General features: G+C 49.5%; 2 protein-coding genes across 3 annotated transcripts; both read right to left on the reverse strand.

Annotated features, from left to right (window-relative positions):
• Positions 1-75,026: 75,026 nt before the first annotated feature.
• On the reverse strand, positions 75,027-79,342 carry EDN2 (endothelin 2). Its single transcript, XM_030964691.1, has 5 exons — positions 79,214-79,342; positions 78,647-78,779; positions 77,474-77,593; positions 76,370-76,474; positions 75,027-75,663 (listed from the first exon to the last, which is right to left on the reverse strand). The coding sequence occupies exons 1-5, from the start codon at positions 79,269-79,271 to the stop codon at positions 75,552-75,554; spliced, it is 528 nt and encodes a 175-aa protein (XP_030820551.1). The 5' UTR covers positions 79,272-79,342; the 3' UTR covers positions 75,027-75,551.
• Positions 79,343-119,984: 40,642 nt separating this feature from the next.
• HIVEP3 (HIVEP zinc finger 3) lies at positions 119,985-424,625 on the reverse strand. 2 transcript variants are annotated; one of them, XM_030964573.1, is made up of 11 exons: positions 424,509-424,625; positions 423,242-423,351; positions 289,469-289,540; positions 259,846-259,938; positions 226,908-227,001; positions 189,961-195,642; positions 182,725-182,870; positions 144,237-144,412; positions 132,736-132,834; positions 124,492-125,555; positions 119,985-121,555 (listed from the first exon to the last, which is right to left on the reverse strand). In XM_030964573.1, exons 6-11 carry the CDS (start codon positions 195,073-195,075, stop codon positions 120,728-120,730), a joined length of 7,428 nt encoding a protein of 2,475 aa, XP_030820433.1. In that variant the 5' UTR covers positions 195,076-195,642; positions 226,908-227,001; positions 259,846-259,938; positions 289,469-289,540; positions 423,242-423,351; positions 424,509-424,625; the 3' UTR covers positions 119,985-120,727. The 2 variants fall into 2 exon arrangements, with proteins under 2 accessions (XP_030820433.1, XP_030820434.1); XM_030964574.1 differs by lacking the exon at positions 259,846-259,938 and having other exon boundaries at positions 120,728-121,555.
• Positions 424,626-554,142: the final 129,517 nt, after the last annotated feature.

The raw sequence follows: 554,142 nt of genomic DNA on the forward strand, positions 1-554,142 counted from the left end.
GTGTTCACAGGGGTCTTGGATGAGGGAAGAGACGAGGATCTGACTCCATGTTTCAGAAGGCTGATTTATTATTTTATGATATATATTACATTAAAACTATACTAAAAGAATAGAAGAAAGGATTTCATCAGAAGGCTAGTTAAGAATAGAATAGGAAAGAATGATAACAAAGGTTTGTGGCTTGGACAGAGAGTCCAAGCCAGCTGTGCTGTGATTGGCCATTAATTAGAAACATCCAACATGGGCCAATCACAGATGCACCTGTTGCATTCCACAGCAGCAGATAATCAATGTTTACATTTTGTTCCTGAGGCCTCTCAGCTTCTCAGGAGGAAAAATCCTAAGGAAAGGATTTTTCATAAAAGTTGTCTGCAACACTCATGTTCTGTCCTGAGCACCCCATGAGCCTTAGCAGCTCATTTCTCATCTGACACTCTAATTCAGAGACTGTAAAAGGCATATTCCCATATGAGAGACTGAAATCTCTTCAGAGAAAATACTTTAGGTCTTGTTTCTGTGTTTAATTTCCCTCCACTTAAAATCAGGGTCACAGAACATCCTGAGCTGGAGCGGATCCATCAAAGTCCTGATGTCAGGATGGGAGCCGAGCTATTTCTGAGCTTGAACGTCAGCTGAGAACATCCTGGGTAGCAACACCCAGGCTTTGGCCAAGATTTCCATGCAAGACTGGAAGGTCCATTTTTGGTTGCCTAACCTGAGATTTTTCACAGCAAACAAGTTTCCCACAGGCAGCTGAGGAGCACTTCCCAGAAATAATGCATCCCAGGCACCTCGTGGCTGCAGAGCTTGGCTGCAGGCGTGGGTGGCTGGAGAAGAGCCCTTTCCACAGGCACAGCAGCTGTGGAATTCACTTCCTCCATCAGGCAGCGGAGCAGACTCTGAAATTCAGACAGGAATGTGCTGCTTTGAGGACACAGCCCAGGTTGCTGCTGGAGGTGAGGGCTGGGCACAGTGACTGAGGCTGTGACACATCCCGGTTCCCTGCATTATCCAAATCATTTGTCATCAATGCACCTTCAATTAACCTTCCTCTATATTTCCTAGTATCAAAACCAATAACCAGCTGTCGTCATCACTCCACAACCACCCCCAAACAAACATAGAATTAACCCCTCAACCAACCCACCCCAAAAAAACAAACAAAAATACAAACCATGATGATAAATCATCAACCAATCACCCACCAAATTTTACATTCTTGTACTTATAAAAAGCATGACACTGAAGATGTCAAGATGTCTGCCACACACACCCAAAGACAAAAGACTTAGTCCTGACCTTACTGTCAGTTTTTGCTAGGTATATACATACAAGTATCTGTGCTCCAGTGTAGATGCCCTGGACACCTTAATTAGGTAGATAGGAGCAGGTATCAGGCTCACCATGAGCTCCAGGTTCAGGATTTCAGGAGAGAAACTCCTGAATTTTTTATAAAACTGGCCATGCAATCCCAGGGACATCACCATTTTCAGTGGTTGGATCTCCGAGGTTCAAAGGAGGCCGCCAGGCCAGTGGTGACCAAGAAAAATTTGTTAGTAAATAATTGACACCTGGGAGAAGAATTTGGGTGCAGAAGTACAGACAGAGTCCCTGCTGGCCTCTCTCAGTGGTCTCAGGTCTCTTGAAATCTGCAGGCCTTGGGCTCTTCACCCAGCTGAGGGCTGGCACCAGAGTTGGGGTCCTGTCACCATGACCAGAGCTCTCCTGGGCCCTGCTGTTTGTTGGCTGCCAGGGTGGTTGTTTGATGTTGGAGAGCCCTTGGTGGCCTTGCTGAACACACTGGTCACCTCCAACACTGCCGGCTGCACTGTAAAGGAAGGGCAGGGTCGATGTCACAGATCCCCAAATGTCCATGAAACAAAATCCAGGCAGTGATTAATGGATGATAACTAGGAGCTTATTAGGATGGGTGGATCCAGGAGATGGAACCAGGATGTGCAGCACAGGCAAAAAATCAGGGTGCAGTTACCAGAGAAAAGCAATGACAAGTTCAGGGGGATCAGAAATTTTCCAGGTGAGACCTGTTTTCCATTTCCTCTATAAAGAACAGAATTTCAGCACCAATTCCACTTTCCAGGAACAGAAACTCCTTGTCAGTTCAGCTCCTGCACTCTTTCCCCACCAGAAAGGTAAGGCTTTACCCAAGCCTGAATTTTTTATAAACATCACCATTTTCAGTGGTTGGATCTATCAGGTCCCTTTGGCTGATTTTCCTCCTGGTGAGCCCTGTTTTCCATTTCCTCCATAAAGAACAGAATTTCAGCATGAATTCCACTTGCCAGGATCAGAAACTCCTTGTCAGTTCAGCTCCTGCACTCTTCCCCCACCAGAAATGTAAGGTTTGACCAGCCTTGGGAAAGGCTGTGGAGCCAGGGAGCATCCAGGCAATGGATTAACTGCTCCCTTGTGCAGCAGCCTGTGGCTGGGATGTTCATCACACATGGAGAAGATCAATTCCCAGCTCCTGGTCCAAATGAAGCTCAGCTGTGACTTGACCTGGACGTTCCTCTGTTAATGCTGAAACCTCTGCGTTATTTTGGGGTGAGTAATTCCATAATCCCTTCCACACCCTGCCAGAGACATCATCCTGGGCCTAAGAAACCTTTGTGTTTCTAAACCTTTGTGTCCTAAACCAGGACAGTCGCCAAGCAAGCACTTGAGGAGCAGCAGTGGTGAGGAATCACACCCAGATGAGCGTGCAGACCAAGCAAATGCCATCTCCTCGCTCAGAGAGGACACTGAGAAGTGGCCAGAGCAGGGGTGGGGATCTTGACCCTCCAGATGCTTCCCCTGTTGCTCAACCACAGGTCAACCATTCGTGGGAAGGCTTTAAAGCAGAGCCATGGATGCTGAGCATTCAGGAGATGCTTTAACGCCCTCCTTGTGAATAATTTGGGATGAGCACTTAGGACAACCCTTATATTCATCCGCTTTTGTTGGCTCCATAGCTCACAGGACACCTCTGCCTGGCTGCTGGGGGCAGTTCCCTGGGAGCCCCAGGGATGAGAGGATAACTGTGGTTAAAATTTACTGGTGGGGTGGGGGGCATTCATTGCTCTGGCTGCCCCTTTCTCCTTCCAGGTCTGGGCACAGTGACTGAGGCTGTGACACATCTTTGTTCAGGATGAGAACTCCAGTTTCAGGATTTCAAGAGAGAAACTCCTCAAGTTTTTATAAACATCACCATTTTCAGTGGTTGGATCTATCAGGCCCCTTTGGCTGATTTTCCTCCCGGTGAGCCCTGTTTTCCATTTCCTCCATAAAGAACAGAATTTCAGCACCAATCCCACTTGCCAGGAACAGAAACTCCTTGTCAGTTCAGCTCCTGCACTCTTTCCCCACCAGAAGTGTTGGGTAAGGCTTTGGAGCCAGGCAGCATCCAGGCAGTGCTCCCAAGGTGCTTTCCTTGCTCCCAAGCTGCTTTCCTTGCTCCCAAGGTGCTTCTATTGCTCCCAAGGTGTTTTTCTGACTCCCGAGGTCCTTTCTTTCTCCCAAGGTGCTTCTCTTCTTCCCAAGGTGCTTTTCTGGCTCCCAAGGGGCTTTCCTCGCTCCCAAAGTGCTTTTTTTCCTCCCAAGCTGTTTTTCTTGCTCCCAAGGTGGTTTTTTCTTGCTCCCAAGGTGCTTTTCTTGCTCCCAAGGTGCTTTTTTCCCTCCCAAGGTGCTTTTTTCCCTCCCAAGATGCTTTTCTGGCTCCCAAGGTGCTTTTCTTGCAGCGGTTCTGGGCAGGGAGCTGAGTGCAGAGGTTGGAATAGGACAGATCACTCACGGAGATGCCTGCTGCCAGGCAGCAGAGGGATGGACAGCTCAGTGGCTGCGGGATGGGAACACAGCAGTCCCAGCAGGGCCTGGATTTGCTCTCCCAGTGTCTCCTCTCCTCACTGAGCTCCCCAGGGCTCCTCTGCCCTTGTCAGGACACGGGCTCTGCCAGCGAGCACCATCCCCATGGCTGCTGACCAGCCCTTCCAGACACTCCTCTGATACTGAGAGACAGATAACGAGCACATTTGGCACCAACAGATCCCCCAGACAGCGCTCCCTTTGTCTGCAGCCCCGTTGTGTGCAGCCCCCCGTGTCTGCAGTCCCCCCACGCTGGCAGGGAGCAGCCGTGGCTCCGAGGAGGAGGAGGAGGAGGAATTAATCACTCTGATTAATTCATTTGGGCAGGTGCCACGGGCAGGGCAGAGCTGTGGTGGCAGAGCCCCTGGTGACTGTGTCAGTGTCCCCAGCCAGGCTGTCTGGCAGGAGACAGGAGCTGGGGGCTGGCAGAGCCTGCCCAGCTGTCACTGCTCTGTCAGGGGAGGCTGCTCCAGGAGCTCACACCACGGGCTGGAGATCCTGCAGGGGCACAGAGCTCTGGCACTGCAGCTCTGCAAGGCTGCTGATGCTTTAAAACAGGGCTGGAAAGGCCACAGGGGTGGGAAATGGAGATCAAGAGCTGAGCTGTGACTGCAGACACCTCCCGGGCTGTGCCGTGGGCCTGTCTGGACTCCAGAGCCACAGGAAGAGGTGACAAGAGAGAAGAAAACCACCTTGGCTTCGTTGTCACTCTGCTGAGGGCAGCTGCATCACCTGGTCACTGCTCCCGGAGTGGGGGTGTCTGGGATGTGCTTTCCAACAACCTGAGAAAAATGGGGAAAGTATGGAAGGGTGGAGAGCAGGCAGGGTAAGTGTTGTGGTGTTGTGGGCCCCAGGATGAGGTGAGAGATGAGAATTGACTCCAAGTTCTCAGAAGGCTGATATATATATTATATTATATTATATTATATTATATTATATTATATTATATTATATTATATTATATTATATTATATTATATTATATTATATTATATTATATTATATTATATTATATTATATTACATTATATTACATTATATTACATTATATTACATTATATTACATTATATTACATTATATTACATTATATTACATTATATTACATTATATTACATTATATTATAGTATATTATATATTATATGGAAATGCTATACTAAAACTATACCAAAGAAAGGAGACATCAGAAGGTTTAACAAGAATTAATAATAAAAGCCCATGACTGACGCAGAGAGTCCGACACAGCTGGCTGTGATTGGCCATTAATTAAAAACAATTCACATGCTGAGTAAACAATTCTCCAAATCACATTCCAGAGGAGAAAAACATGCAGAAGCTGAAGCTTCCCAAATTCCCAGGAGAAAAAAATCCTGGCGAAGGGATTTTTCATAAAATCTCATGGTGACAGGTAAATCCTCCCTGTCAGAACACAGCTGCTCCTCCTTGCATTGAACAGCCCCAAACTGGAGCCTGCACACTCCATTTCCCTGCAGGGGCTGCTGCTTCACCTCCTCCCCAGGCCTGGCTGGTGCTCAGGAGAGGGAATATGTCGCAGACATCTTTTATGAAAAATCCTTTCCTTAGAAGTTTTCCTCCTGAGAAGCTGAGAGGCCTCAGGAACAAAATGTAAACATTGATTATCTGCTGCTGTGGAATGCAACAGGGCCATCTGTGATTGGCCCATGTTGGATGTTCCTAATTAATGGCCAATCACAGCCCAGCTGGCTCAGACAGAGAGCCGAGCCACAAACCTTTGTTATCATTCTTTATTATTCTATTCTTAGCTAGCCTTCTGATGAAATCCTTTCTTCTATTCTTTCAGTATAGTTTTAATATAATATATATCATAAAATAATAAATCAAGCCTTCTGAAACATGGAGTCAGATCCTCGTCTCTTCCCTCATCCAAGACCCCTGTGAACACGGTCACAGGAATGGAAGGGGCTGATTTATCCTTGGGTTTTGTATCCTGAGCCCAGGCAGGAGCTGAGCCCAGGTTTGCTGTTCAGCCCTGGGGAGCTCAGGTCTATCCCGCAGCAAAGGAGCAGGTTCTGTTTGGTGTCAGCAGCATTGGGAGCCTTGGGGAGATCACTCCTCCAATTCTGGGGTCAATTTTGGGCCCCTCATGACAAGAGGGACATGGAGAGGCTGGAGCGTGTCCAGGGCAGGGAATGGAGCTGGGAAGGGTCTGGAGCCCCAGGAGGGGCTGAGGGAGCTGGGAAGGGGCTCAGCCTGGAGCAAAGGAGGCTCAGGGAGCCCTTGTGGCTCTGCACAGCTCCTGCCAGGAGGGGACAGCCGGGGGGTCGTGCTGTGCTCCAGGGAACAGGGACAGGAGCAGAGGGAACGGCCTCAGGCCGGGCCAGGGCAGGTTTGGGTTGGATCTCAGGGACATTTTCCTCATGGGAAGGGTGCTCAGGCTCCAGGGCAGTGCTGGAATCGCCATTCCTGGAGGGATTTTAGAGCCCTTAAAGGATGTGGGACATTGGCAGTGCTGGGGGGTGGTTGCACTCCATGATCTTCAAGGCCTTTTCCAACCCCAGAGATTCTGGGACTTTGTGCCACAAGCTCAGATCAACCTCTGGCCTAGGTTGACACCAGAACTAAGGAATAAAGTTGGCAGCTATCTGCTAAACCCTTGCAAGAGTTTATGGAGAATTAGGTGGGAGCCCAACATTGTCAGGGTCGCAGGAGCCTCAGCAGGAGAGGAAGGACAGAGCAGAGACCTGGGGTGGGTCACTGGGGGTTCCCTGGGCACACTGGGGACTCCCCAGCCTTCAAAAACAGGGAAAATTTGCCATAAAAAATGAGGAGTTCTCCCAGGGAGGTGTGGCAGGAGAAGACAAGGAGCAAACCATCAACAACACTTTGAGATCCTGCTGGAGTGAAAGAGCCAGGGGGACTTCTGGATGCAGCCAAGGAGTCCCCAGGCCACCAGGGAATTGTTGTTATCCTACTACTGCAACAAGTCCATGAGCTCTCTTCAGTTTTTCCTTCAAAACGCAAGTTTAAAGCAAAAAATTTTACACTTCAAGAAAAAACATTGAGTGTAAAATGTCAGATTTTACTCTATTACCTCAACACAGAAATTTTAATGAAGTAAGTTTTTCCAAAATTATGTATTTTTATTGAAAAAAAGAAATCTTGGACATCATTATTAACAGATTTTTAAAGCTAAAATAGATTGGGAGAAATGAGATTTTGTCAGATTCCATATGTTTTCCAGATTCCACTTTCATAAGGGATAAAATAATTTCAGCTTCCTCAGCTCTGTTTCTCAGTGTTCACCTGGGACGTGCTTTAAACCATGTGGACAAGGAACCAAACCAAGGGGCGCATCAAAAGGAACCAAATCAGTAATTACAGAAGATTCCAAGCACTCAATGACATCTGTGCAAACCCAGGGCACAGGGAATATTTCCCTGTCTGCTCTGGGGTGCCCTGACCCCCAGGGGAGCACTGACTGTGACCCTCACTCATGGAGAAAGTTTCCCAGACTTCAAGATAGACTGGAATCCACAAAAGTGTGAAATGGATTATAGAGAGTAGTGTAGGTGTATCACCTGGTGAGAAATTTAGGTTTTGGGATTTTTAGTATGTTGTGGATGGAAGCAAGATGGAGGGCACAGGGTGTCATCCTGGGTTTCTTCTTCATGCTTCTTCTTCCTCCTTCTCCATGGGTTTGGGTGGCATTTTGTAATTGGGTGGAAAAATCTGCATTGTGGGCACTTTGGGATCAGTTACTGGGTTAAAAGGGAAATAATCTGCGTGTCAGTTTTTAATTGGGTATTTTAGTCTTAAAAGACCTTGTAACCAGAGATTGTTGGCCATTTTTGTGCTTTCTAATGAAAAGCTGCTGAACTCACAGTAGTGAGACTGTCTTACTGCTAAGAAATAATAAACACCTGAGTCTGAACATGAACTACTGTCACAAGTGCCTTCAATCCAGACCCAGGGAAACCTGCAACTGGTACCACCACAACATCCATGGGCTGCAGCTCCACATCTCCAGTTCCCATGGGAAGGTCAAGAGGCTGGTGTGGGATGAGGGAGCACTCCAGACACCCTGGAATGAGATGTTCCTCTCCTGGGAGCAGAGATGAGCTGTGGTTTCTCTGGGCTGAGCTCATTTTTCTGTGTCTGAGGAATTTCCTACAGTTTCCTCTGAGCCCAGCTGAATCCCAGAGCCTGATTTTGGAGGCAGGGACAGCCAGCCTGAGTCTTCCAAGACGCCTCCTGTGGAGTCTTTGCTTCTTTTTTACCAGGGTTGGGATTAAATGTGTGAGATGGTATTTCTTGTTGGCACTCAGATGTTTGTTAGTTCTTATCTCTGTCACAGCCTCACAGGCCCTGAGTTCTACAGCATTTCACTCTAACACACAACAAATGGGGATGTATCTTTCTTTCTACAAGGCCTTTTTAAGGATAAACTGTCCAATTAAGAAATGACACCTGTGGCGTTCACATTCTCTGAGCAGAGAGAGACATAATTCTCTCTCCCAGGATTTCTCCTGGGGAAGGCAGTGAGAAGCTCAGAGAAGAGGAGAAAACAATTCTTATTTCTATTTACTGCTCCTGTTGTTTGGCACATGTGGAATGTGTTATGGAGATTGTTTACCAGAAGTGATTTGTCAATTGGGTTCTGCTGAGGATTGTTTTGTTTCCTTGGCCAGTTGGGTCAAAGCTGTGTCCTGGCTGTCTCAGACAGTCACGAGTTTTTCTTTAGTATATTTTTAGTGTAGTATCTCTTTAGTATAATATAGTGTTAGAGTAATATAACCTAGCTTAATAAAGCATTGTTCAGCCTCCTGAATCATGGAGTCAGAGCACATTACTCCCCACCCTGCATCGATAGACACCTAAATTATTTTTACTTTTAACCCATTAACCACCCACCTGTGGCCCTCAATGGGGACTTTTTATCCAATTACACAAAACCACCCAAACCCATGGAGAAGAAGGTGAAAAAGAAGGAGAAGGAGAAGGAGGAGAAGGTGAAGAAGAAGGAGAAGGAGAAGGAGAAGGACCAGCCTCCACCCCAAAACCTCCAAGGTTAGAACCCTGGTTACTGCTGAGAATTTTAGATTTCTGTGCTGCCAGGCACTGACCCCCAGAGAACACTGCATTGACCTGAGGCCATGGAGAAGCTTCCAGAATGGAATGACAGAACTGGGATTGTGGGTGTGGAGTTTGGATAGAAGTGTGTGAGATCACCGGGTGGAAAACTTAGAGTTCAAGGGTTTAGAATATAGTAATATATATAAGGCAATAATGATAATAATTATATAATTATAATAATAGGCAATAATATATTCAAGGCAATAATTATAATTGTGATCTATAATAATAGGTAATAATAATATAATATAGTAATATATATAAGGCAATAACATGTATAAGGCAATAATAATAATAATAATATAATTACAATAATAGGAAATAATAATATAATATAGTAATATATAAGGCAATAACATGTATAAGGCAATAATAATATAATTATAATAATAGGAAATAATAATATAATATAGTAATATATATGGCAATAATATGTATAAGGCAATAATAATTATATAATTACAATAATGGCAATAATAAGAATATAATGTAGTAATATATAAGGCAATAATATGTATAAGGCAATATTAATAATATAATTATAATAATAGGCAATAATTATAATAAAATATAGTAATATATATGGCAATAATATATATAAGGCAATAATAAGAATATAATTATAATAATAGGCAATAATAATTGTATAGTAACATGTATAAGGCAATAATATATATAAGGCATGACCCCTTCCTCCTCCTCCTCCTCCTCACAGCTCAGAGCTGCTCTCTCTGGACAGGACAGCCTGAGGCATAAACACCTCAGTGTTCACAGCACCCATAAATTGGCTTTCTGCAGGTAATGACTGTGACCTTTCCACTTTAAACCCTGGAGCAGGGAGGGTTAAATGGAAATGAAATGTATGGGACAGATGCTGAAAAGCAGAGCAGCTCCCTGTGCCAGCAGCGTGGGCTGCACCTTGACTCAAATTAGGCTAAAGTGGCACGAGCAGAAAACAGGAGAGCAGGGAAAATGTCAGACGTGTCAGAGGAGCAGGAAAATAAACCTGGACTTCCCAAAAGCACAGGCAGCAAATTAAATCCAAGTGCAGGTAAGGAGTGAGGAGTATCTGCTGGTTGGGTGTGACAGAGCCTGTCCCAGAGATGTGACAGGAGAGAGGAGCTCCTTTGGTCACAGAGCTGCTCCTGCCCTCGGCCTCACCTGCAATCTGCTCCTGGGCTTCATTAACACTCCTCCACGGAGAGGTTTTAGCCCTGGGATGCTGAAACTCTTCCTGGTGACAGCAGTGATGGAAGCTCTGAGTGTCCCAGCTCCTGCTGTGTGTCACATGAGCGATGCAGTGTGCACACGTTAATTCATCAAACTTGATCTATTCCACACTTTTTTGTTCACTTGTGGTGCTAAATAACCAGATTTCGCTTCAGTGTTTGTTGTTTTGATGTAGATGTCTTGCTCCAAGACATGACAAGAATGCGGCCAACAAGATGGGGGACACTGAAATGTAGAATTGGAGAAAGAAATGTAGAATTGGAGAAAGAAATGTAAAATTGGAGGCTGAAATGTAAAATTGGAGACTGAAATGTAGAATTGGAGGCTCAAATGTAAAATTGGAGACTGAAATGTAAAACTGTAGAATGAAATGTAGAATTGGAGACTCAAATGTAAAATTGGAGACTCAAATGAAAATTGGAGACTGAAATGTAAAATTGGACACTCAAATGTAGAATTGGAGACTGAAATGTAGAACTGGAGACTGAAATGTAGAACTGGACACTGAAATGTAAAATTGGATGCTGAAATGTAAAATTCGAGACTCAAATGTAAAACTGGAGACTGAAATGTAAAACTGGACACTGAAATGTAAAATTGGATGCTGAAATGTAGAACTGGAGACTGAAATGTAGAACTGGACACTGAAATGTAAAACTGGACACTTAAATGTAGGATTGGGTACTGAAATGTAAAATTGGACACTCAAATGTAGAATTGGACGCTGAAATGTAAAACTGGAGACTGAAATGTAAAGTTGGAGATTGAAATGTAAAATTGGATGCTGAAATGTAAAATTCGAGACTCAAATGTAAAACTGGAGACTGAAATGTAAAACTGGACACTGAAATGTAAAATTGGATGCTGAAATGTAGAACTGGAGACTGAAATGTAGAACTGGACACTGAAATGTAAAATTGGATGCTGAAATGTAAAATTCGAGACTCAAATGTAAAACTGGAGACTGAAATGTAAAACTGGACACTGAAATGTAAAATTGGATGCTGAAATGTAGAACTGGAGACTGAAATGTAGAACTGGACACTGAAATGTAAAACTGGACACTGAAATGGAAACTGGACACTGAAATGGAAACTTTCCTGCCCTGGGGTGTTGCATGACCCCCGGTCTCTCCTGAAATGGCCTCTGTGGGTGTGCAGCGCAAGCAGACACCGTGGTCAGTGTTGGGTTTGGGTTCCTTGGCTCACCCATGCCAGGCACAGCTCCTGCTGGCCCCGGGGGTTTGGGCTGGGCCAGGCTCAGTCCCGGCACAGCCAGGACATCCCCAGGGCTGAGCCCACTGACCCTGCAGAGGCTCCCAGCCCACGCCTGCAGGCACAGCCCGAGCACAAACCCTTCCCACGTCATTTCCAGACCAAACCAAATCAGTTCCATTCCCACATTCCAATGGCCAAACTCTCTCTGCCAAGTCCTGGGCAGCTCCCTCCTCCCTACCATTCATTATTTTCCTACTCTCGACCTCTGTGATGGTGTTCACAGGGGTTCTTGGGCAAGGGAAGAGACGAGGATCTGACTCCATGTTTCACAAGGCTGATTTATTATTTTATGATATATATTGCAATAAAACTCTACTAAAAGAATAGAAGAAGGGATTTCATCAGAAGACTAGCTAAGAATAGAACAGGAAGGAATGATAACAAAGGTTTGTGGCTCAGAGTCTCTGTCTCAGCCAGCTGGGCTGTGATTGGCCATTAATTAGGAACATCCAACATGGCCCAATCACAGATGCACCTGTTGCATTCCACAGCAGCAGATAATCAATGTTTACATTTTGTTCTGAGGCCTCTCAGCTTCTCAGGAGGAAAAATCCTAAGGAAAGGATTTTCCATAAAAGATGTTTGTGACAAACCTCCTTGGGGTGACTCCAGAAGTGATGCCCTTGGTTCTGTGCCTTGTTTCACATGAAGAAATCAGCCAGGCTCTAAACCCAGGCTGGCTCCAGGCACCTGCAGGACAGGGACACATTTGGACACTTCAGCTCCTCTCAGGAGAGAACCTTCACCGGCCTTGGCACTTCTGCAGCAGGAGGTGTTGGTTTGAGGTGCTGGAACACATCCAGGGCAGGGAACGGAGCTGGGAAGGGTCTGGAGCCCCAGGAGAGGCTGAGGGAGCTGGGAAGGGGCTCAGCCTGGAGCAAAGGAGGCTCAGGGAGCCCTTGTGGCTCTGCACAGCTCCTGCCAGGAGGGGACAGCCGGGGGGGTCGGGCTGTGCTCCAGGGAACAGGGACAGGAGCAGAGACAATGGCATTAAGCTGCACCAGGAGTGGTTTAGGTTGGACATCAGGAGGGATTTCTCCACAGAAATGGTGATTGGGCATTGGAAGGAGCTGTCCAGGTGCGTGATGGAGTCCCCATCCCTGGAGGAGTTTAAGAAAAGCCTGGATGTGGCACTCAGTGCCATGGTCTGGGTGACAAGGTGGTGTCAGGTTGCAGGTTGGACTTGATGATTTCAAAGGTCTTTTCCAGCCCAGCTCATTCTGTGATTGTGTGATTCTGGGATTCTCTTCTCTGGGATTCTGTGACTCTGATCTCTGGTTCTGGGATTCTGGGATTGATTCTGTGATTCTTTTCTGGGATTCTGGGATTCTCTTCTCTGGGATTCCAGGATTCTGTTCTGGGATTCTGGGATTCTGAGATTGATTCTGTGATTCTGTTCTGGAATTCTGGGATTCTGTGATTCTGTTCTCTGGGATTCTGGAATTCTGGGATTGATTCTGTGATTCTGTTCTGGGATTCTGGGATTCTGTTCTGGCATTCTGTGACTCTGTTCTCTGGTTCTGGGATTCTGTTCTCTGGGATTCCACCTCCAGCAGCCCTGGCCCAGCCGTGTGTCCCTTCAGGAGCACCAGGCCCAGTGTGCCCCACAGAGATGGAGCTTTGGGCTCCTCACGGTGGGGATCCCCCAGCTGCCATCCTCAGGGAGAAAAGCCTGGAATTCCTCCTGAGTGCCCATCCCAGCCCCAAGCACACACTGATGGTGCCACACACAGCCCAGGGCTGCAGCTGGGCTCCCCACGCTCACCTGGGCACAGACTGGAGGCAGCCCAGCTCCCAGTGCCGCCTCTGTTTGCTCTCCATCCCTTTCCAGCCCTGTTATCTCGAGCTGAGGCCCTCCCAGGCACTCCAGGGCCTCAGAAAAGCTGCAGATCTGACAGCCAGGTGAGCACAGAGCCCAGCAGAGCCCAGCCCAGCCCGCTGACCCGTGGGTCAGGCCAGGCAAAGTAGGGCACTGTGATACCAGCAGGAGCCCAGATCTGCTGATACTGAGCTATTTATTTAGTGATAAATAAACTAATGCACCTGACAGTCTGGAATGAGCTGCTAATGCTGTAAATTTCCATTTATCAGCCTGCAGAGAGTCCTGGGATGGTTTGGGTTGGAAGGGACCTTAAAGCTCAGCTCAGTTAAAGCTCAGCTCATCCCACCCCTGCCATGGCAGGGACACCTTCCACTGTCCCAGGGTGCTCCAAGCCTGTCCAGCCTGGCCTGGGACACTTCCAAGGATGCTTTGCTGGTGCATCTCAACCTCCCCAGGTCTGAGTCCTCCCTCTGCAGCAGATCTGTGGGCCAAGACCTTCCCTGCCTCTCCCACTCTCAGTCCCATGTGAGCAGAAGATGCTCAGATGGCTTTTTGGGTGACATTGATGCTGCAGCCCCCACGCTTTCTGTGATTGCTCAAACAGCTCTCACTGGGCTCTCTGACCTCCTCTCTCACAGTCCTGATGACAAAAAATGATGCAGAGCTTTGGGTTTCAGGAAGGAGGCCAATAAATCACTCACCTGCTGCTGGGAAGGAGCTATAAAATGGGGTTTGTCATTTTGCAATTGTATCAAAAGTCCCACGAGGTTTCATCACCGTGTGATGAGAGTTTCAGCTTTTCTGAATGGAGCACAAAAGAAAATATTTATTACGAAGCCTTAGAAGAAACAGTGGAGCAAAGATTAGAGGAAGGTGTTTATTGATAAATCAGGGCAGTATCAGGATCAGGTAAGCACTGAGGAATGTGAATTTACATAAAGCTCAGGGAGCTGCTGAGTCACCAGGGGAAGGATGGGTCAATAACTAGAGGCCTTTCTACCCAGGAACAGCTGTGTCTCATTTCCCCTGAAATTCATTCTGAACTAAATTAGATGGAGCAGGCCTAACAGGCAAACCTGATTGGTCTGGGCATCTTCTCAAAAATCTCCTGTCCTGCAGCCACAGTCGAGGCTCAGCCCTGCCCCTCTGCACACCAGGATGTCTCCACAGCTCTGGATTTTGGATATTCCAGGACAAGAATTCTCATGTCCTCTTATTCAGGACATTTCTCCCCACAGCTGAGTGGGGAGAAAATGCAGAGCAGGGTTTCTGAGAGCAGACGTTCAGTTCCACCAGGAGAAGGTGTAAAACAGCTCTCAGGTGAGGCTGAGCCAGGGATGCTGGCAGAACTCCTCAGTTATTCCATCCTGCTGGCCTGGGTGCCGTGAAAACGTGAATTTGACTTTTTCCAGAGCTTTTCCTGAGCAGCAGCCCCTCACACCTGAGCTGTGAGCACCCATGGGGTGGCTCTGGGTCTGTTACTTCAGCTTGGATTGGGCCTGGAGAGCTTCTGAACCAACACCACCCTCGGGAATTGAAATAAAATTACTTTTTGTCAAAGAGCAGCCCTGCACTGGCTGTGCTTCCTCCTGTGCCACCTCTTGCCAGGAACAGCCTGGCCAGGTCCCTGCTGCATTTCCAGCACATGGATCCTTCCTGGGCACACCTGGCACCTTCCCTGCAGGGTTTGGACAGGAAATTGGCCCCAGGAACAGCTTGTCCTGAGCCTATCCCAGGGCAATTCCCATTCCAAACTTCTCCCTGTTGTCCCTGACCCAGGAAGGTCTGAGGATTTTGGAGGCACAGCCTTCCCAATCCCTGTGGGCTCTCCTGCCATCTCCTGAGCATTTCAGCAGCTCAGAGAAGAGCTGAGCTATCACACAAAGCCTCAAAAACGCCTCCCCCACCCCAAACCCTTCGTGTCTAACCCTTTAATTACTACCAGCCCACCAGTGTGACGGCGTTCACAGGGGTTCTTGGATGAGGGAAGAGACGAGGATCTGACTCCATGTTTCAGAAGGCTGATTTATTATTTTATGATATATATTACATTAAAACTATACTAAAAGAATAGAAGAAAGGATTTCATCAGAAGGCTGGCTAAGAGTAGAATAGGAAAGAATGATAACAAAGGCTTGTGGCTGGGACAGAGAGTCTGAGCCAGCTGGGCTGTGATTGGCCATTAATTAGAAACAACCACATGAGACCAATCACAGATGCACCTGTTGCATTCCACAGCAGCAGATAATCAATATTTCCATTTTGTTCCTGAGGCCTCTCAGCTTCTCAGGAGGAAAAATCCTAAGGAAAGGATTTTTCATGAAAAGATGTCTGGGACACACCAGTGGGAGTTTGGGGTTGGTGGTGCCAGTTGTGTGACCCTCAGTGACTGCAGGTAATGCCAGCCCTGCCAGGTGGGTGCTGCCAGGTGGGAATTGACACAGCAGGGATTGGCCCAGGCCTGCCAGGCCTGTCTGGTTTTGGGTCCCCCCAGGCTGGGACAAGAAGGGAGGAGGTCTCCACTGCGCTCCCCCTGCCTGGCAGCAGAGTCCACCAAGCCTGGACTCGAACACCACCACACACCCTGGCCATCCCTGCAGCGCTGCCCAAATTTCTCCCCCATCCTTCATCTCCCCCACCCCTCACTCTCACACAATCATGGAATGTGCTGAGCTGGAAGGGACCCACAGGGATCATCAATGCCAAAGCCAAACCCTGCCCAGAGCCCCCAGCAAGCCCAGCCTGGGCATCCCTGGAGCTCTGGCAGCCTCGGGGCCGTGCCCATTCCCTGGGCAGCCTGGGCAGTGCCAGCACCCTCTGGGGGAAGAACCTTGCCCTGAGCTCCAGCCTGAGCTGCCCTGGCCCAGCTCCAGCCGTGCCCTGGCTGCTGTCCCTGGCCCAGAGCTGCCTCTCCTCTTCCCCTCCTGAGGAATTGGTAACTGTGAGGAGTCTCCCCTCAGTCTCCTCCACGTGGCCTCACTTGCTCCTCATGCAGCTTCCCCTCAAGGCCCATCAACACCTTCACTGCCTCCCTTTGGATGCTCTCTAATAATTTCCTGTCTTCCTTACATTGTGGTGCCCAAATTGCTCACAATATTCAACCTGAGGCTGCCCAGCCCAGAGCAGAGCAGTTGCTTCCACTCCCACTGCCCAAACCCTTCCCCTTTCTGCAGCCCTGCCTTGTCCAGCTCTTCCTCTTCTGTTTATTTCTAATTTCCGGGCACTCTGATAAAACCAACCCAAATGTTCTTCTCTTGACAGCAACGCTGACGCTTCCCAAATCATGTCTCCAGTGTGCCACCACTTCAACTTTCAATCACATTTCTGTCTTCCCACCCTTAAATTCCAAATTAGGGACCACCAAGTCCCTTCAGGGAGGTTGTGAGAAAACTGGGAAGCTTTGAGCCCAGAAAAAAAGTTTGAAAGGAATTTCTGATTGACAACTTCCCCATTGTACATGATATGCACAAGGCTGAAGTTCAGATAACGAGAATGGTTTTGCTTTCATCCTTGAATTGCACAATCATGAAATCTTGCAGCTCTTGCCATCCCTTGAGCTGTTTCTGATGAAGCTGCAGTAAAATCTGTCAGTCCAAGCCAGAACTGCAGAGAAATAAAGAGAATTCATCTGAGGCTCCTCACACGCAGCAAAGATCTGTAAATCCTGAACTGCTGCTCACAGCCCTGCCCAGCTGAGCTGATCCTTCTTCCCTCCTCCTCCTCCTCCTCCCCAGGCAGATCAGAGCCCTGCAGGGCTGGATGGGAATTCTGCATTTTCCAGGGCACAATTTCCAGGCTGTCCAAGGGAATTGGAGGCTGCAAACTCCAGCCATGGGAGGAGATGTGTGTGTGTTCCTGCAGAGCACAGCTCTGCCACTGACACTGGGGCTGTGCTCACACCTTTCCTTGTCACCACAAACAGATTTTCTAACACAGCATCCCAGGCTCAGTGCTCGTAGCAAATATTTCTGTTTGTCTTTTTACAGAATAGAGAATCCCAGAGTGGTTTGGGTTGGAAGGGACCTTCAGGATTGTCCCATCCCACCTCTGCCATGGCAGGGACACCTCCCATTGTCCCAGGTGGCTCCAAACCCCAATGCCCAGCCTTGGGCACTGCCAGGGATCCAGGGGCAGCCACAGCTGCTCTGGGAATCTGTGCCAGGGCCTCACCACCCTCACAGGGTAGAATTCCTCCTTGTTATCCAATCCAAATCTCTCTTGTCCAATGGAAGTCTATCTCATCCAATCCAGTTCAAATCTATCTCATGCAATCCAAATCTATCTTATCCAATCCAATTCAAATCTCTCTTATCCAGTCCAATCCAATCGAAATCTATTTTATCCAATCCAATCCAAATCTCTCTTATCCAATCTAAATCTATATTATCCAATCCAAATCTATTTTATCCAATCCAACCCAAATCTATCCCATGCAATCCGAATCTATTTTATCCAATCCAAATCTATCCTATCCAATCCAAATCTATCTTATCCAGTCCAATCTATCTAAATTTTCTCCCACAACAGGGCAGCTCCCGAGCTGGGCACACAGAGCTGATACTGCTCAGGAAAAGGCAGGAGGGTCCTGTCCCCATCACTGAGCTGTGTCACCCCCATTGGGAGGGTCCTGTCCCCATCACTGAGCTGTGTCACCCCCTGTCCCCATAACATTCTGCTCAGGAATTCCATCTCCCCTCTTGTCCATCTTGCTGGGTGCCATCTGAAGCCATCCCAGGTTTCTGTATTTTTTATTGATATAATTTTATTATTATTTTTATTCATATTACCCAGCAGGCCACATTTTGAGGCATGAACCAGGACATGGGAAATTCCCTTTAAATATCCTTCAAGGCTAGGGGAAATTCCTGCCCGAGTGCAGTTCCAGCTGCAGCTGCTCTGCAGGGTGACAGAGCTGCCCCAGCTCCTGGGGACTGTCCCAGGCCCCATTGGGAGGGTCCTGTCCCCATCACTGAGCTGTGTCACCCCCTGTCCCCACAACATTCTGCTCAGGAATTCCATCTCCCCCTCCTTGTCCATCTTGCTGGGTGTCATCTGAAGCCATTCCAGGTTTCTGTATTTTTATTGATATAATTTTATTATTATTTTTATTCATATTAACCATCAGGCCACCATATTAACCATTTTGAGGCATGAACCAGGATATGGGAAATTCCCTTTAAATATCCTTCAAGGCTGGGGGAGTTCCTGCCCGAGTGCAGTTCCAGCTGCAGCTGCTCTGCAGGGTGACAGAGCTGCCCCAGCTCCTGGGGACTGTCACAAATCTTGGAGACTGTCACAAATCTTGGGGACTGTCCCAGCCCAAGGGTCCCCAGCTGCTGCCAGAACAAACACCTCACAAAACCCCAAAGGTGAGAGAGGGGGCAGCACCCACACAGCATCCCAGGGAGCTGCACAGCTCCTGGGTTTGCAGAGCCAGCCAGGGAGAAATGGATTGCAGAGCACCCCTGCGCTGCTGGGGCTGTGGTTCTGGGTAAATCCTGGGCAGAGGAAGGAAGGGAAACACGTGGAGCTCCAGCTGCTTCGCAAACCCAGCTGCTTTTTGGAGTTGCAAAACTGTGGGAAAGTGTAAATCCTAGGGGAAGAGGAGGGCAGGGTGCAGAGGAGCCAAAGGTGACAATACACCTGTTCATTACATAATTCCTGGGTGATAAAATGCATTTATCTCCCTCTTTTCTCTTTTCTGCACTTTGTCCAGCAAACTTTCTCCGGGACAGACTTCCAAAGTCCCAGGGCAGCTTCACTCAGTGAATGGTTTTTATCAAAATAATGGTTCTCTCCTTCCTCAAGGCATTGTTGTTTGGGGTGAACAACATTTGTCAGATAAACTGTGACCTTCCAGAGGCAAGAGCAGCAGCCTGAAGAGGGAGATCTGGCACTTCCCTGGCCAGGACTCTGCATTTCCCAATCCTTTCCCCTGGGATTTATATGGACCTGCACCTGTCGAGCCTCAGCAATTCCCATTTCATCAGGGAATGCCCCTGCTTCACCTGCCCCCAAAACTCCATCTCCCAGACAGCTTGGATCATAATCTCAGCTCAAAACTACCCTGCAATTATGAAAATCAAATTACTTGAAATTCCAAAGGTGGCAGAAGAAGGGAACAGCTTGACTGTACACGAGAAGAAGAATATCTCTGATTTGTGGGGCCTGTCCCAATTAGAGAGGAATTTTTCCACCCCAAATTAATTTGAAATTGCTCAGTTCTGGGCTGGTCAGTCATGGGCACAGCCTGGGCATAGCCTGGGGCCCACACAAACTCTTCACCCAGCTGGGGGCAGCAGGGGATGGCAGAGGAGCTGTGGGAGCCATTCCCATTTCATCAGGAAATGCCCCACAAAGCACCCCTGCTTCACCTGCCCCCAAAACTCCCATCTCCCAGACAGCTTGGATCATAATCTCAGCTCAAAATTACCCTGCAATGATGAAAATCAAATTACTTGAAGTACCAAAGGTGGCAGAAGAAGGGAACAGCTTGACTGTACACAAGAAGAAGAATATCTCTGATTTGTGGGGCCTGTCCCAATTAGAGAGGATATTTTCCACTCCAAATTAATTTGAAATTGCTCAGTTCTGGGCTGGGCAGTCATGGGCACAGCCTGGGGCACACCCAACTTCTTCACCCAGCTGGGCGCAGCAGGGTATGGCAAAGAGGAGCTGTGGGAGCATCCAGGGGCTCGGACAAATTTGGGTTTTCTGTGTGAGCCCAGCTTTGGGACAGTCACTGCAGGGCACCGGGGCCTGAGCAGCTGGGAGAGACCCCAGGGAGGAACCCTGGAGAGGCTCCTGGGCACTGGATCCTCTGCCATGCTGGGGAAAGGCTCAGAGGGCTGGGGGTCATTTTGGGCACCTCATGACAAGAAAGGGGCTGGAGACAGGGAAGGGGACAGAGCTGGGAAGGGTCTGGAGCCCCAGGAGGGGCTGAGGGAGCTGGGAAGGGGCTCAGCCTGGAGCAAAGGAGGCTCAGGGGGCCCTTGTGGCTCTGCACAGCTCCTGCCAGGAGGGGACAGCCGGGGGGATTGGGTCTCCTTCTCCTCCTCCTTCTCCTCCTTCCTCCTTCTCATCCTTCTCCACTTCCTCCTCCTGCAGCAGCCGAGTTGCAAATGGCAGAGAGGATTTTTGGAAATCAGTTCCCCAGGGCAGGTTTGGTAAAAGCAAATGTCCTGTTTGGGCTCTCATAAATAGAAGAGGAGCTGCAAGGAGCTGCAGGATCCTTTGTAAAGGCCAGGACACCGCAGGAGAGCTCTGGAGCACTTGGAGATCATCCCAATGTCTGGGAGGTGTGAACTGAGTGAAAAAAAAATCTATTATTTGGGCTGGTAATAAAGGTAAAGCAAAGGGAAAATTTCCATGGGTGAAAAAGTGGTGTATGGGAATATTTTCCCTGGAGGGTGGTGAAAACTTCTTCATTGGGAGTGTTTAAGAAGGGCAGAGACACAAATAAAGCTGGTCTGTCTTGGGCAGGGAGTGCCAGCTCCATTTCTTCAGGAATCCATGGGTCTGTGGCTTCTTTTCCTGAGAAAGGATCTTCTCCCCGTAAGGAGGTGAAGGAAGGAGGCAGCACAGGCAGAGCATCCATTTCCAACAGGAATCTTCCTCCAGGGAGCCAAGAGACGAGAAGGGAGAATGAGAAATTTTCCCCAAAATCAAGACATGGTTGGGAAATAAAGATTTCACCCCAAGTCAGCATCACAGTGTGAGAGAGAGGAGGAAACTGAGAGCAGCCTGTGTGGAGGGGAAAAAAGGCTGAGTTTAGATCAACTGTGAATATCCTGAGTCTCTTCTTATTTCCTGCCTCTGTTTATAAACATTCTGTGAGGAGTAGTGGCTGCTTATAAAAAAGTGTTAAAATGAGCAAAGCAAGCTGCTGCAGAGGACTGGGCTGCCAGCTCAGGTGAGGCTGACAAAAGCACTGCCCAGAAATTCCTGCAGCTGCTCAGGACCCTCAGAGCCATTTCAGAAACAGCAGAAAAGAAAGAAAAGAAAAGAAAAGAAAAGAAAAGAAAAGAAAAGAAAAGAAAAGAAAAGAAAAGAAAAGAAAAGAAAAGAAAAGAAAAGAAAAGAAAAGAAAAGAAAAAGAAAAGAAAAGAAAAGAAAAGAAAAGAAAAGAAAAGAAAAGAAAAGAAAAGAAAAGAAAAGAAAAGGAAAAGGAAAAGAAAATTCAAAGAAAAGGAATTCCCAAAGCCAAAAGCTCTTTGTGACAAAGGGGGGCTTTTGCCACCTGGTTTATTCCTGCAGAGGGAAGTGGTTGTATCATCTTCAACCCCTCTCGTGGCGCGTGCCCTGCGGCAGCTCAGCGAGGCAATTAATTTCGGGAGGAATTACCCAACCCTTAATTTTTCTGAGCAATTATCAGCTCAGGTACCAGCCAGGAGCCCAAGCGCTCCCTGCTCTGACAATGGCTGCCTGCAAGTAGCTGCAGAATCCTGTGCTTGGCCAGGGAGCCTCCTGTGGGATCTGTCTCCAGGTGCCCCCATGGGCGGAGCGGGCCCAGGGAGCGACTGCAGCCTCTCCCAGGATGATCCAGGGCTGCTCTCCTGCCTCTGAGCACAACTGGTCCAAAAGGCCTTGGCTTTGAAGGAGTTCAGCCTTCCTCTTCCTCCTTCTCCTCCTCTTCTCCTTCTCTTTCTTCTCCTTCTCCTTCTCCTTCTCCTTCTCCTTCTCCTTCTCCTTCTCCTTCTCCTTCTCCTTCTCCTTCTCCTTCTCCTTCTCCTTCTCCTTCTCCTTCTCCTTCTCCTTCTCCTTCTCCTTCTCCTTCTCTCCTTCTCCTCATCCTCATCCTCCTTCTCATCCTTCTCCATCTCCTCCTCCCGCAGCAGCAGAGTTACAAATGGCAGAGAGGATTTTTGGAAGCCAGTTCTCCTCCTGATGATCCATCCTCTGGATGCACAGGACAACATGGGGCTGACTGCCAGGACAGCCATGCAAGTGGAAAATTAGCTGCAATTTTCACTTCTTGCAGCTCCTCTCTGAGCAGGCAGGAGTGGCAGTCCCTGCAGGTGCTGCAGTCCTTGCAGGTGTTGCAGTCCCTGCAGGAGTGGCAGGTTCTGCAGGTGTGGCAGTTCCTTCAGGAGTGGCAGTTCATGCAGATGTTGCAATCCCTGCAGGTGTTGCAGTCCATGCAGGAGTGGCACTCACTGCAGGAGTGGCAGTCCCTGCAGGTGTTGCAGTCCCTGCACTGTTGCAGTCCCTGCAGTGTTGCAGATGTTGGTGATGGGCAGAGCAGCCCTGCAGGAGTGGCATCCCTGACTGTTGCAGTCCTCCAGTGTTGCAGTGTTGGTGATGCAGAGAACAGGCAGTCCGTGTGCACTGAGCACCTGGGCTGGGGCTGCAGCTGCTCTGTGCCTGTTCCTGGGGCTGGCTGGGCCTGGCCCAGCGCTGCTTTTGGACAAAACCTGGCTCCTGATCCATGTTCAGCTCTGCATGGCCTGGCTGTGGACGCCAGAACTCCCTTCGTGCCATCAGCCCAAATATTCCTGGGGCCCTGAGCCCACGCTTTTAGAACACTGGATAGTTTTACACGTGGGTGCCAAGCATGCCCAGGTGTTTTTGGGAGTCTGAGATCAGGTTCAGCCCCTCCTGGAGATCCTCAGGGCTGTCACCAGCTGGCGCTTTGGTGCTGACTGCAGCAAAAAGCACCACAGGCCGGGTCTGCTTTGCTTGGCTCTCACCTGGGGATGATGCAGGAGCTTGAACCAAAGCCCACTGAAGAAGAGGTTGGCATTCCTTGAATTCCCAGGCATTCCAGGGTCCTCCAGGAGCTCCACACACCCTGTGCTGTCTGCCTGGGAGATAAAACCCCTCTGAATCTCCCCGTGCTGCAGGATGGAGCTTCACTCCTGCTCTGTGCTGGAGCATCCCTCAAAGATGCGGCTCCAGATCTGCCCAAACATCGGGGTGGCTTTGCCATAATGGCCTTGGAGGTGGCTGTGTTTGACCAAGGTCACACCTGGGGACAGGCTGAGGTTCAGGGGACACCAGGAGATGAGCAGAGGTCACACAGAGGGACGTGGTGAGCTGGGTTTATTGTGGGGCAGCATCCTCAGTGTCCTCGCTCCCTGTGCCCGGTGTCCCACACTCAGAGTGACCCCTCTGAGTCCAGGAGCAGCTCCAGAGGAATCTGGATCCCCCTTCCAAGGTGGATAAAACAAGGAAGCTTGTTTCTAAGCCCATGAATTTACACAGGAATAACAGTTGTACTGAGGGCTCCACCAAAAACAAGAGTGACACCTGAGATCCCACCAAAACCCAGCACAAATCCCCCCAAATCCCAGCTATTTGGGAAGCCCATCCTTTTCATCTGAGCACAGAGAGCTCAGAGCCCCTCCAGGGCCTGAAGGGGCTCCAGGAGAGCTGCAGAGGGACTGGGGACAAGGATGGAGGGACAGGAGCCAGGGAATGGCTGCCAGTGCCAGAGGGCAGGGCTGGATGGGATCTTGGCAATTGGGAATTGTTCCCTGGCAGGGTGGGCAGGGGCTGGGCTGGAATTGCCAGAGCAGCTGTGGCTGCCCCTGGAGCCCTGGCAGTGCCCAAGGCCAGGCTGGGCATTGGGGCTGGCAGCACCTGGCACAGTGGGAGCTGTCCCTGCGCTGCAATGAGCTGCCATTGAAGATCCCTTCCCACCCAAAGCACTCTGGCATTCCCATTCCTGAATCCAGGATGGAAACCAGCACCAAAGCCCATTGCAGCAAATGGAGAAAGGAAAGGAAAGAATGATTTCCTGGCTGGTTCCAGGTGCCCCCAGTGCCATTTGCCACAGGGGGTTTGTAGCCTGGCAAGGCCTGGTTAGAGCGGTTTGGGCTGTGCCAGGGTGCCCAGAGCAGCTGTGGCTGCCCCTGGAGCCCTGGCAGTGCCCAAGGCCCGGCTGGAGCACCTGGCACAGGGGAGCTGTCCCTAGAGGTGGCACTGGATGGATGGGATGGGATTTCAGGTCCCTTCCAACCCAACCCATTCTGGGATCCTGTGCACTCAGCTCTGGACATGAGACCTGCCTTGCCGCCCACCCAGAGGGAAGGAGGATGTGGGTGGAGACGCCCATGGGCACTCCAGGAGCTCTGGAGGCCCCACAGCCATCACTGCAAGGGTGCTCGGGGCTGGCAGGGGCTGCCCAGGGGGGTTTGGAGTGCCCATCCCTGCAGGAGGGGCTGGAGGTGGCACTGAGTGGGGACAAGGTGGGGATGGGTCACAGCTGGGACTCCACGGGCTGGGAGGGCTTTTCCACCTCAGGGTTTCTGGAATTCTGCGATTTTGGGATCACTGCTCTGCACTGGCAGTGTCTGAAGGCTGATTTTCCCACTTTCCATAGCTGGGAATGCCAGAGCAGGGAGCACCTGAGGCTGATTTTATGGGATTGGACTGGAGCAGGCCTGAAGGACTCCACAACTGTCCTTTGGTGATCTGCTGCAGCCTCCAGAGCCTTGCAATACTCCTGAAGGTGTTTATTCCAGAGTGTGAGGGGAATTCCTGTCTCAACATCCATTGGTGAGACGCAGCTCTGACTCTTCGGTGTCCCCAGAATCACTGGCAGTGGTTCTGTCCCCATTTTTCCTTCCACAAGCAGGAAAACTGCTTCTCTGCTCAACCTCAGCACCGATGTCCTCGTGTCCCTGCAGTGCTGAATTATGGCAGTGGCAGGAATGTGAAATTATTCCAGGCCAAAGCTTTGCCCACAGGCAAAGTGGGGCCAAACAAAGCCATCGCCAGTTTATGGCATGATTTGGAATAATTTCTTGAGCACCAAAGCAAAATATGACTCTTCAGTAGATTTTTTTTTTTTTAGAAAGGGAAAAATAATTGGACTCAAGGTATGGCAACGCTTCTGGGAAAGTTGTTTTTCCCACTTTTGCCAGGTTAAAAGTCTGTGTGGAAAGGTTTGAAAATTAAATTTCCATCCTGAAAAAGCAAAGCAGACAGGGCTGGGGAAGGAGGTGATGGGGAAAGAGGATTATTTGCCCTATTTCTGCAGCAGCACTGCCAAATTCCTGGGCTGTTATGTAATTAGCACATTCTCCCTGCTCCAATCATGACAGCACGTGCCTTCCTGCCATTCCCCAGGCACTGGTGCAGCCTTTTATCCATTCAGAGCACGTTTAAAATCTGAAACTTAAAAAAGTTTTGTTGAGAAATAGGGCGGAAGGGCAGAAGGGGGAAGCAAGTTTGTGATTTCTGTTGTTGTTGCAGTTTCCAGGTGAGATTTCTCCCTCTCCCTTCTGCCTTCCTGGATGCTCCTGCTCCATTGCAACCCAGACCTGTGGTTTGTGGGTTTGTGCTGTGCCAGTGTCCAGGAGGATCCGTGGTTTTTCGGGGTGTTTTTGGACACAAAAAGTGCTGCCAAGACACCACCCCTGCCTCAGGATCTCGCAGATATTTTTAACAGATATTACACTTTATTTCTTGCCTGAGTCACCCACCCAGAAGAAGAGATATGCAAACAACTTCCTGCCAGCCCTTCCCATTTTTCCTGGTAGCAGCAGGTCCCTGGTGCAGCGAGATTCCCAGGTGACAATTCCTGAGGATAACAGAGATAAACATCACCCAGGAATATCAACCAGCCCATCCCAATTCCTCAGGTTCAGACCTCTCAGGGCAGATATTGAAATCCCCTTTTCCAAGGTTATTTGCACGCTGTTTAATGAGCTCTTATCTTGAGAACTCTAATGAGGTTTCAGGAATTAATCCAGTGAGATTACTTCGGGGGGGGCAGTTCTGGAGCTTTTTAGTGCCTGGGGGACAGAACATCCAGGGCCAAACCCAGAGACACAACTGGAGGACACCACAAATCAGAGCCTGAGTGCATTTGGTCAATATTTTTCATGAGTCACCAGAGGGAAAAAATCAGTTTCCCCAAATAGCAATTAAAAAAAAAATCAAAAATCTATATCTATCTCCCAATTCTACTTCCTAAAACTGAGTTTTCACAGAAAATTTTGGATTTTTAAGGGAGGCAGGTGGGGGTTGGGCTCTGTTTCCAGGGAGCAAGGGACAGGGCAAGAGGAAATGGCCCCAGATTTTGTCAGAGGAGGTTTAGGTTGGATTTTAGGGGAAATTTCTTCATTTGGAGAGTGGTTTAGCTCTGGCACAGTTGGCCAGGGCAGTGATGGGGTCACCATCCCTGGAAGTGTTCAAAAATCAGGTGGATGTGGCACTTTGTGATAAGGTTCAGTGGCAGAGTGGGGTTCAGTCAAAGACTGAATGACCTTGGAGGTCTTTTCCAGCCCTGGTGATTCTGGGATTCTGTAATTGAAACATCTCTCGGTACAGAAAAATACAGCTGAAAAATGGGAATCCCCCCACAGCGTGATCACTGAAATTGGACAAATCCGGGTTGTTATTCCTCATTTAATGCCATGAAAAGTGCTGAGCCTTTGTCCTCCAAATCATCAAAAGTTCCTGGTTACAGAGCTGTTCCCATATACAGATTAGATGGGAAGGATGATCGGTAGGTAGAACGTGTTTCCCATCAAGGCTGAGTGGAAATTGAGGTATTTCCATGGAGAACCTCCACAGCCTCTCTCCAAGGCTTCTAACACAGATTTTTCAGCTTTTTCTTTTTCCCAGGTCCATCTATCCCAAGACCTGGTGTCGCATTCACATTTTCTGAAAAATTTCTTTGCCCAAGAGTTTTCTCGTGGGAAGCTGAGAAGCCTCAGAGAAAGGGAAAACAATTCTTACCTCATTTGCTTCTCCTGTGTTGTGCTCATGTGGAATGTGTTTGGAGATTGTTTACCCACAGGTGATTGTTCCATTGGATTCTGCTGGGAGTTGTTTTCGCTCTTTGGCCAATCAGGGCCAAGCTGTGTCGGGACTCTGGAAAGAGTCAGGAGTTTTCATTATTATCTTTTAGCCTTCTGTAAGTATCCTTTCTGTATTCTTTAGTATAGTTTAGTATAGCATTCTTTAATATAATATAGTATGATAAAATAATAAATTAGCCTTCTGAGAACATGGAGTCAGATTCATCATTCCTTCCTTTGCCTGGGTACCCAGCCAATACAATAACCTGGCTCTGGCTCATTTTGATGCTCCTGGTGCTGGGAGCAGAGTCACCAAACCTGCACATTGTACACGTGGGGTCAAATTCCCCACATCAGTTCAGAATTAGGACTCCCACCATTCATTTTCCCAACTCAGGGGACATCTTAAGAGTCTCCCGAATTTCCCCAGAAGCTGCATAAGTACCAACTATTGCTCTGCAAAGCTCATCTGAATTTGGAGACAGCAGCTCTTTAAACCCATAAAAACATCAGGAAAGGGGTGGATGCACCAGAGCATCTTCATGGGATGAGGGAAAGGCAGTGCAACAGGCAGGGAAAAGCCCTGGGCTTTCCAAGCAGGTAAGGGCAGAGTTTCCAGTCCCATGGAAGGAAATGATCTTTAAGGGCCCTTCCAACCCAAACCATTCCAATATTCTCTGATTCTGTGATTTGTTCCAAGCTGAGCTTCCATTTCAGAGGTTGGTCTAAGGACTCCTCATCCAACTCCTGACAGGGCGATGTTGGTGGTCATACTCTTAAAAACAAACATTCCTCCTTCTTTAGGGAGCCTGGTTTCTCAATTGTACTTCACTGTAAAGCACCTCCCATGGTCAGACATCAAACGAACGAGACCTTAACAAATTATGCGTAGTAAACCTTAATGAGAGCCCACCAGAGCAGGCTGTGCACACAAGAACTTTCTTTAGGCGGTGTTTTCACAGAGTTCACAGAATTCACAGAATCACTGGGTTGGAAGAGACCTTCAAGATCATCGAGTCCAACCCAGCCCCAACATTCAACTAAACCCAGTGCCACATCCAGGATTTGTTAAACACCCCCAGGGATGGGGACTCCACCACCTCCCCGGGCAGAACATTCCAGAACTTTATCACTCTTTCCATAAAAACTTTTTCCCTAGAAGTGAGACAGAAACCTTTCCCCCTCATTCCGGAGGTTTTCTGCTCCGAGCAGTGGGGGCAGCCTGAGGGGCAGATCCCTGCACTCCCCCATTCCCGCGTTCCCCAAGTGATTCTTGAAAGCCCCACATTTATCAGAGATCAGCAGGGGCTGGAAATCCAGACTCCTTTGTTTAGTCTTGGGGAATGTGCAGCAGGAAAACATCGCCATCCTGTTTTCCAGGCGCTAGCACGCAAATAAGGACGGAGGAAAAACACGGCAGCGTCTCGGACAGGCAGTGATTAATGCTCATTGTGTCCCCTGCTGAGCAGGTGCCAGGGCTGCTGCTGGCCAGGCTGTGTCCCCCTCGCTGCCCAGCCCAGGGGCACCTGCTGGGCTGGTCCTGTGAGTGGGGACAAAGAGGATGCTCCAAAATCCGCGGTGGAAGCGCTCATGGAGATAAAGGTGTAAAAGGTGCTGGAACGGGGTGAGAGGGAGAGGGACAGAGCCAGGGAGCAGCTCCTTGTGCTCCTCCCTGTGTAGCCTGACTCACCTGCCCCTGGCTTGTTGCTGTCCCCTTGTCACCCCTGGCTAGCTCAGCCTGGGAATGGCCAGCTTGCTTTGCTTCCCTCCTCTGGGACTGTCCCAGTGTGGGAATATCCCCGAGGCAGCAGGGCTGAGGCTGCAGGGCTGAGAAGCTGCACGAAGCTGTGGTGATGAGTCAGTGTCAGCCCACAGACAGCACCCCCGGGCTGTGACCCAGCTCAGAGCCCCCAGGAGCTGTCCCTGCCCAATGCCAGCTGGGTCGCAGTGGCAGGGAAGGGACTGACAATGGGCTAAAAGCCTCCTCCTAAGGCAGAGCAAAGCCTTGAGAACTCTGCAGGTGCCCTCAGTGCTGGTTCTGTGCATTTTCCCCAGCACAGCCGGTGCGTCCTTTGCAGCAAAACCCCACACCTGTGCAGCCTGAGTGCTGGAAGGGGTGAGCAGGGACACGGGGACAAGGCTGAAGTGTCCCTGCCCTTGGGATCACAGTCGTGGGGCTCTACTGAGCACAGACATCTGGCCACAAACTTGCCATGATGTGCTCCATCTTCCAGAGGAGCAAACCAGTGAAGATTAGTTCTGCCGTCACCCTGCACCTCTTTGGTCTCTGCCCCAGCTCATCTCTGCTCATTTTTGACTTCAAGGACTTTGGGGAGTGATGGCATTTGAGCCATGACTGTGCAGTGAGGCCCCAGCCTTGTGCAGGGGTCTCTGGGTCCTACCAAACTATATCAGTGATAAAGAGCCTCATTAATAATGATCATAATGAGGGTGTGAATGGCTTTGCTAATGCAAAACCAGTTCTGGGCTCTCTGCATTAACCAGGAGCTGTGCCTGCCATAGCTAGGTGGGTGCAGGCACCAGAGGGACCAGGGCTGGTGTTTCTGTGCTGATACAGATCTCTGTGCTCTGAGCCTCCTGAGAGCTCTGATATTTAAACAGTGAAGAAATCAGAATATAAATGTGTTCACATCCCACAGAGGTCAAAGCCTCAGGTGTGGGCTCTAAATTGACCTTCCCTGTGCCACCTGCACAGCCCTGGTGGAAATGGGACACCCCAAATCTTCCCAAAATGTCCCCTCCTTCCTGCAGTCCAGGTTGTTCTGTGAGGTGGGAAGAGGTGGCCTGGAAACAGGGGGACAGTCCTGCTGTTCTTGCTGGACAGGGCAAGTGATGCTAAATCTGGCACGAATCAGGGTGGGATTCTTGGGGTTGCCCTGTGCAGGGCCAAGAGCTGGACTCGGATGATCTTTGTGGGTCCCTTCATGGAGCTCTGAAGATTCTACTCCATTCCATTCTCCATTCCATTCTATTCTATTCTGTTCCATCCCATCCCATCCCATCCCATCCCATCCCATCCCATCCCATCCCATCCCATCCCACTGTACCCCATTGTATCCCATCGTATCCCATTGTATCCCATACCACCCATCCACTCCTAATCCCATCCCATTCCATCCATTCTATGCATCCCACATATCCCACTGTATCCCATTGTATCCCACTGTATCTCATTGTATTCCATTGTATCCCACTGTATCCCACCCATTCCCAATCCCATTCCATCCATTCTATGCAACCCACATATCTTATCCCATCCCATCCCATCCCATCCCATCCCATCCCATCCTCTTCCACAATCTCCCTAGACCAAAGTCTTTCAGGAAAAGCTCCAGGCTGGAGGTGAGCTGTGTGTTGTGTGTGCGGGGGTGATCCAAAGGGTCACAGGGTCAGGGACAGAGCGCTGTGCCTCAGGCTCCCTGTGGGACAGACAGGACCTGTGGCCTCAGCGTGGGAATCACCAAGGGCCATTCCGAGGCTGCACTCCTTGGGAAGGTCAGATGACATAATTACACTGGTCTCTCCTGACCTTGCAATCTCCAAACCCTCATAATTTGTAATCAGGATACAAATTATTTGCCTTGTGAGCTGAGGAAGGAAGTCTTCTGCATCACCTATCTGCTCCCAAACATCCGCTATTGCACAACTGCTCCGGGCAAGGGCAGGGCTTTCACTGCAGCCTCCAGCTCAGCAGCAGCCTCCAGAGCTCTGGCCAGCCTGGCTGCTCCAATCCATCCTGTCCCAATCCATCCTGGCTGCCCCAGTCCAGCCCATCCTGCCCCATTCCAGCCTGGCTTCTCCAATCCATCCTGCTCATCTCCCAAACCACCCCCCCCCCCCCTCCACTGCCCCAATCCAGCCTTCCAATCCATCCTTTAATATATAATCAAGTCCCAAATCTGCACATCTGGTAATATCAGCTGACTTCTCCAATCCATCGTGCTCCAATCCATCCTGCCCCAATCCATCTTGGCTGTCCCAGTCCAGCCTGGCTGCCTCAATCCATCCATCCTGCCCCAATCCATCCTCTCCCAATCAAGCCTGGCTGCCCCAATTCATCCTGGTTGCCCCAGTCCAGCCCATCCTGCCCCAGTCCATCCTGGCTTCTCCAATCAATCCTGTCCCAATCCATCCTGCCCCAGTCCATCCTGCCTGCTCCAATCCCTCCTGGCTGGCCCCACCACGCTCTCAGTGATGAGTACAAACATTCCATCTGGGGAGGAAATCCCTGTTGTGTTGGTTACCACAATACTATCCAGTGGGTTAAGCACAGCTGAGGAGACTCAAAATTTAGCCAGAACATTTCTGTAAAATCAACAGCTTCATTTTCCAAATTATTTTTTTTCCCACAGAGGGTCAGTTCACATCTACTCAAAGTGGAGCAAAGGCTGTGACCACCATGGGACGGCCACTGTCACCTGTCCTGGGTGGGCGCAAACTCAGAGCACGTGGCCGTGTTTCAGAGCGTGTCTGATGCACCCCACTGGGCACATCCATCGTTCCAGAGCTGCTGCATCCCAAAATGCTCTGAAGCACCATGACTGTGCTACATCCCAGAGCAGCTGTGGCTGCCCCTGCATCTCTGGCAGTGCCCAAGGATGGGATTTGGAGCAGCCTGGGACAGTGGGAGGTGTCCCTGACATGGCAGGGGTGAAATGGAATGAGCTTTAGGGTCCCTCCCAACCCAAACCATTCCAGGTTCTGTGATTCCACAATCCCAGTGCACAGCCCTGTTCCAGCCAGTCCTGCGCTGTCACAATGAAGACATCCTTGTCCCCTGTGGGGTGTGTGATACCCTCACCAGCACCACACCTTGGTGTTCATCGAGGAGCTTACCACAGCTCAGCTCACCCTGGATGCAGCCTCATCTTCTGTCCTTCAGCTCCATAAAATGAAGATATTTGGGGGAATGGGGTCTTTGCCACATCCTGAGATTTGCTTTTGAGTTTATTTGTCCTGTATATTCCCAGAAACTGGATTTTAAATCACCCTGATAACAACCTGGCAGAGGTAGAAAACACAAGTTCTGTCCTTGGCTCTCTGCTGGGCAGCATGAGGAGGCAGAAGGGCAGAAGTGAGGGAAGCGATTGGGATTTCATCTCTGAGCAGAGTGGAGCAGACAGGTCAGCAGAGGGCAGGAGCTGCAGGACAGTATTAAAGGAGGCCTTTGCAGAGCTCAGCTCCTGTCTGAGCTCCTGTCCCCTTCCTGTGATATTCTCAGTTCAGCTGAAGAAAGAACAGAGATAATTTCTCCCAGGCTGAGCCTGGGAATCTTAGAAGAAAGAATTAAAACAATTATTATCTCTCTTTCTGTAATTGTTATTTATAGATATAGCTCTCTAGAGTGCGCTGTTCATAGTTTACCAATAGTGTGAGGGGTTTTTACTTGGAGACCAATCAAGTCTCACCTCAGCGAGTCAGATTGCAAAGACTCGCTACTTTTGTTAAACAAAGACCCGCTACTTTTGTTAAACAAAGACCCGCTACTTTTGTTACACAAAGACCCGCTACTTTCATTAAACGCTTTTTCCTTCTGATCCACATGAAGAATGGAGTCTTCCATTCCATCCCTGACACAACAGTGTCATCTTCCCTTGGGAGGCAGTGCCAGGAGAGGCATCTCCAGTGACCCCATGTCCATGTCTGGAGCTGGGGACAAGCTGTGACCCTGCTGTGCTGTGACCCTGCTCTGCCTCTCCATGTCCAGCCCTGAACCACGAGCTCGCCCCAGTGATGTGAGCCCAGGGAGCCGTTGTCACCCTGATTTTTTAAGTTTTTCTAAGCCTTCTATGTTCACATTCTTGTAATGAACTTTCTCACACACTTTATGTAAATAACTAATTGTTTTGCGTTCTTTTATGGAGGAGGAGAAATTTGATGGGCTGTTGGTTTGTCCAGTGTCATTGGAGAGGTGGCACTGTCACCCTCCAACCCACTGTCGCTTTTGGAAATCTATAAATGTTGGAGTCAGAAATTAAAAGTGCTCTTTACTTTGGGAGAGCTGCATGTCCATGGCGTGTTATTTCGTGTCCTACAGTGACAAACTGTAGGAGCGTCGGGGGGTAGCATGGTCAGGATGGACAGAGAGCAGAGATCTCTGCAGCCAGGTCAGGAACTTGTGGTTTATTGCAAAGGGCCTGGGTGCAGGGCCCTGCTGGGAGCTGCCAGCCACAGCTCAGAGCAGGCTGAGAGAGGAGAGGGGGAGAGAGGATGAGAGGGTGAGAGAGTAAAAGGGGCAAGAGTGTGAAGTTCCCATTACAATACAATAAATCATCTTCTGTGTTGAATATTCTAATTCTCACTAACCAATCTAGTCCAAGATACAAATCCTACAGCATTTCCATACAGCCTATAAGAATCATTACATTCCCACACTGGGTTACATTTTAAACCCTAAAAACTCCTCTTTGGGCCCCTTCTGCCAAGCCAGAAGGGTCTGCTCTGAGCCTTGGGCCTGTCTGCAAGCAGAGGGTCTTGTTTGATCCAAAGGGGATCACCTTCAGCTGGCCATGCCATTGTTTTCCTGTTGTTCAGTAACTGAGGGATCTCAAAGCTTGCTTGCATTTCAATCTCGCTTAGAGTTTCCATATTCTCAAAATCTTTTTCCAGGCAATCATATTTATAAGGCTTTCCTGTTTCATCTTCCCCAACAACAAACCATACCTGGAGGGGTTAAACCCACGATTTCCTCTCACTCCAGTGCATGTGCTGCTGGAGGAAATGCACCTCTCCAGCCTTGACTCTGTGCCCTTTGTGGAGAGCAGGATGAGCCTGGGACGGTGGGGAGCAGTTGGAGGGAGGGCAGCGTTAGTCAGCAGCGCTCCTGGGGGCGCTTCCAGCAGCAGCGAGCATGGAAAATGCACTGTGCAAAATATTTGTGCAGAGCAGGAAAACGCTGCATTCCTGACATGACAATGGCCTTGTGTCACTGTCTGTGGCCACAGCTGTGACTCAGGCTGTGGCTGGGGAGGGACAGCAGGGTGAGCTGAGCGGGCAGCGCTCGCTGCCAGCCAGGGCTGTGCTGCTGACTGCGCTGGGGCTCACAGCTCCAAAGAAAACACGGGGCTATTGCTGGAATTGGCTGTTTTTCCAAAGGGTTGATAGGCTGGCAGAGGGAATGCTCCTCCTGGGCCGTGTGTATGCGGCATGAACATCCCTGGGATGGACATACTCCAGCCTCAGTGTGTGGGGCAGCTGGGTGCATTGCACCACTGCTTCCCAAAGCCCTGATCCTGGGAATCTGCAGTGTCTGCCCTCCCCCAGGCGTTATCAGATCTGAATTCATGAGCTGGAAAAGCAGATTCCAGCCAAGCCTGAAAAATTGGAAAGTCCCTGCACATCCTTCCTTTCCCACTTCCCAGCCTGTGGAAGATGCTGATGAGTTTGGGTCCTGCACAGCCTGACTGAGCACCTGGCCAGGTTTAGCAAGGCTGAGCTCAGGCTCTGCTGCAAACACCTGGGTGGGCTTCAGGATGGCAAAGATCCCACTGGGAGAGGGCAGCTCTGCCCCTCTCTCCATGACCCTGAGCCTCTGGGATGGGATGGGATGGGATGGGATTGGATGGGATGGGATCCATGGCATGGGATGGGATGGGATCCATGGGATGGCAGCTCAGCCAGCCTTGGCTCCATCAGGAGTCTGATGTTCACACCTGGCTGTGTTCCCTGGTGGTGGCCAACAGAGAAATCTCCATGAACTCCTAAAAATAACAAGTCTTAGCAGAGAGGGCAGCAAACACTGCCAGGTAAGTTCATGACCTGCTGTCAGGTTGGGGTCTGTGTCTTGGTTTGGAAAGCCAGGTGTCTGCTAAGGAAGGCAGGAGCCTCCCCTGAAATGGAGAATGTAAACCCTCCTCACCCCTCTGAATTGCTATAAATTTTAAATTAAGGGGCTCTCAGGCAAAGATATGGGAGCAGGAATAACAGTTCTTTAATAGGGTAAGGAAAAAAAATAAAATGATAAAATAAACACTGCAGTGAACTAAACCAACACGGGCAGAGTCAGAACCCAACCTGACACCCTGTGGGTCAGGGCGCTGGCAGCAGTCCCATTGGAATTGTGGCTCAGCCCTCCTGCAGTGCCAGGGGTGGTTCTGCTGGAGCAGGGATCCTGGAGAAAGGTGCAGTCTCTGCCTCTGGAGATCCAGGGGAAGAGGCAGCTGCTGTTCCTCTGGGCAATCCAGTGCAGGAGCCGTGCTGGTGTTCCAGAATCTCCAGATTCTATCCGGGTAGGAATGCTTGGCTCCTCCCTCTGGGCTCCCATCTCCCAATGGGATGCTGTAGTTCTTATCAGCCATGCAGGGACATTCAATGGCTGTTATCAGCAGGTGTCTCCCTGGAGGGAGGAGTGAGTGTGGTCACTCAGAGAGAGAGATAAGGCAAACTGCCCACTTGACAAAAGACAACTGCCATACACATGGTAATAGAACACATCCTGCCTTGCAATCTGGAACAGTCTGCTAGAAGTACCTCTCCCCTCACCCTCAGAAGGGCCTTCAGAACCAAGGGGTCTGCGCTAACTCGTTCTGCTGCTTCAGAGAAAATTAGGTGGAAAATATTTCCAGCAGAAGGTGTCAGTGAAATCTATAAAGGAAGGAAAAGAGGCTGACATTAGACCAGGAGTGCTGAAAGTGTCTGGAGGTGCAAACACACAGAACTCAGAACCAGCCAAGCAAAAGCCTTGGAAAGCAGTCAGGAGCTCAGCACTCCTCCAGCTAAATGACAAACGACACCTTCAGGATTGTGTCCATGACTTCTGTTAATGAGGATTTATCTCTTCCTCAAACCCATCTTCATTCTGCTATGGATTTCCACTCTGAGCTCACCCCAGATTTCAGAGCTCTTCAAAAACCACAAGTGATTTATTCCTGGTTGTTTAACACAGGAAAGCAAGGGCCAGGTGTATCCTGAGAAGTGCAGGCAGAGAGATTCCAGAGCTTCACAAGCTTTCAGTCTGAAGAAAAAATAAGGGAAATGCCCAGATTTGCACACATTAATGATTGTCCCTGCAAAACCTGGAGTCTGCTCTGCTTCAGCACTGGCACAGGCAGGGCTCAGGGCTGGGCTGGAGCTGCCCAGGTGAGCTTTGGGCATCTCTGAGGCAGGGAGTGCTGCAGAAAGGGGCTCCTGGGGTTTTTCTTGGTCCAGGGTATCCATAGCAGTGCCTGGCTGCTCGTGCAGACACAAATCCCTTGGGGTCATTCACTGTCTGCCCATGCCTGCTGCTCCAGGGAACTTCTGCTTCAGCCCCTGTGAATCTCCCTTTTCCTCTGTGCCCTGGGTTGTAAGATGTGTGTGTTTTCTATTTCCCTAGAGCTGGGGCAACTCTCTGCTGTTCTTGGGGCAGTTTTCTTGATCTCTCCCACAGCCAATCCTCCCTCCAGGAGATCTCTGCTGTCCATGGCCACTGAGTGTCCCTGCAGGGCTGATCCAATTCCAGCATCCCATGGGGAGATGCTGCGCCCAGGGGAGGAGCCAAGCATTCCTACCTGGATCCAATCTGAGCCTGGAGCAGCACAGCAGCCTTTGCCCCCTGCATTGCCAGAGGAGCAGCTTTCTGCTGCCCTGCATTGCCAGAGGGAGCCCAGGCCCATCTGCAGCAGCCCTGGAGCTGCAGAGGAAAACTCCCCCATTGTGCAGGATCCCTGCTCCAGCAGCAGCACAGCTGGCACTGCAGGAGGGCTGAGCCCCCATGGGATGGGGCTGTGCCACCCCCTGAGCCACAGCGTGCCAGGGCCTGCTCTCACTCTGGCAGGCTTTGTTTGCACTATTGCATTGGTATTTTTAATTTCCCTAGTACAGAACTGTTATTCCTGCTCCCATATCTTTGCCTGAGAGCCCCTTAATTTCCAAATGACAATAATTCAGAGGGAGGGGGTTTGCATTTTCCATTTCAGGGGAGGCTCCTGCCTTTCCCAGCAGACACCTGGCTGTTCAAACCAAGACACTGCTCCACAGTAAGCACATTCCTCTGGGAGTCCAGGCATGGGCAGAGCAGCACAACTTGGCTCTGCAGATGCCTTCAGCATGGTGGGATCTGAATTCCTGCCTCTCTCAGGGTCCCTTTTTTCTCCCAGCCTCAGAGACAGCTGAGGACAGCCTTGGCTCCCTTCTCCCTCCCATCTCTGTGCTCACCCAGGGGTTTCCCACCTGAGGAGGCTCTGTGCAGCCCCAAAAGATGAGTAATTTGGGTTCCATCCAGTTCCACTGGAGCCTCAGCAAGCTGGCTGTGCACTCTCAGAGCAAGGAAACAGAAGTGGAGGGAGCTGCTTTGGCCAAACCCCACTATTTAATTTTTTAATTTTTTTTTATTTTATCTCCCAGGTTTAATTAGAGTGGTTTGTCTGAAAAATTTTATTTTCTCTGATAAAAAAACCTCTCTAATGAGAGAGACCATAATCACGATTGAAAAACCTCCTGAACCAAAGTGGATGCTGATCTTTGAATTACTAAATGAGTGTTCACGCATATAAATCTGTTTACTAAACAGCTTTCACCTGCTCTAAACACAGCCTGGAGTTATCTTATCTGTGCTGCTGAGGAAAACAAACAGATGCATCCAAACACCCAAACACTCCTGGATAAGGAGCTCCTTATCAGCCCTGCTTCCCCACTGGCCCAGTTAAGCCCTCAGTCACTCACTCATTTCCATCCTGGCTTTTAGGGGCACCAATCAACATTTCCTATCAGCGTGGTTTTGATCTTGGGAAGCTGCAGTCCCCTGATGGTTTGTTTGCTTTCTGCATCCTGCAAATGCATCCTTCAGCTTTGACACTGCTTTGCCACCTCCATGGCTCTATAACCCATGGGTGTGCCAGCCAAGGGCAGGGATGAGCCCCCGGCTCTATAACCCATGGGTGTGCCAGCCGAGGGCAGGGATGAGCCCCATGGCTCTATAACCCATGGGTGTGCCAGCCGAGGGCAGGGATGAGCCCCCTGGCTCTATAACCCATGGGTGTGCCAGCCGAGGGCAGGGATGAGCCCCATGGCTCTATAACCCATGGGTGTGCCAGCCGAGGGCAGGGATGAGCCCCATGGCTCTATAACCCATGGGTGTGCCAGCCGAGGGCAGGGATGAGCCCCATGGCTCTATAACCCATGGGTGTGCCAGTCGAGGGCAGGGATGAGCCCCCCCCGGCTCTATAACCCATGGGTGTGCCAGCCGAGGGCAGGGATGAGCCCCCGGCTCTATAACCCATGGGTGTGCCAGCCGAGGGCAGGGGATGAGCCCCCATGGCTCTATAACCCATGGGTGTGCCAGTAGAGGGGCAGGGATGAGCCCCATGGCTCTATAACCCATGGGTGTGCCAGCCGAGGGCAGGGATGAGCCCCATGGCTCTATAACCCATGGGTGTGCCAGTCGAGGGCAGGGATGAGCCCCTCTGGCTCTATAACCCATGAGTGTGCCAGCCGAAGGGCAGGGATGAGCCCCATGGCTCTATAACCCATGGGTGTGCCAGCGGGCGGGGATGAGCCCCTGCTCTATAACCCATGGGTGTGCCAGTGCCGAGGGCAGGGATGAGCCCCCTGGCTCTATAACCCATGGGTGTGCCAGCCGAGGGCAGGGATGAGCCCCTTCAGAGGGAAGGGGCAGCCACACCCCCACCAGCTGCCAGGTGGGAAGGGAATGGATCCCTGCACACCCATCACATCTGTCAGATGTCCCAGACTCCCCAAGGTGTCCCAAAGGTCCCCAGAACTCCGTGAAGAGGAACCTCCATGGAGCCCAAAGGGGCAGTCACGGGCAGCCAGGAGTGTCCTCGTTCTGGATGGGGACGTTTCTAGCAGAAGGTAGCCTGAAATCCCAGAGCCTGCCAGGCAAGCCAGCACTCCATGGGAAATGGAAGGAGAGAACTTCCAGGGGGCTCTCAGTGAAGGTGAAGTTCAGCCCACAAGCCAAAGCTGGCTAAAATAATAAACAAGCTGATACCTTGCTGCTATCTCAGCCAAATCTGCTGTGCACTTCAGAGAGAGGGATGGGGACTGGGACTCCCAAAGGTCCCTGCAGTATTCAGCTCCCCAGATCTCCTTGGAAGTCAAGAACCAGTTCTGTCTGTCTGAATTCACCGAGAGCCCAGAGCTGGTTTTGTTTCTTCTCCCTGCTCCCCATCCCCAGGGCTGCACCCCTGAAGTGGGGCCATCCCAGAAGCACCAACCTGCACCCCCTGCTCGCTCCTCTCAGGGAACAATTGATAGCAGGGTCTTGCAACACCCAGGCTCTCCTCGGAGGTCTTCCACTGAGGGAACAAACAGGCCCAACCCTGCTCTGTTCAGGAGGTCTGATAAGATCACTGCCCAAGGGGCCGTGGCTGCAGGCCAGGGCTCTGTCCCAATAAACCATTTTCTGCAGGACCACCTTGCCTGGACTTGTCTTTCCACGCGAAGCCAGGCAAAGCAAAGCATTCAGATGCTAAAAATGTGCAACTATTGTTGGTGTTTGTCCAACTTTGGGAGGCTCATAAATCTCCCGGGAAAGGTAGAACAGGAGTGTGATTAAGAAAACAAGAAACTTTCTGCATTGATTGCTCTCCTCCTGCTTCCAGAAAAGCTATTGCCTGTTGATGAAATGCCTCCCTGTCTGGCTTCCAATCCAGCACTATCCCTGCAAGGATTCTTTCCAAATTTTCTGCATTACAAGGCAGACACACACACGGGATCAAAGGGAAAACACCAACCCATGCGTGCAGACCTGTCCCAAGGTGGAGAGCGAAAGCCACCAGCAAGAGAAAGTTAAAAGACCACAAAACATCTTTTTTTTTCTGCCTTTTCACTGCTGTTAAGACCTCAAATTGAGGCACTTTAAGGAACATCAGCCAACAGAGAGTTGATTGTGGTTAGAGAGTTGATTGTGGTTTGCAGGGACTGATGTGTGCTGGGATGAACGCACCCCAGCCATCTCCAGGCTGTTCTTTCTGCATCCCTCAGGATGTGCTGCCTGTCTGCCCCGGGCAAATGAGGCAGAACCAAAACCCTGCCGGGGAACAGGAGAAGAGGCAGAGCCCGGCAGCGCTGAGGAAAGAACATTTCCTGTTTTCCAGTAGCCAGCAGATATAAGGAACAATCCTTTGTGCTCGCTGCCAGCCGGGGAAATAGCTGGAGCATTTTTGAGGATGTGGTGTGTACACAGAGGGGCTGCAGGAGAAGGGGAGGTGGAATGTCACGTAGGGAGGACAGGAGGACACCTGTGTCCAGCGGGGTGTCCGGGACAGGCAGCACAGCTGAGCAGCACAGCCCTGCTGCCCCAGGGGAAGGGAAGTTTGTGCATGTGAAAAACGCCAATCGCTTGTTTTCAAAATGTTAAAAGTTTGATAATAATAAAATGGTTATAAAAATAGCAATATAATTAGAGTAATAATAATTTGGACAATTTGGATTAGGATGATATGAGACAAGAGAAACAAAGAGTTATGGACAGTCCGGGTACCTTTTCTGGGCAAAATAAGCCCAAAAAAGGACCCACATTAACAGAGGATTAACCCTTAAAAGCAATAACTTTTTGCATATTCATACATCTCATACATGATGCATAAATTCCATTCAAAAACAAAATTCTGTCTGGTCAGTGTCATCTTCTTCCTCTGAATCCTGACAGTGTCTTCAGAGCTGAACAAGGTGGGAAGAAGTTCATTAATTCTGATAATGGAGCAATAAATTATCTTTCTCTAAAAGATTTAGGTGTCCTGTGGCTGCTATCTCTATGGGAGTACCTCTTTCTTCTCTTTAAAAAATTATCTCACATAGCATAGTTTCTATTTTAACATTATGTTATAACCTAAAACTATTTAACACGCTACTTAAGAAAATCAATACAGCGTCCATCACTTTCTAACATAACACATGTAATATTCATTTGAGTATTTGCAAAAAGCCGATCATAAAATCATGATTTTTCACAGTGCAGAAGCTCTGCTGGAACAGCTGCAGTGAGAGGGGACACAGGAGGTCCCAGTTCTGTCACAACTCCATGACAGGAGTTTGGGCTGAAGTGAGGTCGGTTTCCTTCTGCTACATTCCAAGAGGAACAGCCTTAAGCTGCACCAGGGGAGGCTCAGATTAGGTATTTAAAAAAAAAATCACCGAAAAAATTCTCAGGCATTGGAATAAGTTTCCCAGGGAGGTGGTGGTGGAGTCACCATCTCTGGAAGTGTTGCAGAGGTGTCTGGATGAGGCACCTGGGGATGTGGCTGAGGTGGGATTTGGTGAGGGGTTTGATGGTCGGACTCGAGGATCTTGAAGGTCTCTTCCAGCCATGATGATTTTGTGACTGGGGTGAGTCTGAAAGAACTCAGGGTCAAAAGAAAAGCAGATCCCTTTATTTAGGAGCCTCCTGCCTCTTCAGAGATCCCTCCTGCCCCCAGACTGGAAATGCAATGGGGCATCTTCCCCTGGAGATGCTGCCTGACACTTCCAAACCAGGGCTGAGCTGGAACTGGGATAAAGCTGGTTGTGCCCCAGCCCTGGTGTTCAAGAGAGACCCCAATTCCCCCCAGAGCTGGAGTTCAGGGGCTGAGCTCAGTCCCTGCTGTGGATTTCGGCCCATGGCCACATCTCCTGTCACAGAAACACGATGGGGATTAAAAAGCTTTTTGTACAACATTTCTGCCAAACACCCTGCAAGGGTGTAGGGTTTCCAGACACATTCAGGAAGAAGCCAGAAATTGTTCTCAGTGGTGTTCTAGAAAGACATGGAAGAATATTTTAATACAGAAACCTTTTCCTACTTTTTCCTTGGGGTCCTTGTACCAATTCCAGAATAATTAAGCCTCACAGCCTTGCAGAAAAAAATATAAAAGAAGATAACTGAAGGCAGGTGAATCATGGATAAGGCAGATGTTCTCAGAGTCCTTTTGAAGAAAAGCTTGGCTTTATTTGTAGGATTAGGGAGACGCAGCTCTGCAGAGCAGCATCTCCTGCAAGGGCCTTCCTGTGCTGCCTGCAGCCAGAACCAAGATTTGATAAGGACAATCATGAGAAATTAGTGCCTCTGAGCAGGCAACAGTGCCCAGACCCTGCTGGTGACAGGCTGGACAGACACACAGCCATGGTGGGTGCATCCAAGCAGGAATTCCATCAGTGGGCAGCAGGAGCTGTGTCTGCTTTGGCCACATCCAGCAAAGCTCTGCCACAAAGCCGTGCCCAGGTGAGCTTTAAATGTGAGCCCTGTGCTGAGGGCTGGGCTGAGGCACATCTGTGGTGGTGAGGAAAAAGAGAAAAGAAAGAAAGCAAGAGAAAAAGCAAGAAAGCAAGAAAGCAAAAAAGCAAGAAAGAAAGCAAGAAAGCAAGAAAGCAAGCAAGAAAGCAAGCAAGCAAGAAAGCAAACAAGAAAGCAAGCAAGAAAGCCAGAAAGCAAGAAAAAGAAAGCAAGCAAGAAAGCAAGAAAGCAAGAAAGCAAGAAAGAAAGCAAAAAGGCAAGAAAGAAAGCAAGAAAGAAAGCAAGCAAGAAAGAAAGAAAGCAAGAAAGAAAGAAAGCAAGAAAGAAATCAAGCAAGAAAGAAATCAAGCAAGAAAGAAAGAAAGCAAGAAAGAAATCAAGCAAGAAAGAAAGGAAAGAAAAGGCAAAGTGGAGACAGGTCCAGAGGGCCAAGCTGGTGCAGCAGCAAAGTGCAGACACCACCCAGGGCTGAGGCAGAACCTCCAGGCTCTGCTTCAAAGGAGAGGAACAAACAGCAAGACAATGAAATCTCCCATGGAGAGAGAGCCCCAGGTGTGTGTCCTCCACAACATCCCGCCCTGGGAGCAGCTGGAGAAGCCTGGGCTGCAGGGACTGCAGCACACAGGGAAGGGATCTGCCCTGCTGGACAGTGCCTGGTGGTGCAGAATGACAGAGATTGCACCTGCAAAGCCCTGGCAGGTGACTCAGGATATTTCATACAAGGGTTATTGCACAAACAGCTCAGCTTGACACTGGCCGTGTTGTATTTAGAAATACAAACTCTTAAAGTGGCCTGCTCCCTGCTCTGGGGAAAATGAAGTGGGGACAAGTGCTTTGGTTGTGTTCCAGCCCCCAACCTGGCTCAGGCCATTCCCAAGGGAGACTTTTACTGATGTTGCACAGGGCAGCGGGGATGGCAACTCCTCTGCCACCGCATCACGTCTGTGCCTGCATCTGCTGCCTTCCCTTTGCCTTGGAAAGGGGATTTTGGCCCATTTGCACAGTTTGGTGATGGATGGCACTGGGGTGAGCTGAGCATGCCATTCCAAACTCTCCAGGACCTGAGCAGCCTCTCTGGGAGTCTTTACAAAGTGTCAGAGTCCCTTTAGTGACAACGTAAAACAATTTCCTGAGAGCTGAGACAGTCACTCCCCTCAATTACTCTGAGCAGCTCCTGCTCCTGAACCCTCACACCTACACAGAAATCACTCCAGCTCTGGAGGAGCCCTGATTTGGTCACAGGACATTGATTTCCTGCAGGCTCAGGCTGGGCTTTGCCAGCTGTGCCCATGGGGGCTGCTGTGCATAGAGCATGGCAGCGTGTGGCACTCCCATGGGAATGTGGCCAAGCCCCAAAGCCACTCCAGAGCTTCTGGGGGACACCTTTTTGTCCTCTGTTTCTACACAACTGATCCCAGGGAAGTGGGTTTGTCCTTCTTGACCCAGCAGGAGCACACAGAGCATCACTGGAAGGTGTTGGTTTGGCCAAGCAGCTGCTCCTGCATTCTTTATGCACTCTGAATGCAGGGAGAGCTCATCAACTCACCTGGGACCCTGCAGGAGGTACCTGGGTTACATCGCGTGCAACTCATCTGGGACCCTGCAGGATGTGCCTGGGGTACAGAACCTGCAACTCACCTGGGGCACTGCAGGAGGTACCTGGGGTACATCGCGTGCAACTCACCTGGGACACTGCTGGATGTACTGTGCCACGTCCTGCTCCCACAACCTCCTACACTATTTAGACCTTTCTTAAATTATGCCACCCAAAGCTGTGCCCAAATTGGAGCTGAGGCTGTTTGGGGGTCCTCAGTGTCCTTGGGGTCAAACCATAGCTGTAGATCTCACAACTTGTAGGACTCTGATACAGACTTTTAAGACTGATATAGACTTGTAGGACTGTGATACAGACTTGCAGAAGTGTGACATAGACTTGTAGGACTGTGATACAGACTTGTAAGACTGTGATATAGACCTGAAAGGCTGTGATATAGACTTGTAGGACTGATATAGACTTGTAAGACCGTGATACAGACTGGTAGGACTGATACAGACTTGTAGAACTGTGATTTAGACCTGTAAGACTGTGATATGGACTTGTAGGACTGTGATACAGACCTGTAGGACTCTGATATAGACTTGTAGGACTGTGATACAGGTAAGCAATAATAAACATTTGAGCCCAAGTACGAAATACCATCTCAATCCCGACCCTGACAGATGCAGAAAAGAAGTTAAAGAATCCACATTCCCTGTGTTGGTTGTGGGTTCAAGCTGCTCCTGTTTATGCTCCTTTCTCCCAGCGCACAAACATGGATTTCATGTTTCCCACCTTCCCCCTCCTGCTGAAATTCCCATTACAGTTCCAGCCTGGCACACCAACCCCTCTCCTTTCACTCAGCTCCCGTGGCTGCCAGCCCTATCTCGAGCCACATCTCTCCCCATGCCTGTCCAAAAGCCACTGTGCCATGTGCAGCTCCTCCCCTGGTGCCAAAACCCCAAACACACCTCAGAGATCCCAGGTGAGAGATACCAGGGCTGAGGAGGAATCCTGCTCTTGAGGGCGATCACCAATCGCGTTTTATTTTCTCTTTTGTAATCTCCTCTCGAGCTCTCCTAATGAGGAATTTAACCTCTTGTTTTGCCAGAATAAACTTGTTCTCACCCTTAAGCATGTCTGGTATTAAAGGCAAGTCTAGGTGAAGCTCTGAAATCTGGATTAGCATTTCTGTTGTGAGACAACACATCCAAACACTGCCGTGAGGGACACCTGGGAGGTGACACTGCTTTGGATTGTCCTGGAGCTGCTGATTTGTCACAGTCCAGGTTTGGTGGAGTCAGCAGAAGGAAAAAAAGACACTTTGCAAGGCAGGCAATCCCCAGGCTGGGACATTTGTGGTGGGGTGACATTGCAGCCTGTGTCACCTTCCAGCCAGGCTTGGGCAGAGCCTGTGGGGGCCCAGAGCTGCTGCTGCCAGAGGAGAATTATTCTTGTCTTGACTCAGATTCCTCCTGTTGGGGTGGGAGCTGGTGCTGAGGCAAATTGTGCTGCCAGCTCATGCAATCTACTGCCAGGTTCAGTTATTTCTGATATCAGATAATTCCGATATCAGATATTTCAGATATTTCAGGTAGAAAGACCCACTTTTCATGTGGGTGCAGGGGCAAAGGGAGCAGAGCATCCTCTTTGCAGCAGTTCTTCCTTTGAAGCCTGGTGCTGGCTGCTCTCAGCCACACGGATCCAGGATGTTTTCAATACAGGATGAGGAAGAACAGCAGGACCCAGGAAGGGTTTGTGGATCTGATGCTTCTGAAGGGCCTCTAAATTCTCCAGTGATTTTCCCTGAGTTGTTTTCCCCTTGCCCACCAGAGCTGTGTGCAGATGTCCCCACCCCACCCACTCCAGGTTGTAAAGAGCTCACAGCTGGGGCGGGTGGGAAGGAATCAAACCCCAAGCCAAGCCCAGGGAATCAATTCTGGATTTCCTGAGCCAAAACCAGCTGCAACAAACCCCATGGGCAGCAAAAATCTCTCACTCAGTGTCCCCGGGGGATCTGTGACTGCTCCAAAGGAACCCCAGGAGCAGAGGAAGAGTAGCCCTGAAGCCACCTGGGATGGAGCAGATCTGGTGCTTCCAACCCAAACCATTCCATGATCCGTGGATGTCTTGGTTTGAATTACCAGATCTCTGTTGAGGAAGGCAGAAGCCTCCCCTGAAATGGAAAATGCAAACCTCCTCCCTCCAAATTATTATAATTTTGAAATTAAGGGGCTGTCAGGCAAAGATAGAGAACAGGAATAACAGTTGTTTACTAGGAAAATTAAAAATACAAATGCAATAGTACAATCAAAACCAAATTATCGGCTCAAGACCCTTGAACATCCCTGAAGATCAAAGCTGCCCTCCCAGGAAATAAAAATGGAACTTTGTCCCCATTTTCAGTGTGACAGACACTAGGTCAGCATTTCTGATTTCCTCACTATCATCATCCTCTGCATTTACATGGGAAGGCAAGCTGGAACTTGGACAGGGAGTGATCTGACCTGGAATAAAGTGGCACAGAAACAGCCCCCCTGCTCTGCCCATCATGTTCTCCTTTTCCTTTCCTTCTCACCAGGGAAGTAACACCACCAGGAACACCAGTTTGGGAGTCTGACACCAAATGTTACAATTTCTTTTCAAAACCCCTGAAATGTGAAAAAAGCTATCAGTTCATGGATATGTGCAGAGTGTTGTTGCCACTGCTGATCCTGCATGATTTTGGACCACTCAGTGATAAAAAGACAAGGAAAAATCAATTCAACAGGAGCACAGGGAGAACTACAGAGTGGAAAATTTACAAAGATGGAACTGCTGGTTTTTCTTTCACTATCATATGTTATTCACCACAGAGAGGACAATGTTACCCTCCAGCTAAATATACAAAAAAACCAAAGGAAAAAAATGGGAATATGCATTGGGATGTAGGAGAAAAGATGGAATCACAAAATCATTTAGGCTGGGGAAGATCTCCAAGAACATCCAGCCCAGCCTGTGGCCGATGCTCACCTTGTCACCCAGACCAATGTCCAGGCCTGCCTTGGGCACCTCCAGGGATGGGCACTGCAAACCCCCCTGGGCAGCCCCTGCCAAGGCCTGAGCCCCCTTTCCATGGGGAAATTCCTGCTGTGCCCACCCTGAGCCTGCCCTGGCCCAGCCTGAGGCCGTTCCCTCTGCTCCTGTCCCTGTTCCTGGAGCACAGCCCGACCCCCCCAGCTGTCCCCTCCTGGCAGGAGCTGTGCAGAGCCACAAGGGCCCCCTGAGCCTCCTTTGCTCCAGGCTGAGCCCCTTCCCAGCTCCCTCAGCCCCTCCTGGGGCGCCAGACCCTTCCCAGCTCCCTCAGCCTCTTCTGGTGGAGTCTGAGGAGCAGCTGAGGGCTCTTGGTGTGTGCAGCTGGAGCAGGGCACAGTGAGGGCAGAGCTCAGGGATCTGCAGCTCCTCCCGAGGGGCAGCTCCCATCTCTGCTCTGGGCCAGGGACAGCAGCCAGGGCACGGCTGGAGCTGGGCCAGGGCAGCTCAGGCTGGAGCTCAGGGCAAGGTTCTTCCCCCAGAGGGTGCTGGCACTGCCCAGGCTGCCCAGGGAATGGGCACGGCCCCGAGGCTGCCAGAGCTCCAGGGATGCCCAGGCTGGGCTTGCTGGGGGCTCTGGGCAGGGTTTGGCTTTGGCATTGATCATCCCTGTGGGTCCCTTCCAGCTCAGCACATTCCATGATTGTGTGAGAGTGAGGGATGGGGGAGATGAAGGATGGGGGAGAAATTTGGGCAGCGCTGCAGGGATGGCCAGGGTGGGGCTGGTGGGGGTCTGGGCAGGGTTTGGGGCTGCACTGGGTGATCCTTGGATGTTCTGCAGCTCAGGACGTTCTGTGACTGTGACTCTGCTGTCCCTGTGTGCTGGCAGTGGACAAGCCCAGCTCCCACAGAAGCTCTGGTGGTTAATGTGGATCCTGGGTCCCATCTCAGTCACCCCGCCCTGTCCTGCAGCCCTGGAGGCCCAGGGCACTGTCACACCTGCCTGGGAGCTGCTGCTCCTGAGCTGCCCCATCTGCTGCCCCCAGCCCTGCACAGGCTCACCTGCCCTGGGACCCTGCAGCCATCCAGAGCCTGTCCTGTGGGGCAGCAGCTCCTGTGGCCACTCAGGACTGGATGAGTTTTACCTCCTTGCACTCCAAACATAATTAATCCTTGAGGTTTTTTCCTCTCCTTTAAATCAACATTTGAACAAGCACTTGAGCAGTGCTGGAGTGCTCTAAAAATCCTCTTTGGAGCCACTTGGAAAGCACCCTGGAGGGAAGGAGCCCCCGGGGTGAGGATGGAAGAGGATCTGCAGCACCTGGGGATGTGGGAGATGCTGCACAGCTGCCCTGACTGAGGCAGCTGCAAACAGCTGGGCTTAAACCCTCACTGATGATTTGGGATCTGTGGGATGCAAAAACCAGTTTGTGGAATCCTACACAGGAGCCAAAAGCAAAAAAAAGTTAAATTTTTTTAAGGTGTCAAAATAAAAATACTTCCAAAACAGCAGAAAACTGGCACATTTTTTACACTTTGTTTTTTAATTAAAAAAAAAATAAACTTCAGAAGAAAGCTACTGCTTCTTGGAAAGGCTTCATAAACGCCAAGGCTCCATAAACTCCAAGGCTCATTATTTTGTCAAAATAAAAAAAAAAATCAGCCCAAGCTTTTCAGCAGGCACTGCAGTATTATTAATCACCTCCTTGGACAGTGGGCATGTAATAAAACAAACTAAAATTAGCTGGGAAAAAAAAAATTCAAAGAAAAGGCCACTTTCCAACATCCTGACAAATGCAATAAGTGGATGCCCAAACAAAGGGCTAAGAGCACAATTAAGGCAAAGCAGGAACTGGAGGGGCAACGCTGCTCCAGTGCACTTCTCATGGAGCTTTTCATCCATCAGAGCCCCCAAAAGTGCTAAATCAAATTAATGGAGAGCATGAGGAGAGCAGAGTGACTTGGAGGCAAAGGGAGAAGATAAATGGATGGTGTGGTACAAAGCAGAGAGGTGGGGAAGGGGCTTTTCACCATCTCCTCTCACAGAAATTCCTTCAGGTCTTGTCTCTGAAATGATCCCATTTTTGTCCCTTAGGTAAGGTGACAACTGCCCAGCACACTGCCAGTGAGAGAAGGGCGCTGATGGATCAAATATTCGCATATTTTCCATAGAATTTCCCATGTCACAGCCCAGCATTAACTTCACTCTTTCTCTCCTGCTGCCCCAAGTTTTTGGTGGAGGTTTTTTGAGGCTTTTCCTTGCCCAGACAAAAAAAAATTGCTCAATTTATCCCTCCTGACCTGGTGGTTTTTCACCTTCCATTTCATCCCACCCCAACCTCCGACTTCACCTGCCCTTGGCAGGTCCACCTGGAGTTTTCCTCATTCTCCTGAACTCCTGGCTGCCCTCAGCGATTCTGTGTGATCTCTGGATGGTTCATTGTTCCCTTTCCTTTCAAGATCACACAGGGGCCGCCCGGGATTGGTGTCAGCTCACAAGTCAAAAGCAAAGTGGCACCTGCCCAAATCCGTGAGTTATGGCCCCACTCAGAGCCAGCAGAGGAAGCTGGAAAAGAAAAGCTCATGTTTGAATAGTACCCCAGTCATCCTTCATTTTGTCCATCATTTAGGGGGCTTTTGGTTCATGGTTGGCTGTTTTTCCTGAGAATGGAGGAATTTTGGTGTGGAAGGAGCTGCATGGGCATTGCTGGAGCTGAGGAGAGCAGGACAGAGTTCCACAGTGTCACAGGTGACTCCTCGGTCCTGCGAGCCTCTTGTGTCACCAAATCTCTGAAATATCAGAATAGTAGAATAGCAGAAAACTGGCACATTTTTTACATTTTGTTTTTTAATTAAAAAAAAAAAACCTTCTGAAGAAAGCTACTGCTTCTTGACACTAATTGGGTGTTTAAGAGGACATTAATTTATTCAGGCCTGAGGTCCAACACGGGATAACTCCAAACCTTATGTGGACATGTAATCCCACCCGTGTATTGTTTATATACAGTCACCAAATATGAATTACAGTTTACTCATTTCCACAAAACCCACCCCAAGTTCCCAAATTCAGTCCTTCTTTCTTCTATCACTGCATCCTTGAGCCAGATGTCTTCTTCTTCTCTTCCAACCATGCCCCTGCATGCCTTGTTCCTGAGCTGAAAGTTCACAGGCAGGGTAAAAATGGGTAAAAATGGGTAAAAATGGAATTAACCCTTTTGGTATCAAGGCCAAGGCTCGGTGACATAGTGCCAGGGAAGGGCAGAGTCAGCACAGCCAGGCAGGGATGTCCTTGCTGTCCCATCCTTGAGCCATTTCTCCTGACGGTCCTCTGGAGCACTTCACAGGCCTGGAAAGTTCCTGAGGGGCTCACAAAGCCCAGACATTTCTTTGGCTGGCTCAAGTGCACAAATATATTTGTGTATTTTAGTGGCAAAGTGCTGAGTGCTGGTCCTCACTCACAGTGTTGGATCCTGACCCTCCCAGCACTCTGAACCAGGAAAAGCATTTTTCTTTTCCAGAATGGCCATTTGGGGCTCCATGGCACAGTGTCATTGATCTCCCAGCTGACCCACCAGAAACAGGAAATTAAAATCAGAATTCTTGCCTGGAAGCAAGAGGAGAGGTTGTGGACAGAGCTGGAGTGGAAGAATAATGACCATGAAATGAAAGCAGCTCTGCTGGCTGAGTCTGATGGGACACAGCTCCCAGGAAGGAAGAAATTCAAACCATCCAACAGAACATGTTCATGTTCACTCAAAAAAAAAAATGAAAGGAAAAACTCAATTGCAGAAAATCTAGAAAGGTAAAAAGTATTAACACTGCAAACTTCGAAACAAAGATCCACACAGAAGAGATAATAAATCCCACCCAGTGCCACCCCTGCCATGGCAGGGACAGCTCCCACTGTGCCAGGTGCTCCAGCCTGGCTTTCGGCACTGCCAGGGCTCCAGGGGCAGCCACAGCTGCTCTGGGCACCCTGGCACAGCCCAAACCTCTCGAACCAGGCCTTGCCAGGCTACAAACCCCCTGTGGCAAATGGCACTGGGGGCACCTGGAACCAGCCAGGAAATCATTCTTTCCTTTCCTTTCTCCATTTGCTGCAATGGGCTTTGGTGCTGGTTTCCATCCTGGATTCAGGAATGGGAATGCCAGAGTGCTTTGGGTGGGAAGGGATCTTCAATGGCAGCTCATTGCAGCCCAGGGCCAGCTCCCACCGTGCCAGGTGCTGCCAGCCCCAATGCCCAGCCTGGCCTTGGGCACTGCCAGGGCTCCAGGGGCAGCCACAGCTGCTCTGGCAATTCCAGCCCAGCCCCTGCCCACCCTGCCAGGGAACAATTCCCAATTCCACACATCAAACCTGAATTTCCCCTCTTTCCGTGTGGAACCATTCCCACTTTTCCCATCACTGCAGCTCCTGAGGAACAATCCCTCTGCAGCTGCCCTGGACCCCCTCAGAGCTGGAGCCCCACTGACCATCCCCCAAAGGACTCTGAGTGACCATCCATCCTCAGGCAGGAGTTTTCAGTCGTTTCAGTTTTCAGTCATTATTCGTGGCTTTCACAATTATTCACAGCTCTGTTTTCTTTCCTCACCACGTTTAAATTAAGGTTTACTGTGGAGGCACAGTTTGGGAATCCAGAGGGAATGTTTTGCTGGCCTCTGCTCGTGTCCTGCACATGAACAAGGAGATTTTCCCCATGATTTGTGTGCCAAGAGTCCCCATTGCATCATCAGGTGGCCACAACCCCCTGACCTGGCTCTCAGAGATGCAGCCGTGACTTCATCCCTACCTCAGAAATTGTTTACACAGGAATGGGAAGACAGAGGCCTCAAAACATCAACTAAAAAAAGTAATTGCTCCAGTTTCAAACTTCTTTTTATAGTGCAAACAAGTGCATAATTTACAGGGGGGAAATCCACTTTAATATGGGTGAGAGAACTGGAATTTTATCCATTTCTTTTCCTGAAATAAAACATTTACTTCATTCTAAACTAGCTCCTTTCACTTGTTTGAACTCCCAACAAACCAATAAAGAAGAAAACAATTATTGACCAAGCTTTTCCATTATTTTTTTTTTAATCAAGACTTTCCCTCCTTATAAGGAAAGTCAACAGTCTTTGTTCTGAGGTAACTCAAGTGTCTCCAGCGGCAGGAAAGTTTCCAAGTTTTCGGTTTAGATGTTTTCCTTTGTGTGCCTGACCTTTCCTCCAAGCTCCCGCCCTCTCCCTTTAATCTCTAACCAGCACTTTGGTAGCGAGGCTGGGTTGGGTTTTTATGTTTTCCTTGAGAGCAATCCACACCTCTGGAGTGGACTCAGTGCTCCTGCTTTCTTTCTGATGAGGGAAAACTCATTCCTGCTCTTCCAGACAAAATTCCAAGGTATTTGGATGTTTCCCAGCATTGGGAAACATGAAGTTTGTGCTGTGCTCATCCATTGAAACCCACCTGCATCTCTGGAATGTTCCAGGCCAGGTTGGACAGGGCCTGGAACAACCTGGGACAGTGGAAGGTGTCCCTGTCCATGGCAGGGCTGGAACAAGGAGAATTTTAAGGTTTCTTCCAACCCAAACCATTCCATGATTCCATTATTCTATATTTGAGCTGGTCTATAAATCACCTGTGTCCTATTTCCCTATTTTCCGTGTCCTCTTGTCCAAAAAATCTGTGAGTGATGCCTTGTGCACCAAACCTCCGCTTTTAACATGGATTTTACTCTTGGTTTGACCCTTCCCCTAAGGGTCACTGAGAAAATCAAGGCTGGGATCAGTAAATTAAAATCTCTGTTGGGGATTTTAATGGGGCAGCTCCATCCTGCAGCAACTCTGTTGCCCTTCCGCACACGGAGGAGGTTGGAGATTCCACCTGAACAAGACCAAAAACTCCTTAACTGAGAGAAAAGCTGCCCAGGGAGGGTGTGGAGATTCCTTCCCTCTGCTCCGGGACAGCCCTGCTGGAGCAGGGAATGGAGCAGGTGACCCCCTGTGGGCCCTTCCAAACCCCGGGATTCCGTGGGACCAGGGGATGGGAAGCACGAGGTGAGCCAGGGGCTGAGACGCCTGTAAGGGGTGGGACACCAGCACAGAGGCACTGGAGGGGAGCAGCCGGCACTGGGATGGCACTGGGATGGGACTGGGAATGGGAATGGGAATGGGAATAGGAATGGGAATGGGAATGGGAATGGGAATGGGAATGGGAATGGAAATGGGAATGGGAACTGGGAATGGGAATGGGAATGGGAATGGGAATTGGAAATGGAAATAGGAAATTGAATGGGAATGGGAATGGAAAATGGAATGGGAATGAGACAGGGAATGGGAACTGAGAATGGGAATCGGAATGGGAAAGGGAATGGGAATGGGAATGGGAATGGGAATGGGAATGGGAATGGGGAATGGAATGGGAATGGGAAATGGGACTGGGAAAGGGAATTAGACTCTGGGTCTCTGGGACTGGGATTGTAAATGGGACAGGGATTGGGACTGGGAATAGAACTGGAACTGGACTGGGAATGGGTATGGAACAGGGACCGGGAATGGGACTTGGATGTCGGCTGGACTGGGAATGGGAATGGGACTGTAGCTGGGACAGGGACTACAACTGGGATTGGAACTGGGACTAGGACTGAGATGGAACTGGCCTGGGACTGAGATGGGGATTGGAACAGGGATTGGAACTCTGATGGGGACTGGGACTGGGAGTATGCAGGGACTGAGACTGGGACTGTGACCGGAACCGGGACTGACTGGGCCTGGGACTGGGACTGGGACTGACTGTGACTGGGACTGACTGGGCCTGGGACTGGGACTGGGACTGGGACTGGGACTGGGACTGGGACTGACTGGGACTGGGAGCTCCTCATGCCATGGCACCAGCCAAGAGGAATATCACAGGCAGTGGGCAGCTGGCTGTGGCCTCTCCCAGGCCAGCAGGCAGAGTTTGGAGCCCCCTCTGGAGCTGAGGCTTCTCTCCTGCAGCACCACAGGCACCTCCAGAGAGCTGAGGCACAGGGACTTTTCCATCTCCTGGCCCCACGGGGGCTGAGGGGAGCAGAGATTTCCATTTTGTTGGAATGGGCATCTCTGGACATCAACCAAGGCACTCAGGGAGGAAGGAGCAGCACAGGGACCAGTCCTGCTCCTCAGTTCATTTCTGTTTGTGACAGTGGCACTACTGGAACCGTGGGTTGTGTCATTGGAGATATGAGTCAGCAGAGAAAGGCTGGAAAAGAATTCCAAGACCTCCAAATCCAACCTTTGATACGCGTCATCATAGAAAGATTGGGAAAGAATTCCAAGACCTCCAAATCCAACCTTTGACTGAATTCCCCTGTGCCCAGTGAACCACATCTCCAAGTGCCACTTCTGCTTGGTTTTTGAACATTTCCAGGAGTGGTGAGCTCAGCAGCCCCAGGCAGCCTCTGCCAATATTTAAACACTCTTTCTTTCAGTGGATGATTTTTTCCCAATATCCAACCTGAACCTCCCATGGAGCTGTTTCTCCTTGTTTATCACCAGGTGTCTGGAGAAAGAGGCTGAACCCCACCTGGCTACAGCCTCCAGACGTGGAGATGTGGAGTCCAGGTTTGTGAAGCACAATGGGCTGAAAACTTCAGGGCAAATACAATTACGAGTCTTCATCATTTATGGAAAAATCCCATCCATTTGGAGACACTGGGGCAAAGCCTCTGAGGTGGCACAACAAGCCCACAAAAATACAAATTTGCCTCTTTGGTGGAGACCTCTCTTGGATGTGATGAAGAACTCAAAAATGAGCCCAGATCAGGAAAAGTCATTCCTGGAAGAAGATCTGAGGTTCTCCCTGAGTCTCCTTTGGAGAGGGACACCCCAACATGGATCAGGTCAGGTTGGGAAGGATGTGATGCACCAGGTTTAGCTTTTCTATTTTTCAGATTCTGTGCTGCTTTAGTGTGTGGGTCTGGGCTTCATATTATGGGATGGGGATGGTGAGCTCTGTGCACAGAGCAGGGAGACAAAACAATTCCTGCTCCAGCTGGGGACCAAGGACAAATGATCCAAATCTCAGCCCAAGAGCACAAACACCGTGGGCTGGAGAGAGAAAAACAAGCAGGGTGGGACTGGATGGGCTAAAGCTGGAATGGGACAATGAACTGCAAGATGCAAATGGAGCAGAACTGATCACAGTGAGAGACCCCGTGCCCGGCCATGCATTTTGGGGCCATTTTGGTTCATCTTGGGTTCATTTTGGGGCCATTTTGGTTCATCTTGGGTGCAGCCCTGGCTGGGCTCTTGTGCTGCCCAAGGTGGATCCATGGAGGAGATCCTTGGAATAAATCCCTGCTTTATTCTGTAACTCCATCCAGTCTCTGCTCTAGGTCATCCTTCACAAAGCATCAGATGGAGGAATAAAACACCAAGGTACCCACAAGCAGATATAGCACAAGACTGTGAAGAAGGAAAATTCAGCTTGTGAAGAAGGATCCATCCTCCCTTAACTCCTGGGGCTTCAGGACTGAATTTTTTTCTTGGAAAGAGAGCAGGAGAATGGAAAAGCAGAAAAGATAACAGAGGGAGATGGGATGCAGGAGGCCTAGAGGTAAGAGGGGCTTGGGATGGCCGCAGTGAAGGTTGCTGGAGGGATCAGAGGCACAGCTGATGAGCTTTGGAGGGGCTCCAACATCATTTGGAGGGCAGGAGTGGGGAATAAGAGGGAAGAGAATCCCCTGGAGCAAGAGGGTCTTCAATGGGGGCAGCACCAAGCAGGGAGAGGTGTGCAGGGCCTGGCTGGGGGAGCTCCCTGCTCCATTCCTGTTCCAACAGCTCTGCTCAGACACCCATGAGTCACCCCAGCATTTTTAGCTCCTTACATAACCACTGCCAAAAGGGAAGGTGTTCCAGCAGAGCTGCCAACACAAATGCCCAGGGACCAGCTCTGCGCCCCGTGGGATGAGTAAGCACTGGCTGCAGCACGGGCAGGGAGCATCTCTCGCACCTCACCAGGTGTTTTGCAACAGGGATGAGCTGGAGCTCTGCCTCTGGTGGCAGCTGTTTTACCAAATACAGAGCTGGTGGGGCAAAAATAGCCAGGAAAATGTCTGCAGTGCAAACCCTGCTCCACGGAGTTACCCCTGCTCCACGCTCCAGCCTCACACGTGAGGTGTTTTCCTGCCCAGAGATCCAGGCTGTTATCCAATTTTACATGCCTTGTTTCCCTGCTGAAAGTCCACAGGCACAGCAGAAACTGAATTAACCCTTTTGGGATCAAGGCGAGCATCACTGCAGATCCCCTACAAACCAGAGCTGGGTCTGCAGGTGTGATTAATCCTGAACAGCAGCAGAAACTTCTTAAACCACTCAGTGCTGTGTCCTGCTGACTTGGAGCCTTAAGCTTTGTGCCAGTGAAAAAAGCAGGAAGGGGCCTTAATAAAAAGCAGAGTTCCAGTGTGGTTTTTCACCAAATTTTGCATCTCCCCTGGCTCCCCAGAGGAGCAGCTGCCTCACACCTGCCCACTGCAAGGAGGGAAACTCCCTTTATTAAAGCTTCTGTCCCCAGGAAACAGAATGCCACCCTTGCCTCGCAGATAGACACCACGCCCTGCACTTAGTGCTCACCAGGCTGGTAACCACTTCAAAGCAGCACTGCCCCGAGGAGGGATGATTCCTGAGAGGGTTAAATCAACATTTCCTAGGGAAAAACACCACAGGGTGCTGCTGGGCAGAGCGCTGTGCTCAGCACGTCTGTCTGTCTGGCCAGATGTGAATCCTGGAGTCTCCCCGACAGCAGGACATGGCTGGGCTGGGGGATGAACCCAGAAGCTCTTGTGGCTCTGCATGTCAGAATAAGTGAAGGAAAGCTGCCAAATTCAGCTCAGAAAAGTTTTCTTGCCCCGAAATGGTGATAGGGTGGGGCCCTGGGCATGGAAGGAGGCACTGGAGGGTCTCTGTCCCACCTTGGGACAAAATCCTGCCTCATCTGGGCTGTTCTAGAGGAGGCAGAACTGAATCCTCAACCCACAGGCAGCAAAGTGCATGATCAGCCCTGCAGCACAAGATTAGCTCAGAACAACTGATTTGTCAGAGACCATGGATGAAACCCCTTTCCTCCGAGAGGAATTGAATATTCCACCCTGTCTCCTTGTCCTTCAGCAAGAGGTGTCTCTATATTTTTCAGATATTTTTCAGAATAAGTGAAGGACAGCTGTGAACCTGCCAAAGCTTGGGAAGGTTTTCTTACCCCAAGCCTGGTGATAATCTGGGGCCCTGGGCATGGAAGGAGATGCTGGAGGGTCTCATTCCCACCTTGGGACAAAATCCCATCTCACCTGGGCTGCTCTGGAGGAGCCAAAACAGAATTCAGAGCCCACAAAAATCACAGTTAATCAGCCCTGCAGCACAAGATTAGAGCAGCATCACTCTTTGACCAGAGGAAGAACTCCCTTTTCTCCAGGAGGGATTGAATATTCCACCCTGTCCAAACCCCCACACCCACACCAGGGCAAAAAGCTGCTCTGGTCAAACATCTCCTGGTGTTCAGGGATGGCACAGCTCCTCAGGTCTGGGGTTATCAAAAACAAAACTTGTTTTTTCCAAAGCCAGGCTCGTTTCCTTCCTACAGACAAACCTGACCAGTCAAATGGCTCTGCTCTGAAATTACAGCTCTGAAATTACAGGTCTTTTTTTAACCCCAAACCAGCCTGCTGTCCTCGGGCAGTGCCCTCAGCACTGCCTGTCTTGCTCCTTGTGCCTCAGCATTCAGCAGGTCTCAGGTGAAAATAAAAAATAAAATAAAACATTACCAAAGTGGTCTCTCCATGTCCCTCCTCCAAATGGGTTACCCAGCATCTGGGAATTACTGTCGTAATTCCATGGCTGAGACCTTTTCTTTCTGATTCTGGGAGAGGATCAAAGCTCTCATCTCTTGATTTCTCATGCCCTTGCAGCCTCCCAGGGCAGAGCTGATATTCTTGGAGCAAGACCATGGTTCCCCATGGATTGGGACGAGAACTGGGGATCGTCAGGATCATTTCCTTTGTCCTTCAAGCCAATGCCTCTGATCAGCTGCTCCCTGTGGAAGTTCCTCCATTTTTACACATCAGAGGGAACCATCTCCAATATCTCCTTGCCTGGTGATGGCACAGGTTTTAAGAGAGTAAAAAAAACTCATAAAATACACTTGAAGCTCTTTAGGTGACATTAAAGTGCTTTTCCCTCTGGGAAGAAGGGCTGGCTCAGCCTGGGCAGTGCCCAGGAGCTGTCAGAGTTCTGCTTTGCACCCCAACTCCTTCCCTGCTGCTCAAACCATGCTCAGGCTGAGAACTTCTGCACCAAGCCACATTTATTTTGTTGAGTTGGGGGCTCCATCCAGAATTTCCAGGTGGCTTCACTCTGAGAAGCTTGGCCAGGCTTTTCCAGCAACAAGTGCAGTTTAAAAATGCACAAAACTCATTCATGCCACAGCACATGGAGTTAATAATTCACAGTCCCAGAACAGGACGAGAATTCCAGTGACAATAAACCATAACAGCTTTCCTTGAAGCACCATCCCTTGAGTTCAGAATTGCTTCTTTAAACACCCAGCAATTTCTAGATCACTGTCACAGGTAGGTCAACAGGAGGATAAATTGTCCTGCATTCCTGCCTGATTGCACCTGTAAGCAAAACTCTCTTATCAGTGTCACAATTGCTGCCAAGAGGTGCCACCAGGATCCCTGGGCTGCAGCACAGCATTCCCCACTGCCTCTGGAGACACAGACTGGAGAGGAGGTGGAGCACAAAGCTGATGGATCCATCTGTGAGGATGAGGATGAGGAGTGGCTGTCCTGATCCCGTGTGCCCAGCCAGGCTGCTCCCACTGAAAGTGAAAGTGAAATTCAGAAATGAGGTGGGTATGGAAATGCCGTACCTAATGGGTGGGGAAATCTAGGTGGGCACTGGGGACGTTCAGGTTGGGCTTTAGGGAAAATTTCTTCTCTGGAAGAGTGGTCAGGAGTCAGAAAGGGCTGCTCAGGGCACTGGGAGAGTCATCATCCCTAGAAGGGCTCACAATCCAAGCAGAGGTGGCACTTCATGGCCTGGCTTAGTGACATGGTGGGATTCAACCAAAGGTTGGACTTGGTGATCTTGGAGGTCTTTTCCCAACCTGATGATTCTGTGAAATGGTGATCTAAGAAAGCTCTGCTTGGTGACAGTCCTGGAGTTATCCTACAGGGAATTCAATCCTTCAGTTATCCTCCAGGGAATTGAGCCCTGGAGTTATCCTACAGGGAATTCAGCCCTTGAGTTATCCTACAGAGAATTCAGTCCTGGAGTTACCCTACTGGGAATTCAGTCCTGGAGTTATCCTCCAGGGAATTCAGTCCTGGAGTTATCCTACAGGGAATTCAGTCCTGGAGTTATCCTCCAGGGAACTGAGTCCTTGAGTTATCCTCCAGGGAATTCAGTCCTTGAGTTATCCTACAGGGAATTCAGTCCTGGAGTTATCCTCCAGGGAATTCAGCCCTTGAGTTATCCTCCAGGGAATTCAGTCCTTGAGTTATCCTCCAGGGAATTCAGTCCTGAGTTATCCTCCAGGGAATTCAGTCCTTGAGTTATCCTACAGGGAATTCAGCCCTTTGAGTTATCCTCCAGGGAATTCAGTCCTGGAGTTATCCTACAGGGAATTCAATCCTTGAGTTGAGTTATCCTACAGGGAATTCAATCCTTGAGTTATCCTACAGGGAATTCAGCCCTTGAGTTGAGTTATCCTCCAGGGAATTCAGCCCTTGAGTTATCCTACAGGGAATTCAATCCTTGAGTTGAGTTATCCTACAGGAAATTCAGTCCTTGAGTTATCCTCCAGGGAATTCAGTCCTGGAGTTATCCTACATGGAATTCAGTCCTTGAGTTATCCTACAGGGAATTCAGTGCCTCAGTTATCCTACATGGAATTCAGTCCTGGAATTATCCTACATGGAATTCAGCCCTTGAGTTATCCTACATGGAATTCAGTCCTGGAATTATCCTACATGGAATTCAGCCCTTGAGTTATCCTACAGGGAATTCAGGCAAGAGCTCTCCCCACACACCTCGTGCTGGTGCTCACCAGCATTCCCAGCTCTTCCCAGCCCAAGGGGAGCAGCAAACAGGCCCCACCACAGGGAAGAGGAGATCCCAGAGCCTGGGAAAGTCTCCCAGATCAGCTTTGTCATTCTCCCCCTCAGAGCCCAGCCCCTGCAGTGTTTTCCCACCAATTCACGGGCACAGATGCTCAGCAAGGTGTTCACACCCTGTTTTCCAGGCTGTGCTTCCAGGGGCACTCAGGAATGGCAATTCCAGCACAGGCTGAGCCAGGGGAACCTCCCTCCCTGTCCCCAGCACAAGGGACAGACAGTTTCATCCAGGAATCACCAAAATTGATAATTTTGTAGCTCTGTTTCTGCAGAACCCCTTGGAATGGGTGAACTTCATCCCTGGTGTGAGTTTTCAACTCCCCTGAGGAAGCCTCTGATGGGGAAGGAGAACAAGACAGGTCCTGGTGTTCCCTGGTGTCCTGAGAGTGGAAGGAGCGCCTTGGGAGTGGGATCAGGGCAGTGATTTGCTCAGACCATCCCACCCTGTGCAGCTCTCAGCCAGAGAATGACCCCCTGCTCCCAGCACGAGTTATCCTACAGGAAATTCAGGCAGAGCTCTCCCCACACTTGAGGAGTGGGATGGGGGCAGTGATTTGCTCAGATCACCCCACTCTGGCAGCTCTCAGCCAGAGAACGAGCCTGTGCTTACCTGGAGCTCATTCCTTACCCAGCACAGCTAATTAATGCAATTTTAAACAGTCTGATCCCTGGTTCTCCACTCTGTGCAGCTGCAGTGGTTTCACTCCTTGCCCTGGAAGCAGCACCTCTCCCTCAGTACCTGTTTTCCACCCCATTTTTAGGTTCTGAACCTCACAAGGATGAATTCCTTCTGCTGGAGCAGCACCAAGACCCACAGAGGAACCTTTAACTGCCCCTGCTTGAGCTGCAAACCCCAGCACCATCCCCTCTCCCACCCCATCCATCCATGGAATGTTTCCCATGTGCTGGGAGCAGGGGGCCTTTGTCTGGCTGAGAGCCGCACAGGGTGGGATGGTCTGAGCAAATCACTGCCCTGATCCCAGTCCCAAGGGGCTCCTTCCACACTCAGGACACCAGGGAACACCAGGACCTGTCTTGTTCTCCTTCCCCATCAGAGGCTTCCTCAGGGGAGTTGAAAATTCACACCAGGCGTCGCAGACATCTTTTATGGAAAATCCTTTCCTTGGGATTTTTCCTCCTGAGAAGCTGAGAGGCCTCAGGAACAAAATGGAAACATTGATTATCTGCTGCTGTGGAATGCAACAGGTGCATCTGTGATTGGCCCCTGTTGGTTGTTGCTAATTAATGGCCAATCACAGCCCAGCTGGCTCAGACAGAGAGCCGAGCCACAAACCTTTGTTATCATTCTTTCTTTTTCTATCCTTAGCTAGCCTTCTGATGAAATCCTTTCTTCTATTCTTTTAGTATAGTTTTATTGTAATATATATCATAAAATAATAAATCAGCCTTCTGAAACATGGAGTCAGATCCTCGTCTCTTCCCTCATCCAAGAACCCCTGTGAACACCATCACAACCAGGGATGAAGTTCACCCATTCCAAGGGGTTCTGCAGAAACAGAGCTACAAAATTATCAATTCTGGTGATTGAGCAGGACCTCAAGGAGGACTATACATCTCTGATGGGCAGCAAACCTTTCCTCTCCACCTCCAGCACTCTGACCCTGCTGCTCCTTCTCCTGTCTGGATGACAAGTGTTTTTCCAAGCCTGCAGGCGAGCTGTAAATACAGAACCATGCACACCCTCCATTAACATTAGCAACAATATTTAAATCACACTCCAGAGGCTAATTGGCGAAAATTCAAAGGTGACACAGAGAGAGCAGCCCTTGAACGAAGCATCAGACGTGGAGGTGCTGTTCCAGCTTGCCCAGGCTCTCCCTCTCCCCTGATCCAAAAGGGCAGATCCAGCTCAGCCCAGGCAGTAGGAACTGAGCTCCCAGGGTGCCAAAAACACACCGAGGAGCCTGGAGGGCTTCACAGGGCAGAAAAATGGGTTTATTCCAAAGATCTCACAAACAGCTGCCCACAGAATCCCAGAATCATGGAATATTGGGGTTGGGAGGGACCTCTGGCATCACAGTTCTGCCCTGGCAGGGTTGCCCAGAGCAGGGGACACAGGAACACATCCAGGTGGGTTTGGGATGCCCCAGCAAGGAGACTCCACATCCTCCCTGGGCAGCTGTTCCCATGCTCCACGGATATCAGAACCCAGGACATCCCTCTGGCTGCCCTGGAGGGCTCGAGCCCCTGCCCAGGGGGCTCAGAGACCTTGGCACAGAGCCCAAGACCCCTGTGCCTTTGATTCAGCCCTTGAAAAAAACAATTACCAACCTTATAGGAAGAATTACAAGCCACAAAAGTCTAAGTAAAATATTAGTGAATTTATCACAGGGTGAAAAATACATTTTTGGGGTTTTTAGAATGGGGGTTCAGGGGGCAAGATGGAGGAATCTGGGTGTGTCCAGCCTTTCTCCTTCTTCTTCCTGGCCTCCATCTTCTGCTGTGATGGTGGCACTCACAGATTGGTTTAGAGTAGAAGCTCACTGTCTGACATAGGTGATAGGTATTGGGAAGTTATTGTAAATAATGCACACGTAGTTTTTTGTATAAAAAGATAACACTGCCCCAGGGCAGGCAGAGTGCCTCTGAGTGTCCTGCTGGATGGACCTTGGCTGGACAGGAGAAAGAATTTTATAGATAAGAAACAATAAACAACCTTGAGAACTGAAGAGCTCTGACTCCTTCTTCGACCACCGGGCTGGGAAAAGAGACTTTCTAATGTATCTCAGGGTCACTCTGAGCAGCCAGAGATCCCAAGACATGGAAAGAAGTCCCCTGTCATGTTGAGGTGGAACTTGTTGTGTTTTATTACACGGCCACTGCTCCTCACCTGTCCTGGGCACCCCCGCACAGAGCCTGGCACCACACCCAGGTGGGCTGAAACTCCATGTTTTAGTGGATCCCTCCCCAAAACCTGGATGTAGCAATTGGAGTCACAACCTGCATTTGACATCTTCCTTAAATCCCTGGGTCGATGGTGGGATGTGAGACTCAGCTCTTTCCACAGAGACTCCCTGTTGAAAAGCACACTTCAAACGTGACATTTGCTGGCTCAGAATCAAAAAAAAGCCTTTCAATAGACCCACACTGACATTCTCTACCCAGCCAAATGTTGAAGTCAGCGTCAAAGTGGAGTCATTTTCATAGAGATTCATGATCTTTAACATTTCTGAGCTAAGAGAGAAAAGCACTTTACAAAGCCCTCTGGGGATATGACCCATAAAGCAGCAGCTGAACTGTGGGCTCTCCGGAACTGCAGCTTACACACGTCTTTATTGAAGTAGCTGCACTTCATTTTCCCCCAATTTTCATCCCTTTCTCAAAGCCATGAGTCACAGCCCTGAGAACTCCCCAACTCTCCCCCATGGGAGCCCTCCAGCTCCTGTCCCAGCAGCCAGGGTGAGGTGAGTTTTGTCTTGGTTTGGTAAGACAGGTGTCTGCTGAGGAAGGCAGGAGCCTCCCTGAAATGGAGAATGTAAACCCTCCCCATCCCTCTGAATTGCTATACATTTTAAATTAAAGGGATCTCAGGCAAAAATATGGGAGCAGGAAATAACAGTTCTTTAATAGGGAAGAAAAAATAAAAGGATAAAATAAACACTGCAGAGAACTAAACCAATGCTGCCAGAGTCAGAACCCAAGCTGACACCCTGTGGGTCAGGGTGCTGGCAGCAGTCCCATTGGAATTGTGGCTCAGCCCTCCTGCAGTGTCAGGGGTGGTTCTGCTGGAGCAGGGATCCTGGAGAAAGGTGCAGTCTCTGCCTCTGGAGATCCAGGGCAAGAGGCAGCTGCTGTTCCTCTGGGAAATCCAGTGCAGGAGCCGTGCTGGTGTTCCAGAATCTCCAGATTCTATCCGGGTAGGAATGCTTGGCTCCTCCCTCTGGGCTCCCATCTCCCAATGGGATGCTGTAGTTCTTATCAGCCATGCAGGGACATTCAATGGCTGTTATCAGCAGGTGTCCCCTCCCGAGGGAGGTGTGATTGTGATCACTCAGAGAGAGAGAGATAAGGCAAACTGCCCGCTTGACAAAGATAATCTGCCATACAGATGGTAATAGAACACATCTTGCATTGCAATCTGGAACAAGTTGGCAGGAGCAGCTCGAGGTGCGGCTGAGGAGAAAGGCAAAAGGAGGGGGTGCAGAAGGGCAGCAGCCTTGGGCACTCCTGTTTGCCTGTTTGGGCACACATGGAGTGTGCCCACAAATCTCCTGGGCAGGGGGTGAGGCACTGCTGGGCCCCCTCCTCCCTGCCGTGTCTGAGTGCTGGCACATTCCCATGGCAGCAAAAAGGGAAAATTCCTCTCTAATTTAGGACATGTGTGGGAGCTCTGTATTTGCTCAGCACCTTTCACCTGAGGTTCTACACATCAGAAAGGAGGCTGAGAATGAACAAACCCTCAAGGGGCAGGTTGTGACTGCCCAGCCATTCCCCCAGAACACCCATCCCTCTGCCCAGGGAGCTGCTTTGCCAGTTCTCTCCATCATGCCCAAAATTCCTGTTCCATCCTCCCCTTCCTTTGCAATGGGAATCTTCTTTGCCAGTACTCTGCATGCCCAAAATTCCTGTTCCATCCTCCCCTTCCTTTGCAGTGGGAATCTTCTTTGCCAGTTCTCTCCATCATTCCCAAAATTCCTCTTCCATCCTCCCTTTCCTTTGCAGTGGGAATCTTCTTTGCCAGTTCTGTCCATGCCCCAGATTCCTCTTCCATCCTCCCCTTCCTTTGCAGGGGCACTGTGAGATTGGAAGGACCCATCTGGTTTGACATTTTGTTCAGTTCAGGCTGGAGAATTCTCCCTGTTCCCTGTCATGGTTCCTTTCACTGCTGGACCCAACATTTGCCATAAATCTGCTCAAGGGGACTTTGGCCAACTCATGAGCAGCCCAGATCTCCCATCCAGAGCCCCCAGAGGCTGTGCCTGTGGCGGGAGAGGGCACAGCACAGGCACAGAATTGGTGCCACCTCCCCCTGGCTCCTCAGGGCACTCCTGGCTCTTCCCCAGAGTATCCCCCGAGGCCATTCCCAGCCGGTTTACCCCACTGGAGCCTGGGGAACCACCACAAAAACAATGAGAGCTCAAAAACAGCTCAGAAAAGAGCTTGGCCCTGTTCCCTGGAGAAGCCCCCTGAGCAGAGGGACGTGAGCTGCTCATTCCCCCTGGGCTGGGGGTGGGCTCTGCCTGTGGGTGGGTGCCTTTAGTAATATAAATGTAATGTATTTAACAGAAATATTTCATATAAATATATATATAATATTTCATATACTCATTTCACTGCCCACCCCAGAAGTGTGAGCTGAGATTGGGATGCCCTTTCCTGCTGCTTCTTTCTCTTTCACTGCCCCACATCTCCTCTCTTGACCTCTCTGCCCCATCCCTTTTCTTTCCTGTTGTCCTATTTTTTTTAAACTTAAATCTAAAACCTTGCCTGCTGTGGAAAGTACAAGGAAGAGTGGAGAGGAAAAGGTGAAAGGAAGAAAGTGGAATTAATCAGTGTAGTCGTAACAACAAAAAGGCTGGGAGATAAAGGAAGGGGAAGGAAAAGTGGAGCAGGAGAGCACAGCAGTGGGGTGGAGATGTGCAAAGAAAGTGCAGAAAGCTTCGAAAGTGGGAATGGGAGAGGAAAGGGAAAGGCTGCCCTGACTGAGGGAAGGCACTCAGACATCCCACAGCACAGCCAGGGAGCAGTGAGGGGAACAGGGCTGCACAGCTGGAGCAGATGTGATGGTGGTGAGAGAGATGAGCAATGCCATGATTGACTCTCACAATAAAAGGCAAATATCCTGTATATATGTAAGAGAAGTTTTATAGATTTATAGTTGTGTTTTACTGCCTTGTGTTGTTCTCAGGGGTGCCCTGGGTTTGGGACATTTGGGAGGGTCACTCGTTACCATGGCAACAGCTGCCCCCCACTCAAGGTGTCAGGCAGTGATCTGCACCCCTGGTCAGGGAAGGAGGAGTCATGGACAGAACTCTGGGGGGGCAAAGGGTTAAAAGGTGAAACCTGCATGGTGTGGGTGAGCACATGGTGGGGAACATCCTCTGCTCCTGGAGCTGTGATGTTTTCTCTATTCAATCTTCTGTTGTGTTTCTGATAAGGTTTTAATAAATCTTTTAAATTATTTTGGAAGTGAGGGACTGGCTCACAGTCACCGAACAGGAGATGCCCAGGGCACAGGGCACAGAGAGCTGGAAGTTTCCTGCAGGTTCTCACAGCATGAGAACCTCCTGCTGTGCACCAGGCAGGGCTTTTGAGCCCAGAATTTTAGCTCAGACACCTTCCCCTGGCCCAGACTGCCTGGTCCCTGCCCCTGCTCACAATCCTTGTGCTTTATCAGGCCTGGCTTTGCCTGCTCTCCTCCACATCCCGTCCCTCCGAGCTCTTGGCTGGGCTTTCCCTGTGCTGGCCCGGCTGGGGAGAAGCTGCAGGTCCCAGGAGTGGATCTGGCACTCAGCACTGTTCCCTTGTGAGTGTCCCCAGGGTGGTGGCAGTGTTCAGAGATGCTCCAGGGCACTGCAGAGGCTGAGTGCCACGTGTCCCTGCTGGCCCTGGTGTCAGAGCTGCTGGGGCTGGGGTCTGCAGGGCCTGAGTTCCTACTGAGCCAGCATCTGCAGAGCCTGACTTCTGACCTGAGACAGAGTCTGCAGGGCCTGAGTTTTACCTGAGTTCTTACTGAGCCTGGGCCTACAGGGCCTGAGTTTTACCTGAGTCAGGAACTGCAGGGCCTGAGTTTTACCTGAGTTCTTACCTGAATTCATACCTGAGCCAGGATCTGCAGTGCCTGATTTCACACATGATTTCTCACTTGAGTTCTCACCTGAGTTCATACCTGAGTCAGGATCTGTAGCGCCTGAGTTTTACCTGAGTTCATACCTGAGTCAGGATTTGCAGGGCCTGAGTTTTACCTGAGTTCATACCTGAGTGAGGATCTGTAGGGCCTGTTTTCTCACCTGTTTTCTCACCTGTTTTCTCACCTGTCCGGGGCAGAGGCAGGGTCAGGTGTATCCCCCTGAGCAGGGACCCCTGCCCCTCATGGCCTGCACCACCAGCTGCTGATGGAGCCATTTCCCCCTGCCATCACTCCAGAGAGCAGAGGCTCTTGGGTGACTAAAAACCCATTTTTACCTGGATATTCCAGCCCTGTGCCCCTCGTATGACACACATGGACACCACCCACGGGCACAGAGCAGCAGCCACCTGTCCCATGGATCCAAAGCTCTTCCCAGGAGCTTGGCTAACACTGCTGGTGTTCAGCCTGGGCCGTTGGGGCTGGTCCCAGCTCCTCTGGAAAGCACAGCCCCACCCTTCAGACCGGGATAATGTTTTCCTAAAGCCTGGCCGTGGTTGGCTTTTGTTTTGCTGAGCTGTTGCTACGCTGCTGAGGCTCCGCCAGGGAAGCTGGCTGTGCAGAGGAAACAACCCTGGCAAAAGTCACCAAATCATTGTTCTGGCACTTTCTGTGTCATGGACAAACACATGAATCTGCACTTGTTTATCAGGGAGGCACCGGGGCAGGATTTCGCTGGGCTGGTTTGTCTGTTGGACCTGCTGCTCTCAGTGGCAGCACTTAGCCCCAAAAAACAAAACCAGGAAGAGACTAAGTGTTCCCACAGCACTTCCAGCACAATCAGCAAGCCCTCCTCGAAAGCGCCTCCGAAACGAGAAATGCGAGAGGGAAAAAACAATTAACACCGGGGAATTTATTGGGAAAAAATAAAAAGACAATTCTTCCATTAATCAGAGCCTTATCAGCAGCAAGGTGATATAAAGCCGGGGTTTAATTGGAACTGAGCAATGTGTTTGTGCTGCTGTGCAGAGCCTTGTCTATGCCAGCAGGAATGTGGCCTGCATCCTGTTTTCCCTGCCGATGGGGGAGGAATTCCTTGAAGGGCTGTGGTGTGTTTGCCCCCAGCTCCACGCTGGGTTCCTGCTCCTTTGTGCCTGCAGGGGTCCCAGAGCTGTGGGATGTTTTGGAGGAAGCCGTTGGAGATGGATAACGAGGTGATTGGCTCGCACAGTTAAGGGATGAATATTGTGTGGATATTAAGAGAAGCTTAATTGATGTATAGTTATTGATAAAAACGAGAGCAGGCTCCCGGTGCTAAAGCGATTTTAGCATTTATTATAAAAAAAGAAAGGCCTAAAGCAAGGGGGCCTAGCAGGAGCGTTCCCTTGGAGGATGCTCCAGAGATGTCCCTGATGGAGCAGCACAGCTTCCCTGGGTCAGATGCCCCTTTTTATCCTGTTTTTTGTCCCTTTGGATTGGTTTCTTTTTGGATCTTTCATTTGCATGAAGGTTTTAGGCCTTGATTGGCCATTACAGCTCTGTCCAGGCTGGCTCCTGGTGCACTTTACTGAGGCGTGTTATGGTACTTTGAGTGCCTTATTTCTTATAACTGCCCTTTTAACCCCTTTTACAGTAACCAAACTAACAGTACATGTTAAAAATGGGACCAGATTCTTGGTGCTAAAGTGATTTCAGCATTTATTATAATAAAAGAAAGGCCCAAAGCAGGAGGCCCAGGCCGAGCAGGAGCGTTCCCGTTGAGGGTGCTGCAGTGATGGCCCCGATGTTCCAGGGGAGCAGCACAGCTTCCCTGGGTCAGATGCCCCTTTTTATCCTGTTCTTTGTCCTTTTGGATTGGTTTCTTTTTGGATTTTTCATTTGCATGAAGGCTTTAGGCCTTGATTGGCCATTACAGTTCTGTCCGGGCTGGCTCGTGGTGCACTTTACTGAGGTGTAATTTCTAATAACTCCCCTTTTAACCCCTTTTACAATATAACAGCCAAACTAACAGTACATGCTTAACGATTTATCAACTATTTTACAACAGTTTCTGACCTATTTTAACAGTTATGTTATTGTGGTTTAGATGCCCTCTGCTCTCCCCATAGTTCCCTTTCCCCCTGTATTGCTGCTATCACACAGCCTGGGCTGTCCAGGACAGGTACAAAGAAGCTGCACAGGTGTCCTTTACCTGGGGCAGGTGGAAATGGAAAAGTTTGGTGCTTAGGGGGTGCAGCATGGCAACACCTGATTTCTAATCCAGTTACAAAGCAGTTTTCACTGATAAATGACACAGAAGAGCTGCCTGACAGACTTTGGGAGGGGCCAGGGCTGGCTGATGCAACCCCCAGGGGTATAAAAGCCTCAGCATCCATCTTGAAGATGAACCAGCCATGTGATTTCCACGAGGGCACCTCCCAGCGCTGCAATTTTTCCTTATTTAGTCCTTTTGTTGTAATTCTTCATTAAGGTTTAATAAACCTTTTAAAAATTTTAAAGTGAGCAGCTGTTTCTCACAAAGCCAGCAGCCATCCCTGCAGCGGGAGCAGCTGGAGTTCCTCTCCGTCCCTTTGTGCTCCCTGCAGCTCCCTGCACAGCAGGACAATTCCCCAAGGGGAGGTTCCAGGCCCCAGGGGTGGTTTGTTCTGTTATTCACCTGTGCCAAGGGTAGCACAGACAAAACTTGGCTTGGGGTTGTGCTCCATCCTGTCCTGGGCAGTGCCTGGGGGTGCCAAGAATCCCCAGCTCACAGGAAAATCCAGACAAGGCATCAGGCAGGGAGAGATCCTCCAGCCCTCTGCTCCTCTGCCCGTGAGTGACCTTGGAAGGGTTCTTGGTCACTGCCTTCCATGGCAAACACTCAGGGATGGGTTTATGCCATGGAAGGCGACAACTTCCCAGCTTCCCAGCTCCCAGTTGGATTTTCCAGCCTCTGTGGGGAGCTGTCTTGGCTCCCAGTTGGATTTTCCAGCCAGCCCCTGGATTTTCCAGGTCCACCCCAGTGCCTTGAAAGGTCTGCCTGACTGATCCTGGCTTTCCTCTCTTTCTGCATCAATCGCATTTTAGCACAGGGAACCTTCACCCTGCTGTCTTTAACACCAGGATACCTAAAATCTATAAACCCTTTTCCCCTTTTCCCCTTTCCCTGCCCCAACCCCTCACAGAGGGAATCACAGTGATGCCTTCCTCCTGCATTTTGTCAGGATAAACAGCCCCAACCCAAATTCAATACCAAAACTCTTCTTGGCTTGGCTGTAGGTCTGTCCAAACCCCTCAGGACCGTCCTTGGAGACCACACAAATGCAAAGTTTGGCTCCCCCATGCAGGGACTCCCAGTCGGATTTTCCAGCCTCTGTGGGGCTCTCCTAAATCCCAGTTGGATTTTCCAGCCAGCCCCTCAGGTCCACCCCAGTGCCTGGAAGGGTCTTGCTGATTGAGCCTGGCTTTCCCCTCTGTCATCAATCCCATTTTAGCACAGGGAACTTTCACCCTGCTGTCTTTAACACCAGGATACCTAAAATCTATAAACCCTTTTCCCCTTTTCCCCCTTTCCCAGCCCCAGTCCCTCACAGTGATGTCTCCCTCCTGCATTTTGTCAGGATAAACAGCCCCAACCCAAATTCAACACCTTTTTCTGCACCAAAACTCTGCTTGGCTTGGCTGTAGATCTGTCCAAACCCCTCAGGACCGTCCTTGGAGACCACACAAATGCAAAGTTTGGCTCTGGCAGCGTCACCCCAGAGCAGGCTGGCACTGTGGCATGAGCACCCAGCAGAGCAGCCCAGCATAATTAAGTAGCATTCCTATTCACGTCATCTCCTGGCTTTGGCATGGCTTTTATTGCAGTCATTACAAAGACAGATATTACTTTTGGATTGACTCACTTGATGGGTTGATCAGCACTTTATTGTAGCCTCCAGTTATAGCACTTTTTATGGCAGCCAGGAGAACTTAACCATTAGCACACTATTAGGAGGAACACTGGCAACTGATTAAGTTGCTGAAGGTCAAAGACATTTTTCTTAATTGCTCCGTGTGTGCTCCCTCCTCCTCCTCCCCCTGCAACGGAGCTGGAGGGAGAATTATTCCCTTTTAACAACAAAGTCACAGAGCAGCACCTCGGATTTGCCATCAAATCCCTGGGGAGGGGCTCATTCCCAGCCCAGATCTTCTCTGAGCTGCTGCAGTCTCGCTGCTGGAATGAAGGCGTGGAGATTTTCATGGATTAGAACTGGAAAAAGCTTCAGGGTGATTTACTGGGTACCACATACTGCAGATAATGGGGTCAGAATGGAAGGATGTGCCAAGGGGACATCCCTGTCTTTGGAGGGACATGGGAGACGATTTTCCAGCCTCTGTGGGGACTCTCATGACTCCCAGTTGGATTTTCCAGCCTCTGTTGGGGCTCTCCCAGCTCCCACTTGGAATTTCCAGCCTCTGTTGGGGCTCTCCCAAATCCCAGTTGGATTTTCCAGCCTCTGCAGGGTCTTTCCCAATTCCCAGCTGGATTTTCCAGCTTCTTTGGGGGTTCTCCCAGTTCCCAGCCGGATTTTCCAGCCTCTGTTGGGGCTCTCCCAACCCGAAGTTGTATTTTCCAGTGCTCTTGGCGGCTCTCCCAAATCCCAGTTGGATTTTCCAGCCTCTGTGAGGGCTCTCCTAAATCCCAGTTGGATTTTCCAGCCTCTGCTGGTGCTCTGAGTTGTGGCTGCTGCCAGACCAGCCCCACCTCAGGCAAGAGGAGATCCCAGAGCCTGGGAAAGTCTCCCAGATCAGCTTTGTCATTCTCCCCCTCAGAGCCCAGCCCTCGAGGTGTTTTCCCACCAATTCACGGGCACAGATGCTCAGCAAGGTGTTCACACCCTGTTTTCCAGGCTGTGCTTCCAGGGGCACTCAGGAATGGCAATTCCAGCACAGGCTGAGCCAGGGGCACCTCCCTCCCCGTCCCCAGCACAGGGGATGTCCCCCTGTTCCTCTGAGCTCTTCTAAGCCTTCTGATGTTCTTGTAATGAACTTTCTCACGCACTTTTCTGTAAATAATTATTGTTTTACATTCTTTTCTGGAGGAGGAGAAATCTGATGAACTCTTGGTTTGCCCAGTGTCATTGGAGAGGTGACACTTTCATCCTCCAATCCACTATCACAATTGGAAATCTATAAATGTTGGAGTCAGAAAATAAACTGCCCTTCTCTTTACCTTGGAGGTTCCAACGTGAGTGTTGTTTTATTTTGTGTCTGTATAGCGACAAGAGGAGAGAGAGTTTTACCCAGGATGGGCTTACCTGGAGCTAATTCATTACTCAGCACAGCTAATTAATGCAATTTTAACTGTGTGATCCCTTAACTGTGTGACCATTTCAATTTTCTCCTCCTCTCCCAGCCCACCTCAGATGAGAAACCAAAATCACCAATTTACCATTTCTGTGGTAAAATCTACCTGCAAAATCTCCATGGTCCTGGTGGTCAGAGTCTCCTCCACAGGTCTGGGGCTGCTTCTTTCAACTTCTCCCTATTTTATGTCACCACATCTTCTCCCAGGCAGAACCAGTTCAACAGATATTAAAAGGGAACAAAGTCCCATCAAAAATAATAACACTGCCCATTCTGATGAGGACAGAACTGTGCCATGGAGCAGGAGAAAAGTTTGCTGCCTGTGGACCATCAGGGAAGGGCTTTTTCCAGGAATTCCTGAAAAATCAGAGAGTCACATGCAGGGCACAAGGTGTCCATTTGGATGGGAATTGTCAATAGGAAAAAATCTGGGTCTTATTAAAGATGCTCCATCTCTTATACTCAGAGCTGCCTTTGGAAGTTGCCTGATTTCCTGGGTTTTCCACTTAAATGAAGTTTTATTGTTCTGCTCTTTCCTGTCACCTGTGAGACTTTATAAAATACGCCTCCTTCAGCTAATCTTTATCAGCAAATTCAATAACTCAAGAACAAGCACAGTCCCTTCTTATCCCTTCTCACCCTAATTAAGATGCTCTCCAGCATCTTCTTCCCTCGGGTGTTGCCTAATTAGGGCTGGTAATTAAATCTGTGCCCAAGGCTGTGCACAGAGGTCGGCATCAGTGCAGGGCTCCTGCCAGGCTCAGGTTGTCCCTCAGTCCTTGGTGGCACTGAGGGGCATTGGAGGACACCACAGCATCTTCACATCATCTTTTAGATGATGGCTTTTGAACTGAAATAAATAAATAAAATAATAATAATAATAATAATAATAATAATAATAATAATAATAATAATAATAATAATAATAATAATATAACAATAATATTATCCAATCCCATCTAGATGGGATAATAATAATAGATGGGATAATCTATTGAAGATAAGGAATGTTTAAGTCAGTCAGATGGATTATAGAACTCTAGATGGGATAATAATAATAATAATAATAATAATAATAATAATAATAATAATAGATTCTAGATGGGATAATAAAATTAAATATAATAAAAATAAAAAATAAAATAAAAAATAAAATAAAAATTAAAATAAAAATAGGATCCCTTCCCAGATCTACAGCTCAGTCCCTGCCCTGCTGACCCCACAGCCACAGGGCTGGGGAAGGACTGGACTCCACCATGGGCAAACACCACCAGGATCCAAACTGGTCCCACATCCACAAACCTGGGGAGAATTCCCCATCCCTGCTGCCAGAGAAATCCAGGAAGGAAGAAGGTGTTGAAGTTAAGGAATGTTTGAGTCAGCCAGAAGGATTCTAGATGGGTTCACTTGGAACGGAGATGTGCCCAGGACCATTCCCAACCTCCCTTTCCCGTTTCTTTTGGCCATCTGGATTCCTTTCACCTCACCCACCACCCCCAGCCACCAAATAAGGAAGGAAACCACCACTGACTGTTGTCATTATTTATTACAAATTATACATTGAAAATTACTGCCTAAAAAAAAAATCAATAGATTTAAATAAATATACAGATTTCAGGATGCTACATTTGGCAGGTGTGCAGTAAGTCACTCAGGATGGGACATTACACACACGAGGAGATTGACAGAGTGCTTTACAGCAGTAGTTTTATTTTAAATTACTCACATTAAACCATGTGCAAAATTTCCTCTGGAACAAACCCTTTCAGGATTTTCTTCTTTTGGTTTTTTTAGAGTGACTCCAACCTTCAGAAGGTCAAAGATAAAAACAGATTCTCTGCAGCTTTGGGGACCAAATGATTCATCTGCTGTTTCATTGACAATACAATCAATTGGTCTTATTTTTCCCCTCTCTGGGGCTTAAAGCAAAATCAAGGAATTCTTTTTCTTGTCCATTGGGACCACACTTGCAACAGCCACAGGTTTTGGTCCGCCACCAACTTCAAGCAGCCTTTCCAAAGCTCCTGTGCAGTGCTGGCATGGGCAGCAGAGGGACCCAGAATGGAGAGCAGTTCTGTACCTGCCCTGCCCAGGTGACAGCCCTGGCTCCCTGCAGAGCTCAGTCTGCCCAGGCAAACAAAAGTGCATTTGTGACACAGCTCCAGGGCTGCCTTTGCCTGCCACGTTGGTTTCCAGGCTCTGCACTCAGTGTTTTTCCCCAATTTTTCCTTCCCTCCACTGGGCCAGCAGAGCTGGGTTTAAACCTGAGCCTGAGCCCAGGCAGGGCTGTGCTCCCTTATGGAATCACAGGGTTTGGGTTGGAAGGGATCTTAGAAATCACCCAGCCCCTGTTCCAACCAGTCCTTCCCTCCTCCTCATTCCCACCTGGCTGCCCTCCCCTGCTGCATTCCCCTCCCCACAGTGACCTGCTGGCCCTGACTGCCCATTTACTGTCCAGAGCTGGCTCAGAGCTGACCTAAGCCGGGCTTTGTGTGCCCTCTCCAGCTGGGACATTCAGGAGCTGCAGGTCCTCACTGAGGGCATGCCCAAGGAGATGAGAGGGGGTCCCTGACCCACCCCAGGGCTCTGCTCACCCTGCCCTGCCTGTGGGGGCTCCTGCACAAGCCCAGCACCCCCTCAGCCCCAGCTGGGCTTGGTGCCATCCCTGGGGAGCTGATCCTGCCCCTCAGCCCCAGCTGGGTTTGGTGCCATCCCCAGGGAGCTGATCCTGCCCCTCAGCCCCAGCTGGGTTTGGTGCCATCCCCAGGGAGCTGATCCTGCCCCTCAGCCCCAGCTGGGTTTGGTGCCATCCCCGGGGAGCTGATCCTGCCCCTCAGCCCCAGCCAGGGCCTCGCTGGAAATCCACCCCAGGGATTTCTCAGCCACTGAGTGCCCCTGACTGCTCAGCTGGCTCCAGAGGATGATGAAATAAACTCTTAACACAAACTGGGAGCTGTTCCACCACGGGAGCCTCATCCATGGGCACCGACAGGAGAAAATAGTGCAAAGGTGGGCTCGGTCTGGAGGCAGCTCATCCCTGACTGCAGTGAGCAGCAAACCCCTCTGGATGGGCCAGGCTTGGACAGCTCCAGGCAGAGCAGCCCAGGGCAGTGATGGGCTCGGTGCTGCCTGCTCCAGCCCTGCCCAGAACCCCTGGCTGAGCCCCTGTCTGAGGGCTCCAGGGCACAGTCCCTGCTCCAGCCCTGCCCAGAACCCCTGGCAGAACCCCTGGCTGAGGCCTCCAGGGCACAGCCCAGCCAGTGCTGCTCCAGCACAACTCTTGCCTGATGCAAAAAGACACAATTCAGCTCCAGGACACTTCTCTGACGGGATGGACAGACAGTTTTTCCCTTTGCAGCAGTCCCTTGAGTACTGGTTCATGCAGCAGGAACACGGAGACTTCCACCTCCTTCCCTTCCACTCACGGCCTTCCCTTCAGCTCTAACAACTGACAGCAGAGCTGGTGGCACCCACAGGACTCCAAATTCTTCTGGTGAGCTTGGTGTGCTCCTGTCTCTTATCTCTTCTTCTTCCAGATGTTTCTTTCCCAAGGCAGAGCTGGTGGCTGTGTGCTCCTCCGCGAGCGCTGCTGCCGTTTGCTGGAGCGTGGGCTGGAGACCCTGAGGTCCCTGGGGACAGAGGGGACACCGTGGTCACTCTCCAGCCCATCTGCCCCCTACTCAGCACCCCCTATCATCACATTTATCTGCCCCTCACCACCATTTGCTGGGAGGCAGGAGATGGGGAAGGAGGAGCAGGAATTTTTGTCCCCAGCTCCATTAAGGCACAGTGGAGCTCCACCAAACCAAACGAGGCGTCAGAGGCTTCAAGGATGGCCCAAAGTGCTGCTTCCCCACATCTGCCTTTCAGAAAGCATCCCCATTGCCTCTGATTTAATTGCCACCAATTCATTAATTTGCCACCTCCCTTTAGCTCAGCTACACTCCTGGAGTTGTTGTTTCTCCCCACAATTCCCTGATGTGGGCTTAGAAAAGCTCTGTCCTTTGGTCCAAAGTTGCTGCCCCGTAAATTATCTTCCTACACGACGCCATCCCCCTCTCCCTCCTCTGTCCATCACCCACCTGCCTGTCCCACATCAGAGGAACTCCCCATTCCAACCAATAATTACATTTTGGGAAGGGCACACGCAGCCCTGGCTCCTCAGATGGAGCCTCCAGTGCCACAGACAGCAGCAACAGCCAAGCCTCCTCATTTGGAGGAGCCAGGAGGAGGCAGAAGGTCAGATCCGAGCGGGAACTGCAGCCTGGAGCCACAACCACCCATTTTCAAGTGCTCATGAGGGATGTTCAGAGTGGGTTTAGGTGCCCTGCTCACCTGAGAGCTCTCAGCAGCCCGTGATGGGGAGGCCTCGTGGCACCGCTCTGCAGAGACCTCGCTGAGGCTCCAGAGCTCACGGGGAGCTTCAGACTCTGGAGGTACCTAAAGAGCAAGAGGAGAAGGTTGAGCCACCCACAGCCAGGCTGCGGGGAGCTCAGGGGGAGCCTGGCCCGCTGACAGACAGCTGAATGCACGGCTTTGAAGGGTTAATTGCAGCTATTTGGGAGCTATTCAGGGCTGACTTTGACTGCTATTCCCTCGTGCCAGAGCTCCTCTATTCACAGGCAAAATGAATGATTGGGGATTGTAACTATTGCCTGGCTGTGGAACTAATGACAGATATCCACAGCGACCTCATCTCCCCTCAGCAGCGCTGCTGGAGCTGGGCTGACACCCCACAGGCACAGTCAGCAGAGGTGGCACAGGACATCTGGCCGCTTGGAGCCCTCCTCTGCTCCTCTCTGAGCCATGCAGGGCACACTGGTGTCCCAAAAATCCACACCAGCACTTGTCCCTATTCCCAGGGTGCTGACAGCTCTCCCTTCTAAAGAGGGGACACTGATGTCCCAAAATCCACACCCCTGCTCGTCCCCACTCCCAGAGCATTGCCAGCTCTCCCTTCTAAACAGGGGACACTGGTGTCCCAAAAATCCACACCCTCACTTGTCCCCACTCCCAGGGTGCTGCCAGCTGTTCCTTCTGAGCAGGGGACACTGGTGTCCCAAAATTCCAAACCTTCATTTGTCCCCACTCCCAGAGCATTGACAGCTCTCCCTTCTGAGCAGGGGACACTCGTGCCCCAAAGCTCCGCACCCTCACTTGTCCCATCCCCACCAGCTCCCCCTTCCCACCAGCACACCCAGAGCTTCCCCAGCCTCCTGGCAGCAGCAGGAGCAGGGATGGAGGTGACACTGCTGCCTCTCAGCTACTGAAGGGACCCTTGCACACCCAACCCACCCGGTGACACCACCAGGGCTCTCAGGAGGGAGAAAAAGCCACCAGACAAGTCCCAGCTGCTGGCAAAGAGCCATCCCCAGGGAACCCCTGAGCCCTGCCTGTCTCTCATCTCCGAGCAGCCCCCGGGGACACCCCCAGCCTTACCCAGGCCTGCCGTGGCAGAAGGTGGCACAGATGCTGTCCCTGGAGTGCGAGCACTCGCACCTGCCCGCCGACCTCTTGCGCCGCCTTGGCGGGCTGCCCAAGCCGTAGGGAGCGGTGTGCCTGGGAAAAACAAAGGAATTCAGCTGTGCCACCAGCTTTTTATTGGCCAGCAGGTTTGTACCAGGGTCCTGGGAGGCAGCCAAGGCAGTGCCAGGATAATAAAAGACTCATCTGCAGACAGAAGGTGAAAAGGTCACTGATGGGTCTGAGCTCTAAACTCCAGCTCCTCTCCCACAGCACCCCTCCCTGCCGGGGGATGGCTGCTCTGTGCTGGCTGGGAACGGGAGTTTTCTCTCCTTGCAGCAGCTCGGGTGCCCGTGCCAGGGTTGCCACACGGGCTGGGTGAGCTCCCATGGGTGGCAGAGCTCCTGAGGAGCAGCCCTGGCACAGCTGAGGTGTCAGTGCTCTCCTTCCCCGCAGGTTTAACACACAGGACAGTGCACAGCCCGAGGAGTCTCGGGGCCAGAGCAGGTTCTGGTGCTGCCAGCCTGCTCCCAGAGCTGCGAGCAGGCTCCTGCTCCATCTCTGATGGCAATCTCCTCTCCCAGAGGCTGCAGCATTGGCAGCGACTGCAACTATTCCCCGAGCAAGCAGCGAGTTGTAAATGCATGTCAGCGAGCACGATTATAACCACACCTGAGCGCATGTGTTGTGCTCCAGTGCGATGGCCATTGGTCTGCAAGCTCTGCGAAAGCTGCTCCGGCATTCCTGAGGGCAGGACTTGGCAGCCTTGGCCCGCAGTGCCAGCCCACCCCTGTCTCATTAACAACTCTGGCAGGCAGCAGCAGCCGGGGTTACGCGTGCGAGCGGGGAGAGGAACTTTTCTGACTTGCGGCCACAACATCTCGGTGTTGCTGAGGGCTCGCAGAGGTGCAAACCTCAGGAAAAGCCGAGCCCGGGAGGAAGCAGCGCCCTGTGCTTTCACCCCGAGCCCCGGGGGATGGACAAACACCCCAGCAGCAGCAGCAGCAGCACGGTTTGTCCCCTTCTGGGCTGGCCGTGCACCTTGGAGCAGGTGCTGCCGGAGCACCGGGAGCCTTTCCCACCCTCTCCAGCAGAAGGTACAGCCCCTGCCCATCAGCAGAGCTCCCCCGAGCGCCGCGCTCTGCTCACCCAGGTGTGTTGACCCAGATGATGTCCAGGTGACAGAAGTAGATGCATTCCTTATCCAGCCAGCTGTTGCAGGAACATCGCTTGCTCCTCGGCCGCGGGGCCAGGTGCGACTCGGCCGGGGGATGGCCCAGACCTGCGGCAAGCAGCACAGGGAGGGAGCGATGAGCGGCCCGTCCGTCTGCCCCCTCTGAGGGTCCCGTCCGTGCGTCCCCTCTGTGTGTCCCCTCTGAGGGTCCCGTCCGTGCGTCCCCTCTGTGTGTCCCCTCTGAGGGTCCCCTCTGAAGGCCCCGTCCGTGTGTCGCCTCTGGGGACCCGTCCGTGCGCCCCCTCTGAGGGTCCCGTCCCTGTGTCCCCTCTGAGGGTCCCGTCCCTGTGTCCCCTCTGAGGGTCGCCGCGATGTCCCGGTGCCGGCGGGACCCTCACAGCCCCGGGGGCTCCCCGGACCGAGGGTCCCTCACGGCCTCCGCACCCACCCCGGCCTCCTCCCCGCGCCGAGGGGTCGCAGGGGTTCCCCCCTCCCGTGCAGGCACCCCGGGGCACCGAGCCCCGCTCCAGCCCGGGGCTCACCGGCTTCCAGCAGGGCGCAGAGGGCGAGCGCCAGCAGCACGGCGGGGTGGCTGCCCATGACCGCGGCTCTGCGGCTTCTCCTGGGCTTTTCCTCCTTTTCCTGCCGTGCCAGCTCTTTCCAGCGGAGCCGCCGCGCTGCGTCTGGAACCGGCGGGGGCCCGGCAGGTGCTTTATAGCCCCGGCCCGCGTCACCCGCTCCGCCCCCGGGGAACGCCGGGCTCGCGTGGGGCGGGCGCGGACCCCCTGCTCCTCCCCGGAGGAATCCTCGCGTTCCTCTGCCTGGGGAGAAAGTGCCGGGGAATGGGAAAAGTCACTGGCCGGGATGCGGTGAGGCAGAGTGTGCCCCGAGCAGGGCTGTGCCTGTGGGTGAAGGCAGCGAGCACAGCGGGGTCTGCAGGCAGTGTCCCGGCACCTCCCCCGGCCCCGGGGATGCTTTAAACTGCACAAACTGGGCAGGGTTCAAGATCAAAGTCGAGTTTTCACTTGAAATGTCATAATTTGACTTTATTAAAAAAAAAAATGCAAATTGATAAGATCGCTTGAAATTGCTGCTCAGTTGGTGCAATGACAGTCTTGGCTTTCTCTCTCTCTCCCTCCTCTATTTTTTCCTCTAAGTCAACTTTAAGACTTTTGCTACGTTGAGCAATTAAAGTTTCTTGCAATAAATCTGCCCGTGCACAGTCTAATTTCGATTCAGCATCCCTGTGGCACACTCAGCCTCATCTGCACATTTTTAGGATGCGAATCATGTGAAGCACAGTCACCAGGAGGAGTCAAAGCCCTTCACCTTGCCCGTGCTGTGTCAGGCAGAAGCAGGAAATCCCTCCGGGGAATTGCTGGATCCTGAGCATGCCAGGGAATGGATCGCAGCTCCCAGGCACCCTGAATTCCTTGGGACCACCAGATCCAGCTTGGAGTGGCAGCTCCAGGCACGGCAAATCTCGGGCAAATCCTGTGAGCGGTTTGGAAAAGCGAAATCACCGTGTTTGCCTTTTGCAAGAGGTTCTCAAAAGCTCCTTGGGAAAGGGAGTGTATTTTATTTGTTTACCATGCGCAGTTCAGCTTTTATGGCCCTGTTGTCATGGGCAAGGTGGTGGCAATTGCAGCCACGGTGAGGTCTCATGCACAGGAACACGTGTGAGGGAAAAAAAGGGAAATAAGGAAAAGTGCAGCAAGGGAGAGTGAGGAAAACGGCTCCTGAGCTGGAGCTTCTGCTCAGAGCTGCTCATGGAAGTAACACAGGTGATGACTGCAGTCCTGCAGGAAAAGTCTGCAGGATTTGACATTCCCTCGGTGCAAGCAGCAGTGGGAATCGTCTCTGTGCTCATGCAAAATGCACACAGGGGGTGTGTGCAGGGAAAAACCAGTGGGAGCAAAGAAACTGCACAGAGGGCATGAAGTGAGGGGGCACAGAGGCCAGAGGGGATGAAAAATGTATGTATGGGCATGCCATGGAAATAACAGAGCAGGGGATGTGTCAGGCAGAGAAAATCAGGAAGAGCGCAAATGATAAATTAATAAGAAAATAAAGACAGAGCTCATAAAACAAAGCAAACAGAGAGAAGTATTTAACCTCTGTCCCAATGCAACAATTATTCTAAAGAAAACAGGGAAACACAAGAGCAGCATTACCTGTTACTGCCCATATTCCAGCTGTGCCAAGTTTCAGAGTTAAGTCAGAGCTGTGTGTGACATTCCAGATGCCAGCCCAGTGATACAATAAATCTGCCTTGGCTCCCGTTCCTGCGCTCCTCATCCTGGTCACTGCGGGCTGAAAGACGATCCCCTCGACGTGGGGAAGGCAACGCAGCAGTGTTTGCTCACCCCGAGGGAAGGCTGGCCAGTGAATGACATCATTTCTACAAAAAAGGGCGCTGTCTTTGAAGGGGTGCTGGCGGAGAGGGCCGGGACAGCGCCGCGGCGCTGTTGGTTGGGGTTGGTTTGCTGAAGGGATCAGCCCTGTCACACCCAGAGTTTGTGCCTCGGGCAAGGAACAGCAGCCTCAAGCCAACCCCAGATTTTGGGCATCTGGGTTCAAGGAATTTCCTCCACCTTTTGTGGCCGGGGCTCTGTCACCCAGCTCACGTTTCCAAGGAGCACCTGGAGCTCCACGTACCTGTCTGCAATCTGCTGGAAGTGCCCAGATGTCTGCTGCTATCTGTCATGCCAGGTGCAAAAACATCTTCACAAACCAGGCCTTTCATCCAAGGATTTCTCAATTGTTGTCTTCATTCCCCATAAATCCCACCAGGCTGAAAATGGAGCAAATGTTACACCCTCGTGCTCGTCCCTGTCTGTGGAGGGGAGCCTGAATTCCTGGTTTTTCTCCAGGAAAAGCCCTCCTGTGCTGAGCAGGCACCAACCTGAGCTGCACACCTTGGGATGTTTGGCACCAGAGCTTCAGAGATCCCAGAGGATGTGGGGCTGGGATGAATGCCTCTGGTTCTTGCAGGGAACCCTGCAGAGATGAGGTGAGGCTGGCTCTCAACCAGCTCTGAACTGACCCAGCTCTGAGAGCTTTGTCCAGAGCTAAAGAACTCCCGTGGAAAAACCATACTTTAAAAAGTTGTTTTGCCTTTAGGGCTTGTGAGGGAGAATGCCCAGGCAGAAGGTGAAGCAGCTGCTTCAGCACCAAACACATCCCACAGAGCAGGGGGGATTCAGTGATCTTGGAGATCTTTTCCAACCTCATTGATTCCTTGGTTCAGTGATTGTTCTGGAGTCTGTGGTGGTTTCAAGAGGACCTGTTTGGTTTAGGATGGAACATCCTGAGCTGAAGGGACCCCAAGGATCATCCAGTCCAACCCCAAACCCTGCCCAGACCCCCCAACAACCCCACCCTGGCCATCCCTGCAGCGCTGCCCAAATTTCTCCCCCATCCTTCATCTCCCCCATCCCTCACTCTCACACAATCATGGAATGTGCTGAGCTGGAAGGGACCCACAGGGATGATCAATGCCAAAGCCAAACCCTGCCCAGAGCCCCCAGCAAGCCCAGCCTGGGCATCCCTGGAGCTCTGGCAGCCTCGGGGCCGTGCCCATTCCCTGGGCAGCCTGGGCAGTGCCAGCACCCTCTGGGGGAAGAGCCTTGCCCTGAGCTCCAGCCTGAGCTGCCCTGGCCCAGCTCCAGCCGTGCCCTGGCTGCTGTCCCTGGCCCAGAGCAGAGATGGGAGCTGCCCCTCGGGAGGAGCTGCAGATTCCTGAGCTCTGCCCTCAGTGTGCCCTGCTCCAGCCACACACACCAAGAGCCCTCACCTGCTCCTCCTGTGGCCCTTTTAGACCCTTCAGCATCTTCGGGCACCCTCAAACACCTTTAGGTCTCACATTTTGGTGCCCCAAACCCACAGGTGCTGGGTCCCCTCGTGCTGTGGGCTAGGGGATAAGCCCACACTGGGAGCTCTCTCCTTGACCCTCAGAGCACGGAGAACCTGCACAGCTCCTGCCACTGTCCTCGTTGTTCCCCTGATAAGCATCAGGAGCCAGCTTCCCAAGGCCAACCCTCCTGGCGCTTTCACCACACTAAAATCACAAAGAAAAACAACAGGGCCGGAGGAGGGCCGGGCCGTGCTGCACAAACACGGCTCCCAAAGAAGGAACAAAGGCCTGCACGGGGTCCTGAACGCCAAAGATGGGCTCTGCCTCCTGCAGTTATTTTTTCCCTTTTGTTTCTGCCTGCGGGAGCACATTGTTCATGTCACTGTGAGGAGTTCCAGGCAGACATGACGAAAGGGACAAAGCAGCCCGGGACAGGAGACATCCCGTGCGGGCCTGGCACTGTTTGGAAACAAGGAGTGAGCAAACAGGAAAGGCCTTTAACCATTGAGCACTCGGCATCCCAGCGTGCTCCTGGCACCAGCAGGAACAATGGGGTGATGTCACGAGCCAGAATTCCCCGTGGTGGATGGCAGCCCAGCAAATAATCAGCATTCTTGTCCCGGGACATGAGCAGCATTTTTCCAGCGTTGTTCATCCCCCACGGAGCCGCTGTGAGGAAGTGAAGGAAAGAGACATTGTCAAGTGGGGCTTCCTTTGGGATTTTCGCTGCCCCCCTGCCCTCCCCAGCTCAGCACATCGGCTGTAATTAATAAATCCCAGCTTTCTGCTGATGGGGAGGAGCTCAGCGAGGCACAGCGAGGCTGAAGATGTTTCACACAGGGAGAAAGGGTGAGCACACAGTCTGGATACTTGGAAGGCAAAGGGGCAGAATTTCCTCAGCTCTGTGGGGCTTTGAGTTGGCACAGAGTGAATCTGGAGCGTTGCCCATGGGATTCCAAAGGGGCTGAGGATGGCTCAGGAGAGAATCCTACACAAACAGTGGTGGTTGAGGAATTTCAACAAATTTTTAAAAATAATTTCAACTATTTTTTCGGACAATTTTATTACTAGTTCATTTTCAAGGCTACTAAACAACATGAACAATACAAAGGCATCTTCCAGATCCCAGTTTCTCCTTATTTTGGCTTCAAGTCAGCACTGTGGAGAATATCCCAAAGTTAATTTGCAGCATCCAGGTCTCTCCTGAGGCAGCTCTTGAACTCCCTTTTGGTTCCTTTCTGTTGATGGGGATTGGTGCCATGGGAGGACTGGGGGAGCTGGGCAGCTCTCAGGGGCTTTGTTCTTGGGCTGTTACTGAAAATCCAGACTCACCTCTCCAGGACTTGCTCTTCAAGGTCCCAGTTGGTTTCCCCACAGCCATCCTGGGCTGTCCCTTCGGTGCTGTCCCAGGGGAGGTGGCACTTGCTGGAGCTGGAGCTGGGATTGCAGCAGCAAAAGGGACCTCAGTGAGTCCCAGGCAGTCCTGACATGCAGCCCTGCAGAGAGGAACCCAAAGCCATGAGTGTGTGCGTGGTTTGCTGATAACAGATTTGTCCTGCCCTGTGTGTGAGGTCTGGCTGAACACACCCCCAGGGGCTGTTGGTGTGGTCACAGTGGGGTTCTTCAGGGGTTTTCCCATCCTGAGGCTCCCAGGGAAGCCCAGTGTCCCTCTCAGGGGTGAGCAGAGGCAGCCTGGCCGCAGGCGTTGGCACTGCTGCCTCTGCCCACACCACAAAGTGTCCCCAGGAAAGCAGGTGGGGTCACACAGAGGGGAAGGTCCTGGGATGTGCCGGCTCCATCCTTCCCAGGAAGGTGGGAAGGGGCAGGTGGCCTTGGCGAGGACCACCTGTGACATCCAGGAGAGGCAGGCTGTGACCCAGGAAGGGTCTGTCCCCATGGCAGGCACTGCCCTGTGCCAGGGGCCAGCCTGGAGGATGAGGCTGATATTGCCTGGCATGTTGGTGAGCTGCAGGGATGGATTATCCAGTTCCCTTCGGCAGGAATGGATTATCCACTTCTGTTTTCCAGGGATGGATTATCCAGTTGCCTTCTGCAGGAATGGATTATCCACTTCTGATATCCAGGAATGGATTATCCAGTTCTGATATCCAGGGATGGAGTATCCAGTTCCCTTCTGCAGGAATGGATTATCCACTTCTGTTTTCCAGGGATGGATTATCCAGTTCTGATATCCAGGGATGGAGTATCCAGTTCCCTTCTGCAGGAATGGATTATCCACTTCTGTTTTCCAGGGATGGATTATCCAGTTCTGATATCCAGGGATGGATTATCCAGTTCTGATATCCTGGGATGGATTATCCAATTCTGTTTTCCAGGGATGGATTATCCAGCTCTGTTCCCCAGAAATGCATTATCCAGTTCTCTTCTGCAGGGATGCATTATCCAGTTCTGATATCCAGGGATGGATATTCCAGTTCTGCTCCACAGGGGATGGATTATCCCAGTTCTGTTCTGCAGGGATGGATTTGTTCCACAGGGATGGATTATCCAGTTGTGCTCTCCAGGGATGGATTATCCCAGTTCTGTTCTGCAGGGATGGATTTGTTCCACAGGGATGGATTATCCAGTTGTGCTCTCCAGGGATGGATTATCCCAGTTCTGTTCTGCAGGGATGGATTATCCAGTTCAGTTCTGCAGAGATGGATTAACCCAGTTCTGATATCCAGGGATGGATTATTATGCAGAATAATACATCCCTGATATCCAGGGATGGATTATCCAGTTCTGATATTCAGGGATAGATTATCCAGTTCTGGTAGATCATCCCAGTTCTATTCCACAGGGATGGATTTGTTCCACAGGGATGGATTATCCAGTTGCGCTCTCCAGGGATGGATTACCCAGTTCTGATATCCAGGGATGGGTTATTATGCAGAATAATCCATCCCTGATATCCAGGGATAAGTTATTCAGTTCTGCTCTTCAGGCAGAAGACACAAAGCCAGAGGTGCTGTCCTGAAGGACCTGGTAATACTTTCCTGCCCAGGAATTTGAATTCCGGTGGCTGTGGGACAGCAAAGTGGAGGGGCAGGAATGGCAGCAGATCCTGATCCCTTTCTGCAGTAACTGGAGCTCTCAGGAGCCACTGATCAGGGCATGGTTGGTGTTCCTGGGATTCTGGCACTGATGGGATGTCCTGGGATGTCTGTCAGGCAGGGAGAGAGAGCTGGGATCTTGGTCCTGGAGGGAGAAAACAAAGTGAATGTCTCCGACACCTGTGAAATGCCCTGAGCTCTCCTTCTGGGTTAAATTTCTCCGGGGGAGATGTGTGGGGTAAGTCGGGGTAAGGGAGCTGCAAAGATCAGTCAGTCTGTCTGATCCTGACCCTGGTACACAAATGTCATTAAATTTACACAAAGAGACCAACCCTTGAGTCACATAAAAGCAGGGAGAGGCAAGATGGAGGCTGAGTTAAACCCAGGGAGGCACCAGACAAATGGGAATATTGGGAATGTGTGGATGTGCGATCAGCACACTCAGCTCCATGCAGGGCTCTCCTGTTCTATCAGACCTGGAGAAAACCTTCAGGAGCAGCCAAACCTTATTGCACTGCCTTCTGCTGGTGGCTGTCACAGGCCACAGACCTGGTCTGGCTTTTTAGTTCCTTTAAAATCGTAATAAATGTGCTCCTGATGATGCCTTTCCATCCTGCTCTGGGAGGTCTTGAAAAGAGAAACATTGAAAAAAATAAAATTGCAGCTCTCCCACATGAAGAAATCGGAGGATTTTTGAAAATGTCAGGACTCCAAAGGCTCCCAACTCCTGCTCCTTTGCTCACCAGCTGGGAAGCAGAGAGTGTTTCACCCTTGCTCTGTGGATGGAAAAGGGAATATTTGCAGTTCAGAAAGGAGTTTTTCTAATAAAGTGAGTGACAATTACAGGCAGTCCCGTGTGCCTGCCTGATCACACATTTTTGTGCCCGAAAGGCAAGAAAAGCAAACAGCCCCGTGGAGACATTCCTCGTGTGTTGAGTGTTCATTGGAACACCTTAACAGGGATGTCTGCCTTGACTCCACCCTGATGGCTGAACCCCTTCAGCTTTCCAGCACGATGAGTGACCTGGAATTTATAATTACAATGGGTGTCATGCAATTCATCAGCACCTGGGAGCTGCCTCAGTGCTGTGAGAGCCCCAGTCTCTGCAGCAAGTGCAGAACAGCTTGTGCAACAGGGCTGGGACAAGCCTGGAGGGGCTCCTGCCACCTGGACAGGCACAAATCCACCTTCTCCAGGTGCCCCGGGGTCAGGCACAGCAATGGGAACCAGGTGACAGGCCAGCACACAAAGTGACTTCAAGCAATCAGTTTGGAAATGTTCAGCAGCTCAAATCCATTCCTGACCTCTCTTTAAATCCATTCCTGACCTCTCCTTCTAGGTTATATTTTTCGGGGGAGATGTGTGGGGTAAATTGGGGTAAGGGAGCTGCAAAGATCAGTCAGGGGCAGAAACTGATGCAGAGAACAAGGCAGAAGTTAAAGAGAGAATCCCAGAATGGTTTGGGTGGGAAGGGACCCTAAAGCTCATGGGCAAGGACAGCTCCCACTGTGCCAGGTGCTGCCAGCCCCAATGCCCAGCCTGGCCTTGGGCACTGCCAGGGCTCCAGGGGCAGCCACAGCTGCTCTGGCAATTCCAGCCCAGCCCCTGCCCACCCTGCCAGGGAACAATTCCCAATTGCCAAGATCCCATCCAGCCCTGCCCTCTGGCACTGGCAGCCATTCCCTGGCTCCTGTCCCTCCATCCTTGTCCCCAGTCCCTCTGCAGCTCTCCTGGAGCCCCTTCAGGCCCTGCAAGGGCTCTGAGCTCTGCCTGGAGCCTTCTCCTCTCCAGGGGAGCACCCCCAGCTCTTCCAGCCTGGCTCCAGAGGGGCTCCAGCCCTGCAGCAGCTCCGTGGGCTCCTCTGGGCTCTCTCCAGCAGCTCCAGGCGCTGCCGATATTGGAATTCCCAGGGCTGGAGCAGCGCTGCAGGTGGGGAATCACCTGAGAAGAGCAGAGAGGGAGAATCCTCTCCCTCATCCTTTGATGCTGCCCAGGACATGGAGGTGTTTTTGGGTGTCAAACCTTCACTGCTGAGCTTTTAACCCCCCAAATCCCCATTTCCTTCCCCCAGGGCTGGTTTTGATCCATGCCCCAGCCCCTGCTCACCTCTGGGATTCCCCAGGTGCAGCACCTTGCACTTGGCCTTTGTGACCCCCCCAGGCCCCCCTCCCCAGGCTGCCAAAGTCCCTCTGGATGGTGACATAAAGCTGGGAGAAAAGCAAGGAAAACAAACAAAATACAAGTGTCTGCCCTTTACACCTCATCACTTTAATAGGGGGTTAATTATTAATGATTGATATGGTTTATTGGTGCTTTGGGGCATTGATTGTGCCGCCTGCAGGACGGATCCCATTGTTCTGAACAATGTGCAGATCCACGGGAGCACCCACTGGGGTTACAAAGGTTTTCCAGAAAAAATGCTGATGCTGAAACACTCAAAGTTATGAACACTGAGAATATCTTGCTTTCCCTCCTAAATTAGGGCTAGAGAAGAAATTAACTCCCGAGTTTTTGAATTTGTTTTGCCTTCAGTAAAGTTATTCTAGCTCTCAGTCTTGCAATTTGTTGCAAAATGGTTGAATTGATTTAATTTTCTTTACTCAGGACTCCAAAAAAAATATCTCTTGTCAAAATACCACATTTTAATCAGACTTGCAACTTTCCAAAATGTTTTTAAAAGAAGATTTAAAAATGTTTTTAAAAGAAGTCAGAAACACTCGATTTGGAGGGAAAAAAAAAACCCAAAAAAACAAACTGCAAAAACATCTCCAAGATGGTCATAATTTCCATGCAGCTTTTTTTTTTTTGGGGGGGGAGATGAGAGGCTCCAGCAGCAGATGAGTTGGGGAAGGAAACAAGGAAAGTTGCAGGAGAAAGTTTAATTAAAGTGGGAGTAATTAGGTGCTGAGGAATCCCAGGGAGGAGCTGGCATGGGCTCGGTCTGGGCAGTGTCTCCTGCCTGGATGGCTCTGCCCTTGGCCAGGTGAAGCTGTAATTTGGTTACTGGTTAACCAAATTAAAATAACCAGTTTGCCATGTGTAGGAGAGATGGGGGTAGGATGGTGGGGATGGACAGAGAGCAGAGATCTCTGCAGCCAGGTCAGGAACTTGTGGTTTATTGCAAAGGGCCTGGGTGCAGGGCCCTGCTGGGAGCTGCCAGCCACAGCTCAGAGCAGCCCCAAAGAGAGAGAGACAGAGAGAGCAGAGAATAAAAGCAAAAGGGAAAAAGAAGTAAAGAAAGTGGTAAAGAGAAAGAAGGCAAGAGCGTGGTAAAGAGGATGAAAGAGAGCAAAGAATAAAAGCAAGAGGGAAAAAGAGCAAAGTTCCAATTACAATACCATAAATCTTCTTCTGTGCTGAATATTCTAATTCTCACTGACCAATCTAGTACAAGATACAAATCCTACAGCATTTACATACTATAATATTAGTATATAACCTTTACACTAGTATATAACACTTTGTGACTAGGTTGATAAACCATAGCTGGAGGGTTGAGAGTTGGTTAGTAATCCATCGATTGTCTAGGGAGGGCAGTAATAGAGCTGGGAATGTTATTGAGATGAGAATTAGTGGGATTCCTAGGAAGGATGGGCTTGAAAATTGGGCGAAGAAGCTTAAGTTCATGGTCAGGTTCAGGGGGTAGTGCTTGGAGTGATGGGTGGTTTGCTAGAGGGGGGATTTATTGATACGAACGACAGAAGTTTGGGTTGGATGATTAAAGAGAAAGTGAGTCATGAACTCAGTTCATGACTCAGTCAGTTACTATATATACACACACACACACACATATATATATATATATATACCATATTTACTATAAGAATCATTACATTCCCACACTGGGTTACATTTTAAACCCTAAAAACTCCTCTTTGGGCCCCTTCTGCCAAGCCAGCAGGGTCTGCTCTGAGCCTTGGGCCTGTCTGCAAGCAGAGGGTGTTGTTTGATCCAAAGGGGATCACCTTCAGCTGGCCATGCCATTGTTTTCCAGTTGTTCAGTAACTGAGGGATCTCAAAGCTTGCTTTCATTTCAATCTCGCTTAGAGTTTCCATATTCTCAAAATCTTTTGCCAGGCAATCATATTTATAAGGCTTTCCTGTTTCATATTCCCCACCAGCCATGGAATCCCATTCTTCTGGGGGTTTGACTCCAAGTGCAGAGGGATCAAAGCTGAGGAGAGCCGCGCAATTTTCTGCTCCACTGGAAATTCTGTCCTTTTCTATTCGGACCTAAAATGATGTCAAAGTATTTGGAGTTTAATATTAAAAAAATAGATAATAAATATAATATATAAATATAATAAATATAATATCAAAACCAATTTTATCTCAGGTCAATTTTATTACAAGAATTATTTTATATATACTTTTAATATATTTTATAATATATTATAAATATATATAATATAATATAATATAATATAATATAATATAATATAATATAATATATATTTTTCAATATATTTTATAAAATATCTTAATATAGTATTTATTTTATCTTAAGAATTTTATTACAGGAATTACTTATTTTCAATATGTTTTTATAAAATATTATTAATATATATAATATAATATATATTTTTAATTTTATAATATATATTTTAATTTATTATTTTTTTATCTCAACAATTTTATTACAGGAATAGGTTATTGTGAGCAAAAATTGCAATTTTTTTCATGTCTTGAACAACATTTTAGCATTATTAAAACAATTGTTGCTGTCTGAAATCTAAATTCAAACCTCCCAGTGGCACAGCCCGTTCCAAAGCTGATAGGAAGTGTTGCAAAATCCCAAACAAGAGCTGATTTTGTGACCTCTGCTGCTGCTTTGGTGGTTTCAGAACAATCAGGAGGATTGTTTGGAGAGGATTGTGAAGGATTGATCTGTAAAGGATGTTTATCAACACTGTGGTTGTGATTCAGCTCAAGGGGCTGCATTTTATTTTCTTTTTTCTTATTTTTTCTTTTCTTTTCTTTTTTTTTTTTTTTTTAATATTCATGGTCCAAATTTCCCAATAGGGAAGGGAAGGGAAGGGAAGGGAAGGAAGGGAAGGGAAGGGAAGGGAAGGGAAGGAAGGGAAGGGAAGGGAAGGAAGGGAAGGGAAGGGAAGGAAGGAAGGGAAGGGAAGGGAAGGGAAGGGAAGGGAAGGAAGGGAAGGGAAAGGGAAGGGGAAGGGAAGGAAGGGAAGGAAGGAAGGAAAGGGAAGGGAAGGAAGGGAAGGGAAGGGAAGGGAAGGGAAGGGAAGGGAAGGGAAGGGAAGGGAAGGGAAGGGAAGGGAAGAGAAGAGAAGAGAAGAGAAGAGAAGAGAAGAGAAGAGAAGAGAAGAGAAGAGAAGAGAAGAGAAGAGAAGAGAAGAGAAGAGAAGAGAAGAGAAGAGAAGAGAAGAGAAGAGAAGAGAAGAGAAGAGAAGAGAAGAGAAGAGAAGAGTATTTTGTTTTCTCTCTTTACCCCAGGAACTCCCTGGCTGCTGTGCTGGTTCTGAGCTCTCTTCTGAGCGTGGCAAGATGAGGATGCTTTAGAAACACAGATTTTCAGAGGTGCTTTTGTCTCAGATGGTGAATCCACGGGTCAGAGAAGGCCCAGCCTGAGCAGACAGCTGCCTAAATCAGTGGGAAATGCAAGGATGGGGTTATGCAGCAGGGGAATGTGAACTGGGAATGTTCTTTGGAGGTTCAACACCAGAACTGCTCATTAATCCCAGGATAAATGAGCAGTTCTGGAAGAAAGAGGTCTCAAAGTCTCTTTTCATTCCACCCTGTAGCCCATTTACTCCCAAACTTCTTTTTCAGCCAGTATTTAGTCACTTGTGCAAACCCCAAGGAAATGAAATAGAGATTTTTGGAGTTCACTTGAATTAGCCATATGAATTAAGCATTTAAAGTTTAGCTTGTAGAATTATGTGTTGAATTTGAACTTTTTTACTTAAGAAACCTCTGCCATGGTGCAAAGGGCATAGGAAAATGCAAATTTCTGAAGTTTCTTGCATAAAGAAGAATACTGGAGAAGACTAAGAGATACAAAATCTTAGATAAAATTCCACGTCAGAACCCCTTGTTCCTCCTTCCCAGGGGGCTCTGGAAGAGGCAGGGCCTGGAGCAGGTGAGGTAATTCCCACCTGGCCTCTGCCCAGCCCAGGGAAGCGCTGTAACCGCCGGGCTGCTGCACTCACACACGTCTGAGGGCTCGGCTCTGCCTCTTTTGTGTGGCTTTGGCAAGCCCTGCACATGCCTCATGGGCCAGGCCGTGCCAAAAAACCAGAGGAGCAGAGCGTGGGGCACGCCCGGTGCGGGAGGCACCGCAGGGCCCCGTGCACAAACCCACAGAGCTGCAGCCAGAGGGGATTAAGCGCTCCAGCCCTGCGTGAGGCATCCTTGAGAAACAAAAAACCTCAGGTGCCACCTACCTGGGGCTCCCTGGGCTGGCATTCCTGCCCAGGCCACTGTCACAGCCGGGCCCGGTGCCACCCTGCACGGGTACGTGCGCGTCCTCATGGGGCTGGCACTGCCCGAGCATGGGCTGCTCTCCCCGTCCCCAGTGCTGGTGACATTCTGGGAAGGAGTTCAGCAGCACAGGGCAGGGACAGACTCTGGTAATGCTGGTGAGCAGGGTGGGGGGTTGGATGTGTGTTGCATTTCCAATAGATGTGTGAGAAATGATCCTCACTTTCAAAAATGTAAAAGATTTATTAAAACTTCATCAGAAATACAACAGAAGACTGAACAGAGAAAATATTAGAGCACCAGGAACAGAGGATGTTCCCCACCATGTGCTCACCCACACCATGCAGGTTTCACCTTTTAACCCTTTGCCCCCCCCAAAGTTCTGTCCATGCTGAGTGCCAGATCCACTCCTGGGACCTGCAGCTTCTCCCCAGCCGGGCAAGCACAGGGAAAGCCCAGCCTAGAGCTCGGAGGGACGGGGTGTGGAGGAGAGCAGGCAAAGCCAGGCCTGATAAAGCACAAGGAGATTGTGAGCAGGGCAGGGACCAGGCAGTCTGGGCCAGGGGAAGGTGTCTGAGCTAAAATTCTGGGCTCAAAAGCCCTGCCTGGTGCACAGCAGGAGGTTCTCATGCTGTGAGAACCTGCAGGAAACTTCCAGCTCTCTGTGCCCTGTGCCCTGGGCATCTCCTGTTCGGTGACTGTGAGCCAGTCCCTCACTTCCAAAATAATTTAAAAAGTTTATTAAAACCTTATCAAAAACACAACACAAGACTGAATATAGAAAATATCACAGCACCAGGAGCAGAGGATTTCCCCACCATGTGCTCACCCACACCATGCAGGTTTCACCTTTTAACCCTTTGCCCCCCCAGAGTTCTGTCCATGACTCCTCCTTCCCTGCCCAGGGGTGCAGATCACTGCCTGACACCTTGAGTGGGGGGCAGCTGTTGCCATGGTAACGAGTGACCCTCCCAAATGTCTCAAACCCAGGGCACCCCTGAGAACAACACAAGGGGGGTAGAACACAACTATAAATCTATAAAACTTCTCCTGACATAGATACAGGATATTTGCCTTTTATTGTGAGAGTCAGCCATGGCATTGCTCACCTGTCACAGATGGATCCCCAAAACCCGACTGCCAGCCTGGCATAACCAGGAGCAGAGCAGACAGGATGTCCCTGCAGGTGTCTCCTGCAGAGGGGCTGGCCCAACCTGTGCTGCTCTCCCCCCTGAGCAGAGGGGCTCCGAGCCAGCAGGGGTTTTATTGTGTAAGAGAACAAAACAAGACAGAACAAAAGAAGTTTTCTTGAGGGGAGTGAGTGTGTCAGTGACTGTGTGTGAGTGTGTGAGTGTGTGTGTGTGTGTGTGTGTGAGTGCTCTCTAATCTGCAGGGAAGGGAGCAGGAATTGGCCTGAGCTGAAATCCAGCACTGCTGGAGATGTGGACACTCATTACACATGCACACTAATTACACATGGATGCTCATTACACATGCACACTAATTACACATGGACACACTAATTACATATCGACTCTCATTACATATGCACACACTCATTGCACATGCACACTAATTACATGTGGACTCTCATTACACATGGTTTGGGTGGGAAGGGATATCCAATGCCAGCTCATTGCAGCCCAGGGACAGCTCCCACTGTGCCAGGTGCTGCCAGCCCCAATGCCCAGCCTGGCCTTGGGCACTGCCAGGGCTCCAGGGGCAGCCACAGCTGCTCTGGCAATTCCAGCCCAGCCCCTCCTCACCCTCACAGAGAGGAATTTCTCCCTGATATTAAATCCCACCCTCTTTCAAAGCCATTTTCTCCCATCTTCTCGAGGGCACATCCCATTTCTGCAGCCCCAGCAGAGGGGGAGAGTGCTGGAATTAAAAGCCAAGGTTTCCACAGGAGTGAGCTGTGCAGGAGACCTCGATCCTGGGGTCTCATTGCCAATGAAAGGAAGGGGAAAAATTGAGTACAGGGAAGAGAGATCTTAGAGGAGAAGGCTCCAGGCAGAGCTCAGAGCCCTTGCAGGGCCTGAAGGGGCTCCAGGAGAGCTGCAGAGGGACTGGGGACAAGGATGGAGGGACAGGAGCCAGGGAATGGCTGCCAGTGCCCGAGGGCAGGGCTGGATGGGATCTTGGCAATTGGGAATTGTTCCCTGGCAGGGTGGGCAGGGGCTGGGCTGGAATTGCCAGAGCAGCTGTGGCTGCCCCTGGAGCCCTGGCAGTGCCCAAGGCCAGGCTGGAGCACCTGAGATGTCCCTGGATGAGTTTTAGGCTCCCTCCCAACACAAACCACATTTCCGTGATCTTCCCTTCTTCCTCATCCGTGTGACCTCCTCTTGCTGTGACACAGCCACCTCCAGCAGTGGCATTGTCCCCGTGGTTCCTGCTCCAATGCCCTGGGAGCAGCTGGAGCAGCAGGTCCTGCACTGCCAGGGCAGCTCCCTGGTGCCCCAGGGTTGCAGGGCAGGGTGGGGAATTCTCCAGCTGCAGGAACGTGAGCTCTCCATGAACTGTCACCCGAGGAGCCTCGTGCTCGGGCTTTCATCATCTGCCTGCAGCACACAACCCCATCCTTAGCTGGCATCTGTCACCAGGCTGATAAATCAGCTGCCTGCCAGGGCTGCCACGATTTTCACACCTCTCTCATTAACCCAGGGCAGGCCCTCCCTCCTCCCCAGCTCATCCCTCCGACATCCCCAGCCCAGGCTCTGCTGCTTCATGTCCAGGCAGCCACAGTACAGCAGGCATTTGCTGCTGCCTGCAGCTCCCCGTGCAGAGCAGCCCCGATGGCTGGCTCTGAATTCCACAGCCTGGAGCCCCAAAACCACGGGGGTTTGGACAAAAAGCAGGGCAGGGGTGGCTGAGCCAGAGCTGAGCAGCCAAAGCACTCACAGCCTCTCCTGGGGCCCAACTGCTCTCCCTGGGATAGTGGAAGGTGTCCCTGCACGTGGCAGGGGTGGGATTGTGTTGGAGTTGTGGATGCAGAGAATTGGAGACTTTCTGTGCTGCCAGGCACTGACCCCCAGAGAACACTGCACTGACCTGAGGCCGTGGAGAAGCTTCCAGAATGGAATGACAGAACTGGGATTGTGGGTGTGGAGTTTGGATAGAAGTGTGTGAGATCACAGGGTGGGAAACTTAGAGTTTGGGGTTTTAGAATATAGTAATAGATATAGAGCAAGATGGAGGTTTTGGGGTGGAGGCTGGGCCTTCTTCACCTCCTTCTCCTTCTCCTTCTCCTTCTCCTTCTCCTTCTCCTTCTCCTTCTCCTTCTCCTTCTCCTTCTCCTTCTCCTTCTCCTTCTCCTTCTCCTTCTCCTTCTCCTTCTCCTTCTCCTTCTCCTTCTCCTTCTCCTCCTTCTCCTTCTCCTTCTCCTTCTCCTTCTCCTCCTCCTCTCCTTCTCCTTCTTCTCCATGGGTTTGGGTGGTTTTGTGTAATTGGACAGAAAAGTCCACATTGCAGACTTTGAGTGATCAGTTATTGGGTTAAAAGCGAAGATAATTTGGATGTCATTTCTTAATTGGACAGTTTAGACTTGAAAAGCCTTGTAACAAGAGATAGTTAACCATTTCTGTGCCTTGTTAGTGAAGAACTGCAGAGCTCACTGCTGTGGGACTGTAACACATAAGAAATAACAAACACCTGGGTGTGAACACAAAATGTCATCTTGAGTGCTTTCAATCCCAACCTCAACAGAGGTAGAAAAAGGAAGCTGGAAACAGGCAGGGTTGGATGAGTTTTAAGGTTCCTTCCAACCTGGCAGGGTCAGTGTGAACAGTGGGCCCTAAAGCTGCTCCTGGTGGAGCCCTTTCCCTCTTGCTGTGCACAGAGAACACCTGGAACTCCTCTGAGGGCATGGGGAGAGCTCCCAGGCTGTGCTGGAGCTTCCAGGGCACTCACAGAAAGGAGAAGTTGACTTTCTGTGCCTTCCACACTAGGTCAGATCAAAGCAGGGTTGGGAAAGGCTTTTCTGAAATGACCTTTGTGCAGTGGCCAGACCTTCCCAGGCCTCAGACAGCTACAAAGGTTCTGGTTCTGGCCTCCAGCACTTCAGGGGAGTCTGGGTGTGGAGTGCCCTGACAGACACCTCTAAAGGCACATCCCTCTAGGTCCCCTGCTCTGCATGCTCAGCCCCCTGTCAGACACATTCTTGGCCCTGTTTTTTGCTGTGAATGATCTTTCAGACACATTTCACTTCTCCAGGCTCCTGGGCCTCCTCAGTGTAGGCTCCTGATAAAAGTTTTGGGTTCTGAAGAGCAATCGCTGCCCTCTGGGAATTCCATCCCAGCTGGAATTCCAGCCCAGCCCCTGCCCACCCTGCCAGGGAACAATTCCCAATTGCCAAGATCCCATCCAGCCCTGCCCTCTGGCACTGGCAGCCATTCCCTGGCTCCTGTCCCTCCATCCTTGTCCCCAGTCCCTCTGCAGCTCTCCTGGAGCCCCTTCAGGCCCTGCAAGGGCTCTGAGCTCTGCCTGGAGCCTTCTCCTCTCCAGGGGAGCACCCCCAGCTCTCCCAGCCTGGCTCCAGAGGGGCTCCAGCCCTGGGGTCAGTGCAGTGCCCTCAGCTCCAGCTTCTCCACCATGTGAAGCCAAACAGAATCCCAGGCTGAAGTGCAGCACTGGTTTTTGTGATTCCAGCTGACCCCAGAAGTGCATCAGCACCAGACATAGGAATGGGACTGCAAATCTTATTAAAATACTCTTGGAAATCCCAGGTTCTGGGTTTGCCTGTTTTGAAAGGAGGTTTCTTATTCTGTGGAGCTTTAACAGAAAACTGTAAAGCCTAAATCCTAACGCAGAAACAAATAAATATGGCAGGAGCTCCCCAGCCAGTTTTAGAGGAGAATTTGGGGATGCAACCTGGAGGTGATGACCTGGATTCCTTCTGGAGCAGCACCTGTGGCTGCTGCAGGGAAACTCCTCCCGAGGGGCAGCTCCCATCTCTGCTCTGGGCCAGGGACAGCAGCCAGGGCACGGCTGGAGCTGGGCCAGGGCAGCTCAGGCTGGAGCTCAGGGCAAGGTTCTTCCCCCAGAGGGTGCTGGCACTGCCCAGGCTGCCCAGGGAATGGGCACGGCCCCGAGGCTGCCAGAGCTCCAGGGATGCCCAGGCTGGGCTTGCTGGGGGCTCTGGGCAGGGTTTGGCTTTGGCATTGATCATCCCTGTGGGTCCCTTCCAGCTCAGCACATTCCATGATTGTGTGAGAGTGAGGGATGGGGGAGATGAAGGATGGGGGAGAAATTTGGGCAACGCTGCAGGGATGGCCAGGGTGGGGTTGTTGGGGGGTCTGGGCAGGGTTTGGGGTGGGATTGGATGATCCTTGGGGTTCCTTGAGCTCAGGATGTTCTGTGGCTCTGTGATCCCCACTCAGGTTTGCTGTAGGTGTCAGGACCTCACTGGTGTTGGTGTCTCCTCCCAGACCCTGTGTGGGTCCCTGGTGCTGGATGGGGCTGTCCTGCAGCAGCCCTGGAGCAGCCAAGGGCAAGGAGAGCTGCCCAGGGTGATGCTCCCCAGCACGTAGGTGTGAGAGGAGCCATGGGAGCCTTTCACAGCTCCACGTTCCTCAGCTGTCAAGAGGCAAACACCTCCATGTGGTCAGCCCAAAAACACAAAAGGATTTTAATCCACTGAGATGCTTCATTTGGCCTCGACATAAAGCTGTGAGAGAGGACAAAAGCTGCTGGGAGGACAGGCCAGATGGGAGGATTATCCGCGCGCTTTGGCACTTTACAAACACTCCCAGGAGCGAACAAAAGCATCTCTGGGTGCGAGCTGCGTGCCCCGGGCCCTCTCCAGCTCGCTGATATGCAAATCCCAGCACACGCCACCCTTGGCACCTTCTCTGCACCAATTTTGGTCACGGCTCCGCAGCGGCCCGGCTGAGTCAGCGCTCAGGAATTGCGGGCGCTCTTTGTTCTGGGCGCAGCCGAAATTCGGACCTGCTGGGCGGACAAAAGGCAGCTCTGGGCTCTGGGCTTTGGAATTTGGGCTTTGGGCTCTTGGGTCTGGGCTTTGGGCTCTTGGCTCTGGGATTTGGGCTCTGGGCTCTTGGCTTTGGGCTTTGGGTTCTTTGGGCTTTGGGCTCTTGGCTTTGGGCTTTGAGCTCTGGGCTCTGGGCTCTGGGCTTTGGGCTTTGAGCTCTGGGCTTTGGGCTTGGGCTTTGGGCTCTTGGCTCTGGGCTTTGGGTTTGGGCTTTGGGCTCTTGGCTCTGGGCTTTGGGCTCAGGGCTCTGGGATTTGGGCTCAGGGCTCTGGGCTTTGGGCTCTTGGCTCTGGGATTTGGGCTTTGGGCTTTGGGCTTTGGGTTTGAGCTTTGGGCTCTTGGGTCTGGGCTCTGGGTTTTGGGCTCTTGGCTCTGGGCTTTGGGCTCAGGGCTTTGGGCTCTGGGCTCTGGGCTCAGGGCTTTGGGCTCTGGGATTTGGGCTTTGAGCTCTTGGCTCTGGGCTTTGGGCTCTGGGCTCTGGGCTCAGGGCTTTGGGCTCTGGGCTCTGGGCTCAGGGCTTTGAGCTCTTGGCTCTGGGCTTTGGCAGCAGGAGAGCAGTGGGGCTTGCCCGGGAGGTCCCGGCTGCCATCAGCAGCTCCGGGTTGCGGGCACGCAGGAACCACAGCCAGGGGCGGGGAGAGCCGGGGCCACGGGGTGCGCTCACCTGGGGGGGACACAGGGATCTGGGGGCTGTCACTGTCACCTGGGGGGTGTCACTGTCACAGGGACCTGGGAGGTGCTGCGCTCACCTATGGGGTGTCACAGGGACCTGGAGGTGTCACCATCACCTGTGGGGTGTCACAGGGAGCTCTGGGGTGTTTTACTCACTTGTAACATATCATGTAACAGGTGAGTACCTGTGGGGTGCTGCGCTCACCTGTAGAGTGTTCCATCCACCTCTGGGGTGTCACACTCACCTGTGGGGTATTCATTCACCTCTGGGGTGTTCACTCACCTATGGTTTGGCCAAAAAGCTGAAGGCTCATTTCTGTGACCAGGCGTGTCAGAGTCCCTCGGGGAAGAGGATCTGGAGCTCACAGGTGACTCAATCACCAAAATCTCCAGATGAAAGCAGAAGTTTAGTGGAGAAGGGAAGGCAGTGGTGATTCCTTCCCAGTTATTGGTGACAAAGTGCCCTGCTCTAACCATCCCTGCCCAGCTCCAGCCCTGCCCAGAGCAGCAAATCCCAGGAGGATTCCTCTCCTCACCCTGATGCCTTAGGGACCTGCAACAGAGGCTAGATGGACTTAAGGGGAATAAAGTGGAGATTTATTGAAGTTTTTATTTTATTTATTGAGGAGCCTTCAAAGGCCACACCCGGCAGTACCCAGATGGCTCCAAGATGGAAGCAAAAGAGCTTGGTCATGAGATCTCACATTTGTGTAAGTTTTAGTCCATTTGTTAAAAACAGGGCCAGACTCCTGGTACTGAAGCGATTTCAGCATTTATTATAATAAAAGAAAGGCCTAAAGCTGGGGGCCTGGGCTGAGCAGGAGTGTTCCTGTCAAGGATGCTGCAATGCTGGGGCTGGGTCTGCTTGAGCAGTGATGTCCCAATTCCTTCCCTGGGTCAGAAGCCCCTTTTTATCCTGTTTTTTGTCCCTTTGGATTGGTTTGGTTTTGGATCCTTCATTTGCATGAAGGTTTAAGGCCTTGATTGGCCATTACAGTTCTGTCCAGGCTGGCTTATGGCGCACTTTACTGAGTTGTAATTTCTAATAACTCCCCTTTTACAATATAACAACCAAACTAACAGTACATGCTTAACGATCTATCACCTATTTTGCAACAGTTTCTAACCTATTTTTGGCACATTTGCATATAGGAGCCAACTGTCCAATTAACAGCTTCAAATGATGAAGTTTCATCCTCCTTGCTCGCTTGCCCACCCTCCTCTTCTCGCGTTGTTTGTGCTTTGGGCCTGAAGTTTGCAGAGATTGTCCATGAGTCTCCAGCTGGAATAGGATTGTTTTGTGAAAAGATCACCGTGACATTAATAATAATAATTAATAATGACAGTAACATTAATAATGAATTAATAATGTCACTAGTGACATTAATATAAAGCTGCACACCAAATCAGAACAGAAAAACCCAAAGGTATCAATTTATCCCCATCCGGTTCCTAGAGATTGTTTTGTCTTCACCATCCTATGTAAAGATCCTAGAGACACTTAATACAAAGCTAAAGCTGCACACCAAAGCTGAACAGAAAAACCTAAAGCCCAAGGTATCAGTTTATCCCCATCCCATTCCTAGAGGATTGTTTTGTCTTTATCACCCTGCGAAAATACCCTTGTAACATTAAAATAAAGCTAAAAGCTGCACACCAAACCAGAACAGAAAAATTTAAAGCCCAAAGTATCAACTCTGCACCTTTTTTCCCTTTTTGAGGTGATAAAGCTCTATGCAGGGAGCCTTTTGCTGTGGGTTCCCTGTGCCTCAGCAGCTTTCCAGGTCCTGAATTCCTGCTCCTGCCCTGTCCTCCCTCCAGCAGCCCAGGAATACCCCCTCAGAGGGGTGGATTTGTCCCTGTTCACGGCAGGAGAAAATCTTTCCAGTCCCTCCCACCCCACAGCAGTCTGTGATTCACAATCCACATCTCCAGCCCATTTCTGGGCTCCTGCTCCTGCCATGGCTCTCTAGAAATGTCACATTCCCCCTTCCAACAGCCACCCCAAGGTGAAAGGTATTTCCTGCAGGTTTTCCAGGCTCAGAGGGCACCCTGTGGGGCTTCCCTGGCTGCTGGAATGCAAACCCTGGGGTTTAAATCAGCCCTGATGCTCCCTGGAGTAGGGCAGGGGGGAGTTCTTTGGAGGATGACCCAGACTGAGGCCCTCAGGGTAATGAGAAGCTCAGAAGAGCTGGAGGAATCTCAGAAGATCAATATCAATCCCCAGGGGATGCCCCAAGGAGGCAGAAGCCCCTTGGGGGGGTCTCATAAATGCTGTTTGTTCAGCGTTTGCTTTGCTCCTGCCTGGGACAGCCCTGCCCTGGAACCTGCTCCTGCTTTGTTCCTCCAACCTGGCCAAGATCCCAATCAGCTCCTCAGCCCGGCCAGCTGGGTGTGGGGGTGTGTCTTGGTTTGGAAAGCCAGGAGTCTGCTGGGGAAGGCAGGAGCCTCCCCTGAAATGGAGAAAATGAACCCCCACACTCCGAATTGCTATTAATTTTAAATTAAGGGGTTCTCAGGCAAAAAATATGGGAGCAGGAATAACAGTTCTTTACTAGGGAAGAAAATAAAAGGATAAAATAAACAATGCAGTGAACTAAACCAACACTGGCAGAGTCAGAACCCAAGCTGACACCCTGTGGGTCAGGGTGCTGGCAGCAGTCCCATTGGAATTGTGGCTCAGCCCTCCTGCAGTGTCAGGGGTGGTTCTGCTGGAGCAGGGATCCTGGAGAAAGGTGCAGTCTCTGCCTCTGGAGATCCAGGGCAAGAGGCAGCTGCTGTTCCTCTGGGCAATCCAGTGCAGGAGCTGTGCTGGTGTTCCAGAATCTCCAGATTCTATCTGGGTAGGAATGCTTGGCTCCTCCCTCTGGGCTCCCATCTCCCAATGGGATGCTGTAGTTCTTATCAGCCATGCAGGGACATTCAATGGCTGTTATCAGCAGGTGTCTCCCTGAGGGAGGAGTGGGTGTGGAAGAGATAAGGAAAACTGCCCACTGAACAGGAGACAACTGCCATGGAGATGGCAAATAGATACAATTTGCCTTGCAATCTGGAACAGGGTGTGAGGGACAGGAGAAAGGGCTCAGTGCAGCTCATGGATTGGATTTGTGGGGTGCCCCTGTGGCAGGGAGGAATGATCAAGCTGACTCCATATTCTTAGAAGGCTGATTTATATTATATTATATTATATTATATTATATTATATTATATTATATTATATTATATTATATTATATTATATTATATTATATTATATTATATTATATTATATTATATTATATTATATTATATTATATTATATTATATTATATTATATTATACTAAACTAAAAGTAAGTCGTGCTTAAGAAGAAAATGTCTAAAAATAAAAATTGTAAAATAAATTAAACATCCAGCGAGCCTCTGACCACGGACAACCTAGACACAGGTTACCACGCTGAAGTTGTGAAACTCCTGGTGGCAGCAGGAAAAGAATGCCTCGTTAATAAATAAAAGAACGTCACTGGTGCAGAGATGGGCTTCCCCGGGAACCACCCGGGAACACCCAAGGATGATCAGCACTTGATAGATATCATCAATCAAAATAATCGAAGTAATCAAAAACACATCTGAATACACGACTTCTCCTGACATGATCAGCTCCCACCACCCAAGAAACAGCAATTTTCCAACCCTGTACAGTAAAAAGAAACTTCATACGTATGCGAGGTGACAAAAGAAATGGAGGCACCTCTGCCTCAGGCAGAAAAAACTGAATAAAACAGCCCGGCTGGAAACAGCATTAGTGAACAGAGGGGGATCCGATGCTGTAGAGGCCGGATCACGGTTCATTCAGCGCCAATCCCGGGCTCGACGCTGTCTCTTTGACAGTGGCTTCCGAACACTGAAGTCTTTTCGTTTGCGAAAATAAAATCTTTCCCATTTATGAATTTGGCTATCTCGCTGATCATTTATAACAACGCGTTGCCGGCTCTTTTTGGGCTGCCTTGCATCACCGGGCTGGAGCAGAATTGTGTCACGGAGCGGGGAACGCGAGCAGGGCGATAACTCAGCCGCGGGGGAATGAGGCAGCAGCTATTTATAGCCGGCACACTGCTAATCACCGGCACGGGGAAGCCTCCAGCGGCTCCGAGGGCTCATTCGCACCTCCCACAGCCGAGACAAAGCCGCTGTGCCCGGGCCGCAGCGCTACCAGCCCGCTGCCATCGGAGCCAGGCTCCCATCCACAGCCCGCTCCCCCGGAGTGATGAGCCCAGGGGATGTCGGTGCTGCCGAATTCAGCATCCACCCCCCGCACATCCCCAGACCCCCAAATCCTCCTCCTCAGCCGGGAGCTGATCGTTCACCTCTGGTGTTGTGGCTCCTTTTCCTGCTCAGGCTCCCTGGGCTGACCCAGCTGTCCGTGAGCTGAAGGCTGAACAGTCTCTGATGTCAAAAATCAATTCATTTAGGCTTTTTTTTTTCCTCATGGCAGTTTTTAATTGCTGTATAAATAACATGTTTAAAATTGTGTCTTCTCTCAGCTTTGTGCAGTGGCTCAGCAGCAAGTGAATGAATAGGAGATGAGAATAACCGACCCCAGCTGTCCATGAGCTAAAGACTGAACAGTCTCCGATGTCAAAAGTCAACTTGTTTAGGTGTTTTTTATTTCTTTTTCCTATGGCAGTTTTTAATTGCTGTATAAATAGCATTTTTTAAATTGTGTGTTCTATCAGCTTTGTGCAGTGGCTCAGCAGCAAGTAAATGAACGGGAGATGAGAATGAACGACCCAATTTCCCCCAATTTCCCCCAGTTTCGCCGTTTCCCCCAGTTTCCCCCAGTTTCCCCCAGTTTCCCCAGTTTCCCCAGTTTCCCCCAGTTTCTCCCAGTTTCTCCCAGTTTCTCCCAGTTTCTCCCAGTTTCCCCCAGTTTCCCCCAGTTTCTCCCAATTTCTCCCAATTTCTCCCAGTTTTTCCCAGTTTTCCCCAGTTTCTCCCAATTTTTCCCTGTTTCTCCAAGTTTCTCCCAGTTTCTCCCAGTCCTGGTCCCCTCTTCTCCCTGCTGCTGGTGTTCCCCTCTCAGACCTGGCATTTCCAAGCAGGAGCTGTCGGTGCAGCCCCGTGTCCCCCACACCCTACAGGGACCCCACGGGCACAGCTGGGCCAGGAAAGCTCTGCAGAGACTTTCCCAGCCCCTGCAATGGCTCCAGGCTGGAAAAACCAGGGGGTGGGATAAGAATTACAATAACAAGGACCAGGCTTTGCCTGCTGTTGGTCCCCAAGGAGGGACAGGCAGAGCAGAGATCCTCCCCAAATGTGCTGTGGAGTTCCACCAACACTGAGGAAGACGATGTTCCTGGAGGAACCCCCTCTGGGCTTCACAAGGGAATTGAAATTTTACAATAGGATCAAAATTTTACATTTGGATCCAGATTTTACAATAGGATCCAGATTTTGCAATAGGATCAAAATTTTACATTTGGATCAAGATTTTACAAAAGTTCTTCACCCCGCAGTACCCCTGAATTGCAGAGCCCTTTAAAAACCTGTATTTATATAAATATATATAAATATAAAATATATAAAAATATATTTATCTGCACACTCATTGCCAGGAGACTCAAATAACACCAAACCTGCATCATCAGCACCCCCGGAAGTAAATATATATATAAATATATATATATTTATATGTATTTAAATATATTTATATATATTTATATATATAAATATTTGATATGATATGATATGATATGATATGATATGATATGATATGATATGATATTATATTATATTATATTATATTATATTATATTATATTATATATAAAGATATGTAAATATATATAATTATATAATATATATATATAAATATATAAATATAAATATTTTTCTCCTCCAAATCAAGCTAGATCTGGAGCCAGGGAATCTCAGACATTGTGCAAGGAGAGGAGCTGCACAAGCACCGCTGGGAAGGAGCTGCCGGGAGAGGCAGAGAGGCAGAATTTGCATTAATTAGTCCGTGTTCTCCTCTGCATCAAATCCGCGCACAGCACTGGGGTTTTTAAGCAAATGTTGGCGTTTTTTTGGGTTTTTTTGAAGGAAATATGGGTGGTAAGAGAAAATCCCACTAGATGGCACTCGGCGGACGCGCATCGTTCACTGGCAGCTCCTGCGGCAGAGGGAGCTGGGGGTGCTGCGGGGCTGGGGGCACCCCCGGGCCGGCCAGGGGCATCTCCTGCCCCTGCTGGGGCTGCGGGTGCTGCTCTGGGGTGTCCTGCTGGGAACCGGGCCCCAAAACCACGGAGGGATTTGCTGGGATGAAAAGGGGGAAGCACTGAAAATGCAGCTGCTGCTGCTGCCCCTCTGCTCTGGGGGGAGGTTCAGCCGCACAGGGAGGGGGGCACTGAAATGGGGTCCCCAAGCATTGTCCAGGGTGGCATCACCGAGGTGTCCCCAGCACCCCACAGCTTCTCTTGGGTAGCTTTGCAGAGATGTCCCCATCACCCCACAGCCATGTCATAGTTGGCAGTGGTGTCCCCATCACCCCACAGCTTCCCTTGGGTGGCACTGAAATGGTGTCCCCATCACCCCACAGCCTTCTTTTGGGTGGAATCACAGTGGTGACCTCCTCACCCCACAGCCTTGTCTTGGGTGACATTGCAGAGATGTCCCCAGCACCCCCTAGCCTCGTGTGGGGTGACAGAAATCTTGTTTTTACCCTTCCATGAGTGCCAGGGAGCTGCCCTGTGGTGGAGCTCTAGGACAGGGACAGCACAAAGGGGCATCATCTCCTCCTCCTCCTCCTCTTCCTCCTCCTCCTCTCCTCCTCCTCCTCCTCCTTCTTCTTCTTCTTCTTCGTCTTCTTCTTCGTCTTCGTCTTCTTCTTCGTCTTCTTCATCTTCTTCTTCGTCTTCTTCTTCATCTTCTTCTTCTTCTTTCTTCTTCTTCTTTGTCTTCTGTTTCTTCGTCTTCTTCATCTTCTTCTTTCTTTCTTCTTCTTCTTTTTCTTTTTCTTCTTCTTCTTCTTCTTCTTCTTCTTCTTCTTCTTCTTCTTCTTCTTCTTCTTCTTCTTCTTCTTCTTCTTCTTCTTTTTCTTCTTCTTTTTCATCTTCTTCTTCTTTGTCTTCTTCTTCTTCATCTTCTTTGTCTTCGTCTTCTTCTTTTTTGTCTTCTTTGTCTTCGTCTTCTTCTTTGTCTCCTTCTTCTTCTTCTTCTTCATCTTTGTCTTCATCTTCGTCTTCTTCTTTGTCTCCTCCTCCTCCTCCCCCCCATTTCCCACTGCCCCAGCAGAGCCCCCCGGCTGAGGTGACACACATGGGGGACTTTGGGGCATTGCTGGGCTAAAAGGAGCAGGGGAAAGGACCCTGTTTTCTTAGAGGAATGTAATTATCACAGAGGGGAGGGTCTGGGGGCTTCCCATCCCCACAGCACCGTGCCAGGGCTGGGGGCAGCTGGGAGGGGCAGAGCCCACCAGGGTAAAACCTGCTGTGGGGTGGGGGAACAGCCAGCAAACCCCAACCCCCCATCCTTTATTTCTCCTGGCCTCAACGCCTTCTCTGTGGTGTCCTCAGGGATGTCTGTGGGACCAGCAGAGCCCACAAGGGTTTTTCCTTCCCCAGGATGATTGTCCTCCCCATGCCCCTGCTCCCAGCCTCACTCCTGGGGTATGGGGACACCTCCAGCCCATCCTGCTGCCGGTGCCACCCCATGAGGGCTCACGGTGCCCTCCTGGCTCCTTGCCCAGCACCCCCAAATGCTCCCTGCCCGGGGGCTGCAGTGCCTGGTGTGACTGACAGCTTCCCCAGGCAATTCATTAGAGCTCCAGAAAAATCATTAATTTCTCCTCAAGAGAAGCCTTTGCCCAGCACACCTGCCTGACAGGGGCTGTGAGGAGCTGGCACGAGCACCCCCAGCCCTGCTAAGCCATCTTTTCCTGCCTCATCCCTGCAAGCCCATTTTAATTCCATCTGGCAGCAACAGCGTCCCCTCAAAGCCACCCTTTAGAGAGGATGGAAGGTGCAGCAGACACCTCCAGCCAGGCTGGGAACCCTGCAAAGCCATCAGGGAATCCTCGTGCCTGGGACAGCCCCAGGAGATGCTGGGATTTGGGATGAGAAGGGCCCCAAGGCCACCATCACTGCTCTGCAGGAACAGGAGTGTGGCCAGTCCTTGCAGGGGTGGGTGAGCACTGGGCAGGGAATGGGGTTGGGAAGGGTCTGGAGCTCCAGGAGAGGCTGAGGGAGCTGGGAAGGGGCTCAGCCTGGAGCAGAGGAGGCTCAGGGGGCCCTTGTGGCTCTGCACAGCTCCTGCCAGGAGGGGACAGCCGGGGGGGTCGGGCTGTGCTCCAGGGAACAGGGACAGGAGCAGAGGGAACGGCCTCAGGCCGGGCCAGGGCAGGCTCAGGGTGGGCACAGCAGGAATTTCCCCATGGAAAGGGGGCTCAGGGATTGGAACTGCCCAGGGGGGTTTGGAGTGCCCATCCCTGCTCAGCACACATTTCACTCAGTGCTGTGAGTGCTGCAGTGGTGCTCAGCCAAAGGTTGGACTTGATGATGCTGGAGCCTGAATGATTCTGTGATTCTGTGATTGTGGTGCCTGCAGACCCCAGTGAGGTGCAGCATCCCCCACTCTGTCACCCTGCTGGGGCCTTGGAGGGAGAATTCCAGGTGTGTCTGACTCCAGCAGAGCCCGAGGCTGCTGTGGTGAGGCCAGAACCAGACGTGGTCCTGTGCACACTGAGCTCTTCTCCCTGTGAGTGGCTCAGCCCTGCAGAGCCCTCCATGCTGACCACACCTGTCCCCTTCATCCCCATGCAGGAAGGCTGAGACTGGGGATTCTGCTTGGATCTGGAGCTCTTGTGTGGATCTGGAGCCCCTGTTTGGATCTGGAGTTTCTGTGTGGATCTGGAACCCCTGTTTGGATCTGGAGCCCCTGTTTGGGTCTGGAGTTTCTGTGTGGATCTGGAGCCTCCATTTGGATCTGGAGACCCCATTTGGATCTGGAGACCCCATTTGTATCTGGAGCTCCTGTGTGGATCTGGAGCCTCCGTTTGGATCTGGAGCCCTGTTTGGATCTGGAGTTTCTGTGTGGATCTGGAACCCCTGTTTGGGTCTGGAACCCCTGTCTAGATCTGGAGCCCCTGTTTGGGTCTGGAGTTTCTGTGTGGATCTAGAGCCCCCATTTGGATCTGGAGACCCCATTTGGATCTGGAGCTCCTGTGTGGATCTGGAGCCTCCCGTTTGGATCTGGAGCCCTGTTTGGATCTGGAGTTTCTATGTGGATCTGGATCCCCATTTGGATCTGGAGCTCCTGTGTGGATCTGGAGCCCTGTTTGGATCTGGAGTTTCTGTGTGGGTCTGGAGCCCCCATTTGGATCTGGAGCCCCGTTTGTATCTGGAGCCCCTGCATGCACCCCTGCCTGGAGGTGGCTTGTGCCGCTCCCTGGCTGAGCCCAGGCCCATGGCCAGGAGCCCAGGCAGGTCCCTGCCTGCCCACCCCCCAAATCTGGCTGCAATTTGTGCTGGCTCAGAGCAGCAGCAGCCCCAGAATGGGAAACACAGCCCCTTTCCCTCGCGCTCTGCAGGCAGGAAAACTGAGCTGGGGTTGCGCCCTGGATGCTCCCAGGGCTGCCTGGCTGGGAACAGCTCATGGGCCAGGAATGTGGGATCGCTGCTATTTTCCCACTTCAATCCAGAGGAAAATGGATCAGCTGCTAATTAGCAGCAGGGGAACTCGCTGCAGGTTTATTAGGATTTTCCCCTTCTCCAGAAGTGCCTGATTAACGGAGAGGCTGTGAAACACCCAGAATTCTTTCAACCCTGCACAAAGAGCACGGCCAGTGCCTCGAGGATGAATAAATCAGGGGGAAAGGATGGTGCAAGGGCAGGAAAGGAGGCTGTGAGTTTGCCTGCAGGCTGATGAATGCCAAGCAGCATCCCTGCCTCTGCTGGGCGAGGTCCCACATCCCTGGCTGGGTCTGATCTGCGGGATGACCTAACCTCGGAGCCAGCTGAGGCTGGAATAAAAAGGCTGGCGGCTGCAGCGAGCTCCAGCCGGTATCACAGCAACAGCAGGAACGGTTCAGAGCAGGCTGGGCTCAGCTGAGCCTCTGGGGTTCTGGGGAACAGCTCTTTAATGTCTGCAAAAGTGCTTTGAAAGCCGGAGATAGGAAATGGGGAAGGGGAAGGGGAAGGATGGGGGTTGCTGGGAACAGGGATGGGGCTTCAAGCAGCTCTGAATGCAACAGCTCAGGGAAATCACGCCTGAGGAGGAGCTCAGGGGCATAGCTCAGCTCAGGTTCCTCCTCAGGATATGGCTGGAAAATATCCAAGGAGATCCAGGAGCTGCAGGACCTCCAGGAAGCTTCAGGTGGGAAAAAGGCGAAGGGGAATTCCTGATGATCCAGCAGTGCCTGAGCTGTCAGGGCAGTGCCAGGGCAGAGTGAGCTCTTGTTTGCCCTGTGCTGGGCACATGGGGACTTTGGACACCCTCCCTCACCCCCAGGGCTGTCTGCACGTCCCTGGAAGGTTCTCAGAAATTTCTGTTCCCTCCAGAACAATTCCTCTAGACCCCTGAAAGTCCCCCAGGGAGGGCACAGTGGGGTTTGTGGCCATCACTGTGACCCCCAGGATGGAACTGGGCTGGACAAGGTCACTGCTCCCCCATGCACATCCCTGGAAGGGGGAGGCAGAGTGAGGAGAGCCCAGAAATGAGCCCCTGCCCAGAGGGGATGTGCTTTGCCACCCTCAGGTGCCCTCTGGCTCCATCCATGCCCGCTGCATGGTCAGCCAGGCTCAGACCTGGCCAGGCTGCAGGACACAGATCCACAGGAGATCCAGCACTGCCATCCTCCCCTTCCAGCAGGTGCCAGCACATTTTGGGAATGGAGCTGTCTGCAGAGGCACAGAGCTCCACATCTCTTCCTTGCCAATGTCATAAAGGGTTTAAAATGTTATAATGGGAGCTCTGGTGTCCAGCAAAGCAGAGACTGTTGGATTTCACAGCTTCTCCTCCTTCCTGAAGCAGTACCCCTGGGTTATTGCACTTATTAAATTAGGAGCTGTAAAGCAACTGGGTAAATAATAAATTGCTAGGAGGAAATAAAAAAAACACCACCCATTGCAGTTATTAGTCCTGATGAGTGAATTAGGTGTGGAAACAGCAGCTTTGAAGTTTGCCTCATTAAATCACACACCAATTCAGCACTTATTAGGTCTCCAGTCAGAGATATAAAGGCCTGGAAGATGGGGCTGCTGTTAGCAGGAGCCATCACTGCTGCTGCTCTGGGCAGCCTGAGAGGCTCCTGCTGCTGCCTCGGCTGGGGGAGAAGGACTCAAAGCCCCAGCTCCCAATCCTCTGTGAGAGTCTGGGGTTGTGGGGTTTGGCCCTGAAGGAAGAGCTCAGAAAGGGGGTGGTAACTGCACAAATATTCAGGAAAGCATGGAAAATGGGATGGGAGGGGATTTTCAGAGCAGGATCAGCTGGGATTTCACACAGCCCAGCCAGCACTGCAGCGTCTACCGCAAGAGGTTGGGCTCTTCCACTGAGCAACATAAACCCACATTTCAGAGGCTTCTCCTCATACCCTTATCCATCCATCCATCATCCATCCATCCCTCCATCCATCCATGGATCCATCATCCATCCATCCATCCATCCCTCCATCCATCATCCATCCATCCATCCATCCATCCATCCATCCATCCATCCATCCATCCATCCATCCATCCATCCATCCATCCATCCATCCATCCATCCATCCATCCATCCATCCATCCATCCATCCATCATCATCCATCCATCCATCATCCATCCATCCATCACATCCATCCATCCATCCATCCATCCATCCATCCATCCATCCATCCATCATCCATCCATCCATCCATCCATCCATCCATCCATCCATCCATCCATCCATCCATCCATCCATCATCCATCCATCCATCCATCCATCCATCCATCCATCCATCCATCATCCATCCATCCATCCATCCATCCATCCATCCATCCATCCATCCATCCATCCATCCATCCATCCATCCATCCATCCATCCATCCATCCATCCATCCATCCATCCATCATCCATCCATCCATCCATCCATCCATCATCCATCCATCCATCCATCCATCCATCCATCCATCCATCCATCCATCCATCCATCCATCATCCATCCATCCATCCATCCATCCATCCATCCATCCATCCATCTATCCATCCATCATCCATCCATCATCCATCCATCCATCCATCCATCCATCCATCCATCCATCCATCCCCTCATCCATCCATCCATCCAGGTTTCCTTCCCCATAACCCTCATCTCCTCATCTCCCCACACTTGTCCTGTGCCAACTGGCACTGAATGACAGCTCAGCAGCACCCACATCCCAGGCCAAAAGCCACGGGCACAGAGCTTGTAAAAGAGTATGAAAATCCCTTCCTCAAGCACAATACTCACCTTAAAACTCCACCTGGTTTTTATCCAGCCCGACTCCTTCCATAATTTGCACCCTAATGGGTTACAGAGATCTTAAACCTGGAGATCTCTGCTGGAGCTCAGTGTCACACAGGGCCCTGTTGGCCTCGTGTCTCCAAAGTTATGAGGTTAAAGGAATAACACATTTTGCAGCCTTCATTTTTCCCATATGTTAGCGAAGATAAGATCACGGTTTCCAGCTCCTTTTGCAGCCACGATAGTTGGAAATCTATTTTTATAGTGAAAAGTTTGGATTCTGAGTGAACGAGCTGATTGCAGGGGCAGAAAGCTGTGAGGGAAAAGCACTGTGGGAGTGAACAATCCAGAGCCAGCAGTGCTGGGAATTTCCAGAGCTCACATGCTTCAGGACCAAAGGTTTAACCAAATGCTGGGACCACAGAGCCAACCCTCCCTCTGGGAGTTTGGGATTTCATCCCCTAAAGCAAATATTCCAGCTGCATTCCTTTAGGACTGAGCAACTTGGGCAGAGCTGTGGCCTAAACTGCAATTTGCAGCAAAAATCGGGAAAGACCTTGCTGAGATAAAGAATACAATGGATGTGCCCTGACCCACTGCCATCTCCTGCTGAAATCACACCCTTGGTGCAGCTGAGCTGCAATTCCAGGAAAAATAAAGCAAATTCATCACACAGGATGGTTTTAGGTTTTAAGTGGGTGCTGGTTACCTGGTTAAGGGGAGTCCCAAGGGCAGGGCACCATCCATCATCCATCCATCCATCCATCCATCCATCCATCCATCCATCCATCCATCCATCCATCCATCCATCCATCCATCCATCCATCCATCCATCCATCCATCCATCCATCCATCCATCCATCCATCCATCCATCCATCCATCCATCCATCCATCCATCCATCCATCCATCCATCCATCCATCCATCCATCCATCCATCCATCCATCCATCCATCCATCCATCCATCCATGTCCTTTTGGTCTGGCATGGGTTTTGAGCTCCTGAGCACAAAGTCTGCCTGGTGGTGCCTCCTCTCGAGCACCTGGGAGGCTTTAACCCATCCCTCACTCTGGTTTGGGAGCACAGGATAACCCAGGCTGGGAGAGCAGGGTTGGCCAGGGACTCAGGCTGTGCTACTCCAGCCTTTATCTTGTTTGGGCTTGAGAACTTTGCTTATTCTCCCTTTGGAAGGGCTGGATTTGGGATCAGAGCAGGGCTTGGGACTGCTGGGACATTAGGGACACCAGGGCTGGGCTGTCACCTTTCAGGAGCCGGTGAGGAGCTGCATTTCTCAGTTCCTGAGTGACGTGAGCAGGTCCTCAGGAAGGCAGTGGAGACTCCTGCATTTCCCAGGGGTGTTAATCCCTGCTGGCAGCACGCAGGGACACACTTCCAGGTTTTCCCCCATGAAACAGAGGCTAGGGCTGCTTGCACCCTGCTAATGATGAAAGCCAAGCTTTCCACTTCATCCTCTGGGCACAGGAGCTGTGGGTTTATGGAGAAGGACACGTTAGGAGACACCAGTTTGAAATGAAAAGCACAGCTGACACCCCATGCATCCCCTGGCAGCTCCTGCACCTCTCTTTTTGTGCCCCTTCCAAGGCTGGCAGGGGGCACTGGTGGCCCCAGCAGGACACAGGGTTTGTTACCAGGTGGATTTTCGGTTTGTTTTGCTGCCTGTCCGAGCAGTGCCTGCTGGAGGATGAGGTCACAGCTCGGCTGCCAGCTCTCCCCAGGAGGGATCAGCTGCAGTAACCCCCAGGCTGCTGCTTTGGGCATTGTTGTCCCAGTTTTTGCCACTGCACAGGTCCCACCCCTGGGCTGCTGAGACTCAGCCCTGCAGGCCCTTCTTGTGGCCAGCAGTGTCACAGGCCAGGCACAGCCCGGTCCTGATGCCATCCCTGGGGTGCCCCTCTATCCCTGGGGCTTTCCTCTATCCCTGGGCTCCCCTCTATCCCTGGGACTTTCCTCTATCCCTGGGCTCCCCTCTATCCCTGGGGCTTTCCTCTATCCCTGGGGTGCCCTGGATCCCCGGGGTGCCTTCCCTCCGTGGGGCTGCCTTTCCATCCCTGGGGCTGCCCTCCCTCTCTGGGGCTGCCCTGGATCCCTGGGGTGCCCTCTATCCCTGGGTCCCCTCTATCCCTGGGTCCCCTCTATCCCTGAGTCCCCTCTATCCCTGAGTCCCCTCTATCCCTGGTTCCCCTCTATCCCTGGTTCCCCTCTATCCCTGAGTCCCCTCTATCCCTGGTTCCCCTCTATCCCTGGTTCCCCTCTATCCCTGAGTCCCCTCTATCCCTGGTTCCCCTCTATGCCTGGGCTCCCCTCTATCCCTGGGTTCCGTCTATCCCCGGGGTGCCCTCTGTCCCTGGTGCTACCCTCCCTCCCTGCCCCGTGCCCAACCCACCCCTCAGCCCATCCCTCACTGCCTTCCCTGACCCCTTCTGCCCCACAAAATCCAGCCCTTTGTGAGATCGCTCGCTGGGGATGGTGGGATTCGATCAAAGCTTGGCCTTGATGCTCTTGGAGGTCTTTTCCAGCCTTAATGATCGTACAGTTCTCGGATTCTTTGATTCTCTGATCCCTTTTCCTTGCCTCCCTCCCCGTTCCCTGCTCTCAGCAGCCTCCTCCTGTTGTCATAACAACGAGCACCAGCCCGGGTGGCCGTGCCAGCCCTTCCAGCTCCAGCAGCTCCTCCTGGGAGGGAGCAACGGCCCCAAACCATCTGGCCGAGGTGGGGAGGAGTCCTGGCAGCCCCGGCAGAGGGACAGGGGCTGTGTCCCCTCTCACACTGTCCCCAGCACGGCTGGGGACTCGGGGCACAGGAGGAGCTGTCCCTGGCTGCTCTGTGCAGCACAGCCACAGACATCCCTCCTCCTCCTCCTCCCAGCTCCCTGGGGACCCAAATCCCTGGAGCCAAATCCTGGTTCCTCTCAGCCCTCTCCTCAGTGGAGCCCCAAATCCCTGGAGCCAGCTCCCCATTCCTCTCAGCCCCAAATCCCTGGAATCCCTGGAGCCAGGTCCCTGATGCTCTCAGCCTCAAATCCCTGGAGCCAGGTCCCCATTCCACTCAGCCCCAAATCCCTGGAGCCAAATCCCCATTCCTCTCAGCTCCAAATCCCTGGAGCCAGGTCCCCATTCGTGTCAGCCCCAAATCCCTGGAGCCACATCCTTGATGCTCTCAGCCCCAAATCCCTGGAGCCAGGTCCTTGATGCTCTCAGCCCTCTCCTCAGTGGAAGCCCAAATCCCTGGAGCCAAATCCCCATTCCTCTCAGATCTCTCTTCAGTGGAACTCCAAATCCCTGAAGCCAAATCCCCATTCCTCTCAGGCCCAAATCCCAGGAGCCACATCCCTGATGCTCTCAGCCCTCTCTTCAGTGGAGCCCCAAATCCCTGGAAGCAGGTCCCTGTTCCTGTCAGCCCCAAATCCCTGTAGCCAGGTCCTTGATGCTCTCAGCCCCAAATTCCTGGAGCCAAATCCTGGTTCCTCTCAGCCCTCTCCTCAGCAGAGCCCCAAATCTCTGGAGCCACGTCCCTGATGCTCTCAGCCCTCTCCTCAGTGGTGCTCCAAATCCCTGGAGCCAAATCCCCATTCCTCTCAGCCCCAAATCCCTGGAGCCAGGTCACTGCTCCTCTCAGCCCCAATCCCTGGGGCCAGGTCCTTGATGATTTGGGTCAGGGTCCATTCCTCCAGGTCCCCATTCCTCTCAGCCCCAAATCCCTGTGTGACACCACCCCAGCATGCAGCACCCCCAGGCACAGGCAGCTTTTTGATGGGGCAAAGTGTGGCAGGGCAGGAGCTGCCCAGGAGGATTTCCAGGTGAATAAAGGGAATTGATGGGCTGAGTGCAGCTCAGTTCCAGAGCAGGAGCAAGTGGAAGGTGGAAATTCCAGATTTTTTTATAATTATCCTATTTTTTTTTTTTCCAGGGCCGACAGGCTTTGTGTCCCTGCTCCAGTGGGATTGCAGCTGGTTTTAACAAGGCTCTGAGCACCTTGCTCCAGTGGGATCTGCCCCTGTCCAGCTGGGGTTGGAACTGGGTGATCTTTAAGGTCCTTTCCAACCCAAACCAGTCTGGTTTGTGGGAATTCAGCTTAGCCTCTGCAGAGCATCCATTTCTCATGGCCTCAGCTCTGTGAGGAGGAAAAACTGGGGAAAAAAGGAGGAAAAACTGGAAAAAAATACAATTGTGGCATTTGCACGAGGGCAGCACTTCCCCTGCAGGGATGGGGTGGCTGCAGCAGAACCAGAATTTTCCAGATGTGCCTCCAGGGTCCTGGGAAATAAAACAGGAATTAAAAGATGCCACTCCCACACGTAGTGATATGTTGGGACTTTAAAATTTATTCCAACATGCTGTTTTTTTAAAAATACGCCCAGACCGAGCAGACAATCTGAGCTGTAGTAAAGGCAATATTATACTTGTAAAAACTTCTCATTCACAGTACAGATGTCATTTACAATAAGGGTCACAAACATCAAATACTGAGTATTTTTCTTTTTTTTTTCTTGTTTTTTGTGTGTTTTTTGTTCAGTTTTTTTTTTTGTTGTTTTTACATCAGACTGTGCTTTTTACCTGCATTTTTTTGCACTGATATAACCATACAGACATTGCAAGATGCAAGTGTAGAAACTGGAGTTCAAATAAAATTACAGGCAAAACTACCAAATTCCATTGGACGCTGTACATATTTACAGTACCATTTTTTGGAATGTATTGCCATTTTAAGAACATATAGAAACTTTCTACAGACTATTCCACTTACAGAATACATACACCTTTTAGAAAAAAAGGCAAATATTTATCTTACATGAGACCATGTATATTAAATTTGCGTACACATTATTATTATTATTATTAATTATTATTATTAATTATTTTTTACATTACATTTACTAAAGTGATCGTAAGTGCCATCATATCTCAGTAATGAAAACAGATTTGTTTTATGCCATCAGGACTGATGTTTTTTAGTTTATTTTTTTCTTTTTTTCTCTTTTTTTTTTAATAACTTACAATACGGTTTTATTTGTAAATACTGTGCAATAGACAGAAATGTTAAAAGGAAAGGAAAGAAAAAAAGCAGATGATGAACAGAGGAAAAGCAAGGAGAGCAGGGAAGGGCTAGATCAAATCCTGGAGGATTTTGCATGGAAATTGGGATAATTTGAATGACTTCTCCAAGGATATTGCTTGTTCAGGTGCTGTCCTTATAGATTTTGGACAAAACTCGAGGCAGAAAATGCTGCAGATTTGTTGGGCAATGGGGAGGCAGAGCCCCAGCCCCGGCAGGAAGGATTTGGGATGCTGTGGGGGGACACAGGTGGGAATTACCTACCCTGCCCCAGCAGGACCCGACAGCTCAGCAGGGCTGGGCTGCATTTGGGATCAGAGCATGGCTTGGGGCTGCTGGGACATTAGGGACACCAGGGCTGGGATGTCACCCCTTGGGAGCAGGTGAGGAGCTGCATTTCTCAGCGGGAAGCTGGACATTCACAGCTGTTTCGTTATGGATTTGTTCCCTGCTGCAGCTCCAGGGTATCCAGCCAAGGAGCTGGCAATAATCCGAGCTGGCAGAGCTCGGCCTCGAGGATGGGGTGGTTTTGGGGAGCCCTCTCCTCATCCCATGGTCTGCTCGGCCCTGCAAAACCCCGAGCTCAATTTAGGAGCTAAATCCCTGCTGCAGCACAAAGGAGGTGCTGAAACTCCAGAGGTGCTCAAGATTAAGGTCCAGGAGCTTTCTGAGCTCTGGATGTCAGTCCTGGTATAAGAACACAGCCAGGGAGTGATCCCAGAGCTTGGGCCAAGTCCTCTGTGTGCACGAGGAATTCTGGCTCCAGAGCATCCCTGTGTGATCCAGGAGCTGCACGGATGGGAGCCACCCAAACAGCTCAGCAGGGCGAAATATCTGTGAAAATAATCAGTGGAATATCCCCGTGGGATTGGGGCTGATGGAGCAGCCACACCACAGGAGCAGCCAGGCCGTGCCCTCATGGATTATAAATTGGAGAAGCTCTGCCATGAGAAAAGCAGAGGGATTTTATTTCCACCTGCTGCTGAACAGGAAGGGCTGGGCTCTGCTTCTTCATTTACATTATTAATACATTCTCTGGTAAATTATCCCACTAATTGCTCTGCAAAGCCACCCCTGCAGCCCTTGTGGGAAGCAAACAGGGATTTTCCATCCCTGCTTTGCAGAAAGAACAGACATTCAGAGCGACACGAAAAGCTGTGACCAGCCATCAGCTTCCACCGAGGGTGACACAGGGAGACCAAAGGGGATCCGGCTGGGAACAGCAGCCACCGCTGGGGGCTGGGAATGACACCCAGCCCTATAAAAATCCCGGGAGCGCCATTACTGCGCTCCTCGGCCGAGCACGGGGCAGAGGGACACACTTGTGTGCCCGCAGCCAGAGATGCTGGTGCTGGTGCTGCGGGTCCCTCCCGCGGAGCTCTGAGCTGGCAGTGCGACCATTAGCCCTTAATTAGCAAGGAGTTATTTTTGGGGGGAGCCTTCTCGCCCCTTGGGTACAGCGTGAAGCACCATTTCACCCCAGCCAGAGAAGCCAAACTGGGTTGGGACTCAGTTTTTTGTGCCCATCTCCTGAGTTTGCGGCGGTCCCTGCCTGCCCCGCTCCGCGGCTGCCGGGGGTGGGGAGGGGATCCGGGCAGGGAATGTCTCCGGGAGCACCTCAGCCCTTTCCCAAACTCCTTTTCCTGGGTTGTTTTTTGGCCCCGGGTGAAGGGATCTGGATGGCTACACACAAACTGCCCCGATGCTCCGCAGCTGAGATGCAGAAAGCTTCGAGCTGCTGGGAAAGCTTAAAAATCCTGATAAGGACAATAATAACCCCCCACAACAACGACAACAAAATAATTAATAAACCAATGTAAAGACTTCAGGCTTTTCTTGGGCTTTTTTCCCTCCACCTCTTTCCACAAATGACAGAGGGGAAAAAAAAATCCGCAGAAAGTTTAAATAGATTAAAGATTGAAATGCAGTTACAGAAAGAAGCTGAGCAGATTTGATCTAGCCCAAAACTCACGGCAAATGCACCAAAAAACCAGACACAGCTGCTGCAGTATTTTTATGTACCATACATATATATATATATATTATATATATATATGTAAAATTAAATAAAAAAAGCTACCTTGGATCAAGTTAAGAGTGTGACAAGGGGCAGAAAGTGGCCGAAATCGGGGAAATCTCTCGATTTCATGGGTGGTTTCCAGGGATGCTCGCACCAGCCCCGGCCGAGCACTCCACCCCCACTCACCCCGGGATTAAGCGCGGATTAAGCACGCACTTAAAGCCTGAGGAGGGTTTAAACTGGTGCTCAAGAGCTCGAGTGAACGGAGCCGAGCTCCAGCCCCTGCTCTGCCTCTGCCAACAGGAGCAGCTTCCAGGCTCGGGGCCAAAAAAGAGGGAGATGGGAAAAAGAGAAACCTGATAAAAGTGCTAATTAGGGGATAAATGCGTTCTGGACGTTGTTTTGGTCAGTGTCACAGCCTTAATGGTATTTCCATGATATCTTTTTTTTTTTTGTGTACTTAATTCCTTTTACAAGAAGAGCAAAAGAAGAAAAAAAAAAGGAAGAAAAAATGAAAAAAAATGACAGAAGATTATTAAAAAATTTCTATTCTTTGCCCGTGAAACGGGAACAGTTCGTAGCTCATCAAGTCTGGCAAGGAAATATGTTCTCATTCAGGATTTTATTTGATTCCTTTTATTAATTTTTTTGTATTTTTATTTTTTTTAAAAAGTGTATTATGTACCCGATAAACTGGAACAGCTCTGAAAGAAGAAAGAACTGGTCCACTGGTTAAATATTTATATCTTTTTTTTTTTTAAAATAAAAAAAAAAAGAAAGAGGTTTGTACAGATTCCATCGACCAGAAAACCTTCTGAAGTAGTAAAGAACTTACTGGGGCAAACGACTTGAAGCTTTGTGGTTTAAAAAGTTGTGACAGAGGAATGGCTCCGTCGGGGTCACTCTGGATTTGGTATCGGATTTATTGGCAGTTCAGGTCTTTGCTCTGCCAGGGATGCTCATCCCGAAAAATCTGCTCTGGAAAAAGCTGCTGCGCATGCATAACAAGCTGATTTTGCAAGCATTCACCATTCAGCATCAAATTTTTATCTCCCCAAACCAGCCAAAAACAGGGCCTGTCCATGCCAGAGGGGCTGAGCTGGGGATGTCCCACGCCAATAGATAAATAAAGGTGAGAACAGGAGCCAGAGGCACCGAGAGCCCTGGAGGAGGAGCAGAGCCCAGAGCCCTCCTGCATCCCTGGAGATCCCAGAGTGAGCCTGGGGTGGGATGGGATGGGATGGGATGGGATTGGGTGGGATGGGATGGGATGGGATTGGGTGGGATGGGATGGGATGGGATGGGATAGGATGGGATGATGGGATGATGGGATGATGGGATGATGGGATGGGATGGGATTGGGTGGGATGGGATGATGGGATGGGATGGGATGGGATTGGATGGGATGGGATGATGGGATGGTGGGATGGTGGGATGGGATGATGGGATGGGATTAGGTGATGGGATGAGGGGATGGGGGCAGCTTGTCCACAACTCAAACATGCCGGAGGGAGAAATGGTTTCAAGGCTGAGTTCCTCCCGCTCTGACACCAAGGAAGGGTTTGCAGAGGCTCCCCCAGCCCAGGCTGGGCTTTGCTGGGCGCTGCGGGAGGATTAAAGCAAAGCAAGCAGGAGGCTCGTCCAGCGAGAGACCCTTCCTGGCGCGGGCTCTACATTCCATACATTCCTACCTTCTCGCAGGTAAATCTTTGAAGAAGAACTTTTTTTTTTTTAAGTTTTTTTTTGTCCTTTTTTTTTTTTTTTATAAAAGTGCTTTGCTGGGTTCTGCAGGAGGCAGGGGTGCTTGCAGCTTGCCGTCCTCTTTTCGAGGGACAATTTCTCTCCCTGCACATAACGAACCTCCCCTGCTCAAGGAAGTGCTACTTTCAGTCACAAGGTCAGGGTAAACACGTTTTTTCAAATGTAAAGCAGTTTCAACTGTTTAAAGCACAACCATAGGGATGCGAGGAAAAAGAAAACCAAAAAAAACCAAGCACTTTGCAAGAATTAAATAAAGCATGTAATAAATACGAATCATAAACTTCTGTACACAGGAGCAAGGGTTTGGGTTTTTTTTCTTTTTTTTTTTTTAATCATTTAAGCAATATAAAAAAAAGGTTTTTTTCTGTTTTGCTTTTGTTTTCAGTGCATCTTCTTCCTCTTTAAAACGCTTAACCCTTTCCTTTCTGCATCTCTCAGGCCCAGGATTACGCACACCTAAATGGCAAAAAAGACAAGGTCTAACAAACCCCCTTTCCAAAAAACTCTAAAAAAATATTCACAGCCTCAAACAGTTTTGTACATTTCAAGCAACAAAAGGTATAGAAAAAGGCACAAGTAACTGCATACATGTGGAGATAATACCAGACTGGGACAAAGAAAACCAGGAATTTTCCATGGGTTTGGTCATTCACTAGAGTGCTTCTTATGATTATACTAAAGGAAATAGTGTTGAAAATGTCTGTTGATTTTACAGAGGAAGCCTAAAGGTGGAACAGCTGGCAGAGGTTTAAGTACTTCCCGCGTTTTCATCCACCTTTTTGTGAGTTTGACCTAAATCAGAGTGCTCTGGCTGTGGGCTGCTCCCGCCGGGCTCTCCGGAGAGGTTCCTGGGGCGCAGGGCCTGGGGGTGGCCAGGGGGGGCTTCTGAGGGGCTGTCCCTGGCCAGCGAGGGGACGGCTGAGATGAAAGTGCAGGCTGGTTCCGAAGGGGTGCTCGAGCTGCCCGATGGCTGCTTGCCCGTGGCTTTGGAGGGTTCCTCCGCGCTGGCTGAGGGCTCCACAGAGGGCTCCTGGGGGGTGCTGGGGCTGCCTGGGGACACCGAGGCCCGTGGTTGCTCCGCCGGGCCGGGCTCGGCCTCCGCCGCGGGCCCGTGCTCCTCCTGCTCCTGCTGGAGCTCGCTAGTCCTCATCTTCTCCTCCAAGAAGCCACCACCCGCTGGCTCCGGGCTCAGCGTGTACTTGGAGACCTTGGCCACGGGGGACACGGACGCTGATGAGGGCTCTGGAGGGCTCTGGGGCTCCTCGTCCCCCGTGGCGGCCCGGCTGAGCTGGGCGAGGCCGCTGGCTGCGGGGAAGTGTCCGCCTTGGAGGGGCAGCACGGGGCCGGGCACCAGGCTGGCGTGGGAGCTGGGCCTGGCCTGCACCATCTGGATGCCCCCGATGGGGATCATGGGGTACGGGGTCCTGGCGAGCTGCTGCGAGTGCAGCGGGAGGTGGCTGAAGACATTCTCCTCCCCTCGGCCCGGAGCGTGGAGGTCGTGAGGGGCCTGCAGGGGCCGGGGGCAGGCGGGCGGCGGGGTGCCGGGGGAGCAGGGCGGGCTGCGGGGCTCCATCTTCTGTGCCAGGGGGAAAAGAAGAGCTGGGTCAGTGTGACACACAGGGGATGGCCTCCAAGGACTGGGGTTAGGGTTTTATATGGGTTTGAGGGAGGTCAGTCAACTCAGGGAGATGTGGAGCCCCGAACCCTTAAGGTCAGCAGCAGCACAACCCACAGCGTTTCCCTTCTGGGACAAATATGCCCATGGTGTGTTGGGGCACAGATCCAGGGACTTAGCTTAGGCCTGGATCATTATCAAATCAGTAAAGAAGAGCTGGGTCAGTGTGACACATGGGAGATGGCCTCAGCAGCAGCAAGGCTCGCTGCCAGGACTGGGTTTAGGGTTTTATTTGGGTTTGAGGGAGGTCAGTCAACTCAGGGAGATGTGGAGCCCCAAACCCTTCAGGTAAGGAGCAGCACAACCCTCAGTGTTTCCCTTCTGAGACAAATGTGCCCATGGTGCGTTGGGGCACAGATCCAGGGATTTAGCTTAGGCCTGGATCATTAGAAAATTAGAGAATTATTTGGTTGGAAGGGACCTTTAAAGGCCATCTTGTCCAACCCCTGCTGTGGGCAGGGACATCATTAACTAGACCATGTATCTCCCAGCCCCATCCAACCTGGCCTTGGGCTCTTCCAGGGATCCCCCTGGGCAACCTGTGCCAGGGCCTCCCCACCCTCTGCGTAAAGAATTTCCTCCTTAGCTCTAGGCTGGATCTCCCCTCTTTTAGTTTAAAACCATCACCCCTACTCTCAGAGCTGCCTCTGGTACACTGGCAGAGCTGCCAGCGTTTGCTGCCAGCTGAGCTGCTTGGGATCCCTGTCAGCGCAGGGGGTTCCTGAGAGCCCAGAATGAGGTTATTTTATATTTATTTATTTATTCATTCATTTTCACTGTGCTTTCCTAAAGCAGGATTGCATCCTTACAGCTGCTGGGTGCAGGGATGCTTCCAGTGAGAGGCGCCATCAACTCCAGCACACCCAGCAGTGGATCCCCACCACCACCCTCATGGGGTGCTCTGTGCAAATGAAGGGTTCAGACCCTACATTTTACCTTTTCCTCTTTCTCTCTCGGTGCTTCCCATAGTTTCCTAATGTACATCATGGAGAGATATGTGGCTAAACAGAAATGGATTAATTAGTGATGAGGTTATGACTAAATCCCTGCACAGGACTCCCAAGAAGAGGAAGCAACAATTGAAATCAACTTTCAATTAAGATGGGGTTGGAGATAAAATGTGAGGATCCACTGGAGGACACATTTCTTTGTAGGATTATGGGGAATAATTCCCTGATCCTGTGAGCTGGATCTCTGAGGAGACAGCAGAGGAAAGCAGCAAAAGAGAACAGGAAAGAGAAAAAGGAAGAGCCACCAAAGGTAGTGTGTGCTGGCTCAGCAGTGACAAGCCCAAACACTGCTAAATGTCACTTATCCACAGGAAGCCGTGGCTAAATCACTTCAGGGATGCTGGGAAACCCCAAACAAATATTTCAGTGGTGCAACAATCACCACGGGGAGAGACTGCCCTAAGCAAGGGCCAGTGGGAAGGGAGATGGTTGTGGTGAGATTTGGCAGCGAGCCTGACACTGGAACTGAGCTAAGATCATCTTCAAGCTCTGTTTGGGACTTGATAAACCCTTCTCTGGTCTTCCTGTCTCTTGTGGCCTCACCAGGAATGTTAATTTTGCAATGAAAGACCAGCTGTCCATCGTGCTGATAAAGCGGAATTTTTCCATTTAGGTTTTTTGCTGGTGCTTTGGAGGCACACAGAGAAGTAACAGTGGTGGCTCTGGATGCACAAAAGGAGCAGGAAAACGAAGCCAAAAGGTAAATGTGACCAAAGGAGCTGAAAGGTGGGAATGGCAGACAAGCAGGGCTTAAAACCTTGTCTGCTACTGTGGATTTGGGAGCTGAGAGGATTTGCTCCAAGCAGAGGCAGCGGGAAGTTATCCTGACAGAAGAGCTGAAGGATGAGGGTTTCCAGAGCCCTGGGATTCACCACAAGAAATGGATTGACAGGAAAGGGAAACAGCATTAAAGGAAGCCAAGGTTTGGCCCTAAAGTAAAGGAGAGTCTCTGAGAAGGTGAGACAAAGACTCAGAGCGGAAAGGAGCAGGAAGGAGGCACCACAGGACAGAAGGTTAGCATGGGCATGGCAGAAAGTCTGGAAAAGCCCTGGCTCAGTATCTGGGGTGGCAGGGGCTCTGTAAAGGCCTCTCTCTCTCCCCAGTGCAGCCCCTGGGGGCCGGAGTCTCTGCCCACAGCGAGAGGATCTCACATTCCTCAGCACCACTGACAGCAGAGCCAGGCACTCCAGCAGGAATGGGAAATACTCCCCCAAACCCCCCATCAGTCTGCCTGCAGCCCTGGGAGGAACAGGAAAATTCCTTTTACCCACAGGATTGGATTTGTCCAGCAGAGAGATTAAATCATGTTCTGGACCCAGTGGGAAACCCCTCTCTGTGCTGAAGAGAGGAGAGATGAAGTGAGAGCTGTCCAAACAAACATTTCTCAGCAGCTCATCCAGCAGAGCTGGCTGTGGATGGACACAGGGCTCAGCCAGGGCTGGCTCAGGTCACTGACCACTGGGAAATGGCCAGAGCTCCACCCCAGCTGGGGAAACCTCAGGGATGGGAATGAAATTCCCAGAAACAAAAAGGCTCTTAGTGACAATTAATCATTAAGAGTTTGTCCTTGCTGATTGTCCCAGCAGGACTGGCTGGCTCAGGAGTGGGAATAACCCCTTAGAGAAGGGATAACTTTATTTCTCTCCAACTGAGAAGGGCAGGACTCAAACGGGTGCAAAACCCACTGCTGTCCCCTGTCCCTGTTCTCTGGGTCACTTGTGACAGTGGTCACAGGGTCCCTGTGCACTTCTGCATCACAGCCTTCACCAAAAACCATGTCAGAGACCACCCTGTGGGGACCAGAGGGCGGCAGGGCACTGGACTTACCAGCTTGGACTCGTAGAGCTGTAAGTTTTTGCCAAAGAACCTGTGAGGTAGAGGCATCGAAGAGAATATCCCGGGCTGGGCTTGATATGAGCTTGGAACTTTGTCCTCTGCTGATTTGTTCGTGCCAGGCAAGTCCTCTTTGCCAGGGGGTGGATAACTGGCCAGCTCCAAGCAGCCTGGAGACAAGACTTTCTTCAGGGAGAAGTACCTCAGGGATGCCATCTCTCTGCTGGGTGACGAGTGCCTGGCAGGGGCCGCTTCTCCTTCAGGGGGGAGGACTGTCCTCGGGGACAGCTCCCTCCGGGGGGACGGGTGCCTGCTGGGCGACAGCTCGAGCCTTGGGGACACGCATCTCAGGGGAGGCACCTCCCTCCTGGGAGAGAGGCGCTGGCAGGGGGACAGCCCCCTCCCTGGGGACAGGCACCTCAGGGAGGACAGCTCTGCCGTGGGGGAGAAGCGTTTGGGGGACGTGTCGTTTTTGGTCAGTAAGTGCTTCCTCGCCAGCACTGCTCTGCTGCTGCCACCCCCTCTGCCACACTCCTGGCTCGGGGACCACCTTTTCCTCGGGGAGGTGTCTTTGGAGGTCGACAGGTCCATGACCAAGGACATCTGTGGCCTGGTGACAGACTCTCTCTCAGCAGGAGCCAAGTGCTCGGTGGAGGTCAGAGCTGGTCTGTGGAGGCTCAGGAAGCTGTGGCACACAGCAATGTCGCTGCTGTCTGCTGACCACTTGCTCTCCAGCCCTGAGGAGGAGGAGGAGGAGGAGGCCTGCTGGCCTTCCCCTGCTTTCGGGGTGCTGGAGGCAGCTTCTTGAGCTGGGGATGTTTCGGTGCCTTCCTCTGGAGAGGACGGGGAGCCCCCTGAGGAGGGCAGCAGGAGGGTGCCGGCTTTGCCTTCCGGCAGCTTCGGCGCTGGCTCGTCTTGGCTCTCCTCTTCCTCCTCGTCTTCCTCATCCTCGTTGTCGTCGTCGTCGTCAGATTCCTCAAGGTCTGAAAACTGGTGTTCCTCGATGGGCTCAGATCCCTCCCGCCCCTCAGAGTCCTGGAAAAGGTCTTCACTGGTTCCTGGAGGCAAACACAGAACACAGAATAGAAAACACACCTTCAGGGGCTATTTCTGTGCTAAGTCTGCACACCAAACACATGAGGGGCCATTTTTGAGTTAAATCTGCTCACCAAACACATGTAAAAGGCTATTGTTGAGTTAAATCTGCTCACAGAACACACGTGAGGTGGTATTTCTGTGCTAAATCTGCACAGCAAACACATATAAGGGGCTATGTTTGTGTTAAATCTGCACACCAAACACATGTAAGAGGCTATTCTTGTGTTAAACCTGCTCATAGAACACATGTAAAAGGCTACTGTTGAGTTAAATCTGCTCACCAAACACATGTGAGAGGCCATTTTTGAGTTAAATCTGCTCACAGAACACATGTGAGAGGCTATTTTTGAGTTAAATCTTCTCACCAAACACACGTAAGGGGCTATTTTTGTGTTAAATCTGCTCATAGAATACATGTAAGGGGCTATTTCTGTGCTAAATCTGCTCACAGAAAACATGTAAGGGGCTATTTTTGTGTTAAATCTGCTCACCAAACACATGTTCAGGGTCTATTTCTGTGCTAAATCTCCTCATAGAACACATGTTCAGGGTCTATTTCTGTGCTAAATCTGCTCACAAGCTCTAAGGGCACCAGAGGAGAGAGGATCTGGCTGCTCCTGGGTCTGATCATCTCCACTTTGAGCTGCAGCCCTGCCCTCCCTGCCAGCTCCACTGCTGCTGATCCCAGCAGATCCCAGTGAATCCCACTCTACCCCAGTTCCAGTTCCAGCTCTGTCAGCACACACAGCCCTCAGACCCTGCTGGGCACCTGCCACACTCTTTATTTGCTCTAAAATGCAAAAAAAACCCCTTTAATAGGTGAGAACAGCAGCACCTTCACCCTTCAGTGGGGTTTGATGATTATTTGTTACAATGGTGACTCCAGAATATTCTCAGCTGCCACCAGCTCCATGTGTTGGGTCTTTTCCTGCCCAGATTTCATGACAGATAAACACCAGCAAGGCAGGACTTTTGTTAAAAATCAAACAGGGTGGAATCTGTGGATTTCCCTGGGTAGGATAAATTCCAGCTGTGGTTTGAGGGCAGAGGGTTTGGGGCTCTGTAAATCAGAGCTTGTAGGCAGTAAGGAGGATAAAAAAGCAAATTCTACAGGATTTTAAATATTTCTGCTGGTTAAAACACATCTCTTTGCTGCCTGAAGGGCCAGCAGGAGCTTTCTGAGTTGGGCACCTGTTGTATTTGTGGGGTGCCCTGTAGCAGGGAGGAATGATCAGTCTGACTCCATATTCTCACAAGGCTAATTTATTATTTTATGATACCATATTATATTAAAGAATCCACAGCACCAAGTCCCCATGATGGACTGAAATCCCAATTTGGTTTATTTGGAATGCCAGGGCCTTCAGGAAGCACTTGGCATTCCCAGTCCCATGGATTTTCCCATGGCTGTTTCTGCCTGGAGCTGGGAACAGAAAGGAGCAGCTCACCCCGGTTCCAAACATCCCTGGGGCACAGCCATCCCTGAAGCTCCCCTACTGGATTTGTGGGGTGTCCCGATGAAGGGAGGAATGATGAATCTGACTCCATGTTCTCAGAAGGCTAATTTATTAGTTTATGATACTATATTATATTAAAGAATGCTATACTAAACTATACTAAAGAATACAGAAAGGATACTTACAGAAGGCTAAAAAGATAATGATGAAAACTCGTGACTCTCTCCAGAGTCCTGACACAGCTTGGCCCTGACTGGCCAAAGAGTGAAAACAACTCCCAGCAGAATCCAATGGAACAATCACCCGTGGGTAAACAATCCCCAAACACATTCCACAGGAGCACAACACAGGAGAAGCCAATGAGATAATAATTGTTTTCCTTTTCTCTGAGGCTTCTCAGCTTCCCAGGAGAGAAATCCTGGGCGAAGAGATTTTTCCAGAAAATGTGATGGTGACAGGTACCGAGCTGTCAATGCTCAGAGGAAAATCTGCTCCTCCCCTGGCGGGAGTGCAGAGCTGCTGGCAGCGGTGACAGCAGTGACAGCCCGGACGGGGCCACCGGGGACAGCCACTGGATGTCACTGCAGCCCTGCAGAGTGGCACTGCCGGGCCCTGCTCTGGGAATGCCACCCGTGCCCAGCCAGGGGCCAGAGCTGCTGGGACACCTCGGGTTGGGGCTGGCAGCAGAGCACGGATGCTGTGATACCTGTGGGTGACACCTGTCTGTGACACCTGTATGACACCAGTATGTGACACCTATGTGTGACACCTGTGTGACACCTGTGTGTGACACCTGACGCCTGTGTGACACCTGTGTGTGACACCTGTGTGTGACACCTGTGTGACACCTGTGTGTGACCCCTGTGTGTGATACCTGTATGTGATACCTGTGACCCCTGTCACCTGTGTGTGACACCTGTGTGTGACCCCTGTATGTGACACCTGTGTGACACCTGTGTGACACCTGTGTGTGACACCTGTGTGACCTCTGTGTGACACCTGACACCTGTGTGTGACCACTGTGTGTGATACCTGTATGTGATACCTGTGACCCCTGTGTGTGACACCTATGCGTGACACCTGTGTGTGACACCTGACACCTGTATGTGACACCTGTATGTGACACCTATGTGTGACCCCTGTGTGTGACACCTGTGTGTGACCCCTCTGTGACACCTGTGTGTGTGACCGTCACTGTCACATTTTCTGGAAAAATCCCTTCACCCAGGATTTTTCTCCTGGGAAGCTGAGAAGCCTCAGAGAAAAAGAAAAACAATAATTATCTGATTTGCTTCTCCTGTGTTTTGCTGCTTTGGAATGTGTTTGGAGATTGTTTACCCACAGGTGATTGTTCCATTGGATTCTGCTGGGATTTGTTTTCACTCTTTGGCCAATCAGGGCCAAGCTGTGACAGGACTCTGGAAGAAGTCACGAGTTTTCATTATTATCTTTTTAGCATTCAGTAATTATCCTTTCTGTATTCTTTAGTATCGTTTAGTATAGTATTCTTTAATATAATATAGTATCATAAAATAATAAATTAGCCTTCTGAGAACATGGAGTCAGATTCATCATTTCCTTCCTGCCACGGGGCACCCTGAAAATAGCACATGTGACAACTGCTGTGACTCCTGTGTGTGTGACACCTGTGTGCCCCAATGAAGGGAGGAATGATGAATCTGACTCCATGTTCTCAGAAGGCTAATTTATTATTTTATGATACTATATTATATTAAAGAATACTATACTAAACGATACTAAAGAATACAGAAAGGATAATTACTGAATGCTAAAAAGATAATAATGAAAACTCGTGACTTCTTCCAGAGTCCTGTCACAGCTTGGCCCTGATTGGCCAAAGAGTGAAAACAAATCCCAGCAGAATCCAATGGAACAATCACCTGTGGGTAAACAATCTCCAAACACATTCCAAAGCAGCAAAACACAGGAGAAGCAAATCAGATAATTATTGTTTTTCTTTTTCTCTGAGGCTTCTCAGCTTCCCAGGAGAAAAATCCTGGGTGAAGGGATTTTTCAGAAATGTGACTGCCACACTCTCCCTGGAGAGGGATTCTGGATTGTGAAATCCTCCATGGTGACGGGGCTGCTGGGCCTGGGCTGTTTGCAAAGCCCTAGGGGAACTGAGCTCAGGACAAATATTATTCCAATCTCCCAGCTGCAGGCTGAGCCGAGCAGATTTCCTGCTTGGAACAGGAATGCATTTCACTGGCAGAGCTGGGAGCCAGCCCTGACTCTGCTTTTGGGGCTGGGGACTGGCAGGAGCTGTGCCTGGGCATGGTGCTCTCCTTTCTTTGCTCCAGCTGGGACAGAGGAATCCCTGTCACTGGAAATGCCAAATTTGCCCCAGTCAGGGCTCAGGAGTGAAGGGAAAGTAAAGCCAGCCCCAAAGTGAGGAGCTGATTGCATTTGCCACCACAAATTCCAGCGAGGGAAACATCCCAGAGAGTCCTGGGACAGCCCCAGGGAATGGCTTTGGCCTCCTGACACGATCCCTGCAGGCAGGGACAGAGCTCAGACCTGAGCCAGCCTTCCAAAATTCATCCTGCTGAGCCCACGGGGAGAGAAAGGGCAGGGCTATGGTGGATGTGTTTGTTTGATGGCTGGGAGAAATGATAAGGAGGATTTTATTAGAAGGTTAAATATATCATATCATATCATATCATATCATATCATATCATATCATATCATATCATATCATATCATATCATATCATATATCATATTATGTGAATTTGTTAAGTATTTAATTGAACAACTCTACAGTATTTTGTGACTGTTAGTTGACAGTTTTGATACATATATACTTGGATTTAATTGGTTAGTGAATTAAAACACGTATATTAGAATTTAATTATTAATTTTTTTAGGCAAACAATTTTTTACAATGTATTTGACTTGTGAACAATCACAGGCTGCAGCAAATGAGATAAGAATTGTTCTTCCTTTCTCTGAGGTTCAGAGAATAGGAATCCCAGAAATTTCTTGGGAAGTTGTGTTTTGCTTTTTTTTTGTGAAATGTGTTGACACAGGGCAGGGAGGGAGAGATGGAGGAAGGAAGGAGAGAGGGAATTAGTGGGAATGTGTCCTGCTGACAGCTTTGTCTGAGGTTGCCTCTCATTCCATGTGTGTTATTTATTCTCCCCAGCTGGTACCAGCCCACCGAGCCCAGCCCAGGCAGGAGTGAGCAATTATACTCCAATCTCCTTTTATAGTTACACCCCTTGCTTTCTGCTGCCCCTTAAATAGAAATACAAACAATCAAGTGAAATACAACTCTAGTTTAAAATAATCCAGGGAGTTTTAGGAACGGCTGCTCCCTCCCCTGCCTGCCCCCAGAGGAAAGCACAGCAACCTTCCTGTGCTGCTTTGTGTCACGTGGAAATTGGAGCCTTTTTTATTATTATTATTTAATTAAAACAGCCCATTTAGTTCTTGCTCTGAGCCTCTTTGTGAGGAAGAGAGAGGACACAGGGGAGGCTCTTTGCAGCCCCTCACCCTGAGAGCAGGGGCTGTGATCACAGCTGGGATCTCGGATTTCTCATGCACCTTTCTGCCATTCCTGGGTTGTTTTCTCATCAATCCAAGCAGCCCCAACCATTAGAGGCCAAAATCCCATTTTCTGCCTATCTCCTTGGCTGCTGTGTTTGACATTTGTGAGCAATGGGCCTCTGCTCACAGAGCAGAATATTCCCATGGCCAGCAGAATATTCCCTGGCTTTACCAGGTGGGAGAGAAGCTGGGAGGAAGGAAAGGAAACATCCCCTGACCCCATCCCTGCCGAGGTCACCTCTGTGAACCCCCTGAACAAACCCACAGGGCTCTGCAGCGATGGGAATGGGGAATGGGAAATGGGAATTGGGAATGGGAATGGGAAAAGGGAAAGGAGAAATGGGAAATAGGGAGTGGGAAATGGGAATGGTGGGAATGAGGAATTGGGAATGGTGGGAATGGGGAATGGGAAATGGGAATGGGAAATGGGAATGGGAATGGGAAATGGGAAATGGGAATGAGGAACGGGAAATGGGAATGAGAAATGGGAATGGTGGGAATGGGGAATTGGGAATGGGGAATTGGAAATGGGAGACTCCCCTGTGTGACACTCTGGGGACTTCCTGTGACTCCAAACTCCCCCGCAGTGCTGGCCCAAGGCCCAGAGAGCCCAGGGCAGCTCTGCCTCTGAGAGACCCCCCCAGGGCCAAGGCGGCCCTGCAGCCTCGGCATGGGGGGACAATGGATTCACTGATGTCATACTGCCAATGTGTCACTGCTACTGTGTGACACTGAGCCTGAGTGTCACTGCTGCTGTGTGACACTGCCAATGTGTCACTGCTGCTGTGTGACACTGAGCCTGAGTGTCACTGCTGTGTGTGACACTGCTGCTGTGTGACACAGCCTGTGTGTGACCCTGCTGCTGTGTGACACTGCCCTGTGTGACACTGCCCCTGTGTGACACTGCCCCTCTATGCCACTGCTGCTCTGTGACTCTGCCAATGAGTGACACTGCACCTGTGTGACGCTGCCCGTGTGAAACTGCTGCTGTGTGACACTGCCCATGTGTCACTGCCTCTGTGTGACACTGCCTCTGTGTGACACTGCTCATGTGTGACACTGCCTGTGTGTGACACTGCCCCGTGTGACACTGCCCCTTTGACACTGCCCTGTGTGACACTGCCCCTGTGTGACACTGCCCTGTGTCTGACACTGCCCCTGTAACACTGCCTGTGTGACACTGCTCATGTGTGACACTGCCCTGTGTGACTCTGCCTGTGTGTGACACTGCCCTGTGTGACACTGCCTCTGTGTGACACTGCCCTGTGTCTGACACTGCCCCTGTGACACTGCCTGTGTGACACTGCTCATGTGTGACACCGCCCCTGTGTGACACTGCCCTGTGTGACACTGCCTGTGTGAAACTGCTGCTGTGTGACACTGCCCATGTGTCACTGCTGCTGTGTGACACTGCCTCTGTGTGACACTGCCTCTGTGTGACACTGCTGATGTGTGACATGCCTCTGTGTGACACTGCCCCTGTGACACTGCCCTGTGTGACACTGCCCCTGTGTGACACTGCCCTGTGTGACACTGCCCTGTGTCTGACACTGCCCTGTGTGACACTGCCTCTGTGTGACACTGCCCCTCTGACACCGTGTGTGTGACACTGCCCGTGTGTGACACTGCCCGTGTGTGACACTGCCCTGTGTGACACTGCCCTGTGTCTGACACTGCCCCTGTGTGACACTGCCCCTGTGTCACACCGCCCCTGTGTCACACCGCCCCTGTGTCACTGCCCATGAGTGTCACTGCCCCTGGCCTCTCCAGAGCGCGGCAGGCACACCCTGTGACACCAGCAGGACCCTCCTCCTGCCAGCACCACAGCCTGCAGGCAGGCGCAGAACCAGAGCCTCAAAATCAATCAAAACATCCACAATCAAATGTCCTACTGTGTCACCAACCCAATCAGGGGATGCAGGGCACCCAGGGCACCCAGGCTCCCAGTGGCCCTGCCCTGGTCACAGCTCCCAGCACAGCCCCACGCTCTCAGCAGGAGCCTGGGGGACACAAAGAGCTCCCCATGTGCGGCAGGCTGGGCTCTGCCCTGCCTGGGCCCTGTCCCTCCCTCACACCCCAGCAGCTCTGCACAGGAAAGGTTGGGTTGGTTTTACCTTCCTCGGCTTCCAGATCCACCGGTGGAGATACCAACACGCCCAGCTCCTGACATTTTTTGCTGTGGGCCTTTGACTTCATGTGTTTAGTCAGATTCCCTGAAAAGAAGCAGAAAATCCTTTTTATTCAAATGTGGCTCCTTTTCCCCCTTTCTTTTTCCCCATTTTTAATGTTTTTTCTCTTTTTCTTCAGATTTTTTTTCCTTTTTTTTCCCTTTGCATGCTCAGCAACTCACAATCCTCCCCGAACCAGACAAAGGTCTCTGACTGTCCCCAAGCCCTGCCCACTGCAAACCCCCGGTGACACGAGGCCAGGTCCCCCTTCCCTGCCTTTGCTGCTGCCCCAGGGTGCAGGACGAGGCACAGGCAGGGTGTGGGACCTTCCAGGTCCTGGAAAAACTGCTGGGGCACATTCTGGGGCTGGGGGAAGAGATGGCCTGGGCTGCTTTCAGCTGTGAGCAGGCAGCAAATTAAAAATGGGAGGAAAGCAGGGATAGGAAACACATCCCAGTGTGCCATCATCATCATCATCATCATCATCATCATCATCATCATCCTCCAACCTCATCCCAACAGCCCCACCTGCCCAGAGGGGAGAACATACTCAGCACCACAGGACAGAGAGGATCTACCCTGGAAATATTCCAAAACTGTGCGGATGTGGCACTTTTGGGGACATGGGACTTTTCCAGCTTTAATGATTTTATGAGGATGCACGAGGATGCAGCAAATTAAAAATGGGAGGAAAGCAAGGATGGGAAACACATCCCAGTGTGGCATCATCATCATCATCATCATCACCACCATCATCCTCCTCCAACCTCATCCCAACAGCCCCACCTGCCTGGAGGGGACACCACAGGGCAGAGTGGGTCTACCCTGGAAATATTCCAAAAACAACTGGATGTTGGGGATGTGGGACTTTTCCAGCTACAATGGTTTTATGAGGGTTCCGCAAATTAAAAATGGGAGGAAAACAGGGATGGGAAACACATCCCAGTGTGCCATCATCATCATCATCGTCATCATCATCATCATCATCATCATCCTCCTCCAACCTCATCCCAACAGCCCCACCTGCCCAGAAGGGAGAACACCCTCAGCACCACAGGGCAGAGCAGTTCTACCCTGGAAAAGTTCCAAAACCAACTGGATGTGGCACTTGGGGACAGGGGACAGTGGTGGTGGCCTTGGCAGTGCTGGGAAAGGGTCGGGCTGGGTGATCTTGGAGGTCTTTTCCAGCTTTAATTATTTTATAATTCTATGATAAAATAAGGATTTAAGCTGCCAGCCAAATGGGAAATCCCTGCATTCCCATTTTCCCCCAAAAGGACAGCTCAGGTGCTCTGGAAATGTTCCAAAACCAAATGGATGTGGCACTTGGGGACGTGGGGCTTTTCCAGTTTTAATGGTTTTATGAATTTACAATAAAATCAGGGTTTGAGGTGCCAACAAGAGGGAAAACTCTACAGTCCAGTTTCCCCCCACCCCAAAAAAAAAGGCTCAGGTGCTCTGAAAACATTCCAAAAACACATGGATGTGGCACCTGGGGATGTTGGGGTTTTCCAGCTTTAATGATTTTATGAATTTACAATAAAATCAGGGTTTGAGCTGCCAACAAGAACAGAAAACCCTACATTGCCATTTTTCCCCAAAAAAAGAAGGGCTCAGGTGCTCTGGAAGGCACCAAAGGGCTGGGCCAGCTCAGCTCCTCGAGCAGGAGGAGCCTTGGACACCCTCTGGAGCTCAGAAATTCCCACTGAGGCTTCCTCAGGGCCAGGATGGGATGTGGGGTCACTGGGGCAGCTCTGGGATAACCCCGAGGGCACCTCTATAATTCTGCCTCTCAAATTACAGGCAGGTTAATTAGACACTAATTAACCCCACTTAGAGGCCAGGGAAATGCTGAACAAAAGGGAGCACTGGCTGGAGGGGATGGAGCAGGCAGGAAAATGAAGGGTAGCAGAATGAAAGCAAAAATGTCCCATTTTCCCTTTTCCTCTTTACAGCTCTTCCTAAAATCCCAGACTGGGATTGGGAGGGAGCTTAAAGTCCATCCAGGGACACCTCCCACTGTCCCAGTGTGTCCCAAGCTCCATCCTGGCCTTGGGCACTTCCAGGGATTTATGGGATGATGAGGAGGAGGGAGCTGGGCCCTGCTGGAGTGTTTGAATTTCCCATCCCCTGTTGTGCCCTCAGCCTTGCTGGCACTGACACCTGAGGGCACTGAGGAGCACCAGGCTTGGTTTTCTCACCAAACAATTAAAAAAAAAAAAAAAGGAGGAAAACCAGAATTCTCCCACTTTATTGCAACCTCAGCAAGGATTGAGGTCGTGCAGTGCGAAGCCCCCAGTCTGGGGGAGCACAGGGGGCCCCTCTGAGCCTCTCCTCCTGCTGCTCTGGCTATCAGGGATAAAAAAGCCACTCTTCACTGGAGCAGAGCATTACCCGTGGTGCCACAACCACCCAGCTGCCACCTTGATTTCTCCTGAGCCCATGAATTATTTATCTCAGCCCATTTTATACAAAATGGAGCAGCTCCAGCAGGAAACACCACGAGAGACAAAGGCTGACTCTGTATCCCTGTGCGTCTGGCACCCAACCTGGACGTGGATTCAGGGCATGTTTAATAATCTGAATACAGCAAAACAGCTCCAAAAAAGAGAGATTTATTCTTTTTAGGCCTCATGTTTCAGTGCCCTGAGCCCCCTGGTCAGGACACTCAGGTGTGAGGATGAGCTCCAAACCAGAGCATGTTTCCCCACCCCAAAGCAGGAGTTTTGTGGCCCCAAACCCACCCCATGAGCCAGAAGTGTGTTCTCACTGCCACCTCTGCTCCCAGTGAATCACCAGGGCCTGAAAATGAAAAAAAAAACCTAAAACCCATCCACAGTCCCATCTGTGGCCTCATGGAGCTGGAATTTCATTTTGGAAATGAGAAGCAGCAAGAGCAGCCCAGGCTGAGTCAGCGGCTGCAGCCCCCCTGTGCTGCTGCCTGTGCAGCCAGCTCTGCCCCATCCCTGCTCGGCCAAAACCCTGCCTGGAGCCCCTCCGAGGGCAGCAAACACAACCCCAGCAGGGAGCTGGGCTTTGTGGGGACCCAGCTCAGCGGGGAGGGGACATCGCCAGCGTTCTGGCATCCCCAACCAGCCCAGAAATCCTTTGTGCCACCAACAGCCCTGGAAACAGCAGCAGGGAGACCCAGACTGAGGGGGCAGCAGGAATTCCTGAGGAGGGGGAGCTGTTCAGTGCCAGGCTTTGCTCTCAGGTCCTCAGGGGCGCTCTGAGGCCACCGTGGCCACCTCAGGTGTCCCAAGCCCACCATGGCCACCTCAGGTGTCCAAAAGCCACTCCAGGTGTCCAAAAGCCACCTAGGTGTCCCAAGCCCACCATGGCCACCTCAGGTGTCCAAAAGCCACCGTGGCCACCTCAGGTGTCCCAAAGCCACTGTGGCCACCTCAGGTGTCCCAAGCCCACCATGGCCACCTCAGGTGTCCAAAAGCCACTGTGGCCACCTCAGGTGTCCCAAAGTCACCATGGCCACCTCAGGTGTCCCAAAGCCACCGTGGCCACCTCAAGTGTCCCAAGGCCACCTTGGCCACCTCAGGTGTCCCAAGGCCACCATGGCCACCTCAGGTGTCCCAAAGCCACCGTGGCCACCTCAGGTGTCCCAAAGCCACCATGGCCACCTCAGGTGTCCCAAAGCCACCTTGGCCACCTCAGGTGTCCCAAGCCCACCATGGCCACCTCAGGTGTCCAAAAGCCACTGTGGCCACCTCAGGTGTCCCAAAGTCACCATGGCCACCTCAGGTGTCCCAAGCACAGCTGGTTGGGCACACCAGTGTGTCCCTGTGCAGCTGCAGGACCTGCAGGGCTCCCAGAGCCCTCCTGCCCCTCTGCTGGGGCTCAGCAGCTGCTGGGGATGCCAAGGTGTGCCAGGAGCCACCAGTGTCACCTGCTGTCCTGTTTTCTGTCCCTGGCCAGGGCAGTGTGTGGCTGCTGCCCTCCTTTCCCAGCCCGCAGTGCCAACAAATTCACCCCAAACCCCAAAGGACCAACTCATCCCAAGCTTTGTTTCCTTCCCCTCCAGCAACTTTTCCCTCTGCTCTGTCTCTCCCTTCCTCCCCCAGGAAAAGCTGCTGGCCAAGATCCTCCTGCAGAGCTCTGGGTGCAAATTTTGTTGGAGAAATCCCAAGAAAACAGGGATGCTGCACCCTTTTAGGGAAGGGAGGCTCAGCAGGACAGATCCTCATCTGCCCCCTCTGCATCATTTTAAGGCAATTAAAAGCTGGAGGCTCCTTTCCCTGGGCTGAGAAGCTGATTGATCATCCTGGGAGCAATCTGCAGGACAAGGACATTTATCTGACCAGGGCTCTTCTTCCAGTTTGTGTTTTTTGAGACCCCTTAATTAGCGCTGGCAGCATTAAACGCTCGGCAGATTTCCAGTAAAATCAACACCACTTTGCTAAGTGAGAGCTGGATTTAATCCTGCCAGGGAAGACTCACAGCTACTTGTTGCCTTGCAGAGTTCTGGCTCCCAAGTTAAAAAAAAAAAGGAGAAAAAAAATAAAAAAGAAAACCACACAGCATTGCTTCCTTGGAAACCGTGGAAAAAACATCTTTGAGGGAGCAAGAGAGAGCAGCAGGGAGCTGGATTTAAATAGCAGAGGAATTTCACTGAACCCTGAGCAGGTAAGTGCTCCTTATTGGGGATTGTTGACCAAAAAAAGCTCCCAGATTTGCAATCAACTGGCTATATTTAAAAAAATCCCTCAGGAATTCCTGGGAATGCTGAGCCCCCAGGAGGAGCAGGGGCAGTGTGAGCACAGCTCCCATTACGACTGCCCAGAACTATGTGCTCAGCTCTGCCCATGCTGGGAGCTCTTAGTGGGACTTAGAGCAGCTTAAATGCCTGTGTTGTTGGGAGAAAGCTGAGACTGGAGCCTTCCAAAAGCACCTAAAGCAGCTTAATGGGGACTAGAAGTGATTTCCCAGTTAAATTTCATGAGGGAAATGAATTTTTTTTTGGAAAAGCCATTACCGTATTTTTAAGGAGTTAAAGCAGAATGTAGGGAGCTGAAGCATTGAGATTCCTGGGAAAATGATCCTGCGTGTGCTGGGGATGATCCGTTCTATTTCTGCTGCTAAATCTGATCAATTGAGCAACAACCAAAAAAACCAAAACCCTAAAAAACCAACAAATGAGCGAGTGCAAGTGGCAGCACTGTGACACAAAGAGCCAGGATGAACAATTGTCACATTCCTCTTTGGAAAGCACTGGCAAGGAGAGCAGCAGCTCCTCTGGGAGGAGGAGACACCATGGAGCCAGGCTGGGAGAGCTGGGGGTGCTCCCTGGAGAGGAGAAGGCTCCAGGCAGAGCTCAGAGCCCTGGCAGGGCCTGAAGGGGCTCCAGGAGAGCTGCAGAGGGACTGGGGACAAGGATGGAGGGACAGGAGCCAGGGAATGGCTGCCAGTGCCAGAGGGCAGGGCTGGATGGGATCTTGGCAATTGGGAATTGTTCCCTGGCAGGGTGGGCAGGGGCTGGGCTGGAATTGCCAGAGCAGCTGTGGCTGCCCCTGGAGCCCTGGCAGTGCCCAAGGCCAGGCTGGGCATTGGGGCTGGCAGCACCTGGCACAGTGGGAGCTGTCCCTGGGCTGCAGTGAGCTGCCATTGAAGATCCCTTCCCACCCAAAGCACTCTGGCATTCCCATTCCTGAATCCAGGATGGAAACCAGCACCAAAGCCCATTGCAGCAAATGGAGAAAGGAAAGGAAAGAATGATTTCCTGGCTGGTTCCAGGTGCCCCCAGTGCCATTTGCCACAGGGGGTTTGTAGCCTGGCAAGGCCTGGTTAGAGAGGTTTGGGCTGTGCCAGGGTGCCCAGAGCAGCTGTGGCTGCCCCTGGAGCCCTGGCAGTGCCCAAGGCCAGGTTTGGGACAGTGGGAGGTGTCCCTGGGGTGGCACTGGGTGGGATTTAATGTCCCTCCCAACCCAAATCATTCTGTGATTGTGCTGGGGGATGCCCTCGCACAGAGAATCAGCCATAACTGATACCCTATGTGCCAAATAAATCCTTGAATCAGGTTTTATGTGGGATTTAAATAATGCACAGGCCTTGATTTAGATCTTGGTGTGGAGCTGATGTCCCCAGGTGGGACTTTGTGAGGAGGAAAGCTTTCATTTACAGAATTCATTGGGCAGAGGAGTTCAATCTTTTAGAAAATCGATTATTATCTTTTATCCTTATTGACATATGGATTAAAGGAGTGAATTTGCACACGCAGCCTGCCTGGATCCACACAGACCATAAAACATCAGCCACCTCCTGGATCAGACCCATCCAGCCAAAAGCTGATATTCCAGAAAGGTACCCAGGATTTGCAGATTTCCAAATGAGCAGAATTCCCAGTGGGGCTGAGACTTCAATGGCTGCACTGGCTCCAGAAAACACCACTGAATATTTCCCTGGAAGTCACCAATCCTTTTCTTCCAGCCCTGATTCCTGGATTTTTTTTCCCTTTCTCTGGAGAGTTCCAGAGCCATTTTGCTCAGTGTTTCATCTCCTGGCTGCTCCATTGGGACATTTTCTGTTCGTGCCTCACATCCCACGGGATGCCCAGGCAGGAAATCCCTGGGGATGACTCTGTCCCCACCCCAGGGGATGTTTGTGACATCCCCAGGAGCACAGGGACAGCACCCAGGGATGCCCAGCCCATCCTTGGGGATGTGCCCATCCCCGTGCCCTGCTCTCCCAGCAGGGAATTCTGCCAGCTGTGCTTTCCAGAGGAGACTCAGGCTGCTGCAGCTGCAATAACAACAAACTGTGCAGCCCTTTAAGGGCTGGGGGGGAATGCATTTAATCCATTTAATTTAATATATTCAATATATTCGCATGTGCAGCACCCTCAGTGCTGTCAGGGGCCGATTTAAGGAGCTGAAAATGAATTTATTGAAGGCTCTGGCTGAGCAGTCTGGAATCTGGGAAGGGTGAGTGGCACAGAGTGTGAAATGGGGATCTCCAGCCAGCAGCGTCCTTTCCTCAGCTCCCTTTAAATGAAAGTGGAGCTCCTCATCCCTCCTGACCGCAGAGCTGCTCCGAACATTTTGTCCAGAATTTCTGAGGGCACTGGAAGCAATCAGGACCCTGTGAGGGGGTGATGTGGGTCTGAGGGAGGACAGAAAATAATAATAATAATAGTAATAATAATAATAATAATAGTAATAATAATAATAATAATAATAATAATAATAATAATAATAATAATAATAATAATAATAATAATATAATAATAATAGTAATAATAGTAATAACTGGAAAAGGTAATTAATGTGCCAGCACTGCCCCTCACCCCCAGCAACAGCGAGAGAGGGGAAGGGAAAAGCTCTCCCCGACCTTCCTGAAAGGGAAAACAGCTTTTTCTTATTTCCTTCCTGCCCAAAAAACGATGCAGAAGCTGCTGAGCCTCCTTTAAAGACCCTCTTGGAGGCCACAGGCACAAAGCTCCACGGCAGGGGAGGGACCGACACCTCATTAAAGAGGCACCTTTAGATCTGCTCCAGAAACACCAACTCAAACAAATCCCTACAAACCAAATTTCCAAGGCTGTTGTTCCCATCAGCTAAATGAGCACAGACACAAAAAAAAAAAACCAAACCAAACCAAACCAAAAAAACCCAACAAAATTAATCTCATGGATTTGCTTTAAAATAATAAAAAAATAAAATTTCCCTGCAGTTCTCTAAGCCAAAGGAACAGCTTTGCTTCCAGCGACAGAAAGGCACAAAAAGCAGCAAATTAGAGAATAAGGGGAAATATTTATAGCATTTTCTGTTGCGAAAGTTTTCCCAGTTCTTGGAACACAGACATGGATTTTCTAGAGTGGGAAGGGTGGGGGGTGAGGTACATTTAAACCAGATAAAGCTCCTCATTAAAAATAATAATAATAATAATAAAATCCCATTTAACTGCTTCCAGCCTACTGGAGAGTTTAGAGCATTAGATCATGCTGGAGAGATCTACCCCAGCCAAAACGAAGCCAGCTCCACAGACCTCCCCCTGGAGCTCATGCTGAAAGCTAAAATTAACTCTGGGAAGCTGATTTCTAAAAAAGCTCCGTGTTTGTGCGAGCGCAGCCCGGCAGGAGGGAGAGCTGCAGCTCCCGCATCCTGCGTGCCCGGGGCTGCCAACCCCACCCAGCCCAGGGAGGAGCCAAAATGAGACAAATCCCTCCAAAAACGAGCTGGGAACAGCAGCTCTGCGCCCCCCCTGCCCCTCCAGGTCACTTGTTATGAATAGGAGTTTGAAATTGATTTTAAAAAATCACTGGCAGGGGCATGAGCAAAAAAAAAAAAAATGGATTTTCCTCCTGCCCTTGCTGGTGGTTTTTTAAGTGATCTCAAACTCTCCATCACCAGCTGATGCTTTTGTCAACGCACAGAGAGCTTTTCCCCACTTTTCCAGAACTCCCAAACAGCTTTTCTCCCATTTTAGGCACTCTGAGCACACCCCAGGTTCTGCCTTTCATCCCTCCCAGCTCTTCAGATCTCCTTGTGTCCCCCAAAGAGCTTTCCTCCCATTTTTGGGCAGTCTGAGCACGCCCCAGGCTGTGCCCTTCACCTCTCCCAGCTCTTCCAGAGCTCCTTGTGCCCCCCAACCAGTTTTTGTCCCATTTTTGGGCACTCAGGCACAGCCTGGGGTGTGCTCATTCACCTCTTTCAGCTCTTGCAGATCTCCTTTTGCCCTCCAAAGAGATTTTCTCCCATTTCTGGGCACTCTAAATACACCCCAGGCTCTGCCCTTCACCGTCCCAACTCGTCCAGACTTCCTTGTGCCCCTCAAAGAGCTTTTGTCCCATTTCTGGGCACTCTGAACACACTCCAGGGCTCTGCCTTCACCCTCCCAGCTGTTCCAGAGCTCCCTGTGCCCCACAAAGAGCTTTTCTCCAACTTCTGGGCACTCTGAGCACACTCCAGGGCTGTGTCCTTCACCCCTCCCAACTCTTCCAGATCTCCCTGTGCCCCCCAAAGAGCTTTTCTCCCATTTTTGGGCACTCTGAGCATGCCCCAGGCTCTGCCCTTCACCCTCCCAACTCTTCCAGATCTCCTTGTGCCCCCCAAAGAGCTTTTCTCCCATTTTTGGGCACTCTGAGTACACCCCAGGCTCTGCCCTTCACCCTCCCAGCCAAGAACCATTCTCATGCAATTCCAAGTCACCACCATGCAGCCATAAATCCCAACCATTTCTCCATAAATCCCCCGATCCAGGGGAGTTCTGCCCATTCCATGCCCCCACAGGCAAACAGGTGCTTTGCCACTGAAACCCCAGCAGAGTGTGGATGATTTTTGTTCCATGGAAGGAAGGAAGGAAGGAAGGAAGGAAGGAAGGAAGCATTTCCATGCTCCCTTGGCCATGCCAAGCAGAAGAAGGGAAGGGTCTGTTTGCCATGTGCAGCCAGGGCTGACAGATCGTGGCCCTCAAGGGAGCAGAGATGAAGAGCAAAGCAGCCAGAGAGGCGGTGGAGAGGATGGTTTGATGCCATCACCCTGGGCAAAAGCCCTTCAGAAGCATGGTGCGAGTGAGGTGAGGTGATGGGAGAGGCTGAGCGGGCTCAGCTCCCCAAGGGAAACCTCGAACGAAGTCAAAGCAAGAGGGGACGAGAAAGGAAATGAATCAGAAACAGCTCCAGGATGGGAGGGAGAGGAAGAATCGGCGCTGGGATGTGCAGCATGAGAATCTGGCCTCAAACCCGGTGTCACTTCCCCTTCTGCCCCAGTGCCAGTGACCCCCCGCACGTTGGCACCCAGAAATCCCCGCCAGCCTTCCCAGCAAAGCCACCAGCTCCAGGCACTGCCCCCCTGAGTCACTTCCTTGTCCCGCTCTGTCCCTCTGGCCAGCCCAGGTGCCACACAGCACACTGTGCCACTCACACAGCCACGCTGTGCCACTGCCTGGGTGACACCGGCTCCTCCAGGGCACTGAGCCCTCCCAGCTGTGTCACCCTCTGAGACTGATGGAGCCACAGACAACGGGTGTTTTGGGACATCCTGAGCTGGGAGGGACCCACAGGGATCACCCAGTCCAGCTCCTGCATGGGACAGTGTTCCAGATTGCAATGCAAGATGTGTTCTATTACCATCTGTAGGGCAGATTATCTTTTGTCAAGTGGGCAGTTTGCCTTATCTCTCTCTCTGAGTGACCACAATCACACCTCCCTCGGGAGGGGACACCTGCTGATAACAGCCATTGAATGTCCCTGCATGGATGATAAGAACTACAGCATCCCATTGGGAGATGGGAGCCCAGAGGGAGGAGCCAAGCATTCCTACCCGGATAGAATCTGGAGATTCTGGAACACCAGCACGGCTTCTGCACTGGATTGCCCAGAGGAACAGCAGCTGCCTCTTCCCCTGGATCTCCAGAGGCAGAGACTGCACCTTTCTCCAGGATCCCTGCTCCAGCAGAACCACCCCTGGCACTGCAGGAGGGCTGAGCCACAATTCCAATGGGACTGCTGCCAGCACCCTGACCCACAGGGTGTCAGCTTGGGTTCTGACTCTGCCAGTGTTGGTTTAGTTCTCTGCAGTGTTTATTTTATCCTTTTATTTTCTTCCCTATTAAAGAACTGTTATTTCCGGCTCCCATATTTTTGCCTGAGAGCCCCTTAATTTAAAATTTATAGCAATTCAGAGGGGGAGGGTTTACATTCTCCATTTCAGGGGAGGCTCCTGCCTTCCCTAGCAGACACCTGGCTTTCCAAACCAAGACAGACAGCTCCCAAAACCCCTAAATGTGCCCAAAAGCATTGTCCAAAAGCTCCGTGAGCTCTGTCCAGATGTAACCAACAACCCGAGCCCCAAACTTGCTGCTGCCTTGTCCCAAGACTTGCTGCCACCAGAGCTTTGTCCAACCCACAGTGCCAGACCCCTACAAGAAGTTAAAGGCACCTCTGGCCCATTTGGAAAGTCCCATTCCCCTTTTCTCATGGAATGAAGTTTTATTTTGCCTTTGGTTTGCAGGGTCCTGCCTGCTCTCCCTGACACCCTCGCTGAGGCCATGGCAGAGCACACCTGGTGGCATTGATGGCTCGATGTCCTGGGATGAAAACCTTTAGGGGAAAGGTCCATTGATGTGATACAGAGAATGTGGAAGCCACATGCAACTGCAGAGGATGAGGATGGGCAGACCTGGAGAGCAGCAGCAGGAGAAGCCCCCCAGAGCCTGGATCCAGGCGCTCAGCCTGGAGCTCCTGGGCTGGTTTTGTTCAGAAAGCCCTGCCAGAGAAGCTGCATTTCAGGACTTTTCCCTTGGAGAAGCACAAGGAGGATGGCAGGGCTGCTCTTCTGGAAACACCAACCAATTTCCAACTCCCTCATCCCCCTCCCTCCAACTGGGGGGCTTTGCCAGCCCCTGGCAATGCCTTCCCTTGCCCTTTGTGGGTGCCCCCAGCAGGCTGGCAGTGCCAGCACCCTAAGCAGAGGAGCTGGCAGCTGGCTGTGGCTTACCTTTGGTTTTAAAAGCAAAGTTACAGTACTTGCAGACGTACGGCCTGACGTCTGTGTGCGTGCGAATGTGTTTCTTCAGCATGCTGGGTTTCTTGCAGCGAATTCCACACTCCTCACAAACATACTTCCCTCTTCCACGGCCTCGCACATACACATACTCTTCGTTTGATTTGTACCTATGAGCAACAGGTGGCGTGATAAAGGGGAAAAAAAATAAAAAGAAAAAAAAAAAAAGAAGATTCCCACCTCAACAGAAGAAGTCACAACTTTGCTGGGTTAGTTCAGAGTGTTATTGGCAACACAGGTCTTGGTTGCTGTTTGGTAGCTCTGGGTAATTAGGCTAAATGTGAATTAGCACCCAAAGCTCGTGCCCAGGTGCTTCCAGACACGTCCAGGATGGTCTCATGTCCTGAATCTGCTGCTCTGTGAGCACCAGGAGCCCAGAGCTGAGCTGGGACACGGGGACACCCCACTGTGCTGCTGTGCCCCATCCTCAACCACCAACTGAGACACCCAGGCCAGGCTGGACAGTTTGTCCCAGGCCAGGCTGGGCAGAGTTTATCCCAGGGCAGGATGGACAGGGTTTGGCCCAGGGCAGGCTAGGCCGGACAGGGTTTAGCCCAGGCCAGGCTGGGCAGAGTTTATCCCAGGGCAGGATGGACAGGGTTTGGCCCAGGGCAGGCTAGGCCGGACAGGGTTTAGCCCAGGCCAGGCTGGACAGAGTTTGGCCCAGGCCAGGCTGGACAGTTTGTCCTGGGCCAAGCTGGACAGTTTATCCCAGGCCAGGCTGGACAGGGTTTGTCCCAGGGCAGGCTGGACAGGGTTTGGCCTGGGCCAGGCTGGATGCAGTTTGGCCCAGAGCAGGATGGACAGAGTTTATCCCAGGCCAGGCTGGACAGAGTTTATTGCAGGCCTGTCTGGGCAGGGCTTATCCCAGGCCAGGCTGGACAGAGTTTATCGCAGGCCAGGCTGGACAGAGTTTATCCCAGGCCAGGCTGGACAGAGTTTATCCCAGGCCAGGCTGGACAGAGTTTGGCCCAGGCCAGGCTGGACAGAGTTTGGCCCAGGCCAGGCTGCACAGGGTTTGGCCCAGGCCAGGCTGCACAGGGTTTGTCCCAGCCCAGCCCAGCTGCCTCTCAGTCCCTGCCATTTCAAACATGCCCAGGCTGCCTCTGCAGGTGCTGGGACAACTCATCCCAGCCAAAGCTCCCGGGGCACACCTCCCACCCTCCAGGCTGCCACCTGAGATGCCACCAATGCCACAAACCCCCCTGCGAGCCCTGCACGGCCTGAATGAGACACCCAGAATGGACACAAGGAAAAGAAAACATCCTTTCTTCTAATAAATAAATTGTGCTACCACTAAATGCAAACACTGCAGACTCCAGGCTCTTTTATCTTTGGCACAGGAGCACGATTTAGGTTTACCCAAGAGAATGAGATTGGTCATCCTTCCTTCCCATTACAGATTTGATTTTCTGTCCAGGCATTTGTGCACGGGGAAGGCTGCAGGATGGGGGGGTTGAACAACCCTTATAAGACTGAGACAAATCTTCCAGCCTCCTGCTGCTCAGCGAATGAAGGCTGCAATTTCCTGCACTTGCGGCACAAGAAGAATAAGGTAACACCAAATTGCTCCCCTCAGATCTTAAAGAGGCCAAATTTTTGAAGCATGGCACTTCTTGCAAGTCATTTTTCTACCCAGGAGGAATTAAGTCTGGTCTTCAGAAATCTCCAAACATCCACCCTGGAAAAATCAGGCTGTCTAAAGCCTCTTAATAGGAGATCCAAAGGCATCCAACACCATCAGTCAGATTTCAGTGTCTTCCCAGTGAAGCCTATTCCAAACCAGAAGGGTGAGAAAACAGCAGCCAGGCTGAGGAGAAACTTGAACAGAAACAGCTGCACTGCAATAGATTGAGCACTTTAGTAAGTGAATATATAATAAATACTAAAACTTATGTATTCCTAATGTAGAAAAACAAGGCTCATTTAAAACTGAGTTTAAAAACCACACAAAGACCAGCCCAGAACTGAGAGGATGGGAATGGCACGGGCTGCACAGGAGGCACCCATGGAAACCCCTCCCAGCTGCCTGTAGGGTGGGGTTGGAAGTGGGTGAGTGCCACTGTAGGGACCCCTGGGCCTCCCCCACACTTTGTTCCCTTCCCTCAGGAAGAGCCCAGGCAGCTCCAGCTCCATGGGGGCGTTTGGGGGAGCTGAAATTCAGGCTGATCCTGCTAGCTGCAGGCACTGAGCTGGGACTGAACCCCCCCAGTCCTGGCTGAGCCCCTTGGCTCTGCTCAGAGCTGTGGGAGGTGCTCAGAGGAGCATGAGCTGCTCCTGAGGTGCTCAGAGGAGCATGAGCTGCTCCTGAGGGGCTCAGAGGGGATTGAGCTGCTCCTGAGGGGCTCAGAGGAGCATGAGCTGCTCCTGAGGTGCTCAGAGGTAACTGAGCTGTTCCTGAGGGGCTCAGAGGTGACTGAGCTGCTCCTGAGGTGCTCAGAGGTAACTGAGCTGCTCCTGAGGGGCTCAGAGGGGATTGAGCTGCTGCTGAGGTGCTCAGAGGAGCATGAGCTGCTCCTGAGGTGCTCAGAGGTGATTGAGCTGCTCCTGAGGTGCTCAGAGGTGACTGAGCTAGTCCTGAGGTGCTCAGAGGGGATTGAGCTGCTGCTGAGATGCTCAGAGGGGATTGAGCTGCTCCTGAGGTGCTCAGAGGAGCATGAGCTGCTCCTGAGGTGCTCAGAGGTGACTGAGCTGCTCCTGAGATGCTCAGAGGGGATTGAGCTGCTCCTGAGTTCAGGGGTGAGATCACAGGTTCAGTTTTGGACACAGCTTAGAGGAAAGAGAAGAAAGCTGGGTGTTCAGACAGCCCCAGTCTGCACCAGTAGCCCAAACCAGGCTTTGGTGTCCAAGAGTTTGTGTTTCTGTCCTTGAGCATCAGCAGGAGCTCTCTGGATCATCACCAGGGTCGCCTGGTGGCCCAAATACTTCATTTTATGTGCTGGGACTGAAGTCACAGCAATGCCACCCCATCCTGCCATTCCCAACCATCCAAACCTCCCAAAAAACCCCTAAAAAACCCCAACATCAAAACCCATCATCACAAAGCTCTCATTATCTGGCCAGAGGGGACTGAGCTGGTGTCTGGAGAGCTCCCACAGTGCCCTAGTCTCCATCCCAGTATGCCCAGTTATCTCCATTTAGCCCTAAAGAATTCCAGGGCTCAGGTTTTTAGGGATGGTTCCTGTCCCTTCTTTGTTCAGGCAGTGTTAAAGTAGCAGAAGGAGCAAAAGGAATCAGGAATCCTGATTTGTTTCTGTTCAGGTTTGTACTGCAGGCTTCCTCCTCTGCCTTTCTGCTGCCTGCCAGTGTGCTGGGAGCCACCTGGCCATTCCAAACCTGGAACTGCTCCTTTATCAGCCTTGGACCTGCGCTGCCCTTCATTCCAGCCTCCCATGGAAATGTTCATGTGTCCCTTCCCATTCCAAACCTGGAACTGCTCCTTTATCAGCCTTGGACCTGCGCTGCCCTTCATTCCAGCCTCCCATGGAAATGTTTGTGTGGCTCATTAAAGCCACCAGGCTGCATTAAAGCAGCCACGTGACTGAATCTGGAATCAGGCATTGCACTTCAGCTGACACCCTGCCAGCTTCAGCACAGATATTCCCCCACAGCTCCCTGAATCCACGTGAAAAACAGGCAGGGAGAGGGGAGAGAGAGAGGAAAAGCAAATTCCTCTCAAAGGAACACCAAACCAAAGGGGAAGAAGACAGCAGGAGGTGACAGTGCCACAACCCAGAGGAGGCTCTGCAGATGCCATCTGCCTGCTCTGAGGGCTGCAATAGATTTATGGATGTAATTCCTTCAGTGTGATCCCATTTCCCTGCTCCTGTGCCCATCTGATTTGCATCAGAAAGATAAATCAGGCACAGCTTGTCACTACAGGGCACGAAATAACCAGCATGGACACGCAGCTCTCCCAAGGTAAAAAAGAGGGAAGTTTAATTCCTGACTCCAAGATTTATAGCTCAGATAAGAGATTACATATGATATATAATATATACACTATATATAATATATTATATATTATACATTATATATTATATATTATATATTATGTATTATATATTACATAATATATAATATATAACATATATAATGCATTATATATTATAGATTATGGATTATAGATTATAGATTTTATATATATTATATTTTATAGATTTTATATATATTATATAGTGTGTATATATGTATATATGTATAATATATTATAGATTATAGATTTCCAAAGTGACAGTGGATTGGAGGGTGACAGTGCCACCTCTCCAATGACACTGGACAAACTAGCAGTCCTTCAAATTTCCTCCATAAAAGAATGTAAAACAATGAGTTATTTACAGAAAGTGTGTGAGAAAGTTCGTTACAAGAATGTGAACATCAGAAAAACTTGAAAAAACAGGACAACAACAGCTCACTCCATGTGAGGATTTGCCCTGCCACAGGAACTTCCCTGCTCCACGAGGTTTTCTGCAAGCAGATCCTGGGGATACCCACAGCTGGGTTTGTGGGTTTGTGGCAGCAATGTGGGCTTCTCTTCAGAGCCCTGAGCAATTCCTAATCCCATCCTTATCCCATCCTTATCCCAGCCTGTCAGGACCCAGAACATCCCTCTGGCTGTCCAGGATGGCCAGGACCCCTGCCAGGGGACTCAGAGACCCTGGCACAGAGCCCAAAACACCTGTGGGTTTGATTGTGACCCGTGGAGCAAATTACCAACCTTGTATGAAGATCAGCAAGCCACAACAGTTTAGGTAGAATAATAGTGAAGTTATCACAGGATGGAAAAGTAGATTTTGGGGTTTTTTGTATGGGGGTTCAGGAGACAAGATGGAGGGAACTGGGTGTGTCCAGCCTTTCTCCTTCTTCTTCTTCTTGGCCTCCATCTCCTGCTGTGATGTTGGCACTTTTGGATTGGTTTAAGTAGAAGCTCACTGTCTAACATAGGTGATAGGTATTGGGAAGTTATTGTAAACATTGTACACGTAGTTTTTAGTATAAAGACATAACACTGCCCTGGGGGCAGGCAGAGTGCCTGGAACTGTCCTGCTGGATGGACCTCGGCAGGACAGGAGAAAGAATTTTATAGATAAGAAACAATAAACAACCTTGAGATCGAGAAATGAAGAGCTCTGACAGCTTCTTCAAGCACCGGGCTGGGAAAAGAGACTTTCGAAGTTTTCTTGGGGTCACTCTGACAAGCTAAAGATCTCTACACCAGCCCATCCTAATCCCATCCTAATCCCATCCTTATCCCAGCCCATCGTAATCCCATCCTTAGCAGCTCCCAGCCCTGCAGAGCCACACTCCCCTCCAGGCTGTAATGATTGGGAATGCAGGGGTTAATGGCCATCACGAGCCCAGGCACTGATTTAGGGAGCAATCCTTTCAAACACACACACACAGAAATCAAAATCCAGCTCTTGGGTGCATTTTTGAAAGGTTCTTTGGTGTTTCCTGCTGGCAGATCTGGGGCCAGCACTGCAAACCCCTGTCAGAGCAGGAGGAGCTGGCACAGCCTCGGCAGGGCTGGTGTCACCCTGTGTCACAGACGTATTTTATAAAAAATCCCTTTGCCAGGATCTTTTCTCCTGAGAAGCTGAGAAGCTTCAGCTTCCCCATGTTTTGCTGCTTTGGAATGTGATTTGGAGAATTGTTTACCCAGCATGTGAAATTGTTTTCACTTGATGACCAATGACAGCCACCTGTGTCAAGGCTGTGAGCAGTCACAAGATTTTATTATCATTCCATTCCTTTTCTTTGCTAGCCTTCTGATGAAATCCTTCCTTCTATTCTTTTAGTAGAGTTTTAATATATCATTTTCTTTTAATATAATATATATCATAAAATAATAAATCTGAAACATGGAGTCAAGATTCTCATCTCTTCCCTCGTCCTGGGACCCCTGTGAACAGCACCCCAACCCTGAGCACCAGAGAGCTGACAGCCCCAGAATGGGGGTCAAAATCTCTGTCAGGAACACAGGAAACCCAACAATGGGAAAACACAAACCTGGAGGAGGCTCTGTCTCAGCTCCTTCCCTCCAGCTGAAACCCAACCCCGTGCAGCATTCACTGCCTCACAGCCTGGAGGAGCTTCAGTTCTCAGGATCAGCTCTCACAAATTCCTGACTGTCATTTTTAGCCACAAACACTTCTTTTTATTTTCTTCCCCTCAGTGCTGTGAGGCACATCCAAAATCTCCATGTGGCTGGAAACCACGGGATAAACCCTCGGACAGCCAAGGGGGAAGGAAGTTTGGTGGTTGGCAGGCAGGGAAGCAGAGCAGGTTTCTGGGGGACTCATTGCTCATGGCTGGGCTGAATCACTCCTTCCCTCCTTGCTTCCTTTTTCAAGGTTTTTTTTTTTAATTCCACCAGGATTTTACCTTGCCCTGCGAAGGCTTTGCTGATGTGACCTTGCTGGTCACAGCCTGGGCACAGTGGTTACATTTTCATTATTAAAATTTTAAAAATTAGCCTCAGTTCTGTGAATTTTCATGATTTGAAGCTCGACGCTGTCTCAAAGAACACCCCTGGAGGCTTTCACAGCAACTGAAGAAGCATTTCCTCGGCTGGTTTTGACATTTGGTCAAATCCCTTGTTTGCTTTTTGGATTTTGGGCGCACAGGAAGAGGAATGGGATATCTGGGATATCTGATCCCTGTCCCAAGCTGCTGGGTTTGGTTCCCTGGCAAGTGAACCGAGTCCAGCTCCGGAGTTTTTGCCTTTGGTGTCACATTTTGGGTTTGTTGATGGCACATTTCATCTGTCACCAGGCTGCCTACTCATCTGGCTTGGCTGAATCTTTGGGAAATTCCTGACAGGCTGCTCTGGGATTAACTGATCTCATTTCTGCTTTATGTCTGCTGCAAAATTTGCCAGATCATGGATAAATGTGTAACTCCCACAGTGCCACTAATTACTGATCATTAATTGCCTCCCTCACAGCTGCCTGGTACAAGATGACCACTCTGAAGCTGAGTGTGCAGCAGAATTCCTCAGTTTTCCCATGGAATCCCTGGGGCTGAGGATGTCACACACTGGTGTGGCCTCAAGGCCAGACACTCACCCTGAGATGTTCCTTGGCTGGTGCCAAGCTCCAGCAGGGCGAGCAGAGGGATTCCTGTCAGACAATGGCATTTCCAGCTCTCTAAAAGCACCATGAACCCTCCAGAATCCCGATTTTCCAGACAGGGATATTGCACCCAGACAAACCAGGCACGTCCAGAGCAGCACAACAAAGCTGGGGATGGGCCTGGGAGGAGCTGGCACAAAATCTGCGTTTGCCTGGCTGGAATAAAGGATCCTCACAGCCAGAGCCTGTGGGAAACTGCAGGGGAGGAGGGAGCTGGGGGAGCCCCGGCACCAGGGACACCCCACGGGGTGAGGGGGTGACTGTCACCATTGGGGACACCCCATGGGATTAAGGGGTGACTGTCACCATCAGGGACACACTGACAGGGTGAAGGGGTGACTGTCACCATTGGGGACACAGCCACACAGTGAAGAGGTGACTGTCACCATTGGGGACATGGACAAGGGGTGGAGGGGTGACTGTCACCATTGGGGACACTTCCACACAGTGAAGGGGTGACTGTCACTATCAGGGACACAGACACAGGGTGGAGGAGTGACTGTCACCATTGGGGACACACCACGGGGTGAGGGGTGACTGTCACCATCAGGAGCCCAGCCAAGGGGTAAAGGGGTGATCCTGTCCCTGATCCCTGATCCTGTTCCTGATCCCTGATCCTGTTCCTGATCCCTCACCCTGTGCCTGATCCCTGATCCTGTCCCTGATCCCTGATTCTGTTCCTGATCCCTGATCCTGTTCCTGATCCCTGATCCTGTTCCTGATCCTGTTCCTGATCCCTCACCCGGTGCCTGATCCCTGATCCTGTTCCTGATCCCTGATCCTGTATCTGATCCCTGATCCCATTCCTGATCCCTGATTCTGTTCCTGATCCCTGATTCTGTTCCTGATCCCTCCCCCTGTTCCTGATCCCTGATCCTGTTCCTGATCCTGTTCCTGATCCCTCACCATTTTCCTGATCCCTGATCCTGATCCCTCACCCTGGGGCTGCCCCTGCAGGGGTGTGGGGTGTCCGGGAGGGGCCCTGAGTGCAATGAACCCAAGCAGAGCCCGCAAGGGCTGGGTGTGGATGGAAAGCTGCAAAAACAGAAAAGAAAGCAAAACCAGTTCCATGCTCCTCCTCAGCGTCATGCCTGAGTGGAGGACCGGCTCAGTTTGGGGTTGTGGCACCTTCTGCTCTCTCAGAGGTGGAATTACAGCTCTGCTCATTAGGGCTGCTCTGTCCTCTCTGCTGAAATCATGTAATTGTCATATCCACGCTGAAATCATTTAATTGGCACTGCAAACCACTGCACGAGCACAAACCCCACAAACACCGGCAGCCCCACAGAGCCCCAGACTGCAAACCTGGCCCCAATGCAGTCAGAGGGGAGCAGGAAGGAGAAATGGCAGTGCAGAGCAAGGTGAGAGGATTTCAGTGCAGGGTGAGCGTGCTGTCCCTGCCAGGGGCTCAGCCTCAGCCACCAGAGCGTCAAGAAATGCGGGGCTGCACTCATTGTGTGCACGCACTAATTAGTCCCTGCTGGGCTTCCCCCATTAAATCCAATTTTAGGAGCAGACAGGCAATGCAGGAGCTTCCCCAGCCTCTGTCTGAGGGCTGGGCTGAGTGTCCCTGTCCCCAGATGATGCCACACGATGGCATCCCATCCGATGGAGCCCCAAACTCCAAACTAAACCCAAACTCCTGTAGGACCCCAAAACCCAAACAAAACCCAAACTTCTGCAGGGCCCCAAAACCCAAAGTGAACTCAAACTCGTGCAGAGCTCCAAATCCCAAACTAAACCCAAACTCCTCACCCAGCTCCTGCAGAGCCCCGGAACCCAAACTGACCCAAACTCTTGCAGGGCCCCAAAATCCAAACTAAACCCAAACTCTTCACCCAGGCCCTGCAGAGCCTCGAAACCCAAATGAAACCCAAACTCCTGCAGGGCCCCAAAACCCCAAACTCAACCCAAACTCCTGCAGAGCCCCGAAACCCAAAGTGAACCCAAACTCCTCACCCAGCCCCTGCAGAGCCCCAAAATTCAAACCAAGCCCAAACTCCTCTCCCAAGCCCTGCAGAGCCTTGGAACCCAAATGAAACCAAAACTCCTGCAGAGCCCCAAACCCCAACGTGAACCCAAACTCCTCACCCAGCTCCTGCAGAGTCCCAGAACCCAAACTAAACCCAAACTCCTGCAGAGGCCCAAACCCCAAACTAAGTCTAAACTCCTGCAGGGCCCCAAAGCCCAAATTAACCCAAACTCCTCACCCAGCCCCTGAAGAGCTCCCATACTCAAACTAAACTCAAACTCCCCATCCAGCTCCTGCAGAACCCCAAAATCAAAAATTAACCCAAACTCCTGCAGAGCTCCAAAACCCCAAATTAAACCCAAACTCCTGCAGAACCCCATGCAGCTCCTGCAGAACCCCAAAACCCAAACTGAACCCAAACTCCTGCAGAGCTCCAAAACCTAAACTAAACCCAAACTCCCCATCCAGCTCCTGTAGAGCCCCAAAACCAAAACTGGACCCAAACTAAACCCAAACTCCTGCAGAGCCCCAAAACCCCAAACTAAACTCAGACTCCTGCAGAGCCCCAAAACCCAAATTAACCCAAACTCCTGCAGAGTTCCAAAACCCCAAACTAAACCCAGACTCCTGCAGAGCCCCAAAACCCAAATTAACCCCAAATCCAACACCACAGGGACAGGAGGAGGGAAGAAGAAAAGCAGCAAAGAGCAATGCCAGGGGTGTGACGGTGTTTTTTGGATGTTTTGAGGATAAATCAAAGCTACATCGCTGCTGATGCAAAACTGTACATTATCAAACCAAGCTGATAATAACTCTGGATTAATGCATTTTTGAAATTAATCATAGCTACATACAGCTATGATTAATTGCCACAGCAATTAATAGCTATAGAATCATAGCTATATTTAAAAATTTTTATTATTATTATATATATTTTTGATAAATAAATATATATTATTGCAAAATATATTTTAATATATTTTAAATATATATTTTATATGTTACTATAATATATATTTTAGTTTATTTTATATATAAATATATTCTATTTTAAAATAAAAATATATTACATATATATGTATATATTTTATATATTTTAACTATTAATAAAATATATATTTTATTTTATAATAGCTGCATAATAGCTACATTTATATATTATAATAGCATATATTTTGTTTTATATATAAATATATTTTATATTAAATATATAAATATATAATTATAATAGAAATGTAATATATTTTAATCGATTTACTATATATTATGATAATATATATTTTATTTCATAATAGCTGCATCATAGCTATATTTTTTAAATTAATCATTTAGCTACACAAAGCTGCACCTACACTATAATGTCATGAAACTACAATTTGTGAATGAAACATGCTTCCATATGCCATGAATGTCCATGTACTTTGTTTAAAAATATTCAGATTTCACTATATATGAAAATATTCAGATTTAGTACCAGACCTTTAAGTTGTGATTGTATTAAATATCTATGTATTGTCCTTATGGTTACAGCGTCCGGCTGTGCCAACACCTGCTCTGTTCATTGATAAGGATAATTTCCCACTGTAATCCAGTTCCTCCAAACCAGATTTCTTCCACAACTGTCCCAAATTACATTCCCAGCACATTTAATTCCATTTTTTCCCATTTTATTGGGGTGGTTTTGCCTCTCCAGCAGCAGTCAGACAGGTTGGACCACAGCACTGAATTTCATATTTGTGAGCACTCACCCCCAGCCCTGGGCACTGCTCCAGCCTCGCAAGATCAAACAGAAACCGAATGAAACACGAGATAAAAAAGGAAAAAACAACCAGCGACTCATCCAGCTGATTCATAAAATATTCACAGGGGAAGTCTGGCACAGAAATCCCCGCAGATGACGGGTCTCACTCCAGTTCTGTCCCCCCCAGGATGGATTGGACACCTTCCAGAGGGGTGACAGCAATGTCTGGGGTGACACGGCCACCCCTGGCTCTCCAAACAGCTCCTCCTGCAGCCCCTGCTCCTCGTGTTCTGCCTGCTCTGACAAATTAAATTTATTTAATTCCAGGCTGCTCTTGTCCCTCTGTCACTCATCCTGCCTCTCATTCCTGGCCTTATTCCAGGTTTTATTCCCAGCACCCTGCCCTCCCTGCAGGGTCTCCCTTCAGCACTCATTACCCTGAAGAGATCCTAAATTTCCTGAATAAATTGTTCAGGATCGAGGTCACTTAAGGAAACAAATCCACAGGAGGTGCCAGAGCTGCTGCAGGGCTGGAGCCCCTCTGGAGCCCGGCTGGGAGAGCTGGGGGTGCTCCCCTGGAGAGGAGAAGGCTCCAGGCAGAGCTCAGAGCCCTTGCAGGGCCTGAAGGGGCTCCAGGAGAGCTGCAGAGGGACTGGGGACAAGGATGGAGGGACAGGAGCCAGGGAATGGCTGCCAGTGCCAGAGGGCAGGGCTGGATGGGATCTTGGCAATTGGGAATTGTTCCCTGGCAGGGTGGGCAGGGGCTGGGCTGGAATTGCCAGAGCAGCTGTGGCTGCCCCTGGAGCCCTGGCAGTGCCCAAGGCCAGGCTGGGCATTGGGGCTGGCAGCACCTGGCACAGTGGGAGCTGGCCCTGGGCTGCAATGAGCTGCCATTGAAGATCCCTTCCCACCCAAAGCACTCTGGCATTCCCATTCCTGAATCAAGGATGGAAACCAGCACCAAAACCCATTGCAGCAAATGGAGAAAGGAAAGAATGATTTCCTGGCTGGTTCCAGGTGCCCCCAGTGCCATTTGCCACAGGGGGTTTGTAGCCTGGCAAGGCCTGGTTCGAGAGGTTTGGGCTGTGCCAGGGTGCCCAGAGCAGCTGTGGCTGCCCCTGGAGCCCTGGCAGTGCCCAAGGCCAGGTTTGGAGAAGCCTGGAACAGTGGGAGGTGTCCCTGGGGGTGGCACTGAGTGAGATTTTCATTCCCTTCCAACCCAAACCATTCCATGATTCCATCATTCTAAGTGATGTGATATTTCCAAATTAATATTAACTTTTTAACGTCAACAAATGCATTTTATCACGAAATCCCTGCAAGGGGGAATGAGGAGCCTTTTGGCACTCACTGCAGTGGGTGAGACATGAACTGCAGTCAGAGCTACAGAACATGGCATTGGAATAGAATTTATTTGAATCCGAGTTTATTTTAATAAAATTAGGGGTTTGAAGAGCCTTCCCCTGACCCAGTGGCCCTGCTCACTGGTGCTGGTGGCCACCGATCCTCCAGGATCTTTGTGTTTCCTCACTGTCTGGCCAGGGATCCCCTTAAATACCCCAAATACTCCCAGTGACTGAATGGAATTTCCAGCCCTCATTTGTGTCAAATTTGTAAAGTATTTCCTATGACCCAAAAGATTTCCCTGGTGCCGCTGCCTCATTCAAGCAAACTTCAAAAACTGCAACTCCTTTCTCCCAGGGGTGTAATCCAGGGATTTGTGGTCACTTCCAGCTTCCCCTCAGCCTCAGCCAGCTCCAGCAACGCTGTTATTAAGGGATGGAATAGGAAACACTAATTTTTCTGTACAAATGAGCCACAAAACTGGCTCAGACCGGACCCCTCCTCTGGGCTCTGTCTGCTTTGTCACATCCTTTTGTTTTTCCCTGTCCCACGGGGGCTCAGCTCCTCTTCCTGGAAGTTCTGCTGGAAGATTTGGCCGAGATGCTGAGGCAGTGACCTCCTGCCTCTCCCCTCCCACTGCTCTCTCAGCTTTGGGAGCTCCACGGGAGCTCATTTAGGGATGATGAAAGGAAAGAAAACTTCCTGTGCACCAGCACAGGCTGGAGAGGCTCTCCTTGGGGATTGTCCCTCTCTGAGAAGGGGCTGAACCCACCCTGGAGAGGTCCAGGGCTTGGCAAGGGGTGCTGGTCAGGATCTGTGTTTATCCCCAACATTTATCCCTTAGCAACAAGACCCAAACATTTTGGAGCTTCCAGCAGCTCCAGCCCTGCAGGGAATATTGGATTTCTCCTTCTCCACAGTGCCAGGAATACCCATCCATGGCCTGGACATCCTGAACCCTGCCTGTTATTCCCAATTCCCCAATCCCCATCCAAGGGCCAGTCCCCTGATGCTCTGCAATAACAGGAAGGGCCTGGATTTTGGAGGATTTGGGATGTGAACTTGGCATCCTGCATGTGATGGAACAACTCCTTCAACACAAACACTGGATCCCCAAACACCTTCACCAGCCAGCCCGGACAGCCCCGCTGCCAGTGCCAGGAGGAGCTCCAGGAGAAGCTCCAGAAGGAGCTCCAGGAGATGCTCCAGGAGATGCTCCAGGAGGAGCCTCAGGAGATGCTCCAGGAGAAGCTCCAGAATGAGCTCCAGGAGATGCTCCAGGAGAAGCTCCAGGAGAAGCTCCAGAATGACCTCCAGGAGATGCTCCAGGTGAAGCTCCAGGAGGAGCCCCAGGAGATGCTCCAAGAGAAGCTCCAGGAGATGCTCCAGGTGATCCTCCAGGAGATGCTCCAAGAGAAGCTCCAGCAGAACCTGGTGGGGAGCAGCAGGATGATTTTCCAGGAGAAACGGCCCCTTTGGGATCTCAAGCCCTTCCCAGGGTGGGGCTGGCAGCAGCGGCCGAGCCCTCTGAGGTTTTTGGGGATGTGCAATTCCCGAGGGGCTGGAGCACACCCCTGCCCTCGCTGGCACCATCCTGGGAGCTTCCCACCAGCTGATCCTTCTGGGATCCATCCTTGGCTCTGCTGGAATTCAGAGGGGAATCAAACAGTTCCACGAATCTGACACCTCCCCAGGTGAGGCCCAATCCCCCAGGGAAAGCTCCTAACACGTAATTACAATAATTAATAATATTAATATTGTTAATTAATTATTAATTAATAATATTATTAATTACAATAATTAATAATGATTAATAGGCCGGGTTTATTTCCACAGCACGGGAGCCAAACAGCCTCTGCCTCTATTGAAACGTGGCAAACAAAACCAGGCCCAGCTGCCCCATCCCTCTTTTCCTGAGGTAACAAAACTCTCCAACAGCTCAGGAGAGACAACCTGAGAACCAGCAGCAACAAAAATCCTCAGAAAGCACCAAAAAAATAAATCAATTTCTGCTCTGTTCTTGCCCTCATCACCACTGGGCATTGATTGCTGATGAATTTCTGATCTCCAGATATAAATACCACTGACAGAATTCCCAAAGCCGCTCAGGTTATTACAAGCCCTCGACACCCCAGAGGATCTGATGAATTGGGCTGGGATTATCACCTCCGAGCAGCCCATCCCATCAACCTCCCCCTGCTCCCAGCACCCCGGGCTGGAATTATTAATGACATTCTTCTGTACCTTGCTCTGGTGGAGACAGAAATGCTCCAAGCCTCAGACACAGCCCAGGCCCTTCCCCATCCTTCAGACTGCGTCCAAGACAAACCAATTTGTAGGAACTGATTCAATTATTTCTCATTTCCTGCCTCCTGTCGGAGCCGGGGACTGATCCCAGGGAGGCCTGAGATACCATCAGTCCCTCTGGACAGCAGGAGCTGCAGGATACAAAGGTTTGTCCTACAAAATTCCAGATCAGTTGCAGGCAGGTGAGAGATTCCAGGTGAGCTGGGGGGGCTTTGCCAACCTCAGGCTCTCACCCGGACTAAGGGAATGGGGGGGTTAAGTCCTACTCATCCTCACCGGTACAGAGGAAGGATCTGGGTTGAGGAACACCTGGAAGGAGGCCCTAAATCATCAATCCTGCTGAATCCATGAGCACCAGGACGAGCTCCTACAGTCACAATTTAGGCCTGGACACGGGAGGGCTGGGCACAAGCTGGACTCACCCATCCCAGAGGAACCCTTGCCTGAATTCCTGCCAGGCTGGCACCTCACTCCCCACCCTGAGAGCCCCTGGGTGACTCTTCCCTCTCTGGCCAACATCCCACATCTCCAAGGACATCCCCCATCAGCCATGGGGTCTCCAGCCAAATTCCAAATTCTCTGAGGTTTTCCAGGGCCTCAGCTCTGGGGGTGCCCTTTCCCACCTGGGAGCCGGACTCACAACTTCCAGCTGGAGTTAGGCTGGGATTTCCTTGATTTCCCTCAATTTCCCTTTATTTCCCTCAAGTTCTCTTGATTTGCCTCGATTTCCCTCAGTTTCTCTTGATTTGCCTTGATTTCCCTCAATTTCTCTTGATTTCCTTCAATTTCCCATGATTTCCCTCAATTTCTCTCTATTTCCCATGATTTCCCTCAATTTCCCGATTTCCCTCAATTTGCCATGATTTCCCTCAATTTCTCTTGATTTGCCTCGATTTCCCTCAATTTCCCATTATTTCCCTCCATTTCCATTGATCTCCCTTGATTTCCCTCAATTTCTCTCGATTTCCCTCAGTTTCCCTCAATTTCTTTCGATTTCCCTCGATTTTCCTCAATTTCCTTCCATTTCCCTCTGCTGTTGCCGCTGCAGAAGCTGGGGCAGCCCAGGCAGCATGGTGATGATGATGATCATGATGATGATGATGATGATGATGATGATGATGATGATGATGATGATGATGATGATGAGCTGAGCAGAGCCAAAGCTCTGGCAAGGACCTGCATTTCAACCCCCTGAGCTTTTCCCTGGGAGCTGAGGAACACTGGATACCACAATTAGGGAGGGAAAATCCTGGAAAAGACACAATGCCATTTTCCCAGGCATTTCCCTGCAGCCAAGCCTAATAAAACCCAGCCCAACTCTGTCTTAGGGCAGAGTTTTAGCTGGTTTTTAGCTGGTCCATTAACTGATTGCTGTGCAGAAGGTTTCTGTATATAATAATATTAATAAAATTATTATTAGTAGTAGTATGACATAAATAATACTGGCATAATTCTATATGATATATAATATAAAATATAAAAATACCATTTTACACATTTAATCCCAACCCTAACAAAAAAATTTATAATTATAATAAAAGTAGAATAAATGAAAATTTTAAAAAATAAAAATAAAAATAAAAAATAAAAATAAAAATAAAAATAAAAAATAAAAGTAAAAATAAAAATAAAATAAAAATAAATAAAATAAAATAAAAATAAAACCCCATAAAAATAAGAATAAAATAAAATAATATTAAATTACAATAAATTTTAAAATATATAATTATCGATTTTTACCTAATCATTAATTATTTTATAATCTATTAATTAGTTCATTATTTATTTATTAATAAATTATTACATTTTATTACTAAATAAATAAAAATAAAATAAATTTCAATCAAAAAACTCCACACAGCAGGGATGCAAACACAGCAGCAGCAGGGAATTCTCTCCCAGGAATGTAGAGCTGGCGGGAGAGGAGGAGGAGGAGGAGGAAGAGAGGAGCAGCTCCCAGGGCAGATGGAAAAGGCCCCGCTCCGGCCGCCTCCCCTGTGGGCTGAAATTTCCCTGCTTGGAAAGTTTCCCGTGGAAACCTCGCAGAGGCAGCACAGAGAGGGCAGAGAGCGCCTGAGTCTGTGCAGGAGGCTTTGGAGGAGGGGACAGTGCACAAAGAGGATGAGAAATAAATCTGAAAGGGCCCTGAGAAGCTGCTGGTGGCACCGAGGGGCTGCCCCTGGGAACCTCTGGGTCCCTGCAGTTTGTGGGGATTGCAGCTCAATCCCAGGGGATTGCATCCCTGCTGCCTCAGTTTCCCTTCCTGGGGCACAACGGGGCTTGCAGCCACAATGAGCCCCAGGAATGGGGAGATCCTGGTCCAATAATGGGGTCCTGACCCCAATAATGGGGTCCTGCTCCTGGTCCCCCCTTCAATCTGGATGTGGGGTTGGGCAAATTTGGCTTGCAGAGAAAACCCAGAGTAACAGGAAGAGAGGAAACAGCCCCAAGCTGTGCCAGGGGAGGTTCAGGTTGGATTTTGGGAATAAATTCTTCATGGAAAGAGTGGGAACAGCTGCCCTGGGCAGTGCTGGAGTCCCCTGTCCCCTAAAAGCCACCAGCGGTGGCCTTGGCAGTGCCAGGTGGACTCAACGAGCTCAGAGGGATTTTCCAAGCTGACATTTCTGTGATTCTGCAATCAGGGGTGCAAAGGCCATTCCCCTGGGTTTCAGGAACCCCTTCCTGCACTAACACTCCAGGTTATTCCCCTTAAAAAGAAAGAACCTGGGACGTCTCCCAGCTCCCTGCCCCAAACTCTTCCTCTCTGTATTTTGTGTGTCCAGGGGAGTCTCAGATGTGCCAGGATCCCATGGTCAGCTCTGCTGGGATTAAACCAGATCCATTTTTAGCTCCAGAAAGTCACAAACCCATCATCCTTGGCTACCCTAAAACTGCAGCACTCCTCTCAAGGCAGGGGGGGACACACAGGTGGTGACCCCTCAATGTCCCCATTTGGGACAGGTGGCTTTGATCCAGACCAAACAGTGACTCCCGGGGTCACCAACCCAGCTGGGAATTCCCTGCACGGATCAGAGGGACTTGGAGCCCTCAGATCCCAGGCACAGCTCTCAGAGCCCTGCCCCAGGGGTGACCTCAGCTGCTGGAGGCCCTGGTAGCCCTGGTGACACGAGTCACCCTCCTTCAGGGAAGCCAGGGCAGTGCTGGAGTCCCCTAAAAGCCACCAGTGGTGGCCTTGGCAGTGCCAGGTGGACTCAACGAGCTCAGAGGGATTTTCCAAGCTGACATTTCTGCAATCAGGGGTGCAAAGGCCATTCCCCTGGGTTTCAGATTTCAGATCCATTTTTAGCTCCAGAAAGTCACAAACCCATCATCCCTGGCTACCCTAAAACTGCAGCACCCCTCTCAAGTCGGGGGGACACACAGGTGACCCCTCAATGTCCCCATTTGGGACAGGTGGCTTTGATCCAGACCAAACAGCAACTCCTGGGGTCACCAACCCAGCTGGGAATTCCCTGGAGCCCTCAGATCCCAGGCACAGCTCTCAGAGCCCTGCCCCAGGGGTGACCTCAGCTGCTGGAGGCCCTGGTGGCCCTGGTGACACGAGTCACCCTCCCTCAGGGGAGGCAGGAAGGCCCTGCAGACACAAACACGCACAAAGCAGCGGCTGCTGTTCCTGCTGCCACGTCCTGTGTGCTGCAGCATTCCCGGCAAGGCGGGAGTGGGAGGACCAGGGGCTCCTGAAGGAGGTGGGGCAGATTAGGAGCTGGTTTAGGCTGATGCTCTTCACTGAAAGGAATAAAACCTCCCCAGGTTCAGCAGACACAGCCAAGGGCGCTACATGCTGGGATTCCCTGGAGAGCCGAGCTGCAAATCCAGCACCCACAGAACCTTCCAGAAACCAGGAATTCTGTCTTAGGAGAGCCCAACTGCAGATCCAGCACCCACAGAAACTCCCAGAAATCGGGAATTCTGTCTTAGGAAAGCCCAGCTGCAGATCCAACACCCAGCACCCACAGAACGTCCAGAGATCAGGAATTCTGTCCTAGGAGAGCCCAGCTGCAAATCCAGAACCTACAGAAACTCCCAGAGATCAGGAATTTTCTCCTGGAAAAGCCCAGCTGCAGATCCAACACTCAGTGAACATCCAGAGATCAGGAATTCTGTCCTGGGAGAGCCCAGCTGCAGATCCAGCACCCACAGAACCTCCAGAACTTGGAAATTCTGTCCCATGAGAGCCCAGCTGCAGATCCAGCACCCACAGAACCTTCCAGAGATCGGGAATTCTCCCCTGGGAAAGCCCAGCTGCAGATCCAACACTCAGTGAACCTCCCAGAAATCAGGAATTCTGTCCTAGGAGAGCCCAGCTGCAGATCCAGCACCCACAGAACCTCCCAGAGCTCGGGAATTCTCCCCTGGGAAAGCCCAGCTGCAGATCCAACGCCCACAGAACGTCCAAGAAATCAGGAATTCTGTCCTATGAGAGCCCAGCTGCAGATCCAGCACCCACAGAACATCCCAGATTTTGGGAATTCTCTGCTGGGAAAGCCCAGCTGCAGATCCAACACTCACAGAACATCCCAGAAACCAGGAATTCTGTCCCATGAGAGCCCAGCTGCAGATCCAACACCCACAGAACCTTCCAGAGCTTGGGAATTCTGTCCTGGAGAAGCCCAGCTGCAGATCCAGCACCCACAGAACCTCCCAGAAATCAGGAGTTCTGTCTTGGAGAAGGCCAGCTGCAGATCCAGCACTCAGTGAATGTCTGAGAGATCAGGAATTCTGTCCTAGGAGAGCCCAGCTGCAGATCCAGACCACAGCCACCCAGATCCTGGCCCTAGAGAGCCCAGCTGCAGATCAACAGCCCAGACCCACACATCATCTCTCCTGGGAAAGCCCAGCTCACCCAATTTAGCTCAAGGAGCTGAATTCATAATAAATTCTTGTAATTAGGAATATTCTGCAGGCAGACTGGCACAAACAGCTCCAAATCTCCCAGCCTGGGTCAATAACTCTCCTTTATTTGTGACTGTCTGCTCTCACACATACCTCACTGTAATTCTCAATATTGAGGGGAGAAAGCAAAATATCCACAAACCAACAGAGCCACGGAAAAAAACACCATCCCCTGTACATTGTGCACATCAAAATCCGCAGTGCTTGGCCTTAGGGAAGGAAAAAAAACCTGCTCAGCCTCCAAGGCTCCTTTATCCGCAGGATTTCTGCACTTCACCCCACCTGGGAGCTCCCACACCCCACAGCAGCTCTCCTGCCAAGCACTGTGGGTTTAGTCCTTTCTGAGTTCTTATTTAAAAAAAAATTCCTATTTTATCAGCCCCAGCTGGCTGGCACAGCCCAGGCCAGGGCTCTGCAGATAACCCCACACTCGGAACAGCTCTTGGGGTTTTGTGAGGGGACTGAAATGCTCAGGGGAGCCCCGGGAGTGCTCAGGCTCTTGCAGCCTTCAAACCGCCATAATTCTGCCATCGAACGGTTTGTTTAAATAAGAATGTCAAGACACCCACGGATGCTGAAAAGCACTGGTTTAAGCGCTGATCTGAAACACATGGGAGAAGAATTTGAGCTCTGAAAGCGTCGCTACTGTGCTGCTCCCACAAGAGCAGCCACAAAAAAAACCAGGTTGGTCTGGGGTCTACAAGGAGTCAGAGCACCCAAAATGCAGGAAAATGTATAAAATTTGGAGCCAGAGCATCCAAAATTCAGGAAAATGTATAAAATTTGGAGCCAGAACACCCAAAACCAGGAAAATGTAGAAAATTTGGAGCCAGAGCACCCCAAAGCCAGAAAAATGTATAAAATTTGGAGCCAGAGCACCTAAACCCAGAAAAATTTATTAAAATTTATAAAATTTGGAGCCAGAGCACCCAAAACCCAGGAAAATGTATAAAATTTGGAGCCAGAGCACCCAAAACCCAGTAAAATGTATAAAATTTGGATCCTGAGCTCCCAAAATTCAGGAAAATGTATAAAATTTGGAGCCAGAGCACCAAAACCCAGGAAAATGGATAAAATTTGGAGCCAGAGCACCCAAAACCCAGGAAAATGTATAAAATTTGGAGCCAGAGCACCCAAAATTCAGGAAAAGGTATAAAATTTGGAACCAGAACATCCAAAACCCAGGGAAATCTGGAAAATTTGAAGCCAGAGCACCCAAAACCCATAAAAAATGTATAAAATTTGGAGCCAGCACACCCAAAATGAAGGAAAATGTATAAAATTTGGCTACATCCATCTGATTATTCCCTTAGATCAAATATACCAAGTTAGGACCAGAAAGAAGGGCACCCAAGCATTCACAAACACCTGAATTTCCAAAAAACCAGACGCCAGGTGAGCATCCCCTGGAGAGTTTGCCAAGACCCTGCCCCTAATCTGCCCCTTTTCCTGCTTAAAAACCTTGGAATTCTTCAGTCCTATCTCAACAGCAGCAAGAGCAGCTTATCATCTTATTAGGTCGCATTTTCTTTTTGTTGGAGGCTCTACAGAGCAAGAAACCCTCAGTTCCAGCTCTGCTGGATTCACATTTTCAACGCAAACACAGGAAAATCAAAACAACAAAAAAAACCCAACCCCCCCCCAAAAAAATCCCAAAACAAAATGAAAACCAAACAAACAAACGAAAAACCCGAATAATTTTTAAATAGTGAAAAGCGACTTGGCATATTTAAAGATAATTATCTGCAGTCCTGCCTCCAAGTTGGATCCTTGCCTCCAGCTGTTCCCTGGACTTCTGAGCAGCAGCAGCCTCTGCCCAGCTCCCTCTGTCCCTGTTGGTGTTCACTCCTCGTGTTCCTGGCACATCCCAGAGCCTCTGGAACCTCTCCAGGGCTGGCAGTGTCCCAGGAGGAAAAGTGAGCCAGCCTTCCTTCCTTCCTTCCGCCACTTCCGCCACTTCCTTCCTTCTTCCCTTTTCTCCTCTTCTCCCTTTTCCTTTTCCTTTTCCCTTTCCTTTCCTTTCCTTTCCTTTCCTTTCCTTTCCTTTCCTTTCCTTTCCCTTTCCTTTCCTTTCTTTCCTTTCCTTTCCTTTTCCTTTCTTTCCTTTCCTTTCCTTTCCTTTCCTTTCCTTTCCTTTCCTTTCCTTTCCTTTTCCCTTCCCTTCCCTTCCCTTTTCCTTTTCCTTTTCCTTCCCTTCCCTTTTCCTTTCCCTTCCCTTCCCTTTTCCTTTTCCTTTTCCTTTTTTTCCTTTTCCTCCTCAACCTCCAGAGCTCCAGTTCCACCAGGACAGAGCTCACAGCTCCTCCCCTTCCAGCTACAAACTGGGAGCAACTGGAAAATCCTCCTGTCCCAGTGCTCCCAGTGCCACTGCTGGGCTCTGTCCCAGTGCCCACAGCAGGGTGAGTTCTGTGCTCCCTGCCAAACTCTGCAGAACATCCCAGAGATCCCAGGAAAACTTCTCCAGAAGTGAAATCTCAAACTGGAATGGGGGATGGCTTTATTCCCACTCCAGGGGTTCCTCTCCAGGTGGATCCCTGGTCAGTGGATGGATTTTATAGGAAATATACACTCAAATTCATTTTTAAAACATGATTTAGCCATATTTTACTGTCAAATCTTTATCATTTCCATCATTTCCAAGAATTCCATATCCCATCTGCCATCTCCAGGACTCTCTATTAGTCAATGTTAAAGAGAACTAAACAAACAAACAAAAAGAAACCACACACACAAAAACCCCCAAACCCAAAACTAAAACGACACCAAACAGGAATCAGATCAACATCAGCCTTTCACAGAGAGTTGCCTCCCCAAAATAATGTTTTCCTTATTAAAAGTGACAAAAAGGCAGTCCCAGAAGCCACTCAGGGACATTCTCAGAGTCACCTTCCTGCCCCGTTCCCAGGGCAGCAGGGATGGAGTGGCAGGCGCTGGGCCCTGGCTCTGCCTCTTTGCACATCAGGTTCCTAAATGCTTGCACAGGGCTTGGAATCCACTAAAGGCTCCCTGAAATCCCCTCCTGTGGGAAATGCATTTGTAGAAAACTCTCAAAGTTTTAAAAAATAGAACACACCTGTGGGTTGCCCCATCCCTGGGTCAGAAAAGGGATTAATCCAACACCCTCCCTGCCCAGAGAGGCTGCCTGGCTGTGCAGATGTTAAGAACTGCCTGATCCTGAGGCAATCAGATAAAAATCTGATAAAAAACCTTTGCCTGCTCGGATTTAGCAGGGAATTGATGTCAGTGCGGGGATGAAGTGCAAAGCCCAGAGGCTGGAGCTCTGCCAGCAGCCCATGGATGCTCTGCTCACAGGCACAGCTCATTACTGCAGACATTGGGCTCCTGTCACCCCCTGGCCCCGAGTCAGGCCTTGAGTCACTCCAGGCAATTCAGGATGAGGAAGGACAGCCCAGGTGATCATGGATTTCCTGCAGGATTTCATAGAAATTCTCCTTTATTGTATTTGCAGGGCTTCCTGTGGCAGGGAGGAATGAATCTGACCCCATGTTCTCCGAGGACTAATTTATCACTTTATGATGCTATATTATATTAAAGAATGCTATACTAAACTATACTAAAGAATACAGAAAGGATACTTACAGACGGCGAAAAATATGTAATTAAATAAATAATGATGAATAATAAATAATGATAATAAGTAATGAAAACTCATGACACTTTCCAGAGTCATGTCACAGCTTGGCCCTGATTGGCCAAAGAGTGAAAACAACTCCCAGCAGAATCCAATGAAACAATCGCCTGTGGGTAAACAATCTCCAACCACATTCCACAGGAGCACAACACAGGAGAAGCAAATGAGATGAGAATTGTTTTCCTTTTCTCTGAGGCTTCTCAGCTTCCCAGGAGAAGAATCCTGGGCAAGGGGATTTTTCCAGAGAATGTGACAGTGACATTCACATACAGGTGTCACCCACAGGTGTCACACACGTGTCACACAATTGTCACATGTGCTATTTTCAGGGTCCTCCATGGCAGGAAGAAAATGATGAATCTGACTCCATGTTCTTAGAAGGCTCATTTATTATTTTATGATGCTATATTATATGAAAGAATGCTATACTAAACTATACTAAAGAATACAGAAAGGACACTTACAGAAGGATAAAAAGATAATAATGAAAACTTGTGACTCTCTCCAGAGCCCTGTCACAGCTTGGCCCTGATTGGCCAAAGAGTGAAAACAACTCACAGCAGAATCCAATGGAACAATCACCTGTGGGTAAACAATCTCCAAACACATTCCACAGGAGCACAACACAGGAGAAGCAAATGAGATAAGAATTGTTTTCCTTTTCTCTGAGGCTTCTCAGCTTCCCAGGAGAAGAATCCTGGGCAAAGGGATTTTTCCAGAGAATGTGAATGCCACACTCCCATGTTTTCATTTCAGCCCCCTGACAAAGGAAAGTGTCTAAAACTGCAGGGAAATGTTTTTTTCCCAGGGAACTGAGGGCAGGTGCCCCCATGGAAATGCAAACAGAAACCTACCAGGAGTGTTTGAAGCTGGTACCTGCATCCAGCCCTTCCTGGGAGTTTGGCATTTCCCCATCCCGAGGTCAGCTCTGACCCTCAGCCTCTCTTCCCTTCTCTGCTGGCAGCAACTTGAGCCATTTTTCTCCCATTTTTTGAGCCATTTTCTCATTTTTCTCTCCATTCCACTCCCCTCTCTTTGTTGTGAGAGATCAGATCTTCCAGCCTGTCCCTCACCTGCTGGATAATTGCACCTCTTCCCTTCTGACCAATTTCTGCCTTTCTCCATCCCTGTCCAGCTGCCACAATTGTCTGTCTGATCAAATCCTGCTCCTTTCCCCCCAAATCCCCTCACCTGTGTGACTGAGGCTGTGTGAAATGCTCCTGTCTGTTCCTTCAGCTGAATTTGCTCACGTTTGCTCCCAGCTCTCGACATTTCCCTCCCTGCCCACAGCCCTGCAGACCTGGAACACCCACAGGCACTTCCTGAATATTCTCTGTTCATTTTGGTTTCTGATTCATTTATATTGAAAATAAACTCAGTTGGTTTATATTTTGTATTTTAAAATGGTATAAAAATCATGTCAGCACAGAGGTTCCATCCAGACTCTCCCCCAAGCTTCCCTTCTCCCCCTCCCAGACCCCAAAACCCTCAGCCTCACTACAGGGCATGACCCAGAGTTGTGCACTCAGGGTTTCATAGCAAAGCCCCAACCCCAAAATGAGATGAAGTCACACAAAAGCTCAGGAAAGGGGCTGCACCTCAGGTGCTGTGTCCAGTTCTGGGCCCTCAGTTTGGGAAGGATGTTGAGATGTTTGAGGGCTGGGAACACAAACCCTGTGAGGAACCCCTGAGGGAGCTGGGGGCGCTCAGCCTGCAGAAAAGGAGACTCAGGGCTGCCCTCATCACTCTGCACAGCTCCTGAAAGGTGCCTGTGCTCAGCTGGGGCTGGGCTCTGTCTCCAGGCACTGACAGAACCCAGAGCACACAGCCTCAAGCTGCCCCAAAGGGAAATACAGGGTGGATATCAGGAAAAGGAATTTTACAGAAAGGGTGATAAAGTTCTGGAATGTTCTGCCCGGGGAGGTGGTGGAGTCCCCATCCCTGGGGGTGTTTAACAAAGCCTGGATGTGGCACTGGGTGCCAGGATGGAGTTGAAGTGTTGGGTTGGACTCCATCTGGAAGGTCTCTTCCAACCCAGTGATTCTTGGAATTCTGGGAATTCTGTGAAAAGCTCCAGACCTGAGAATGGTCTAACCAGCCCCAAGGAGAGCCAGGAGGTATAAAAATGCAACACCACTCCTGCCAGCCTTGATTTTGCCCCCATTTTTGTCAAGGAATGACTGAGACAGGGTGGGCTTCATGGCCATGAGTCTCTGGCAAGGCCTGGAGGAGTTCCCCAAGCAAGGACAGGGCTCCTTTTCTCCCTCTTGGCTCCCTGAATTCACCTTTGCCCAGCAGAAGAAAGGGAAATCCTGCTTTGTCCTCCCCAGGCACCCATTGTGTGCCCACCTCAGAGTAGGAGCTGCTCCTCTTTATCTGCCTGGCCTGATCCTTGGATCCACCAGGTGTTACAAGCAAAGAAATTGCTTGGAAAAATGCAATAATGAGAAGATTTTAAATTCCTTTAGCGCTCAGTGTGGCACTGGGGCACCCTTCACTCCCCACAGGTGACACAGGTCCCAGCCAGGTACCCCAGGCACCTGTGAGAGGCAGCAAAGGCATTTCCTGTTTGGTCCCGTTTATTAATTCTTGATTTGAGCTGGGAACAAACAGGAATAATTGTGAGAGAGAAAATAAAAGCCGTGCTGAGTGGAGTAAGATGCTGGGAAAACCCCTGGGAACACTGGGCTCAGGAAGAGCATCCTCCTCTTCCTCCTCCTCCTCCTCCTCCTCCCCCAGCAGGGGAATCCCACGGGCTTGGATGCTCACAGGGTTCTTAGGGGGAAGGAAATCCGTGCAGAAACTCGAGCATCCCACACGAGGTCAGGCAGGAAACTGCAGACAACATTTCTGAATAATTGGCTGTGGGAAATGAGCACCCACGAGGACGGGCCAGGCTGCGCCGGCAGAAAGAACTGGGGAAAAAAACGAAGGAAACCAGACAAGAACCTCAGCTAAATCCTTCTGGGTTTGTTGGGTGTTGGAGCGTCGGGGGTAGGACGGTGGGGGCAGACAGAGAGCTGAGATCTCTGCAGCCAGGGCTGGGAACTTGTGGTTTATTGCCAAGGGCCTGGGTGCAGGGCCCTGCTGGGAGCTGCCAGCCACAGCTCAGAGCAGGCTGAGAGAGGAGAGGGGTAGAGAGGATGAGAGGGTGAGAGAGTAAAAGGGGCAAGAGCGCAAAGTTCCCATTACAATACCATAAATCTTCTTCTGTGCTGAATATTCCAATTCTCACTAACCAATCTAGTCCAAGATACAAATCCTACAGCATTTCCATACAGCCTATAAGAATCATTACATTCCCACACTGGGTTACATTTTAAACCCTAAAAACTCCTCTTTGGGCCCCTTCTGCCAAGCCAGCAGGGTCTGCTCTGAGCCTTGGGCCTGTCTGCAAGCAGAGGGTGTTGTTTGATCCAAAGGGGATCACCTTCAGCTGGCCATGCCATTGTTTTCCAGTTGTTCAGTAACTGAGGGATCTCAAAGCTTGCTTTCATTTCAATCTCGCTTAGAGTTTCCATATTCTCAAAAATCTTTTGCCAGGCAATCATATTTATAAGGCTTTCCTGTTTCATCTTCCCCAACAGGTGGATTTCCTGGGAAAATGGGAATAAACTGCACAATGAACCCAGTTTGTGGAGAGAGGTGTCCAGGCCAGGACACATCAACAATTCCCAGTCCGATATTTCAAAGCTGGGGAGTTTGTGAGTCCCCTCACTCAGCAGGAAAGGGGAGGATGGAGAGGAGAGGTTTATCCCAGAGTCCTGGGGAGCCCAGCCTCAGCTCCCCAGGAGCTGCTGGGAACAGCCTGGGCAGGAACTCTGGCACAAACACACAAATACAGCTGCTGGGACAGGAAAGGCACCGGGGACATCCTGGAATCCCAAAGCCTGGCCTGGCCCCTGCACAGCCCACATGGGAACAGCCCCAGCCTGGAAAATCCTTTGTGATCCAGCCAAGGGCTGGGGAAGCTGGGAAGGGGCTGTGCTTATGGAGTCAGATGTGCAGGGTTTAATGGGGTTTGGGGGGTTTAATTATTGTATATTATATATTGTATATTGTCCATTATCTAGTCTATATTCTATATATATAACATATATACATTATATATTATATATTATACATTATACATTATATATTATATATTGTATATTATATGTTATATATTATATGTTATGTATTATATATTACATATTATATACAATATATAATACATAATTTTATTTATTATTAATATATAATTATAATTAAATTATCATATTATTTAATATAATAGAGTATAAATAATATAATATAATATAATATAATATATATTTATAATTATACAATATTATATACTGTATAATATATTTATAATATATATAATAATATTTATCATCTGGTAATAAAATAATTATTATAATTATAACAATTACATTATTATATAATATATAATAATTATAATATATAATAAATTCTAATATGATATATTATATTACATGTTTTATCTCAGAATATTTTTTTTTTTCCTCACAGAAATTTTCTTCTCCAGGAGCTCCTGGCAGGCAGGCCTGGCTGCTGAGGGCAGCTCAGGGCAGGGATGGTGCTGCAGCCACCCCACCCCATCCTCTGCCAGCTCTTCCACACAGCCTCAGCCCAGGCTGGGCTGGATGAGGCTTGGAGCACCTGGGGTATGGGGTCAGATGGGATTTCAATCCCTCCACGCCAAACCAGGCTGGGATCAATCCCATGAGAACTCTCTGGGGTATGGGATTAGCTGGGATTTCAATCCCTCCCACCCCAAACCATCCTGGGCTATGGGATCAGATGGGATTTCAATCCCTCCCACCCCAAACCAGTTGGGGATCCCATGAGGACACACTGGGGTATGGAACCAGAAGGAATTTCAATCTCTTCCATCCCCAGTAAGGCTGGGCTATGGGATCAGGTGGGATTTCAATCCCTTCCACCCCAAACCAGATGAGGATCCCATGAGAACACCCTTGGATATGGGATCAGATGGGATTTCAGTCCCTTCTACCCCACACCAGATGAGGATCCCATGAGAACACCCTTGGATATGGGATCAGATGGGATTTCAGTCCCTTCTACCCCACACCAGGCTGGGGTGTGGGATGAGATGGGATTTCAATCCCTCCCACCCCAAACCATCCTGGGGTATGGGGTCAGATGGGATTTCAATCCCTCCCACTCCAAACCATCCTGGGGTATGGGATCAGATGGGATTTCAATCCAACCCACTCCAAACCAGGCTGGGGTATGGGATCAGATGGGATTTCAATCCAACCCACCCCAAACCAGGCTGGAATCCCATGAGAACACACTGGGGTGTGGGATGAGATGGGATTTCAATCCCTTCTACCCCAAACCAGATGGGGATCCCATGAGAGCCCCCTGGGGTATGGGATCAGATGGGATTTCAATCCAACCCACCCCAAACCAGGCTGGGATGGATTCCATGAGAGCACCCTGGGGTATGGGATCACACAGGATTTCAATCCCTCTCACCCTAAACCAAGCTGGGATTGCATGAGAACACACAGATGGGATTTCAATCCCTTCTTCCCCACACCAGGCTGCGGTATGGGATCAGATGGGACCCCACACCAGGCTGGGATCCCATGAAGACACCCTGGGATATGGGATCAGATACAATTTCAGTCCCTCCACCCCAAACCAGGCTGGGGTATGGGATCAGATGGGATTTCAATCCCTCCCACCCCACACCAGGCTGGGGTCCCATGAGGACGCCCTGCACCCACTGAGGTGGCCAAGCCCAGAGCCCAGCAAGCGCCACCTTTGCTTTGCTGCTCCTGCTCTGACTCTGCACTTACATTTCTGCCTTTCCTCCTCTTCCCAGTGCTGCTTCCCACCCTCTACCGCCGTCCAAGAAAAGATTTCCTGAACAAACCAGTGGAAAAAATTGATTTTTCGCTTTGACTGTTCCCTGAGTTACCAGGGAAAACATTTTCTTTTTAACTACACCAAAAGTTAATGAGAAAAATCCAAATTTTCATGAAGACGCTTTATGGGGAGAAAGAAAAAAAAAACATTTGTTTCCTATGGAATTGAAGTTTTTTATCATACTGGCTTTTAAGTACATTTTAGTGTAAGAATATAATGATTTCCAAAGCAAAAAGCACAATTTCCTTTCATTTTGCAAATATTTTTCTCTCCTTGCTGTTTTTCTCTCCTCTTATTAAGGAATGCATCTTTCAAGCAGCTGAGCTGCCTCTTAAACAATTCCCCCTTTCATCTTGTCAGCATTGGGAAAATTTAAAAACCTCTCCTTCCTTAAATTGCCGTGCTGTGTTTTGCCTCCTTTGGATTGGGTTTTTAAGCAGAAAAAGTGGAGGTTTTGTGCTACCAAAAAAAAAAAAAATAAAAAGGGGATAAAAATGCTGAAAGAGACCTCGGGTTCTTTTAGGAGAATTGTGGAATATCCAGAGGGGGGGGGGATCCAGGGGGATCAGAGGGACCCAAAGGGATCATTGATCCAGCTCCTGGACCCCAACAACCCCACCCTGCAGCGCTGCCCAAATTTCTCCCCCGCCCTTCATCTCCCCCATCCCTCACTCTCACACAATCATGGAATGTGCTGAGCTGGAAGGGACCCACAGGGATGATCAATGCCAAAGCCAAACCCTGCCCAGAGCCCCCAGCAAGCCCAGCCTGGGCATCCCTGGAGCTCTGGCAGCCTCGGGGCCGTGCCCATTCCCTGGGCAGCCTGGGCAGTGCCAGCACCCTCTGGGGGAAGAACCTTGCCCTGAGCTCCAGCCTGAGCTGCCCTGGCCCAGCTCCAGAACATTTCCTTGGCACCCAGGATAGATCCTGGTGAGTGGGGGGTCAGAACACTTCAAGCTACACCCAAACTTCATGGAAAACCCAGCAGAAAACCAAATTTTGGGAGGGAGATGGGGCCTGGTGCCTTTGGGCAGGGGGGGTTTGGAGAGCTGCCAGCAGGTTTTGCTCAGCTGAGCTCTGCCCAGCCCAGGGTTTGCTCTCCCTTGTTCCCAGCATCCCACCATAAGGGGGTTAATGGTGTTTGGAGCTGATGGGTAACAGGGCTGTCCCTGGGGGGCTCAGAGAGACATGAACCCCCCTCTGCACTGCTGGTGAAGTCCTGGCTGAAAAAACAACCAAAATTCCACACATAAACCCCACTATGTAATTAAAATACCCTTTTGGAGGCAGCATAAACTGCAGTGCACAGTCTGATGCTTGAGGCTTTTACACTGGTGCTGCGGGGAGAGCTTGGCACAGCCAGGATGGGATTTCCTGGGGGGCACCCCTGCCCGTGGGGGGTTTGGGATGAGATGAACTTTGAGGTCCCTTCCAACCCAACCCAAAGCACGCCTGTCCTGGATTGCCAAGCAAATTGTATCTGTTTGCCATCTGGATGGCAGTTGTCTCCTGTTAATTGGGTAGTTTCCTTTATCTCTTCCTAATCACACCTCCCTCGGGAGGGGACACCTGCTGATAACAGCCATTGAATGTCCCTGCATGGCTGATAAGAACTACAGCATCCCATTGGGAGATGGGAGCCCAGAGGGAGGAGCCAAGCATTCCTACCCGGATAGAATCTGGAGATTCTGGAACACCAGCACGGCTCCTGCACTGGATTGCCCAGAGGAACAGCAGCTGCCTCTTGCCCTGGATCTCCAGAGGCAGAGACTGCACCTTTCTCCAGGATCCCTGCTCCAGCAGAACCACCCCTGGCACTGCAGGAGGGCTGAGCCACAATTCCAATGGGACTGCTGCCAGCACCCTGACCCACAGTGTGTCAGCTTGGGTTCTGACTCTGCCAGTGTTGGTTTAGTTCACTGCATTGTTTATTTTATCCTTTTATTTTCTTCCCTGTTAAAGAACTGTTATTCCTGCTCCCATATTTTTCACCTGAGAGCCCCTTAATTTAAAATTTATAGCAATTTAGGGGGAGGGGGTTTACATTTTCCATTTCAGGGAAGGCTCCTGCCTTCCTCAGCAGGCACCTGGCTTTCCAAACCAAGACAACACCATGATCCCATGATTCTGAGATTCCCAGGAGGGCTCTGCAAGGAGGGCAGCAGTGCCTGCTCAGCATTTCTCAGGACGGGGGAAATCCGGCAGCCAAAGCCCCAGGAGATGGTCCAGTGGATGCTGAGTGGTCAGTCTGGCACCAGCAGCCCTCATGGAAAAGTCTGAGCACCAATTTCTCCTGGCCATGCAAAGCAAACAGACTCAGGAAAACCCCTTTCACTCAAGAATGTAAATTACAGGAATTGTTTGCTTATATCAAGGAATGGAGCAAAATATTCAGGCTGAGAGAGCTGGGGGTGCTCCCCTGTAGAGGAGAAGGCTCCAGGCAGAGCTCAGAGCCCTTGCAGGGCCTGAAGGGGCTCCAGGAGAGCTGCAGAGGGACTGGGGACAAGGATGGAGGGACAGGAGCCAGGGAATGGCTGCCAGTGCCAGAGGGCAGGGCTGGATGGGATCTTGGCAATTGGGAATTGTTCCCTGGCAGGGTGGGCAGGGGCTGGGCTGGAATTGCCAGAGCAGCTGTGGCTGCCCCTGGAGCCCTGGCAGTGCCCAAGGCCAGGCTGGAGCACCTGGCACAGTGGGAGGTGTCCCTGCCATGGCAGGAGTGGCACTGGGTGGGATTTAAGCTCCCTTCCAAACAAACCATTCTGGGATCCGGTGATTCCTGTTTAAGCCCAGCCCTGCTCCACAGAGGTGTGTTCCCATTCCAGGTACTGCCCTGGGGCTCTGGGTGAGTTCACTGCCAGGTCTGCAGGTAAATTTGGGGCCTTAGTGTATGGCCAGGACTCCAGGATCCTGGTGGTCCCTTCCTACCCTGGATATTCCCTGATCCCACATTTTATGTTAAATAAAGGATCTTCCCTTTGGCCCTCTCTGGTGCTCAGGGCAGCGGGAAGTGCCTTGAATTCCTCCTTCCCTGGTCCCCTCAACCCCTGCCTTTGGGACCAGTGACTCCTTCCAAAACAAACAGGGAGAATTCTCAGAACTCGTCTGAGCCGAGGAAATCCCCTGGCGGGGGTTCGGGTCAGGGCTGGTTCAGCAGGGAGCCTGTGTCCGGGGGAATTCCAGCAGGTGAGCCCAGGGAGCTGGGCTGGCCACAGGAACGGGGTGATGTAGGAGAGATGGGGGTAGGATGGTTGGGATGAACAGGGACCAGAGATCTCTGCAGCCAGGTCAGGAACTTGTGGTTTATTGCAAAGGGCCTGGGTGCAGGGCCCTGCTGGGAGCTGCCAGCCACAGCTCAGAGCAGGCTGAGAGAGGAGAGGGGGAGAGAGGGTGAGAGGGTGAGAGAGTAAGAGAGGCAAGAATGCGAACTTCCCGTTACAATACCATAAATCTTCTTCTGTGCTGAATATTCTGATTCTCACTAACCAATCTAGTACAAGATACAAATCCTACAGCATTTCCATACAGCCTATAAGAATCATTACATTCCCACACTGGGTTACATTTTAAACCCTAAAAACTCCTCTTTGGGCCCCTTCTGCCAAGCCAGCAGGGTCTGCTCTGAGCCTTGGGCCTGTCTGCAAGCAGAGGGTGTTGTTTGATCCAAAGGGGATCACCTTCAGCTGGCCATGCCATTGTTTTCCAGTTGTTCAGTAACTGAGGGATCTCAAAGCTTGCTTTCATTTCAATCTCGCTTAGAGTTTCCATATTCTCAAAATCTTTTGCCAGGCAATCACATTTATAAGGCTTTCCTGTTTCATCTTCCCCAACAGGGTGACATCAGCCCCGGGAAGCCACCACAGCTCCCACAGCAAAGGACTGGGAGGAGAGCGGGGCAGGGAGGCTCAGAGCAGCTCCTGGGCAAGCCCAGGTGGGGATTTTCTCCTTATTCATCCACTCGTTAGCAATCATGTTCAAATCTGATAAATCGGACCCATTTTCTCCATTCTCCTTCAACCAGAAGAAAATATTTTGCTGTTCAGACTCAGGGAGGCAGATTGAGGGTTCTGTGGTGTTCCTGAATGCCTAAAACCCAAAAAGGGAAGGGAAAGGAGAAGGGAAGGGAAGGGAAGGGAAGGGAAGGGAAGGGAAGGGAAGGGAAGGGAAGGGAAGGGAAGGGAAGGGAAGGGAAGGGAAGGGAAGGGAAGGGAAGGGAAGGGAAGGGAAGGGAAGGGAAGGGAAGGGAAGGGAAGGGAAGGGAAGGGAAGGGAAGGGAAGGGCTACATGGCAACTCCAGCCCTCAGCTCTGGGGCTCTCCAGGGAAGGTGAAGTCCAGCCTCAGGCACCCCCAGTCATGCAGGAAGGGGCTGCAGCCAGGCTCGAGGGAGACGGGGATTCACAACCCCGGTTCAGGAGATCCCATGGCTGGGCACCTCCAACTCTGTCACATTTTGGTGAAGACAAAGAGGGAAGGGTTTGGATTCCTCCAAACCACAGAGCGGAGCAGCCTTTGGGGCACAGCTCTACTCTGAGCATCCTTCTGCAGTGAGATCCCTTCTTGTGGGTGCGTGGGTTTTTTCCAGGGGATGGTGTGAAGGGAAGGTGTTTTTGAAGGTGGGAATGCCAGGATACTCAGATATTTGTGCCTCTAATCATAACATTACAACCATAAGTGGTTTTTTTCCTAAAGCAGTAAAAAAGGAACAGTTTTCCAAAGAGAAAATGTAGTTTTCACTATATATGGCACTGGTTTGGGGATGTCAGTTAAGCTTTTTATATTTATTTTTATTATTTATATATTTATAGTATTTATATTTATTATATATCTTGGTACTGTTTTCCCCACTGGTTGTAATTAACTAATTAACTAAAGCAACTAATTGTCCCCACAACAGCACAGAGGGCTGGGCTGTGAAGCAGAAGGAGAGGGACTGAGCATCCCCAGCCCTCTGCTCTCAGGTTGCATGGTGGGGATGGCAGCCAGCAGGGAGCACGTCCCTGAGCAGAGCGTGAGAGCAGCACAGACCCCAGCCCGCCCCAGGTCGATACCAGTCTCTGGTTCCATGATGTCAGATTGCAGAATGGGCACCCTGGGGGGGGATGAAGGTGACACCGAGCCACCAAGGAACCACAGCACTTCTCCTGCTGGCCAGCCTGACCTTCAGAGATCATTTTCCCCACTCCAGACCAGCAGAGCATCCCTCAGGAGGAGCCCAGTGGATGTTTTGATTGGCTCCTTGAGGGGCTCAGGCATTGACCTGGCTGTTTAATGGCTCCCCCAAGCACAAACCCGAGGAGCCTGTGCAGCCCCCAGCCCGTCCTTGGGGTGTTAAATGACTCCAGCCTCCCCTCAAGGGCTGGGGCCATCTGCTCAGAATGGGGGATTGATCCAGCCTGACAGAATTCCACGATTCCAAATGAAAAGCTGCGGCTGAAATTACACATGGAGTGACCTCAAGGCACTCAGTTCCTCTCCAAGAGGAATTCGTTCTTCCAACAGAAAACCCCATGGACCCAGCCACAGTGCAATGTGGAGAGGTCAAGGCAGGACCATGTAGGTCCCTCCTGAGGCTTCCAGGGCTCCAGAGAGGCTGCAAAGGGTCTGCAGAGCCCCTTCCTGTTGGAATGTTGGGGGACACGAGAGAGATGATGGACTTTGGACCTGGCTGACAGAAGAGATTTGATAACAGGATGCCTTGGCAAAAGCAAATGGAACTTTGAAAATTAGATCTGGATTGCAAGAAGATTCAATCAGATGGATTTAAAGGAAAAAGAAAATCCCATTAAACTCTGCAAGAAAGAGATGTTGTTATATGCATAACTCTGTGTGTGTGATTTTAACCTAATCACTGCAGTACACATTACTGGTGTCCCTGAAATAGTAAAAAAGTGTTTGTATCCCACAATAAAATCAGATTCTGATCACTGAGTCAGTGTCCCTGGCTCTCTCCATCACCAACACTTCCCAACATCAGGAGCCCGGTGCTGGAAGGGCTGGGAGCTCACCAGGAGCTGCAAAGCTCCACAGCCAGCTCCTCTGGGAGCCCAGGGCCTCATCCTGAGCTGGCACCACAAACCCTTCACACAGAGAGGGGAGGGAAGGACTGAGCCCCGTGCCCGGCACTGCTGAGCCCTGATCCCAAACCCAGGCTCAAGGAACCTCCAGGAACCTGCAAGTGCTGGATCCAAACCCTTCCCAGGGGGAAACAAGAGGAGCCATCCACTCCCAGAGCTGTGGAGGAGACACCTCCAGGGGAGACAAGGGAAGAAAAGCTGCCCCCAGTGCTCTGAGAGGGTTCATGAGTCCTTCCTAACAAATGGGAATGGTGAAAAGAGGAAATTTGGCTTTTCTGGTCTTCCCCGAAAGCCAAGGAATAAAATTCCAGCTGGGAGGCTGGAGAGCAGCAGGAGAAATCTCAGAGATGGTCCTGGAAGTGCCCTGAGGGGGAAAGTGATGGGACTGGGGAAAGTGATGGGACTGGGGAAAGTGATGGGATTGGGGAAAGTGATGGGACTGGGGAAGCCAGAAGACTCTACAAAAGGAAAAGTGCTGAAGATGGTAGCACAGAGAGAAAGGCAAGAGCTCCAAAGGAAATAAAAAATGAGAAGAAGGAGGTAAAAGAGTTGCAACAAGTGCCCATTTTGTGAATTTCTTTATAATTCAACTCCTTGGTTGAGGCAACAAAGTGTGGGATGGATCCAAAAGCTTTGAATCCAACTGCATCCCCTGGAAGGATGGGCCTGGCCAGCAGCATTCAGTGTGAAACCAATAATTAAAGGGAAAAATGAGTCAAGGAAGAAATTTTTATAGGGAAAAAAAAGCAAAATAAGAAAGTGAAATAATGTCTCGAAAATGGCTGCACTTGGTGTAAAACATTTTCAAGAGATGGCCAGGAAAGGGAATCTGATCCATTTGGGAGCTTGCAGAACAGACCAGGCACCTGTGGATTTATCTGCAGGAAAAGGTCCTGGCAGATACCTGGGACAGAGCAGCAGGAAAAGGTCCTGGCAGACCCTGGGAAGGAACAGAAGGAAAAGGTCCTAGCTGCTGGGACTGCACACCCTGACACCAAAACCTTGTGGGAATGAGGCAGGGGCACAGGAGCAGCCTGGGAGCACAGCCTGTCCTGCTGGCCCTGGGCACTGCCATCACATCCAGACACGGAATTCAGGCATGGAATTGATTGCTGTGAGCTCCTGGTGGGTCCCAGCCAGAGGGGCACGGGCAGAGCCACAGGAAGTGTAAAATTAAGGCCGACACAAGTTGAGGATGGCTGGCACATTCCCTGGATAGCACAGAGCTTTGGTTTGAGGCTGCCTTGCAGAAGGACACGGCCTGAGCTTCCCCAGCCCTCTGCTCTCAGAGTCCATCCTGGGAATGGCAGCAAACAGAAGAGCAATTTAACATTTTTAAGACATAAACATCAGCATTAGACCTTGTCAGCAGCACAGACACTGCTGTCCCTTGGCTGTGCTGGGGTGGGGACAAAGCCACCCCTGTGTGAGGGGTGCAGCACTGAGGGCCCCCTGAGCTGCTCTGAGAGGGACAGGGGGATTTTCAGTCCTGGTAATGCTGAGCTGCTTTAATCAGGGCCAGGAAGGAATGCAGGAACCCCCCTGAGCAGCCACAGGGACCACCCAGTCCAGGGGAACTGAGGTTCCCATGGCATTGAAGGGAATAAAACCCATCTGTTGAAAATTGCAATGCAAGATATGTTCCATTACCATCTGTATGGCAGGTTACCTTTGTCAAGTGGGCAGTTTGCCTTATCTCTCTCTGTGAGTGACCACATTCACACCTCCCTCGGGAGGGGACACCTGCTGATAACAGCCATTGAATGTCCTGCATGGCTGATAAGAACTACAGCATCCCATTGGGAGATGGGAGCCCAGAGGGAGGAGCCAAGCATTCCTACCCGGATAGAATCTGGAGATTCTGGAACACCAGCACGGCTCCTGCACTGGATTGCCCAGAGGAACAGCAGCTGCCTCTTCCCCTGGATCTCCAGAGGCAGAGACTGCACCTTTCTCCAGGATCCCTGCTCCAGCAGAACCACCCCTGACACTGCAGGAGGGCTGAGCCACAATTCCAATGGGACTGCTGCCAGCACCCTGACCCACAGGGTGTCAGCTTGGGTTCTGACTCTGCCAGTGTTGGTTTAGTTCACTGCATTGTTTATTTTATCATTTATTTTTCCATCCCTATTAAAGAACTGTTATTCCTGCTCCCATAAGTTTTGTTGCCTGAGAGCCCCTTAATTTAAAATTTATAGCAATTCGGAGGGGTGGGGAGGGTTTACATTCTCCATTTCAGGGGAGGCTCCTGCCTTCCTTAGCAGACACCTGGCTTCCCAAACCAAGACACCATCCCAGTGGGTCCCAGGGGTCCCGCCTGCCACAGGAGGGTGACAGAGATCTCCTGAGCCCCTCAAATCTCTCATTCTGCTGCTCCCTGAGCCATGGCAGGCCACAGCCATGGTAGGGCTGGCCCTGTTTGGCTCTTTGCATCCCTCATCCCTGCCCAAACCTGAGCTGGGCACACAGAGCCCACAGCTGGGGCAGAGCTGAGCTCTCCTGACCAACAAGCAGCTCTCCTGTCCCCAAGCACTGATTTTCCCTCTTGCTTTGCTGGTTTGACCATCTGCTAACAAGGTATTTTAAAATAAAAGCAAATTTCATCTGGTAACAGCAGGAAAACCACAAGCACAGCCTAATGAAAACCTTTTTCTAACACACAGAAACCAAGAGCACCCAACAGCAAGGGCAGAACTGATAGATCCTGCTGGACATTGCTTGCACCAATTTGGCCCCCTCTGCAACACCCAGGAAGGATGATCTTTAATTGCAACCCACAGACACGTTGCTTGTGAGCTATTTTTTTAAATTTTAAAGAAATAAACAGCATCATTAGACCAGTGCTGAATTCCTGAGGTGCCCCCTGAATTACCCGGAGCCGAGGTTTAGGATACACAACAAATTAAGGCCTCGCATCCATTCTGGTTTGAGCTATTTCAGTTGGGTGGGATGGAAATCACATTAATAAAACATTTCTTTAGTTCCCCGCCCAAACCCCAGGCATCAGGAAAGACCTGCCCAGATCCTCCTCAGAATGGGAACAACCATCAGGAACATCATTTGCAGGAGAAGGCACTGGAAAGATTGAGGAGATACAGAGAGCACCTCCATCACCTCAGAGACAGCTGCGAGATGGATTGGTGCTCTTCACTCAACCACCCACTCACAAAAGAGATCCAGGTGACTGCTGACTTAAAGACAGCCCCAAAATAGGAAATTAATGCACTCCAGATCTGGAGGGCTGAGTTTTATAACAGTGGCTGTGGAAAACAAACTGAAATCCAGCTCCATCTGCTCACCTCCAGTGGCACCTTGCCATCATTGTAGCAACTCTACACAAGTGTGAGACACAAGAAGAGAAATAAATAAAATGAGACACTCACCCTCCTTCAAAGATCTTGATCCTCACCGGCTCCCCTCGCTTGGTCACATGAGCCTCTTCTTCTGATTTTCCCCTTTTCTCCTCTTCCTTCTCAGCTCTAGTTATGTCTTTTCGACCTTCATTAGAAAGGAGCGAAGGCAAATGAACCTATCTCCCCAAAAGAGCAAAACAATCCATGATTACAGACAGAATCACTGGCAGGACACACAGAGCAAACAGCCCCAGCTGCTCCTGACACCAGGGGCTGGAATTGGGGCACCCCCACAACAAATGGGGCCCTGCTGCTGGATTTGGGGCTCTCCTGCTGGATTTGGGGCCCTGCTGCTGGATTTGGGGCTCTCCTGCTGGATTTGGGGCCCTGCTGCTGCATTTGGGGCCCTGCTGCTGGATTTGGGGCTCTCCTGCTGGATTTGGGGCCCTCCTGCTGGATTTGGGGCCCTCCTGCTGGATTTAGGGCCCTGCTGCTGCATTTGGGGCCCTGCTGCTGGATTTGGGGCCCTGCTGCTGGATTTGGGGCCCTCCTGCTGGATTTAGGGCCCTGCTGCTGCATTTGGGGCCTGTGCTGGATTTGGGGCCTCTGCTGCATTTGGGCCTGCTGGATTTGGGGTCTCCTATTTGGGGCTTGTTTGTGGCTCTCCTCCTGCATTTGGGGCCCTCCTGCTGGATTTGGGGCCCTGCTGCTGCATTTGGGGCCCTCAGGGTTGTGGGGGATTTGCTGTGACCCCTGACTGATATAGGGGCGTTTTTGAGCCAGGGCTTGATGGGATCTCTCTGGTGTCAGGATGACCCCAAGGTGTTGGAAAGTCTCTTTTTTCCCAGCCCCGAGACCAAAGAAGGAGTCAGGATTTCTCTGTTCTGCTTTTCAAGGTTGTTTATTATTTCTTATCTATAACATTTGAGAGGAATGGTGGATTTGTCTTTCCAAACCAGCTGTGGGTCTGCTGGCGGATAAAACCAGCACTGGGAGATAAACAATGGGAAGGATTCCACTGATTGATGAATGGAAAAAGATATTTGCCTTTAAAAATAAACTGTAGGTTGGCTGGTAAATTAAATTAGACATTGAACAATGAAAGAAACAATGGGGAAGAAAAACCCTTAAATTCCATGAGAATTAACAATCAAAAGGGAGGGTTGTACATTAGAGGGGAATCTTTGGGATCAGGTGTCCTGGGAAGTCTGAACCTCTCAAGTACCTCAGAAATGGGGGGAAAAAACCCCTAAATTCTGTAAGAATTAAAAATTAAAAGGGAGGGTTGTACATTAGAGGGGAATCTTTGGGATCAGGTGTTCTGGGAAGTCTGAACCTCTCAAGTACCTCAGAAATGGGGGAAGAGAGAAGGGAAATGCAGCTGGGAAATTGGGATAAAAAGGAGGCTGCATCCTCCAAAAATTGGAGAGACCCCAGGGGAATGCCCCATGGCCTCTGCCTTTATTGGAATGAAGTAAAAGGACTCCTCTGTCTCATTTTTGGACAGAAACCTCTGGTGTTTGTGGATTAATTTTCCCATTACATTCTTTCTCTGACCTGCTGAGGTCTGTCTGGCAGGTCAGGTTGTGGCACACTGACCAGCTTGGGGTGATGTCAGCTTTTTATACTAAAAACTACCTGTACTTTATTTACAATAATTTTCCAATACCTATCACCTATGTTAGACAGTCTGTCTCTACTCTAAACCAATCCAAAAGTGCCACCATGACCCAGAAGATGGAGGACAAGAAGAAGAAGGACAGAACACGCCCAGATTCCTCCATCTTGCCTCCCAAACCCCCATTCTAAATCCCCAAAATTCTAATTTTTCACCCGATCATAAATTCATTCTATTCAAACTCTTGTGGCTTGTAACTCCTCACACAAAGTTGGTAATTGTTTCCAAGGGCTAAAATCAAAGGCACAGGTGTTTTTGACTCTGTGCCAAGGTCTCTGAGCCCCTTGACAGCATCTGGAGTTACCCAGGGCAGCCAGAGGAATTTCCTGGGCTCCAACAAGGTCTCATAAGTTTTTGGAGATTTATATTACACTTAAGATAGCTCAGCGACTTTAGAAAGCATAAAATTAGCAGGATGGCTTTTGTGGTAGTGTTGGAAATAAAAAAGTTTTAATAAAAGGCAAAATAACAAAACTCTTCACAGAGAAAAACCGAGCTAGGTGCAAGAGGTTCTTGCTCTTGGTAAAACACTTCACAAAAGCAATTAGTTTCTTTGTTTTCTTCTTTTTCTAGTAAATTTTTTGTCTTCTGTCCAATTGGCTATCTTTAAGTTTGAGGTGAAGTTCCTTAGGTCTTATGAGGTGTCTTTTTTGCTAATTGAGGAAAGAAACTTTTGGGTTTTTTCCTTTTTAAGGAGACAAAGGATAATTTTGTCACTCTGTCAACACAAAAAAATATTCCTGCATCTGACAAGTTTTTTAATTACTCCCTCCAGGTTATCCAGCTCTTGCCACCTGGAAAATGAATGATAAAGGGAAGTGTGGTGGCTGGGGTGACCCTGAGCATGTGGGGTGTCTGTTCCCAAATCTCTGTTCCTGTATCATGTTCTCTCTGAAATGCACATCTGAAATGTCTGGAGAGGAGGCATCTGCAGAATTCATACACTGAACCTCTGGGTTTCCCCCACATTCACACACATTCACACAAATTTGGGTTTCAGCCACCTCAATCTGACACAAATCAGCATTCCTGGGTGATTTCCTTTCACTGAACCCCGCTGCCAAGGGCGCAGCCCAGAGAAAGCCACAAAACCCACGGGAGAAAAGACTCCTCAACCTCCCCACACATTCCCAGGGTCAAATCTGCTTTTTCACTGTTAAATTGCCACTTTTTGAGGGGATTTTGTGTCTAAACCTTGTCCAGCCCATGGTTTAAGTCATGCCCTGACACCTCACCTACACAATGAACGTTGTTTGTTATAGGATGGACCTGAACATCAAAGCTGCTTCTGTGGGTGGGATGAGGGAGAGCTCTGCACACCTGGAATGAAATGTTGGGATGTCCTAAACTGGAACAAAAGGGGAGATGCCCACTAATCCTAAAGTACCATGACCTGGAATTAAATGTGTTGGGATGTCCTAAATCCTGGGACAAAGCCAGGGAGAACTCTCCACACCTGGAATGGAATAATGGGATGTTGCCCCTAAACCAGGGAGAGCTTGAGATAATGGGTTGCTTAAATCTAACAAAACAAATGCAGGTGAGCCCCCCCCCCCACAAAAAAAATTGGGGTGTTTCCCCCCCATCCTGAGACAAAGCCAGGGAGAGCTCTCCAACATGAAATGAAATGTTGGGATATTGCCCCTAAATCCTAATAGGACATACCCAGGGAGAGCTCTGCACACCTGGAATTAAATGTTGGGATGTCCTAAATCCTGGGACAAAGCCAGGGAGAGCTCTCCACACCTGGAATGGAATAATGGGATGTTGCCCCCTAAATCCTAACAAAACAAATGCAGGTGAGCTCTCCAACATGGAATCCTAATAGGATTTAGCCCCCTAAATCCTAATAGGACATACCCAGGGAGAGCTCTCCACGCCTGGAATGGAATGTTGGGATGCCCTAAATCCTGGGACATACCCAGGGAGAGCTCTTCAACCTGGAATGAAATATTGGGATGTTGCCCTCTAAATCCTAACAAAACACATGCAGGTGAGCTCTCCAACATGAAATGAAATGTTGGGATATTGCCCCCTAAATCCTAATAGGACATACCCAGGGAGAGCTCTCCACACCTGGAATTAAATGTTGGGATGTTGGTCCCCTACAGGCCAAAAGGACAAACCCAGGGATCTCCAGAGAAAGGGAAGCAGATCTTTTCCCCCAGGCCCCTTCTCACACAGTCCCTCTGGCATCCAACTGAATCCACATCCTGGATGAGGATCCTGGATCCATATCCTCACATTCTCTGTAATTGATGGAGGCTGCAGGCAGCTGAGAGCAGTTTTCAGAGGGGTTTTGATCTGCAGGCAGCCCCTGAAGGCTGAAGCAGAGCTGGGCACCCTTGGCTCTGGCTGGCAGGAGTGGCAGCTGCCCAGGTGATTCACCTGCCTCGCCTCAGCCTGGTCTGTAGAGGATGAATCACCCCAGTGGAGCCTCCTTGTCTCCCCTGGTTTTGGGAGAAGCCACAGAGTGAGCAGCTCCAACAGAATCCCACAGAATCCAGCGGGAATTTTGGGAGAAGCCACAGAGTGTGCAGCTCCAACAGAATCCTGCAGAATCCAGGGGGATATAACCCAGCCCCCCCAGCTGCTGGAAGTGCCAGAGGATGCTCAGCAAGAGGATGGATGGACTCACTCAAAAGTTGCTTTGCAAAACTGGGGTCAAGCATTTCAAATTTGCCCAGGAATTTCAGGAGTTCAGCTCAGAGCATTAAATGCACCCAGGACTTTGGGCCAGGTCAGCCCCATGGCCACACCATCCACACAGCCATCCTAGAAGCCTCCTGGGAATGGTCCCTGTGCAGCCCTGTGTCCCTAAAAGTGCCAGGAATTTCATGACAAAAGGCCCAGGGCAGAACAGTGCCAGGAGCCATTTGAATATTTAACAGCAGGAATGGTCTTGAGCTGGTGGCTGTGGGCATGGAGATGACAGTGAGGAAATCAGCAGCAGGAGACACTCAGAACCCTCAAAAATTAAACTTTTAGGGTTGTGACTTCACCTCCTGATGGGAGCTACGGGCTCAGAGCACTGCTAGGGACAACCTTCCCAGGTTTACTGAGGAATACAAAACAACTGACTTGCTAGATGTAGCACGAGGTTTATTTATTGCAACTTTCGAAAGCACAAAAAACATTGACAGATGAAAGGCACCAGAGAGCCAAAATCATACAGTCACTGCTATCCCCTTTTACAGTCTTGTTGGAATTTACAGAGAGTGCAAGCCCCAGTACAGTGTCACCAGCCATCCCTACATGCATGCTGGAGCCCGCAGCCACTCCAGAATTCCAGAATTTTCTGCTCAGTAAATCCCACTGGAAATTTAAACCCCAAGCCAAGGACGGAGACAGCACGTACAGAGCTACTGTTTGCTGCATGCATAACTGTACAAAACACCAGAGCTTTTTACATCTCCTGGGAGGAACTGACACCCTGGAGTTACATGAAGGAGGGAATGTGGAGGGGAAGGAGCCAGAGTAGAGTTAGCTGAGGGCTGGACTCCAACCCTGGAGTGATGCTACTGCTGCTGCACGTCCTGGCAGCTGCTGCTTCCCCACCCGTGTTTTACACCCTGCACGGAGGATTTCACCCCCACTGATCACAAATTGGTGCTGTGCTTGAAAGGAGTTCGATTTATCTCTGCTGCAGCTCTCAGGGCTCTGCCAGCCATGTGGGGAGCAGGGCTGGGTTTGGATCCGCTGGTTCCAGGTGAACTGGGCAGGGTGAGCTCTTCACAAACTGAGCCATGGGAACCTGAACCTGCACTGCCAGGCAGCTTGGAGGGGTTGGCTGAGGGGGTTTAGAGGCTTTAGGGGAAATGCATGCAGTGAAATGTGGGTTTGGATGAGCGAGGGCTGAACGTCCTGGCAGCTGCTGCTTCCCTACCCGTGTTTTACACCCTGCACGGAGGATTTCACTCCCATTGACCACAAATTGGTGCTGTGCTTGGCAGGAATTCGATTTATCTCTGCTGCAGCTCTCAGGGCTCTGCCAGCCACATGGGAGGAGGGCTGGATTTGGGATCCACTGGTTCCAGGTGAGCTGGGCAGGGTGAGCTCTTCACAAACTGAGCCATGGGGACCTGAACCTGCACTGCCAGGCAGCTTGGAGGGGTTGGCTGAGGGGGTTTAGAGGCTTTGGGGGCAATGCATGCAGTGAAATGTGGGTTTGGATGAGTGAGGGCTGAACCTTTTAACCCCTGTTTAACCCTTCCCTTCAGGGCGGGAAGGTCTGGTACCTCTGGACACTCACTGGGTGTGGGTGTTAGCACCATGGCAAAGAGCAGGGCTCAGAGCAGCACAGGCACTTCCTTTAGGGATTGAAACCCAGGGTGCTGTGGCACCACTCGGATAAAACCCTTGGAGAAATAGTGCATAAATCTCAGCGTGGTTATTGCACTGCTCAGGTAATTATCTGCCCCCGTTGTCCCTAGAAATCTGTCTCTTGGATTTCTGCAGGAGAGTGATGGAAATGCTGAATAGAAATAAAGATTTATTGAATCAAAGTGATTCTACTGTGTATTTTAAGACATATTTATAAGCAGCAGCTGCAGCAGCGATTATGATAAATTTAATATTCAGAGTTCATTTCATGACACAGAAATAAAATGAATAATCCATCAATATAAATTGACTTGAGATGAATATCAAATTGCAAAATCTTTAGAGCAATTCTGTTTGCTAATCTACATGAACATGATCTGGATTAAAGGGATCTGTTTGGTTCAGCATTAAGCAGGAAGGGTAAAGTCTGGCTTTAAAATGAGATACATAAAATTAGGCAGCTCAGGAGGGTCTTAAGAATTCTGTGCCTGTGTGGGCAATGCCTTGGGGGAGCCCTGCCCCTGGGAAGCCACTGTGAAGTCTTAACTCTAAAACCAGGCATAAAATATCCTTAAATACCTGGAAAAACAGGTGGACAGCTATGGACCAAATGGACCAAACCACAGGGATGTTTAACAAAACGTGTCTGACCCGCTGAGGCACTTTTATAAATGTCACCGTCAGCCTTTGTGCTTCTTCAGGGGCCTAAATACACTTGCAAATCTCCTTTTAATATTTTTTAAATACTTTTAAGCATGCCTCTCCATGTTCATTAATGTGAGATGAGCAGATGCACAACCAGACAGAATCCCATTTCCCCAAGGTAATCCTTTTGCTTCATTTCTAACATGCAAAATGCAGGGAATTATAACAGCGTTTAAACAAAAAAAAAAAAAAAGAAAGAAAGTTGTAAAGCTGTTTGAAATATCAAGACAAATGCAAATGAAGTCTAATCCTTTGTGCTGGAGCTGTGGTGGCTCGTGGGGTGGTGGTGGTGGTGGTGATTCCTACTTTTTGGGCTACAAAGCAAGTAGGAACTGGAGAACAGAAACCTGGCCTGGGAGCAGGCTCTCCTGCCTCCTGGGTTGGGCTTTCTGTGGGGTTTGGGCTCTTCACTCTAAGAGTTTCACCGAGAACAGGCGCTTCCCACAGCGCCAGCGGGACGAGTAAACCCCGACCACGCTGAGCACAGCCACGCCCCGGCCCTCAGCCCCCGCTACCCACGCATCCAAATGGATCAGGAGAAAGAGATAGGATTGCATTACCTCGGTCATTTTGGGCTTCCTGGAGCTGGCCGGGACCAGCCTGCCCGCCTCGGGCCGTGGCGCGGTGGCCATGGTGTAGGTCTCCTTGCTCACCTTCTGCTTGGACCTCAGCAGGGCCAGGGCTGCCTTGGTGGACACCCCGGGCAGGTTGGGGTTGTAGAGGCTGATGCACCAGCTGGCGTACACCGAGGAGCGCCCATCCGCTTGCTGGGTGTGATTTGGCTTGATGTAGTTCAAATAGCACCAACTGACATTAGTGGTTGTGTGGAGACTGGGGAACTGCAGGACCTTCTTGGTGTCAGTGCCTTCCCGAGCCTTCCCCGCGCCGGCGGCGCCCTCAGGCACGGGGGCAGTGCTGGCAGGGGTTGGTGGAGGCTGCTCCACCGGTTCTTTGGAGTCTTCCTTCTTGACGGGCTGCAGAGGCTCCTGGCTGAGGAACTGTTTGCCAGCTGGCTGCTCGTACTCCGGCAGTGCCTCAAAGCTCGGGGAGCCCGGCCGGGACGCTGCCTGCTGGGAACTGCTCGGGGTTTCCTTTGGCTCCGACTGCTCCACGGACACGCCGGGTGGTGTCTCAACCTCCACCCTGTCTTGGCTTTCTGCAAGGAAGTGAGATTTATCCTGCTTTTTCCCTTCCTCTGCTGCACTGGGTGGCTTCACCACTTCCAGCTTCTCTTCTGCTTCAGACACTTCCTCCTCCTTCACTCTCTTCTGCTGCTGTGTCTCCATCGTCAGCTCCAAACTGCCGGCTGGGGACAGCATCCTTTTGCTCCCCCCAACCGTGGAAGGGCCCCCTTCCAGGCCGAGGACGCTGTCTGAGGGGCAGGTGAGGGGCATGTAGCCCTTTCTTTCCGGTAAGGGCAGGGGAACTCTCAGGTATGGGCTCTGGAAAAGGCTTCTCTGCTCCTCTGTGATCATCTGGGCCAGGTCAAACCCCAGCCCGTGGACATCAGCGCTGCACACCAGGGCGCCCTTGGGCTGGCGGTCATCGAATTTGGGGAGGACGATGGTGGAGGAGCTGCACTGGGACTGCGTGACCAGGATCTGGGAGAGCGTGGTGTACATGGCGCTGCCGTAGGAGGGCATGTTGGTCTGGATGCGGACGGGGACAACCAGGGACACCATGGGCTCTGTCCGGGTGGGGACAACGAGCTGGGTCACGGTGACAGAGAGCGCGGGACTCGCTGTGCAGGTCAGAGGGTGCAACCTGCTGTCCGAGTCATAATCCGTGCACGGGGACAGGCTGGAGCTTCCTGCTGCTGAGAACAAACTGGATTTGAGCTGTGGCAAATGTCCACCAGCATCACCTGGCAAGTGGAGGGCAAACTGGGACTGGAGAGGCAGGAAGAAGGCTGAGGGGATCGGGGAGGAGCCAGGGTAGTGCACGGGCAGGAACGAAGGGTGCCTGAAGGACACCTCGGCGGGGTGAGACATCAAGGGAGGAGCGATGTGGAGCGGGCCCGGGTGGATGAGCGTTTGTGGGAGGGGCAGCGGCGGGGTCTGGAATATGGAGGGAGGGATCTGAGGCATGGAGAACTGGGCAGAGAGGATGTCAGACATGGTGTGTGCAGCGAAGAGCTCTGCAGACTGCCCCGGCTGTGGCAGGAGGTGCTGGTAGGGGAATATGGAAACCTGAGGGGCCATGAAGTGCTTCTCGTGCAGCGTCAGCTGTGGCACGGGGTGGTGGAACACCTGCAGAGCCTCTGTGTATGGCGGGCTGTAGGATGGCTCGGGGCTGTCCTTTGGCTGGCTCTTGTCACTCGGGTAGGCGCCGTGAGAGGGCAAAGGGGAGGACGTGGTCGGCTGATGGGGCAAACTCGTAGCAGGAGATTTACTTGAAGAAGGAGCTGGATCCTCCGTGTCCGGCCAGCCCAGCGGGGCCGGGTCTGGCTCGTGCTCGGGGTGCCTGGTGAGGGACGCCTGCCGCACCAGGAAGCATTTCCTCCTCTCCTGGGGGGCTGAGGAGGTGGAGGGGCCAGGGGTGGAGGCAGGAGTGGATGACAAACTCCCGTAGTCAAAGGATTTGCTGCGAGTCTCTGACATCTGGGAAGGGTGGGACACGTTGGGCGTCTGCTCGGAAGCAGATCTCCGCATTTCCCTGGAATGGTGATGGTGGCTGGGGACCATCAGCATATGGGAGCCAACGCCAGGAGGTTTTGGGTGGGATTCGGAGGGCTGGCTACTCGACTCTGGCTTGGTGTGGTCATCCCGGTCAAAGGAGACGGAGTGGCTGGAGCCGTGGGATAGGCTGCTCTCCTGACTGGGGCTCCGGGTGAGAGAGACGGACTCAAAGCTGGACTCCCCGGAGGACTGGGCCATTTCTGCCAGCCGGAGCCGCTTCTTCTTGGGTGGGAGCTTCTCCGCAGGGAGCTGGGAAAGAGTCTGGCTCCTCTGTGGCCACTGGAACTCCTCGGTTTTCTCTGGCTCCTTAGGAGGAGGTTCTGGCTCTGTTTCTGGTCTGTCTGGCTCTTCCGTGACCAGAATCTCAGGGACCTGGATGTTGGGCTGGCGGACCAGCCTGGGCTGCAGGGAGTGAGGGGGGCGGCTGTGCTGGGGTATGGGCTGAGATGGGAACTGGGACAGGGGCTTGTCCTCTTCCAAGCTGCTGGGCTGCTCGATGGAGTCTGACTTCTCAAAGGAGCTCGTGTGCTGGATGACAGAGATCTCCTTGGAGGTTGTTCTCCTCTCCTTGCCCTCCGCGCTCGAAGCTGGTTTGGTGTTCCTGGAATGGAAGCTGGCACTGGCCTCGGAAGGTGCGGATTTTCCCGAGTCTGCTGGTGACTTCATGGATTCGCGGGTCAGGTTTAGAGCCACCTCAGACGAGGCCAGGTTTGCAAACTGAGTGCCTGGGCCGGTGCTGGAGGAAGGGGTGTCAGACATTTCGAAAGATGGAGGTTCCTCATCATCCCCAAGGCTCTTCTCCTTCCGCCTCTTGCGCAGCGGGGTGAGCTCCAAGGTGCTGCCCAGCTTGTAATGCATCATCTGAGGCCACACGTCGGGATCCGCCGTGCTCTTCTCCGGCTCTGAGGAGGTGTGGGACGTGGCAGAGCGGGGCTTGGAGAGCTGCAGTTCTGAGCAGTAGTACTTCTTGTGGGCCTCGTAGTTGTCCCTTTTCTTGTAGCGAGCGCCGCACACGTTGCACTCATACATGAACCCTTTCGCCTTCGGGCCCTTGCGGGACTTTTTGGTAAGATCGCTTTCCTTGGTTTCAGGCTCCTCGGGAGGTTTGGGAACAGTTTCTTTGCTGGCAGAGCCAACCTCCTCCGAGATGTATTCCACTCCCAAGGGTAGCTCGATAGCTGGTTGGCGTTTTAGCATTCGAGGGTGCGAGGAGAACGCTTGGCTGCGGCTTAAGACTTCCGGCTCCATGATGTGATCATCGAATGAGTAGCTACCTCTAAAGGTGTGTGGGGAGCTTATAGTGCATGCAGCAGAAGGCATTGAGTGGCTTCTTAGGAGAGGCACTGTCTCTGTGGCACTGTGGGATTGCTGAAGTGACAACAATGATTGTTCGGGCTTCATTTTTTCACCGTGGGATGCCAACACTTTCGCTGCATCCAGCTGGCTGCTGGAGCCAGACTTGATATCGAACTGAAACGGTTCTCTGTACGCACCAGACTTTGGGGATTCAATGCTGCTACGCCTAGAAAGAGAGCTTCTTCTGGGCTTCACGCTGTCGATTTCACTGGTATCCACAACAGCTTCGTTAATGGTAATTAGCTTAGTGATGTGTTCGATCACCTGTGTTCTAGGCACAGACAACGGGACCATGCTGGGCTTCTCATCGCCGGACAGGTGTGGGAACCCCTGGGTTGTGTTTGCAGCCAGCGCCGCCGTCCTCTGCCCAATCCTCCCACACTTCCCAAAGATGATCTCGGCGTAGGATTTGGCGTTGGTGTTGGGAGGGCTGATCTGCTGCTCCGCGCTCTCGGATCTGGAGAAGTACCCGGACTCCGTGCTGCCTTTGCTGCCGGGGCTCAGGAATGCCTGCTCGTCGATCACCTTCTTGCGCTCGCTCAGGCGCAGCGCCAGCTTCTGCTTGATGGTGTGGGTGTCCTCGGACTTATGGCTCAGGGCGTGCTCCGACGACGGCTCCACAAACTGGGAGCTGTCCTCGAGGGACTGGGACATGCTGGAATGGGACAGTGAGCAGCGGTCGTGGCTGGAGCCTTGGCTCCCTGCGCTCAGCAGGCTGCTGGAGAGCAGGGTGTGTTTCTGCCTGGGCGACAGCTCCACGGTGTGCCCCGACATCGCCGCTGTCTCCTCCTCCGAGTCTGTGCTCTCCCCTTCCGTCGGCTCCTCGAAGTCCTCCCCACCGATGCGCTCCATCTCCAGGCTCGAGGGGTACATCTCTGCTCCGATCCCTGAGGCCAGCCCAGCTTTGATCCGGTGAGCATGGGACTTCCTGTGTTTGTACAGATTGCTCTTCGTCTTGAAGGAGAAGCCGCATGGAATGCAAGGGTAGGGCCTCTCGCCCGTGTGGGACCTGATGTGTTTCTGGAGCACGCTGGGCTTGGCGCAGGGCCTGCTGCAGTACTGGCAGATGTACTTGCCTGGCTTCTGGGGCTTCTTCTCCTTCTTGTGCACCTCCTCAGCTTGCTTCAGGGACACCTGGGCAGGGCGGGGGATGAAGACCTTCTGCACGGCCGGCATGTCCTCGGTGGGAATGATGGGCGAGTGGGATGGGAGGAGCTGGCCGTGGTGGGCGTGCAGCCCGGCGGACGGGAAGGAGCCGGAGGGCCCTGGCCTGACTGGATCAACTAGCTGCCATGTGGGACCTTCCAGGACATGCTCCGGCTTCCCCGGGGACATAAATGCTGGTGCCAGTGCGTGCTGCTGAAGCTGCGGGACGTGGGTGGGGTGGTCAAAGGAGGAGGGCTTGGCTTGTTTCTGGTGGCTGGGCTTCTCCTGAGGCTCCTCTCGTGGAACGGGCAAAGAGCCGGAAAAGTGCTGCTGCGAGATGATATCTCGGAGAGGGGTTCCTTGGGAAGGAGCAGAGCTGCCCTGGTACGTAGTTGGGGATGAAATACTGCCTTGGAAAGCCTCTCCTTTGGGAAGCCTCTTTCTTGGACTTTCCTCAGCCTTTTTTGTGCTCTTCTGGCTTTGTTCAGGATCCATGACCTTAAAAGGGTCTTTGAATGCTATTTCGGGAAGGTTTTGGCAGGCTTCATTTAGGAATAATAAAGGTCTCCTCTGTAGATTCCCTGTTTTGCCTGCATTTGCTACGAAGCTGGAGCCGCCAGGAGATGGTTGTTGATTTAAGATTTGACTAAAGTGTCACTAGTTGCTATTTGATTCAAAAAAAAAAACGTTTCAAGGTCAATAAAGTTCACATTGGTAACACATGACAAACTACTTCAAAGAGAGAAAACTTTCCAAAACTTTCAGTCCAAATATTTTCCTTGTGAACTTGGTTAAGGCTTTAAACCTTGCCATTTTATTTCAGTTGACAGTGGCAAGCCTTCAAAGTCAAGATGCAACCCACAATGTGTCTCTTGTTTGTTATGCAAACCTTTGAAAACTTGAGACTTTAGTGCTCATCTCAGAAAGATCCTTTTTTTCTTCTCTCTCTCTCTCTCTCTCTCCTGTGCAAGGAAAATAACACTGAACGGTGGATGTCCCCCTGTGTCTTCCTTCTGTTCCACTTTGGAGTTCAAAAGCCTTGGAAAAGTATTTCCCACATTTCTGTAATTACATACAAAAGAAAAAGAGACAAAAAAAATTCTTTAGCTTTTGTGTGTAAGTAATTAACCGCTGCTCATTCGGGGGTTAACAGTAAATATTTTGTACACAAATAATTCAGAACAACTCATTGAATGTCTGCCTAAACCTAAACATAAATTGCGCTCAGGCAAACCTCAGGGACTCGGTTTAATGCTCACAAAACCTGGCAGCAACCAAAGACAGGAACTTGAAACAGACACAATTTGGAAAAATGAATTAAAACACTTTCAAACTGGAGTTCCTCCTAATCTCCTGCAAACATTCAGGGGTTTAAAGTTTGTATAATTGTATTTTCCTTCCAAACCGACTGACTCCAAAGCCCTGCCTCACACTTCTTACATCCCTGACAAATAACAAGGCATCTTGTCTGGATAAAAGCTGCTCTTGAGCTGTGCTAATCTTCAGTGTCACCTACAACAAAGGCAGGTGAAGAGGAGCTTTTATTGAACTGTTGCCTCTTTAATTTCCTGCCTTTTGTCACCAAACAAAGGTGCAAATCCAATTTCTGTGACACACACGTGGGGTGTCATCGTGGGCTGTTTCTATCAAACCCCATTAACCACCCTGAGCAAACACAGCTCCTGATGGGACACTCCGGCAGGGAATTGCACTGGAATTGCACCCTGACCACTTTGGAATCAGCCAGTGTCTCCAGGAGATGGAATGGAAAGGGGTGGGATGCTCTGAAGGAAAAGAAGGGAGGTGTTTTCTAAATGAAATTAATTGATAGGTGTGATTTATAATGACAAATAAATTATTATCCTTCTTTCTGAAGGTATTGCCTGCCCTGTGGTGCGGTGCCTTGCTAGGACAGGATTACACTGCATTAATTAGAGGAAATTATTCCAAACCCTGTGTTCCCTGGGGATGGGGCTGAAGTGCCAGTCCAGCAGAGCGGGGAGGAGCAGGGGACTGAGATTTGAGCTCAGCGATGGCCCAGCTTCCTCCTGAAGGGTGGAGAACCAGCAGGAGAATCCACAAAGTCCTCCAAGGACTCCTCACTGCTCATTCACTCCTACAACCGCGTGGGCTCAGTGAGAAAAGGAACCTGGAGTTTAGGGGATTTAGCTGAATTTAGCAGTCTAGTGATACTGGGACACCTGGGACACAACACAAACTCTCTGAAAAGTGTCACCTCACACGGCCAAATGGAGGGTGCAAGTCCTGGGACACATCTCCCTCATGGAGAGAGGCAGGGACCCAGTGGGGACAATGGATCCCCCATGAGGGGCTCAGTTCAGGGACACGGGTTCCCCTGAGATGTCATTTTTTACTGACTGGATAAGTCCACCTGTGACACCACACCTCAGGGAATTGACACAAAATCAGTTCTAGCCTTGAACTTCACCTTTTTTCCCTCAAATCCAGGTCCTGCTCCCTTCCAGCACCAGCTTCAACCCTTCCCAGGACCTGCAGAGCACCTGCTCTTGCCCTGACTTGCTGAGGGAATCAGGCTCCTTGCTGGGAGAAGGATTTAATTACATTTTGAAACCCCTTTTCAGAGAGCCCTCAGTGCTGACTAACCCTGCCCGTGGTCTGGGCTAGACTTTGAGCCCAGCATTTATTTAAGATCAAAGGCACTCGTGGAGCTGATTTATCACCTTGATTTCTGCACAGATTGCTGGGGTTTGCCCCACTCGTGACACACTGAGCTTTTTAACCTGGGAGAATTGGATTTAAGCAGGGACAGAGAACATTAACTGGGTAGAAGTGGATTTAAGCAGGGATTTTTTTCAGCAAGAACAGAATGAGCTGCCACAAATTCATATATTCACGTTTAAGAATTCCCAACTCAACCTGGACAACATTATAATACTGAATTTTCTCCTATAGGCCACATATAAATTCCTAAATGTTTAATAATTATGCTTGCAAAGAAAATTCTTGAGTTAATTCAATACCAACCCAAATGTTCAGACCATCCTCATTCTCCTCTGCTGAACACATGGGCCCCAGCTGATTTTTATTTTTTAGGAATTCTGCACTATTCAAGAACAAGCCAACAAACAAACACACCTGGCTGCCCACAGCAGCAAGCAGGGCCATTCCAGGCCAGTCCAGGCTACTCTGGACATCTTTATTCCATTACTGGGAATGAGGCTCCTGAAATGCCAGTGGCAAAGGATAATTCTCCTGGCTGGATGCAGTTAATCCAGGCTGAGACTTCCCAAAGGGAAATTTAACAGTGCAACAAAAACTGGGAGAAAAAAAATGAAGCCTGGGAGGGTTTCTGCACTAAGGATCCAGAGGGAAGGAGGAAGAAAAGGGGAAATTCATGAGAGGCAGCTCCCATCTCTGCTCTAGGCCAGGGACAGCAGCCAGGGCACAGCTGGAGCTGGGCCAGGGCAGCTCAGGCTGGAGCTCAGGGCAAGGTTCTTCCCCCAGAGGGTGCTGGCACTGCCCAGGCTGCCCAGGGAATGGGCACGGCCCCGAGGCTGCCAGAGCTCCAGGGATGCCCAGGCTGGGCTTGCTGGGGGCTCTGGGCAGGGTTTGGCTTTGGCATTGATCATCCCTGTGGGTCCCTTCCAGCTCAGCACATTCCATGATTGTGTGAGAGTGAGGGATGGGGGAGATGAAGGATGGGGGAGAAATTTGGGCAGCGCTGCAGGGATGGCCAGGGTGGGGTTGTTTGGGGCAGGTTGATCATCCTTGGTCCCTTCCAACTCAGGATATTCCATGATTCTACAACCAACCCTTCACCATTTCCATTCTCTCTTTCCCTCAGCATCCTGAGCGTGGCACTGGAACAATGACAGCAAATCCTAAAGGAGAAAGCCCCATGGATTATGGGGCACACGGATCCCAGCTGCTGCCACGGCATGTCTGGGTTTGTGTTCCCAGCCCCTCTCCAGCCTCGTTGCCCCCTCTGGATGCTCTCAGGCATCTCAAAGTCCTTCCCAAACTGAGGGACCAGAACTGGACACAGAAATATAAAAATGGAGCACTGGGAGGACTCAGTCAGAAATTTCTCCAATTAATAGAAGTGAAAGCAAAATAAATTGGACAAAGAGAAAAGCAGGTCCTGCTCGCAGGTGGAGCCCACTGCAAAGGGCAGGGAGAGCAGCCAAGGTGGAGAAAGCAGAGGTTACTCACAGTGCAATGGGCAGAGTGGAGCTTTGGTGGTGTCCCCCTCTTGTTTGCCCAGGGCTGAGCTCAGCCTGTGGAAGGAAGAGCAGGCTGGGCTCAGGGTGTGCAGATCCTGCAGTTCCACCTCTGCAGGAGCAGCCAGGGCCCTGCTGGAGACAGGCCCAGGTAACCACAGCAGGGCACAAACAGAGCCCTGGGGTGCTCCCACCTCCCTGGAGTGACACCAACGCGCAGAGCAAACAGCACTGCGGGCTCTGCTCCTCCAGCCCAGGGCTTCTGCTGGAACCCTGGGTACAGAGAATTTGGGACTTTCTGTGCTGCCAGGCACTGACCCCCAGAGAACACTGCACTGACCTGAGGCCGTGGAGAAGCTTCCAGAATGGAATGACAGAGCTGGGATTGTGGGTGTGGAGTTTGGATAGAAGTGTGTGAGATCACAGGGTGGGAAACTCAGAGTTTGGGGTTTAGAGTATAGTAATAGATATGGAGCAAGATGGATACTTGGGGTGGAGGCTGGACCTCCTTCTCCTTCTCCTTCTCCTTCTCCTTCTCCTTCTCCTTCTCCTTCTCCTTCTCCTTCTCCTTCTCCTTCTCCTTCTCCTTCTCCTTCTCCTTCTCCTTCTCCTTCTCCTTCTCCTTCTCCTTCTCCTTCTCCTTCTCCTTCTCCTTCTCCTTCTCCTTCTCCTCCATGGGTTTGGGTGGTTTTGTGTAATTGAATAAAAAGTCCCCATTGAGGGCCACGTGTGATTGGTTATTGGGTTAAAAGTGAAAATAATTTAGTTGTCATTTCTTAATTGGACAGTTTATCCTTAAAAGGCCTTGTAGAGAGAGAGATGGGGCTCCCTTTTCAGTGTGTGAGAGTGAAGTGCTGCAGAACTCAGGGTTTGTGGGACTGTGACAGAGATAAGAACTAACAAACATCTGAGTCCCAACAAGAAATGCCATCTCACACATTTAATCCCGACCCTGGCAGAAAAGAAGATAAATCTCAACAGTTTTTCTCCTCCTGGATTGGGTATTTCTCCTGATTGGCCCAAGCATTCCCTCTCCTGGCCCAGTTATCCCTTCCCTTGGAGCAGTTATTCCCCTCCTGGACCAGGTGTTCCTCCTCCCCCTCTATTCCATCTCCTAGACCAGGTATTCCCACTGCTGGCCAAGGTATTTCTATATATTCCTCCTTCTGGCCCAGGAATTCCTCATCTGACCCAGGTATTTCTCCTCCTGGCCCAGGTATTCCTTATCTAAACTGGGTATTCCTCCTCTGGATCAGATATTCCTCATCTGAACCGGGTATTCCTCGTTTGACCCAGGGATTCCTTCTCCTGGCCCAGCTATTCCCCCTCATGGATCAGTTATTTCTCCTCCTGGCCCAGCCCTTCCTCCAAAGTTCTTATTTAGTCTTGAGTTTTGCCTTTAGACGTCTTTAGTTTCAAGGAAATCATTGAGTTGGTCCACACCCACCTTCCACTGACCTCCCAACACCTCCCAGCACCTTTCCTGTGAGGAAAGGCTGGGAGAGCTGGGGGTGTTCAGCTGAATAAAAGGATAAAATGTTCTGGGGAGATCTGAGATCCCTTTCCAGGGCCTGAAGGGGCTCCAGGAGAGCTGCAGAGGGACTGGGGACAAGGATGGAGGGACAGGAGCCAGGGAATGGCTGCCAGTGCCAGAGGGCAGGGCTGGATGGGATCTTGGCAATTGGGAATTGTTCCCTGGCAGGCTGGGCAGGGGCTGAGCTGGAATTGCCAGAGCAGCTGTGGCTGCCCCTGGAGCCCTGGCAGTGCCCAAGGCCAGGCCGGGCATTGGGGCTGGAGCACCTGGCACACTGGGATCTTTCCAGTGCCACGGCATGGGTGACACTGGGTGGGATTTAAGGTCCTTCCAACCCAAACCATTCCAGGATTCTGGAATTCACATGTTTGGGCCCTCAGATTTGATCAACATCTGCTGAGCTGCCGTGGATCGCTGAGGGGAGAAGAAAACCCAGGGCTAAACTGGAGAGATTTGGGTTCAGTTCCCACTTTGGTTACACATTTCCTGTGTGAAACTGGGCAAGTTCATCTCTGAGTGAGTCCCCATTTCCAGATGGGGACACTTCCCTGTTCCACAGCTGGGCTGTGACTCAGCACTGGGGGCCTGGGGCGGCTGGGATCCTCTGGGAAGGGAGAGACCCACGGAGATAAAGAGGGATCCTCTTAACAGGAAACAGATGGGGAGGCAGCCAGGAGACTTTCTCTGCTCATTAAAAAAATCCAGGATTAAAAGTTTGTGCTTATTCACTTTTTATTTTTATCCCCGAGGGTTTCTGCAGTTTTCCCTCCCACCTTTCCAGGCAGAGAGGGGCACTGAGGAAAAGATGAACGAACCCAACTCTGCGTTTATTCAAGGCGAAGGGTTAATCTAGAGAATTTCATCACTTCAAAGAGGCTTTCCAGAAAAGCATTTGAGTCACAACAGAGAAATTATTGCAAAATCTGCATATTTGAGAGCTAAATATTCCCAGAAATATCACCATCAAAACTAGAAGTGGGGGGAGGAAGAAAAAAAAAGCAGCAAGCCCTGTGCAGCCTGGGGAGCCACGGAAAGGCAGGTATGGAGCAAAGCAGCAGCACTTCCATGAATTCCTTGGAGCAGCACTTGGCTCTGCCCAGGCAGGACAGGGCCCTGGCTCAGCCTCCAGGCAGCCCCAGCTCCCTCCCAGCTCCTGCTGCTCCGTTTCCATCACTAAAAGTGGGATTTGCAGCCTGGCTCCTGCCCCTGCAGGCACTCCCTTATTCCAGAGGGCTTCTCAGGGGTTTCTCACATTTATAAGGACACTGATCCTGTTTTCTGGCAACTAAAATTCAAGAAAATCAATTTTTTTAGAGACATTCAAGATGACCCTCGAGGTCCAGTGCCTGTGAGGAATTCTGAGCATTCCCAGCTCATTTCCTCCATGGGATTGTGCAAATCCCTGCTGCTCTCCCTTCTCACTATTTAGAAGTCGCTGTTTAATATTTTTAAACCACTCCTGCCTAATGATTCCTTCAGAATTCCCCAGGACTGACCACTCCAGGCTGCCCATCCCAGGACGGGGAGGCAACTCGTGGTGAGCAGTGATTCCATCCAAGGCCACGAGCCCTGAGCACAGGGAAGGCAGGAATGGCCTTTCCCTGGAAAGGCGTTCCCCTGCAGAGACTCCCCTGCTTGAACCCAGGGATTGAGAAACCTCCCAGAATGTTTCTGCATCCCTTCAAACCACAGGAGTGGGGAAAAAATAACAGAAGGAAGGGACAACTGCAGTTGAGAGGGAGTTTGTGATTCCTGCTCAACCTCAGGATTGCAGTGGGAAGGCGTCGATCCCACAGCCCTGACCCTCCCTGGATGAGCCTCTCCTTGGATACTGACTAGATTTGCTTCCATGGACACCCAGAAATCCTTGGATTCACACACCAGTCCATGGATTCACACACCAATCCATGGATGCACACACCAATCCATGGATGCACACACACCAATCCATGGATGCACACACACCAATCCATGGATGCACACACCAATCCATGGATCCACACACAAATCCATGGATTCACACACCAATCCATGGATTCACACACACCAATCCACAGATTCACACACCAATCCATGCATGCACACACCAATCCATGGATGCACACACACCAATCCATGTATTCACACACCAATCCATGGATTCACACACACCAGTCCATGGATTCACACACACCAATCCATGGATTCACACGCCAATCCACGGATTCATGCACACCAATCCATGGATTCACACACACCAATCCATGGATGCACACACCAATCCATGGATTCACACACACCAGTCCATGGATTCACACCCCAATCCATGGATCCACACACAAATCCATGGATTCACACACCAATCCATGGATTCACACACAAATCCATGAATTCACACACCAGTCCATGGATTCACACACCAATCCATGCTTTCACACACACCAATCCATGGATTCACACACAAATCCATGAATTCACACACCAGTCCATGGATTCACACACCAATCCATGCTTTCACACACACCAATCCATGGATTCACACACAAATCCATGAATTCACACACCAATCCATGGATTCACACACCAAATCTGGCCATTCCCATGGAGTCAGGACTGGCTCCTCACTCCCTGCTCCCTTCTCTGTGTCCCTCATCCAAAATCCAACAGCCCGTGGATGCTCACACAGCCCGTGGATGCTCACACAGCCCACGGATGCTCACACAGCCCACGGATGCCCACACAGCCCACGGATGCTCACACAGCCCACGGATGCTCACACAGCCCATGGATGCTCACACAGCCCACGGATGCCCACACAGCCCACGGATGCTCACACAGCCCATGGATGCTCACACAGCCCATGGATGCCCACATCTCCAACACCACACCAAGGCAGGTACAGGAAGGGATTTTTCTAAGATTATTTCCCAGTTTGAGAAGCCTGGATCTTGCTCCAGGGTGAATCTGACCCTTCTGCAGAGGGCACACCCAAGCTCCAGCCCCCGAGATGGAGGGAGCTCCTTCCATTCGGGAATTCAGTTCAGGAAGCTGATCCTGCCTCCTTCATTTCCGGGAACTGGAGCTGCCCCAGCAGCTCTGCGGCTGAGGGTGGAGGATGACCCCACACCAGGCACTGCCCTGCTGCTCCTCCTGCTCCGGCTGAGCTCCAGCCTTGGCACGGAGCACAGGGAAAAGCTCCAAGGGAAGCTGAGCCAGGACGATGAACCCCAGCAGAGCTCAGGCTGCCAGACTGCTCAGAAGGAGAGCGGAGGGCAGATTGCAGACACCCACCCGGTGCTCTGAGCCTGGGCCGCACTCTGGAGGGGTCTGAAAGCAGTGCTGGGATGAGCAGGGCTCCCAGAAAAGCCCATTTTCCAGCCTGGTTTGGGAGCTGCAGTGGGTCAGGGAGAGCCCAGCCTGGAGCTGACCCTGGGATGTGCCAGAGCCTGGCTCATCCTTCAAGCCCAGCACAAATCCCAGCTCCAGCAGGAGCTGAGATCCCAAACTCCCAGCACAGGAACCCGACACAGATCCACAGAATTCCCAGAATTCCCAGAATCACTGGGTTGGAAGAGACCTTCAAGATCATCGAGTCCAGCCCAGCCCCAACACCTCAACTGAACCCTGGCACCCAGTGCCACATCCAGGCTTTGTTAAACACCCCCAGGGATGGGGACTCCACCACCTCCCCAGGCAGAACATTCCAGAACTTTATCACTCTTTCCGTAAAAAACTTCTTCCTAGTATCCAACCTGTATTCCAGCCCTCAGGGAGGGAAGCAGAGCTCAAGCAGCCCCCCAGCTCTGTCCCAGCCCTTCTCTGATCTCCTCTGCCCTGAATGAAGCCCAGCCAGCCCCAGGTGCAGCTGCTGCTCACACACCTGGGCTGAGCTGTCCGTGAGGGACCAATTTGGAGCCTCCTCTCCTCTGGAATCCAGGAGAACAATTCCTGGAGCAGCAGGAGGGCTGCAGCCACACCGGTGGGATGACCAGTGAAGGACCCCCCAAAGCAGAGCTGAGGGCAGCCAGGAGGCAGCAGCAGGGACCTTGTGGCTGTGGCAATAACGAGTTAATCCCCATTCCCAACATATTCCCAGCGCTTTATCCACACGGATTTGACCACCCAGGATCCAGACCCCACACCAGCCTGCGTAACTCCTGCAGGATTTCCACAGAAACACCAAATTATTCATGTTGGAAAAGCTCTCCAGGACAAGTCCAGCCTTCCACCCAATCCCACCATGTTCCCAAATGTTCTCGATTGTCAAGCAAATTGTATCTATTTCCCATCTGTTAGAGCTGGGGCAGTTGTCTTCTGTCAAGTGGGCAGTGTTCCTTATCTCTTCCACAACTGGGGAGACACTGGCGGATAACAGCCATTGAATGTCCTGCATGGCTGATAAGAACTACAGCATCCCATTGGGAGATGGGAGCCCAGAGGGAGGAGCCAAGCATTCCTACCCGGATAGAATCTGGAGATTCTGGAACACCAGCACGGCTCCTGCACTGGATTGCCCAGAGGAACAGCAGCTGCCTCTTCCCCTGGATCTCCAGAGGCAGAGACTGCACCTTTCTCCAGGATCCCTGCTCCAGCAGAACCACCCCTGGCACTGCAGGAGGGCTGAGCCACAATTCCAATGGGACTGCTGCCAGCACCCTGACCCACAGGGTGTCAGCTTGGGTTCTGACTCTGCCAGTGTTGGTTTAGTTCACGGCATTGTTTATTTTATGCTTTTATTTTCTTCCCTATTAAAGAACTGTTATTCCTGCTCCCATATTTTTGCCTGAGAGCCCCTTAATTTAAAATTTATAGCAATTCAGAGGGGTGGGGAGGGTTTACATTCTCCATTTCAGGGGAGGCTCCTGCCTTCCTCAGCAGACTCCTGGCTTTCCAAACCAAGACACCAAAGCACATGGCCGCTCGTTTTCTGAGCACTTCCAGGGATGAGATTCCACTGCTTCCCTCGGAAGTTTGTTCCAACAAGGACACTGGGAAAGCTCTGCAGTAAAGTTGCAAATGTGCCCTTTTCAGCTCGTGGTAACTCAGCCTTTGCTGGCTCTCCACAGCGGGGGAACACCAGGGAGAAGCAGCTTTTCCCAAGTTCCCTCCAGCTGAATTAATGCCATTTCCTTTCCTTTATTTGGCATTCCATGCTGAGAGTAGCATTCCCCTCAGGATTCACTCAAGAAAATAACTGGGAAAAAAAAAAACAAAAAAACCCAGCAAAAACCCCCAAGAAGTGCCATGGGTTGCATTGTTTGGCTCAGTCCCCGCTTTCCTGACCGCTGGTTGCTTAGGGAGCTGGAGCAATAATGGGAAAAATGAGGAATTTTGGTGTGTTTTGCAAATATCCTGAGAGAGGGACCCTTTTGGCAGCTTGCAGAAGTGCCCGGGCTGCTGGAGGGCTGGGGCAGGGAGGTTCTGCCCCATCCATGTGTGATCAGGGCTGGTCCTGCCCATGCAGAGCCTTCCTGGGCATGATCCAGGGGAGTTTTCCCTAAGGATGCCCTGGCAGGACACAGCCAGCCCGGTGATGTCACCTGCGGGGCACAGCAGCTTTGTAGGACTGAACAAAACCAAACCAAACGAGGGATTGGAAGGCAATGAAAACAATAAAAAAAGGAAACTTTTAACATGCAAATTCCAGCTCTGCTGCTCGACAATTTTTCCCTTACACAAACTGCTCTTTGTCTCGTTAACGACAAAGCAGAAGCAATTAAGCAAAGTGCAATAAGATTTAAACAGAATGGAATTAAAACCGACTCTGAGATTATTGTTCAGCCCCACTGAAGGGATCCTTCCAGCTGATATCACAAAAAGCTGCCAGTTTGCTTTGCATGCAGGAGGGAGGAGCAGGAATTTTCCCTTTCCCTGCTGCCCTGCAGTACCACACAAGGCTGCCCTTTCCTCATGGACAGAATTCCAGCTTTGTGTTAACCAAGTTCCTTGGTGCTCTAAAGAATGTAAAAATGCAAATATATTAATACCGCAAAAATACAAATATATTAAAAATTGTCTCCATTAGGATGGTGCAAAAGCATTTTCGCTTGGCAATATTTTTTTTGTTTGGGAATTTCTGCACCTGTGAAAGTGTGAAAATCAAAATAAATCAGATTTTCCACTTTCTGGATGCAGGAACACACAGTGATGTGTTGTGCCAGTCTGGGTCTTATTTATTAAATATACAGAGGAGATGCTGAAAGATTTCTGTTTAAATGAAAAAATAATTGGAATCTCAGTGGAAATTCAACAAGGAAATTTTCCCAGCTGATTCAGGACCAAAGGCAATGGGGCTTTTCCCTACCCTCAATGAAAGGCAGAAATAGAAACAAATAATCCACTTATTTCCTACAGGCAAACCCAGAGTTTCTGATCCTTTCTTCAGTCTGGAAATCTCCCTTTTCCAGAGCCTCATGGAGAGCAAATCCTGACATTCATTTACATTTTGTCACATAACAGAAACGGTGACAAACCCAGAAATACGAATGTGACACCGCGAGCAAGTCCCTGCCTGTCCCCAGTGCCACCCTCAGCCCCACAAAGCCTCTGCTGTGCTCCCACTCCGTGGCTGGGTTAATTAACACAGCTTTTCTCCAGGTAAATATTTTCCCAGGCAAGGTGGAGCTGCTGGAAAGGGATTCACCAGGGAATGCAGAGCCAGCTGCACAAGGTGGAGATTTTCCTTACCCAGCCCCTCCTTTCCAAAGGATACTGTGGATATTTATATCTTATATATATTTATTTATCTATATGTGTGTATATATATATAAAAAATATATATATATAACATTACTATATATATTTATTTACATATCTATATTTTAATATAGATATTATATTTTATATAGACATATTTATTTTTATTTATATCTTGTATATATTTATTTATCTATATGCGTATATATATATTAATGTATATATTTATTTTTATATATTTATTTATATATCTATATTTTAATATAGATATTATATTTTATATAGACATATTTATTTTATTTATATCTTGTATATATTTATTTATCTATATGTGTACATATATATATTAATGTATATATTTATTTTTGTATATTTATTTATACATCTATATTTTTATCCTCCAGTTCTCTGTGCACACACACACACACCTCCATGTGCAATTCTGGTTAAAAATTCCAAGCCAAATCCCAATTCTAGGCAATTCTAGACCGATCCCAATTTCAGACAGCTGGGAAGGGTGTGAAGACCTGTCCCCCCTGGAAAATCCTGCTGTTCCCCACACCAGATCCAGGGGGGAAAACCTTGTGTTTTTGGAGCTCTGGAGTGCACACAGAGAGCACAAATAACTCGAAATCAAGATATGCATTTGTTTAACAGGAAAGGGAGAGAAAGCATGACTGAGTTTGGAGGGAATGTCGGGAGCTTTGCAGCGAGGGCAGAGTCAAGTCTGGGCAGTGTTTGCTCCCTTGTCATCACAGGCTCACAGAACTGCCTTGTCTGCTCATACAAAAACACACCTTGTGCCAGGGAAACAGGCAGGGCTTAACGAGCAGCAGAACGTGGTTTGGGTCATTTCCAGGTGATTGGCCTCTTCTTAACAGATCCTTCTTGTAGATGAAGGCAAATATTTATGTAGGGACCCCATTGGCTGCGTGTTCCTCTCTTCTGGTTTTTCCCCTCATAAACCTGTTCCTCAGGAATCCACGGCACCAGCACTGGCTGGGGGCACGGGACAAAACCCAGAGCAGGATTTTCCACGTGCTCAGAACCCCAGACAGGATCTCCTCCACTCCAGGGAGTCTCCACCCTTTCAATCCCATGGCATCCCTCAGAAATTCCTGACTCCGACACAGGGATGCAGCCTGGCCAAATATTTCTTCCAGCATCTTCTGCTTCCAGTGGATTTGGGTGGCTTTTTGGGACACCTGAGGTGGATTTGGATGGGGAAGAGCTCTGCGCTTTGGTGGGACAAAACTGAGAGTCCAGCAAAGCTACAGGACAAATAATCATTAATTGAACAATTCTATATCAAAGTAAGAACCTGGAGGCTCCTGCCTGGGGTGGAACAGCCATTCCAAGATTTAAATGCCAGTTTAAAACCCAGGAATCCTGGTGCTGCCTTTTCCTTGCTCCATTTCTTCAGACAGTGCCGCTTCCTGACATTTTCCTTCCCTTTATCCCTGTAAGGATTTGAGGGCTCCAAATGGGAACAGGATGCAGCCATGAGGACAAAGCCACACAGGGGAGATCACCCCAGCAGCTGCCAGGGGATTGGGGTGAAGGATGGGCAGGATTCGCCCCAGCCTCACCCCACTCCCACTCTTTGGGAACAGGGATCTTCATTTGGGGCCACGGGAACCCACCAAGGGAGGAGCTCATGTGGAAGGTTTGTGTTTGCTGCATCCACCTGCTGGATTTCTACTTGGGCATGGATTCATGGAACCATGGAATGGTTTGGGCTGGGGGGACCTTAAAGCTCACCCACCTTCCACTCCCCCAGGTTGTTTCCAACCTGGTCTGGGACCTTCCAGGGTTGGGGCAGCTGCAGGATTCACAGAATCACAGAATCACAGAATTCCCAGAATTCCCAGGATCACTGGGTTGAGAGAGACCTTCAAGACCATTGAGTCCAGCCCAGCCCCAACACCTCAACTGAACCCTGGCACCCAGTGCCACATCCAGGCTTTGTTAAACACCCCCAGGGATGGGGACTCCACCACCTACCCGGGCAGAACATTCCAGAACTTTAATTAATGAGAAACAACTCAATTTTGGGGCCTTTTGTCGTCCATATTTACTGGTGAAGGCACCTGCAGGTGGCAAATTGAGAGGTGACGCCCAGAGCCACCACTGAGGCCAAAAGTTCCATAACTTCCCCTGAATCCAAAGGAAAGCAGTCCCAGGTGCACTCAGTTCCTCCTGGCCATATTCCAGCTGTACCTGCCGGGTCCCGTGCAGGGCCTGGATAAATCATCCCAACAAATCCAAACCAGGAGCAAAGTGCCACCTCCGTGCAGACCAGGAGAACGAGACCATCCAGTGACACAAAATCCCCTTTTCTGACCCTGCCAGACTCAGGGAATCCATTCCCGATGATCAGCCAGTGCTGCGCACGCTTGTTATCGTGTCTCTAATGAGATAAGGTGTGAGCTTCTGTTTAATTAGAAACCAGCTCACACTGGTGACCAAAAATACCTGGAAAACACTTCCCAGCACTTCCCAGCTGAGCTCATCACGGCTCAAAGCTGGAATGGCATCAAGGAAATGATCTGCAGGTCAAATATTAAAGATTTCAAGGAAAATAAATATTTTTTAAGCCATCCCTAGCAAAGACAGTGGATATACATCCCTGTGGATAGACATGCAGGAAATCTGAGATCACATTCCTTCAGCTTAGCACGGGGCTCAATAAAAAATAGGCTTCAAAACATTCACTTGGGGGTATTTTTTAAAGAATTTAAATGTGTTTGTCAAGCAAAAATGGTACAAATATTTTCCTTAACACATCCAACCTGTTATATTTATTTAAATGTGTGTTACCTTTTTCTAAGAAATTAAAAAAAAAACAGATCTGAGATTTGCAGAGAACCCAGAGCCAGAAATTACTCATGTACTCAGCTACTGATCCAAAAATCCTCATGCTCTGCAGAGCCCTGAGGAGAAGAATGCTTCAAAAACCCTCCCTGGGATGAAATCTCTGATGGAACAGCTGAGACATCACCAAAATAACCATTATTTCAGGGCAAGCAAGAAATTCTTCAAAGGTCACAAGCAGCCACACACCTGAACTTGAGATTAAGTGGCTGCATCAAAAAAATAAATAAGCAAACCAAATAAAAACACTTAAACGCATCAGCTGCTGGCCAAGTGGATCCTCAGCCCCCTCTGACTGTGCTGGGTCAGTGTGAGAAATGCCATGAGGAGTTTTTGGATTTTTGTTCAGATTCCTTGATGAAATCCAGCAACCCTCACAGCTGGATTCCCAGTTCTTTTCCTCGTGTATCCCAGAACAGAACAATATTTTTTTCCCCCAAATACCATTTACCAAGCACAGCCCTGAACTTTTAACAGCGACTCCTTCTTCAAGGGGCTGCTGCAAACCAGCCCTGAGCACAGAGACCCCTCAGTAATCCCAAAGAATTTGGGTTTGGGTGAGGGAGGGACAATTCCCTGTTAAATCCACCCTGTGGACAAGCAGCCAGTGCTGGAACAAGACCTCTGCCTCTCCCTCCATGGGCAAAGCAATGTTTGGACACGAGGCAAGTCTGAAATTGCCTCCAGCCTCTTTAGGAAAGGTAAAAAAAAATTAAAAGCACAAAAAAAAAAAATCCAAACCCTCTCCAGGGGCCAGCATTCCTGCTTGATGCCTGAGCATCAAATAAAGGACGGCTGCAGGCCCTGACAGGCACGGAGCAGAGCTCAGGTCTGGGTTTCTGCACGGAGCTGAGGGTTCTGGTGTCTGCAGAGACATTTGTGTCACAGCGGGGACACAGCAGCGGGGACAGGCTCAGGGAGGAGAGGGATCAGGGCCCTGAGAGAGAGCTCGGGGCAGGGCAGGGGGCTGCAGGGATGTCAGGATCGTTAGCTGCTCAGAGTGACCACAAGAAGAGTTGGAAAGTCTCTTTTCCCAGCCTGGCGCTTGAAGAAGGAGTCAGGGCTCTTCAGTTCTCAGTCTCAAGGTTGTTTATTGTATCTTATCTATAAAAAATTTTCTCCTGGCCTGCCGAGGTCCATCCAGCAGGACAGTTCCAGGCACTCTGCCTGCCCCCAGGGCAGTGTTATGCCTTTACACTAAAAACTACGTGTACAATATTTACAATAACTTCCCAATACCTATCACCTATGTTAGACAGTGAGCTTCTACTCTAAACCAATCCAAAAGTGCCACCATCACAGCAGGAGATGGAGGCCAAGAAGGAGAAGGAGAAAGGCTGGACACACCCAGTTCCCTCCATCTTGCCTCCTGAGCCCCCATACCAAAAACCCTAAAATCTACTTTTCCATCCTGTGATAACTTCACTAATATTCTACCTAAACTGTTGTGGCTTGCTGATCTTCATACAAGGTTGGTAATTTGCTCCATGGGTCATACTCAAACCCACAGGTGTTTTGGGCTCTGTGCCAGGGTCTCTGAGCCCCCTGGCAGGGGTCCTGGCCGTCCTGGACAGCCAGAGGGATGTCCTGGGTCCTGACACAGGGAGAGCACAGGGCAGGGGGCTGCAGGGAGAGCTCAGGGCTTCCAACAGAGCAGCGGGCACAGGGAGAGGGACCCTGGGCAGCGCCAGCCCGGGGGCAGGGCAGGAACACTGGGACTGTGCCCAGGGCCAGTCACTGAACCAACCAGTGACCAGCCAGGGACAAGCCGACCAAGCAGTGACAAGCCAGTGACCAACCAGTGACCAACCAGTGACAAATCAGTGATCAGGCAGTGACCAACCACTGATCAACCACTGACCAACTACTGACCAACCAGTGACCAACTGGTGACCAACTGGTGACCAACTGGTGACCAATCATTGACCAACCAGTGACCACCCAGTGACCAACCAATGATCAGCCAGTGACCAGCCAGTGACCAACCAGTGACCAAACACTGACCAATCAGTGATCAGGCAGTGACCAACCACTGACCAACTACTGACCAACCACTGACCAACTGGTGACCAATCATTGACCAACCAGTGATCAACCAGTGACCAATCAGTGATCAACCAGTGCCCAACCAATGACCAATTAATGACCAAGAGGTGACCCACCAGTGACCAACCAGTGACCACTCAATGACCAACTAGTAACTAACCAGTGACCAACTGGTGACCAACCAGTGACCAACCGGTGACCAACCACTGATCAACCATTGACCAACCACTGACCAACCAGTGATCAACTGGTGACCAATTATTGACCAACCAGTGACCAACCAGTGACTAACCAATGACCAGCCAGTGACCAACCAGTGGCCAACCAGGAGTAACCAGTGACTAAGTGGAGACCAACCAACGACCAACCACTGATTAACTAGTGACCAACCACTGACCAACTGGTGGCCAACCAGTGACCATCCAGTGACCAACAGGTGACCAACTGGTGCCCAACTGGTGCCCAATCAGTCACCATCCACTGACCAACAAGTGACCAAACAGTGACCAAATAGTGACCAACTGGGCACCAACAAATGACCATCCAGTGACCAAACAGTGACCAACCACTGACCAACAGGTGACCCAGCAGAGACCAATCAGTGACCAACCAGTGACTCACCAGTGACAAACCAGTGCTCATCCAGTGACCAACAGGTGACCAAGGAGTGACCATCCACTGACCAAGCAGTGACCAGCCAGTGGCAGGGTGGGAAAACGAGGGGCAGAGGAGCAAAGCTGCCCTGGGATGATGTGAAAGGGCAGGAGGCTCCTGGCTCCCCCTGGAGCTCTGCAAGCTCAGTCACTCTCTCCTCACGGGGAGGCTCCGAGCCGTGGGCAGGATGTGGTTCCACACCTCTGTCAGCGCCCCAGGGTTCGGAAACCCTGCACAAAGCACAGCTTGAGGGCGGCTCAGATTCCCCCAGGAGCGCTCAGCTTCCCCCAGGAGCGCTCCAGCCCCTCAGGATCCCCACCCAGGAGTTTCCCTGGTGCAAACCTGCTGCAGGCAGCAGCAGCTCCGTGTGCTGCTCCATCACACGTGGCAGGGACGTGGGGCTGAGCTGCAGGAGGGGCTGCTGCAAGAATGGTGCTCCCACACCCCAAACCAGCCCGACCTGAGCTGCCTGCAAGGTGCTGAATCATCCCTGGGGCTGCAGGAAACCCCAGAGCCCTCCTGAGCTGCTCACCCCACACCCACGGGGGCAAGGCCGGGGGAACCCGAGCGGTTGGGTCACCGCGGAGGAGCTCACTGAAATTGCAGCCTTGGCTTTCCAAAAGCTTCGTAGGATTTTCCTCTCTGAGCCTTTTGAGCTCATCCACGGGCAAGGAGAGCTGCAAATATGGCCCTGCTCTGGTGGCACAGGGAGGATGCCTGGGAAGATGAGCAGAACGCTGATCTCATACCCAAAACCAGAGAAATATCCAACATGAGCAGGTCGGTCTCCTGGAAGGCATCCCTGCCCATGGGCTTTAAGTCCCTTCCAGCCCAGACCATTCTCTGAGCCTATAATGCTTTTATTTTCCATGGGTTTTTGGTCCCTTTTGGGTTTGGTTTTTATTTCCTCTCCTAAAAGTCAGTTTGGAAGATCCCATTCCTTCCCCCAGCAGAGGTGTCACTCTTACACCCACACCTGGAGTTTAAGGGAAGGGGCTCAGAACTGTAAAATGAATCCCCCAAAATGCATCAAATTAAAAAGGATCATGGCACAAGAGGTTGTTTGTTTGCCCAGGGGCAGAATAACCCATGGAGCCCCTGCTGGTCTCAGCTTTGCCTTGTGAGCTGTGCAGGAGCCTCCTTAAGCTCCTCAAAGTCACCACCAGCGATGAACTGGAGTGAAATTAGCCCAGCATTTATCCTGGGAACTCCTCCCAGCCCCAGACTAAGAGATAACCCTGGTTTTATCCAGATAACACCGATGCTCCTATTTATGGGGCACTGCAGACAGGGAATTTCAGCCAAAAAGCTCTGCTGCAGATTTCAGCCAAAAACTCTGCTGTTTTTTTTGGAATCAGCATTTCCAGGAACATGAAAAGATTGGTGGTTCAAAAAGTGCTGCCACAACCCCACAGGATCCTCAGAGATGCTCAGACACTGAGCCCTGGACCCAGCTCAGGCCTGGCTAAGCCTGACCTGCTAAACCCAGGCTGCAGAACCCCCCAGGCATTTCTGCATCTGGCTCAGGACTCATCCTTAAGCTTCAATTTCTCACATAAAAATAGAAAACAGTCTTGATTTAAAGACTGCAAACAGTGGCAGAAGCAGCAGCTCTCACTGAGGATGTTCTGGTGATCGATTCCTTCTCTGCTGAGATTCTGTTCCCTTTTTTTGGAGGCTTTTTTTTGTCTGGCTTCACTGCCCAGACCTCTAAAATTCAATCCCAGATGTTTTTATTGTTGGTTTTGCTCTTCGAGGAGAAATACCCCAACTCCCAAAGCACAAGGAGAGATCTCTGTGGGCCCTCCCTAAACCCAGCAATTCTTGGTATAATTCACCTACAATTGCTGCTGGAGATCTGCTTGGGGTAAGAGGCACATCCTGCATTTCAGGCCTTGCACAAAGCAAATCATGGGGAATTCTTGGAAACCTGCTCCTTTTCAGTCACATTTCTCTGCATCTCGCACAAAGCCTCAGGCTGCAGCTGGGCTGTGGTGTGCAAAGGCCAACTGTGACACTCCAGGATGGGTTTGGATGAGCAGCAATGGTCAGAAACCAGAAACCAGAAACCAGCACAATTTTCTCTGGTCATGGAGAGCCCACAGTGCTGAAGGTCAAACAAAAAAAAAAAAACAACCCATAATAATACAAAGAAATATTTGTATTCTTTGCAAATCATTTGATATTCCTGTAGCCACATCTGGCTGGCTGCAAAATTTGTATTTTTTGTTCTGGAGCACCAAGATTTTTAAAATTATGTTCTTAAATGGTGGATGATCCATTCCAGCTCCTGGACCCCCCAACAGCCCCACCCTGGCATCCCTGCAGCGTTGCCCAAATTTCTCCCCCGTCCTTCATCTCCCCCATCCCTCACTCTCACACAATCATGGAATGTGCTGAGCTGGAAGGGACCCACAGGGATGATCAATGCCAAAGCCAAACCCTGCCCAGAGCCCCCAGCAAGCCCAGCCTGGGCATCCCTGGAGCTCTGGCAGCCTCGGGGCCGTGCCCATTCCCTGGGCAGCCTGGGCAGTGCCAGCACCCTCTGGGGGAAGAACCTTGCCCTGAGCTCCAGCCTGAGCTGCCCTGGCCCAGCTCCAGCCGTGCCCTGGCTGCTGTCCCTGGCCTAGAGCAGAGATGGGAGCTGCCCCTCGGGAGGAGCTGCAGATCCCTGAGCTCTGCCCTCAGTGTGCCCTGCTCCAGCTGCACACACCAAGAGCCCTCAGCTGCTCCAGACCCTTCCCCATCCCCGTGTCCCACCTTTGGACACTTTATAAACTCCTTCAGATCCTTCTTACACCCTAAAGTTCCCTGAGTACTGGAGAGAGGCCACCCCAGCCCAGAGCAGAGCAGGACAATCCCTCCCTTGAGCAGCCCTGGCTCTGAGATCACACCACACAAAGCCCAATCCCAGAGCACCCCCAGCCCCACTGGGAGCTCCCCAGGGACACTCAGTGGCCATGGACAGCAGAGATCCCCTGGAGGGAGGATTGGCTGTGGGAGAGATCAAGAAAACTGCCCCAAGAACAGCAGAGAGCTGCCCCAGCTCTGGCAGGTGGGGGTAGAACACACACCTCAGGCACATCTTCCAACCTAAGACACTTCTGTGCTGCATTTTCCCCTGGCTGTTTCCCATCCCTGGAAAACCTGCTGGGATTTTCACCCAGCGTTGGTGGCTGGGGAGGTTGGGCTGCCCTTTGTGCAGCCTGGTCTGGTTCCCTGCAGCTCTGCAGGGCTGGGCCAGCATTTGGGAAGCTGGGGGGAGCAGAGCTGGTGGCAGCTCCGTCTGCCCAGCAGATCCAGCAGAAATCACGTGAGGCATTCACATTCTCTGGAAAAATCCCCTTGCCCAGGAGTTTTCTCCTGGGAATTTGAGAAGTCTCAGAGAAAAGGAAAACAATTCTTATCTCATTGGCTTCTCCTGTGTTGTGCTCATGTGGAATGTGTTTGGAGATTGTTTACCCACAGGTGATTGTTCCATTGGATTCTGCTGGGAGTTGTTTTCACTCTTTGGCCAATCAGGGCCAAGCTGTGTCAGGACTCTGGAAAGAGTCACGAGTTTTCATTATTATCTTTTTAGCCCTCTGTAAGTATCCTTTCTGCATTCTTTAGTATAGTTTAGTTTAGCATTCTTTAATATAATATAGTGTAATAAAATAATAAATGAGCCTTCTGAGAACATGGAGTCAGATTCATCATTCCTTCCTCTCTCTGGGAACCCCACAAATACAATAATCAATCATTGAATTCAATATTCAATAAATGAATAATTGAGTTGTTATTATTATATTCAATACTCAATTGAATATAGTATTCAATATTCAATTATTAGATATGAGCTGTTATTATATTCACTATTCAGCTGAACACTGAATATATTTAATATTCAATTATTCATTGAATGTTGAATTATTGAATTATAGAATCACAGAATTAGAGAATCATGGAATCATTGAATCACAGAATCACTGAATTATTCAATCATTGAACCATAGAATTATTGAATTATTGAATCATAGAACCGTAGAATTACAGAATCACGGAATTATGGAATCATGGAATCATGGAATCACTGAATTATCCAATCATTGAATCATAGAATTATTGAATTATTGAATCATAGAATCACAGAATTATAGAATCATGGAATCACTGAATTATTCAATCATTGAATAATTGAGTTATTATTATATTCAATATTCAACATTCAATTGAAGAGCTTCAATTGAATATTGAATATATTTCATATTCAATTATTAATTGAATATTGAATTACTGAATCATAGAATCACAGAATTATAGACTTACAGAATCACGGAATCACTGAATTTTTGAATCACTGAATTACTGATTTTGGGAGGCCCTCAGAGCCAGGGCAGACCCCAGGAGCAGCTCAGAGAACCCTCCCTCGAGGCCAGTGGGTCGCACAGAGGTTCTGCCGAGCTGCAGGAGCAGGAGGAAGCTCCCAGCCTCGCCAGGATGAGCTCCCAGCACAATGCTCAATGAGCGCCTTTCTCCCTGGCAGGGTGTTTATCCCCATTTATTCCCATTATTCCCATTTATTCCTCCACAGCCCGGCGCCCACCCCAGGAAGGCTCCTCTCCCAGGAGAATGGGGTGATTATGTGGGATCAGCGCTCTGCCAGCGGGGCTTCCCCCGTCCCGTCCCCAGCACAAATGTCACCAGTGATGTCCCCAGCGTCCTGCCGAGCTCAATGGAGCTCATTCATTGTTCCAGCACAAACAGGTGACAGCAACGGGGCTTTCCCCAGTTCTTCGCAGGCTTCAATCTCCTGCCTGCTCTGCAGGATTACAGAATCATGGAATCACTGAATTATTCAATCATTGAATCACAGAATTATTGAATTATTGAATCATAGAATCACAGAATCATGGAATCACTGAATTATTCAATCATTGAATCACAGAATTATTGAATTATTGAATTATTGAATCATAGAATCACAGAATCATGGAATCACTGAATTATTCAATTACTGAATCATAGAATCACAGAATTATAAAATCATGGAATAATTGAGCTAATATTATATTCAATATTCAATTGAATATGGTATTCAATATTAAATTATTAAATATGAGCTGTTGTTATTGCATTCAATATTCAATTGAATATTGAATATATTTAATATTCAATTATTCATTGTATATTGAATGATTGAATCATAGAATCACAGAATTATAGCATTACAGAATAATGGAATTATTAAATAATTGAATAATTGAGTTGCCATTATTCTATTTAATATTTAATTGAATATAATATTCAATATGAAATTGTTAATTAAGAGTTTTTATTATTATTCTTTTCAATATTGAATTGAATATTGACTATATTCAATATTCAATTATTCTTTTAATATTGAATTATAGAATCATGGAATCATCAAATCACTGCATTATTCAATCACTGAATTATTGAATTATTGGATCATTTAACCACAAAATCACAGAACCGTAGAATCACGGAATCATGGAATCACTGAATTATTGAATCGTTGAATAATTGAGTTGTTAGTTTTATAGTCAATAGTCAATTGAATATAGCATTCAATATTCAATTATTAAATATGAGCTCTTGTTATTATATTCAATATTCAATTGAATATTGAATATCTTAAATATTCAATTGTTCATTGAATATTGAATTACTGAATCGTAGAATCACAGAATTACAGAATCACTGCATCACTGAATTATTGGATCATTGAATAATCGAATCACAGAATTATTGAATCATTGAATTCTTGAATCCCAGAATCCTGGAATGGTTTGGGGTGAAAGGGACCTTCAATCCCATCCCACCCCTGCCATGGCAGGGACACCTCCCACTGTCCCAGGTGCTCCCAGCCCTGTCCAGCCTGGCCTGGGACACCTACAGAGATGGGGACGGTCTCGTTCCCTTCCCCACGAGGCAATGCAAGGAATAAACTCATCCAAAAGGCTCTGTAGCTCTGGGCAGATCTCCTCCACACTTCGAGGAGTTTTATTTCCCTGGGGTGTTTCATTTTCGCTCTGAGTGTCATTTCCTTAATGAAGATGAATGAAGGAAGCAGCATTTTAAAGAGCCTGACCCCCTGCAAACAAAACCAATTCCCCTGTGCTCAGCCTCAGCCTCTGGCACCCTTCTGCCTTGGTAACAATTCTCTTTTTTTCACCTGTTTTTGCTGCCTTTGAGGCAGCAATTCCTGAAATGCACAGCAAATCAGCTCTGAATTAGCCCAAAACTCACCCTCTGCTCCTTTCCAGTTCAGAGCTAAACAAATTTACAGAGCAGCACTTGTGATGCCAGGCTCCCACAGGCAACGCCAGGATCCTGACAAACCCCAAATGCCCCAGCCCCTATTACAAGTGAGATTCAGTTCGTGTTGAGTTGGGGTTGAGGGATTGATGTGGCCTTGGGAGGGGGAATTGTTTTGGGGGGGTTGGTTGGTGTTCTTTGCAGGTTCGGGAGGAGAGGAGAGGAGAGGAGAGGAGAGGAGAGGAGAGGAGAGGAGAGGAGAGGAGAGGAGAGGAGAGGAGAGGAGAGGAGAGGGAGAGGAGAGGAGAGGAGAGGAGAGGAGAGGAGGAGAGAGGAGAGGAGAGGAGAGGAGAGGAGAGGAGAGGAGAGGAGAGGAGAGGAGAGGAGAGGAGAGGAGAGGAGAGGAGAGGAGAGGTCCTGAGTGTGCTGCCACCCCTGAAAGGCACCTTCACTCCAGGAGGGGAGGAGGTGGCAGCATCCAGACCAACACCCAACGCTCTGACACCCCGAGGATCCTGCCAGAGGTTTGTGAGCATCACCACAAGACTTTCCAGCCCTTTGATGGTTTTCCTGTTGTTCTGTGTTGTGTTTTAACTTTTTTTTTCTTTTTTTTTTCTTTTTTTTTTGCCAGGGTTGGGATTAAATGTGTGAGATGGTGTTTCTTGTTGGGACTCAGATGTTAGTTCTTATCTCTGTCACAGTCTCACAAACCCTGAGTTCTGCAGCACTTCACTCTCACACACTGAAAATGGAGCCCCATCTCTCTCTCTGTGAGGCCTTTTAAGGATAAACTGTCCAATTAAGAAACGACACCTAAATTATTTTCACTTTTAACCCAATAACCAATCACACGTGGCCCATAATGGGAACTTTTTTATCCAATTACACAAAACCACCCAAACCCATGGAGGAGAAGGAGAAGGAGAAGGAGAAGGAGAAGGAGAAGGAGAAGGAGAAGGAGAAGGAGAAGGAGAAGGAGAAGGAGAAGGAGAAGGAGAAGGAGAAGGAGAAGGAGAAGGAGAAGGAGAAGGAGAAGGAGAAAGAAGGAGAAGGAGAAGGAGAAGGAGAAGGAGGATTGGCCTCCACCCCAAGTCTCCATCTTGCTCCATATCTATTACTATACTCCAAACCCCAAACTCTGAGTTTCCCACCCTGTGATCTCACACACTTCTATCCAAACTCCACACCCACAATCCCAGCTCTGTCATTCCATTCTGGAAGCTTCTCCACGGCCTCAGGTCAGTGCAGTGTTCTCTGGGGGTCAGTGCCTGGCAGCACAGAAAGTCCCAAATTCTCAATAACCAATGTTCCAGCAGCTCTGCAGTGAGGTGGGCACATCTCCACAGTGCCAGGGCTTGCGGCCATCTCTGGTGTGCCAGGGTGGGGTTGTTGGGGTGCCCTGGGTGGGGACAGGAGTTGGGCTGGGTGGTCCTGGAGGTCCCTCCCTGCTCGGGACGTGCTGCGCTTGTCTGAGCTGGGGCACTCAGCGTGGCAGTGCTGCCTCGCTCTGCGCTGCCTCCTCGTGAAGAACAAAAACTGCCCCAAATCTGCCCCTCAGCAGCTTCAGAGGAGGAGAAAAACCTCATGGGCAACTTCAGAGATTGGTACAACCTCCCCTGGACAATGACTGGGCCACAGCTCGGGCTCAGCTTCTGCTTCCCTTTGCTCAGGGCAGCACTGAGGGCACAGGACAGGCTCCCTTTGCTTGGGGACATCAGTGAGGGCACAGGGCAGGTTTCCTTTGGGCAGGGTCCCTCTGGCCCAGCCTGAGGCCGTTCCCTCTGCTCCTGTCCCTGTTCCTGGAGCACAGCCCGACCCCCCCGGCTGTCCCCTCCTGGCAGGAGCTGTGCAGAGCCACAAGGGCCCCCTGAGCCTCCTTTGCTCCAGGCTGAGCCCCTTCCCAGCTCCCTCAGCTTCTCCTGGGGCTCCAGACCCTTCCCAGCTCCATTCCCTGCCCTGGATGTGCTCCAGCCCCTCCAGGCCCTGTTTGCAGTGAGGGGCCCAGGACTGGACACAGCTCAGGAGGAATTAGGTGACAGTGTGGGAAGGCTGAGTCATCTCCTGCTCCTTGGATAGTCATGAAATGCCTTCCTCCACCTCTGGCTCCTCTTCCCCATAGCTCTGAGCACACACAGGTTTTATATCTCCCCTTGAATTCCCAGAGGGATTCCTCATTCCTTCCCCCAGCCATTATCTCTCATTAGATGTGACATCCAGAGCTCTGTGGGTCACTGTCCCCGCACTGAACGAGCTCTGCCACCTCCCACACACCTCCAGGAGAAAGAGCTTGTCCAGGGTTTAATGTGACACTGCAGCCTTAGGGGAAAAGCAAAAAAAAAAAAAACGTGGAGAAAATCCAAAAATTCCTCCAGGCTGCCAGGCCTGGGTTACAATCAGCAAATCACCTCGGCTGTTCCACCTCAGGGTAAAACTTGGAAAGCTCAGTTCCTTTCTATGAATCACCCTCAGCGAACAGCCCCAATTAAGAGATAAAACATTGCTACCACAACAGCAGCTTGGGCAGGGATTTATTTTTAGAAGCTGCTGAAAATAGTGCGTGGTACCTCATTGAAAACCACCCCCTGTGCGCTGGTATGGGGTGATGTCAGAGCAGTGAGACACCCCTGAGGGACACACGCTTCACACCCTCCCCAGGCCTCCTGCACAGCACCAAGCTGAGAGAAAACACTGAAGAAAACAGGCAAGGAAGCCCAAAACTGGTCTTAACACCTCCCTGTGAGTGTAGTAAGATGCCAGGGTTTGCAGAGAGGGGTGTAAAGGGATGAGTCAAAGCAGATTTTGGAAGTGACAACATTTCCTACTAAAAAGTGAGCAGAAAAGGCTCTTTGTGATTTAGGGAAGAGTTTTGGGTTCGGAGAGCCAACGCTGGGGCTGTAACGGGCTCTGCTGTAAAGTGTTGATTTGAGAGGTCACTGATAAGGAGATGCCACTGTCCCCATGGGACCAGCAGGGATCTGGGGACAACTTCTGATCTGGCACTGCCAGCACAACCTCTGCACCTGGGGAATGGTGGCAAAGTCACAGGGTCTCAGAATGCCCTGAGCTGAAGGGCCCTAAAGGATGATCCTGCCCAGACCCCCCAACAGCCCCACCCTGGCCATCCCTGCAGCGCTGCCCAAATTTCTCCCCACCCTTCATCTCCCCCATCCCTCACTCTCACACAATCATGGAATGTGCTGAGCTGGAAGGGACCCAACAGGGATGATCAATGCCAAAGCCAAACCCTGCCCAGAGCCCCCAGCAAGCCCAGCCTGGGCATCCCTGGAGCTCTGGCAGCCTCGGGGCCATGCCCATTCCCTGGGCAGCCTGGGCAGTGCCAGCACCCTCTGGGGGAAGAACCTTGCCCTGAGCTCCAGCCTGAGCTGCCCTGGCCCCTCTGTGCCCACCCTGCACCTCCTTGTGCCCTTTTGGGGTTGGCAGCTGTGGGTGAGGACAGGGCTGGATCCCAGCAAGGTCAGATGTGAAGGATACAAAACACCAGAGCTTGGGGGTGTTGAAACCAAGTATGACAGAAAAAGCGGAATCAAACCTGAAGTCTCCCTGTGTCCCACTGGGGAGGCCCCAGTTTGAGTGCTGAGACTTGTTCTGGGCCCCTGGTGACAAGGACATGGACAGGCTGGAGAGTGTTCAGGGCAGGGAACGGAGCTGGGAAGGGTCTGGAGCCCCAGGAGGGGCTGAGGGAGCTGGGAAGGGGCTCAGCCTGGAGCAAAGGAGGCTCAGGGGCCCTTGTGGCTCTGCACAGCTCCTGCCAGGAGGGCACAGCCGGGGGGGTCGGGCTGTGCTCCAGGAACAGGGACAGGAGCAGAGGGAACGGCCTCAGGCTGGGCCAGGGCAGGCTCAGGGGGGGCACAGCAGGAATTTCCCCATGGAAAGGGGGCTCAGGCCTTGGCAGGGGCTGCCCAGGGAGGTTTGCAGTGCCCATCCCTGGAAGTGCTCAAATAATGAGGAGATGTTCCTCCCAACATGGTTCAGTGGGATTCAGCCAAAGTTTGAATTTCATGATTTGGAGGAGTTTTCCAACATTTGGGATCCTGTGACCACAAAAACCAAAGGGCAAAGGGCAGCCTGTGAGTTGGGAAGGTGACAAGGACCAGGCTCTGCCAGCAACCCTGGCCCTCATCCCCAGCCCTTGGCCAGGCAAAGCTCCTTCAGCCTGGCCAAACCCAAAGCCACCTCCATGATCTGATGGAAGCTCTGCAAGGAATTAAATCCAAAACGGGAGTGGAGGGGCTGGGGCTGATGGAAAATTCCCTCCTATGGCATCTCCTGCTCCACATGGATCCATCTGGGCAGGGTCACGTGCAGGGATTTGTTTGGTGAAAATCCCAGCAGCTCTTCCAGGGATGGGAAACAGTCAGGGGAAAATGCAGCAGAGAAGTGTCTTGAGTGGGAAGATGTGCCTGGGGTGTGTGTTTTATTCTGTCCCCAGCTGTCAGAGCTGGGGCAGCTCTCTGCTGTTCTTGGGGCAGTTTTCTTGATCTCTGCCACAGCCAATCCTCCCTCCAGGAGATCTCTGCTGTCCATGGCCACTGAGTGTCCCTGCAGGGCTGATCCAATTCCAGCATCCCATGGGGAGATGCTGCGCCCAGGGGAGGAGCCAAGCATTCCTGCCTGGATCCAATCTGAGCCTGGAGCAGCACAGCAGCCTTTGCCCCCTGCATTGCCAGAGGAGCAGCTTTCTGCTGCCCTGCATTGCCAGAGGGAGCCCAGGCCCATCTGCAGCAGCCCTGGAGCTGCAGAGGAAAACTCCCCCCTTGTGCAGGATCCCTGCTCCAGCAGCAGCACAGCTGGCACTGCAGGAGGGCTGAGCCCCCATGGGATGGGGCTGTGCCACCCCCTGAGCCACAGCGTGCCAGGGCCTGCTCTCACTCTGGCAGGCTTTGTTTGCACTATTGCATTGGTATTTTTAATTTCCCTAATAAAGAACTGTTATTCCTGCTCCCATATCTTTGCCTGAGAGCCCCTTAATTTCCAAATTATAATAATTCAGAGGGAGGGGGTTTGCATTTTCCATTTCGGGGAGGCTCCTGCCTTCCTCAGCAGACACCTGGCTGTTCAAACCAAGACAAGAAAAGTCAGGGACATAAACAAATGAGCAAAGAGGCAGCTCTGGGTGAGGCACACAGATGGAAAATTACAGGAGGGAAAAAGCCTTGTCTGGGATGGGGCAGCACAGCAGGAGCAGAACCAGGCTGCTGCCAGAGGGGAGATTTGGTACAATCCTCAAAAAAAAAAAAAAAAACCAAACCCAAAAAAACACATTTGAAGACACCCAGGGAGAGCTGGGTCACCTCCACATGGGAATGGGGACAGCAGATGGATTTCCTGACAATGATAGATGCAAGAGGAGATGGAGAATTAATGGCTCTAAATGCTGGGTGCAGCATAATTCTCCCTAAAAGCCCAACCAGGCAGAGATTTTTACACTGCCCAGGTGAAAGAACTCGAAAATATCACTAAAACTCACAGAGGTTTTCAACAAAACTCCTAAGATCTGTTTTTATTCCACACAAATAAAAGCCAGGCGGCCAAATTAATCCTAATTAAGCTGATTAGGTTTATTGCAGGGCTAAGAATCATTCCCTGGTAACACAAGGGGTTTTTTTCCCCCTCTCTCCAAAGAGAATTCCTGCTTTTAACACCACCCTGATGAGAGCACATCCCAATATAATTCCATTATGGCTGGGAGAGGTTTCATCCATCCCCTGAAATTCAGGGAATGAATACAAAACCATGCACATTATGTACTCTCTGCAGGGATATTTCAAGCTTTTCCCCTCAAAGTAAATCAGTTTTATGTCATTAAAGCCCTTGAAAATATCAAGCCGCAAGGCTTTGCTCCCAGAACTTCGTTTCCTCTCAATTTCTTGTGACTTTGGGGAAGGCAGGTCACAGAAATTGGCATTTCCCACTCGAGCTCAGCCCTGGAGCAAACTCCGGTGCCTCAGTTTCCCTCAAATATGGGCATGGCATTTCAGAGGTGCTGAAAATCTTAACCCACGATCATTTCTAGGAAATATGAGGTGAAAACCAAGCAGGGATTTTCTTTTTGTTTGTTTGTTTAAATTTAAACTTCCAGAACCAGTGGACGGCACAGAGAAAGCCTAAACCCAAGAATGCCCTGACAAACACGAGAGCAAAGCCCGGATTTAGACTCCTCCTAAGGGAAAAACAAGGAATTAATTCATTTTATTTGCACCTGATCACCTTTGGGGCCCTGGATTTGTTTTCATTTCTCATTTGCTAAGCCCTGACAGTCACAGGGACACCAGCAGTGGCTGCCCACTGGATTTTGCCCCTGGGGGCAGCCTGTGGCTCTGCCCCTTTACATTACAAATATAAATCTGCTCTATAATAAACCTTTTATTCCTCAGAAAGTCATAAATCCTGGAATTCTTGCCGTCTCCACCAAAATGAACCCGTGCAGATACAGGTACAATCACACAGTGTTGGAAAGAGGGCAAAATTCCAAGGGTTTGGAGCATCCAGAGCTGCTTAAAATGCATGAAATAACACCAGTTTGCATGAAATAAACCCAGTTTGCGTGAAATAAACCCAGTTTGCATTTCTGCCCTCAGGGTCTCGGCCCCAAACTCTCCTTGAGGAACGAGGGGGAGCCAAAGGCAGCTCTGAGGGGTCCATGGCAGGTGGGGAGTGAAGGAAAAGCCAAAACTGCCCAAATCCACGGGGAAAAGCTGGATTGCTGATTTTCTAGGGATGGTTTGGGTTGGAAGGGAAATTCAATCAAATCAGTTCCAACCCAGGGACACCTTCAGGCTGCTCCAGCCTGGCCAGGGATCCAGGGGCGGCCACAGCTGCTCTGGGAATTCCATCCCACCCCCTCCCCACCCTCCCAGGGAACAATTCCCAATTCCCAAAACCCAACTAACCCCCAAATCACACTTTCTTCCATTTCCCATTCCAAACCCTGCACAGAACCAGCCTTGCTCAGGCCACACCACAAACAATCTGATTTTTCATTACAAATGTTCCAAGCTGCTGGGATTCCCTCTTTGGGACACAAATCCCATTCTCCCAGGCAACAATTCCTAATTCCCAAAACCCAACTAACCCCCAAATCACACTTTCTTCCCTTTCCTTTTCCCCGCACAGAACCAGGCCCTGACACCACAAATAATCAGATTTTTCATTGCAAACATTCCAATTCTCTCTTTGAGACACAAATCCCACTCTCACAGGGAACAATTCCTTCCCAAAATCCAACCAAACCCCAAATCACACTTTCTTCCCTGTCACATTCCAAGCCCTGCACAGAACCAGGCCCTGACACCACAAATAATCAGATTTTTCATTGCAAACATTCCAATTCTCTCTTTGAGACACAAATCCCACTCTCATAGGGAACAATTCCTTCCCAAAACCCAACCAATCCCCAAATCACAGATTCTTCCCTTCCCTAATCCAAACCCTGCACAGAACCAGCCTTGCTCAGGCCCTGACACCACAAATATTCTGATTTTTCATTAAAAACATTCCAATCCTCTCTTTGGGACACAAATCCCACTCTCATAGGGAACAATTCCATCCCAAAACCCAACCAACCCCCAAATCACACTTTCTTCTCTTTCCCACTCCAAGCCCTGCACAAATCAGCTTTACTCAGGCCCTGACACCACAAACAATCTGATTTTTCATTAAAAACATTCCAATCCCCTCTTTGGGACGCAAATCCCACTCTCACAGGGAACAATTCCTTCCCAAAACCCAACCAAACCCCAAATCACACTTTCTTCCCTGTCACATTCCAAACCCTGCACAGAACCGGGCCCTGATGACACAAATAATCTGATTTTCCATTAAAAACATTCCAATCCTCTCTTTGGGACACAAATCGCACCAGCCTGAGGAGCTGTGCTCCATTCTGGACCTTCTGGACCTCTGAATCATTTTCAGAGTGCCCCTAGGATATCCTGAGATGGAAGGGACCCACCAGGATCATCAAACCCAATTCCACAATGCCCAAAGGAAAAATGGGAGCTCCAGCACAGGTTGGAACCTTTAAAATGCATTTGGAGGATGGAAAATAAGATTTTTCTTACTAAAATTGCTGCAGATACCGGGCTGGGACGGGCTGCAGGTGCTTCAGAGCCAGGATTAGGAGTCGAAATGGTCTTGATAAATTGTAGAAATGGTCTGGAAGAAACAAGAAAAAAAGAAAAAAACACTTCAGGAGTGATGGGTGAATTGGTGAGGCAGGAATAATCAATGGTATGGCCACCAGGGAGATAAATACAGGCTTGAAAGGGTGGGGTTTGGGAAATCTCAGGATTTCCAGGAGCTGAACATGAAATAGTGCAATAAAATAAAACCCAACATGAAATAGTGATACTGCAATAAAATAAACCCCAACATTTGCTGCGATGCAGAGACAAAATGTGCAACAAATAAACAAAGGGAACTTTCCATCTCTTTGGCCCCACTGAGGTGCTGGTGTTGGACATTTCAATGAAATCACAGATAAATTCCCAAGGAGAAAAATCTGAAATGGATGGAGAGAGCACGGAGTGGAAATCCAGAGGGAAAAATCAGATTTATGGCATAGTTATGGTTGGATGTTTCAGTGCAATCACAGATAAATTCCCAAGGAGAATGATCCAAGATGGATGGAGAGACTGGAAATCCAGAGAGGGAAATCAGATTTGTGGTCTCGTCAGGGTTGGAAAAGCACTCCAGGACCACCCAGCCCTATCCCAAACCAGCCCCACCATGGCCACCACCGAGCTGTGTCCCCAAGTGTCACACCCAGGGTTGGTTGGACATTTCCAGGGATGGGGTCTCACATTCCCAGCGTGGGGATTAATTCGGAGTGAAGACCACAGGGAGGCATCAGCCTGGCCCTCAAACCCAAGGGACACAACACAAGGGACAAATCCCCTGTAGGGTTTGTCAGGGGGGTCACTGCTGGGAAAGATGAAACAGGAAAGCCTTATAAATATGATTGCCTGGCAAAAGATTTTGAGAATATGGAAACTCTAAGCGAGATTGAAATGAAAACAAGCTTTGAGATCCCTCAGTTACTGAACAACTGGAAAACAATGGCATGGCCAGCTGAAGGTGATCCCCTTTGGATCAAACAACACCCTCTGCTTGCAGACAGGCCCAAGGCTCAGAGCAGACCCTGCTGGCTTGGCAGAAGGGGCCCAAAGAGGAGTTTTTAGGGTTTAAAATGTAACCCAGTGTGGGAATGTAATGATTCTTATAGTAAATATAGTGTGTATATATATATATATATATTATATATAAGTAATTTATTAATATAATATAATATAATATAATATAATATAAATATATTAAATAATATATATATATATAATAATATAATATAATATAATATAATATAATATAATATAATATAATATAATATAATATAATATAATATAATATAATATAATATAATATAATATGTGTGTATATATATGTAAGTAACCGTAGTTCTTATAGTATGTAATGGTTATATACATATCCTATAGTATGTAAATGTTATATACTAATCTTATAGTATGTAAATGCTGTAGGATTTGTATCTTGTACTAGATTGGTTAGTGAGAATCAGAATATTCAGCACAGAAGAAGATTTATGGTATTGTAAGGGGAACTTTGCACTTTTCCCTCTTGCTTTTATTCTTCGCTCTCTCTCATCCTCTTTACCACGCTCTTGCCTTCTCTCTCTTTACCACTTTCTTTATCTGTTTTTCCCTTTTGCTTTTATTCTTTGCTCTCTCTCTCTCCTCTTTCGGCCTGCTCTGAGCTGTGGCTGGCAGCTCCCAGCAGGGCCCTGCACCCAGGCCCTTGGCAATAAACCACAAGTTCCCAGCCCTGGCTGCAGAGATCTCTGCTCTCTGTCCATCCCCACTGTCCTACCCCCGACGCTCCTACATTCACAGCCCTAAATTGCACCAGACACCCCAGGAGGAGTTCCCTGGGTGGGAATTCAAAGAATTCAAGGGCTCTTCAACACCTGGATCAGGGAATTTAATGCACAGCCCACCAGGAGGTGGCTTTACCTTGGACTCCCAATGTTCTTTCTTTCCAAGGGTAGAAAAACCCTTCAGGAAGCAACTCAGTGGCTCCATTACACAAGTTAATTAACCAAATTAACAGCTCCTCCAGCACATCACCCACACAGGCAGAGGGATCTGTCTGCACAGGGGAAAGAATTACAATTCCATCAATTTTGTGGAGAAGAAACAGAGATTGAAGAGACCAAGATGTGCCAACATCACCCAGAGGGCCAGGATCAATGGAGGGGGAGCCCTGGCCAGTGGAATAATCCCAAAATGACCCTTTTAATTAGAGAAAAATTAAAAATATTCAACTCAGACATCTGCAGGTGCCCTTCACGTGACAGGATCTCAAAGCAGTTTTATTTTTGCACCAATCTGCCTTCCCACAGAGCAGGCAAACCCTTCCCTTGCCGGTGGAAAGCTCAGCAGAGCTGCTCTGATTCCTCAGCAGGAACCAGGCTGGGGCAGGGGGTTCCTGAGTGCCTGCCAGGATTTTCAGCATTTCCACAAAGCCCAAAAACAGATCCGGAGTGGGCTCTGCTGCCCCAGAGGCTCCCTGGGCTGGCAGAGGGGTCCCAGCTCCGTTTGGGGACAGTTTAAGCCGGGATTGTCACCAACAAAACCTTCCTTGGGCACAGCTGGGAACAGGGAGGATCTGGGATTTTCCCAGGGATCTCAAGAGGTCAAAAGGAACATCCCAGCATCGCCCTGGGCACAGAGGAGCTGCTCCTGGAGCCCTGGCAGTGCCCAAGGCCAGGCTGGGCATTGGGGCTGGCAGCACCTGGCACAGTGGGAGCTGGCCCTGGGCTGCAATGAGCTGCCATTGAAGATCCCTTCCCACCCAAAGCACTCTGGCATTCCCATTTCTGAATCAAGGATGGAAACCAGCACCAAACCCCATTGCAGCAAATGGAGAAAGGAAAGGAAAGAATGATTTCCTGGCTGGTTCCAGGTGCCCCCAGTGCCATTTGCCACAGGGGGTTTGTAGCCTGGCAAGGCCTGGTTAGAGAGGTTTGGGCTGTGCCAGGGTGCCCAGAGCAGCTGTGGCTGCCCCTGGAGCCCTGGCAGTGCCCAAGGCCAGGCTGGAGCACCTGGCACAGTGAGAGGTGTCCCTGCCATGAATGGGGGTGGCACTGGGTGGGATTTAAGGTCCCTTCCAGCCATAATTCCATAATTCTGTGATTCCCCACCTATGGTTTGAGTTTTGCCTCACCTCCAGGGATGGAGGAGCTCCTGCAATTCCATCCCAGCCCCTCCCCAATCTCCCAGGGAACAATTCCTTCCCAAAACCCAACCAACCCCCAAATCACACTTTCTTTCCTTTCCCACTCCAAGCCCTGCACAGAACCAGGCCCTGACACCACAAATAATCTGTTTTTTTCATTACAAATGTTCCAAGCTGATGGAATCTCCTCTGTGGGACACAAATCCCACCAGCCTCAGGAGCTGTGCTCCATTTTGGACCTTCTGGACCTTTTGTAAGGAAAATGAAGCATTTCCAGAGTGCCCTCAGGTTGCTCTTGGGCTGCTCTGCTCCCAGAGCCCCGTGACCTCTCCAGGCCTCCCAAATCCACAGCAGGATCTGGAATATCCATGTTCTCCTTGGAAAATATTTTCAATATTTTGAAATATTTTCAACATTTCAAAATATCACTAATATTTTCCAAAAATATCAATTTTTTTTCCTGGAAATCTGGAGGGGAATCAGGACTGGGCTGCTCTGCCCACCAGGCACAGCCACATCAGGGCTCCCAGGCTGGGAGGGAAGTTTGGGGTTGGAATCTGTGGACAGAGCACTGGAGATGCCAAAAACTCCTCTGGGCAACCCCCAGCCTGGTGGGGAGGAGAATTTCCTTCCCCTGCTGCGCTGGGAATGGCAAAAAATGGAAGGGAAGGGAAGGGAAGGGAAGGGAAGGGAAGGGAAGGGAAGGGAAGGGAAGGGAAGGGAAGGGAAGGGAAGGGAAGGGAAGGGAAGGGAAGGGAAGGGAAGGGAAGGGAAGGGAAGGGAAGGGAAGGGAAGGGAAGGGAAGGGAAGGGAAGGGAAGGGAAGGGAAGGGAAGGGAAGGGAAGGGAAGGGAAGGGAAGGGAAGATCCTGAACCATTCCATGATTCCATGATCACCAAGCCCTCGCTGCCACCTGGCTGTGGAGAACCCGGCAGAGCTCAGTGCCAGAAGAGGCTTTTGTCACAATGGAATTTTCATTTTAATAGCAAAATTTTAAAAAAGTAAAACTAAACCAGGATCCCCCCTCGGAAGCCCACAGTGAGAGCTGCCCTGGCTGCAGCAGGAATTTCTGCCCCATCCCTCCCTGGCTGCTGAGGCTTCCCCAGCCACAAACACCGATGGAAATGACTGCTGGCCTTGCTGATGGATGAACAGCCCAACATTGCCTTCTGCATTTCTGTGAAAAGTGAAGCTCCAGCCTGGTTCAGGACCATCCAGAGAAGCCACAGCCAGGTTCCTGCTGATCAGCTCCAGCTTAACCGGGAGCCATCAGCCCCTACTCCGCTTGGAACAAAGAATTTTAGGTTAAAAAGGAAAAAAAAAAAAAACCCAAAAAAGGAGCAGGGCAGGACTGGAGATGAAGCAGCTTTTTTTTCAGGGCAGCTTCCACCTCCAGGCTGGAGTTAGAAATTCATTTCCCAGCCACAGGTAGGAATTCCCAAAAATCCCTCTCACCCTCCCCGGGCCAGGGCAGGGTGGCAGCTCCTGGGAGCTCCTGCAGCCCTTCTGGGGGCTGCTGGCACGGCCAGAGCCAACGTCCAGCCTGGCCTGGAACTGGGGAAAGGGGGGATGAGGGTCCCCTGGGGGGCAGGACACCCCCGGAGCCGCCAATTCCATGGATCCCTGCAGAGCTTGGAGCTGCTGCTCTGAGGAGCCACATCACAGAATCCCAGAGTTGTCTGGGGCTTTAAAGGAAGGCACTTGGAAACTCATCTTGTTCCAGGGGCAGGGACACCTCCCCTGGTGGCTCCAGTGTCCAGCCTGGCCTGGGACAGCCCCAGGGATGCAGGGGCAGCCGCAGCTGCTGCTGTCCCCTGCAGGGAGGTGACAGTTGGGCTTGCATCCCACCCTTCGGCCCAGGGCTGACACAGACAGCACCTCGTGCTCTCCTTCCCTCACAGAACCTGCCTGGAACCTCAGCATTGCCGGGCACTGAGGGACCTCGGGAGGATCTGCAGCCTGACAGGGCCACAGGCGGAGATTTGGAGGAGGATCCAGAGCAATTCCCTGTTCCCAGCGGCTCAGCCCTGATTCCAGAGCAGCACAAACTGCTGGGATGGCTTTTCCCTTCTCACCCCTGCAGCAGCTTCAGCTCCAGGGGAGAGCTCGGCTGTGCCCTGGGCTGGCCCATCCATGGACATTGGGCTCCCCGGAGCCTTGGGAAGGGTTCTGCCTTGTCCAGATTGCAAGGCAAGATGGATTCTGTTTGCCATCTGTTACACCTGGGGCACTTATCTCCTGTTCATTGGGCAGTTTGGTCTTTATCTCTTCCACACCCACTCCTCCCTTGGGGAGACACCTGCTGATAACAGCCATTGAATGTCCCTGCATGGCTGATAAGAGCTACAGCATCCCATTGGGAGATGTGAGCCCAGAGGGAGGAGCCAAGCATTCCTACCCGGATAGAATCTCTGGGCTCCCTGGAACCTTGGGGAGGGTTCTGCCTTGTCCCAGATTGCAAGGCAAGATGGATTCTATTTGCCATCTCTTAGAGCTGGGGCACTTATCTTAACCCTGCAGAGCTTTGGGGTGCTCCTGGGGCGCCCTGCTCCCCTCAGAGCACAGCTCCAGGCTTCTCCATGCCCCCTCCAGCCTGGGAATGGGGAAACCAACAGGAATGCCGGGCTTGGGAAGGGGCCATGGGAATAAAGGACCAAGAGAGGGTTCCCAGGAGGAGAAGCTGGGGCTGGTCCCATCATGGTGGTCAGGCCAGCATGACAAGGCCTTGGTTTAATTCCCTGGAAGATGCATTAATTCCCCTCAGAGCACCGCTCTGCATTTAAATCCCCTCAGAATTAAATTCATTTAATTCTCCTCAGAGCACAACTCCAGGCTTCTCCCTGGCCCCTCCAGCCTGGGAAGGTGGAAACCAATGGGAATGCTGGGCTTGGGAAGGGGGCATGGAAATAAAGGACCAAGAGAGGGTTCCAAGGAGGAGAGGCTGGGACTGGTCCCACCATGGTGGTCATAACCAGGCCTCGGTTTAATTCCCTGGAAGATGACAGCAAAGTTCTGCTTAGGCATGATCCTAATCTGGCTCCTGATGTTAATTCATCCTGATTCATTGCTCAGAGCACAAGAGGCCGGGCAGGAAATGAGCAAAAAGCATTACTGAGAAAAAAAAAAAATCTCTGATTTCACACTTGGTGTGGGGAGCGAAGCTTTGAGGATGCTGCTCTTGCTGCACCAGAACACATTCACTTTTTTTTGGTTTTGGCTCATGAAGAGCTCTTTCCCCTCACCCTCAGGAGCGCTGGATGCAATTAAGCTCAGCAGCAATGGCCCTTTGCAGCTCCTTCCTGTCAGCAGGGGAAATCACACAGAAATGGGGGAGGTTGGGGTTTTTTTCCCCATCTCAGTGGGTGAATGGTCACTGCAGAGATTCAGCTCCTCAGTGCTCTCACCTCCTGAGGATTTCAGCTCGGCTGGGCCCGGCTTTAGCTTTGAATCAGGAGCATGGATGGTTTGAGCTGCTCATTTATTTGGCCTCCTCTCGTGATAGGAGGGTGTTTGGGATGCAGCAGTGCTGGGAGATGGAGACCCCGAGCTGCTGCCCCAGCTCCAGGCTGTGCTTTACAGAGCTGCTTTCACCCCAAACCAAGATTCCTCCTCCAAATGGCTTTGGAAGATTTATCTCCCAAGAAAGGAGGAGCAGAAGGTCCTTCCCTGCCCCAGCTTCTCCTCCTGGGAACCCTCTCTTGGTCCTTTATTCCCATGGCCCCTTCCCAAGCCCAGCATTCCTGTTGGTTTCCCCATTCCCAGGCTGGAGGGGGCATGGAGAAGCCTGGAGCTGTGCTCTGAGGGGAGCAGGGCGCCCCAGGAGCACCCCAAAGCTCTGCAGGGTTAAGATAAGTGCCCCAGCTCTAAGAGATGGCAAATAGAATCCATCTTGCCTTGCAATCTGGGACAAGGCAGAACCCTCCCCAAGGCTCCAGGGAGCCCAGAGATTCTATCCGGGTAGGAATGCTTGGCTCCTCCCTCTGGGCTCCCATCTCCCAATGGGATGCTGTAGCTCTTATCAGCCATGCAGGGACATTCAATGGCTGTTATCAGCAGGTGTCTCCCCAAGGGAGGAGTGGGTGTGGAAGAGATAAAGACCAAACTGCCCAATGAACAGGAGATAAGTGCCCCAGGTGTAACAGATGGCAAACAGAATCCATCTTGCCTTGCAATCTGGACAAGGCAGAACCCTTCCCAAGGCTCCGGGGAGCCCAATGTCCATGGATGGCCCAGCCCAGGGCACAGCCGAGCTCTCCCCTGGAGCTGAAGCTGCTGCAGGGGTGAGAAGGGAAAAGCCATCCCAGCAGTTTGTGCTGCTCTGGAATCAGGGCTGAGCCGCTGGGAACAGGGAATTGCTCTGGATCCTCCTCCAAATCTCTGCCTGTGGCCCTGTCAGGCTGCAGATCCTCCCGAGGTCCCTCAGTGCCCAGCAGTGCTGAGGTTCCAGGCAGGTTCTGTGAGGGAAGGAGAGCACGAGGTGCTGTCTGTGTCAGCCCTGGGCCGAAGGGTGGGATGCAAGCCCAACTGTCACCTCCCTGCAGGGGACAGCAGCAGCTGCGGCTGCCCCTGCATCCCTGGGGCTGTCCCAGGCCAGGCTGGACACTGGAGCCACCAGGGGAGGTGTCCCTGCCCCTGGAACAAGATGAGTTTCCAAGTGCCTTCCTTTAAAGCCCCAGACAACTCTGGGATTCTGTGATGTGGCTCCTCAGAGCAGCAGCTCCAAGCTCTGCAGGGATCCATGGAATTGGCGGCTCCAGGGGTGTCCTGCCCCCCAGGGGACCCTCATCCCCCCTTTCCCCAGTTCCAGGCCAGGCTGGACGTTGGCTCTGGCCGTGCCAGCAGCCCCCAGAAGGGCTGCAGGAGCTCCCAGGAGCTGCCACCCTGCCCTGGCCTGGGGAGGGTGAGAGGGATTTTTGGGAATTCCTACCTGTGGCTGGGAAATGAATTTCTAACTCCAGCCTGGAGGTGGAAGCTGCCCTGATAAAAGAGGTTCTAAAGCTGCTTCATCTCCAGTGCCTGCACGGCTCCTTTTTTGTTTTTTTTTTCCTTTTTAACCTAAAATTCTTTGTTCCAAGCGGAGTAGGGGCTGATGGCTCCCGGTTAAGCTGGAGCTGAGCAGCAGGAGCCTGGCTGTGGCTTCTCAGGATGGTCCCAAGTTTTCAGACCTTCGAAATAAATCCTCGCTCGAGCTCCTCCATGCCTGTGGCATCTTCTGTTCATTCATTCCCCCACAGCCACACCAAGAGAGCACCAAAACCAAGGGGAAAATTACTCCTGTGGTCCACTCCTGCTCCTCCTTGGGTTTATTTTACCCCAAAATATTTATTTAATGTATTATATTATAATATCTTGTTTATTTTGGGTTGTTCAGGCTGAGCTCTGCCTTTGGAAATGGCTCAGAGCAGCAAGGGGAGTCACAGGCACAGAGAAGGGCTTTGAGGGTTTGGCGCTTGTGCAGAGGAGAAGTTCTCTGCTGCTCTAAAGGAAGTGGGGAGAGGCTGTGAACTGAGATTGAACCAGCAGCTCTTGAGGATGCAATCAGCCAGAGAGAAAAGGGGAAAAAATTAAAAACCCAAAATGTCTTTGCAGAACATTGGCCATTAGCTCCATCTGTGAGCAGAAAATGGCACCGAGGCAGAGTCCAGCAGGAAATCAGATGCTCAAAGCTGTGCCCTAACAACTCATTAAGGAAAAAATTCTTTGCTTCATCTTCCCCAGTGGTGAAAAATGAAGAATTTCACTCTGCAAGCCCCAAAATGGGAATATCCAGGCTCCTCGCAAGAGCTCACAGCCAGGAAGGGCCCAGCACCCACCAGGGGCACAGGGCAGGGGACACCTGCACTGCTCTGTGCTCTCACACTGGGGACAAACTGGGACTTTTGGGGGTTTTTAAGGCTTTATGAGCTGGATAAACACAGGGAAGGTGTGGAACTGCTGAAAGGAGTCAGGGCTGGGAGAGCTGGGGGTGCTCCCCTGGAGAGGAGAAGGCTCCAGGCAGAGCTCAGAGCCCTGGCAGGGCCTGAAGGGGCTCCAGGAGAGCTGCAGAGGGACTGGGGACAAGGATGGAGGGACAGGAGCCAGGGAATGGCTGCCAGTGCCAGAGGGCAGGGCTGGATGGGATCTTGGCAATTGGGAATTGTTCCCTGGCAGGGTGGGCAGGGGCTGGGCTGGAATTGCCAGAGCAGCTGTGGCTGCCCCTGGAGCCCTGGCAGTGCCCGAGGCCAGGCTGGGCATTGGGGCTGGCAGCACCTGGCACAGTGGGAGCTGTCCCTGGGCTGCAATGAGCTGCCATTGAAGATCCCTTCCCACCCAAAGCACTCTGGCATTCCCATTCCTGAATCAAGGATGGAAACCAGCACCAAAGCCCATTGCAGCAAATGGAGAAAGGAAAGGAAAGAATGATTTCCTGGCTGGTTCCAGGTGCCCCCAGTGCCATTTGCCACAGGGGGTTTGTAGCCTGGCAAGGCCTGGTTCGAGAGGTTTGGGCTGTGCCAGGGTGCCCAGAGCAGCTGTGGCTGCCCCTGGAGCCCTGGCAGTGCCCAAGGCCAGGCTGGAGCACCTGGCACAGTGGGAGGTGTCCCTGCCATGGCAGGGGTGGCACTGGGTGGGGTTTCAGGTCCCTTCCAACCCCAGCCATCCCATGGCTCTGTGACAAAGCCTCCCCCAGCTGAGCTCTCCCAGCCTGGCAGCAGCAGCTCAGCCCCCATGGCTGCATCCCTCAGCATTTCCCTGTCCCTGGTGCAGCAGCTCCCACATTTTGGCCATTTCTCTCCCACCACTCCTTCATTCCCTTCCTCCTTTCCTCCCTTTCCCCTTTTCTCATTTTCTCCTTTTCTCCCTTTCTCCCTTTTCTCCTTTTCTCCCTTTCTCTTTTTCTCCCTTTCCCCGTTTCTCTCTTTCTCCTTTTCTCCTTTCCCCCTTTTCTCCTTCTCTCCCTTTCCCCTTTTCTCCTCTTCTCCCTTTCCCCTTTTCTCTCTTTCCCCTTTTCTCTTTTTCTTTTTCTCCTTTTTTTCTCCTTTCCCCTTTTCTCCTTTCCCCTTTTCTCCTTTCCCCCTTTTCTCCTTTCCCCCTTTTCTCCTTTTTTCTCTTTCTCCTTTTCTCCCTTTCTCCATCCTTCTCATCTGGAGCACCTCCCTGACCAATTCTGATTTTTAACCCCACTCCTGCCACCGACTCCATCTGTACAAAGCTCAGCTGAGTTTTTGGTGGTTTTTGTTTGGGATTATTTTTTTTTTTTCCCTTATCAGAGAGATTCAAAACGCCAAAAAGCATCGAATCTCCTGCACGCACAGAGGTTGTGCTGCACTTCTGGATGACACCAAAGAACCACAAGTGCAGAGCCCCAGGGAGGCCAGGGCTGATGCAAACGGAAAACAAAGCAGCCAGAGGAAGTCGTTCTGCCGGGCTTGGTTCTTGCAGGGGCTTTTCGGGGTGGCCTCTTTCCATAGAAAGTTTCCACTGCAGTTTTTGAAATGAAACCTGCGTGTATTTTTGCCCTCAGAGCTGTGAGGTTGAGCAGGAGCGGGGCTGAGAGGCAGAGAAACAGCACAGAGCTGTGCCCAGCAGGGGTGGAGCAGAGTGAGAGCACAAGGAATGGCCCAAAACCATCCCTGAAATGAAAACTTGGAGAAAAGTCAAGATATCAATCAGGAAAGGCACTGGAGAGGTTTTAGTGGGGACAGAACCTTCAGGGTGCAAAGAGAGCCAGAGCTGCACAGGCAGAATTGCTTGGTGGGATGGGGAAGAGTAGAGGGAACAACAGAAAGAGTGGAGGGAACAACAGAAAAAGTGGAGGGAACAACAGAAAAAGTGGAATTAAACCCAGGAAAAGTGGAGTGAGCACCAGGAAAAGTGGAGGGAAAACCAGAAAAAGTGTAGGGAACACCAAGGAAAGTGGGATAAATACCAGGAGAAGCAGAATTAACAACAGGAAAAGTGGATGCCAGGAAATGTGGAGTGAGCACCAGGAAATGTGGGATGAGCACCAGGAAATGTGGAATTAAAAGCAGGAAAAGTGGAATTAACGCTAGAAAAAGTGGAGGGAACACCGGGGAAAGTGAACACTGGGAAAAGTGGGAAGAGCACCAGGAAAAGTGGAGGGAAAACCAGAAAAATTAGAATTAACCCCAGGAAAAGTGGAATGAACCCCAGGAAAAGTGGATGGAACACCAAGAAAAGTGGGATGAGCACCAGGAAGAGTTAACCCCAGGAAAGGTGGGATGAATACCAGGAAAAGTGGAGGGGACACCAGGAAAAGTGGAAAGAACACCAGGAAAATTGGGATGAGCACCAGGAAATGTGGGATGAGCACCAGGAAATGTGGGATGAGCACCAGAAAAGTGGGATGAATACCAGGAAAAGTGGAGGGGACACCAGGAAAAGTGGATAGCACCAGGAAAGTGGAGGGAGAACACCAGGAAAATTGGGATGAGCACCAGGAAATGTGGGATGAGCACCAGAAAACGAGGAAAAGTGAGCAAAACCAGAAAAGTGGAATGAACCTCAGGAAAAGTGGGAGGAACCCCAGGAGAAGTGGAATGAACACCAGGAAAAGTGAACACCAGGAAAGGTGGGATGAACACCAGGAAAAGTGGAGGTAACACCAGGAAAAGGAGAATGAGCACCAGAAAAGTGGATTGAGCACCAGGGAAAGTGGAGGGAACAACAGAAAAAGTGGAATTAACCCCAGGAAAAGTGAATGAATACCAGGAAAATGGAGGAACACCAAGAAAAGTGGAATAAACACCAGAAACACCAGGAAAAGTGGAATTTAAACTAGGAAAAGTCGGATGAACACCAGGACAAGTGGAATGAATACCAGGAAAAGTGAACACCAGGAAAACTGCAGGGAACAGCAAGAAAAGTGGAATTAGGACCAGGAAAAGTGGAGTGAGCACCAGAAAAAGTGGAGTGAGCACCAGGAAAAGTGGAGTGAGCACCAGGAAAAGTAGAGGGAACACCAGGAAAAGAGGAATTAACACCAGGGAAAGAAGAGGGAACACCAGGAAAAGTGAACACCAGGAATAGTGGGATGAACACCAGGAAAAGTGGAATTAACACCAGGAAATACGGAATGAACCCCAGGAAAAGTGGAGGGACGCCCAGGAAATGCCTCCCCAGGGGCTCATCCCATCCCCACGCTGCCAGCCCCAAACCCTCCTGTCCAGGATGCAGAATTTCCTGGAATTCCCTCCGTTTTGAGCTCTGGGTGGGGGGGGAGCTCAGCCACGGGGGAAAACAACAGCCTGCAAAATCCAACCCGTGCCAGGGCTTCCAACCGCTCAGCCTGGGAATCCGGGGGGTTTGGGGACAAATCCAGGGGGTTTGGGGACGTTCCAGAGGATTTGGGGATGCTCCAGGAGTTCTGGGGATGCCTCCAGGGGTTTGAGGGATGCTCCAGGGAATTTGAGAATGCTCCAGGGGATTTGAGAATGCTCCAGGGGATTTAGGGATGCTGCAGGGGTTTGGGGGATGCTGCAGGGGATTTGAGGGTTCTCCAGGAGTTCTGGGGATGCCTCCAAGGGACTTGGGGATGTCCCAGGGGGTTTAGGGGATGTCCCAGGGGATTTAGGGATGCTGCAGGGGTTTAGGGGATGCCCCAGGGGATTTGAGGGTTCTCCAGGGGATTTGAGGGTTCTCCAGGAGTTCTGGGGATGCCCCAGGAGGATTTAGGGATGCTCCAGAGAATTTGTGGTGCCTCCAGGGGACTTGGGGATGCTCCAGGGGATTCAGGGATGCTCCAGGAGGTTCAGGGATGCTCCAGGGGATTTAGGGATGCTCCAGGGGATTTTAAGGTTCTCCAGGAGTTCTGGGGATGCCTCCAGGTGTTTTGGGGATGCCTCCCAGGGACTTGGGGATGCTCCAGGAGTTCTGGGGATTCTCCAGAGAATTTAGGGATGCCCCAGGGGGATTTAGGGATGCTCCAGGGGATCTGTGGTGCCTCCAGGGGACTTGGGGATGCTCCAGGGGGATTTAGGGATGCTTGAGGGGATTTGGGAACGTTCCAGGGGATTTGGGGATCCTCCGGGAGTTCTGGGGATGCTGCAGGGGTTTGGGGGATGCTCCAGGGGATTTAGGGATGCACTGCCACCTTCCCCCAGGCAGGCTGAGCACGGGAGCAGCTCCTGCACCAAGCCAGGACATAAAATCCCCTTCCTACAGCAGATTCCCAGCTCTCCCTGGAGCCCTCCAAAGGGCTTAAATAAATTTTTAAAAAATTAAAAAAATAAATAATTTTTTTAAAACCCCTTAGATTTAAAAAAGGGGTTAAATTTAAAAAAGGGTTAAATAAAAAAGGGGTTAAATAAAGAAATGGGTTAAATAAAAAGAAGGGGTTAAGTAAAAAAGGGGTTCAATTTTAAAAGGGGTTAAATAAAAAAGGGGGTTACATTTAAAAAAGGGGGTTAAATAAAAAAGGGGTTAAATAAAAAATAGGGGTTAAATCAAAAAAGGGGCTTAAAAAAGGGCTTAAATTTAAAAAAAAGGTGAAATAAAAAAGGGGGTTAAATAAAATAAAGGGGCTAAATAAAGAAAGGGGTTAAATAAAAACAAGGGGTTCAATAGAAAAGGGGTTAAATTTTAAAAGGGGTTAAATTTAAAAAAGAGTTAAATAAAAAAGGGGGTTACATTTAAAAAAGGGGGTTAAATTTAAAGAAGGGGGTTCATTAAAAAAGGGATTAAATTAAAAAAAAGGAGTTAAGTAAAAAAAAGGGTTAAATTAAAAAGGGGTTAAATTAAAAAAAGGTCTTAAATAAAAAAAAAAAAGAAGGGGGTTAAATAAAATAAAGAGTTAAATTTAAAAAAAACCAAAACCTGTTAAATTTAAAAAAGGGAGGGGTCAAATAACGTGGCCAGCACGGGGTTCTGCTGGAAAAATGACTCACAGGAAGGATGGCAACAAAGCAGAGCCATGAAATATTCAGGAGGCTCGGGCTGCCGGGGCTGCAGAACGAACCCGGCTGAGCAGGGCTTGGGGTCCTGGGGCCTGAGCAGCCAATTACGGCCCCGCATTTAATTAACATTTAATTAACATTTCATTCCCAGCAGCTCCTCCCCGGCCCGGGCTGGGCAGGAGCATCCAGAGAGGGATTGGGGTGGGAGGGAGGAGAGGAAATGTGGGGTGAGGGCTGGGTTGGGGCAGTGAGGGGGCTCTGGGGTCATTCCCAGCACCTGGGGGGCTCTGGGGTTCTGCTTGGACTCCTAATGTATCACAGAATATCCGAATTTATAATCACAAATCATTAAATTCCAGAATGGGATTTAGGATGAAGGAAGCCTGAAGTCATCCCATTCCACCCCAGGGACAGCTCCCACTGTGCCAGGTGCTCCAGCCTGGCCTTGGGCACTGCCAGGGCTCCAGGGGCAGCCACAGCTGCTCTGGGCAACCTGCACAGCCCAAACCCTCTAACCAGCCTTGCCAGGGTACAAACCCCAGTGGCAAAATGGCACTCGGGGCACCTGGCACCAGCCAGGAAATCATTCTTTCCTTTCCTTTCTCCATTTGCTGCAATCGGCTTTGGTGCTGGTTTCCATCCTTGATTCAGGAATGGGAATGCCAGATGCTTTGGGTGGGAAGGGATCTTCAATGGCAGCTCATTGCAGCCCAGGGAACTCCCACTGTGCCAGTTGCAGCCCCAATCCCGGGGCCTGGCATCCACAGATACGTAGATCCCAATCCCATGCCCTCTGGCACGCCGCCATTCCCTGGCTCCTGTCCCTCCATCCTTGTCCCAGCAGCTCTCCTGGAGCCTGGAGCCTGCCGAGCCTTCTCCTCTCCAGGGGAGCACCCCCAGCTCTCCCAGGCTGTCCCTTGAGAAGCAGAGCACCCAAGAACTGGACTCAAGAGTTCCCCTGGCCACTCTCACTCCAAAAAGCCCCAAATTCACCATTTCATTTCCCCTGGCAGAGACCCTTTAGGTAGAATCCCAAGCCAGCAGGAGGATCTGGACACCCAGTGGAGAATCTTTAATGATCTGTGCTGGTTTTGCCCTAAAATGCTGAATGACCCTTCCAGCTCTCAGTTTGGCACTGGGAACCACCAGGGTGCTGCAGGGACAGGCCCTGGTGCCTGCAGGGCTGCAGCAGAGTCCCCCAGAGCTGCCCTGAGCACTCCACCCTGCCCAGATCCTGCAGAGCTCCAGCTGGAGGCTGGACAGGAGCACAAAATCATCTTTTCCCCTGTCCTGCACCTTTTTATTTTTACTATAAAACCAAGTGTAAAAACAACCACGAGTGTGAGAGACTCGGCAGCCCTGGGGCTTGCACACAAATTCCACCCATCCCAGAGGTTCTGGAAGTGATCAGAGGTCCCCTAAGTGCCCCTGAATGCAAGGGAAGAAGAAAATCCCACAAATATCTCCGAGGTGTCTCCTTCTGGGTCACAGCAATCCTGAGCCCATGAGCCAAACCACACAGGCAGGGAAGGAAACAGCCACATCCACGAAAACTAATGCTGGATCACACCAGATTATCCTAAGTGTCAGTGCCCTGCTGCCAGGCCACCCTTAATCCTTAAAAAAAAAAACAATAGGAAGAAAAGCTGAAAAACAAGAGCAAACATCCTCAGGTTCTGCTTTTAGGGAAGCTCCTTGCAGGAAGCCCTGGAGCAGAAGGCCCAAGGAAAGCAGAATTTTCCTGCTGGCTTACAAATGAGCTGAGATGCTGAGGAGAAGAATCCAACACATCCCTGGCCACAGCTGGAGGAAAAAGAGAGCCGGGAGGGATTCACAGCATCCTCTGTTCCGCCCAGAGCTCTGGGGAGAGCAGCAATTTGGGAAAGCTGAGGAAAGCTGGAGGGGCCAGGGGCAGAGGAGGTGTCTGGAGCCTCGTTAAGGCAGGCACAGCCCCTGCAGAGCTCCAAGCCCCGCTCTGGGGGTGTCCCAGCTACCCCCGAGCAGCTCCCGGGGCAGGCAGGGCAGGGAGACGCAGGGAGGGATGGATGCACAGTGAAAAGCTGCATAAATAATTCAGTGCTGAGCTCATCAGATTGGGGAATGTGGCGTGGCTCTCTGGGCCAGTGGGGCGAGGGGAATCCTGCCCTGGGTGCCACAGCCCTCAGGGGACATCAGTGACCTGAGTGCCACATCCCCCAGTGGCCAATAATGCCCTCAGTGCCACATCCCTCAAGGGACATCAACCACCTGGGTGCCACCTCCCTCAAGGGCCAGGAATGCCCTGGGTGCCACATTCCTTAATGGCTGTCAATGACCTGGGTGCCACATCCCCCAATAGCCACAATGCCCTCCGTGCCACATCCTTCAAGGGCCCTCAATGCCCTGGGTGCCACATTCCCCAGTGATCATCAGTGACCTTGGTGCCACATCCCTCAGTGGCCACAATGCCCGGGGTGCCACAGCCCTTTAGTGACCATCAATGCCCTGGGTGCCACATCCTTCCATGACCATCAACTACCTGGGTATCATGTCCTTAATGGCCATCAATGCCCTGGGTGCCACATTCCCCAGTGGCCATCAATAACCTGGGTGCCACAGCCCTTTAGTGACCATCAGTGACCTGGGTGCCACATCCCTCAGTGGCCATCAATGCCCTCGGTGCCACATCCCTCAAGGGACATCAACCACATCCTTCCCTCAATGGCCATCAATGCCCTCAGTGCCACATCCCTCAAGGGAAATCAGTGACCTGGGTGCCACATCCTTCAAGGGCCATCAATGGCCTGGGTGCCACATCCCTCAATGGCCATAAATGACCTTAGTGTCACATCCTTCCCTCAGTGTCCATCAGTGCCCTGGGTGTCACATCCTTCCCTCCATGGCCATCAGTGCCCTGGGTGTCACATCTCTCCATGGCCATCAGTGTCCTGGGTGTCACATCCTCCCTCCAGTGGCCATCAGTGCCCCATCAGTGCCCTGGGTGTCACATCCTTCCCTCCATGGCCATCAGTGCCCTGGGTGTCACATCCCTCCATGGCCATCAGTGCCCTGGGTGTCACATCTCTCAGTGGCCATCAGTGCCCTGGGTGTCACATCCTTCCCTCCATGGCCATCAGTGCCCTGGGTGTCACATCCCTCCATGGCCACAAACCACCCCCAGAGGGCTGGCACAGCCTGAGCAGTGTTAAACAAACTGAGAGCCCCCAGAGAGCCCCAAATAAAGTGAGAGGTGACTCAGAGTCACTTATGAGGGTAATTACTGAAGGTAATTATTAAAATTAAATTATGAAGGTAATTATTGAAATGCAAGCCATCAAATCCATACAGCACAGACAAAGCTGCCTTTCCTCCTTCCCATTCCAGCCTCTCGGTGACAAAGAGCCCTCTGAAGTGCCACAAATAAACCGCCCCAGGAAAGGCTCCAAACCCACCTGGGGTGACCATTTCCCTTCCCGTGCCTGCCAGGGTGAGCCCTGGAGCTGGGACCACGGGGTTTGTGGCAATGTGGGAATTCCAGCCAGGGACGTGGGGCTGATCCTCAATCAGCGCTGAACAATGATGAACGTGAATCAAAGTTTATCCCACATTGCAGAGCTCTGGAGCGGCCTCCCAACTCATCTGGGAGTTGGGAACCGATGGGATCCAGTGATCCACAGCTCATCTGTGAGCTGGGAACTGATGGGATCCAGTGATCTACAACTCATCTGGGAGCTGGGAACTGATGGGATCCAGTGATCTACAACTCATCTGGGAGCAGGCTGGGATCCAGTGATCCACAGATCCTCTGGGAACAGGATGGGATCCAGTCATCCACAACTTATCTGGGAGCAGGATGGGATCCAGTGATCCACAGATCCTCTGGGAACAGGATGGGATCCAGTCATCCACAACTTATCTGGGGGCAGGATGGGATCCAGTGATCCACAACCCCTCCGTGAGAAGGAGAACTGATGGGATCCAGTGATCCACAGCTCCCAACCCCTCAGTGAGCAGGGAACCCATGGGATGCAGTGAGCCACAACCCCTCAGTAAGTAGAACTGATGGGATCCAGTGATCCACAGCTCATCTGGGAGCAGGAGAACCAATGGGATCCAGTGATCCACAACCAATGGGATCCAGTGATCCACAGCTCATCTGAGAGCTGGGAAACCCACGGGATCCAGTGATCCACAACCCCTCAGCGAGCAGGAGAACCAATGGGATCCAGTGATCCACAACCCCTCAGTGAGCAGGGAACTCATGGGATTCAGTGATCCACAAGCCATGTATGAGCAGAACCAATGGGATCCAGTGATCCAGAGCTCCCTGTGACCAGGATGGGATCCAGTGATCCACAACCCCTCAGTGAAAAGGAGAACCAATGGGATCCAGTGATCCACAGCTCCTCTGAGAGCAGGAGAACCAACAGGATCCAGTGATCCACAGCTCCCAACCCCTCAGCGAGCAGGGAACTCATGGGATCCAGTGATCCACAAGCCATGTATGAGCAGAACCAATGGGATCCAGTGATCCAGAGCTCCCTGTGACCAGGATGGGATCCAGTGATCCACAACCCCCCAGTGAGCAGGAGAACCAAGGGGATCCAGTGATCCACAGCTCCTCTGAGAGCAGGAGAACCAACAGGATCCAGTGATCCACAGCTCCCAACCCCTCAGTGAACAAGGAACTCATGGGATTCAGTGATCCACAAGCCATGTATGAGCAGAACCAATGGGATCCAGTGATCCACAACCCCTCAGTGAGCAGGGAACCAATGGGATCCAGTGATCCACAACCCATGTATGAGCAGGGAACCAATGGGATCCAGTGATCCACAACCCCCCAGTGAGCAGGAGAACCAATGGGATCCAGTGATCCACAACCCCCCAGTGAGCAGGAGAACCAAGGGGATCCAGTGACCCACAGCTCCCAGCAGCAGCAGTGGCCCCGTCCAGCCTCAGGGCTGGGGCAGATCAGCAGGAATGATCCCCCCAGCGCAGGAAGCACAACCAGAGCAGAACTTTGCTGTTTATTTTCCATTCCTGGTGCAATGGAGCAGCCCAGGCTGCAGCTCGGTGAGGGTTAATAACGAGTACAAGCCCACGTGCTCAGGTGGGACCTCTCTGCTTCGTGCTGTGCCTACAAGATGGGTTTGGCGCTCTCTGGAGAACCTTCCCCAGTTTCTGAGCAGTTTTTGTCCCCATCTGTGCAGAAATTCCACTGTTTCAGTGAGGAATACCTGACACGGCCAGAGGCACCCCCAGAGCAGCTCCAGGGATCTGTCCCACAGCCAGCCCCAGTGGGCACAGGGAAGCTCCCTGTTATGAATATGAACGAGGCCAAACTTTCTCCGGAGAAAGAGGTTCTCGTTTATTAAAATAGCTACAAGTACCCAGGATAAGCCCAGGCACCCACACAGCGAGCCAAAAACCAAAACAGTGCTCTAACCCCAAGTGCACTGGGCTCTTCCCAAAAACAAACCAGTATCCAAAAAGAAGAACTTCCCCAACCAAATTTCCTCTATTTATAGCCTGCTTTCAGTCCAGGATTGTCCATTTTGGATCCGCATGATGATTGGTCCATTTCCAGGCTTCTCACTGGTCTTTAACGCCGTTCATTCTGAACCAATCGTTTCCGCAGGGCGTCGAATGATTGGTCAGATCTTCCATCCAATCCGTCTTCAACCTCGCCTTGCCCCGCCAGACTGCTGTTCCACCAAACCCTGGACCCTTCTCCTAGCACATTCTAATAACCCGCCCTTTAACGTAATACAGTTAATATAACATAATTAATACAATATAATTGAACTATATACCCTAATTTAACTTAACTTTTACCTATAACGCTCCCCTCGGGGGCAGCACAGCCTGTGGTGGTGCCACCTCCAGCTGGTGCTCAGTGCCCAGCTCTGGCCGATGCAAACAGGAGCTCAAAGCATTTTCTGCCAGACTCCAACCCCACGGGCAGCAGAGCGGGGCCACAGCCCTGAATTCAATCCAGGATCCCAAAGCAGCTCCAGCCCAGGGAGACTGCCAAGCAGCCAACACCTCGCCTGGCACTGCCCCTGCACTTCCCTAAAGGACTCAAACCTGAAAAATGCATCCTAGACCTGCAAAATGCATTCCAAATCCAGCAAAATGCACCCTAAACCACCAAAATTCATCCAAAACCTGCAAAATGCATTCCTAAATCAGCAAAATGCACCCTAAACCAGCAAAATTCATCCAAAACCTGCAAAATGCATCCTAGACCTGCAAAATGCACCCTAAACCAGCAAATGCATCCCAAAACCTGCAAAATTCATTTTAAAACCTGCAAAATTCATCCTGAAACTACAAAATATGCCCTAAACCAGCAAAATTCATCCAAAACCTGCAAAATGCATTCCTAAATCAGCAAAATGCATCCCAAACCAGTAAAATGCATCCCAAATCCAGTAAAATGCATCCCAAAACCTGCAAAATGCACCCTAAACCAGCAAAATGCATCCCAAAACCTGCAAAATTCATTCTAAAACCTGCAAAATTCATCCTGATACTACAAAATGCACCCTAAACCAGCAAATGCATCCCAAAACCTGCAAAATGCATCTCAAAAGCTGCAAAATGCATCCTAAAACCTGCCGAATTTATCCCAAAACACCAAAATGCATCCCAAACCAACAAAATTCATCCTAAAACTAGAAAATTCGTCCTAAATCAGCAAAATGCATCCCAAAACCTGCAAAATGCATCCTAAACCTGACCCTGCAGGGTTTTTTGCTCCAGCACAGACGCAGCCCTGCCCTGGGGTGAGGAGAAGCTCTGCAGTTTGGCAGCGCTGCTCTCAGCCCTGCTGGTCCTGAACCAGCCCAGCCCCATCCACAGCAGCTTTGCACAGGCACTGAGCCCTTGGGGTTCAGAACCAGGGCGCCCCAAATGCAGCCTCAGCCACGAGAAGCCACCTCAGGCCACTCCACCAGAGCCACTGTGGCCATGGCTCAGCTGTGGGACCATCAAGGGACTCCCATTCATGGATCCAACCCCCCAGCCAGGCAGGAAATCATTCTTTCCTTTCCTTTCTCCATTTGCTGCAATGGGCTTTGGTGCTGGTTTCCATCCTTGATTCAGGAATGGGAATGCCAGAGTGCTTTGGGTGGGAAGGGATCTTCAATGGCAGCTCATTGCAGCCCAGGGCCAGCTCCCACTGTGCCAGGTGCTGCCAGCCCCAATGCCCAGCCTGGCCTTGGGCACTGCCAGGGCTCCAGGGGCAGCCACAGCTGCTCTGGCAATTCCAGCCCAGCCCCTGCCCACCCTGCCAGGGAACAATTCCCAATTGCCAAGATCCCATCCAGCCCTGCCCTCTGGCACTGGCAGCCATTCCCTGGCTCCTGTCCCTCCATCCTTGTCCCCAGTCCCTCTGCAGCTCTCCTGGAGCCCCTTCAGGCCCTGCAAGGGCTCTGAGCTCTGCCTGAAGCCTTCTCCTCTTGGAGAAGGCTCCCTATTCATGGATCCAACCCCTCCCACCATAAATCCCATCCATCTCCAACTTCTCCCATTCCTCCAACAACCCCGTCTGTCTCTTCCAACTTCTTCCCCCCTCTTCAAAACAAAAGCTGATTTAATTTATTTATTTTTGCCCCCAACACCAACCCCCTTTCCCAGCGTGCCGGGGGCTCTTCTCTGCCGTTTCCCTTCAACTGTTCCTCGCCTCCATGGGAAACAGAGCCAGCAAAACCCTCCTGGAAACGCTGTTCCCAATTAAATCCAGCCCTTACGAAACCACTATCGCAGCCACTTGCTGCAGATATTTCTCCTAGAAGAGCCTGCAGCGTTTCCTTGATGAACCCCCAAGCATAACAGTTTCCACAGCGATTACAGAGCAGGCAGCCGAGCCAGAAATAACACAGAGAAATGGAAAACATCCCCTGCTCTGCCTCTCTCACACAGCCAGGGGGAGGAGAGGCTGCCCCAGCGCTGGCGACGGGGACAAACCCAGCCCTGAGCAGCACTGGATGGACGCTGAGCCAAAGCAGCACTCCTGGAGTAAATTCCGCTGTGGTGGATGGAGGAGTGAGCCATGGCCGTGGAAAATAGAAAATATTCAGGATATTTTATCCACCTGAGCCTCAGGTGCTCTGTGCTGCCTTGGGAAAGGTGATTCGAGCTCTGGGGCAGCAGCAGCAAGGGGAAGTGCCAGGTCTGGGGGCTCCCCTGAGCCAGCCCCGAAGGAATTTGCTGATTTGGGGTCTGTGCTGGGCAGAGCTGCAGGTGCCAGCCCCGTGGAGCTGTGGGTGCATTCCCAGGACATTCCTGGGTGCTCCCATTCCATCCCCACCACGCTGTGCCTCTGACTTCCCCCATTTATTGACCAGAACTCTGGTTTTGTTCCAGCAAACACCTCTCCAAGCTATTCCCTGCACCAAGAGCCCTCCCCAGGTCAAACTCTTTACTCTCAAGGAAAGAACAAACTCAGCACCTTTTTTTGTTTGTTTGTTTCAATAAAAACCTAAACTTTTTGCTCCCCAGAACCCTTCTCCACCTCTCTTGTCCCCGTGTCCTTCCAGAGCCCTCCTGAGCTTTGAAAGAGCCCAACACAATTATCTGTGTGACAGAGGACCACGTTTATCACCTGGATTGGAATCAGGGATTATTAAATCACACCACCCAAACCTCTGCTCCTTTTGCTCCCATTTGACAAAAATGGGCTCAAAATTAAAAATAAAAGCCCAGAAGAGGCAGGATTTTTGGTGAGGGGTTTTGTGCTTGACGCAAAAACAACTCCTTCCCAATCCTTGCCCAATGCACGATGCATTTTGCAGGTTTAGGATGCATTTTAGGATGCATTTTAGGATCCCATCCATCTTCTCTGACAGAGGAACATTCCCTGTGTCCTGTCCCTTGTCCCCAGTCCCTCTTCGGCTCTCCTGGAGCCACATCCACACCCAGAGGCCCCAGATCCTCCCAGCAGAGCCTCATTTCCAGCCCCAAGGAACAGGATTGGGGAATTCCTGCTGGTTTAATTCACAAATTCCCCTCTCTACACCTGTTTACCCCAAACATTGAATTTCAGGGCTGCTGTTTTGGCTGCCACCTCGCAGCTGGTGCTCAGTGCCCAGCTCTGGTCGATGCCAACAGGAGCTCGGAGCCTTTTCTGCCAGCTGGGGCCACACTCCAACCCCACAGAGCGGGGCCACGGCCCTGAATTCGATCCAGGATCCCAAAGCAGCTCCAACACCTCACCTGGCACTGCCCCTTCACATTCCTGAAAGCCCTGAAGCCTGAAAAATGCATCCTAAACCAGCAAAGTGCACCCTAAACCAGCAAAATGCACCCTAAACCAGCAAAATGCACACTAAAAGCTGCAAAATGCATCCCAAACCAGCAAAATGCATCCTAAAACAGCAAAATGCACCCTAAAAGCTGCAAAGTGCATCTAAAACCAGCAAAATGTATCCTAAAACCAGCAAAATGCCTCCTAAAAGCATCAAAATGCACCATAAAACAGCAAAATGCATCCTAAAACAGTGAAAAATGCATCCCAAAAGCTGCAAAACGCGTCCAAAACCAGCAAAATGTATCCGAAAAGCTGAGAAATGCAGCCTAAGATCAGCAAAATGAACACTAAACCAGTGAAATGCATCCCAAAACCTGCAAAATTCAACCTATGACCTGCAAATGCACCCTAAAATCAGCAAAATGCATCCTAAACCTGCAAAATGTATCCTAAAACCAGTAAAATGCCTCCTAAAAGCATCAAAATGCACCCTAAACCTGCAAAATGCATCCCAAAACCTTGAAAAATGTACCCTAAACCCGCCTAGTACATCCTAAGTCAGTAAAATGCATCCCAAAACTGGCAAAATTAATCCCAAATCAGGAAAGTGCATCCTAAACCAGCAAAATTAATTCCCAAACCTGCAAAATTAAACCCCTGACCTGCAAAATGCACCCTCAAAGCTGCAAAATGCATCCAAAACCAGCAAAATGCATCCTAAAAGCTGCAAAATGCAGCCTAAAATCAGAAAAATTAACAGTAAACCAGCAAAATTCATCCCAAAATCTGCAAAATTCAACCCATGGCCTGCAAAATGCATCCTGAATCAGCAAAGTGCACCCTAAAGCACCAAAATGCATCCTAAACCCAGCAAAATGCACCCCAAAACCTGCAAAATGCACCCTAAAATCAGCAAAATGAACACTAAACCAGTGAAATTCATCCAAAAACCTGCAAAATTCATCCATTACTTGCAAAATGCACCCTAAAAGCTGCAAAATTCATCCCAAAACCTGCAAAATGCATCCCAAAACCTGTCTAATGATAATAACGAACAATAAATGAATAAATTAAAATAATATCGAATAAATAATAATAGACAATAAATAAATCATAGCAAATAAATGAATGCAGAATAAATAATCGTGCATGATAAATAATAATGCATCATAAATAAAGAATTATAAAACCTGCAGGGTTTTTTGCTCCAGCACGGACCCAGCCCTGCCTTGGGGTGAGGAGAATCTCTCCACTTTGGCAGCGCTGCTCTCAGCCCTGCTGCTCCTGAACCAGCCCAGCCCCATCCACAGAAGCTTTGCACAGGCACTGAGCCCTTGGAAAGGAAAAAATTCCAAAATTTTGGAATTGGGCAGGATTGCCCCTGGAATGGCACCGAGCAGGGCAGGGAACTGCAGGGGCCTGAGGAGCCAGCTTGTGTTCAGGGAAAATCTTCAATGAACTTTAGGTCTCTTTTAGGATTTTCAGCCATTTTTGGGGTGGCTGCTGGGCCCTCTGAGATGCCCCAGCCCTGAGTGGTGAACAGAACGGGGAAACTTTAATTAATGAGGTTGAGCCCGGCTGGGAGAGCTGGGGGTGCTCCCCTGTAGAGGAGAAGGCTCCAGGCAGAGCTCAGAGCCCTTGCAGGGCCTGAAGGGGCTCCAGGAGAGCTGCAGAGGGACTGGGGACAAGGATGGAGGGACAGGAGCCAGGGAATGGCTGCCAGTGCCAGAGGGCAGGGCTGGATGGGATCTTGGCAATTGGGAATTGTTCCCTGGCAGGGTGGGCAGGGGCTGGGCTGGAATTGCCAGAGCAGCTGGGGCTGCCCCTGGAGCCCTGGCAGTGCCCAAGGCCAGGCTGGGCATTGGGGCTGGCAGCACCTGGCACAGTGGGAGCTGGCCCTGGGCTGCAATGAGCTGCCATTGAAGATCCCTTCCCACCCAAAGCACTCTGGCATTCCCATTCCTGAATCCAGGATGGAAACCAGCACCAAACCCCATTGCAGCAAATGGAGAAAGGAAAGGAAAGAATGATTTCCTGGCTGGTTCCAGGTGCCCCCAGTGCCATTTGCCACAGGGGGTTTGTAGCCTGGCAAGGCCTGGTTCGAGAGGTTTGGGCTGTGCCAGGGTGCCCAGAGCAGCTGTGGCTGCCCCTGGAGCCCTGGCAGTGCCCAAGACCGGGTTTGGGACAGTGGGAGGTGTCCCTGGGGCAGTGTGAGCTGTCCCTGCCCATTAGGATCTTCAAGTTCCCTTCCCAGCTAAACCAGTTTGGGATTCTGTGACAGGTCCCAGTTATTTGCTGTCCCTCCCTGTGCCCGAAGCACTTCCACCACCATTTACTGGGAATACCATTTAAAATAGCAGCCATTTATTTTTATTTAGTGTTTTTCACCCTGCTGGAAAAAAAAGAAAGAAAAACCACTCTGTGGTCTTTTGCAAACTGCTGTGGGGGGAGTGTGGCAACACTCCTGGGAGGGAGGGAGAATATTTTTAACCCCATTTTACAGAAGTGGGAACTGAGGCATGCACTTTTCCACTGGAGGAGATTGGCCCCAAACCCTTTTGAATCCTTGCAGGACGATTTCCAGCAGAGATCCTCAGTGCCAGAAGAAGCACACACTTATTCCAGGCTACAGTGGTCACTCTGTTGCGCCCCAGCCAATTTTCTCACGTAAACAGAGCACTGGAAGAGTGGTTTCTCTTCAGGTTTTGTTAATTTTAGCCTGAGAAAAGTCATGAAGGAAATACCTCAGCACCATGGGCAAGATGCTGGGAGGTAATTAAACACCCAGCTCCGCTTTCCCTCCAGCCCAGAGCAGCCTCACGTTTGCTGGAGGCATCTCCAGCTCTATTTTTGCCCCTGGTTCCAGGCTGACCTTGCCCTGCACCGTTTTTTTCCACAGACAAACACTCCCCCCTCTTCCAGGGCGAAGGCATCTTCCTCTCAAACACAGCCCAAACCTCCTCTGCCTCTCCAAAGTCGGCAGATTTTCAGTGGGTTCTCAAAAACACCCCAAAAAAATCTGTGTCCTGCCCCTCCATGCCCCTCCTCCCAGCTCACAGCAGCTGGGAGGCCAAGAGGCCTCAAATCTGAGTAATTTGTGCACAAAGAATTCAAGAATCACTGAACTCAGCGTGGCTGAAGGGTCCCAGGGGTGCTGATCAGATTTACAGCCCTGGGACAAAAGGGACAAATCCAATTTCCAGCCCAGCTCCCGATTTACAGGTGATGGGACCATTCCAGGGCTTTCCAAAAGCATCCATGGGAATCCATCCATTAGGAACATTTCCTATTTTAAATTTCTCCTCGACTCATTTCAGCCCCATTTTTTCCCATAGCTTTAATTCATAACACTATCACTTTAATTTATAAATTTACACAGTAAATATACAAATATTTATATATTATATATAAATTATTCAGTAAATACTTGTATATATATAATTATATATAATATATAATTATTATATATATAATATAATATAATGCAATGTAATATAATATAATGTAATATAATATATAATGTAATGTATAATATAATATAATATAATATAATATAATATAATATAATATAATATAATATAATATAATATAATATAATATAATATAATATAATATAATATAATATATATAATTTATTCAGTAAATATTTGTATATATAATATACAAATATATATTATATATAAATTTATTCAGCAAATACACAAATATTTATATATAATATTTATATATAATAATCTCCCATTGCTTGAGGCAGGAGGAACCAGGCACAAATCCAGACCTCAGGGGGTTCTTCCTGAACCCCTTGAAAGCTCCTAAAGCCCCTCAGAGTTTCCCAATTTCCACTGCAAATCCCTCACAGCCAAAGTGAAAACCACTCCATCACCTGCAGCAGGTGGATCCCATTCCAAATCCAGCAAAATGCATCCTAAACCAGCAAAATCCACCCTAAACCAGCAAAATGCATCCCAAATCCAGCAAAATCCACCCTAAACCAGCAAAATGCATCCCAAAACCTGCAAAATGCATCCTAAACTAGCAAAATCCACCCAAATCCAACAAAATGCACCCCAAAACCTGCAAAATGCATCCTAAAGCACCAAAAGCAGAGAATTGCTTTTATTTGCAGAAGTTAATTTACACCAAGGAAACTCGTGGCTGGCTCACCAGGCTCATTCCCAAAATCTGTCATTAATTTTATGGATGTGCTTCAGCAAAATGCAGCTTTTGCTGCCAGGTAAATAAATCCCACGGCTGAGGGTGAAGGAGGCCAGTCCTGCAAGTCCTGGGGCAGGAATATCTTCCTAATTCCCCTGGAAATGACAATGAACAGTCACAGAGCTGCTGTTAATGTGGCTCTGGGCCTTTTGGGTGAGGGAACCCTTCAGGAGAAAAGGTTCAGACCCTTCAGAACTGTCCCAGACTTGCAAGGCAAGATGTATTTATTGTACTCTGTTTGCCATCTGCATGGCAGTTGTCTCCTGTTCATGGGCAGTTTGCCTTATCTCTTCCACACCCACACCTCCCTCGGGAGGGGACACCTGCTGATAACAGCCATTGAATGTCCCTGCATGGCTGATAAGAACTACAGCATCCCATTGGGAGATGGGAGCCCAGAGGGAGGAGCCAAGCATTCTTACCCGGATAGAATCTGGAGATTCTGGAACACCAGCACGGCTCCTGCACTGGATTGCCCAGAGGAACAGCAGCTGCCTCTTCCCCTGGATCTCCAGAGGCAGAGACTGCACCTTTCTCCAGGATCCCTGCTCCAGCAGAACCACCCCTGGCACTGCAGGAGGGCTGAGCCACAATTCCAATGGGACTGCTGCCAGCACCCTGACCCACAGGGTGTCAGCTTGGGTTCTGACTCTGCCAGTGCTGGTTTAGTTCACTGCATTGTTTATTTTATCCTTTTATTTTCTTCCCTATTAAAGAACTGTTATTTCCTGCTCCCATATTTTTTGCCTGAGAGCCCCTTAATTTAAAATTTATAGCAATTCAGAGGGAGGGGGTTTGCATTTTCCATTTCAGGGGAGGCTCCTGCCTTCCTCAGCAGACACCTGGCTTTCCAAACCAACACAAGGACCCTTGCCTGGGCGAGGCAAAGTTGGGGTTCAGCCCTGGAAAAGTTGAGGTTCATTCCCTGGGTTCAGGGAATCACTGAAATCCCTCCAGCCCAAGCTTGCTGGGAAAAGGGCCAGGCTCAGTTTTATGGGATTCTTCTGGGGTTTCCCCGCTGAACTGCAGCACCAAGAGAGGGCTCAGCAAAGCCCTGAATGTGTGGGTGCATTGGGTTTGGGAGAGCCCCAAATGCCAGGTCTGGATTCAGCTGGATCCTGCTGTTTTCTGACAGAACTCTGCCTGAAGCCTGCAGGATCCCTGGAGAACCAGAGCAAAGGAACTGAAACCCCAAAGGCTGATAACACTTCAACAAGCAGATGACCCTCCAAAGTCCAGGAAAGAATGATGATGGATGGGCTGAAAGACAATTTAGGATCTGGAGACTGAGGAGCTGCTGAAGCTGAAAACCTCATTAGCACAAGGAAGGGTTTAATGAGATTTCCCCCAATGCTGAAGTTGCTCTGCTCTGATTTTGGCCCCAAAACACTCCTAAAAAGCCCCTGGGATGGTGTCCGCCTCCAAGGCAGAGAGCAGCAAGCAGCCCTTGCTTACAGCAAACCCATTTTGGGAAGGTAGGAAAACCTGATCTCATGTTTTCCCCTCACTTATCCCGGCTCAGAAGTTGCCAAGCACTTCCCAGAAGGAAGGAAAGCGTCCCCAAACTGCAATTTTTCCGTCCAACTGGAAACAAACAACAACAATTAAAAAAAAAAAATTGGTTACAAAAATACCACCGAGGTCTCGAATGGGTTGGTTCCTGTTCCTCTGCGGGAAGAGGCTGCTCAGGTTTCCTCTGTAAACACCCGGGGATGGCCCTGCCCGTCCCTCCCGGCTCTGCGGGGCTCATTCCTCACCTGCTGCACCTGCAGGCCCTGCTCACCTCCTCTGAAAACTCCAAAAAGTGAGAAATGCACAAAAACCAGCGCTGCAGGGGCTCCTGACAGCCTGGGCTCCCCAGGGAGGAGAGGCTGGGCTTGGCTCGGGGCTTTGCAGAGAAAATGAGGCAGCGTGGAGACCAAAGGTGATTTATGGCCACATCCACTCTCCCCAAATGTTTTCTGAGCGCCTGAACCCCCCCAGCCCCCTCGGCACGGGCACACAAAGCGCCCTTTGATGCTCGTTAGGAGCTTCACCTTCTGCAGGCTCGTAATTAGAGCCGGGTAGGATGAAAATCTCCTTTATCTGGGATTCCTGCCTCGATTGCAGGGAGCGGGATCGCAGCGGAGTGCCCTGGGAAAGCCCAGAATTTCTGGAATTCCAGCCAGGGCACAGCGGGAGCACAAAGAACCTCCGTCCTCTTGCAAGGTGGTCTCGGCTCAGCGAGGAACGGCCCCGGATTAACGAGCCGGAGGTGGGAAGGGAGAGCTCAGCAAATGGAACAGGCAGGCTGGAAAACAGAACAAACATCTCCCTGCATCCCGAGCAGCCCCGCAGATCCCAGCAGAGCCATAAAACCCCCTAACAAGCAGCCTTTCTAAAGGCACGGACAATGAACGGTGCTGAATGTATATTTGAAATAAATCGCTCTCCTTCCCGGAGGGTAACTTTCCCTTTTCCCTCCCGTTTGACCCTCCCCTTGCCAAGAAACCCAAGGCTTTGAGGCGCTCTAGAGGCTGCTGAGGCACTCTCGCTGCTCAACACGTGCGGCCAGGAGTTGTGACAGCGGAGCTGGAGGCAGCAGGAGCCCGGGCGAGCGGGGGGGCCGCAGGAAGGCGGAGGAAAATCAACTTTGCTGAGGCAGGAGCAGCTGGACGGGGCCCTGGGGCTGTGCCAGTGACGCGCAGGGAGTTCCCCGGAGCCCCTCATCGCCCAATGCCAGGATGGCCGCGGTGATTTCCCTCCAGGACACCGTGCCCTGCTCCCTCCGGCTTCCCGGGAAAGCTCCCAGGGCAGCGCTGCCCCGGCCCCGCAGCCCGGGGGAGGTTTCTCAACAGCGCTTCTGTTGTTGGCTTCAGCAGAAATGTTATTTTCGGGAGCGCCGCTGCCGGGACTCACCCGCGGCTCCCCGGAGTGGTTCCCCACATCCGATCACGCTGCCCCGAACACTGAGCCATTCTCCTGAGCCGTGTTTTCCAAGAGAGAACTCCAAACATTTGGGATTTCGCTGCCCTCCCAGCCCAGCCTGGTTGGGAACAGCCCGGCCAGCAGAACCCGGGCGGTGCTGGGTCTGCTCTGCCCGCCTGTCCCGCACCTGGGCAGAGCAGAGGGCACAGAAACCTTCTGTCCCTTCTCCTGAAACTGGGCAGAGCAGAGGGCACAGAAACCTTCTGCCCTCCTCTTCTGAAACTGGGCAGGGGGCACAGAAACCTTCTGTCCCCCTCTCCTGAAAATGGGCAGGACAGCGGGCACAGAAACCTTCTGCCCTCCTCTCCTGAAACCGGGCAGCCCCTGGGCAGAGCAGGGGGCACATTTTCCCACAAGAATCCACCGGAAAAGTCCCCGAAGCACCGGGATTGTGAGCAAAACACGATTCCCCACAAGCACAACCACCTTCCTGGAGGGTCACTGACGCCAAATAACCCGGGGGAGGTGGGAGTCGGGACAGAGGGACCGGCAGGACGGCCAGACAGACAAACCTTCTGTCCCCCCTGTCCCGCACCCGGGGCAGCCCCTGGGCAGCTCAGGGGCACAGAAACCTTCTGAGGGTGCCTTGTTCCCCAGCTCAAAGCGCGGGGAAGGAGCTGCACAACGCAGCTGGGATGGAGGAGGGCCAGCACAGGGAAGGGAGAAGTGCCCGTGGTGGATGAGGATGAAAATGGTCACTCCCGGGGAGTGAATCCCCTTCCTTCGGGCTGCAGGAACTCCCCCAGGCTCCTCAGAGGATTTCTGGGGGGTTGCACAGCACTTGTGCCCCAGAGGACACAGCCCCAGCCCTGCTGCAGCAGTTTGCTGCCAGCACACTCATTAATTAATCACTCAGTAACTCCTGCAAGTTTTTTTTTCTCTGATGCACAGTTCACACAGGCCCTCTACAGATTTGGGGATTTCCTTCCTTAGCAAGGACGGCAGAGAAACCTTCCTCAGCCCCAGGGCAAAGCCTGGGGGCAGAATTCCTGAGAATCAGCTCAGAACAGCCCAGCTCAACCCCCCTGTCCCGTCCCAGGCTCTCCGCACCCTCCCGGAAGGGATGAAAGAAATTTCCTATTTCCAGCAGCCTGCAGCTAAGGAGGGCACGGCAGAAGGGGGTGAGGAGGACAATGTGACATTTTGGAGCCTTTTGACACCCGAGAGCCGAGTGAGAATCGCAGCATCCCACCGACCCCACCTGCTCTGGCTGAGGAAACGCTCTCTGCTGCCACCGGCAACATTTTCCCACAAGAATCCGCCGGAAAAGTCCCCGAAGCACCGGGATTGTGAGCAAAACACGAATCCCCACAAGCACAACCACCTTCCTGGAGGGTCACTGACGCCAAATAACCCGGGGGAGGTGGGAGCCGGGACAGAGGGACCGGCAGGACGGCCGGACAGCCAAGGTGAAACCTGGCTCCGTGCCCTGACAGAACAATCCATCAGCGCCGGGGAAACTCAAAGCCTGCGAGCTGCAGGTGATGCCCGGGCAGCGGAGCAGGGCTTGGATTGTATTGCTCACACCATAAATCACCGTGTCAGCTGCCCCAGCCGCTTCCCCGAGCCAGCCTGGAGCTGGCTGGAGGTGCCAGACCCTCTCAGCACGGCCGGGCAGCTCAGGAACGAGCATGGGGAGAAGCAAAACCACGCGCACACAACGCCTTTTTCCGGAATAACAATGCCCGCATTTGCATAGAGCAGCTCAGCCCGGGAGGCACCGATCGCACCTCTGGGCGCATCAAAGGCGTTATTAATTTCCATCGAGGAGAATTAAGGAGCTTAACTCGTTAGCACTCATTTACTCAGCCTTAATGCATTTTTAAAGCTGCCTCATTTTTCTGCTGATGAGCAGGTGCTGATCAAGGAGCGCTTAAAAGGGATAAAAACTCCCCGCGGGTCAAGCCCGGGGACAGCAGGTCCAGCCCCTGCCTTGGGGACATCCAAGCTCCTGCTTGGCAGGAGCTCCGCAGGGGTTTCGCTGGCACGGCTCCTGTCGCATCACGTGTGGCCCCAGAACAACCCCTCGGCTCCCCGCTCGCTTTCCTGTGCGAGTGATAAGGAGGAAATCCGTCCCAGACAGGCAGACAGCTCAGCCCAGCCCCAGCGCCCGGCTCCTCATTAGGAGGAAAATTAAGAGCCCGAGCTTGTGGCGCTGCCAGCGCAGCTCCCGGAGGTGCTCAAGGAGCCACAACCCCCTCGGGGTGTCCAACAACGCTGCGCCCGGGAGGGAAAAAAAATAATTAAAACCAGCGACAGCCAGCTCCGGGTTGCCCAGTGCGGTAAGCTCAGCGGCGGTGCCCTTGTGCCAGCCCCAGCCCCGCGGTGCCCGGGCGGCGCTGGGCACGGCTGGCACGGGATGGAGCAGCGGCAGAGCCGCGCTGCGGGCGCGCACCCGCCCCGCACCGAGCCGGGCCCGGGGGACGCGCTCGGCGTTACCTGCACTCGCCCCCCGCGCCGCGGCCGCGGCTCTCCCATGGCTCTGCCGGCGCCAGGCTGGACCCCGCGGCTCCAGGGGGATCTTCTGCCGCGCTGCAATAGAAAAGGTTGGTTTAAAGCTCCTTATTTGGGCAGTGATGTCAAGGGAAGTCGCTCGGGCAGCGCCTCCCCCTTTTTCCATTCACTCCACATTGTTTCCTGTTGTCAAGCGGCGGCTGGGGCTCCGCGCGGCCGCGGGATCCTCCGGACACGGGATCCTCTGGATACAGGGATCCTTTAGACACGGGATCCTCCGGACATGGGATCCTCTAGACACAGGGATCCTCTGACCATGGGATCCTTTAGACACGGGATCCTCCGGACACGGGATCCTCTGGATACAGGGATCCTCTGACCATGGGATCCTCCGGACATGGGATCCTCCAGACACGGGATCCTCTAGACACAGGGATCGTCAGCATACAGGGAATCCTCTGACCATGGGATCCTTTAGACACAGGGATCCTCTGGATACAGAGATCCTCTGGCCATGGGATCCTCTGACCATGGGATCCTGTGGACACAGGGATCCTCTGGACACAGAGATCCTCTGGCCATGGGATCCTCTGGACACGGTATCCTCTGACCATGGGATCCTGTGGACACAGGGATCCTCCAGCCACGAGATCCTCTGGATACAGGGATCCTCCAGACATGGGATCCCCTGGACACAGAGATCTTCTGGACACGGGATCCCCTGGACACAGAGGTCCCCTGGGCACGGGATCCTCTGGATACAGAGATCCTCTGACTACGGGATCCTTTACAAACAGGGATCTTCTGGCCACGGGATCCTCTGGACACAGAGATCCTCCAGTCCTGGGGATATTCCAGCTCCGGCGATCCTGTAGCCCCAGGGATCCTCCAGTCCTGGGGGTGCTCCAGCAGCGGGATCCTCCGGCCAGGGGCGCCCTGCAGCTCTGGGGACCCCCGAGCCCCGGGAATTCTCCATCCGCGGGGATGCTCCGGCCGCTGCCCCGCCCGGGGCCGAGCTGGGCGGGCCGGACACGGCTCCGAGCTGCCCCCCGCTCTCCACAGCCCTCCCCATCGCCCGAGCCGTGATTCCCGCCCCTCCTTGCCAGAAGGGGCCGGGGCGAGCCGGGGGTCCCGGCGGCCGAGGCAGCGCTGTGGGCCCGGCTCTGAGCGCGGTTCGCCCGCCGCCTCCCTGCCCCCCTCCCTTCCTTCTCCATCCCTCCCGCCGCCTTCCTCCCCCACATCCTCCTCCTCCTCGTCCCTCTCCATCTGCCCCGGCTCCCGGCGCTCCCGCACCGGCTCTGCCCGCGGCGGCCGCTCCCGGCACCGCATGGCGAGGGAGCCCCTCTGGTCCCCTCATCCGCTCCCCTCCGCTCCTCTCCGCTCCCCTCCGCTCCCCTCCGCTCCTCTCCGCTCCCCTCCGCTCCCCTCCCGGCAGCCGGGGTCCTTCCCTCGGGATGCGGCGTTGGGAACGGGGCAGCCCCGCCCGGGGGCACCAGGAACCGCTCCCGGAGCATCCCCGCGGCTGCGGGAGGGACAGTGGGGACAGCGGGGACAGCCCGGACACTGGGGACAGCCCGGACTCTGGGGACAGCCGGGGACAGCCCGGATGCTGGGGACAAGCCGGGCACTGGGGACAGCGGGGACACTGGGGACAGCCCGGACACTGGGGACAGGCAGGGACAGCCGGGGACAGCCCGGACGCTGGGGACAAGCCGGGCACTGGGGACAGCCAGGGGCAGTGGGGGCACTGAGGACAGTGAGGACACTGGAGACACCAGGGACAGCCGGGGAGAGGGAGGACAGCGGGGACACTGGGGACAGCTGGGACAACCCGGTCCTGCCAGGGTTTCCACTGCAGGGAGCTCCGGGTTCCTCACCCCCCATGCACGGAGCTGCCCATGACGCCCCATGCCTGACGCCCCTACACACATCCCAGGCTTTAATTTGAATTTTTTTTTTTTTTTTTTTTTTTTGTTGTTGTTGTTGTTGGTTGGTTTGGATTATTTCTGTGTTTGGAGTTTGGGGGGTTTTTGATATTTATCATTCTATGCTCAGATTGTTATCACTTTTTTCCTTGGATTTTTGGTGTCTGGAGTGGGAGAGAGCTGCAGAGGGACTGGGGACAAGGATGGAGGGACAGGAGCCAGGGAATGGCTCCCAGTGCCCGAGGGCAGGGCTGGATGGGATCTTGGCAATTGGGAATTGTTCCCTGGCAGGGTGGGCAGGGGCTGGGCTGGAATTGCCAGAGCAGCTGTGGCTGCCCCTGGAGCCCTGGCAGTGCCCAAGGCCAGGCTGGGCATTGGGGCTGGCAGCACCTGGCACAGTGGGAGCTGGCCCTGGGCTGCAATGAGCTGCCATTGAAGATCCCTTCCCACCCAAAGCACTCTGGCATTCCCATTCCTGAATCAAGGATGGAAACCAGCACCAAAGCCCATTGCAGCAAATGGAGAAAGGAAAGGAAAGAATGATTTCCTGGCTGGTTCCAGGTGCCCCCAGTGCCATTTGCCACAGGGGGTTTGTAGCCTGGCAAGGCCTGGTTCGAGAGGTTTGGGCTGTGCCAGGGTGCCCAGAGCAGCTGTGGCTGCCCCTGGAGCCCTGGCAGTGCCCAAGGCCAGGCTGGAGCACCTGGCACAGTGGAAGGTGTCCCTGCCATGGCAGGGGTGGCACTGGGTGGGATTTCAGGTCCTTCCCACCCAAACCATTCCCGGATTCTGTGATCACTCCCATACAAAGGGAAGCCAAAGCCCTTGGGACAAAAAGGGAATACAAAGGGATTCCCTGGCAATTCCCACCCAGGATCCCAACTCTGGGCAGCCCAAGCTGAGCTCTGAGGACAGAGCCAGACACCCCTGGGTGCTCCAGGCAGCTGGGAAGAGGCAGCCTGGGGTTTTTTTTAGGAGAAAGCAGAAGCACAGCCCTGCAGCCAGGCCGTGTTTACATTTAAATGACATCTGCTTACTCAGCACAACGCTCCTGTTCCTCTGCCTGTGGTCACTGAAATCCTGCTGGACCTGGGGAAAACGAGAGCTCTGGGCAGCATTGCTGCCCTTCAGGAGGTGTTTGATATCTGCCTGCTGCTCTCTGGGCTGTACCTGCTCAAATATTCCCTGGTGAAAGCAGCTGCGCCCCAGAGCTGCCACATCCCAGCTCCCCTGCACTGCCACACCAAAAATGTTTGAAAAGAGAAAATAAAAACAAACATCACCCCCAGCTCGGTGGCTCGGTTCCCATCTGACTGCAGCTCAATAAAGTCAGGGTTAAGGGCTAAAAAAGCTGGGGTGAAGTCTCTGATGGGAAGAATGACAGCAAAGGAGGAACTCACAGAAGCACTCATGTGCTTTTTGGGGTGGGCACCCCAGAGCTGTTCCTTTGCTCCTCAATGCTGCTTTGCAGGAGAATGAATAAATCTACCAAAACACCAGCCTGGCTCATCTCCAACCATCCCCAGAGCCAACACCCCCCAAAGTGCCCCCCCAAACTGCTCTGGGTGCTAAACACAAGGAAATGTCCCATAGCACATTTCCTACAAGCATTTCCTACAACTTATTTCCTCACCAGCCCCGTTTCACACCCAATTTCAGCTGCTCTCCTTCTGGCCAGAAGGGAGAATCAGAGCCAGGGATAAAGAGGTTTTATTTGTTTCATTTTGCTCCCCTGCTGCTCCTCCCTGTCCCTGGTTGGTTGGTTTGGATTATTTCTGTGTTTGGAGTTTGGGAAGTTTTCGATAATTATCATTTTATACTTGGATTGTTATCGCCTTTTTCCTTGGATTTTTGGTGTCTGGAGTGGGAGAGAGCTGGAGAGGGGCTGGGGACAAGGATGGAGGGACAGGAGCCAGGGAATGGCTGCCAGTGCCAGAGGGCAGGGCTGGATGGGATCTTGGCAATTGGGAATTGTTCCCTGGCAGGGTGGGCAGGGGCTGGGCTGGAATTGCCAGAGCAGCTGTGGCTGCCCCTGGAGCCCTGGCAGTGCCCAAGGCCAGGCTGGGCATTGGGACAGTGGGAGGTGTCCCTGGGGTGGCACTGGATGGACTTTAAGGTCCTTCCACCCCAAATATCCCATGATTCTGTGACTCCTGTGAATTCCTGGGACTGTGTTTATCCAGGAGAGGCAGCTGATGGGAGCAGAGGTGCTGCAGCCTCTCCCTGGGTTCCCTTCCACATTTTCACAAGAGCTCCTCCCAGCCCCTTCTCAGCTCATCTCCATCTGCCAAGAATTAAATAAAAAAAGGAAGGAAGAGCGTGGATGTGTCAGGAGGAGCTGATCTGTGCCTGGCCTGCTGAAATCCCAGCGTGGGGAGCTGCTGAGGGCCCTGGGGGCTCTTACACAACCCCTGAGGTGTCACCGCCCTGGAGACACAGAGTGAAGGAGAGATGTCTTTGGTGGCTGCTCCTGCTTCTGATTTGGGCTCCTTGTGGTTCTCTCCATGCTCTGGAGCTGTATTTCATTGATTCCATGTCCACACAAATATCTGAGTCCAGTTTGATGAAGAATCTGGGTTTCCTCTCTTCCCAGTCCCTTCTACTCCGAGGCCTCCTGCTCAGTCCAGGGTTTGTGACCTCCTAGTGACAAACCTTGGGCTGCTCCTGGCCAGTCCTGGAGTCATTAAAGTTGGAAAACATCTCCAAAATGATCAAATTCCAGCACCAACCCAGCACTTCCAGGCCCACCACTAACCCCTGTCCCCAAGTGCCACATCCACACCTTTCCTGAGCACTTCCAGGTGACTCCACGCTTCAGGAAATCAATTTTCCCCTGATATCCAGCTTAAGCTCTCCTGCTGCAGCCTGGGGCTGCTTGCTCCCGTCTCAGCAGAGCTGGGAGTGCAGAGCTCCAGCTGGGACCTGATCCCAGCGCTGGGGCTGAGCAGCTCCCATGGGAACCTGCCTGAAGGAGGAAACAGCCCCAGTTCGGTGTTTATGGGGGAGATGTGAGAGGCTGATAGTCCTGAATGCTCGGGGGGGACCCAGAGTCTGGCTGCAGCCCTGGGGTTCCTTAAGGACCTTGAGCACCTGTACTTGGTGACACCACGGTGACTCAGGATCCAGCCTGGCCTTGGGCACTGCCAGGGCTCCAGGGGCAGCCACAGCTGCTCTGGGCACCCTGGCACAGCCCAAACCTCTCGAACCAGGCCTTGCCAGGCTACAAACCCCCTGTGGCAAATGGCACTGGGGGCACCTGGAACCAGCCAGGAAATCATTCTTTCCTTTCCTTTCTCCATTTGCTGCAATGGGCTTTGGTGCTGGTTTCCATCCTTGATTCAGGAATGGGAATGCCAGAGTGCTTTGGGTGGGAAGGGATCTTCAATGGCAGCTCATTGCAGCCCAGGGACAGCTCCCACTGTGCCAGGTGCTCCAGCCCCAATGCCCAGCCTGGCCTTGGGCACTGCCAGGGCTCCAGGGGCAGCCACAGCTGCTCTGGCAATTCCAGCCCAGCCCCTGCCCACCCTGCCAGGGAACAATTCCCAATTGCCAAGATCCCATCCAGCCCTGCCCTCTGGCACTGGCAGCCATTGCCTGGCTCCTGTCCCTCCATCCTTGTCCCCAGTCCCTCTGCAGCTCTCCTGGAGCCCCTTCAGGCCCTGCAAGGGCTCTGAGCTCTGCCTGGAGCCTTCTCCTCTCCAGGGGAGCACCCCCAGCTCTCCCAGCCCTCCCAATCCCACAGGATTTGTGCATCCCCAGACATTTCCCCAGCTGGGAAGACTCTGACCCAGGAAGGTGCAGTGACTCCTTGAGGGCTGCACAGGAAATCCGTGGGAGAACTGAGGGGAAACTTCCCAGTTCCCACACTGCATTCCCAGCTCTCCTTCCCACCAGGCTGCTCCAAGAGCAGCTCTGCAGCCCTGTGGATGGAAAAGCTGCAAGTCCTGGCAGCATTTTCAGGCTCTGTAAATGGATTTTAGAAGGAGAGGAATGGGCTGGGAGCAGCTGGAAGCGTGCAGGGCGCTCCAAGGAACTGCTGTGCAGCACAAAGGGTGGAAAAATGAGTAAAAATTTTTTTTAAAACTCACCAGGAGAGGTGGGGAGAGTTTGACAGAGGGCCTTTCAGGCGCTGGGTAATTTCTGCCCAGCCTGGGCCAGGCTGAGGTGAGGGATGGGGAGGAAAAGGCTCTGAGCTCGGGTGAGGAGGGAGATGTGGTTGTTTAACCCCCCTGCCCCTCAGGACAGTCCCTTTCCTGGCTAAACAGTTTCTAACAAAGGATTTCCACAAAAGTCAGCGTGGCCTGAGCTTCACCCCGTGTTTTCCTGCCCCTGCAGCAGGAGCAGGAGTCTCCAGAGATCCTGGGCCTTCATTTTCCAATTTAAGCAAAACCACAATTTTCTGCCCAAGAGAAGCCACCAGCACCAGGCAAACACCTTTGTGTGGATTGCCCTGAAAGGCCATTTGTGCTGTTGAAGGGAAAATTACCTGAAAAACACCTTTCAGGGTGTCGAGGCACAGAGATCAGCCCCAGGGCCTTGAGGGTGTCATGGGCAGGGTGAAGTGCCCAGGGGAAAAATAAATCTTAAAAAACTACAGCGTTTTTTAACCCAAAATCTTCAATGTTCTCGTGTCTGGCTCTGTGTGAGAATTCCATCCCAGCCCCTCCCTGTGCTGAAGTGAAGCACTTTAACAGAGCATTTGCACTTTGCTATGAATTTTGTTACTTTTTGTTTTTTCCTTTCTACGAGGATTTGGAGTGACAGGACCCACAGGGAATGGATTTAAGGTGAAGGAGGGCAGGGCTGGATGGGATCTTGGCAATTGGGAATTGTTCCCTGGCAGGGTGGGCAGGGGCTGGGCTGGAATTGCCAGAGCAGCTGTGGCTGCCCCTGGAGCCCTGGCAGTGCCCAAGGCCAGGCTGGGCATTGGGGCTGGCAGCACCTGGCACAGTGGGAGCTGTCCCTGGGCTGCAATGAGCTGCCATTGAAGATCCCTTCCCACCCAAAGCACTCTGGCATTCCCATTCCTGAATCAAGGATGGAAACCAGCACCAAAGCCCATTGCAGCAAATGGAGAAAGGAAAGGAAAGAATGATTTCCTGGCTGGTTCCAGGTGCCCCCAGTGCCATTTGCCACAGGGGGTTTGTAGCCTGGCAAGGCCTGGTTCGAGAGGTTTGGGCTGTGCCAGGGTGCCCAGAGCAGCTGTGGCTGCCCCTGGAGCCCTGGCAGTGCCCAAGGCCAGGCTGGAGCTCCTGGCACAGTGGGAGCTGTCCCTGCCATGGCACTGGATGAGATTTAAGTTCCTTCCCACCCAAACCATTCCATGAAGATTTTTGTCACTTTAAAGCCCCACAGCCCAAGCCTGAGCACTGCCACTCCTGACCGAAGGGGGACAGGGAATGTTCTTCCCATGTCACCCTCCCCTTGGGAAATCTGGAGCAGCAGAAACCTGTGAATTCACCACATTTCAGATGAATTTAACCTTTTCCAGCCCGAGCTGTTGATCTCTGAGTGGGAAATGGGAACCTTCAGGAGTTCCAGGCTCACCCACAGCCCCTGAGCTCCCCCTGCTCCTGTGAATCCCTCCTGGCCCCTTTCCTGAGCTGGGCTCATTTGGAATAGTCCTGGCCCAGAGGCCCAAGCACCTTTTCAGCCATCCATCAGCAATTAGGCAAACAAAGTGTAATTAATACCCCTAATTAATGGTAGTGCTCTTTGGCTGCCCAGGACCCTCCATCCCTCAGACAGTGCAGGATTTCTGCATCCCACTTCCCACATCTGCAAAATTCCTTAACTCCAAAGCTCCCTGTGCTCAATAAACATCTCAGAACCATGAGGGAGAGTCTTCAATGATCCCAAAAAATCCCTGCAAAGTTGGGTTCATATTCCAAGGCTCCCATGGAAGCCACATGGCCTGGGAAGTGGCAGGCACGAGGAATCATTATGCTAATTTTAGCCAGAGCATCTGCTCGATGTTAAATCTGAAACTCCGTCTCTGAGAAATCATTTCATTAATTTTTTTTTTTTTTTTTTTTTTTTTACCCCTTCAGAATTGACATTTGTCAAACAATATGTTGGGAGCTGAGGCTGCGGCCAAGTCGGAGTAATCCCAGGGGGTGAGAGCTCGGGGATGGAACTGGGAGAACTGGGGATTGGAGAGCCAGGCTGGCTGTGCCCCCTGCCTCGGGCTGTCCCTGCCAGGTCCTGCCAGGGGACAGGGCCACCCAGGTCCTGACAGGGGACAGGGCCATCCAGGTCCTGACAGCGCCACCCAGGTCCTGACAGGGGACAGGCCACAGGTCCTGAGGGGGACAGGGCCACAGGTTCTGCCAGGGTCACCCAGCTCCTGCCAGGGTCATCCGGCTCCTGCCAGGGGACAGAGTCACCCAGGTCCTGGCAGGGTCATCTGGGTTCTGCCCAGGATCACCCAGCACCTGTCCAGGGTCACCCAGGTCCTGCCTGGTTCACTTGGCTCCTGCCAGGGTCACCCAGGTCCTGCCAGGGTCTCCCAGGTCCTGCAAGGTCCCCCAGGTCCCTGCCTGCCTCCCGGGCTGCCCAGCACAGCCCAGGCTCAGCTGGATATACGGGAGTTCACCTGTGGGTGAAGGGCCCCAGGTGATGTTTTTCACTGCTGCAGTCAGCGCTTACGGGGCTTGGAGCAGCCTCTTATCCCATTCTTAGTGACTTTATAAAGCTGAGCAGCTTCCCAGCCCTAATCCAGCTTGGGAAATCCCAGGGAGCAGGAGAGAGCACCAGCAGGGCTCTCAGCTTAGGCTGCCTGTGCCAGCCCTGTTTGCACCAGGGAAGGGACACAGACACCTTCCAGTACATGCCAGCCTTTCCTTTCCTTTCCTTTCCTTTCCTTTCCTTTCCTTTCCTTTCCTTTCCTTTCCTTTCCTTTCCTTTCCTTTCCTTTCCTTTCCTTTCCTTTCCTTTCCTTTCCTTTCCTTTCCTTTCCTTTCCTTTCCTTTCCTTTCCTTTCCTTTCCTTTCCTTTCCTTTCCTTTCCTTCCCTTCCCTTCCTTCCCTTCCCTTCCCTTCCCTTCCCTTCCTTCCCTTCCTTCCCTTCCTTCCCTTCCTTCCTTCCCTTCCCTTCCCTTCCTTCCTTCCCTTCCCCTTCCCTTCCTTCCCTTCCTTCCTTCCTTCCTTCCCTTCCCTTCCTTCCCTTCCCTTCCCTTCCTTCCCTTCCTCCCTTCCCTTCCCTTCCTTCCCTTCCCTTCCCTTCCCTTCCCCTTTCCCTTCCCTTTCCTTTCCCTTTCCTTTCCCTTTCCCTTTCCTTTCCCTTCCCTTCTCCCCTTCCCTTTCCCTTTCCCTCCCTTTTCCCTTCCCTTCCTTCCCTTCCTTCCTTCCTTCCTTCCTTCCCTTCCTTCCCTTCCCTTCCCTTCCTTCCCTTCCCTTCCCCTTCCCCTTCCCTTCCTTCCCCTCCCTTCCCCTTCCCCCTTCCTCCTTCCCTTCCCTTCCCTTCCTTCCTTCCTTCCCTTCCCTTCCCTTCCCTTCCTCCCTTCCTTCCTTCCCTTCCCTTCCCTTCCTTCCCTTCCCTTCCTTCCTTTTTTTCCCTCTCCTCACACCAGGATTTTTCCATTGCCCCAGCTGAACTGACCGCTCAGTTTATTATTTTTATATATTTTTAAATATTTTCAATATTCCCCTCTGGCCACCCAGACCACTGGGCCAACTCCCCCAGTCTCATCCAGGTGGACACAGACAAACAGGAAATTTTCCCAACAATTTGCCCATTCATTCCCAGGGAGTGACTCCCAGCTGGAATTTATCCCTGGATTCCTTGGAATGGGGCACTTCATGGTGCACAAGGCCCAGGAAGGAGGAAAATACCAAATGACACGGGAAGTGTTGGATAAATCATCAGAAATCATCACAGGATTCATCCCAAAATTCAGCCTGACTGGGGCTGCACCATTGGATGGGGAGCGCAAGGCCTGGATGGGGCTGGGAATTCCGGCTCTTAATTCTTGAAGGGCCAAAACATTGATGGATTCCCTAAAACCGCCTCAAAACTCCTGAAATATGCAAAAAGAAAACTTAAAACTGCCGGAAATCACCCTAAAACTGCCTTAAAACACCCTCAAACTGCCCAAAACCACCCCAAAACTGCCTAACTACACTAAAAACACCCTCAAATTGCCTAAAGCCACCCCAAAACTGCCTAAAACCACTAAAAATATCCTAAAAGTGCCTCAAAACACCCTAAAACTGCCATAAAACTGCCTAAAGCCCCCTCAAAAGAGCCTGAAACTGACTTAAAAATGCTCTAAAACTGCCTGAAATCACCTTAACACTGCCTCAAAAACAGTTCAAAACTGCCTCAAAATGCCCTAAAACTGCCTAAAAATGCCCTCAAACTGCCTAAAATCACCCCAAAACTGCCTCGAAACAGCCTAAAACTGGCTCAAAATACCCTGAAACTGCCTTAAAACAACCTAAAGCCACCTGAAAAAACCCTAAAACCGGCTCAAAACACCCTAAAACTTCCTTAAAACATCCTTAAACCGCTTCAAAACACCCTAAAATTGCCAAAAAACGCCAGAAAAAGAGGGAAAATGCATCATTCAGGCAACAACTGTAATTTTACACCAAGCTGGGCCTAAGCAAACTAAGCTGGCTCGGAAACACTTGGCCCAAAGTCCGAAATTCAGTAAAAGCTTTAAAATAAACTAAGAAAAATAGAATTGCTGACCATGGTGGTGGTGCTGGGGGTGGGTTGGACTTGGCCTTGGAGGGGTTTTCCAACCTCAAGGACTGGAAATTCCAACCTGGAGGAGGAGACGGTTGGACTTGGATCTCGAAGAGCTTTTCCAGCCTTAAAGGTTGGAAATTCCAGCCTGGAGAAGATGGTTGGATTTGACCTTGGAGGGGTTTTCGAACCTCAAGGACTGGAAATTCCAGCCTGAAGGAGATGGTTGGACTTGGATCTTGGAGAGCTTTTCCAGTCTGGACAAGGAAATGGTTGGACTTGACCTTGGAGGGCTTTTCTAACTTTAAGCCTGGAAATTCCAACCTGAAGGAGATGGTTGGACTTGATCTCAGAGAGCTTTTCCAGTGTGGATGAGGAGATGGTTGGATTTGTCCTTCAAGGGCTTTTCCAGCCTTAAAGGCTGGAAATTCCAACCAGAAGGAGCAGATTGTTGGACTTGACCTTGGAGGGCTTTTCCAACTTTAAGCCTGGAAATTCCAACCTGAAGGAGATGGTTGGACTTGATCTCAGAGAGCTTTTCCAGTGTGGATGAGGAGATGGTTGGATTTGTCCTTCAAGGGCTTTTCCAGCCTTAAAGGCTGGAAATTCCAACCAGAAGGAGCAGATTGTTGGACTTGACCTTGGAGGGCTTTTCCAACCTCTAAGCTGGAAATTCCAGCCTGGAGAAGATGGTTGGACTTGACACTGGAGGGCTTTTCCAACCTTTAAGCCTGGAAATTCCAACCTGGAGAAAATGATTGAAGCTGATCTTGGAGAGCTTTTCCAGTCTGGACAAGGAAATATTTGGACTTGACCTTGGAGGACTTTTACAACCTTTAAGTCTGGAAATTCCGACCTGGAGAAGATGATTGAATTTTATCTCGGAGAGCTTTTTCAGCCTTAGAAGTTGGAAATTCCAGCCTGAAGGAGATGGTTGGACGTGATCTTGGAGAGCTTTTCAAAGGTTGGACTTGACCTTGGAGGGCATTTCCAGCCTTTAAGCCTGGAAATTCCAGCCTGAAGGAGATGGTTGAATTTTATCTCGGAGAGCTTTTCCAGCCTTTAAGCCTGGAAATTCCAACCTGAAGGAGATGGTTGGACTTGATCATGGAGAGCTTTTCCAGTCTGGACAAGGAAATGGTTGGACTTGACCTTGGACGGCTTTTCCAGCCTTAAAGATTGGAAATTCCAACCTGAAGGAGATGGTTGGACTTGATCTCAGAGAGCTTTTCCAATCTGGATGAGGAGATGGTTGGATTTGTCCTTCAAGGGCTTTTCCAGCCTTAAAGGCTGGAAATTCCAACCAGAAGGAGCAGATCGTTGGACTTGACCTTGGAGGGCTTTTCCAACTTTAAGCCTGGAAATTCCAACCTGGAGAAGATGGTTGAATTTTATCTCGGAGAGCTTTTCCAGCCTTAGAAGTTGGAAATTCCAGCCTGAAGGAGATGGTTGGACTTGATCATGGAGAGCTTTTCCAGTCTGGACAAGGAAATGATTGGACTTGACCTTGGAGGGCTTTTCCAGCTTCAAAGGTTGGAAATTCCAATCTGAAGGAGATGGCTGGACGTGGTCTTGGACAGCTTTTCCAACCAGAAGGATTGGAAATTCCAGCTTTAAGGATTTGGAATTCTGAGAAGGGGGAAGTGACAGGGCAGGGACAGCAGAATGGGACAGTCGGGTGTGGCACCAGCTCCCATCCCTCACCTGCCACTGACTCTCCAAACTCCAGGAACCCTCAGAGCCTCCCGGAATTCCTCCTCCCTGCCTGGAATCCCCCCAGCTGCCCCATGGCACAAAGGAATCCTTTGAAATCTGGAGCAAAGAGGGGCTGGGGGGGCTTAAGCCCTGGAACCTCCTCCCAATTTGCTGTTCTTGGCAGCCCAGGCCGAGTCATTCCCAATGAAAACACCCCAGAGCCTGTCCCGTGCTTCCCGGCCGGAACCGATCCCACCCACGCGCTCCTCCAGGAGAATTCCTTCACGCCTCCTTTGGTGCAGGAAGCTCTGGAGTGGATTCACTTCAGTGCAAGATCCTCATCTCAAGGAGGTGAATCACGGCCTGGAACGGGGATTTTTCACTCTGCTGGCTGCAGAGGGAGAGGGGGTGAATTCCCAGCTGGAGAGGAAGGAATTACAGAATCACAGAATTCCCAGAATTCCCAGAATCACTGGGTTGGAAGAGACCTTCAAGACCATCAAGTCCAGCCCAGCCCCAGCACCTCAACTCAACCCTGGCACCCAGTGCCACATCCAGGCTTTGTTAAACACCCCCAGGGATGGGGACTCCACCACCTCCCCGGGCAGAACATTCCAGAACTTTATCACCCTTTCTGTAAAAATCCTTTTCCTGATATCCACCCTGTATTTCCCTTGGGGCAGCTCGAGGCTGTGTGCTCTGGTTCTGTCAGTTCCTGGAGAAACAGCCCAACCCTGTGTTTGTAACAGGATGTGAGGGCACAAGGAATTATTTCACACCCCTGGAAGTGTCACCTGGCCACCCTCACTGTGGTTTTATTTATATTATTTATAAATAAATAAATATAATAATAATAGTAATAATACTAATAATAGTAATAATAATAATAACAGTAATAATATATTATATATACATCTATAATATAAATATATATAATAATTTTTTATAATTTATATATAAATTATTTTTATATAAAGTATAAAAATATATAGAAAATAAATATATAGAAAATTTTGCACATTCTGGTTGCGCATCACTCACTACGGAATGCCACAGGAAAAAAAAAAATCCCAAACATTTTCCACAAGGAAACACATCAAAAATCCCTTCCAAACACGATGTGATAACTTAGAAATTTAGGAGATGGAGGCTTCGGGCCACACACAAAAATAAATTCAAATAAGCACATTGAAGGGGAGGTATCAAAACCCCTCTCATGCCCTGAGCCAAGGCGTTGCAGCAAACCCTAAGCTGGCAGGAAATCCTAAACCCAGCGCTGGGGCTGGTTTTATGATATATGATATATTAAAAGAAAATGATATATTAAAACTATATTAAAAGAATAGAAGAAAGGATTTCATCAGAAGGCCAGCAAGGAATGGAAAGGAATGATAATAATATCTTGTGACTGACCAGAGAGTCCGAGACAGCTGGACTGTGATTGGCCATTAATCAAAAACAACCACATGAGACCAATCACAGATGCACCTGTTGCATTCCACAGCAGCAGATAACCATTGTTTGCATTTCGTTTCTGAGGCCTCTCAGCTTCTCAGGAGGAAAAATCCCAGCAAAACAATTTTTCATAAAACACGTCTGTGACACTGCCCCTAGAACAGCCCGAGCACTGGGCAGGACATTCCTGATGGGGACAAGATCTGCCTGACATCCTCCCAAACTGAGCTTTGACAATTTGAAAGTGAACATTCCTCAAGGAAGATCCCAGCTCTCCCAGCCCCACTGTTGATCGAGGTTTTTATTCTGGTTATTCTGCAAACAACACAACCTTGCATCTCGTTAGGGGCTAAAGGAGTTCTCACAACCCCCAGCACAGCCCCTGATAAACTCCCTCAGCATGAGAAGAGATTTTTCTCTGATTTTTAATTTTTTGTGCACACTCAGGGCTGCTGAAGCTGCTGGAAGAATCTGAATTTGCCATTTGGGGGTCGATTCCTGAAAAATAGAACGTGGCAACAGGAAATGGGAATGGGGATGGAGATTTCTGAGAACAGCACTGAGAGTGCGGAAAAATGAGGCACAGCCTCCACTGTTGGATCCCCTGGACTCCAGTCCACACCAGTACACATCAGTCTGCTGGAACCCAGTCTGTGCCCCACTGGGATTTAAGAATGGAAATTCTGTTCTGGTGCCTCTGTGCCATGCAAAAATTCTTTGGTGTCTTAGGTTGGAAATGCAAGAAGTGTCTGGGGCTGTGTGTTCAATCCCCACCTGTCAGAGCTGGGGCAGCTCTCTGCTGTTCTGGGGCAGTTTTCTTGATCTCTCCCACAGCCAATCCTCCCTCCAGGAGATCTCTGCTGTCCATGGCCACTGAGTGTCCCTGCAGGGCTGATCCAATTCCAGCATCCCATGGGGAGATGCTGCGCCCAGGGAGGAGCCAAGCATTCCTACCTGGATCCAATCTGAGCCTGGAGCAGCACAGCAGCCTTTGCCCCCTGCATTGCCAGAGGAGCAGCTTTCTGCTGCCCTGCATTGCCAGAGGGAGCCCAGGCCCATCTGCAGCAGCCCTGGAGCTGCAGAGGAAAACTCCCCCCTTGTGCAGGATCCCTGCTCCAGCAGCAGCACAGCTGGCACTGCAGGAGGGCTGAGCCCCCATGGGATGGGGCTGTGCCACCCCCTGAGCCACAGCGTGCCAGGGCCTGCTCTCACTCTGGCAGGCTTTGTTTGCACTATTGCATTGGTATTTTTAATTTCCCTAGTACAGAACTGTTATTCCTGCTCCCATATCTTTGCCTGAGAGCCCCTTAATTTCAAATTTATAATATATAATTTTATTTCAGAGGGAGGGGGGTTTGCATTTTCCATTTCAGGGGAGGCTCCTGCCTTCCTCAGCAGACACCTGGCTGTTCAAACCAAGACACTTGGTCACTCCACCAGGAGATCCCAACCCAAAACCTCCTCCCCAAAGCTGCATTGTGCCACCAGCCTGGAAGTTCTGGGCTTCCTCCCCTGACTCTGCTCACATGTTTCAAAGACTTCCTTGGATTTTTTTTTTCCTTTCAGATATATATATATATTATTATTTCACACTTTCAACTCAGCACAGAAAGCTCATCAAATTTTCCTTCACAGGCTGAAATCTCTGTAATTACAGGCTGCAGTCAGGCAGTGGCTGCTGGAGCTCCCTGCCCTGCCAGCAGAGCAGGTCAATTATGAGCTCTGAACCCACATTACCAGGAGGGGAAGCTGGGTTGAATTCTGCTCAATTAGTGCTGGAACTGTCTTGGAAGAGAAAGGTGAATGGAGCTAATGGAGCTCTGCAGAGACCCCCCCACCAGCGCTGCAGAGGCTGGAATTTAATTTCTGACATGGCAGCAATTAATGATGTTTTAGCACCCAGTCCACTCCCAACGTGCAGGGTGACGTTCCTGAGGTTCCTCTCTTGTCCCTCCTCACCTCCAGCTCAGGGCTCGGTTTCAGAGCCATGGGGAAGGTGCTGGGGCACAGAGGGAACTTTCAGGCTGTTCTTCCCCATTTCCAGGGCTGAGGCTCAGGACAGAGTGTGCAATTACAGAGGGACAGATATGGCATTATGGAAGGGCTCGTTGGGCTGCTGCCATTCCCAGAATGAACATCATTCCTCAGGTGCTCTCAGGTGGCTCTCAAACACCCCAGAAGCCTGGAACCCCCTGAGCCAGGGGTTTTTTAGGAATCCTTTACCACTGCTCCCCTTCTGAGCATGGATTTTTGGAAGCAGCAAAAGCACCAAGGGGAAGATTTGAAAGAGATTGAAAATTTCCCTTTCTCCAGCTGATGAAGGTGTGAATCTCACTGAAAAACCACATGGGTGGGAGGGCAGAGCCAGGCACTCCAAGTGTCCAGCTTGGGGTATTCAGTGATCCCACAATTCCAGGAGTGCGATCAGGGGGAATTGCCCTGTCTGGGTTTGTCCCCCAGGATGGCAGAACCCAGTGGGGAGCAGCAGCACAGCCTGGGGCAAAGGAGGCTCCAGGGAGAGCTGAGAGCCCTGAAGAGGCTCCAGGAGAGCTGCAGAGGGACTGGGGACAAGGATGGAGGGACAGGAGCCAGGCAATGGCTGCCAGTGCCAGAGGGCAGGGCTGGATGGGATCTTGGCAATTGGGAATTGTTCCCTGGCAGGGTGGGCAGGGGCTGGGCTGGAATTGCCAGAGCAGCTGTGGCTGCCCCTGGAGCCCTGGCAGTGCCCAAGGCCAGGCTGGGCATTGGGGCTGGCAGCACCTGGCACAGTGGGAGCTGGCCCTGGGCTGCAATGAGCTGCCATTGAAGATCCCTTCCCACCCAAAGCACTCTGGCATTCCCATTCCTGAATCAAGGATGGGAACCAGCACCAAAGCCCATTGCAGCAAATGGAGAAAGGAAAGGAAAGAATGATTTCCTGGCTGGTTCCAGGTGCCCCCAGTGCCATTTGCCACAGGGGGTTTGTAGCCTGGCAAGGCCTGGTTCGAGAGGTTTGGGCTGTGCCAGGGTGCCCAGAGCAGCTGTGGCTGCCCCTGGAGCCCTGGCAGTGCCCAAGGCCAGGCTGGAGCACCTGGCACAGTGGGAGCTGTCCCTGCCATGGCGGGGGGGGGCACTGGGTGGGATTTAGGATCCCCCCCAGCCCCTGCTGTGAGTCGATGCCTCTGTGACCATGGGAGGGCACCCCAGGAGCCAGGGCCAGGTCACGGCACCTCCCGAGTGCCACAGGGAGACAGAAAAGGAATCCCGGAGCAAAGCTGTGCCTGCCCAGCCAGCGCCACACCAGGCTCACCCCATTTTCCTCCCCCTGCATTTCCTGGGGTGACCCCAGCCCAGAGCAGGGACTGGGATGCTCTGAGGTTGCTGCAGTCGGGTTTATTGCCTGCTCCTCCTCCAGCTGTCCTCAGGGCTGTCAGGAGCAGCCCCAGCCCCGCAGCCATCCCCCAGCCCCAGGCTGAGGCTGTTTGCAGACAAAACCCGCTCCAAAAATACCCCCGGGCTGCAGGAATTGACACGTTTGGGTTTTTTTTTTCATGCTGAACGCTGACCTGAAATGGCCCAGAAGTGCCGGGGTTTATCTGAGCAGCTCCTTCATCCCCCCCCTCCCCTGGATCTCGGCTCTGCCAACACCTCCCTGGGCACAGAACAGGTGCGAATCAGAGCAGAATCGCCAGCAGAAAACGAAAATACCAAAAAAAAAAATAAAAATCAGCCTTGCCAGGCAAGGCAGGGTTGGACTTGCACATGTAGGGCTGTTCCTGAAGCAGCCAGGCTGGTTCATCCCTCTCCCAGAACACAGCCGTGTCTCGTTTTATTAATAAAAGACATGGCTGTCTCTTCTTTTTTTTTTTTTTTTTTTTTTTTTGAAAACATTATTAAAATCCACGGCGAGATTTTCATTGGCAATGAATTCCAGGGCTTAATTATGCACTGTGTTAACAGGCTGGGTGTTTTTACATGTCTGAGAGAGGCCACGTGCTCCCACACTCCCTGAGCAGATTAAATTACCAGAAAAACGTATCCTTTACACCTTTTTATGGGATTGATGGAATTTTGGTGGGTTGGACACCACGAGGATCTTCAGAGGGACCTTCAGATCCCTGGATTTGGAGCCTCGCTGGGCTATCAAACCCCTGGGGTTTGGAATTTGGTGATTTTTAAGGATTTTGTGATTTTTTTTTAAGGATTTCTAACCAGTGGGAGGTTGGAATGAGATGTTTTTAAGGTCTCTCTGACCCAAACCATCCTGTGATTCTATAACTCATCAAGTTGTGGAGATAAGGAAACGCTGCTCTGATTTACAGAAATCCTTCACATCCATCTCAATAAATGCCGAGATTTGTTGTTCCCCACTCATGCCAGCAATGCTTCCTGCAGAGTTTACCAGGAAAAAACTGATTTTCTGCACTGCTTGTCCTTCAAACAAACCCTTCCCTGTGGCTGCGGGGCCAGCCCAGCCAGCAGGTGACAAATGTCCCTGCTCCCAGAGGCCGCTGTCCCCCCAGAGCCCCCAGACACATTTCCCTGGGCTGTGAGCAGGGTTCACACCTGGGCAGGGGCTCTGCCCTCCCAAAGGACCCCCCAGGACAGGTTTGGTGTCTTTTTCAGCCTCACCCCTGAGTTGTGACACCCAAATTTTCTCATCGAGCTGTGGCTGCCCCTGGAGCCCTGGCAGTGCCCAAGGCCAGGCTGGGCATTGGGGCTGGCAGCACCTGGCACAGTGGGAGCTGTCCCTGGGCTGCAATGAGCTGCCATTGAAGATCCCTTCCCACCCAAAGCACTCTGGCATTCCCATTCCTGAATCCAGGATGGAAACCAGCACCAAAGCCCATTGCAGCAAATGGAGAAAGGAAAGGAAAGAATGATTTCCTGGCTGGTTCCAGGTGCCCCCAGTGCCATTTGCCACAGGGGGTTTGTAGCCTGGCAAGGCCTGGTTCGAGAGGTTTGGGCTGTGCCAGGGTGCCCAGAGCAGCTGTGGCTGCCCCTGGAGCCCTGGCAGTGCCCAAGGCCAGGCTGGAGCACCTGGCACAGTGGGAGGTGTCCCTGCCATGGCAGGGGTGGCACTGGGTGGGATTTAGGGTCTCTCCCAATCCAAACCATTCCATAATTCCCCATGCCACAACACGAGAGACAGATCTAACAGTGATGAATCACAGAACCACAGAATGAATTAGGTTGGAAAAGACCTCCAAGATCATCAAACCTGTGCCCACCTTGTCCCCAGCCCAGAGCTCTGAGTGCCACATCCAGGAATTCCTTGGACACCTCCAGGGATGGGCACTGCAAACCTCCCTGGGCAGCCCCTGCCAAGGCCTGAGCCTCCTTTCTAAGGATAAATTTTCCCCAATATGCAAAAATGGGACTTTTAAGGACGTTCAGGGCTCCTTTTCTGTTGTTGGTATGAGGGGTTTGGAGCTGTGGGGAACAGGAAATGTTCCCTGCCAGAAGGGGCTGGGGTAGGGACACCTCTGCTGCTGGGGCTGCCATTGGATGGATATTCCCTTGTGGGAAAAGCCTTTGGGATTCTGGTGCTCAGGATCCCAGAGATGAGGTGGGAAAAGAGCTCCAAGGACATCGAGTCCCAGCTGATCCCCACCTTGTCCCCAGCGCAGAGCTCTGAGTGCCACCTCCAGGAATTGCTGGGGCACCTCCAGGGATGGGCACTGCAAACCTCCCTGGGCAGCCCCTGCCAAGGCCTGAGCCCCCTTTCCATGGGGAAATTCCTGCTGTGCCCACCCTGAGCTGCCCTGGCCCAGCCTGAGGCCGTTCCCTCTGCTCCTGTCCCTGTTCCTGGAGCACAGCCCGACCCCCCGGCTGTCCCCTCCTGGCAGGAGCTGTGCAGAGCCACAAGGGCCCCCTGAGCCTCCTTTGCTCCAGGCTGAGCCCCTTCCCAGCTCCCTCAGCCCCTCCTGGGGCTCCAGACCCTTCCCCAGCTCCATTCCCTGCCCTGAACTCGCTCCAGCCCCTCCAGGCCCTTCCATGAACACTGAATTTGTCACAGATTTCAGATTCTCTGTTGACTCCACCTGCACATCCCTGGCTCCACAGGAGCCTCCTGCTTTCAATATTCCCAATGCAGAGCGTGGATTTTTATTTTCTGTACCCAGAACAAACCTGAAAATGAACCTGCCCCACCTGACTGCTGGAAAATGCTGTTTATTCCGCTCCATAATTTTGCTTCTGTGGTATAATGATAATGATGATAATAATAAGGAGAGTAGAAACAAGAAAACAACCAGGAAAAATTAAAGCCATCTTGTTTATCCGCATCAACATGAAATGGCAAATGAGGTTGTTAAAACTGTGGAGTTTAAAAGTTGCAGCATCTTCCAGGATTAAATCAGAACTGGTCACATGGGTTTGAATCAAAAAAAAAAATTAAAAATCTGCCTGGCTGCTTGGCTGGGAGAAGCTGATTTTTGTTCCTATAAACAACAGTAGTGCGGAGAATAAACAAATAATATTCTAATTGCTTCTATGGCTGCAGAACGGAGCACAGGGCCGGATTATAACTGAAAACAACAACGAGTTCTGCGGATAAATCTTGGTAAAAGTAAAATGTTTCAAGAGCTGAGTGCTCCCTGTTACTAACGTTGACATCACATCCTTTTCCTGATTTTTCCCTCATTTTCCCTGGGTGATCCATCCCTGTGTTTCTTTAACACCTTGAGGCAAACCCACCCCCTGAAATTTCTCTTAACAACGTCTGAGGATGCCCCACTGCTCACAGGGAACTTTAACAGCTCTGCTGCTCCTTTTCTTCAAGACTCAAATTCTGAAATGTATTTAAAATCCCTGTGCCAGTCCTGGGCCTCCACGAGCCTGAATTCCCCCAGTCTTTAATTGCCCATCTGGGGCTCGGTTTGGAATCCCTGGATTTGAAGCATCTCTGGAATATCAAACCCCTCAAGTTTGGAATTTGGTGACTTTTAAGGTTTTCTAAACCTTTCTGAGATATTAAACCCCTGGGGTTTGGAATTTGGTGACTTTTAGGGTTTTCCAAACCTCTCTGGGCTATCAAACCCTTGGGGTTTGGAATTTGGTGATTTTTAAGATTTTCCAAATCTCTCTTGTCCATAAAACTCTTGGAGTTTGGAATTTGATGATTTTTAAGGTTTTCTAAACCACTCTGAGATATCAAACCCCTGGGGTTTGGAATTTGATGATTTTTAAGGTTTTTCAAAACTCTCTGAGATATCAAACCCTTGACTTTGGAATGTGGTGACTTTTAAGGTTTTCCAAATCTCTCTGGGATATTAAACCCCTGGGGTTTAGAATTTGGTGTTCTTTAAGTGGAAGGTTGGAAGGAGATGGTTTTTAATCACAAACCATCCTGTGATTGTATAACTCATCAATATACAGAGATAAGGAAACCTTTTCCTCCAAACCTGACCATCTGTGGATGCTCCTCTGCACATTTTAATTATTTTTTTTTTTTTCTGAAATTCTCCAAGAATAATAGAGCCCTTGACCAAACCATGGGCAGACAGAGAACTGCCTTGTCCACGTGCACCTGGAAACACTTTGCGGAGCAGGCTGGAAAAAATTCCAAGAGAGGAACAAGATATCCCAAAACACAAAGTGTTCCTGAGCAGGCTGTGGAGAAAGGGCTGTTGTTGGTTTTCCCAGTGGATTTTTCCAATCCATGGCAGTGTGTTTAAGGGATTCTGGATGTGTTTGTGGCTGGGGCTGTGTGTTCAATCCCCACCTGTCAGAGCTGGGCAGCTCTCTGCTGTTCTTGGGGCAGTTTGATTGATCTCTCCCACAGCCAATCCTCCCTCCAGGAGATCTCTGCTGTCCATGGCCACTGAGTGTCCCTGCAGGGCTGATCCAATTCCAGCATCCCATGGGGAGATGCTGCGCCCAGGGGAGGAGCCAAGCATTCCTCCCTGGATCCAATCTGAGCCTGGAGCAGCACAGCAGCCTTTGCCCCCTGCATTGCCAGAGGAGCAGCTTTCTGCTGCCCTGCATTGCCAGAGGGAGCCCAGGCCCATCTGCAGCAGCCCTGGAGCTGCAGAGGAAAACTCCCCCCTTGTGCAGGATCCCTGCTCCAGCAGCAGCACAGCTGGCACTGCAGGAGGGCTGAGCCCCCATGGGATGGGGCTGTGCCACCCCCTGAGCCACAGCGTGCCAGGGCCTGCTCTCACTCTGGCAGGCTTTGTTTGCACTATTGCATTGGTATTTTTAATTTCCTACTAAAGAACTGTTATTCCTGCTCCCATATCTTTGCCTGAGAGCCCCTTAATTTCAAATTTATAATAATTCAGAGGGAGGGGGTTTGCATTTTTCCTTTCGGGGGAGGCTCCTGCCTTCCTCAGCAGACACCTGGCTGTTCAAACCAGGACAGGATGAAAGACAATACAATATGAAAGATGACATTTGGAAAAGCAGCTTCCCCTTCCCTGATGGATCTGCTTGGGGATCTTTTGGGATTGATTTTGTTCTTTTGGGATCTGGGCCTTATGGAGCACCACAACACTTCCCAAAGGAAGAAATGCTCCAGCCTGAATACCCCAACTGCTTTTTGTGCGGAAACTGGAAGGTGGAAATATCCCAGTGGCAGCTTAGGAAATCCTGGAGGATTTTGAGCTGAAATCCTTCCCTGTGAGGGGCTGGAATTGCCAGAGCAGCTGTGGCTGCCCCTGGAGCCCTGGCAGTGCCCAAGGCCAGGCTGGAGCACCTGGGACAGCCCCTGCCCATGGAATGGGATGGGATTTAAGGCCCCTTCCAACCCAAACCGTTCTGGGATTCCATGAATGACTTTTGCCATAGAATTACACCCAAAATCCCAACCAAACCCCTGTTCCCTTCCCCGATGGATCTCCCAAGGAAAACAGGGATCTGATCTTGGCTGGGTCAGGCTTGGAGGCCCTTCCCTGGCTCGGGGCCAGGAACGCTGGGGCTGCAAATGCCAGCGGATATTTTGGGATTACTCTGTGGAACTGCTAAGCCAAGCTGCCATAATATCTATCCCTGGTTTAATTCTGTAGTCAGGGGTTCCCAAATGAAAGCAGAGCCTTTCCATTCCTAAAAGAGGGAATTTGGGAATGCCCAGCAGGAGGTCCAGGCTGGACACACGGTGAGAAGGATTTCACACAGGATCTGCTCAGTTCTGAAGAACAAAATCTTTCGGAGTTTTTCAGAATTAATGTTCATTTCAACTCGAAATCCCCTGGGACAGCTTCGCTTCCCAAGCAGCTCAGTGAGGCACGGAGGAGCATCTTGGGAGAAATTCTAAAAATAACCCCTCTGGTTGCCACAGCAAAGAACCCAAACATGCCCAAAAATATTTCAGTGCAAACAGAACCTGCAGTTCACTTTTTTCTGCCTCCTCTCCCAGCACCACAACCTGTCACGGTTTGGTTACAGGAGCAGAGAATTCAAATTCAGCATCTTTTCTCCTCACTGGGCTCCATCCATGTCTCACACCCAGTCTGAGCCTCTTTCCTTGCAGCTGCCCAGAGTTTCAGTCCATTCAAACAGGAATTTTTCCTGTTTGAGTTTTTTCCCCCATTATTCCCCCATTTCTCACTCACACCAAGAGCTGTGGGTTTAGGGACCCAGTTCTGAGTTTTCCCCATTTTTTCCCCCATTTCTCGCTTTGGAGGAAGAGGAAGGCTGGAGGTGAATGAGGCCTCCTTCTGGCAGAGCCCAGGGAATCCCAGGATCACCAAGGCTGGACAAGACCAAGGCCAGCCATCAACCCAGTGCCACCAAACTGTGTCCCCAAGGGCCACAGCCACAGGAGGAACTCTGTGAGGATGGAAAGGTGAAGGCCAGAGCAGAGGGGAAGGTCACAGGTGAAGGTCACAGGTGAAGGTCACAGGTGAAGGTCAGAGCAGCTCAAGGTCAGAAGTGAAGCTCAGAGCTGCCACAGCCAGATCCTGGACCTCCACTCACCTCCCTGCTGGAAGAGGTCTCATCCCCACCTATTCATTTTCACTGTTCTCTTATCCAGTGAGAAATCCCAATGATCCCAGATCCCAATGATCCCAAATCCCAACAATCCCAAATCCCAACAATCCCAAATCCCAACGATTCCAAATCTCTATGATCCCAAATCCCAACAATCCCAAATCCCAGTGATCCCAAATCCCAATGATCCCAGATCCCAATGATCCCAAATCTCAACGATCCCAAATCCCAACGATCCCAAATCCCAGTGATCCCAAATCCCAGTGATCCCAAATCCCAATGATTCCAATTCCCAACGATCCCAAATCCCAACGATTCCAAATCCCAACGATCCCAAATCCCAACACTCCACAAACTCCAAGTGGCAGGAGCCACCAACGTGCTGTAGAAAATTGTGTGTTCTGGGCAAAACTCTGTCCAAAAAGTGCACGGGAAAAACCCCCCAGGTTTCACCAAACAACACCCAAAGGCTCCAAAACCCAGAGACGGCCACGAGGAAATTTTCAGAGCTCTCCCAGGGAGCTCAGGCCAGTCCAGGAAAAACAGGGTAAGAAATCATGGCAGGTTTTCATGCGCCACCTGCACACACTGCACACACCGCCAGGGCCCTAAATATAAACACACAGCCCTTTCCTGGCTGCTGAAGGAACAGCCCTGGCTTGTTCTCCCAGTGAGGCAGAGCTGCAGCTGCTGGAGGATCAGACACGTCCAGGGCGGGACCCTCGCTGCCCCCCGTCCCCCCCGTTCTTTTCACAGTGTTTGTAGGTTTATGAATGAGGCATTGATGGTGCCCAAACCTCAGATACCCACCTTGGAGGGAGAGCTAAAATTAGCATGGAGTTTATTCACCGAGCTGTCAGGGGGGAAGAGAGCTCGTGTGGGATGCTGGAGATCCAGCAGGCAAAACAGCATTCCCAAAAAAAACCAGGGAAGGCTGCAGCTCTTGTGATGGGTTTGCACACACCCTACACCCCATTTATCCAAAAAAACTCGGTTATTCCTGGAAAGCCCAGCAGGATTAAGCTGTGCCAGCACATCCAGGCAGAGAGGAAGAGCTCTGGGAGCAGGGGAAGAGCTGAGGTGCAACATGTGAGCAGTGACTTCAATTTCCATCCCAGCAGAACTCAAATCGGTCTGAAGGCAGTAAATACAGAGCTGATGTCCCTTACCATGGAGAAATAGGCAGGGGGGATAGAGAGCAACATTTTGCCAGCAAAGAATTGGGGGAAAAGGAAAAGAAACTTAATTTTCACTTCCAAGGGGATCAGGGAATTCATGGCCAGAAGTATCCAGCTTGCAGGAGAGAGGGAGGGGTCAATAAAATCCCAGAGAGATTGGGAAAGGAAAGCAGAACCTCCCTGGATGGAGTGAAACCAGGTGAGTGAGTGTGTGCAGCTGGAGCAGGGCACACTGAGGGCAGAGCTCAGGGATCTGCAGCTCCTCCCGAGGGGCAGCTCCCATCTCTGCTCTGGGCCAGGGACAGCAGCCAGGGCACGGCTGGAGCTGGGCCAGGGCAGCTCAGGCTCGAGCTCAGGGCAAGGTTCTTCCCCCAGAGGGTGCTGGCACTGCCCAGGCTGCCCAGGGAATGGGCACGGCCCCGAGGCTGCCAGAGCTCCAGGGATGCCCAGGCTGGGCTTGCTGGGGGCTCTGGGCAGGGTTTGGCTTTGGCATTGATCATCCCTGTGGGTCCCTTCCAGCTCAGCACATTCCATGATTGTGTGAGAGTGAGGGATGGGGGAGATGAAGGATGGGGGAGAAATTTGGGCAGCGCTGCAGGGATGGCCAGGGTGGGGTTGTTGGGGGGTCTGGGCAGGGACAGAGACTGCACTCGGTGATCCTGTGTGATAAATGAGTAATGCCATGGCTGACTCTCACAATTAAAAGGCAAATATCATGGATACATGGTAGGAGAAGTTTTATAGATTTATAGTTGTGTTTTACCCCCCTTGTGTTGTTCTCAGGGGTGCCCTGGGTTTGGGACATTTGGGAGGGTCACTCGTTACCATGGCAACAGCTGCCCCCCACTCAAGGTGTCAGGCAGTGATCTGCACCCCTGGGCAGGGAAGGAGGAGTCATGGACAGAACTTGGGGGGGCAAAAGGTTAAAAGGTGAAACCTGCATGGTGTGGGTGAGCACATGGTGGGGAAATCCTCTGCTCCTGGAGCTGTGATGTTTTCTATATTCAGTCTTGTGTTGTATTTTTCATAAGGTTCTAATAAACCTTTTAAATTTTTGAAAGTGAGGCTCATTTCTCACACCTGTGGGTCCCTTCCCACTCTGGATATTCTGTGATCCTGTTCTGGGATTCTCTCATCCATCACCTGCAGTTACCTGTGCATAACCTGAGCACCCCTCAGCACCAAAGGCCACCAGGGCTGGCAGCCCCTCCTTCCCCTTCCCAACCTTTTCTTACATTTCATCTCCGTTACTCTGCTTCCAAAATTTAATAAAATTAATCCCAGCACGTTGTGAGTTCATTAATGAGATGGCTCTGGTATCTCCAGTGCCAGTTGCTGCTCTCTGGGTGCTCAGGGCAGGGAGAGGCTGCAGCCGCCCCAGAGGAGCAGCACAGACCCGCAAGGCTGGCTCTGCTCACACCAAGGGCTTCATTTCAGGGTTTTTTTTTCTCTGATTTCCCCTCTAGAAGAACTCCTGTGTGTGTAATCAGTGATCTCCTGGTGTCTGCCCTCTTCCCTCACAGCCCTCAGCAGCAGAGAGGGAAATCCCTGGAAATTCAGGTTTTTTCACCAAAATTAATGACCTGGGATCATCCAATCCATGTGCTCCAGCTACAGCTTTTTGCCCCCTCCCTGTTGTTCCCTCCTCAGTAAAGGATTTTTTAAAATTCCCGTTGCAAAGAAACCACTAAACTATTTTTGGTTGGGGTTTTTTTTTTTTTCCCCACCAGGAACAAGCTGTGTGAATTCGAGAGAAACGGGGCTATTTTGACAGGCCAGAAGCTTTCATTCCCTTCACTGATCTTTCCTCCCTGCGAGCTGATCTCCAAGGCGAGCTGACACCGAACCGGAGCATCCTCGGAGCATCCTCGGAGCATCCCCGGAGCATACCAGGAGCATCCTCGGAGCATCCCCGCCCTCCCAGCCTCTCCAGCTGTCCCTGCTCATCTCCTGCCGTGCCACCGCTCCGGGAAGGGCCAGCCCAGCGCTCGGTGGCCTCGGTGACACCCCGGAGCTGGCGGAGACCACAGCACTGGGGGATGTTTCCTCTTTTCTCTGCCCGCTGGGGAATTAATTCTGCTCTCACCGGCTCTGTCTGGGCGGGCCCCGCTCCGTGCAGTTGTTTACAAACACACTAAACCCCATTTAAACCCCATTTAAACCCCATTTAAACCCCATTTAAACCCCATTGTGTCGCGCTCCAGCTGCCCGAGGAGTTTTCACTCAGCTCCTGGCCCCGCACCAGAATTGAGAATGACAGATTGCCAAAAAGGACGGCGAGGAGGAGGAGGGGGTGTGGGGCGGCCAGACGACACAGCAGATGAATTTATTTGGTTTATTGCGGGTTTATTGTCCCTCTGCCGCCGGGAATGGAGGGCAGGAGGCAGGCCCGGCTGAGGGGACGCTGCAAGGAGCACTCGGGACGGGAAAGGTCGGGGATAATCAGCTTTAAGCGCCGGTGGAGGCGGCTCTGAGCTGTCACTGCTGCTCCCGGGGAGCACAACCTGTCCCCTGCAATTAGCGCTCAGCCCTGATCACCCTCAAGCCCTGCCTAAACAGCTGTGCCGTCTGCAAGGCCAGCAGCAGGAACAGATCCCCCGGCCTGGCCCATGCCCAGGTTTCCATCCTGTGCCACCACGTTTTACCTGGGAAAATGCCCCACAGCCCGGCTGCAGCCAGGGGATGGGTATCCCTATGGATAAAGCTCCAAACAATCCCCAAACAATCCCGTTTTCCACTCTGGCTCACATCAGCCAAGTGATTCCCAGCCCTTAAAATCCACCCAACACCGGCTCCAGACCTGGAATTGAGTCCCTAAAATGTCCTGGGGCGGATCATGTCCGTGCCCAGCAGCACCCGGCTTTCCAAGAGCTCCATGAGCAGCAATTTATTCCCACAAACTTCGCCCAAAGTCGGGCAGGCAGCATCCCCCAGGAAGGCAAAACTTCAGCAGCAAATGAAGAGATTTAATGAAGTTTGCCAGGGGAAAAGGCAGAGCTGCAAGGGAGGTGGGATTTGGGAGCTGCTGGTCATGTTCGAGGGGAGAGACCCAGCAGCAGCTTCTGTGTCTCAATATTTGACATTTTCAGCTCCACCCTCACCCTGCAAACCACGGCTGCTGGGACCAGAAAACCACTGTGAACACCTGGATGGGATCACCTACAAACCAAAGCAGAGCCCTCTGTCAGCAGAAACAAAGTGAAAAACCAAATCTGCACAAGTCCTTACCCCTCAAAACATCTTTTAATGCTCAGTCACCAATGCCTGCTCTAGGAACTGCAACGCCCTGGGGCTGTGTCACCTCAGAGGGGCACAAAACCCACAGGAGCCCCACAGAAAACAAAGAACCCGTCACAAAACCAGGCCTGGGCTTGACCCCAAACCCCTGAGGGCATGGGGAATGTTATCCCCACACCCCAAACCCCTGAGGGCACAAGGAGTGTTATCCTCACATCCCCAAAGCCGTAAACCCCACAAAAAGCAAAGAACCCACCACAAAACCAGGCATGGGCTTGACCCCAAAGCAATGAAGGCACGGGGTTTGTGATCTCTGTCCTCCAAGGCCCTGAACCCCACAGAAAGTAACAAACCCAAAGAACCAGGCCTGGGCTTGACCCCAAAGTCCTGGGAGCACAGGGTCTGGGATCCCCACACTCCCAAAGCCCTGAAGGCATGGGGTTTGTGATCTCCACACCCCAAATTCCTGAGGGCTTCGGGGGTTTGTGATCTTCACACTCCCAAAGCTCTGAGGGCATGGGGTCTGTGATCCCCACATTCCAAAGCCCTGAACCCCACAGAAAGCACAGAAACCATCACAAAACCATGCTTGGGATTGACCTCAAAGCCCTGAGGGCATGGGGTCTGTGATCCCCACACCCCAAATTCCTGAGGGCTTCGGGGGTTGGTGATCTCCACACCCAAAAGCCCTGAGGGCATGGGGTCTGTGAATCCCCACACCCCCAAAGCCCTGAACCCCACAGAAAGCACAGAAACCATCACAAAACCATGCTTAGGCTTGACCCCAAACCCCTGAGGGCGCGGGGAGCGTTATCCCCACACCCCAAAGCCCTGAGGGCACGGGGTTTGTGATCCCCATACCCCAAAGCCCTGAACCACACAGAAAGCAGAGAGACCATCACAAAACCAGGCCTGGGATTGACCCCAAAGCCATGAGGGCACAGGGTCTATGATCCCCACACCCCCAAAGCCGTGAACCCTGCAGAAAGCAAAGAAACCATCACAAAACCAGACCTGGGTTGACCCCAAAGCCCAGGGAGCACAAGTTCTGTCATCCTCACACCTCAAATCCCTGAGGGCACAGGGTCTGTGATCCCCACACCCCCAAAGCCCTGAACCCTACAGAAAGCAAAGAACCCATCACAAAACCAGATCTGGGCTTGACTCCAAACCCTGGGGGCATGGGGTCTGTGATCCCCACACCCCAAAGCCCTGAACCCCACAGGAAAGCAAAGAAACCATCACAAAACCAGGCCTAGCCATGACCCCAAAGCCCTGGGAGCACAGGGTCTGTGATCCCCACACCCCCAAAGGCCTGAACCCCACAGAAAGCAAAGAAACCATCACAAAACCACGCTTGGGCTTGACCCCAAAGCCCTGAGGGCACAGGGAGTTTACCCCACAACCCTGAGTGCATGGTACCCACACCAAACCCGGGGTTGTGGTCCCCACACCCCCAAAACCCCCCAAGAGCAGGCGCTGGGGCCCCAAAGCCCTGGCTTGGGCCTTACACCCCACCTGTGTGAAGGCTGCTACAGGTGCATCCTCTGAGAGGTGGAGGAGACTCAGGTGTTCATAGGAAAAGGGTGCCTGGGGTGGGAGAGAAGAGACATTTGTGAGATGAGGCAGCTTGGGATGGGTGTCACTGCATCACAGACACTCATAGCCTCTCCAGAAATCAGGGAGTTTATTCCTTGCTCCCAAATCAGGGATTTTAGTCCTTGCTCCCAAATCTGGAATTTTATTCCTTGCTCCCATCCACACTTCAGGGATTTTCCCTGCTCGCCCTTTCCCTCCTTATCTCAACCCTTCTGTCACCATTTTGGCTTTATCTTTTAGGCATTTTTTCCCTGTGCTCTCCTCTTCTCTGATTCTCAAGCAAATCATTTTGGAGGAGCAGAACTGCAGAGTTTTCTCTGCACGTGGAATGATCCATTTCCAGAGACACAAAGACCAGGCATGGGAGCCTGGCTGCTGATGGGGTTTCTGCTTCTCCTAAAATCAGATCCAGAGTGCAAATTCAACCCTATCCTGAGTAATTCAGTGCTGGGTGTGAAAACTCAACCCCATCCTGAGTAATTGATAGCTGGGAGTGCAAATTCAGCCCCATCCTGAGTCATTCAGGGCTGGGAGTGCAAATTGAATCCCATCCTGAATAATTCAGGGCTGGGAGAGCAAATTCATCCCCATCCTGAGTAATTTAGGGGTGGGAGTGCAAATTCAGCCTCATCCTGAGTAATTCAGAGCTGGGAGTGCAAATTCAACTCCATCCTGAATAATTCAGGGCTGGGAGAGCAAATTCATCCCCATCCTGAGTAATTCAGGGCTGGGAGTGCAAATTCAGCCCCATCCTGGGTAATTCAGAGCTGGGAGAGCAAATTCAACCCCATCCTGAAGTAATTCCATGCTGGGAATGCAAATTCAGCCCCATCCTGAGTAATTCAGAGCAGGGAAATAAAGCTGAGCTCTGCCCTGGGCTCTGGCACAGTCAAGGATGGTTCATCCACTCCCAGCCTCAGTGGGGTTAAACTTTAATAGAAAAGTAAATGGGAAGGTAATGAGGAGAAATAATGAGGAGAAATAATGTTCAAAAGGCTGGAGCTGGCTTAACAAAGTTCTCAGAATCCCAGAAACACAGGATCCCAGAATCCCAAAATGGTTTGGGCTGGAAGGGACCTTAAATCCCACTCAGTGCCACCCTGCCATGGCAGGGACACCTCCCACTGTGCCAGGTGCTCCAGGCCCCAGTGTCCAGCCTGGATTTGAAGAGCGCCAGGATGAGCCAGAGCCTGTCCTGGATGCAGGGAAAAGGGGCAGGGTGAAGAGGCTGCCACAGGGCGCCATCCATGAAGGTGTGTCTAGGGGGGGGACACTGCAGAGGTGACAGAGGTGGCATCCCTGTGGTGGCCTGGAGCATCCTCAGTGCCTTTCTGCTGAAGGTTGCAATGCAAGATGTTTTCAATTGCCATCTGTATGGCAGATTACCTTTGTCAAGTGGGCAGTTTGTCTTTGAGTGACCACATTCACACCTCCCTCAAGGGGGACACCTGCTGATAACAGCCATTGAATGTCCCTGCATGGCTGATAAGAACTACAGCATCCCACTGGGAGATGGGAGCCCAGAGGGAGGAGCCAAGCATTCCTACCCGGATAGAATCTGGAGATTCTGGAACACCAGCACGGCTCCTGCACTGGATTGCCCAGAGGAACAGCAGCTGCCTCTTGCCCTGGATCTCCAGAGGCAGAGACTGCACCTTTCTCCAGGATCCCTGCTCCAGCAGAACCACCCCTGGCACTGCAGGAGGGCTGAGCCACAATTCCAATGGGACTGCTGCCAGCACCCTGACCCACAGGGTGTCAGCTTGGGTTCTGACTCTGCCAGTGTTGGTTCAGTTCACTGCATTGTTTATTTTATCCTTTTTTTTTTCCCTTTCCCTATTAAAGAACTGTTATTTCCTGCTCCCATATTTTTGCCTGAGAGCCCCTTAATTTAAAATTTATAGCAATTCGGAGGGGTGGGGAGGGTTTACATTCTCCATTTCAGGGAGGCTCCAGCCTTCCTCAGCAGACACCTGGCTTTCCAAACCAAGACATTGACTGGGACTGGGAATGCAGGAGGAGCAGGAGGAGGCACTGCAGAACTTCATCCCCACCCACACCATCCAGGGTTACTCTTTTTGCCTTTTCCAATTAATATTTCTCGTTACACAGCAGGAAATAACTCCAGGCAGGTCAGGCTGTGAGGATTTAATGGAACCAGCACTTTTAGGCAGGAACTCTTCCCAACTTCTCCCCCACCATCCCTTCTGCTGCCAGCGATGAAATCAGATCATTTCAAAGCTGCAGCTTTATCTGAGGCTTCTCCTGAAAGCATTTGGGCTCTCACAGAGCTCCTAGGAAATACAGAAAGCTCCTCACAATGTCATGGCAAAAGCTCCTCTGCACAAAAAAAAAGCTGAATGTGAGCACTGAGGATGCCTGAAATCACTGGGACACAAACTGAAGGCACAGGTGAATTTAAACCACCCCACCCAGCAATGCTGCACTAAGGAAAAAAATCATCCCTGGGTTAAATTTGGAGCTGTATTAAAACAAAATGCAGGTTTTGTTTAACAAGGGGGAAAGCTCAAGGAAGTGCTACAAAAGCATTTCCCAGCCAGTGGGTAAATGTTGGGTTTAGCACCAGGACACAGCAGCACAGACAGGGCTCAGTCAGTCCCTGGGGTGATAAAGAGCCCAGGCCCTGTTAACTCTCCTTGGGGGCTTTGCTGTCCCTGCGTCCAGCAGGAGCTCACAGTGATCCCCACACCCCAAAGCCCTGAACCCCACACAGAAAACAAAGAACCCATCACAAAACCAGGCCTGGGCTTGACCCCAAAGCCCTGAGGGCACGGGGTCTGTGATCCCCACACCCTAAATCGCTGAGGGCATGGGGTCTGTGATCCCCACACCCTAAATCCCTGAGGGCACAGGGGTCTGGGATCCCCACACCCTAAATCCCTGAGGGCACGGGGTCTGTGATCCCCACACCCTAAATCCCTGAGGGCACGGGGTCTGTGATCCCCACACCCTAAATCCCTGAGGGCACAGGGTCTGGGATCTCTTGCCGAGATCCACAAAGCCCCAGCTCAGGTCCCAGCCGTGCTCTGCTCCTGCCCCATGCTGCTCCCTGAGAGCAGAGCGCTCCCAAACGACCCAAACCTCTCACTCCACACGCAAATCTCCAGGAAATTCAGACTCCAGGTGCCCCCTGTGCCTGTCACCTTCCAGGAGGGACACAGGGGTGTGCAAACATCTGCCAGCTCTGGCTGATCCAGAGAATTCCCACTCCAGTTACTCCTGCACAACCCCCAGCCTGTGACTCTGCTTCCTCCTGTCCAAGGGGACACTGGGTGACTCCACTCACCTCCATCCCTCTCCCATCTCTTCTCCCCCTTGGCATCACCCAAATTTAAAAGTGCTGAGGCCTGGCACAGATTCCCAGAGCAGCTGTGGCTGCCCCTGGATCCCTGGAAGTGCCCAAGGCCAGGCTGGAGCCACCTGGGACAGTGGGAGCCGTCCCTGCCATGGCAGGGCTGGGATGGGATAAACTTTAAACTTTAAACTTTAAACTTTAAACTTTAAACTTTAAACTTTAAACTTTAAACTTTAAACTTTAAATTTTAAACTTTAAACTTTAAACTTTTAAACTTTAAACTTTAAACTCGCTGGCAGGAACTGGGGGCTCTGGACCAGCGTCCCCAGAGCTCCAGGCTCCATCCAAACTGGTTTTGCTGAGCTGGAGCACGGCTGCAGCAGCTGCGGCGATGCCTTGCTCTGCTGCTTCCCTCTTCCCTGTCCTTCCTTCTCCCTGCCCCTCCTTTCCCCCAGTGGCACTGCCCTGATCCTCAGGGCCGCCAAGCCTGCCCCAAATCCGAGCTTTTCTGCCCCAAATCCGAGCTTTTCTGCCCCAAACCCCACACACAGCCTCTGGTCTCTGCCCCACCGTGCTGGTGGCCGGGATGGGTCCCCCTGTGCGCCCGGGGCCGCAGCTGCAGGGAAGGAAGGCACGGCAAGGAAAGGCTGGATCGGGCACAGCGCTGCTCTGTTTTACCTCCTGCGCTCCTCGGGAAGCGTTTGGAGGGAGCCAGGCGGGACGCAGACACATTCCAGCTCCAGAAATAGCTCAGCTCTGCAGAGCTCCAGAGCTCCCCGTGAGCTCCGCAGCCTCTCCCTGTCCGGGGAGCGGCACCAGGGAGGGAGAGGAGAGCCCCGGGGCCGGGATGGATCCATGCGGGAAAGGGATATTCCATCCCGGGATGGATCCATGCGGGAAAGGGATCCGCATCCCGGGATGGATCCATGCAGGAAAGGGATCCGCATCCCGGGATAGATTCGAGAAAGGGATCCCCATCCCGGGATGGATCCATGAGGGAAAGGGATATTCCATCCCGGGATAGATTCGAGAAAGGGATCTGCATCCCGGGATGGATCCCTGCGGGAAGAGCTCCCGGAGCAGGGATGGATCCCTGCGGGAAAGGGCTTCTGGATCCCTGCGGGAAAGGGCTTCTGGATCCCTGCGGGAAAGGGCTCCTCCATCCCGGGATGGATTCAAGAAAAGGATCTGCATCCTGGGTTGGATCCCTGTGGGAAAGGGCTCCTGGATCCTGGAATGGATCCCTGCAGGAAGGGCTCTCAGTCCCGGGATGGATCCCTGTGGGAAGGGCTCCTGGAGCTGGGATGGATCCCTGCAGGAAAGGCTCTCAATCCCGGGATGGATCCCTGCAGGAAAGGGTTCTGCTGTCCTGAGAGGAGTCCCTGCAGGAAGGGCTCCGTATTCCAGAATGAATCCCTGTAGGAAAGGGCTCCTGGATCCCTGTGGGAAGGGCTCTGCATTCCAGAATGGATCCCTGCAGGAAAGGGCTCCTCCATCTCGGGCTGGATCCATGTGATAAGGGCTCTTCCAGGAGGAATGGGTCCGTGCCGGGGAAGAGCTTCTGGATCCCTGCAGGAAGGGCTCTGAATCCCGGGATGGATCCCTGCGGGAAGAGGCTCCTCCAGCCCGGGAGGAGCAAGGGTTTGCCCTGGAAGCCACTCTGAGCAATACCCGGTGGTTTCTGGTGCTACAGCCAATCCCTAATGCCAGAGTAAATGTCATTTATGGTGAGAGTGGGGTTCAGGCTGGTGATCATGGAATTGTGGTACAGCTGAACCACAGATGGGTTTGTGGTGGGAGAGACGTTAAATCCCACCCAGTGCCACCCCTGCCATGGCAGGGACACCTCCCACTGTGCCAGGTGCTCCAGCCTGGCCTTGGGCACTGCCAGGGCTCCAGGGGCAGCCACAGCTGCTCTGGCAATTCCAGCCCAGCCCCTGCCCACCCTGCCAGGGAACAATTCCCAATTGCCAAGATCCCATCCAGCCCTGCCCTCTGGCACTGGCAGCCATTCCCTGGCTCCTGTCCCTCCATCCTTGTCCCCAGTCCCTCTGCAGCTCTCCTGGAGCCCCTTCAGGCCCTGCAAGGGCTCTGAGCTCTGCCTGGAGCCTTCTCCTCTCCAGGGGAGCACCCCCAGCTCTCCCAGCCTGGCTCCAGAGGCCCAGGATCCTTTAAAACTCCAGCACAGCACCAAACCTTTTTGACTCTCTTTTCCCACTTCTCCCATCATTAATCCACACTTTTTGCCCATCATTCCTGATCTAAGGCTCTGGGTTTTTTTGGAGGTGGGGAGGGCACCGAGACAGCCCTTTCCCTCCCGGGTTGCAGCCCCACGGAGGTGCTGTGGATGCTGGCAAACAGAGCTCAGGATCCATCAAAACTCCGGGCTGGTTGTCATGGCAACCCCCGCACGTGTGGCTGTGTGTGCCTGGCGAGCAGCTCCAGCCCGGGTTGTCACGGGCAACACGAGCCCGGTCGACATCCCCGGCCCGCCTGGTGGCACCTGGAGGCAGCAGAGCTGTCCTGAGGTGTCCCTGAGCCCGGCTCTGGGGGATTTTCTCTCTGCTGGTTGCTCCTTTCAGCCCCTGAGCCCAGCTCGTGGCTCCATCCCAAACAGATGGCAGCGAGGAAGGGCCAAAGATCGTCTGAACCCCCAGTGCCAGGGCTGAGCCCACTCTGCTGCTGGCAGAGGCTTGGCTGGGGCTGTGTGTTCTGTCACTGGGCTCCATCCATGTCTCACACCCAGTCTGAGCCTCCTTTCCTTGCAGCTGCCCAGGGTTTCAGTCCATTCAAACAGGAATTTCATAACTCTGAATGCAAAAAAACTCCAACAACTCCCTCGTTTTATCTCTGTGACCTCAGAGCTTGGGAACCCTCCGGGCCATGAAGAGAAGGGATTTTAGGAGCTGCTCTCTGCTTTTCAGAACCCTCCCCAGCCCTGGCACATTCACAGATACCAACCAAGGCTCTTGGATTCCCTGTGGAGAAGTGTCTTGGCTGGGAAATACAAGATTTACCTGGGTGTGTGTGTTCTGTCCCCAGCTGTCAGAGCTGGGGCAGTTCTCTGCTGTTCTTGGGGCAGTTTTCTTGATCTCTGCCACAGCCAATCCTCCCTCCAGGAGATCTCTGCTGTCCATGGCCACTGAGTGTCCCTGCAGGGCTGATCCAATTCCAGCATCCCATGGGGAGATGCTGCGCCCAGGGGAGGAGCCAAGCATTCCTACCTGGATCCAATCTGAGCCTGGAGCAGCACAGCAGCCTTTGCCCCCTGCATTGCCAGAGGAGCAGCTTTCTGCTGCCCTGCATTGCCAGAGGGAGCCCAGGCCCATCTGCAGCAGCCCTGGAGCTGCAGAGGAAAACTCCCCCCTTGTGCAGGATCCCTGCTCCAGCAGCAGCACAGCTGGCACTGCAGGAGGGCTGAGCCCCCATGGGATGGGGCTGTGCCACCCCCTGAGCCACAGCGTGCCAGGGCCTGCTCTCACTCTGGCAGGCTTTGTTTGCACCATTGCATTGGTATTTTTAATTTTCCTAATAAAGAACTGTTATTCCTGCTCCCATATCTTTGCCTGAGAGCCCCTTAATTTCAAAATGATAATAATTCAGAGGGAAGGGGTTTGCATTTTCCATTTCAGCCACCTGGCTGTTCAAACCAGGACACAGAGCCCTGTCCAGCCCCTCAGATGGCCCAGGCACGAGATCAGAGCTAGGGATGGAGGTTTCCATCAGAGGGTTTGGGGTGCCAGGCTCTGGGAGGTGACACAAGCAGCACCAGGCACTGTCCCAGAGCAGGAGGTTGAGCCGTGGGGTTGCCTGAAAAGTCTGGGTTTGGCTTGGAGTGATATAAAAAATCCCAGCTTGGTGATGCTGCAAAGATCAGCCCTCATGCTGCTCCGGCTCTGTCAATGCCACCATGGAAATCTCCAGCAGAAAAAGGGGAAAAAGGAAAAAAGAGGAAAAAGAAGGGAAAAAGAGGGGAAAAAAGGGAAGGAGCAACTTCAGATCCAACTGCAGAAATAGGAGCAGGGCAAAATCCCAGCCAAGCAGCAATGCTGTTACCTAAAACTGCTCAGAACGAACTTTTTGGGGTGCTGGGCTCTCCCCAGGCTGCTCTGGAACCCTGCACCAGAGAATGCAAGAGCAGAATCCTCTCCTTCATCCCTCCTTGTGGGTTTTTGTCCAAATGTCTCGTGGTGATGCTGTGGGAGCTCCTCTGCATGGGAATGTAAGCCCAAAACTCTTCCTCTGGCCAGTTAGGGTCAGGGTTTCCTGCTGAAAGGTTTGGTCCAACCCCGTGTTCAGCTATCAGCAGGGTGGGATTCTGGATTCTGGAAACACTGATCCCTTTGGAGAAGTTAAAGAAGCAAAATCCGCACGTTTCATTTAAGTCCAAAAAAAGAAAAGGGAAAAAAATGAAAAAAAAAAAAAGAGAAAAAAGAAAAGTGTGAGGGAATAAAAACCTGCAGATAATTGACGGGTGGAAACGCCAGATTGAAAAGAAATTTCTGGGGAGTTGTGTTTTGCTAATGAGGCCGGTTGTGGGAAGCAGAAATCAGCCTGAGAATCACAAAACCAACTCACAGAGGGGAGCAGGGGCACTGAGCTGGGGCAGGGCAGGAACGGGCCCTTGCCGGGGGGTGAAGCCGATTTCACCTCCCCTTCCCCCTCTGGAGCCCGGATTTCCAACAGCACTTCTCCTCAGCAGATTCCTTCTGGAAAAGCTGAATTTTCTCCATTTTCTCCCTGCTCAGTGTCCCTGGGCACAGCAGCAGCAGCTCCTGGCCCTGAAGAGCCCAGGGATGCCCAGCCGGGCACAGAACCCTCTGGAATTCCCTTTCCCAGCAGGAATTTCCTCTGCATGGGCACAGACAGCAAACACAGCCCGAGGGCAGCGTGGCTCTGCCATTCCTGCTGTTCCCAGTGTGTCCCAGCTGGAAAAATGAGGCTCACACCCCTCAGCACCACAAGGTCAGCTGCAGCTGAATTAAAGCCAATATTTTAATTATTTCCAATAATTTCATTGAAATTCTCTTTCCTGGCTCACTCCATGCATGAATTCCTGACGCAAAGCGCTGACATAATGAACTTTTATTGGGAAATCCGGCTCCATGTCAAGGAAAAACACCCCTGGAGTCCCCCCTGATGCCCTAAATCCTCTCGTCAGCCTCTGAGGTGCTTCCTGAGCAGCCCTGGAAGGGCAGGAACCCGTAAGGAACGCCCGAAACGCCCCTGCAGCGCTGGGGAGGATTTTTGGGGAGACCCCTCAGGACAGACAGACAGACAGACAGACAGCCAGACAGCGGGGAAGGGGCTGCTCCAGGGACAGGGATGCTCCAAACCCCGCTCAGCTTGTAGGGAACGAGGTGAGGAGAAGCAGAACAGCACCAGGGAAAGAAAACAGCTCCGATTTCCTGCTGTTCTGAGGGCTGATTAATTGATAAATATTGCCAAATAAACCCAAAACTCAGCAGGAGCCCAGACTATAAATCAGCAGCCCAGGAGCACCCCAAAAAATATAAATCAGCACCCCAAAATCGCACAGGAGCACCCAAAAATATAAATTAACACTATGAAATGACACAGGAGCACCCCAAAAATATAAATCAGCACCCCAAAATCGCACAGGAGCACCCAAAAAAAATAAATCAGCTCCCCAAAACCACACAGGAGCACCCAAAAATATAAATTAACACTATGAAATGACACAGGAGCACCCCAAAAATATAAATCAGCACCCCAAAATCACACAGGAGCACCCAAAAAAATAAAAATCAGCTCCCCAAAATCACACAGGAGGACCCAAAACATATAAATTCCCACCCTGAAATCACACAGGAGCACCCCAAAATATAAAAATCAAGTCCCCCAAAAATATAAATCAGACACCCCAAAAAATATAAATCAAAAATATAAATCACAAAATCCAAGGACACCCAAAACCATAGAAAAAAAAAAAAACCCACCCTGAAATCACAAGACACCCCAAAAATATAAAAATCAAGCAGGAGCACCCCAAAAATCAGCACCCCAAAAATGACACAGGAGAACCCGAAAATATATAAACCAGCACCCTGAAACCACATAGGAGCACCCCAAAATCACACAGGAAAACCCAAAATAAATAAATCAGCACCCCAAAATCCCACAGGAGCACCCAAAAATATAAATCTGGACCCTAAAACCACAGAGGAGCACCCCAAAAAATATAAATCAGCACCTTAAAATTGCATAGGAGCACCCCAAAAAGTATCAATCAGCACCCTGAAACCACATAAGAGCACCCCAAAATTTATAAATTAACCCCCTGAAATCACACAGGAGCAGCCAAAAATATAAACCAGCACCTCAAAATAACACAGGAGCACCCAAAAATATAAATCAGAACCCCAAAATCACACAGGAGTACTCTGAAACCACACAGGAGCACCCAAAAAATATAAATCAGCACCCCAAAAATGTAAATCAGCACTCCAAAACCATACAGGAGCACCCCAAAAAATATATTAATCGGCATCCCAGGAGCACCCCAAAAATACAAATCAGCACCCTGAAATCACACAGGAGCACTCTGAAACCATACAGGAGCACCCAAAAAATATAAACCAGCACCCCAAAAATACAAATCAGCACCCCAGAATCACATAGGAGCACCCAAAACCTATAAATTCCCACCCTGAAATCACACAGGAGCACCCCAAAAATATATAAATCAAGTCCCCAGGAGCACCCCAAAAATGTATAAATCAGCACCCCAAAAATGACACAGGAGAACCCGAAAATATATAAACCAGCACCTTGAAACCACATAGGAGCACCCCAAAATCACACAGGAAAACCCAAATAAATAAATCGGCACCCCAAAATCCCACAGGAGCACCCAAAAAATATAAATCAGCATCCCAATATCACACAGGAGCACTCTGAAACCATACAGGAGCACCCAAAAAATATAAACCAGCACCCCAAAATATATAAATCAGCACCCCAGGAGCACCCCAAAAATACAGATTTTGTCCCCTCTCAGGGACACTTTGGCAGCTTCTCCATGCAAAAATCTGCTGTAAAAGTGGATTTTGTCCCCCTTAGGGACACCTTGGGTGCCTCTCAAGACTCAAACCTTCTGGAAAAGTGAATTTTTCCCACTTCAGGGACACTTTGGGAGCCTCTCCATGCACAAATCTGCCCCAGTGCGGATTTTGGTCCCCCTCAGGGGCACCTTAGCACCCTCTCCATTCAAAAACCTGTAAACGTGAATTTTGTCCCCTCTCAGGGACACTTTGGGAGCCTCTCCACACTCAAATCTGTTGTAAAAATGGATTTTGTCCCCCCTCAGGGACAATTTGGGAGTCTCTGCACACTCAAACCTGACCCAGTACAGATTTTGTCCCCCTTAGGGACACTTTGGGAGCCTCTCCATGCAAAAATCTGCTGTAAAAATGGATTTTGTCCCCCTTAGGGACACCTTGTGTGCCTCTGCACACTCAAACCTGCTGGAAAAGTGGATTTTTCCCACTTCAGGGACACTTTGGCAGCCTCTCCATTCAAAAATCTGTAAAAGTGGATTTTGTCCCTCCTCAGGGACATTTTGGGAGCCTCTCCACACACAGCCTTGCCCCAGAGCAGATTTTGTCCCCCCTCAGGGACACCTTAGCAGCCTCTCCATGCAAAAATCTACAGTAAACGTGAATTTTGTCCCCCTTGAGAGACACTTTGGGTGCCTCTCCACACTCAAACCTGCTGTAAAAATGGATTTTGTCCTCCTTAGGGACACCTTGGGAGCCTCTCCAAACACAAACCTGCTGGAAAAGTGGATTTTTCCCACTTCAGGGACATTTTGGCAGCCTCTCTACACAAACCTGCCCCAGTGAAGATTTTGTCCCTTCTCAGGGACACCTTGGCACCCTCTCCATTCAAAAATCTGTAAACGTGAATTTTATCCCCTCTCAGGGACACTTTGGGAGCCTCTCCATGCAAAAATCTGTAAACGTGGATTTTGTCCCCCTCATGGACAATTTGGGAGTCTCTCCACACACAGCCCTGCCCCAGAGCAGATTTTGTCCCTCTCAGGGACATTTTAACCCCGCTGGGTCAGGATTGCAGAGCTCAGGAGCTCAGCACTGCCGGGCCCAGCAGCAAAGGGGTTAATTCGAATTGACGAGGGGATCCAAAGGCCTGAATGCTGCCAGCAGCACCTCAAAGTATCAACAGCCCCAAAATGCCGGGAATGGGAGGGGAACGAGGGAAATGGGATTTTTTTTCAGGAGGGAAATGGGATTTTTTTCAAGAGGGAAATGTCATTTTTTCAGGAGAGAAATGTGATTTTTTCAAGAAGTAAATGTGATTTTTTCAGGAGGGGAATGTGATTTTTTTCAAGAGGGAAATGTGATTTTTCAGGAGGGAAGTGTGATTTTTTTCAGGAGAGAAATGTGATTTTTTTCATGAGGGAAATGTGATTTTTCAGGAGGGAAATGTGATTTTTTTCAGGAGAGAAATGTCATTTTTTTCAGGAGGGAGATGTGATTTTTCAAGAGGGAAATGTGATTTTTTCAGGAAGGAAATGTCATTTTTCCAGAGGGAAATGTGATTTTTTTCAGGAGGGAAATGTGATTTTTTCAAGAGGGAAATGTCATTTTTCAGGAGGGAAATGTCATTTTTTTTTCAGGAGGGAAATGTGATTTAAGTGGGAAAAAAGATGCAGGGAAATGTCACCGATGGCTCTGGCGGGTGACATTGGAGCCTCTGAGATTTGGTGACAAAAATCAAAGGAATGAGAGGGGAAGGGGACCCTAAAGGCTGATCCTGACGGGCTTTCCTCTTCCCCTCACAAAATATAAATAAATGTACAACTTTCAGCGTGGTGAACTAAATAATCCTCTGGAAACATTTCCAGTGGTTTCCAAGGCCACTCGTTGCTTCTTGGGAATGATTTCACTGCCATGAAGTCAGGGATGAATGGGAGCGTTACTCATGGAAAACACAGCTCGCTCATAACTTTATTTCAGACACTTAAATCAGCCAGGATCAGCTCAGTCCAACTGCAGTAATAATTTTAGCAGCAGAGTCAGAAAAGCAAATGCAAAATCAATGCCTCACCCCAAGTCAAAATTCCCCTGCAGAACCCTCTCAGCTCTGCACTCCCGGAGTGGAAACTGGAGCTGGAAATTTGTCATGGCAGAAGTCCTGGCTCTGGGGAAGGGGATCTTTCCAGCTCCCATGAAAACTGAGTCACACACGCCTGAAAATCCTCACCTGCTCTTGGGGTTTCAGGTTCTGCTCCTTCCAGCTCTCCTACACCTGGATTGGGGACACCATCTCAGGGTGGTGCCCTGCTTCCCAAAAATGCAAAAATGCGTCTGTGTGGCTGAGCTTAGAGCCCTTTTCACTGCGTTTTTATGGAAAAAAAAAATTCCTATCCCTGGAAGTGCCCACGGTCAGGCTGGAGGGGCTTGGAGCAGCCTGGGATTGTGGAAGGTGTCCCTGCTCATGGCAGGGGTGGGATGGGATTTAAGGTCCCTCCCAACCCAAACCATCCTGGGATTCTCTGAAAGAAGGAGAAAATGCCACAGCCCCTTAAGAAGGGACGTCAGGAACACCTTCCACGTGCTCCTGGAGCGGCCCTGGGAGCGCCAGGATTTCCAGCAGCTGCAAAATTGAGCAACGCCTCAATTTTGATCTGGAGAGGGAGGCAAATAAAAGCCAGGATGTGGACAAACAGGACAAGGGGAGGTTGCGCAAGGTCCTGGCACAGCTCCAGGGCTCGGGTTCGGGCTGGCAGAGGTCCCCAGGCTGGGCAGAGCTGGGGGTGATGGGGCCGGCTGCTGGCCCAGCTCCCCGCGGGACTCCCGGGTTGCCTCAGGGCTGTGGGAATGAGCTGGTGGAGCTAATTACAAACTGGGATCTGGACCTCCAGGGCCTGTGCCTGGAACCATGGAATGGTGGAAGCATGGAAACATGGAAACATGGAATCATGGAATCATGGAACCATGGAAACGTAGAATCATGGAAACGTGGAAACATGGAACCATGGAACCATGGAGTCATGGAACAATGGAACCATCGAATCGTGGAGTCGTGGAGTCATGGAACCATGGAATCCTGGAAACATGAAATCATGGAATCATGGAAACATGGGACCATGGAATCATGGAAACATGGAATCATGGAATCATGGAGCCATGGAAACATGGAAACATGGAAACATAGAACCATGGAAACATGGAAACATGGAATCATGGAAACATGGAATCATGGAACCATGGAAACATGGAAACATGGAATCATGGAAACATGGAACCATGGAACCATGGAAACATGGAAACATAGAATCATGGAAACATGGAACCATGGAACCATGGAATCGTGGAGACATGGAGCCATGGAGCCATGGAATTGTGGAGTCGTGGAGTCATGGAACAATGGAATCCTGGAAACATTAAATCATGGAATCATGGAAACATGGGACCATGGAATCATGGAAACATGGAAACATAGAATCATGGAAACATGGAACCATAGAGTTATGGAACAATGGAACCATGGAACCGTGGAACCATGGAATCCTGGAGTCATGGAGTCATGGAACCATGGAATCATGGAAACATGGAACCGTGGAACCATGGAAACATGGAACCATGGAGTAATGGAACAATGGAACCATGGAATCGTGGAGTCATGGGGTCATGGAACCATGGAATCCTGGAAACATGGAATCATGGAATCATGGAAACATGGAATCATGGAGTCATGGAAAAATGGAACCATGGAATCATGGAAACATGGAATCATGGAGTCATGGAACCACGGAAACATTGAGTCATGGAACCGTGGAATTATGGAACCATGGAATCCTGGAATCATGGAAAAATGGAATCCTGGAAAAATGGAATAATGGAATCCTGGAAACATGGAGCCATGGAATCATGGAACCATGCAACCATAGAGACATGGAACCATGGAATCATGGAACCGTGGAATCATGGAACCGTGGAATCCTGGAACCGTGGAATCACTGAATCCCTGAGGTTGGGATGAATGTGCAAGACCTTTGGGTCCAACCATCAGCCCAGCACCACCACCATGGTCACCACTGAGCCACAACCTCAAGTGCCTCATCCATGGTTTTTTTTTCGATCACTTCAGGGATCATGATTCCACCATCTAAGGCTGGATCACCCTTTCCATGAAGATCCAACCCAAACCTCCCCTGGCCCAGCCTGAGGCCGTTCCCTCTGCTCCTGTCCCTGTTCCTGGAGCACAGCCCGACCCCCCCGGCTGTCCCCTCCTGGCAGGAGCTGTGCAGAGCCACAAGGGCCCCCTGAGCCTCCTTTGCTCCAGGCTGAGCCCCTTCCCAGCTCCCTCAGCCTCTCCTGGGGCTCCAGACCCTTCCCAGCTCCATTCCCTTCCCTGGACGCGCTCCAGCCCCTCCAGGTCCCTGTCACGAGGGGACGGCTCACTGCCACCCCAGCAGCAGGGCAGGAACATCCCCAAGGATTAATGGGAATGTTCCTGGCGCTGCAACCAACACAGCCCTGCCTCATTTGCTTTTCCTAAAAATCATGGGAAGGAAGAGATGAGCTTTAAGTAAAGGAGGTTTATTTGCAATGCTGAGGAGTGCCAAGATCATGGCTGGCCCCACGACCCTGATTTATCCCATTATGTTCAAAAATTGGGATTTACATCCATGTGAAGGTTCTTTTCCTTTCTTTTTGTGTAATTTTCCTGTCTCGTTCTGCTCCTGGGTGAACAAGTTGAGAAACTCAGGCCAGTGATACCAGCAAGGTCGACCCATTATCTACAGTACCTTAATGTAACTTTAATTTTGTTTCCATGCAATTGCTCCCAAATTGCCAGATAATCGAGTTTAAATGGGAATATTCCTCCTCCTCAGAGCACTGCACTGTCCCTAAAAGCACCAAACCCAGGAGTTCATGCCTGGCAGAGGGTGGATGATGGTCCTCAGATAAATTCTGGATTTTAACCCTTCTGCTGCACAGACTGAGCACTGCATTAAAATCTGCTGTGGCTGCTAATTACAAACCCCAGCAATTAAGTGCCCAGAGCACAGGTTTTGCCTGCAGCCCCTTGTATTTCCCATTCCCAGCTCGGAATGCCTCCAGCCCAACACAATTCCAACTCCTTGGGTGACAACATTTGCAGAATTTCTCTGTCTGCAGCTTCAAAGTCGCATCTGATGGCCCTCAGCAGCTGTAAGGCTGAATACAGACCACTTCTCACTGCATTTTTATGGGAAAAAAAATTAAAATTTTTATCCCTGGAAGTGTCCAAGGCCTGGTTGGATGGGGCTTGGAGCACCCTGGGATGGTGGGAGGTGTCCCTGCTCATGTCAGGGGGGTTGGGATGGGATTTATGGTCCCTCCCAACCCAAACCATTTTGGGATTCTCTGAAAGGAAGAGAAAAGCAGTGGCACAAAGTGCTGCCCATCCTTTAGTGCCTTCCATTCGAGGTGGTGAATTAAAAAGAGCTTTTTAAACCTGGGCAAGGAAACCTCAGTGAAGGCAAAGAACCGATAAGAACAGGGACGGGTTCATCTCTGATTTTATAATAATTTTTATCATAATTTCTAAATGAGAATTTTCATTCCTTGGTAAGGGTCAGTGTGGGTTACAAATGTCCACACAGAAAATGTTGAGTTATAAAATATTTGGGTGTTTTCCACAAGGACTCTGCCATGTTTTACACACCCCAAAATCCCCTCCCCACCTCTCCTGCCTCGATTCTCATCTTGCTGAGCTCAGAACTCAAAACCCTGGAATCTCAGTTCGCCCCAGCCATGATTTTCCTTATCTTGATGTTGGGCTCAGCCTTTCCACATCCATCTAAATCCTCCAACTGCTTCCACCACCAGGAAAAACCCAAATTCCTCTGCAGAGACCCCCAGGGCAGGGGAGGGAGCAGTCCCTGGAGTTTTATCGCTGGTGTTTATCCCCCTTTCCTGGGTTTAAACTCGGGTTTAACTCCTTTGGAGTGCCAGGAATGAGTGGCAGTGCTTGGGGAAGGCCAGAGCAAAGAGGAGCTCTAAATAAACCTGTCAGGGTTTGCTGAAGAGCCCAATCCACCACCCAAATCAGCACCCAGCACACCCAAACCTTTTCATCCCCCTTCCTTCCCACCCTCGGTGTTTGCCAAGGCCCAGTGTCTGTAAAGCTGGATAGGCAATATTCCTTTTTCTTTATAAATAATGGGAATGGCCCTTCTCAGTGTAAGCCCAGGCTCCTTTTCATGGAAAACAAGGGAAAGAGGAGGAGAAAAGAAGAGGCAGCCTGCCAGGGATCCGAGTGCTTCAGGAGCTGACAAAAGACAAGAGAATTCGGGCTGGCTTCCTTTTTTTTTTTTTTTTCTTTTTTTTTTAATAATAATTAAAAAGCAGCTTTGCAGTGCTGAATTCACAAGTTGTTATGGGAACTGGCAGCACAGATGATGGCCCAGAGGAGCAGTGAGCGGCGTCTGTAGGATGTGGAGGGATAAAAATGTCCCACAAATGTCTGTAACGGGCAGGATTGCACCTGAATGATGCTTTAAAACAGCCCTGGCCGTGCCCAGGGTGTGCCCGGGCACCACATCACAGCCAAAATGTGCAGCCGTGGTGCCCCAGGGCAGCTCTGGCTGCAGAGTTTGACTCCCTGAGCCCTAAATCCCCTGTCCCGTGTCAGATCTCACCTTCCTGTGCTCCCAAGATGAATTTTCCTTCACCCCAGCCATGCTTTGCCTTGTCTTGATGTCTGGATCAGCCTTTCCACTCCCATCCAAAGCCTCCAGCTGCTTCCATCAGCAGCAAAACCCAAATTCCACTGAGAGACCCCCAGGGCAGGGGTGGGAGCAGCCCCAGCCACACGGAGAGGATCCCTCTCTCCTGTTCCTTTATTTTTGACAATAAATTCATTTATCACACATTGTCTGGCACCTCTGGGCTGGGAAAATGACCTGGCTCAGAGCTGGGCAGGGGAAACAGGAGGAATTTGGGATGGTGGAAGTGAGGAGGGGTTTGGGATGCGGGAAGTGAGGAAGAGTTTGGGATGTTGGAAGTGAGGAGGGGTTTGGGATGCTGGAAGTTAGGAAGAGTTTGGGGTGCTGGAAATGAGGAGGGGTTTGGGATGGTGGAAGTGATGAGAACATGAGGGGAAGGTTTTTATCTCTTTGGGAAGCACCTGAGGCCATCACCTCCGTACAAATGACACCACTCACTCCTCCCTCCCAGCTCCTTTTGCATGGAAGGAGGGGATGTGAGGGTTGGAGAAGGACTGGCCCCTTCTGCCCTGAATCCTTCTGTTCCCAGCTGTTTGCACCTCGGGGCTGGACGAGGTTTTGCAGTTCTGCACAGGCACAGGAATTCTGGAAGTGCTCAAAACCCGAAGGTGTTCCAGGAATGGAGACAGCAAAATCCTCTGGGGTGTTCTCAGAATGGGGAAGTTTCATTTATGAACACCTTGGTGCCTCTGAGGGGCTGGAGCGAGTCCGTGGAAGGGAACGGAGCTGGGAAAGGTCTGGAGCCCCAGGAGGGGCTGAGGGAGCTGGGAAGGGGCTCAGCCTGGAGCAGAGGAGGCTCAGGGGGCCCTTGTGGCTCTGCACAGCTCCTGCCAGGAGGGCACAGCCGGGGGGGTCGGGCTGTGCTCCAGGAACAGGGACAGGAGCAGAGGGAACGGCCTCAGGCTGGGCCAGGGCAGGCTCAGGGTGGGCACAGCAGGAATTTCCCCATGGAAAGGGGGCTCAGGCCTTGGCAGGGGCTGCCCAGGGAGGTTTGCAGTGCCCATCCCTGGAGGTGCCCCAGCAATTCCTGGAGGTGGCACTGAGTGCTCTGGGCTGGGGACAAGGTGGGGATCAGCTGGGACTCGATGTCCTTGGAGCTCTTTTCCCACCTCATCTCTGGGATCCTGAGCACCAGAATCCCAAAGGCTTTTCCCACAAGGGAATATCCATCCAATGGCAGCCCCAGCAGCAGAGGTGTCCCTGCCCCAGCCCCTTCTGGCAGGGAACATTTCCTGTTCCCCACAGCTCCAAACCCCTCACACCAACAACAGAAAAGGAGACCTGAAAGTCCTTAAAATCCCATTTTTGCATATTGGGGAAAATTTCTGCATGGAAAGGGGGCTCAGGCCTTGGCAGGGGCTGCCCAGGGAGGTTTGCAGTGCCCATCCCTGAAGAGTCAAAACCCATGGATGTGGCACTGGAGAACAGGATTTAGCTGGGATTCAGCTGAAGGTTGGATTGGATGATCTTGGATATCTCTCAATAATTCCATATTTTCAATGTTAAAAGGGGATTTACACCCTTAATAACACATTTAGACCTTGTACTCCACAGGTCAGAGCTAAACCTTGGCTTTACCCATAAACATTGGATTCATAGATGAGGCATAAATGCAGCCAAAATTAGAATTCCAGCCATTACACAACAGTCCCGACCTCAGGGGGTGTTTGTAGAACGCAGACCCTGCTCCAGGCCGGGTCAGGGATATTCTCCAGAGACCCACAGTGGCTCAGTCACAGCACCACAGACTGTGACATCCTTGGGACAGCCGGGTGTGGTGCAGAGCAGGACACCCCAGAGTGACCAGAGGCTTCCAGGACACGAGTGACACATCCAGGGATGGAGAACGCGGCAGGGAAGAGGCAGATCCCTGGGAAAACACTGAGATCACACAAAGCTTTTAAACAGCAAGGGGAAAAATGCTCCTGGAGCCTGGCACAGCCCTGGAGCCATCGCCATCCTCTGGGAGATTTCTGGGAAAACACTAAAAAAGGATTGGGAGAGGAGCAGGGCCCAGTCCCACACCCCTGGAGCTGAGCTCTGGATGCCCCTGGGGTGGGAAGGTGGGAACGAGCTCAGCTCTGCTCTGGGAGTGCTGGGGATCGTGGTTTGGGGATCGGATCACCCCCTGTGTGTCCCCCGGAGCTGCTGCTCATGGAATTCACAGAATTCACAGAATTCACAGAATTCACAGAATCACAGAATTCCCAGAATTCCCAGGATCACTGGGTTGGAAGAGACCTTCAAGACCATCAAGTCCAACCCAGCCCCAACACCTCAACTCAACCCTGGCACCCAGTGCCACATCCAGGCTTTGTTAAACACCCCCAGGGATGGGGACTCCACCACCTCCCCGGGCAGAACATTCCAGAACTTTATCACTCTTTCCCTCAAAAATTTTTCCTGATATCCAGCCTACGCCGGGAAGGAAACCCAGGAAAACTCCACGGGCACCTCCTGCCCTGACTTCCAACCTCTCCTTTGCTGAGCTGCCCAGGCAATTCTCAGCTGGCAGCACCCACATCTTCGACGCCAACCAGGCTCTTGTCATCCCTGAGCTGGGCAGGGGCAGACCACAGGGGAGCCACGACCCCAACCCACTTTTATTTTGCTCACCTGCATCACCCACAACCTTCTCATCATTTAAATTGAGGTTCTCAATCAACTTGGGACTTTGCCTTCAGTCCCACCAGTGTCTGTGCCTTGCCTCCTCCTGCCCATCCCATCCCATCCCATCCCATCCCATCCCATCCCATCCCATCCCATCCCATCCCATCCCATCCCAGTGCTATTTTTCCAGCTGTTTTATCTTTCCAGCTGTTCCATTTTTCCAGCTGTCCTTTTGGCCTGTGTCAGGAGAGGGCTCCGGGTCTCCTTCCCCTCTGTAACCTCCAGCACTCCAAAAATTACAGGTCTATCCAAGAGCACAAAAGAAACATTTCCTGCACCAAAATCCTTGCAGAAACCCCTTGACTTGGAGAGAAGATTGAAAACTCATTTGTGATATTTTTTTCCTGCCCTAAAAGACTTTTCCTGGAGTTTGGGAGAAGGAGAGAACCCAGGATTTGACCACGGGAGCTGCAGTTTGCATTTACGTCCTGATTTTCTGGACTCTGCTGCCAAGTGTCTGCGTGCTCCTCCAGAGGCAATAAAACCTGGGCCTTGCCTGCTCTGCAGAACCACTTCAGGGCCTGAGGAGCTCTGCTCTCAATTCCAGATCCGTTCCCAGTGAGAAGGAATGTTCTCAGCGTTTGCTGGGTCTCCTCTTTGCCCAAGGCACCAAACCCTGCTCCACCTCCAGCATCAGATCCAGCTCCATCCCAGAGCCCCAGAATTATGAGCGGACATCATTTTATGTTCTGAATATAAGCCAAATAACCCGGAATTTTTTGTTTTTTGGTTGATTTGTTTTTTTTTTTTAATTTTAAAAAATAACATTTGTGGAGAGGGAAAGCTAATAGATTAAAGATGCTGCACAAATTATCCAATTTTATAGGGAAAGTGATTGAATCAATAAAAAAAATCCCCACAGAACAACTTCAGTTTCTACCGGATCCTCTGGAAATGTTTGATTACTTTTATTGGAAGGTTTCTCATGTGAATAACCATTAAAGGGAATAAAATGAATTGACACCACGTGAGGTGCCAGGTAAGCTTTCCTTTAGTACCTCAGGTTTATCTGGGGCTGTGTGTTCTGTTTGCAATCTGTCAGAGCTGGGGCAGCTCTCTGCTGTTCTTGGGGCAGTTTTCTTGATCTCCCCACAGCCAATCCTCCCTCCAGGAGATCTCTGCTGGCCATGGCCACTGAGTGTCCCTGCAGGGCTGATCCAATTCCAGCATCCCATGGGGAGATGCTGCGCCCAGGGGAGGAGCCAAGCATTCCTACCTGGATCCAATCTGAGCCTGGAGCAGCACAGCAGCCTTTGCCCCCTGCATTGCCAGAGGAGCAGCTTTCTTTCTTAATAGTTTGCATTATTATATGAAACAATGAATTATTATTTGTATATATGAATTATTTGTATTATTTTATATTAACTGTATTTTATAATATTTTATATTAACTGTAATTAACTGTAATATTTTATATTAATGGTATATATGAATCTTTTACAAATCCATGTCTCACACCCTATCAGAAAAAAATCTGAGATAACTCCAGGAGTTATCTGACTTGAGCCAATGTTCATGCCGGTGGGTTTTTATTTCATTTTTTCTGGTGAAATGATGCAAAAGGGGACGCACAGATTGCTTTGGATCTGCATTAGCATCAATTACATGTTTTTCAACCTATTAGTTTTTACTACACAATGTTGTTTGCACTTCTAACACCAATTACTTTTATTTTTACTTTATGTAGTCTTACTCCTATATATCTTTCACAGTTCTAATTTTTTCAAATACTTAGTCTTATTATAAAACTATAGTTTAAAACTTGTTAAAACCTGTTTCTAGTTCCATCTCTCAATGTCATCTCTATTTTTTAGCTTTCTTAAGTCAATATACTTTATTTCAGAGTTTGCATACAAATATATGTAATATTTACAAATAATTATACATAGTTTTGTATTATTATATGAAACAATGTATTATTATTTGTATATATGAATTGAATTATTATTTGTATATATGAATTGAATTATTATTTGTATATATGATTTATTTGTATTATTTTATATGCATTATTATTTGTATATATGAATCTTTTACAAATCAATTGCTCACACTCTATCAGAAAAAAATCTGAGATAACTGAGAAGCCAATCTTCATGCCGGTGGGTTTTTATTTCATTTTTTTCTGGTGAAATGCAGCAAAAGGGGATGCACAGATGGGTTTGGATCTGCATTAACCGCCAATTAAATCTCTCCAGAACGCCAGGTCACAGGCAGGAAGGGTGAAAGGAGCACCCAGGTTGGTTCCCTTTTCCAAGCTCGTTATTTTTGGCTGAATTCCCTCCGTTTCTGTAAGGATTGGGGCAGGAGATTATCCCAGAGGAGCAAAGAATTTTCCTTTTCTCTTTCTTTGATCCTGGCTCTGCAGCGAGGAGGCCACGAGCGATTTCCGTGGCAGAGGAGAGCAGGAATTCAGAATTATTCCCCAAAAAACAGCACCAGCGGCTGGAAAAGCAGGAAAATCCCTCAGGAAGGGCCAAAGCAGAGACAAGTTTGGGCTGCAGCCCCCAAAAAATCCTGCTTAAAATGGGACATGGGAGAAAAGTGAGGATTTGTTGAGTTTTAAGCCAGGTTTAAACTCTTTCCCCACAGATTGGGCACTTTGAGCTCTGCTACACCTTGATCTGCTCTGGGAATGAACTCCCCGGGTGGGAAATGAGGCTGCTGAGCTCTGGCTGTGCAAAGTGCGCCTGCAAATTGAATTTTTTGGGGATAAAAAATGAGAGGAATTTCTTTGTGTGCATATCTGGGTGCTCCACGTGCAGGTTCCGAGGAGGGATTTCCCTGCCTGGAGCATTCTCAGGAGAAAAGGGGGGTGACTGCTCCAGGCACGTGCTCCTGGTGATTAAATGGCCATTAAATGAGTTATTAAATAAATATTTAATTGATTTCTTTCCTGTGATGTAACTTCTCAGCCATTTCTAAGCTTTTCTCACACAGGCTGCAATAACCAGGGCTGGAAGTGGCCCCAAAAAAACCCCCAAAAAACCCCAAAATTGTCCTGGGTGGGACTTGTGGGTTAAAATTCCCTTTGGCTGAATTCTCTGCTGCCTCTTTGGGCCACCAAGGTCCCAAATCTCCCACCACCACTCAACCCCTGGGCTCTGGATGTGACCGTGAGACTGAGAGGATAAAAATCCCAGATTTTTGGGATTGGATGTGCAGAGTTTGTGGCTGAATGGGAGCAGCTGTTGGAAAAGCTGGAGGAAAGCAGGAAACAGGAGTGAGCAGCGAGCCTGGGACACCTCCCAGGGCTCCTCCTGGAACCAGATGTTCCTTTCCTGGCTCAGAGAAAGGAATGGCAGCCCTGGGAGGTGAAGGAATGGGGGAAATGCCCACAGGATCCTTCCTTGGGGTCTGTGCACGTCCCAACCCCTCCCTGGGGCTGGGGGACACAGAAAAGATTTTTAAAAAACCCAAAAAACCACTAACCCAGGGAAAGCAGGCAGTGCCCAGCCTCAAAAAATTAAATCCCAAGGGGCAGCTTCTCCCAGCTGTCCCCAAAATCAGCTGGGTTTGTCCTCTTGCTTTACTCATTTTTCCTTTCCTGGAGAAGGTTGATTTAGGGGAGAGCTTGGGGAGCAAGGGCAGGACAGTGAGGAGGCCGGGGGGGATTTTGTGGAGCAGGGATTCCAAATTATTCCTATTATTATTATTCTTCCTACTATTATCATTATTCTTCCTAATATTATTATTATTCCTATTATTATTATTATTATTCCTATTTTTTTTTATTTTTATTTTTATTTTTATTTTTATTTTTATTTTTATTTTTATTTATTTATATATTATACCACAGCAGGAAAAATCCTCCAGAAGGGCAAGAGCAGAACCAAGTTTAGGCTGCACCCCCAGGAAAACCCTGCTCAAAGCAGGACATGGGAGGCTTTGCTGGGTTTTAGGCCAGGTTTAGGCTTTGCCACCTTGTGCCCCCCAGGAATCTTTGCCAAAGGGATTTCAGCCCAGCTGGGAGGAAGGCAGGGAGAGGAATTCGGGGGAATTTGCGCAGCAGGAGAGGAGCACAGACACATCGCCCTCGGTAAATGCTGCTCAGCTCTGAAAACTGAGTGGGTTTTGCTCCAGCTGAGCCCCTGTCCCTGCTCCTGTGCCAATCCCTGGAAGAGCCACCCTGCCGGGGAAATGCCACTCTGCAGGGGAAGTGCCACCCTGCCGGGGAAGTGCCACCCTGCAGGCAGGGGACACCGGGCACCTGCCAGGGGAGGGAGCTGAGGCTCGGCCGGACACCAGGAGATGGGTGGGGATGATCCTACACCGATTTTAGCATTTCCTGCAGCGATCCCACAGCTCCAGGCGCTTTATTCACAGATGTAACCGCGAGCAAAAGCAGAGGGAGCTGCGAGATGATGATGATAACATTAATTAAATTAACCCCAGCCCAGACCCTGCTCCTTCAAGACCTTTAACACCACCTGAGTCACCCTAATTTACTGGGAGGGGGCATTTTCTCCCCGAGCCCCTTGATTTGCTCTGAATTCCCTTTGGTTTTTTTTTTTTCCAGAGGAAAACACCAGGAAAGCTGAGCTGGGTGGCAGGAGGCTGAGGAAGGGAGCGCTGCTCAGCAGCCACCCACATGCTCTCCTCATTCATCAGCGCACAAAGCCAGCTCTTTGTCTGCCTCCTGCCATTCATCCCGGTGAGACATCGCTCCCAGGAATCGCTGCCCGCCCGGCCGGGGGGGGATCACAGAAAAAAAGAGACCAAACGCATCGGACTTAGCGCCATTGTCACACACAGCTCTTTAAAAAAACAAACCCCAAAAATCAATGTATACATGGCAGTATATATATATCTATATGTGTGTATATATATAATGTATATGTATATTAATGTATAAATATGTACAATAAAACCCATCAGACTTAGCGCCATTGTCACACACAGCTTCTTTAAAAACAAACCCAAAAATCAATGTATACATGGCAGTATATATATGTGTGTATATCTATAATGTATATGTATATTAATGTATAAATATGTACAATAAAACCCATCAGACTTAGCGCCATTGTCACACACAGCTCCTTAAAAAACAACAAAGTATATATGACTACATATATATATATATGTAAATATGTATAAATATGTATTATATTTATACCCATCAGACAAAACCCATCAGACTTAGCGCCATTGTCACACACAGCTCCTTAAAAAAACCCCCAAAAATCAATGTATACATGGCAATATATATATGTGTATATCTATAATGTATATGTATATTAATGTATAAATATGTATCATAATATCCATCAGACTTAGCGCCATTGTCATACACAGCTCCTTAAAAAAACAAAACACAAAAATCAATGTATACATGGCAGTGTATATATATATATGTGTGTGTGTGTGTATATAATGTATATGTATATTAATGTATAAATATCTACAATAATACCCATCAGACTTAGCGCCATTATCACACACAGCTCCTTAAAAAACAACAAAAAAGTATATATGACTATATATATATAATGTAAATATGTATAAATATGTATATTTATACCCATCAGACAAACCCCATCAGACTTAGCGCCATTGTCACTCACAGCTCCTTAAAAAACAACAAAAAAGTATATATGGCAATGTAGATGTGTGTATATGTATATATAGTGTATATGTGCATACAAGTATAAATATATATAATGTATAAATATGTATAAATATGTATAATATGTTATACCCATCAGACTTAGTGCCACTGTCACAGACGGATCCTTAAAAACAAAAAAAACCCCAACAAAAACCAATGTATATATGGCAATATATATGTGGATTTGTATAATGTATCTATGTATAAATATGTATAATATCTATATCTATCAGACTTGGTGCCATTGTCACTCACAGCTCGTTAAAAAACAACAAAAAAGTATATATGGCAATATATATGTGTATAAATATATAATGCATATGTGTATGCATGTATAATGTATAATATGTATAATATGCATAATGTATAAATAGATATAATGTATATATGGACAATGTATAGATGGTAATATATATATGTGTGTATATATATAAAATATGTATGTGCATTCAGGTATAAATATGCATAATATTTATACCCATCAGACTCTGCACCATTGTCACAGAGAGCTCCTTAACAAAAAAAAAAATATATATATGACAATATGTGTGTATATATATAATGTATAGGTGTATTCATGTGTAAATATGTATAATATTTATGCCAATCAGGCTTAGTGCCATTGTCACTCACAGCTCGTTAAAAAAACAACAAAAAAAGTATACATGGCAATATATATGTGTGTATATGTATATATAGTGTATATGTGCATACATGTATAAATATGTATAATATGTTATACACATCAGACTTAGTGCCATTGTCACAGACAGATCCTTAAAAACAAAAAAAAATAAAACAACAAAAGCCAATGTATATATGGCAATATATATGTGCATATATACAATGTATATGTATATACATGTATAAATATATAATGTATAAAATGTAAATGTATAAATATGTACAATGTATAAATAATGTATATATGGCCAATGTATATATGGCAATATATACATGTGTGTATATATAATGTATATGTGTATAAACATGTATAATATTTATATCCATCAGACAAAACCCATCAGACTTAGTGCCATTGTCACAGACAGCACCTTTAAAAAATGCCAAAAAATATATATACACCAATATATATGTGTGTGTTTATATATAATGTGTATGTGCATACATGTATAAATGTACATAATGTATAATATGTCAATGTAAAATATGTATAATATATAAATTTATATAATGTATATATGGAATTATATAATGTATATATGGCCAAGGTATATATGGCAATATATATATGTGTATATATATAATGTATATGTGTATACATGTATAAATATGTATCATGTATAATATTTATAAAGTAGAGATATATAATGTATAAATCTATACAATGTAGATATGGCAATATATATATGTATATATATATATAATGTATGTGTTTATACATGTATAAATATGTATAATGTATGAATATTTATAGTGTATAATATATGTAATGTATAAATAGATATAATGTATATCTGGCCAATGTATATATGGCAATATATGTGTGTGTATATATATATATAGAGAGAGATAGATATAGATAATATATATACACATGTAAAAATATTTGTATTTAATGTATATAATTTGTATATTTGTATATAATGTATAATACCTAAATGTACAAATATATATATAATGTATAAACATATATCATGTATATATGGCCAATGTATCTATGGCAAAGCTCTGGCCTCAACACCCTCTCTGGGCATCTCAGAGTTAATTTTGGCCGCAAACAGGGCAAATAAAAACCCCAATTCCCCGGGAATGATGCAAAGGGAAACCCTCAGCTCGAGGCTGTTTTAACCTCTGCATCTTCAAACACTTTGCTTTTCTCAGCTCAACTCCCGGGCGTGTGCTCCGCGGCGCTGAAGGGGTTAATCCCGAGCCATTGTTTTAATTGGCTCAACAATTGGCCTCGGGCCACTTCCTCCGGGAGATTATTCCAGGATTAATCCAAAGCAGTGCCAGAAGTATTTTCCTGCGAGCCGTGCCAGAGGAAACACTCTGGGAACAGATAAGGGCCGAGCTCCAGCGGGATCAAATATCGCAATTATTGCCCTGCCTGACCAAATATTGCAATTATTGCCCCGTCTGATCAAATATTGCAATTATTGCACCACCTGACCAAATATTGCAATTACTGCCCTGCCTGATCAAATATTGCAATTATTGCACCACCTGACCAAATATTGCAATTATTGCCCCACCTGATCAAATATTGCAATTACTGCCCTGCCTGATCAAATCTTGCAATTATTGCCCCGTCTGATCAAATATTGCAATTATTGCCCCGTCTGATCAAATATTGCAATTATTGCCCGTGCTGCACTCCCAACCTGCACCCAGGAACCACAGGGATGGGAAAGCTCCCTAAAAATCACCAGGGGTGGGAAAACTCCCTAAAAATCACAGGGGGTGGGAAAACTCCTTAAAAACCACCAGGGATGGGAAAACTCCCTGAAAACCACGAGGGAGAGGGAAACTCCTAAAAAATTACCAGGAATGGGAAAACTCCTAAAAACTGTAACAGTTGGGAAAACTCCTTAAAAATCACAAAAGGGATGGGAAAGCTCCTTAAAAATCATCAGGGATGGGAAAGGAAAACTCCCTGAAAACCACAAGGGAGGGGAAAATTCCTTAAAAATTACCAGGAATGAGAAAACTCCCTAAAAATCACAAGGGATAGGAAAACTCCTTAGAAATCACAAAGGATGGGAAAGATCCCTAAAACTCACAATGGATGGGAAAACTTCCTGAAAATCACAAAGTTTGGGAAAACGCCTTAAAAACCACCAGGGAAGGGAAAACTCTCTAAAAATCACAAGGGATGGGAAAACTCCCTAAAACCCCCACAGATTGGGCAAAAGGAAAAAAGGGAAAATAAAAATCAGTGCCTGATTCTCTGTGGTGTTTTATTGCTCAGCAGAGACAAAATCCAGGTCCCCATCGCTTCCATATTCACTTTTTGTGTATTTTTTCCTTAAGAAACAATTTTTTTTTTCCTTAAAAATCACAAGGGATGGGAAAGCTCCTTAAAAACCACCAGAGATGGGAAAAACTCCCTGAAAACCACGAGGGAGGGGAAAACTCCTTAAAAATTACCAGGAATGGGAAAACTCCCTAAAAATCACAAAGGATGGGAAAGCTCCCTAAAAACCACAATGGATGGGAAAACTCCCTGAAAGTCACAGGGGATGGGAAAATTTAGAAACCACAAGGGATGGGAAAAGTCCTTGAAAACCACAAAAGATGGGAAAACTCCTTAAAAATCGTTTCTATATTCACTCTTTGTGTCTTTTTTCCTTAAAAAACCAAAATTTTTTCCTTAAAAACTCCTTAAAAACCATGAGGGATGGGAAAACTCCCTGAAAACCACAAGGAATGGGAAAACTTAAAAATCACAAGAGAAAACTTTTTTAGGAGAACTTTTTTAGGGAATACTCCCAAAAAACCCCACAGATTGGGCAAAAGGAAAAAAAGGGAAAATAAAAAGCAGCGCCTAATTCTCTGTGGTGTCGTATCGCTCAGCAAAGACAAAATCCAGGTCCCCATTGCATCTATCTCCAATTTTTCTGTATTTTTTCCTGTGTATTTTTAATTTTTTAAAGCTGTCTGAGCAGCTGAGATAAATCTCCTGCTGCTTTCTAAAATTTAACCACTCAAATTTGCATCACTGCACAGGAATCAGCCCAAATCCACGCCCGGCCAGGAGGAAAAATAATCTCATTCTGTGTTTTGCTTTTGGCTGGCAATTTTTGGACAACAACAAAACCAACAAAAACTCGATGTGAAAAAGAGATAAACGAATAAATAAATAGAGAAATAAAGAAAGAAAATATCCTGGAGGTTGAAGCAAGACAGAAATGCCTCTGCACGACCTGAAGGGGATGAAGCTCCCTCTGCTCAAGCACGTGCTGCTCTCACTCACAGCTCCTGCGCTGAGCAAATTCCTCAGAAAAATCCCTTTTTTTTGGCCTAAAATTCCCTTGAGCTTTGGTTTAGCCCCTGGGCATGGAGGGGGGATGCTCTGAGCAGTGAAAATGCCTTGCAGCCATGTTTGTGCAGCAAGGTTTCTGAGATATCATTGTTGATATTCAGCATTATTGCTTTTCTAATTCTCATTGCTGCAAACCAGGCTGGGAACACACCCACAGATAAATAATCCATAAATATACATTCAGTTTGTCACCTGGCATTAAATATTCTTGTTCTTACATATGTGAACATAGATATTAACTAAAGGCAAGTGGCACAAGTGGGAGCAGCCAGACCCAAAATGTGCTGGAACCCACAGAAAAATGGGGAATTTCTGTCCCTGTGCACGTGGCTGCGTTATATTTATTGTGCTTATTGCATTTCTTGTATTTACTATTTGTTGTATTTATTATTTTTATTCTTTTAATTGTGTTTATTGTATTTATATTTATTGTGTTTATTGTATTTATTGCTATTTGCTGGATTTATTCTGTTAATTGTGTTTACTGTATTTATATTTATTGTGTTTATTGCGTTTATTGTATTTATTGCTATTTGTTGTATTTATTCTGTTAATTTTGTTTATTGTATTTATATCTATTGTGTTTATTGTGTTTATTGCTATTTTTTGCCATTTAGTGTATTTGTTCTATGTATTGTGTTTATTTTATTATATTTAATAATATGATACGATATGATATGATATGATATGATACGATATGATATGATATGATATGATATGATACGATATGATATGATATGATATGATATGACATGATACGACATGATACGAATATAATATAATATAATATAATATAATATAATATAATATAATATAATATAATATAATATAATATAATATAATATAATATAATATAATATAATATAATATAATATAATATAATATAATATAATATAATATAATATAATATAATATAATATAATATATTGGGGCCAGGTTTGTGGTACAAGGCAGGAATTTTGATCTGGTCGATCCATGGGGTGGGGCTGCACTTCAGAGCCCCTTTTTTTAGATTTTTCTGCCATTTCTCACTCTGATTATTCCCTAAGCAGCATCTCCAGAACCAACGACTCAGCAACAGGGCCCAGCCCAAAGCCAGAGAGAAACCCCACTGTCCTTGCCCTAAAAACAGAAACTCTCCTTTCCTGCCCCAAAAAGCAGAGAGAAACACTCCTGTACCTGCCCCAAAACCAGAAAGAAATCCCCTTTCCCTGCCCCAGAAACAGAAAAACCCCTTTCCTGCTCTGAAAACAGAAACCCCCTTTTCCTGCCCCAAAAACAGAAACACCCTTTCCCCTGCCCCAAAACCAAAACTCCCCCATTCCTGCCCCAAAACCAGAGAGAAATACCCCTGTCCCTGCCCCAAAAACAGAAACTCACCTTTCTTTTCCCAAAGCCAGACAAACACCCCTTTTCCTACCCCAAAACCAGAAACCCCTATTTCCCTACTCCAAAATCAGAAACACTCCTTTCCTACCCAAAACCAGAAACACCCATTTCCCTGCCCCAAAAGCAGAGAAACACCCCTTTTCCTGCCCCAAAAACACAAACCCCCTTTCCTGCCCCAAAACCAAACACCCATTTCCCTGCCCCAAAAACAGAGAGAAACCCCCTTTTCCTGCCCCAAAGCAGAGAAACCCCCCTTTTCCTGTTCCCAAAACAGAAACTCCACTTTCTTCTCTCAAAGCCAGACCAACACCCCCATTTCCTGCCCCCAAAACAACACCCCAAAACCAGAAACCCCCTTGTGCCCCAACCAAAACGCAACCCACCCCAAAACCAGAAACCCCCTTTTGCTGCCCCAAAACCAGAAACCTCCCTTTCCATACCCCAAAACCAGAAACCCCCTTTCTGCCCCAAAACAGAAAAAACCCCGCCCCCAAAACACACCCCCTCCCCCAAAACAGATTCCTGCCCCAAACAAAACCTTCTGCCCCAAGCCAGAGAAACCCCCCTTTCCTGCCCCCAAAACAGAAACCCCCTTTCCTGCCCCAAAACCAGAGACCCTGGGGACAGTTTATGGCAAAAAGGGGCTGGAGGGGCTGGAGCTTGTCCAGGGCAGGGAACGGAGCTGGGAAGGGTCTGGAGCCCCAGGAGGGGCTGAGGGAGCTGGGAAGGGGCTCAGCCTGGAGCAAAGGAGGCTCAGGGGGCCCTTGTGGCTCTGCACAGCTCCTGCCAGGAGGGGACAGCCGGGGGGGTCGGGCTGTGCTCCAGGAACAGGGACAGGAGCAGAGGGAACGGCCTCAGGCTGGGCCAGGGCAGGCTCAGGGTGGGCACAGCAGGAATTTCCCCATGGAAAGGGGGCTCAGGCCTTGGCAGGGGCTGCCCAGGGGGGTTTGCAGTGCCCATCCCTGGAGGTGCCCCAGCAATTCCTGGAGGTGGCACTCAGAGCTCTGGGCTGGGGACAAGGTGGGGATCAGCTGGGACTCGATGTCCTTGGAGCTCTTTTCCCACCTCATCTCTGGGATCCTGAGCACCAGCATCCCAAAGGCTTTTCCCACAAGGGAATATCCATCCAATGGCAGCCCCAGCAGCAGAGGTGTCCCTGCCCCAGCCCCTTCTGGCAGGGAACATTTTCTGTTCCCCACAGCTCCAAACCCCTCACACCAAAAACAGAAAGTCCTTAAAATCCCATTTTTGCATATTGGGGAAAATTTCTGCATGGACAGGGGGCTCAGGACTTGGCAGGGGCTGCCCAGGGGGGTTTGGAGTGCCCATCCCTGAAGATGTCCAAAAAACCCATGGATGTGGCACTTGGGGACATGGATCAGTGGTGACCATGGTTGGGCTGGGTTGGTGGTTGCACTTAAAGGTCTTAAAGGTATTTCCCAACCTTAATGATCCCCTAATTGAAAAATTATTTTTGTTTGAGGAGCTGACACACCCAGGAGCACCCTCATTCTCCCTCTGTGCAGCTCATGGCTCTGCCTAAAACCTGGGAGAAACAGAACCTGAAAGGAGAGGTTCCCAAAATCAGAAATGCTTGGGAAAGGTTCCATGTGCGTGTCCCTGAAAGCAGAGAAATCAGGATCCCTCTGGAGATGCCATGAACCTTCCTGGGACACCGGGCCTGGGAGAAGCTCCTTTAAAGGTTTGGGTGCTCAGGTTGGATTGCTGAGTCCAAATTTGAGCAGTCCTTTAAGCTTTTCATGTAAATTAAGCATGAGGTGCTCCTGCTCTAAAGGAGCACAATCCACTGTCACCTCAAGCTTGCCGTCTTCAAGGAATTCATGGAATCCCAAATTGGTTTGGGATGGAAGGGACCTGAAATCCCACCCAGTGCCACCCCATGCATGGCAGGGACACCTCCCACTGTGCCAGGGGCTCCAGCCTGGCCTTGGGCACTGCCAGGGCTCCAGGGGCAGCCACAGCTGCTCTGGGCACCCTGGCAGAGCCCAAACCTCTCGAACCAGGCCTTGCCAGGCTACAAACCCCCTGTGGCAAATGGCACTGGGGGCACCTGGAACCAGCCAGGAAATCATTCTTTCCTTTCCTTTCTCCATTTGCTGCAATGGGGTTTGGTGCTGGTTTCCATCCTTGATTCAGGAATGGGAATGCCAGAGTGCTTTGGGTGGGAAGGGATCTTCAATGGCAGCTCATTGCAGCCCAGGGCCAGCTCCCACTGTGCCAGGTGCTGCCAGCCCCAATGCCCAGCCTGGCCTTGGGCACTGCCAGGGCTCCAGGGGCAGCCACAGCTGCTCTGGCAATTCCAGCCCAGCCCCTGCCCACCCTGCCAGGGAGGAATTTCAGCTCCTCTAGAGCAGAGCTTTGACAAGTTTCCATCAGCTGCCTGTTTTAAATTTGCTTTTTCAGCCTTTCAGGCTTTCTCTTTGTTCCTTTGTTGCAGCAAAACCTCAATAGGAAACTTGGGTTGGCTTCTCTTCACCACTTGTTGCTTAATTTATCCTACAAAACCACCTTTTTTCTCCCCCCCCTTCTTTGTGAAAACCCATTCATCTTTCTTCACAGGTAAATCTTGAACTTTTTTTAGCCAGAGCCTCTGCCACCAAAAAACACTTCAAGGTGGTGCTCAGGATAATGATCTCAGGCAGAACAGAGCCACAAATCTCAAATGCTTGAAAACATCAATTATTATTTTCCATCACGATTTCCCCCATCCACTGCCTTTGCTTGCTTCCTTCAGGGATGTCCAGAACTCGATGCTGAGCTGTCCAAGTTTTCCCTGCGCTGTTTAAATCCTCCTGAGCCACCCCAAGCCCTCCCCACCCACAGCACAAACAAACTGAAATCAAACGCTGCCCAGAGGGAATTTCACTTTCTCCTCCACCATCCATCATCATCATTTCAGTTTCACTTCCATCATTTTTAAAGGGTGCAGCTTTAAAAATCAGCTCTAAGTAGGGAGTTTCCCCCTCACAGATTTTTTTGGAAGCTGATCCAAACCCCAGCCTGACTTTGCAACCTCGATTGATTCCCTCAAAAACTTAAAAGTAGAACCCAGCAGGGTCCCTGCACTGGGGGGTTTGGCAGCTCCCTCATCCAGGGTTTTGGGTGGAATTCGGTTTTGGGTGGAATTCAGCTCTGGAATTCTCTCCCAATCCCCTCTCATCTCCTGCAGGGTCCTATCCCAGTTTTTGGGGGAAAATTCCACAGGTTTGGGTTGGTACTGAAAGCCCAGCACCACTCCCAGTGCCCTCCAGAGCCTTGGCTGCTTCTTGCTCCGTCCCTGGTTAATTATTGCTCCATCTCTCACTAATTATTGCTCAGTCCCTCACTAATTATTGATTAATTTCTCCCCAAGCTGGGCTTTTGTTCACACACTTCCCCTCCTGACGGGTGGCTGAGCAAAGGCGCCTCCTCTTTCCTCTCGACCTCGAGGAGCCCCGGAAATCTGAATCAAACCAAGCCCTGGTGAAATTCAGAGGGGTTTTCCCTGCAGATCTTGTGATTCTGTGCACAGTTATTACAACCTGAGGTATTTTATGTCAGTTCCTGGCTCAGGTGATCCATGAAACAGCAGCAGAGCAAACAACAGAGGTTTTGGGGTTTTTTTTACAGCCCTGAAATCAAAGTTTTTATGGGGAGTTGTTTCCTTATAATGCTCCAAAAGAGGGATATTGTGGTTCTGCCTCAATGCCAGATTTATAAGGAATAATTTTATTTAGAGGTATGAGGTGAACATGGGTTGATGGTTGGACTTGAGGATCTTCGAAGTCTTTTCCAACCTTGGTATTTCTGGTTTTATCACCCTCAAAAAGTGTCTTCAGCAAGCTGAGGCCCCAGAGGTTCTCATTAAATATCAGAATTGGGGTTTTTCCTGTAGGATTGGAAGAAATTGCCCAGGGAGGTGGTGGAGTCCCCATCCCTGGAAGCATTCAAGAAACATCTGGATGTGACACTTGGGAACATGGTTTAGGGTGACTTTAGGGTGACTTTAGGGTGATTTTAGGGTGATATTAGGGTGATATTAGGATGATTTTAGGGCGACATTAGGATGATATTAGGATGATTTTAGGGTGATATTAGGATGATTTTAGGGTGATTTTTGGGTGATTTTTGGGTGATTTTAGGATGATTTTAGGGTGATATTAGGATGATTTTAGGGTGATTTTAGGGTGATATTAGGATGATTTTAGGATGATTTTAGGGTGATTTTAGGGCGATTTTAGGATGATATTAGGGTGATTTAAGGGTGATATGAGGATGATTTTATGGTGATTTTAGGGTGATATTAGGATGATTTTAGGATGATTTTAGGGTGATATTAGGATGATTTTAGGGTGATTTTAGGATGATTTTAGGGTGATATTAGGGTGATTTTAGGGTGATTTTAGGATGATGCTGGGGTTCAACATCAGGAACCCTCCCCACCCATGGCCTGGTGTGGTCAGGATTATCTCTGCACACACCAGAGCTCATTGGATGGGAATGATCATTGAATCCTAAAAAATCCTTCCCCTAAAGCTGGAAAAGACCTCCAAGGTCCCCAAATCCACACCCACGTTTACCCTACACCACAGAAGAGAGGAATTATTCCCTGTTTTCCATCTGGCATTGAGGCAGGGCCGCAACATCCCTGGTTTGAAGCTGGCCTGGAGGACCTGGGAGGTCTTGGATGGTTCTGTGATTTCCTGACCGTTGCCTGTGGGAGAGACATCCCTGCTGCTTTCCCTGAGCAATTCCTGGAAAAAAAAACACCAGCAGTTCCTGGAGGGAATGATGAGGAAAAGCTGATTCAGAGAACAGCTGGATGATTTCATCCCGAGCATCCCAAACCTGCTCCCAGCTCCCACCACCGCCCTGGAGATGTGGGAAAACAGAATTCCAAGAATTCCAAGGGTTCTGCACACACAGGAGAGGGATCAATGTTCAAGTTGAGATATTTTTGCTGCCTCGGGGTTTGGCACCTCAGCACAGGAGCAGCAGTGTCAGAATCACACGATTTTTGCAATCCACAGACATTTTCTGCAAATGAGGTCATTTCCATGGCAGGGAGATGTTTGTTCCCAGAAAATGTCCCAAGCTGAGCCAGGGAGAAGGGAAGAGATCATTCCTGACTTTGTTCCATCAGCCTGGGGAGGGGAATCCTTCCCAATCCCTGCTGGGAAGGAGGATCCCTCACTTTTGGGTATGGAAAACTCACCCTGAACCTTGGGTTCAGGGCAGAGGGTGCCACAGCAAAGCAAAATCCTAAATCACCATCATTGCATCAACAAATCATCATTTCCTTGGATTTAGAGAAATCCACCCGAAATGTTCCTGGGAAATGCAAACAGATCAAAGGAATAGATCAAAGCAGCACCCACAGGAACCTCCACAGCACAAAATCCTGGAAGCCCCAAGACTTCACCAGGTTGGAGTTTTGGGGGTTTTCCCACCAAATCCCCTTCACTCCATGGAGGTAAAGTCATGTAAAAACCCCAGATCCCGGGATTTTTGTGTCCCATGGCCTGGTGGAGCCTCCTGTTCTGTGGGGGATGGATCCATCCAAAAGAATTTCTGGAATGGTCCCAAACCCTCACCAAGGTCCCTCTGCTGCCACCCTGCAGGACCTTGATGTCACCCTTTTCAGGAAAAGCAAGTTGTTATTTCTGAGCCCCTAATTCCAGAGTTATTCCCACTCTGGCTGCCCAGAATTGACAGAATCACAGGACTGACAGAATCACAGAATCACAGAATTGACAGAATTCCCAGAATCACTGGGTTGGATGAGACCTTCAAGACCATCGAGTCCAACCCAGCCCCAACACCTCAACTCAACCCTGGCCCCCAGTGCCACATCCAGGCTTTGTTAAACACCCCCAGGGATGGGGACTCCACCACCTCCCCGGGCAGAACATTCCAGAACTTCATCACCCTTTCTGTAAAAATCCTTTTCCTGATATCCAACCTGTATTTCCCTTGGTGCAGCTCGGGGCTGTGTGCTCTGGCTGTGTCAGTGCCTGGAGACAGAGCCCAGCCCCAGCTGAGCACAGGCACCTTTCAGGAACTGCAGGGAGTGATGGGGGCAGCCCTGAGTCTCCTTTTCTGCAGGCTGAGCACCCCCAGCTCCCTCAGGGGTTCCTCACAGGGTTTGTGTTCCCAGCCCCTCCAGGACCCCCCAGCCTCAGCACGGAGCTGATAACCACAACAAAGGGCTGGGCTGCCATAAAACCCAACTGAAACCCCAAAAACAAAGCAGCAGAAAGGTTCTGGGAGTGATCCATCACCAGCCCTGGGCAGGATCCACAAACACCAGGGAGAAAAACAATGGGATAAATCACAGGGATAAATCACAGCAGGGAATATTATCTCCAGGAACACTGCACCTGCTCAGCCAGAGCCATTCCCTGCCTGCCACGGGATGAATTCTCACGGAAAAGCCTCCCTATTTCATGGGATAATCTTGTGGCAGCACCTGGCACCTGCTCTGGGGCAGCTCTCACAGGTGGTTGTTTGGGAAAAGCCCAAATCTCTCCTCTCTTTACACCCCACAAAGCTCCAGCTCTTCCCAGCTGTGCCTCCACAGGCACAAGGACACAGGGACAGGGAATGGGTCCCCAAATCCCGTGATGCCACTGGGATGGACACAGGACACTGCTGTGTCCCCCTTGGGAGGGATGCTGGAGCAGCATCTCCTAAAAATGCCTTTTTTAGCTCTTCCTGCAATGGAAGTTTCATTTGCAGCCAGCCAGGGCCTACCCAAGTGGTGTTACAGAATATTTTATGAAATATTTTACAGAAAATTATACAGAACATTTTACAGAATATTTTATGGAATATTTTACAGATTTTTGTACAGAATATTGGAAGGGTCCCACATGGATCATCAGCTTTCAAGTGAACGGCTCAGGCAGAGATTAAAGCCCCAGTTTTGGCATTTCCAGCACTGAGCTCTGCCCAGCAGGAGAATCCCAGCCTGGTTGAAGCCCAGGTGCCGCCTCAGCTGGCGCTTGTCCCCTCCCCTGCAGGGCCCAGGCCAGCCGTGGTGACCCTGCAGGGCACACACACAACACAGCAGGACCCTCATCTGGCAGCCTTTCACTTCCCTTGGAAAACCCAACCCCACAGAAAACCCAAACCCACAAAAAACGCACCAAAAACCACCCGAGAGTGTCCGGGCTGCAACTAGAAATGGGAAAGTTTCTAATGGAGAATTTGATAAGAAATGGAAATTCAGTAATTAAACTCCAGCTTCTCCCAGTGCAATTTAACCCTTTTTTGCTCTCCGGCCTACAGGAGGCAAACTGAACCAACTTCTTGAGGGCCCACTCGAAATTTTTGCAGAAAATCCCTCTCGTGCTCACCTTCCCCGCCCTGCCAGAGCCAAACAAAGCTGCCCTTGTCACCTGCCCTCGATCTCAGCACCCGCAGCTGCTGTTTCAGGAAGGACCCGGAGCAGAAGGGGTCGGTGACGTGGTGAGAACTGCGGGGCAGAGGAAGCCGTTCCTGCTATAATTAGAATTTTTTGCCGCCCCCGAGGGCGGCTGCTCTGCCCACGCCTTTCATCACGAGTGGGTGCTCGTCTAAATTTACCTCCCGGCAGAAGGGTTTGACTCGAGCTTGACACAGAAAACCCCACCAGGATGTGGTGAGGAGAGGGGAAGTTCACAAGGGGCAGGCGCTAACTGACATCATTTGGAGGCACAGCTGAAACTCAGATGATTTTGGGGTTTTTTTTCTTGTGCAAGGTACTCATTTGAATAAAATTTTAAAAAAAAGAGAGAGAAAAAAGGAAGAAGAGAGTGGCATTCTTCAGAAAACAAAGCACAGTGGCAGCTCTGGGGGAGCTGTGATGTTCATTGAGCAAAGAATTCCTTCTGCACAGCCCAGTCCTTGTGCTGAGGGAGGAAAATCCCGCTGAGCCCACCCTGGCACGGAGCTGATGGGATGGCCCAGCCCAGCTGAGCCAGCCTGGCCACCCAGGGGACCCCAGAGTGCCCTCCCTTCCCCCATGGCCAGGCTGGGGAGCACCAGAAGGACTCAGCTGGTCCCAAGGAGGGACACTGGGAGAGGCGCCTGGGCTGATGTCCCCAAGAGCTCTGGGGACAGCAGGAGCTGCCTGGATGGGATTTGTTCGATTTCTCATTGAATCTCCTGAGCTGAAGGGACCCACAGGATCATCAGCCCAGCCCCAAACCCTGCCCAGACCCCCCAACAGCCCCACCCTGGCCATCCCTGCAGCGCTGCCCAAATTTCTCCCCCATCCTTCATCTCCCCCATCCCTCACTCTCACACAATCATGGAATGTGCTGAGCTGGAAGGGACCCACAGGGATGATCAATGCCAAAGCCAAACCCTGCCCAGAGCCCCCAGCAAGCCCAGCCTGGGCATCCCTGGAGCTCTGGCAGCCTCGGGGCCGTGCCCATTCCCTGGGCAGCCTGGGCAGTGCCAGCACCCTCTGGGGGAAGAACCTTGCCCTGAGCTCCAGCCTGAGCTGCCCTGGCCCAGCTCCAGCCGTGCCCTGGCCCAGAGCAGAGATGGGAGCTGCCCCTCGGGAGGAGCTGCAGATCCCTGAGCTCTGCCCTCAGTGTGCCCTGCTCCAGCTGCACACACCAAGAGCCCTCACCTGCTCCTCCTGTGGCCCCTCCTGACCTTTCACCATCTCCTTGTCCCACCTTTGGACTCTCCAAAATCTTTGAGGCACCCAAAAGTGCCCCCAGCACTGGAGGGAGGCTGCACCAGCCTCAAGCAGAGCAGGACAATCCCCTCCTCTCGTTCCCTTTTCCCTGTTTTTGTTCTCTTCCTTCCCGTTCTCTCAGCGACCCTCTGGCCTGCAGCTGGAGGCTGCCAGGTCCAATTCCTGAATCCCTGAAGGGAGCCAGAGCCACCCAGGCTGGATCCTCTGCTTGGTTTGTCCCACCGTGGGAACTCAGAGCGGTGCCAAGGAGCTGAACCTGAGCAACAACTGCCCGAGGCCCTCCCGGGGAGAAACAGCAGCTCATAAGCGACCCCACGGTCATCTGGGTGATGTACAAAATACCTGCCAGGGACAGAGGCGGGGAAAGTCCTGGGACAGGGGAGAGCATCAGAAAATTCCCAAATTTCAATACTTTCATACACAGCAGAGGCTCCTAAGGGAAGAGCACCACACTCCATCCCTGAGTAGCTGGAGCAGGGATTAGCAGTGTGCTGGGTACAGAGGCCTGGCAGAGAAAGCGTGAATTAAAAACTGGGATGCGTCCCCGGGGTAGTTTGGGGGATCAAAAAAAATAAAATAAATAAAATAAATAAATAAAAAATAATAATTAAAATAAAATAAAAATAAAATAAAAATAAAATAAAATAAAATAAAATAAAATAAAATAAAATAAAATAAAATAAATCATTCTAATTCACTCCCCAGTGTCTGAAATAAATCCCAGCAATTTGCAGTCCCACCTTTGCCAGAACAAGGTTGGACCCAGCAGGGCACTGAAGCTGCTGCTCTGCAGCCCCCAAAGGGCCAATGACCCAGACAAGACCCACAAATTCCCTTTAGGGCGCCCCAAAAAGCAGCTGAAGTGACCCCCTGAGTGCTGCCATCACCCAGGAGAGATCACAAAATTATAACCTTGGCTTAACTTATACATTTATTTCATTAGTTTATAATTCCATCATTTTCTCATCCCAGTTTTCTATCCCTGTATGGCCAAAGAAAGAATAATTCCACTTGGAAAACCTGTGGCCAGCCCTCAACCAGCCTGAGAAAACTGTGCAGCTTCAGATATATAAAATTAAGAAGCCCTGGAAGTCGCAGTGCCTTGGCTTTGTTCATAATTTTATTAAAATCAATGAGATCAGCAGAACTTGTTCATTCTCTGCTTTTGTTTTCATTTGATCTCAGCCTTCCCGGATCTCCCAGGATGCCAGGAAGGGAGATCACAGATCACAGATCACAGCTCTCAGGCTTTCCAACCTCACTCCTACAAGGCCAGGGAGACAATTCTGGACAGGAGAAGCATCACTGGTGCTCTGTGCCTCCTTTGTCCTCAGTTCCATGCCCAAAACCACCACACTGGCACCTGGAACTGCCACCGCAGAGCTGATTCTCACATTCCCCTGGAGCCTTCATCCCAGACAGGGAATTTGCCAGTTCTTGGCTTCTTTTCCCTGCCTCTGTCAAGGTCGGGATTGAAGGCACTTGAGACATTTCACACTCAGGCTTAGATGTTTATTATTTCTTATCTAAATTACAAGTGGTGAGCTCTACAGCATTCTACTAACAACTCACAAAAGGGCCAACTGTCTCTCGTTACAAGGCCTTTTAAGGATAAACTGTCCAATTAAGAAATGACACCTAAATTATTTTCACTTTTAACCCAATAACCAATCACATGTGGCCTTCAATGGGGACTTTTTATCCAATTACACAAAACCACCCAAATCCATGGAGGAAGAGGAGGAGGAGGAGGAGGAGGAGAGAGAAGGAGAAGGAGAAGGAGAAGGAGAAGGAGAAGGAGAAGGAGAAGGAGAAGGAGAAGGAGAAGGAGAAGGAGAAGGAGAAGGAGAAGGAGAAGGAGAAGGCCCAGCCTCCACCCCAAAACCTCCATCTTGCTCTATATCTATTACTACATTCTAAACCCCAAACTCTGAGTTTCCCACCCTGTGACCTCACACACTTCTATCCAAACCCCACACCCACAATCCCAGCTCTGTCATTCCATTCTGGAAGCTTCTCCATGGCCTCAGGTCAAACACAGTATTTTCTTGTGGGTCTGCGCCCTTCAGCACAAAAATTTAAAAATTCTAAATCCGGGATTCCAACAGGAATTCTGGCTTATTACCCCCTGTTTTCCAAAGGCAGGGCCTTCCCCCCATCCACACCCTGCAAAGTGTCCCCAGCTTTTGTCCTTGACAAAATTCCATCCTGACATCCAATCCTGCGCTGCTGGCCCGGCACTTCCAGCCCCTCCCCTTCCACCTCCTCCCTCTCCAGGGCACCAAACCCATCTCTGCTTTCAAGGCCACCCCCGAGCCGAGCTGTCACTGCTGGGTTTGCTCTTCCAAGGTCAGATCCCCATCTTCAGGCATGGATGTGAGGAAATCTCCATTGGTAGCAATAGTGCTACCAAAAATCCCTGGATTTGTATCTCCTCCTTCTTGGTGAAATCCGAAATTTTCAAAGCTGGAGTTGAGGATGGGCCATGACTTCAAAACAGAGGGGAAAGAGACAGCACAGATGTGGTACCCTGTCTGTTGTTGATAAATAAAATATCTTTTTCGATACATTTTGGTCCTGGGCAGGTTCAAAAACTCAGCTTTATCTCAGAGTTAAGATTTAAGGAAATTCTCAGTACCCACCACCCTCTGGTGAGATTTGGAGGTGCAATTAGGAAGAACACCCAATTTCCAGTGGAAAGCTCTACAAAGCCTCTAAAACTCTGCAAATCATCTTCTTCCCAAGCAACACCTTTCCCTGTGAAGAAGGGACAGGAAAAAATAATTTTCTGTCCTTCCATGAGCTCCTTGAGGCCTTTGGGAAGTGTCTGTGCTGTATTTTCAGACTCTGTGCCAGGATGGGGACATGGAATATTCCCTGCTCCTCATCTGCCTTGGGAGGAGAAGCTGCACAGAGATAAAGAATCCAACCCCAGAATTTTGAGGCCAAATCAGATGCCAGCAGCGAAGTCATTTGAGCGTTTCAGATTTACCTGCAAGGCATCAACCCTTTTGCATTTTAATTAGCAGCACTTCATCAAGCTCACCTCAAGCCACCTGCAAATCCAAAGGCTGGAGGTGCAGAAATATTCCCTGAGGAGCAACCAGGAGGGCTGGGAGGGGTGGGACTGAGGTAAATCCTGGCATGTTCCCAAAATTCTGAGCTGGCCGCTGGGGCTGGATTGGGATGCAGGGGTCAGATTGGGATGCAAGGGTCGGGTTGGGATGCAGGGGTCGGATTGGGGTGCAGGAGCTGGATTGGGATGCAGTGGATTAGGAGGGAGGGAGGGGTTGGGATGGGATGCAGGGGTTGGATTGGGATGGAGGGGTTGGATTGGGATGCAGGGCCTGGATTGGGGTGCACTGGTTGGATTGGGATGCAGCGGATTAGGATGGAGGGGTTGGATTGGGAAGCAGGGGTTGGATTGGGATGCAGGGCCTGGATTGGGTTGCAGACTGAGAAGCAGGGGTTGGATTGGGATTATTAACACCAAGTATCAAAATATTCTATTATTATTACACAATATTTCATTGTTCCTTTCTCGAAGAAGTTGGGCGGTTGGAATTTGGGACATCAAAGCTCTGGAGGCTCAGGGGCCTGCTGGGATCATTCCAGCCCTGGAAAATGTGTGGGAATTGGGATGCAGGGGTTGGATTGGGATGCAGGGGCTGGATTGGGATGCAGGGATTGGATTGGGATGCAGGGCCTGGATTGGAATGCAGAGGCTGGATTGGGATGAAGGGATTGGATTGGTATGCAGGGGTTGGATTGGGATGCACAGGTTGGATTGGGATGCAGGGGTTGGATTGGGATGCACAGGTTGGATTGGGATGCAGGGGTTGGATTGGGATGCAGGGGCTGGATTGGGATGCACAGGTTGGATTGGGATGCACAGGTTGGATTGGGATGCAGGGGTTGGATTGGGATGCAGGGGTTGGATTGGGATGCAGGTTTTGGATTTTTTGGCTCCCCTCAAAAGCCCCAGACTCGGGGCTTTCCAGCCAGCCAGCTCCAGGGCTGCATTGCTGCGTCATCCCAAAGAACCAGGATACAGGTGGAAAGGAAGATTTCCAGGGAATCCATTTGGCAGATAAACATCAGGCTCATCCAGCCTTTTTTCCATTTTCCTGCAGTGCTAAATTGGAGTCCCAGCTCCCAGAAGGAGCAGACTGGGAAGGCTTGGAGGACTCTGCCTTCTAAATAAACAATGAGGTGTTTTATGGCACGGGTGGGATGGGATGGGATGGGATGGGATGGGATGGTGGGATGGGATTTAAGGTCCCTTCCAAAACCAGCCCAAAAAAGACACAAATCCTGATTTTCAGGAGTTAAAAAACACCAGGATTTGAAGCAAGAAAAGAGTTTCATTCCCCCTTGACCAGATTTTCATAACTCTCCGAGCCAAATTCTGCCTTTCTGCACCCAAATCAAGCCACAAAACCAGCCCGAAAAAGGCACAAATCCTGATTTTCCAAAAGCCAAAAACCAGTAGCACTTGGCAAAAGAAGAGAGTTTCAATCTTTCTTGACCGCATTTTTGTACCAGTGAAAATCTCTCTGATGCCAATTCTGCCTTTCTGCACCCAAACCAAGAAGCCACAAAACCAGCCCAAGAGTAAAGACACAAATCCTCATTTCTAGAGGACAAAACCACCGGGATTTGAAGGGAGAAAAGAACTCCAATCTCTCCTGACCACATTTTTGTACCAGTGAAAAATTCTCTGAGCCCAATTCTGCCCTTCAGCACCCAAAATAAGGAGTCACAAAACCTGCCCAGGAGTAAGGGCAAAAATCCTGATTTTCAGAGGACAAAAACCACCAGGATCTGAAGGAAGAAAATAATTTCAATCTTTCATGAGAAGATTTTTTAACTCTCAGCCAAATTCTGCCTTTCTGCACCCAAAGCAAACCACAAAACCTGCCCAAAAAAGCACAAATCCTGATTTTCAGGAGCCAAAACCCACCGGGATTTGAAGGGAAGACAAAGTTTCAACCTTTCTTGAGCACATTTTTGCAACTCTGAGCCAAATTCTGCCTTTCTGCACTTAAACCAAGAAGTTACAAAACCCATCAGAGAGTAAAGGCCCAAATTCTGTTTTTTAGGGGACAAAACCACCAGGATTTTTATGGAGGAAAGAGTTTCAACCTTTCTTGAGCAGCGTTTTGTAACTGAGCCAAATTCTGCCTTTCTTCACCCAAACCAAAGCAGAAAACCAGCCCAAGAGTAAATCCACAAACCCTGATTTTTAGAGGACAAAACGACCAGGATTTTTAAGAAGAAAAGAGTTTCAACATTTCTTGAGCACATTTTTATAGCAATGAAAAATTCTCTTAGCCAAATTCTGCCTTTCTGCACCCAAACCAAAACACAAAACCAGCCCAAGAGTAAAGGCCCAAATTCTGATTTTTAGTGGACAAAACCACCGTGATTTGAAAGAAGAGTTTCAATGTTTCTTGAACACATTTTTATAACATTGAAAAATTCTCTGAGCCAAATTCTGCCTTTCTGCACCCAAACCAAAACACAAAACCAGCCCAAAAAAAGACACAAACCCCGATTTTCAGAACCCATGATTTGAAGGTTCTGAGTGTTTGGGCCAAACCAGGGCCCCCCAGCCCAGGGTGGCCTCAGCAGATCCATGGAGCTGTGGGAGCAAATCCCAATAAAAATTCCTGGAGGTGAATTTGTCACTCAAAGTCTACTGGAGATTCCCAATATCTGGCAAATATCAAAGGGCCATTTCCATAAAGTGATTTAAAGCAGATTTAAGGGTTCAGATCAGACCCAGTTCCTTCCCCGGGAGGGTAGCAGGGAGAGGGAAAATGAGGAAATGTGGGAGAGCTGCTCCTGGAATAATTCCTGTCTCTCAGACGATGCCTGAGCTCCAAGGAAGCACTTTGGGCTATAAATAAAATATAATGGGATCAACACAGGCAAAGCCAGATTTAAAAGTCAGAACAGGTAGAGCACAATTCCTGCAAGGCTGAGGGGGGGAAAAAAAACGCATCACCCCAAAATCCACCAGCTGGGAACAGAAAAACAGCATGGAAATGGAATTAATGTTTATTAAAAGTGGGAAAACAGCACGTGGTTTAATGGAGCTCAGGGGATGTGCCGCCAAGAGGAATTCCCTGGAATTTTCAGCATCCATTTAAGCTTGGTTTTAGATTTTTGGGAGAATTTTGTCCTGGTTTTGAAAGATTTTAACGTGTGGAGCAGGGAGCAAGGAGGGATCAGGGGTTGTGGAAGAAAAGCAAATTGATGTCCAAGGGACAAGTTCTTCACGGATGGCCCAAAACTCTTCAAAAACTCACGCAGGGAGTGGCTTAAAATAAATTAAAAAGATGAAATATGGAATATCCCATCCCTGGACGTGTCCAAGGCCAGGTTGGATGGGGCTTGGAGCCACCTGGGGTGGTGGAAAATGTCAATGGAAGGGATGGGATGAAATAATGAAGATTTTTAGGTTTCTCCCAAACCAAACCATTTCATGATTCCATAAAGAAAAGAAATCAGCAGAGATATTCCCTGAGTGTTGTTCCAGCAGGAGAAACACCATTAAAAAATTCCATTATTTTGTTAAACTCTGGATTAAAAGATGCACCACAAAGCACAGATAAAGTAAAGCACAGAAATAAAACCCTAAATAAGAAATTAATCCTTCAATAATCAAAAATCACTTTCCAACAGCATTGGGAAATGGTTAATTGGGAAAGGGTTATAATTATAATTAATCCATGGGCGGTTCCAGCCTCTGACACCCCCACCCACACCAAGTACCAAAATATTTCGTTATTAACACCAAATATAAAAATATTTCATTATTACCACTGAGGATCAAAATATTTCATTATTAGCACCAAATATCAAAACATTTCATTACTGCCACTTCAAAATATTTCATTATTACCACTATCAAAATATTTCATTATTAACACCAAATATCAAAATATTTCATTATTAACACCAAGTACCAAAAGATTTCATTATTATTATCCAATATTTCATTATTCCTTTCTTGAAGAGGTTGAGGGGATGGAATTTGGGACACCAAAGCTCTGGAGGGCCCTGCTGGGATCATTCCAGGCCTGGAAAATTTCTGGGAATTCTTTTTTGGGGAGGGGGCTGAGATCTCTCAGCCAGGGCTCTTCTCTCATCCAACCTGCGCAAGCCATTCCAACCGCCCCGGGTCTGTTCCCTGATTAGTGCCAAGCAGATAAGAGCTAATTCCAATCAAGGAATTAGGATGGGATCCAAAATAATCCCTCATTACCTAAAGCGCAGCGTGGGAGGGGTTTAGGGCAAAAGTCAGGGGAAAAAAATCTGAAATTCCCCCATTAAACACAAAATTCAGGCACAGGAATCTCTGGAGAAGTTCTCCAGGAAGGGCAGCTCATTCCCACATGGAAACCAAGAGAAAATGGGTTGAAACCAGCAAAATTTGAATATTTATTGGCAGGGTGGGCAGGGCCTGCTGGAGTGGGGGGAGAGACCAGGATCAGAGGGAATTTTTAGGGGAAGAAGCAAAATGAAGAGCCAGGGATGTCCCCATGACCCCCAGCCCCAGGAGTGGATGAGGCTGGAGAGGAAAATCCCCCAGGCTTCTCCTGGAGCTGGGGAAGAGCAGCTCCTCCAAGGGCTGCTCCCAGAAAAAAACGGCATTTCCAGGAGAAAAATTGGGATTGAGGAATTTCCATGGGAATATCCCAACCTCCTGCACTCCCCTTTAACCTCATCTCTGGTTTTACTCCTGTAAAAGCAAGAGCAGAGTGGCAAAAAATGGGAAAACAAAGAGGTTTTCTTGCCCTAATTACAAAAAAAAAGTGTAATTCTTTCCTTTAAAATTGTCATTTCTTTCCAGTAAGAAATTGTAATTTTTTTCCCTAAGAATAAAAATTGTAATTCTTTTCTTAATAATAAAAAATGGTAATTTTTTTCTTAAGAATAAAAAATTGTAATTCTTTCCCGAATTGCAAAAATTTGTAATTCTTTCCTTAAAAAAAAATCATTTCTTTACAGTACGAAATTGTAACTTCTTTCCAGTAGGAAATTGTATTTTTTTTCTCTAAGAGTAAAAATTGTAATTCTTTCCTGAATTACAAAAAATTGTAATTATTTCCTTAAAAATTGCCATTTATTTCCAGTAAAAAATTGCCATTTCTTTCCAGTAAGAAATGGTAATTTTTTCCCTAAGAGTAAAATATTGTCATTCTTTCCCTAAAAATTGTAATCTTTCCAGTAAGAAATTGTAGTTCTTTCCTTAAGAGTAAAAAATTGTAATTCTTCACTGAATTACAAAAAAAATTTAATTATTTCCTTAAAATTTTTCATTTCTTTCCAGTAAGAAGTTGTAATTCTTTCCTTAAGAGTAAAAAATTATAATTTCTTTCCTTAAAAATTGTCATTTCTTTCCAGTACGAAATTGTCATTTGTTCCGTAAGAGTAAAATATTGTAATTCTTTCCCAAATTACAAAAATTTGTAATTCTTTCCTTAAAAATTGCCATTTCTTTCCAGTACAAAATTGTAATTTCTTTCCAGCAAGAAATTATAATTCTTTCCTTAAGAGTAAAAAATTATAATTTCTTTCCAGTACGAAATTGTAATTTCTTTCTGGAAAGAAATTGTAATTCTTTCTTAAAGCATAAAAAGTTGTAATTATTTCCTTAAAAATTGCCATTTCTTTCCAGTACGAAATTTCCATTTCTTTCTGGTAAGAAATTGTAATTCTTTCCTTAAGACTAAAAAATTATAATTTCTTTCCTTAAAAATTGCCATTTCTTTCCAGTACGAAATTGCCATTTCTTTCCAGTACGAAATTGTAATTTCTTTCCGGCAAGAAATTGTAATTCTTTCCTTAAGAGTAAAAAATTATAATTACTTCCCAGTACGAAATTGTAATTTCTTTCTGGAAAGAAATTGTAATTCTTTCTTAAAGCATAAAAAGTTGTAATTATTTCCTTAAAAATTGCCATTTCTTTCCAGTACGAAATTTCCATTTCTTTCTGGTAAGAAATTGTAATTCTTTCCTTAAGACTAAAAAAATTATAATTTCTTTCCTTAAAAATTGCCATTTCTTTCCAGTACGAAATTGCCATTTCTTTCCAGTACGAAATTGTAATTTCTTTCCCGGCAAGAAATTGTAATTCTTTCCTTAAGAGTAAAAAATTATAATTACTTCCCAGTACGAAATTGTAATTTCTTTCTGGAAAGAAATTGTAATTCTTTCTTAAAGCATAAAAGGTTGTAATTATTTCCTTAAAAATTGCCATTTCTTTCCAGTACGAAATTTCCATTTCTTTCTGGTAAGAAATTGTAATTCTTTCCTTAAGACTAAAAAAATTATAATTTCTTTCCTTAAAAATTGCCATTTCTTTCCAGTACGAAATTGCCATTTCTTTCCAGTACGAAATTGTAATTTCTTTCCGGCAAGAAATTGTAATTCTTTCCTTAAGAGTAAAAAATTATAATTACTTCCCAGTACGAAATTGTAATTTCTTTCTGGAAAGAAATTGTAATTCTTTCTTAAAGCATAAAAGGTTGTAATTATTTCCTTAAAAATTGCCATTTCTTTCCAGTACGAAATTTCCATTTCTTTCTGGTAAGAAATTGTAATTCTTTCCTTAAGACTAAAAAATTATAATTTCTTTCCTTAAAAATTGCCATTTCTTTCCAGTACGAAATTGCCATTTCTTTCCAGTACGAAATTGTAATTTCTTTCCGGCAAGAAATTGTAATTCTTTCCTTAAGAGTAAAAAATTATAATTACTTCCCAGTACGATATTGTAATTTCTTTCTGGTAAGAAATTGTAATTCTTTCTTAAAGCATAAAAAATTGTAATTATTTTCTTAAAAATTGCCATTTCTTTCCAGTACGAAATCGCCGTTTCTTTCCCGTAAAAAATTATAATATTGTAATTTTTTGCCTAGGAGTAAATAAACGTAATTCTTTCCCTCTCCTAATGGCGAGGAGGTGATTTTCCAAGCGAATCCCGTGGTGGCCCTGGGTGCGAGGGGATCATTTTTCCCTGCCCATATGGAGCTGAGCCGCGGGGAGCAGCCGGGGCCGGCGCGCGGATGCCAGGGCCGTGCTGCGAGCGTCAGACGGGCGCAGGGAAAACCTCAGGCTCCAAACGCCCGCAGCTGGAGCCCTGCCCGAGCCCCCAGGACAGCGATCCCTGATGGGGAAAAATGCAGGAAAGAACACCAGCAGCACCTGGGTTATACACGGCGTGAGGAATTGGGAAAACGGCAAAAAAAAGAGGAGGAAAAATGGACGTTTCTAAGGGTTTTGGGTTTGAAAGGAGTTTGCATGCATAGAGTGAGAAATACAGGGAAAAATGACCAAAAAATGGGCATTTCTAAGGGTTTTCAGTTTATAAGTAGGAGTTTGCATGCATAGAGTGAGAAATACAGGGATCAGCCTTGAAAAATGACTTAAAATGACCAAAAAATGGGCATTTCTAAGGGTTTTCAGTGTAAAAGAAGGAGTTTGCATGCATGGAGTGGGAAATCTAGGGATCAGCCTTGAAAAATGACTTACAAATGACCAAAAAATGGGCATTTCTAAGGGTTTTGGGTTTGAAAAGGAGTTTGCATCCATAGAGTGAGAAATACAGGGAAAATGACCAAAAATGGGCATTTCTAAGGGTTTTCAGTGTAAAAGAAGGAGTTTGCATGCATGGAGTGGGAAATCTAGGGATCAGCCTTGAAAAATGACTTAAAATGACCAAAAAAATGGGCATTTCTAAGGGTTTTGGGTTTGAAAGGAGTTTGCATCCATAGAGTGAGAAATACAGGGAAAAATGACCAAAAAATGGGCATTTCTAAGGGTTTTCAGTTTAAAAGAAGGAGTTTGCATGCATGGAGTGGGAAATACAGGGATCAGCCTTGAAAAATGACTTAAAATGACCAAAAAAATGGGCATTTCTAAGGGTTTTGGGTTTGAAAGGAGTTTGCATCTATAGAGTGGGAAATCCAGGGATCACCCTTGAAAAATGACCTAAAAATGGACTTTTCTTAGAGTTTTCATTTTCAAAGGCATTTGTATCCATAGAGTGAGAAATACAGGGAAAGATGACCAGAAAATGGACATTTCTAAGGGTTTTTGGTTTGAAAGGAGTTTGCATCCATAGAGTGGGAAATCCAGAGACCAGCCCTAGAAAATGACCAAAAAATGGACATTTCTAAGGGTTTTCAGTTTAAAAGAAGGAGTTTGCTTCCATAGAGTGATAAATCCAGGGATCACCCATGAAAAATGACCTAAAAATGACCAAAAAATGGACATTTCTAAGGGTTTTGGGTTTGAAAGGAGTTTGCATGCATAGAGTGGGAAATACAGGGAAAAATGACCAGAAAATGGACATTTCTAAGGGTTTTCGCTTTGAAAGGAGTTTGCATCTATAGAGGGGGAAATACAGAGATTAGCCCTGAAAAATGACCAAAAAATGGGCATTTCTAAGGGTTTTGGGTTTGAAAGGAGTTTGCATGCATAGAGTGAGAAATCCAGGGATCAGCCTTGAAAAATGACTTAAAATGACCAAAAAATGGGCATTTCTAAGGGTTTTCAGTTTAAAAGAAGGAGTTTGTATGCATAGAGTGGGAAATCCAGGGATCACCCATGAAAAATTACCTAAAAATGACCAAAAATGGACATTTCTAAGGGTTTTTGGTTTGAAAGGAGTTTGCATCTATAGAGGGAGAAATCCAGGGATCACCCATGAAAAAATGACCTAAAAATGACCAAAAAATGGACATTTCTAAGGTTTTTTGGTTTAAAAGAAGGAGTTTGCATCCATAGAGTGGGAAATACAGACACCAGCCTTGAAAAATGACTTAAAATTGACCAAAATTGGTCATTTCTAAGAATTTTCAGTTTAAAAGAAGGAGTTTGCATCCATAGAGTGAAAAATCCAGGGACCAGCCCCAAAAAATTATCCAAAAATGGAATTTTCCAAGGGTTTTCAGTTTAAAAGGACTTTGCATGCATAGAGTGGGAAATCCAGGGATCAGACATGAAAAATAACCAAAAAATGGACTTTTCAAAGGGTTCTTCCCTTCAAAAGGAGGTGTTTTCTTCCAGATATTCCAAGATTCTGCTGGACAGCTCTAATTCTTGATGGATAAATAACATCAGCAGCACCTGAGTTAGATACTGAGTGAGGACTTGGGAAAACAGCCAAAAAATCTAAACAAAAAAATGGACTTTTCAAAGGGTTTTCACCCTTTGAAGTGTTTGCATCCACAGAGTAAGGAATTCTGAGAGCAGCCCCAAAAAATGATCCAAAAAATTGGACATTTCAAAGGTTTTCTGTTTAAAAGGAAGAGTTTGTATCCAGCTATTCAGAGATTCTGGTGGGCAGCCCTAATTCCTGATGGATCAATAAGAGCAGCAGCACCTGTGTTGGATATGGGTTGAGGAATTGGGAAAACAGCAAAAAAAAGGAGCAAAAAATGGACATTTCAAAGGGTTTTCATTTTAAAATAAGTTTCTCCATAGAAATCCAGAGAACAGCCCTGAAAAATGACCCAAAAATGGACTTTTCCAAAGAGTTTTTACATTTAAAAGTAGCAGATTGGTGTTCCAAGGTGCTCCAGGAACTTGGAAGTTTCAAGATTTGGAGTCCTCAAGAAAAATCTCTGGTAAAAAATTCCCTTTTCCAATCATCCTGATTTTTCCCAAAATTCTGCCATGTCTGGATCCCCCAAAACAGGACCCCAATGAATGAATTATTCCAGGCTCATTCCATATCCCTGTGGAATATTCTTGTGCAGGGAATGTGGAGACAAGGCTGGAAGAAACCTCTCCCAAATCCCTGGAGAACGACCCAGAAAACACAAGTCCAACATCCCAAGGAACATCCCAACAAAATCCTGGTTTTATCCAGCCGCACTTGGAATTTAATCAAATCTCTCCCCTCACATTCCTGCCTCGGTGGGAAGCAAAATAAATCAAGAAATACATCAAAACAGAATTATTTATTTTTCTATTATTCCGCTGTATTTGAACTTCACAGCTCAGCAGAGCTGGAGATAAAAAAAAAAAAAAAAAAAAGAGGGAAGCTCCATTTCAGGGGCATTGCTGGAAATCAATCAAACCCAAATCTTCCACACCAGATCCAAAGAAAACTTGGGACTTTGAGCCATCCCAAAGTTCTCCAAACAAACAGACAATTTTGGGATGAAATGGAGAAGCCTCTTGGCCTGCTGGTTTAAAAATAGGGGGAAATTCCCAAATAAAACCCCTCCTGCTCCTAAACCTCGGGGTGAGTGTCTGGGGAGGGCTGCAGGATCCTTTTCCCTGCTGGGGTTGGTGCCTTTTGGGGTGATGATGGATGGAAAATCCAGATTTGCCCATGCTCGAAAATGAGCTTCAAACCAGGACATTCATTAAAGTAGTTTTCCCTACAAAATTTAGGGGGAAAAGGCCACACATTTGGGATTAATTTGGAATCTTTGATGCCTTTTGGATTTTCTGTTTAATCAGCTCCGAACACCACCCCTGGCATGGTCAGACACTCCTGCTCTGGGAAACAACCAATAAGAGAACCAAGAATGAGAACCTAATTAACATCCATAAATTGGGATCAATAACCAAAAGGAAACCAAATACTGAGAACTGCATAACCTGGGACCAATGGCACTGAACCAATGAATTTCTCCTTTAGCCATGGCCTGTGTCCGCTTTGCCCAGGGAAAAAGGAATTGAAGTTTCTTTTGAGGGATTATTCCACCGCCAACCATAACATACAAAAAATAACACTAAAAAATAAATCAACCATAAACACCACATAAACCCAACTAAACACCACCCGATTACCTCCTCCGAGAAAAAAAAAAAAAAAAAAAAAGTTCACCAGTTCTCAGGCCCGCCTGATGGACAACATCTCAACAGACTGGCACAGAAAAGATAACAAGCATTAACGAGCACTAACAACAATTAATGGCTATTAACAGCCATTAGCGACCATTAACAACCATTGATTACCATTACTGACCAATAATAACAATTAATGATCATTTACAACCGTTAATGACCATTAACAGCCATTGATGACCATTACCAACCATCAGCTCCAAACACCACCCCTGGCATGGTCAGAGACTCGTGCCCTGGGAAAAGATCAATAAGGGAACCAAGAACAAGAACCTAATTAATATCCATAAATTGGGATTTCTAATCAATACTAAGAACTGCATAACTCGGGACCGATGGCATTGAGCCAATGAGTTTCTCTGGGTTTTGACTGGCTAAAATACTGGATACCTAGAAGCCACCATGGTATCCTTTTGAATTTCTTATGGTTTTAAATCTTGAAACATAAATTATTTTCTACCATCCCCTCTCATCAAACAGAGCCCCTTTTTTATAGATTTTTAAAGTTCAAATCAGGCTTTCCAAAGGAGGAAAGCAGATTTTACCTGAGGAACCCCGAGTCACAAGTTCCCTGGGAAAAAATTCCTTATTCTGAAGGAGCAGGCAAAGAGGGCTGAGTGGGGTCTGAGCACCCGACCAAGCAGAACACAAACAAAGGGAAAAGGGAAAGGAAAAAAAGGAAAAGGAAAACACAGGCCTGGCCCAGAGCTCGTATTACACACAGGGAGAGCACATTCAGGCATCAGAATTCCCAGGAAATCGTAACCATCCATCAGGAAACCCTCCTGGTTTTCCTCTCCCAGACACAGACTGGAATTTCAGCCTCCAGAGAAGCCTTTGAGCAGCCCCAGGGGTGATGGGAGACAAAAATCATCCTGAAGAATGGCTGGGAAACAAAAATCATCCCAAAAAACAGCTGGGAAACAAAAATCACCCCAAAAACCTGCTGAGAATGAGCAAATCCCATTGGGGAGGACCTGATTTCCATGGGATAAGCAGGAATATCAAAGGATGCAGCACAGGACCTTGCTCAGCCCCGGGGGATGCAGGAGGCAGCAGAAATTTCTGTCAGGCTTGGGGCAGCAGCTGAACCTGCACAGTGCTCCAGAAAGGTGGGAAAGCAGCAAAATCCACATGGCAAAACATCGGGAAGAGGATTCCTGTTTTCATTCCCTGTGGGATCAGGGGAGCTTCGCACAGGGGCTGCGGTATTCTGGGAACACCTGCAGGAGAGGCATATCCCATAGTGGGTTTGGAGAATTCAGTCCAGAATCCCAAATCCAGGCTGGAAGGGGCAGGTCCTGGCATCCCTGAGGAATTGCTGTTTTGGGAAGGACAAAGGGGAGCCCATGAGCAGCAGCACAAGGGGCTGGCTTCCTCAGGAGCACTTCCAGGAGGGACAAATCCCAGATTGAGATTGGATAATTCAGTCCAGGATCCCAAATCCAGGCTGGAAGGGGCAGGGTGGGCTGGTTCCTGGCATCCCTGAGGAATTGCTATTTGGGAAAGGACAAGGGAGCCCGTGAGCAGCAGCTGTGGTGCTTTGGGAACACCTGCAGGAGGGGAAAATCCCAAATTCTGGAGAATTCCATCCAGAATTCCAATCCAGAATCCCAAATCCAGACTGGAAGGGGCAGGTCCTGGAATCCCTCAGGAACTGCTGTTTTAGGGAAGACAAAGAGGAGCCCATGAGCAGCAGCACAAGGGGCTGGGTTCCTCAGGAGCATTTCCAGGAGAGGCAAATCCCAGACTGGGATTGGAGAATTAATCCAGGATCCCAAATCCAGGTTGGAAGGGGCAGGTCCTGGCATCCCTCAGGAATTGCTGTTTGGGGAAGGACAAAAGGGAGTCCACAAGCAGCAGCTGTGGTGCTTTGGGAACACCTGCAGGAGGGGAAAATCCCAGGCTGGGATTGGATAATTCAGTCCAAAATCCCAAATCCAGGCTGGAAGGGCTGGTTCCTGGCATCCCTGAGGAAGAGCTATTTCAGGAAGGACAAAGGGGAGCAGATGGGCAGCAGCAACAGCCACCAGGCCTGGGGAGAGCAGCTCTGAGGAGGCCATCTGTGCTCCAGCATCCCAAAAAACCCTCCCAGCCCTCCTGATGCCTCGGGAGGAGGCGCGCAGGAAAAGCAGGAGAGGGAGGCTCCAGCCACAGGGTCCACTGGAAATGGATCTCTGAGGAAAAGAGGGATTTTCTGCTGAAGAAAAACTGTTCTGGTCTGGGACGGTGTTCACAGGGGTCTGAGGATGAGGGAAGAGACGAGGATCTGACTCCATGTTTCAGAAGGCTGATTTGTTATTTTATGATATATATTCTATTAAAACTATACTAAAAGAATAGAAGAAAGGATTTCATCAGAAGGCTAGCTAAGAATAGAACAGGAAGGAATGATAACAAAGGCTTGTGGCTCGGGCTCTCTATCTGAGCCAGCTGACTGTGATTGGCCATTAATTAGAAACAACCAACATGGACCAATCACAGATGCACCTGTTCCATTCCACAGCAGCAGATAATCAATGTTTACATTTTGTTCCCGAGGCCTCTCAGCTTCTCAGGAGGAAAAATCCTGAGGAAAGGATTTTCCATAAAAGATGTCTGCGACACTGGTCAGTCCCACCCCACCTGGTGCTTGGGATGGGAACAGGGATAGGGGGAAAGCTGGGAGCAGGGAGGAGTCTCTGGGAATGACTGGGACAGGCCAGCCAAGAAATTCCTGTTGGTGTTTGCAGGGTTAATTAACAAAGATCAGAGATTGCAGCGGGAGAGGAGCACATTCCCAGCAAGGCAGGGGTTTTCCAGCTGGAAGAACATTTAGTGGACAGAGATGGATGTGACACAAGGAGATTGGGATCTCCAGGGCTCTGAGGACACCACAGCCGCAGGCACAGCGAGGTCACCCCTGCCCCACGCTGCACCTTGGGAGATGAGTCTGAGGCTGCAGAGAGCCCCAAGCAATCCCACAAATTCCAGCATTGCCACGATCCCCAGCATCCCCTGCATTCCTTTCACACTTTCCTGAGGTATTTCTGCCCCTGGAATTCACCGGGGCCCAAATCCCAACAAACCTGGCCACTGGGGCTTGGAGGACCTGCCCTGAGCCCCTTCCCTTGGAGGGAGGAAGAGCTCCTCCTCCTCAGGGATCCAGGGAAATTCCCTTCAGGAATGCCCAGGAAATGCCTCCAAGAGTCAGATTTCAGTGGTTGGAGTCCTTCCATTGGAAGGATGAAGGGCTCCTCCTCCTCAGGGATCCAGGGAAGCTCAGCCCTGCCCTTCAGGAGAGCCCAAGGGATGCTCCCAAAAGTGGGATTTCAGTGCTTGAACCCCACACAGGTCTCTTCATTTCCCCTGGCACACCTGGAGAAGGAGGTCTGGGAAGTTCTTGAGGATGAGAAGGAATTTCTGGACCACCCACAGGGATGAAAGGCAAAGATTTCTGAAAATAATCGCCGATTGAACAACAAATATTTTCATCTGTGAATCAGCAGCGTGTGCGTGTTGGGAAAATGGGGAAGGAGCATCAGAAATCCTGGTGGAGGAGAAATTCTGGAGTCTGATCCATTCCACTCCTGCGATTACAGATAAACTCAATTAACTGAACCTAAAAAAGCCAATTTAAGATCCTCTTAGATTAAAAAAAAAAGAGAATTCTCTGACAGAGAACCTGGAAATATCGACAGAAAAGCAAAATCTGTGGTTGCAACTAATTTAGATATTGAACAACCCACCGAGTTCACATCTCCTGGCTTCCCACAGAAATGGGAGAGGTTGTGGTGATTTCCTTGTGTGACCAAGGAACTTCTTCATCCATGGGGAAAAATCTGGCCTTTGTTAATTTCTGGGAATTTTTTCCTCGTTCTCTCCTGTTTGGATGTGAAATTCTGATTGCTGCAGGAATTTGGAGGGCAGCAGGCGGGGTTTGCTGCTTTCTCTTTGGGGTGGATTTGCTGGACCCCAAACACCTCAGACCCAAAGTCGTCCCCGTTCCCAGGTGGAGAAAAGGAGAGGGATCCTCTCCCGCTGGGATGGCTGTTGGGACAGATGGGCTGGGTCACCCTCCAGCAGCTCCTCATTTCCTGGGAGGCCTGGGCAGGTGCCCAACCTTCAGACCATGAAATGAGGGAAAATTAATTCCTTTCTCATGTGGAAACAAAAAAAAAAAAAAAAAACAAACCCCAAATGTGAAGATGTCTAAACGTTAAACTGTTAAACCCTGCAGATTTCCCCTCTCCAAGGCATCCCCGGTTTTCCAGCACCTTTTTCTTTGGGAAGGCTTTATCAGGGAGGCAGAAGATGGAGGTTCATGCTGCTCATTCCCAAAATCCAGGCTGCTTTTGGGACACCACAATCCCCGTTTTTTTAATTCCTCCTGCTTTCTCTTTCATGTGGATTTACAGGAGTTCCAGGAGCAGAGGGGAAACCCTTGGGATTATTGGAATTGCCACCTTTGCTCTACCAACCCTGACAATTAAAACCATCTCTAAGCCACTTCTCTGGCATTTTCGTAGGAGAAAACATAAAAAAAAAAAAAAAGCACTTTTCCCACCTGGAAGAGCATCCAACCTTCCCACATTTATGTTTTTACATTTCAGGTACCTGGGGCAGAGGAGAAAACCTTGGGATTATTGGAATTCCTTCCATTGCTCTACTAACCCTGACAATTAAGATCATCTCTAAGCCACTTATCCAATGTATTACTAGGAAAAAAACTACCAAAAAAGTTGTTTTTCCCACCTGGAAGAGCATCAAACCTTGCCACATTTACATTTTAGGTACCTGGGGCAGAGGAGAAAACCTTGGGATTATTGGAATTGCCTCCTTTGCTCTCCCAATGTCTATCCTGATAACAAAAAAATTCTCTAAGCCACTTATCTGACATTTTCCTAGCAAAAAAAAGTACCCAAAATGTCTTTTTTCCCACCTGGAGGAGCATCCAACCTGGGCCACATTTGCACTGCAGGTACAGGAAGGAGAGGAGAAAAGCTTGGGATTATTGGAATTCTCTCTACTAACCCTGACAATTAACATAATCTCTAATCCAACATATTGCTAGGAAAAAAAATACAAAAATATCCTTTTTCTCACCCAGAAGAGCAGCAACGCAAGAGATACTGCAAAGTCCTTGCCAATATTGTGAGAAAACAGAAACTATTTGGGGCAGGGAACACCCAGCCCTTTCCCCATCCCATTAAAACCTGGAATTTTGCTTTATACACTTCTTTATACACTTTTTATACTTTATAAACTCCTTTATCTCACAGACTGAAGGAGCCTCTCCCTAAAGGCTTCCCAAGCCACCTGAGAGTTTTTGGGAATGCTCCTGCTCCACGTCCTGCTCCACGTCCTGCTGCTGCCCCCAGGAGCCTTTCCCGGTGACAATGACACCGAGCCACCACCACCCAGCACCACAGGAGCATCCCCGCGTTCCCTGCTCCCCGTTCACACCCTCTGGAATGTCTGGTCCCCAAAAACAGGAAGGGAGGGCTGAGATCATTCCCAAACACAAACACACCAAGGAAGGGGGAAAACCAAAGTATTCCTCAGATGGAAGTTTTCTCTGCTGGTTTGTTTTTTTTTCAAGTCTTCACATTGGAGTTTTTTTGCAGTTTCTGAGTGTTTGTTAAACAAGGAAATATTAGTTTCCCTAAGGCCTGGCTTATTCCAGAGAACGTGGGAAAAGCACTTCCTTGGAGAGCAGCACTTTGTGCAGGAAAATTAAATTGGAGCAGGCGCTAAGTCCTGGAGAGTCTCACCAGCGTTTGTTGCGTCTTTTCCTGCAAAATTTTCCTTTCCAAGCATCCCTGACCTGGAATTCTCAGCTCCTGGGGTAGAGGGGAGCTGGAGGAGCTGGAATTTCCTGTATCCCCATCCCCAGGAGAGTACAAATCTCCAAGGAGTCGATTCCTCATGGCCATTGTGGAGCCATGGGGGAGTGCGAAAAGCTGGAATTGCTCTGCAGCCCAAACTGGGAGGCACTGGGAACAATGGAAGGCGCTGGGAGCCTGGAGCACACTTGGGGTGTGGGGTGAGCAGGGCAGGGGAGGGTTGTGCCTTCTGTGCAGCTCCAGGAATTCCTGATCCCACGGGTTTTGCGTTTTGATTTTCCTCGCGGCTTAAGGCGGCCCAGGGCGAACAGCAGAATTCAGAATTCCGCCTAAAATCCATCAGGATGTGAAATAAAGGGTCCTGGCTCAGGGGGTGGCAGGAAGTGGGGAAGGGGATGTGAAATCAGCCTGGCAGACACAGGGAGGGAGCACGAGACACCTCCCGCTGCCATTTCCGTTTGGATTTTAATTCACAGATCGGGAATAAACCGCACTGCCTCTCCAAACACCATTGAGTCAAACGTCACCTACACTCCTTCATCACTCCACAGCCCCTGAAAGGTGCCTGTGCTCAGCTGGGGCTGGGCTCTGTCTCCAGGCACTGACAGAACCAGAGCACACAGCCTCGAGCTGCACCAAGGGAAATACAGGTTGGATAGCAGGAAAAGGATTTTTACAGAAAGAGTGATAAAGTTCTGGAATGTTCTGCCCGGGGAGGTGGTGGAGTCCCCATCCCTGGGTGTGTTTAACAAAGCCTGGATGTGGCACTGGGTGCCAGGGTTGAGTTGAGCTGTTGGGGCTGGGTTGGACTCGATGATCTTGAAGGTCTCTTCCAACCCAGGGATTCTGTGAATTCTGTGAATTCTGGGAATTCTGGGAATTCTGGGAATCAGGAGCCTCCAGGAGCACAATCAAATGATAAAATCCAACACCATGAGCAGGCTGAAATTCCATTTAAATTCCTGCTTGGACTCTCCACAGGGAAATAGCAACTTTTATTGGACTTCCATGGTGCAATTCCAGCCATGTTCCAGAAACTTCTGAAGCACTGTGGGGATTGTGGGTTGGCTGGGGCTCAGAGAAACCTGGTGGTTTCTCCGGGTGGGAATGTCCCTGCCTGTGGCAGGGGGTTGGACATCATCAGGGATGGGCTTTAAGGTCCCTTCCAACCCCAAACCATCCCAGGATGGTGGAATTGTGCCCTGAGGAGACGCCGAGTGTGGGTGGACAATGTTCCCTCACCTTCTCCACGTTCCAACCCCATCTTCCAGCAGGAGCAGAACCATTTGGGATTTCGATTAAATCCCATCCCTCTGGATGAGCAGAGAGCTCCCCTGGCCCCATCTGGGGAGGACGGGGAGCGGATCCTCCCACAGAAATCCTTGGAATGGGAATTTTCCCCTGAGGAGCTGCTGAGGAGCCGGGGGCGCTGCGAGGTTTCCATTCCAGCCAGAAAACAGCAATTAAACGCTGACCCCACAATTACAGCAGGGCTGTTTTACAGCAGCCACTCCAGCCACAATTACCGAGCTCAAACCCCTTCCAAAATGTCCCCTTTTCCCAGGAAAACAACCCAGGCACGTTCTGTTGCTATCCCAGGTTGGTTATTAGAGGCCTTGCTCAATATTTAGTCCTGGCCCTGTTGCATGAACTGTTCTGGGTTAATTTTCCCTTTCCCTGGGTATTTTTGGGATGTTTGGGATTTTGGGGGGTTTTGTTACAGCGTTGCCAACCTGGATCGTGGTGAGGAGCTGTGAGAAATGATTGAACTCAAAATACTTGAGAAAAATATGAAAAAAATAAAAATATGAAAAAATATGAAAAAATATCCCAAATTAACCCAAATCACAGTGAGGAGCTGTGAGGAAGGAATGAACCCGAAATACTTGAGAAAAATATGAAAAAATAAAAACATGAAAAAATATGAAAAAATATCCCAAATTATTCCCAATCACAGTGAGGATCTGTGAGGAAGGAATGAACCTGAAATACTTGAGAAAAATATGAAAAAATATGAAAAAATATCCCAAATTAATCCCAATCGCAGTGAGGAGCTGTGAGAAGTGAATGAACCCAAAATACTTGAGAAAAATATGAACTGTGAAAAATGCATTGTAGTAAAGCCCACAAAGAGTAATTTTAAATCATTTGCTTCAAAGCATTTACAACCTGGTGTAGCAAAAGCTGATAGACCAAGAAACGCTTATGGTGCATTATAATTAAGAAATAATTAACTTCTGATTGTAATAATGTAAATTATAACATCTGTATTGTCTCACCTTTTCACATAAGACTGAAAATAATATAAAAATTTTAAAACACCTCTCAGTTACCCCATCTCTGGGTCAGAAAAGGGTTTGATCTGACAAGGAACCTCCCAGGACAACCCAAAGGACAGAGAAAAATGATCTGGGAATAAAAGGAACTCTGCAGCATCACCACCTTGGGTAAAGCCATTTATTTTGGTGGCCTGAAATCAAATTTTTGCCCCTCCTGTGAGATCCCACAGAGCCCAGAGCAGCTGCTGGGAGGAGAGAAGTAATTTTGGCTCAAATCTGCTTTTTTCCCCCAAAATTCAGCCAGAACAAGTGTTTGAGGCATCAGGGAGTTCTGTCCCCTCAAAGTCGCTCGTGGGCCCCAAAATGGGTTTAAAAGCTGCATTTTTTGCAAAGCCAAGGGCACAAACACCTGGTCACAGTTCCCAGCCATTCCCCAGGATTTGCAGGAGGATTTGGTGACGCTGGAGGTTTTTTCCAACATTAATAATTCCGTGGTTTTTTTAATTACTTCACTCTGACAAACCCAGAGCCCTGCAGAGAACGGGGAACTTCAAACCCTTCTGGCTTTTTCCATCCAGGAACGATTTTAAAAACTCAGGAAGGGTAACAGGAACGAGGGAAAGATGCAGGGATTTGGGATTTAACACATTTCCCAACACTGGCTCAAAATAAAGCAAATTAACCCCACTGGGCTGCACAATTGTCCCCCAAATTTGCTGATCCTGCCAGGAGCAGAAATGCAGAATCACTCAGCCAAAGGCGTCATTCCTGCTAAAAAATATCCCAAATTATTCCCACTTGGCTGCAAAGCTTCCAGGAAACCCCAGAATTTCACAAAATTCCCTCATCTTGGAGCTACACAGAATCCCCTCCCTGGATTTCTTTTCCTTCCTCACAAAAGTTTGTATTTGACACAAATATTAATGATTTTTTAATAAGAAATCTCTCTTTGTTGCAGAGTTGGGGGAGCATCTCACCTGTGCTCACCTGTCCGTGGAATTACACAAAATTCCCTCATCCTGGATTTCTATTCCCTCATTAGGAAAGCTGATATTTTATGCAGGTAAAAATATATATTTGTCCAAATATTTATACTTTTTTAAAAATAAGAAATCTCTCTTTGCTTCAGAACCAGGAGCATCTCACCCGTGCTTGGAATATACACAGAATTCCCTCATCCTGGATTTCTACTCCTTGATTAGGAAAGTTGATATTTTATCCTGCTATTTATAATTTTTCCAGATATTTATTGTTTTTTAAGAAGAAATCTCTTTTTGCTGCAGAACCAGGAGCATCTCACCTGTGCCCACCTGTCCCTGGAATTACACAAAATTCCCTCATCCTGGATTTCTATTCCTTGATTAGGAAAGTTGATATTTTATCCAGCTAATAAAGATGTTTCATCCAGATATTTTTGATTTTTTTTAAGAAGAAATCTCTCTTTGCTGCAGAACCAGGAGCATCTCACCTGTGCCCACCTGTCCTTGGAATTACACAAAATTCCCTCATCCTGGATTTCTATTCCGTGGCTGGGGACCAAAACACAACAAAAAGGACCTGAACAGACCAAAGGGGACAAGAAGAGACCAAAAAAGGACCAAAACAGTCCAAAATGATCTGAGGAGACCAAAAGAGGCCAGAAGAGACCAAAAGGGATCCAAAGAGACCAAAAGGGATCCAAAGAGACCAAAAGGGACCTGACCAGACCAAAAAGGATCTGAGGAGGCCAAAAGGGACCAGAGGAGACCCAAAAGGATCCAAAGAGACCAAAAGGGGCCTGACCAGATGAAAAGGAACCCGAGCAGACCAAAAAGCATCTCAAGAGACCAAATGGGACCACAAGAGTCCAAAATGAACCTGTCCAGACCAAAAGGGTCCAAAAGGAACCTGAGCAGAGCAAAATGGATCCAAAGAGTCCAAAAGGAACCTGAGCAGAGCAAAATGGATCCAAGGAGTCCAAAAGGAACCTGCCCAGACTTTGTTTTTGCCTTTGGGGCACGGAACATCCCTGCAGCTGCTGCTGCTGCAGGCAGAGCCTCTCCAGGAGCTCAGGGTAAATTGATTTATCTGCTGAGTGCTCCCAGGCCTGCAGAATTACTCAGGTGCCAACCCTGGAGTGTGGAACTCGGGGGTGCAAGATTAAAGCAGAGGATTGGCTCAAAAATCCCGATTTTTCCGGCTGCTTTGGCCTGGAAAGGACCTTAAAAAATCCATCTCCTTCCACCCCTTCCCCTGTCGCAGGTTGCTCCAAGCCTCAGCCAACCTGGCCTTGAAGGAGATTTTCTAAAATCCTTTAAAAAGATTTTTTAAATCCCTTAAAATCCCATCTCTTTCATTTTTCTTGCTTGTTTAATTATTAATGTTTAAGCAGAAGCTTCCACCCGCTTTATCAATGAGAAGTGAGAATCCAGCTGGAAGCAGGACACAATCCCACCACATGCTGCTCTGGGTTTTTATATTTTAGGGTGCTGAAAGAACATTTTTAAACCTCCTCCTCCTCTCACCAAACAGCTCTTCAATTTGTTTAATAATTGTGCTGCTGAAAGACATTTTGTAAAACCAACAAACCCAGCAAATCTTTGCTGAAACAAAGTGAGGAAACCACAGAAATGCTGAATTTCTGAGCTGGGCTCTTTGCAGGACGTGGTTCATGTCAATTATCAAATAAAGGAAAATCACATTGTGCTACAGAATGAGATTAGGGAAAATAAAATTAAAAAAAAAAAAAAATTAATGGCAGCTCAGGATCTTCAGAAGGAATCAGGGAAGGAGCTCGATGACCTCAGAGGGTTTTTCACCTTTCAGGACTCTGTGATCCCAGGCTGGAGTTCAGCAAGGGCAGCTCATTTATAAGTAACATTATTTTTAATCATTACCTAAAATTAGCAGATTAGCAGCAGCATCAGAAGTTTGGATCCTCTGACACAGCAATTCCAGGCCTTGCACAAAGAGAGCTCCACGAGAGGCTGGGCAGATGCTAAAATCCCAATTATTCCAAAATCCTAATTAATCTAAAATCCCAATTAATCGAAAATTCTAACTATTAAAATGATATCAAATGGTTCGAAAGTCCCAGTGATTCAAATCCCAGCGTTTGATCCCTCTGGGATTGCAGGGAGCAGGGACAGCAGCGGGGTGACCACACTGGGAAGTGTCCAGAGCTGAGGTGGAGTCACAGAATCCATGGGGAGGGGAGCAGGAAAAGAGGAAAAATAGGGGAAAAAAGAGAGGGAAAATAGGGAAAAAGAGGGGGGAAAATAAGGGGGAAAATAAGGGGGAAAATGAGGAAAAAAGAGGGGAAAAAGGAGAGAAAAAAGGGAAAAGAGAGGGGAAAAAGAGGGGAAAGATGGGAAAGAAGAGGGAAAAGAAAGATGGAAAAAAGAGGGAAAAAAGAGGGGGAAAAGGGAGGGAAAGAGGGAAAAAAGAGGGAAAAAAGGGAGGGAAAGAGGGAAAAAAGAGGGAAAAAAGGGGGAAAAAGGGGGGGAAGAGGGGAAAAAGAAGGGAAAAAAGATGGGAAAGAGAGGGAAAAGAGGGGAAAGAAGAGGGGAAAGAAGAAGGGAAAAGAGGGGGAAAAAGAGGGAAAAAAAGGAAAAGAGAGGGGGGAAGAGAGGGAAAAGAGGGGAAAGAAGAGAGGAAAAGAAGGAGGTTAAAAAGAGGGGGAAAAGATGGAAAATAAGAGGGAAAAGAAGAGGTAAACAAGGGGAAAAGAGGAAAAAAACGAGGGTAAAAAGAGGAAGAAAAGATGGGAAAGAAGAGGGGAAAAAGAGGGGGAAAAGGGGGGAAAGAAGAAGGTAAAGAAGGGGGGAAGGAGGGGAAAAATTGGGGGGAAAATGGGGAAAGAGGGAAAAGAAGAGGAAATAAACAGGGAAGAGAGGGAAGAGAAGAAGGAAAATAAGGAGGTAAAAAAGAGGGATAAAAGAGGGAAAAAGAAGAGGGGAAAAGAAGGAGGTTAAAAAGAGGGGAAAAAAGATAGAAAATAAGAGGGAAAATAAGAGGGTAAACAAGGGGAAAAGAGGAAAAAAACGAGGGTAAAAAGAGGAAGAAAAGATGGGAAAGAAGAGGGATAAAAGAGAAAAAAGGGGGGAAAAGGGGGGAAAGAAGAAGGTAAAGAAGGGGGGGAAGAAAAGAGGAAAAATTGGGGGGAAATGGGGGAAAGAGGGAAAAGAAGGAGGTAAAAAAGAGGGGGGGGAAAAGATGGGGGAAAAGGGGGGGAAGAGGGGAAAGAAAAGGGGGAAAAAAGAGGGGAAAGAAGAGGGAAAAGAGGGTAAAAAGAAAGGAAAGGTGGGGGAAATAGGGAAAAGAAGGGAGGGAAATGGATGGAAAAGAAGAGGGAAATCAGTGTCACCCTGGCCCTGGTGGCAGGGGAGGAGCTGTCGCCTCCCCCTGCGGTGACATTGGGTTTATTATTCCCACACTGGTTCCTCTGGTGACACTGATGGCTTTTTCCCTACTTTTTTTTTTTTAATAATTTGGATTTTTTTCTCTTTGTGCAACGCTTCCCAGGAATTCAGAGTCATCTGTAGGAAGTGCCAGGCAGGCTGGGATAAATTATTCATGGAAGGGGGGGATTCACAGGTATGAGAAAGAGATGGAAAAGATATAAATATATAAATATATAAATATATAAATATATAAATATATATAAAATATATATATAAAATATATAAATATATAAATATATAAATATATAAATATATAAATATATATAAATATATAAATATATAAATATATAAATATATAAATATATAAATATATAAATAAGAAGGTAAAAATTAAATATAGAAAAATATTGTAAGATACAAAACATTATTTTTTCAATTAAAGGTATATATATACAAAAATAAATATAGAAATATATAAAAAATAGAAATATATAGAAATGTAAAATATGAATAAATGTAGATATAGATAGAGATATAAATATAGAGATAGAGATACTAATATAGATAGATATAGATATAAATATAGAAATATGGATATATAAATATATATATTGATATAGATCTATCTAGACATAAATATAAATATAAATATAAATATAAATATAAATATAAATATAAATATAAATATAAATATAAATATAAATATAAATATAAATAAAAGGACAATTTCCCATCTATCTATTGCAGAGGTTGCTGTATAAACACAACAAGAAACACTAAAAAAAATTGAAATTCCTTTATAGATAAAGGCAATTCCTTTCTAGAAAAAGAAGGAAAAGGAACCCCCCAAACTCTGCTAGAAATAATAAATAATAAATAAATAATATAAATAAATCTCCAGGAATTCAGCACCAGTGTGCTCCTGACAATTCCATTTATGCACGTGGATCCTGCACTGATTTCAGTTCCCTTGGGTTGCTCTCAGCCCTGGAACCACTTTTTGATTTTCAGGGACTCCCAGCACATTCCAAGCTGGGAAGGATCCCCTGAGGAACATCGAGGCCAACCCCAGGCCCCAAAATCCCCAGTGAGAGCAAAAAATCCCCTCTGCGGAGACAGCTGGGTGTGCAGCCCTGCTTGGGCTGTGATGAGAGCTCCTCAAACCCTCCTGGACTGAGAAACCCTCCCTGGTCATGGTGAGATCCCAGCTTTGGAACCCCATGGAGATTTGTTGGGTTTTCCCCTTTGTGCCACCCCTGCTTTTCCCCATAAAACCCCAATTTCTGCCCTGGTCAGGAGGAGCTGCCATCTCTGTGGTGACAGATGGGCATGCAGCCCTCTCCCTTGGAGAGTGATCCCCTGAATGGGTAATGATGAGATCTTTTCAAGTTCTCATGGATTGAGAAACCCTCCCTGGTCATGGTGAGTTCCCAGCTTTGGAACCCCTTGGAGATTTGTTGGGACCCGTTCATTTTTTCCCCTTTGTACCACCCCTGCTTTTCCCCATAAACACCCCCAGACTCTGCCCTGCCATCACTCTGTGGAGGCAGATGGGTGTGCAGCCCTCTCCCCTGGAGAGATGTCCTTGAATGGGCTGTGATGAGATCTTCTCAAACTTTCATGGATTGAGAAACCCTCCCTGGTCACGGTGAGTTCCCAGCATGCTTTGGGGTCCCAGGCAGATTCATTGGTTTTCCCCTTTGTGCCACCCCTGCTTTTCCCCATAAAACCCCAATTTCTGCCCTGGTCAGAGGGAGCTGTCATCCCTGGCCTCCTATTGCAGGATGCTGGAATAAAGAACTCTGTGGAACAACCACACAGTGCTCCTGTCTGTCCCTGGGTTGGCCTGGGGACACCTCACAAGGCAGAGCTGAAATCACTGAGAGCTGAAATCACCGAGAGCTGAAATCACTGCTAGAGCTGAAATCCCACCCAGCGCCACCCCTGCCATGGCAGGGACAGCTCCCACTGTGCCAGGTGCTGCCAGCCCCAATGCCCAGCCTGGCCTTGGGCACTGCCAGGGCTCCAGGGGCAGCCCCAGCTGCTCTGGCAATTCCAGCCCAGCCCCTGCCCACCCTGCCAGGGAACAATTCCCAATTGCCAAGATCCCATCCAGCCCTGCCCTCTGGCACTGGCAGCCATTCCCTGGCTCCTGTGCCTCCATCCTTGTCCCCAGTCCCTCTGCAGCTCTCCTGGAGCCCCTTCAGGCCCTGCAAGGGCTCTGAGCTCTGCCTGGAGCCTTCTCCTCTCCAGGGGAGCACCCCCAGCTCTCCAGCCTGGCTCCAGAACCATGGAATGTTTTGTAAAGGGCTCTAGACACCACCCAGTCCCACCCAGGGTCACCTTCCACTATCCCAGGCCTCTCCAAGCCCCCTCCAACCCAGCCATGGAACCAACTCAGGGCACACAGAGGAGGATTTGGGAGGAAATGCAGCAACTCTGATTCCTAAGCTACAATTTTTTTTTTCCCTTCAGTATTGAAATATTGGTCAATATTTTGGTTTGGCCGAGGGTTTTATTCCATGTTGCAACCCCGAGCTGGGCTTCCAGTAAGTGAGGAAATCACTGAGTCAGAGCTGGGCAGGAGCAGCAAAACCTGAGCCCAGCGGCCACTCCAGGGCTGGGGCTGGTCCAGCTGGGCTGAGCTCACTCACGGCTTTGGGGCAGCGCTGTGGGGCTGAATTAACCAGGGCTGGGTGTTCCAGAGGAAATCTCCAAGCAAATCCTCCCTCCCCCAGCTGGGAATGACACTGGGTGTAGGACAAGGAGCTCTGAGCTGGATCAAACCCCAGTGCTGGGACTAAACCTGGTTTTAGAGGGATTTTCAGGCACTCAGGGCACCCAGAGGAAAATCTGCAAGCAGATCCAGCTGGGAATGATGCTGAGTGTGGGACAAGGAGCTCTGAGCTGGACCAAACCTGGTTTTAGGGGGATTTTCAGGCACTCAGGGCACCCAGAGGAAAATCTCCAAGCAAATCTTTTCTCCCCCATCTGGGAATGACACTGGATGTAGGACAAAGAGCTCTGAGCTGGATCAAACCTGGTTTTAAGGGGATTTTCAGGCACTCAGGGCACATGGGAAGGAAAATCTCCAAGCAATTCCTTCCTCCCCCAGCTGGGAATGATGCTAGGTGTAGGACAAAGAGCTCTGAGCTGGTTCAAACCTGGTTTTAAGGGGATTTTCAGGCACTCAGAGCGCCCAGAGGAAATCTCCAAGCAATCCCTTCCTCCCCCAGCTGGGAATGACACTGGATGTAGGATATGGAGCTCTGAGCTGGACCAAACCTGGTTTTAAGGGGATTTTCAGGCACTCAGGGCACATGGGAAGCATGCAGGGACACACCTGTGGCACCTGGCCCTGCTGTCCAGCCCGGGGTCCTGAGCTCCAGGAGCATCCTGCTGGTCCCACACTGTCCAGGAAAATCCCAAAGGCTCCAACCTGGGGTTTGCTGCGGGTTCACTGCAAACCCACAGGGTCCTGGGACCTTTGGATCTGTCTCTGTGTCCTTCACATGTACCGAGGGCTCTGGGACTCCCTAAAAATCCCCAAAAAGCCAGATTTAGTCACCAGTGCTGGTGCCATCCCAAATCTCCTTGTTCTACGCCCAGGTGAAAAATAAAGATTTCAGCCAAAAGCAAAGTAAAAATTAAGAATAAAAGGAAATATTGCCTAGGCTGGGTGCAAGTGCTTCCTCTCAATCCCAATAATCCCCTTTAAACTGAGCGGGGTTTGTGCTGGAAAAGGCCAACTCCAAATGGAAAACCAACAGGAGAAATAAAGCCGCGTTCCTGAAGGAATAATGAGCACAAATCCAACAACAATCCCCGTTAATTAAAGCCAGCACAGCCTCCCCAGAATGACAGGCAGATGGAGAAACAACAACAACAACGAGGGAAGAACAGCAGGAAAAATTGTCAAACGCTCCGGTGGGAAAGGAGGAAACAGATCCAGGGATGGATCGGGATGAGGGGAGGGAGCTCAGCTCCAGCTCGGGCACCGGGCAGGAAACAAAGAGATCCGAGCTCTGAAAGGAACCATTTCTATCTCAATTCACACCCGGAATTAACACAGAGCAATTAACGAGCCCGCTGGTTAATTATGCAGGGAATGAGGCTCAGGTGGGAGAGCTTGTGGGGCAGGAAACAACCTGGAATCTTAGAAACCTTGGAAAAGCAACACCTGGGGAAGCCCAGCAAGGCTGGGGGTGCTCAGAGGGGACAGAAAGGTGTCCCCGTGTCCCCCCCTTGGGCACACAAAGCCCCAAACGGTGGGACACAAACAGGATGGGGTTTTCCTGTTTGTTTGGTTTTTATTTTCCTGGAAATGCACGGAAATAATGGAATTATGGCTTTTGGCTGCTCCCCTCTGGAAGGGGACAACTCCAGCACATTCCCTGGCACAGCCCTGGCACACCCAGGTGCTCACAGGCTGGGGATGGAGGATCTCTGCACTTCCACAAGGTCTCCACACTCCCCCTGCACACCCTTCCCTCTCTTTTTGCTGGGGACAGGAAACCTTGTGTGTGCAGAACACACACACCTCTGGGGACATCGGGCTTGGCACAGCCCTGGCACAGCCCTGGCACAGCCCTGGCACAGCCCTGGCACACCCAGGTGCTCACAGGCTGGGGATGGAGGGTCTTTGCACTTCCCCAAGGTCTCCACACTCCCCCAGCATCTCCACACTTCCCCAGCAGACCTTTTCTCTCTTTTTGCTGCAGGGAACTGAAGATTTCTTGGGGGCAGGAAACCTTGTGTATGTAGAATACACACACAGCCACCCCCAGGGACACTGGGCTGGGGACACCCCTGGCACACCCCTGGCTCATCCTTGGCTCATCCCTGGCACACCCAGGTGCTCACAGGCTGGGGATGGAGGATCTCTGCATTTCCCCAAGGTCTCCACACTCCCCCAGCAGACCTTTTCTCTTTTTGCTGGGGACAGGAAGCCTCGTGTATGTAGAACACACACACAGCCACCTCCGGGGAACACCAGGCTTTGCCCACCCCTGGCACATCCTTGGCTCACCCCTGGCACACCCAGGTGCTCACAGGCTGGGGATGGAGGATCTCTGCACTTCCCCAAGGTCTCCACACTCTCCCTGCACACCCTTCCCTCTCTTTTTGCTGGGGACAGGAAACCTTGTGTGTGCAGAACACCGGGCTGGGCACAGCCCTGGCACAGCCCTGGCACAGCCCTGGCACACCCAGGGCTGCAGTGCTCTAAAAAAAGGCAAAAAAAAAAAAACCCTTAGAAAATGGGAATGTCAATTGTTCAGCAGGTTCATTTTGCAATCCGTGGGGAATCAGGGAATATTCTCATCCCAGGGGCCAGTGCTCGTGGTCACTCCTGGGAGCCAGAATGAGAAATTCTCATGAGCCAGAATGAGAAACTCTTCCCAGAATGAGAAATTATCCCTCCTCTCCAGGCTGAAAACCCAGGATTGGAGCTTTCCCCAGCCTGCTTTGTCCGTTTGGATCAACTTCAGCAGCAAAGAAATCTTCAAACAGCCTCTAAATCTCTCACCCTGCAGCACCAGGAGGTTCCAGCTGGGGAGGAATTGCAGCCACATCCCGCAGCACGGGACAGCCCCGGCGGGCTGGGAATGCCTGGGACAGCTGGAAAACGGGGAGGGAAAGGATGGAAGGGCATCCCTGGGCCAGCTCTCTTGCTGGGAGGGAATTTGGGAGATCTGATTTCACCCCACACTGCCCTGGGATTGAACAGCGTGAGAGGATGAGCAGAGAATGGGAAAAGCGAGCAGGAGGTCAGGTCCGTGGCCAGGAAAAACTGGAAAATCAGGAGAAACTTGGAGAATGCTGAAGCCTTCAGACAGACAGAGCTGCCAGCTCTGAGCTCTGAACCCCTGCAGGTTTCATTCACCCTTTCCTGCTTTTTAGTTTCATCTCTTGGAGCAGCAGAGGGAACAAACCTGAACCCTCCTGCAGCCTGCATCTGCCAGAGCCTTGGGATTCCAATTTCTGCCACCAGGAGAGGAGGAAAAATTGGGGGAAAAAAACCCAATTTTCCTTTCCTTTTCCCTTTCCTTGTCTTTCCCTTTCCTTGTCTTTCCCTTTCCTTGTCCTTCCATTTTCCCTTTCCCCTTTTCCTTTCCCCTTTTCATGTCCCTTTCCCCTTTTCCTTTCCCTTTCCCCCTTTCCTCTCCCCTTTTCCTCTCCCTTTCCCCTTTTCATTTCACCCTTTTCCTTTCCCCTTTTTCCTTTCCCCTTTTTCCTTTCCCCTTTTTCCTTTCCCCTTTCTTTCCTTTTTTTTTCTTTTCTTTTTTTTCCTTTCCTTTTCCTTTCCCCTTTTTTCCTTTCCCCTTTTTCCTTTCCCCTTTTCCTTTTCCCCTTTTCCTTTCCCCTTTTCCTTTCTTTTCCTTTCCTTTCCTTTCCTTTCCTTTCCTTTCCTTTCCTTTCCTTTCCTTTCCTTTCCTTTCCTTTCCTTTCCTTTCCTTTCCTTTCCTTTCCTTTCCTTTCCTTTCCTTTCCTTTCCTTTCCTTTCCTTTCCTTTCCTTTCCTTTCCTTTCCTTTCCTTTCCTTTCCTTTCCTTTCCCTTCCCTTCCCTTCCCTTCCTTTCCCTTCCCTTCCCTTCCCTTCCCTTCCCTTCCCTTCCCTTCCCTTCCCTTCCCTTCCCTTCCCTTCCCTTCCCTTCCCCACTACCCCAGGTGGCCCCAGGGGACACAAACTCAGGTGTCACAGCCCAGGTGGCCCCAGGGGACCCCAGCCCTGCCAGGCTCTGCCCTGCCTTGAAGGAATGTGCACTTTTCCTTGGCTCAGCTCCTGTTTTCCCGACGAGATCCAACCTAATCCCCACGGGATCAACCGCCAGGCTCTGGATTCCTCCCTCGGAGCAACCCAGAGAAACAAAATCTGTTCTGCTCCTCATTAGCCAGTAGTTAATTAGATAAATAAAGGCAAATGAACATCTCGGTGCCATCTTCCCTCTTTTTTATTTCTCTCTCCCACCTCTCTCCTCATCGTCCTCCTCACCCCCAGCCCAGATCCCCCAAAATGAGAGGATAAAGGACATTTTAACATTTTCACATTTCATAATTGTTTCTAGAAAAGCCTCGTGGCCAGCTCTGCATTCCTGACTCCATGAATTGCTCCCTACAGGTAACTCCAATTATTTTAATTTCAGCTTTCATTTTATTTTTTTTTATTTAACTCAATTTTCCATTGCTCCTAACCATGAAATATTTGGGAAAACAGCACAAAAAGCTGTTATTAATCTCTGCTAGAAATCCCCAAATTTTGCATAAATTTACTCTGGGCTTGCAAGAAGAGATTCTGTGATGAGCACAGAGGAAATTCATCCATTCCCACCTGGAGAACAGAAAACAGCACCTTTTTTTTTTTGCTTCTAAACCTTTAATTTGAGCCTTTAATTTAAAATTTAAACCTTTAGTTGGAACCGTTGCTGCATTTGATGCACTGGTACATCTGAAATAAACCAAAAGGAGCCACTGCACATAAAAAAGTAGAAATCAAAGGGGCAAAATGGGGGTCAGAGCAGAATTTCCATGGAAAAATCCAACAGCATTTAGGGCAGGATTGTCAGGGAAAAGTCGGGATAAATTCACTCCAGGATAAATTCACTCCAGGATAAATTCACTGGATAAATTCACTCCAGGATAAATTCAGTCCAGGATAAATTCAGCCTGGCACATCCAGGAGCAGTGGGAATGAAGGAGAGCAGCCCTTAAAGCAAACAGCCCCAAAGCTTTCAAATGGAAAGAAATAAATTTTATTGAAATTTTAATTTTTAATAATGAAATAAATATTTTTTAATCCAGTCTAAATAAATAAATTATAAATTAGGTGTCGTTAGTAAGGTCCTTAATCACTGCTGGAGGTGCAAAGAGCCAAAATTCTCCTGTGGATCCAACTCCAATATTCCAGGAGATCCCATTCCCAGGGCTGGGAATTAATCAAATTTTTAAATTTTTAAACAAATTTTAGTCAGGTGTTTGTCTTTTCCCAGGGGGGGGAATTAAAGATTCTCCTCAAAGGATTTGTTCACCAGGTGAGGACTGATGCGTTTAACTCCTCACACAATCTCTTCTTGCAAGCCCAGAGTAAATTTATCCAAAATTTAGGAATTCCTGGCAGAGATGAACAACAGCTCTTTGCTCTCTTTTCCCAAATATTTCCTGGTTAGGAGCAACCCAAAATTAAATTAAATAAAGAATAAAGTGAAAGCTTAAATTGTCAATGATCAATAGGAACACAAACTCTGAGAACTGCGTTATTTGGGATTTATGGCATCGATCCAATGTATTTCTATGGGTTTTTCATGGATAAATATGGAAAAAAATTCCATGTGGGATGGGATGATTTTCCCTGCACAACCCAGCAAAGCAAGGATGGAATGATTCGAAAGGATGGAACGCATCCCAAATTTCAGTTCTGAAATCCAATGGAATGGAATTCATCCTGAATTACAGTTTTGGAATTCAAAGGGGCAGAATCCATCCCAAATTCCAGTTCTGGAATTCAAAAGGATGGAATCCACCCCAAATTTTCATTCTGGAATTCAAAGAGGCAGAATCCATCCCAAATTCCAGTTCTGGAATTCAGAGGAATGGAATTCATCCTGAATTCATCCTGAATTCCAGTTCTGGAACTCAAAAGGATGGAATCCATCCCAAATTGCAGTTCTGGAATTCAAAACGATGGAATTCATCCTGAATTCCAGTTCCGGAATTCAATAGGATGGAATCCATCCCAAATTTTCATTCTGGAATTCAGAGGCAGAATCCATCCCAAATTTCAGTTCTGGAATTCAGAGGGATGGAATCTATCCTGAATTCCAGTTTTGTAATTCAAAGTGATGGAATCCATCCAAAATTCCAGTTATGGAACTCAAAGGAATGGAATCCATCACGAATTCCAGTTCTGGAGTTCAGAGGAATGGAATTCATCCTGAATTCATCCTGAATTCCAATTCTGGAATTCAAAAGGATGGAATCCATCCCAAATTTTCATTCTGGAATTCAAAGAGGCAGAATTCATCCCAAACTGCAGTTCTGGAATTCAGAGGAATGGAATTCATCCTGAATTCATCCTGAATTCCAAAACTGGAATTCAGAGGCATGGAATCTATCCTGAATTCCAGTTTTGGAATTCAAAGCGATGGAATTCATCCTGAATTCCAGTTCTGGAACTCAAAAGGATGGAATCCATCCCAAATTTCAGTTCTGGAATTCAATAGGATGGAATCCATCCTGAATTCCAGTTCTGGAATTCAAAGGAATGGAACTCATCCCAAATTTCAGTTCTAGAATTCAAAGGGGCAGAATCTATCCTGAATTTCAATTCTGGACTTCAAAAGGATGGAATCCATCCCAAATTTCAGTTCTAGAATTCAAAAGGATGGAATCCATCCCAAATTGCAGTTCTGGAATTCAGAGGAATGGAATTCATCCTGAATTCATCCTGAATTCCAATTCTGGAATTCAAAGGGATGGAATCCATCCCAAATTCCAATTCTGGAATTCAAAACGATGGAATTCATCCTGAATTCCAGTTCTGGAACTCAAAAGGATGGAATCCATCCCAAATTTCAGTTCTGGAATTCAAAGGGGCAGAATCCATCCTGAATTCCAGTTCTGGAATTCAATAGGATGGAATCCATCCCAAATTTCAGTTCTGGAATTCAGAGGGATGGAATCCATCCTGAACTCTAATTCTGGAATTCAAAGGGGCAGAATCCATCCCAAATTTCAGTTCTGGAATCCAGAGAGATGGAATCCATTCTGAATTCCAATTCTGGAATTCAAAGGGATGGAATCCATCCCAAATTTCAGTTCTGGAATTCAGAGGGGCAGAATTCACCCTAAATTCCAATTTGGGAACTCAAAAGGATGGAACACATCCCAAATTTCAGTTCTGGAATCCAATGGGATAGAATCCATCCTGAATTCCTGTTTTGGAATTCAAAGGGGTGGAATCTATCCTGAATTCCAGTTCTGGAATTCAAAGGAATGGAATTCATCCCAAATTTCAGTTCTGGAATTCAAAGGGGCAGACTCAATCTCAAATTTCAATTCTGGAATTCAATATGATGGAATCCATCCCGAATTCCAGTTCTGGAATTCAAAGGGACAGACTCAATCTCAAATTTCAATTCTGGAATTCAATAGGATGGAATCCATCCCGAATTCCAGTTCTGGAATTCAAAGAAATGGAATTAATTCCAAATTCCAGTTCTGGAATTCAAAGTAGCAGAATCCATCTCAAATTTCAGCTCTGGAATTCAGAGGGATGGAATCCATCCCAAATTCCAGTTCTGGAATTCAATGGGGTAGAATCCATCCCAAATTCAAATTCTGGAGTTTAGAGGGGCAGAATCCATCCCGAATTCCCATTCTGGAATTCAAAGAGGCAGAATCCATCTCGAACTCTAATTCTGGAATTCAGAGGGATGGAATCCATCCTGAATTCCAACAAAAAGCTGCTTCAAAGCCACTGGCCCCCTACTCCGGGGACAGGGGTGACTTGTGTGACAATTCCCAGGTGGACTTTGGCTGCTCAGGAGCCCGGGAAGAGGAGCTGGAGCCCCCCAGGAAATCCTCCTGGCCAGAAAACAACCCCCAGCACTCACACAGCACTAATTACACAGAGCACTAATTAACCCCAGCCTTCCCCCGAATATTCCAACCAGCCTGACTCAGCCAAAATTTCCAGGGCTGGGGATGATTCTGAGGTAATTCTGAGGCACTCGGGAGACAGAGGAGAAGAAATTTGACACTCTGGGGTTATTCGGGCATCCAGGGCTGAATGTCCCTGCTCGAAGGTGCCGCTGTCACCGCAGCGGAGGTGAGGTCACAGGAAAGGGATATTTGGGGATTTTGGGGGTTTATTTCAGCACTCAGGCCACAGGAACACGAGCTGAAAGATGTCAGGTGAAGGGGGGGAAGAAATAAAAATACACATTTTGTCTGCCAGCAGCTTGAGCTGTGGGAGGAGCAGTTTGGGGGGATCTGGTGAAAGGAGATTTTTTTTTAACAATGAGGGTGGTCTAAAGCTGGCATGGAATGCCCCAAACCTGAAAATATCAAAGGAAGAGTTCTTTTACTGTGAGGGTGGTCAGATACTGGCACAGGGTGCCCAGAGGAGCTGTGGCTGCCCCATCCCTGGAAAAATTCAAGGCCGGGTTGGATGAGGCTCTGAGAACCTGGTGTAGGGGTTTGGGGGCTGTGGGGAAGGTGTCCCTGCTCATTTAGGGGGTTGGACTCAATGGCCCTTAAAAGGTCCCTTTGAGCTCCAGCTCTTTGTGATTCCCTCCAAGTGACCTCCAATGCTTGGAGGTTTGGAGGAAAAAAATGGATGAATTCTAAACACACCCTTGCCTTGCCTTGCCTTGCCTTTCCCCCTTTTCTCTCTGATTTTCCTTTCCCCTTTTCTCTCACCTTTTCTCTCCAATTTTCTTCTCCCCTTTTCCCTTCCTCTTTTCTCTCCCTTTTTCCTTTCTCCTTTTCTCTCTCCTTTTCCTTTCCCTTTTTCCTTTCCCTTTTTCTCTCCCCTTTTCTCTCTCCTTTTCCTTTCCCCCTTTCTCTCTCCTTTTCCTTTCCCTTTTTCCTTTCCCTTTTTCTCCCCTTTTCCTTTCCCCTTTTCTTTTCCCCTTTTCCTCCCCCCTTTTCCTTTCTCCTTTTCCTCTCCCCTTTCCCCTTTTTCCTTCCCTTCCCCGTGTTTTTCTTGGCACAGAGGGCACTTGAGGGGTACAAACAGAGGCACAAACCCAATCCTGACCCTAAACCCCACAGGCAGCCCCAAACCCCTCCCAGGACCCCCTGCCCTGTCCTTCCTCCCTCTCCTCTCCCCCAGCCCACCCCGGGGTTGTTTTCTTCTCCTCACGCCGTGATTGAGGGGAATGCTGAGGCTTCAAACACAGCAGAGGAATTATAAATTCCGAGATCAGAAGGAAAGGAGGCAGGGAAAAAAGCAGGCTCCGGTTTTCTCCCTCCCCGTGTCAGGTGAGATGAGTCATTCCTGCCACAAGACATCCAAAAGGAGTCTTTTAAGGATGCAGAAAAAACGGAACACGTGGATGAAAGGCTGTTAAGAGCAGAGGGTTGCAATTAAAAATGTTTCTGTATCACTACCACGGAGCTCTGCTGAAATCACGGGGGATTTTCAGCCTCTTTCGCAATCTAAAATTCTATTTTAGGGATAGAATTGAGCTCCTAAACCGGCAAAACTACCTGGGAAAGCGGCGCAAAACGGTCGGATCTCCGAGCCAGATGGAGCCACTTTGCCCCTGATCAATCATTGTCTGCTTTTATCCTCAAATGACCCCCAGGCAAAAAAATTAAATAAATAAAAAAATCCCTGCTGGAAAGCGAGCAGGAATCTCGTGCTCAGCACTCGGCGTTCGCATCCTTCCCCCGGCTCGGGCTTTTTGGAAGGAGCCGCGAACGTTTCCAATGGCAACGGCGAAATGTCCCATCAGAGTCAGCTGTTGATTGTTCTCCCCAGCGCCGAGCTGACAGGATGGTGATGATTGCAGGAATTAAAATCCCCTCATTTCCCTGATTTCCATCACTGCTCCCCACGGGACCCTGCGGTGACCATCTGGGCAGGGTCTCCAGATCTCTCCTTTTTTTTTTAAACTGCTTTTTGTTTGTTTTCCAGCCAGGATGGGGTTTGATTTCAGCCCTCCTGCTCCTGCTCAGAGCTCATTTCCCTCCACCAGCCCCAGTCCGTGTCCCTCCAGAAATGCCAAAAATAGGGAACGGTGCTGGAAACGAGGGTTGGAAGTGAAACACAACCAGGGATGTTCCAAAAAATCCCAGCCTGAAAGGATTCTGCTCCAAGCCAGGAGCTCATCCCACAAACGTTCCTGGGTGGAAATGGGGGAAATCAGGCTGTGCTCCAGGAACAGGGACAGGAGCAGAGGGAACGGCCTCAGGCTGGGCCAGGGCAGGCTCAGGGTGGGCACAGCAGGAATTTCCCCATGGAAAGGGGGCTCAGGCCTTGGCAGGGGCTGCCCAGGGAGGTTTGCAGTGCCCATCCCTGGAGGTGCCCCAGCAATTCCTGGAGGTGGCACTCAGAGCTCTGCGCTGGGGACAAGGTGGGGATCAGCTGGCACTCGATGTCCTTGGAGCTCTTTTCCCACCTCATCTCTGGGATCCTGAGCACCAGAATCCCAAAGGCTTTTCCCACAAGGGAATATCCATCCAATGGCAGCCCCAGCAGCAGAGGTGTCCCTGCCCCAGCCCCTTCTGGCAGGGAACATTTCCTGTTCCCCACAGCTCCAAACCCCTCACACCAACAACAGAAAGTCCTTAAAATCCCATTTTTGCATATTGGGGGAAAATTTCTGCGTGGAAAGGGTGCTGAGGCCTTGGCAGGGGCTGCCCAGGGAGGTTTGCAGTGCCCATCCCTGGAGGTGTCCCAGGAATTCCTGGAGGTGGCACTCAGAGCTCTGGGCTGGGGACAAGGTGGGCACTGGGCACAGGGTGGACTTGGTGACCTTGGAGGGCTTTTCCAGCCTCAGTGATCCCAGATTTCTATTTATTTATTTATATATATGGACTATTTTATACATTTATACAGGTATTGTACACTATAGATACATTATACACTCACACTTTTTTAATATGTATTGTCACTTACAGATATAATGTTATTTATAGGAGTGTGCTATCAGAAATAAAGCGTTAATATTAAATATTGTATATTATTTAATACAATAAAATATATAATATATTTTAAATTTTATTATATAAAACGAATATAGAATATATACTATTAGTATGTATAAATATATATGAATATAGTATGCATAGTATGTATAAATATATATGGATACAGTATGTATAAAAATATTACATATAATTTATTGTATGTTTATAAGATATACTATATCATATAAATATATACATTTATATTATATTGTGTAATTATTGTATATGTGATATAATATATACTATAAATACATATTTTTATATTATATAATTATATTATATATTAATATGTAATATAAATATAGAATTAATTTATAAATATGGAATTATGTATATAAAATACCCCTATGTGCATGTTTTATGCATGAACTGCAAACTAAATGCTTGGATGAGATTTCCTTGGGGAGGCTGAACACGCCCCAGAAGAGCAGAGCTGATCCTTTGGGGGAATTTCTGCGTTCCTCAGACCTCCAAACCCAGCAGCTCAGTCCCCTGCACAACCCCAGGCCTTCCCAGGCTCAGGGAAAGAAAATTCCAGAAGATTTTCCAGTGAGCAGCGCTCTGGCAGGGATATAAATATTTTTGCCTCGCTTGCCACCTCAAGATTCAACCAGTGGGCCTGAGGAAGCCCAACCCAGCTCATTCTTAATTATTATTTTAATTTTTAAAAGCAATCCCATATCCCAGTGGCTGCTGAGCTCAAAGATCTCAGTATGACCTGGCAGAATTTTATTTTCAGAAATAAAATAAAAAAAAAGGAGCAGCGGGGTCACAGAGCCACTGAGCCTCTTCATTGGTGACCTGTTGGAGGTGAGCTGATGATTTTGGCTGAATTAATTTATTTTATTTTCAACAAGGAGTTAATCCCTTTGTCTTTGCCAAGAGGAGATGGGCACCTCAAGATTCAAGCAGTGGGCCTGAGGAAACCCAATCCAATTCATTTTTTCTTAATTATTTTTTTTTATTTTTAAAAGCAAGCCCATATCCCAGTAGTTGCTGAGCCCAAAAATCTCAGTATGACCTGGCAGAATTTTATTTCTTCACACAAAAAAAAGATTTAACCAGTGGGCCTGAGGAAACCCAATCCAGCTCCTTCTTAATTATTATTTTAATTTTTAAGGATAAACCCATATTCCAGTGATTGCTGAGCCCAGAAATTTTGGTATGAGCTGGCAGAATTTTATTTTCAGACACAAAAAAAAAGGAGCAGCGAGGTCACAGAGCCACTGAGCCACTTGATCAGCCCTCGGTGACCTGCTGGAGGTGAGCTGATGGTGTTTTGGCTGAATTAATTTGCTTCCAGCAAGGAGTTAATCCTTTTTCCTTTGCCAAGGGGAGATGGGCACCTCAAGATTCAAGCAGTGGGCCTGAGGAAATCCAATCCAATTCGTTTTTTCTTAATTTTTTTTTTTTTTAATTTTTAAAAGCAAACCCATATTCCAGTGATTGCTGAGCCCAGAAATTTTGGTATGGACTGGCAGAATTTTATTTCCAGACACATAAAAAAGGAACAGCGGGGTCACAGAGCCCCTGAGCCACTTGATCAGCCCTCGGTGACCTGCTGGAGGTGAGCTGATGGTGTTTTGGCTGAATTAATTTGCTTCCAGCAAGGAGTTAATCCTTTTTTCCTTTGCCGCTCTTGTTTTCAGAGCACTCAGGATAATCCCCAGGCTTCCCCCGGGTTATCGCGGCACAAAAGCGACAAGCGGCTCTCGGGGATGAAGTGGCCGCGGGAATTTTCGCTTTTCAAGGGTTTCAAGTGTTGGAGTTGCCCCAGATCGGGGCTGGGGAGAGCCCGGATTAAAGCCCGCGGCCGCGGGGGGGTGAGCGGCGGTGCCTGCCTGACACAAGGGGATTAAACTGCAGATTAAGGCTCGGAGTCTCCCAAATGACTTCAGCCTTTGGATGGCCCCGCTGGTGATCTGCTGGCTTTGGGAGGGCTGGGAAATCAGCCGCTCTCCCGGGTGATTCCAGGCAGGAGCAGGAACTACAGCGCTCCGAATGAACAAGCCATTATTCGGCTGTTAGTCCTGCTCATGAGACACCTTCCCTCCCTGCCTAATTAGGCCAATTAGCAGGAAAATGCTCTCCAGAGCTGTGCTGTGGGGTGTCTGGGAAATGCCTGAGGAGCACTGAGGGAGCCCCCATTATTGCCACCAACCCTGCTCCATCTGGGACCCCATCCCTGATCCCATCCCGATCCTATCCCTGATCCCATCCTGCTCCATATGGGATCCCATTCTTGATCCCATCCTGCTCCATCTGGGATCCCATCCCTGATCCCATCCTGCTCCTTGTGGGATACCATCCCGATTCCATCCTCAATCCCATCTGGGGTCCCATCCCTGATCCCATCCTACTCCATGTGGGATTCCAACCCTGCTCCATCCCTGATCCCATTCCTGATCCCATCCTCCTCCATATGGGATCCCTTCCTTGATCCCATCCTGTTCCATGTGGGATTCCAACCCTGCTCCATCCCTGATCCCAACCCTGCTCCTTGTGGGATCCCATCCTGATCCCATCCATGATCCCATCCTGCCCCATATGGGATCCCATTCTTGATCCCATCCTGTTCCATGTGGGATCCCATCCTGATCCCGTCCCTGCTCCCAGAGTGCCCAGCTGGGGAGGTTCAGGACAGATTTCCAAGGAAAACCCTTTTCCCAACCTGGGGATCTGTTCCTGATGCAAATTCTACCTCAGAGCCGCAGATCTGCTTTTCCTGCCCCCATCCAGTCCTGGCAGGAGCAGGGATGGGATGGGATGGGATGGGATGGGATGGGATGGGATGGGATGGGATGGGATGGGATGGGATGGGATGGGATGGGATGGGATGGGTTGTGCCCACAGGGCTCTGCCCCTACTGGTGCAGAGGGACGTCCCAAACCTTCCAGGTGCCACCGATGTCCCCAAAGCCAGGCCTTGGCACTGTCACCCATGCCAGGCAGTGCTGGGGCTGCCTCAGCCGTGCCAGCTGCACAGCGATTCCCAGAGCAGCAGCAGCAGCAGAGACTGGCTTGGATTCAATCACAGCTTTCAGATGATTTCAGCCCCGAATTTAGGATTTGTTTTAATCACACCCCTTCCCCCATCCCCCCTGCTTTTTGCTGTGAGCAGGAATGGGAGGTTCAGTGGTTCAGCAGGGAAGTTCAGCCTGGCTGGTGACATCTCCCTCTGCCTGAAGTGACACAGGGCTGTGACAGGGACAGGAGCAGGGCTGTGACAGGGATACGGACAGGGCTGTGACAGGGATTGGGACAGGGCTGTGACAGACTTCAGGATGGGGCTGTGACATGGAACAGAGACAGGGCTGGGACAGGGATCGAGGCAGGGCTGTGACATGGAACAGGGACAGGGCTGGGACAGGAACAGGGACAGGGCTGTGACAGGGATCAGGGCAGGGCTGTGACAGGGATTGGGACAGGGCTGTGACAGGGATCAGGACACACCTATGACATAGATCGGAATGGGGCTGTGACAGGGATTGGGACAGGGCTGTGACAGGGATCAGGACAGGGCTGTACAGGGATCGAGGCAGGGCTGTGACAGGGATCAGGACAGGGCTGTGACAAGGATCGAGGCAGGGCTGTGACAGGGATCAGGACAGGGCTGTGACAGGGATTGGGACAGGGCTGTGACGTGGATCAGGACAGGGCTGTGACAGGGATAGGGGCAGGGCTGTAATGGGAACAGGAGCAGGGCTGTGACAGGGATTGGGACAGGGCTGTGATGGGAACAGGGGCAGGGCTGTGACAGGGATCAGGACAGGGCTGTGACGTGGATCAGGGTAAGGCTGTGACAGGAATGCCCAGAGCTGGCCCTGCTGCCCCTGGAGCACAGAGGCTCCTTTTCAGCCCAGGGCTTGAAAGAAGCCGGGGGCTGAGCCCAGCCCACGCTCAGGGTTCACTGTGAGTTCACTGCTGCAGCCCCACGGCGTCACCCAGCACCGAGAGCATTCCCAGTAACTCCATGTGGATTTCAGGCACAGCCCCCAAACCAGAGGATCTGAACTCAGAACCCCCCAGGACAGGACATTTCACCCCCTGAGCTGAGCCCCTACAGACCTTGTACAAGGTGCAGTGGAAGCTCCGTCCCCCAGAGCAGCCTCTCCACCCAGCCCCACTGGGGTTTGTCACTACACCTGGGGGCTTGTCCCTCTGGGCTCTGCCACCTCGTCTGTCCCTGTCTGACCCACGGGGTCACACTGGGATAGATGGGAATGGTGGGGGTGCAATTCCATCATATCCCACCACTGCAGGGCCTTGGGTAAAGTGAGAGCTGGGGAGTGAGAGTGGGAGAGGAGAAGCTCCAGGGAGAGCTCAGAGTCCTGGCAGGGCCTGAAGGGGCTCCAGGAGAGCTGCAGAGGGACTGGGGACAAGGATGGAGGGACAGGAGCCAGGGAATGGCTGCCAGTGCCAAAGGGCAGGGCTGGATGGGATCTTGGCAATTGGGAATTGTTCCCTGGCAGGGTGGGCAGGGGCTGGGCTGGAATTGCCAGAGCAGCTGTGGCCGTCCCTGGAGCCCTGGCAGTGCCCAAGGCCAGGCTGGGCATTGGGGCTGGCAGCACCTGGCACGGTGGGAGGGGTCCCTGGGGGTAGAACTGGATGAGTTTTGAGGTCCTTTCCCATCCAAACCATTCCCTAATTCCATTATTCTATGCAAAGTGGACACAGACACCCGGGTGTGCTCAGGAACGAGGGATTCCGTCACCAGCACTTCCCTGCCGGCGTTCAGAGCAAGATGCAGAACTGGGTAACTCCTGCCTTCCTGATTCCCTCCAGCCAGGCCTAAAATCCCTGAGAACTGAGAAGAATCCCTGAGGATCTCCCTGAGGAGAACTCAGCAGAGTGATCCCAGCAGCAGGGACCAGATCCCAATGCCAGGGACCCCATACCAGGGCAGGGATCACATCCCAGTTATAGAGATCACATCCAGAGGCTGGGATCACATTCCAGTCACAGGGATCACATCCCAGTGCCACTGAACACATCCCAGTGACAGGGATCACATCCCAGTGACAGGGATCACATCCCAGTGACACTGACCAGCTCCCAGTGACAGGGATCACATCTCAGTGACAGGGATCACACCCCAGCAGTGCCACTCCGAGCTGCTCTCCCTGGATTGATCTGAAAGCTGCAAACTCAGCATTTCCCCAGAATATCCCCAACACTGCTTCCCTTAAAGGCCCCATTCCATTCCTGGAGCTCTGGGAAAGTTCCGCTTTTCTGTAACAGCCCCAGCCCCAAGAAAACTTGACCCTAAATCCTCAAAACCCACAAAACAAAACACCAATGAGTAAATAAATAAATAATCACCCCAAAATCTCGAAATACTTCCTGCTTAAAACCTGGCAGCTTCCAAACCTTTTCCATGAGTTCTGGACTATGCTTCATTTTTTTTTCCTTTATTTTTGTTCCCCCCTCATCCTAAGCCTGCCAGTTGTTTGGAAACAAGGATTAGATGTTGGGAAGGGGGTGTTGGGAGGGGAGGGAACGCTGCTGCCACAACCCGGAGTGAGAAGCAGTGATTCAGAAATCCCAGGCGCATGAATATGGTAATTGCAAACCGGGGGAATTCTCCCTCCTGCATCCTCCCGGTGCCAAAAAGGCTCCAACACCCCCCGGGGCTGAGCAGCCACAACAAGGCTGGGGTGGATTTTGGGAGAGGAAATGAAAGAAGGAGAAGGAGAAGGGGAAGGAGAAAGGAGAAAGGAGAAAGGAGAAAGGAGAAAGGAGAAAGGAGAAAGGAGAAAGGAGAAAGGAGAAAGGAGAAGGAGGAGAAGAAGAAGGAGAATAAGGAGAAGAAGGAGGAGAAGAAAGAAGAAGAAGAAAGAAGAAGAAGAAGAAGAAGAAGTAGAAGAAGAAGAAGAAAAAGAAGAAAAAGAAGAAAAAGAAGAAGAAGAAGAAGAAATAGAAGAAAAAGTAGAAGAAGAAGAAAGAAGAAAGAAGAAGAAGAAGAAGAAGAAGAAGAAGAAGAAAAAGAAGAAGAAGAAGAAGAAAAAGAAGAAGTAGAAGTAGAAGAAGAAGAAGAAGAAGAAGAAGAAAAGAAGAAGTAGAAGAAGAAGAAAGAAGAAAGAAGAAGAAGAAGAAGAAGAATGAGCTGCCCAGAAAGGCTGAAGGACCTCGGGCAGCAGCGCCTGCCCCGGCAGGATCCCGGTGCCATTCCCGAGGAGGGAGGAGCGCTGGGAATTCCCCTCCTGCTGCTGCTGGCGGGGATGGGCTGGGAATGCTGGAACCTCCCGGGAAATTAGGGAGCCAGTTCTGGGGGTTCTGGGGGTCGCAAATGAAAAACCTCTTTATTTAACCAAATACCCCAAAGCTCTGAGCTCTCCAGGATTCCTTGCTCAACTCCCATGAATCCATCATTCCCATTTCCAGCACTGTGACCTCTCTCCTGCCCATCCTCCAGGACATCTCCCCACTCCTGCCCTTCCTGATGCCTCCCAATCTCCTTCTCTTTCCCAGCAACAACGCTGCTTTTCCCCAAAATACAGCAAATTCCCGAAAAACAGCCCCGTGCTTCCCAGCATCGACGCCAGAATGATCCAACGGTGCATTAAACAAATATCCCCTGTCCTCTAATGTCCATTAGGTTTTTTGGCATTACCACATAAATCAAAGGATTCTCTTTATTCCAGCTTATTCTTCACTTTAGAAAAATAAAATGATGCTGCAATTTTTTTAAGATGATTTTTTTTTCCACTGGGGAAAGAAAAATGCTAAATTCCAGGGAGGTGGGATAAGAAATGTCCCTATTCCCATTATCCTGGAGCTGAAGCTCCAGGGTCACATCCTTGAAATGAACACCAGGAAAATCATGGGTGTCCAAGGCCAGGTTGGAGGGAACAACCCGAAACAGTGAAAAGTGGCCCTGCCCATCCACAAAAAGGGATTTTAATCCCCATGCAAACCATTCCATGATTCTGTGATCTCTCTTTCTCTTGGGATTCTGGATCACCAGAGAATTTGTGGCAGCAAATCTGCAATTCAAATAATTTCAAACAGGGCAAAGGCCCTGAACTGCTGACCACCAAGGAATGCTGCTCCTAGCTGGGAGTGTGGTGCCCTACTTGTTCTTTTTTTTGCACCTGATTCATTGATTTCTTAACTTTTTCTTGGTGTTATCTCCATTTCCTTTAGTCTGTTTTCAAAGCCCTACAACCAACATCAGTAACAAGGAAAATCCAGAAAAACAATTTTAAAAATTCAAAAATCCTCACAGGATACCTTTTCATGCTGGGTCAGGTCCCAGGAGTTTCAGTTTTATATTATTTATCTGTCTTAATGATTTCTCATTAAATTTGATCTTCTCTTTCAGAGATCCTCACAGCCACCAAGAACATCTCTATTTTCTTTTCTTTTAACGCTATCATTTAAACCAGACAAGAGTTTCGGGTTTGTCTTTCTGTCAGTTCAGGATTTCCAGGTTAAAAAAAAAACCCCTTCAGGGACTTTTTTACCTGGTGAACATCTCTCTGTTCCAGTGGGATGGGGGAAGAGGGGGAATAAATAAATTCAGGGAACTGATGATTCCACACCTGTGAGAACCACATCAGTTTGGGCAACCAAGAATTTCCCACAACAGAGACTTAAATATTAAAAATCCTCCCTTTTTTTTCTCCTGAGCTGAGCTTCACAAATTCAATTCTGAGCCAGAAATGGAGTGTCATTGGAAGGGTGACTGTCACCTCCCTGCCACCGTGGCTTGGCCCCGCGCCCGCCTCGTTCGATGCTTTGCTAAAAATGAAGCCCCAAGGTGCAGAGCTGAGCTGCCAAAAGGCAGAGCCTGGAGCAGGACGGACAGAGGGACAAAACCACCCAGTTCTGGGGCTGGGGAGGGGGTGCCAGGGTCTCAGGAGCAGGGGTGGGGTTGGTGTCACCTTGGTGTCACCTTGGTGTCACCTCAATGTCACTTGTCCTGGCCATGGGGACAGGAACAGGGAGCTGGGGCTGAGCTGGGGATGAGCAACACAGAATGAATTTGAAATGAGCAGGGGATGGGGTTGGTGCCACCTCAGTGTCACCTTGTGTCCCTGTCCTGCCCATGGGGACAGGAACAGGGAGCTGGGGCTGAGCAGTGCAGAAGGAGCTTGGAAGGAGCAGGGGATGCGGTTGGTGTCACCTCAATGTCACCTGTCCTGCCCATGGGGACATGAACGGGGATCTGCAGCTGAGCAGTGCAGAAGGAGCTTAGAAGGAGCAGGAGATGGGGTTGGTGTCACTTTGGTGTCACCTGTCCTGGCCATGGGGACAAGGAGCTGGGGCTGAGCAGTGCAGAAGGAGCGTGGAAGGAGCAGGGGATGGGGCTGGTGTCACCTTGGTGTCACCTTGAGCCACCTGTCCTGGCCATGGGAACAGGAACAGGGAGCTGGGGCTGAGCAACACAGAATGAATTGGAAAGGAGCAGGGGATGGGGCTGGTGTCACCTTGTGTCACCTGTCCTGCCCATGGGGAGAGGGACCTGGGGCTGAGCAGCACAGAAGGAGCTTGAAATGAGCAGGGGATGGGGTTGGTGTCACCTCAATGTCACCTTGTCCTGTCCATGGGGATAGGGACCTGGAGCTGAGCAGTGCAGAAGGAATTGGAAAGGAGCAAGGGGATGGGGCTGGTGTCACCTTGGTGTCACCTGTCCTGGCCATGGGGAGAGGGAGCTGGGCCTGAGCTGGGGCTGAGCAACACTGAAATGAATTTGAAAGGAGCAGGAGATGGGGTTGGTGTCACCTTGGTGTCACCTGTCCTGACCATGGGGACAAGGAGCTGGGGCTGAGCAGTGCAGAAGGAGCTTGGAAGGAGCAGGGGTGGGGTTGGTGTCACCTCCGTGTCACCTTGTGCCACCTGTCCTGGCCATGGGGACAGGAACAGGGAGCTGGGGCTGAGCAACACAGAATGAATTGGAAAGGAGCAGGGGATGGGGCTGGTGTCACCTTGGGATAATGGCCTGTCCCAGGAGCAGGGACAGGGACCATCCCCACCCTGCTCATCCCAGGCTGATCTCCTGTGAGCTGGGAATGAGCAGCACAGAAGGAATTAGCCAGGATTTTCCTCTGGAGGCAGAAATACCCTTGAATGCAGCCCTGGCAGCCCTCTGGAAGCGCCGGGGAGCGGCGGCAGCTCCTGCCAAAGGCAGAGCAGCAGGGGCAGCTTTCCATCATCCCCTCAGCAGCACCATCTGCAGCTCTCCTGCTCCTCTCGATGCCGGCAGCTGCAAATCCAGGAAGGAATCCTGGGAGCTGCAGAGCCTCATTGTGAAAAATGCGTGGATTTTATGACGGGCTTTTCGCAAATATTAAAATGAATTTTATATGTGTTGTGTTAGAAAGTGATGCTGTATTAATTCTCTTAAGTAGTGTGTTAAATATAGTTTTAGGTTATAAAAATTGTTAAAATAGAAACGATGCTATGTAGGAGACTTTTTTTAAAGAAAGGACTCACACTGAGATAGCAGCCACAGGACACCTGAATCTTTCAGAGAAAAAGAATTTATTGCCCTTTTATCAGAAGAAACGAAGTTCTTCCCACCTTGAAGGCGCTGTCAGGATTCAGCGGAAGAAATTGAGGATGACCAGACAGAATCCTGTGTTTGAATGGAATTTATGCATCATGTCTGAGCTGTATGAATATGCACCAGGCCATTGCTTTTAAGGGTTAATCCTCTGTTAATGGATGTCCTTTTTCGGGCTCATACTACCTCGAAAAAGGTATCCAGACTGTCCATAACTCTTTGTCTTTATTGTCTCATATTGTCCTAATTCAAATTGTCCAAATTATTATTACTCTAATTGTATTACTATTTTTACAACCATTTTATTACTATTAAACTTTTGAAATTTTAAAAACAAGTGACTGGCGTTTTTCACACTCACCCTCACCTGCAGGAGAGCCTGGCAGCGGGCGCCACGCCACGAGCAGGGGGAAGTGTGGACAAATTAATTACCTGCCTGAGGCGAGCTGATATTCCCCTTAACTAGGTCAAATAAACTCCAGCAAATCCTCTGCCTCGCTCTCTCCTTTAAAAAAAAATAAAAATAAAAAATAGGGAGCTGCAGGCTTAATGAGCTGAGATTCCACCCAGAAATGGCTCTGCAGGCCGGGCTGCACAAAAGGAGAGGGGAAGGAGACAGTGCTGAGCTCGCTGTGTCCAGGACGAGCCCTCAGTGCCCGCAGCTGCAGGGAACAGCTCGGCTCTGGATGCTTTAGGAATAAGACCTTGGGATTTTCACCTTTAAGCCATGGGTGGTGCAGTGCCCGAGGCAGCTCTGCTGTTCCTGTGATCCAGGGGAATGTCCCAGCTGGAAGCTGAAGGCAGATTCTGCTGCCTCCATCCCCTGGCACTGCTGGTGATGCCTTGGGATTTTAACTTTTGTATTTTTCAGATCCTGTGCTGCATTAGTGCATAATTCTAAATTCCATGAAAAGTGTCAGTTACTGTCCTCACATTTTGGTCAGACAAAAAATTCCTCCAGGCCTGAGGTTCAAGGACACCCCACAGCCTCAGGCCCCAAAAAGTACAAACGAAAGTGAACTGGGGGAGCAAACTGGGGGTAAACGACTTCATTAATTGAAGATATAATCGGAGGATTAACCCCTGATATGTAAATGGACCAAACTGATAATTGATAAACTGGTGACCATTGTCCATCGTGGGTGCAGAGCTGCAGAGGAAAACTCCCCCCTTGTGCAGGATCCCTGCTCCAGCAGCAGCACAGCTGGCACTGCAGGAGGGCTGAGCCCCCATGGGATGGGGCTGTGCCACCCCCTGAGCCACAGCGTGCCAGGGCCTGCTCTCACTCTGGCAGGCTTTGTTTGCACTATTGCATTGGTACTTTTAATTTCCTAGTAAATAACTGTTATTCCTGCTCCCATATCTTTGCCTGAGAGCCCCTTAATTTCAAAATTATAACAATTCAGAGGGAGGGGGCTTACATTTTCCATTTCAGGGGAGGCTCCTGCCCTCCTCAGCAGACACCTGGCTGTTCAAACCAGGACACAGGGACATCTCCCACTGTGCCAGGTGCTCCAGCCTGGCCTTGGGCACTGCCAGGGCTCCAGGGGCAGCCACAGCTGCTCTGGGCACCCTGGCACAGCCCAAACCTCTCTAACCAGGCCTTGCCAGGCTACAAACCCCCTGTGGCAAATGGCACTGGGGGCACCTGGAACCATCCAGGAAATCATTTTGGAAAATCAGCAAACCACAGAGTAGAGGTTTCATTCACCCATGGGATTTTCAGCAGGAACCAGACGTGGCAAGGCCACTGTGCCTGAAGTCTGACTCATTTTTTCCGGGTCCCTGCCAACACACCCCACTCGTCTGCTCACAGATTTCCCACCAGCAATCCACAAATTTTTTCTAATTACTGTGGGTTCAAACTCCCTGGGTTCTGCTTCCAGGTTCTGCCCCAAAGCTGCAGTGCTCCATCCTGGCACAGCACAAAACCAGCTCAAACACACCTGGATTTGTTTTAAATATCCAGCAAATATCAAAAGTCAAACCAGTTCAAAGCCTTGCTGAGGGTTTTCCATCATCCCAGTAAAAAGAATCAGTGCAGCTCTCCATGTTTGGGGTGATTCTGCATCAAAAGGTGAAAATTGCTATTTTCTTGGTTTATTGTTTGTAGCTCAGGGGTCCCTGCACAGCCCAGGGGGATCTCAAACAAACCCTGCTCCATCCACTTGGATTTACTGCAAAAACCATCCATGGAATCACCAGTGTTGGAAAGAACTCCAAGCACATCAAGTCCAACCTTTGCTGAATCCCACCACACCACTAAACCACATCTCCAAGTGCCACCCCTGCTTGGATTGAGGACATTTCCAGGGATTGGTGACTCCAGCACTGCTCTGAGGCGAATATCCCAATAGTTTGAGTAAAGAAATTTTCCTTTTATCCAACCTGATCCTCCTTTGGTGCAACTTGAGGCCGTTTCCTCTTGTCCCACCTCCAGCTGCCCAGGAGAAGAAAATACCAGGAGTTTAAATGTTTTAATGAGGGATTTCTCTGGAACACTTTGATATTTGGAGCCCATGGAGTGGGAATTTGCTCAGCTCCCAGGAATATGGAACATTGCCCCAAGGAGCAGGAAATGGAGGTGCTCAGGGGATGTTTTCACTTCTCCAGCCCTTGCAGGGTTTGTCTGAGCCTCTGTCCCAGCAGGGCTGTGGGGAGGTGTCCTAGGGTGACGTTATGATGCTGTATCCCCATTCCTGTGTTCTGTTCATGCTGGATATCATGTCCTGTGCCTTCAGGACTGGCTCTGAAGAGCGAATGTTTTGTTTTGGTTTTGCTCTCAGCCGCTCCCCCACGGCTGGTGGGACACACAGACAGGGCAGTGCATGGTGCTGCTTTTGCTTTGTGCTTTGCTTTTCGCTTTGCTCCTGCTTTTGCTTCTGCTCATTAGTTAGTTTAGCTAAGCAGTCCAAATTTTCCCTGGACTGTTTCTCCTTTCCCCTTTTTGGACCAACTCGAACCTGCTCCAGACTGGGGCCTGGGTGTTCCAGATTGCAATGCAAAATGTATCCATTACCATCTGTATGGCAGGTTACCTTTAGTCAAGTGGGCAGTTTGCCTTATCTCTCTCTGAGTGACCACATTCACATCTCCCTCCAGGCAGACACCTGCTGATAACAGCCATTGAATGTGCCTGCATGGCTGATAAGAACTACAGCATCCCATTGGGAGATGTGAGCCCAGAGGGAGGAGCCAAGCATTCCTACCCGGATAGAATCTGGAGATTCTGGAACACCAGCACGGCTCCTGCACTGGATTGCCCAGAGGAACAGCAGCTGCCTCTTCCCCTGGATCTCCAGAGGCAGAGACTGCACCTTTCTCCAGGATCCCTGCTCCAGCAGAACCACCCCTGGCACTGCAGGAGGGCTGAGCCACAATTCCAATGGGACTGCTGCCAGCACCCTGACCCACAGGGTGTCAGCTTGGGTTCTGACTCTGCCAGTGTTGGTTTAGTTCACTGCATGGTTTATTTTATCATTTATTTTCTTCCCTATTAAAGAACTGTTATTTCCTGCTCCCACATTTTTTGCCTGAGAGCCCCTTAATATAAAATTTATAGCAATTTGCAGGGGTGGGGAGGGTTTACATTCTCCATTTCAGGGGAGGCTCCTGCCTTCCTTAGCAGACACCTGGCTTTCCAAACCAAGACACTGGAAACACCGAGAGTTTGCACCTTGTGGCTGCAGCAGCTGCCCCAGCGCAGGAGGGACTGAGAACAGAGCGACCAACCCCAAGAGAGACTTTCTGAATTTGTCATCTTTTTCAGAGCAGTGACAGAGTGGTGTCACCTGGTATTGCTCATTTTGTGTGCTGGGGGTGCTGTGCCTGTTAAATAAACAGGTTCTTTCCACTTCTCCCCAAGGAATCCTTCCTGACCCGGTTGTGGGGAGGAGCCGTGTGGGTTTGCTTTCTGGAGGGGCCCTTTGGAGGTTTTCTCTCAAATTTGCCCTAAACCAGGACAGGAGGGAATGGGAATTCCTCCAGCACGTTTGGGAAGGGAAAAGGAGCAAAAAGAAAGGAAACCCAATGGGTTGGTCACGAAGGGTGGGGGCACCCCAGCTCCACCTCAGAGCAGGGATTTGGGCACTCCAGCAAAGAGCCAACATCAACAAGTGCTTGGAATGGCACTGGTGGCCAAAATAATCCCCTCCAAACCCACTCCTGCTCCCCAGCAGCAAGCAGGAGCCTCCACTCCAGCAGCTTGTGTCATTTAGGGTCAGTGGGATAATATTTGGGGCTGAATCACGGAATCTTGTCCTCCTGAACAATCAGTTCCATGGTTTTTAGCACCACAGGAATTCCTGATTTATTCCCAGACCCTCCAAACAATCCCTGTAAAAGTGCTGGCCCTTCAAGCCTCAAATCAAGGCACAGCTGAACACATAAAACCAAGCTTTCTTTTTTCCTTTTTAAAGCAGCAAAAGATTTTTAAAGCAAATAAAATAAATCCTCTCCCCATCCCAAAAACCCCATCTGACCTTTGCTAACAGTTCCCAAACTCAGCTCACCTTCAGCTGTACCATTTGTTTGAAACTTGGATAAGAATTCAAATGGAATTTTATAAAAAGTTTCATTTTTGCACTGAGCTCCAGGCCCCACCAGTGGAAAATGCTGCGTTCTGCAGGGAAGGAAAAAAGTGCCTTTGGAATGAACAGCTGCACTTCAGATTTCTGTTTAATTGAAAAACAGCTGGGCTGAGAAGTGGCAGCTCCTCAAGAGCTGATAAGTGCATTTCCCGCTAATCTACAGAGTGCTCCATCAGGGCAGCCATACAGACAGAAATATATTAAAAATATATTTTTTTCATTTCTATTTCATATATTTATGAAATATATATCTTTGTATCTACATTTATTTTATTTATATAAATATAAAATTGCAGGTATTAGCTTTGCAAAATGCTACATTCCAACATGGAATATTCCATATTTTCCATACTCCAAGGATGAGCTTGTCCCCGCAATGGGCTGTCAGTTGGGCATCTAAATAAATCTTTAAATAAATGGAATTATAATTAAATCTACCCAGCTCACATCCAGCCTGGGCAGGCTCCTGGATCCCACTGGAGCATCAGGTGCAGGGAGCCTGAGGGCAGCACAAAATTCTCTCTCTGCTCCTGAAACATGGGCAGCCTCCAATGAAACAAATCCCGTTTTGGGGGGACAGAAATCCAATAAAATCCTGCTGGGGCTGCACCTCCAGCAACATGGACAGCAGGAAAAGGGGGGGGATTCTTTCCCTCTGCCCCACTCAGGTGATTCCCCATCCACAGAGCTCAGATTCCAACATCCGCAGCACCTGGAGCTGCTGGAGAGAGCCCAGAGGAGCCCACGGAGCTGCTGCAGGGCTGGAGCCCCTCTGGAGCCAGGCTGGGAGAGCTGGGGGTGCTCCCCTGGAGAGGAGAAGGCTCCAGGCAGAGCTCAGAGCCCTTGCAGGGCCTGAAGGGGCTCCAGGAGAGCTGCAGAGGGACTGGGGACAAGGATGGAGGGACAGGAGCCAGGGAATGGCTGCCAGTGCCAGAGGGCAGGGCTGGATGGGATCTTGGCAATTGGGAATTGTTCCCTGGCAGGGTGGGCAGGGGCTGGGCTGGAATTGCCAGAGCAGCTGTGGCTGCCCCTGGAGCCCTGGCAGTGCCCAAGGCCAGGCTGGATGAGGTTTGGAGCAGCCTGGGATGGTGGGAGGTGTCCCTGCCCATGGATGGGGTGGAATTTGGATTGGGATGAGATTTAAGGTCTCATCCCCATCCAAACCATTCCAGGATCCTGTGATGATTCCCTGGAATGAGGAGCTGTGAATGCAGCGGGCGTGAGGCAGAAACAAAGGCCTGAAATCACAGTGAAAATCCAGCACTGCGCATTTTGGGGGACAGGGGCAATTTCTGGGGTCTGCGCCAACTCTGACACTCCCAGATGAGGCCGAGCCAAGGCTGAGGCCCTGCCCAGCCCAGGAGGCCTCTCCATCACCTCATTTTCCCTCACATTTCTCTCCCTGCACACCTTAACCCTCTTACCTGCCCCAAGCAAACCCTGCTGATGAAGGCACGGGATCCCTGATATCGCTCAAATCTCTCCCAGCCCCACCGTGCCCCTTTCCCTCCCTCAGCACCAGGAACCAGCTCAGAGGAGTAAAATAAACCACCAGGACCAGCTGAGATCCAGCCAGTGGAGCCCTTCCTTGGCCTGCTCCATCCCTGGGGCTCAAATCCACGTGCAGAGAGGAATTCCTGGAGCCAGCTGAAGCTGAGGGCTGGGAGAGCAAACACAGCCCCACTCCTGAGGTGGAACCCCCAGATCTGAACAAAACCAACCAAAAATAATTCCTCAAAAACACCTCCTCCTGAAAACAGAATTCAAGCAGAGCAAATTGAGCTGGCACAGCATCCCAAGCCCCACAGGGAAGGAATCCATTTTCCCCTCTGGAATTCCTGCTCCCAGCGGTGCATCCCAGCCACAAATCCCATCATCCGAGGCCAGGGTGCCTCTGGCACCTCAGTTCCACATCTGCTTTCCCTTCCTGGCCTTCAGCCTGGGCTCCCTCTGCACCTCTGATGCAGCATCTGGAGAGGGTTAAGGACAATTTATGTCCTCTGGGTGCATTCCAGATGGAGCAGGAGGAGCCACGGGGAAGGAGGGGATTGGGATCCAAAAATCCAAACCCCAAACTCTCTTCCTACTTGTGAACCAGGGCATGGGGCACCTTTTCCATGGAGGTGCCACATCAGGGGCTGTGCATGAGTGGGACCTCAAATACTCTGGGATAATTCAAGATCAACCCAAAATGGGGTTTTTTAGCTCTTTTCTTAATAATATCAGGAAAAGTTCTTCCTCCAGAGGGTGCTGGCACTGCCCAGGCTGCCCAGGGAATGGGCACGGCCCCGAGGCTGCCAGAGCTCCAGGGATGCCCAGGCTGGGCTTGCTGGGGGCTCTGGGCAGGGTTTGGCTTTGGCATTGATCATCCCTGTGGGTCCCTTCCAGCTCAGCACATTCCATGATTCCATACCGAGGTGTCTCCTACTCAAAATATCCTTCCCCAAACTTTCAATTTGTTTCTGTTTTCCCCAATTCTTTCCCAGCTCCTGCCCTGAATGTTTTTATTTCAGAGGAGCCCTAATTGATCAGCTTATCTGTAATTTATCAGTTCATCTGTAATTGATCAATTAATCTGTAATTTATCACCTCACCTGTAACTGATCAATTCCATCAGCTCACCTTCTACCTTCAACCCCCCCCAGCAGAGGTTTGGCCCCACATTTAGCACAAAGTAGGAGGAAAAAATGGGAAACAGAGAGAAATGAACCCAGTGAGCAGCTGGAATTATCCAGATTCACTCTGAGGGCCATTTTGGGGCTGTTTTGAAGCTGTTTGGGGGCATTTTGGGGCCGTTTTGGGGCCATTTTGCGGCCATTTTGGTACAATTTGGGGCCATTTTGGGGCCATTTTGGGGCTATTTTGGGGCTGTTTTGAGCCTGTTTTGGGGCTGTTTTGGGGCCTTTTTGAGGCCGTTTTGGGGCCATTTTGGGGCCGTTTTGGGGCAGTTTTGGGGCCATTTTGGGGCCGTTTTGGGGCCGTTTTGGGGCCATTTTGAGGCCGTTTTGTGGCCTTTTTGGGGCCGTTTTGAGACCGTTTTGGGGCCGTTTTGGGGCCATTTTGGGGCCGTTTTGGGGCAGTTTTGGGGCCGTTTTGGGGCTGTTTTGAGGCTGTTTTGGGGCCGTTTTGGGGCTGTTTTGGGGCCGTTTTGGGGCCGTTTTGGGGCCATTTTGAGGCCGTTTTGTGGCCATTTTGTGGCCATTTTGGGGCCGTTTGGGGCCCTGGAGGTGTTTAACTGCTGGCAGATAATTGCTGTCCCCTAAGGCCACACCTGCCCCTGCCCAGGTTGTCCCTGAGGTTTTTCGGGATCAGCTGCTCCCCATCAATCAGCATTGTGCTAATCAGCTAATGACAGGCCACAAATAACCCCTGAGCTGCTTTCAGGGCAGTTTTGCTTGGATTAAAAATCCCATCCAAGCTCCTGGGCAATTACAGAGGGGCCAGGGGGGGATTTGGGAGCTTTTTCACCATTTCCTTCCCTTGCAGCTGGAGCTGGGATCCCTGGAAATGTCCACAAACACAGGGATGGGGTTTAGTGGTGATCCCAGAGGGTTTTTCCAAGCTCAATAATTCCATGATTCCCTGTGGGAACATCGGGACAGGACTGGGGGGCTCTCCTGAGCCCCTCTGTCAGCTCAGGGACCTTCCTCATCCCAGCCCTGCTGGGATCTGCTCCTGCTCCTCCACCCTGGGTGCTCCAGGAGGATCCAAAAGCTGGAAAACACCCCCAGGAAATTCCTGCAGGTTTGCAGCGAGCAGCCGCAGCTGCCAGAGGCTTTTGGGAAGTTTGGGAAGCTGGGAAGGGTTTCCTAATTCCTGCTCCTTTGTGGTAGCGCAGTGCAAATCTTGGAATTTCGGCCTTGGAAATCACCAGGATGGCTCAGTCCTGAGGTTTGGGTTGGGAGGGTGGGGTGGGAGGAGGTCAGGGCAGTGTGAGAGGGAGATGGATGCATTTCGTCCCAAAATCCCTGCACGTCATCCCAAATTCCTGCATTTTGTCCCAAAAATCCCTGCACATTCATGTCATCCCAAATTCCTGCATTTTGTCCTAAAAATCCTCATTTTTAATCACCCTTTCTCCAAAAATCCTGCTTTCCCCCCTCCCAAACTATTTTTCACAAAATCTGCATTTCATCCAACTGCATTTTGCCTTAAAAATCCCCATTAAACCCTCAATCCTTCACCAAAATTGCATTTTTCCTGCATTCACAAAATCCCCAAAATCACATCTCCAAACCCTCTCCAACATTCCCATCCTTCCAAAACCTCTTCCCAAGTTTTCAACCCTTTCCCCAAACCTTCCCAAAACTGTATATTTCAAAATCCAAAATCCCTGTGTATTTATCCAAAATCCCATTTCATCCCAAAACCCCAATTCCTTCTCCCATTTCATCCAAATACTCCTACCACAAACCCTCTCCAAATACTGCCCAAAAAAATATACATCTCCCCCTTACTAATCACCCAATCTTACTCACAAAATCACCACAATTACTCAAAAAATCACATTTCATCCCAAAATCCCTGCATTTCATCAGGAAATCACTGTCCCATCACAAGATCACTATGATCCATCACAAAATCACTGCATTTCATCCCAAAACCATCGTTTTTCATCCCAAATTATGTTACATCAAAAAATCACTGTGGAGAATCCCAAAATCCCTGCATTTCATCCCAAATTCTGTGTTCCATCCCAAAAATGAATTTGTGTCATCCCCAAATCGCTGCCTTTACTCACAAAATCACCACAATTACTCAAAAAATCACATTTCATCCCAAAATCCCTGCATTTCATCAGGAAATCATTGTCCCATCACAAAATCTCTGTAATTAATCACAAAATCACAGCACTTCATTCCAAAATTATTGTGTTCCATCCCAAATTCAGTGTTCCATCCCAAATTCAGTGTTCCACTCCAAAATCATTGTGATGCATCACAAAATCACTGTGTTCCATCCCAAAATCACTGCATTTCATCCCAAATTTAGTGTTCCATCCCAAATTCACAATGTTCCATCCCAAAACGCCTTTGTGTCATCCCCAAATCACTGCCTTTACTCAGAAAATTACCACAATTACTCAAAAAATCACATTTCATCCCAAAATCCCTGCATTTCATCAGGAAATCACCGTTGATCACAAAATCATTATAATTAATCACAAATTCACAGCATTTCATCTCAAAATCATTGTATTTCATACCAAAGTATGTTCCATCAAAAAATCACTGTGGACAATCCCAAAATCCCTGCATTTCATCCCAAATTCAGTGTTCTACCAAAAAATCACTGTGACCTATCCCAAAATGAATTTGTGTCATCCCCAAATCACTGAATTTACTCACAAAATCACCACAATTACTCAAAAAATCACATTTCATCCCAAAATCCCTGCATTTCATCAGGAAATCATTGTCCCATCACAAAATCTCTGTAATTAATCACAAAATCACAGCATTTCATTCCAAAACCATTGTATTTCATCCCAAATTCAGTGTTCCACCAAAAAAAAATCACGTTTACTCAAAAAAACCCACATTTCATCCCAAAACCATTGTATTTCACCCAAAATTCGGTGTTCCACCCCAAAATCCCTGTGTGCCATCACACAATCCTTTCATTTCATCCCCCAAACCCCCGAATTCCGTCCCCAAGCCCTTCCACGTCTCATCCCAGCCAGCCCCACGCAGACCCCTCTGTGTCCCAGGGACATGAAATCCCATTTCTATCAAAACCAAACTCCTTTTTTAGGGATTCTCGCCCATTTTCCCTCCCTTCCCAGGACACCAGCCCTGCCAGCTGTGCCCACTCCACGTCCCGCCTCCTTTTCCCTCTGCTCCCCACCCTCTCCCCCACTCCAGCACCACAACCACCCCAAAATCCCTGGTGGCACCACGGAGATGAGCCCAGATCCCACAGACATTCCCAAATCTGCCTGAAAATCCCTCTTTCCCTGGAAAATGTGAATTCCCAGCCTGCCTGAGCTCCCCCTCACACCACACCAGCCACCATTTGCTGCTCTTCCCTTTCCTTTTTTACCCTTTTTTTTTTTTAATTTTGAAACCTTGAAATTCTTCTTGTCCCTTTTTTAATTTTTTTTTTAACCCTGAGAATCTTTTCCCCCTTTTTTTATTTTCTCGAAACCTTGGGATTCTTCCTTTCATTCTTTTTTTTAACTCTGAGGCTCTTCCCCTGCACCCCTTTTTATTTTCTTTTCTTTTTTCTTTTCTTTTTTTCTTTATTTTTTAACCTTGGGATTTTTCCTTTCCTTTCCTTTCCTTTCCTTTCCTTTCCTTTCCTTTCCTTTCCTTTCCTTTCCTTTCCTTTCCTTTCCTTTCCTTTCCTTTCCTTTCCTTTCCTTTCCTTTCCTTTCCTTTCCTTTCCTTTCCTTTCCTTTCCTTTCCTTTCCTTTCCTTTCCTTTCCTTTCCTTTCCTTTCCTTTCCTTTCCTTTCCTTTCCTTTCCTTTTTCCATTTTTTTAACTCTGGGACTCTTTTTTCCCCTTTTTTTTGGACTCCTGGGATTCTTCAAAGGGAATTTCCCCCCCTTTGGACACCTGCAGGGTTGAAAGGCTCGGGAAGCCTCTTTAATTCGAACAAGGCCCCGCTGCAAACAGAACCACTTGAAAGGAAAAGCACTCAGGAAATATTAATCCCCAAAAAAAAAAAAAGAGGTGGGATCCATGTGTGCTCCTTTGAAAAGTTCTCCTGTCTGGGAGCTCCAACCTTGCCAGACCCCAGGATGGGTCACAGCCCAGATCTGGGGGGGCATTGCTTCCCTTTTATTCCTTCTTAAATATTTTCACCAACTCTAAAAACCACTCACCAGCCAGATCTGTCTGTCCCTCTTGCACAAACTGATTGCACACCCTGGAAATGTGCCAGGATGTGTTTAATCAGCTGGAATTACAGAGATTTTTTGAACATTCTGGATGGTTTTTGCAAGACCTAAAGCCAGTTTTGGGTGGAAAAGGATTCAGGAGCAGCCTGGTGCTGTTGGAGATACTGGAGGGACACAAGAATTCATAAAAAACTCCTCAGAAATATTTGTTTCCAAATTAAGTCTCTAAACCTAAGTGAAAATTATCCACATCAAAACATGGGTGCAGCTGTTTGGGCTCATCTGGAAGAGTTTGGAGGTAAAAATGCCAAATATTGGGGAAATCTGGGACTAGGGCAGAGCCAGAGTCTTGGGATCACAACTATTTGGGATCACAGTTCTTTGGGATCACAATTATTTAGGATCACAGTTATTTGGGACCACAAATATTTGGGATCACAGATATTTGGGATCACTGTTATTTGGGATCACAATTATTTGGGATCACAACTATTTGGGATCACAGATATTTGGGATCACAGTTATTTGGAATCACAGTTATTTAGGATCACAATTATTTGGGATCACAGTTATTTGATATTGCAATTATTTGGGATCACAGTTATCTGGGAGCACAATTATTTAGGTTCACAGTTATTTGGGTTCACAATTATTTCAAATCACAGTTATTTGGGATCATGGTTCATTTCGATTCATGGTTCATTGCTACCCCCCTCCCTGATCTCCTCCGTGGCTCTTTTACTGAGCAGGTCAAGCACAATTTGGGGTCTTGGCTGGAAAAGCAGGGATTTTCCCCCAAAATTCAGTGTTTTGGAGAGTCTGGGATGTCTCCAAACCCAGCAGAGCTGGTGGCACCCAAGGAGGGGACAGAGCCTGGCCGTGCCCACCTGTGTGAGGAGAACTGGGGGAGGAGCAGGGTGAGGGGGAGGCGATGAAAATTCCATCAGCCACCATTCCCTTCTGGACCCCAAACGCTGCTCCAGCCAACGAGGTCAGGGCAGATCATGGAATTGTTCCCTCGCAGGGGCTGGGCTGGAATTGCCGGAGCAGCTGTGGCTGCCCCTGGAGCCCTGGCAGTGCCCAAGGCCAGGCTGGGCATTGGGGCTGGAGCACCTGGCACAGTGGGAGCTGTCCCTGGGATGGGTTTAAGTTCCTTTCCAACCCAAAGCACTCTGGAACTCCACGGCTTCGTGTCCCTCTGGGATTTGGCAGTGGAGCTGGGGGTGATATCCCCTGGCTGGATGTCCTGGATTGCCAAGCAAATTGTATCTATTTGCCATCTGCATGGCAGTTGTCTCCTGTTCATGGGCAGTTTGCCTTATCTCTTCCACACCCACTCCTCCCTCCAGGGAGACACCTGCTGATAACAGCCATTGAATGTCCTGCATGGCTGATAAAAACTGCAGCATCCCACTGGGAGATGGGAGCCCAGGGGGAGGAGCCAAGCATTCCTACCCGGATAGAATCTGGAGATTCTGGAACACCAGCACGGCTCCTGCACTGGACTGCCCAGAGGAACAGCAGCTGCCTCTTCCCCTGGATCTCCAGAGGCAGAGACTGCACCTTTCTCCAGGATCCCTGCTCCAGCAGAACCACCCCTGACACTGCAGGAGGGCTGAGCCACAATTCCAATGGGACTGCTGCCAGCACCCTGACCCACAGGGTGTCAGCTTGGGTTCTGACTCTGCCAGTGTTGGTTTAGTTCACTGCACTGTTTATTTTATCCTTTTATTTTCTTCCCTATTAAAGAACTGTTATTCCTGCTCCCATATCTTTTGCCTGAGAGCCCCTTAATTTAAAATTTATAGCAATTCAGAGGGAGGGGGTTTGCATTTTCTGTTTCAGGGGAGGCTCCTGCCTTCCTCAGCAGACACCTGGCTGTTCAAACCGAGACACTGGGTGACCCACAGGACACCCCCAGACTCTCCCTTGCACCTGGAGCTTTTTTCCCCATCCTGCTTTGCTTGGAGCCGGTGAGAAAATCCAGATTTCTGACTTCCAAGGACACACCTGCCTGGAATGAACTCAGAGAGGCCTTTTTCCCACTGGAATCCAATCCTGATATGATTTTTTTTATTTTTATGTCGGGGGCACTGCTGGGAATTCCTGGTATTTGGGCAGGCAGGGAGTGCCTGGATCCAGCAAAGGACAAATCCTCCCCAACCATCTCCTCCCTTCCCAGCCCCACCTGTCGGACTCAGAGCCAGCTGCTCCTGGGGTTGGGAATTCTGCAGGATTTGTGACTTTTTCCTGCTGGAGAATTTGGGATAAGCAGCAGCCAAATGGCTGCTCTCAGGAGGGCAGCCACAGCAGAGCTCGTGGCTTTTCACCTTTTCCACATCTGCTGCACAGGGAAGGTGGAAAAGGGAAGAAGTTTTTCCCTTCCAGCCTCCAAATCCATCTGGAAAAGGCAAAGTGAGCGGTCATAGCCTGGCAGTCCCTAAATGCTGAAGGTGTCAATGATGTCCAGGTTTTTGAGTTTCATTCCTTAAGGAAAAAAATGTGGAAATACTGAAAATCATCACATTTTCTTTTGACATAAAGACGTGTAAAAGTTCTGCCAGCAGCTGGCACAGAAAGCCTCAAACCAGGTAATTTAAACTCTTGGAAAATCACAGAATAAACTGATTTTGGAGGGACCCACAAGGATCATCCAGTCCAATCCTGGCCCTGCTGCAGATTATGAAGGAGAAGTTTCTGTTCCTGCACCTTGAAGGGTGAAGAACACAGGCAAAGAATATCACTCTTAAATTCAGAAACCATTGAAAAAGATAAAAAAAGTACTTGTGGAGACAGCCTAACAACCGCCCCCACCATATTTGAGTCAAATTGTTCCAAGCTAATTAAAACATCAGGGTTGCAGCATCACTGAAGGTTTTAAAAGTAAAAAAATGCCTTTAAGTTACTCACAATATCCAAAAAACCATTTCTGTGTGGTCATTTCTCTCCTCAGGGCAGCCTTTACCCTGCACTATTTCATTAACAGCTCTAAATTAATCAACCTGTAATTTACAGAGAGGGCACAGGATTTCAGGGTATTACAACAGTAAAGAATTTTGATTTTATTCATGGCTGCTGCACCCCTAAATCCACCCTGGCTGTGCCCATCTCTTATCTGGTGCTGCATTGGTTAATTTGAACTAAAACTGCAACTCTTAAACCAGGGGAAATAAAAGTTTTGCTGTTGGATGGTGTCTGAGGGTGGGCTGTGAGTTCTGTCCCCAGCTGTCAGAGCTGGGGCAGTTCTCTGCTGTTCTTGGGGCAGTTTTCTTGATCTCCCCACAGCCAATCCTCCCTCCAGGAGATCTCTGCTGTCCATGGCCACTGAGTGTCCCTGCAGGGCTGATCCAATTCCAGCATCCCATGGGGAGATGCTGCGCCCAGGGGAGGAGCCAAGCATTCCTACCTGGATCCAATCTGAGCCTGGAGCAGCACAGCAGCCTTTGCCCCCTGCATTGCCAGAGGAGCAGCTTTCTGCTGCCCTGCATTGCCAGAGGGAGCCCAGGCCCATCTGCAGCAGCCCTGGAGCTGCAGAGGAAAACTCCCCCCTTGTGCAGGATCCCTGCTCCAGCAGCAGCACAGCTGGCACTGCAGGAGGGCTGAGCCCCCATGGGATGGGGCTGTGCCACCCCTGAGCCACAGCGTGCCAGGGCCTGCTCTCACTCTGGCAGGCTTTGTTTGCACTGTTGCATTGGTATTTTTAATTTCCTAATAAAGAACTGTTATTCCTGCTCCCATATCTCTGCCTGAGAGCTTTATAATTTCAAAATTACAATAATTCAGAGGGAGAGGGTTTGCATTTTCCATTCCAAGGGAGGATCCTGCCCTCCTCAGCAGACACCTGGCTGTTCAAACCAGGACAGATTTGATGGAAGAAAGTTCACAGAGGGCTTCTCATGCTCTGCCCACAGTTCCAGGCTGCACTAAAAGGACAAAGTGACACATCAGGGACAATTTTCATGGGGCAAAGTTGTCCAGAGTGACAGAAATGCCTTTATAAAACCAGAGGAATCATCCTCTCCCCCAGCTTTTCCTTTTCAAGGTGTTCAACTTTTCACCAGATGCTAAAAATAAACCCGCAGCAGGAAAAAATAAATCAGTCATAAAACAAAATCAAAATAAATCACAGTAAGGAAGATGAAAAGAGCCCTGAGTCAGCGCAGAATTCTGAGGATATTCCCTGATCTGAGGCCGGGGAGCAGGAATTCCTGACAAAAACAGGCCGGGTCCTGCAATTCCTCACTCCTCAGGTAATTCCTCACTCCTCACCTGCAGCTCCTGGTGCCAAAATCCGGATTAGCTCGAGCTTGTTGCGGCAATCCCCCCTCCCAAAAAGAGTCAGAGCATCAATTCCAGGTATTCGCTGCATTTGTTCTTTAAATGACGCCTTTGATCTCCGCCCTGATAACGAGGGAGGAATTGAAGCTGGCCCGGAGCTGCCGGCAGCGAAGAAAATCAGGAATTGTGTGTTTGGCATCCCTAAATCCCTGATAGTGAACAGGGAATGGGATTCTTCAGGCTGGGAGAGAAGAAGGGAGAGGCTCCAGCATCCAGCTCATGGTCCAGTATTCCCAAACTCTCCAAGTGCTGCATCTTCTCTAATTTTTCAAAAAAAAAACCCCAAACAATTCTTACACTATTTAAATTTATTTTTAATTTAAAATTATTTTTTAAAATGCAGCTGGTGAAAAGTTGAAGTAGCTGAGCTCAGCTTTGGATTTAAGCAGGACTTAAAGGAGCAGATTAAAAAGAACCAGAGAGACTTTTTCTGTGAGCAGAGAGTGATAGGAAAAGGGGGATGGTTTTAAATTAGAAGAGGAGGGATTCAGATGGGATCTTGGCAATTGGGAATTGTTCCCTGGCAGGGTGGGCAGGGGCTGGGCTGGAATTGCCAGAGCAGCTGTGGCTGCCCCTGGAGCCCTGGCAGTGCCCAAGGCCAGGCTGGGCATTGGGGCTGGCAGCACCTGGCACAGTGGGAGCTGTCCCTGGGCTGCAATGAGCTGCCATTGAAGATCCCTTCCCACCCAAAGCACTCTGGCATTCCCATTCCTGAATCAAGGATGGAAACCAGCACCAAAGCCCATTGCAGCAAATGGAGAAAGGAAAGGAAAGAATGATTTCCTGGCTGGTTCCAGGTGCCCCCAGTGCCATTTGCCACAGGGGGTTTGTAGCCTGGCAAGGCCTGGTTCGAGAGGTTTGGGCTGTGCCAGGGTGCCCAGAGCAGCTGTGGCTGCCCCTGGAGCCCTGGCAGTGCCCAAGGCCAGGCTGGAGCACCTGGCACACTGGGAGCTGTCCCTGGGGGTGGAACTCGATGGGATTTCAGGTCCTTCCAACCCAAATATTCCATTATTCCATCATTCCTGCAGCAGTGGCAAGGAGGGCACAGAGGGGACAATCCCTTCCGAGTCCCTAGGGTGAGACAGGGGCATTTCCAAGGTTTCCTGCAGGAGCCACATGGATTTGGCCCATCCAGAGGCTCCTGGATGTCAGAGCTCAGAGCAGAGGCTGGAAGGGATCTCGACATTACTCCTGAGGCAAACAAGGAAAATCAGCACCGAATCTCACATTTAATTACTGACTCTGCACATTCCCTTCGCCCACTGCGCCAGGGCCTCCATGGCTGGCTCAGGGCAGGTTTGCACTTCTCCTGGGTTTGGAAAAGTTTGGGGGAGAGTAAAGAACTGACCAGAGCTCCCCAGAGCAGCAGCCCCCATTCCACCCACCCAGGAAGGAATTCCCAACGAGGAAATTCCAAACATAAAATAAGGAAACGGCCATGCATCATCAGGCAGCAGCTCCTGGTCTGTGTTTAATGATTTCTGACAGGCACAGCTCGGTCCTTGCAGCCAGGACTGAGGAGGCAAAGCCCACACTGCTCTCAGCTGAAATCCAGGAATAAATGTGCTGAGAAAATCCAGAATGAAGATCCTGATTAAAGACATCCCCATGGAAAAGCAGCTCCTTCTCCAAACACACTCCCAGCAGCTGTGGGGACTCCGTGCCCCAGGAGCTTCCCCCTGCAGTCCCCGCTCGGGGCTCCCAGCTGCTCTGGAGTCATCAATAATTGTTTGTGTTTCCTGTCACTTTGAGGATTTTTGCGGCGGATTTGGCAAATCCCAGATCCAGCTCTGTCATTATCCATTCCCTGGGAGCTCCAAGCCGGGGCTGGCCCTCATTAGGCCGAGGTGATGGGCCCTTAATCTCCTCTGGGTGAGGAAATTGCTCCGCTCTCCTCTCTGTAATCGCTGCTCGTCACATTTATCCTCATTAGAATTCATCTCCCTGACCCGGGAATCCGGAATTTTGTCCAACAGCAGCCCAGATTCCCCAGGGCTTCTCCTCCCATCCCCAGCCTCAATTCCCCTCATTCCCAGGGCTTCTCCTCCCATCCCTGGCCTCCCTTCCTGTTGTAAACAAGGGTCCCCCGACAAAGGGAAGAAAATTACGAATTTGACTCCATGTTCTCAGAAGGCTCATTTATTACTTTATTACACTATATTATATTAAAGAATGCTATACTAAACTATACTAAAGAGTACAGAATGGATACAGACAGAAGGCTAAAAAGATAACAATGAAAACTCGTGACTCTCTCCAGAGTCCTGTCACAGCTTGGCCCTGATTGGCCAAAGAGTGAAAACAATTCCCAGCAGAATCCAATGGAACAATCACCTGTGGGTAAACAATCTCCAAACACATTCCACATGAGCACAACGCAGGAGAAGCAAATGAGATAAGAATTGTTTTCCTTTTCTCTGAGGCTTCTCGGCTTCCCAGGAGAAAACCCTGAGCGAAGGAATTTTTTCAGAAAATGTGAATGCCACACCTTCCCCTCATTCCCAGGGCTTCTCATCCCCTCCCCAGCCTCCCTTCCCAGTGTCCTGGCTGATTATCTCCTCAGGAAATTCCTCAAACTCCTCGAGATCAACAAACAGACTCAGCCCACAGCTGGGTTGAGTTTTTGGGGTTCCTCTCCCACATTTTCTTTGTCCCTAATTCCCCATGAGCATCTCTCTGCTCCCCTTCCTGGGAATTCCTCCATGTGCCAGCACCAAACACTTCCAGGGATTTCTGAGAAATCTGCTGGAGAATGAATGCTTGGCTGTGTCCTTGGGCGCTGGGGATGAGCTGGGTTTATTTCTTTAATTACGCCATTAATTAATAACCTGAGCGATGTCACTGAGACTTTTCACCTGAGCAGGGCTGGCCTTTGGCTGGAGGGCTTATAAAACCCACTGGAAAGATGATAAAAGTGAAAAATTCAAGTTTTGTCCTGGCAGCTGGACAGCCAAACGTGAATTTTAGGAGATAATGAAGATTCGGTGAAATGCAGCAGTGGGAGGGGCAGGTGACCGAGGGACAGGTGACAGAGGGGCAGGTGACAGAGGGACAGGTGACAGAGGGGCAGGTGACAGAGGGATTCTCCCACTGGAATTCAGGAAGGGCAGCATCCCCCATGCTTCCCATCCGAGCTGGAATCCAGGGAATCTCAGCTTACATGGATCTCTGGCAGCCCTGGAGCTCGTGGAACGCCGTGGGAGCTGGCCCAGAGCCCGAGCTGCTGCTCTGATGTCACACCCGGTCACGGGCAGCGATGTCCCCTCGGTGACACTCCTGCCTCCCTCCAGCTGCATCCAAATCCAAGCTCCACCCAGGAGGAGGCTCCCAGGCTTTCACAACACCTGTGAGGAGCCATTTACGGGTCTGCTGGAAATGACACAACTTCTAAAATTATATCTTAACTCATTTTAGTCAGGGTTTTGTTCATCTTCACCATGGGGGAAGGGAATTGAATTTTTAATTTTTTTAAAAGTTTCTGATCATCAGGTGAGCCCTGATAGGCTGAACATCAAATCCTGGCATGAGGGAGGCCCTTTTCCCTCAGCAACCAAAATTCCAGCAGGCCCTGAAAGGGAAATGTGCCCCTGCTCAGGGTCCTGGCTGGTGGCTGCAGCTGGAAAAATGCCAGGCAGGGATTTCCTGGAGGTGCACAGCCCCAGATGTGCAGAGCTGGGGAAGGATGAGGATACCCAGATAGGATAAGGATACCCAGATAGGATAAGGATATCCAGATAGGATATGGATAAGGATATCCAGATAGGATAAGGATATCCAGATAGGATAAGGATATCCAGATAGGATAAGGTTATCCGATAGGGCATGGATACCCAGATAGGATAAGGATATCCAGATAGGATAGGGATACCCAGATAGGGTATGGATAAGGATATCCAGATAGGAGAAGGATACACAGATAGGATAAGGATATCCAGATAGGATAAGGTTATCCGGACAGGGTATGGATACCCAGATAGGATAAGGATATCCAGATAGGAGAAGGATACCCAGACAGGATAAGGATACTCAGATAGGATATAGATATCCAGACAGGGTATGGATAAGGATATCCATATAGGATAAGGGTACCTAGATAGGGTATGGATATTCAGAAAGTGTATGGATATCCAGATAGGAAAAGGATATTTAGAGTGAGTATGGATAAGAATAACCAGATAGGATAAGGATACCCAGACAGGGATAAGGATCCCCCAAATAGGGTATGCATGAGGATATCTAGATAGGATAAGGATATCTGGATAGGGTATAGATAAGGATATCCAGACTGGGTATGGGTAAGGATTTCCACATCGGATAAGGATAAGGATAAGGATAAGGATATCCAGATGGGATAAAGATATCCAGACAGGGTATGGATATTCAGATTGTGTGTGGATATCCTGATAGGATAAGGATCCCCAAATAGGGCATGGATAAGGATCCCCAAATAGGGTATGGATGATATCCAGATAAGATAAGGATATCCAGATAAGATAAGGATACCCAGATAGGATAAGGATCCCCAAACAGGGTATGGATAAGGATGTCCAGATAAGATAAGGATATCCAGACTGGGTATGGATAAGGCTATCCATATAGGATAAGGATACCCAGATAGGATGAGGCTCCCCAAATAGGGTATGGATAAGGATATCCAGATAAGATAAGGATACCCAGATAGGATGAGGATCCCCAAATAGGGTATGGATAGGGATATCCAAGTAGGATAAGGATTTTCAGACAGGACAAGGATATCCAGACTGGGTATAGATAAGGATATCCAGATAGGGTATGGATATTCAGATAGGGTATGGATTTTCAGATAGGATAAGGATATCCAGATAGGATGAGGATATCCAGACAGGGTATACATAAGGATATCCAGACAGGGTATAGATAAGGATATCCAGACAGGATAAGGATATCTAGATAGGATAAGGATATCAATATAGGATAAGGATACCCAGATAGGGTATGGATAAGGATATCCAGACAAGGGAAGGACATCCAGACAGGCACAGACAGAAAGGAACTGGTTCCATATGTGGAGGGGTAAGTGCTCAGCCCCAAAACGAGACCCCAAAACATGCCCTCAGTCAGGGATGAGCCTCCCACTTCCCAGGAAAACACGGATTGCAAACAGCTCCGGCCTCTGCTCGCCCAGTGCCAGCTCAGCTCTGGTTCCTCAGGGGTTATCCCAAAACAAAGGAGCAGGATTTGTGCACCCAGCCAGGGTGTGAAAGGAGCTGCTGATGGATCAGCCAGGCAGGAAAATGGGAATTAGGGCTGCAGGTCCCAGCAATCCTACAGCAATTCCATAGAAACGACACCTGAGCCCGGCAGGGCTGGAGGGGAATTCTGCTCAGCAAGGGGAGGAACAACCCGGGAGTGCTGGGAGCCAAGGAAAACACCTGGTGTGACAGGAGAGCCTGGGACAGCCACAGCTGGGACAACCACACCTGGAAAACACCTGGTGTGACAGGAGAGCCTGAGACAGCCGCAGCTGGGACACACCTGTGTGACAGGAGAGGCTGGGACAGAGCCACACCTGGGACACACCTGGGGCACACCTGGGACACACATGGGACAGAGCCACAGCTGGGACAGCCACACATGGGACAACCATGCCTGGGACAGAGCAACAGCTGGGACAGAGCCACACTGGGACATGCCTGGGACAGCCACACCTGTGACAACCACACCTGGAAAACACCTGTGTGACAGGAGAGCCTGGGACAGAGCCACACCTGGGGCACACCTGGGGCACACCTGGGACAGAGCAACAGCTGTGACAGAGCCACACCTGGGACACATCTGGTGTGAAAGGACAGCCTGGTACAGCCACACCTGGGACAACCACACCTGGGACAACCACACCTGTGACACACCTGGGACAGACACACCTGGGACAGAGCCACATCTGGGACAGAGTCACAGCTGGGACAGACACTGGGACAGAGCCACATCTGGGACAGAGTCACAGCTGGGACAGCTGGGACAGCCACGCTGGGGCAGAGCCATAGCTGGGACAGAGCCACACCTGCAACAGCCACACCTGGAATACATCTGTGACAGAGCCACCTGTGAGAGCCACACCTGGGACAGAACCACACCTGGGACAACCCCACACCTGGGACAGAACCACACCTGGGACAACCCCACACCTGGGACAGCCACACCTGAGCCAGGGCAGGGCCCCAGCCAGGGAGGGGAGGAAAACCAAACCCCCAAACAGCCCGGCCTGAACCAAGCACCCCCTGGCACAGCCCCACCTCGGCACCAGCGGGCACCTCTGGATTTACCCCATATTTCCACCCCATATTTCTACCCTGTCTTTTTATCCTGTTTTTTTTATCCCATATTTTTATCCCGTATTTCTATCCTATGCTTTTGTCTCATATTTTTATCCCATATTTTTATCCCTTATATTTATCCCATGTTTTTATCCATGTTTTTATCCATGTTTTTATCCTGTGTTTTTATCCCCTGGGTCAGTTTTTGCCCTGGCAGGGCAGGCACAGTCCTGGCCACACCAAACCCCAAAGGCTCCACGCAAAGCAGCCACTTTTGTCTTACAAATCACAGCTCGGGGCACCAAAAAATCAAAATATGATTTTTTTCAAGAGGAAAATTTATAAAAAACCTTCAGGGAAGAGTTTTGGGGAGGCTGCGCCCAGGAGAGCAGCTCAGTGCAATTTGGAGGGCAGAGCAAGAAATTACATTAAAAAAATAATATTAAAATGATAAAAATAATTCAGAAAGTATAAAAATAGCCAATAAATTATAATAATATAAATATAAATAATATAAATATTACTACCAATATAAATATGTATATAGATATGTATATTCATATCTATATGAATATAAATATGTGTATAAAGATAAGTTAAATAAAATATATTTTAAATAATATACATCTAAATCTAAATCTAAATATAAATATAAAACCCCACCTGGTCTGAACACACCTTTCAGCCACAACCACTTCTTCACCACCCCATTGGAATCTCCCTGTTACTCCCGCTTAATAACCAATATCTCTAAAAACTTTTTGGATGTTGCAGCAAGAAATTCTAAATTTTTGTGCTTTCCTTTCTTCCTGACTTCTACTTTGTGGATAAAAATGTCTTTTTTTATTCTTTGTATAAATAAATAAATATATCTACACATGATTCTGCTCATCACCTCATGAGAAAAATGAGAAAAAAAATGGGATAAGATGCAGAAAAACACTTGGAGACATTAAATAATCTAAAGAAAAGGCTTTTTTTTTTTTTTTACTATTTAATTTTTTTAAGTGCAATTCTCCACTAGCAAACGCTGTCCCAAAAGGAAAGGCCGGGAGCTGGGTGTGGTACCAGGAATCCTGCAGAATTTTCAGGAATAAGCAGCAATATTTGGTGTCATAGGACATGGGAGGATGTCCCAGCAGGGATGGAAGAGCAGTGGGAGGTTATGAGAAAGACGCACAGAAAATAGAAGTTTTAAAAGGAACATTTTAAATAAAAATGCACACTTTAAAAGTTTTAAAAGGAGCACTTTTAATAAAAATCCACATTAAAAGTGTATTTATGAGTATGGACGAAAAACCTTTTAGTCAGAATTTGATGTTTTCAGAGAACTGAGCTATTTTTTACTTTTACTGTTCTCTGGGAAATGTCCTGACCAAACCCACGGGATTTTATTGCTGTTCCCCTTTTCCACCCTTCCTCACAATCCTGCTTTTTGTTTCCTTGTGACCCTTTCCTGATTGCTTTCATTCTGTTGTTATTTTTTTCCCTTTTTTGTGCATTCTGGCTCCCTGTTCCAGTTTTATTTTATGGGAGGAACTTTCCTGGGAGCTCTGCTGCAGCATCAGTGCTTTTCCATGAAAACTTCGGAGCAGAGCAGGAGGAGCAGGAGGGATGGATCCTCCTGGGATTGATGTTCCCAGCTCCTCCAGCCCAGGTGTGTCCTGGAGCAGCTCCGAGGGTTTGGAAATGGAGGAGAAGGAGTGTGAGGTGACGATGCCTCAGGTTTTTAATTTTATATTTTTCAGATTCTGTGCTGCTTTGGGGTGTGTGTCTGGGCTTCATATTATGGGATGGTGAGCTCTGTGCACAGAGCAGGGAGACAAAACAATTCCTGCTCCAGCTGGGGACCAAGGACAAATGATCCAAATCTCAGGCCCAAGAACAGAAACACCGTGGGCTGGAGAGAGAAAAACAAGCAGGGTGGGACTGCCTGGGCTAAAGCTGTGTCAGGAAAATGAATCCACAAACACCAGAGGTTTATGTCGAAAAATGAGACAGAGGAGTCCTTTTACTTCATCCCAATAAAGGCAGAGGCCATGGGGCATTCCCCTGGGGTCTCTCCAATTTTTGGAGGATGCAGCCTCCTTTTTATCCCAGTTTCCCAGCTGCATTTCCCTTCTCTCTTTCCCCCTTGGCTGAGGTCCTTGAGAGGTTCAGACTTCCCAGAACACCTGATCCCAAAGATTCCCCTCTAATGTACAACCCTCTCTTTTAATTTTTAATTTTTATGGAATTTAGAGCTTTTCCCCATTGTTTCTTTGATTTTTCAATATCCAATTTCAGCTAACCTACAGTTTATTTGTAAAAGCAAATCTCTTTTTCCATCTATCAATCAGTGGAATCCTTCCCATTGTTTCTTTTATCTCTCAGTGCTGGTTTTATCTACCAGCAGACCCATGGTTGGTTTGGAAAGACAAATCTGCCATTCCTCTCAGCTGTAATTGGACAATGAACTCCAAGACGCAAATGGAGCAGAACTTATAAAAGTGACTGACCCCGCGAGCAGTCATGCATTTTGAAGCCATTTTGGTTCACCTTGGGTTCATTTGGGGACCATTTTGGTTCACCTTGGGTTCATTTTGGGACCATTTTGGTTCATCTTGGGTGCAGCCCTGGCTGGGCTCTTGTGCTGCCCAAGGTGGATCCATTGAGGAGATCCTTTGAATAAATCCCTGCTTTATTCTGTAACTCCATCCAGTCTCTGTCCTAGGGCAGCCTTCCCAAGGCATCAGTGATCCTGGGGATGCTCTGCCTTCCCACCTCCCTGCTCTGAGGGTGTCCCTGTGCAGGGTCAGCCCCATATCCCAAAGACCCTTCCCAGCTTTCCAGGGAGTCTGAAGGAGCCCTGGAGCTGCTGAGCTCCCAGGGGAAGGAGGCTCTGGAATTTTACTCTGATCCCTCATTAATCCCTCCCAAATCCACACCAAACCCTTGGCTGCCAGAGCCCTGCCTGCTTGCCAACCCCTCCCAGCCCATCCTAAACCCTGATGGATTTTAGGGACCTGCAAAACTCCTTCCCCACCCTGCAGCACCTGCATGGGGCTGGAGCATCCCACCCACCACGGGCAGCTCCTGACACGGAGCAGATCCCAGGATATTCCCATCTGGAAGGGACTCACTGGGATGATGTGGCATTCACATTTCTGAAAAATCCCCTGGCCCAGGATTCTTCTCCTGGGAAGCTGAGAAGCCTCAGAGAAAAGGAAAACAATTCTTATCTCATTTGCTTCTCCTGTGTTGTGCTCATGTGGAATGTGTTTGGAGATTGTTTACCCACGGGTGATTGTTCCATTGTATTCTGCTGTGAGTTGTTTTCACTCTTTGGCCAATCAGGGCCAAGCTGTGTCGGGACTCTGGAGAGAGTCAGGAGTTTTCATTATTATCTTTTTACCCTTCTGTAAGTTTCCTTTCTGTATTCTTTAGTACAGTATAGTTTAGCATTCTTTAACATAATATAGTATGATAAAATAATAAATTAGCCTTCTGAGAACACGGAGTCAGATGCATCATTCCTTCCTTCATCTGGGGGCAACCCAAATCATCACCAAGCTCAGCTCTGCAGTTCAGCCCCAGGGAGGTGCAAACTGCAGGATGCCATCACTGGGAGCAGGAAAACATCCAGGGAGGGGATGAAAATCAGCCAGACCTGAGAGGATTCAGAGCTTGGCAGGCTGAAGGAAAGCAATTCCCTCCAAAGGAGCGCTCACCTCCGGTGTTATGAATAACAAATTCATTTATCAGGGGATGAAATGCAGGAGCCCAGAACTCATTAAGGGCTGTGCTGTGAATAATCCAAGGGAGTGATCCAGCCTGGGAATCTGAAAATGAAACTGGAAATTTCCCCTCTGTTTTCCAACCTCCCTTGCAAGTTCAAATGGTTAAAATTCTAAAATTCTGTTTCCTTGGGATGTCAGAGATCCAGGTCCCATCCACAGAGCTCAGATTCCAACATCAGCAGCACCTGGAGCTGCTGGACAGAGCCCAGAGGAACCCACGGAGCTGCTGCAGGGCTGGAGCCCCTGTGGAGCCAGGCTGGGAGAGCTGGGGGTGCTCCCGTGGAGAGGAGAAGCTCCAGGCAGAGCTCAGAGCCCTTGCAGGGCCTGAAGGGGCTCCAGGAGAGCTGCAGAGGGACTGGGGACAAGGATGGAGGCACAGGAGCCAGGGAATGGCTGCCAGTGCCAGAGGGCAGGGCTGGATGGGATCTTGGCAATTGGGAATTGTTCCCTGGCAGGGTGGGCAGGGGCTGGGCTGGAATTGCCAGAGCAGCTGTGGCTGCCCCTGCAGCCCTGGCAGTGCCCAAGGCCAGGCTGGGCACGCGTGGGGCTGGCCCTGCCATGGCACGTGGCACAGGTGGGGGATGGCCCTGCGATGGCATGGGGATGGGATGGGATGGGATGGGATGGGATGAGCTTTAAAGCCTCTTCAATCTCAAACCTTTTTGTATTTCCATGATTTTCAGCTCCCGTTCACCTGGGTCTCTCCCAGTGCAGGAACAGCACAGAGACCTTCAGCTCAATTCTGGATTTTAAGCACCACCTCAAACCCCTCCTGCTCCAGCATCAATTCCCTTTCCCAGGGTGCTCCCAATAAACACAAAAATGCTACAGCACCAAAACCAGGAGTGGGACTGGAGGAAAATCCCAGCCCAGGCTGGTTGTGTGTCCTAGGAGCTGCAGTTTGGGTGAGAGGGAGCAGGAAATTTTCCTGGGGATAAATCCCATCCCAGAATCCAGCAGGAATTCCCAGGGGTACAAATCCCATCCCAGAGTCCAAATCCTACCCCAGATTCCAGCAGGAATTCCCTGGGGATAAATCCCATCCCAGATTCCAGCAGGAATTCCCAGGGGTACCAATCCCATCCCACATTCCAGCAGCAGGGAAGTGCCTGAGCTCCTTTTCCCAGCTGAGAAATTCCAAGTGGAAATTTTCCCTGATGGTTTTTTCCTTTCAGCTTTTGGGAGATTTTATCTCCTGGAGAAAATATTCCAGGGGCTGCCGCTCCATCAGCTCCCAGAAATTGCCTCTGTGGGAATAACTCGGCTCTCCAGGTGAATGAAACTCCTCTGATTTAATGCAGGAATAAACCAAACTCTTCAAACCTCTGAGCCTGAAATAATCCTGATTTTCCATCTCCAAAAAATGGCAGGATCAGATCCCCCAGGGGCACTGGGGGGATGTGGAGTGAGGAGTGGGCAGAAATCCCCTCAGTCTGGACTCCTTCCCCCATTTATTCCCATTTTTAATGAGGTTTAATTAAGGCACCACATTGAAGGTGGGATTTTCAAAGCTCTAAAATTTATTCAGGAGAATCCAGACTGCACAGGGCAGCCCAGGTGCCGAAAATCCTCACCTGGTGCAACAAAATCCAACTTTTCCTGCAAATCCACTGCAGATTTATCCCCAAAATCCCAAAGGTCCAGGAATGACAGATGATCCTGAACTGAGCACAATGGCAGGGTTAAGGTCACAAATTCAGATTTGCCTGCCTTGTTTGCAGTCAAACTGTCAAACAAACATCCAAAATGTAAAAAGAAATCCCAAAATTCCCTGATTTTCTGTCTCCCAGCCAGGAGTGGCTGGGCAGAGTCACCCAGTGGTGACACCAAAATCACCCAAATGAAATAATCAACGAAATCTGGCCAAATTCTCCCCTAAAGCTGCAGATCTGTTTAAGGTATTTAAGATAATCTAAGCCTCTCTATTGGCACAGGCTGTTTAAAATGATCTCAGGCTTTAGTTGGGTTTAAGCTGCTTATGCAGCTTTAAGGGTTTTAAAAGGGTTTAGCCTGGGAAAAACCCATTTCCCAAAAAGCAGAGTGGGGTTGTTGGGTGGGAGCTTGGCTCTGCCATTTCGTGGGGTTTGGAACGGGGGAAAAAATCCAGGAATCAAATATTTGATTTAAAGTCAGAGTTAGTCAGGATCAAGGTACAAATACTGAGCTTAGAGAGGATTTGGGCTGGCCTAAGCGGGAGAGGAGTGGCAGAACAGAGGCAAAACACCAAGAGCTCATTGAAAAACAGAAAGGAATCCCATAAAAAATTCCTCAAAAACTTAACCCAACAATTCCACCTTGTTAAGGAAAAGAAGGCGAAATTCCAGTAAACCCAAGAAATTCCAAATAAATCCCATCCCAAAGTCCAACAGGAATTCCCCTGGGGATAAATCCCATCCAAAACATCAGCAGGAATTCCCAGGGGTACAAATCCCATCCCAAAGTCCAGCAGGAATTCTCAGGGGTACAAATCCCAACGCAGAGTCCAGCAGGAATTCCCAGGGGTACAAATCCCGTCCCAGAATCCAGCAGGAATTCCCAGGGGTACAAATCCCATCCCAAAGTCCAGCAGGAATTCTCAGGGGTACAAATCCCATCCAAAACTTCAGCAGGAATTCCCAGGGGTACAAATCCCCAAAGAAATTCTGCTTTCCTCTCCTCCTCCCCAGTTTTTTATCCCCAAAACACAGCATCACTTCTTGCCCATTTTTTAAGGATTCCGGCTCAAAGTGGGGATCTGAAATCCAAGGTGGTGCTGGAAAAGCTCAAACCAGACCCCACAAATGACACAGGCACTGCTTGGGACCAAACCTCCCTGGTTTAGGGGGTCCTGGAACAGAAAAGGGCCAGGAAGGCCCTTCCAGGATGGAATTCTCCCAGCTCAGGCGGAATTTTTGCCAGGACCACGCACAAAGCCCCTGCTGCTTCCAACTTCCCACCGTGCTGAGCTGCACAGTTCACAGATCCAAGAGAATTTTGATTTTTTGGGGGACTTCCTGGCAGTTTCAAACATCCCCCAGGACCCCAGGGCACATTTTCCCAGGATTTCTGTGCTCCAGCCCTGGGGGACACAGAAAGGGGGATCTGCCCCTGGAATGTCAGATGTAACACTGGAAGGAACATTTGGAGTCCCCACCCCTGCAGGTGTCCAAGGAACACCTGGATGTTGCTCTGGGCTGGTGGCAAGGTGGGGATTGATGATCCTGGGGGCTTTTCCAACCTCAGTGATCCCAAAATTCCCTCTCAGGGAGCTGCTGGGGCTAAACCTGCTCCAGAGCTTGGGCTCAGCCCAAAGCTGTGATCCCAGCCCTCCTGTGGGATGAGGACAAAGCTGGGCCTGGAGTCCCAAAGCAGCGGCAGAGTCTGAGCCCTGGGGAGCCTGAATTCCATCCTGAAACCCTGGGAAATCAGGGAAATGCTCCTGGCTGTGGGGGCACCTTTTATCAGCAGTGCCCACACCACATTTCAATCATTAGGCTCCTCAGAACACTGAAATTTCCAGTTTTCCTGGGGAGGGGACAGTCCCATCCCTCCCTCCCTGAATTTCCTTCCCAAAACATGCAAAATATGGGAAACGGAGGGCTCCTGGCTGAGGGTTCACCTTTTATCAACGCATGTAATTCCCTTCAGCCCTTAGAGCACTGAAATTCCCAGTTTCCCTGGGAAGGGACATCCCTCCCTAAAATTCCATCCTCCCATCCCTAAAATTCCATTCTTTTCTCCCTGAACTTCCATCCCTCCCTCCCTGAATTCCCACCCCAAAACACTGGGAAATCAGGGAAACTGAGGGCCCAGGGTTCACCTTTTCCCAACACATTTAATTCCCTTTAGCCCTTGTAGCACCACAATTTCCAGTTTTCCTGGGCTGGGGATGGTCCCATCCCTCCGTCCCTAATTCCATTCCTTTCTCCCTGAATTTTCTTCCCTCCCTCCCTGAATTCCCATCTCAAAACACTGGAAAATCAGGGAAACGCTCCTGGCTGAGGGCTCACCTTTCCCCAATACATTTATTCCCCTTTAGCCCTTGGAGCACTGAAATTTCCAGTTTTCCTGAGAAGGGATGGTCCCATTCCTCCCTCCTTGAATTTTCTTCCCAGAAAACTGGAAAATCAGGGAAACACTCCTGGCTGAGGGTGCACCTTTTATCGACAATGCCAACACCACATTTAATTCACTTTAGTCTTAGGTGCCACAATTTTCAGCTTTCCTGGGGAGGGAATGATCCCGTTCCTCCCTCCCTAATTCCATTCCTTTCTCCCTGAATTTCCATTCCTCCCTTCCTGAATTCCCATTTCAAAACACTGGAAAATCAGAGAAATGCTCCTGGATGAAGGCAACACCTTTTCCCAACACATTTAATTCCCTTTAGCCCTTGGAACACTGAAATTCCCAGTTTCCCTGGGAAGGGACGATCCCATCCCTCTCTCCTTGAACTTCCATCCCTTCCTTCTTGAATTCCCAGCCCAAAGCCCTGGGAAATCAGGGAAATGCTCCCGGCTGAGGGTTGATCTTTTCCCAACACATTTAATTCTCTTTAACCCTTAAATCACCAAAATTCCCAGTTTCCCTGGGGAGGGAATGGTGCCATCCCTCCCTCCCTAAAATTCCATCCTTCCCTCCCTGAATTCCCATCCCAAAACACTGGAAAATCAAGGAAACACTCCTGGCTGAGGGCAACACCTTTTCCCAACATATTTAATTCCCTTTAGCCCTCGGAGCACTGAAATTCCCAGTTTCCCTGGGAAGGGACAGTCCCATCCCTCCCTCTCTTCTTGAATTCCCATCCCAAAACACTGGAAAATCAGGGAAACACTCCTGGCTGAGGGCTCACCTTTTCCCAACTCATTTAATTCCCTTTAGCCCTTAAAGCACCACAATTCCCAGTTTCCCTGATTGGGGATGGTCCCATCCCTCCCTCCCTAATTCCATTCCTTTCTCCCTGAATTCCCATCCCAAAACACTGGAAAGTCAGGGAAATGCTCCTGGCTGTGGGCAACACCTTTTCCCAACATATTTGATCCCCTTTAGCCCTTGGAGCACTGAAATTCCCAGTTTCCCTGGGTTGGGGACGGTCCCATCCCTCCCTCCCTCCCACCCTGCAGCAAACGGATGCAAACTGGGACAAAGAACCTTTTTTCCCCATTTTTTTTGGGCTCTCAGCGCAGCCGAGCCCCTCTCCGCTCTCATTTACACAAAGATAAAGGCAGCGCATCTGGCCGTGTGGCAGAAATCTTTAATTACACGCCGGAGCTTATCTTAAATATCTATTTATTGCCACGAGATTGCAGCTTCGCCCATCAACAGCCCGCAGACAAAGGGAGGTTGTGATTGCACATTCAACCTCCAGCTCTTATTCCCACTCTGGAATGCTTCACTTTGCAACTTTCTGCGATATTCGCATCCTCTCCCCCCTCCTCCACCTTTGCTCCCCATTGCCGAGTTGGTTTTAGGGGTTTTCAGCCAGGAAAGTTGGTCCATAATGAAGATTTTGATGGGTTTTTAGGCTAAAATGTGGGTTTGAGCTGGGGGTGGGCTTCTGCAGACAGCTCAAGGCCATGAACAGCTTTATCCAGTGGCAAAATCCAAATGGATTGAGAAAAAATTAATAAATACAGACGGAAATAGCAACAGGAGCAACAGGAACCTGGTATGGGCAGGGAGCTGGGAAATCACCCTTGGAATTCTCAGTTTTGTTCAGAACGGACTGCTCAGGGAAGGTTCAGGCCTAAAAATGCACCCAAATCCCAAAATAAAGGTGGGATAACAATGGATAGGGGCTAATTGCAGCTTCCTTATGTTCTTCCTGATCTAGATATTATCCTAAAATCTGGAAGATCTTCCCAAGGGATAGCACCGGGAAGTGCTCGGCCCAGGAGCTGATGGGCTCAGGAGGCCCCAGGCTCCCAAAATCCCTACATCCCAAAATTCCTTTATCCCAAAATTCCTGCAGCCCAAAATTCCTGCATCCCAAAATTCCTGCAGCCCAGAATTCCTGCAGCCCAGAATTCCTGTATCCCAAAATTCTTGAATCCCAAAATTCCTGCAGCCCAGAATTCCTGCATCCCAAAATTCCTGTATTTCAAAATTCCTGTATCCCAAAATTCTTGAATCCCAAAATTCCTGCAGCCCAGAATTCCTGCATCCCAAAATTCCTGTATTTCAAAATTCCTGTATCCCAAAATTCTTGAATACCAAAATTCCTGCAGCCCAGAGTTCCTGCATCCCAAAATTCCTTTATCCCAAAATTCCTGTATCTCAAAATCCCTGCATCCCAAAATTCCTGTATCCCAAAATTCCTGTATTTCAAAATTCCTGCAGCCCAAAATTCCTGCAGCCCAAAATTCCTTTATCCCAAAATTCCTGTATCTCAAAATTCCTGTATCCCAAAATTCCTGCAGCCCAAAATTCCTGTATCCCAAAATCCTTGCATCCCAAAATTCCTGCATCCCAAAATTCCTGTATCCCAAAATCCTTGCATCCCAAAATTCCTGCATCCCAAAATTCCTGCAGCCCAAAATTCCTTTATCCCAAAATTCCTGCATCGCAAAATTCCTTTATCCCAAAATTCCTGTATCCCAAAATTCTTGAATCCCAAAATTCCTGCAGCCCAGAATTCCTGTATCCCAAAATTCCTGTATCTCAAAATTCCTTTATCCCAAAATTCCTGTATCCCAAAATCCTTGCATCTCAAAATTCCTGCAGCCCAGAATTCCTGTATCCCAAAATTCCCATGGCAAAAGGAATATCAGCCCAGCCTCCCATTCCCGGAGTTTTTGTGCAGTTTTATCCCAATTTGCTGCATTCCTGCACCCTGGAGGGGCTGAATTCAATATTCTAGGAATTCCTGGCCGTTCCCCAGGTGAGTTTTCCAGGACTCCTTTGAGTTCTGGGGTTATTCCCGTTATCCTAAAGGCCCGTTATTGATATCCTCCATCCTTGGGATGTTGGAATTGGGGCGTGGAATGACAACAGGAGGGAAAGGAGCTGTTCCTGCAGCCCCCCATGGCACTGGGCCCCACAGAACTGGCATTTGCAGCTCTGGGGTCACACAAACCCCACAGAAACCCCATAGAAATGGCATTTCCTACTTTGGTCCCACACAAACCCCACACAAGTGTCATTTGCAGCCCCAGCACCATACAAATCCCACACAAACCCGACACAAACCCCACAGAAACCCCACAGAAATGGCATTTCCTACTTTGGTCCCACACAAACCCCACACAAGTGTCATTTGCAGCCCCAGTGCCATACAAATCCCACACAAACCCCACAGAAACCCCACAGAAACCCACCACAAGTGGCATTTCCTGTTCTAGTCCCACATAAATCCCATATAAATGGCATTTGTTACTCTGATCCCACATAAACCCCACACAAACCCCACAGAAACGGCGTTTCTTGTTCTGGTCCCACACAAATCCCACACAAATGGCATTTTGGGCCATGGTACCACAGAAAACCCCAAACAAATGGAGTTTCCTTTTCTATTCCCACATAAATCCCATACAAATGGCATTTGTTACTCTGATCCCACACAAACCCCACACAAACCCCACAGAAACGGCATTTGCAGCTCTGGGATCACACAAATCCCACACAAATGGCACTTCTTGTTCTGATCCCACTCAAACCCCACACAAGCCCCACAGAAATCCCACAGAACTTGTGTTTGCAGCTCTGGTCCCACACAAACCCCACACAGGCCCCACACAAGTGACATTTCCTATTCTGGTCCCACACATAAACCCCACAGAAGTGGCATTTGCAGGCCTCGTGCCATACAAACCCCACAGAAATGGCATTTCTTGTTCTGGAACCACATGAATTCCACACAAATGGCATTTGCAGATCTGGTCCCACACAAACCCCACACAAACCCCATACAAGAGGCATTTGGGGCCATGGGACCACAGAAAACCCCAAACAAATGGAATTTCCTGTTCTATTCCCACATAAATCCCATACAAATGGCATTTCTTACTCAGGGGGCACACAAACCCCACTCAAACCCCACACAAATGGCATTTGCAGCACTGGGGTCACACAAACCCACAGAAACCCCACAGAAACCCAATACAAATCCCACACAAGTGGCATTTCCTGCCCTAGACCCACACAAACCCCACACAAACCCCACACAAGTGGCATTTTGGGCCTTGGTGCCACACAAACCCCACACAAATGGCATTTCTTGTTCTAGTCCCACATAAATCCCATACAAATGGCATTTGTTACTCTGGTCCCACACAAACCCCACACAAAACCCACACGAATGGCACACAAACCCCACAGAAATGGCGTTTCTTGTTCTGGTCCCACACAAACCCCACAGAATTGGCATTTGCAGCTCTGGGGTCACACAAATCCCACACAAACCCCATACAAATGACATTTCCTGTTCTGGTCCCACATAAACCCCACTGAAACCCCACACAAACCCCACAGAAATGGCATTTCTTGTTCTGGTCCCACACAAACCCCACACAAGTGGCATTTTGGGCCATGGTACCACAGAAAACCCCAAACAAATGGAATTTCCTGTTCTATTCCCACACAAATCCCATACAAGTGGCATTTCTTGCTCTAGACCCACACAAACCCCACTCAAACCCCACACAAATGGCATTTTGGGCCTTGGTGCCACACAAACCCCACACAAATGGCATTTCTTGTTCTAGTCCCACATAAATCCTATACAAATGGCATTTGTTACTCTGGCCCCACACAAACCCCACAGAAATGGCATTTCTTGTTCTGATCCCACTCAAACCCCACACAAGCCCCACAGAAATCCCACAGAACTTGTGTTTGCAGCTCTGGTCCCACACAAACCCCACACAGGCCCCACACAAGTGCATTTCTACACAATCCCACGGGGTTTGCAGTCGTGAAACCCCCCAAAACTCTGGAACCACATGAATTCCACACAAATGGCATTTGCAGATCTGGTCCCACACAAACCCCACACGAATCGCACACAAACCCCACAGAAATGGCGTTTCTTGTTCTGGTCCCACATAAACCCCACAGAACTGGCATTTGCAGCTCTGGTCCCACTCAAACCCCACACAAACGCCACTCAAACCCCACAGAAATGGCATTTGCAGCCCTGGGGTCACACAAACCCCACACAAACCCCATACAAATGACGTTTCTTGTTCTGGTCCCCACAAACCTCACACAAACACACACAAACCCACTCAAATACCACTCAAACCCCACATAAACCCCACACAAACCCCACACAAATGGCATTTCTTGTTCTGATCCCACTCAAACCCCACACAAACCCCACAGAAATCCCACGGAATTTGTGTTTGCAGCTCTGGTCCCACACAAACCCCACAGAAATGGCATTTGCAGCACTGGGGTCACACAAATCAACACAAGCTCCACTCAAACCCCACACAAATGGCATTTCTTGTTCTGCTCCTACACAAATCCCACACAAACCCACACAAACCCCACACAAACCCCACACAAATGGCATTTCTTGTTCTGGTCCCCACTCAAACCCCACTGAAACCCCACACAAACCCCACACAAACCCCACACAAATGGCATTTCTTTTTCCGCTCCTACACAAATCCCACACAAACCCACTCATACCCCACACAAACCCCACACAAATGGCATTTCCTACTCTGGTCCCACACAAACCTCACACAAACCACACACAAACCCTACACAATTGGCATTTCCTACTCTGGTCCCACACAACCCCACTCAAACCCCACAAAAACCCCACACAAACCCCACACAATTGGCATTTCCCGCCAGGGAGGATCAGCCCAGGGACATTTTTCTCTCAAAGACAAACCCAAACCAACCCCCAAGGTTCCTTCTCCTCCTGCCCCACAGACAGAAATCCTGGGGAATTCTGTCCCTGGATTCCCTTCAGGGATGGGGGAACAAAAACAATTCCCCTCCTGCAATTTAGGAACAAAACTTCCAATAGGATTTTTGCCTCCAGCTCCTCCTGACCCCCCCAAAGCCAAATTAAACCCCGCTAATGACGGATCCAGCTTAATTAGGAGTGAAATAATTTCATTTTTGCCCCAGCTGAGAAGCATCTTTTGCTCTCACCATCAACCTAAACATGTTCAACACCCCAAAAATCCCAATTTATTTGGCTAAAACAGCAATATCTTTATAATTACCTGATTTATTTGTTAAAATCTGCAGTTCTTGCTCTCCTGACCCCTCCATGCCCCTCTTCTAACCCATAAATATTTCCCTTCCTTCCCCTTCCAGCTACCAGATTTTTGTTATTCCCTGCACAGAATTCCTCTCCAATTAATTAACCCAAGTTATAATCAATCAAATATCACCATGTGGGTTTGGGGACATTCCTGCTGCACAGGAGAATTCCTTCCTTGCCCCAAATTCCCTGCAGCAAGGAGGTTTTTGGATTTTTTTTCAGCAAAAATCCGACCAAACTGCTTTGGAACCCTTCAAAACAAAACAAGTTGTTTGTCTCGGCGATTTGCACTCTCCCATGAAATTCCCTCTGATGCCAGAAGTGCAGGAAACAAAACAAAAAATTCAAAATATGAGCCCAAGCTACCAAGTCTGGGGTGAAATGAATATCCCTGCAAATACAGGGACTCTGAACAGCAACACAGAGGCAGGTAAAGGACAGAGAGATGAGGATAAATTTATTTTCATGGATTAAAACATGAAGGGGAATTGGCTGGGGAGGACTGGAAATGCTGGAATGTTTTGGGGGGGTGGATGGGGATTATAGGGATGGGGATGGTGCAGCTCAGCCCTTCCCAAGAACCCGCTCTTCTGCACATAAAATTCCACCTAAAATCCAATTTTGGCTATTTCAAACCTCCTGGACCCTGTGTTTGGGTTGGACTCGATGATCTTGAAGGTCTCTTCCAACCTGGTCATTCTGTAAATTCTGTGGATTTTCCAATCCATCCACCAGGAACAAATCCATGCAGGAACACTCAAGGGGTTATAAAATCTGCTTTACCTCTCAAGGCAGCCAAAAAAGCAGCAGAGAAGATTTGTTTGGAACCCAGGTGCTTTTCCAAGGCCCCTGAGCTCACCTCTGAGCTCACCCCTGACATCACCAGGAGCTTTTCTCATCCCTCCCTTACTCAGTGCTCAGTTCTGGGCTCGCTGATCCCAGCGCATCCCTGCTTACATCAGGATTTGCTCACTGCTGATTTGGGGTTCCTGCAGCCCCCAGATCCCCAAATCCCATCCCTGAGGCAGCAGCAGCCCTGGAGCTTTCCCACAGGAAGGTGGGAGATGATCCAGCCATCCATGGGCTTCTCCTCCACCAGATTTTATTGTCCCAGCTCCTTCCCAAGGTCCCACAGGGAGAGAAGATTGTGCAGCACTGAAATCTGGGCTGCCCCAGCGCTGGGAATTCCAGTGGAAGGGCTGGAATCCCGTGGGATCCTCCTGTGGCAGGAGATGATCCATGGGCATCTCCTCCACCAGACTTTATTGTCCCAGCTCCTTCAAAGTCCCTCGGGAGCAGCCGGGATGGACAGATGGTGCAGCACAGAAATCTGGGCTGCTTCAGGGGTGGAAAATCCACTGGAAGGGCTGGGAAGTGCCATGGGATCCTCCTGTGGGATCCTCCTGTGGCAGGAGATGATCCATGGGCATCTCCTCCCCTGGATTTTATTGTCCCAGCTCCTTCAAAGTCCCTCAGGAGCAGCCAGAGAGGGACAGATTGTGCAGAACTGAAATCTGGGCTCCTCCAGGGGTGGAAAATCCACTGGAAGGGCTGGAATCCCATGGGATCCTCCTGTGGGATCCTCCTGTGGTAGGAAATGATCCAGCCATCCAAGAGCAGCTCCTCCACCAAATTTTATTGTCCCAGCTCCTTCCTAAGGGTCACAGGGAGAGAAGATTGTGCAGCGCTGAAATCTGGGCTGCTCCAGGGCTGGGAATTCCAGTGGAAGGGCTGGAATCCCATGGGATCTTCCTGTGGCTGGAGATGGTCCAGCCGTCCATGGGCATCTCCTCCCCTGGATTTTATCGTCCCAGCTCCTTCCCAAGGTCCCTCAGAGAAGCCGGGGAGGGACAGATTGTTCAGCACCGAAATCTGGGCTGCTCCAGGACTGGGAATTCCACTGGAATCCCATGGGATCCTCCTGTCCCAGCTGCAGGGGGTGGGGTCAGGGCCTCGCGGGATGCAGAGCACGTCCAGGCTGGGAGCAGCTCCTGGGGACCATCCCAGCAGCAATTCCCAGGCTCTCTGGGGATTCCAGCAGCATCCCAGAGCCCCCCAAGAGCCCAGACTGCCCCATCCTGGTTAAATGATCCCATTATTCCATTCCAGGTGTGACATCTCCCCTGAAACAGCCCCAAGTCCCCTGAGCACCCACAGCCCTGCGGCTTCTCAAACCCCCTTTGGCCCCACAGCAAAATGTGCTTCCCTACAGCATTTTCCAGAGCCTGCCCAGCAAATAATGATCTAAAATCAAAAAAACAACCCCAAAACCTGAGCCAGGGCTGCTGTCTGCAGTTGGGGCTTAGAGTCAGAACTTATTATTTGTATTTTCAATCTGCCAGGGACTCCCACTGAGAGCTCAGCCAGGAGGCGCCCCCTCCTCCCTCCTCCCCGTTTCCCACACAGGAGGAAAAGTAAAGATGCAGAAAGGTTAAAAAGGAACAAAAAAAGGCCACGCTGTTCCCCCCCCACCCCACAGCAGCAAGAGCAAATCCCTGACTTAAGGAGCTGCAACGTTTCCATTCTTGGCATGAAAAAGTTTCAGAGCTTTTTAAAGAACTCAAGGGAGAGATGTGGCCTGTGGATCCTGAGAGCCCTGCTGCAGGAAGGGCAGGAATGTGGTGAAAATGGGTAAATACGGGTCAGGAATATGGGTAAATATGGGTCAGGAATAGGGCTAAAAATGGCTCAGAAATATGGGTAAAAATGGGTAAATATGGGTCAGGAATAGGGGTAAAACTGGGTCAGAATATGGGTAAAAATGGGTAAATATGGGTCACAAATAGGGCTAAAAATGGCTCAGAAATATGAGTAAAAATGGGTAAACATGGATCAAGAGTATGGGTAAAAATGGGTTCAAAATATGGGTCAAGAATATGGAGGAATATGGGTAAATATGGGTCAGGAATATGGGTAAAAATGGCTCAGAAATATGGGTAAAAATGGGTAAATATTGATGCAAATATGGGTAAAAATGGGTAAATATGGGTCAGAAATATGGGTAAAAATGGGTAAATATGGATCAAGAGTATGGGTAAAAATGGGTTCAAAATATGGGTCAAGAATATGGAGAAATATGGGTAAATATGGGTCAGGAATATGGGGAAATATGGGTAAAAATAGGTCAAGACTATGGGCAAATATGGGTCCAAAACCTGGCTAAATATGGGTAGCAAGCACCAGCCCTTTAAGTTATTTTGGAAAATCCTCTTCAGGTATCACCATGCAGCTTTAAACAGGGAAATAAATCAGGGAGCTGGGCTCATTCCCATGCTATCCCACGTTATTCCCATGCTATCCCATGTCATTCCCATGCTATCCCATGTCATTCCCAAGCCATCCCAGATTATTTCTGTGCTATCCCATGTTATTCCCGTGCTGTCCCACAATATTCCCATGTTATCTCACGTTATTCCCTTGCTATTCCATTCTATTCCCGTGCTATCCCATATTATTCCCATGCCATCCCACATTATTCCCGTGCCATCCCACATTATTCCCATGTTATCCCATGTTATTCCCACCCTATCCCACATTATTCTTGTGCTATCCCACATTTCCATTTTAACCCACATTATTCCTGTGCTGCCCCACATGATTCCCATGCTGTCCCACATGATTTCTATCCTATCCCACATTATTTCCGTGTTATCCCACGTTATTCCCATCCTATCCCACATTATTCCCGTGCTATCCCACATTTTCCACCTGCATGATCTGAGCCAGCAGCAGAGATAGAGTGGACATTGAGAAAAAAGATGTTTTTAACCCCAAAGTGATGCAGATTGGTTTGTGCCCCCAGCAGCACGGGTGGACAGATCCCCCACTGCCGGCCCTGTCAGAAATGTGGGGTTTAGGGGAGTTCCTGTTCCCCTGCTCATCCCTCACCAGCTCCACATCCTGAGCGCAGAGAAAATCCTGGGAATTTTATCCAGGTGGAAATGCAGGATTAGAGTGCACCTGAGGAGGAGGAGGGGGAGGAAGAAGAGGAGGCCGCTCAGTGCTCTGACCCCGGCTCCTCCAGGGCTCCATAAACCCTTTGGCCCATCAGCTGCTCTCTGAATTCCCAGGAAATCTCCCCATTCCCATGGAACAGCCATTCCCAGGAACAGCCAAGATGCTTTGGGGGCCCTGGTTTGGCATGCTGGGCGTGTTTACAGGAGTTTTATGACTCTTTCAAGGAAAATAATGACCAGAATCCTTTCCGGTGCCAGATGAGCTGGGCTGCAGTGCCTGGGACAAAACCAGTTTTATTTCTCTTTCTCAGTGAGGGTGGAATTATAAAAACCATGGGGACGCAGGGCCACAAATTCCCACTGGTCCTCAGGTGTCACAGAGGCTTCAGAGCAGCTCCTGGCAGGGCTCAGGTGCCACCACCTGTGCTGAGAAGCACCCTGGGACAAAAACAGCTTCATTTCCCTTTCTCAGGAGGGGTGAAATGATAAAAATCATAAAGATGCAGGGCCACCAAGTCACACTCAGGCGTCACAGAGACCTCAGAGCAGCTCCTGGCAGGGCTCAGGTGCCACCAGCTGCACTGAGAGCTCTGGGACAAACCCCACTGTGTCCTGCTCCAGTGGCTGGACCAGGGTTTGGGTTGTGCATGAAGATGTTCATGGCCCCAGCGGCAGCACAAAACCAAAACTCAACATAGGAGATGATTTAATAGGGAAACACCAACTTCCATAGGGAAAACACCAACACCCATAGGGGAGACACCACCTTCCATAGGGGAAACACCAACACCCATAGGGGAAATACCAACATCCACAGGGGAAACACCAATGTCCATGGGGGAAATGCCACCTTCCATAGGGAAACATCAACTCCCATAGAGAAAACACCAACTTCCATAAGTGAAATGCCAACTTACATAGGGGAAATACCAAAATCCATAGGGGAAATACAAACCTCTGTAGGGAAAACACCGCCTTCCATAGGGGAAATACCAAGGTCCATAGAGAAAATACAAACTTCCAAAGGGGAAATGCCGCCTTCCATAAAGAAAACATCTCCATAGGGAAAACACCACCTTCCATAGGGAAAACACCACCTTCCATAAGGGAATCACCACCTTCTGTAGGGGAAATACCAAATTCCATAGGGGAAACACCAATGTCCATAGGAGAAATACCAACGTCCATAGGGGAAACACCACCTTCCATAGGGGAAATGCCACCTTCCATAGGGAAATGCCAACTCCCAAAGAGAAAACACCAACTTCCATAGGGGAAATGCCAATGTCCATAGGGGAAATACCAAAATCCATAGGGGAAATACAAACTTCTGTAGGGAAAACACCACCTTCCGTAGGGGAAATACCAAGGTCCATAGAGAAAATACAAACTTCCATAGGTGAAATGCCACCTTCCATAAGGAAAACATCTCCATAGGGAAAACACCACCTTCCATAGGGAAAACACCACCTTCCATAAGGGAATCACCACCTTCTGTAGGGGAAATACCAAATTCCATAGGGGAAACACCAATGTCCATAGGAGAAATACCAACGTCCATAGGGGAAACACCACCTTCCATAGGGGAAATGCCACCTTCCATAGGGAAATACCAACTCCCAAAGAGAAAACACCAACTTCCATAAGGGAAATGCCAATGTCCATAGGGGAAATACCAAAATCCATAGGGGAAATACAAACTTCTGTAGGAAAACACCACCTTCCATAGGGGAAATACCAAGGTCATAGAGAAAATACAAACTTCCATAGGTGAAATGCCACCTTCCATAAGGAAAACATCTCCATAGGGAAAACACCACCTTCCATAGGGAAAACACCACCTCGCATAAGGGAAACGCCGCCTTCCATAGGGGAAATACCAAATTCATAGGGAACACCAATGTCCATAGGGGAAATACCAACGTCCATAGGGGAAACACCACCTTCCATAGGGGAAATGCCACCTTCCATAGGGGAAATACAAACTTCTGTAGGAAAAACACCACCTTCTGTAGGGGAAACACCAAGGTCCATAGGGAAAATACAAACTTCCATAGCTGAAATGCCACCTTCCATAAGGAAATCATCTCCATAGGGAAAACACCAACTTCCATAGGGGAAATACCAAAGTCCACAGGGGAAATACCAACATCCATAGGGGAAATGCCACCTTCCATAGGGAAATACCAACTCTCATAGAGAAAGAACCAACTTCCATAGAGGAAATGCCAACTTACATAGGGGAAATACCACCTTCCATAGGGGAAATACAAACTTCTGTAGGGGAAATACAAACTTCCATAGAGAAAACACCAACGCCTATAGGGGAAACACCAACGCCCATAGGGAAAGCACTAAAGTCGATAGGGGAAACATCTCCATATGGAAATACCAACTCCCATAGAGAAAACACCAACTTCCATAAGCGAAATGCCAACTTCCATAGCGGAAATACCAATGTCCATAGGGGAAATACAAACTTCTGTAGGGAAAACACCACCTTCCATAGGGGAAATACCAACGTCCATAGGGGAAATATCAATGTCCATAGGGGAAATATCAATGTCCATAGGGGAAATACCAACTTCCATAGGTCAAACACCAATGTCCATACAGAAAATACCAACTTCCATAGGGAAAACACCAATGTCCATAGGGAAAACACCACCTTCCATAGGGGAAATACCAAATTCCTTAGGGGAAACACCAAATTCCATAGGGGAAATACAAACTTCCATAGGTGAAATGCCGCCTTCCATAGGGAAAACATCTCCATAGGGAAAACACCACCTTCCATAGGAAGAACACCTTCCATCCTCCCCCCCTCTCCAGCACCACTCACTCTGGCTTTCTTCTCATCCCGAAGGTTTCCCTCAGCACAGCGAGTGCTGGGCGTGGGGAGGAGCAGCACATGGCGCTGCCGGGACAGATCCAAGCGCTCCGGCTGAGCCACAGGGGGAGGGAATAAAGCCAGACCCCCCCCCCCCCACCATGTTCTAGTACAGCTTTGCAACCACCAAAAGAGAAATTTTTTAAAAGTAGCATTGGGCAAACTCCGTTACTGGCACGGCGAGAAGTGAATCCTGCAGGAGCAGCAGCTGCCTCGGCACATGGAACACGAGGTTTTGGGTAAAATCCATGTTCTCACATCCCAAAGCCCGAGGCTGGGGCTTTCCAGCAGCCATCAGCAGCTGGATTTGTCTTCTAGAGCAGCAGGGCTGGGGACACGAGGTGCTGCTGGCCCTCACCCAGCCCAAACCAGGAGCAGAGGAAGATTCCCATCCTGCTGCCTCCAGAACACATTTTAATCCTATTTTCCTGCACACACACCCCATATCAAATTCTTAATTAAAAATCATCTGCTTTGGAATGGGGGAGGGATGGACAGAGCAGGCTGCACATTGAGTTTTGGGTACTTTTCCCCTGTCAGGTCAGACATTCCCAAGTTCTCTCTGGAGGAAGCTTCAAGAGGCTGTTTAAATAAAATAAGTATTTTGTTTCACGTGCTGCCCACCCTCAGCTCGCACAACTCATCGGGGGAAACTTTTCTTGCAGATCCTTTCCTGAATGCTCAGGCAAAACCCCTGCAAATATCCTGCGTGCACGGCCAGAACAGAAACATGTAACACTTAAACACGCCGAAATACAAACACAAACTTCCAGACAAAGGGCTAATCCCTGCCCTCGGAGGCTCCCGCAGCCAGAGGAGCTGGATCACCCCAAGGAGGGCTGGATTTGGCCCTTGGAGAGGCCACTGCAGTCCCTACTGCAAGCCCGGGCTTGGGAACACGGCACAAAACCCGGCCAGAGTCGCGGGCAGGTACCGCAAGGGGCTGCGGATGCCTCCACCTGCCTCCGACAGCGGGAAAAATTCGGGCTTCCCAAAGGACAAACCTCGCAGGCTGATCCCCGAATGCCACGGCCAAATAAAACCAAACAGGAGGAGGAAAAAAAACCCCAGCAGCAGCGCTTTGTGCAGGGACCCGGCCACCAGCAAGGACCTCGCTGCTGAAACCAGCCTCGGAATCGCATTTGATTTGTTTAATTTGGGTATTTCTCTCCGCGCTGGGAGCATCGGGGAGCAGCCGCAGGGATGGCAGCGGCGCAGGCCCCGGGCTCGGCTCCGGCGGGGCCCCGGCAGGACGCGGCTGTCCCCGGAGCAACACGTCCCCAGCCCGGGTCCCTCCGCACGCCCCTGCCCGGCTGGCACGTCCCTGTCACACCCCGCGATCGCCTCCCACCGCCCCCAGCGCTGCCTCCCACCAGCCAGCGCCAATTCATCGCCTCCTCCTCCTCCTCCTCCTCCACCTCCTCCTCCTCCTCCCCGCACGGTGGGAGAAAATGAAGTTGCTGTCAAGCGACGATAAATTCATGCGACAGCCAGGGCTAATTAAGCGGCAAAGTAGCTGCGAGCGTGGCGGGGCCGCGGCTCCGGGCTGGGCTCGGTGACAGCGCCGGGCTCGGGGCGCTCGCCCAACGCCGAGGTGGCCGCGGCCACCCCCGGTGGGGACGCGGGGACGCCGAGCTGGCACCTTTGAGGAGGAAAAATGGAATCTGGCCGGCCGGCTGGGCACCCGCAGCCAGCCAGGGAGGGAGGGAAGGAAGGAAGGAAGGGCGAGAAAAAATCCCAAAGATCCACGCAGAGAACAACAGCAAAAAAATAGCGACAAAAGCCCCCGTGCCTACCTTTGCCGGGGGCCAGCGGGCAGATCCCGGAGCGCTTGGGGTCGGTGGCTGTTCCCTTCTTTATGAAATGTTCGGCTCAGCCGGTGCTATTTGCATTCTTTCATTAGCACCTGTTTCAAGTAAGGAAGGAGAAAGCTCATTGCGAGATCAGCTTCCTCTCCGAATAAATTATTAAAAAATTAAAAAAAAAATAGACAGATGCACGCTGCCAAATAATAATAACGCTAATAAAAATCAAAAAAATACCACATGGATATTAAAGCCCAAAGTAGGCAGTTTAATAATGGGAGGTCTTGCAGGTTGTGAGCATGCTCCAGCCGGAACAAATCCTTCCTCTGTTATTCCTCTGAATAAAAATAAACCACGATCAAGAAACCCAAACGGAAGCTTCCTCCTAGAATCCCTGCTGCTGAAAAATATGTAATAAATGCAGCCCGAAGACGCAGACTCTAATCAGCAGCTGTTTTCTGGATCCAAAGCCAGCCAAAGCCTCTCTTGTCTTTTCCCACTATGAGTCGAGGCCTTTTTGAAAAGGGTTTTAACCTTTTAAAGACACAGCGCACCAATTATCACTTCTGGAGGACTGTCACTCACGGCGCAGGGAAATTAATAAAGCGACAGCGGTGGCACAGTCGGAGCACGGGGAGGTGTGGTTTGCCCTCTCAGGCTTGCCTCGGGAATATTATTGTGTGATTATTATTTTTAATCGGACCCCCTCCCCTTCGGGGAAATAATAATAATAATAATAATAATAATAATAAAGTGCGAACTCGCCAGCCGGCTCCGGGATAAATGCAAAGTCATTATAAAAAGGAGCAGCTGCTGGATGCCATTCCCGGAGTTCTGCCGTGGCTCCTTAGTGGGGTTAAATTTGTTGCGAGTGAATTTTTCGGGATTAACAGCTTCCAGCCCGGCCGGAGCTGGGAGAGGGTTAACGCCAGGCACAGAGCGGCTCTGTCAAGTGCTTCCCATCAAACTGAGGACCAGGCTGCGAAGTTTGAACCGAGCAGCTCTGGCACAGCAGCACCGCGTCCTTCCACGGCTGGCATTCTGGGTTTTTACCAAACCCCACCGAACCGCCCCCCCCCAAAAAAAAAGTTCATCCCTCCGCTAAGCAGCGCCGGTGGCCCCGTGTGTGGCACAGCTCCCTGGGGACAGCGCCGAGCCATCAGCTCCGGGGGGGGACAGGACACATCCCCCCAAAGCTGCGCGTCCCCAGGCCCCAGGGCAGCGACCCCCGGCCGTGGTGCCACCGTGCCCGGCCCACCTGGGTGGCGGTGGCATCCTCCTGCTCAGCGCTCGGGGCCATCCCCGGGGTGCTGCGGCTCCTCCGGCCGCGCTCGCCTCCGGCCGGGCTGTGCGCAGCCCCCGGCATGCGAGCCGGCGGCTCTCCCGCCTTCTCCCCCTCCTCCTCCTCCTCCTCCTGCTGAAAATCATCATATTTCATGTGTGGCTGCTCCAGCCCCGCCAATTGGCTGGGCACGGGCGGGCGGAAATGTCAGCGGCAGCGCAGCATCGCTGCCCGCCCGCGGCCGCCCCGAGCCCCCCGGGAGCGCCGGCTCCCCGCGGCTGCGAGTCCTGCCAGGGCGGGGAGAAGGGATTTGGGCGCTCGCCGAGGGTTCTCTGCCCCTCCGGCTGGGCTCCGGAGGGATGGAGCTGGCAGCAGCTTGACCTTGAGGTGCGGCGGCTGCAGGCGAGGAGCGTTTTCCTGCGCCCGGGGGGATCCCGCACATCTGCCGCGCTCCGGGAGCCACTGAGCGGTGCCGGGGCTGCTCGGAGGGGTGAGCCCCGAGAAACGGAGCTTTGCTGGCGTTTCCACCCATTTTCAAGGCGTTTGTTTGCAGCTTGCTCCTTACTTCCAGAGCTTTCTATCAAGATCAGTATTTTCTTTATCTTTTCAATAGATGGGATTTGGAAATAGGGGCTTGCCTGAAGCTCCCCTGGAAGTGTCCAAGGCCAGGCTGGACAAGAATTGGAGCGTCCTGGGACATTGGAAGGTGTCCCTGCCCAAGGGATGGAACAGGATGGGGCTTTAAGTCCCTCCCAGCCCAAACCAGTCTGGGATTCTGTGATTCCACCTCCAGCTCAGGTGGGAAGACAGCCCAGGATTCTCCTCATTCTGATCATTTTCCTTCTCCAAGCAGGTGAGGAAAAAGAAAATAAATCCAAAAAATCCTTTGGAAGCGAAGCAATGGAATGACAGAATGGAATATTCCTGAGGAAAACCTGCAGGCATCCACCTGCCCTGCGAACACCTGCAACTGGAAGGGGAACACATCCAGGGACACTGGAAAATGTTCTCCTGAGGAACAACGGAGCCACTTCTGCCTGCTGGGCTCTCCAGGAGTGAAAGGAACAGGGGGAGCACGACAGCCAAAAGCCAACTTTTATTTCCTGGCTGCTTACACAAGGGTAATAAAAAAAAAAAAATTGCATTGTCACAGAAACTAAAGAGGATTTGAGCGCGGCACTTGTGGCACAAATCAGCTTAGGGAACCTGGAGTTCTCTGCTGATTGGGGGAAAACTCCGTGGGAAACGGGCAACAGATTGGATGGAGGACTGGAAGCTCCAAAGCTTCCTTGTGCGGCCATGGGAGAGCTCAAACCTCGTCAGCAGGTGGATCCTCCTGCAAGGGGAGCCTGGTGGTCACCACTGCCACCATCCCCAGTGTCCCCCAGGTCCAGGCAGTGCTGTGGCACAGCAGAGCCCATCACCACTGTGTGTCACTGTAGGCATTGAAACCGGAGTGGAGAAATGAGGGAATCGGGCTGCTGAGCAAAAACAGCCCCACTGAGCAATAAACAACCCCACTGAGCAAAAAACAACCCCAATGAGCAAAAAACAGCCCCAATGAGCAAAAAACCAACCCAATGAGCAAAAAACCAGCCCCAATGAACAAAAACCAACCCCAATGAGCAAAAAACCAACGTAATGAGCAAAAAACCAACCCAATGAGCAAAAAACAACCCCACTGAGGAAAAAACAGCCCTGATGAGCAAAAACCAACCCCAATGAGCAAAAAACAGCCCCAATGAGCAAAAACCAACCCCAATGAGCAAAAAACAACCCCACTGAGCAAAAACCAACCCCACTGAGCACAAACAACCTCACTGACCAAAAGCAACCCCACTGAGCAAAACCAATCCCACTGATCAAAAAACCTCACTGAGCAAAATCAGTTCCACTGACCAAAAAAAAACCCAGCCCCACTGACCAAAAAATGACCTCACTGACCAAAAAAAAAAAAAACAACCCACTGACCAAAACAAACCCCACTGACCAAAAAACCACCCCACTGAGCAAAGTCAACCCCACTGACCAAATATCAGCCCCAATGAGCAAAAACCAATTCCGCCAATGGCACCCATGGGAGCCCAGATCCCCAGGTGCCACCAGGCTGTGCCACCCAGGCCTTGGTGGCATCTGTGGGCCTCAATTCCCACAGCCACGAGTGACCAAAAGAGCTGTGGGAGTTTGTGGAAGTGTCGCAAGGTGGCACCTAAACCTCTGAATGGCTGCTGGGAAAAGCAGAGTGACCATCAGCCTGGAACTGGGAAACCAGAGTGACCACCAGCCCGTAACTGGGCAGCCAGAGTGACCATCAGCCCGGAACTGGCCAGAGTCACCATCAGCCCGGAACTGGCCAGAGTGACCATCACCCATAGCTGGCCAGAGTGACCATCAGCCCAGAACTGGGAAACCAGAGTGACCATCAGCCCGTAACTGGGCAGTGACCATCACCCATAGCTGGCCAGAGTGACCATCAGCCCATAGCTGGGCAACCAGAATGACCATCATCTCACAGCTGGTCAATCAGAGTTACCATCACCTCATAACTGGGCAACCAGAGTGACCATCAGCCCATAGCTGCACAGCCAGAGTGACCATCAGCTCATAAATGGGGAACCAGAGTGACCATCATCCATACCTGGGCAGAGTGACCATCAGCCCATAACTGGGCAGCCAGAGTGACCATCAGCCCATAACTGGGCAGCCAGAGTGACCATCAGCTCATAAATGGGGAACCAGAATGACCATCAGCTCATAATTGGGCAGAGTGACCATCACCTCATAACTGGGCAGCCAGAATGACCAGCAGCTCATAGCTGGGCAACCAGAGTGACCATCAGCCCATAACTGGGCAGAGTGACCATCACCCATAGCTGGGCAGAGTGACCATCACCCATAGCTGGGCAGAGTGACCATCAGCCCGTAACTGGGCAGAGTGACCATCACCCATAGCTGGGCAGAGTGACCATCAGCCTGTAACTGGCCAGAGTGACCATCAGCCCATAGCTGGGCAGAGTGACCATCACCCATAGCTGGGCAGCCAGAATGACCACCAGCTCATAGCTGGGCAACCAGAGTGACCATCAGCCCATAGCTGGGCAGAGTGACCATCACCCATAGCTGGGCACCCAGAGCTGCTGTGAGCAGGAGCACACAATCTCCAAGCTCCTGCCTGAAATAAATCCACCCCAGCGCCCAGAACCAATCCCAGGAGGTTTCCTTTGGAAATTGGACAATGAGTGGTGGCTCTGCAGCCTCACTGAGCCTCACCACCAGCCAGGAGCTCCTTCAGGGTGCTGATCTGGGGACCTTGTCCCTCCTCATGGAGCCAAGCCCAGATCCTGTTCATCCCCTGTGAAAATTCAGAGGAAAGGCCCAAAATGGGTCTGAGTTCACAGAGCTGAGCTCTGCCAGGTCTGCTCTGTGTTTTTCTCTCCCAGACCATCGCTGTCCTGTCCTGCTCTACGGAAGGGATGGATGGGAGGTGTTGAACAATTCCTCTCCTTCCTGAGGGTCCTTGAAGCTTCCCTCTGACCCCACGCTACTTTAGGAGTTTCTTTCTGGAAAACAAAAAAAAAAAAAAAAACCAAAAAACCAAAAACCAAAAACAAAAAACAGAAAAAAAAACCCCAACCCCCAAAAAAAAACCAAAAAAACCCAAAAACCCCCCAAAAAAAAAAAACCACAAAAAAAACCCCAAACCAAAACAAAACAAAACAAAATAAAACCAACCCCACAGAGTAGAATTTGGGGCACCTGATTCACCCCTGGAAAGAGAAATTAATAAATGCATCCCAAAATCAAGTAGCTAATTAGGGTTTAGTCCTTTTCCACATTTCCCTGGACAGCTCAGCCTGGTTCATTTTGTTTCAGGGTGGCCCAGTCCAACAATGGGAAATAAAAACCACTGAGCAATCAGAGCCCACGTGGCACCAACCTCTCTTTTTTGGTACAACTCTCTGTCCTTTTCCTTTTTCCTGCTATTCCTTCTGGGGCTGGGCACTCTCTGGGACAGCAAACTGCATCCCAGACGTGGGCCTGGGATTCCCATTCCATCATCTGCCCTGATTTTACGATGCAGATCCCTAAGCCCATCTGCACACCCAAACGAACATTTATTATCTGACTGAAGAAGACCAAACCTCTGCAAATATTTGCATTGCGGTTTCTGTGCTCCAAAGTTGCCATCTGACAGCAAAGGATGGGTAAATCACAACAAATTCAAGTTTCAGATTAGGGAACTGGGAGTTTAGGAGAGTTTTTCCTGTTGAATTTTCCCTGAGCCCACAGCCTTTTCAGATCAGACACATTTTTGACCAAAAACTGATATAAATCCCCACAAACTGCCTTTATGGGATAAAGAATGTCCCAGCAGAGCAAGGACAGCCAGAAAAGCTTCGTTGCAGAAATGCATGTAAAGCTGTGTTGCAAATATTGCACTGCACTATTTGGCCCCTCAGATCTGTCCCCCGGTGACACTCAGGGACAGAGCATTAAGTCCCCAACCTCCCTATGGCCATGGCTGCTGGGGTTATTGATTGATCCCTCATCTCCAGTGGGATCATTGATCCCTCATCTCCAGGGTGTTCATTGATCCCTTATCTCCAGTGGGATCATTGATCCCTCCTCTTGAGGGTGATCATTGATCCCTGATCTCCAGGGTGTTCATTGATCCCTGATCTCCAGGGTGATCACTGATCCCTCATCTCCTGGATGATTATTGATCCTTCATCCCAGGATGATCATTGATCCCACATCTCCATGGTGTTTATTGATCCTGAATCTCCAGGGAGATCACTGATCCCTCATCTCCAGTGGGATCATTGATCCCTCATCTTGAGGGTGATCATTGATCCCTCATTTCCAGGGTGATCATTGATCCCTGATCTCCAGGATGATTACTGATCCTTCATCCCAGGATGATCATTGATCCCTGATCTGCAGGGTGTTCACTGATCCCTCATCGCAGGATGACCATTGATCCCTGATCTCCAGGGTGTTCACTGATCCCTCATCCCAGAATGATCATTGATCCCGGATCTCCAGGATGACCATTGATCCCTGATCTCCAGGGTGTTCACTGATCCCTCATCCCAGAATGATCATTGATCCCGGATCTCCAGGATGACCATTGATCCCTGATCTCCAGGGTGTTCACTGATCCCTCATCCCAGAATGATCATTGATCCCGGATCTCCAGGATGACCATTGATCCCTGATCTCCAGGGTGTTCATTGATCCCCCATCTCTGCTGTCTCCCCTCTGACCCTGCTGCTGCTCAGGGCGGGTTCTGGGGCTCTCCAGCTCCCAGTGGCACCAGGGGTTCGGGTGGCCCCTGCTGGCAGGAGAGGAGGGAGGAGAGGAAGGAATCATTCCCAAGGAGGAGAGGAACGAATCATTCCCGGGAACAAGAGGAAGGAATCATTTCTCAGGAGGGCAGGAAGGAATCATTCCCCAGGAGGAGAGGAAGGAATCATTCCTAAGGAGGAGAGGAAGGAATCATTCCCTGGGAGGCAATCATTCCTCTCCAAGGAGGAGAGGAAGGAATAATTCCGAAGGAGGAGAGGAAGGAATCATTCCCAGAGAGGAGAGGAAGGAATCATTCCCAGGGAGGAGAGGAAGGAATCATTCCCCAGGAATGATTTCTCAAGGTCTCACACCAATATTTGAAGTTTGGTGAATCCCACCACAATTCTACTCCACCCCCAGCCCCAGGATGGGCCTTGTTCATGGCTTGGGTTCCCCTCCCTTTCTCCAAAGCCTGCCCTCAGCCAGGCTCTCTAATTCCTGCATTTTCCCCCTGCAGCATCCCCATTAAACCAGCCACAGACACCAACCTCAAACCATTCCGAGCAGGAAGCGGCGTAATCTGCCGTGCATTAAAGGTCTAAAAAAGCCCTGCCTAATGTTCCAGGAGCCTCAAGCTGTTAAGCCAGTGCTTAACTCCGGTAATTCACCAGGAAGCCTCTCCCGTGGCACAGCCACCGAGTTGTTTTCGTTTTCTAATAACAAGCACGTGACCCAGGCACTTAATGAGTTCCCGAAATAACCCGAACTAAAGGCAAAATCGGAGAGGTTTGACTGCCCAGGGAGGGGGAAAAAAATCATAATTAAAATAGTGAATGGGCAGAAGAATGAAATAAAGGCCGGGGATGAGTATAAAATCATTTAGGTGGAGCAGGGAGGGAGCTGCTTTCTGTTCTCCAGGAGGGTTCAGTGTAACAGGAGCCAGCCAGCCTTGGAGGAGGTTCCTGGGGCTCTCCAGCCCTCTTCCTACTTCTCATCAGGAATTCTGAACCTCTCCAGCCCTCTTCCCACTTCTCATCGGGAATCCTGAACCCTCCTCTTGGATTCAACCCAGTGAGGATTTAAAAGAAGGACCAGGAAATTCACTGCCTTTAGTACTGATGTCTCATTGTGTTATTCTGGAATTGCCTCTTGGCAAGGTGCAAGTGGAGGGACCAGAGTTCCTTAAATGGTGTGGAGGGAGAAGGGAAAGAGTCTGCAGGTTCTGTGACCTCCCTGCTGCAGGGAAGATGGATAACCCATGGTCCCCCTTCCCACTTCTCATCAGGAATTCTGACCCCTCACCTTGGATTGGACTCAGTGAGGATGTAAAGGAAGGACCAGGAAAATCACTGACTTTGGAAAATCACTTTCTCCTCTGCGAACATCAAAGCACATCCCAGATGTAAATAAGGCCGTGTTGTGTTGTTCCAGAATTGTACAAAAAGTGCAAGTGGAAGGATGGGGGGGGATAAATGGTGTGGGGAGGGAAGGAAAAGAGTCTGCAGGGTCTGTGACCTCCCTGCTGCAGGGAGGATGGATAACCACAGTCCCATTTCCCAGCTGGGTCTGGAATTACCACTGATCCCAAAGAATCGTCACCAAGGCAGATCCAGTTTTAAAATTCTGGAAAAGCCTGAGCTTTAAACAGTTTGGGGGTTCATTTTAAATCCAAGCAGGGGTCTGAGTTTATCTTCTGTCCATCCTCCTCCCAGTCCAGCCTCCCATGTCCCACTGCAGGGAAAACAGCAAAACCCTGTGACAGAAACTTCCTTTGGAGCAAGAGAGACCCCAGCAGTGCCAGAACTGCTCTGGGGGTGGGGATGGGAATTCCAGCTGGACACATTCCTGACACAGCAGCAAGGAGGGGCTGCACAGGACTGGGATCAGGATCCTCACCAAGGTTGGGAAGAGGATCCTGACCAGGACTGGGAACAGAATTGTCACCAAGTGTCCTGGTTTGAACAGCCAGGAGTCTGCTGAGGGAGGCAGGAGCCTCCCCTGAAATGGAAAATGCAAACCCCCCTCCCTCTGAATTATTGTAATTTTGACATTAAGGGGCTCTCAGGCAAAGACATGGGAGCAGGAATAACAGTTCTTTATTAGGGAAATTAAAAATACCAATGCAATAGTGCAAACAAAGCCTGCCAGAGTGAGAGCAGGCCCTGGCACGCTGTGGCTCAGGGGGTGGCACAGCCCCATCCCATGGGGGCTCAGCCCTCCTGCAGTGCCAGCTGTGCTGCTGCTGGAGCAGGGATCCTGCACAAGGGGGGAGTTTTCCTCTGCAGCTCCAGGGCTGCTGCAGATGGGCCTGGGCTCCCTCTGGCAATGCAGGGCAGCAGAAAGCTGCTCCTCTGGCAATGCAGGGGGCAAAGGCTGCTGTGCTGCTCCAGGCTCAGATTGGATCCAGGGAGGAATGCTTGGCTCCTCCCCTGGGCGCAGCATCTCCCCATGGGATGCTGGAATTGGATCAGCCCTGCAGGGACACTCAGTGGCCATGGACAGCAGAGATCTCCTGGAGGGAGGATTGGCTGTGGGAGAGATCAAGAAAACTGCCCCAAGAACAGCAGAGAGCTGCCCCAGCTCTGACCCGTGGGGACAGAACACAAACCCACAGCCACTTCTTGCATTTGCAACCTAAAACCCATTGTCACCAAGGTTGGGAAGAGGATCTCCATCAGCTTGGGAAGAGGATCCTCAGCAGGACAGAAATCTGGGACACAGAACATCTCCCCACACCCTGGCCTTGGGCCCTTGGCAGAGCAGCCCTGGAGTGACCTCTGGCCATGCCCAGGGATGATCTCTGGCCATGCCCAGGCCCAGGGATGATCTCAGGCCATGCCCAGGGATGATCTCTGGCCAGGCCCAGGGATGATCTCTGGCCATGCCCAGGCCCCGGTCCCATGGAGGTTTGAGGTTTGGGTGTATCCAGGTGCCCCCACCAGGAAGGACACTTGGACATTCTGGAGCCCCCCAGGAGCCCCAAATGCAGAAGTTTGGGGAGTGGAGCAGCCCGAGCTGCAGGTCAGGAGCCCACCCTGAGGTTAATCTCTGGCTCAAGATTTGTTGATCCCAGCCCAGGCTGAGCCAGCAGGAAGGAGGAAATGAGCTCAGCCAGGAGCTGAGTGGCAGCTGCAGGTAAGAGCTCCAAAAATGGATTTTAAAATGGTTGAATAAACACTGAGCTGGGAGATTTGACCAGAAATATTGATTATTTACACCAAAAATCCATTTGACATTCCATGGACCAAACCCTGGGACAATTCCACGGAGGCCCCAGTGCCCACAGCACCTCCAGAGCTGTCCAGGGACCAGTGCAGGCACTGGGCCCCATCTCCACCCCAGTGATGGATTTGGGATCAACATCTGATCCCAGGACACCCTCCCTGCCCAGCCAGGCCTGCCTTAGAACTCCCCCAAATTTCATTTTCACACTGAAATATTTCTGCACATTTCAGTCATTGGGGTTTGGGGATTTTTAGAGGTTTTTTGGTTGGTTGGTTGGATTTTATTTGTTTTTGGTTTTTTTTTTTTTTTTTAACAGTAGAAGAGCTAAGAAAACTTGTGATTATTCTTTTTTTAGCTTAAAACCTCCCTCAATATTTCATTTCAAATCAGGCTTGGGGAAAGTAAATTACATTTTGGCCAAAGGCCAAGTGCTGAATTTCTAATTAATTGAATCAAACTTTTTCATGGTGGAGCCCTTGATAATTCCTATAAACAATTTCCCTGGAAAGGCAGTCAGGGAGAGCCCTGCACCAAATCAGACAGAAATGAGCAAGGAGTTCAAAGGATTTGTTCTCATTAACCCTGGAGAAAATGAGTTCAGCCAGGAGCTGAGTGGCAGCTGCAGGTAGGAGCTCCAAAAATGGATTTTAAAAGGTTGAATAAACACTGAGCTGGGAGGTTTGGCCCAAAATATTGATTGTTTACACCAAAAATATGCATTTGACATTGATATCAAGCAGTGACCAGCACACAGGGGAATCCAAGCGTGGAAGAATTTGGATCTCTATTCAACCAACTGATTAAAACTGAAATTAATAGCCCAGCTTGCCTAAACCTGGCCTATTTTTATCAGTCTCAGTGAAAGACGTGGCCAGTCCATTGGAATTCCTTTAATTCCTTGGGGTGGGATAACAAAACCCCACATCTCTGGTACGCACCAAGAAATGACATTTAGAATAAATAACAGAAATCCCCATTATTCCTGATTTTATCGGGGAATATGTTTTGATTCCCAGCTAAACAGCTCCTGTGGAAGCAGAAATTAGGGAAATTTATGGAAATATCAATTCCAGGAATAATTAATTGGTTAAAGAGCTCAGGAGCATTGCACTCAGGGGACTTAGAAGTCCCTGAGGGGGAGAAATTCTCTGCCCTGGAAAGGTCCCACTGCTCCTCCTGTTCCCAAAAAATACCCCAGGGCACCCATTCCATGGAATTTTGGGGCAGATTTGGTTCTGCAGCTGGAACGTGTCCCAGTGGTGCTGCTCTAACACAAAATATTCTGTTCTCTTGAATTCCCCTTTTCCTCACCAAGGGGGGATCCTCGGGGTTTCCTGGCAGGGAGAGCCTCTCCCAGGAGTGCTGGCAGACCACAATTCCCAATTCCTGAAGGGTGGGATGCAGAATCAGCCCCAGGAGGGGCCTGGGGTGCACAGGGAGAGCAGGAAATTGGAATTTAGGGCCTCCCCAGTTGCTCTCAGGCATTCCCAGTCACAGGTGCCTCATGCCAATAATGAATTTTTTAAATTTATTAATGAAATCAAGAATAAAAACCAAAACCAATAAAATCCACCTTTGGTTCAAGGGAAAATCTCTTATTAAAAAAAAAAAATGAACCTCTGTTTAGATAAGCTCAAGGATGGGAACAGAGAGGATGAATTTCTTTAGTATTGGGTGTAAAATCAGCAGGAATTGGCATTTTGGAAAAAGAGGAGAAAGTGATGGTGGAAAATGATGCAGGAAAGCTCCAGACTAAGTGGATTAAATCTCTCTCAGAAGATGGGAGAAATAAGTATAGGAAAAGCGAAGAAAGTAAAAAATAAAGGATCCCAAAGGAAGTAAAAAAAAAAAAAAAAAAGGAATTCCAAAGAAAGAGAAAAATAAAGGATCCCAAAGTAAGTAGGATCTCAAGGATTGGGGAGCAGGGGTATAAAAATAACAAAGCCAAACTGAGTTAGAGGCTGCAAAGAAAATGAAAGCAAGTAGGGAAAAGAAAAAGAAAAAAAGGAGAAGGGAAAGGAAAAAAGGAAAGGGGAAAGGGAAAAAGGAAAAAGAAAAGGAAAAAGAAAAGGAAAAAAGGAAAGGGATAAAAGGGAAAAGGAAAAGTCTTTAGAAGCAGCATTGGGAGTAGAGAGCTGAAGTCAGTCCTTCTTAAACCTATCCAGGAGAACTATGTATTTAAAAATCCCTAAAAATTGTGAACGAAACAAAAAAATTCCAAGATTTTTTTCAGGAATGAACACGCACCTCAGCACAGGGAGCAACTGGGCTGTGAAAGCCAAACTCAAGCCAAGCCTAACCCAAACCCAGAGCCGGGTTTGACCAGCTAGGACAGACCAACTGCTCCTGAGCCCAGTTTTCCCTCATGGAGGGACTCAGGGGATGGATTCCAGGTGTGAGGAAAGGCCTGGGAGCAGATTTGGCAGGGAGCCTTGTCCCGCGTGGCCAGAGATAAACACGGGCCCTGCTGTGTTTGGTTTAGCAGGAACAGAACAGCACAACTGTGAAATAGCCCAGGTGAGACCTCACAGCTTCCTTTCCTGATAACATCCTGCTTGGATCGAGAGAATATCCCAGTAAAATTCCAGTGTCCAGCATCCCAGGAGGGATCTTTGCACACTGTTGAGCTGGTGGAAGATGTGGCCAGTCCTTAGGAACTCCTTTAATTCCTTGGGATGGGATAACAAAACCCCACATCTCTGGTACACACCAAAAACTGACATTTAGACATTCAGGTCCCTTTGTTGCCCCCAGGGTTGGCAGTTCCGCCCAGAGCTCAACCTCTGCCCCTCAAACTCCTCAACACTGTCTTGGTTTGGAAAGCCAGGTGTCTGCTGAGGAAGGCAGGAGCCTCCCCTGAAATGGAAAATGCAAACCCTCTCCCTCCAAATTGCTATAAATTTTAAATTAAGGGGCTCTCAGGCAAAGATATGGCAGCAGGAATAACAGTTCTTTAATAGGGAAGAAAATAAAAGGATAAAATAAACAACGGAGTGAACTAAACCAACACTGTCAGAGTCAGAACCCAAGCTGACACCCTGTGGGTCAGGGTGCTGGCAGCAGTCCCATTGGAATTGTGGCTCAGCCCTCCTGCAGTGCCAGGGGTGGTTCTGCTGGAGCAGGGATCCTGGAGAAAGGTGCAGTCTCTGCCTCTGGAGATGCAGGGGAAGAGGCAGCTGCTGTTCCTCTGGGCAATCCAGCGCAGAAGCCGTGCTGGTGTTCCAGAATCTCCAGATTCTATCCGGGTAGGAATGCTTGGCTCCTCCCTCTGGGCTTCCATCTCCCAATGGGATGCTGTAGTTCTTATCAGCCATGCAGGGACATTCAATGGCTGTTATCAGCAGGTGTCTCCCTGGAGGGAGGAGTGGGTGTGGAAGAGATAAGGCAAACTGCCCATGAACAGGAGACAACTGCCATGCAGATGGCAAATACAATACATCTTGCCTTGCAATTTGGAACAAACACCTTCTTTTCATTCCGAGCTCTATATCTTCTCCAGCAAATTCCAGGGAAGAATCCCCAGGAGATGGAGATTCCTTTTGGGCCTCGCTCTTTCTCAGCAGTTCTTTCACAGCACAGCAGCAGCAGGGATTCCGTGGAGGATCACTGAGCTGGGTTTAAAATTAAAACAGACATTGATCCTGAATCCCAGAGTGATGCCTCAGGTTTAGCTTTTCTATTTTTCAGATTCTGCTTTAATGTGTGGGTCTGGGCTTATCATTATGGGATGGTGAGCTCTGTGCACAGAGCAGGGAGACAAAACAATTCCTGCTCCAGCTGGGCATCAAGGACAAATGACCCAAATCTCAGCCCCAGGAGCACAAACACCGTGGGCTGGAGAGAGAAAAATAAGGATGGGACTGCATGGGCTAAAGCTGGAATGGGACAATGAACTGCAAGATGCAAATGGAGCAGAACTGATCACAGTGACAGACCCCGTGCCCGGCCGTGCATTTTGGGGCCATTTTGGTTCATCTTGGGTGCAGCCCTGGCTGGGCTCTTGTGCTGCCCAGGGTGGATCCATGGAGGAGATCCTTTGAATAAATCCCTGCTTTATTCTGTAACTCCATCCAGTCTCTGCTCTAGGGCAGCCTTCCCAAGGCACCAAGAGAAGCTCATCCCATCCCTGGAGGTGTCCCAGGCCAGGTTGGACATTGGAGCTGGGAGCACCTGGGACAGTGGGAGGTGTCTCTGCCATGGCAGGGGTGGCACTGGATGGGATTTCCAACCCAAACCATTCTGATTCCGTGATTCCAACAGGATTTCTGAAATAATTCATTAACACACACTTAATTTGCGTTATTAAGTCCTGAGAATCAGCAGAGGAGCCACAGATGGGCCTCACAATAAAACAACCCCGCATAATCAATATCCCTGAATAAAAACAAAGAGGATAAAACAGGGTGTTCCCATCTCCCAGTGCCACCACACCTTTCCTTTCCCAGCTCTGGCAATGTTCTGTTTTCCCCCTGAATTGCACAAACTTCTCCAGAGGATTCGTTCTCCAGCAGGAAAACCAAACTGTCCCCGGTGACCTCCTGCAAAAAGGGAAAAACGCCTCAGGGTAGGGTTTTTCCTGGGTTGTTTTTGTTATTTAGAGAAAAACTTTTAACTGTTCAATAAATCAGACAAGGGGAGGGAGTGGGTGCAGCCGTTTGTCAGTAAATTCACACAAGGACAAGGAAACGTGGCAAAGGAAGGCAGGGCTTTCACAGGCACCTCAGGAATTTTATCGAGCGAAATTGGATCCAGAAATGGGAAAAAAACAGTTGGAAATAAGCAGGGTTTCTACAACGAAAAACAGCCAGAAGTGGGCAAAAGATGAGCTGGCAGGAAGGGCCCAAAATTCACATTATACGGGATCCAAACCAGGATCCATCATACCAGGACGGGCAAAAAATTCACGTTATAGCAGGATGGGCCCAAAATTCACATTATGCCAGCATCCGAACCAGGATCCATTATATCAGGATAGGCCCAAAATTCACATCATTCCAGGATCCAAATCTTTCTCAGGGCCTGGCCCCAGATGTTTGTGGTCTTCATTCAGGTGCCATCCTCCCCTTCCCAGCTCAAATAATTTCCCTGGAATTCCTCTGCTGGGAAATTGAAAAGGTGAACAGTGTGAAACTCTCAGGAGGGTTAGGATGGATTTTGGGGAAGGGTGGTCTGCAGCCAGAGGTCCCAGCAGAGAGATTTAATATCTCAGGAAGCCAAATTTTCATATTAATAACATAATATTATAATAAATAATATATAATAAATATATAAAAGGTGATAAATATATATAAACATAGAATAATATATACAGAAACGTATAATAATAAATACTATATATAAACATATATTAATAATATGAATGTAATTATGATATAATCTAATATAATAATATACAATAAAATTATGTAATACTATATAAGGAAACAATACAATAATATATAATTTATATAATGTAATATATATTGTATATAATATAAATTAAAATATAATAATATACAATATATAATATAATATAATATAATATAATATAATATAATATAATATAATATAATATAATATAATATAATATAATATAATATAATATAATATAATATAATATAATATAATATAATATAATATAATATAATATACATGTAATATACTATATTTATACAAAATATATAATACATTAATAAAATAATATTGAAGACTGAATGAAGTAGTATTGAAGATTCCCATCCAAGCATTGCCCCGACCAGGTTTAAGCCCCAAAATTCTGGGGTCTCCAAGGATCCCCGAGGCTGCCAGAGCTCCAGGAGCGTTGGGACACTGCCCCCAGGGTGGGATTGTTGGGGTCCAGGAGCTGGACTGGATCATCCTCTGGGTCCCTCCCATTCAGGATATTCCCTAAATCTAGAATAATAAAGTTTTAAACCTGCTAAACTCACCCGAGCTCAGTGAGGAGCAAAATTCCCTCGCCAAGGCACTTCAAAGGCTGACCCCGCTCCAGAGGTTCTGGAAGTTCCCCCTGCACATTCCCACAGTAAAATATTCATTTTTCCCCTTCTGCTCCTTTGAGTTTCATCCTTTGAAGGGCTCTGCCAGTGCTTTGCTGCTCTCCAAACACCAAATTGGGAAGTTTTAATTAGAAGCTCTGCTCCCCGAGTGCCCAAAGCTGGGATCGATGCTCTGGATTCTCCATGGAAAGGCAGGAAAAAACATTGGGAATGAGGAGGAACTGCAGACCTGGCAACCCTGCCTGATGGGCAGTGCTAAAGAGGTTTATTTATTTTAATATTTATATCTTTAAATATTTATTTATTTGTTTATTTATTTATTTAAATATTTATTTCTTTTTAATTTATTTAAATTTTTATTTAAATTTTTTTTAAAATTAATTGAATTTAAATTCCTCCTAACGCTGAAGTTCATTGAATCTCTTTAAACCAAGCGTGTTGCCGCATGTTGAAGGAACTCAGCTTGCTGCAGCTCTGAGTAAAAATAGCAATTCCTGGCGCTGGGAATAGCTGGAGGCAGCAGCTGATCCGTGTCACCTGCCCGGGCTGTCCCAGCACCAGCGTGTCCTTCCAGCAGCGGGGACAGCAGCAGCTCCAGCTGGGGATGGGGAAAACGAGCCAGAAAATGCAGAGAAACCATCAAAAAATGCAGGGAAATGATGCAGAAATGCAGGAAAATGAGCCAAAAATGATGCAGGAAAATTGCTCAAAAAATGCAGGGAAATTACTCAAAAAAGATGCAGGAAAATGAGGCAAAAAAGATGCAGGAAAATGAGGCAAAAAGGCAGGAAAATCACCCCTAAAAACATGTAGGAAAATGACGCAAAAAATATGCAGGAAAACAACCCCAAGATGCAGGAAAACCGCCCAAAAAAGATGCAGGAAAACAACTCAAAATTTCAGGAAAATGACTCAAAAATGTGCAGGAAAATTACGCAAAAATGCAGGAAAATTATCCCTAAAAAACATGCAGGAGAACAAGCCCAGAATGCAGGAAAACCACCCGAAAAAAAAGATGCAGGAAAAGGACTCAAAAAGATGCAGGAAAACCACTCAAAAATACGGGGAAATTATGCAGAAATTAAGGAAAACTACTGAAAAAATATGCAGGAAAATTACCCCTAAAAACATGCAGAAAAACAAGCCAAAATATGCAAGAAAATGACCCCAAAAAGTTGCAGAAAAATGACCCAAAAAGGTGCAGGAAAAGGACTCAAAAAAAATACAAGAAAATGATCCAAAAAGATGCAGGGAAACCACCCAAAGAGATGCAGGAAAATGGCTCAATAATGCAGGAAAACCACCCAAAAGAGATGCAAGAAAACAACCCAAAGATGCAGGAAAACCACCCAAAAAAAGATGCAGGAAAACTACCTAAAACAATGCAGGAAAATGACCCAAAATGCAGGAAGACAAGTCAAAAAATGCAGGATAATTACCCCTAAAAAAGATGCAGGAAAATGAGAAAAAAAAAAAAAGATGCAGGGAAATTATGCAAAAAAGGTGCAGGAAAATAATGCAGGAAAGCTACTAAAAAATATGCAGAAAAATGACCACTAAAAAGATGCAGAAAAATGAGCCAAAAATGCAGGAAAATTACCTCTAAAAAGATGCGGGAAAACTACCCGGAAAAAGATGCACAAAACCAACTCAAAAATGCAGGAAAATGACCCAAAAAGATGCAGGAAAATTACCTCTAAAATGAGTGCAAAACTTCCAATATTTAAGTCTTAGCTCTTTCCAAGAAATTCTAAATTAATAATAACTTAAATATTATTCATTTTATTAAAGGGAATTTAATAAAAACTCCTTTTATTAAAGGGAATTTTATTGCTACTGGGGGTGTCACAATAGGACACGAAACAACGCAGACACTGGAGCTGCCAGATAAGAAGAAGGGAAGTTTATTTCCTGACTCCAACATTTATAGATTTTCAAAAGTGACAGTGGATTGGAGGATGACAGTGCCACCTCTCCAATGACACTGGACAATCCATCAAATTTCTTTTCCTCTAGAGAGGGATGTAAAAACAATAATTATTTACATAAAAGTGTATGAGAAACTCCATTACAAGAACGTAAAAGTCAGAAGGCTTAGAGGAACTTAGAAGAACAGGGTGACACCGGGGGTGCTCCCCTGGAGAGGAGAAGGCTCCAGGCAGAGCTCAGAGCCCTTGCAGGGCCTGAAGGGGCTCCAGGAGAGCTGCAGAGGGACTGGGGACAAGGATGGAGGGACAGGAGCCAGGGAATGGCTGCCAGTGCCCGAGGGCAGGGCTGGATGGGATCTTGGCAATTGGCAATTGTTCCCTGGCAGGGTGGGCAGGGGCTGGGCTGGAATTGCCAGAGCAGCTGTGGCTGCCCCTGGAGCCCTGGCAGTGCCCAAGGCCAGGCTGGGCATTGGGGCTGGGAGAAGCCTGGGATGGGATGGGATGGGATGGGATGGGATGGGATGGGATGGGATGGGATGGGATGGGATGGGATGGGATGGGATGGGATGGGATGGGATGGAGTGGGATGGAATGGGATGGATTGGGATGGAGTGGGATGTGATGGAGTGGAATGGATTGGAATGGATTGGGATGGAATGGAATGGAATGGGATGGGATGGATTGGGATGGAAGGGTGAAGGAAAAGAAAGGAAAAAAAGAAAAAAAAAAAGAAGAGAGGAGGGGAGGGGAGGGGGGGTGGGGGGAGAGGGGGTAAAATGGGATGGGATGGAATGAGCCTGATATGTTCCCTGGGCCCTGCCTGGCTTTGCAGACAAACCCCTTTCCAACATGTGGAAAACAACCAAAGCCTCAGTAAAATCAACCTTTTAGACACATCTAAACCCCCCCAATCCTGCTCTCCAACCTTCCCTCCTTCTCCTGGGCCAGGAGAAGGAAAACACCCGGAAAAAGCAGCGGCTGGGTTTGTCTGGAGCAGGGAACAATGGGATTTGCAGGCAATTAAAATCCCAATTTGCTGTAAAACATCCCAGCCAGCCCTCACCGGTTCCTGTCAGCAGCTGCAGAGGACGAGGCCGGGCCCCTTTCCCTTCCAGCCACTTCCCTCCCCGGGATCCTTGGCAGACTCCGAGTGCAGAAGGAAAATCCTTCTCCAGCTCATCCAAAAGCAACAATTTGGGCTTTTTAAAAATAATTTGAAGCACCAGCAGTGATGGGAAAAGCTGCCCAGAGCCCCAGGGCTTTGTTCTGATCCCACAGAGGGGCTGGCAGGGGTCCCCCAGCACAGCCAGGGATGCATTTGCTCCAAAATTACCCATTGGAATTGCTCAAAAATTCCCATTTTTCAGCAGTTTTGCACAACCAGGTCTGTGTGAATATATAGAATGTGTGTGTGTGTGTGTTTTAATGTTATAAATTATATTTTTATAATATTATAAATTATATACTTATATGTTATTTCTATATTTATACATTTGTGTAATTACACATATGTGTGTGTTTATATATTTATAAATATATAGCATATTTAATTATAAGCATAAACATAAATACACAAATATATATTTATATATGGGCTTTTAAAAAAATTTCTATTTATTTATTTCTGTGTTTGGGAGTGGTTCAGCAGGTTCACCTCACATGCCACACCTCAACCCCAGGCGTTATTTTGGATGCCAAAATCCATTCCCTTTCCTCAGCCCCCCATGCTCCTCAGATTCCCATTTTCCAGGCTTTTTGTGGCACAGAGATTCACATTTTTCACAGCCACAAGCTGGGATCAGCTGGGAATTTGTCACCTGGTCAAGGGACAGGATTGCAGCTCCCCAGGGGCTGTAAATTGATTTTTCTCTCCCTCTGTTTGATCCGAGTCCTCCTTTGGGGCAGCAGCAGCTTTGGAAGTGAGGGGAAAGGGATTTTTTTGTGAGAATCCTGGTGGATTCAAGGCTTTGTGTGCCAACCCTGGCAGGGATGGCCCTGCAGCTCAGGGGACAGGAGGGACAGAGGAGATTAATTCCCTGTGAGGCAGGGAAAGGCTTAAATCCCAATAGGGTGATGGAATTAATGGACTTTCAGTAATGCTGGACAGAAGCTATGGGATCTGAAGGAGGTTTGGAACTCAATTTCCCACTGAATTCCCCTCCTCCCAACCTCCCCCTCCTCTCCATCACCACAGGAATGCTCAGGTGTGGCCTCAGGTCTTGCCAGAGCCTCCTTCTTCCTCTTTGGATCCCTTGGCACAGCTGGACACCCCAGAGTGGGAGTGTCTTGGTTTGAACAGCCAGGTGTCTGCTGAGGAAGGCAGGAGCCTCCCTTGAAATGGAAAATGCAAACCCCCTCCCTCTGAATTATTGTAATTTTGACATTAAGGGGCTCTCAGGCAAAGATATGGGAGCAGGAATAACAGTTCTTTATTAGGAAATTAAAAATACCAATGCAATAGTGCAAACAAAGCCTGCCAGAGTGAGAGCAGGCCCTGGCACGCTGTGGCTCAGGGGGTGGCACAGCCCCATCCTATGGGGGCTCAGCCCTCCTGCAGTGCCAGCTGTGCTGCTGCTGGAGCAGGGATCCTGCACAAGGGGGGAGTTTTCCTCTGCAGCTCCAGGGCTGCTGCAGATGGGCCTGGGCTCCCTCTGGCAATGCAGGGCAGCAGAAAGCTGCTCCTCTGGCAATGCAGGGGGCAAAGGCTGCTGTGCTGCTCCAGGCTCAGATTGGATCCAGGTAGGAATGCTTGGCTCCTCCCCTGGGCGCAGCATCTCCCCATGGGATGCTGGAATTGGATCAGCCGTGCAGGGACACTCAGTGGCCATGGACAGCAGAGATCTCCTGGAGGGAGGATTGGCTGTGGCAGAGATCAAGAAAACTGCCCCAAGAACAGCAGAGAGCTGCCCCAGCTCTGACAGCTGGGGACAGAACACACACCCAGCCACATCTTGCAACCCAGGACAGGGAGGAAAGGGATGAGAACATCCCAGAGCTTCTTAAATCCCCTTCTGCTCCCATCCTGCCGGTCAGGACAGCCTCAGGATCCGCCAGCAAAAGTTGCTCAGATCCCCAGGGATCTGATTCCCGACTGCCAGGGGTGTCGGGTGACCCCAGTCAGGGGTGGTGCCAGGGAATATTAATGCCAATTCCAGGAGGTTTGGGATTTTTTAGAGTCTGGGGCTGGTTTGGGGACCAAACTCTTCTTCACTTAAAGCCACACTTCAGCCATCTTGGTTTTCTGTTCAGCTCTGAGCTTCTCATGGAATCCCAGAATCCTGGAGGCTGGAAAAGCCCCTGAGACCAGGTCCAACCATTCCCCATGTCCCCAGGTGCCACATCCAGAACTTTGACACCCCTGCAGGGACGGATCCTGTGCCAATCCCTGGGATGTTTTAAATGACCTTTGCACATTTAAGCTGAGTTAATGATGTCCCAAAGTCGGGAGCAGAAACCTGACCCTCAAATTCCGGAATTTGGGAAGGATTTCAGTCCTTCCCATGTAACAATTCTCGTTATATTGAAATCCTCCATCCTGGTGTGCTTATGAACCCTGGTGTGCTGATGAACCCTCCTTAAATATTCATTTAATAATATTCATTTAATGGAATCCCAAAATCCTGGAGGCTGGAAAAGCCCTCTGAGATCAGATCCAACCATTCCCCGTGTCCCCAGGTGCCACATCCAGAGCTTTGAAACCCCTCCAGGGATGGATCCTGTGCCAATCCCTGGGATGCTTTATGTGACATTCATAGATTGAAGCTGAGTTTAATGATGTCCCAAAGTCTGGGGCAGAAACCTGACCCTCAAATTCCGGAATTTGGGAAGGATTTCAGTCCTTCCCATGTCAGAAATCCCTTTAACTGGAACCCCTCCTTCCTGGGGTGCTAATGAGCCTCCCTGAGACTCCTTCTTGGCCAAAGCTCCTTCCAGCTGAAGATTTTCTGCCAAAGCCGCCCCTAATTTAGAACTGCTCTGTCTTAACTCGAATTTCTACTCAATTGACCTTCCTCAGTCATTCCATGGAAAATATGCTCTGTGTGCAATTCCCAGCTTGGCTTTTTTTGGGGTTTATTTATTTATTTTGAACTTCTCAGCACTTGCAGACTCCAGTCTGGAACATGAAAATTATCGCTGGTCTGGTTTTTGGGGTTTTTTTGCTGATTCTTGCCCAGGGTGTCATCACTGCCAGACTGGGCCAACTCAAATATCACTTGGAATTGGGATCAAAGTGCAGGAAAAAAAGGAGGAAAAGCAGGAAAATTGAGCTGTTTGGCCTCCCACAGGCACCCTGCAGTGACACCCACCCCAAAAAAAAAAAGAGAATTAAGTGTTTTTGTGGCTTTTCATGCAGATTTATTACAAATTAATTCATGATGAAATAAATTAATTATATTTTCAGCTCTGGCATTGCCAAGGTGCCACAGAGCTGCAGCATCCCCCAACTTCAGCCGTGAATAAAAAAATAATAGAAATATAAATTATAAATAATTAAATGTCCTTATCTCAAAAATGAAGACGCGTCAAGCCTGGGGGATTTGTGTGGGGATTTCTCCAAAATTCTCAGGATTTCTCTGGAATTTCTCAGGATTTCTCTGGAATTTCTCAGGATTTCTCCGTCCAAAGGATCTCAAAACTGGCTGAAGGAGAAACCCATGGGTGATCCTTGAGATCCCTCCTTGGGTTTGGGGTTCCCTCATTGGGATCCCACTTTGGCTTTGGGATTCCCTCCTTGGATCCCCCCTTGAATTTGGGGTTCCCTCATTGAGATCCCCCTTTGAGTCTGGGGTTTTCTCCTTGAGATCCATCCTTGGGATCCCCCTTTGAGTTTGGGGTTCCCCCCTTGGGATCCCCTTTTTGGGATCCCCCTTTGGGTTTGGGATTCCCTTTTTGGGATCCCCCTTTGGGTTTGGGGTTCCCTTTTTGGGATCCCCTTTTTGGGATCCCCCTTTGGGTTTGGGATTCCCTTTTTGGGATCCCCCTTTGGGTTTGGGGTTCCCTTTTTGGGATCCCCTTTTTGGGATCCCCCTTTGGGTTTGGGATTCCATTTTTGGGATCCCCCTTTGGGTTTGGGGTTCCCTTTTTGGGATCCCCCTTTGGGTTTGAGGTTCCCTTTTTGGGATCCCCTTTTTGGGATCCCCCTTTGGGTTTGGGATTCCATTTTTGGGATCCCCTTTGGGTTTGGGATTCCCTTTTTGGGATCCTCCTTTGGGTTTGGGGTTCCCTTTTTGGGATCCCCTTTTTGGGATCCCCCTTTGGGTTTGGGGTTCCCTTTTTGGGATCCCCTTTTTGGGATCCCCCTTTGGGTTTGGGATTCCCTTTTTGGGATCCTTCTTTGGGTTTGGGATTCCCTATTTGGGATCCCCTTTTTGGGATCCCCCTTTGGGTTTGGGATTCCCTTTTTGGGATCCCCCTTTGGGTTTGGATTCCATTTTTGGGATCCCCCTTTGGGTTTGGGATTCCCTATTTGGGATCCCCTTTTTGGGATCCCCCTTTGGGTTTGGAGTTCCCTTTTTGGGATCCCTTTTTGGGATCCCCCTTTGGGTTTGGGATTCCATTTTTGGGATCCCCTTTTGGGTTTGGGGTTCCCTTTTTGGGATCCCCTTTTTGGGATCCCCCTTTGGGTTTGGGTTCCTTTCTCAGGATCCCCCCTTGATTTTGGTCTCTTTCTTCCTCTGAGGAAAAGCTGAGCTGAAACGAGGGCTGGAGTCCTTAAAAAGGGAATAAAACCCCTCCCCAGCCTGCAGGGATGATGAATTCCTGATGTTTTTCAGGAACTTTGAGGGAAATTTCTCCCAGGAATCCCCACTCCGAGGTCCAACACCATCAAACCTGGACTAACAAAGCTGTTGCAGATGTTTGAGTCCTCAGGATTTTTCAGAGTCTCCATCAGACCTCACCTCATTAAAATCCCATCTCTTTTAACCTGAATTGTGTCCAATTTCACAAAATTCCGACCATTTCTGGACAGAAAAACCAGGATCTGATGCTCATTTTCCCTGCCCTCTTTTTGAGCACAAACCTGGAGACTTTTTTCCATGGAGAAGCCTCCAGGTGGGGACACAAAATTTGATGGTACCACAGGGAGATTTGAACATCAGCAAAGATCCTATTCCAAACTGGATCGTTTGGAATTTCCCAATCAGGAAATTTGGGGCATCAACTGGATTTTTTTTGGGCATTTGGAAGATGCTTAGCCGGGAGAACCTGACACAGCAGGATGGCCAAATGTTAATAGAGGGATTAATAGAAATAATAGAATTAAAAATGAACAGAATTTTGAAAATCCTTAATTCCTTTTAAAATCCACGTGGAAACTGTTGGGTTTTATGTGGTTTGTCAGTGTGTGAGGACATATTGAGATTTCCCAGCTGTTCCTGAGGTGAGGAATGGATTGAACCTCATTCCCCAAATCCCACACCAGAACCTCCTGGAGCAAGCCAGAACCAGCCCAGGGAGGTGCAGATCCGGCTCTGCCTTGCACTCCTCAAGAAAACCCAGAAATTCCCCGTTTAGGAGAGAAATTTAATTAAACTGCTCCATTTTTAATCTGGCTGTTTAAATACAGGAATGAGAGGCTGGGTTTTTATGGATGCCAGGAGGAACATCAGTTCCAGGTTCCGTGCAAACCACAGAGGTAAGTGTTTTCATTTCCAACCTGCAGTGTTTCTCCTCAGCTGAAATAACCATTTTTCAGCCTCTTTGTGCTCCCAGAAGCCCAGAAATCTGCAGGGCTCCCAAATTTTAATTTACCAGGAGGTGTGAGAGAAGAAACACAGAATTCCCTCTTTTCCTGCTGCGTCCCTGGAAGAGGGAGCCTCTCCTCCAGGAATGGGGCCTTAATGATCCATCCCTTTTTTATTAATGAACTTTAGGAATGTTTCTTTATGCTGGTTTTAATTTTCTTTTTTTTTTTTTTTTAATTGGATTGTTAAGCAATGTCAAGCGCAAAGTCTGGGTGGTGGGAGGTTCTCCATCAATTTCTCCAATTAATTGGAGCAGCTAATTAATAGTGGGAGGTGTCCCTGCCCATGGAAGGGGTGGAATGGGATGGGGTTGAAGGTCCCAACTTGAACTGGGAAATCTTTGCTCATCGTTATTTAGCTGTTGGTGATGCTTTATCCTGTCATCAATTTAAGGGTTTTTGGGAGAAAAACAGATGGAGTAATTACTGGGCCTTGATTTTTCAGCAGGGTTTGGAGACCTTCAGTATCATCCTGCCAGGAGCCAGGATTGATCTGGAATCAACCCAAATTCCCATTTCCACTGGGAAAAAAATGTCCCCATGCCATGAAGGATTTTGGGGACACCACTTATCCTTTCCACCAGCCTTATCTCCCTTCCAGCCCCAGATAAAGCCCAGGAGCTGGGGGCACACCCCGGAGTTGTCCAGCCCCATTCCCCAGCACTTCCAACACTGAATTCCAGGTGTTCACAGCTGTCCCAGCTCCTGCTGGATTATTTTGTCTCCTCCCTTCACCCCAACCATTATTCAATTACACCCAGCAGTTCCTCACCACCAACTCAGCAATAACAGAGCCTCAAAAATCCTCAAAAAATCCCAGAAACCTGGTTTCCCTATAAAAATAGGAATACACAGTGTCCTGTCCTGCCTTGGGGTGATTCCAGGCCAGAGAAGGGGTGGGAAGCAGAGGGAGAGAGCTGCTGAAAAAGTCACTGCTGCCCTTCCACCTGGGCAAATCTCTGTTTCATTTCCATCCCAGCCAGGCGGGATGGAATTGAGTTTCCTTCCAGTCCCCACTGGAAAATTTCCCCCCTGCTGAGTCTTCTTTTCTGCCACGGTCGGGAATAAATGTGTGAGATAGTGTTTCTCATTGGGACTCAGATGTTTGTTAGTTCTTATCTCTGTCACAGTCTCACAGGCCCCGAGTTCTGCAGCACTTCACTCTCACACACTGAAAATGGAGCCCCATCTCTCTGTCTGTGAGGCCTTTTAAGGATGAACTGTCCAATTAAGAAATGACACCTGAATTATTTTCACTTTTAACCCAATAACCAACCACCCATGGCCCGTAATGGGAACTTTTTTATTCAATTACACAAAACCACCCAAACCCATGGAGGAGAAGGAGAAGGAGAAGGAGAAGGAGAAGGAGAAGGAGAAGGAGAAGGAGAAGGAGAAGGAGAAGGAGAAGGAGAAGGAGAAGGAGAAGGAGAAGGAGGATCGGCCTCCGCCCCAAAACCTCCATCTTGCTCCATATCTATTACTATATTCTAAAACCCCAAACTCTGAGTTTCCCACCCTGTGATTTCACACACTTCTATCCAAACTCCCCACCCACAATCCCAGCTCTGTCATTCCATTCTGGAAGCTTCTCCACGGCCTCAGGTCAGTGCAGTGTTCTCTGGGGGTCAGTGCCTGGCAGCACAGAAAGTCCCAAATTCTCTGTACCCAGGGTTCCAGCACCCCCCTCCTCCCTGTGGCCAGGAATCCAAGGGAATGCTCAGGAGTGTGGGATGGAAGGTGAGGATGCTGCAGCAGCTGCAGGAGCAGGGGGTTATGAGGTGTGGCAGAACCTGCCCAGGGCTGTCCTGCCCGGGCCTGGCACAGCTCCAAGGGCTCCTGGCAGCTGGATTTGCTTTAATGGGAACAGCTTCCCTGCAGGGCATCCAGATTTCCCCAGAAAACAGGATCCCAGCATGGCCAGGAGCTCGTTTTCAAAGCGAGGAAATGTGGTTTTCCCTCCTTTGCTGTGCAAGACACAGGAAAAGGGCTAAGCCTGGTTTTAATTTAACCCCTTCCACAAAACCAGGGCCGCATCTTCGGGAAATCAGGAATATTTCACAGGAAAGAGAGGAACCAGCTGCAGCTGCTGCCAGCCAGACAAAGGAACAGCAGGGAAGGTTTTCCTGGGAAAAAGCAAGGCAGAGGAATAAGGGGGAGGAAGAGTGTCAGAGCGTCGGGGGTAGGACGGTGGGGACGGACAGAGAGCAGAGATCTCTGCAGCCAGGTCAGGAACTTGTGGGTTATTGCAAAGGGCCTGGGTGCAGGGCCCTGCTGGGAGCTGCCAGCCACCGCTCAGAGCAGGCTGAGAGAGGAGAGGGGGAGAGAGGATGAGAGGGTGAGAGAGTAAAAGGCAAGACCTAAGAGGGTGAAGTTCCTGTTACAATACCATAAATCTTCTTCTGTGCTGAATATTCTGATTCTCACTAACCAATCTAGTCCAAGATACAAATCCTACAGCATTTCCATACAGCCTATAAGAATCATTACATTCCCACACTGGGTTACATTTTAAACCCTAAAAACTCCTCTTTGGGCCCTTCTGCCAAGCCAGCAGGGTCTGCTCTGAGCCTTGGGCCTGTCTGCAAGCAGAGGGTGTTGTTTGATCTAAAGGGGATCACCTTCAGCTGGCCATGCCATTGTTTTCAAGTTGTTCAGTAACTGAGGGATCTCAAAGCTTGCTTTCATTTCAATCTCGCTTAGAGTTTCCATATTCTCAAAATCTTTTGCCAGGCAATCATATTTATAAGGCTTTCCTGTTCCATCTTCCTCAACAAAGAGCAAAGCCCAGCTCCCAGCTGGGGCTGGCTGGGATGGAGCTGAGCTGTGCCCGACGCTCCCAAGGGATGGATGGGCAGAGGGTGAAGGGTCCTGACCAAACTGGGAATTCTCTGCCTGTGGAATTGCAGGAGCTGGGTGGGCTGGAAGTCTGGTCCTGAAAAAAACAGGAGTTTTATGCCTGTAGCATCCCAGAAATTTCCTGTGAAATCTCCAAGCACCCACTGGATCAGGAGGGGGAGAAGTGGGGCTGGAAAGAAATGCTGGGGTGACCCATCCTGCTCCCAGGAGTTCCAGGGGCATCTCCCATGATCCTGCACTTTCTGGGAGAACCCATTCTGCTCCCAGGAATTCCAGGATCATCTTCCATGATTCTGCACTCTCTGGGGGGACTGATCCTGCTCCCAGGAATTCCTGGGGCATCTTCTGTGATGCTGCATTTTCTGGGAGGGCCCACCCTGCTCCCAGGAATTCCTGGGCCATCTCCCATGACCCTGCACTTTTTGGGAGGACCCATCCTGCTCCTCTTAGGAATTCCAGGAGCATCTCCCATTCTCCTGGATTTTCTGGGATGACCCACCCTGCTCCCAGGAATTCCAGGAGCATCTCCCATGATTCTGCATTTTCTGGGATGACCCATCTTGCTCCCAGGAATTCCAGAACCATCTTCTATTATTCTGCATTTTCTGGGATGACCCATCTTGCTCCCAGGAATTCCAGAACCATCTTCTATTATTCTGCATTTTCTGGGATGACCCATCCTGCTCCCACGAATTCTTGGACCATCTTCTATGATCCTGCATTTTCTAAGAGGATCCATCCTGCTCCCAGGAATTCCTGGGCCATCTCCCACTGTGCTGCATTTTCTGGGATCTTCCACCCTGATTCCAGGAATTCCAGGAGCATCTCCGACCATCCTGGATTTTCTGGGAGGACTCATCCTGACGGGTCCAGGAGCATCTCCCACCACACCAGCTCCTGCTGCTGCCTGGAAAATCCCTTCAGGGCTTTTTTCCCAGAGGTTTTCCAAATCTCCACTGCAGATCTCACCTTCCCCACACCGGAATAATCCAATTTTCACCAAGGGATTGGAACCAACGTGGGAGAGGAGCTCTGAATCCCCCAGGACTCATCCCCAAAATTTCAGGGAAGAGGAAGAGAGGGCCAGGGCTGAACCCCAGGAGGCGGAACCCCAGAAATCTGACCCAGAGATCATTTTCTGATGAAATTCCGTGAAGGATTTAATAAAATTCCAGCTTTAAATTGCTCCTGGTTTATCACAAATACCTCTCTGTGACAGATCCAAGTGATCTTCAATTATTTCACCAAAACCTTGAGTTTCTACCAAAATACTGTCCCAAAAACTTGGGCTTTTACCAAATTATTTTCCCAAAAACTTGGGCTTGTGCCAAATTATAAGCCCAAAGTTTGGGTTTCTACCACATCACTCAAACACAGGAATCTCACCTGAAATGTGGGAAAAGCGGGAATAAAACCGCAGTTCTGGATGGCAAAGGATTTCCAGCTTGGATCTCTCCTCTGGTCCCAAAGTCTCTTTGGAAGTGCAGGAATTAATTTCCTGGATAATTAGCTCTAAATTATCATTTTTGGGGTTTTTTTTTTCTGGTTTTTGGGATTGTTGTGCTTTGTTAGCACAACCCCAGGATTTTGTCCCACAGAGCATGGGCAGGAATTCCCTTCCCTGCCCTTTCACTTATCCCAAATTCAGAGCAGGAACTTAATTAACACCACGGTTCTGAGCAGAACAAAAAACCACAAAAACTTTCATTTTAAAAATTGATTTTATCTCCTTCCTGATGCTTCTTAGCTGCTGGAAAGCTGAGTATAAATTAATTTACGCTACATTTGGGAGTTTTTGCTGCCTAGAGAACACAAAATACTCTCCAAGTGTTGTCAGTGATTATAACCCAGATTCTCTGAGTCAGAAATTCTATTTGAAGCCCCAATTTATTTATTAATTTTTCTGCTCTTATTATTCTAAAAATCATAGGACAGCTTCCATTTGCTGTTTAACAATTTTTGAGGATCTCTCTTCAGGCTGAAATTGGAATTTGGTTGGATTTGTATTTAGAAAAAAAAACAACCATTTTTTTTTGCTTGCCATTAAACTAAAAAAACTCAAATGTGCTGTAAAGACACAGAGAGTGAATTTTCCAAGCCCATTTTGTGTATAAAACCAAGCACCTCCACCACGAGGTGCAATAAATGGAGTTTGTAAGCTGAAACTTCCAGTTCAACATCTGATTTCTCAGTACATTTATGTGCCTCGAGATGCCTGTAAAGCTCCTCGCAGGAGATTTAAAAATACCTCAGAAATTCAGATATCAAAGCACCGTGGAAATGAGGAGTTAAGGTCCCGATTCCACAGGAATTTTCAAAGATTTTTAGGTGAAAAAATGGCTTTGAAGGTATAATTCCGAGGCCTGCAAGGTGGCAGAGCCCGTCCCTCCGCGCGTGTTTTCAATTCTGGCTGGAACAAACTCTCCTGGGTTTGGAATTCTTCTCCCTGTGCTCAGCTTTGTGTGGAGAAATCCAAATAAAACAAACAAACAAAAAAAAACAAACTCCCCAAATATTCAATTGAAAATGAGTGGCAAAACGTTTGGAGAACAGGCTTTGGAAAAACAAAATGGAAATAAAATAAGGGTTTTCTTCGTTTACTGGGACAAAGATTTAATCAGCTATCCAAATATCATGGAATCATGGGTTGGGAAGGACCTTAAATTCCATTTATTCCACCCCAGGGACATCTTCCACCACCCCAGAATGTTCCAGGACCCTTCCAGGGATCCAGGGGCAGCCGCAGCTGCTCTGGGAATTCCATCCCCACCCTCCCAGGGAACAATTCCTCATTCCCAAAATCCTACCTATCCCTGCTCTCTCCTGGTTTAAATTCTCTGCATTCCAGCAGCGGGTCCGAGCTGCTGCCAGTGCTGCAGATAACTCTTATCACTTAAAAAAAAACTCTTTAAAATCCCTCAGCCTCAAACAGGTCCTGTTCTCAGAGCCTGCCACTGCACTTCTTAAAAAATATTATTCAAAGGCTGACTTGAAAGAGAATTCCAGAATTTCCAATTAAACAGCGGGCCCCCAGCAGTAATTTTTGCATTTAATTATTTCTATTTCAGTATTTTTAAGTCTCACTGAAAGCCCCAAATGTTTATGGGAGGTTTTGGGTTTTTTTTTTTTTTTCCACATATCCAAAACAGCTGCAGGGCTCCCAACTTCACACATCTTCCGTGGCTTCCTGAGGCATTCCTGGGGATTTCTTGGCTGTTCTCATTCCCGATGGATGTCACAAGGATGGGAGATGGGAAAAGCTGCTCAGGGAATGTCCAGGAATGATTTGGGCAGGGTGGGGTTGGGAGAGGCAATTCCAGAGGTAATTCCAGCTGGGAAGAGAATCCTGGACACTGTGAGAGGCAGAGCCAAGAGGAACCTTCCAGAGGGGAAATTTGGGATGAGGGAATCATCCCAAGCCTGGGGTTTCACCTCCCAGCTGGGAAGGGAATCCTGGACATCCCAAGGGGCAGAGCCAAGAGGAACGTTCCAGAGGGGAAATGCAGAAATCAGGAATCATCTCCCAGCCTGGGGCTTCACCTCCTGGAAATTTCTTGGCTGTTCCTCTTCCCAGTGGATGGGAGATGGGAAAAGCTGCTCAGGGAACGTCCAGGAATGGTTTGGGCAGAGTGGGGCTGGGAAAGGCAGCTCCACCCTTCCAGCTCCATGATAATTCCAGATGGGAAGAGAATCCGGGACATCCTGAGAGGCAGAGCCAAAAGGAACATTCCAGAGGGGAAATTTGGGATGAGGGAAGCATCCTGAGCCTGGGGTTTCAGCTCCCAGCTGGGAAGGGAATCCAGGATATCCCAAGGGGCAGAGCCAAGAGAATCATCCCAAGCCTGGCGTTCCATCTCCTAGCCTGGGGATTCTTGGCTGTTCCTCTTCCCAATGGATATTACAGGGATCCCATCCTAAAAAAAGCTCCTAAGGGGGATGTCTGGGAATGTTCCAGGCAGGGTGGGGCTGGGAGAGGCAATTCCAGCGGTAATTCCTGATGAGAAGAGAATCCTGGACATCCCAAGAGGCAGAGCCAAGAGGAACATTCCCAAGGGGAAATTTAGGGTGAGGGAATCATCCTGAGCCTGGGCTTTCAGCTCCTGGCTGGGAAGGGAATCCTGGACATCCCAAGGGGCAGAGCCAAGAGGAGCCTTCCAGAGGGGAAATGCAGAAATCAGGAATCATCCCCTGCCCTGGGGCTTCAACTCAGGGAAATTTCGTGGCTGTTTCTCTTCCCAATGGATGTCACAAGGATGGCAGACAGGAGAAGTTCCTAAGGAGGATGTCCAGGAATGGTTTGGGCAGGGTGGGGCTGGGAGGGGCAATTCCAGAGGTAATTCCAGGCAGGAAGAGAATCCTGGACATCCCAAGGGGCAGAGGCAAGAGGAACATTCCAGAGGAGAAATTTGGGATGAGGGAATTGTCCTGAGCCTGAGGTTTCACCTCCCAGCTGGGAAGAGAATCCAGGACATGCAAAGGGGCAGAGCCAAGAGGAACCTTCCAGAGGGGAAATGCAGAAATCAGGAATCATCTCCCAGCCTGGGGTTTCACCTCCTGGAAATTTCTTGGGTGTTTGTCTTCCCAATGGATGTCACAAGGATGGGAGATGCTGCTCAGGGAATGTCCAGGAATGATTCAGGCAGGGTGGGGCTGGGAGGGGCAATTCCAGAGGTAATTCCTGATGAGAAGAGAATCCTGGACATCCCAAGAGGCAGAGCCAAGAGGAACGTTCCAGAAGGGAAATTTGGGGTGAGGGAATCATCCCCAACCTGGGGTTTCAGCTCCCAGCCCAGGAGCAGCAGCCTGGAGCCCTAAATCTGCGATTTCCCCCGGCCCTGCATCCATCGGAGCCTGTTCCCAACAAACCGAGCGGGAGCGGAGGGAATGAGCCTGGAGCTCTGGCTCGCAGCCAGACTTGCCACTTTTCCCCTAACGAGACAGGCAGTTGACTCGAAATTGGCACAAAAATACCCAGATTTGCATAAATCCCGGGGCAGGCCACGCTCACTGGGCTCATTCCTTCCCTTCAGAAACCTCCTCCTCCTCCTGTGCAGAGCTGGGAATAAATCCCAGATAACCCCTGACATTCCAACGGGAGCTTCGACTTTCCACGAGGAGAACAAAGAGGGAGGAAGGAGGAGGCCCCCGAGCTCCATTTTTGGCCATTATTAACCAAAATCAAAACGAGCAGCAGAAAATCTGACCCCAAACTGGTGCTGGGAGCCTGGATGGGGCTGATGGGATGAGGTCACAATCCTGGATTCCCAATTTTTTTGCTGGGAATGCTCGGGGGGCTCCAGGACCTTGTGCACCAGCCTGGAAATTTAGTAGGGACAAAACGAGAATTTTGGTAGGGACAAAACAGGAACAGATGTCTCAGGAGAGGGAAGGGGAGGGGGAGGGATCTGTTCGGACTTGCGAGAGCAAAGAAAGCGAAGTTATGCAAATCACAAATCGCTGCTCCCTTCCAGACAAAAACTCCCTCCCGAGGTGTGGAGGGAAACAAAGGGTTCCTGTGGGTTTGGGGATCAGCCTGGAGGGGAGGCCAGCAGGAGCTTTGGCTGGGGTCACATGGGGCACACCCCGCTCCTCTCATCCCAGCCAGGGCTTCCCCGGGATTTGGGATTTGGGAACGTCCTGGACAGGCCACGGCATCCACAGCGGGATCGAGTGTGGGGCAAGGAAGGAACTTTCAGCTTCTGGCTAAATCAGCACGGTGATTGCTCCATAAACACAGCAGAGGGTTTTGCAATGCAGGGAAAACCCAGTGCCCTGGAAAACCCAAAACCCAGGAAACCCAAACATCCAAGAAAACCCACTGCCCAGGAATGCCCAACATCCAGGAAAACCCAATTATCAGGAAAGCCCAACGACCAGGAAGACCCAGCACTGAGGAAAACCCAAAACCCAGGAAAACCAAATATCCAGGAAAACCAAACACCCAGGAAAACCAAATACCCAGGAAAATACAACATCCAGGAAAACCCAATATCCAGGAAAACACAACATCCAGGAAAACCCAAAACCCAGGAAAACCAAAGCCCAGGAAAACACAACATCCAGGGAAACCAAACTTCCAGGAAAACCCAATGCCCAGGAAAACCCAATAATCAGGAAAACCCAACACCCAGGAAAACCAAACATTCAGAAAAACCCAAATTCCAGGAAAACCCAATAGTCAGAAAAACCCGACGCCTAGGAAAACCAAATATCCAGGAAAACCCAAAACCCAGGAAAACACAATGCCTGGGAAAACTCAACATCCAGGAAAACCAGACATCCAGGAAAACCCAATGCCCAGGAAAACCCAATGCCCAGGAACACCCAACATGCAGGAAAACCCAAATCCCAGGAAAACACAATACCTGGGAAAACCAAACAGCTAGGAAAACCAAATATCCAGGAAAACCCAACACTCAGGAAAACCCAACGCCCAGGAACACCCAACATCCAGAAAAACCCAAAACCCACGAAATCCAAACATCCAGGAAAAGCCAACACACGGAAAAAACCCAATGCCCAGGAAAACCTGACATCCAGAAAAACCCAAATCCCAGGGAAACACAACATCCAGAAAAACCCAAATCCCGGGAAAACCCAACATCCAGGAAAACCCAATATCCAGGAAAACCCAAATCCCAGGGAAACACAACATCCAGGAAAACCCAAATCCCAGGAAAACCCAATATCCAGGAAACCCAACGCCCAGCAGGGCCTGGCTCAGGGCCAGATCCCTCCCTGGCATTCCCAGAAATGTTTCCTTCTGGGAATGCTGTGTGGGTGTGCCAGGGATGCCCGGGATGTGCCAAAGGCTGAGCCCTGCCCTGTGCAAGGGACAGAGCAATTCCCAGGGGATTTTGAGCAAAGTGGGGTTTGAATGCCAGTAAAACCAGTATTAATTATAACTTTTATACCAATATTAATTATACTGGTATAATTAATATTGGTATAAATATTGTACCAATATTTATACCAATAAATAAGGGTATGAAGGGAATGAACTGGAATATCCAGAGGGGTTTTTTCCTACTCAGAAAATCCTGAATTCGGCAGAGAAGCTTCAATTTCCATCCTGCCATCACCACGCCAGGAGATTTAAACTCCCTGTCCCATCCCTAGATGAGCACAAAGACAATTTTAAAAAAGGGATTTAATACTGGAATTGATGTAAAAATGTTTAGGGGTGCATAAAGACATACAAAAAAGAGATAATACTGGAATTAATGTGGAAATGTTTAGATGTGCATAGAGACGTTAAAAAAAGAGAACTAATACTGGAATAAATGCAAAAATGTTTAGCAGCGCACAAAGACATAGAAAAAATGATATTTAATACTGGAATTAATGCAAAAATGTTTAGAGGTGCACAAGGACATTGAAAAAAGAGAGCTGATACTGGAATAGATATAAGAATATTTAGAGGTGCACAAAGACATACAAAAAAGATATTTAATACTGGAATAAATGTAAAAATGTTTAGATGTGCCTAAAGACATTGAAAAAGAAAGAGACCTAATGCTGGAATAAATGCAAAAATGTTTACAGGTTCACAAAGACATACAAAAAAAAAGAGATTTAACACTGCAATTAATGGAAAAAATGTGTACAGGTACACAAAGACATAGGTGAAGAAAAGATATTTAATACTGGAATTAATGCAAAAAATGTTTAGAGGTGCACAAAGACATAGGAATAAAAAAAAGATATTTAATACTGGAATTAATGCAAAAATGTTTAGAGGTGCACAAAGACATAGGAAAAAAAATGAGATTTAATACTGGAATTAATGTAAAAATGTTTACAGGTACAAAGGCACACAAAAACATATTTAAAAAGAATTAATGTAAAAATGTTTACAGGTACACAAAGACATAGGAAAAAAAAAGAGATTTAATACTGGAATTAATGTAAAAATGTTTACAGGTGCACAAAGACATACAAAAAAAGAGATATTTAATACTGGAATTAATGTAAAAATGTGTACAGGTACATAAAGACAAAGGGGAAAAAAGATATTTAATACTGGAATTAATGCAAAAATATTTAGCGGCGCACAAAGACGCTTTAAACAAAGCTACTTAATGCTAGAATTAGAATAAAAAAATAAAAATATCCTTTAAAAATGAATATAAAAGCAACAGCCACTCCTGCCAGCGCCTGCTGCACCCGCGGGGCTGAGCACGGGCCCCGCGCTCCGCAGCGGGAGCTCCGGAGGCTCCGGGAATTCTGGAGCCGCTTCTTCCCCGGAGTCATCCCAGGACACGCGGGATGCGCTGCGGCGGCTCAGGGGTTAACGGAACCCTCCCGCTCCGCCGCCATCTGATGTGCGCGCATTCCAAGTGCTAATTATGCCTCACAAAGCAGCACAAAAGCCCTACATGATACTGGCGAGGACTTCAGCGCTGCCAGCACAGCTTATTTGGGATTTTTTTTTTTTCCCCTTTTTTTTTTTTTTTTTTTGGGTTAAAATAGAGGAGAAATGTTCAAAGCCTGCCCGGATATTTGCAGGCAGAGCTCCTAAACTCGTGGAAATCTGAATTAAGAGCAATTTTTTCAGTGAGATTTGGTGTTCTGGGCTGGCAGGGAAATTTAACCAACCGTGGCTCACCTGGAAAAGGAGGTGGATGAAGCTAAAGCCAAAAATCAGGAGAGAGAAAAAAAAATGCAATTTGAAGGGATCAGAGGAAGGGGTTTTGTGGCTGAACAGCAAAATTTCCCTCAGCAAAGGGGGAAACCAGGGAGAGGTGGCACAGCTGGGACAACTGCTGCTCCTCCAACCTTTCCAGAATAAAATTCCAGATGTGGGGAAAGGGAAAAATTGGAGTGGAGGATGGCAAATAATGAGATGTAGAGTGAGCACAGCTGGGAGCAGCAGCTGAGGGAGGTGGCAGCCCTGGCACCGAGGGGGTGAGGCAGAGAAGGGGCTGGAAAAGGGAAATTCCCAGATGGATGTTCCCAAATTTCTCTATTTACCTGGATGTGCCCAAATTATTATATTTACCCGGATCTGCATAAATTTCTGTATTTACCTGGAACTGCCCAAATTTTTGCATGTATCTGGACATGCCCAAATTTCTGTATTTATCTGGAACTGCCCAAATTTCTCTATTTACCCAGAGCATGTCCAAATTTTTATATTTACCTGGATGCACCCAAATTTCTGTATTTACCTAAACATACCCAAATTTCTGCATTTACCTAAACATACCCAAATTTCTGCATTTACCTGGAACTGCCCAAATTTTTTATATTTACCTGGATGTGCTCAAATTTCTGTGTTTATCTGGATGCGCCCAAATTTCTGCATGTACCTGGAACTGCCCAAATTTCTGTATTTACCTGGAACTGCCCAAATGTTTGTATTTACCTGGAACTGCCCACATTTTTGTATTTACCTGGCTGTGTCCAAATTTCTGTATTTATCTGGAACTGCCCAAATTTCTCTATTTACCCAGAGCATGTCCAAATTTTTATATTTACCTGGATGTGCTCAAATTTCTTCATGTACCTGGAACTGTACTTACCTGGACGCACCCAAATTTCTGTATTTACCTGGAACTGCCCAAATTTTTGTATTTATCTGGATGTGCCCAAATGTTTGTATTTACCTGGAACTGCCCACATTTTTGTATTTACCCGGCTGTGTCCAAATTTCTGTATCTATCTGGACGTGCTCAAATTTCTGTATTTACCTGGACATGCCCAAATTTTTATATTTACCTAGATGTGCCCAAATTTTTTTGTTTACCTGGATGCACCCAAATTTCTGCATTTACCTGGAACTGCCCAAATTTTTGTATTTACCTGGAACTTCCCCAGTGTTTGTATTTACCTGGACATGCCCAAATTTCTGCATTTACCTGGAACTGCCCAAATTTTTGTATTTACATGGCTGTGCCCAAATTTCTGTATTTACCTAGATGCAGCCAAATTTCTGCATTTACCTGAGCATGTCCAAATTTTTATATTTACCTGGATGTGTCCAAATTTCTGTATTTACCTGGAACTGCCCAAATTTCTATATTTACCTACCCAATTCCAGCAGCTCACAGCGCCAAATCCAAGCAGTGACCAAGCATGCTTTAATTATAACTTTTTTTAAAATTTTTGTGGGATTTTTTGTTGTTTTGGTGCGTCTTTGGGGTTTTTTTGTGGGTTTTTTGTGGATTTTTTTGCAGGGTTAAAATGTGGGTTTGTAACAGGTGAAAAGCAGGGTTAAATATGGATTTGTAAGGTGAAAACAGCGTTAAAATATGGATTTTTAAGAGGTGAAAAGCAGAGTCAAAATATGGGTTTGTAAGAGGTGAAAGCAGAATTAAAATATGGGATTATAACAGGTGAAAGCAGATTTAAAATATGGGTTTGTAAGAGGGGAAAATTGGAGTTAAATGTGGATTTGTAAGAGGTGAAGGCAGAGTTAAAATATGGGATTATAACAGGTGAAAGGTGGGTTGAAATATGGATTTTTAAGAGGTGAAAAGCAGAGTTAAATGTGTGTCTATAAAAGGTGAAAATCGGAGTTAAATGTGGATTTGTAAGAGGTGAAAGCAGAGTTAAAATATGGGATTGTAACAGGTGAAAGCAGAGTTAAATTGTGGATTTTCAAGAGCTGAAAAGCAGAGTTAAAATATGGGTTTATAAGGTGAAAAGTGGGGTTAAAATGTGGATTTTTATCTCTGCTTGCTTCTTGAACAGCTGAACGTTCTAATTAGCAAAATTTTCAATGCAAATGAGGATTTTTTTTCCAATCCCAATTCTCTTCCAGGTGGAACCGACCCCAAACCAGGTGTGCAAACCCTGGGGAATTGTTGGTGCGCGGAGCAGGCTCAAAAGGGGGGAAGAACAAAGTTTGGGGGGTGGGAGGGCAAATCCTGCCCCAAAAATCATCCAAAAATCATTCCCAAAAGGTGGGAAAGGCCAGGAGTGTGAAGCCAGCATGGAATTCCTCAGTAAAGGAATTTTTCCTCAGTCCTGGGAGAAGAGGGCGACCCCAAAACTTCCTGCCTCTGGAAAAACAACATCGCTAAAGCAGAAAATCCCTTTCAGAGCAAAACCAGCAACACTGAGAGGCAGAAATTCACATTTTGGGATGATTTTGGGATGAGGGAAAGAGAGGCAGGGAAATTTCTGGAAAACTCAGAGCTTATTCCCACTGTTCCTACAGACAGGAATAAAAATAATAAATCACTGTGACAATTGTTATTTTATGTTTCATGGACAACCAAAGTATTTCTATTTGTGTTTTAATATTGGTATAAATGTTATATTTAATAATATTAAATATATTTAACATTGGTATAAATGTTACATTCAATAATATTAAATGTATTTAATAGTGGTATAAATGTTTAATTTAATATTGGTATAAATGTTATATTTAATATTGGTGTAAATTGTATCATTAATAGTATATTTAATATTGGTGTAATTAAAATTGGTATAATTGGTGTTATCAAGATTGGTGTAAATAGTGTAATTAATATTGGTGTGTTATATTTAATATTGATATAAATGCTATATTTAATATTGGTGTGTTATAGTTGATATAAATTTTGTATTTCATATTGGTATAAATGTTCTATTTAATACTGGTGTGTTATATTTAATGTTGATATAAATGTTTTGTTTCGTATTGGTGTGTTAAATTTAATATTGATGTAAATATATTTCATGTTGGGATAAATGGCATCATTAATATTGGCAATAATAATAATATTAATAAATGTAATAGTTACTATTTGTGTAACTGTTATATTTAATATTGGTACAAATATAATTTTTAATACTGTGTAAGTGGTATAGTTTATATTGGTACAAAAGTAATATTTAATATAGATATAAATGTTATATTTAATATTGGCATAAATTTTATATTTGATATTTGTGTGTTATATTTAATATTGGTGTAAATGTTGGGATAAATGGTATAATTAATATTGGTATAAATGTATTATTTAATATTTGTGTAACTGTTATATTTAATATTGGTACAAATATAATCTTTAATACTACGTAAGTGGTATAGTTTATATTGGTACAAAATTAATATTTAATATTGATATAAGTGTTATATTTAATATTGGCATAAATTTTTATATTTAATATTTGTGTGTTACATTTAATATTGGTGTAAATGTATTTCATTTAGGATAAATGGTATCATTAATATCGGTATAAGTGTTTTATTGAATATTTGTGTAACTGTTATATTTAATATTGGTACAAATATAATATTTAACATTGTGTAAATGCTACAATTAATATTGGTATAAATGTTATATTCAATATTAGTATGTTATACTTAATCAAATAAAGTAAAAAGGATTTGGGGTTGTTTTGCTGTCTGGGAGACCTGAAATGATCAGAATTCCCATTTTCCAGCCCTTCCCACCATGGGCCAGCCCCTGAAGGTCAGGATGGAGATGTTTTTGTGGGGTGACCTCAGGATGATCTTCCCCACAAATGAGGATCCAACCAGACCCTGCTTGATCATCTTCATTTATTGCCTTTTCTTCCCAAAATGCTTTTAAATGAGGAACTGTTAACTAATATTTGGATTTCCCTTCTTCTGGCCATGCAGGCTCCCACTAAAATCCCCAAGGACTTTCTCTTCTCTTCTCTTCTCTTCTCTTCTCTTCTCTTCTCTTCTCTTCTCTTCTCTTCTCTTCTCTTCTCTTCTCTTCTCTTCTCTTCTCTTCTCTTCTCTTCTCTTCTCTTCTCTTCTCTTCTCTTCTCTTCTCTCTTCCTTCCTTCCTTCCTTCTCTCCTCCCTCTCCCTTCCTCCCTCCCCTCTCCTTCCCTCCTCCCTTCCCTCTCCCTCTCCTCTCCTCCTTCCCTTCCCTTCCTTCCCTTCCCTTCCTTCCTTCCCCTTCCTTCCTTCCTTCCCTTCCCTTCCCTTCCTTCCCTTCCCTTCCCTTCCCTTTCCTTCCCTTCCCTTCCCTTCCCTTCCTTCCCTTCCCTTCCCTTCCCTTCCCTTCCCTTCCCTTCCCTTCCTTCCTCCTTCTCCTTCCCTTCCCTTCCCTTCCCTTCCCTTCCCTTCCCTTCCCTTCCCTCATTTTATTTAAGTGTAAAACTCAGAAAATTTGGGCAAAACCTCCTCGTTTTTGGGTGATGTGAAGCTGTGCCAGCCCCAGGTCATGGGTGGAAACTTTCCACTTTTCTGACAGCCCCAGCAGTGAATTTTGACCATTTTTTTGTGATTTTTCAGCTGCCCCAGATGCCACAGGAGAATCCTGGAAAAGGATTTTCCAAGATGCAAACCCTACCAGGTCTCTTTGTCCATGTCCCTATACAATATAATCAATATAAACTGCATTAAATTAGATTCTAAATAATGTGAGGCAATCCCAGCTCTGTGCAAATACAAATTTATTAGAGCCAGGTCCAATTAGAACCGCTCAAAAATAAATTTTGTGTAGGAAATTTGACTTTTTGGTTTTTTTTTTTTTTTTATATATCATCATTGAGGTTTTAGAGTGATCTTCTCACTGGAGCTGAGGAAGGGAGGAACTTATGGCTGAAATTTGAGTTGTGGCAGCAAAATCCCAGAACTCAGCCCAGGAAAGTCCCCTCAAATCTTAGGAAAGAAACCTTAAAGTGAGGCTTTATGGGCAGTTTTATAGAAAAAGCAAAAGGGTTGAGCAAATCCTGAGTGATTTATTCCTCATTTCCTCGCTGTTTGAATCAAAGAACAATTTTCCTGCTGCCCCATTAATAAATAATGGTAGGAACAGTGAAGTGGCTGAATTATCAAGGAAAAAGGTCCTGATTAGAATATCCATGAGCAGAAATTGGGTTTTTATGGTGGCCCCACTGTGCTAAATCTGCAGCTGCATTAATCCCTTCCACCCTTTGGAGCCACTAAATCGAGTTACCTGGAGCATCTGTTGAGTAAACTGCGGAACCTGGAGGTTTTGGCAATTATTGTTATTTATTTGGGGTGGTTTTAGCTGTTTCCTTTGTGTGGCTCTAAGCAAATCCAGCATTTAAACACAGAGGGCTGGGAATTGGATGGTGGGAAAATTGCCTTTTTAACTCGAATTCCTCCCCCCTCCGTCTGCTCCCGTGCCAGGAGATTTGCAAGTTTTGTGTTGATCTGAGAGATGAGAGATTTAAAATGGGAAAAAAAAAAAAAAAACAACATTTCCATGATCTGCCTGCTCGGATCAATGCTGACAGCTCGGCTTCCAGGGGATGAGTTAATGCATTCCTCCACCTGCTCACCCACACAGGGGCTTGACCCCACAAAATCTGTGAGAAAACATATTTCAAATCATTTCTATCTTTTGGGAAAATGTGGATTTTAGTACTGCTGGTGGGAGATCCCAGTTGGGGCTGGGATGGAGGGTGGTGGCCAGGCTGGAAGGGCTGAAACCCCTCTGGAATCCAGAAGGGAAGGGAAGGGAAGGGAAGGGAAGGGAAGGGAAGGGAAGGGAAGGGAAGGGAAGGAAGGGAAGGGAAGGGAAGGGAAGGGAAGGGAAGGGAAGGGAAGGGAAGGGAAGGAAGGGAAGGGAAGGAAGGAAGGGAAGGGAAGGGAAGGGAAGGGAAGGAAGGGAAGGGAAGGGAAGGGAAGGGAAAAGAGAAGGGAAGAGAAGAGAAGAGAAGAGAAGAGAAGAGAAGAGAAGAGAAGAGAAGAGAAGAGAAGAGAAGAGAAGAGAAGAGAAGAGAAGAGAAGAGAAGAGAAGAGAAGAGAAGAGAAGAGAAGAGAAGAGAAGAGAAGAGAAGAGAAGAGAAGAGTCCTTGGGGATTTTAGTGGGAGCCTGCATGGCCAGAAGAAGGGAATTCCAAATATTAATTAACAGTTCCTCATTTAAAAGAGTCTGGAAAGGACCACAAAATGCCATTGCTCCTGCAGGGGATCCCTTGGTGCCCCAGGACTAAGAGTTGACAGCAGATCAGAGCTGGATTTATAAAATGTATCAAAACATATAAAATATATCAATGTATAAAAAATATAACAACCCATAAATTATATATAAATATATTAAAATATATCAATATATATGAAATATATAAATAGGTAATGTGTAAAATCATTTATATGATATATAGATTTATTAAAATTACAAATATATACTATATAAAATATATAAAATATATTAATGACACATTTTATGTAATTGATAAATACATAATGTATAATATATATTATATACATTATTTTAATACATATACATCTATTATAATGTATAATAGATATGTATATTATATTATATTATATTATATTATATTATATTATATTATATTATATTATATTATATTATATTATATTATATTATATTATATTATATTATATTATATTTATTATATTATATTTATTATATTATTTTATGTTATGTTATATATAATGCATTATATATTATATATTATGAAATATAATATATAATGTCTATTATATATTATCTATTATATACATTATATATTTTATACATTATATTATCCATATACATATATTATAATGTATAATATATATATCAATATATAAAATGTATGCATATATAATATAAAATATATAAAATGCATAAATGTATCAAAGTACAAATATATAATATTAAAATAGACAAAATATATTAATGCTATACATTTTAATATAATAGATAGATAGAATAAATAGAATATAGATAAATGCATTTTATACAATATATAGACACATATAGAAATATATATAAATTTCAATTTTTTGTGTGTTATTTGAAAAGTGCTTAATAATTGGAGGATTAGATTCTTTGAACAGATCCTCTGCTCTAAATTTGATGTTATTTATGGACCATTCAGGGTGTTAATTCCTGCTTTTATTCCCTTTTCCCCCTGATGTTTTCCGCCCTCCTTTTGGTTTTCCTGGCGCTTCTCCCCACCCCACCAGGGTGGGTTATTTAAACCAGGGCACTTTCATTTAAACCCCAAACTCCACAGAACCAGGAGGGTTTATTTCAGTTATTTCAGGTGTTTGCTCGGCAAAAAACACCCCTGAGCTCACCTGGCTGGGGCAGGTGACACAAAATCCTGAATTTGCTGCACACAGTGCCAGGGCAACACCTCGGGGGCTCTGGGAGAGACCCAGCCCTGGCTTTGGGACAGGGACAGGGAAGGGGACAGGGACAAGGACACGGTTGGTGCTGAGATGATGCTACAGAAGCCAAATGAGCTCTCTCACATCAGCCCCCAGCTGAAAGAGCCTGAGAGCTCCTCATCAGGGGCAGGAGGCTGAAAGCAGCACATCAGGCTGAGCCTTTGCTCTTATTAAGATATTTTGTGTAATTAATTCTCCATAAAACACAGCCTGAAGTGTCTGTGGGACAAGGGAAGGTTTGCACCAAGCCTTGGGCTGCAGGGCTGCTCTCTCCTGCTGCTTCTCCTCTGGAAAAGTCCCAATTCAGCACCTCTGAGTGCTTTCTCAGGGCGCCATCCCTGGCTTTGGGACAGGGGAAGGGACAGGGGCAGGATTTGTGCTGAGATGATGCCACAAAATCCAGATGAGCTCCCCCACACCAGCCGCCAGGTGAAAGAGCCTGAGAGCTCCTCATCAGGTGCAGGAGCTGAAAGCAGCACATCAGGCTGAGCCTTTGCTCTTATTAAGAGATTTTGTGTAATTAATTCTCCCTAAAACACAGCCTGAAGCAGCTGTGGGACAAGGGGATCTTTGCACTGAGCCCAAGGCTGGTCTCCCCTGCTGCTTTTCCTCTGGAAAAGACAATTTTTTGGTTTTTTTTTTTTTTTTCCCTCTTACAAAGCCCAGATGAAAAGAAAAAGAAAAAAAAAAAAAAAGGAGAAAAGCGCTAAGAAGTTAAATAGGGACAGCAGCAGCGCACCAGTGGCTGCACTATTTCTTGCAACGTGTTATTTTCTCGTCTGATTTGTCAGAGTTTCCTGTTCAAAGCAGAAACATCAAATTTAAGTCTGGCTTCTGCCTCCCTCCCCAGGGAGAAGGGAGGGACAATGGGGAAATATCCAGCAGAGCCTCCACGGCCATCACCCCACTTCCCTCCACCGAAAAATTCCTTAAACATCAGGAAGAATCAGCCCCATGCTTACAGAGGGGATGGGAATAAAACAAAAGACGTAAAAATGTCCAGGTTTCCCCAGAGGTTGGCAAGAGCCACAGCAGGACTCGGGGATGCCCCCAAGGCAGCACAATTGTCTTGTTCTCACTTGTAAAAGTTCAAAAGGACACCAAAAACTCAATCCCTGTTCAGTCTGTGCTGACAGGAAACCATCGGAGCAGGGATGACCCAGGCTGGGAAAGTTCATCCCAGGAAATGAAGTCAGGACTCTCCGTGTTTCACTTTTCCCATCAAAACAACCACAGCAACTATTTCACAGCGTTTCTTTGGGGAGTTTTCCTCTCAGAGCAGAGCAGCATCCCTGGAACCGGGGCCAGGGAGGGCTGGGATCGAGCAGGACAGTTAGAAAAGCAATTCCTGAGGAGGAAGCTTTTCAAATCCCAAATCCTTTGGGGCAGAGATTATCCCATAAAACTCACACACACGAGCAGCACACAAAGGAATTTGCAAACAGAGCGGATTGGTGCCGTTCCCATGGCCACGAGAGACTCAGACCCCGAATTCTGCCCAAGGTTCAAGCGAGATTTTTCTGTAATTTTTCTATAAATATGCATTTTTCCCACTCTAACACCGCCCTCTGCTGCAAGCCGGGCTCGATGCTCAGGAGCAGATTCCGAGCGTTGCCCCTGGCAACGCAGTTGTTGAAGGCGATAAAAATTCTGATGTCTCGGTGGTTTTGAAAATGCCAGAGCATCAAAATGCAAATGATGCAGCCTCCTGCAAAGGGCATCTGAGGTAAGGGATATGTTTAGCTCCGGGAGGAGCAGAATGGTGAGAACTGAGCCCAGCTCCCTGTGACACCTCGGGCATCTGCTGCGCTGTCACCTCCTGCCCACTCCTGCAACACTTGGGAGCTCTTCTCTTCCAGAACCAGGGCGAACTCTCCCCAAACCATTTTTAATTCCTCTTTTCCCCGGAGCTGAGCGCTGCTCCAGCTCAGGAAAAGGCTGTTTATAATCAGATATAATTGCCCCGACCTGGCAAGGGAGAAGGGAAGCTGAGCCAGCTGCTGGAATTTGCGTTTACCCCTCGCCACTCTCTCCTCCAGGCCAGAGCTGCTCAGGCTTGGCCCAAGAATTTCACAACCAGCTGCAAAAAATTCCTCCTGCCCACAGCACAAATCCTGATTTCACCCTGCCAGCCTGGGGCTCCCAGCGAGTTCTGCCCACGCTTGAGCCACAGGGAAGCATTTTTATTGGGAGCAGCCATTGCCAAACCCTGATTAACGCAGGAGCAGCCAGAATTTAACTTGCCATTCCCTGGGCAGACCTGGTGTCCCTGAGGTGGCCTCTCCATCTCAGCACAAAGCCCTGAAAATTCATGGAATTGGTCCTTTCAAATTCCTTGAGGGAGATAATTGATTTCTGCTCGTCTGGTTTGCCTTTAAATGGATTTAGAGGAAAACACCTGAGCTGGGCTAGCATTAGGAATTTTGTGTTTTATTGGGGATGAGATAAACACAGAGTGAGCTCCACAAAGAGTGGGAGCAGACCCCGGGATTTCCATTTTTCAGTTGATCTCCCAAAAATGAGTGCTAAGGAACTCTGGAGCTGCTGCTGTGCTTTCCCCCAGGAATTCCAGGGGGTGCTGGATAAATCCAGATCCTCCTCTGGGATGGGGAATTTGGGGGAACATCAGCAGCAGCGCCTTCCCTGCCAAGCTGTGGCTGCAGAAATGAAGCAGAGCCCTCCCAGCCAGAGAGCAGAGCCAATAAATTCACAGCAAATCCAAAATTCCCTGCTAGGAGAGGAGCTGAGGAGCATTGCAGCTCCAGGGTATCCAGACACAACAGATCCAGAGATTAAAAGTCATCACAGCAGGCAGGGGTTGAAATCTCACCAGGGTAAAGTGGCCTGGTCAGGAAAATATTCCACATTTTCTTTGTGGAATATTCCACATGTTTCTGTTGCTCCCATTTCCTGGTAGGGACTGGAATTCTTCAGAGACTGGAATTCTTCAGAGACTGGAATTCAGCTCAGAGTTCCTGCTGCCCCATGGCAGTGCAACACTTCAATATCCAGGACTACCCATCCCACAGGAATATTGGAAAATAGGGAATCAGCCAGCTCTAAAATTCCCTCTGAAATGACTCTTTTGAGAAAAGAGCCAAGTGGTCTTTAAAATGAACAGATTGTTTTGTGAAAACCCTGATTTTGGTTTCTATCCCAACAGGAAAAACCAATGCCCAGCACTTGGGCAACATCTATTCCTTGGAATTATTTATTCCTCAATAGGGGCTGGGGGCCTGGGGGCAAATACCTTTGTGTGTTAAAGGAGGAGAACAATTTTACAGAGATAAAATTCAGTCATTTATCGTTGAAGCTTCCCAGCCCCCCAGGACAAAGCAGGCTCCAGCCAGGCTCTGGAATCCCACAGGGGAGGATGGGATAGAGGGGAAAACCAGGACGAACCCACAGATGTCACCTGGTTTGACTTTACAGGAGATGAGCTGGGGCTGTGCTTGATCAGATCGAGTACAAAGCAAAGATCAGGAGCAGCGGCATCAGAAAGTGGCTCTGATCTGATCGCAGAGCATGGAAAGGAGGGAATTTTGGGACAAAGCTCAATGGGGAGAAGGAAATTTCTTTTTAACAGCTATTTTTGGTTATGTGAGAGGCCAGGAACAGCCGTTATCATTTCTTCTCTTGGCAGGGATTTGGGGTGAGGCAGCATCCAAAGGAGGACATGAGGATGGGGAGGGGTCTGGAGGAGAAGGTGAGTGAGGAGAGGCTGAGGGTGCTTGGAATGTTCAGCTGGAGCAGAGGAGGCTGAGGGGAGACTCATCAGAGTCACAGGTTTTAGTGAGGGGAAGTATGGCTGTGCTGAGACGGCTCTGACAAAGGAGGAATGATGAGGAGGACACCATTGATACCAGAAGCCTCATTAATGACTTTATTTAGCTATATTATTTTATACATCTAAAACGGAACTTGTTAAGCACTCAACTCTGCACACCCTGCACTGAATCTTGTGACTGTCACCTGACAGTCCTGATTCACACACACACCTGGCCCTGACAGGCCAAGGAACCAAAACCCCATCACTGTGGGTGAACAATCTCCATATTGCATTCTGCTTTGGCACAAACACAGGCACAGCCAATGATAAGAATTGATTTCCTTTCTCTGAGGTTCAGAGAATGTGAAATCCAGAAATATTCTTGGGAAGATGTGCCTTGCTTTTCTCTGTGAAGAGAAATGTGGGGCTACAGGGAAGAGCAGGGACAGGGCACGGCTGGAGCTGGGCCGGGGCAGCTCAGGCTGGAGCTCAGGGCAAGGTTCTTCCCCCAGAGGGTGCTGGCACTGCCCAGGCTGCCCAGGGAATGGGCACGGCCCCGAGGCTGCCAGAGCTCCAGGGATGCCCAGGCTGGGCTTGCTGGGGGCTCTGGGCAGGGTTTGGCTTTGGCATTGATCATCCCTGTGGGTCCCTTCCAGCTCAGCACATTGCATGATTGTGTGAGAGTGAGGGATGGGGGAGATGAAGGATGGGGGAGAAATTTGGGCAGCGCTGCAGGGATGGCCAGGGTGGGGTTGTTGGGGGGTCTGGGCAGGGTTTGGGGTTGGACTGGATGATCCTGTGGGTCCCTCCCAGCTCACCTGTCTCTGTCATTGTGTGACCTTGCCAATGTCAATTACAGAATCCCAGAATGGTTTGGGTGGAAAGGGACCCCAGAGCCCACCCAGTGCCACCCCTGCCATGGGCAGGGACACCTCCCACTCTCCCAGGGTGCTCCAAGCCCCATCCAGCCTGGATTTGAACAGTTCCAGGGATTTTCTCTCACCAAAGCTGCGCAGCAGAGGAAAGGCCCAGCCCTGGCTGAGCCCAGCCCAACCTGGAATTAGTCCAAGCAGCTCAGCCCTGGCCCTGGGGACAGACACGGCCCAGCAGCTCTGATGTCCCCACTGCTGGGGGGACCCCACACCCACAGGGACCCCCCAGCAGGGTGGAAATGCCAACGCCACTCCTGTCCCTCTCACACCATGGACATCAACTGCACAGCCCAGCCCTGGGAACCATGGAATCATGGAATCTTGGAACTATGGAACCATGGAATCCTGGAATCCTGAAATCATGGAACCATAGAATCCTGGAACCATGGAACCATGGAATCCTGAAATCATGGAACCATGGAATCCTGGAATCATGGAACTGTGGAATCCTGGAATCATGGAACCATGGAATCCTGGAATCCTGGAATCGTGGAATCATGGAATCCTGAAATCATGGAACCATGGAATCCTGGAACCATGGAACCATGGAATCATGGAATCCTGAAATCATGGAATCATTGAATCATGGAATCAAGGAACCATGGAATCCTGGAACCATGGAATCATGGAACCATGGAATCAAGGAACCATGGAATCCTGGAATAATGGAACCATGGAACCATGGAATCCTGGAATCATGGAATCCTGGAATCATGGAATCCTGGAACCATGGAATCCTGAAATCATGGAACCATGGAATCAAGGAATCTTGGAATCATGGAATCCTGGAATCATGGAACCATGGAACCATGGAATCCTGGAATAATGGAACCATGGAACCATGGAATCCTGGAATCCTGGAATCATGGAATCCTGGAACCATGGAATCCTGAAATCATGGAACCATGGAATCAAGGAATCCTGGAATCATGGAATCCTGGAATAATGGAACCATGGAACCATGGAATCCTGGAACCATGGAATCCTGGAATCATGGAATCCTGGAACCATGGAACCATGGAATCATAGAATCATGGAATCATGGAACCATGGAATCCTGGAACCATGGAATCCTGAAACCCTGGAATCATGGAAACATGGGATCCTGGAACCATGGGATCCTGGAATAATGGAACCATGGAACCATGGGATCCTGGAATCCTGGAATCCTGAAATCATGGAACCATGGAATCCTGAAATCATGGAACCATGGAATCCTGAAACCCTGGAATCCTGGAATCATGGAATCCTGGAACCATGGAATCCTGGAATCCTGAAACCCTGGAATCATGGAAACATGGGATCCTGGAACCATGGGATCCTGGAATCCTGGAATCCTGGAACCATGGAACCATGGAACCATTCAGGTTGGAAAAGACCTCTGAGGTCACCAACTCCAGCTGTCCTTCTGGCACAAAGCCACCTGCCATGTCCCTAAATTCATCCTGCTGTGCCCATGGACAGGGTGGAGCCTTTTTCCTGCAGGACCTTCCTCAGGCCTGAGAACATTCAGCAGCTCCTTGAGGTTCACACTTAACTTTGGACAGAGATATTCAAAGTTTGCTCCTCTGCTTTTGGCAAAAAAAAGGTCTTGGACATTTTTTGGGGTCAAACGAGCCAAAATGGATGGCAAGGAAGGAGAGCAAACCCCACAGCAGAGCCCAGCACCCCAAGAAGGGCCCAGCTGATTTCCTACACGTGAGAATCCCAACCCCAAAAAGGCAGAGGAACCCCGTCCTCACAGCCAGGCAGAATCCTCTCTGATATGGGATTACTGGGACGAAGCAGCACAGGGAGTTCCCAGGATCCAGGTCTCAACAACTCCATGACAGTTCCATTTTCACAGCAGTTTGAACAAGCAGGAGGCAATAAATGCAATTAGGAAGTGTTAATGAATAATTATGAATATCTTAGGACAGACATGAGTCAAAAAGGGTAAAAGTTCAAGGCTTGATTAACTTTAAGTGTTTCATACAGAAATAACTTCCCACTTTTTCCTGTGATGTTTGCATTTGAGGGCATATCCAGAGTTAATTACCTGGGCAGAGTTCTGTGAGATTTAAAGATTAAAAACTAAAATTAAAAGAGAATAATTAATAGATCAAGACAGATTATTAGAAGTATTTAACACTCCATCAGCTGTCAAGGAGTCTTTAACACAACAGGAAGCAAAATGGTTTCAGTTTTGTTTATACTGTTCAAAAACCTCACTCTTATTTTCTTTTTCTTTTCACAAGACTTAAAATCTGAATCAGAGTCAAATTTATGTTTTCTTCCCCTTGCACCCTCATGAAAAGCATCTGCACCACAATCTAAATATATTATTTCCTTTTCCCCCTTCTTTTAAGGAAGAGAAAGGATTTGTTTGGCAAAACAAACATCATTTAAAGCTCTGCTGCACCTCCTCCTGCCTTGTTCATCCGAGCATTTCTCAGGGAGAAATTCTGTTTATTAAAGGGATTTGGCTGGCAGGAAACACTTCCCTGATCTCCCAAAACTCCACAGTATCAGGGATTATCCCAAAGTACCTTCACCAACAGCCCCACAGCTGGAAATCCAGGGAAAACAACTTTCTACCCAGTTTTTCCAGCACTGACCCTGTGAGCCCAGAACTCTGCTCCACCTCTGCTTCATGGGACATGCCCGAGCACAGAACCCTTGGAAGTTCTTCCCAACTGCCTTGGTTTGAAAAGAGAAGTGGTTGTTAGAGAAGGCAGCAGCCTCCCTTGGAATGGAAAATGCAAACCCCCTCCCTCTGAATTATTGTCATTTTGACATTAAGGGGCTCTCAGGCAAAGATATGGGAGCAGGAATAACAGTTCTTTATTAGGGAAATTAAAAATACCAATGCAATGGTGCAAACAAAGCCTGCCAGAGTGAGAGCAGGCCCTGGCACGCTGTGGCTCAGGGGTGGCACAGCCCCATCCCATGGGGGCTCAGCCCTCCTGCAGTGCCAGCTGTGCTGCTGCTGGAGCAGGGATCCTGCACAAGGGGGGAGTTTTCCTCTGCAGCTCCAGGGCTGCTGCAGATGGGCCTGGGCTCCCTCTGGCAATGCAGGGCAGCAGAAAGCTGCTCCTCTGGCAATGCAGGGAGCAAAGGCTGCTGTGCTGCTCCAGGCTCAGATTGGATCCAGGTAGGAATGCTTGGCTCCTCCCCTGGGCGCAGCATCTCCCCATGGGATGCTGGAATTGGATCAGCCCTGCAGGGACACTCAGTGGCCATGGACAGCAGAGATCTCCTGGAGGGAGGATTGGCTGTGGGAGAGATCAAGAAAACTGCCCCAAGAACAGCAGAGAACTGCCCCAGCTCTGACAGAGGGTGATAGAACACACATACACATTTTACAACTGTTGTGGGATGACCGCTTTTATCCCAATATCGTGTATTGTGTCTGGCAGCTGTGTTTTTTTTCCCTCTCTCTCTCTCTCTCTCTCTCTCTCCCCCCCCCCGGCCGTCTTGCCGTGGCGGGGCAGGGAGGGAGGAGGGAGGGGGGACTGGGTGCACTTTGCTTTTTTTTTTTTGTTTTTTTTTCCTGGCTTTGAGCTGCTTGGCTGGCTGGCCGGCTTGCTTCTGCTTGCTGCTTCGCTTGCTTGCTACTGCCTTAGCCCTAGCTGATAGCTGCTTTTTTTTTTTTCTCTTTGCTGCTTTCTGCGCTGTTTTTTTTTCCCCTCTTTTTTTCCTTTACTTTCGTCCTCTCTTTCTTACCCTCCCCTGAAGATACTGGACCGGCTCTGGACCTGACCTGGGACGTCCGACGTCCGGCGGGATCTCTGGAGCCTGCAAGAGAAGCTTGGCACCCTCCACAACACTGAACTGGTTTTTCTTTTCTTTTCTTGTGTTGGGGAGTGTTCTTTTGTTGTTTGTCAATAAATAGGTTTTGTTTTCCACTTTGCTCCTCCGAGGAATTCCTTCCCGAACCCGGTGTTTGGGGGGGGGGGGGAACTCCCTTTTGGAGATTTCCCCTAATTTTGTCCTGAACCAGGACAACAACCCAGGACACCAACTTATCCCAGCCCAGGGAAAGATTTGTTTTCCTGGGAAAGGGGCTGTGGAATGCCTGTGCACATTTTCCTCCTGAACTGTCAGCTCACACCTGGAGAGAGGCAGGATGGGCACATAGCTCCCCCGTGGAGGAGGAAGCAGCAAAAGCTTTGCCCTGGGACCACCAGCCATTCCTGGCCATCCCAAATCCCAACAATCCTGAGGCTCCCAGGACATCCAGATGTGAACCAGGGTTGGCAGGAAGCACTTCGCTGAGCTCCCAAAACTCCACAACAACAGGAATTACCCTGATGTACCTTCACCAGCGACCCTGAGTGTCCCAGGACATCCCACAGTCCCACTGAGGACCAGGATGGCTTCAAAGAGGGCAGGAACCACCCCTGGGCAACCTCCCAGCTCCAGGGCTGGGTCACATTCCTGTTTCCATCATTTTTTTGGCATCCCTGAATTTTCAAAGCTCAGAAGGGGCTGGGGCAGGAGCAGAGTTTCTTCTCTATCTTAAGCTTTTCTCAAAGTTCTTCCATCTTCCAGTGTTTCCTCAATTCCTTTTATCTGAATTAAAATCAGGGGGGAGTAAAAGGCCTCACAAGCCTCAGTCCATGGCTATAACATATTTGTCCTGAAGTGATCAAATTCCGGCTAAAAATTGGATAAAAATATCCGTGGCAAACCCTTCAAAGCGAAGATATTCCTCCCAAAGGAATGATTCCAACATGCTCTTTCCTCACCGTGGTGAAATCCTGGTTGTGCTTCACCCTCTGGGAGATTCCCTTCTCACTCCACATTAATCTTTTACAGGAATTTTTGTAGGAATAATCTCACTTAATTCCAGTGTTTAGTCTGGGACAGGGAAAAAAATATTTCCTTCCCCAGCCCCTCTCCTTTAACACGGAGAGTTTTCCCTTGGAATAACCAACCTATTTTGGGGAAGGGAGGGACAGAGCTTATTTGGGCTGGAATTTTATCTTCAACTCCCTGTTTAAATTGGCCAAAAAATGCCTCGAAATCCGAACAAGTTTTTAAAAAGGGAAGGAAAAAATAAAAAAAGACCGCTGATAGTTGCCTGAGCCTCCAGCACGGCGAGATTTCAAATTCTTGTGGTCTGAAAGCCGTTCAAAGATGAAGATTCCGGATGGGTTTTACGATGTGAGGCTGCCCCATAAATTTGTGGTGGCTCTGCAAGTGCTCCAGGAACTTCTGGAGACTGAATGGGAACAGAAGAGTGAGAAATTCCCTGTTTATTTTCAGGAAGTGGATGCAGGGATAGCTCAGCATCAGTGAAACAGCCGTGGGGGGATGGAATAAGCAGAGGGTCCTTTCCCAGTAGAACAGATTGGAACGGTTTGGGATGGGAGGGATCCTAAATCCCACCCAGTGCCACCCCAGGCCCACCTCCCACTGTGCCAGGTGCTGCCAGCCCCAATGCCCAGCCTGGCCTTGGGCACTGCCAGGGCTCCAGGGGCAGCCACAGCTGCTCTGGCAATTCCAGCCCAGCCCCTGCCCACCCTGCCAGGGAACAATTCCCAATTGCCAAGATCCCATCCAGCCCTGCCCTCTGGCACTGGCAGCCATTCCCTGGCTCCTGTCCCTCCATCCTTGTCCCCAGTCCCTCTGCAGCTCTCCTGGAGCCCCTTCAGGCCCTGCCAGGGCTCTGAGCTCTGCCTGGAGCCTTCTCCTCTCCAGGGGAGCACCCCCAGCTCTCCCAGCCTGGCTCCAGAGGGGCTCCAGCCCTGCAGCAGCTCCGTGGGCTCCTCTGGACTCTGTCCAGCAGCCCCACTTCCTTTGGATGTTGGAGCCCAGTTCTGCAGGTGGGGAATCACCTGAGCAGAGCAAATATCCTCAGGTGAAGGAATCAGGCATCACTTTTGGGACATCACTTGTAGCAGTGGCCCCAGGAAATTGCAGCAAAAATCCTCATTAATAATAATGAAAATCAAAGAAAAGCTGCTGCGTTCTACAGAGACATTGGAATTTTATGGGCAGGGAAGAGAAAACACTTCTGGAAGCAGCTGGGACAGGAGTCACCAGGGCAGGGTTGCCTCATTCTTGTGCTCAGACTGCAGCTGGAATAGGATTTTGCTCTGGGCTGTGGCCGGATTTCATCAGTTTCTGTTTGGGGTTTTGCACAACTCGAGCTCGCTGTGCTCCAGGGCTGTGCCAAGATTCCCAGGAGCAGCCTTTGCCGGGTTTATGGGATCCACAGAACCTCACAGAGCTTTGTGGAGCTGCTGGCAGGGACAAGATCTGCTCAGCAGCACACAGGGCAAAACCCCAAACCCATAAACTGGGCAGAAATCTGTGACAGCGCTGAAACACCAGCGGGCCCAGCAGGGACAGGCTCCCCCTGCCCTGGAGAGTGTGGGGCAAATCCCTGGAGTGAGGGGGCAACCCCCTTTGGCAGGGATGTGCCCGGTGCTCCTGGGCTGTCCTGGCACCCCTGTCCTGGTGCAGAGCTCTGTCCTGGGCTGTCCTGGCACCCCTGGGTGTCCTGGTGCAGGGCCCCATCCTGGACCGTCCTGGCTGTCCTAGGTGTCCTGGCACCCCTGTCCCCACACAGAGCCCTGTCCTGGGCTGTCCTGGCACCCCTGGATGTCCTGGCGCCCCTGGGTTCCCTGGCTCTCCTGTCCTGGTGCAGGGCCTTATCCTGGGCTGTCCTGGCACTCCTGGGCTGTCCTGGCACCCCTGGGTGTCCTGTCACTCCTGTCCCCACACAGAGCTCTGTCCTGGGCTGTCCTGGCACCCCTGGGTGTCCTGTCACTCCTGTCCTGGTGCAGGGCTCTGTCCTGGGCTGTTCTGGCACTCCCAGGCTGTCCTGGCACTCCTGGACTGTCCTGGCACCCCTGTCCTGGTGCAGGGCTCTGTCCTGGGCTGTCCTGTCACTCCCAGGCTGTCCTGGCTCTCCTGGGTGTCCTGGCTCTCCTGGGTGTCCTGGCACCCCTGGGTGTCCTGCCACACCTGTCCTGGTGCAGGGCTCTGTCCTGGACTGTCCTGGTACTCCTGGGTGCCCTGGTTCTCCTGTCCCCACACAGAGCTCCGCTCTGGGCTGTGCAGGGGATTTGGGGCTGGCTGGGCTGAGGATAATCTCACCCGTGGGAACATTTGAGGATAACCCCGCTCCTCTCTCCCATGGGAATGCTGGGAGGCCTGTGCTCTCCTGCTCCCCTGAGGAATGCTCCCTCCAGAGCTGAACACACCAAAATCCTTGAGGGAAAGAACTCTGGGGCCTGGATGCAGGGAAAACAGGGAAATTCCAGTGCCCAGCACCCAAATCCAGCTCATTTTTACCTCCTGCACTTTCCCTGGCCCTGCCTGACTCCAGCCCTGGCATTCTCCCCTTTTTTTATCTCATCCCAAGTGTGGAAATTTCCTGTCACTGCTTCCATGAAAGTTCTCAGCCCTCTCCAGTTTCAGCAGATGTAAAAATCCCAGAGCAGCTCATCTGTGCTCACATGTCCATACATCTGCCTGAGGTGGGAAAACACATGGATTTCAGGAAACTTGATAAATTATACCGCTTAATATTCCATTTTATAATGCCATTAATTGATTTTATCACATAATAATTTCTGAAATATTAGTCCAGCTTCCAAATGGTTCAGGTTCCTCATTTCCACCCAAACAGGGCCCCAGTTATTCTGGAACTCTACAAAGGGACAAAATCCCAGCTGAGTGCTCCAGCTTCATCTTCACTTTCCTTCTTTTCACTTCTGCAGCCAAAATCTGCTGCAGGTTCGTTTCTGCAGCCAAATCCATCCTGAAATCCCAGGGAACAGCCAGCACACAGCAAACCCCATTCCCTATGGGGGAAATCAGGGGTGGCCCAGGATGTGGGACTGTGGGTGGAACCTCCCCACGGAGCACAGCAAACCCCATTCCCTGTGAGGGATGGCCCAGGATGTGGGATTGGGGATGGAACCTCCCCACAGAGCATGGTTGCTGCCAAAGCTGTCCCAGAGCCCAGGGCAGCTCTGCCCACACAAATCCTCAGGCATTGCACTGATCCTCCTGCGCCCATGGGAGCACGGGCTGTGCTTCCTCCTCCTGGAGAAGGGAACACCTAATCCACGCATTGGGAAAGGTTGGTGCTGGTACATTCAGATCCCACAGATCCTGGCTGTTGGACAGTTCCAGGGTGGAGAGGGGTGGGACCAACATTTCACCTGGAATTCTCCTCTCTCCCACCATGCCAGAGTGCCCGTGCAGAGCCCCTGGAATGCAGCCCTGGGATTGCCGCATTCCCACTGGCACTGCTGCATGGAAATCTCTTCCAGCTCTTCAGATGAACGAGTATTTTTATTTTCCAAGGCAATATTTATTGCCAAAAACAGATATTTATATTATTCTTTGGATCAGGAGAAGCTGAGCAAGGCACGCACCCAGGAGCTGCAGCACTTTGGATTCCATCCTGCAGGGAGTGCACCATCCATCCATCCGTCCATCCATCCATCCGTCCATCCATCCATCCATCATCCATCCATCATCCATCCATCCATCCATCCATCATCCATCCATCCATCCATCCATCCCCATCCATCCATCCATCCATCCCCCATCCATCCATCCATCCTTCCATCCATCCATCCATCCATCCATCCATCCCCCATCCATCCATCCATCCTTCCATCCATCCATCCATCCATCCATCCATCCATCCATCCATCCATCCATCATTCTGGGGACGGATTCTCCTCTAATTCTTGGCCCAGAGGATGCCAAGGCCTTGGCACAAGTGTCCCAAAGAAGCTTTGGATGCTCCTGAATCCCTGGAATGTCCAAGGCCGGGTTGGAGCATGCTGGGATAGTGGGAGATGTCCCTGGGGATTGGAATCAGAGCTTTAAGGTCCTTCCAATCCAAATCATTCCAGAATTCCATTATTTTAGTTCAGGCTCCATTAATTTCCCCACCCAAATTAACGTTTATTAAAAATCTATATTTTTTTATGCATTTCCCTTTTTTGGTAGAAGAAATGCTGCCCTCAGAATGTTGGGGGGTTATTTTATTATGCAAAATCCTGATTTTTATTTCACTTTCACACCTATGAATGACACAGGGATCAAAATGTCTTTGCTTCTAAAGCATTCCTGTCAAAGCCATGGTGCTGGAATTATTATTTAGTGACTATTTTAATTTACAGCAGATCAGATATGGTGAGAAATTATGTCACGTGTGTCATTTTTGCGTTTGCTGCAATTCCAGGAGAGCAAGAAGTCAGACAGAAAAAAAGTAAATTAAAAAAAAATTTAAAAACCCTCAAAAATTAAAAATAAAATAATAAAAAATAAAAATAGAAATAAAATAGAATTAAAAATTAAAAAATAAAAATATAATATTTTTTAAACCAAATTTTTTTAATTAAATAAAATTTAAAAAAATAATAGTTTATTTTTCATAAATTAAAATTTCCCCAAAAACCTGCAAATCTCAAAACTGCAGAACCATTGCGGGGTCTGATCTGTTCCATTCCCAGCAGCCCACATCAAGAACAGGGATTCCAAACCAAAATCACAACAAAATTCCATGACCCAAAAAACCTCCTGGCCCCAAAACACAACCCCAGAGGAGGGGACGACACTGAGGATGCAAATCCCAAATATAGAGGGAGAAAAAGTGGAGGAAATGGGGCTCTTTATGTGCCTCTCTCCCAGGATCTGCACAAAATTGATTTGTGGGGGCCTCACAAATTTGCAAAGAGTTGAAAATGTTGTATTGGTGAAAAATCCCCCGCTCCCCAAGGCCCCACTATTATTTTAAAGCGTAAATAAACATAGCAGCGTTTCCTCATGCTGGAGAGCCCTAAAACTGCATCTGGGGAAGGATGAAATCCTCTTCTGCAGCCCTGAAATGATGATTCACAGGGCTCTTTCCACCCTCCGTGACAGAAAATGGGAATCTGAGCAGGTTTTTTTTCATTTAAAAGGTCTCATTAAGCCCAAACCCAAGCTGCTCCGGCCCCATAACGGCCCTAATACGTCAATCGTAATAGACCCTCCCCGCCGTGGGGTGCCTTTGAGGACATCAGAAGGATCCTGCTGCTTTCCAAGCCCAGCATCCTTCCTTTCTCCCAGGAAGATCATTCCAAGGCCAGGGTTTAGCAGGAATTAAGGCTGAGCTCGCATCCCTTCATCTGCTGGGGACACTCCAAGATGTGTTAATGTCCCAGTGAAGTGACAGCACTGAAAACCAGGAAAATTAAGGATTTCTTGGCGCATTGCTGCTGCAGGATCAGCTGCAGGATCAGCTCCATCACTGCCCATCCTCTGTCCTTAATTAAAAGTTTCTTTCCTTTAATAGATGCTGCATCAGTGGGGCGTGCTGGGTTGGATTTTGATTTCAGGGTCATTTTGTTGGTTAACGGCACTTTTGAGATCTCTGATGTGGCTTTTCTTGTGTATGCAGCCCATAATAATTCATCAAAGGTGTGCTGACACCAATTTATCTGGGACAGAGCCGGCGGCATCCCAGAATTGTAAAGCTCTGCCCGTTACAGCTTCACCTAAACTCTGCTGTTCCACGTGAAATTCCAAACGGGAATTCTGCTGGGAGGCGGGGTTGGATTTATTTAAGAAAATAGCTGATTACAGAAAATTATCAGCAAATGAGGGTGTTGAAGATTGCATGCAAGATGTTTCCCATTACCATCTGTATGGCAGATTATCTTTGTCAAGTGGGCAGTTTGCCTTATCTCTCTCTCTGAGTGTTCACACCCACTCCTCCCTCCAGGCAGACACCTGCTGATAACAGCCATTGAATGTCCCTGCATGGCTGATAAGAACTACAGCATCCCATTGGGAGATGGGAGCCCAGAGGGAGGAGCCAAGCATTCCTACCCGGATAGAATCTGGAGATTCTGGAACACCAGCACGGCTCCTGCACTGGATTGCCCAGAGGAACAGCAGCTGCCTCTTCCCCTGGATCTCCAGAGGAAGATTACATCCTTCTCTACAGATCCTCCTTGCTCCAACAGAACCACACCTGATACTTCAGAGGACTGCAGCCACATTTTCAATCGGACTGCACCAGCACCCTGACCCACAGGGTGTCAGCTTGGGTTCTGACTCTGGCAGTGTTGTTCTAGTTCACTGCATTGTTTATTTTATTCTTTTTATTTCTTCCCTATTAAAGAACTGTTATTTCCTGCTCCCATATTTTTTGCTTGAGAGCCCCTTAATTTAAAATTGTGGCAATTCAGAGGGGTGGGGAGGGTTTACATTCTCCATTTCAGGGGAGGCTCCTGCCTTCCCTAGCAGACTCCTGTCTTTCCAAACCAAGACAGAGGGGCTGTGAGAGGGGACATTGAGGGGACCAGGCTCTGCTCCAGGGCCCAGCAATGGCACCAGAGCCACAGGCAAGCACAGCCACAGCTCTCTTCATGGAGAGCAGGCAGGCACAACTTCCCAAGGATATTTCCTGGGAATTGCAGCAAGGAACCTGAGAGAAAGAGAAAACAATTCTTATCTCTATTCTCTGCTCCTGTTGTTGTTGCACATGTGGAATGTGTTATGGATATTGTTCACCCAAAGGGAGGTCTCAATTGGATTCCGGGCATGGTTGTTTATATAAATTGGCCTATTGGGTCAAAGCTGTGTCCTGGCTGTCTGGAGGCAGTCATGTTTTTTTGGTTTTTTTTTATATTCTTTAGTATCTCTTTTGGATAATTATAATATAGTATTAATGTAATATAGTATAGCTTTAATAAAGCAATTGTTCAGCATTCTGAATCAATGGAGTTGGATGCCAATCATTCCCTGCACCGGGGGCGCCCTGCTTTTCAATAGGCAGGGACTGAGCCCAGGAATTCCCCTGGAGAAGAGGAAAAACTTCCTTGGGCAGTGCCCGAGCCTGGGACAGAGCCCAGAAAGGGCTTTTAGGGTTTTTTGTTTGGTTTTGTTGTTGTTTTGTTCTGGGGTCTTTTGTTTGGTTTGGATTTTTATTTTAATGTTGGGGGTTTTTGTTTGTGGTTTCTTTTGGGGGAGCTGGGGGTTTATTGTTTTGTATTTTTTGTTGTTGTTTGGTTGGTTTTGTGGGGGGCTTTTATTTGGGTTTGTTTCGTTTGGGGTTTTGGTTTGGTTTTGTTTTTTCTTAACAGGGATTCCCCTCCCTGGGACATTCCAGAGCCACAGGGACACTCTGCTGTGCCCTGAGCTCTGCGATGGCCCTGCTGGAGCAGGGGGTGGCCCCAGCGACCCCATGGGGTCCTCCCAGCCTGGCCCATTCCGTGGGGAAAAACTGGGGAGGGAACAGCAAATTCTCACTGTAAAGAGCCTCTGTCTGCGGAAAGACCCATTTAGTGAAAACACCATTGGGAAAAAAAGACGGTCTGGAAAACAAAACTGGGAATTTTTGGCTTTGTTTTGCCCCTGCCTCAACACCAGTGAACTGTTTTAAAGGAGCGAGTGCTGTGTGGGGCTTTTGGTCTGGACAACAGCAAATACAATCCCTGTCTTCAGCAGCAAAGCTTCTGCACATTTCTCCAGTTGGAAATATTTCATTTTTCCCTTTCCTGGCCTATATTCCCACAGCAGCTCCTGCTTGGAATTCCCATTTGTCAATTGTGCCATTCTTGGCTGCAGAAGCTCTGAGGTTTCAAGCTGAGGGTGGGAAACTTTGGTGGTTTGGGGTGTTTGGATGTGAAAACCAGGGGATTTTCACTCTGTCCCGCAGCATTCCAGCTCTCCTGGGCAGGATTTATGTTGGAATTAAGCCACCAAATACCAGGATAACTCCTTTTTTTTTTTTTACTTTTATTTTTATTCTTCTGGCTGTTCCTGCTGCCCACCAGATCCTGCAAGATAAGAGCTGAAGACAGCAATGCCTGAGAGCAAATCCAGGGTAATTACACAGCAACTCAGCCCTCACACCACTTGTAAACTTCATGATCTGGTACTTTTATAATGTATTTATAACTCAGGGAAATGCCTGACTAGGGAGAAAAACCCAGCAATTCCACACCGGGCAATTACAGGAATGAGGGAAATGAGAGATTTCCAATAAATGTTTTCCTCCTGCAGAGATTTCACTGGGGGAGCTCCATTTCTTGCCTTCCCTTTGTCAGTTCCATGGAAGGAAAAGGCCATTTTTTGACAAGAGGGTATAAAATAGGAGCTGATGGAGCCTGATCCAAACATCCCACTTGGACTTCAGCACCTTACCCATTTTCCTATGGAATTCCTCCCTTCCAAGACATCCAGGGCATCATTAGTGTCTTGGTTTAGGGCAAATTTGGGAGAAAATCTCCAAAGGGATTCCTCTAGAAAGCAGATTCAAACAGTCCTTCTCCCAGCTGGTTTGGGAAAATATTTCCTTGGAGAAAAGTGGAAAAAACTGTTTATTTAACAGGCAAAGCATTCACCACCACAAGAAATGAACAATATTAAGCAATAAAACTTCTTGTTGGTCTAAGAGATTACAAACTCAGAAAGTTCCTCCATGGGCTGTAGCTCGGCTCACTCAGTCTGTTATCAGTCTCTTATCAGTCTCTTATCAGTCCTTCTGGTGCTGCAAATGCCACAGCCCAGGCCCGGGTGGGCCACAGATGGAGCTGCCAGTGCTTTTCTGGTGCTCAGTCCACAGCAGGTTTAAACAGGTCCAAGAAAAAGAACAACCACAGTCCAGGGAACATCTCTGCCTCAGCGAGCTAAAAACGAACTGAAAGCAAAGGAGAGCTCTGTCCTGCCGTCTGTCTGTCTGCCCTGCAGACATCACAGTCCAGGAGAAGGGCGCAGTTTCTGAAAACAAACTGCGTGCTTCTTCCAACCCCCTTCGCTCCCAGGACCGGTCTTAAAGATGCAAAATTAATTTCTGGGCTGCCTTAGGTTGCAAGATGTGCCTGGGGCTGTGTGTTCTGTCCCCAGCTGTCAGAGCTGGGGCAGCTCTCTGCTGTTCTTGGGGCAGTTTCCTTGATCTCTCCCACAGCCAATCCTCCCTCCAGGAGATCTCTGCTGTCCATGGCCACTGAGTGTCCCTGCAGGGCTGATCCAATTCCAGCATCCCATGGGGAGATGCTGCGCCCAGGGGAGGAGCCAAGCATTCCTCCCTGGATCCAATCTGAGCCTGGAGCAGCACAGCAGCCTTTGCCCCCTGCATTGCCAGAGGAGCAGCTTTCTGCTGCCCTGCATTGCCAGAGGGAGCCCAGGCCCATCTGCAGCAGCCCTGGAGCTGCAGAGGAAAACTCCCCCCTTGTGCAGGATCCCTGCTCCAGCAGCAGCACAGCTGGCACTGCAGGAGGGCTGAGCCCCCATGGGATGGGGCTGTGCCACCCCCTGAGCCACAGCGTGCCAGGGCCTGCTCTCACTCTGGCAGGCTTTGTTTGCACTATTGCATTGGTATTTTTAATTTCCTAATAAAGAACTGTCATTCCTATTCCCATATCTTTGCCTGAGAGCCCCTTAATTTCAAAATGACAATAATTCAGAGGGAGGGGGTTTGCATTTTCCATTTCAAGGGAGGCTCCTGCCTTCCTCAGCAGACACCTGGCTGTTCAAACCAAGACACAGAGCAATGGGGATCCAGTCATCATAAAGTCTCCCCAGCACAATTACCCTGGTCCTTTGAAAACCTGGCATTTGAAATCTGAGAATGATTCAGGCAGGATATGGGTGAACTTATCTTCCAGAAGCTCCTCAGGCTGTTTCCCATCCCAAAGAAGCCCTAATGAGGGGCTTGATGACCATACTAATTATTCCTAATTGCTCCCACCTCACAGATGGGATCTTGGAAGTGAGGAAGGAAAGAAGGGACAGATCGAAAGGGGCAGAGCCTGGGACAGTCTTCTCAGAGGAGAAATCCCACACACAAACAAAAACAGGGGTGATATTTTAAGGACTCCTGTGATGTGAACACAGATTTGTATCTGAGGAAATCCACATCCTGTGCTCACATCCCACTACTGGCACTGCCTGGAGTCACTTCCAAGATAGGATTTTCCTGTAGCCTGGGTAGCTGGGAGCTCAGTTGTTGGCAGTGCAGGTTCTGGCTGTGATATCTGCTCTTGATGAGGGGTTTGGGAAAGACTGAGAGAATTTGGGTTGTTCAGCCTGGAGAAGAGAAACTTTGAGACAAAATAATTGTGTCCTTGCAGGGCCTGAAGGGGCTCCAGGAGAGCTGCAGAGGGACTGGGGACAAGGATGGAGGGACAGGAGCCAGGGAATGGCTGCCAGTGCCAGAGGGCAGGGCTGGATGGGATCTTGGCAATTGGGAATTGTTCCCTGGCAGGGTGGGCAGGGGCTGGGCTGGAATTGCCAGAGCAGCTGTGGCTGCCCCTGGAGCCCTGGCAGTGCCCAAGGCCAGGCTGGACATTGGGACAGGGGAAGGTGTCCCTGGGGTGGCACTGGGGGATCTCTAATGTCCCTTCCAACCAAAACCATTCCATAACTCCATAAAAACACCCAGCAATGAAATGAGGTGAGGTTTGAGCTTTTCTGGGTCTGGTGTTGATTTCTCTGGCACATTTAGGCTCCAGCCATGTTTGGGTCAAGGCTGCATCCCCCAGGTCAGGGTCTGACTGTGACACCGGAGGGGAGGGCTCCAGTCCCAGGTTTAAAATCCCCACGGGTGCCAGGCTGCTCTGCCTCTCACAGGAAGCTTTGGGCACCTCTCAGCGTTTGTGTTCCAGGCCAGAGCTCTGGGCTGGAGCCCGCAGAGCTGCTGCTGTCAGGGTTTTGGACCATCTGCCTCTTCCCAACTGGAGACACTTCCTGCTGCAGGAACCCGAGCCCAGCCTGGGCTGGTTTCAGGGTTTCCAGAACCTTCATTGCATTTCCATGGCAATAAAAGCCTGCTCTGTGCTCCTGAGCTCTGTCAGGTGCGTCCTGTGTTGGTTCAGCCTTGACCCAGCACGTGGATGACACCAAAATCCTTGGAATCAACCTCCAAGAGGAGCATTCTGGAGCTCAAAGGGTGGGAGCCTGGCTGAGCCCGGATGGAAAATGGGCAGGAGGATACCTGGCAACATTCCTGTCCAATTAAAGCTAATTTATTGTCCATTCTTCTGCTCGTTGCTGCTCTGTTATTAATTGTTAATGTAGCGGTGCAATCGCTGCTGTGAGAGGAAAGGCTGCTGGGAATGGCTGAGGGAAAGAAAATGGGAAGGAGGAATGAATGGGGAGAAATTGGATGTGGAAAGGCAGAATCTGTGCAAAACCAGGGAATGCTGTGGCTGGCTGAGCTCTGCAGGCACTGGCAGGAAATTCCTGCTCTTGGAACAAGAGGGGAAAAGGATGGCAAAGAAAATGAAATGTGTGGAGTCACCAAGTTCCTGAATGAGAGGGTTGTGTCCATGTGAAATGCTGGCAGGGAAGGAGAAATCCTGGGAAAGTGAATTTGCAAAATCCTGTTTAGGACCCACACACAGTTTTCCCTATAAATAGAAACAATTCCCTGCTTCACGTTGAAACCCAAAAAATTCTTTGCCTTTGGGTGATCACTGTGTGGTGGTGTTCACAGGGGTCCCAGGATGAGGGAAGAGACGAGGATCTGACTCCATGTTTCAGAAGGCTTGATTTATTATTTTATGATATATATTATATTAAAACTATACTAAAAGAATAAAAGAAAGGATTTCATCAGAAGGCTGGCTAAGGATAGAAAAAGAATGGAATGATAACAAAATCCTGTGACTGACCAAGACAGTCTGGACAACTGGACTGTGATTGGCCATTAATTAGAAACAACCAACATGAGACCAATCACAGATGCACCTGTTGCATTCCACAGCAGCAGATAATCAATGTTTACATTTTGTTCCTGAGGCCTCTCAGCTTCTCAGGAGGAAAAATCCTAAGGAAGGATTTTTTGTAAAACATGTCTGTGACGTCACTGGGTGCTTTTCCATCCTCAGTCTGGTCATATCAACCCCCCCCAGGAATTTTTAATAAAACCCAGCACTGAATAAATGGAATTAGAGAGTTGGAACTATCAGGAGATGGACAGAACTGAACAAAGAGAGATAAAGGAAAAATAAAAGATGGTGAATATTTGAACTGGAACTTTGAGGTGCTTCTCCTCCAGTGGATCGGCCTCTTCTCTGTTTTCCAGAGGGATGAACTGTTAAAATCCCAGTGGGTTGGGAAGGGGAGCCCAGGCTCTCCCAGCCCAGCCAGCGCTGCCTGCGTGCTCACACTCACGAGAGGGCTCCGGGCTGGGATTTCAGGGGAAGTGAGAGGAACTGAACTGCAGGAGCATTGTGGGGTAGGATGGTCGGGCTGGATGGAGAGCAGAGATCTCTGCAGCCAGGTCAGGAACTTGTGGTTTATTGCAAAGGGCCTGGGTGCAGGGCCCTGCTGGGAGCTGCCAGCCACAGCTCAGAGCAGGCTGAGAGAGGAGAGGGGGAGAGAGGGTGAGAGGGTGAGAGAGTAAAAGGCAAGAGCTAAGAGAGTGAAGTTCCCATTACAATACCATAAATCTTCTTCTGTGTTGAATATTCTAATTCTCACTAACCAACCTGGTACAAGATACAAATCCTATAGCATTTCCATACAGCCTATAAGAATCATTACATTCCCACACTGGGTTACATTTTAAACCCTAAAAACTCCTCTTTGGGCCCTTCTGCCAAGCCAGCAGGCTCTGCTCTGAGCCTTGGGCCTGTCTGCAAGCAGAGGGTGTTGTTTGATCCAAAGGGGATCACCTTCAGCTGGCCATGCCATTGTTTTCCAGTTGTTCAGTAACTGAGGGATCTCAAAGCTTGCTTGCATTTCAATCTCGCTTAGAGTTTCCATATTCTCAAAATCTTTTGCCAGGCAATCATATTTATGAGGCTTTCCTGTTTCATCTTCCCCAACACTGAACTCTTCATTTCCCTGCAGCCGAGCATTCCCACAGCTCCCAAAACCTCCCAGGCCATGGAGCCCAGACCTTTGCAGGCTGGGGCTTGGCTGGGAAGGGAATGTCAATATCCTGAGATTAAACCTGACTGCAATCCTGACTGCAATCCCGCGGTTTTGTAACTCGGGCTCAGCTTACAGAGCTCTCAGAACTCCCTCGGGCTCCTGGAACCAGCCCTGAGTTCTGTCCTGCAGCCCCAGCTCCAAGAGAGCACCTGGAACCAGCGCTGAGCTCAGTCCTGCAGCTCCCCTGGGCTCCTGGGATCATTTCCAAACTCATTCCTGCAGCCCCAGCTCCAGCAGAGCTCCTAAAACCAGCCCTGAGCTCAGTCCTACAGCTCCCTCGAGCTCCTGGGACCGTCCCCACTCTCAGTCCTGCAGCCCCAGCTCCCTTGGGCTCCTGGAACCAGTTCTGAGCTCCGTCCTGCAGCCCCAGCTCCATCCCCAAGCTCAGTCCTGCAGCCCCAGCCCCAGCAGAGCTCTTAAATCCAGCCCTGAGCTCAGTCCTGCAGCCCCAGCTCCATCCCCAAGCTCAGTCTTACAGCTTCCCCGGGCTCCCACTGCAGCTCCAGAGGGAAAAGCTCCGGGTGTAGGAGTGGGAGAGGCTCCAAACCCAACAGAGCTGGGCGAAGGCGGCCCCGGCGGGTCCATCACAAACCCTGCGGTTCCAAAGCCTCTCCTGAAATCCAAGATATTTTCTGATTCAGAAAGGAAGCAGAATCCACCCAGCCATGTGCTGCACACCAGAGCAAAGCCAGAGCCGCCCTGACAGCATCTGGCCTCCTGCCACAGCCTCACAAAACCACTGCTGAGGCTTGGAGAGCTGGCTCTGGATGCCTTTTCATTGAGGGGCTGCCCCGGGCCATGCTGTACATTAGGGTTCCATTTACAGGCATTTTACAGAGTGCTAATAAATTTACAAAGTGTTAATAAGCAGGGGGGAATTGTTTGTTGGTGTTTCTGATGGAATCCAACCCGGCCAAACCTCCCCATAAAGGATCCTCGAGGCTGTGCCCAGGTGAGCTCATCAGCCACGGCCCAAGCAGACGCATCTGGGAGGGGGCAGGACATCTTTGAGCCATTAACTCTTTATAACATTGAAAAATGGAGCTTTAATGTAAAATTTCTCTTCAATATCAGCAGCCTGGTGCTGGAAGATCGAGGTTCTCCCACCCAGCACAGCACCAGGGGCTGCAGGTGTCACTGGGGAGCACTGGGATTTCGGTAGGAGGTGTCCAAGGAAGGGACTTCAATTAATAAACTCCAATCAATTACTTTATTTAGAGCATGGCCGCACCCAGGGCAGTTTCCCACCCCACGGCCCCGTGTCACTTTCCTTTTGTCACAGCATTTCCATGGCACCGCTCGTATTATTCCAATCCAAAATGGAAAAAACAGCCAAAGAAACCAGAGGTTCATGTGTGGCACTCAAGGGGACAGGAGGTGACGGGTCCTGTGCATGAAGATGACAAAGGAGAGGTGACACTGGGGCTGCAGGACACCTCCTGTCCCTGGGATTTTGGTAGAAAGGCCCCAAAGAAAGGACATGAATAAATAAACTCCAAAAAATGATGTTATTTAGAGCATGGGCCAAGGTGGCCAAGGTGGAGGCGACACCGGGGCTGCAGGACGCCTCCTGTCCCTGGGATTTTGGTAGAAAGATGTGAACAAATAAACTCCAATCAATTACTTTATTTAGAGCATGGCCACACCCAGAGCAGTTTCCCACCCCATGGCCCCGTGTCACTTTCCTTTTGTCACAGCATTTCCATGGCACCTGTCCCATTATTCCAATCTGAAATGGAAAAAACAGCCAGAGAAGCCAGAGGTTCATGTGTGGCACTCAAGGGGACAGGAGGTGGCCAAGGGGAGGTGGCGTGGGGCTGCAGGACACCTCCTGCCACACATCCCAGCAGTGTCCCCAGCTCAGGACAGGTGAGATCATCACAGCTCCGGGGAAATCGAGGCTCTCTCACAGGTCAGTAAATGACAGGAAAACCCTTCCCTGCCTTTCCTTCACTCCCTGCCCCCAGGGAAATGAGTTTTTCCCTCTGCGTTCCCATTCTGGATCCCAGAATCCCACGGGTTACAGCTGGGAATTCCTGCACAGGGAGAGAGATGAGGGGAAAAAGGGAAACAGCTCCTCCAAGCTATCCATGGCAGAGCTGGGCTGCTCCATCCTGCCATTCCCACAGCTCTGCTTTCCTGAAGTTTTTTTCCAATCAGATAATTCCATTTCCTTCTGACTCCACTCACGTGGAACAGGAGCCCTTCCCTGGAGGAGGCTGCCCGTTCCTTCCAGCTTTCCATGAAATGTGGTTTTCTAATTCTGAGCTCCGCGCATCTGGGAAGAATTTGGGTTTTGAGGAATTTTGTCCGGTTTCTTTAACTCCTGGAGATGGATGGTCCTGACTGCCCAATAGAGACTGATCCATGCCAGAATCATGGAATGCTTTCCCATAAAATTGAGGCACCTCATGGGTTAGGATGATCCTGTTGGAATGGGGCAGATTTGGGGCTAAATCCACCCTCCAATGCCAGGCAGGGCTCTGTGGGAAGAGGATTTACAACATTTCTGTTGAAGGTTGCATGCAAGATGTTTTCCATTACCATCTGTATGGCAGGTTACCTTTGTCAAGTGGGCAGTTTGCCTTATCTCTCTCTTTGAGTGACCACATTCACACCTCCCTCGGGAGGGGACACCTGCTGATAACAGCCATTGAATGTCCCTGCATGGCTGATAAGAACTACAGCATCCCATTGGGAGATGGGAGCCCAGAGGGAGGAGCCAAGCATTCCTACCCGGATAGAATCTGGAGATTCTGGAACACCAGCACGGCTCCTGCACTGGATTGCCCAGAGGAACAGCAGCTGCCTCTTCCCCTGGATCTCCAGAGGCAGAGACTGCACCTTTCTCCAGGATCCCTGCTCCAGCAGAACCACCCCTGGCACTGCAGGAGGGCTGAGCCACAATTCCAATGGGACTGCTGCCAGCACCCTGACCCACAGGGTGTCAGCTTGGGTTCTGACTCTGCCAGCGTTGGTTTAGTTCACTCCATTGTTTATTTTATTTTTTTTTTTTTCTCTCTCCCTATTAAAGAACTGTTATTTCCTGCTCCCATATTTTTTTGCCCCTTAATTTAAAATTTATAGCAATTGGGAGGGGTGGGGAGGGTTTACATTCTCCATTTCAGGGGAGGCTCCTGCCTTCCTTAGCAGACTCCTGGCTTTCCAAACCAAGACAATTTCCCTGTGGGAAATCCTCATGGATCTGTGCAAGGCGACCAGGCAGAGTTTCTCCATGATGGATGGGAGTTCTTCAGGAATTTCACAGGCAGGAGCTGAGGGTGCCTGAAGGGCTGGATGCTGGATTCCTCTCCCACAGGAGGGACCTGCAGCAAACCCCACTGCTGGGAGAGGATGGAAAATATTTATCAGCTACCCCATAGGTTTTTTTCCTGAGACCTAGGCAATCTTAATCCCACCTAGGAATTCTCTCTCATTTAAAAATCCACCCTGCCCAAGGTTCCTGAGGCCTCTGTCTGGCAGCTGAGAGTGTAATTAATGATTTAAACAGAGCCCCGTGGTTAACGAGATTGAAGAACCAGAGCTGGCAGGCTCAGGTCTCCAGCCCTGCCTTGAGAGCATCGATTTTACACAGGAGAGCAGCTCGTCTCCTGCTCCAGGAAAAGGGCTGGAATTCTGCCCCAGGAGCGAGAAAAGGACTGGAATTCTGCTCCTGGTTTCATGAAAAAAGGGGTGGATTTCTGTTTCTGGGTGCAAGAAAAGGGCTGGAATTCTGCCTCAGAAGCAAGAAAATAACTGAAATTCTGACTCTGGGTGCAAGAAAAGGGGTGGATTTCTGCTCCCAGGAGCAAGAAAAGGGTGTATTTCTGCTCCCAGGAGCAAGAAATGGGTGGATTTCTGTCTCAGGAGCAAGAAAAAGACTGGAATTCTGCCCCTAGGAACAAGAAAAGGGGGAATTTCTGCTCCCGGGAGCAAGAAAAGGGTGGATCTCTCTCCCTGGGAGCAAGAAAAGGGGTGGATTCTGCCCCAGGAGAAAAGGGTGGATGCCTCTCCCCAGGAACAAGAGAAGGGTGGATTTCTGCCCCAGGAGTGAGAAAATGGGTGGATTTCTGCCCCAGGAGCAAGAAAATGACTGGAATTCTGCTCCTGGGTGCAAGAAAAGGGTGGATTTCTGTCTCTGGGAGCAAGAAAAGGGTGGATCTCTCTCCCTGGGAGCAAGAAAAGGGGTGGATTCTGCCCCAGGAGCAAGAAAGGGTGGATGCCTCTCCCCAGGAAAGAGGGGGATTTCTGCCCCAGGAGTGAGAAAATGGGTGGATTTCTGCCCCAGGAGAAGAAAAGACTGGAATTTGCTCCTGGGTGCAAGAAAAGGTGGATTTCTGTTCTGGGAGCAAGAAAAGGGGATTCTCTCCTGGGAAAGAAAGGTGATTCTGCCCCAGGAGCAAGAAAAGTATGCCTCTCCCCAGAAAAGAGATTTTCTGCCCCAGGATGGGTGGATTTCTGCCCCAGGAGCAAAAAAATGACTGGATTGCTCCTGGGTGCAAGAAAAGGGTGGATTTCTGTCTCTGGGAGCAAGAAAAGGGTGGATCTCTCTCCCTGGGAGCAAGAAAAGGGGTGGATTCTGCCCCAGGAGCAAGAAAAGGACTGGAATTCTGACCCTAAGAGCAAGAAAAGGGGAGATTTCTGCCTCAGGAGTGAGAAAAGGACTGGAATTCCACCACTGGGGGCAAGAAAAGGGGTGTATTTCTGTCTCTGGGAGCAAGAAAATGAGTGGATTCTGCCCCTAGGAGCAAGAAAAGGGTGGATCCCTCTCCCCAAGAGCAAGAAAACGGGTAGATTCTGCCCCCAGGAGCAGGAAAAGGTTGGATTTCTACCTCTGGGATCACAGGGACCAGCAGAGCCCTGGAAATCCAGGGACTGCACCTCCCTGGGCCCAGAGAGGGGTGGGAAGAGTTTTCCAGCTGGAAAAATGCTGCAAATCTCCTCCTGAGACTGATGGAAAACCGTCAGGGCTGGGAACAGCTGCACCCCCAGCAGGGAAGTAACTGCATCATTCCCTGGGGGGAGATCCATGGAAAGCGGGGGAAATTCCCTGGGATTTATCTGGGGCTTGGCTTGCTGCCCTCAGGCCGGAGTTTTGGTGGATTGCAGGAATTCCATCGGTTTTCTATGGGAAGGAAGGAAGGAAGGAAGGAAGGAAGGAAGGAAGGAAGGAAGGAAGGAAGGAAGGAAGGAGAGGAGAAGGAGAGAAGAAGGAAGGAAGGAAGGAAGGAAGGATGACGTGCCCCTGGTGAGCCTGCAGAGCAGCTCCTCAGCGTGAATGAACTGAGGAATTCCACATGCATCCATGGGAAAAAAAGAGTCCAAAGCCTCTCCTCACCCTCCGTGGTGTTTTAAGGCAATCCCTGGCTCCTGTGCTGTGCCTGTTTGGGAGGGCTGGGGCTGTTACTGACCCCTGTCACTGTCATATTTTCTGGAAAAATCCCTTTGCCAGGATTTCTTCTCCTGGGAAGTTGAGAAGCCTCAGAGAAAAATGTAAATAATAATTATCTGATTGCTTCTCCTGTGCTTGGCTGCTTTGGAATGTGGTCTGAACCTTGTTTACCAACAGGTGAATATTTGATTGGTTTCATGTGAATTGTTTTTACTTAATGACCAATCACCATCCAGCTGTGTTGGACTCTGAGGAGTCAGTCACGAGTTTTTATTGTTCATTCTTGTTAAGCCTTCTGTCTGTATCTTTCTCTTTCTTTAGTATAGTTTTAGTATAACATTCTTTAATATAATATCATATCATATCATATCATATCATATCATATCATATCATATCATATCATATCATATCATATCATATCATATCGTATCGTATCGTATCGTATCGTATCGTATCGTATCGTATCATATATCATATCGTATCATATCATATCAGCCTTCTGAGAACATGGAGTCCGATTCTCATCTCTCACCTCATCCTGGGGACCCTCACAAACACCACAGACCCCCTGCACAAGCAGAAATCTCCTCCAGGGCTGGGAGTTTTCCTGCTTATCCTGTCAGGTAACTGCATGGCTGTAACGGCTCCATGGCTGCGATTCCATGGCTGCGATTCCATGGCTGTAACAATTCCTTGGCTGTAACAATTCCATGGTTGTAACAATTACATGGTTGTAACAGCTCCATGGCTGTAATAATTCCATGGCTGTGACTCCATGGCTGTAACAGCTCCACGGATGCAATTCCGTGACTGTAACAATTCTATGGCTGTGACTCGGTGGCTGTAACTCATTCCATGGCAGCAACAACTGCATGGCTGTAACTCCATGGTTGTAACTCGTTGAGTTTAATTCACTCCATGGCTGTAATTCCATGGTTGTAACTCATTCCATGGCTGTAACTCCATGGTTTTAACTCCATGGCTCTAACTCATTCCATGGCTGTGGCTGCATGACTGTAACAATTCCATGGCTGCAATTCATTCCGTGGATGTAATTCCATGGTTGTAATTCCACAGCTGTAACTCAATGAGTTTAATTCACTCCATGCCTGTAGTTCATTCCATGGCTCCATGGCTGTAACTCCATGACTGTAACTCATTCCCTGACTGTAGCAACTCCATGGCTGTAAATCCATGGTTGTAACTCAATGAGTTTAATTCGCTCCATGGCTGTAATTCCATGCCTGTAACTCCATGCCTGTAACAACTCCATGGCTCTAACTCATGCCATGGCTCTAACTTATTCCATGGCAGCAATAACTCCATGGCTGTAAATCTATGGTTGTTACTCAATGAGTTTAATTCACTCCATGGCTGTAACTCATTCCATGGCTGTAGCATCTGCATAGCTGTAAATCCATGGTTCTAATTCAATGATTTTAATTCGCTCCACAGCTGCAATTCCATGGCTGTAACCCCATGGTTTTAACTCCATGGCTCTAACTGCTTCCATGGCTGTAACTCCATGACTGTAACATTTCCATGGCTGCAACAGCTCCATGGCTGTAATTCATTCCATGGATGTAATTCCATGGTTTTAACCCCATGGCTGTAATTGCATGCTGTAACTCAATGATTTTAACTCATTCCATGGCTGCAATTCCATGTCTGTAGTTCCATGGCTGTAGTTCATTCCATGGCTGTGACTGCATGGCTGTAAATCCATGGTTGTTTCTCAATGATTTTAATTCACTCCATGGTGTAATTCCATGGTTGTAACTCATTCCACAGCAGTAATCCCATGGTTGTAACTCCATGGCTGTAACTCCATGGCTGTAACTCATTCCATGGCATCAACAACGGCATGGCTGTAACTCCATAGTTGTTACTCAATGAGTTTAATTCACTCCATGGCTGTAATTCCATGCTGTAACTCCATGGCTCTAACTCATTCCATGGCTGCAACTCCATGGCTCTAACTCATTCCATGGCTGTGACTGCATGACTGTAACATTTCCATGGCTGCAACAGCTCCATGGCTGTAAGTCGTTCCATGGCTGTAATTCCACGGCTGTAACTCAATGAGTTTAATTCACTCCATGCCTGTAACTCCATGCCTGTAACTCACTCCATGGCTGTAAATCCATGGTTCTAATTCAACGATTTTAATTCACTCCATGGCTGTAATTCCATGTCTGCAACAACTCCATGGCTGTAACTCATTCTATGGCTGTAACTCCATGGCTGTAATTCCACAGCTGTAACTCAACGATTTTAACTCCATGGCTGTAACTCACTCCATGGCTGTAATAACTGCATGGCCATAAATCCATGGCCGTAACTCAATGAGTTTAATTCACTCCATGGCTGTAATTCCGTGCCTGTAACTCTGTGGCTGTAACAATTCCATGGCTGTAACACCATGGATGTAACTCATTCCATGGCTGTAACCCCACAGCTCTAACTCATTCCATGGCTGTAACCCCATGGCTTTAACCCCACAGCTGTAATTCCATGGCTGTAATTCTATGGATGTAAAACCCCATGGTTTTAACTCCACAGCTCCAACTCACTCCGTGGCTGTAATTCCATGGCTGTAACCCCACAGCTCTAACTCATTCCATGGCTGTAACCCCATGGTTTTAACTTCACAGCTGTAATTCCATGGCTGTAATTCCATGGATGTAACTTATTCCATGGCTGTAATTCCATGGTTTTAACCCCACAGCTGTAATTCCATGGATGTAACTCATTCCATGGCTGTAATTCCATGGATGTAACTCATTCCGTGGCTGTAACCCCATGGTTTTAACTCCATAGCTCTAATTCATTCCATGGCTGTAACCCCATGGTTTTAACCCCACAGCTGTAATTCCATGGCTGTAACCCCATGGATGTAACTCATTCCACGGCTGTAATTCCATGGATGTAACTCATTCCATGGCTGTAATTCCATGGTTTTAACCCCACAGCTGTAATTCCATGGCTGTAACCCCATGGATGTAACTCATTCCATGGCTGTAATTCCATGGATGTAACTCATTCCGTGGCTGTAACCCCATGGTTTTAACTCCACGGCTCTAACTCATTTCATGGCTGTAACTCTGTGGCTGTAACTCAACGATTTTAACTCATTCCACAGCCATAATTCCACGGCTGTCCTGCCTCCTTCCTGCCCGGCACAGAGTTTCCTCCGAGCTGGTGATGTCATGGCAGCTAATGGGCTTTAATTGTGCCTCTCCACTCGCTCACAATCAGCTGAAAGCTCATTAAGCGCCAGCCTGCGGCTGTTGAGAGCAGCGCTGGCTCCTCACAAACCCTCTGGTGGGTGTAATTTTCCTTCAGAGCATGGCATGAGCAGCTTGGGGTCAGATCAAGGGTCCTGCATCAGGGTGCTGGAGCAGATGCAGCATTTCTGGACTGCAGGATGTTTTCCTTGACCGGAATCCATCCCGGGCAGCTGTGGGTGCTCAGCGGGTGAGCAGGAGAGGAGGGAGATGCTTCCCCAGGTTCATTTCCCCATTGGTTTGTGCCTCTGGGATGTGCTGGGATGGAATCAGAGAATTATTTAGGTTGGGAAAGACCTCCAAAGCTGACCAAGCACCACTTACCAACTAAACCAGAGCCCTGAGTGCTACACCCAGGTGTTTCTTGAGGTTTTTCAAAGTTAAAGGGGGGATTTTGCAGTCAGCAGCCTTAAAAACATTTCCTTTTGGGAATTTTTTCCTGTTGTCTTTTGAATCCATGCAGATTTTCAGCACCCCAGTTGTGCTCTGAGGTTTCCCAGCCACTCCTGGCTCAGGCTGGGAGCTCTTCCCCTTTATTTCCCTCTGCTGAGGGAGGAAAATAAAAGGTTTCCCATCACCTGAAGGGTCCTCTGAGAGGAAGAGGATCAGAGGAAGGACTGCAGAGACCCAGGAACAAGGCAGGGAGATGTGGAGCATCCTTTGCCAGCTCCAGCCAAGGGGCGTGGGGGACATTGGAAGCTTGCACAGGATCCCAGGAATATGGGAAGGGCAGGAAAGCCCTGGGACAAGATAAAACCAGTGAAACTCAGGTAGGGAAAATGTCTTGTGCTGCTTCCATGTCACCCCACAGTGTCTGGGGTTGTTTCTGGTGTGAGATCCCTGGAAAAGGCCCTGGGGAGCCTCTGAGGGCTGGGATGTGCCCCTGGAGCAGTCCCAGGGACCAGACCCATCATTTTTGGGCTGCAGGATGTTTTCCTTGACTGGAATTCCTCCCAGGGCAGCCCTTCCCTTGTTGAAGGCTGCAGGAGAACCCCGGGAAGAGCTCAGAACACGCCACCTGAGGCTGGGCCAGCCTTTGAGGTGCTTCAGCCTGGCTTTGGGGTGGCCCAAGGGGTTTTGGGGCTCCGTGCTGGCACAGGGGGATGGAGAAACCCCCGAGTTCCTTCTCCAGCCTGATTCCAAGGATATCCAGACTGTTCCCAGCCAGGGCTGTGGGATTTGATCCCCTCTAAGCTCCTGGGCACTCTGCTGACCCCAGAGGTGCAGCTGCCTTTCAAGATCAACAAAAATGTGGTGTTTGCCTCTCAGCCCGACAGCAGAGGAGAAAAATCCTTGGGAATGGAGAAAACATGGAATTTGCGGCAAATTACCTGAGTCTTTCAGGTCTTTAAGGTGCTGCCATGGTATCAACAATTCCCTGTTAGCCTGCTGTCTTGGTTTGGAAAGCCAGGAGTCTGCTAAGGAAGGCAGGAGCCTCCCCTGAAATGGAGAATGTAAACCCTCCCCACCCCTCCCAATTGCTATAAATTTTAAATTAAGGGGCAAAAAAATATGGGAGCAGGAAATAACAGTTCTTTAATAGGGAAGAAAATAAAAGGATAAAATAAACAATGCAGTGAACTAAACCAACGCTGGCAGAGTCAGAACCCAAGCTGACACCCTGTGGGTCAGGGTGCTGGCAGCAGTCCCATTGGAATTGTGGCTCAGCCCTCCTGCAGTGCCAGGGGTGGTTCTGCTGGAGCAGGGATCCTGGAGAAAGGTGCAGTCTCTGCCTCTGGAGATCCAGGGGAAGAGGCAGCTGCTGTTCCTCTGGGCAATCCAGTGCAGAAGCCGTGCTGGTGTCCCAGAATCTCCAGATTCTATCCGGGTAGGAATGCTTGGCTCCTCCCTCTGGGCTCCCATCTCCCAATGGGATGCTGTAGTTCTTATCAGCCATGCAGGGACATTCAATGGCTGTTATCAGCAGGTGTCCCCTCCTGAGGGAGGAGTGGGTGTGGTCACTCAAAGAGAGAGATAAAGCAAACTGCCCACTTGACAAAGATAATCTGCCATACAGAAGGTAATAGAACACATCTTGCATGCAATCTTCGACACCTACCCCTCCCCAGGGGTGCTCTGGGCATCAGGAAATGGCCACGGAGCCTCCTGCATCCACCCCATGGGCTGCTCCGTGCCTGTGTGGCTAATTGGATCAGAGAGAAACAATTTAATGATCTGGAAGTGATGAGGGACTGGATGGCTGATCCCAGTGGTGGCCACACACCGAGGGGAGCTCGTCCAGTCAGTGAGATCCCCCTTGGAGCTTGGGAGGAAAGCCGGGATGGGCCTTGGGCAGGGCAGGAGCTCCAGGGCTGGGTCTGATCTCATTTCACAGCTCCTGATTCACACAGATCTCACTGAGGCTCTGAGCAGGAATTTAATTGTTCATCCAGCTTTTCCTGGAGCTCTGGAGCCCTTCTGTGCCTGTTCCACCCATAAAGATGGATGAGGAATCCCTGCACCAGGAATATTTTATTTCTTCTTTTCTGGATTTCACCCTGAGGTTTTGGGAATCAAAACTTCTAAATTTGATGGGTTGTGCTGAGGTGTGTGGGTTTTTTTTAGGAGTGAAAAGGGATCTTCTAGGCCATATTCCTGGGAAATGGGCTTGGGTACCTGGAGTGGCTCTTTTTCACCTTGCAGGTGCCTCCCTGCAGCTCTGCAGGGAGCTCAGGGATTTCTTGGCATTCAGAGCCTGCAAAGCCACTCATTTCTCGCTATCCCTGCATTTGGGAATCTTGAATTCCATTGAAATCTGAATTTCTGTTGTGATTTTTGGTGGGTTTTCTCACCCAAGCAGGATTTGTGCAGAGCAAGAGGTGCCCTGAGATGAAATATGGGGTTGAGCTGCAAGGGAAAAAATCCCTGTAAAGTCCAGGAAAAGGGGATTGACCCCACTGGGGGACATCCAGAGAGGGGAGAGCCAGGGACAACCCCAAAATCCTTGGATTGGGCTGTTGCTTGGGTCAGTAACCTCAGACAGGGCTCCCAGGCCAGGTTTCCTCGTTGTCACAAAGAAGGATTTGCTGTTATCCACCAAATAAGGGAAAGCAGCAATCAATTCTCTCCAGAGCTATAATTAACTGTGTTCTCTGGGTTGTGCCAAAACCAGGGAGGAACAGAAAACCAAGGAGAAACAAGTCTTGAAATGTCATTTCCTTCACCCACCTGTCAGAGCAGGCTTAGCTGGGAATTCCTGAGGCCTCTGTGCTTCAAAATCCTGGGGGATGGAGCTTCCACAGCCACCCCAGGCAATTCCCTGTGCCCAGAAATCTCCATCCCTGGATTGTTTTCTCAAATCTCCATTCCAGCCTCCTCTCTGCAGCCTTGTCATGTCTTGTCCTGCCTGCCCTGCTCATGGAGCGCCTGCTCCACCCTTCCTCTTCCTGGAAATTCTTGGTGTGCTTCCCTCAACCTTCTCATTTTTGGACATCTCAGCCTGTGGTATTTCTCACTCTCTTCTGTGCTCTTGCCCATCAGCATTCTCATTTTTTGAGATATTTTTTCAGCTGTACCAAGGTCATTTGAAGCTCGTTTTGCTGCATCCATGGAGTCATTTCCCGGATGCCTGGCTGTGGTTGTCCCTGGGATTTGGACAGGAACTTGTACCCACCTCTCAACGAAACTTGGGGCAGAAAGAAAAAGGTCCTGGTGATGCCTTGGGAAGGCTGACCTAGGACAGAGACTAAACACAGCTAAAGAACAGAGAAGGGATTTATTGAAAGGATCTCCTCCATGGATCCAGCTTGGGCAGCACAAGAGCCCAGCCAGGGCTGCACCCAAGATGAACCAAAATGGTCCCAAAATGAACCCAAGATGAACCAAAGTGGTCCCAAAATGCACGACTGCTCATCAGGTCTCTCACTTTGATCAGTTCTGCTCCATTTGCACCTTGCAGTTCATTGTCCCATTCCAGCTTTAGCCCCTGCAGTCCCACCCTGCTTGTTTTTCTCTCTCCAGCCCACAGTGTTTGTGCTCTTGGGCTGAGATTTGGATCATTTGTCCTTGGTCCCCAGCTGGAGCAGGAATTGTTTTGTCTCCCTGCTCTGTGCACAGAGATCACCATCCCATAATATGAAGCCCAGACACACACACTAAAGTGCACAGAATCTGAAAAATATAAAAACTAAAACCTCAGGCATCACTGGAAGAGCCCTTGTTTTTCCAGGATTGCTAATTCCAATGCATTTCAGTTATAAACAAAATTTGCATCAATCATAGAAAAGAAAGAAAAATCTGTGATTGAACTCTCCCCCTCCTTGGGTGGTGCAGCTGCTGGGTTGTCCCAGGAATGTTTTCCTGGAAGGAAACTCTACGTCGTTCTAAAGAAGTTGCTTGGACAGCCTGGATCTGGCAGTGCTGCGTGGTCCTCAGTCCTGCCCTGGCGTTTTTGGCCATGTGAGGAACTTCAAATTCCTTGGAGCCACCCCAGGGACGTGGAGTCCGTGTCCTGCTGTGTCTCTTTGCACAAGGAACCATATGATTTCCACGAGACTTTGATCTGCACCATTTGTGGAACCCTGAGAATGTCATCGGAGGGAGGCAAAGCTCAGCTCCAGGTTTGGGCCAGGACTGTGTGGGCTGGACGTGGGACAGGCCTGGGGTAACCCTGGGAGCCACAGGGAAGCCAAGCATGGCTCATGTTCAGAGTGGCCAATTTCTGAACTATGGCACATCCAGCTGGTAGAAAAGCCAGGAAAATCAACCCAAAAGGAAAAAACTGGAGAGGAAAAAGGACAAGGGAACAAGAGTGCAAATGTGCCCCTGGGCCCAGGCCCTGGGGAGGGACAGGAGGAGCTTGACAGGGTGAGAGCAGAACACTCCCAGGACTCAGTGTCCTCCTGCTCTCTCTCGCGGGAGCTGCTTTATCTTCAGGGAAGTGTTGTCTCCTTTGGGAATGCCGTTTCCAAGAGTGTGAGCAGGAACTCTCTGTGCCTTCAAGCAACCCTTCTGGTTATCTCAAGACTCAAATTCTCCCTCTGTTAACCATAGAGGGGTGGGAGAACTCCTCGTTATGCTTTCCTCGTTATGATTTCCAGGGAAGGAAGCAGAGTCAGGAGCTCTGTTCTCTTGCATACCCTCCATGGCCTCGTGCATCTCGTGGTGCAACTTCCCAGAGCAGGAATTAACGATGGGAAACTCGCTCGGTGGAGTCCCAGGAGGGCCATTCCTGGCTGGGGAGCTGCTGGCACGTTTATCCATGGGTGCACACTCAGCCTGCAGCTTGGGAAAACAGAGCGTGCTCTGGCACTGCCTCTGGAGAGGCTTTGGGACCAGGGCTCTGTCGTGGTGTTGTGAGGGTCCCCAGGACGAGGTGAGAGATGAGAATTGACTCCAAGTTCTCAGAAGTCTGATATATATTATATTGCATTATATTGCATTATATTATATTATATTATATTATATTATATTATATTATATTATATTATATTATATTATATTATATTATATTATATTATATTATATTATATTATATTATATTATATTATATTATATTATATTATATTATATTATGAAAATTATATACTAAAACTATACTAAAGAAAGAGAAAGGAGACATCAGAAGGCTTGACAAGAATGATAACAAAAACCCGTGACTGACCAGAGTTCCCCAGCTGGACTGGGTTTGGTTATTAATTTAAAACAATTCACATGGAACCAATCAAAGATGCACCTGTTGGTAAAGCAACCTCCAGACCACATTCCGAGCAACCAGATAATTATTGTTTAGATTTCATTTCTGGGGCTTCTCTAGAGAAAAATGCTGGTGAAGGGATTTTTCAGAAAATATCATGGGGACAGGGCTCAGGATCAGGGCTCCTTCCCTGAGCTCCTGGAGCAAACTCCTCCATGGACCTGCCTGAGCACAGCAGGGCTCTGGTTTTTCACTCAGAGCCAAGGGAAGGGGCCAGGATTGCTCCTCGAGACTGGACCCAAACAGAACCTGGCAGGAGAAGCGTTTTCCTCACCGGAGTCCAGAATTTCTGCTGATCTAAAGCAGGGAAAGACTGGGATTTACCCTCTTGGAAATGGGGGCTAAAGCAAGGGAAAACACAGTTTTTGATATCCCTGGATTTTCACCAACACTTCACCCAACAGCACAAATGATTCATCCTCTGAAACAGAGATTTATGTTATTTTTGTTTACCTTCACCTACCAAAGAGCTGAGCTGGTGATGCTCAAGGTCTGTCCCTGCCCTGGACTTGCTGGGAGCTGTTTTGACTGAATTTTTCAAAGCTTCTCAATGAGCCTTTCATGTTGAAAGAACAAATTAAGCAAGTTTTTAAAGTATTCTGCTACATCAGCTCTCATTGTTCTGGGACAGCCAAAACTTTACAGCTTGGTCGGGTTTGTGGAAGAACAAATCTCCTGTGCCCTTGGTGGCCTGGGGACACAGAGCTGGAATTAGAACAGCAGCTGGACTTGGTAAAATTACTGTTTTGTATTTATTGATCTCCTATGTTACTTTGACAGCAAACCTTCTGGGGTGGCTGTCCAAGCCACAGAGTGAAGGACAAGAAAGGAAGTGAAAAATAAATGAATAAACATTATAAAATTCATCAAAGATTGATTTTAAAACACTTTTTTGATTTTGCCAGCTCTGTGCCTTCCATTCCCTACTTCAGGCCATGCCTGGGGCCAGTGAGGTGCCCTGGAAGCCCAAATTCCCACAAAACACCGAATCTTCAGTACCCCTGGTGGGGTGTTCCATCAGCACAGCCAAACACAGTTCCATCTCCTTTCTTTGGGATTTTGGGATGTGGGATATTTTCCTCAGGTCCAGGCCCATCAGCAGAGATGGGGGCAGTGGGAAAACCAGAAAACAGAACCCAGAGTTTGGTGGTCACTTCAGAGAAATTTCTGGAACCTGGGCTGTAACTCCCAGATTCCCCAAATTAGTGGGTTCCAATCCCTGCTCTGGAACAGGGCACGGCTGGAGCTGGGCCAGGGCAGCTCAGGCTGGAGCTCAGGGCAAGGTTCTTCCCCCAGAGGGTGCTGGCACTGCCCAGGCTGCCCAGGGAATGGGCACGGCCCCGAGGCTGCCAGAGCTCCAGGGATGCCCAGGCTGGGCTTGCTGGGGGCTCTGGGCAGGGTTTGGCTTTGGGATTGATCATCCCTGTGGGTCCCTTCCAGCTCAGCACATTCCATGATTGTGTGAGAGTGAGGGATGGGGGAGATGAAGGATGGGGGAGAAATTTGGGCAGCGCTGCAGGGATGGCCAGAGTGGGGTTGGTGGGGGTTTTTCTCTTGAGCTCTGGAAACCATCCTCAGTGGGGGTTTGGGGAAGGATTCACTGAAGATCCAGCTAGGCTCGAGTCAGCCCTGTCACCTGGGAGAAAACCTCATGGAGAACTGAGCCCTCTGCAGTTTTCCTGCAGTTCCTTCGGAGATATTTTTAAACCAGGAGTGAAGATGCCTGGATTGAATTTGGCGATGCTGAGGATGCAGGAACGTTCTGAAATTCAGCTCTTCTGATTCTTGGGATAACGAGAAGCCAGGGAGCTGCTCCCTGGGTTGTTCTTTAAAGATAATTTGGGTTGATTTTCCTCCAGGAAGAAGCTGCAGACACACAGATGCTCAACTGATAACACGCAGATGCTCAAGTGACAATCTCAGGGCCACAATGTCCCTTCCTGAAGAGTCCCCACCCCATGGATGCTGTGAATGTAGGGATGAATTCCTGAGGGGGCTGAACTCCAAGATTTTCAGGCAATTTAAAGACGAGGAGATGTTAAATGTGAGATTTGTGTTTTGAAACCATCAGGGTGGGGTGAAGATGGTCCCAGACCTTCCTTCATCCCCCAGAATGAAATATTTATGGAATCCCAGAATAAATTAGGTTGGAAAAGACCTTGGAGCTCATCAGAGCAGGTATTAATGGGCGGGAATCCTCTAATCCCATTCCTTGGGACCATCTAGGAGAGGAAGGAGAGCTCAGCAGCCCCTCAGCCCCCAAACTGCCCCTTTCCCAAAGACCTCCAACTCAGCTGAAATTGTCTGGAGAGGATTCATGATCCTGGGAATGTGTGGGGATTTCGGGGATGCCCTCACTGCTGTGAAGGACATCAATGCAGTTCTGAGCAGCTCAAATGTCCCCCAGGCAAGAGGTTTCCCCAAGAGGAGAAACCAGAGCTGCCAAAACCCCTCTTGGGGTCAGTTTGGCTTTCCCAGTCCTTGGGAAATGAAAATGGGAATGGTGCTTTGGTTCTCCCAATCCTTGAGTGAAGCTCCATGATGCAGGAGGAGCACTCGAAATCAGTAAACAAAGAGAGCATTTTTCTTATATTAACATTACATCAAGTCAAAACCCCAAAAATAAACAAAAAAACCCACAAAAAACAACCCAACACATTTTTCCTGCACCATTTTGGCATTGAACCTCTGGGAATGGAAACCATCTCCATTCCCAATACCAAGTGCTCTCCACTACAAGTCATTTGGGAAAAGGTGAAGAAATACTCAACTTTAAAGGTTTTTATATAAATTTTGTGCAAAATTTTGGCAGAAATTCTTTGTTGGCATTCAAAAAACTCATCAGAGTTTCCTTTAGAAATGTTGCTGACTCAAATGAACATCTTCTGGTCTTTTATGGCCACCATAAACTTTTGGGGAAATCCCTCACTTCCCTGAACACATGAGATAAATAGGGATTTTAAAAATATTCCATTGTGGGCATGGAAGTGCTGTCACTGCTGCCGCTTCCCAGAGAAACCACAACAGGAGATCCCCTCAGGATCAGATTCCAGCAGTGGATCCAGCCCCTTCCTCCCGGTGGGATTTGGGGCCCATGGGATTGCTGTGGCCGTGGTGGGCTGTGCCCCCCAGAGTGCACCCCCAGGTTTGGAGCAGGGAAGGACCCATGCTCAGCTCCATCTCCTGCCCATCTCTGCATCCCAGGAGCTCCTCAAACTTCCATCCATGAGGATTTTGTGGTCTCAGCTCAGAGGGGAACCTGAATCCACCCAAAAATCCCAATCCATCATTAGGGGGAAAAGAGAATCCCAGAAATGGTGAAGTTGGAAGAGGCCTCCTGGAGCCTCAGCTGTGCCCAGTGCCCACCTTGTTCTCAGCCCAGAGCTCTGAGTGCCATGTCCAGGCCTTGGGCACCTCCAGGGATGGCCACTCCAAACCTCTCTGGGCAATTCCAAGGCCTGTCCACCCTTTCCATGGAGAAATTCCTGCTGGTGTCCAACCTGAGCCTCCCCTGGCCCAGCCTGAGGCTGTTCCCTCCTGTCCTGTCAACAGAGCTGCCTTTCCCAAGCCTGCCAGAGGGCTCCTGCCCCTCAGGCATTCCTGTTTAATCCCTTCTCCTCCCTTCTCGATGGATTCAATTCTCCTGTGCATCCTGGCTCTCCATCACATTGAAATGCAGAGCTTCCTCATTAGAATTTAATTTGCAGCGATAGAGAGGAAATTATCCTGTCAGTGCCGAGAAAAGAAACAGAGATTGAGGGCAGGAGCTGGTTGATAAATCGTACCCAGGACTTTCAGAGGCTTAAAAAGAAGGTTTGGCTGGTGGAGGTTGGAGCAGAGCTTCAGAATGACCCCCCATGGAAGGGACAGATGGCCCCGGTGACAGTGGGGGCCCTCCCTATTTTTCCTGAGTAGCTGGAGCAGTTGCCATGGCAACCCCCATTGCAACAAACCCCAGAAATGTCTTTGCAATTAATTCCTGAAAAACCTACAGAGTGGGACGCGTTTCTTGAAGAGGCTGAGGCTCCTGCGTTGGCATTTTCCTGGTGGGTGTTGTTCTCCTGCCAGACACTCCACCAGCAGCGGCTGAGAGCTGTCCCGAGCTCTGAAATGTCTGGGGAACGGGGAATTTGTCAGCTGGGAATGCTTTTAACCCTTCCCCAGCCCTCCCTGAAATGTCTGGAGAACGGGGAATTTGTCAGCTGGGAATGCTTTTAACCCTTCCCCAGCCCTCCCTGAAATGTCTGGAGAACGGGGAATTTGTCGCTGGGAATGCTTTTAGGCCTTCCCCAGTCCTCCCTGAAATGTCTGGGGAAGGGGGAATTTGTCGCTGGGAATGCTTTTAACCCTTCCCCAGTCCTCCCAGTGGGAGATGCTTATTCCACATTCCACAAATGTCTTGGGAGTGGAAAATCTCCATCCCCATCACGCCCCAAAGAGACAGAGGCACCACTCCCTGAGCAGAGGGGCCAGGGACACCAAACACCGAACCAAAAAAGGGATTTTGGTGCCTCATTCCTGGCTGGGAGCCCTGGAATGCCTCAATCCCATCTCCTGTGGCTGTGAGTGTCCCACAGATTGAGGGAAGGCACCTCCACAGGCTGGGGCTGGAGCTGGGATTCATTCCAGGCTGTGGGAAACCATCCCTCCCGACCTGCCTTGGGATTTTCCATCTTTCCCACCTGGATTTCTGCAGTGCCATGTCCAGACCTGAACTTTTTTGCTCAGTGCATCTTGCATATTATTTTTTTATTATTATTATTTTGAGTCGCTTCCTTCTCTTTTTCAAATCCTCTGCTACCTTTGAACCTCTGATTCCTCCCTGGGGATGTTTCACAATTTTTCCATGTCTTCCCAAAGTGTTCCTCTCCATGCACTGCTCCTGTTGCCACATCTTTCTGGAGATGGAATTTTTCTCGTTCTCCCCAAGCCAGAACTCCAGAGCTCCCTCACTTTGATGTCTCTCTGGGCTTTATTTCCCTATTTCCTCCACTGGGAAAGGATTGTTTCATCTGAGGTGTGGGGATGTGGAGTTCTGGGGAAGGAATTTTGGAGTTTTTGAGGGAAAAAAATGCAATTAGTGGTGAGAGACGTGCCTGGGGTGAATCAGAGCACTTTGATGTTGTGACTGTCCACACTGGGCAGCTCCAAATTCCCAAATCCCGAGTGCAGGTCAGGACTGGACCAGGGCATGTCCCACTCCTTCCACATCCCCACAGATCACGAGGACCTGCAACTCCTCCAGCGAGCCTGGGGCAGCCTGGATTATCCAGACCTGGGAAGGGATGGTGCAGGTGGCCTGGAGATGCCCTTCAGCCACCAAGGAATGGGATGAGGGCATCATTCCTGAGATGAAACCCTGGGCAGACCTAAAAGTTGGGAAAATGTCATATTTTTCAATATGAATTTTCAATCAATATTCCTTGTGTTCAACCACCCCAGCACCACCAGCGTCACAGACATTTCTTTTGTGAAAAATCCCCTCTCAGGATTTTTCCTGCTGAAGCTGAGAAGTTCAGCAACAAGATGTAAACAATAGGTTATCTGCTGCTGTGGAATGCAACAGGTCAGTCTGGATTGGCCCAGCTTGGATGTTTAGAAATAATGGCCAATCCAGAACTGAGCTCGCTCGGACACAGTCCGAGAGAGCGGGGTTTGTTATCATTCTTTACTTTTCTATTCTTAGCTTAGCAGCTTCTGAAAAGCTCTCCTGCTTTTTCTTTTTAGTATAGTTATAGCATATGTATATATCTTAAAATAATAAAGCAAGCCTTCTGATAATGGAGTCAACCATCTTGTCTCTTCCTTCACCTGAAAGCCCTTGTGACCACCGTCACACACCAGCAACACCCAAAACTCTGCTGTGGGAAGCTCTGGGCAGTTTGTGGGGGGTTTGGTGGATTTGGAGCCCAGCTCCAAATGGGGAGTGGATGCTGGAATGCTGATGGAGAAAAGAGAACCTCACAGAGGGTGAGGGTGGCACAGTTTGGACCAATGTTCTGCAGCTCCAGGGCTTCTTTCAGAGGAGATCCAACCCCACCTGCTGCCACCTTCCAGCCACCATTCCAAAGCCCTTCTGTAACGGTGTTCACAGGGGTCCCAGGACAAGGGAAGAGATGAGAACCTTGGCTCTGTGTTTCAGAAGGCTGATTTATTATTTTGTGATATATATTATATTAAAAGAAAATGATATATTAAAACTACACTAAAAGAATAGAAGAAAGGATTTCATCAGAAGGCTTGAAAGGAAAGGAATGGAATTATAATAAAATCTTGTGATTGACCAGAGCGTCCAAGACAGCTGGACTGTGATTGGCCATTAATTAGAAACAACCACATAAGACCAATCACAGATGCACCTGTTCCATTCCACAGCAGCAGATAACCATTGGTTACATTTTGTTCCTGAGGCCTCTCAGCTTCTCAGGAGAAAAAATCCTAACAAAAGGATTTTTCATAAAATATGTCTGTGACACCCTTCCCTCCATTATTCTCTTTCCTTAATAACAATACAGCAAAAATATCCCATCAAGGGAAAAAAAAATCCTTGCCCTTTTCAGACTTATTCATTCCCAAGGGTTTTGTCCCAGGATAAACACAGCCATGGTTTGGGGCTTGTTGTGAAAGGAGATTAACTCCAAAATCTGCTTCAAAATCCGCTTCCTGCCTTTGAAGGCTGCAGCCCAGCGTGGCTTTCATTGGGAATTTGTCGTGAGGCTGAGTGATACACGGGAGGAATAATTCCTGGCCTCAAGGATGGTAATTAAGAGGGAAAATATTTGGTTTTCCTCGCTCTCTGAACTAAGCAATCCCAGGCTGGGGCTGTGCCAGGGTTTTGCTCCCAAGGGATGGGGCTGAGCTCGCTCTTCCAGGGGTTTGGGAATGGGGGAGGCTGGAGCAGCTCCAGTCCCACTGAACTGACCACATCCCTGGGCTGGGCAGAGTCCCTGGGGTGGGGATCCCAGCAGGAATTCCATGAGAGCAGCAGGGAGGGGAGAATCCTGGCAGGAATTCCATGGGAGCAGGATGGGGGATCCCAGCAAGAATTCCATGGGAGCAGGGTGAGGGAGATTCCAGCTAGAATTCCATGGGAGCAGGGGAGGGGAATCCCAGCAGGAATTCCATGGGAGAAGCATGCGGGGATCCCAGGAGCAATTCCATGGGAGCAGAAGGGGGAATTCCACCAGCAGGAATTCCATGGGAGCAGAGTGGGGTGATCCCAGCAGGAATTCCATGGAGGCAGGGTGGGGAGATCCCAGCAGGAATTCCACAGGGCAGCCAGCACGGGAAGGGAAGGGAAGGGAAGGGAAGGGAAGGGAAGGGAAGGGGGAAGGGAAGGGAAGGGAAGGGGAAGGGAAGGCAAGGCAAGGGAAGGCAAGGCAAGGCAAAGGAAAGGCAAAAGGCAAAGGCAAGGCAAGGAAAGGAAAGGAAAGGATAGGAAAGGAAAGGAAAGGAAAAGGAAAAGGAAAGGAAAGGAAAGGAAAAGGAAAGGAAAAGAAAAAGGAAAAGGAAAGGAAAGGAAAAGGAAAGGAAAGGAAAGGAAAGGAAAGGAAAAGGAAAGGAAAGGAAAAGGAAAAGGAAAGGAAAAGAAAGGAAAGGAAAGGAAAGGAAAGGAAAGGAAAGGAAAGGAAAGGAAAGGAAAGGAAAGGAAAGGAAAGATACAGGAGAGAGGCTCGGCCTTGAGGGAGCAGGAGGAGCTGGAGGACAAGGGCGCAGCAGGATCCCGTCCCCCTGGGGCTCAGCCCCAGCCCCGAGCTGTGCAGGGGCTCCGAGGGCGCTGCAGGAACTGAGAACCAGAGGAGCGGCTGCCCTGCCGAGCCCGGGAGGCCCTGCCAAGGCCGGGTTATGCAATGCCACCCTCTCCTCGGGCACGGTGCCAGGCAGAAAGGAGAGTCGCGCTGACCTTTCACGGTGACACATCGGGAGGGACGTGTGACAAACACGGCTCTGCCCGGCCACACGTGAGGAGCAGCAGGGCTGGCACGGGCAGATTGCTGGGAAAGGTGCCCTGGACAATGGACAGGAATGTGCCACAGTGTGGGGACTGTGACCGTGTTCACAGGGTTCCCAGGACGAGGGAAGAGACGAGGATCTGACTCCAGGTTTCAGAAGGCTGATTTATTATTTTATGATATATATTACATTAAAACTCTACTAAAAGAATAGAAGAAAGGATTTCATCAGAAGGCTAGCTAAGGATAGAATAAGAAGGAATGATAACAAAGGCTCTGTCCAAGCCAGCTGACTGTGATTGGCCATTGATTACAAACAACCACATGAGACCAATCACAGATGCACCTGTTGCATTCCACAGCAGCAGATAATCAATGTTTACACATTTTGTTCCTGAGGCCTCTCAGCTTCTCAGGAGGAAAAATCCTAAGGAAAGGATTTCCCATAAAAGACGTCTGTGACAGGGGCTGGCGCCAGGTGTCACCTGCATGGCTCAGGGAGGTGACAGAGGTTTGGGGACAGTGATGCAGCTCAGCACCTCCTGGGGAGACATCCCTGGCAACGTCACCAGCGCTGCTGTGGCAGCAGAATTGGGGCTGGTTTGGCTCCTCCATGCTCCCACAGGCAGGAGGAGATGAGGATGATGCCTCAGATCTGCCCTCACTGTGTCCTTCCTGTCCCCTCCCTGTGGCCCTGCTGGGCACAAGTGGCCACGTGGTTCTGGGGAAAAACAACCAAAAAGAGGGAGGATGGAGCAACCAAAAAGAGCAGAACAGGCTTGGGAATGGGGCTGCTGTGCCCAGCACTGATGGGGTGCCCAAAATCCTCAAAAGCCAGTGGAATGGAGGGAATGTGCAGCAAAGGAATGAGCTCCAAGCTCAGCCTGAAGAAGATTCAGACCCTTTTTAGGACAAACTCCATCCTGCTCCAAACCTGCTCCATCCCAGGGACACCTCCAGTGCCCGGACTGGGCAGTGGAAGAGGGAAAACACAGCAGGGCAGCGTGGAGGGGGTGGGAGCAGCACAGGGATTGTGGGGATGGAGCACGGGAACCCCACGGATGTCCCTGCAGCACTGGGATCAACATTTGGGTGGCACATCCATGAGATGTGAGGTAGGGATGGCACAAGCACCACCCACCCATTGTTCTGTTCAAAGATCCCACAGCTCTTACACTGATTTATCAGCATTTTCCCAACCTGATTGCTGGGATTTTAGTGCCTGGTGTCCCTTCCAGGTCCTGCCTGTCTCCAAATGCATTGAGGTGCTCAAATGTGGAGGAATTTGAAAGGGTTTTAGGGGAAGGGAAGGGAAGGGAAGGGAAGGGAAGGGAAGGGAAGGGAAGGGAAGGGAAGGGAAGGGAAGGGAAGGGAAGGGAAGGGAAGGGAAGGGAAGGGAAGGAAGGGAAGGGAAGGAAGGGAAGGGAAGGGGAAGGGAGGGGAGGGAGGGAGGGGAGGGGAGGGAGGGAGGAGGGAGGGAGGGAGGGAGGGGAGGGAGGAGGGAGAGGGAGAGGGAGGAGAGGAGAGGAGAGGAGAGGAGAGGAGAGGAGAGGAGAGGAGAGGAGAGAGGAGAGGAGAGGAGAGGAGAGGAGAGGAGAGAGAGGAGAGAGGGAGAGGAGAGAGAGGAGAGGAGAGGAGAGGAGAGAAGAGAAGAGAAGAGAAGAGAAGAGAAGAGAAGAGAAGAGAAGAGAAGAGAAGAGAAGAGAAGAGAAGAGAAGAGAAGAGAAGAGAAGAGAAGAGAAGAGAAGAGAAGAGAAGAGAAGAGAAGAGAAGAGAAGAGAAGAGTCAGGGTACAGTCCTGAGCTGATTCCAGCCAGGCAGGGCAGGCTGGGCACGGAGCAGGCAGCAGTGGAAACTCTGAGCCTGCTGCCTGATTTATCCAGGCAGGAATTCGCTGCAGCTGGGACAGGACTGTGCTGCTTTTTCCAACTGTTTGAGCTGTTTTGATGCTCGAATGAGCAGAAATACAGAAAAACATCATCCAGGAGGAGACTTTGAGTTCTCCGGTGCAGGTTTCTCCCTGGTAGCTGTTTTTTTCAGTCTGTCTGCTGCCCTTGTTTGTCCTAAAAAGGGTCTGAATCTTCTCCAGGCTGAGCTTGGAGCTCATTCCTTTGCTGCACATTCCCACTCCCTCCCTTCCGCTGGCTTTTGAGGATTTTGGGCACCCCATCAGTGCTGGGCACAGCAGCCCCATTCCCAGGCCTGTTCTGCTCTTTTTGGTTGCTCCATCCTCCCTCTTTTTGGTTGATTTTCCCCCAGAACCACGTGGCCACTTGTGCCCAGCTCCCACTTTTCCTGTTTTCCTTCCCCTGCCCCAGCCATTCTTCCCATGTCAACACCTCTCCGTGGTTCCTGGCCCTGGAATGAGGTCTGGTCCTGCAGATCATTGCCCAGCTTGGAATTCCAACCCTGTGGTGTCACCCTGGTTTTTTAAGATTTTCTAGGCCTTCTGATATGGACATTCTTGTGGTGAACTTTTCCAGACACTTTCTGCAAACAACTGATTGTTTTGTCTTCTTTTATGGAGGAGGAGAAAGTTGATGGACTGCTGGTTTGACCAGTGTCATTGGAAAGGTGTTCCTATCACCCTCCAATCCACTGTCACTTTTGGAAAACTATAAATGTTGGAGTCAGAGAATAAACTTCCTCTTTCTTCCTTCACCTGGAGAACCGTGGTGTGCTTGCATTCTTGCGTGTCCGATAGTGACAGTGGTTTCTGCTTTTGCAGATAATTCCTCCAGCTTGGAATTCCCATCCTGTGGTTTCTGCATCTGCAGATCACTCCTCCAGTTTAGAATTCCCATCCTGTGATTTCTGCTTTTGCAGATCGTTGTCCAACTTGGAATTCCCATCCTGTGGTTTCTGATTCTGCGGACCATTCCTCCAACTTGCAATTCCCATCCTGTGGTTTCAGCTTTTACAGATTGTTTCTCCAACTTGGAATTCCAATCCTGTGGTTTCTGCATCTGCAGATCATTCCTCATTGGAATTCCATCCCTGTGGTTTCTGGTCCTGCAGATCATTCCGCCAACTTGGAATTCCCATCCTGTGATTTCTGCTTTTGCAGATCATTTTCCAACTTGGAATTCCCATCCTGTGGTTTCTGATTCTGCAGACCATTCCTCCAACTTGCAATTCCCTTCCTGTGATTTCTGCCTTTGCAGATCATTCCTCCAGTTTGGAATTCCCAACCCTGTGGTTTCTGGTTCTGCAGATCATTCCTCCAGCTTGGAATTCCCATGCTCTGGTTTCTGATTCTGTGGATCATTCCTCCAGTTTAGAATTCCAGTCCTGTGGTTTCTGGTTCTGCAGATCATTCCTCCAACTTGGAATTCCAATCCCGTGTTTTCTCCCAGTGCTGGATCCCTGGGTCCCCTCTGCCACTCCAGCGGTGCCAGCCTACCCATGCCAGCCTGGCCCAGAGCTCTTGGAAAGGCCAGCAGGGCACCATTCCCAATCCCAAGGATTCCAGGAGCTCCAAACCTCGTGCTGATTTCCCAAGTCCCGTTGCCCACCCCAGTGGCTGAAGGGTTTCTCTCTACAGGGCTGTGACTCTTCCCATGCAGAAAGCAAATTCCTGCGCGAGGATGCCAGAATTCCATGCCAAAAGTGCCTCTGGAGCTGATTTTGGGATGCTGGCCAAAACTCAGGAGTGATGCCGTGGATTTCAGCACCTCCTGCCTGACACACACCTCGCTGAAAATTGTTGTGGGTGACAGAAGAAAGCTGAATTTGCATTGGTCAAACAAACAAAGAATGGAAAAAAATCACCTGAACTGCTCCGTGTTTCATGGAGGAAACAGGAAAAAGGGGATTGGGGGTTGGAATAAGCTGCAGGAAGTAAATTTAGCCTAAAATTCATAGGAGTAAAAATGTGTGGAAAGTAATCTGGAGGAACAGCCAAGCCCTTCATTGAACAGAGCTGCATTAAAGAATCACAGAAAGGAAAGATGTGGTGATAGCCATGAAACTCCTCTGAAAAGAATTATTATATTGCCTTTAAATTTTAAATAATTATCATATTGCCTTTTAAATTTTAAATAATCATAATATTTAAATGATGGCCTTTTAAATTTAAAATAATTATTGTATTGTCTCTTAAATTTGAAATAATCATTATATTGCCTTTTAAATTTAAAGTAATTATTAGATTGCCTTTTAAATTTAAAATAATTATTAGATTGCTTTTTAAATTTTATTTTTATATTACCTTTAAATTTAAAATTATTATTATATTGCCTGTTAAATTTTATTATTATATTACCTTTTAAATTTAAAATAAATATCATATTGCCTTTTAAATTGAATTTTTTTTCTCTTCCATTAATTTCCCATTCAAAAAGAACCCTTTTCTGACCCATCCTTTTATACTTCCCAAGTCCCATGTGCCTTGATTAATCCCAAGCTGTTTTCCCACTCGAAACCATCCCAGTTTTGGTTCCCCTTCCAGGCAGTGCCATTTCCACCTGGCTGAGGGGAGGCTGTGTTTGAGCTGAGCCCTTTCTGTGAACCCTGAGCACATTTGGTCCTTCCAGGCAGATCCCTGCAGGAGTTGCTGCAGTTGCTCATCACCACGTGGCTGCTGAGGCGTCTCCAAAGAGATCCACGGCCTTCCCTGGGAGCTGGGGAACAACGGGAGCGCTGCAGCCCTGAGCTCTGCCCCAGGGGCATTGTCCACAGCCATCCCCACTGTCCTGGTTTAGGGCAAATTTGAGAGAAAACCTCCAAAGGGCCCCTCCAGAAAGCAAACCCACACAGCTCCTCCCCACAACCGGGTCGGGAAGGATTCCTTGGGGAGAAGTGGAAAGAACCTGTTTATTTAACAGGCACAGCACCCCCAGCACACAAAATGAACAATACCAGGTGACACCACTCTGTCGTTGCTCTGAAAAAGATGACAAATTCAGAAAGTCTCTCTTGGGGGTGCTCGCTCTGTTCTCAGTCCCTCCGGTGCTGGGGCAGCTGCTGCAGCCACAAGGTGCAAACTCTCGGTGTTCCCAGGCCCCAGTCCGGAGCAGGTTCGAGTTGGTCCAAAAAGGGGAAAGGAGAAACAGCGGAGGGAAAATTTGGACTGCTTAGCTAAACTAACTAATGAGCAGGAGCAAAAAGCAGGAGCAAAGCAGGAACAAAGCAGAAGCAAGAGCAAAGGGAAAAGCAAAAGCAGCACCATGCACTGCCCTGTCTGTGTGTCCCGCCAGCCGTGGGGGAGCAGCTGAGAGCAAAACGAAAACAAAACATTCGCTGTTCAGAGCCAGTCTTGAAGGCACAGAACATGATATCCAGCATGAACAGAACACAGGAATGGGGATACAAGCATCACAACATCACCCCAGGACACAGGGGAAGATGAGGATGATGCCTCAGATCTGCCCTCACTGTGTCCTCCCTGTCCCCTCCCTGTGGCCCTGCTGTCCCTGCTCCATCCCAGGGACACCTCCAGTGCCCGGGCTGGGCAGTGGAAGAGTGAAAACACAGCAGGGCAGCATGGAGGGGGTGGGAGCAGCACAGGGATTGTGGGGATGTGTCGCAGGTATCTTTTATGAAAAATCCTTTCCTTAGGATTTTTCCTCCTGAGAAGCTGAGAGGCCTCAGGAACAAAATGTAAACAATGATTATCTGCTGCTGTGGAATGCAACAGGTGCATCTGTGATTGGCCCATGTTGGTTGTTTCTAATTAATGGCCAATCACAGTCAGCTGACTCGGACAGAGAGCCGAGCCACAAACCTTTGTTATCATTCCTTCCTATTCTATTCTTAGCCAGCCTTCTGATGAAATCCTTTCTTCTATTCTTTTAGTATAGTTTTAATGTGATATATATCAGAAAATAATAAATCAAGCCTTGTGAAACATGGAGTCAGATCCTCGTCTCTTCCCTAATCCAAGAACCCCTGTGAACACCATCACAGGGATGGAACACGGGAATCACACGGATGTCCCTGCAGCACTGGGATCAACATTTGGGTGGCACATCCACGAGATGTGCCTTCCACTGTCCCAGGCTGCTCCAAGCCCCAGCCTGTAGCTGTGTTGGGAAGGCCCAACGAAGGAGGAATGATGAGGAGGACTCCATGATATCAGAAGGCTAATTAATTACTTTATTATACTATAATATTCTATCTATATTACATTACATCTAAACTGAATCTGCCAAGCACTCCAACTGCACAGAATCCCGTGACTGTCACCCAACAGTCCTCACACACACCTGGCCCTGACAGGCCAAGGAAACAAAACCCCATCAGTGTGGGTGAACAATCTCCATTTGCATTATGCTGTGGCACAAACACAGGCACAGCCAATGATAAGAATTGTTCTTGGGAAGAATTGTGCCTTGCTTTTCTCTGTGAAGGGAAATGTGGGGCTACACTGGCCAACCTGGCCTTGGACACCTCCAGGGATGCAGGGGCAGCAACAGCTTCTCTGTGAATTCCAGCCCAGCCCTCGCAGGAAGGAATTCCTTCCCAATATCCCATCCATCCCTGCCCTCTGGCAGTTTAAAATGGGAACGACTCAACTCCTCTTTACACATCCGCTAGGATGAGGAATAAGCTGGTTTGGAAAGGGTCACATCCTGAGGCTGGGCAGGGCAGCGTGGCCATGCCCCTGGCAGGGCTCCTGGATGGTTTTAGGATTTCCAATGCTGCTGCAGGGCTGCAGTGCCAGGCTGGGCTCGCGTCCAGCCTGACCTCGGACCCTTCCAGGGATGAGGAACCCAAATCCTCCCTGGGTGAGCTGTGCCAGTGTCTCCCCATCCTTTTATTCGGGAAGGACCTTGAAGGACAGTGGCACAAGTGTCGAGGGGATGAGATTTGTGAAAACCCAACCATTTTCCACTGGAACTCCTCCCCTTTCCCAGCAGGGTTTATTTGGACAGCCCTGGCTGTCGGCTGCTGCATTTCTGCCGCTGCCGCTCCCCGCTGCCCTCCCCTGCAGTGATGTAATGCTGGAGCCAGCACACGTTCCCAGGCAGCTGCATCCCAGCTCGGGGACACGTGCGGGGACAGCGGGGCTGAGCCACCTCGGGAGGGCTCAGCCACCTTCACCTCGCTGCTCCTGCAGCCCCGTCCCCGGGGACTGCGGATCTCAGCCTGTGACGCACGGAAATCAGGAGAGTCTGGAGCCTGGAAATTGCTAACAATGGGGCTTTTTGCCCGAGCTGGAGCGGTGGCTCGTGGAGGGTGAGCTGGTGCAGCTCTCAGAGCCTGGTTTGGCTCAGCTCTGCTAAAAACATTCCCTGTTTTGGTCAGAAGTGCTGCTGTGGTTGTCCCCCCTCCCTCCCTGCTCTCTGTGGGGTCTGCAGGAGGGACCTGTCCCCCCTTCAATCCTGTCCCACCCCACCGAAGGGCTGAGGGAGTTCTGTCCCCCTTTCCCCATGGCTTTGGTGTCCCATCTTCCCCTTCCCTCTCAAGGTCAGGCCCCCTTCCCTCCTTCCCCCCTTCTCTGCCTTCCTCCTCCTCCTCAGAGGTTTGGGGTCTCTCCCTGTGCCAGACCCTCTCCACCCCACGCAGAGACCGCCTGGCACCTCCTCTCTGCCTTCTCACCACCTTCCCCCGCAGGGCTGCTCCTCTGCGATGGATTCCACCCCTTCCCTGCATCCTGCCTCTCCCAGGGGAGGGACGGGAGGGATGGGAGGATGGCAGGGAAGGGTGTAAGGATGGGAGGGAGGGATGCAGGGGTGGGAGGGAGGGATGCAGGGATGGGAGGGAGGGATGCAAGGATGGGAGGGAAGGATGCAGGGATGGGAGGGAAGGATGCAGGGATGGGAGGGAAGGGTGTAGGGATGGCAGGGGAGGGTGTGAGGGGGTGAGGAAAGGGTGTATGGTGGGGAAGGTGGAAGGAAGGAGGGAGGGGTGTAAGGATGTAGGAGGATGGAAGGAGGAGGGATGCAAGGATGGCAGGGAAGGATGTAGGGATGGCAGGGATGGCAGGAAAGGATGTAGTCAGGGAGGGTGTGATGGCAGGGAAGGGTGTAAGGATGGGAGGGAAGGATGCAAGGACAAGAGGGAAGGGCGTAAACATGGCAGGGTAGGATGGAAGGACAGGAGGGAAGGGTGCAAGGATGGCAGGGAAGGATGTAGGGATGGCAGGGAGGGATGCAAGGATGGGAGGGAAGGATGCAAACATGGCAGGGAAGGGTGTAAGGATGGGAGGAAGAGTGTAAACATGGCAGGGAGGGGTGCAAGGATGGCAGGGAAGGATGTAGAGATGGCAGGGAGGGATGCAAGGATGGGAGGGAAGGGTGTAAGGACAAAAGGGAAGGGTGTAAACATGGCAGGGTAGGATGGAAGGATAGAAGGGAAGGATTTAAGGCTGGAAGGACAGGAGGGAAGGGTGCAAGGATGGCGGGGAAGGGTGGTGGCGGGGAGGGGGGGTGTCAGGATGGCAGGGGGGGTGTAGAGGGGGGTGTAAGGATGGCAGGGGGGTGTAAGGATGGCTCAGCTTCAGGGGAATAAACTTCAGGCCAGGCAGGAATTCCTGCAGAAGCCTTCAAACCTCTCCTGCAAAGAGCTTTATGTCCACAAGGATCCAGCCTAGCAGAGGGATGCGGCTTTGTTGCCACTCCAGTCAATAAAATGCAGTAAATAAAACCTTTTATCATTTTAAGTGGCTCGTTTTTCATCCGGAGGGATGTGGGAGTCCAACAGGGCAATAAAACTTCAGTGCCCTGTAAAATGCTTTTTTTTTTTAGGCAGGTTAAAGAAACCAGGTCCAGACCCAGCTTGTTCTGAGAGGCACAAGGTGCAGATCAGGGAGGGGAGGAGCTGTTCCACTCAGAATCCAAGAGGCACAGCAGGATTTCATGGGTTCAGCTGCAGCAGCACAGACTTTACCCTGCCCCATCCCTTCCCTGCAGGATTTATTCCCCACAAAGCTTTGAGCCAGAAATCTGCTGAGATTTCCAGCAAAGAACGCATGAAAATAGTTTAAAATCGGAGGAGGGCATTGTTAATTTGGGGAACAGGGGATTATTTACAGTTTGGGATCAACAATTCCATAAACCATGGAGGGTCAGGGAATAGGGAATGGGTTTGTGAGAGGTGGAAGTGACACCTCTGTCCCTCAGCACTGGGATTGCTCCTGCTTTTTGGTGCTGGGTGGGGTTACAGATCCTCTGGGAATTGGTGCAGGATGGGAGATGTAGCTGTCAGCTCCAAATGGAAGCGTGTCCATGCTCATGAAGTTGAGTTTTCCAGCAGAAAACTGGAAATTAACTGAATGATGAATTCCCTGTAACCCTTCAGGGTTATCCCTCTGCACCTCCCTGCCCTTATCCCATTGCTTTCCCTGCCCTCATCCCATTGCTTTCCCTGCCCTCACCCCATTGCTTTCCTTGCCCTCACCCCATTGCTTTCCCTGCCCTCACCCCATTGCTTTTCCTCCTCAGGACACCCTGCTGCAAAGCCAGGTTGCTGCTTTAGCCTGTTGTAATTAACCAGCAGGACTTTTTAATCTATTAATTCATCATTGAAAAGCAATAATATTGTGTGCTGGGGGTTGGCTGCCATTTCAGATGAGGCCTTTGAGCTGACACAGGGACCAAGTGGGAAAACAGGATCAAGCAGTTCACTGCCATCCCAGGCACTGCTGGAAAATTCCCCTGGAATTCCAGAAGTGATCCGTCCAAAATCCCTTCCATGATGGTGGAGGGCAGTGGGGTGCACCAGGCTCTGGGACCTTCATTAGGAAATGTTATTTACACAACTTTGAGCAGTTTACAAAGCATTTTTCCTTTAGTTCCTGATATCAGGGTGCAACTCCATGGTGGCTGGGAGGGGAGGGAGAGCTGCTTGGCACGCTAAGGAGGGAATGAGTGTGCTGGAGAAGCTCCTGGAGAAAGCAAAGCCACATCAAGGCTGCCTGATCTGCCTGCCCCATCCCAAATTACAGCACCCAGAGAGGGACACGCCAGGGGCTGGGTAAGAACAATTCCAGCTCCAGCTGGAATATTTTCTTTTGCCTTGGGTTAATAAAATGCTTTTTTAGGCAGGTTAAAGAAACCAGGTCCAGACCCAGCTTGTTCTGAGAGGCACAAGGTGCAGATCAGGGAGGGGAGGAGCTGTTCCACTCAGCATCCAAGAGGCACAGCAGGATTTCATGGGTTCAGCTGCAGCAGCACAGACTTTACCCTGCCCTGTCCCTTCCCTGCAGGATTTATTCCCCACAAAGCTTCGAGCCAGAAATCTGTGAGATTTCCAGCAAAGAACCCATGAAAACCCGCTTTGGAAAATGTGTTCAGAGCTGTTGTTCAACAGGGGCTGAGTGGGGAAAGCTGAGAGTGTTTGTCAGGACAGAGGCACAAATGCGGTCATGGAGTCAGGGAATCAGGGAATCAGGGAATGGGTTGGGTTGGAAGGGACCTTAAATCCCATCCCATCCCACCCCTGCCGTGGCAGGGACAGCTCCCACTGTGCCAGGTGCTGCCAGCCCCAATGCCCAGCCTGGCCTTGGGCACTGCCAGGGCTCCAGGGGCAGCCACAGCTGCTCTGGCAATTCCAGCCCAGCCCCTGCCCACCCTGCCAGGGAACAATTCCCAATTGCCAAGATCCCATCCAGCCCTGCCCTCTGGCACTGGCAGCCATTCCCTGGCTCCTGTCCCTCCATCCTTGTCCCCAGTCCCTCTGCAGCTCTCCTGGAGCCCCTTCAGGCCCTGCAAGGGCTCTGAGCTCTGCCTGGAGCCTTCTCCTCTCCAGGGGAGCACCCCCAGCTCTCCCAGCCTGGCTCCAGAGGGGCTCCAGCCCTGCAGCAGCTCCGTGGCTCTTCCCTTTCCCAGTGCAAAGCAGCGACCCTCGATGTGCAGAAGGATTTGGGCTGAGGCAGGAATGCAGATTGATCCCTGTGCATTTGTGCCAACAATTGTCCCTTTGTGCCCTGACATCCTCGCCGGGGCTCTGGAGAGGGAGAACTCCGGGCTGTGCCGGGGAGGACGGGCCTTGGTGTCCCTGCAATCGCTGCTCTCCAAGGCTGCAGGGGGATTTGGGGGATTTAAGGGATCAGGCACCAAAGGGCTGGAGGATTTACAAGCTTCGTTTTGTTGCTTCTGGTGGATAAAGCTGGGAATTGAGGAGAGCCGAGTGCTGGTCCTGCCCTGGCAGGGATGCCCGAGCTCCCACCCCTGGCCCCACTGCAGCGGGGCCCAGGGTCCCTCCTGGGGTGGCCCAGCTGCTGCTGCTGCTGCCAGCCTTGCCCCTCTCCCTCGGTGCCACATCGCTTTTCCTCCCGGATTTCAGAATTCTGCCAGATTGGTAAAACCCAGATTTGTGTGTGAGACCCCACCAGAGCCCCCAGCCCCCCTGTGCTGGGGCCCAGCCCGAGGGATGCCCGAGGCCACCGGGGCTGCGGGGGCTGAGCGACAGCAGCGGGGTGACACTCTGTGTGCCAGCCTCCACCTTCTCTTTTGTCCCCTGCTGCAGCCCCGGGCAGGGCTCTGGGGGTGCTGGGAGCACTGGGGGTCCTGGAGGTGCTGGGGGTGCTGGAGATCCTGGGGGTCCTGAGGTGCAGGGAGTGCTGGGGGTGCTGAGGGGGCTGAGGGGGCTGGAGATTTTGGGGGTGCTGGGGGTGCTGGGAGTGCTGGGGGTGCTGGAGGTGCTGGGAGTGCTGCGGGGTGTTGGGGGCGCTGGAGATACTGGGGGTACTGGGGTTGCTGGAGATGCTGGGGGTGCTGGAGGTGCTGGGGGGTGCTGGAGGGTGCTGGGAGTGCTGCGGGGTGCTGGGGGTGCTGGAGATGATTGGGGTGCTAGGGATGCTGGAGGTGCTGGGGGTGCTGGAGGGTGCTGGGAGTGGTGTGGGGTGCTGGGGTGTGGATGGGGGTGCTGGGGGTGCTGGAGGTGCTGGGGGTGCTGGGGGGTCCTGGGGGTGCTGGAGGTGCTGGAGATGATTGGGGTGCTAGGGATGCTGGAGATGATGGGGGGTCCTGGGGGTGCTGGAGGTGCTGGAGATGATTGGGGTGCTGGGGGTGCTGGGGTTACTGGGGGTGCCTCCCCGCCCTCTCCGAAGCAGCTGGGGCTGCATGAGCGAGGCTCAGCTGACGGCGAGCAGCGACAGCGGGCGCGGGGAGCGGGGCTGCGCATCCCCCGCTGCCAGCGCGGCTGCCGGGGCTGCGAAAGGAGCAGAAATACTTCTTTTTTTTTAATTTTCTTGTAGTTTTTTTTTTTTTTATCCCCAGGAGATAAAGGTAGGGGAAAGTAGGGACAGGTGGGTGTTTCAGAGAGGGACCTGAGCAGGGCAAGGAATCTGCTGGCAGAGTCTCCTCCCTGCCGAGGGTGCCCGGGTCCTGTCCCGCGGCTCCCCGGGGACAGCAGCTGCTGGGGCAGCGCCCCCGCTCTCACAGCCCTGCGCTGTGCATGTCACGGGGATGTCAAAAATAAAGGAGCAGCGCTGGCTCTCGCCGGGGGAGCTGCAGCCTGGACGTGGCTGCAGTCACATTCCGTCCCCAGTTCATCCATGAACGTGACATGTCCTAGGCCTGGCCACAGTAAGAGGCCTTGGACTATATTTCTTACACTTAGTGCAAGGCAATTGGAAGGTGCTCTTTTCTGAAGCTTCCTGCTGCTGTTTACTTTATAACATGAGTGCAACATAAGCAAATCCTAGTTATTCCATGCTCATGGGCGCATGGAAGAAGGTGGGCAGGCCAGCAGTGGGGCTGGTCCAGCCCAGCCAGGGAGAGCATCCCCCGCGTGGGAAGGAGCACCCAGCACAGCCCCGGGGCTGCAGCAGCTTCCGGAGGTGCCCAGGTCACACCAGGGCTGCAGCAGACACAGGACGGCCGAGTCCCCTCCTGGTTGTGCCGTCCTGGAGTTTTCCTGGTGCTCCCTGCAGGATCTGTAACCCACTGAGCCCAGGATGAGCCCAAATCAATCACTCCTGACAGACCTCTCCCTCTCTGGGCATTAAATTCTGCAGAGGTGCCACACACATCTTTTATGGAAAATCCTTTCCTTAGGATTTTTCGTCCTGAGAAGCTGAGAGGCCTCAGGAACAAAACGTAAACATTGATTATCTGCTGCTGTGGAATGCAACAGGTGCATCTGTGATTGGTCTCATGGGGTTGTTTCTAATTAATGGCCAATCACAGCCCAGCTGGCTAGGACAGAGAGTCCGAGACAGAGCCTTTGTTATCATCTTTCTTTTTCTATTCTTAGCTAGTCTTCTGATGAAATCCTTTCTTGTATTTTTTTAGTATAGTTTTAATGTAATATATATAATAAAATAATAAATCAAACCTTCTGTAACATGGAGTCAGATCCTCGTCTCTTCCCTCATCCTCAGACCCCTGTGAACACGCTCACACAGAGGAGAGGTAAATCCCTGCAGCCCGGGGATGCTGATCCCCCTCAGGCTCATCCCCCTGTGCTGCTGGAGCCGTGTCTTGCCCGTCGCTCCCTGCAGGGACCATTCCCAGCCCCGTGGGCGCCTCTGCCGTGTCTCCAACACCCTCCTGGAGCAGCCTGGAGCCTTCCTGTGTCTTCCAGTGATTTTGGTGTTTGCAGGGCCCCAGGCTGGCAGCTGATCCCATCGGGGTCACGCTCAGCGTGTGATCGGCTCTGACCCCCAGCGCTGCCGCTCTGAGCTCCCCCAGCTCCTTGTGCTCTGCTGGCTGCATCCCACAGGGCCAGGGCTGGATGGGATCTTGGCAATTGGGAATTGTTCCCTGGCAGGGTGGGCAGGGGCTGGGCTGGAATTGCCAGAGCAGCTGTGGCTGCCCCTGGAGCCCTGGCAGTGCCCAAGGCCAGGCTGGGCATTGGGGCTGGCAGCACCTGGCACAGTGGGAGCTGGCCCTGGGCTGCAATGAGCTGCCATTGAAGATCCCTTCCCACCCAAAGCACTCTGGCATTCCCATTCCTGAATCAAGGATGGAAACCAGCACCAAAGCCCATTGCAGCAAATGGAGAAAGGAAAGGAAAGAATGATTTCCTGGCTGGTTCCAGGTGCCCCCAGTGCCATTTGCCACAGGGGATTTGTAGCCTGGCAAGGCCTGGTTCGAGAGGTTTGGGCTGTGCCAGGGTGCCCAGAGCAGCTGTGGCTGCCCCTGGAGCCCTGGCAGTGCCCAAGGCCAGGCTGGAGCACCTGGCACAATGGGAGCTGTCCCTGCCATGGCAGGGGTGGCACTGGATGAACTTTCAAGTCCCTTCCCACCCAAACCCTTCTGTGAATCCATGACTCTTTCCCTTTTCCAAAGGCACAGTCTCAGTGAAGCAAATCACAAGATCCAGCCCCAGAAGGAACCTCCTGGAGCTCTGAGCATCAGCAGCTCCCAGATCCAATATTCCTGCCCGGCATTGCTTTTAAGGATGAGATGGATCCTAATATGGTTTTGAAAAATGATGCAAGTGGGTAGGAAGAATTACTGGAGCTTGTTTGCAGCTCTGGACACTGGGAAAGGAGGTGGATGTGGCCACAGCTGAGCTGTCCCCCTTCCTGGAAACACCCTGAATTCCTGAGCTGTTCCTGTTCCCAGGAACCCCTGAATCCCCGGGACACCCCAAATCCTTTAGCTGTTCCTGTTCCCAGGAACACTCTGAATCCCTGACCTATTCCTGGGAACTCACTGAATCCCTGAGATGTTCCCCCTTTCCCAGGAACCCCTGAATCCCTGAGCTGTTCCCAGGAACACCCTGAACCCATGAACTGTTCCTAGGAATTCCCTGAATCCCTGAGCTGTTTTCCTTTCCAGGAACACCCCAAATCCTTGAGCTGTTCCCATTCCCAGGAATTCCCAGAATCCCTGAAGTGTTCCCCCCTTCCCAGGAACCCCTGAATCACTGAACTGTTCCCAAAGACCTCTTGAATCCCTGAGCTGTTCCCATTCCCAGGAACCCCTGAATCCCTCAGGAGAGCTCCCATGGCCGGACTGTCCATCCTGACAGCACAAAGAACCTGCCAGGCTCTCCTATGGTCTATCTCAAGCTGAAATCTAAATCATTTCAGTATTTTTCCCTTTTGCTTCCGAGGAAATCTGGCTGCAGGATCTTTGTTCCCCACGTATTTCCATGTTCTGAAGCACTTGGAATATAAAAATGGAGTGTGAATCATATCCTTGCTTTAAATAAAGCTCCTTCCATCCTTAAGGATGTGTTTGTCACTGACTGTGTGACTCCTGTGATTGAGCAGTGCTTAGAAGGAATAAAGCAGCCGATAATTATCCTGAAATTCCACCAAGGAGTGCTTTATTGAGGAAGAGATAATGAAAGAGGCAATGTTTGAGGGGAAGAAATAAAAATTTTTATTAAATCAAATTATAGAGCTGGAAAATAAAGACTGGCTTTTAACCACAGCCTGGAGTTTGGCCTTGGACAGTGGAAAATGTGGAAAACCTGATTTTTTGTCTCTATCATATTTAATCTAAAGATGTTTGTGAGTCACCCCTGCCTCCCTTCCATCCTCTCCCAGCAGAGCTGTCACGGCCCTGTCACAGCGGGACAATAAAAGTCATCTCCTCATCTGCCAGGGGGATGGATTGGGGAAATGATTTGTAGAACAGTGAAAAAAAGGAAATATTACCATTCCCTGCTGCAGATCCCACCTTCACCTCGCTGCTTTCCTGCTTTCCCTTTGGGGTGCTGTGCTGGGAGCCCCGGGAAGGGCTGGGTGATCCTACACAGTGGCCTTTGGTGGCCTTTTGTCCACTCCAAAATGTCCCAACCCTTTCCAGGCAATAAAACGTTTGGAGAGCTGGCCCTGGGGTCAGGGAGGTTTCTCCAGTGCCTGTGGGATGCAGGGCTCAGCTTCAGCAGGTTCATGGAGCCTCTGGAATCCGAGTTCTGGGAATCACAGCTGCAGGAGACCCTTCTGTACCATCCTCTGATGGACACAACCTGATTTTTCCTTCACTTTCCCATTTTATCCCGAAAATTCCCTTCTTTGAGCTATTCCTGGCCCCTCTCTCCTCCCGAGGGTGAAGAAATTGGGCAGAGAAGGGGGATTTTGGTGGCACAGCTCGCACGTTGTTCTGGGACCCTCTCCTGGGTCACAGTCCTGACAGCTCCTTCATCCAGGGAAGAAGTGGGGTCACCACCCCTGGAAGTGTTCAGAACCCGAGCAGACACTTCCTGCCATGGTTTAGCGGGAATGGTGGCACTCAAAGCTTGGACTTCATGATCTTGGAATGTCTTTTCCAGCCTTGATGTGATTCTGAGTGATTTGAACTAGGAAGAGGCTGGAACACTCCAGAACTTCCCCTAAAATATTCTGTCCCACCACATCTCCAGGAGCTCTAGGACAGGCAGGAATTCATTATGTCCCAAATATCCCTCCTTTCACATTCCCAAATAAATCTGATTTCCCCTCAGTGTTTGAAGGTCCAGCGTGGAGCACACCCAACCACGGATGTCCAGCAGAGTCTGGGAGAACTGGCTGGAATAGGAATTGAAATTGCAGCAATCCTGGTGCCCAGAGCAGGGATGGACAATGGACACTGCTGGGGAAGGAGCAGCCTGGAGGTCTCCTGAGGACAGATGGAAGGTGCTCCATGGCACACTGAGTGTCCCAGACCCAAATTCCATGAGTGTCCCGTGGGAAAAGTTAAAAGCAATCCCAAGGAATGTATTGGAAACATCTGGAGCAGTGAGAAATGTCCCTGTCCCCAGGGGCTGGGGGGTGGCAGAGAGAATCTGAGGAAATCTGGGGTGGGTTCCTGGGAAGGAGAGGTCATGGGGAGCCTCTGGAGAGAGCAATCCGTGTGCAAACATCCACAAACATGGACACACAGCCATCAATATGGACATACATCCATAAACACGGACACACATCCATCAAGATGGACACACATCCACAAACATGGACACACATCCGTAAAGGTGGACATACATCCATAAACATGGACACACATCCATAAAGGTGGACATACATCCATAAACACGGACACACATCCATCAAGATGGACACACATCCATCAAGATGGACACACATCCACAAACATGGACACACATCCGTAAAGGTGGACATACATCCATAAACACGGACACACATCCATCAAGATGGACACACATCCATCAAGATGGACACACATCCATAAACATGGACACACATCCGTAAAGGTGGACATACATCCATAAACACAGACACACATCCATCAAGATGGACACACATCCATCCATGTGTCCATCCATGTCCATGTGGACATGTTCATCCATGAACACAGACACACATCCATAAATACGGACACATGTCCATAAAGGTGGACAGACATCCATGAATATGGACACATCCATCAATATGGACAGACATCCATGAATGTGGACACACATCTGTAAAGGTGGACACACATCCATAAACATGGACACACATCCATCAATATGGACAGACATCCATGAATGTGGACACACACATTCATTGATATGGACACACATCTATAAACATGGACACACATCCATCACGGACACACATCCATGAACATGGACACACATCCATTATGGACACACATCCATGAACATGGACACACATCTATAAATATGGACACACATCCACGAATATGGACACACATCCATAAAGGTGGACACACATCCATGAACAAAGACACACACCCATGAACATGGACACACATCCATAAGCATGGACACACATCCATAAACATGGGCACACATCCATGAACATGGACACACATCCATAAATACAGATACACATCCATGAACATGGACACACATCCGTAAACATGGACACGCATCCATTGATATGGACACACATCCATAAAGGTGGGCACACAGCCATCAATACAGACACACACGTGGATGTGGACGGATACAAACCAGCTGCCTGTCACCAGGAACCCCACCAGGAACCTTCTTCCAGCAGCTCAAACACGGCAAGGGATGAGCGACCCATCCCTCCACCAAGGATATGGATGTGTGGAGAGAAAAGGAAAAGGCAGAAACAAGGCCCTGATTTGGAGCATTTCCAGCAGCTGGCAGGACCCAGGCAGGGGATGCTGTGTGGATGATGTGTGGAACAAACCTGCTGAGACCCAGCTGTTTGTGTTGGCAGTGCCATGGCTCCTTCCAGGGCCACCACATCCTTCCCAGGCCTCCTCCTGCCTTGCAGGCTATGGGGTGGCTCCAGGAAATCTCCTTTTCATCCATGTCTGTGGCTCTTGAGCTCTCCAGGAGTTCCTGAGCTCTCCAGGAGTTCCTGAGTTCTCCTGAGCTCTTCCTGAGTTGCCCAGGCTCTCCCACTCCCCTGGGCGGCTCAGCAGCTCTCTGGTGAAGGTGACAGCCAGGTTGTCCCAGCCAGTGCGCAGATGGCGCTCAGGACAGGCCCAACAAGGCCAATAATCGTCCACAAACCAGCAAAACCAAATCCATTCTTCCCCTGGCAGTTTTGGGAAGCGGTTCTGGAGCTGCTGCTCAGTGGTGAGGAAAGAGCTTTGGAGCCTCAGAGAAGATGAGGCTCATGGCTGGAGGTCTCAGGCACCCTGTACGGATGGGGACAGTCCTGCTCCTGTGGGAGGAGGCACTGGAGCTCCTTCATGCCCCAAACCTGGGCAAATCTCTCTAAAAATCCTCATTCTGCCCAGGTCCCTGGGAAGCAGTGAGATGGGAATGGCTCCTCCTCTGCAGCAGACTCTGCTCCTGCACAGAAAATGAGGAGAAACCATGGATTTGAGGGACTTTTTCCACCTTCCCATTCCCTGTCGGCAGCCCTGGAATCGCAGGTGTGGCAGAAAACAACGTTGGTTATGCACAGGGTCCCTATAAAGGTGATTTTGCTCTGTCACGTGCCACAGCCATCCTCATTTCAGTCACCCTGGGCTGGATTCCCCCATTGTGACCGTGTTCACAGGGGTTCTTGTGTGAGGGAAGAGACGAGGATCTGACTCCATGTTTCAGAAGGCTGATTTATTATTTTATGATATATATTCTATTAAAACTATACTAAAAGAATAGAAGAAAGGATTTCATCAGAAGGCTAGCTAAGAATAGAAAAAGAAAGAATGATAATAAAGGTTTGTGGCTCAGCTGTCTGTCTGAGCCAGCTCGGCTGTGATTGGCCATTAATTACAAACATCCAACATGGGCCAATCACAGATGCACCTGTTGCATTCCACAGCAGCAGATAATCAATGTTTACATTTTGTTCCTGAGGCCTCTCAGCTTCTCAGGACGAAAAATCCTGAGGAAAGGATTTTCCATAAAATGTGTCTGTGACACCCCATGGAAAGGAAAGGGAGGAAAGCACGGAGCTGTTTTGCCAGAGGATGAACCCACAGCTCACTGTGCCTCTCCACAGCCCATCTCCACATTTATCTTCCTCTCCCATCCTGCTCTTCCCACGTGCAATCTGCTGCTCTGGAGCAATCCGGGGCTCCATGAAGCCGCTGGGGCGATGGGGAGGGAGCTGCTCTGCTTTGGGAGCCTCTTTTAGAGCTGGGTTCAAATCTCTGCTGCTCCTTTTCCCTGCTCAAATCTCCCCAGTCTCCAGGGAGATCTGGGGAACCTTTCCAGCTGGGGAGGAATTTTCCACCTAAACATTTTCCTGACCTGAAATCACTTCTTATCTTCCCAGCAGAAAACATTATTTCCATAGAAGGCGCCTTTTCCCTCAGCGACTAAAACCCTTGAGCTCAGCTTCCAGAAAACAGAGGTTTTATCCTGAACACTGAGCACCAAAGACAGGGGTTTTTTTGCAAATAAAATCCCCCAGGATGTGTCCTGAGGGGCCCATCCCGGGAGTTTCCAACCCCCCAGTGAAGGCTGGGAGCCAGCAGCACATCAGCTGCCTGCAGAGCTGCCCAGCTCCTTCAAACCACCAGCACAGAGCTGGAGAGCCAAGGAACCCTCCCAAGCCAGCCAGACTTGGCTGCCAGAGGGGGCTGAACTCATTCCTGGCGCTGCTGTTGGCAGCTCTGCTTCCCTGGGATCTGTGGATCCAGCCCTGGAAAGGCTGGGGCTGACTAATGGCAAACACGTGGGCATCTCCTTCTCCTTTCCTTCTCCTTTCCTTTCCTTTCCTTTCCTTTCCTTTCCTTTCCTTTCCTTTCCTTTCCTTTCCTTTCCTTTCCTTTCCTTTCCTTTCCTTTCCTTTCCTTTCCTTTCCTTTCCTTTCCTTTCCTTTCCTCTCCTTTCTCCCCCCCCTCCTTCCTCTCCTTCTTCCTTTCCTTTCCTTTCCTTTCCTTTCCCTTTCCTTTCCTTTCCTTTCCTTTCCTTTCCTTTCCTTTCCTTTCCTTTCCTTTCCCTTTCCTTTTCCTTTCCTTTTTTTCCTTTCCTTTTCCCCTTTCCTTTCCTTTCCTTTCCTTTCCCTTTCCTTTTTCCTCCCCTTCCCCTTCCCTTCCCCTTTTTCCCTTTTCCCCTTCCCTTTTTTCCCCTTTTCCCCCTTTCCCTTTCCCTTCCCTTTCCCCCAGGATGGAAGCTCAGGACAGGGATGGAGGATCAGGGCAGGGATGGAGGATCAGGACAGGGATGGAGGATCAGGACAGGGATGCTCCATCCTCTCCTCTGCCCCAGCAGCTCAGCCTGGCAGGACCAGCTGGCCCTGCCCAGGGCTTGGCAGCAAATCCCAGGATCCTGGGCTAACAGGAGCCTTTTCCAGGCCAGATGGAGGCAGGGGTGGATGGTGGTGCTGCGGGCTGCCAGCGATGGCATGGAAAATCCTGGAGAAGGTTTCCCTTTGCACTGTGTGCCCCACGATCCCCACCTGCAGGCCTCGGAGCAGGGGTGCCCTGGGAGCAGCTGGAAGGGTTTTCCTGGCACAGGGACATCTGCAGGGCCTCATTTGTGCCCACAGCCACCAGGACTGGAAGATTTCCAGGAAATCTGTTCCTACCCCAAGGAGAGCTGTGAAAAACCCCCGAGGAGCTGTGGGGGGCTGGTGGAGCAACTGGGGCCATCCAGGAGGGAAAACCGAGGTGTGAAACCAGGCCATGGCTTCCAGACAAGCCCTGGCAGCATTCAGGGGTTATTTTGTTTTTGTGGCTACAGCAGGGAGGTTGATGTTGTTAAATCAACCTCCTGTGTGGAGTGATGGCAATGACCATTTCTGGAATTAAAAAAAAGGATTTTGCCCAATCCCCTGTCCCCTGGTAGCTCCCAGCATGAGCTGCTGGGTTCCAGATGCCTCGTCCTGCAGAGCCAAATCCTCCTGGCAGAAGGTCTGTGACCTCAGGGACAACATTCCCCCTCAAAGCCCCAAATCCCAAATCCATCTGCACAAGCCTTTGTGCCCATGGTTGGGATAATAAAATCATTGAGGTGGGAAAATCCCTCTGAGCTCAGTGAGGCCAAATGTTAACCCAGCCCTGCCAAGGCTGGAATCTCCAGTCCTGGGCTCAGTTCTGGGTCCCTTTGGACAAGAAGGTCCTGGAGGGGCTGGAGCAAGTCCAGGGCAGGGAACAGAGCTGGGAAAGGGTCTGGAGCCCCAGGAGAGGCTGAGGGAGCTGGGAAGGGGCTCAGCCTGGAGCAAAGGAGGCTCAGGGGGCCCTTGTGGCTCTGCACAGTCCTGCCAGGAGGGGACTGTGACCGTGTTCACAGGGGTTCTTGGATTAGGGAAGAGACGAGGATCTGACTCCATGTTTCAGAAGGCTGATTTATTATTTTATGATATATATTATATTAAAACTGTACTAAAAGAACAGAAGAAAGGATTTCATCAGAAGGCTAGCTAAGAATAGAATAGCAAAGAATGATAACAAAGGCTTGTGTCTTGGATAGAAAGTCCAAGCCAGCTGTGATTGGCCATTAATTAGAAACAACCAGCATGGGCCAATCACAGATGCACCTGTTGCATTCCACAGCAGCAGATAATCAATGTTTACATTTTGTTCCTGAGGCCTCTCAGCTTCTCAGGAGAAAAAATCGTAAGGAAAGGATTTTTCAGAAAATATCATGGCTACAGGGGACAGCCGGGGGGGTCGGGCTGTGCTCCAGGAACAGGGACAGGAGCAGAGGGAACGGCCTCAGGCTGGGCCAGGGCAGGCTCAGGGTGGGCACAGCAGGAATTTCCCCATGGAAAGGGGGCTCAGGCCTTGGCGGGGGCTGCCCAGGGAGGTTTGCAGTGCCCATCCCTGGAGGTGCCCCAGGAATTCCTGGAGGTGGCACTGAGTGCTCTGGGCTGGGGACAAGTTGGGCTCAGGGCACAGGTTGGATGTGATGATCCCAAAGGTCTTTTCCAGCCCAGCTGATTCAGGGATTCTGGGATTCTGTGAGGTCCCTGCTGGCAGCAGCTGCCTGAGGCAAAGCTGAGAGACAGCCTGGGCTTTGCTTCCCGACATGGAACACGCTGTGCGAGACAGATCCTGGTGGGACTGAGGTTCACACATTCCCAGAGAAGTTTGGATGCAAGATCCAAGTGAGATGACACTTTAACTGGAAATAACAGCAGCAGAGAAATCAACAAACTCCAGGCCTTGGAGCTTGTTCCTTCACTGACATCAAATCCAGCATATTCCTCCAAAACTGTCTGGAGCAGAGCATTGTTTTGTTTTTTTATTTTTCATCCCAGAAGACACCACCATCAGTTTCTGGTTCAAATTATGAGGTAATAAAACAAACCCCACCACGCTGCTGTTTGTTACTAATTATGGGGCTTGTGTTTTGGTGTCAGCAGCTCCCAGCTTCAATCTGCTGGCAGGAACAACAGTCCAAAAGCAATTCAGGTCAGATTTTACAAGCCTTTAAACACATTATCTCTGATTCCAGTCAAATCATCACTCCTGGATGATATTTCTATAAGACACAGTCAGCAGATGTTCCTGAGTGTGAATCCAGCTGTTTTCTCTGCTGATGCATGGACAGATGTGACTTCATCATTAATCTTATCCCATGTCCAGGGGTGGAATTCGAATTTTGGGAGGCAGGATGGCAGCAGAAGTGGACCCAGCAGGGCATTTAGACAGGAGGTAAGAAGGGGCTGGGCTCTCATGATGGGAGTGATGGCACTGGATGTTTCCAAGGATAAAATGCCCTAGAACCCATAGGAACACAAGGTGGCTTTAGGAGGGGTCACAGAGCCCAGCTGGACACTGGGCACGGGTCAGAAGGGCCAGGTTCTGATGTCTTTGTGGAATTATAAAATAATCAAGGCTGGAAAAGCCCTCTGAGATCATCAGGTCCAACCTTTAACCCAGCCCTGCCCCATGTCCCCAAGTGCCACATCCACAGGGCTTCTAAATCCCTCCAGGGATGGGGATCCACCCCTGCCCTGGGCAGCTGTGCCAGGCTGGACACCATTTCCATGGAGAATTCTTCCCAAAAATCCCCCCTGAGCCTGCCCTGGCCCAGCCTGAGGCCGTTCCCTCTGCTCCTGTCCCTGTTCCTGGAGCACAGCCCAACCCCCCCGGCTGTCCCCTCCTGGCAGGAGCTGTGCAGAGCCACAAGGGCCCCCTGAGCCTCCTTTGCTCCAGGCTGAGCCCCTTCCCAGCTCCCTCAGCCTCTCCTGGGGCTCCAGACCCTTCCCAGCTCCCTCAGCCTCTCCTCGCAGGACTGCAGCACACTCCAGCACTGAGAGCCAAAATCAGCCCCCGTGAATCCCAGAATCCCAGAATGGTTTGGGTGGGAAGGGAGCTTAAATCCCCTCCAGTGCCACCCCTGCCATGGCAGGGACACCTCCCACTCTCCAAGCCCCATCCAGCCTGGCCTTGGGCAGTGCCAGGGATGTTGAAGATGTGGAAGAACTCATCCGACTGCTGCCAATCCCAGGGAGAAGCAGCAATCCTGGAGGCAGTGAGGGCTGGGAGAGCACAGCTGGAAAGAGTCACCTGGAGGAGGAATATCTCACGTTGAGCAGGTTCCCAAGCTGCCAGAAGGATTCCGTATCTGGAGTCACATCAGGACAGCAGCCCTGGCTGTGGAGGGAGCTTTATTTGCAGCTCCAGCAGGAAACTTCCACTCCAGCACTGCTGATTTCACTGCTGCTGCCCTCACCCGCAGGATACGCAGTGTCAGACTGGAGGTGTTTGCAGATGAGAGATAACAGCTGTCGGAAAATTAATTTAGGAGTGCTTAGAAAGTGTTCTTGGAGCTGCAGAGCCGAGCCAGCTGTGCCTGCCACACCTGGGGAGCGCAGTGGGAGCTGATAAAATCTCGCTGTTTCACCCAGCAACAGCTCCTGGAGGGAAATTGTCACATAGCCAGGGATGAGGAAGCGGCCCTTGGAGCCAGGAGAGAGCAGGGCAGGTTTCAAGAGGCACAGAGGCCCTGCCAGGCCTTTGATGTGTGTTTGCAGTGCGTGTGCCAACAGCTGCGCTCCCAAAAAAAGCTGCTGTGCCTCCTTGTGTTTTGTTTGGATCTGTCAGGTTGGGAGGAGGGGAAGGGATGGAGGAGGCCTCAATGCTCGTTCAAGCCCTGCTGGGCTCCCCCAACCCCAAACCAGGTGGGTACAGGGAGAAACTGCCCGCAAAGAGATGCAAAAAAAGAGAAAGGAAAATAAAAGCATCTCTCATGGTTTCTTAGGACAGGCTGGCGAACCAGCAGGGAATTCTGCTCCTGCCCCGAGCTCATCCTCCAGTGAGCACAGCAGGATGAGAGGGGGGATCCTCCCCTCTGCCCCACCCAGGTGATTCCCCACCTGCAGAGCTCAGATTCCAACCTCAGCAGCACCTGGAGCTGCTGGACAGAGCGGCTCCGAGAGGAGAAGGCCCACGCAGAGCTGCCCTTGCAGGGCCTGAGGGCCCCTCTGGAGCCAGAGGGACTGGGGACAAGGATGGAGGGACAGGAGCCAGGGAATGGCTCCCAGTGCCAGAGGGCAGGCTGGTGGGTCTTGGCTGGGAGTGAGGAGGCTGGGCTGGAGCAGAGCAGCTGTGGCTGCCCCTGGAGCCCTGGCAGTGCCAGGCCGGGCTTGAAGGGGCTCCCTGGGCGAGAGCTGCAGAGGCCCCGCACTCGGTTATTTTGAACAAGGATGGAACCGCACAGGAGCCAGGAAATGGCTCCCAGTGCCAGAGGGCAGGGCTGGTGCCATCTTGCCACAGGGGTTTGTTGCCTGGCAGGGGTGGGCAGGGGCTGGGCTGGACGTGCCCAGAGCAGCTGTGGCTGCCCCTGGAGCCCTGGCAGTGCCCAAGGCCAGGCTGGAGCACCTGGCACAGTGGGAGCTGTCCCTGCCATGGCAGGGGTGGCACTGGGTGGGATTTGTTCCCTTCCCACCCAAACCATCCCATGAGTACAAATCCCTCCCCATGCCAGGCTGAATTCCTGCCTATCCAAAGGCAAACAGCACAACAATCCCAGACAGGATCATTTGGGGTTTTTTTTCCTTAAACAGACGCAAAAAGCTAAACTCGCTCTTTCCCTTTCCCCAGTGTGAGAAACAACCGCTCACTTTCAAAATTTTAAAGGTTTATTAAACCTTAACAAAAAACACAACAAAAGGACTAAATAAGGAAAAATTACAGCACTGAGAGCCCCCCATGACTACCAGCCATGTGCTCCTCTTCAAAATGCATGCTCCACCTTTTCTACTTCTAGCTCCTCCTGAAGTCAGGTCAGTTAACTCCTTCCTTGCTGTCCAGCGGTGGAGATCACTTTCTTACACCTTGCTTGGCAGTTACGTGTTGCCATGGTAATGAGCCAACCCTCCCCAAATGTGGCATTCACATTCTCTGAACAGAGAGAGACAGAATTCTCTCTCAAGATTTTTCTAGAGAAACACAAAGAGAAGAAGAGAAAATAATTCTTATCTCTACTTACTACTCTTATTGTTTTTACACCTGTGGAGTGCGTTAAGAAGATTGTTTACCCAAAGTAATTTGTCAATTAGATTCTACTAAAAATTGTTTTGTTTCCTTAACTAATTAACTCAAAACTGTGTCTTAGCTGTCTCAGACAGTCACAGTTTTTTCTTTTTCATTGTAAAATGTGGGATCCACCGATGAGGTGAGAGATGAGAATCTGACTCCGTGTTCTTAGAAGCTGATATATTATATTATATTATATTATATTATATTATATTATATTATATTATATTATATTATATTATATTATATTATATTATATTATATTATATTATATTATATTATATTATATTATATTATATTATATTATATTATATTATATTATATTATATTATATTATATTATATCACATTACATCACATTACATCACATTACATCACATTACATCACATTACATCACATTACATCACATTACATCACATTACATTATAAAAATACTATACTAAAACTATACTTAAGAAAGAGAAAGAATACATCAGAAGGCTTAACAAGAATGAATAATAAAACCCCGTGACTGATTCAGAGAGTCTGACGCAGCTGGCTGTGATTGGCCATTAAGGAAAAACAATTCACATGGAACCAATCAAACATTCATGTCCAAGCCACATTCCAAAGCAGCAATCAGATAATTATTGTTTTCATTCCTCTCTGAGGCTTCTCAGCTTCCCAGGAGAAAATCCTGGGCAAAGACGATTTTTCAGAAAAAATCATGGTGACACCAAACCTCTCCCTTGGAGAGATGTCCTTGAATGGGCTGTGATGAGATCTTCTCAAACTTTCATGGATTGAGAAACCCTCCCTGGTCACGGTGAGTTCCCAGCACGCTTTGGGGTCCCAGGCAGATTCATTGGTTGATCCCCTTTGTGCCACTCCTGCTTTTCCCCATAAAACCCCAATTTCTGCCCTGGTCAGAGGGAACTGCTGTCCCTGGTGTCCTTTGCAGGGCGCTGGAATAAAGAACTCTGTGGAACAACCACACAGTGCTCCTGTCTGTCCCTGTGTTGGCCTGGGGACACCTCACAAGGCAGAGCTGAAATCACTGCTCAGAGCTGAAATCACTGCTAGAGCTGAGCTGGCTGCCCCTTGCCGAGGTTACGCAGCAGCTGAAGGACTGCCTGAGACCCCTAGAACATTCTCTCCTGCGGGACCTCTCTCTGGGAAGGTTGGGCATCTGGGTCGAGCCACCAGACCCCAACTGGCCACCACAACAATGCATTATGTATTTTTCTTTGCTGAGCATCTTAATACATAACAACCAATCAATACCTTTACTATTACCTCCAGCCCAGAGCATCATCCCCAGGGAGGAGATTTCCTCTTGTCCTCCTCCCTCCCTTTGAGTCCTTCACCCACAGAGCCTCCAAGTCCATCCCGATGGAATGTTTCTCACTCTGGACACACAGAATCCATCAGGACAAAACTCCAGCTCTTCTGGGGCCTCCAGATGCTTCTTCCTCTTCCTCTTCCTCTTCCTCTTCCTCTTCCTTCCTCTTCCTCACTTTTGCCTTCTCCTTCCCCTTTTTCTTCTCCTCCTTTTCCTCTCATTTTTTCCTTTTCTTTCCTTCTCCTCCTCATCCCTCAGTGCTGTTTGTCCCTGGTCTCCTCTGACAAGGAGGATCCAGCCCTTCACCCCTGCCATGTGCAGAATCCTGACACTTTCATTTCAGTGACAATCAGCTGCCCCTGCCAGGGATGAGGAGAGGGGGAATGTGGAAGTGATCCTGGGAAAGGCCCCTTTCCACATCAGGGAGCTGTGGGATGGGCAGCAGGACCTGCTCAGGGTGGCCATGCAGAGCTCTGCAGGCCCTGCCAGCGGGATCTGGCTCTAAACCCAACCCAGCCCCACAGAAATGTTGTTTTTGTGGGGCCACAGCACTGTGAGCTCCTGCAGCAGCCATCGGTGCTTTATCCATCAAACTCCCTCCTTCTCCTCCTTCTCAAATGGCAGGAATTCTCTCCCTCGGTGACCCCAGTCTCTCTGCCCTGGAGCTCCTCTTGAGGAACAGCTGAAAAAGCCACCAGTGGTCCTGTCCCCAGGTCCCTCTGCCATGGACACAACACGGACCTGTCACCTCGTGAGCCAGAGCACCACACGGGCCCTTGGGTTTGGGACATATCCCACAGAAATTCCTTCCCTCCAAATATTTATTTTCACGACCCAAGGGGTCAAACAGCCCAAGATGTTTTCTCAGTTGCTTCAAGCTGAAGCAATCCAAGAATTCTGGGAATCTTCCTCGGAGCCGAGGTCCTGGGCGAACAGTGCAGGACGTGGCCGAAGGTCTGCGTGGAGCACCCACCCTCCACATCTGCTGGGCTTTCCTTGGAGATTTATTATGGACAAAAGCAGCTCTTGGAAGAGTTGTTCTCCTCCTGTTGGAGCAGATGGACAGAAATATTTCACACATGACTCAAATTCTGGATGGCTCCACCACAAACTCCAGACGGGAACGAGCAGGGTGGACATTAAATCGTCCTTGATTTATAGACAACCCCACAAAATAAATCCCAGCCTTGCTCAGGGATCTTCCCCACTTCAGTTTCACTCTTGATCTCCAAGCCAAGAGGCTGAAATTCCAGGTTTTTGCAGCCCCAAAGCCAGTAGCAGTAAAAGTTTATGAAATCCTGGTGGATTTGTGCTGCAGGTTGAGTGGGGAAAGTGATCCGAGATGAAATTCTTACTCTGGAAAACAGGGATGGATTTCCAAAGCTGCACTTCCAGGGCTGTGCTCCTTCTTACCTAGGCTGGAACAATAAATATTTAACGAGGCAAATGGATCCTCCTGCACACGTGATTCAGGGAAGGGGGGATAAATTGCATTCCTAATTATTCCTAACAAAAGGCAAAGCAATTTCCTCCTCGATCAGGGAGAATTCCCATTTCTCCCCAAGTGAAGTAGGAGCAGGGAATGGGCTTGAAAGGAATGGGTTTGAAAGGAATGGGTTTTAAAGGAATGGGTTTGAAAGGAATGGGTTTGAAAGAGGACATTTAGCATCTGATGGAGATAAAAGGCAGCGCTCACCTCTACTGGGGAGTTTTATTCTGTTTAAACCGGTTTTACTGGGATAAAGTGGGAATTCTGGGCTCATGGACCATGGGGAACTCTTCATTCCTGGGCCTCAGTTTCCCATTTATAATTTGAAGATAAAACTGGCTGGAGCAAACAAGGCCTTTGTTCCTGGAACACTTTTTTGGATGCCAAAAATACGGATTGCAACATCTCTTGGAAAAAATCCTCTCTGAGCAGATTTGTTGTTGGAAAACATGAATATCCAAGTGTGGAATTCTCAAATATTGCTTCATATTTTATGATTTTTCCTCCCATAGTTATTTTTACGGCTTTGAAGTGTTTTGCTTCACAATCCCCAACTGTGAACACAGGGATTTATTGACTGATAACAACATGAAATGCAGATGAACAGCACAGAATCATGGAAGTGGCATCCAGCCTATCTCCAGCTGTCCTAAAAAGAATGGAAAGGGTCCTAAAAAGAGGGAAAATGATCCTAAAAAGAGGGAAAATGATCCTAAAAAGAGGGAAAATGGTCCTAAAAAGAGGGAAAGGAGCAGGGCTTGGACCTCTCATGCCTGGGTTACTGTAGGGGCATCTCACCCATCTTCCCCCTCAATGATCCAGTGAAGCTGCAGCCTCTTCCCTGCCCTCTCCCCTCCATCCTGGGGCATCCCTAAATCCCTGGCACTGTTCACATCCTTCTCTTTCCCTGGATGCTCCCTCCTCGTGCCCTGGCTCCCACTCCAAGAATTTTCCCAGTGTACCTCTTCCCATCCCTTTGTGCAACTGATCCTGGACGGAATCATATCTCCCACCCCACCAGCTCTGTGTTCATCCCCTGCCCCTTTCCCAATCCCAAATCCCTGTGGATATCGCTATAACTCTGCTCCCACTTTCCATTCCCACCCCACCAGCTCCATGTCCATCCCCTGCTCTTCCCCAATCCCAAATCCCTGTGGATTTTCCTGTACCTTTAGCTCTGTTCCCTTTTCCATTTCCACTCCACCAGCTTCGCTTCCATCCCCTGGTCTTCCCCAATCCCAAACCCCTGTGGATATTCCTACATCTATAACTCTGTTCCAAATAGTTGTGGTTTGAACAGCCAGGTGTCTGCTGAGGAGGGCAGGAGCCTCCCCTGAAATGGAAAATGCAAACCCCCTCCCTCTGAATTATTGTCATTTTGAAATTAAGGGGCTCTCAGGCAAAGATATGGGAGCAGGAATAACAGTTCTTTATTAGGAAATTAAAAATACCAATGCAATAGTGCAAACAAAGCCTGCCAGAGTGAGAGCAGGCCCTGGCACGCTGTGGCTCAGGGGTGGCACAGCCCCATCCCATGGGGGCTCAGCCCTCCTGCAGTGCCAGCTGTGCTGCTGCTGGAGCAGGGATCCTGCACAAGGGGGGAGTTTTCCTCTGCAGCTCCAGGGCTGCTGCAGATGGGCCTGGGCTCCCTCTGGCAATGCAGGGCAGCAGAAAGCTGCTCCTCTGGCAATGCAGGGGGCAAAGGCTGCTGTGCTGCTCCAGGCTCAGATTGGATCCAGGTAGGAATGCTTGGCTCCTCCCCTGGGTGCAGCATCTCCCCATGGGATGCTGGAATTGGATCAGCCCTGCAGGGACACTCAGTGGCCATGGACAGCAGAGATCTCCTGGAGGGAGGATTGGCTGTGGCAGAGATCAAGAAAACTGCCCCAAGAACAGCAGAGAGCTGCCCCAGCTCTGACAGATTGCAAACAGAACACACAGCCCCGTTTCCAGCCTGCATTTCCAACCCAAGACGCCAATTTCCATGTCCCACCCCATCCCCTGCCCTTCCCCAATCCCAAATCCCTGTGGATATTCCTACATCTTTAACTCTGTTCCCATTTTTCCATGCTCCACCCTGCCCCTTGTCCCCAGTGGATTTATCTCCAAAATTTTCACCTCCAAGACCCCAAATTGGCGAATCCTCCAGGGCAGGGGGAAATCAGGACTCTGCTGTTGGAGCTGTAGGATCGGCACCCCTCTAATGGGAGTAAAATCCCCCCACAGGCCCCCATGGGAAGCTCAGGGAGCTCACAAATTTTGGACAAATTTGGAGAATTTCCAGACTGGGGAAAACAAGAGAATTTTTTTCCTTCTAACTTTGCACTTTGAAACTGCTGAATTGTTTTGGCTGAAGCTCCGTCCCTCCCTCAGCCCTTAAAAAGCAAAAGCAGCCCGAGGTGGATGCTCCATTAGAGAAAATCTCAGCATAAATGATGGAAATTAAAATTATCACTCCAAGCAGAGCTTTCCAAGGGGAGTTCCAGGGCTCCTTAATAGGCCAGGACCCTGCAGCTGCTCCAGTGAATCCCTGATTTACTGGGGAATATTAATGGGCCTCTCTGCACAATTATAGCCAGAAACAGCAATTAAAGAAAAAATCAGAGAGGGCAGAAACTCAGGGAAGGATCCCCAGCCGGCACTAATTGGTGCAGCTCGGAAACCAACAGAGCTGAGCAGAATTCCACCCGCTCAGGGCAGCTCCGAGGAATTTCTCATTTCCAGCCACCTTCCTCTTGCGTTTATCTCTTTTTTTTTTTCTCTTGGAAAGAGCTAAAGCACCACTGGTTTAACCCTAAAGTTAAAATAAAAAAAGGAAAAATCAGGGAGGCCTGAGATAATTGCTGATTTCTTCCAATTTGGAAAAGTTGTTTTGTGTTTTTTTATTAATGATATATTTTATATTTTTTCAAGTCATTTTAGGAGTTCCAATTCTAGGCATCCTCCAGGACCTTTTCTTTCATTTAATGGAGCAAAATGAATTATTATTAGGCCGTTAGAATTGATAATTTTGAGAAGAAAAACCATTCTGCAGCACAGAAACAAACAGAGCTGAGCAGAATTCCACTCATTCAGGGCAGCTCCGAGGAATTTCTCATTTCCAGCCACTTTCCTCTTGCATTTATCTCCTTTTTTTTCCCCTTGGAAAGAGCTAAAGCACCATTGGTTTAAGCCCAAAGATAAAAGAAAAAATGAAAAATCTGGGAGGCCTGGGATAATTGCTGGATAAGATTTCTTCCAATTTGGAAAAGTTGTTTTGGGTTTTTTAATGGTGCATTTTATATTTTTTCAAATAATTTTAAAAGTTCCAATTGTAAGACTAATTTTTAATTTTAAGAGTTCCAATTCTAAGCATCCCCCGGGACCTTTTCTTTCTTGCATCCTTTAATGGAGCAAAATAAATTATTGGTAGGCTGTTAAAATTTATAATTTTGAGAAAAAAAAACCATTCTGCAGTACAGAAACCAACAGAGCTGAGCAGAATTGCACCCATTCAGGGCTATCAAGAGAAATTTCTCATTTCCAGCCACTTTCCTCTGGAGTTTATTATATATTTTTTTTTTTTTTTGCCTTGTGTTTTTCATTTTTTCTTTTATCTTTAGGCTTAAACCGATGGTGGGTCTGCTGGTTGTTAGCTCTGGAACATAAAAGAAACAATGGGAAGGATTCCACTGATGGATGAATGGAAAAATATATTTGCTTTTCCAAATAAACTTCAGGTTTGCAGATAAATGAAATTAGACATTGGGAGATGGAAGAAACAATGAGGAAGAAAAACCCCCTAAATTCCATAAGAATTCAAGATTAAAAGGGAGGGTTGTACATTAGAGAGGAATCTTTGGGAAATGTTCAGGCAATGTGGGAGTCTGAACCTCTCAAGTACCTCAGAAATGGGGAAAACCCCTAAATTCCATAAAATTAAAAATTAAAAAGGAGGGTTGTACATTAGAGGGGAATCTTTGGGATCAGGTGTCCTGGGAAGTCTGAACCTCTCAAGTACCTCAGCCAATGTGGAAAGAGAGAAGGGAAATGCAGCTGGGAAATTGGGATAAAAAGGGAAATTGGGATAAAAAGGAGGCTGCGTCCTCCAAAAATTGGAGAGACCCCAGGGGAATGCCCCATGGCCTCTGTCTTTATTGGAATGAAGTAAAAGGACTCCTCTGTCTCATTTTTGGACATCAACCTCTGGTGTTTGTGGATTCGTTTTCCTAACACAGCTCATCGGGAAGTTTGGAAGCTCCAACAGCAGCACCCGAGTCCTGCAAGCCCAATGTGGGAGAAAACAGCGATTATGCAAGAAAAAACTGGCAAAAACAGCCCCTCTGTTTGCTGCTCTGCCCGCCGGGCTTTGAGGCTGCACCGCGGCTCAAGTTTTCCGTGTTTGCTCCAAAACAAATAATTGCCTTTCCCACTGGAGCTTGGGATCAGCACATCGTTATCACCTGCTGCCCTGGATGAGGCCAGGAGGGCCCATGGCGCTCAGAAATGAGGTGTCTGTGGACACACAGCGGAGGAAAACTCCATCCTCCCCCTCTCCAGACGTGTGTGAGACGCTTTCCCCTCTCCGGTGAGACTTGTGGTCACCACAGAGCCTCGTGATGGACGTGGTGGAGCCAAAGGAGTGGGGAAAAAAACCCTGGAAAAATAGAACTGTTTTCCTCTTCCGTGCCAAAACCTGTGCCTGGTGTTCCAGGTCTGGCTGGGGCATCTCCCATGTGCTGCAAGAGGGGAAAAAACTCCAGGGATTTCCCTCTGTGCCTCGTTCCTGGTGATTTTTGAGGAGCAAAAGGGGTTTGGGAGCATTGAGTGTGCCTGAATCCACATGGAGGGAAAATGTGGATTTTGTTTTCCAGAGAAGGGGGGAAAATCCAATGGGAAATTCTCCTCCCAGCATTTTTGGGTGCTGTTTGTGCCCAAGGTTGGGGTTTCCTGCTTTCACCTCTGGGGTGCTGTGAAATCAAGCACAAGGGGGGTAGATTCCTCTGCTTGCTTCACCTGGAAATGATTTTAAACCCCACCAGCTCATCCTGCACCCCCAGGCACCCACGTGTGACAAAGGACAGAGTGGAAAAAGAGAAAAATGTGGCCTGGAGTAGCTTTTTTGGAGATTTCTGTCTCCCTTAAATTTTTAAGATTTTCTAAGCCTTCTGATGTTGACATTTTTGTAATGACTTTTTTCACACACTTCATGTAAATAACTCATTGTTTTGCATTCCTTTATGGAGGAGGAGAAATTTGATGGACTGTTGGTTTGTCCAGTGTCATTGGAGAGGTGACACTGTCACCCTCCAATCCACTGTCACTTTTGGAAATCTGTAAATGTTGGAGTCAGAAAATAAAAAGTTCTTTTTACCTTGAAAAGAGCGGCGTGTCCATGTTGTGTTATTTCGTGTCCTATATTTCTATTTATATATTTTATATATTTATAAAATTTTTATTTTATTTTATTTTACCTTTATTTTATTTTATTTTTATTTTTATTTTTTAAATTTTTATTTTATTTTTTATTTTATTTTGTTTACATATTGATATATTAATATTTATTTATATAGAAATATATTTTATATATTTCTATTCCTATTTCACATCCTATAGTAACAAGTTTCCCCTTCAAATCTGGGGGAGTTCCCTTCAAATTTGGAGCTTTGGGAGGAACAAGAACAGGGAGGGTTTGGCAGGGGGGGCAGAGGGAGCATTGGACACAGGGGGATTTGGCCGTGAGGGATCCCAGTGGGATCTCCCAGCCCTGGGAGCAGACTCTTCCAAGGCTGCCCTCCATGCCCAAAATGCCGCCAGGGGTGCTCTGGGACAAAGCTGTGCCCAAGGATGCCTTGAGACAGCATTTTACTGGTTGGGATCAACCCCAGATGGGGCTGTGAGGAGAGGAGGCAACACAGGATATTCACATCAGAGTCACCCAGGGTTAAAATAAGGGTGGTTTAACTTTAAACCCTGACTAAACCTCTTCAGGTTGTTCTGGCAGCCTCTGAGCTGGGATGGTGGGGAAGAGGGAAATGTTCTTCCCCCAGAGGGTGCTGGCACTGCCCAGGCTGCCCAGGGAATGAGCACGGCCCCGAGGCTGCCAGAGCTCCAGGGATGCCCAGGCTGGGCTTGCTGGGGGCTCTGGGCAGAGCCAGGGGCTGGATCCATGATCCTGTGGGTCCTTTCCCACTCAGGATGTCCTATAATATTCCATTATATTAATATTGTATAATATTAATATTCTACAATATTCCATATCTATAACATTCTATATGTATAATATTCTATATCTATAATATTCTATATCTATAGCATTCTATATCTATAGCATTCTATATCTATACTATTCCATAGCTATCATATTCCATATCTATCATATTCTATATCTATTATATTCTACGATCTTTTAGATGAATGGGAAGTTCCCCCCAGCCCTGCCCGCTGCAGAACCCTGAGTTTGTTGTCAGCCCCAGAGGAACAGAAGCAGAGGCAGAAAGGAAAGGGGCCAGGAAATGCCAGATTGAAGACCAAGCCTCACAAATCCGCGGTCTCAGCAGAGCTCAGGTGAGGTCCTGAGCAGCCCTCCTGCTCCTTGTTGCCAACCAAACTGTCGGGATCTCTCGCTGCTCAGAGTGACCCCGAGGAAAGTTCAAAAGTCTCTTTTCCCAGCCTGGTGCTTGAAGAAGGAGTCAGAACTCTTCATTTCTTGGTCTCAAGGTTGTTTATTGTTCCTTATCTATAAAAAATTTTCTCCTGTCCTGCCAAGGTCCATCCAGCAGGACAGTTCCAGGCACTCTGCCTGCCCCCGGGGCAGTGTTATGTCTTTATACTAAAAACTACATGTACAATATTTACAATAACTTCCCAATACCTATCATCTATGTTAGACAGTGAGCTTCTACTCTAAACCAATCCAAAAGTGCCAACATCACAGCAGAAGATGGAGGCCAAGAAGAAGAAGGAGAAAGGCTGGACACGCCCAGTTCCCTCCATCTTGCCTCCTGAACCCCCACATCAAAAACCCCAAAATCTACTTTTCCACCCCGTGATAACTTCATTATTATTCTGCTTAAACTGTTGTGGCTTGCTGATCTTCATACAAGGTTGGTAATTTGCTCCACAGGTCACAATCAAGCCCACAGGTGTTTTGGGCTCTGTGCCAGGGTCTCTGAGCCCCCTGGCAGGGGTCTTGGCCATCCTGGACAGCCAGAGGGATGTGCTGGGTCCTGACACCAAACCGCTTCAAAGCCACCCTGAATCATCCCTGGGTGCCCCTGGCCCGCAGCAGGAAACTCAGGGATGATCTTCCCTCCCCTCTTCTGAAGCATCAACAACAAAATTCCTCGGGATTCTGGTGCTCTGAGGCAGCTCCAGGGCACGAGGGCTGCCAGGGCTGAGCTGGGTACTCTGGGGATACAGGGAGGTGATTCTGATTTAAGATCAGTCCCACGAGCTCCCCAGAGGAGCAGCTCAGGGCTGGGGTCCCTCTGGGTCCTCTCTCTGTGTCCTCACTCCCAGAGTTTGTGTCTGTGCACAAGGAACAGCTCCTGCCTGGGTGTGAGCCTGAGCAGCCATGGCTATATTGATTAATTGATTAATTATTGATTACTTGGCCCCATGGAGCCTGGCTTGGCAGGCTGGGCTGTGTCCCTACCACCACAGCATGGGCCCATGGCCAGGCAGGACAGAGGGTGTCCAGCTCAGCCTCGTTCCAGCAGTGGCTGCACTTTGTTTTGCCAGGTTAAAGTCAGTGCCTGGAGTAGAGCAGCAGAGGAGATGGGGAGAGGAAGAGAAAGAAAGGCCCCTGAGGCATTCACATTCTCTGAAAAATCCCTTCGCCAAGGATTTTTCTCCTGGGAAGCTGAGAAGCCTCAGAGAAAAAGGAAAACAATTCTTATCTCATTTGCTTCTCCTGTGTTGTGCTCATGTGGAATGTGTTTGGAGATTGTTTACCCACAGGTGATTGTTCCATTGGATTCTGCTGTGAGTTGTTTTCACTCTTTGGCCAATCAGGGCCAAGCTGTGTCGAGACTGGAAAGAGTCACGAGTTTCATTTTTAGTGTTTAGTAAGTATCCTTTCTGTATTCTTTAGTATAGTGTAGTATGGCATTCTTTAATATAATATAGTATGATAAAATAATAAATTAGCCTTCTGAGAACACGGAGTCAGATGCATCATTCCTGCCTTCATCAGGACATTCCCAGCAAATCCAATAGGCCCTGAACACAGAAATGCTTCCTGCTGGGCTGGAGGGAGGGCACTGCCCTGCTGATGCCACCCCCAGCTCTGGGTGCTTCCAGCCCTGCCTGGAGCTGGGAATGCTGGGTTGAGCAAGGAGCAGAGCTGTGCTGGGGCACTCTGTTCCAGAGCTTTGCTGGGGCAGTTTGACCAGAGCCAGCTCTGAATGCGCAGCTCTAGGAACAGACAGAAGCTGGGATGAAGCCCAGGGAAAGCGAAGCTGTAAGAGCAGTGGGGGGTAGGATGGTGGGGATGGACAGAGAGCAGAGATCTCTGCAGCCAGGTCAGGAACTTGTGGTTTATTGCAAAGGGCCTGGGTGCAGGGCCCTGCTGGGAGCTGCCAGCCACAGCTCAGAGCAGGCTGAGAGAGGAGAGGGAGGAGAGAGGATGAGAGGGTGAGAGAGCAAAAACATATGAGAGTAAAAGGGGTAAGAGAGTAAAAGACAAGAGCTAAGAGACAAGAGCTAAGAGAGCGAGGTTCCCGTTACAATACAATAAATCTTCTTCTGTGTTGAATATTCTAATTCTCACTAACCAATCTAGTACAAGATACAAATCCTACAGCATTTCCATACAGCCTATAAGAATCATTACATTCCCACACTGGGTTACATTTTAAACCCTAAAAACTCCTCTTTGGGCCCCTTCTGCCAAGCCAGCAGGGTCTGCTCTGAGCCTTGGGCCTGTCTGCAAGCAGAGGGTGTTGTTTGATCCAAAGGGGATCACCTTCAGCTGGCCATGCCATTGTTTTCCAGTTGTTCAGTAACTGAGGGATCTCAAAGCTTGCTTTCATTTCAATCTCACTTAGAGTGTCCATATTCTCAAAATCTTTTGCCAGACAATCATATTTATAAGGCTTTCCTGTTTCATCTTCCCCAACACTCTGCCAAGCCCTGGCAGTGCCCTTCCCGGGGCTCAGGGCTGTGACAGCCTGGGGACATCAGTCACAGCGCTGGCACTGGCTCAGCCCGAGCACCGTGAGCCATTCCCAGCTCCCTGGGAGAGGGCAGAGATGGGGATTTGGAGCATTTCCAGCCTCAGGGGTGCTGGAGGAGGCTGAGCTGTGTCCAGGGGTTTTCCTGGGTTTCTCCAGGATTTAGGCACCGCTGATTTCAGCATGTGATGGAATCACTGCTGGTCTGTGCTCCCTGGCTGTGGCCACTCTTGTTATTCCTGCTGTAATTAAAATGGAGAATTTATTCCTCCTCGCAGGCAGCCTCCTGCAGAGAATTAACCACAAGATTAATGAGGTGCCTGATGGTTTGTGCAGCCCCACTCAGAACCAGGGCATTGTTTGCTCCTGGTGTGCCTGGCTGTGGAGAGCAGCCAGCTCCCTCCTGGCGACGCCCTGGGCTCCCAGGGACACTGCAGATGGATGTTTGTGCTGCTGGCTGGGATTTGGGAACGGCCCAGCTGAGGGAACGCGCTCAGAGTCCCTGCCCTGAGGCACAGGGAGGGGACAGCAGCCCTGGGAAGGAGCAGTGCCCAGTTTGCTGTCCCAGGAAGGTGAGATCCAGCTGGGAGCAGAGCTGTGAAACGGAGCTGCTGGTGACACTTTGTCACCAGTGCCACAGGCCCGCGGGTGGCTGGAACAGGCGCTGTCACCCTCTTGTGTGACCACTGGATGTGTTATCTCGTGCTCTCCCTCATTTTGCCCTGATTTTAAGAACCACCCAGCTCCAGTTTCACTGCCAAAGCACTTTCACATCAAACCCAATGGATCTGAAACCGAGCTGCTGGTGACACTTTGTCACCAGTGCCACAGGCCCATGGGTGGCTGGGCCAGGCAGTGCCACCCTCTCCTGCCAGTGACCCCAATAAGAAATAATTACTCCAGTTTTTACTGCATGTGTTATCTTGTGCTCTCCCTCATTTTTCCCTGATTTTAGGAACCACCCAACTCCAGTTTCACATCGAAGCACTTTCACATCAAACCCACACGGCTCCAAACATGGTTTTCCCATCCTGGTTTCCTTGACCCTTTCTGCAGGGAGGGCTGGGAGCAAGTGCTGAGCCCCACGGGGAGGCTGGGAGTAAGAGGAACTGCCTTGGTTTGAACAGGGTTTTGCTGAGGAAGGCAGGAGCCTCCCCTGAAATGGAAAATGCAAACCCCCTCCCTCTGAATTATTGTAATTTTGAAATTAAAAGGCTCTCAGGCAAAGATTTGGGAGCAGGAATTACAGTTCTTTATTAGGAAATTAAAGATACCAATGCAATAGTGCAAACAAAGCCTGCCAGAGTGAGAGCAGGCCCTGGCACACTGTGGCTCAGGGGGTGGCACAGCCCCATCCCATGGGGGCTCAGCCCTCCTGCAGTGCCAGCTGTGCTGCTGCTGGAGCAGGGATCCTGCACAAGGGGGGAGTTTTCCTCTGCAGCTCCAGGGCTGCTGCAGATGGGCCTGGGCTCCCTCTGGCAATGCAGGGCAGCAGAAAGCTGCTCCTCTGGCAATGCAGGGGGCAAAGGCTGCTGTGCTGCTCCAGGCTCAGATTGGATCCAGGGAGGAATGCTTGGCTCCTCCCCTGGGCGCAGCATCTCCCCATGGGATGCTGGAATTGGATCAGCCCTGCAGGGACACTCAGTGGCCATGGACAGCAGAGATCTCCTGGAGGGAGGATTGGCTGTGGGAGAGATCAAGAAAACTGCCCCAAGAACAGCAGAGAGCTGCCCCAGCTCTGACAGATTGCAAACAGAACACACAGCCCCATTTCCATCCTGCATTTCCAACCCAAGACGCCAATTTCCATGTCCCACCCCATTCCCTGCCCTTCCCCAATCCCAAATCCCTGTGGATATGCCTGTCTTTAACTCTGTTCCCATTTTCCATGCTCCACCCTTCCCCTTGTTCCCAGTGGATTTAACTCCAAAATAGACAGAACACACCCCCCCAGCTACACATGTAACCTAGAACAGGACACAGCAGAAATTAGGAATGCCAGGATTTTCCCTTTCCAGAGGTTTTTTTGAGGGCTCTTCTTGCTGGCATCCTGCAGGGTGCACAAGCAGCTATGCCAATGTGACATTGTGACATCGGCACTTCCCGCTCCCTCTCCCCTGTCAGGACGTGGCCTGGGGCTCATCCCTGCTCCTCCTCTCTGTCCCCATGACTCTGAGGAGCTCAGGGATCCATGGCTGTGTCCTGGAATTCGAGGGCATCACGGTGGCACTGGTGGCGGTCACCCCCCAACAATTCTGAGGAGGACCTCAAAGATTTCTGGGCTGGGGACACCCAGGAGGTGGCCCTGCCACCCCACCCCTGTCCCCATGGGCACCAGCCTGGCCAGGCCCCTCAACCTCTGATAAAACCCAACCAACCTCCACTTGCCTGAGTGACCACTGAGTGACCACTGAGAGACCCCTGGGTGACCCCTGAGTGACCCCTGAGTGACTGGAGAGTGACCACTGAGTGACCCCTGAGTGACTGGAGAGTGACCACTGAGTGATGCCTGAGAGACAACTGAGTGACAACTGAGTGACCCCTGAGTGACTGGAGAGTGACCACTGAGTGACCACTGAATGACCACTGAGTGACTGGAGAGTGACTGGGGAGTGACCAGGGAGTGACCCCTGAGTGATGCCTGAGAGACAACTGAGTGACCCCTGAGTGACCACTGAGTGATGCCTAAAAGACAACCAAGTGACCCCTGAGTCACCCCTGAGTGACCGCTGAGTGACCACTGGATCAGGAGTGGACAGAGAGTTCAGGCTCAGGTCCAGATCCTGCAGGGCCTGCAGAGAGTGACTAGAGTCCAGGATTTCCTGACTCTCCCATCGGGGTTTTCTTCCTAAATCACCCTAGATGTCCCTAAATGACCCTAAATCACCCTTCCCACGATGTGGAGAACGCTCTGTGCGCTCTCCCTGCGGAGCCTCCTCTCGCGCATTGCTCAGAGCTGCTCTCACGTCTCCCCTGCAGCTCTTGCAGACTAAACAAGCCCAGGTCTGTTTTTGGGACCTCTGACCAGCCCCGGCCTGGCTGATCCTGCTCTCTCCCGAGGCGCTGCCCGCTGGATGCAGCTCCAGGCCTGGGAGCCGAGGGGTGATTTGGCATTTCTCCCGGCCAGCACTTGGATTTACAGCTCTCCATGGAGGAAGCCAAGCTCCCCTCGGCCAGTTATGGCTCTGCCTCACAAACCAGCTCCCCAAATCCGCTTTTAGGAGTTTCAGGAATTTTCTCCCCAATTCTGGTGCCCAGGACCCCACTGGGTTTGGCTGCTGTGGTGTTCCCTGCACCTGGGAAGGGTGGGAGCCCCAGACCTCCCCCAGCTGGGAGTGCTGAGAGATAATAAATGCTGGGGTGGCAGAGATAGGCAGAAAAATTATAATCCCTGTTCCCTGGGCAAGGATCAGGAGAAATTCAATGTTTTTTTCCCATAGAAAACCAAAATCTGAGAATTTTGGGCTGAAAACCAATAAGGGGTTTTTTTCCCTTTCTTTTTGTCCCTTCTTTTTTCTCTTTTCCTTTTTCCTTTTTTTTTTTTTTTTTTTTTTTTTTTTTTTTTTTCCTTTTATTTATTTTTAATTTTTTCTTTTTTATTTTCCTTTTCCTTTCCCTTTTCTTTCTTTTTCTTTGTTCTAGTTTCCTTTTTTCCCTTCACCCTTTTCATTTTTGTTTTCATTTTGATTTCCTTCTCATTCTCCTTTTATTTTCTTTTAGTTTTGTGGTTTATTGTTTTGTTTTGTTTTAAATCTAGAAATCCTCTCCAGTGTCTTGTGCATCTCTCTGGAGCTCCCTCTCCATTCTCCAGCCAGACCCCTCCTCCAGGTCACCTCCGCCCTCACCCAACCTTGCTGTTCCACCAGGGAGGAACCCCAGAGACCGATCCAATCTCTGACCCCCAGAGATGCAATTTTTGGCCAAAAATCGTCCATTTTTGAACAGAAAAATGAATCTGTGCCCCAAATCAAGCCCAAAGATGTCCCTAAACCCTCACTGGTGCAATCTGGGGCCGTTCCCTCTGCTCCTGTCCCTGTTCCCTGGAGCACAGCCCGACCCCCCCGGCTGTCCCCTCCTGGCAGGAGCTGTGCAGAGCCACAAGGGCCCCCTGAGCCTCCTTTGCTCCAGGCTGAGCCCCTTCCCAGCTCCCTCAGCCCCTCCTGGGGCTCCAGCCCCGTTCCCTGCCCTGGACACGCTCCAGCCCCTCCAGGTCCTTCCTGAGCTGAGGGATGAATGGAAATCTGGAGTTCCACAGTGATCCAAGGATTCAGGGAAGGTGGCTGGGACGGGAGTGGGGACGAGCTCAGATGGATCCATGCCCCAGTCTCGCCCAGCATCTCATCCTGCCCCACTTCCAGCACCACCCAGCAGGGAGGGCCCATCCAGCCTCGTGCTGTAAATCCAGGAGCTGTTTCCTCACCGAAGGGCTCTGCCAGGCCGCATGACAAACCTCCAGGAGGCTTTTCTGGTGCTGAAACCCTGAGCTCTGTCTTGGCCAGGCCAAGTGGGCTCTGCTCTGTCCTCTGCATGAAGTGGGACTGGATTTATTGCTGTTTCTGCAGCGCTGGAGCTTCACTCAGGAGGCAGCATTACTCACAGAGCTGCCTCCTGCAGGGCTCCCCTGCTTTCCCTGATCTTTCCCTTCTTGCCTTCAGCTGAATTCTCTCTGCCATGAGCCATCAAACACAGAACTGCTCATAGATCACCTCTTGTCAGGGGCTGGCAGCGGTTCTGGCCTGGCCTCTGAGCTCCACAGCTGTTGGAGCGTTTGTCTGGCTGGAGGGAGGGAGGGTGGTCTGGGTCAGGCTCTGGGGTGTTCTCAGCCCGTCCACATTCCAGTGGAAGCTGGATTTTAGCTGGAAAACCATCCTGTGGCGAGTGGAAAGCAGGAATGCACCACAGCCTCAGGTGGTTCACAGTCTCAGAATATCCTGAGCTCCAGGGACCCACAGGATCATGGATCC

The sequence above is a fragment of the Camarhynchus parvulus genome, chromosome 23, assembly GCF_901933205.1.
Source record: "Camarhynchus parvulus chromosome 23, STF_HiC, whole genome shotgun sequence".
NCBI lineage: Eukaryota > Metazoa > Chordata > Aves > Passeriformes > Thraupidae > Camarhynchus > Camarhynchus parvulus.

What these genes read in the sequence shown, in the direction of transcription:
- EDN2 (XM_030964691.1), bottom strand. Translation starts at nt 79,271, where the DNA reads ATGGGCAGCCACCCCGCCGTGCTGCTGGCGCTCGCCCTCTGCGCCCTG. An exon ending in TTCTGCCACGGCAGGCCTGG is followed by an intron (nt 76,475 to 77,473) that starts GTAAGGCTGGGG and finishes CTTGCTCTTTAG; the next exon opens with GTACCTCCAGAGTCTGAAGC. An exon ending in GGGCTGCTGAGAGCTCTCAG is followed by an intron (nt 75,664 to 76,369) that starts GTGAGCAGGGCA and finishes CTCTGTCCCCAG; the next exon opens with GGACCTCAGGGTCTCCAGCC.
- HIVEP3 (XM_030964573.1), bottom strand. Translation starts at nt 195,075, where the DNA reads ATGGATCCTGAACAAAGCCAGAAGAGCACAAAAAAGGCTGAGGAAAGT. An exon ending in ATCAAGATCTTTGAAGGAGG is followed by an intron (nt 144,413 to 182,724) that starts GTGAGTGTCTCA and finishes TGTTGCTCATAG; the next exon opens with GTACAAATCAAACGAAGAGT. An exon ending in CTTTGCTTTTAAAACCAAAG is followed by an intron (nt 132,835 to 144,236) that starts GTAAGCCACAGC and finishes GCTTCTTTTCAG; the next exon opens with GGAATCTGACTAAACACATG.